The 576716-nt window shown below is 44.6% G+C and overlaps 3 protein-coding genes, 1 non-coding gene and 1 pseudogene across 9 annotated transcripts; 4 read left to right on the forward strand and 1 right to left on the reverse strand.

Annotated features, from left to right (window-relative positions):
• Positions 1-396: 396 nt before the first annotated feature.
• Positions 397-51380, reverse strand: BUB1 (BUB1 mitotic checkpoint serine/threonine kinase). Its single transcript, XM_028516304.2, has 25 exons — positions 51191-51380; positions 46844-46903; positions 46627-46765; positions 45650-45846; positions 43492-43535; positions 42874-42965; positions 41033-41085; positions 40764-40948; positions 37691-37842; positions 29353-29612; positions 27590-27648; positions 26302-26430; positions 26099-26209; positions 25207-25306; positions 24207-24288; positions 21403-21577; positions 19834-19918; positions 16273-16511; positions 15007-15150; positions 4962-5077; positions 4510-4671; positions 4220-4377; positions 3947-4121; positions 3291-3397; positions 397-1745 (listed from the first exon to the last, which is right to left on the reverse strand). The coding sequence occupies exons 1-25, from the start codon at positions 51331-51333 to the stop codon at positions 1550-1552; spliced, it is 3363 nt and encodes a 1120-aa protein (XP_028372105.1). The 5' UTR covers positions 51334-51380; the 3' UTR covers positions 397-1549.
• Positions 51381-103674: 52294 nt separating this feature from the next.
• ACOXL (acyl-CoA oxidase like) lies at positions 103675-354241 on the forward strand. The gene is given in 22 exon segments (XM_036029966.1): positions 103675-103737; positions 104941-105027; positions 105332-105430; positions 109594-109628; positions 109630-109706; positions 110015-110101; positions 111800-111872; positions 115283-115418; positions 117235-117241; positions 122548-122572; positions 198583-198699; positions 234140-234420; positions 244512-244573; positions 244884-245018; positions 246951-247040; positions 275217-275326; positions 282096-282207; positions 317886-317973; positions 333715-333756; positions 333759-333784; positions 353933-354034; positions 354206-354241. Coding segments are annotated over 22 exon segments (1890 nt in total).
• Positions 129397-130057, forward strand: LOC114500793 (annotated as a pseudogene).
• On the forward strand, positions 259769-259872 carry LOC114501091. Its single transcript, XR_003684864.1, has one exon. It is a non-coding gene; the product is annotated as a U6 spliceosomal RNA (small nuclear RNA).
• Positions 354242-377582: 23341 nt separating the features above from the next.
• On the forward strand, positions 377583-423319 carry BCL2L11 (BCL2 like 11). Of its 6 annotated transcripts, XM_028516584.2 has the most exons (5): positions 379174-379434; positions 380251-380387; positions 380556-380645; positions 407531-407640; positions 419326-423319. In XM_028516584.2, exons 2-5 carry the CDS (start codon positions 380264-380266, stop codon positions 419422-419424), a joined length of 423 nt encoding a protein of 140 aa, XP_028372385.1. In that variant the 5' UTR covers positions 379174-379434; positions 380251-380263; the 3' UTR covers positions 419425-423319. The 6 variants fall into 6 exon arrangements, with proteins under 6 accessions (XP_035884175.1, XP_035884174.1, XP_028372386.1 ...); XM_036028282.1 differs by lacking the exon at positions 379174-379434 and adding an exon at positions 377583-377887 and having other exon boundaries at positions 380251-380645; XM_028516585.2 differs by lacking the exon at positions 380556-380645 and having other exon boundaries at positions 379173-379434.
• Positions 423320-576716: the final 153397 nt, after the last annotated feature.

Below are 576716 nucleotides of genomic sequence, written 5' to 3' on the forward strand. Positions count from 1 at the left end.
CATGCACAGAGGACTTATCAGCAGACAATGGCGGGTACTGACCATAGGAGTAGGCGGGGACTGGGTAGGGGTGAGCAATGGGGAAAAAGTCAGGACAACTGTAACTAAACAATAAAATAAAAATCAGAGGAGTTTTTTTCTCATTTCTCAACTTAGGATGGCATTTTTAAGACACAAAAGCCAAAAAAAAAACAAGAAAAGCCTTTTAAAATCTTTATATATTAGAGTATAATACAAAAGATTTTAATTTTATGGGAACAGATATTAGGTCAGGAAACATGATAAATTGGGACGAGTACATGTGTCTCATACTAAGGGATCCTACAGATTAACCTGAAAAAGAACAATCCAAATGAAATGTGCACAAAGGATATTCTCAGATAAAACGCACAGCTCTTGAATACAAATATATTTGGCATAATTCACAAGAGAATGCAAATGACCACAAGGAAATCCTATTTTTCACCTGTCACAGCAGCAAAGGTCACAGCGCTGTGATGTTAGTGGAGGTGTGGGGAACAAAGACTTCCATGCAGGCTGGCACAGCCCCCGTGGGGGCAGTCTGCAAATACTGACACAAAATACTAATTTTAACCCAGAATTTTGCTTCTAGGAATTTACAAATATGTAACCAAGTTTTACACAGCCATTAACAAGAATGAGACCATGTTATATGTAGTTACTCTTGACCATATACATTAAGTGAAAAAAGCAGAGGTCTGTCAGATGTGTCAAAAATACTTGGAAATATGCACAAAAACATTTTAGGAAACTCACAGAACATGGGTTCTGGTGACCACTGGAATGGAGAACACGGAGGAGTGGGAGTGAGTGTAGGAGGACGAAGCAGTCCAACCTATACGCTTGGATTCTTGAATTGAGTGCTGCCTCAGAGTCGTTTTCCTCATAATGCTATCACCGGAGGGGAAGGTGGGGGGAGGTCAGTTCAGGTTATAGCACCCTTCCAGCTTTAAACATCAATAAATGCTAAGTTGGATGCTTTAATTTTAGGGCTAATTTAAAGATTTCTACAGCTTGTAAGACTATTTTTAAGATGCAAGATAGTCCTCTAAATGGCAATTTTAAATAATGAAGAACTTGAAGATTTATCTCTTTAATATTTCCCATACATAGCAATGAAGAACAGGCAATTAAAGACAGGCAACCTTTGTTCATAACAACCTGAGTCCCTGGGATAGGTTTAGGAAATTTTTTCACATGGATATAAGCCCTCAAATTTGGGAGAGAGGGGAAGCCGTTTTGGCCACTTTCGGGCTTACAGAGAACAGGTCAGTGTTTAAGCAGTTTTAGAGAATGTTCACATCCCAATTCTTCTCATGAATGTTTACATCACAAGAGCAGCCCTGCTACACAGGGGCCTTATTATGTGTATTCTGTTGAAATATTGATAACAATGAAGCAATAACATGAATATATTTTGCAGACTTTTTAAAAAGAAACATTGACACAAACAATGAAAGTAGAGACATTAAGGCTGAAAGTGAGCAGGCCAGCATTTACAAAGTGATTTTTCAGCAGTGTCCATATCTTATTTTCGAGAACGCTTATATTCTAAGAGCAGTACAATTAGCCTATTATGGAGGGTCTTAATCTTGTTTGTATAGTGTTGTTGAAATATTTTTTTCAGCTTTTGCCTTAACAAATCCAAAGATGGAAGGTGATGACAATCTGGTATATTCAACATTATGTGAAAAAATTCATTCCACATATCCAAATGAGGAAGCCTGAAGAAAGAAAACATAAAGGATAAAATGTAGCATTCAACATGCAGGCAACCCCACTCTTGCTTCGGACTCCCACAGGCTTGGACAGCCCAATACAATTTTAACCCACACACAACTCAGTGCGTCAGGAATAGGAATGGTGGATCTACTTATAAACAAGAGATCTAATTAAATGTCTATACACACCCCTGTTCCCCAAAAGTGGTCTAAGTAGTCTTAGCAATTACAGTAGCTCTTCAGTGGCAAAACTTTCTCTTTTAAGTTTTTTTAAAAAGGACGTTAATTTGCTTTTTGTTCCCTGCATTTCTGTACTGCCACAATCTGATAATCTGGTCAGTGGCTCTGCCAGCCTCACTGCAGAGGTTCCAGGACCAGGCAGATGGGCTGGACTGCCCAGAACAGAGCTCCGAAGCTAAGTGCAAAAACTCCAGAATATGGACATGATGCACTGGGGGAAAGTTTGTGTTCCAGGCAGGAAGTCCAGCCCGTTATTATCAGGCCTGCTGAGGGTTAACTTAAAGTTTCTCTGGTCAGAGATGGAAGCCTTCTGAGCAACTCTCTGGCCCTTCCATTATGAGCAAGAGAAAGAGTAAAGTAGTTGCTAAATTTATGACTCATGTAGAATAAAGCATAGTTGTTATAAGTTTTCTTCTGGGGAACCTAACTTATGCTCCATTTTGTAGAATTACTGCTGACTGGTCTTTTTCTTGTCAGGGTATGTAAAACTCCATTAGGGCTGTGCACTTAAGATGAGTATATTTTTCAATGTATGTTTTTATACCACAAAAATATTTTTAAGAAAAATATCTAATGTACATGTACCAAATGCTCAGCTTAAATATTACCAATAGTTCACACATTAAGAGAGGTATCCATGTTGAAATGAAGAGTCCTAGTTTAGTCACTAATTTCCACAGATTTAATAGATGAGGAAAGTCTTTTCCTGTTAAACATTTTTTAATAAATGAGAAAATAGTCTTTTCCCTATTAAATATTTTAGTGTTTATGCTATTACAGTGGCCCAATTTTTCCCCTCCCCTCCCTTGAGAAAACAGTATTAGAAATGCTATAGTCATACAGAGGTGGAACCTGAAAACCTTATCCTGTGATGGATGGCTGCTTCATCATATTTATAACTTACAAAGCACTTTCACATGTATTATTTCTCTTGCTTCTCATAATGAACACCTGGGATAAGCAAGATCATTATCATTTCTACTTACATAGGCAAGAAGACAAATAAGCAAAAACCGGAGGCTCAGTAACACCAGGCAATAGGTGTGTATAGGATGCCAACTACTTGGCCAAGAGCTTCCAATGCTTCGACGAGAGCACTGGCTGCTCCACTGTCACAGATGGGAACAGAGGAGTGAAGCTGTGGAGCTTGCTCACCGTTCCCAGTGCCCAGGACTATGCCGTCTCACCATACATTCCAAGGCATGGGTTTTCCGTGCAGTGGCAGAGATCTATTTCCCCCGCAGACGGAACTCAACATTCTACCACATTTACTCTCTTCTCACTGGAGCACCTAATGCTAATACCTACCGTCTGAAAAGACCTTCAGGCTTCCAGATTCCTCCTTCATTTTTCACTTTCATATAAGAGCCAAAAAGCATGCAGTACACTGTTGCAGCAACTCCAAAGTAATCAATCTACAAAGAAAATACAGCTCTATATGTCTGAAATACTAATTCTCGTATCACTATATTAAGACGTCTAACTTACTAAGCAAAATACATAATCACAAGATGTTACTTTTAAAGAATTTGGACATCATCTGTTCAAGTATCCCACTGATGTGCCCTACTGAATGACTGTCTAGGCTTTGCTGGAAGCTTCCATGAAACCATTACCCACGGCTCCCTGAGGTAGCCCCTTGGAAAGCTCTGTTCTCTTTGAGCTACTGTGTCCTTCCAAGTCCTTCATGTTGTTACCCACAGACAAAAGCAACACTTCTGCCCCCTCCCACAGGGACAGCTTAGAAGGCCTCCCCACTCCTTCTCCTGGGACCTGGCCTCTGTTTGCACAGTACTCCAAAGCCTCTTGCTGTGGAACGTGCTTGGGACTGAACACAAGCATGGCCTAAACCCCGGGAAAGGAAACTACAGCAGCTCAAACTAACTAGATGTCCAAATTTATTTTGAAAATATAGTAGTGTAATGAAGAAAAATGTTTCCAAATCTCTCATATTACTTCTATACCTGGTAGTTCCATGGTTTGTTACTGAGCATCTCAGTACACTGAAAACCGGATGTTTCACACTTTCCTGTAAATGTAGTTCCTTTTGGAAAAAGTTTCATATCTATACTCTGACCCAAGTCAATTAGCGCCAAGCCAGCAGAAAAGTCATCACCTTCTCTGTCCTGTTCCAAAAATCTGTAGTAAACACAAAGAAGGGACAGGCTGCATAAGCACAGATAAAGTCTGCCGGGCAGATGGTAAAAGGAGAACCCTGTTAAAAATGCAACACTTGCCTGCTTCCGAGTATGAAGTTGTCTGGCTTAATGTCTCCATGGATGATCTCGCAGCCATGAACTTCTTCAATCATGTGCAGCATCCTGATAGCAAAGGACAGCACTAGAGCTTGAGGCATCACTTTCTCAGGGGTGTTTTTATAGAGATTAATGGCATTCTAGAAACAATGGAAAGTGGAATGATGAGTTTGCTACATAGAATCAGTGAAATTTCAAGTCAAGAGCTTTGCCCCTGCCTACAACTCCAATAAAAATATTCATGTCCACATCATCAAAGCAAATACACTTACTAGTAATGTCCCATAGCTATAGAGATCTCCCACTAATACACTGCCATCCTGGAAGAAGTGGGCAGAATAGAATTTGATGAACATGTGTTGCACACTGGGCTTTAGTCTCTCCATCAGCTGGGTCCCAACATAGAACTCCCATGGGTTGGCGGGCTTCTGGACCTGCAAGCCAGGTATGTGACATTCAAATCCAGTCTCACATGGGGCGGGAAGAACACAGGGTGGGAAGTGATGACAAGCTATATACTGTGTGTTGCAGTATGGGTCCTGCTACAACATAATTCTAGTGGCAAGGCAATTCTGAGTCCTTGTAGGATAATTTTGGTTTTTAAGTGCTGGCTGTAGACCTAAATGAAACCACTACTATACTAAAATAGAGAAAAAAGAGGCTGGCTAACTCAAGTTCTAAAGTGCATTTCTATATTAAACAAAAAGCTGCTCAGATCACTTACCTTCAAAACAAATTTCTGTTTACTTTTGGTATCCTTCACATCTCCATGGGTAACTTCATAGACTTGGGCAAAAGCCCCTTCTCCAAGAAGGTGATCAATATAGACCAGCAAAGAACCTTAGGAGATAGGTATGTCAACATGAAAACAAAGGCTCAAAACATTAAAGACTTTACCAAAATGAAATTGCCTTGGTGCTTGAATTACTTTAATAAATAAACATAGATATAGCCCCTTCAGGAGATGCTTCTCTCATCTTGCATGACAGTTAAATACCTGCCACAAAATAGCCCCCTTCTTAAATGACGTAATGAAGGAGCAGGGGCAGCACTGCCAGGCCAGCCCTGTCACTCAGTGGTTGGGGCCTGGGCAGCCACTCTCTCTTTACCAATGTGCTCACATTTAAAGGGGTCTTACCTGCACTGTCTACTTGACAAGACCATTATGATGCTAGAAAGAACAAGCAAAATCCTCTATAAAGTGCTAAACAAAGTTTTAAACATACCTTGGAAAAATTTATGCTCTAGATTAGAATAAAAAGGACAAACTATAATTGTCCCAATATTTCTAATAGATAACTAATTTTATTGAAGTAAACCCTTTGTTTTAGAACAGTTTAGATGTACAGAAAAGTTGCACTGATAGCAGAGTGATCGTCTGCTCTGCATCCAGTTTCCCCTATTAGGTTTTACATAACTGAGGTACACTTGCCAGAAATAAAGATCCAACACTGGTAATGTTACTATTAACCAAGCTCCTTACTTTATTCAGATATCACCACTTCCCCCAAATGTTCCAGGATACAGGCATGAAGTCTCCTTAGCCTCTGCTAGGCTGTTTCTAAGTCCCGGTTTTTGATGACCATGACAGTTGCAAGGAGTACTGGTCAGGCTACAAGAATACTCAAACTGTATTTGTCTTGATATTTTTCAATAACACTAAGGTTACTGTTTGGGGGAGAAAGACTACAGAGGTGAAGATGTAATAAATTTTTAATTAATTTAAAAAATAATTCACATATACAAAAATCAAATATAAAAAAGCAAGCTTCTGGTTTCTTATCGGGCATATAAGGAGCTTGGAAGCTATCACTCCATCTTCACAATAAGAAAAAAGCTGAAGCCCCAGCTGGTGTGGCTCAGTGGATTGAGCGCCAGCTTGCGAATCAAAAAGTCACTGGTTCGATTCCCAGTCTAGGGCATATGACTAGGTTGTAGGCCAGGTCCCCAGTGGGGGGTGCGTGAGAGGCAACCACACATTGATGTTTCTCTCCCTTTCTTTCTCCCTCCCTTTGCCTCTCTCTAAAAATAAATAAATCTTTAAAAAAAAAGAAAAAAGCTGAAAAACTGAAAATCAACAATTCTTAGATCCACCAGAGAACCGAGGTCATGGGCTAACCGTTGTCCCCCAAACCGAGGAGTCAGGCAGGAGCAATCAAAGAATAAGAACTTGCCAAAGCAGAGGTCCAGGAGCCCTAACCCCAGTACAAGGTGAGTCATGACAGAAAGAAATGACATCTTGGGCCCATATTTAAGAACAAGTGTCTAGGGAAACCCAGACATAACAAGAGAGAAACAATGACACAAAAGGAAATTTTATTTCTGACACCTGCAGTGACAACAAACAGTAAACACAGCCTAATCCCAAGACAGACAAACACAAACCTTACATAAAGGCCTATTTATCTTAGTTCCTTTGTACAGGGAACTGATCAGCATGGCAATGGCAAATGTAGCTGAGTATTGATCCGGAAAACGGATCAACGCTGGTATGACCTGGACTGCGAGCATGCGAGAGGCGACCACACATTGATGCTTTTCTCCCTATCTTTCTCCTTTCCTTCCCCTCTCAAAATAAATAAATAAAATGTTAAAAAAAAAAAAAGAAAAGAAACTCAGACCAGAAAAGTGTAGGAAAAAAAATAAAACAAAATCTCTGACACATTTATATCAGTAAGTGTACCTTATGGATAAATGAAATGAGTGACAGGACAGAAAAGAAAACAAAGAACAAGGGTAAGAAATAGAAAAACAGTAACAAATACAGTAGATATTAATCCAATGACATCACCAATCACTTTAAATTATCAACAGACTAAACATACCAATGAAAACAGAGACTGTCACAGCTGATAAAAACCCAAGATCCAACTACATGTTGTCTATGCGGAACACTTTAATATAAAGATAGATAAAGTGATGGAGAAAGTCATACCATGCTAAGTAACATTAATCAACAGAAAGCTAAAGTAGCTATGTTAACTTCAGACAGAGCACACTTCAGAGCAAGGAAAGTTATCGGGGGATAAAAAGAGGTATTAAATAAATGATGATGCACAAGTCAATTCTCTAAGAACACATAACAGTCCTTAATGTGTATGGGCCTAACAACAGAGCATTAAAATAGTGAGACAAAGTCCTAGGTGGGTGGCTCCACTGGTTGGAGCATCATACCGTACACCAAAAGGTAGAAGGTTCAATTCCCAGTCAAGGCACATACCTAGGCTGCAGATTCTATCCCTGGTTGGGACACACACAGGAGGCAACCAAGTGATGCTTCTCTCTCACATCAATGTTTCTGTTTCTCTTTCTCCCCCTTCCTTTCTCTCTACAGTCAACAAATACCCCTGGGTGAGGATTTAAACAAACAGTGAGGCAAAATTGACAGAACTGCAAGAATAAATGAACTCACTGTTATAGTGAGAGCTTTTTCATCCCTTTGTCAGGCAGAAAATCAGTAAGGCCAAGGTTGAACTAAACAGCGCCACATATCAACTGATCTAATGGACATTTATACACTACTTTGCCCAACAGCTGAATACGCATTCTTCTCAAGTTCACATGAAACATTCACCACGATCAACCACAGTTTAGGCCATGAAACACACCTTAACAAATTAAATAAATAAATAAATCACACAAAAAGTGCATTCAGGCTACAATGGAATTAAACTAGTAATCAATAGAAAGATAATTGGAAAGCCCCAAACACTTGGAGATGAAACAACATGAGTCCAAGAAGAAATTTCAAGATGAACTGAAGAATATTTTTGAACTAAATAAAAATGAAAATAGTTTATTGAAACTGTTGGATGTGGCAAAAGCATGCTTAGAGGGAAATCTATAGCATTAAAATTCATGTTAGAAAAGAACAAAGATTTAAAATTAATAATCTTAGTTCCACCTTAGAAAACTAGAAAAAAGCAAATTAAATCCAAAGCAGAAAAAAAATAGAAAAATCAATGAAATTAAAAACAGAAAATCAATATAAAAAAACCCAAAAGCTGATTCTATAAAAAGATCAATAAAGTCAGTAAGCCACTAGCCAGTTTACCTAAGAAAAAGAGAGAGGACCCATATTACTCTTATCAGAAATGAAACAGTGGCATCATTACAGATTCTATGAACATTCAAGTAGCTATGTTAAGGATAATAAAGAAATACTATGAGCAGTTCAATGTTCACAAATTCGATAACCTAAATGAAATTGACCAATTCCTTTAAAGAAAGAACCTTCTACAATTCACACAGGAATAGACTGTCTGAATAGGCCTATCTCTAAGTAAAGAAATTCAATCAATAGTTAATAGCCTTCCCAAACAGAAAGCACCAAGCCCAGATGGTCTCACTGGTTGAGTCTACCAAAAATTTAAAGAAGAAATACCAACCCTCTACAGTATCTTTCAAAGGACAGAGCCAGAAAGAAAACTTCCTAACCCATTCTATGAAGTCAGCATTACCCTAACATCAAATCAGGCAAACACATTACAAGAAAACTACAAACCAACATCTCTAGTGAACATAGATGCAAAATTTCCCAATACCATTTTTTTCAGACTATAAAAAGCACCTGCTCACACCCCCATTTGGGAGAAAAATGCAATGGTGACCCTGCTCCTGCCTCCTGTGACCCCACTCCACTGCCGCCCCTCCCCACAGTGAGCCAGGTAAGCTACATTCAGACTATAAGATGCACCCCCTCTTCCTCCCAAATTTAAGGATGAAAGTGCATCTTACAGTCCGAAAAGTACGGTAAAATATTAGCAAATCAAATCCAAAATACTACAAAAAGAATTATACATCATGACCATGTAGGATTTAAACCAGGTATGCAAGGTTGGCTGAACATTAAAAAACCAGTTAATGCAATCACATATAGAGGCTAAAGATAAAAATCACATGATCATTATCAATAGCTGCAGAAAAAGTATTTTTTGTCAATACCTATTCATGATAACAACTCTGCAAACTAGGAATAGAGGAGAACTTCTTCAACTTGATAAAGAACATCTACAAAAAATCTACAGCTAACACCATACTTAAGAGTGAGAAACTAGATACATTTTTACCCACTAAGATCAGGAATAAGGTGAGGATGTGTCTTCTCCTTATTCATATTCAACATCATACTGGAAGGCCTAGCTAATGCAATAGGTCAAGAAAATGAAATAAGGAAAACTTAGAAAGAAAAGAACTGTGATCCCTTCTACCTCGAAGGTACTTTCTTCTAAAGAACCACAGTTGTCATGTGGATAGACTTTTTACACTGGGACGAGTTATTCCAGCATTTTTTAAAAACATATTTTATTGATTATGCTATTACAGTTGTCCCATTTCCCCCTTCATTCCCCTCCACCCTGTACACCCTCTCCCACCCACTTCCCCCCTTTAGTTTGTGTCCATGCATCATACTTATAAGTTCTTTAGCTTCTACATTTCTCATACTATTCTTACCCTCCTACCTACCTACCATCTATGCTACTTATTCTCTGTACCTTTTCCCCCTCTCTCCTCCTCCCCTGTTGCTGACCCTCCATGTGATCTCCATTTCTGTGCTTCTGTTCCTGTTCTAGTTGTTTGCTTAGTTTCTTTTGGTTTTGCTTAAGGTGTGGTTGTTAATAATTGTGAGTTTGCTGTCCTTTTACTATATAGGTTTTTTTTTTCATCTTCTTTTCTTAGATAAGTCCCTTTAACATTTCATAAAATAAGGGCTTGGTGATGATGAACTCCTGTAACTTGACCTTATCTGAGAAGCACTTTATCTGCCTTTTTATTCTAAACGATAGCTTTGCTGGATAGAGTACTCTTGGATGGAGGTCCTTGCCTTTCATGACTTGGAATACTTCTTTCCAGCCCCTTCTTGCCTGCAAGGTCTCTTTTGAGAAATCAGCTGACAGTCTGCTGGGAACTCCTTTGTAGGTAACTGTCTCCTTTTCTCTTGCTGCTTCTAGGATTCTCTCCTTATCTTTAATCTTGGGTAATGTAATTATGATGTGCCTTGGTGTGTTCCTCCTTGGGTTCAACTTCTTTGGGACTCTCTGAGTTCCTGGATTTCTTGGAAGTCTATTTCCTTTGCCAGAGTGGGAAAGTTCTCTATTATTGGTTCAAATACGTTTTCAATCTGTTGCTCTACCTCTTCCCCTTCTGGTACCCCTATAATTCGGATGTTGGAATGTTTAAAGATGTCCTGGAGGTTCCTAAGCTTCTCCTGGTTTTTTTGAATTCTTATTTCTCCATTCTTTCCTGTTTGGTTGTTTCTTTCTTCCTTCTGATCCACTCTATTGTTTTGAGTCCCAGTTTCCTTCCCATCACTATTGGTTTCCTGTGCATTTTCCTTCATTTCTTTTATGGTAACCTGCATTTGTTCATCTAATTTGCGACCAAAACCAACCAATTCTGTGAGCTTCCTGATCAGCAGTGTTTTGAACTGTGCATCTGATAGGTTAGCTATCTCTTGGTCGCTCAAAAGGATGAGTTTGGGGACACTGATTTGTGCTTCTGTTTGAGCTGTCTCTCTCTCTCTTTTTTTTTTGGTCTGGTCACTGCTGTTATGGTGAGGGGTGGAGCCTTAGGTGTTCACCAGGGCTGGGCACCCCAGTTGCTAGATTGTGACGTTGTATGTGGGGGTGGGGCCAAGAGGGAACAATGGCGGTAGCTCCGTTCTCCGTGGGACCTCATCCCTTCTCTGGGATCCTGGCTTGCGTGTTCTGGCCTGCTCCACAGTCGCTGCCTCACTGGGTCTGCCAGCTGCCGCTTGCATACTCAGGGTCCACTGCAATCTTGTGCACCCCAGATGCCTTACACACTCCCGGCTGCCTTATGTGCCCAACTCTCCCTGCTCTCCGAGCCTTGACCCTCGCCCGGCTGCTTGTCTCCACCCCTCCTGCTGGTCTGGATGAATGGGTCTATTTCAACTTCTTGGCTGTCTTCCGTTCAGATAAATTTTCTGTCAGTTCTGGATGTTATCCTGGCTCTAAATTGTTGTTGTTCCAATCTTGGTTGTGCGTGGAGGTACGGTGCATCCACCTATGCCCCCATCTTGGCCAGAAGTCCTATTCCAGCATTTTTACCCGCACGTTCCAAGTCAGTCAGGTGTATCAGTCCTTTCAGCAGAACCTGCCTTAGGCACTTAACCCTTCGTGGCACAGGTGTGCCAAAACAAAACAAAAAAATGGCCTGAATGAAGGAACAGATCAAAGCTCCAGGAAAAATACAACTAAGTGATAAAGAGTTAGCCAACCTATCAGATGCACAGTTCAAAACACTGGTAATCAGGACGCTCACAAAAATGATTCAATATGGTCACAAATTAGATGAAAAAAATGAAGGCTATGATAAGTGAAATAAAGGAAAATGTACAAGGAACCAACAGTGACCAGAAGGAAACTGGGACTCAAATCAATAGTGTGGACCAAAAGGAAGAAAGAAACATTCAACCAGAAAAGAATGGAGAAACAAGAATTCAAAAAAACAAGAAGCTTAGGAACCTCTAGGACATATTTAAATGTTCCAACATCCAAATCGTATGGGTGCCAGAAGGGGAAGAGAAAGATCAAGAAATCGAAAACTTATTTGAACAAATAATGAAGGAGAACCTTCCCATTCTGGCAAAGGGTATAGACTTCCAGGAAGTCTAGGAAGCTCAGAGAGTCCCAAAGAAGTTGGACCCAAGGAGGAACACACCAAGGCACATCATAATTACGTTACCCAAGATTAAAGATAAGGAGAGAATTCTAGAAGCAGCAAGAGAAAAGGAGACAGTTACCTACAAAGGAGTTCCCAGCAGACTGTCAGCTGATTTCTCAAAAGAGACCTTGCAGGCAAGAAGGGGCTGGAAAGAAGTATTCCAAGTCATGAAAGGCAAGGACCTCCATCCAAGAGTACTCTATCCAGCAAAGCTATCGTTTAGAATAAAAAGGCAGATAAAGTGCTTCTCAGATAAGGTCAAGTTACAGGAGTTCATCATCACCAAGCCCTTATTTTATGAAATGTTAAAGGGACTTATCTAAGAAAAGAAGATGAAAAAAAAAAACCTATATAGTAAAAGGACAGCTAACTCACAATTATTAACAACCACACCTTAAGCAAAACCAAAAGAAACTAAGCAAACAACTAGAACAGGAACAGAAGCACAGAAATGGAGATCACATGGAGGGTCAGCAACAGGGGAGTGGGAGGAGGAGAGAGGGGGTAAGGTACAGAGAATAAGTAGCATAGATGGTAGGTAGGTAGGAGGGTAAGAATAGTATGAGAAATGTAGAAGCTAAAGAACTATAAGTATGATGCATGGACACAAACTAAAGGGGGGAAGTGGGTGGGAGAGGGTGTACAGGGTGGAGGGGAGTGAAGGGGGAAATAGGACAACTGTAATAGCATAATCAATAAAATATATCAAAAAACACTTAGGTATAAATCTAAGGAAATATGTATAAGATCTATCTATATAAGGAAAACAATAAAACTCTGATGAAAGAAATTAAAGATTTAAATAAAGATATCCCATGTACATGAATAGGAAAACAATATTGTGAAGATGTTATTTTTTCCAACTTAATCTATAGATTCAATGTAATCCCAATCAAAATCCCAGCAAGTTAGTTCATGGATACTGGCAACATCTAAAGTTTATATGGAGAGGGAAAATGACCCAGAATAGCCAGCACAATATTGAAGAATAAATCAAATGACTGACACTACCTGACATGAAGACTTACTATAAAAGCTACCATAATCCGGTCACTGTGGTACTGGTGAAAGAATAGACAAATACATCAATGGAAGAGAGAAAAAGAGACCCAGCAATAGAACCAAACAACTTTAGTCAGCTGCTCACTGACAAAGCAAAGACAATTCAATTAAAAAAGGAGAGTCTTTTCAACAAATGGTGACAGAATTGGACATCAATATGCAAAAATAAATCTAGACAGAGAACCTTTTTCACAAATTAAGTCAAATGGATCATATTCCTAAACGTAAAACACAAAACTGTCAGAGTCCTAGAAGATAACATACGTGACCTTGGATTTGCCAATAACCCCTTAGATACAACCAAAGCATGATCTGTGAGAGAAAAAAATTGATAAATTGTACTTCATTAAAATTACCACAAAAACATCTGCCTACACAGTTAATAGAATGAAAAGACAAGTCAGAGACTGAGAGAAAATGTCTACAAAACACTTATAAGGGACTATTATCCAAAATACCCAATCAACTCTTAAAACGCAACACTTAAAAAAATGAACAACCCAATTAAAAAGGGGGCAAAAGATCTGAATATGTAACTCAACTGAGAATATACAGATGGCAAATAAACATACAAAAATGTTCAATATTATGTCATTAGGCAATTGCAAATTAGAAACAATGATGAAAAAGCACTGCACATCTATCAGAACGGCTAAAGCTGAAAACACTGACAACACCAAATGATGTGAGGGTGTGCAGCAACAGAACTTTCACTTTTTGCTGGTGGGAATACAAAATGGTACAAAACCTTTTGGAAGACCGTTTGGCAGTTTCTTACAAAAGTAAACATATTCTTACCATGTGACCCAGCAATCTAACTCCTTGGTATTTACAGAAATGAACTCAAAACATGTCCACACAAAAACTGCACTGGAATGTTTACATAATTGGCAAAACTTGGAAGCAGCCAAAATGGCCTTCAATAGGTGAATGAATAAATAAATGATGATATATTCATACAGTGGATTACTACGCAGCCATTAAAGAGAGCTATTAAGCCATTAATAGACATGGAGGAAACTTAAATGCATATTGCTAAGCAAAAGAAGCCAGTCTGAGAAGTATACATACTGTATGATTATAACTATATGACATTCTGGAAAAGGCAAAATTATGGAGACAGCATTAAAAAGATGAGTGGCTGCCAGGGTTTCAGGTGGCGGAAGGGAGGGATGAGCAGGTGGAACACGGGGCACTTTTAGGGCAGTGAAACTACTATGTATGATCCTGTAATGATGGGTGTACTCATTTCACATTTCTCAAAACAGAAAGTACAATACCAAGAGAGGGTATCCTAATATATACTTTAGTTAATAGTAATATAACAATATTGGCTCATTAAGTTGAACAAATGTACTACACTAATGCGAGATGTTAATAAGGGAGCCTATATACAAATACGTGCATGGGAAGTACATTGCGAGAAGGGTTGTCCCGTTGTTATTCACATCCACTGTCCCACTAACAGCCATTTTTATTACTTTGAGTATCTTTCAAGAGTTCTCTGGAAATACTGTCAAATATGAATATATATCTGAGCTTTCCCTTTTTAAGAAAAAGGAAAGCAGCACATAGTACTAGTCTGCCCTTTCACTTAACCACATGTTTGAGAGGTCATCTCCTGTAAGTACAGAGAGCTACATGTTACTGCAGAGGTGTCCAGCCATTTATTGAAGCAGTCCCCACTCACACCTATGTAGCTTCCAACCTGCTGCTTTTACATGCATGGTATTTGGAATGTATGTAATTTATCTGCAGGAAATTCTCTGAAATGGTGTCTGTGTCTTGAAAGTATGTGCATTCTAAATTTTGATTAGGTATTGCCAACTGGCCTTCTGTAAGTCAGAGCCCCAACAGCAATCAAAACGCTATGTTCTGTCATGGCCTAACAAAATGTTCTGCTTAGTCCTACAGGTAAAAGGTGGCTGTGGTGCCAAGAGCAGAATCACATTCACACTGGTTACCACTGACTTCCCCCAGAGAAATGAGAGTTTAAAGTTTTACTACCACATAGTTCTTACCCAGTTGAAACTCAGTCTTGGGCTTGATGGCAGGAAGCTTGCACTGCCACTCAAAAGCATTTGGATAGGAGCACACTGGTTGAGAAAGCCTGGACAGAAGTTTGAAAATCAGTCGATCATCCCATGGATTTTCAACAGTGAAGTCTTAAAGGAATGAAGGAATGGGAACAAAAAAGAAAACTTCAGTACCTAAGATACACAAATAAAGCAAGTGAGACATGCATTAAATAAGCTTTCAGAAGCCTCATTGTAAAAAGCATTCATTCAAATAATAACCATTTTCAAAAGTCAAAATGGGTGGTTCTATAACAGTTATTTGTCATTTTAGATCTACAAATTTAGATCAGCGTTCAGTTGGGAGAAAGGAAATCAACAGCAAGGTACCTGTTTCACTCATCTGGAATTGCTGGATATGGCCCTTAGCACAATTATGGGTGCATGCCTTTAAAGGCAGACTTGGATATCAGTTACTGCTGACATGCTCAGATATATATTCTCCAAATTGCTTTTCTACTTATATCTACAAAATACATTGCCTTTTAACACTTACACTACCTATGTGCAATCTTCAAGTATGAGATACTTGGTGTTCACAAAAGAGAAATCTTTTCTAAAAGGAGGAAAAATGTCAGTGGTAATTGTAAAAGACTAATCCAGCATAATTAACATTTCCTCAGTGATAAGCCTATGTAGGACACTGTCCTGGGTACTTGGCATTTAGTAACTCACTTGGCCCTTATAATAAGACTGAAGTAGGTACGACCATTCCCACCCCTTTACAGAAGGGGAGCCACAAATAATTGAAATAATCTCAGCCAAGATCACATGACCTCATAAAAGGGGGAGTCAGTCTATCCCCGAGGAGGAGTCTAGCCAGTCTATCCCCAGAGACAGTACTTCTAACCACCATGCAAGATGTTTCTGTGTAGCCTGGAGTTAGGAGTCCCTTAACCCTGAGCTCCGTCACTTTCCTATAAAATGGGAGATAATAGCATTATATTAAATTCTTGGCACACATTAGGCCCTCCAATACCAATTCCCTCTTCCAATAGGTAGTTATTTTGACACTTTCTTAAATTAAAATGAACTTGCCCTCGTGCATGTTATTATTGTACTACTTTGTGATACAGTATGCAAGTTCTGTCTGAACTTGTGTTCTACTCAATGACATTCGAGTCCCTGCTTTTGGAGCTTTTCATGAAGCAGCTTTTACCAGGAGACTGTCCTTATTAAGTGGCACAATGAGGACTGAGAATCTGTTCATACTTGGGGTATTGACATTCCTAAGTGAACGAGGATGCATCCATTCTGCCTGGAGCCCAGTGCTGGCGTCTGATGGCTCCCCCACAACAGCAAGGTCTGTGTCTGTGAGTGTACAAGCCTTCAGGCTCTGCTCCGCCTTGCTGGTCAGCACACCACCGGGAATTGGCTGGCTCGGATGCAGCGAGGATGCTGCAGATGCATTGGTGGGGGATGCTGGTTCTGGGCTTTTCTCTTGAATTGAACTGGATACATAAAAAGAATGAGAGAGAAGGAAACAAAATACCATGTGGTTACAAGTCTACTGGGTTTGATCATATGAAAGTCTCAGGAAGCAGTTTCCTTTCACTCTAGGAATGACATTTCAAAAGTGCTTCACCAAGAGCTGATTAAAGCATTTTCTTCAGAAAAAAATCCAAATATATGCAAATACACAGTCACTACCATACTAGAAGTAAATCAAAGGCATGGAAATAGATAGATAGATAGATAGATAAAGATAGGTATAGCAGGGGATATTGTTTAGTAGGAAACGTTGACAGGAACAGGCTTATTTCCCCTGTACTTAGGTTATCAAAGTATCAGTACTGTCACCAAGACTGAACACTTAATGTTTATTCCAAAATGCCTTCTTTTATAACACTGAAACAAACAAAGTGTGGATCACAATCCAGCAACCTAACACTGGTACATTTCCACACACATACACACACACATATATATATGTGTGTGTGTGTATATATATATATATATATATATATGGTATATCTATCTGTACAGTCAATTCTCATTACTCATGTATTCCATATTTATGAATTTTCATTCATGCTAAAACTATGTGTAAACCCCAAATCAATACTCAACCTGCAGAATGCAGAGTGGCAAAAAATTTGAGTCACGCAAAAATATGGTCTCAGGTGAGGGGTAAGGCCTTAAGTTGTCTTGTTTCAGCTCTTATACTGTAAATGTGTCTTTTCACAGCACACTTACTGATAGGATTATTTGGGTTTTTTTCTTTGTGTTTTTGTGCATTTTGGCGGGGGAGTGATTTCAATTTCACTGTTTAATATGTTTTCCAAATGTGGAGCCTAAATGAAGGAAGGCTGTGATGTGTGCTGGGTGAGCCTCAGCATGAGTTACAGCGCTGGTGGCAGTGAGTTCCATGGTAATGAGTCAACAATATTAAATAAGGTGGCTGTGAACAATATGTTGTGACCAGAGGCTCACAGGAACCCCATTCTGTATTTCTCCTAGGGGCAATGATTCATTATTTGCAGTGACTTCAGAGAGAAGAACCAAAGCAAATAACAAGACTCGACTGTATACATAGCTCCACACACATAACTTCCCCCACCTATATATCCAATATATGTAAATGCATGAGTAGGAATATATTTTTATAGAGATGAATTTAAACATAAAATTTCATTTTGCATTTTTACCTCTTGACAGTCATTTTTCTTGCTGTGAATTTTTAAAAAACTAATTTTAGAATAATTTTGGATTTTAAAAAATGTTGCAAAAATAACAGGATTCCCATATACCCCTCACCCAATTCCTCCAAAGTTATAGTGGTTCCTTTGTCAAAACCAAAAAACCAACATCTGATATGACTATTAACTACCATCCAGACTCCACGTAGATTTTACCACTTTTCCACATTGCCCTTTTCCCCGCTCCAGGACCCAAATCTGGACATCATGTTGCATTTAGCTATCCTGTTTAACTTACTCTCTTCTCATTTGTGTCAGTTTCTCAGTCTTTCCTAGTTTTCCAAGACCTGTCAGTTTTGAGAATTACTGGCCATGAATTTTACAGAATGCCCCTCAATTTGAGTTTCTCTGATGTTTCCTCATGACTGAACTGTACTGGTTTTGGAGAAAAATATTACAGAGGTGAAGTGCCCTTCTCATTAAATGGTATTACTGGTGACATTAACCTTGATCATTTGGTAGAGGTTGTGCCTACAAGTCTCTCCACCGCTCCAGCCATGGATTTTAATGACTCTACACCATTTGATCCACTGGATGTATGCTAGAATATAAAAATTCCATGGTTCTTAGATACTAAAAATGTTTTCAATATTTATATTACCAACAAAACAGGTAATAGCAGTAGCCAAACACAGAAAAAGTTGTTTCTAAACAATGTACACTGCTACTAGCAACATGAGTGCCCAAATTAGTATGGGTGCATGAAAGACTAACAAAACCTTTCTACCTCTCCATGAGAATTATTTTGGTTAACTTTCTAATTCTTTCCCCCTGAAAATTGAAAAGGTAAGAGCTTACTGTCATCACTGATTATGGTAAAAAAAATACCCCTCACTGGTAACTGTTTCTAGACTGGGAGAATTAGGAGTATGTGCTGAGAGTCTACAGCTGCAGACTTTGGGCACAATGACCCTCACAAAGGGTCTGTCCCTTCTGGAGCTCAATTTTTGGAGAGTACCTGGGTGAATCCTGTTTCGTTGCAACTTGGGGGTGTCTTGGGAGGTCCATGTTTTCTTGGGCAGTACTACCTTGCTGGCAACTGTGATTTCTGTCCTGTGAACTTCTAAGTTAATCCTATGCCATGTGTAGTTTATGGTGGTATTGAGAGTCAAAAGTTTAGTTACATGTAGGAAGATTCCTGGTGGGCTATGCAGGTTATGCCCATTGGGCAGAATTTTAAATTAAGGCAGTTTGTTTAATTTGCATTAATTTTATTATTCATGAGTCAACTATTTCCCACATGTTTATTCACTATTTTTTCTTTTCTAAATTCTGCCCATGTCCTTTATCCAATCATTTATTTACTAGGGTCTTAGTTTAAGAGGGGGTTTTTGGTAACAAGAGCCAGTACAGTTTAGTGGTGAGACAAAGGGTTCTGAAATAAGAACTATGGGTTCAAATTCCAGCACTAACAATTAGAAGCTGTAAGACTAGGTCATTTATTTAGCCTTCTAAACCCGGTTTCCTCATCTATAATGGTAGAAAAGACTAGCTCCTACAACTAAAATTACTGTAAGATTAATGAAAGGACATAGTACCTGAAAAGCACAGCCACTATTCTAGAATTAATGCTTAAAAGACTGTAGCTACTTTCAGTATCTATTCAAATATATTGGAATTTTACTTCTGTGAAACATTAATGTATGTTAAGTCTGCATTTTATACCAATGCCTAAGAGGTTTAAACACTGTCTTCTCCTCATAAAAGAAAATTAACAATTTTCTCAATTACAGTGGGTATAGAGAAGGAATTCTGTTTGCTCAGTTCCACAATAGTCTTTCTATGTCAGGGTCTTCGGCTGGTCAAAGCGTCTGCAGTTCTGCTCCCAGAATGAATGGAAGTCAGGCTCAGAAACTGTTCCCACAAGGATTCTCTGCTATCTCACTGCTTCTCTTACTGCCCTGATATACCCTGTGTTTAGATTGATCTTTGTATTTAGCCACAGAGAGGACTTTCTGACTTAAAGCTGCAAGTCCATAAAGACTCTGTTAGTCTTTAAGGATTGGAATTCCATCACATCTTAAGTGGAAAGCTAGAAAGAAAATGGAGTGACAGAACCACATGGTCACAATACCTGAACCTTTTGTCTTTTGAGGGCTCCACCATGTTTTCTTCACAAGTATCCAAAGTCACATGGGTGCACTGTGCTGCCACATTCTCTGAAACATAAAAAATAAGAGGCACACATTATGTGCACACATGTATATATACATATGATTCCATATTAAAAGTCCAGGATTCCTTTTTATACTGACTTTCATTATAAAAGTAGTGTTCCATGGTAAAATGTACTACTGTTTTTTTAAATGGGGGAAAAATCACTTAAAAAATTTTCTACTACTTATATATGTGGAGAATTTAAACTTTATACGTCTAATCCATACAATCCTTCCAGAGAACAGGGCCAGAAGAGGGGCAGGTTCACTGAGGAGGGCAGGACGATCAAACCATGGGAGGTTACTGGTATGGGTGGCAGGCCACACCCTGCTTTGGGAGAACCTAATAACAAGGACAGGGAGCAAAAAAGGCTGCCAGGCCTCTGGAGGGCAGAGGTCTCAGTGTCTTTCAGTCAGCCGATTGGTAGTTAGTTGAATGATATAGCATGTCTGTATCAGAAAGCTTCCTGGCAATGGTTATCACTCTGTTTAACTTAAAAACAATAACTATCAATCAACAGACTAGATAAGAGCAGAATATAGAACAAGCTTCTACCAACTGATATTAACACTACATATGGCCAAGTATCAAACTGTATCAGATACTGCGCCTCACCAAATAGAGGCTGATACTTTTTAATACCAGATCACTAGCTTTTTTTTTTATTGAACTGAATTGGTAAATACTCTTAAGTGCAGCCAATCTGGACTGTTTTGAAAGGCTCCTGACTGATTAGTTTTCTTGAGTGGAAAAACCTTGAATTTTTTTTAACTAAAGTGACAACCTTGTCATAATACTTGGCAATTGTCCAAGTTTCAATTGCACTGTCCTTTAAAACTCAGAAAATAAATATACCATATTGAGTTAATACTCTATGAAAAGTTTTTACCCCTTTAGTTAACATTTTTAAGTCTATGGGTTCAAACATGCTTCAACCTATGGGAGTGAAATTCTTTGGCACTGCCTTCACCAGCATGCTTTGGTGACCAAGTGCCATTTTTTAAGAAGTGACAGCAGTGACAGGAGTTTGGCTAGTATATCAGTAGTCACCAAAATGGTAAGGTGGTTTCAGATCTAATAGTATATATATTTTGTAGGCTGGTTCTTAGTAAGTAATAACTAACTGTGCTCAGTGAGAATATTATACATTAAGGTCAATTCAGATATATAAAGATCTTTGGTATAGAAGTGTTAGGTTTGGGAGAAATAATGATTATTTGTGAGTTTTCTCACTGCTGTCTTGGAGTCAAATCACAAAAAAGTAAAGAAAATTTCTGAGTTAGTACTTGGCTACGTCTCTAAAGTAATGAGATAAGTAGACAAATATCAAGGACTAAAATTTGCTGTTTGTGACTCTTACCAAATTAAGAAAATATAAATGTTCATTATTTTTAGCATTCAAATAATTTAATTTGTCTGTTGTGGCCTTTTTGTTTTGTAAAACATAAAATAAACCTATACCCTATACAAGTAAGCGTCACACAACCTTTATCTTCCAGAGCTTGTGCTGAGTCCACTGGAAGTTTGTGGAAAGGAGTAGATGCAAGCCGTGCAGCAGATGTAAAGTGTCCTGGGCTCTTAGGACTGGGTGCCAGTGTCTTGGTGCAGCGGACACCCCACACAGTGGAGTCATCCCAAAACTCTTCAGCATGAGCGACTTCCTGTAATAAAAGAGAAACTGAAAAAAAAAGCAGTCACCTCCCTGCACCATCCACAAAATTTAACACTTTTTAAGATTCAGAAAAATGAGAAATTGAAGACCACACAGGTGTAGCCCTGGCTAACACACAGCCAAGGATGTTGTGGTTCTGATCTTTTCTCCAGCCCTAGACTCTTCCTTTTCACACCCCAGTGGGCTCACACCCACACAGGGTCACATTTTTGTTTTTTCAATATTTACAACACTATAAAATTTGTTAAGTCCAGATTTACATAGGAATTTCTCACATACCCATATCAGGCTTCTAACATTATCATTTTATTAAACCCTGGTATATTTGTGAAAACTAAGCAATACTATTAACTATAGACATTATTTGGATTCCCTTATTCTCCTCATGTTCCTTTTCTGTCTCCAGATCCAACCCAGACTGTCATGCTGCATTCAGTTGTCATGTCTCCTTGTCCTCCTTTAGTCTATGCCAGGTTTCTGGTCTTTCCTAGGCTGTCTCACACTGACACTCCTGAATACTGATCAAGTAAGTACAACGTAGAATGTCCCTCCAGTTTAGGTTTATTTGATGTTTTCTCGGGCTAAGACTGGGGTTATAAATTTGGGGGAAGAATACCAGGGGTGAATAGCCCTTTCTCCTTTTGTCATGTTAGAGAGTCTGTGGCATTAACAGCTTACCACTGGTGAGGTACACCAATCACTTGGTCAAGGTGATGTCTGCCAAGCTTCTCCACTGCAGGTGCAGTGCTTCCCTTTCCCTCTCTACTTGCTAGAAGCAAGTCATTAAGGCAGCCTACACTCAAAGGAAGGTAAACTAAGCTCCACCAAGGATAAAGGAGTATCAAAGACTTTGGGAACAAAGGTTAAAACCACCACAGTGATTAATTGATTTAGGTGAGGCAGGCTATACACATATCCTGTTTCTTCTTCAAGTTTCTCCAGCTAATTGTAATATTCTCCTGGGATTGCCTGCAGCAATTATTACTGTGGCTCTAATGGCCATTTTCTATTGTCATTCAGTCCTTTTACCTTACTGGAGTCCTTCTATAAAGATATTTTATCCTTTCTCCTGTATTTTATTTACAACAGTATGGGTATTTATTTTATTTCTTGGGTTAGTCTAATGCTAACCTATTCTGTTTATTTCCTTGTTCATGTTGTCCCAGGTATGGCCACTGGCTGCTCAGGTGGGCTCCTAAGGTGTACTCCATCTTTTTTAAAGCACTTCATTACTTTCTGACCCTTAAGATGCTCATTTGTATTTTCTAGCCCCAGCCTTAGAATCAGCTATTTCTTCAAAAACACAAAAGTTTTAGAGTCTATGACAACAGTAGAAAGTGCTAAAGTCATTTTGACCAAAGCTCTTCAGTTGCCCATAAAAATGGCACCCCTGGTTTTCACATATACTGCACTCCATAAATTCTACCATATCTCTTCCAGCACTGCAGGAAAAGCTGGCTGATGGTTTCTTTAGGTGAACACGGGATAAAGCAATTGGCTTATGCTTAGGGCCAGGATATATGGGTAATTCATTATGGGTTATTTAGTTAACACGCATATAGTTGAATAGTTCCATAAAATGCACTCACAACATGATGCTACTATATTTAAAATTTGGCCTATTATTTTGGAAAACTTTAAGGTCAAAAAGTCCACCAAAGCATTAGAACTGGGACTAGTCCCAGAACTAGTCCGAGAACTGGGTGATAATTTAGCTGAAAGAATCCACTGTGGGATGAAAACCGTGACCCACCTGGCTGGCATAGCTCAGTGGATTGAACGCGGGCTGTGAACCAAAAGCAGCGCAGGTTCAATTCCCAGTCAGGGTACATGCCTGGGTTGCAGGCTATGACCCCCAGCAACCATACACTGATGTTTCTCTCTCTCTCTCTCTCTCTCTCCCCGCTCCCTTCCCTCTCTAAAAATAAATAAATAAAATCTTTAAAAAACAAACAAACAAAAAAACACAACATGACCCAGGGTTTAGCAGAGCTCCTCAGCACCTCTCTGACATACACAACAGAGAGCGGCCTGGGGTAAATGGAAAGTGCAGCTTGGTAACTCTCAGGGCTGCAGCGGGAGCTGGATGTAGGCTGCACACGACGCTGTGGGACAGCAACCAGGTGACACTGGTCTGCTGAGGTGCCTGATGACAGACCATTCCAGTTTAGCTCCAACAGTTCACTGCTGGCATCACATACCAGATATATGAAACGTATATATTTCTCATCCTCCCACACCACGGGTCCTCTTGTTTAGAAGGCAGGCTCTTTCAGAGCAAGTATCACACCAAATTCCTTTTTTACTTTCTATATGCATCCCAGTGCCAGGCACCATACTAGATACTCAAATAATTGTAGAATAGTGTCCCCCCAAACGGTACTCTTCATATGACATTGTATTTTTTCAGCAACGTATTACACACCATCTAATTTATCAAGCACAACTACTTGGTTACCCTCGTTTTGCCAAGCAAGGCCCCTTGTATTACCAAGTAGTTGTGCTTGATAAATTAGATGGTGTAGGTAATGCTGTGCTGAAAAATACAATGTCATATGAAGGGTACAGTTTTGGGGGGACGGTATGGGTATTTCACAAACGAAATGGAGATCACTTGCCTTTGGTTTTGGAGAAAATCTGCTTATAGAACGTTCTCCAAAGGTCCTGGCTCCTGTGGGTTTATTTTTTGGCTGTGGTAATCTAAGAAAAGATTTGCAAACTCATAAATAGCAAAATATGCCAAGGAAATACATGCTGCTACTTTAGTGTTAGAAACATTTTCCAGTTATCCTATTTAATTAATATTTACATACATATTCCTTATTTATGCAAGTTATAGCACAACTGAATACAAAATAAATTAATGTGACTATGTGTGTAAGAGTAGAGCTAGTTACTTCAGTGAGGGTGGGAAATACAAAAGTTTCTGTTACACTGAGCTATATGTAAGTCTTACTGTGGCCACAGAAGTTCAGGGAGGCCATGCACTTGATTTATTTCCAGTGCTTGGTTTAGCTGTGGGATTTCTCTCTGAGAATTAGCTTGCTGGCTCCTTCTCCCTTCTGCCTCAGTATAAATCTCTTCCATATTGTCATACCTTCAACCACACCTACACTTCTCTTTCCACAGTTTAAACTATTAATAGTGAAATTCCTGGAGCTACCCACTCTAATAGTTTCCCTCAGCCTTAAAACTTATTCTCCCTGATGCATGACCCTCCATTAGCCACCTCCTTTTCTACTTGACCCATCCTACACATATAAAGAGAGCACACATAGATATCTGGACTGGTGAATCCATTCATATCTAGTAAAAGTTCAAACCCACAGAATCCCTCAGTTCTCTGATTATTTATTACTACATGCTTTAATTGTGGAAGGTCTGTTTTCTTCTGACTCCTGCATAGGACTTTCTTTTGACTCTTTCAGCAACAATCTCCTGGTCATGTGGTCAAAAAGCTTATCGGTGGCAGAGCTGACTGTACCGCAGACCACCTGATGGCAGGCCGTTCCACCACCACTTCACTGCCTTGAGACACAGAAGAACCAATGCAGCATTCCACATCACTGTGACAACAGGTATCTCCTATAATGTGATTTTAACTAGGTGTTTCTTTACCCATAATTTTCTTTGTTTCCATCTTCAAACACAGAAAAAGCAGATGACAAAGAAGAAATAATCTTATTGACTCCCCAAGCTCCAGAGGATCTTGTGTTTTCTGTAACAGAAAAATAAAACAGCATTTAATTACAGCATCGGGAGAAAAACATTATCCTTTATGCTAAACTTCAACTACAAATAAGAAAATGAAACAGAAGCTTACAGAAAATAACAGCTTTTCAAATACTAGGTAATGTAATAGTCACTTGGTATTGAGATAAAGTAACTTAACTATGATCACAGGGGTTCTCACTGCAGCCTGCAGGTCTCGAGTTCCCGCCACATATAAAACATGGTGTTCATCATTCTCCTGAAGTATTGTTATTATCACCTGACTCACTGAACAAAGCTCTCAAGGCTCTTTCCCATTCAGCATAAGAATTAATCTTGTAGCTTTATATTTTAGATCCTCCCAAGCCTAACTGGATTTTATTTAGTTTTATTGTGATCCCTTTCTGGATTCCAGCGGGAACACCAACTCCGACAAAAGCAGGCTGCTGGTCGCTGGCCTCCGGCACTCTCCTCGCCATTCTTCTTCCAGGCAAGACTCAGGTCAGGCTTGAAGTACTTAGCCCTTCCTGGCTGTTTCTACCTATGAGGATCTTGTCCTTCTTTGGTGCTATTATTATTATTATTATTATTATTTTCAAAAAATACAAACAAACCAGTTCTACGACACAAATCAAGTACCTTGTCAAACATTCTCTGATTTTTTAATTTCACACATTCCCTACCCTTATGTGGCAAGCTAATCAAAGGTAGGGCCAATTCTTGTATAATCCTTGATATTTCCTGTGACAACCATTCACAATGCTATGCACTCAGTAGCTTTTAAGCAAATTGTTATTACTTTGAAACTGGGCTTCAAATGCATCTTCATTCTGATCTAGAGATGGCCATTCTTCTTTGTCATCAGAAACATCAGGAAGTGTAGGAGCCTGGAACATATTCATGATGAACCCTTAAGAGTAGAAAGAATAATGGTAAACAGGACTGCAAAGACCTTTCATTAATCTGTTGTCAGAGGCTACATATTCCAACCAAAGGCTTTACCTAATGCTTCTTTTGTGTGCACGGTGGGTGACGGCTGCGCTTTGGATGGTGTTGCCTGAACCATTCCCAGTGATGTGTTTGGAGTTGTGTGAAAAGAAGTTGTGTTAAAAACCTTATGTGTTTCACATCCTATTAAAGAAATGGGGACAAAATGCATTCTATCAGTAGGGAAATCAGAATAATTTAAAAAGTACACCATATAAGAAACTACAATTAAAACATTTATTATTGTTGATAATCATTACTAAGGACTTCCATTATTATAGTACTTTCATATTTATTTTTATGATCTCAAGAGGTATGTAAGGCAAGAATTATGCTTTTACAGAAAAGGAAATGAAAGCTTAAAGAGAAAAATGGTTTGGTCTAAAATCTTATCAAAGTGCCAGTCTTGTCATAATAAACCCTTAGCTCCACTATATCCCAAGAAATACATGTTAATAGTTCCATTTTAAATGTTCGGAACTCAGCTGGAGTCCAGGCCCTGCACATGTGGGCCCCAAGGCCTCTACTGTGCTTAGATACATTGGGGACATTCCCACCTGGGGTTTCTGCACGAGTCTGCAACAGATTTTCCAAGTTGCCCACATGAGCAGGCCTTGGCCCAAATATTACTTTCTTTCTGGGCATCTTCCCTGGTGACCTCTGTAGTTTCAATCCACCTCCCCAACAACAACATTTCCTTTCCCTTCCACACAGGTGGGTTTTGTCTTTTCTGTTCATGATTGTACCCCTAACTCCCCACGCCAGTGCCAGGCACGCAGAGAGTGCTCAGGAAGTCTGGGTCCGATGCAGGGGTCTCTAGCTGTTTTGAAAAGCTCTGCTTCCACATTACTCTCACTGGAAACAATGTCAGTCACTTGACATTTTGTGTGCAGTGAATGTCTAAACCATGTGTCTTATTTATAACATGTTCAGTGCAAATCCCCTAGCTAGGTAGTACCAAATAGAACACTCCTAATTAAACTTTCAATGATCTTTCCTACTTCATGACATATTAAAGATAACTATTGTTTTAGATAAATTCTGAAAAATTTAATAGTAAAGTTTTCAAAAATCAAGTTTCTGAATGATTCTAACTAATAAGATGTGACTAAAAAGTAGATTTCTACCTCTACTTGAGATGATCCAGGGTTCACCTAACCCTAACATTCTAACAGGAAAGCTCACTCAACTTCAGTGCACTCTTGAAGGCTTCATGACCCACGGCCACCTCACAGACTTTGGAGCGACCTGGAGAAATCTGGGCAGACAAGTCAGAAACAAATGTACTGTAACTACACATTACCTTCTCTTATCTCTGCTCTGTTCTGTGACTTGAATTCCTGGGCACTTGTAGTCACACATCTGTAAGACAAAACTCTTGAGACACACTAACTCTCAAGAAAGAATTGTAGAAAATGTCAGTAATTGCAAGCCTACTGTTAAAATATGGATGGAACCACTTAGGTCTATAGTATAAGTAAATTAAATGTTTGTTTTATTTTTTCTTTCATTTCCTTTCAAGGAAAAGAATTCTTATAGATATAGACCAATAACTAATGTTTGCTTGACACAGTGATTATTTATTTTAACACCATGCTAATCATTCCTTTGTGTGGTATGGCAAGATAAGAGCTCCCTAACTCAAATGATCCCATTTATCACACAGGCTAAAGGGCCAACAGGCAGCTCTCCAGAGTCTGGTAAGGGAAAGCACTGCCGGGCCTCAGCTGCATGGCCACCACTGTCATGAGCCAGCAGGCACAGTGCATTGTTCTTCAGACTTTAGAAGTTACCAAGAAAGACAGACATGCCATAGAAGACATTTATATCAATTTGTTTTAAATGCAATTGTGATAGTGGACTTCATCAATTTAACATGGCTAGAATTCTCTTAATGGACCTGTCAAGATGTAAAATAAAATGTATAGCACTTTTAATCTTACAAATCCCTATTAAATGGTGATTTTTAAAAAAGCATAAGTTTTACATGACATTCCAGAGAAAGGTGTCCTTTCTCTGCCATAGGAAGCTGCCCAAGCTGCTTGGAATGCCAAGGGGTACCATTCAGTGCCTTGCCTGGGACAGGGTCAATCTGAAGTACTTCTGACAAGATCTAAATGTTTTTTAAAGAGTTTCACAATTTTATAAGGGCAGCTGTCTCTGACCTTCACAACTTCACTACCCTGTCTCTATAGGGACAACTGGACACACAGCACCATTACGGGGCCTGACTCTGCCGCTGCTAGTACCATCTTACAGTTGCATAAACTGACTGTAAATAACCGATGGAATCATGGCTCCCACACAGCAGTCCTCTTCTTGCACACATGGCAGAATACGGAACCCAGGTCTGAATTATTATCTTAATGTGAATGAAAAAGCATGGTGATTTTAAATCTTATTTTCAGGAGAAAGCATTGATAAAAGTTAACCTTGGATGTTGAGCAGAACCAGTACTTCAGTACCACAGAATGTAATCTGTGTTAAGGGATTTAGCATAAGAGAAGGATGTAAGATACACTGTAGCTTTTAATCTTTTCTAATAGATCTACAACATTGTTTTATGTTTAGAGAAAGAGAGAGAAAGAGAAACTGAAGATAAAAATTTAAGCAAAATAAGTGATGTGACACTGTATTTTAGAAATCTAGGAAAATCCCTCAAAGTTGGGGAAACCTCCGCAGCAATGTATAGATACTGTGTAATGGAAATTCACCTCAAACCACTACCGTGGGAGACAGAAGGAAGATGAGAACCATGTCAAGGGAACTGTTTGAATTGTAATAATCCCTCTGTGTATTCAGTCAGAGTTAGTAAGCAAGGGCAGTTTCAGTTTAACAGATGTATATTCTTCTGTTATGAAAAGATAATTGAATTTCAGTGTACTGAAAAATTTTAATTCAAGAGAAATTACGAAGTAAACAAAAGAAGCATGATATAAGTAAGTCTGTAAGATTTGGAGCCCCAGTTTTGAGAACTTGCTTTAAAAATAGGAACCACCTGTCCTTTACATCTTGCTCCTGATTTTGCAAACTATGTAAGAAAAACAGACATGACGTTCAGCTCACCTGGCATCTTTCCCGGCCACTGAAAACATGGAGTCTGTCACTGGCTGGGCTGTCAAAGGAACAGGAGGAGCTACACTCTGGCTGATGGCTGGGGACACCAAAGCAGCAGTGACAGCACTGGCCTCAGGAGAAACTGCAGGAGGTGCCTGTCTGGGTTTCGCTCCTATGTGCTCTGAGGTCTCCTGAGTTACAGCTGGCAGAGACGGAGTGCTCAGTTCCTGCTGGGAGCCCACACTTGGCTCTACACGTGCTGCGTTAACCTTTCAGTTTAAGCAAACAAAAGTAAAGCCATGGAGTTCAGAGCCTTAGTAACAGGTGTTACAGCTTTTTAAACACTCACATCTGTCTTCAGTAGATTCCATTACCCTTGAGCATTCTGAAATGAACAGTCAACAACAGGATGAACCATTCTACACGAGGGATGCTTCTGTAGTTTAACCACAGACATAACTGGAAGATAAAACTTCAAACCACTAAAGTAACCCACACTACAGTTTTATTAGTATTTAAGAACTGTCTTATATTCTCTTCACTTAATTTTGAGAAAAGGCAAACAAGTCACTTTATCAAATGTTCATAATGATGTTCCTTCCATTAAAGTGACCTTGGTAGCTATTTTCTCTGATGAATAGGAAATATAAGCTACAATTATAACTGCCACACAAGCATGGCTTACACAAGACAGATAACAAGATCTTCACTTAAAATCTTTGCTTTCCTACTCAATATAGATGGTAATTTTATCCTCTTATGTTACCGAATTAAAAGACAGATGAGTGAATTCTTTACCATATAAAAGTATTCTTACCAATTGTTAAGAAAAACACAGATACCTAGGGGAAAAATAATTATGTCACAAACAAAAGGACAAAAATACAAAGAGTTCATAGTCATGGCTTCTGGTAAAGGTGGCAGAATGAGTAAATGCTGCGCTCACCTCCTCCCTTGACTGTATCAAAATTACAATTAAATTATAGAACCACCCTTGAGAACCACCTGAAGACTGACTGAACAGAAGTCCTATGACTAAGGATATAAAGAAACCATCTAGAGATGTGTAGGAGGGGTATAGACACAAAGTGGGCTAGTTAAGAATCAGGAGTGATATCTTGGCTGCAGAAATCCTCCCTGAGGAGTGATGTGTCCCAGTCCCACACCAGGCTCTCCATCCTAGAGCACCATGCCATAAAATACAAATAAGGGGCTCTGTCTGGGTGAGACAGACAACTGCTTGAGTTTCAGGTATCCTCTTAAAGGGTCTGAGCATAAACTCACTTGCAAACACTCACCCTAAACTCCAGTAGCTCAAAAAGCGATGGACATACTTGGAAGAACTGAATTATCTGGCTCAAGGGGAGAGCTGAAGGGAAAGCTATATCCCAGAAAAAGGTGCTAGCAGGAGCTAGAACTTCTTTGTTCCTTTGATTTGCCCTCCCTCTGCACAGCCTATAGGCACAGGCTGGGTCCAAATCTGAGCTCTCCACTAACCTGGCTAACACAATACTTGCCCTACTGTGGTGATTTTCTAAGACCTCACCCTACCAGACTCACGTATTGACTGAACCTCTTTCAGTGGCCTCCATTTGCCTTGTTCCTCTTGCTAACTGGCCGCCAGGAGCCTGGGCTCTCAGTATAACCACTCTCAGGTGCCTCCAAGCCCAGCAGACACAGCCACCAATTGAAGATCACTTTGTATGTAGCTCCTACCAGGTGGCCAGGCTGAACACATGCAGCAGCTGACTTTGGCCTGTACTGGAGATACTCCCAAGAAGCTCCAGAACAAACACACCTAGTGGTCAACTTCAGAGCACACCAGAGCACCACCCTATTACCATCACATATGACACATGCAAAGGGTGGACTGGCAGGCACCAGGGCTGAGCTAAATAAAATCCTGCTCTGCAGGTTTGGCCCCTGCACAAAAGCTTGTCCACCATAATGTCATGGCAAATCCTTACAGCTAATCAGCCTGAGGGTCAATCCCTCCCACTGAAGTGCCAACAGCAACCAACGCTCAGCTACAACGGGAGGGCACCAAATCTCACACAAGGGAGACCCCTAGAGCACCCAGCTCAGGTGAATAGGGAGACTGCTCCACTGGGCCCCACAGGACCCCCACTACATAAGGTCAGCCTGCCAAGACTGAGAGGCATGACGGATATACCTAATACATAGAAACAAACACAGGGAGGTGGCCACAATAAGACAACATTTCCCAAGTGAAACAATAGGACAAAACTCTGGGGAAAAAACTAAACAAAATAGAGACAACTATCTACCAGATTCAGAGTTCAAACCACTTTATTATAAGCATGCTCAATGAACTTAGGGGAAGAATAGATGATATCAGTGAGAACTTCAACAAAGAGATAGTAAGCATAAAATGGAGAAAGGAAACATAAAAAAGAATCAGTCAGAAATGAAGAATGACTAAGCTGAAGCATACACCAGATAGAATCAACAGCAGATTAGATGAAGCAAAGGATCAAATCGGTGATTTGGAAGACATGATAGCATAAAACACACAACTGGAACAGCATAAAGAAACAAAATTTAAATGAGGATAGCTGAAGAGACCTCTGGAACAATACCAAGAGTATCAACATTCACACCATAGGGGTAACAGAAGGAGAAGAGAGGGAACAAAAGATTGAACATTTTTGTGAAAAAATAATGATGGACAGACAACTTCCCTAAACTGGTAAAGAAAACAGACATACAAATCCAGGAAGCACTGAAAGTCCCAAACAAGATGAATCCTAAGAGGCCCAAACCAAGACACATCATAATCAAAACTCATGCAGCCACTATGGAAAAGAGTATGGAATTTCCTCAGAAAACTAAACGTGGAACTGCCCTTTGACCCAGCAATACCACTGCTGGGATAATACCCTAAGAATCCTGAAATACCAATTCCAAAGAATCTATGCACTCCAAAGTTCAGAGCCACACAATTTATAATAGATAAGTGCTAGAAGCAACCTAAATGCCCACCAGTAAATGAATGGATAAAAAATCTATGGTACACTTACACAATGGAACACTACACAACAGAGAGAAAGAAGGAACTCCTACCATTCAAGATGGCATGGATGAAACTAGAGAGCATTATGCTAAGTGTAATAAGACAGGCAGTGAAAGACAAATACCATATTATCTCACCTATAAGTGGAAGCTAATCAACAAACAAGCAAGCAAAACATAAGCAGAGACATTGAAATAAAGAACAAACTGACAATAACCAGAGGGGAGGGAGGAGAGGAATAATAGGGGAAAATAGGGGATGGTCCATCAAGGAACATGTATAAAGGACACATGGACAAAGCCAAAGGAAGTAGGTTCCTGGGTGGAAGGTGGAGTGAGGGGCCGAGGTGGGGTGAAAAATGGAGACAACTGTACTTGAACAACAAATTAAAAAAAAGACAAAAGAGAGAATCTTAAAAGCATCAAGAGAAAAGCCATTAGTTACCAACAAGGGAGGTAAGACTATCAGCTGATTTCTCAAAACAAACTTTGCAGACCAGAAGGGACAGGCACAAAATATTCAAAATTGTGAAAAGCGAGGACATACAGCTGAGATACTTTAACCACGGAAGCTATCATTTAGATTTGAAGGAGAAATACAGAACATCACACACAAGAAAGAAGTGAAGAAGTTCATTACTACCAAACCAGTATTATAAGAAATGTTAAGGGGACTTCATTAAGAAGAAAGAAAAAAATAAAAAATATAAATAAGAAAATATTGTAAAAAAAATTTCACTGACAAAGGCAAATACATAATAAAAGCAGTGGATCAACCAACATTAAAGATAGAACAAAGTTTAAAAGGCAAAAGTCAGAAAATCATGTGTAATTACAATAGTAAATTAAGGTCCACAAATAAGCACACATATGCAAAAGTAAAAAATACTGATGGAAACATAAACACAGGGGGCGGTGAATGAAAATGATAGTGATTGTAGAATGTGTTCATACCTAAGTGACCATCAACTTAAAATAGGCTACTATAAACATAGCTTGGCATATATATATGAAGTGCATTGTAACCACAAACCAAAAATCTACATGTGATATATAAGATATAAGGACAAAGAATCTAAACACAACATTATAGAAAGTCATCAACACATAAAAGAGCAACAGAATAAGAAAAAACAGAAAACTACAAAACAATCAGAAAACGATAAAATGGAAAGAACTACATATCTATCAATAATTACTTTAAATGTAAATAGATTAAGTGCTCCACTCTAAAGACAAATGGATAAAGAAGATATGGTACATATATACATGGAATATTACTCAGTCAAAAAAAAAAAGAATTAAAATCTTACCATTTGCAACAACACAGATAGATCTACAGGGTATTATGCTAATGAAATAAGACAGAGAAAGACAAATCCCCTATGATTTCAGTTATATGTGGAATCTGAAAAACAAAGTAAACACAACAGGAACAGACTTAGGTACAGAGAATAATTTGGTGGCTGCCAGATGGGAGTGGGTTTGGAGGCTGGGTGAAAAAAGTAAAGGGATTAAGAACTACAAACTGCCCCCTGGCTGGTGTAGCTCAGTGGATTGAGCGCGGGCTGTGAACCAAAGTGTCGCAGGTTCGATTCCCAGTCAGGGTACATGCCTGGGTTGCAGGCCATGACCCCCAGCAACCGCATATTGATGTTTCTCTCTCTCTCTCTCTCCTTCTCCCTCCCCTCCCTCTCTAAAAATAAATAAATAAAATCTTAAAAAAAAACGAACTACAGACTGGTACTTACAGAAGAGTCACAGGGGTGTAAAGTACAGCATGGTGAATATAAGCAATAATATTTTAATAACTACATATGGTGCCACATGGGTACTGGACTTAATTGGGAGATCATTTGGTAAGTTATATAAATGTATAACCACTATGCTGTATATCTGAAACTAATATAATTTTGAATGTCAACTGCAATTGAAAAATAAAAATAATTTTTAATCAAGAAAAAATAAAACCACAAATATTTACTATCTCACAGTTCAAACTCACAGTCATGACTAGTTCATGCTCACAAGTCAACAGAAAACATAGTTTAAAATTAATTGTACCATATTCTCATCTACCAAATTAATAAAGATTAAATATAATCATAATATTCATTCTAAAAAAATATTTGAAAAAAAAATACTTTCTCAGATATCAAAACATACAACAAAGCCATGGTTAATACCTAATATGGAATGATCGGGAAGAAACCTATCACCCAAAACCAAGGTACAGATACCTTAACTCCACAGGAAAGGCTGAGCTGGTCAATGAATCAGTTAGGGGCAACGGACAATCCATTTGGAAAACATATGGTTCACAAAAATAAGTTCCATTAAGGGAGGCTTAAAACAGTGGCTTAACCATATGTGTCATTTACAGCCCCCCAAATCCTCACCAACATGACAGTAAAGGAGTGCTAACATTTAAAACAGCAGGATGGGGAGGCTAATCTCGGGAGAAGTTCAGAAATTTAGATATATCTCAGAATGGAAGTGAAGGTGAGCTGAAAATGGTAACAAGGCCATAGTTTAAACACAGACCCTGAAACCCACTATTGCAGGGGCACATCCCACCTAGAAGCACATTGAGTTTCCTTTCTGGAGAAAAGGAATCAAAGGGTTTATGATGGTAGGGACACACTAGAACAAAAAGATTGAGAGGCCTGCTTCCTGAACAGCAAGACCTCTAGCCCCTTCCTTTGGCTCCCAATGCTAGCAGCCTGAGAGTATGTTCTAAATGATTCTGCTCTGAGGAATCTATGTGCAAAAGAAAACAGATGCCTCCCAGCGAAGCCTACAAGGCCCCTGACGCACCTAGGACTTCTCAATCAGCCTTTTCAGGTGTGCTTCTGGATGAGTAGATAGTAAAGGTCACCAGAGGTGTTAGGATGATAAGCTTTCAGTATGAAGGACAAAGACAAAAACAAATAAATGACACATACAAATGAAAAATAAAGGATAAAATGACCTAAGAAATAAAAGAACTTAATAAGAGGACAATAAAAGTTAAAGAAATCTCACAGAAGTTAGGAATGAAAAGTACAAAGATAGAAAGCAGGCCCTGGCTGGCTGGCATAGCTCAGTGGATTAAGCGCGGGCTGGGAACCAAAGTGTCGCATGTTCGATTCCCAGCCAGGGTACATGCTTGGGCTACAGGCCATAACCCCCAGCAACCACACATTGATGTCCTTCCTTCCCTCCCTCCCTCCCTCCCTCTCGAATAAATTAAAAAAAAAAAAAAGATAGAAAGCAGGAGGAAAAAAAATTAAGAATCCCACTTCTGGCCCTGGCTGATGTAGCTCAGTGGATTGAGCTCGGGCTGCGAACCAAAGCATAGCAGGTTCAAGTCCCAGTCAGGGTACAGGCCTGGATTGCAGGCCACAGCCCCCAGCAACCGCACATTGATGTTTCTCTCTCTCTCTCCCTCTCTCCCCTCTCTAAAAATAAATAAAATAAACGAAATCTTAAAAAAAATAATGATCTTTAAAAAAAAGAATCCCACTTCTGTGAATATATCCAAAGAAACTCAGAACACTCATTTGAAAGAACGTAAGCACACCTATACTCATTGCAGCATTATTTACAATCACCAAGATATGGAAGCAGCCCAATTGTCCATTAGTAGATGAGTGACTAAAACACCTACCGGACATTTACACAATAGAATATTACTCAGCTGGAAAAAAAGGAAAACCTTACCCTTTGCGACATTATGGATGGACCTGGAGAACATTATACTAAGTGAAATAAGCCAGTCAGAGAAAGATGAACACCATATGATTTCACTTACATGTGGAATCTAATGAACAAACTGAACTAACAAGCAAAACAGAGACAGATTCATGGATAGAGAGAGAGCAGGATGACAGCTATTGGGAAGGAGGGTGGTTGGCAGTGGAGGGATCAAGCAAAAAGGAAAAATGACTCATGGACAACATAGTGCAGTGACTGCAGGGGGCAGTAAAGGGAGTTAAATGATAATGAAAAAATACAATAAAAATTTTAAAAAATGAAAAAGAATATTAGAGGATCAGTCTGGGATAGACTACTATCAGATGCTATTATAAAAAACAAGAACAGAGAATGTATGTGGGGAAGAAGTATTAAAAAAAAAGGAAGAAAATTCCACAAAAGTACAGGACGAATATGTTCAAGTATGGAATGTAATGGGTGGAAAGTGTAATGACTGGAAAGCACATCACCATCATTGTGTCACAACACGGGAGGAAGACAACCCCATACACTGTCAGAGAACAGAGGCCTGTTTAAGGAACCAGAAATTAACACAACCCAAGCTTCTCAACAGAGACAGGGAAACCAAAAGACAGGGGAGCAGTGCTTTCCGGGAATATGAGGGAATATGACAACTTACCTTCCAGAGCATCATGCTCAGCCAAATGATCACCCAAGGGTAAAGATAAAGATGTTTTCGTCTTAAAAAATTAACCCTCAGATATGCTTTTCTACAAAAAACTCTTGGAGACTGTGTACCACCAAAATGGAGATGTTAAGAAGCAATGGTGACAAGGGACCAGAAAACAAACAGGGATGCACCACAGAAAAGGAACAAGGAGAAGACGGCTGTCCCGGGCCAGCCTGGAGGATAAAGAGAGAAGGCTCTAGGGGTATGTGGCCAAGCAAAGTAAAATTAAGAGTGTATCTGATGCATTTGAACATAAGGAACATTTTAACATAACTGAACAGTTTCTTCAGAGCGTGAGGGGATATACATAACTGGTAAGTACCAAGAAAATATAGCAAAAGAAAACAAGACAATTCTTTTAATTAATCATGCAAGAAAGGAAATCCAAATGTGAAAGAACAAAACAATCCAATAGAAACATAAATATGGAAATACAGGGTGTGGCAAAAGTAGGTTTACAGTTTTCAGGTGTGTGAAATAGTTTATTCTTGTATTATTATTTAGTTATTGTGTTATTTCCCATATGAACCTTTAAATAAAAAGATTTTATTTATTTATTTTTAGAGAGGGGAAGGGAGGGAGAAAGAGGAAGAAACATCAATGTTTCATTGCCTTTCAAGCACCCCCTACTGGGAACCTGGCCCATAACCCAGGCATGTGCCCTGACTGGGTATCGAACCAGTGACCCTTTGGTTCACAGGCAGGCACTCAATCCACTGAACCACACCAGCCAGGGCCCATATGAACCTACTTTTGCCCCACCCTATACATAAACATAAATATATAAACATGTACACACACATTTAACATGATAATTAACTTAAAAATAGGGACTAGAAAGGAGCAAATCAAAATGGCATGGTAAGTGTTAATGAAGAGCACACACACCTCAGGGATTTCCTGAAAAGCAGGCAGGCTCTCCTGGGATGTCTCCATCACTTGATGCAACTTCCTATAAAGTTCATCCATTTTCTCTTTCAATTGTTGTTCTTCAAAAGCACTTGCTTCTTTCCTTTTCATATAATTTCTGTCTTCATTTACTTCAGGAAAGATTAAAAAATGGTTTGCATGCACAGTTTAAATTCAAGCCATATGACTGCAATTTTTTTTACTAGTCTTTTCCGTATGCATTAAGTTATCAAAAATGAAACATGTATTCCTTTATTTTGCTAGCTAGTTATTTAAATTAAGGTACAATTAACATATAACTATTAGTTTCAGGTGTATAACATGATTCTATATATATGGTGTGAAATGATCACAAGTGCAGTTAATATCTGTCACCATGTATGATTAGAAAAGCACTTTTTTTTTCCTCGTGATGAGGGCTTGTAAGATCTACTCTCTCAGCAACTTGCAAACATGCGAGGTTATTAACTATAGTCACCGTGCTATACGTTATACTCTATCCCCATGACTTACTTATTTTATAACTGGAAGTTTGTACCTTTTCACTCCCTTTACCCATTTTACCCACTCCCACCCCTAAAACCACCAATCTGTTGTTTGTATCTCTAAGGTTGCTTTCTTTTAATTCAGCATAGAAGTGATATACAAATGGCAAGATGACATCTTTTTTCATGGCCAAATAATATTCTAGGGTGTGTACATCTGTAGATGTATTGATCAGAATTTCTTTACCCATTCTTGTACTGATGAACCCTTAGATTATTTCCATATTATTGTTGGGTATTATGAATACTGCTGTAATAAACATAGGGGGCATACATCTTTTTGAGTTAGTATTTTCAATTTTGCATAGTGTTTTGTATATTTATTCTGTATCCTGCAACTTTACTCGTTTTATTAATTCTAACACTTTTTTGTTTTTCTACATACACATCATAACATCTGCAAAATGAGTTTTACTTTTTCCTTTCCAATTTGGATGCCTTTTGTTTTTCCTGTTCTACTGCTCTACCTAGGACTGACTACCCATACTATATTGAATAACAGTGGTGAGAGTGGGCATCCTTGTTCCTGATCTTAGAAGAAAAACTTTCAGCTTTTCACCATTGAGTAGGTTAGCTGTATCTTTATTATGTTGAGGTACATTCCCTCTATACCCACTTTGTTGAAATTTTTATCATAAGTGGATGTTAAATTTTGTCAAATAGTTTCTTTGAATCTATTGAGAAGATCATGTGATATTTATCCTTCATTTTGTTAAGTGATGTGTCATGTTGATTGATCCGTGGGTGTGGAACCATCCCTGGATTGCTGGAATCCCACTCAATCCCACTGTATGAACCTTTTAATACACTGTTGAATTTAGTTTGCTAATCTTTTGTTGGTGTTTGATCTGTGTTCATCAGATGTACTGGCCTGTGATTCTTTTATTTTTTTTATTTAAGATCCTCACCTAAGGATATATTTATTGATTTTAGAGAGAAACATCAATCAGAGTTGCCTCTTGTACACACCTCGACTGGGGATTTAATCCACAACCTAGGGATGTGCCCTGATCCGGAATCGAATCCGCAACCTTTTGGTAAATGTGACAATACTCCAACTGAGTGAGCTGCCTGACCAGGGCTTGCCCTGTGATTCCTCTGTGATTTTCTTGTCTGGTTTTGGTATCAGAGTCATGCTGACCTCATAATAAGAGTCTGAAAGTGTTCCCCCTTCTTCTGTTTTGTAGAAGAGCTCGAGAAGATTTGGTGTTAATTGTTTTGGGAAAGTTTGGTAGAATTCACCAGTGTAGTTTGATAGAATTCACCTTTTCATTATAATTTTTGTCTGTCATCGGCATGGTTACTTTTAAGTTTAGGGCGTGTAGGCCCTGGCTGAGGAGGTCATTTGATTAGAGCATTATCCTGATACGCCAAGACTGAGGGTTCAATCTGTGGTCAGAACACATACAAGAATCAACCAATGGAGGAATAAATGAGTGGAACAACAAAACTTGTTGTTTCTCTCTCTCTCTAAAAATCAATAAGTTTAGAAAAAATTAAGTTCGGGGAATGTAAATTACAAAAATTTTACATGTTAATCAACAATAATATCTGGTAATAGCACAGTATGATACTAAAAACTTCTTAAACAAACGTGACTAGAAATCATTAAAAAATAGAATCGTTTTTAAAAGCTAGAAATGTTTAGTTGTTTTCTACGTAATAAAACTGAAGTGCCCCAAAGATCAGTGCATCAAATCCATCCCAGGTAGTACCCAACAACTGGTTAACATAATCATATCATATACCAATCAAATTGCCAGGCCAAGACTTTACGTCATCCCACATTGAGAGAGAAATGCACCTGACCTGTGCATGGCACAAAATGAGCCCTCCAGGAGTATTAACTGACTGTTCTCTCAGGTGTCAACCAAATAAATAAGGAACAAAAAAGAAAGTCTGACAGATTGACTACAGTACAAGCAACTGAGATGGTGTAAGTCCTGAGTAGAGCAAAGGCTCATTTTCCTCTGAGGTCCACGTCTTTACAGCAAGAAAAGTGCCAATGTTGGAGTAACATTCAGTTTTCCCAGTGAGGAAACTTTGGCCCACTCCATAGCCATAAACATGTAACATGGCACTTTATCAAAGGACTCCTTCTAAAAGTCTTATTTGTAGCAATTGCAGATCTTGAAAAACCTCTTCTCAACTCCAAATCCTAACTAAATTCTTTCACAAAACAAGTAACTGATACAGTGATTTAGAGTTGCTACATATAGAAGTTCAAGTTCGTACAGGTAACGTTTACAAGTTTAAAAATATCTATTTCACTAAAAGCTAAAACAACACTGATATGGATATTGACTTTAGTGCTGTTTCATCTCCAGGCCCTTCGACAACTAAGTTGCCATTCTAGCACTGAACGATGTAGGCTTCTGATAGAATGAGCTGGAGATGTTTTTTGCAGATTCTTTCAGCACAGTCAATTATCTGTTTAAAAATATTAGTGACTTAGAAATGAAGAGTATTTTAATGCCATAAGAATAATTCAAATAAGACCACAGTACCCCACTGCTCATGCTTTCTCCGTTGATTGTACTTCTGGGCTCTCAGCTCTTCAAAGGAGAATTCTGACTCTCCACAAATAAGCTTCTCTTTGCAGTACATAACAACCTGCTGAACGTCAGCTCTGGCTGCCAGAGAGGGCTGTGCAGAGTATCCTGATTTAGAAATCACGACCACTCTTTGTTCCCTATAATGGGGAAAATTATATTATTTACAGCACTGTACAAGAGCAGCTCTTGATGGAAACTAAGGAACAGATTAATGTACTTGCATATTTGACTCTTTATCACCCTCTGAAGATATTACTTTAGAAACTTCTGGACCCTAAAAAGACAAAAAAAAAAAAAAGAAACATAAGCATTCACTTATCTGTAAAAAACACCATCACCCAAATTACTTCACAAAACAATATGAACTCTTAAAGGACCTCTCTATCATCAAACAGACTATTTATGTTCTTTTAAATTATAATTAATACCCGAAGCTTTACTTGCCATTATTAATCTTCTAACTTTTGCAACTACAAAGTTCAACAGAGCCCTGGCCAATGTGGCTGAGTAGGTTGTTCGTTCCCAGTTGGGGAGCACAGTGGGGGCAACTGATTGATGTTCAGTTGCCCCCCTGAACATCACACATCAAAGTTTCTCTCTCCCTTCCCTCATGCTCCTCCCCTCAAAATCTTTTTTAAAAAATCCAACAGAAAGTGATTTTTAAAACTTCCACTTGGCAGTAGAGAAGGGCAGGCACTTATTTTCCTTCAATTCACAGTCTAGGAGCTGGGTCACAGTGCCTAAGTATTATGGGATTAACATTCCAAAATGCCACATTAAAAAAAAAAAATCACTAAGATTTTCTTCTGGTGCTGTTCTGTCCTAGGAGTTTCCAGTGCTAGCATTTGTTCACTAAACAAATATTCACTGAACACATCACACAGACCATGTCCTGACCTTGGTCATGGGAATGTGACCATAAACAAGGCCCAGCACTGCTGTCTGAAAACTCAGTAGAGCCTGGTTGGGGGGGCAGGGGGTGGTGGTATAAAGGGACTAAATGGTAACAACAAAAAAAATACAATAAATTTAAAAAAACAAAATAAAAAACAAACCCAGAGGGCACTAGGAAGCAATGAGGCTGGCACACATTATAGGACATAAACTGGAATAATTTGAGCATCTATCAAAATTAGAAATTCATATTCTACTTCTAGGAATATGTTACATTAATAAAACTTGCCCATGTGGATTAAGAAGACCCATTTCCATTGGATTTAGCTTAAATGGGGTCCCAGCAAACTCTCAAAGAGCAGTTGTACCAGGAAAGATGCTGAGAAACAAGGCAAAGGGAAGATGAGCCTTTTTACACATCAATGAGCCATTAGGGCAGAAGAGATCTTGATAGGGCAAAAGTCTTGAGGAGGATAAAAGATAAGTTCAGGTGGAAGGCCACCTTTCTCCATTGAGATGGCAAGAAAGGGTACAGTTACATTTATGGGTTGGTGGCAAAAAATTGACAGATGTCATCTGATGGCTTCTGTTCTCACTGAAACAGTACTTTTGCCAGCTCCTAAGGGAGAGGTTAGAATCATGTCCACGTCACAAATTTGAAGAATGTGAAAAGAAGTTTAATTCACTATAATTTGGCATTAAAGAGTTAAATGGGAAACAAGAGATACATGTAAGACAAAGAGTGACTGAGAAACTGGAAATACTGCCTGCAGTAGTAGAGCCTGGGCTAAGACTACAGACACCAATGTTGAAGCTGAGTTTTTAAAACAGGGCTCAGGAGCCTCCAGGTGGGTGTGGTCCAGGGTAGGGGTTCCTGGGCCTATGAGAAAAAGGGCAGCAAAACAGAGAGAGAAGCTACTGGAGAGCCTCTCAGCTTATCAACACAGGAGGTCGCACAGTGGGGGTCCCTAGGTCAGATAAACTAGGAAAATGTGGTCAGTCAGTAAGTTATTTAAATTTAGCACTGGAGGTAAGCAGTGGTAGAGGAGGACAGGTCAGAACGTTGCCACAGGCACAGGTAGATGACATGGAAGCTAGAGTCACAAGACGTAAAAGGTGTAAGTGACAGTTTATTATCATTCCCAGTTTGTACAAATGTTGTTATTACCTGATTCTTAGAAATACAGGCTGAGTTATTTCCTGGATTTGATTTTGATGTCATCAAAACCTGAGCATTATGTAGAGATCCTAAGGTTCTAGCTACGGAATAGTTGGGGGTGGGAATAAAGAAATAAAGAGACATAGGGGTAAAACCCATATTAAAAATTATTACAAACACATTTCCACAATCTTCAATAAGTAGCATTGTGAAATAAATCAGCTCATTCAACAATGTCTCACAAAGTAGAACTAAAAGACTTTTTAGATAAGAAATTGATTACATTTCTCTTAAAGTTGCATTAAACACATTTGATTCAATTCAAAACAGACTCTAGAGTAAGTACTGTCCTCAATTTGGGGCTAACTATATTTTTTTTTTAAATACTAAGAATACGATGAAATTACCAAGTTTTGATTGTGGGTTTGCTCTTTTAAAGTATTAAGACAGAGTCCCTGATCTCCAGGGCTACTTAGTAGGCCTTACAATGATCAGAATACCTTCCCCATTACCTAAAACAATACAATCAATAAAACTGGATAAATTTGTTTAGGGGAGGAAAAAAAACTATGCAAATAAGAGACTAAATTATCAACAATTTAGACACTTTAGAAAGCATTCTTCTACCTTGAGCTGGCAAATGGGTTCTGGTGACACGTGTCTGAAATAACCTAAATGACAGTAGAAAGGCATCAATCATCAATATAAATTATACACTTCAGTTTAATACATATTTTCAAAAACTAAATACAATAAATAGCTTATTCTAAGCTAGTAAAGACTGAGGTCAAGAGAGAATGAATGTAAAGTTGAATTTTAGAGTTGCTTCAAATTTTTAAAAATTATGGGATTATCTTTATACCCAATATACTTTTTAGAAAATCCATCTGTTTACCTAGTTTGTATCAGTATTTCTCAAACACATATAACAAATGCACCCTTAAACTCTCTATTTAAGCACTCCATACACCTAAAACATAATAAATATAATGTTTGGAAAAGACTGCTCCTTATAAAGGCAGAAACAGAGTTATTCATGCTGGGAGAACTTAAACGTCATTTCCAGGCATCTTTGTTTGCACATCGACTCAAACTGTCAAGTCACAGGAACGTCCACACCTGGCATTTCTAGGTGATGTGAGTGAGAGTACACAGTATGAAGACACTAAGAGACATACAGCCAAGGGCAACCAGATGACAACTCCAATTTACTGTTAATTCAAATAAACCAGTGGTTAAAAAAAATTACTTAGTGAGGAATGACTGGTAATTAAATAATGAAGAATTATTGATAATTTTGTTAGTGAACAGTTAAACTGTTACATAACTCTTAGACCCTGGCCAGGTAGCTCAGCTGCTTAAATCAGCAATTTTCAACAGTGTAAGGTTCTGTAAAAATCACCTTTTAGAGATGTTTAAGGAAGGGTTTGGAGTAAAATATTTTGCTATCTTAGAGATGCATTAAATTCTGCATAGAAAAAACAAGTTCAACTATCAAAATTGTTAAAAAGAGCATAAGGAGTGTAGCAAAGCTGAAAAAAATCAGTATATTAAGTGCTGGATACAGTGAGATAAGCTCTCTCATATGCTGCTAAAGAGGGGCCAGCAGAACTCTGGTGTAACTTCCCAGTAGGTAATTGAGCGATATGAATCACAAGCCTTAAAACTCTTCCTATATCCTTTGACTCCACAGTCTCAATTCTGAGAAAATATCAGAAGGAACTAGCTAAAAACAGAAAACATATTAGGAGAGACTTTAATGATGAGGGGAAAAGATCTTGACACGAAGCTGCAGATGTAGGTAAAACATGGCTGCAATCCTATGACAAGCAGAGAAAAGTAGCAACTAAAATGCCAGGTTTCCTCTGCTTCTTTAGTTTTCTGTACCTCTCAAATTCTATATATACGTTTATTTAAACACATAAAAAGTAAAAAATTGTGCAAACCAAATTATTCATTAAGATATTATATTGTTCTTTATAAAAACCACAATGTTCAACTGGAGAACAGTTAAACTGTTACATAATTCTTAGACGCTGGCCAGGGAGCTCAGCTGCTTAGATCAGCAATTTTCAACCTTTTTCATCTCATGGCACACGTAAACTAAAATTGCTAAAATTCTGCAGCATACCAAAAAATATTTTTTGCCCACCTAAGAAAAAAAAAAGGTGTAATTTTGATTCCTTCACACTAGATTGCTATTGTTGTGTTAGCTTTGTCATTTTTTAATTTGACAATCTATGAGAAAAGAGGTCAGTGCCCCTAAGTAGTCAGGTATCACATGTCTTAAAAATTCTTGCAGTTGAAAATCACTGCGATCAGAGTATCATCCTGATATGCCAAAGCTGCAGATTCAATCACTGGTCAGAGCACATTCAGGAATCAATCAATGAATGCATAAGTAAGTGAAACAACGAATGGATGTTTCTCTCACTAGAATCGAAAAAAATTATGACATAACTCTGGGACAGATTTCATAACCACTTTATAAGTATATAAAAGTTCACAATTTCTTATGAGCAGTATAGGGCTCAGTATATACAACCAGACATACAGTATAGCTTACTGTTAGAATACACAAACACAAAGGCACAGAGGCAGGGGAAAAGATACTGGAAGCAAATACACCAAAATGTTAACTGTATTATTTCTGGGCGATTGCTTTCCTTTCCATTCTTGTGTATTATCCACATTTTCCACAACAAGGAGATGATAACACTGCCATCAGAGCAAACATTACATTTCAAAGTGGGAAGCACCACGTAGAGCCTCATCTTCAGATTACCTGTACTGCTGCTGTAGAAGCTCTCCAGGCTGTGCCTGGTTCTGAATTCCTTTCTGAAAAATGGCACTGGCATGTTGCAGCTCTCCCTGGGCCTCCAGATGCCCAGCCCAGGCTATGTACAGAGGAGAGGATAGAGTCCCGATCCCATGGTTGTACAGAAACTCAAAAAACTGATGACGGTCACTGTTGCACTCAGCCTAAAGAAACCCAAAGCATAGAGACATGAAAAACAAAGGAACCTCTGGTCTAGGTCTGACCCAGACTGAGCCCTCAGGCTACTCTGCTTAGGGAAAGCCCTTGTGACAAACCTACAAGTCAAGCTCATTCCTTTCCCTGACATTCAGTGTCATCCCATAATTACCCACACGTTCCCAAGGTAGTGAGCTCTATAATAATCCACTATATAAAGTACTACTTTTGTCTTAATCTGAGCATGTGCAAGTTCCATAGGGTAACTCTATCCTAGTATTTTGTAATTTACTGAACAAATCCATGTTTATTCTAGCCATTGAATTTATGATTTTATCACTAGAATTCATGTCCCCAAGCCTTTATTTCAAGTTTGAAGAGATTCACCGTTTAAAGCCTAACCTGAGGTAGCCTTCTCCATTTGGTACTAAATTTAGTTTCTGAGAACTCATATATTCTTAATTATTTCTAATGAATATAATTTATTCTCAGGAACCCTTCTCCAAACACAGTTCCAAAAAGCCTTCTTTTAATTGGTTTCTACCTTGTGCTGTAACATTTACGGACCTCACAGAGAAAGAGGGTTTTAAAATTAAATTGCTGACTCCATAACAGAGAAGCCAAAACGTTTTAAATTATACATTTCTGTAAATTATACATTAAATTTTTAAAATTAGTGTCTGAAAACATAAGGAATTAAAAGACAGTTTAAATCAATCTTAAAATCTGGGGGGAAAAAGTAAAAGTACAACATGATTATGGGTGATTATACCTGAAAGTATACTTACAAATTTTAAACAGTAATTGATGAATCTTGGGTCACTGTGGTATCTCTTCTTATCTAAAAATTCCTTCATTAAACGTTCTAATAGAGTTGTCACGTATTCTTTATTTTCAGGAAAATTATCTTCTACCCACTGCATATAACTAGAAAAATATGGATAATATTTATTTTTAAGGCAACATGTAGTTTGTTTAAAGGAAAGAAAGAAATGAAATGCTAACCTTTCCCATTCACCAAGTGGGTCACTGCCCTTGTAGTTCTGCATGTGGGCTTCAAACATTCTAGAAAAGAGAAAAATAGGCACATGGATTATAGATAATTCCAGAAAGCAAAAAATAGTATTTTATTGTAGCCCTAGAAAGACACAGCTGGAAGAGAGCTCCCAGCTCCATCCCCCAGAGTCTCCTCCTCCTCCCCTGGCCCCCACTGTCGCCACCACCATGACAAGGCCATGCCCACAAGTTTGCTGCTTCCCCTCCTAGCTGCAGGATTCAGGTGTTGCAATGACTGGGTCCCCTTCTTTCCCTTGCTACTCAGAGGGGTGGCTGAGACCATATGGACAGAGATTTAAAGAGGGCTTGTCCCACCAACAGGCAAGTGGATAAAAAAGTTGTGGTACAAATATACAATGAAATATTACTCAGCCATAAAAGTAAAATCTTACCATTTGTGACAGCATGTGTGGATCTAGAGGGTATTATGCTAAGTAAAATAAGTCAGAGAAATAAAATACCAAGTGATTTCACTTATATGTGGAATCTAAAAAGCAAAATAAATGAACAAACAAAATAAAAACAGACTCATAGATACACAGAACAGTCTGACAGATGCCAAAGGGGAGGGGAGTTGGGAGGCTAGGTGGAAAATGGGAAGGGATTAAGATGTACTAACTGGTAGTTATAAAACAGTCCTGGGAATGTAAAGTAGAGCACAGGGAATATAGCCAATAATATCGTTAATAACTATGTATGGTGCCAAGTGGATACTTGCAAGATTGGGGGGACCACTTTGTAAAGTATGATTGTATAACCACTATGCTATACACCTGCAACAAATACAGAATGATATTAAATGCAAACTGTAATTGAAAAATAAAATAAAAATAAAAGAGGGCTTGTGAGCAGGTACGAGAGAGCCCAGGGCACCACTAACAGTGGTTTCCGGAACACCTGCTCCCCAGCCTCAGTGGAACACACTGCCCTGAGGGGGAACACAGGAAGGGAATGCTCATCAATCAGTGACTCTAGCTCCCAGAGAACCCTGCTTGCCTATTTCTACACACCCAATTACAACTCCAAAAAACCAACCTGGCAAAGCAACCTCTCCACAGGCACTCAGATGCTAGTGGGGAAAACAAACAAAAAACTGAAAGATAACGTCACGTTTAATGTGAGACATTAAGCACTTAAGGGGGAAAAAACGGGAGCAGGGTTAAGAATGTGACAAAACTTCCCATTTTAGATAAAGTGGTCAGGGAAAGCCTGTCTCTGTGAAGGATGGTGTTTAATCACTGCCAGGGAGACATGGTGAGCTAGGAGAAGGGGAAGGGCAACACAATTTAATTTGTGCTTTAAAACGTCCATTCAGTCTCTCCAGGTAGAAGGGGGCGTGGAATTGAGAACAGAGGTGAGAAACCAATTAGGAGGCTACTTTAGAGTTCTAGTGACAAGGTACGGGTTGGACCATGGTGGAACAATGAAAGTTTGGAATTTGGAGAGTTTTTGGAGAAAGAAATGGGACTTGCTGATGGGACTGCATACTGGGTGTGAGGGACAGTCAAGCTAAGGAAGACTTCAAAGGTTTGCTATCAGAGAATTACATGATTTTTGGTAAAAAAGGGATTTAAAAGCAATAGTTCTGGCTATCCATCATCTTAGTATACAAATGAAATCAATGTTTCTTATGACTCAAAATCCAGAAGACATGAAAGAAAAGCTAAAGTTAACTACATATAAATAAAAAGCTATATTTCTGTTACACAAAAATTTTAACTTCCGTGGCTAAAAGTCTTTTTATTACAAGACTTTTTATTAGGTAAATGCTAGCAAAAAAGATGACCGGTTTGGGGTCATGGGACCTAAATTACCAGCAGCATGGTGAGGTAAAAAAGATGTGTCCGTCCTCCCTAAGATCTGCAAGTGCTTTTTTATACAATGAACAGCGGGAGAGAGATGTAAGCCCTTCTGAAAAGGTTTATATTGTCTATAGACAAAGAAGATGTGAGTGAGCACAAATTAAATTAGTTCTGGGATGGGACTGGCAGACTCTGTAAAGTTTCTGTCTAAACAAGAAGCTGAGGTTCCTAGGGTTCCATGGCACCTGGCTAATCTCATAATCTTATAAATAGCTAAAGCATAAAACAGTTAATAATTCCAACATACACTAAGGAAAGTGAGCAGTTTTCACTGGTTTGCATGTAGCTGTTAACTAACTCCTTCTACCCTCCAGCCTGTTGTACTTGAATTCAGGACAGCTCAGGGTTTTCTCCTTGTCACGTCAAATAAACAAAATACCACACATAGTCAAAGAGAAATGATTAACTGGGATAATAAAACAGAGCTCCCAGAAATTGAAAAAAACAATCAACTCATTTAAAAAATGAACACAAGGCATTTCCACAGAAAATTACTCAACCACTCTCATAAGAGAAATTCACCTGGCTGAGATACAATTTCTCACCCACCAAATTGGGAAAATGTGACAAGTGTTGAGGTGAAGCAATGGAAACAGGTGGTCTCACATCTTGCTCACAGGTGAGAGTGCTCTCAATCCTGCTAATTGGTAGTATCTACCAAAATTACAGATGAATTTACTTTTTTAAAAAAGAGATTTTATGTATTTACCTTTAGAGAGAGAGGAAGAGAGGGAGAGAAACAGCAACGGGCGAGAAATACATTGTTGCCTCTCGCATGTCCCCACCCCCAATGTGGGACCTGGCCTGAAAACCAGGCATGTGCCCTGACCAGGAATTGAACTGCTGCTGACCTTTTGGCTCTCAGGCTGGCACTCAAGACATTGACTGAGCCACACCAACCAGGGCTACTTTTTGATTTAGCAAACCCACTTCTGGAAATCTAGAAGACAGCTATATCTGTGTATGTTCACAATGCCACAGATACTAGATTTTTCACTACCCCAATCCATACTGGCAAGAGGCTGTCAACAACCAAGCATCCACCAACAGGACAGTTAAGATCAATTACTATGCAGTTGTAAAAAACAATGAGAAGCAGTTCTAAGTATTGATAGAGAAATCTCCAAGGGTAGAGTTAAGTAAAAAAAAGAAAAAAGGAGTATATACTTTGCTACATCCTATGCAAGATAAAAGTAGAAATTGCACACACACAAACATATATAGATACATTAATAAATTACTTAAATGCAAACATTTATATTTGCAAAAAAACTTGAAAAAATAAACTAGAAAAATGGTTAAGTATGAGGTGGCAGGAGAGTAGACAGTGAATACTTTGTAACTATATAAATATATCATTTTTAAAAGTTAAAAATTGCTTCTAAATTTTGAATATCCATCTCATGCCTCAAAAGTAGATAAATCCCTACAATGTCAGATCCAAGGTAAACATTTCATGTTGTGATACCAACCTCATTTCCCTACATAGCCAAATACATTCTATACTAAAACGTCGAGTTCATTAGAGCAAATTAGTTTTCAGAAAGTCAAAATGTCCAAAATACCTGATTTCTCCTTTAAAAGAGGGGAAAACAAGCTTCTGAAAGTGAAACCTTTGGCTGGCTAGATTGAAGGCTAAAGAAAAAGTCTTAGAGAGAATAGACTGTTTTGGCTTACTTAACGACCTCAGTCTTCTGATTCCAGACAGTTAAGATCCCCCTGGTGCTGACAAACTCATCAGCTTTACTTCCTGTCACATAGGTTTAACTGTTTTTAAATGCTCTTGAAACCGTCAGTATAAATCGCCCAAGTCATAGATCGAAGGCGTGTGAATTCTAAAAATTGTTATCAGACTTACATCAATGGCAATAAGCGTAGCTTTTATTCTTAAAGTTATTCAATGAGTTTTAAAAGTTGACTGTGGGATGATGGGTAAGAGCTGTTTTAAGTTCTCCCCCTTCTGTGTGTGGTTTTTTTTTTTTTTTTTTTTTTTTTTGAGTGGCCTTGAAAGTTTCTCAGTAAACCTACTCGCAGATTAAGGTTTTGGTTGGGTTGGGAGTTTTTGTTCCCCAGCGGCACAGGCCCAGAACGAGCTCCTCACGGAGGATAAGCGGGACTCTAGGGGCCTCACAGCGGGTCAGATTCCCCCCAAAGTACCACTGCGGCCGCGGTCCGCCGACTTGCCGGGATCTGACTTGCCGGGATCTGGGCCGAGGGCGCGGGGCACACAAAGAAAGTCGGCCCACGACTCCCGAGGGGCCCACAGCCTAAAAGCTGTGTGAACGCTTGGGTGAACAACCGCCGAGGAAAGGGGTGGGAGGGGCAGAGGAGACAGGACCCGGAGGGCCGGGACCTGCAAACCTCAGGCTGGAACCCAAGGTGCCCCAACGTCTCCCTGGCCACCCACCGGACCGGACCCGACCCCCAAACTCACTGGAACACATTTTCCCGCTCGTCCATGGCGGAAGGGGGCGCCAGCACCAGCCCACCAGCACCGCGAGACAGGAGCCGCCGCCGATTCGAATTTTCGGCGCAGCCGCAGTCGCCGCGACGAGCGTTTGCCAGGTACCTAACCATTGGCCTTGGCTGCAGACGGGTTAGCCAATCGCTAGAGCCGTTGCCAGAAGACTAAGTCCCGCGCCCCCCCCCCCCCCCCCCCACGGGATGCAGCTCCTCCCACTTTGCCTGGCTGCAGTGGAATCCGATCACCGGGCGCCACATGCTAGGGTTTTCTAGCTTGGCTCAGGTCTCGGGAGTGGGTTTTTCTAAGCGGTCCAGATTGCAACTGGATTTCCCAGGGATTACCCCGTAAAGGCACTGTGGGAAATAAATACCTAACCTGAAACCACCACTACCACCACCCTCCCCCCAGCCGGCGGAAAAATGGGAACTCAGCCTCTAATCTGAAAGGGGTGCCTCTTCGACCCCATCGCTCAAATATGTGAACCAGAATCACTATGCCTGGTTCATGGAAAGAAGAATAATACGTGTGTGGGTGCAGACCCTGGCGTTGTTTGAGGCCGCGGAGCCCAGGAGGTGGGAGATGGGCAGGTGGGGTGAACCCAGCGCCTCTCAAGAGCATGTACCTAACTTTTTGCAGCTTTCTGTTCAGCCTCGTCCACTGTAAGAAATGAAAGCAGATGCTAGCTTATGCCAGAAAAGTTTAGTCCCGCGACCTATAATGCGATGGCAAAGAGGGCGTGATTCATCAACCACCTAGGAAAAAACCCTCTTGGTTTTTGGCTTAGTGACGGCAGCGCCAGGGCACTTCCGCGTCGGATATACCAGAGATGAGTACCCGGGGAGACTTCCTTGCTCGATTGAACAGATCTGATTGGATTGATATGAAAGTCTGTGTGGGTGTCCTGGAATGCCAGCTTTCAACATTTTTTTGTGGAACGAGATGCTCTGGAAGTTCTCAGGCAGTATAAAATAAAAAATAAAGAGACCTCTTTGTAAGGGAGGCCAGATGCCCAAGAAATATGTAATCTGCTGATGCTTCCTACCTAAGAGTGAGTAGGAAGAGTCAGCCTAGCACTCTCTGCCCATGCTCTTTCATAATTTCTTATCCTACCACTCAAGGATGTTTTAAGAGCCACTTGACAATGCAAGTGAAATATTAAAGGACTAGTCATGTCATTATTCCTTCTAGAGAGGCTGTGTGGATGTTTTGCTATCTTAAGGCTTTAAGTTAAATACTAAAATGTGATGATGATGATGATGATGATGATGGTAATTAGCAGATTCTAGAGATACTGATGGTCTCAGAGTCCACAGTTTCTTCCAAGATGTTGTCCAATTGGCTCTACACAAATATCTGATTTCTGGGGCTTATTGCTTAGAGGATGCTCATTCTATAGGTAAGGGTTAGGTTTTGCCAACCATCACAGGAGTTAATCTATTTTTAGTCCTACCAACTGAAGGTTTCAACTTGTGCTTGATAATGCCTGAGTCATCAGTTATGAAATGTTCATTGAACATCCATCACATACTAGGTGCTCTTGGATTTATACCTAATTGCAAACTTGTCTAACTCAAACAGATCCTGTCCTTATGAAACTAGCGGTTTTGTCTGGAAGATGAAGATACAGTCATAGAAGATACATGTATGTCTATTAAGTGCTAAATGAGTATTCACACTGTCTGCTAGGACAGTCCAAAGGAGGGAGGGGAAATCGGGCCTGTTGGTCAGGTGAAGCTTCATGAGTAAGGGGGGTGTTGATGGGTCCTGAAGTGGGATGGATGTGGGTGGGGGAGAGCCTAGGAGAGGTCATTCCTGGTGTATATCAGGGTTACTGAGGGAGATCCCCCCTGACTCTTGTTAATGAGCAGTGGATATTCTTTTTAAAAGACTGATTTGATGTTTTGATTTCAAATCTTGAAGGCTAGATTAAGGAATTTGTACTTGATCATGACCATAACTGGGTATTTTTGGAGCAAACAGTGTTGTGGTTATAGGACTTCATGGTAGTTATACTCAGCTCTATCTTGTTTTCTAAAAGCCACAAATGCCCTTGCTGGGTAGTTCAGTTGGTTAGAGTGTTGTCCTGAGACGCCAAGGTTGAGGGTTCGATCTCCGGTCAGGGCACATAGAATCAACCAATGAATGCATCAGTAAGTGGAACAACAAATTTATGTTTGTCTCTCTCTCCCTTCCTTTCTCTCTAAAATCAATAAATAAAAAAATTAAAAAATACTAAAGCCACAAAATGTTGCTCTCTTTCATTCTGCTACTAGGCGGTCCTCCAGGCTTTGTTTATGGGGAAGGTATTCTGTGTAGCTCTTCCAAACTGCCCCTTAAAAAATGGTTCAGTGGCCCATTGTAAAGCCCTGATGCCAATCTCATAAAAGTAAGTACTAGGATTGTCAACGTGAATAAAAACTGACATGGTTCTAGGAATAAGTTTCTGGTTTACTCAATGACTTCTCCTTGTCTTTACTTATGGAAGTTCTTTGCCATTATTCTTATTCTAATAGAGAATTACAATGACCCACCTACACAATGTGTTCATCTTAATGTTCCTATTAGTTTAATTAACCTGGTGGTGTTCAGGGATTGTTGGGAACAAGAGGAAGGGTGACAGTAGAGGCAGAGAACAGTAATTTGCAGACTTTAAACTGTATTTGGAAAGAGAAGGAATGGAAAGTAAAGTAGGGAATCAGATCTTGTGGAGGGAGAGTTCTCAGGACACGGTGACATCTTCAATGTCAGGGGGAAAAAAAGAAAGATAATTTGAGGATCTAGGAGAATTGACAGAAACAGGCCATTGAAGCTGGAGAAGGCTGTTACTTTTAGATGTGTGGAATTGGAGGGGTTGCCAAGCATTTGTCCTTGTACAGAGCAAGACAATGGAAGAAAGAGACAGGTGGGTTCAAAGTTATATGAAGGAACTTATTGAAGGAAGTTTCATTTGCTGTTTTTTCTAAGCACGTCACATTATCTCTCCACATTAGGGATAAGTGAAAAATTTCCAAATAGTTTGATGAGGAAATAGTTCCACACTTAGATTAAGAAAATCTGTAGACTCTCAAATGCTGGCAGTTCTCACAAATCATTATAAATGCTGGCAAAAATGTTGTTTGTTTCTTAAAAGTTGCTAATTGGAAGCACTTGCCCTTATAGCAGTTCAGCTTCCAGCTGCTCTAACCGTCCTCTTCTCTCATCTTCTCCCCCTGCTCTTCCTTGTTCTCAGGCTTGTGTTGACAGTGCAGCAATTGTCATGGAATATCTGAAAATCTGCTAAATATTCACCCTTGCTTCATTGCTTCGTTTTGTTTTTGGCATTGCTGTTGCCTCAGTGCTTCTGTTTTCTCATCTCCCCAAACCCACCGCAGGGGATGAGAGGAGAGGCTTGTTTTGAGCTGGGTGCCAGCAGCTGATCCAGCCATACCTGATGTTTGCCTTTCCTTTAAAACTGTAATTTACCTTATCTGCAAATTTCAATACTTCAAATTTCTCTCTAAAATGACTAATAGGTTCTCTAAATTATTATAAAGGCCAGTAGGTAAACTATTTTTATTTGTATTGGCCTTATGGTGACTTGTTATTCCAACATCATAATTTGATAAATTTATTGAACAAGGATAAGCAGGTGTTATCAGGGGACGTGAGCTCCAATCTTAACTTTCCCAAATAGCAGCAAATGAGCAAGTGACTTCAACTCTTAATCTGTTTCCTGTTCTTAAAATGAAAACAGCAATATCTCTCTTTGTCTTCATAAGGCTCCTCTGATTTACACTGTCTTAAAACGTTACTAGGTTCTCCAATCAGTTCCTGTGATCTCTTGTTTTGTCACATGATGTCAAAACATCATGTGTTAGTGTTGTGTTTGGGATAGAAAACTTATTATTTTTCCTAGGTTCTGCCTATTTGACATAAGCAAATAATCACAGATGGACAGATACCTTTCTTTCCCTGGGAAATTTAGAGCAACTTAGAATAGCAATATTAAATGTGTTGCTGAAACCTCATATAAGATTGAAGATTTAAAAAAAAATTTTTTAAAGATTTTATTTGTTTATTTTTAGAGAGAGGGGAAGGGAGGGAGAAACAGAGGGAGAGAAACATCAATGTGTGGTTGCCTCTCACACGGCTCTTACTGGGGACTTGGCCTGCAAACCAGGCATGTTCCCTGACTAGGAATCAAACCAGCAACCCTTTGCTTTGCTTTGCAGTCCAGCACTCAATCCACTGAGCCACACTAGATGGGACAAAATTGAATATTTATTATAGAGTCAATACAGAAAGCTGATGAGTAATTTAGGGGACTATGAAATATTAACAGTAAAGTTGATATGTAGAAAGGGAAGTATAGAATCCCATCTGAGGAAACTTTGTTCATCTGAAAGTGTTGTGACTTCAGAAGATGCCCACGTGGTCCAAACCCATTGTCCACTCTGTATCATTGGAGCCTGGGAAGAAGGATGAGGTATGGGAGGATCCCAGCACCCTGCCCCCAACAGCCCCCAGGAGGCTTTGATAGAATGGGCATGCTGTCCTGGCACTTGTATAAAGGACCCAAGTGATACCTAGATGTCATTTCCATCTGGGGCACAGTTCTAGAAACCAGAAGCCTTATTTATTTCCTTTTCCTTGTCTTTCCTTATTGGAGGCAACTTAGTTCATTATAAGTTTAGTTTTGCAGCCTGAGCACTACTGATGAATGGCTGCCTGTCTTCTCTCCAGATTGGCCTGCCTTAGCTTTCCGCAACTCGTCAGGCTTTACCTCTCTTGTTAGCTACAAAGTCTTCCTTCAGCTTCAGCTCTGGAACATTGGTGGAATCCTTCCATTGCTGTGCTTCAAGGAGGCCCAGATGTTGAGCTTAGCAGACAGAGACTGCAAAGCGGCAATTATAAATATGTTTAAAGAACTAAAGGAAACCATTAAAGGAAGGTGTGATAATGATGACTCATCAAATAGACACAATCAATAAAGAGGTAGAATTGTGAAAGGAGACGAAGTAGGAATTCTGGAGTTGAAAAGTACAATAACTGCAATTAAAGATTCATTAGAGGGGCTCAAAAGTTAAGTTGGCAAAGAAGAAATCAGTGAATTTGCAGAGCTATATAGATTACGAAAGCTGAGGAATAGAAATTTAAAAAATGAACAGAGCCTCAGAGAACTGTGGGATATCATTAGTGCACCAATGTACACATTATGGGGGTAACAGAAGGAGAGGAGAAAGCAGAAGGCCAGAAAATATGTTGCAAGAAGTAATGGCAAAAAGTGACCCCAGTGAATGCCTCAGCAGAAACTCTGAGTGGTAGACCACGGGCATTCTCCTGCAGTTGGACACGGGCACTGTCCAAATGGTGGGATCACCTGAGAAATAGGAGCTGGGAGACCAGCTTCCTGGGAGGTGGGACTTTCAGTGCTGAAACTGGGACTCCTAAAGGACTCAGTCTGGGGAGTAGTGGGATGCACAGAGACACTATAAAGCAGATTCCCGAATTACTCATTTCCCTCCTGAAACTCCAGCACGGTGGCCATGTTATCCCATTAGAGGCCATGGCCTGCTGGGCCATCTGAAAAGAATCGACTGACGGGACAAGCTCCACGGGGCTCCTGGCTCTGACACTTCAAATTCTGTGATTTCTACAAAACGCTTTGTGAAGTCCCCTGTGAACAGTCTGTGGCCCACCACAGAACCTAGAGCCCTGGGCTGGGATGTTCCTGCCCCAGGCCTCCATAAAAGCAGTGTATGTAAAGTTTTCCAGGCCCCAGGCCAGTCCTGTCTGGGTGAAGCAATGTAGGGCAGGACTTGAACTTTGTGAGCCCTTGGTCCTCTGACAGAGTGAGTGAGCCCTAGCCATATTCCTGCCCTTCCCCAATCAGGATATCAAGACTTCCTTAAATTTTGTGAACAAATACATTTACATTTTGCTGAAGAGAGTTCAAATTGGTTTTAATTACTTATAACTGAGAAAGTCCTGGCTACTGTGGGCAGTCGAGGGAAGCCACATTTCATTTCTTTTCCTTTATTTTCCTTCCCTCCTTCCCACTCTAGGTACGTAAAAGGGTTATATTTCTCTGTGCCTTGGTTCAGGTACAGCAAGTGAGCAGAGTGGTGCTTGTCACTTCTCAGGCACCTGTGCATGCCACCCTTTTGTGCTCTGCAGCTGCGGCAGTGATGCTTCAGGTAAAGTGAGAGGTGACTTGCTGGGCATCCCCCAAATCCCTCAGAGATCTTAATAGGAGTTCAGGTCAGACTCTTGGTTCTCTCCTGGTCACAAAAAACAAAGGGTAGAATTTGAGTTTCCTGAGTTTTAATTGGCCTCAGTTGCCCCCAAAGCATCTCATTTTTGTCTCTTACTGACAGGATGAGGCAAGCAGTTGCTTTCAGAGATTCTGCAAGTCCCTGAATTTGTGGGTTCTGTTCCCTTCCAAACCAGTCAGTTCTTTTCTAAGTTTGTCTCTTTCTTATAATATCTTGTTGAGTGAAGCCAACTGTGGCTCACATGCAATGCTGACACTTATATCAGCATCTTCTCCTGGGGCAGTGCACCCACTGGGTATGTCATCTGATGGTGAAGGTTTTATCAAATGTTTGCCACTTCATAACATGAACCCCCTTCCATTCAGGTTAACCCCATCCTCATTGCCCCTCACAGTCCCTCAGCCAGTACACATATTTTGTTTTTTTATTTCAGAAGCAACATTCTTCCAGAATAGGCTAGGTTACAACTGAGTAACAAACAACTCTCCCAAAATCTCAGTGGCTTCTGACAAAGCTTTTTTTTCTCACTTGGAAGGTAACTTGGTGACTTATATCTTCTAGTTTCTAGGCCTCTGCATCAGGAGGAGTCACATCTTGACTTGATGCAGAGATCATTGTGTACCTGCCTGTGGCCTTGGACTTGATATGGTGACTGTGGGAATTTGGTTGTCTCCCTTGAGGAGGAGAGAGTGTATTTTGCCTGTGGAAAGGAGAGTGAGACTAATATTTGGCTACGAAAAGGGTGGATTTAGCCGTTGCTAGTACTGCTCAGAGATTATTTGGATGTTGGCCTACTGATGTGTTCAGGACCGCACTTCCCCTCTCCCACAGAATCAGGACCGAATGGCTGTGGCCCATGGATTGTGAGGGGAAGCTACCTGTGTCCTCTTCAGCTGCAAGCTTGCAGAGCCTGTGTGCCCACACAGTGGTGGCTGTTCTGCCAGCTGGGAGCTGGAGTGAAAGCACATGGAGCCGACCCCCCTCTGGTGTGGCTGAGGAATAATTCTTATCTTTATAAACCCTAAGATTGGGAGACTGTCTGTGATTGTAGCGTACCTGGACCTGTTACACTCTCCTATCCTGACTGGTATGGAAGGAAACACCCCCTTCTGCTGGGCACCATGCAGCTTGGAGCTGTAGCATTCATCTTATGACCGAGAAAAAACAAGTTAAAAAAAAAAGGTAAAGAAAATACTGAGGAAGGATGGTGGAGCAGAAAGATGGAAGGAAAAGCTGGGTCCCTGGGGTCACACCACTGAATTGGGCCTTGGGCCTGCCCTGCTTCAGGCTGCCACTATGGGAGGAAACAAAGCCCTCACTCATCAAACTGGGTGACTGGTTGTATTTGCACTTGCACAGATGGTGCAGAGGACAGAAGAGTTACCCCCAAGGATGTTCACCTCCTAATCCCCGTGTGTACGTTATCTCACATGGGAATAGGGATGTTGGTGGTGCAATTAAGTTATGGGGTTTGAGCCCTGGCTGGTGTGGTTCAGTGGGCTGAGTGCCAGCCTACAAACCAAAGGGTCACTGGTTCAATTCCCAGACAGAGCACATGCCTAGGTTGTAGGCCCATCTCCAGTGTTGGGGGTGGGGGGGGACATGAGCAGCAACCACACATTAATGTTTCTCTCTCTCTCTTTCTCCCTCCCTTCCCCTCTCTCTAAAATAAATAAATAAAATTTTAAAAACGTTTTTAAAAAGTTATGGATTTTGAGGTAAAGAGATTATCTTTGATTATCTTGGCCAGCCCAGTGTCATCATAAGAGTCCTTGTAAGAAGAAGGCCAGAAGGTCTAAGTCAGAAGGAGATGGGTAAGGGAAACAGTGTTCTTGTGGTGCACTTTGAAGATGGACCAAAGGCCCAGGACCCAACAAAGGCTTCTGAAAGCTGAATGAGATTGAGAAAAGGGCTGTTTCTCTGGAGCCTCTGGAAGGAATTCAGCTCTGTTGACACCTTGATTTTAGGCCTGTATGATTCCTTTTTGATTTCTGACCTCCAGAGCTGTGAGAGAATCAATGTGTTGCCTTCAGCCACTCAGTTTGTGATATTTGTTACACAGCCATGGGACACTGATACACATGGCATCCAGTAACCTAATGAGAGCGGACTGCACCCCCACTACCCCACCACACCCCTCAGTCATCTCCCCCATAGAGTGGTCTTTGGAAGGGAACAACTAACCTTTCCTGCATATTTAAAAATCGAATCAATAAAGTGTCTGAGTTAGCTAGAGGGAAGGAGTGAACATGCGCCACATAGGCTGTAACTGATTTCCTACTGGCCACATGACAAAAGGAGGGTCCTTGGAGATGAGTTCAGTGTTCATGGTCATTGCCTGTCCTGTCTGGTCCCCCAGCTACCTGGGACTGTGGGTCTGCAGGCTTGGGCCTTCCCAGATTACAGTGATATTCAAGTTTCCTGAAACACCTAGTTTGGGGGTGGCCAGGATTTGAGTGGAGATGCAGCTGAGTTGAGGCCAGAACAAGGACCAGGCCATTTTGGTTCTTGGAAGCCAGGTAACAGACTGGCCAATGAGGTCCTATTAGTAACGGGTCAGCTCTGGGCAGCCATGCACCCTGTGCCTATGTCCACCCACCAGCCTCTACCCCTGCCCCCACCAGGTTCTAATACTTGCCTGCTGAGAGATTCAAGGACAGCCTGTGTTAGGCAGGATAGAGAGTAAACCAAGGCAGGGAAGGGGAGGAAGACACAGCTGACTAGTTGATTCAGGAGTCCTGAGCTGGATCAGATAAGATTGCTGGGTGATCTGAACATCACAAGCAAAGATAGCACAGAAGGGAAGTCCTGGATCCTCCGTAGCAATTTCACTAAGACGGAAAGCCTTTACTAGATGAAAAAGACTTTGTAACTGCATATCGATCCCAAGGTCTGGAAGCTGACTGACGTGCGTATTTAACTCCTGGAGACCCGGTAATCAGGACACTGCGATTAGCTGGGTGCCTGCTTGCAGCTTTTTGCTGGAGTGTATTTCATAAATAAACTTGCTATCTCATCTGTTATTTGTGTAGTCTCTTCCTTGAATTCTTCTCTTGGGAGCAAGACAAGAACCCAGGAGGTAGGCCCCTTGACTTGGGTCATCCCGGTAACAGCCGGGACAGACAACTGAGCAGATGGAACAAATAAATAGCAGAAACTCAAGTCTCTGGGCCAGGCGGTGGGGACTGGGGGGGGAGACCACTCATCGCTGGAGTCCGCAAGCCTTGACCCACTCAGCGCTCGGGGCTGGTGCTCCACGGGCGGAGCACCAGGTGAGGAGGGCGGGGCCAGGGCTGGGGGGCTGTCCCTCCGGACCAGTGAGAGCGCCAGTGTGAGTCGCACTGAGGGCCCAGAGGAGACCCGCCTAGGGGCCGACGGAGTCTGGGGCGCGAAGGAGCGAGCGGAGACTGGGGCGAATTGGAGCAGACCCAGGACCAGGGTTTTGAGGACTCGGGACTTTGGGACTCGGCCCTGCACCGCTCTCTGGACGGCGAGTTCTGGAGCCGCAAGAACGAGCTGCTCGGGCTTCTGGGCGGCTGCCCCCTCTTCCGGCCCAGGTAAGGCGACCGTCCCTGTTCCCTCAGCCCCCGCCCCAGGCCGTGTCCCCTAGATCCCTCTGCGTCCCTGCAGGGACCGCCTGGCTCATTCGGGGCGGTGGCGGGGGATGGCGTGGACCCCCTCCCAAGATGTGCTGGCTTCGCAGATCGCCGATCTCACCAGAAGCTGCAGGGTGTTCCCCGGCGTGCCCTCCTGCCCTTAGAGCCGGGGTGATGATGGTTGGCCCCGCGGCTGTCGTGGTGTTCAGCCGAGAGTCGTGCTGGGAATGCCGGTCTTGCGTCTGAACTTTGGTTAGCCGAGTTCCCACCGTCGGTGTCCACCCTGGTGGGGAGAAGGCAGAAAAACTGGAATGCGTGGGCGTGGAAGTCCCCCAGGGCCACCGGGCGACTGTGTTGGGAACAGGCGCGGGTAATCTTGGCAGGAGACAGTGTCTGCGGGGAATAGAGCGCACAGTCCTGGCCCGGGGAAGGACAGTGTGTGTGTGGCGGGGGCGGGGAGGGGGAGCGCAGACTCTCCGGGCCCCTACAAGCGGAGAGCTGCAGAGCTGGTGGCAGAACAGCAGCAGGGTGTTATAAGGACTTCGGTTATAAGATGGCTCAGTCCCCAGGCCATGCGGTGCCATGACAGCCTGAGAAGTGGGCAGAGGGTCTGGCGCAGCCCCAGTTCACAGACAAGGGAAGTGGCTCAGTGACCGGCCAGGTAGCATCAGAACTCCGAAAGGTGTGTGTGTCATTGGGTCTCTTTCTCCTGTGCTCTGATCCCTCTTAGGCCGTCAGAAGAGCACTCTGAGAACACTTCTTGGAATTGTAGCTTAAAAACGCCTGTTAAAAATACCAGTTACTTAGCCATGTCTAGCTAGCCCACCTTTAGTTCATCTCTCTAGAATGAACTGGGATGGGAGGGTAGGAGATACCTTGAGTAAAGGTCCGGTGTCCTTGGAAAAGAAGCTGTGGTTTCGACCCTGAAAGTACCTAGTGTGTGCGTGTTGGGGGTGGGGTGAGGGGACTTAGGGAAGTGAGGTGTGGGGGGTCCTGGTGTTTTCCTTGAGTGAGTCTCCTCTTTCCCTTTCTCTCACATAGTTCATTATGTCATTGTTCTCAGAATGTGGTCCAGGGTCTCCTGGCCGTAGCCAAGACTGTTTCAGGAGATTCATAAACTTTAAAGTTGTATCAAAAAGTTATCAGAATTCTATGATAAAATAGTATTTAGAATAACATTATTATTTTTATGATAACACTAAGATGTTATTAGCCTTCTCATTCTCATTGCCTCACGACTGTGCACAGGTGGTTCCTGGACACTGCATGCTGTGTGATATTCCAACAGAGTAAGTGCAGAAGCAGATGTGAGGGTCAGGCTGTCTTTTGTGAAAAGGCAGACATGAAAGGGACTTGTAGAAATGCAGAACGATGCCACTCTTCCTACTAAATTTTCATTTTGTTTTGCAAAATATACTTATTTTCATTAAAAAATACTTAAAAGTGTATTGCTGTTATTTTCAAATGATTTAATCATATTTAAACCTTTTTTCTGTTATAATTCCTAATATGGTAAATATCAATAGATATTTGGAGGCCTCAATAATTTTTAGGGCAGTTTTAGGGTAACGACAAAATTGAGGTAGAGATACAGACGTTGCCCATACACCCTTGCCCCAATTGTGCACAGCCTTTCCTGGTATCAACATCACTTAACAGAGTGGCACAATTTTGTTTTTCCCCAAGGGTGAGCCTACATGGATACATCACAATCAGCCAAAGTCTGAGGTGTACATCAGGCCTGACTCTTGGTGTTGCGCATTCTGGGGTTTAGACAAATGGATGATGACATGTATCCACCATGATGACATCCACAGACTATTTTTGCTGCCTAAAAGTTCTCTGCATTCTGTGTATTTATCTGTTCACCTCCTCTCATTCCTGGTAACTATTGATCTTTTTTGCTTTCCATAGTGCTCCCTTTTCCAGAATGTCATGTAGTTGGAATCATGTTATGGAGCTTTTTCAAATTGACTTCTATCACTCAGTAATATGCATGTGAGCTTCCTTCTCATCTTTTCCTGGCTTGATAGCTCATTTCTTTTTAGTGCTGAATAATATTCCATTGTCTGGTTGTACCGTAGTCTGTTTATCCATTTACTTACAGAAGGATGTCTCGGTTGGTTCCAAGTTTTGCCAATGATGACTAAAGCTGATATAACATTTGTGTGCAGTTTTGTGTGTGTGTGTGTGTGTGTGTGTGTGTGTGTGTAGGCCTCAGCAATCTTTCAGATTGCAAAGAAGTCCCACTACTTTAAGTCCTGCTTAGTTCTGTCGCATTCCTTCATACACATAGCTGCTCCTACATTCCTCAGCCTTTTTTGTTTAGTTCCTGGGCTGTTGTCTCTGCCCTTTCAATTTAGATAGCTGCAGTTTAAAATATGGAACAGAATTGTCACAGCCGAACTACTGATCTGAGTGGAGTAGAGGACATTCTCCTGGGAACTGCACCTCCTGCTCAGGAGCAGAGGGTAAGGCAGCCTGGGCTGGAGAGCCAGCAGGCACCTTATCTCCTGTGGTTGTCATCAAGTGAGTTTACCGTACTGAGCTTATATTTGCCCACCCATTGAACTGGGAAGATATCTGTGCTGTTTGGTTGGTGTGAGGCTTAAGTGAGAGAGAAACTGTTGAGTTGTATTCAGTAATGCTGGCCATGGCATGACTTCAACCGCCTCCCCCACTCCACCCCTAAAACAAAAACAAGAACAACAAAATCCCATTACCTTAACCAACACTTTCTTATTCTTTCCAGTTCTTGTTTATTGACTTCATAATTTCAGAGTTTTAATAAAAGGATACACACAATTTTCTTTGTTTTTTTTTCAAAGGATTAAAAATGCTATCTGTTTGAAAGTTCACATTGTATTCTCAGGTTTAATCTTACCATATGGTAGAGGACATCAATCCTTATTTCTCTTATTTATGTTCTGCCAAAATAAAATACTCCCAGGAGACCAGAAATGAAGCTTCTCTATTTACCAATTCTGGGAGGTAATGTGAGGCATCTTGTGGCTGGTGCCTCCACCCCCAGGCCTTTGAAGTGAAGTAGGTATTGTGTGTGTGGGGGTGGTGGAGAGTGGGCTTGAGGCAACGTAATTCTGTGAGTGCTCTGTGTGTCTGGTGGGAAGTGTGCACAGGATCAGGCTCTCTCAGGACATAAGAGCCCTGGAAGTGGTTCTCCTCTGAAAGAAAAGAGGTTGTGCGATTTCCTGTGCACGTAACAGGTGCTGTCCTTGGTGCAGGGCTTCACCCCCCACACCGCTGCTCCCGGTGTGGTGTGGGCTCAGCCAGGCTGCCCACAGAGGCGTGGCTCGCTCTCTGTCCCCGCGATGAGCTTCAGGCTGAGTCCTCACTCTCCCACTCTTGTCAGGGAATGAAACGAAAAACCTGAAAGTATCCTAAACTGTCCCCTCCCCCAAATATTTTTTTTAAATTGTGGTAAAATATAATAATACAATAAAATGTACTATTTTAACCATTTTTAAATGTACATTTCAATGGCATTAGGTACACTCCCAATGCTGTGCAAACACCACCGCCATCCCTCTCCGAAGCTCTGTTCATGTTTCCGTGCTGGAACTCTGCACCCGTGAAGGACCCATTCCCCATTCCCCTCCTCTCAGCCCCTGGCACCTGCCATTCTATTTTCTGTCTCTGAATTTGACCAGTCTAGGTCTCTCATATAAGTGGAATCATACAGTATTTGCCCTGTTGTGACTGACTTATTTCACTAAGCAGGGTATCCTTGAAGTTCATCCATGTGGTAGGAGGAAATCCAGAATTTCCTTCCTTTGTAAGGCTGAGTAATACTTTATTGTGTGGATGGACCATAGTTTGTTTATCTAGTCATCAGTAGATGGATGCTTGATTCCCCAACCACTTTTAATAAGTATGTTGTAGGGTTTTTCCTAGTTCTTTTTCTGTGTTCATATACACATGTGAACATTATGTTTCATGTAAACAGGGTCATACTGTGTGTTTTGTTCTGCAGCTTTCTCTTTTACAATTTAATTCTTCTTTTCCTTGATGTAAGATATGACTATACTTAATACAAATCATACTCTGAGGTCTGTAATGAAAGGCAGCACCCCCCACCCCCATTCCCCTTTGTCCCTCATTCCCTTTCTTCATTGACAACCTTTTCTTTCATTGGACTCCTACATTATTCACTTCCATATTTCTAAATAATGTGCTTAAATGGTCACTTTTTTATCTTTCTTGATTTTTATTTTAAAAGTACGCAAGGTCACAAAATTAGAGCAGATTTTAGGTTTTTTAACCAAATTTTGTTCTTACAACTTTCAAAATCTGCACCATTGGATAATTAAGCCAGAAACTTTAAATATAAAAATCATTTTTGAAACTGAAACTGACACTATGCCAGTTCTCCACTTGTGTGTTTGAACTGTCAAAATAGTGTTTTCTCAGTTTTACAAGTGTGTTTATTACAGCAACTTACAGTTAGGCATGAGAATGAGTGAATCAGTGAATTGAGCTTCTCTTAAACATTGCCATTAAATAAGTTAGTAGAAAACGTAAAGTTCCTAACTTGATTGGAGCTTTTTGTGTTTATGACCAAAACCAAACCCAACTGATGCTCAGCACACTCTTAAGTTACAAAATAGGATATTTTTTAAAATGTGACTTTAATGAATAGTAAGAGCTATAGATTCTTGATGGCCACAAATTCTTGAATGCTTCTTCCATCGAGAGTTGTCGTGTATGTCCCCTCCCTTGAATCCGGGTAGTTCTGTGACTGCTTTGGCCAAGGACATATGGCTGAAGCGCCAGAGTGCCAGGCTTGAAGGGGATGGTACCTTCAACTTCCTGACCCTGAGGCTCTGAGCTCCCATATGCTTGTTTTTCTGTGCTGCGGCTGCTGCTGCTCTGGGAGGAAGCCCAGGCTGGTGCATGTGGAGAGTTGCTAACCCTTCCCAGCCCTTCAGCCCCCAGCTGATGCAGTCATCTGATCTGGCACCCGGGACACTGAAGCAGAGGCAAGCCATCACTACATGTCCCTGCTTGTCCAAATTCCTGACAGATAAGAGGAGTGAGATAAAAATAAGATTGCATTGCTGTTTTAAGCACTGAGTTTTGGGGGACACTTACACAGATGAGGATCATCATAACAGCCTCATATCTCATAGTTTCCTGAGACAGGGTATCAGAGAATTAACTTTCTGAGAGTTTTGAGATTTTCATGTCTGATATTGTTTACTATCCAACTAACTAAAGGTTTGTCTGCATGTAGAATTCTATGCTGGAAGTAAAATCTCCCCCAGAATTTTAAAGGCATCATGCCACTGCTTTCTAGTAGTGAACAGTGTTATTAATGAATCTGACCCCCATGCACTTCACCCTTTATAAATGACTTGTTCTCCTCCTCTGTCATGGAAGCTTCTGGGACTTTCTCTTTAGCACTGGTGTTGTGGAATTTCATGGTGGTGTGGCTCTGTGTAGCTCTCTTTCTGTGTGCTGGGCGTGCAGTGGGCTCTTTTCATCCTGAAATGTGCGTTCTTTGCTTACTCATACTGTTCTCTTACTTGAACTCTTTTGTTCTGACGCTGGACCCCCTGGCCTTGTCCTCTAATTTTCTTATCCTTTCTTATTTCTTACCTTCATATTGCTGTTGTCTGCTTCCTGGGAGATCCTAACTTTATCTTCTAACTAATCTTGACTTATTTTTTAATACCTATTGTCATATTTTTGCTTTTCAAAAGCTCTTTAAATTATTTGCTCCTTGTGTCTGGTTGAGGAAGCTCTTATTTTGGGGGAATAGTTGGTTCTGAATTTTGAGATCTTCTTTTCTAGCCCCTGCTTTGTCTCTGTTTCCTTTGTGTTCATTTATCTATTTGTACTTTGGCCTCTTCTTTTGTGTTTGAGGCTTTCATTAAATGCCTGGTCAACCTTGGGTGTTGGTTCACAGTAGAAGCAAAATGAGTGACATGAGTAAATGCTGATTATGAATGAGCAGAGTTGTTGACCACAGGCTTTTCTGATCACAGAGTAACTTTCCATTGGCAGGTCAGCCCTGGGGTTTTGTTTTAGACAGGGTTAATTTCTCCAGAGATGAGCAGGTCGGTCTCCTGAGGATGGCTGGGTGGCAGATGAGGGACAAGTCATAATTCCAGCTGCCTGAAGGGATTGGGAGCAGGCTCCTCCACATACAACTTTAGGTGGAAAACCGTGCTCTCTTCTCAAGACGTTTGGTGCCATTTGCTGGGAACTCTTGTTAACTCTGGTTTGTTAGAGTGGGTCACTTTAGGCCATGTGCTGGGAGGTTGCTGCAGCTTTCCACCATGTAGATGCCACTACTCATGGTGGGGGCCCCCTGCATGTTAGTAAAGGGGGGGTCTTGATGAGTTGGAGCATTGACCACAACCAAGGTTTTCAGTGTGGGGCCTCCCTGATGGCCACTCACATTCCCCTTTCCTCACAGTGACCCTCACTGTCTGTACTGTCTCCTCCAGGCTGCCAGGGAGAGTGTCAGCTCAACCTCTTCTTCTCCACTCAGGGATCTCAGGCCTCGAAGTTCAGGTTATTACTGGCTGCTGAGGGAATCTCCTTGTTCATCTTCCCTGCTCCTGTGCACTTGGAAGTAGACAGGTAGAGGGACAGATGACTGCCAGGGTCCTGCAGGGAGCCCTGGCTCCTGTGCATGTTATTTGACTCGTGCAGGGTGCTTCCTGCATGACCGTTGAGTGGATTGTTGTGGAAAATGCTGCGTTTTCGATCTGGATTCCTTCAGGATTTGTGAATAGTGATGTTCCACCAAAGACGTCTGTTGGTGGACCAACAGTGTCATATTTATGCTACAGTTGGAAACAAGGAGCCCCCTGAGCAGGTGACTCACGATCCTGTGGGCAGAGCATGACCTCAGGAGGGAGTCAGACCTGGCTATTCCCGTTGACCACAGGGCTGCGTGTCCTCCAACACACTGACCTGCTGGTGTTGCACCCCCACTTCTGCTTTCTCAGCTAAGCTCTCCCGTGCCACGCCAGCCTCAGCACCTCCAAAGTACACCCTAATAAACAACCCTTATTATTTTGAAGCATCAAGTCTCATTTCTAAGCCATAACGGTCCTGGAGGTTAGGATTGCGGCCATAACGTGAACTAGTCAGGACCCACCCCTTGGGCAAGGATGGTGCAGCCTCAGAATCCCGTGAGTGAGGACAGCCAGCAGCAGACTCTCTCACACGCCTTTGCCTAGTGAAGTAGCACGTCTGAGTTTGTGTGTGTGTCTTGGGAGATGGTGTCTGTTGCTATCCTCTGCTCATTTGGTCCTGTTTCCCCCTTGACTGATTCCTCTCCACTTCCTTCAAACCTGATCCTCCTTACCACCCCACCCCACTTCCTCCCTCCTGGGACTTCCTCCCTCTGCCCACAGACACCCTACTTCTCAGCCATCCTACACAACCATCGATCAGGTTCTCGCTCCTCTGACTTCCCCTGCAGCTCTTCCTGACAGAACCTGTCAAGGTAATTGCTAACCCAAAAGCTCTCTACTCCGGAAAAAGGCCCTAGTCACTGGGGTCTAATGACAATGTGTGAAATTTACCTTGTCACACCACCTGGGGACCCTTCTTATCTTCCTCTGTCTTCCCTGCTGGAGTCTGAGCTCCTTGAGAGTGGGGAGGGTTGGGCTTGTTTGGAATTCCTAATGCTCATCGTGTACAGGTGCTTACTTAGGATGAAAGGAGAAAGCAAGGGTGCAGAGGGCCACCTCTCCCCAAAGTGATGGATCTGACTCTCCCCTGATATGAGGCAGGTCCCTCCATAGGAACTCAGGTTGCGGAGGGACCTGCCTCATATCAGGGGTTGCTCTCAGGTGGTCTGGTGGAGGGTCTTTCCTTCTTCTTCCTCCCTCTTCTCTGTTTCCATAAGTGTGTCCTCCTGCCACCTCTGTAGACTTGCCAGTTAGCAAGGGTTGATCTCTGCCAGTGAATGTACTTCTCTACAAGAATCAAACCGCAGTGCTTAGAAAGCCCTCCCTTAACATTTCCTGTCAACCTTGGTGTTTCAGGGCCTGTCTTCTTTGACAGTGACCACGAGATGACTCAACAGTTTCTGTTTCCATTCACGGTCAGTTCATGGAGGCCGAGATGGGGACCCTGGGTGATGCCCAGGCTCTGGGCACGTGGTGGGCTGGGCTCTCACTGTGGCGTTTAATGGAAGGAGCTGGTGTCTCTGCTGTTGCCTTTGGGTCTGTTCGTTCGTGTGAGTGATGACAGTGGTTTGCGCCTCACTCTTTCATGGTATGTAACCTGTAATTCCTTTTTTCAGTGAGGAGGGATTGATAGAGTGACTTGACCTGGGGCTGAGCAGGCGGTATCTACTGAAGCAAAACTACAGAGACCAGAAAGGATAAAGGGGTGGCGGGCTCCTGATGCAGAGCTGTGCTGAAAAACCAGGGCTGATGTTCAAGTTCATACTTTATTCCAGAACACGGAGTCCTGTGGCAGCCAAGGGCTAGCCACCAAGATGTCCCTTGTCATGAGGGCATTCACATTGGTATCTGAAGATGTGTTTTTTGCATGAGACCCAACTGGTTTTTCATCTCAGTTTTGAGAAAAAACACACACAACCACTTTTTAAATGTGGCTTTTAGTTTGTTGTTTTAAAAAATTTTTTTTAACACAAAGGTTTTTGTTGTTTGCTTGTTGTCCTTTTTTACAATTAAGTTTTTATTTTGGAGTGATTTTAAGTTTATAAAAATGTTGCGTGGATAGCACAGAGAGTTCCCAATCACCTCTCACCAAGTTTCGCCATTGTTAACATCTTACCACAGTACAGTCGTCGAAGCTAAGAAGGCAGTGTTGGCATTTTACTGTTAATCAAACTCTGGACTCTACATGGACTTCTTGGTTCTCCTACTGGTGTCGTGCTTCGTCCCAGGGTCCTGTCCGGGTGCCACATTAGGTTTCATTGTTTTGTCTCCTTATCTTCTCTGGTCTGTGACAGTTCCTTAGTCATTCTATGATTTCATGACTTGGACACTTTGGAAGAGTATTGGGAAGGTATTTTGCTCAGTTTGTGTTTGTCTGATGTTTTTCTCATGTTTAGCTCTAGGTTATGAGTTTTGGGGAAGAGTGTCACAGAGGGAAGTGCCCTTGTCATATCACAGCAGGCTGGTGCATGCCATCAGCACGGCCCATTGCAGGGTGGTGGTTAGATGTCCACACACTAAGCTCCCGGCTTCCTGTGGGACCAGCTGACACGCAGGGATGATGGTGGTGGTAAGGGGTTGGTGAAGTTCCACCTTTTGGAGGGGAGAGTAGCCACACCTTATTTATTATAGGAGACTTGTCTTTTTTCCCGCATATATTTATTTATCTAAACTGTTTATTTACATCAGTATGGACTTGTGTTTTTTTTTTTTTTTTTTTTTTTGATGCTTTGGGCTGTAATCTAAAGTGCCTTATTCATTTTGTGGTTTAAATGGTTCCACCTTCAGCCACCAGGAGCTTCTTCAGTTGTTTCCTATGTCCCTTGATGTGCCCAGTCCCCCGAACTCCCCCTTTTTTCTTTCTGTACTTCCTGTCTTCCTGACACTAGAAGATACTCCAGGCTTATCTTGCATTTCCCTGTCCCTGCCCTGAATCAGCCATTTCTCCAAAAAATTCCTTGTTCCTTTTATTTGAGAATAGTCTTAAGAAACCAAGATAGTGCCTGAAGTTCTCATTTTTATGTAAAGAAAACAATGGCCTGGCCACAATTCCTTTGTGTCATCTGTGTTCTTCCAATATTTTATATCAATATTTGCCACATATGGCAAAACTGAGAGGCTAACACTGAACACCCATATCCCCACCACCTAGACCCCACCATTACCATATTACTACATTTGCTGTAGGACATACTGGTTCTTTTGTCCATATTCTGGTCCACCGTATTCCACTTGGATGCGTTTCAAGGTTGCAACATAAATAAGTACTTTTCCCTGTGGTGGTTGGTCATCGACAGGATGTGACCACTGGTTGACCCTCCAGCTGGATCTGGGTAGTGGGAGGCTCCTCTGCCCTCCTCCTCCTTGGAATGTGTGTCCCACCTGCCATTCCCATACCTGGAAGATGCAGCCTTGAGAGAGCAATGTAGTATTGAGATCAACTGGGCAGTATTCAGCGGTCCCCAACCTTTTTGGCACCAAAGACCAGTTTCGTGGAAGACAGTTTTTCCTTTGACCATGAGTGAAGAAGATGGTTTCAGGATGATTCAAGCGCACCTCCTGCTGTGTGGCCTGGTTCCGAACAGGCCTGGGCCTCTATATGCCTTTAAAAACTTGGTGGGTGGGTGCAGAGGTATACAGGGTCTGCCCAGAAGGTATCCAGCCTTCAAAGCCATATAATATGAAAAATAGAGACATTTATTAAAGAAGATAGAAGGTACAAGAAATATTGTACACAGAACAATGACACCTCAGTCCCCTTCAAAGTCGGCACCTTGGGACCTCACACAGTTCTCCCAGTTGCCATCAGCTGCCCAGTTGTATTTTCCTGAATCTCATCGATGGTCTGAAATCTCTTCCCTTTCGAAAGTGATTTTAGTTTTGGGAAAAGACAGAAGTCTCGGGCCACCAAATCTGGGCTCTAGGGGGCTGAGTCACCTGGCTGATTGGATGTTTCACCAAAAACTCTGCAGGAGACCTGATGCAGGAGTGGGTGCTTTGTCATGATGAAGCTGCCAATCACCAGTTGCCCATAGCTGTGGCCTTCTGAATCATCCAGATAGTTTCTGTAGAGGAATGTTCAAACTTAATGCAAAATTTGATGCAGATTCGTTGCTCTACTCCCTCAGTCATTTTGAATGTGGCAGCCACGCAGTACACATGCTCACTCAGTGGCTGGCACAGTGATCTCAATACTAGACAGACCTCGAATACTGGTCTTGTGGTGCCCAAGACAAGCCTCTTAAGTGTCTTTTTTTGCTTGTTAAACTTGCCACTTACCCACCTGGAGCAGTCGGCCTGTTTCTTCTGCCTCTTCCTGCCCTCTGTGCGTAAGAGGGCTGGTTTGGGAAACTACATCCTGCTAAATAATTCGGTGCACACATTATTAATAAGATTTCGTATATATATTTATTTATATATTTTTTGCTATAAAATACAATGAAATGCAAAACCCTTAAGTGGGCACTCTCAGACTTTTGACAAATATACCCATGTAATCCAACCCCTATCAAAATATAGAACATCACCCCAGAAAGTCCCCTCACGTCCTTCTCTGTCAGTCTCTGCCTTATCCTCCCAGAGGTAAACACTATTCTGTTTTTCCCTCTACTTCATTTCAGTTTTGTTGGTTTTAGAATTTGGTGTAAGTGGAATCCCACAATATTTTCATTGAGCATATTTTTGGTGGCATGTTAGTTCAATATAACCCTGTACACCAATGAAAATTAATGAACTACCTGAACAATAGACACTGAAGATGAATCAGCGTGGCCATCCTGAGTGAAGAACAGACACAAAAGATAGATAGTGTCTGATTGCAGTCTTTAATATTCAGAAGCAGACAAAAATAATTCATGGAGTTATCAGCTGGGCAGGGGAGAGGAATAGTGAGTGAGGGGTGGTTCTGGGAGCTGCTGATGAGATGTCATGTCCTTTGATGTGGGTAGAGATGATCAGATGTGCTTTCTTTGTGGTAATTCATTGGCTATACTGTTGTGACTTGTGCTTTGTTGTTGGTATGTGACAGGACATAGCTGAGCGGTAGCTATTCCTAGGTAGGAGCTGACCAGCAGCGGTTCCCAGGCAGCAGCCATTCCCAGATAAGCAGTTATCTCAAGGTCGTACACTAACCCCCATTTTAGCAGCTGCACTCCTTTCTCCTCCTTCTGCCTGTGTAACAAGCATATATAAAGGGAACTCCAGCTTGAGCTCATTGCTCAGAATTTGGGATTCCCCTCTGAGCCCTCGCGCGTAGTAAAGGATCGTGCTCCGCAATGTCTCCCGCGTGTGAGTTATTTTCCGCAACACTGTAATTTTGTCATTTTGAGAATAACATTGGAATCGAGTAGTATGTAATCTTTTGAGGTTGGCTTTTTTCACTCAACACAGTGCCTCTGAGCTCCATCCAGGTTGTTGTGTGTACCAGTAGTTTACTCCTTTTCATTGCTGAGTAGTATTCCATTGTATGCACGTACCACAGTTTGTTGATCTGTTACAGGGCAACAAAGGGGGTGGGCAAGGGCAATATGCTATTACTTGAAAGGAACCCCCCCAGGTTCATTATGTCCACCGCCTATAGAAAAGACATCTCTCAATGGCAGAGATTCTTGAAAAGGAAAGGAAATGTTTATTTAATGCTATACAGACTTAAAGTAGTGACCTAATGTCTTCATCAAAATCTCAAAGTCCCTTAAAACACCCACAAACACACACAGTCCTTCCTTCCTGCTTTGCCCAGTCTGGGGTACTGTATCTCAGGAAAAGAAATAGAAGTCCGTGGTTCAGACAGTCCCCGGTTCTTCTCAGTAATCCGTCTTGGCTGGTAGACCTTCTGTGGTTCTCAGCACCATCAGCTGTGTCACCAGGATCTCTGCTAAAGCTGAGTGGTAGTTCCCCTTTCTAAAGCTGTCGGGGTCCCCACTCTGGCAAAGCCGTGAGGTTCTCTCTCCACTGCCCCAGTCGCGTGGTCCTTCTCCTCACAATGGCTGCAGGAGTCTCCACTCTGGTAAGCCGTGTGGTTCTCCCTGCACAATGGCTGCAAGGAGGGAGGTTGCCACTCTGCCAAAGCTGAGTGGCAGTTCTCTGCTAAAGCTGCATGTTGATTCTCTCTTGCAGGGCTGTGGGAGTCTCCATTCTGCCAAGGCCGCATAGTTCTTCTCTCAATGGCTGCCGCTTCTGGGTTTAAATCCCTACGCCAATCTTCCTCTGCAGCCCCATTTCCGACTCCTCCTACAATCAGTTACAGTACAGTCAGATATACCTGCCAGCACTCATATCCTTCCAGCTTTACTGGGCTGCCATTGTGAGTGTGGGTAGGTGTGGCCCCCACGTCATGGAGCCAATCCTCTCCAAGCTCCCACTCGGGCGGACGTTGTAACTCGGGACACCTGCCTCCCAGTTACATCTTGGTGGGGAAGTTCCTTCCATTCCCCTGGCTCAGAGCATGGCCACAGCTATTTAACATATCTGTGCAACCAGTTAAAGGTTATAGATATGGTAAATGACCATGGCAGAAGTTAGCTGCAAGGCTGTTGCTATGCGAAACAGTTCTCAATGGCCCTGTTCCATTTGTCCCTTCCCTCAACCCACACCTGGGGGGGGGTGGTGAGGACACCCTAATATTTCCTGAACACCTTGAGCTCTGGACCTCATTCCAAATCCCTATTTGGGGTGCCCCCTCTTGGCTGCACCCTGTTACAGACCTGTCCTCTTGATGAAGGACATTTGGATATTTCTAGTTTTTGGCAATTGCAAATACAATTGCAATAAACATTCATGCATATGTGTTTCTGTATACAAAGGGTTTCATTACTCTTGGGTAGATGCCCAAGTGTGGGATTACTGAGATGATAAATGCTTGTGTAACTTCAGAAGACACTGGCACACCTTCTCAGAGTGGCTGCACCATTTTTTATTCCCACCACCAGTGAATGAGGAGATCCTGTTGCTCTGCATTCTTCTTAGCACTTAGTGGTGTCAGTATCTTTTAATTTAGCCATTCATATTATTTTAAAAATTTTTATTTTTATTTTTAACTTCGTATGTTATAGTTGGTCCAGATTCTGTGTTAGATAGGGCAAGGGTCTCAAGATCTGGGACATTCTTACTAAATGTTATCCTTGCTAAATGTTAAAATGTAGCACAGTATTTTGCAGACAAGCTCTAAACAGGATAAGCAACCTGATAAGTGTAGCCAACTGCAAAGAAGAAATCAACATGTAATTGACCAGATAGTACAAGTAAGTAATGGCTAAGCCTCCCTCCCCCAGACAGAACTTTGAATATAAATCTCCTGTCTGCTTAACTTTCTGCAAGTAAATAAAACTACCTTGTGACAACCACATCTTGTCTCCTGAATAGAGCACTCCTTGGGTTGAATAACAATCCCACTTGTGAGACTTCCTGAAGAGGTGTTTTAGTCATGCTGAAGGCCCACTCCAGGTACCTCTCTGAGGGAGGGTGAAATTATTATTTGTTTCAGTTTTTGCCAGTGGCATATCCTAGCTCAGAGGTTTTCAATCTTGTTCTTAGTAATGGAACCATTTTTTTTCAAGCTAAATCCTACACAGAACATCAATAGATGAATCAGATGATGGTGGAGCTGCTGGGGGTCTAGCTGAGCCTTCACGGTACCCCCACAGTTGTCCCCAAGGTGCTCCCCAGCCTATGAGGCTCAGGCCCTAATCTTGACACTGTAATGCCATCTATCTAGGACCTGCAAGTCTCGTAATTCTCTAGGGCTTCTGTCTGCAGTCTGAAGCATGGAGAATAATGTTTGCCATATCTTCATATCTTACCCAAGAAAACAGAAAAGAGAAATCATTTCTGTTAAAATTATTTCTGTTAAATTACATCACTTTTAGGATACATAGCCATTGTTATACAAATGTTATTTGAAGTGGCCTACTAAGGTTGTTAAGTATGGAGGTTGATATTTAAAGATGGGAAAGTATGTAAACAAATAAGCATGTTATGGTATATAGGAATTTGGAGAACTTCCGGGGCCTTCCTAAAACCCTGACTTTTCCATTGCAGAGATTGTTACCTTTTCTCTTGGAAAATGTTCTGAATTAAGATATTCTCAATTTCAAGCTTTCACACAGCTAGTTTCCAAGACTTTCAAATCCTGCTTTCATTCTTTGTAAAACGGGAATTCCTCTTGGTGGCAGTTCAATGAGGAGCAAGCGCCATCTAGTGGTTAAGTGTACAATAACTTTTAAACTTTTGTGTGTGGGGGGAGGGAAGGGGGCGTTATTTCAATATGGTTCAAAAGTCAGTTTGTAGAAAAAGGTAGAGTATTGTTCCCCATCTTCCAAATTTCCCCCCATACCCTATGTACACAAAACATAAACACTGTTATAAGTTTCTGGTGGATCCTTTAAGAGATTAAAAAACCAGCAAGCAAGTATAGTCAAAGTCTTCTCCACATTTTATAATGCAGCAGTAAAAGTAATATATTCATTTGTTTGCATGTTACTTTTTCCATTTAAAACATATGTTGGAAGAGACATTGAAGTAAAGGACAACTGACAGTGACCAGAGGGAAGTGGGGAGGGGGTAATGGGGGGGGAAGAAGGGACAGGGTCGTCAAGGAACGTGTTTATAGGACCCATGGACGGAGCCAAAGTAGGGAAGGATTGAAGATGGGAGGTGAGGGAAAGTGGTGGTGGGAAACTGGAGACAACTGTTCACGAACAACAATAAAAAAGAAAAAATGAAATATTTCATATATTAAAACAAAATAAAACATGTTGGCGATTTCCCCATACAGGCATATCAAGGGATTTTTGTTTTTATATAGCACCCCCTTGCATTGTTGTACTGTATTTTACCTACTCTGTTGATGGTCTCTTAGGTGTCAGCAACGTGCTGTTACAACACTACAGTGAGCAGCTGTTTCTACTCATGTAACATTAAAATATCCCAGTAGTGCATTTTGGGGTGAGGGTGGGAAGGGGAATGGGAAAAATACACCTGCAACTAAAATGTCTAACTTGTTGAGAAGTTTCTTTAATGTAAAGAACATAAGTATGAACTATTGAGAGCTGTTTATTAGTAAAGCAGGTTTCTCAAGGTGTGTTTACTTTATCATTTCTCAGTTCCTTTGGTCTGTGTGTGTTATCTGCGCATCAGCTGTTCTAATGTGCTCTTCACTGTGTTTTGTTTTTCTACATAGATTTACATAAAGTCATGGCTGACATTCTACTCCAATGAGTGCTTGGTATCAGTATAAGCAATTAGCTTAATTTATGTGAGAATACATGTGAACCTGGGATTTTAAAATAGATGAGCAATAACCATTTCATTGATGTGTTACTGGAGTGGAAATGTAAAGAAAATAGCTAGTAAGTAGTATGTTTTAGAATTTGGTCTCAATAGCACACTTCATGTAATTTCCCTAGGCTTTACTGCCTGGTTTGTGGAGTTGGAGGTGTCTCTTGATCCACATTTTTCTTTTTTGATTATAGAATCTATAATTAATAGATATTATAGTTATTAATAAAAGAGGATCCATAGCTTATATTACTTTATAGCTCATACATATTCTTCATATGTATGAGAACATGAAAGGTGAGTTGCTAGAAGTGGAATGGACAAGTCCAAAGACAAGTTCATTGGTACTTTTGATGGATGCTGTCGGGCTGCTGCACAGACAGAGGCGTCAATTCGCACTTGCCTCCCTCCCTCCCCAGGCTTGGTCAGGACAGCCACCTTGCCAATGAAGTGTGTTATCAGACTGGATTGTGTTCATGTAATAGGTAAAAACTTCCATGTAGTTTAAATCTGTGCTTCTCTTACTGCAGGTGAGAATAGACATGCAAACATATATTTAAGTGTTCTGTGGACCATCCATTCAAATCATCTGCCCACTTGTTGGTCTGTTTTTGATGAATTTACGGGAACTCATTAATTAGGGAGGTTGACCTCTTTGCAATAACAAATATTTTGTCCCAGTTTATCACTTATTTCTGGACTCTTCTTACGGTGTTTTTGTCATGCAGAAGTTTTTGTCATGTAGTCACATTTTTTAAATATATTTTATTGATTATGCTATTACAGTTGTCCCCTTCCCCACTTCACTCCCCTCCATCCTGTACACCCCCTCCCATCCACATTCCCCCCCTTTATTTCATGTCCATGTGTCATACTTATAAGTTCTTTAGCTTCTACATTTCTCATACTATTCTTACCCTCCCCCTGTCTATTTCCTACCTACTATCTATGCTACTTATTCTCTGTACCTTTTCCCCCTCTCTCCTCCTCCCACTCCCCTGTTGCTAACCCTCCATGTGATCTCCATTTCCGTGGTTCTGTTCCTGTTCTAGTTGTTGCTTAGTTTCTTTTGGTTTTGCTTAAGGTGTGGTTGTTAATAATTGTGAGTTTGCTGTCCTTTTACTATACATGTTTTTTTTGTCATCTTCTTTTCTTAGATAAGTACCTTTAACATTTCATATAATAAGGGCTTGGTGATGATGAACTCCTTTAATTTGACCTTGTATGAGAAGCACTTTATCTGCCCTTCCATTCTAAATGAAAGCTTTGCTGGATAGAGTAATCTGGCATATAGGTCCTTGTCTTTCATGACTCGGAATACTTCTTTCCAGCCCCTTCTTGCCTGTAAGGTCTCTCTTGAGAAATCAGCTGACAGCCTGATGGGAACTCCTTTGTAGGTGACTGTCCCCTTATCTCTTGCTGCTTCTAGGATTCTCTCCTTCATTTTTACCTTGGCTAATGTAATGATGATGTGCCTTGGTATGTTTCTCCTTGGGTTCAACTTCTTTGGAACTCTCTGAGCTTCCTGGACTTCCTGGAAGTCTATTTCCTTTGCCAGAATGGGGAGGTTCTCCTTTATTATTTGTTCAAATACATTTTCAATGTGTTGCTCTACCTCTTCCCCTTCTGGTACCCCTATAATTCTGATGTTGGAACATTTAAAGATGTCCTGGAGGTTCCTAAGCTTCTCCTGGTTTTTTTGAATTCTTATTTCTCCATTCTTTCCTGTTTGGTTGTTTCTTTCTTCCTTCTGGTCCACTCTATTGTTTTGAGTCCCAGTTTCCTTCCCATCACTATTGGTTCCCTGTGCATTTTCCTTCATTTCTTTTATGGTGACCTGCATTTCTTCATCTAATTTGTGACCAAAATCAATCAATTCTGTGAGCTTCCTGATCACCAGTGTTTTGAACTGTGCATCTGATAGGTTAGCTATCTCTTGGTTGCTCAAAAGGATGAGTTTGGGGGCACTGATTTGTTCTTCTGATTGAGCCATCTCTCTCTTTTTTGTTTTTTTTGGTCTAGTTGCTCCTGTTATGGTGAGAGGTGGAGCCTTAGGTGTTCACCAGGGCTGGGCACCCCAGTTGCTAGATTGTGACGTTGTATGTGGGGGCAGGGTCGAGAGGGAACAATGGCGGTAGCTCCATTCTCCGTGGGACCTCACTCCCTTCCCTGGGATCCTTGATTGTGTGCTCTGCCCTGCTTCACAATTGCCGCCTCACTGGGTCTGCCAGCTGCCGCTTGTGTACTCAGGGTCTACCCGCTGTGATCTTGCGCACCCCAGATGTCTCATGCGCCGTGACCCCAAGCCCGGCTGCTAGTCTCTGCCCCTCCTACCGGTCTGGATAAATGGGTCTATTTCAACTTCTTGGCTGTCCGACTTCCATTCAGATAAATTTTCTGTCAGTTCTGGGTGTTATTCTGCCTCTAAATTGTTGTTGTTGTAATCTTGGCTGTGCGTGGAGGTACAGCGCGTCCACCTATGCCTCCATCTTGCTGGAAGTCCCTATATAGTCACATTTATCAGTGTTTTCTTTTTTCTAAATCATGCTTTCTTCATGGCCTCTATATAGTGTATTAGAAAAGATGTTTTTGCATTAAAATTATGAAATAATTCTACATATTTTATTTTAATCCTTTGTGGTTTTGTTTTTTTCCATGTAAACCATTGATGTATTTCAAATTTATTCTAGTGTGTAGTGTGAGATAGGGACCCAGCTTTATTTTTTTCCAGTTGGTTACCCAGCTGGAATGTCTCAGGGCTTTGTGTTTCCCAGTGATTTGATTTTCCAGCTGTGACTTACACAGACTGAGCTGCCATGTGTGTTCACTTCTCTGACATTCTATTTCATTCCATTGGCCTATCTGCCTGTTTTGCATCTGTTGAGTTAATGAGGCCTCTTCACACATCTGATTATTTAGTTCCTCATTTTTAGATTTTTTACCTGCTACTTCTGTTTATTTCCTTTTAATATGTGAACTTTAAAATCATTTGTTGGCACTTTTATTTAGATCATATTGGTGTATAAATTAACTTAGGGAGAATTGACTTCTTTATGATATATTGCCTTCCTGTTAAAACACGTGGCACCTGTTTCTGTTTGTTCAAGTCTTTTCTTGTGTCCTTCAGAAGTGTTTTACAGTTTTCTTCATATAAGCTCTACATTTAGAAAGTTTATTCTTAAGTATATTTTTCTTTCGTTTTATTACTTTGTAAGTGGGATCTTTTCTTTCATGTATTTTCTGATTATGAATATATATGGAAACTATTGACTTCTAATTGTGTTTCCTGCCAATTCTTATTGTTTATAGTAATTTTAATTGGTTCTGTGGGGGTTCAGTATGCATCACCCCAAGATGTGCCTTTGTATATGTACATTCTTTTGAGCTAAAGGCAACTTGAGCCCTCTTTATGCTCAAGAGAAACTTCTGCCTCTCCCCCACTGCCCCCAACCCCAACTGCCTGGAAGAACTTGAATTAGGGGCCCTGCCCAAGGTAAGAGATTGTCAGAGATAAACGCTTTGACCTGTCTTTAAGGAAGAACAAACTTCTATTTACTAAACATGTGCTCTTCTCATCATCCTTCAGTGACCCTTTGAAGGTCCCCCATACTGTAACTCCTCCCTAACTCAGGGTGTCTACTATACCCTTGTTCCCTTTCTATTTCTGAATCTCTCCTGCAACTCGGTCTCTGACTCCCATGTACGTGGGGTTTGCATTCCTATGTACATATTGAACTTGGTTATTTTCTCTTGCTGACCTGTCTCATGTCTATTTTATTATTAGGTCAGCAGAAAGCACTTTGAGGGTAGAGGAAAGTTTATTCCTCCCCCACAGTTGTCTTTGGGGGTTTCCAGGTATATGGTCATGTTGTGTCACTTAGCTGTAATAAACAATTTAACAGTTCAAAACAATAAACTTGTCATGAGTCTGTGGTGGCTGAGAGGTTCTTTTGGTCTTGACTGAGCTCACACATCCATCTATAGCCAGCTGTGGGTTGGACCGGGAGCACTTCTGGTCTTGACTGGGCTCTTTCCCATGCGTGGGGGTTGCCTGGAGGTAGGTTGGTCTCGGACCACATTGGCTGAGACAGCTGGGCTCTCCCACACGTCTCCTACTTTATGTCCCTCTCCCCAACTCCCAGCAGCCTGGGCTTAGCATGTTCTTAGATTAGTTCAGATAACTCATGGGGATTGCAGAAGAGTGAGGGAGGAAGGGAAATGCACAAGCACTTTTTTTTAAGCCTTTGATTCTCTCAAGTCTACCAGTACCTCAGTTCCCAAAGCAAGTCACCCAGCCAAGCCCGGAGTCAAGGGGTAGTGTAGGAAGGTGCAGCCAGAGGGTCCCCAAAAGAAGGATTTGAAATGGATGGACACCAGAACTCAAGGTGTCCAGGAAATATTAGAAAGATATATAGGATGTCCTCACCCTCCACCACAGGTGTGAGTTGGGGGAAGGGACACATGGAGCAGAGCCATTCAGAGCTGTTTTGCATAGCAACTAACCTTTGCAGCTAGCCTCTGGCCTGGTCGTTTAGCACATCTATAACCTTTAACTGGTTTCATGGGTATGTTAAATAGCTGTGGCCATGCTCTGAGCCAGGGGGGTGGAAGGAACTTCCCCCTAAGATGTAACTGGGAGGCAACTCCCCTAGTTACAGCACCTGCGTAGGAGCTTGGAGAGGACTGGCTCCACGACATGGGGCCACCCCTGCACAGACTCATGATGGCAGCTCAGTAAAGCTGGAAGGATATTTAAACCCAGACTCGGCAGCCATTGAAAGAGTACCACGAGGCTGCAGCCATGTAAGGAAGGGAGCATGCGGCTGTGGCAGTGAGGAGAATCACATGGCTTTGGCCAGAGTGGGGGGACACCCCCCACCCCCCACCTCAGCCATAAGAAGAATCACCATGCGGCTTTAGCAGAGGACCACTACCCGGCTTTAGCTGGAGATCCCGGCAACACAGCTGATGGTGCTGGGAACCGAGGGAGGCCTACCAGCCAAGCACGGATTACTGGGAAGAACTGGGAGCTACCTGAGCCATGGACTTCTATTTCTTTCCCTGGGATATGGTACCCCAGACTGGGCAAAGTGGGGAAGGAAGGACTGTGTGTGTTTGTGGGTGTTTCAAGGGACTTTGGGATTTTGATGAAGACATTAAGTCATTACTCTTAAGGCTGTGTAACTTGAATAAATAATTCCTTTCCTTTTCACCAATCCCTAACATGGAGAGCTATAATTCTCTGACGAAGGGAAAGGTGAACCTAGTACAGGGGGACCCCAGGAGAAACGGCGGTCAATTTGGTAGCATTGTGGGACCCTCTTCCCTGGCGGCCAATAGGGGAAAATCATGGGAGACCACATGTGCAATAGCTTTAAAGTAATACAGCTACTTGTACATGCACAGTAAAAGCCCACCAAAAACTAGCCAGGAAGGATCCGCCCTATAAGAATAGAGTCCCTCCAGCCCATGAGGTCAATCTCTGCTTGGAGTTGGCCTGCTCCCATGTTTTCTTCTATAAACTCTGGGTGTTCAGTTCAATTCTTTGTCCTGATCAGCAAGAACCTGGTTACCTGTGCTCACCTGTGACAGTAGGGCTATAGACTCTGCCCCTTTATGAGAACTATAGTGTCAAAGGTCAGGGCTCAAGGAGAGGTCAAGCATGGAGGCCATTAATACAATCAATCTAATGCGTGCATCGTCTGTAAACTGTGACAGTTCTGCTTGTTCCTTTACAACTTCAGTTTCTCCAATTTCTTCCCCTTGTCTGATTGCATTGGCTGACACTCCAGAATAATGCTACACAACCTCTTGTGGTAGTTTTCAAAGAGCCAGCTTTTGGAATGATTAGTTACACTTTTCTGTTTTCTGACTAATTACTTTTCTGATTTTCATTTAAATAAATTTTATTTTCTCTTTTCCTTCAGTTTTTTCCTAACTTTTGGCTGCTCTAGCAGTTGCTCTTGGTAGCTCACTGTGATCCCTGTGAAGGCCTGTGCACTCGTATCCCAGCTGCTATGAATATTGCCCGCTGTCAGCTTACAGCTGAACTGTTCTTGGTCTAAGGGAGTTCCTTTTGCAGGAATGACTGAGGTCTTGCTTTCTGCCTGGGAATGCCCACTGCCAATGATGGACTGACAGAGTGGGTTAACTCTGAGATGCCATTTATTCTCCAGGGTGCCCCACTGAGTCAGGCTGAGCTAGACCTAAGCTGAACCCTCATCTTTCCTCTGAAAGCCTTCTGCTCTCACTGATGCTGGAATCCTACTGCAGGCCCGCACTGCTGGTTGCTGATGGCCGCTTCCCTTCTTCCGCTCCCAAACACAGTCTGTCGTTTGCCCAACAATTGCAGGCCCTTTGCTCATCCTTCAGCTCAGGAGAAGAGGCTTTACTTGGAGCGTTTTTGTCTGAGCCTGCTGCAGATTCTGAGTTGGAAGAGTCCGCAGCGTCCTGCCTAGCATATGTGGGAGGCAATGAAGAGACCTTAGGAGTTAGTTCACTGCCAGGTCATTCTGCAAGTTCCGAGTTCCCCCAAGCAGTCTGCCTTCCACGCGGCACCTTTCCGAGTCCGTCCGTGTGTGTTTTACCGTGTCACGTCCAGGGCTTCTTAGTTAAGAGGGGGGTCTGGGAGGAAGGGTGCCATTGTACCTTGGCAGAACCAGAAGTCCCCATTGTATAGTTTTTCCACCAATATATATAAATAACTTGAAGAGCTTAGATAGTAGTAAAACATAATAAAATATTTAGGACAGAGGATTTAGGCAGGCCTGACTTGTATGTTAGAATGTGGAAATTTTTCCTGACTCCTGGTTTCCTTGAAAATGAAAATTTAATTTCCTGTTCTTCTTAAGGAAAATGCTGACTTCATGCAGTAATGTTTATACTGAAATCCCTACAAGTGGTTCAGAAATGAGATCTAATGGTTGATTTTAAAAACAGAAAAATGCAAGAATGGCCTGTCCTGCCTCAGGATTTTTCTTTTGGGGAGTTTAGGTGTCCTTTGGGCATTTTTGGGTCTTTTCCATTCCAGGATGAACATTAGGCCCCTTTTGATTTTTTGGGTACTTACCCACTGACTGGGTGGATGAGAGAGAGCCAAGGTGGTCCAGTTGGGTTTGTTGGTCTGGGGCAGTTGGCCGGAAGGAACTGTCTGAGTTTGGGAGACTGTGCTGGTCCTGAGAGGCTACATGGAAGTTTAAGACTTGGACCTACACCCATGCTGTTTGTGTTCTGGGTGGGAATGAACTTTATGTACATAGGCACAGGGGCATTTTGCAGGGACATGCCTGGGAACAGTGGCTCCAGGGATCTGGTCGTGAAACTGTTAGAAAAGTCTGGGCAGCTCTAAATGTTAATACTTCATATTGTTGGTAAATGTTAGAATGTAGTCAAGTATTTTGCAAACTAGCTGTAAGCAGGGTGAGGCTGACAGGAGCTCAAGGGGACAAATGCATTCAACTGCAAAGAGGAAATCAATGTGTAATTGACCAAGTACTGTGTGGAAGCGATGGCTAAGCCTCCCTTTGGGGACACAGAGGCTTTGGGTATGAATCCCTTTGTCTCGCTGCAGATAAATAAAACTACCTTGTGACAATTAACTCTGGTGTTTTTTAATAGACTACCCCAAGTGGCAAAACACTTGAGTTCAGTAACAAAACTATAGGGACCCAAGTAAGTCTAAGTTCAACTACCATTTCGCTGGGGCCTGCTCTTGGGTGCTGGGACTGTCGAAATGGATCTAATAGTTCCTGTCCTTAGAAGGAGGAGGAGAGGGAGGATCAATGAGAGTATGAGTGGCAGATGATATTCCTGGGCACTAACCATGTATGTGCAAGCTCCAGTTTAATGAGCACTGAAATGAGAGTCCTCTATGAGTTATGTACAGTTATTATTCCCATCTTAGAAGTGAGAGGATGGAGGCACTGGAGGCCAGGCCACTTAATGTTGGGCACACAGGTAGTGTCAGAGCCGGGAGTGTGAGGTTTCTTCCAGGATCAGGCTGTGTTTTGCATTGAAACATTTTAGGTGGCAGAGTGGGACCTCCTCTTCTATGTCAGCTGAAGTTCATTGAGAAGCAGACACCAGGATGGGACCAGATATGCAAGCCGCTTATGGGGAAAACATCTGTGAAGGATGTTGGCCCCCCAAAAGAAGATACTTACCAAGAAGGGCTGTCTGGTGGCTAATTGGACTCAAACAGAGCCCTGTAGTCATTTCTACACCGGGTGAGAGGCCCCTGGTCCCTGGTTAGTCCGTCCTTGTGCAAATGAGGACTCCAAATCCACACTGTTTGATTGGTCCTACACTGACACAGGAGGGGAGGTTCCCTTTCTGCTAAGGACTGTGAGTCTGTCTCTTCCCTTGCCCATCAGCTGGAGCCGAACCATGAAAATGTGTTGCAGGACTAGAGCAGAGCTGAGCAGGTGGGGCAGATCTGTCTAGATGGAGAGGGCTGCCTCACTGCCGTAACTGAACTGTTTGTATTCTTCACACTGCACCCCAAGTTGGGGAGCCCTGTTGGTGTTGAATTGGCACCAATGACCGTGGTTGACAAGGGTTACTTGGAGGGGCTGAGGGAGGTGGGGAGGACCTTCGGAATGTGTGCAGGTAGGACTGATACCATAAGAGGAGGGAGAAAAGCAAGGGCACCATGGCTTGGTTGAGAAGCCTCAGTGGGCCAGGGAGGGTCCCTGGGCAAAAGTTGCCTCTGAGCAGGAATGGCCTGGCTTTAGAACCTTGACATGCCTGGCCACTTCCTGGGAGGCTCAGGTGAACTCTGCAGGCAATCCCAAGGTGTGACAGCTAGAGGTTGCTGGTAAACTCTGCCCCTGAGGCCTGGGCGACACTCCTCGTGGCCACCACAGTACAGCTGCTGTACAACACAGGTCACTCTTCCCCATCTCCTCAAATACTGCTCTCGGGTCATCACAGACATCCTTCTTCTTTTCTTCCATTTTGACCACCTGAATAGACTCTTTCTTATATATACTCTGTTATATACACAGAATGTGTCTTAGATACAGTGTCAAACGAGATGGGAAGATGTGACAGGGTGCAGAGTGGGGTCCTCTGAAAATAGCAGAGGTATCCAAGGTTGTGGAAGGGGGAAGTGGATGATACAGCATTCGAGGCATTTTGCATAACAGTGGCAAGTTAATAGCTGTGCTTTTCCTGATCGAAGAGGACTGCTGCCCAGGGCGAGAGGTGTACACGACTAAGAGCATGGAGTGACTCGTGACATAGCTAGGGGAGGCGGACGCCCACCATGGATGTCCCTGTGTCACTGGGAACTCTTGCCCTGACTAAGCTGGCAAAAATGGCAGATGCTAACATATCATAGGAGGGGCCAGATGGAAGGTCACATAGGAAGTTCTGGGCCAAACATTTAAATGATGGTGGGCTGCAACACGTCGCGGCCCACCACGAGGTCTAGTGTGTAAGGGGGAAGCCACATGCCATAAGATCTGGAGTAAGAAAGAGGAGGCCTGCTGGGGACCCTGCCTGCCTGGAGAAGATGGTGGCAGAGCCGATGGAGCTGTGCGGGGACCTGCCTCACCACGCACATGTGAATGGGTAGGTGAGAGATGCTTGGAGCTGAACTGTGGCCAGGAATGCTGAGTTGCAGGCTTCTGCCTCTCTGAAGGATGTACGGAGAAGTCACTCTCTTGTGACTGTGCCTCCCTGAACGCCCCCATGAGCCAGTACAACAGGACACATGTTTTCCTGAACCACTGCATGGAGACTGAGAACAGCACACCCCAGACCCTGAAGGAGAGAGCTGCTGCGAGAGGATGGCGACTCTGAAACCTGTGGGTGCACATTCCAGAGATGGTGGAGGTCTGTTTGTGCAGCTGGCTTAAGAACAGATAAGGAAATGGGGAACTTCTGGGCATCCTTTCGGCTTGTATCCTTTGGGGGAGCAAGGGAAGTGCTGGGTGTCATGGGAGAGGAGTGGTCTCAGCAGTGCCCCCCAGGTTGGAACCTTGTTAATAAAAACCTGTTTCCTTCAACACTAATTGTTGGGTCATGTGTCAAGGCACCATGGGGTCGAGCCCCAGTTTGCTTAGTTACAATGAGACATAGCGAGATGCCTCTTTGCTAATCGTCACCAGCAACTCCATCAATTCGATGTCTTGGCACACTGTGCATCTCTTCTTCACAGGCGTGATCTAAGCCTGGATGAAATGAGAGCTTTGGTGCTTCTGAGTGAAGTTTGCCACTGGTCTACCTCTGTTAAGGTGTGCAGTTCAGGAGCAGGTGGGTGTCATTGTAGTTTTGGTGTTTGTTCTGGTTTCTGACAATGTCGCCTGCATGGGGTGTGCCTTCTTCAGCCCCCTTTTCTGCCCTCTCCCCCTGCCCTTGTCCACTCCGTCACTGCTCCCGGTCAGAGGAACAGGAACATCAGCAGATGAGATATTTGTTCACAACACCAATTTACTTGTAGGCATAAAATTCAAAGACCCGAGAAATGCAGATTACTGATTTTAGAAGCTTTTAAGGTTTTTTAGAATTGTCTGAAGTATTTGAGGCTTGTTTGTCTAAAAATTTGCCATTCAAAATTCAGTTATTCTTTTAATTAACCTTATTAAAAAGTTCCTTTCTGATGCATTAGGAGCTAGATATATTTTAGCCAAGTTTAAAATCCATTTCTATTTCTTTTTTTAAAAAATATTTTATTTATTTTTAGAGTGAGGGGAAGGGAGGGAGAAAGAGGAAGAGAAATGTCAATTAGTTGCCTCTCATAAGTCCCCAACTGGGGACCTGGCCCACGTCCCAGACATGTGCCCTGTCTGGGAATTGATTCAGTGACTTTTCAGTTTGCAGGCCTCAGTTTGAAGGCCCTCATCGCTCAGTCCACTGAGCCATACCAGTCAGGGCCCATTTCCATTTCATTCAGCTTTTTGGCTTCCTTAAACCTATCACTTTGCATATTACCCCCCCCCCCCCCCCCCACTTCCTGGTGAGACATGTGGGGAGGAGTTAAACTTCAGTGGAGTAGAGTAGGTTGAAGAGCAGAATTGCTTGCAGTGATCCTGGCTGCTTCTTGCCTGGTGGGGTCTGTGGGGGGAGAATCTGAGGATTGAGAGGTGGGGTCTTCCCACTGCGGGCTTTCTTCTCTGTGGAGTGAGGATTAGAGCTGGTGTGTGGTCTGAGGTCCTTTTCTGAACAAATTGCCACCATGTCATCTCCTTTGGTTGGCTGTCCTGAGAATGCAAGGAGCTTTGACACATCCTGTTGATGTCCTGTGGCCACCTCCAAGGTGATGAGGACACGCCATTGTCTATACCTATAGATGTACAGTGTTTGGAATGAAAGCACCCACATAATAGAGAGGTGCATGCTTGCAAAGCCTGAAAAATCATTGCATTCAAAGCTTGTAAATTGCTCCTCCACGGAACTCCCAAACTGTCCTTGCTTTCAGCCACTTTATCAGAGTCTGGCTTCCAAATGCATCAGCGTGGGGCTGGCTGGGACACGAAATCCTGACATGCAGTCTGTCTACTGCTCTCTTAATCAGTCCAACATGTCTATGGCTTTACTTAGTGTCAGTGCTTGGGACCCGGACGTGAGGGTTGATCCTTTAATGATGTTGACTAACTGCTGTTCAACCCACGGAGTCTGAAGGATTACTTGGTGCAGTCTTGCCCCTGATGAGGCGTGTGGAGTCCTGGATCCAATTATCTTCCTGTTTTCACTATGCCTTTTGTGGCCTCAGGCAGTTTGGACAAGCTTGTCCTGGATGATCAGCTATAATTCCTCCAGGAGGCCCTGGATGATCCCTCCAGTATTCATTTCTGTTAGTTATTTCAGCCCATTTGGTACTTGTCTCTGTGGGAATTTGCAAAAACTAGTGAACCCGGAGGAAATTCAGCTAGTCAGTCATTGGTGCTGTGGGCTCATCTCTGCAGGTGGAGGTCACGAGACTCAGCAGCAGCACATCTGTGTCTGAAGACTCTCGAGTTCCACCCTGTAAACAGCTGGAGGAGCTGTCTCTGTCCAGTAATTCGAGAAGAAGTGTTACATGATTCATCCTGCCTCTTAATAAAAATATTGAGTCATGGCTGTACTGCCTGTTCAGAGAGTGTTCCAGGCCCTTCCCTGGCCCCTGTTCTGTGTTTCTGATACCTTCGTGGCTGAGCCGATGAGCCCTGAGGCAGAATGCAGTGTGTCGTGTGTAATGATGATGTTCTTAGGACAAATGAGGAGTGAGCCTCACTTGTTCCAGGTCTCTGTGGACAGTCCCCAGGCCAAGAATAAGCCATTAAAATATTTTCACTGTGTTTCCCCTTTGCCATCTGCAACAGATTTGAGATGTTCCAATAATTTTAAAAGGAAAAAAGTGTCTGAGTTTGACTACAGAGTGTGCATGCACACAGACGTGCCTGTGTGAACACCGTCATTGCAGTTCTTTGACTTTTCCTGACCCATTCCAGTGACATCACTTTTGTGCCTCTCAGCCACCTGTCCCCTTCTCTGCCTGAGGATTCCAGGAGTGGATCCTGGGAGGGGTGGGGGAGTGTCACTGACTCCTTGAATTTCCTGGTGAGACAGGACCCAGGTAGGACATGTACTCCGTGCCATTGCTGGGACTGGCTCCCACCCCTGTCCTCCGGTGACTTGTTCTCTGCATAAGGTTGCTTCCTCACAGACACTAGTCCCTGGAAGCTGACAGAGGCTGATGACCTGCACCAAAATGACCATAACCAATGATAACACCTCAGACTTACTGAATACATACTTATGCCAGTCATAGCGGTAAAAACTTTAAATGAATGAACTCATTTAATCACCATTTCCCTAATGGTACTCCCATTTTACAGATTAGTAAACTGAAGCTCAGTAATTGGCCTGAGGTTATACAGTTAGCAAGTTGCAATATAACCTAGGTGGTTTGCTTTCTGAACCTCTTAAATCTGGTTCTTCTTTCCTCTGGCTGCCCATTAGCATTGCCTGAGGGTCTGGGGAGCTTTCCACATTCCTCCCGTGCAGGCTTTTGCTCAGGCCAATGAAGTCAGCTGAACTCTCCCAGGTGGGAGATGCAGTGTGCTGCCAGCTTGAGTTCTCCTGCACTGGTTTTTCCGGGGACCCTATGCTCTTCACCTGCCGGTCATGGTTCACTCCTACTCTCAGGAGCCCTCCATCCCAACATTTCCTTTCCCCAGGAGGGAGCCATTTGGGGTCAGGCTGCACAAGTGTAGTGAGGAGTGGGAACAGATACCTGGATAACGAAGCATCCACTCAGTGAGTCCTCCCCAGCCATCTCTCTCCCATCCTGAGCTCTGCTTGTCCTCACCTTCACGATCCACATGAGTAGTGGGCATGGTAATTTCATTATTGTCTAAACCAGTGGTTCCCAAAGTATGATCTGAGGACCCCTGGATACTATCCTGAAAAGTAGATTTTCAGAAAAGTAGATATCCTGAAAAGTAGATAGGTGTCCTGAAAAGATACCTACTTGTGCAACACCAGATTTTCATCATAAATGTCAACCAAAACAGACTGAGTGCAGAAGCAGATATAAGGTCCAGCTGTCTATTAAGCCAGATGCTAAAATAATTTTTGCAAAAATGTAAACACTGCCACTATTTTCACTGTTATTTTTTTTGGGGGGGGGGCTAAAAATTATGGTTATTTTGTGTAAGTATTATGTCATTCACATTAACATGTAATGGATTTAGCGCTGGCTGGTGTGGCTCAGTTGGTAGGATCATTGTCCCATAACCAAAGGATTGTGAGTTTGGTTCCTGCTTAGGACACATGCCTGGGTTGTGGGGCGGATCCTGGGTTTGAGTGGCACAATCCCCAGTCCAGGCGCACTTCTGAGGCAGCTGATTGATGTTTCGCTCTTTCTCCCACTTTCTCTAAAAGCAAGCAGGAAAAAATGTTCTTGGGTGAGGATAAAATAAACAAACAAATGTAATGGGTTTATTCTTTTTTTAATGAAGAAGTATTTTGAGGATTTTAAGTTTTATTTGCTGGAATGGTAAGTTGATAGCTATAACCCGCATAAACAAATATTTTTGGAATCCTTGATAATCTTGAAGTAGAAGGGGTGCAGAGACTATAAGCTTTTCTTTTTCTCTTTTTTAAATGTATTTTATTGATTATGCTATTACAGTTGTCCCATTTTCCCCCTTCACTCCCCTCTACCCTGTATATACCCTCCCACCCACATTCCCCCCCTTTAGTTCATGTCCATGTGTCATACTTGTAAGTTCTTTAGCTTCTACATCTCCCATACTATTCTTGCCTTCCCCCTGTCTATTTCCTACCTACTATCTATGCTACTTATTCTCTGTACCTTTTCCCCCTCTCTCCTCCTCCCACTCCCCTGTTGCTAGCCCTCCATGTGATCTCCATTTCTGTGGTTCTGTTCCTGTTCTAGTTGTTTGCTTAGTTTCTTTTCATTTTAGGTGTAGTTGTTAATAATTGTGAGTTTGCTGTCATTTTATTATATATGTTTTTATCTTCTTTTTCTTAGATAAGTACCTTTAACATTTCATATAATAAGGGCTTGGTGATGATGAACTCCTTTAACTTGACCTTGTCTGAGAAGCACTTTATCTGCCCTTTCATTCTAAATGAAAGCTTTGCTGGATAGAGCAATCTTGGATATAGGTCCTTGCCTTTCATGACTTGGAATACTTCTTTCCAGCCCCTTCTTGACTGAAAGGTCTCTTTTGAGAAATTAGCTGACAGTCTAATGGGAACTCCGTTATAGGTAACTGCCTCCTTATCCCTTGCTGCTTCTAGGATTCTCTCTTTCATTTTTACCTTGGCTAATGTAATTATGATGTGCCTTGGTGTGTTTTGTCTTGGGTCCAACTTCTTTGGAACTCTCTGAGCTTCCTGGACTTCCTGGAAGTCTATTTCCTTTGCCAGAATGGGGAAGTTCTCCTTTCTTATTTTTTCAAATAACTTTTCCACTTGTTGCTCTTCCTCTTCTCCTTCTGGTACCCCTATAATTTGGATATTGAAACATTTAAAGGTGTCCTGGAGGTTCCTAAGCCTGTCCTTGTTTTTTTTGAATTCTTGTTTCTTCCTTCTTTTCTGTTTGGTTGTTTCTTTCTTCTTTCTGGTCCACTCTATTGATTTGAGATCCAGTTTCCTTCCCATCACTATTGGTTCCCTGTGCATTTTCCTTCATTTCACATAGCACAGCCTTCATTTTTTCATCTAATTTGAAACCAGATTCAACCAATTGTGTGAGCATCCTGATCACCAATGCTTTGAACTGTGTATCTGATAGGTTGGCTATCTCTTGGTTGCTTAGTTGTATTTGTTCTGGAGCTTTGATCTGTTCTTTCCTTTGGGCCATTTTTTTTTTTTTGTCTTGACTGGCCTATTAGTAGTGAGGGGCGGAGCCTTAGATGTTCACCAGGGCAGGGCAACAGATGTCACTGGTTTGTGATGCTGTATGTGGGGAAGGGGTCTGAGAGGGAACAATGGCACTTGCTCTGCTGTCTGCTGAATTTCAGTCCTTTCTGCTACTTCCCATAGGCAAAGGGGGCCCTTCTGGTACTAATTCCCATGTGGGTGGAGTTGTGCACGTTCTAGGACCCTGTGGGTCTTTCCAATCAACTCTCCTGTGAGGCTTGGAGTATCTCCCTGCACCTCAACCCCCACAGGTGTTTTCAATTGGTGTTTTGAGGCTTTATTTCCCTGCGCTGGGACCCTGGGTTGCTCGGTCTGTCTCGCTCCCTGGTTTATCTGTGAGCAAATGTGGGACCATCCAGTCCGCCAGCCGCCTTGCATACCTCACCCCTCCATAATCTGCTGCCTTGCTGGGTTCGCCTGTTGCCACCCCGCACCCAGCCGCCTGTGCATCCAGATCCACCAGCCACTGCTTTTTTTGCTGTGACCCCTCTCTGCCCGGCTACCCAACTCCGCCCCTCCTCCTGGTCTGGCTGAATGTGTCTATTTTAACTCCTTGGTTGTCGGATTTTCATACCATTCAGTTTTCTGTCAATACTGGTTGTCTTTTTGTTTCTAAATTTTTGTTGTCCTTATTTTGGTTGTGCGAGGGGGTGCAGTGTGTCTACCCACGCCTCCATCTTGGCCGGAAGTTGAAACCATAAGCTTTGAGAACTGCTGACCTAAATTATCCATTGTTTTCTTGGGAAGCCCAATCTCAGTTCGACTTGGAGGAGAATTGGCAGAAGATTGGTGGCTTTAATTTATGTTTATTATACTATAATTATCTATTTTTTTCTGTCATAATTTTAAATAGTCTCATTTTGGGGTGGTTTTTTGTTTTTGTATTTAGGGAAATGCCAGGTGGGTGATCAGATCTAAAATGGAGTGAGAATCTAAGTTTGGAATCTAAGAGGGCCACTGGGAATGGGGAAGATGGTGACTTTCCTCACTAACCCCGGGAAGGAGCAGCCGTTACCCAGAAGCAGTGACACTGAAGCATGGGGTTGGGGGCAGTTGAAGAAAGGGAGCTGAGCAGGGCGTATGCCAAGTGTCTGAGGATGTCTACCCTGCCTGTGGCCCTGCTACTCACAAACACCAGCCGGACTTGTCCTACAGACCCTGATGAGCACCTTCCACCACCCCAGCACTGGCTCCTCACCTACTCTGAGCTCTTGGCTCTGACACTGTGGTCTTGGCTCTGCCCTTGGCCCTCTGGCTTCTGTTTGTACTGGAACCCAGGCCTTTCCTAGCGGGCTGTGATGGGCTGCCCCGGCTCTCAGTCTTGTGTGATGTCTTTGGCGGCAGTCCCTGTTCCAGCTCCAGCTCCATGGACTTGGACACTGGCCACTTGGCCAGTAGTCTGGCCAGGCCAGTCTTGACCCCAAAGGAGGCCGTGGAGGATTTCAGAAAAGATATTAGGACAGAGCAGCCTGTTTACCGAAGTTCCTCTGTGTAGATTGGCACCTGGACTGAGTTGTCACCTGTGCTGGATACAGGGATTACTTGAAGGGCAGTGCCAGGGAGTGAGTTGGCACCCAGCCAGGGACTCCATGCAGCTGGAGTTCTGAACTGTAAACCATTCTACATAATGAAATACTCTTATTTTAAGTCTTAATTATGATTCTTTCAGTGAAATAATATGTTAAAAATAATTATTTGCTATTCTTTGCTAACTTCCTTCTATGTGCCGGGTAAAGGGATTCATTCATTTTACAATTATTTATTGAACACGAACTACAAACCAAGCATTGTTCAAGAAACAGTGAACAAAGCAGGCAAAAAAAAAAACTTGTCTTCATGGAGCTGGCCTTTCAGTCTAGGAAGAGGCCGACAACAAATTAACAAATGAAGTTTATAGTGTGTCAGATGGTTCTAAGTGCTGTGGATAAAAATCAAGATGGTAAATTGGAAAAGATGAAGAAAAACTGTCTCTGTTTACAGATGACATGATCTTATAGGTAGAAAACCCTAATGAGTCCAATAAATTCAGCAAAGTTGCAGTGTATAAAATCAACCACTGTGGATCATTAGAATGGATGTAAACTAATGCACTCCCCATGGACAGAAAAGGAAGCTTGTGTCACATGGTGATGCCAGTATGATACGTTCATCATCACATGCTGTCAATATTGATGTTAGTGGTTACAGTGATAGTCAGAAAACTTTCCAAAGCAGCCAGGAATTTGGTAGGAATAGGTAGGAAATTTAAGACAAGAACTGGGAAATCCTAAACTGTCAAAATACTATAATACTGTTGTAAAAGAGAAAAATATCATTAGACAGGGCCATGGGACTGTCACCTTGTATCACTTCTCACTGGGCTTTCCTGGAGTCCTCAGGGCTCTGGGAGAGTAGAAGCATAACAGCGACACACGGCCTTTATGGCAGAATCCTCCCAGCACTCTGCTCAGGCACCAGACTTTGAGAGAAACATCGATTGGTTGCCTTCCATACCCTGACTGGGGACCAAAACCCGCAACTCAACCATGTGCCCTGACCCAAAATCGAACTGGTGACCTTTTGGTTTGCAGGATGATGCCTGCCTGAACCACATCAGTCAAAGCCATTTCAGAGTTTTCACAGTGGTAGGTAGAGGTGAGGGTGGGGGAGGGGAAGAAGGGAAGTACAGCATGATGTTATTTTAAAAATATTATAGTGCCTTCATCAAAATCTACTAGTTCACTTAAAAAGCCCATGGAAATACAAAAAACATACCCTAGAATTGTCAAAGCAATTATGGAAAAGGACACATTTGAAGGACTCTCTGTCCTTAATTTCAAGACTTATCACAAGCCACTCAAGATTCTGCGGTATTGGCACAGGACAGACAAATAGATGGATGGGACAGCTAGAGAGTCCTGAAATGAACCCACACACCATCAGTGGATTTTGGGGCAATGTTGCCAAGGCAGTTGATGGGAAAAGAAAAGTCTTTTCAATAAATGGTGTCTGAACAACTAGATAAATATAGAAAAAGTTAACCTTGGTCCCTACCTCACACTACACACACAAGTAAGTTGAGATGTTTGTTAAATCTTCACATAAATTCTAGAATTACAAGCTTTGTAGGAAAACAAGGGAGAATGTGTTTCTGACTTTAAGATAGGCAGAGGTTTCTTCGAGAGGACCCCCAAGGAGCTAAACATGTGAATGAACAAACTGATAAATTGGTCTTTATCAAAATTGAAAACTGTTATTCATCAAAAGACATTATTAAGAGGAAAAAAAGGCAATCCCAAACATAGGAAAAATACCTGCAATGCAGTATATGTCATAAAAATTCATGTCCATATACAAGGGATTTGTACCCAGAATATATAAAGAATTCCTAGAGCTCAATGATAAAAAGGCAACACAGTTTTTAAAAATGGGCAAAAGACTTGAACAGGTACTTTATAAAAGTATAGAAATGGTCAATAAACATAAAAATGTGGTCAACATCTTGAGTCTTCAGAGAAATGCATATTTAAACCATAACAGGGGTGACATTGCACTCCCTCCATGATAGCTAAAAATAGAAAAGACTGACAGTGCTGACAGAGAGGGGGAGAAGTGAGGACTCCCATAGATTGTTGATAGGAGAGTAAATGGCACAACCATTTTGAAGAACTGTTAGGCAGAAACCTACACTTTAACCCAGAAATTGCATTCCTGGGGATTTGCAGAGGAGAAATGGAAACATATGTCCACAAAAGACTGGTCCATGAATGTTTACATCAGCTTTATTCATAGTAAGTCCAAACTGGAAACAACCCAAACGTTCATCAGTAAGAAATTGGACAAATTGTGGAATGTTCCTCAATGGCAAATGACTCAGTCATAAAACAAGAAGGAACTGCTAATTAACAAAGCAGCATGGATGACTTATTTGCATGAAAGGATGCAGATGGAAAAGAATACGTCCTGTACAATTCCGTTTATGTAAGTTCAGGAGTTGGCAGAGCTAACAGTGGTGATGAAAAGAAGAGCCGGCCTGTGGTTCCCTGTGGACTCTCTGAAAAGGGGACTGAGGACACTTTCTGGAGATAATGGGAACATTCTATAATCTTAACTGACATTATGGTTACACAGGTAGTTAATTGACCAGAACATGTGCACTTAAGCTCTGTGCATTTCATGGTATGCAAATTTCACCTTAATAATAAAAATACTGTGACTCATGTTGAGGCAGAGAGCAGCGGGGAAGCCAGCAGGGAGGCTGTTACGATAGTCCAGGCATGAGGTGGTGGTGGGAGATGCAAGAGGGGCAGCCTTGGGGTCTGTTTTGGAGGGAGATTTAGGACTGGGTAGGCTACAGGCAAGAGTCTGGTTAAACCAGGATAAGTGAGTCTATGAAGCTCATTTATTTATTTTATTTGTACATTTTACTCTGACCCTTTCTCTTTCTAAAATAATTTGAGGCTAATTATAACAAAGGGCTTGTATTTAGTAAGACTGAGAAGACATGTAACTAAAATAGAAAATTGAAACCAGAAGACAGAAGCAGCAAATGTCTGTTTGGGGACTGATATGAGAAAGCTAAGTTCAGGAATCTCTGCCCAGTTTCTCTGGCTGGCACCTAACTGGGTTGCAAGGAGGCAGTGAGGGTCTTTTAACATCAGAGGAAAGACGGCTCAAATTATACACCTCGCAGTGCTGAATCAAGCTGACTTTAGTGAGAAGAAAAGTATATCTGCCTTTTAGAGACTCTCTAGACTTATAAAACTAAACATACATTTTGGTAGAACTTGATTTGTGACAGAATATTGTGTCATAAAGGTCTGGTACATCAAGTGCTCTACAAAGAAATGAGGACTGTTTTGGGGGAAACTACCTTCCTTCTGTTTGAGACTGAATTTAAGCAGAAATGTAGATAGCGTGGGTATAATTTTGGATAAAATTCAAGCCTGAGTATATTCCCCATACATTTATGGAACCATTATCATTTAAATGTACTACAAACTAACATTCTGATGTGGGTATTGAGCTTGGTTCGAACATGTCAAGTCTAAGTGGAGGCAGCTATTGACATAGTAGAAATACTGTGCAAGTGTATGCTGAAACATGTCATTTACTGACTGATATCATCAGTATAGACAATTCATGATGTTGCCAGTTGGATGAGAGGGAAGCCTTGTCAATGTTAGATATTCTTTAAGAACAACGAACAGGTCAGAAATGATTGAAGAAAAGGGAGGATTTTAATTGTGTGGAAGGTGTTAAAAATATGTGCCAGTAAGGCAGTCAATCAAATCAAGCCTAGTCTCAGTTCCGGGACTGTTGCTTGACTTCTGGAAATGGACCAAGCTAAGTGAGTGCTTAAATCAACAACAGAGGATTAGTGGCAAACTCCTGTTGGCATTGCTCATCAACTCTAATAGCAAAGATCACCGTCTTGTGCAGAGACTGGGGGAAGGAAAGTAAATGTCAGAAGCAATTTATATGCCTCAAGATGGCTAAATTCAGGGTTGATTCTTCAGCAAATGTGATTGCAATTTATTTCAAACTGGTGGGTAACACAACCCCAGATGGATACCACTAATGACAAGGTTGTAATCCTCCATAAACAGTATAAATGGAGAGAATGAAATATGAAGAAAACTATGAACAGTTGGAAACTTTGAGGGGTTTGTTTACTCCTAGTGGTTTAGGTTTGGCTGTAGCTGAGTGGTGGTGTAAGGTGAGAAAGGGCTTGCCACCATGTGGGTGGGGTGATGCTCAGGAAGCTCACCTGGTCACAAGGACGTGTTGATGTCAGGGGCTCACTGAAGTACTATGTAGGGGATAATCAGGATAGGCTGGGCCCCCAGAGTCCCAGGTTTTTTCCAGCTTAACAGTGAGGGGCAGCAAGGGGTAGGGGCCAGACTCCGTGAGGAATCTGAGGATCTGGTTTCTGGCCCTTGTTGTGCCACTTACTGGGTCACTCTGGTTGGACACGTCTTTTGACCTCCCTGAGCCCAGACATTTCCGTCTGTTGCCTGGGGTCAGTGCTTCCTGTCCTGCTTAGTCTCTTGTAGAGGGTTGTTGTTAGCATCTGGGGGACAGAAGACACATGGGCCCTTTGAAAAAGCCTGTAGATATTAATATCTTTACAGTTGTTTTTTATTATTTGCTGGTAACTAACTCCAGTGGGAGCCAGAGCTGGAGCTGGAGCCACACAATTGTTCATACTCGAGCCGGGAGATATTTTAGGAAATAATCAATACAAGATGCACTGGGTCGGAGCCATGATAAGAGTCATAAATCTTGACAGTGTGCTGTTTGATAAAATTAAGACTTGAGAGAAACATGTAAAAACCTACAGGAGGAGAAAACAAAGTGCAGTTGGGGAGAGAGCTTAAGCCCATGTGGAGACAGAGCCATCTGAGGAAGGTTGGCTCATCCTGCTGCTGGTAGGGCAGATCACACACATGAGCGCAGATGCTCATGCGCGCACACCACAATGTGCACACATGGGCAATGTATACAACCACGGACACAGGCATACGTGCACATATGCACACACCTATACCACACACATATACACATGTGCACACAGCCAACAAACACCGCCTCATTAGCTGGATCTCAGGAGAGACTCGTGTGTAAGGAAGACTAGTGTTCATTTTAACAATGGGCAGGGGGCCCCCATCTTCTAAGGAAATGCCCCCTGCCTCTGATATTTTAAGGTGAGACAATGACTGGTCTGTCCTGTCTCTCTTCTTGCTAGTTGAGAAGCATGTGCTCATGTCACTGTGGGATTTGCAACTGTTGTGTGCAGGAAGCGAGATGAGGGGAAGGAAGGGGGGTTTAATGACTGAAGCCTGAGATGCTCTAGATTAGAAAGGAAAGTGAAGAATATTGCTCTTATTGTGTCTTCAAACCTTCTAGTCTTCTGTCTTTGTCAAGACTTCCCCTGGACTTGAGCCAGGCATGCTCTGCTGGTCAGAGGTCAGTGCAAAGAGGCTGCAGGCAGGCCCATGACGGTGTTGGGCTCGGGGGCGCCAGGAGCAAACCTGGTTAAGGCAACTCGAGGCCCAAGGGGAATCTGTTAGGAGTCTGGCCTGCATGCGGACACAGTTGACTGTCCATTGTGTAAGAAAATTGTCTTTAAGCACTTCGTATATGGACAGAGACTAGATGGTCTCATAAAAAAAGATGAACATGACCTGGCTGGTGTGGCTCAGTTGGTTGGAGTGTCATCCAACCAACCTAGGTTGCGGTTAGATCCCAGGTAAGGGTGCATACGGGAGGCAATTGATCAGTGTTTCTCTGTCACATCGATGTTTCTCTCTTCTCCCTGCCTGTCTCTCTAAAAGCAGCAAAAAAATGTCCTTGGATGAGGATTAAAAAAAAAGGATGGAAACATTTACTTACCATATTTTTTCAGACTATAAGATGCACCTAGGTTTTAGAGGAGGAAAGTAGGGAAAAAACTTTGAAGCAAAAAGTGTGCTAAAATAATAACATAAATAACATAATATTTTACCAATGTAAATGTAAACAACTCAACAGCAGCATTAACAACCATTATTACTGACTTTAAGCTGTAAGTACGGAAACTCCTCTAATCATCAGGGAACCCAAGAACTCCCTGTCACTACTGTCCCCGTTTATGGAGCTCAGTTCCTGAATCTCACTAATGTCACTGTCTTCACTCTCTTCATAGAGGACATCATCTTCAGAGCCGTTTAAGGCATTGCTGATGCCACATCTTTTGAAGGACCTCACAACGGTTTCATCCTTACCTGACTGCCAGGAGGTTTTCACCCACTCACAAACTTGGGTAATAGTGGGCCTCTTCATTTGTGCAATTGGTGTCAGGTCATGATCTCCAGCAGCCATCCATTTGTTCCACTCTTCTCTCATGAGAACTTTCGATGGCTTGTTGATGGAAATGTCCAAAGGTTGCAACTGGCTGGTAATCCAGGAATTATGGCTAGGTGGGTTTTCTCTTCTTTAAATGTCTTTTTTGTGGCTTCAGTGAGATGTGCCTTAAACTGGTCAAGCACTAATAGAGCAAGTTTTTTCAGAAGCCCTCCAGGACATTTGGACCACACTTTTTCTATCCATATCTTCATGCCATTTTCATTCATCCATCCTTTGTCATGAACATGAACAATAACTCCTCTTGGGATTGCCTCTTTTGGAATGTTTTTTTTTTCTCTTGAAAATCAGCATTGGTGGCAGTTTGGTGCCATCTGCACAGCAGGAGAACACAACCATGTAGTAGGTTTTATCATGCCCTGAGGTTTTCATGGTTATGGCCTTGGCACCTTTCACATCAACAGTCTTGTTTGATGGAACATCAAAGGTTAACAGGACTTCACCCATGTTCCCAATCTGGCTTATTTCAAATCCATTTTTCTTGCATCCAGTACAAATTTGTGAAAAGACATAATCTTGGATTCATATTCTATAGGCATTCTTTGTGCAATCCTTGTTTTGGTGCGCAGAGCAAGGCCACATCTCTTCATAAATCTGTAGCACCATGATGGTGATCCCGTGAAGTCCTCAATGCCTTTCTCTGCAGCAAGACGTTTGGCTTCACATATGATCATTTCTGTAGGTACTGAAAAGCCATTGTTCCTGTGACGCATGATCCACTCTTTCACAGCCACTTCTCACTGTGACCATTTTGCAGCATGCCCACGAAAACATTGCTTCGTTTGTTTTTTTGCAGTTGATCCTCCTGTTTCCTCCATTCCTGTATCATTTTTTTCAGTTGGAGGTGGCCCAGAGTATCTCTCCGCTGCTCTGTTCCCATGTTCTTTGGGTACCATGTACTTCACTGCCTCCAGTTTCAAAGGGATTTTATATGAAATCCTTTCCTGCTTGGACATCTTTCCATAATTACGGTAGATTCAGCAGGAGACTATGGTACGCTATGGTATCTTTCTACAACAAAATACAGTAATGACAGAACTGTCAGCACTGTGTCCTTCATCTGGGGGCACTGTACCTGAGAACATCAGTGGATGGTGCACTGTTATGGGGGGATCTGCTGCTGGAGGGCCACAGGTTGTGCAACACTCTTGTATGAGGATAGCAGTTTTGCACAACCTGTGTGGCTCTGCGGCTGTTGCCAAATTACAACCCCCATCATTCCAACCTGTCCAAGCATGGTGGGAGCTGTAGTTTTGCAACAGCTGCAGGGCCACATTGACAGGTGACCCTGCAGTGGAATTTGCCTATGGTAATGTTAATGGGGGACACACCAGTCACATGATGGAGACATGTATGGGCACCACAGGCTTTCTTCTCCTAACATGCCTGCACTGCCTGTACCCTTCTTCTAGCATTATAGTATGCCGCAGCGAGGACTCTGCACCTGCCTCCCTTGCTTTGCACTGACGAGACACCCACTCCTCCCAGCCCAGGGCCACAGCATTGCCCCAGTCCTGCTAGTGGTGACCCTGCTCCTGCCTCCTGTGACCCTGCTCCACTGCTGCCTGCCCACCCTCTCCCCCCTGCTGCCACAGTGAGCCAGGTAAGCTACATTCAGACTATAAGAGGCACACCCCTTTCCCTCCCAAATTTGGGGTGGGGGAGTGTGTCTTACAGCCCGAAAAATACAGTATGTAGGATGATGGGATTAATTTCATTTAAAAACTGCTCTGTGTTGCATTTTTATTATAAATGTGTATTATAAAAAATGTTAATTCAGAAGGTCAAAACCATAAAGAAACCTTGACATTGGTCTGTCCTGTTTCCATGCAGAGAAGTAGAATTTTGGCATTCGAAGCCTTGTTACAGGAGAAGTCCTCTGCACAGCAGATGCAGCCACACAGTGACAGTGAGAGGGACTGGACACCTGCCCTTTGTGAACTGACACTTGGTTCTGAATGACAAGGAGTAGGATCAGAATCCTGCAGGTACGAGTCTATTTATGGGAACAGATGTTTGTAAAAGGGTGCTGCTTACAACCCATCTCCCAACCTTCTCTTTAGTTGTTACATTTGATCCTGTATTTGTGTTTCTTTGCTTTTCTTGTATTGTGTCAATCAATTATTTTTATTTGTTCAATTTTATAAAAACAGTATTATAATCATTTGTGATTTACATTCTTCACTTAAATATTATCACAAATGGATCCATATGGCTGTTTGCTACTGAATTAATATTTATTTTTTAAACTATTTTTATTTTACAGTAATAATGCTCATGGGAAGCTACAAAAGTAGTACACAGAGTCATGAGAACTCTTCACCCAGTTTTCTTCAGTGGTGACACTGGACATAGCTGTGCCCAGTATAAAACCAGGATATCAACTCACATAGTATGTTAACTAGACTGCTGATCTTAATCAGATTTCACAGCTTTTACACTCACTCAGTTGTTTGTGTGTCTGTGTGTGTGGCTCTGTGCAGTGTGGCCCTATATATAGATTCATGCAGCCACTGCCACAACCAGGATATAGAACTGTTTCACCGAAATGCACTGTGCTACCCATTTGCCATTACCTACAGCCCCCACCACCTCTGCTTTTTTTGGCATCCACTAATCTGTTCTCTGTCTTCATAATTTTGCCATTTTGAGAATGCCACACAGTGGGAGTTTGCTCGCTTCGACTGCTGTGTGGGATTCCTTTGTGTGGATGTGCACTGCATTGGGAAGTCTGAGACTTCTCCATTGTGGCAACTGGGTGGGTTTAAAACGGCACTGCCCTGTGGGGCTTGCTTTGCGTGTTCCAGCTCAGCAAAGGTGGGGAGCAGGGCAGCTCGAAGTGCATGACTGCTATGGCCCCTCACAGTGCCCTGAGTCCTCCAGCAGAGGGTCATACATGTGGCTCTGCATATGCCCTCCCTTCCTTGTGGACACCCCTATGCCTCAGAGTTAGTTCCTGCGTCCAAGCCTCCAGTCTGATGTTCCCATAGGGGACAATCATAACTAGAACATGAAGAGAGAATGATCAGACAATAAGCTAGGTGGATTACTGGTGAGTCCAAGGTGGCAATTTTTCTGTTCTGCAGTGTAATCATTTAAAAATACAGAAAAATTTAAAAAAATCCATGATTGCCAACTGTGGTGAGGGCACCCACCACGACGTCCTTTGGGGGAGACTGGCTTCCCTGTGACTTGAGCCAGTCAGGGTCTCTTCCCTTCTGGATGCATCGGCTGTGGCTCCAGATAGAAGAAATTCAGCTGAGATGCAACAAATGGTCCTCCTCTCAGAAACACTCGTGGACCCTGGGCTACACTCAGGATCCATCTTGCCTCTCCACCTGCCTTCTCCTCAGTCATCTGGTGGAGTGTGACCTGGGAAATCTCCACAGTGTCTCTGAATTATGGACGGGGCCCTCTTCTCCAAATCTCCAGGGTCTGGCATTGAGCCTGGTGCATTGAGTCCTGTAGGGAACGTTTGGCTGAACGTTTGTGGGAGGCAGTCTGTGGTCCAAGCAGACTTAAAAGATATTCTGACCAATTGCATTGTGTGCACATTATTTAGATCCTGGTTCAAACAACAAACTGTAAAAGAAAATTACATGTGAGTTGGGGAAAATTGTACATTGATTATTTGGCAATATTAAAGAATTATTGTTTTTATTTTTATTTTAAAAAAGATTTTGTTTATTTATTTTTAGAGAATGGAAGGGAGAGAGGGAGAGAAACATCAATGTGTGGTTGCCTCTTACATGCGCCCTACTGGGGACGTGGCCCACAACCCAGGCATGTGCCCTGACTGGGAATCAAACTGGCTACCCTTTGGTTCACAGGCTGGCACTCAATCCACTGAGCCACACCAGCCAGGGCAGAATTATTATGTTTTTAGGTGGTATAATGGTTTTAGGGTTTATGAAGGACCAAAGTCTTGGCTGCTGACCCTCACCAAATCCTTGCAGCAACTTCATGGAATGCTGTTCCATGTCAGGCAGCCCAGGTTTGAACCTTGGCCCTGCCCATTTCCTCCAGTGCAGCCTTTCCTGGTCATTTCCCTCTCCTGAACCTCAGAGTCCTCATCTGTCAAGTGGGGATGATGATGTTTTCCAGGTTGTCACAAGAACCAGTGACCTCATGTGTATGGAGCTCAGTGCCTGGAAGGTGTGGGTGCTCATTCATGGGGTGGTCACTGTTCACTTCATTTTCAGATGGGGGATTGAGGCTCCTGTGTCATTTGTCCAAGGTCCTGCAGCAGTGGGTGCCTGAATGGGGGTCTGACCCAGCCTGCCTCTGCCTGGTGGAGTGCCTGCCTGCATGCCTGCCTGTTTGCAGCAGCACCTCCTCCGTCCCCTTCCTGCTTCTTGGTCCCGTGTCTTCCATTTTAGGCACCGAGCTGGACCCTGAGCAGACAGGCAGAATGAACATTCAAAACAGTCACTGGATGGAGGAATGGCACTCTGTTCTGTTAGAGTGGCCTCTTGAGAGAAAGGACCTTGAGTCATGGCTGCAGAGAAGACCTGGTGCCTGACAGGCAAGGAAGAGAGGCCACATAAGCCTTGCGACGGCACCATGAGCTTTACAGATGCTCCTTGAAAGGGGTTTGAGCAGCAGGACCAGCTGTCATTCAGTCATTGACTGTTGGTGACAATGGCCTGTATTGTCTTTGTTTCCAGTGTAGAGTAATTTGTTGGCTATTTGGTGGTGCAGTCAGGAATCTTGGAAGCCCAGGACATGTAGCTAAGTGGCTTCAGTCACTCCAGGTAGGGCATGTACCTCAAATGGTGTCTTCTTTTATGGAGAGCTGTAAAAATTCACAGTAGCTAGGGGGAGCTTGTGTGTGTGCAGAAAAAAATATGAATCAGAGAACTAGTGTCAGCCAGAGTTTTGTTTGGAATGAGAATTTCACACTCTCTTTTTTGAATTGTGTTAACCCTGTCATATCGTTAACATCACATTAGCTGTCACCTCTCTCTTTCTTACTGACATTCTTAATGGTCAGACAGGTCTGTAGTTAGAGCAGCCACCTGCCCAGCAAATCCCCTTCTAATGTCTAGTAAACCCCAGGAGCAGAGATACACCGGGACGATGGCAATGACTGAGAGGGGCCATGGGAGGAACGTGAGAGGGCTCCAGACCAAAGCCACTTTTGACCTGTCTGCACAGGCGAGGGTTCCCTGCATTGTGTCGCGGTTCCAGGCAGTAGGACAGCGGCACAGAACCAGGTTCTCCCTCTGACTGAGTCCAGCCTCATGCTCTCTGTGTGTGCCCTCTGGCAGGAGGCCCTCTGGTTCACAACAGGTCTAATACTAGTCAGCACTTACATAGCACCTACTATGTGGTGGTGGGCGCCACTCTGAGAACCTTACATGCAGTTAAGTAATGCCTGAGACAACACTGTGAGGACAGTGCAGAGGCCGTTTGGGGGTCCTTCCTCATGCTAGTGGGTGAATGACTGGAAGAGGTGTCATTGTTGTTGGCACTCTCCATCAGTTGCACTGTGTGGCAGGAGGGCACTCTCTGTGCTGGCTCTTCCTTACCGGGAGTGGGCGTCCTCTGTGCCGGCACGGTGCCATTTCCTTACCCGTGACCTGTGGGAAAACTCATATGACAACCAAAGCAAACATTTCACTAATCAATCTTATTTTTCCTATCTTTATTACATGTGATGAACTCCAAGAGTTTTCCTTCCCTTCTTGTTAATGAAAAAATGTTTCTCGAGCCCTGACCAGTGTGGCTCACTGCATTAGGCATTATCCCGAAAAGTAAAAGGCCGCTGGTTCTATTCCCAGTCAGGGCACATGCCTGGGTTGCAGGTTCAGTGCCTGGTCTGGGTGCCTGCAAGAGGCAACCAATTGATACTTCCCGCTCTTTCTCCCTCCCTTCCTATCTCTCTAAAAATAAAGAACAAAACTGAAAACCCCACACAGTGTTTCTTGAGACCCTCTCAGTGGATCTGTTTCTAGTGTGGGTCACACTGGCCTTGTGAAACCCTGCTCTGCAAATCCCTCCCCCATCCTTGAGCTCCTACTCCCCGTGAATAAAGAAAGCAAATGTTTGCCTACTTCACTCTCCTTTGTAGTTTCCCATTTGGTATTGGGTATCCGTAAGAAATGCAGAGGAATAAATACACTTTGAAGTTCTAGCAATGTGTTTGTGTGCATGCAAATGTGCAAGCATGTACGTGAGTGTGGGTGTGGCCTATGCACGTGTGTGTGGTTAGTGTTCTGGTCTTCACATTTGCTGAGTTTGCCCTTTGGAGTCTGGGTCTTCATTAGCGAGTCTTCCTGACCCACACGTGCTGGGTGTCAGTGTTTAGGATGACACAGTCAGGGGAGGGTTGCATTGGGGGTGCCCTGCCTTTCCTCTTGCTCTACTGCTGGTTGTTTTCAGCAGCTGGTGGTATCCAAGGTCATGATAGTAACAAGAGTGAGGACTACCATTTAGTGACCGCTCTCCATGTGCTAGACTCCGTGTTAGACGCCCGTTCAGTGTTCCACATTCCCTTGCAACAGCCCCACAAAGTGTTGGCGGGATGCTTCTGCTCTTCGGGCACGTGTGTGCTGGGCACCAGGGTTATCCCGCTCCATGTCATGTTGTTAACCATTCTGTAATCTCGTAGGGAGATATTATTGCCCCTGTGTGACAGATGGATAAACTGAGGCTCACAGCGGCGGAGAAACTGACTATGGCTGTGCAGTCGTGAGCGAGTCTCAGGTTCTGGTGTGATTATCCATAACAGTTTAGCTTCCCTGCAGTGTGGTGGGTGCTGACTGAGCATGTTTTGGGTTTGGGGTGGCCCGTTTTTCTTCTCCCTAAACCATGGTATTGAGGTCACCTTGCTGTCATTAAAGGGAAAAAACCCTCACCTAGACTTTTTATTTGTTGCATCCTACAGTTATTTTTTTCCACAAAAATCACTTCCCTGTGCTGGTTCCATTTTTCCTAGATGGCATAAATGACTTATGACATGCCTTGGGAGCTCCTTCTGTCAGCGGGGGAGCTGTGGACGTGACAGCACAATGACGAGGGACTCTGGAGAACCCACGTCTCCTGAGGATGACATAGAGGGGGTGGATCTCTGCTGCATTGATTTCTGTTTCCCCTTCACTTCCCTGTAAGCTGTGACGGTGAATCAAGTGAGCCTTCACTCCCTCAAGGACTGTTTCCGTCTCTTGCAGCTTTTGGTTATTCCTTCCCCTGTGTTTGTTTTATTTTTGGAGGAGGGGTGTTAGGTGGTGGTATGGATATTTAAGAGGTAAGAGAGAGTTTTATTTTTATACTCTATGCTAAATATAAAAATAAATGAGGCTAAAATCTCTCAGGAGAAAGGCATCTTAATTTTTGGAACCTATAGCAGTGACCAATCTGCTGGCCCTCAGCAAAGACTCGTAACAGGAACCGACACACATGGTGTGCATTATGTAGATCCAGCTACAACGCCAGCGTCTTGGCTGATGCAAACTTTCCAAAGCAAGTGTTTTTGCCAGAAGTGACAAACCTCCTTTCCCAGAGCATATCAGTGTTTATGGGGACTGGTGGCCTCCTGTCTTCTTTCCCACCCCACCAGATCTTTCCTGCCAGGCTAGTGGTTTTCTGCTACTCCCTTTTCTTCCCTTGAGGTTCATGATTCCCCTTACCACAAGGGCTGTTGTTTTCTGTTTGTTTGTTTGTTTGTTTGTACTGTGTTAGCCTCAAATGGTTCCTTTCTTTAAGAAGTCCTGGCTGACCCACCAAGACCATGGCAGCCTCTGGAGACTTAAGAGGATTCAGCCATGTCCATTTATGTCTCTAAAAAGCCCTTGCACATGTGAAAACTTTCCCTGTGCAAACATATGTCAGAGCAGGTTTTCTTAGGCTTCAAGACTGTATTTCTTGGCCAGAAGGAAAGTGGAATCTATGTACTTTAAAATCTGAAACCTGAGATAATCTTTCCATGATCAATAGCTTATTGGTTTAGTTCAGTCACATCTTCAATGTTGTCAGCTCCAATTAAATGGTGCATTTTCCCTGGACGCCCCTACCTGTGCGGGGTACCTATTCAGAGTTGGCAGTTACGGTCAGCCTGTCCTAGATGAAATGTTTCAGAGTAACCCAGGTGATGAACCAAATTAGAGAGATTCAACAGATTATGGGGGACATTTCCATTGTGATACTGTACTGCTGGCTTCCAGTGTGTAAGGAAAAGAAAAACAAGTTCTGAGCAGAGACTTAAAAACTCTGCATTTTCTTCCTACTTCTCCCAGATCAGTGTTATTTTCAGTGTTTTGAGCTGAAATCCTCAATCTGTTATAGAGATAATCTGCGTGACACATCCTAAGATTCTTTTTCTTAAAAGATTGAGAATCATTTACAAATGGTTCCAAGGGCTTGTATGTATGAACCTTTTTGAGGAACCTTTTATTATCTTATTAATTAAGTAAATGGAGAGGCAGGTTCTAAAATGGCTATCCAAAGCCTTAACTGAGGTGTTTTTTTTTAATAAAACCCAAAATTGTATGGGCTGAGAGCCTAAGCAGCAGTGGGCACAGGTCAAGATTGCTGGTTAGTTTTGCTGGCATTGAGCATTCTCTTTTGGCCTTTGGTTAGTTGGTTGCTGTTTGAATGACAGACCCTGCCCCTGGAGGCGGGGATATTCATGGACCCATGACAGTGGCAGGCATGAGGAACAAGCAGTTTGTCTGGAAGGAGTGATGCCTGGGAGATGAAAGTAAACACATAGACATGGACTCGTTCAACACGGGCCCCGGCCATTGGATGTCCATCCTGTCTGTGAGCCTTATAGGTGGGCTGCTTGGGGAGGAGGAATGTGTGGAGAGCAAACACATATTACAGGGCTTTTAGTGGCTTGGGTGCTGGATTATTTAAAAGTCAACGCCTCAATGTGAAGCAGTGTAGAGAGAAAGATGTTGATAAGAGAAGAGAGCCATGAGACACCGAAGCCAGGTGGTCTCAGTGACAGCACACGTGCCAGCCCAACATTATAACGGAGAGACCACGGAGAGACCAGAAAGGAGGGACAGATACCTTTATCCAGTGAAAACTGGCAACTCACTTTCCTGACTGGAAGATTCTTTGAAAAAGTGCTTTAATTTCTAGTGATTTTCACAGGGGAGATGGAGGTGAGCTGTGTGAACTGAGGTGATGCTACAGTGGCCTTGACCTCACAAGGCTGAGCCAGATGACTTTGGTTGTCTCCTCCTTTGCCGTGAAGTCACCTGAGTGTGTGTACTTCACGATGCCAGTCTGTTTCACAGTCGTCCGTGCACCGAGCTGAGGTGTCTAAATGAGCTTTGAGAATGGATGCTGTTGTTTTGCTGTTTCTGTAGGAGTGTGTGATCCACACACTGTGTGAAGATGCTGAGGATGTACACGGGAAATGCCATGTATGGAAACTACGCCATGGTCTTCACCCAGCTCGTTGTACATGGAAGGTCTCAAGGTTGGTCACCACCGAAAATGAGAACAGTTCTCTTCACTCTCACGGTTCTCCAGTGAGCACTTCACCCTGAAAACCCACTCACAGGGCTGCGTTTATCTTATAAAGGACTCAGTATTGCCTTTACCTCCTAAATATACACGATGATAAAATTTATCAGACATTTAGACGTTATACACTTTTATCTGCTGTGCACATAGAACTGAATGGATTTTGGGATTGACATAACTGCGTCCTATTCCAGGAAATTATAAGGCTTTACTCCTATCTTTAGAAGCAGAATTTAGTCACCATCTCTTTGCCTTCCTTAGGGCCCCACTGCTTCATCGCTCCTGTCTGCAATGAAAACGGAAGCTTGTACCCAGGAGTGACTATGGTTGATATGACGTACAAAGAAAGTAAGTCCCCAGGAGACTCTGTCCTGGCCTCATTTGTACCTCCTGCCTGCTCCCACCCCACCTAAGGAGTGTCCAGCCCAGTTCTCCAAAACAGAGAGGCAGAGAAGACTCTGACTTCGAGGCCTGATTAGAGTCTTTTTTGTACAGTTGTTTGAGAATGTTGGGGAGTGCCACTTAGAAGCGTGCATGGGTCTTGCTTCCTCCCAGCCTCCCAGGCTCCCTAGTAATGAGGCAGCTCTGAGCTGGGTTGTGTCATCCCCTCTGTCCTTGGACTTGTGGGCTCTCAGAGGGCAGGTTGAGGCACTCCTTTTCCTGCCCCTAAGCCACCAGCCTGGTATCGGTGCACATGAGGCCCTTGATAAGTCCTAAGCTTGACCTGGTGGACTAGTTTGGGAAGCCCTAGGTCTGAGATTGAGGTGTTAGCAGGGTTGGTTCCTTCTGAGGCTGTGAGGAAGTATCTGTTTCAAGCCCCCATCTTTGGCTTATAGGTGTCTGTCTGCCTTCATTGGTCTGTGTCTACATTTCCCCTTTTCATAGGGGCACAAGTCACTTGGATTAAGGTCTAACCTAATGACCTCATTTTAAGTTGATTGCCTTTGTAAAGATCTCATCTCCAAATAATATCCCATTCACAGATATTGGGGGTTAGAACTCCAGCATATGATTTTGGGGGACACACAGTTCAACCCATAGCACTCAGTGGAGGTGCGCCACGCCATGGGCTTCATTGGTCATCCCTAGCCAAGGCCAAGCCAAGCCAAAAAACAGGTGCAGGGAGAAGAAAATAAAGAAAAGAAAGGGCAGGGGAAGAGAGTGGGGAAGAAGACAGTCCTTTGGTAGAAGGGTGGTCTTACCCTGGCCCCTTCAAGATTTTCGACCACTGGTCACTGACTGCTGTGTGGCCATGGGAATGGGCTGCAGGCATGTCTGGGAGTGCTTTAGATGCATCTCCCCGGGGGACCAAGGCCCTCGCCGGCCCCGCCTCCTGAAGGCACCTCCAGTGTCAGTGGTACTGAGAGCAGAGGGGAGGGCCCAGCTCTTATGAAGTGGGCCCGGAAGTTGAAACACCACCACCTCAGAAACCCTGCTTGGTGGTCTTGGGAGCTCAAATTCAGGTGTGTTCTTGTCAAGGGGCCATGTTCTAAATAGAGATATTTTCCCCCAGACTAAGGTTCCCCAAGGGTGAGAGGAACCAGAAGTGGACCCCAGCTCTGATGACATCATGAGGAAAGGGGTTGGCAGATTTCAGAAACCTCCCAGGGGACCAGGTTACTCACTCACTGCCATCCTTGTCCTTGTGGCTGTCTTTCTTGTCTTTTAGGTCTTTGCTTGACAAATTTACCCTGTGTGTTGGGACAGAGCATCTGGGGGGAAGGGAACTGGAGTTCAGCATCCCTAGGGGAGTGACGGCTGTCCTCCTCTCTGTGTTCAGTCTGACACTCTTTCTGTTGCCTAGAGCTCCCCTTTTCCTAGTCACAGCAACTGCTCGGTAGGCAGCTGTGTCCCCCAGAGACCCCACCTGAGCCCCAGGAAGGCACAGCTATTCAAGATAACAAGCAAAGAGCACCCTACCCCCAGCCCAACTAAAGTGCATTAACACTTCTGGAAAGGGGCTTTGCATCTGAATGGAGGCAGGCCTGGGAGTAGCAGGAACAGTAGTTCTGATGCTGGCCTGGCTTTGTCCCCTGCTCTCTCTAGGTCTGCATGGTGTGGTTAATGGGATTTTAATATTTGACAAGGTTCAGGTACCAAGGGACCACCTGCTGGATAAGTGAGTAGCTCCTCTCTAACTCAGATTCACTGTGTGTATGATCTCATTGCTCCCCCACCGGGGCTGGCTCTCCAACTCATGGGCTGCACGTCAAGGCTTTGTTCTCACAACCACTTCCGCAAGTTTGTTAACAGCTAACTGGAAACTGTTGATAAACAAATAGAAAAAAATTAAAATGATCCAAGACGCTATTACCCTGACATAGTGTGTGTTTTACTTTAATGTATTTTTTTAGAATTTTCTCCAGGATAATATATCAAAAGAGAGAAATATCTTCAATTTTTACTGAATGAAATCCACTCATAAGTTCTATTCTTTGTAATTTGTAATCTCTGTTTAACATTATATATCAAATGTTTCTGTACAACAGTAAATACACACATGTATCATCATTTTTAACATTGCCATCAGAGACTATTAAATAAATTATCTGTAATTTATCTGTTAAATAAATTATTCTCTAACTTAATTCCTTATTGTTGGGTATTTAGGTTGTTTCCTTTAATTTTTTTTCTGTCATAAATGAATAGGTGCTATTGTCCCCCTTGCGGGTGGCAGAGAGTAGGACACTACTTTTCAGTGTCAGAGATTAAAACTAGCACAGATAATGTCACAGGTGCTCAGTGTCACTTCCCAGCTTCCTCGGTGCAGGCCAGGAGTTCAAACAGGGAGGTGACCGTGGCTTCTCCAGGTGCAGTCCAGGGTTCACAGTGCTCTTCACAGAGGCTTAGAAACACCGGTGACTTTGCTTTTCTCACCAGCATTTCATGTATCCAGCTAAAATCCTGAGTCATAGTGATATTTAAATTTGTAAAAAGCTCCCCCCAACCAGGCTTATTCCCCACTTTCCTGTAGATTTCCCTTTTACACTTCGCTCCTTTTTGTTCCTTGCAAGTTTTTGGTAGCAGATAAAGTTGTAGATGCCAAAAGTTTAAGAAAAATGTGGGGTAAACAAACTTAAAATGGACCAAATTCTCTTTGTTAACTCTCCTCCTACCCTTGAATTGGTTGGAAATAACAAAAGCTTCTTTGCACTTACCCTGGTGAAGTCTTCAGGCCCCCCAGGATCTGCCAGTGTCTGTGAGCCTCAACACCTGTGTATTTCCTGGTCGCTTATGGCATCACTCCACTTGGAGATGGGGAGGAGGGCAGCAGAGGTATGGGTGGTGGGCTCCCCGTATCTCACCTTCCCTACCAGATCTCAGTGGCCTGGACAGCCCTCTGCTGGAAGCTGAACCTACTGGTTTAGCATTCATCCAATGCACTAGGGATTAGAAAATAGGTTAAGCCAGAAAGAAAAATGATAGGGGGCTACATAATCTGTAGAAGACATGAGTGCCTATAGAATATTCTTTGATAAGTAAGATTTGATTTTAAGGCCATTCCATTGACATTTAAGGTACACCCCCCCAAACCCCCAAACACGTACACGTAGTACAGAACAGCAGGAGCAACACAGATGTTTGAGGGAGGAGCCCCACTTTGGGGGTGCTGGTTTATCACTTGATCAAAGATGGGCCAGTTACTAGACGTTCAGGTTCAGTGAAATCCTTATCAAAATCCCAGCTGCCTTTTTCTGCAGAAATGGAGAAACTGGCCCTAAAATTTGTATGGAAATGTAAAAGTCTTAGAATAGCCAAAACAATCTTGACAAAGAAGAACCAAGGTGCAGACTCACACTTCTGATTTGAAAACTTACTACAGCTGCAGTCATGACGACGGGGTGGCATGGGCATAGGGATGTACATACACATGGTCCATAAATTCTTACATTTATGGTCAATTGATATTCAACAAGGCTTCCAAGACAATTTGATGAGGAAAGAAGTTTTTTTAACAAATGATGCTGGGACAACTGGATATTCACATGCAAAAGTATAAAGTTGAAACATTTCCTCATGGCATATATAAAAATGAACTGAATGGATCATAGACTAAGTGTAAGAGCTAAAACTGTAAAACTGTTAGAAGAAAACAAAGATGTACATCTTCATAACCTTAGTTTATGCAATGACTTATAATTAGATGTGGTACCAAAAGCACAAGCGATCAAAGAAAAGAAATAGGTAAATTTGACTTCGTCCAAATTAACAGACTTTTGTGCTTCAAAGGACACAATGAAGAAAACAAGAAGGTGGTCCACAGAAAGGGGGAAAACACTTGCAACTCACATAGAGCATAAGGTGCTAGTATCAAGACTATAAATGGAACTAGTACAAGTTCCACAATAAAAAAAGTCGTATGACCCGATTAATTAAAACATGGGCAAAAATCGGATAGATTTGTGTATCTTCTCCAAAGAAGATACACAAATGGCCAATAGGGACACGAAAAGATGCTGACTATCACTGTTACTAGGGAATGCCAATCAAAATCACAGCGAAGTGCTATTTCACACCCACTGCCTCTCTGCAGCAAAAGACTGATGATAACAAGTGTAGACAAGGTGAAGAAATCGGAATCCTCATGCATTCCTGGTGAGGATGTAAGATGGTCTTGCTGATTTGGAAAAGGCTGGAAGTTCTGTAAAACTTTAAAGTTTTCTTATGACCCAGCAATTTTACTCTTGGGGGTGTCTGAGAACATTGTCCATAAAAGAATTGACAACATATTGACAACATAAAAACTTGTTCATAAATGTTCATAGCATAATTATTCATAATAGCCAAAAAGTAGAAACAACCTAAATATTCATAAACTCATGAGTAGATAGACAAAATATGGCAGATCCATACAATGGAATTCCATCTGGCCATAAAAAAGAATGAAGTACTTACATACATGCTACGATACACATGGAACTTGAAAACAATGTGCCAAGTGAAAGAAGCCAGACACAAAATCCACATGTGGTATGATTCCATTCATGTGAAATCTCCAGAACGGACAAACCCATAGAGTCGAGAAGTAGATGAATGGTTGTTGAGGCTGGACAATCAGTGGGGAGTGTGGTGTGGGGTTTCTCTTTTGGGGTGATGAAATGTTTTGGGATTAGAAAGTGGCAAGTGGTTGTACAGCTTTGTGAATATACTAAACACCATTGAATTGTATGCTTTAAAGGGGGGAGTTGTGCGGTATGTGGATATCTCAGTAATGAAGAAGTGGATTGATGGGCGGTCTTCACACTCAGGCTCTGGTGTTAGTTTAATCATGGCAGCCCTCATGCCTGTCTTTGTGAGGGGCCACTGCTGAGTCCTCAGTGGGTGGCAATGGGAGACCTGCTTTTTCCTTTGTGAGCATCTCCTGGGAAGGCACTTCCCCTGCCCCCACCTGCTGTCTCCTGAGGGGAGTTGCAGGATGTGGAGCCCTGTGAGACTTTCCTGTGTGGGCAGGTGGGAGCTGCCTGACCTCTTTGCTGCTGGTGCCATGTTCTTCTCTTTTGTTAACTCCACTCTCTTCACCTCCTGCAGGTTCGGTTCCATGGCTCCAGATGGGCAGTGTCATTCCCCTACTAAGAACAAGAATGAAAGATTCAGTGCGATGCTGGCAGCACTGACCCCTTCGAGACTGGCTATGACTTTCCAGGCTGTAGGCACCATGCAGGTAGTTGACGCAGATTTCATTTACCTCACTGTTCATTCTCTGCATGTTCCAGTGTGGACTGTAATTCCAGGAGCTGAGCTTCCTGATGCACCATTGGTATAACATGACTGGTTGTGAGGTGGAGACCAGAGATGCCAGTTGGCCACACACAGAGAACATTCGTGCACACTATACCACAGGATCTATTAATTCCTCTCCAGCCCAGCTGTGTGTTGCTGATTGCTGTGGGTGTCACATAGGTGACCTGGGGAGAATGCGTTGTTCAGGACAAGCACGTCTGCTGGAAACGTAGCTGAGAGCTGCCCTGAGTGGGGGAGGCTGGTGGGTCTTGGCCGAGTTCACTGGGGAGTGCTGCTGCTCACAGGGCCTTTGGGGCACGTGGCATCAGCACCACTGGCTGGATCCCTGAGGCCAGGCTGCCAGAGGCCCTCTCTGCTTCCCCCTTCCCCCACTCTCCCATATACTGGTTTGGAAAGAGGGACCAGGAGAGAAAGTCCTGGAAGGCCCCCTCCTCACCCTCAGGACTGAGCACTGGGTTCTCTGGGCCTTCTCTGTCTCTGTGCATGAGGGATAAGCCTGCTTTCAGTGCTAGTGAGTTTGGTGAAGCTGGAAGAATATTAAGATACCCATGAACTTAGCATTTGTAGCTCAATCAACAAGGAATAAATTTCCAACAACAAGGAATAAATTTCCTTCACCTGATTCCAGGCCCAGTATCAGCACACAGTTGTCTGAATAGTAGGAATGTTCTTCTTTAATCACTTCTCCCAGGTCTGTGCCGTTTACAGGAAGCCTGCCTGACACCAGCTTCTTTGTGGGCGCCCTTCCTGCCAGCGGGCAGAGCTGTGATGCTGAAAACACGCCCAGGGCAGACCCAGTGACCTTGCACCTGCCAGGGGCACTGTCTCCTGTGTCTGTGTTTCTGTGGCCCTTGAAGGGGGTGGGCGGGCGTGCAGTTTGAGGTCCTGCGTGAGGTGTGGTCCCCTCTGCCAAACCACCTGAGGGGTGAAGGAGGCCCCAGGAAAGGCTTGTCATGTAGGCATGGGGTGAGGCCAGGGCACCCAGAGAGCATCAAATGCTGAGGAAACCAGCTTTTCTGAGTCTGTAATAGCAGCCATTTCAGCTTTTTCAGGACTCCAGAAAGAAGCAAAAGCAGAGAAGCCAGATGAGCCTATAATTGCCCTGTAGAGAAGATGGAACAGAAATGTGGTCCAGGGTCATGTGAGCCCACAGCAACTGCACCTGCACAGTAGCCCTGCTAGTGACAGGAGCCGCCAAGTGCCTGTGAGGAGAGTGCTGGGAGAGTGTAAAAACATGCACGCTGGTCAGCGGCTGCAGCGGTGGGGAGGGTGGTGGTGTGTGTGGATGTCACATGCCCACAGCTGTTAGCTTATTCAGGCTGGTGGCAGGGTCCAGTGAGGCAGATCTAGGGAAGTGGGTGGCCTTGCAGCAGAGAGCTGATGTTGAATATTGCCAATCTGGGACAGTGGGGTAGGTTCAGGGAGAAGACACAGAACTGGTGATTTTTAAAAGGTACCCACTTGCCAGTCTACTGGACATAATTGAGGGGCCAGCCCCTGCCTACCTCAGAGGCTCCTGCAGGGCCACATTGGGATCACTTCCTTGGGTGTCAGACATGTGTACCTCATCCCGGCAATGCGGAGGTCTCCTCCTGACCGTGGCCTCTGAAGCCAGAGACTTGGGCTCCAGTCTGCCTGGACATGACCAGCACTGAGTTCATGGGCAAGTCAGTAGGCCTCTCTCCCTCAGTTTCTTCATCTGTAAAATGAGCCTCTGCTAATAGTGAGGCCTGACTGAGGGGCTGAGTGCTGTGCTGGTGCAAAGCAAATGCTCAGTAGCCCAGCGCTCTTAGTGACGTGTTGGCTGCTGCTGCTGTAACTAGGAAGATAGGAGTTGGCTGCAGGAAAGGACTAAATAGGCTTTTCATGAAACAAATGCCTGAAATCCTGGCCTCCAGGTGCCAGGCAGTCTAACTCATCTGCCAAGTTGCATTGTGTTCCTCGGATTCGGGGATCTGAAGCAAAACATGGTGACCCCAGTTGGCAACTGCCTTGCCCAGGGGGTGGGTTGGCCAGGTGATGGGAGGCCCCTGGCAGAGCCTGGCGGGCCTGGACCCGGTGCGGTCATCCCTGATGGACAGTGACCCTGGCCACTGTGACCTCATCACTAGCGTCTGGGAGGATGATCTCACCAGCCCTCTTGGCAGCGCCTCGTCTCCTGTGGCTCAAACCCTGACAGATGTTCTCGGGGCTGAAACCGGAGCCGGCCCTGCTTGTGCTGCCCTCGATGAGTGGAGAAATGGATCCCTTTCTCAGACGCACATTCCTTGTGTATTAGAAAACTGTCACCGCGGCTTCCCACAGTGACATTCATTCAAGGCTGAACGTACAGGGTCCTTTTAAACTTTGCCCAGATGTCTTACTTTACATGGTTATCTCTCATTTCCATAACATTTCTCAGTACTTTTGGATTTTCTCCTAAAGGGTTGCCGTAATAGCTGTCCTCTAATTTGTGTCCAAAATGCCATGCCAAATTAAGTGATTAGCAGGAACAAAAGGAACAAGAAACTAAGACGTTTGGCAGGGGGCGGGTGCAAGTGGAGAGGCTGGGCGGCCCTTTCTGAAGGAGGGAGGAGGTCGGGGAGAGTCGCTGTGAGTTGGGAGCCTGGCGTAGAGGGAGTGTGCAATGTAGCGAAGTTCGCCCAGAGTTTTCTCTCAAGGGTCTCCCTAATCTCTTCAAGTAGGTGTTCCTCAGGAATTGGGTTTCTGATTCAGCAGGTCTCAGGCAGGCCGGTGTTACTGGTGGCACTGTGTTTGGAGAACCCCTGCATAGAACGAATGGATACAGTTCAAATTCCTGGCACCACCCCAGCTATATTATCCCTGTCCGTCTGTGGACTCCCAGAGCCTCCAGGGCCAAAGTCCAAGTTCTCTCCTAGTCTCCAGCACCTTGCATTACCTGTTGACCCCTTCTTACAGGCTGCTGTGCTGCCTGCAAAGCCCACTTTCAACTTTCCATGGCTGGTTTTTGTGTCTGTTTCAGAATTTAGGCAAGTGTCCCTTCTTCAGAAAGGTCACAGCCTACATGTGGTCCCCCCCCCCCCAGTCATGTTGCCAGGGCACTGAACTCCCCCCCTTGCCACAGCTTCATTATGGCTATGACTAAGTAAATTGTGTAGTTGTCTCCTGCTTGCTGAGAAACTCTTGCAGCCAGGACCTGCCAGCCTCCTGCATTGCTGTGAGTTCAGCTTCCTACAATAGAGCCAGCACATAGTAGGAACATAGCAAATAGCAGGTGAAAGAATGAATTTCTCTCATTTCTTTGAGTGAAATGATGAATGGCTCATAATTCACATGTGAAGCACTTGACATCATTCTTGGCAGAGGCATAAGCTCGGTACAGGTTCCTGCACCCTGTGCCTCAACCCTCATTTGTTCCCATGATCCAGCCTCTCACCCAGAGCAACAGGTCCTTTATCCCCCCTTCGTTCTGTTGTCCTGTCCCGGGCACTGTCCTTCATGTTGGCTTCACATGCACATGCTTGTTCTTAGCTCTGTGAGGAGGCCCTGTGAATGCCCCCTTTGCAGGTGGGAACAAGGCCCTGGTGGTCAGAGTGCTGCACCTCAGCAGTGCACCAGTGACACATGGGGCCCCTGCAGGGGCTGCATGTTGAGGATGAGTCAGCACTGTCTCCGTAGGCATGTGGGAGGGGAGGTGGGAGCACTCACTGAGTTCTGGGCCCAGGGACTGTGCAGACATTGTCCACCCAGCAGGCTGCCAGAAAGTACTGTTTCTGCTTCTCTCATTTCTTTGAGTGAAATGATCAGCTGGATCTTTTCTTGTCTCGCTGGTTTTTGGCAAGTCTGTCATGTGCCAGGTGCAGTCATGGTGGTGAGGAGAGGCTCATACCACCTCTGGGTCTGGAGAGTTGGCCAGAGGAATGTGGGGACAGCAAGAAGGGTCTTTGAGCCTCCCAGGGCAGGGAACGCCCTGCAGAGGGCAGATGCTGGGCGTTCGTGTGGCTGTTCTGTCAGGGGAGGCCACCACTGGGCAGGAAGGAGGCCTCACGACGATGGCCCCCCAGGGACAGGCTCAGGGTCTGCTGCTGTGCGTCGTGGTGCAACACTATGGTACACAGACCAGGGGCTCAATTTCTACTTTTCTTAGCTGTACTTTTCTCATTGATAAAATTTGGGAAAAAATAGTCATCTCATGGAAACATTGTGGAAATTTAATGAGTTAATGTGTCTCATCCCCATCACCATCACCACCAGTGTTATGAGGAGATAGTATTTACTGAGCCCTTAATAAAAGCCAGAAGTGTTCTACAGGTGTGATTGACTCATTTCCATTGGTATATCCGTGTATCTTACATCCGAGGAAACCAAGGCATGAGGAAGTAACAGAATTTGCCCGAGAGGGGCACTGAACATGTAGCCTTTGATCCTGGTGGTCCCTGTTAAGGGAGTAGATGGCCCCGTGTTGTGTGTAGATAAGATGGACATGCAGATACTGTTGAAAGATAGAATTAAGTAGAAGCAGAGGCAGCCAGCCCAGCACATAACTGTGTGGAAGCGGGAGGTGCCGGGCATGTGTGAATGAGCTGCAGAATTGCCTGAGTCACATCTTTGGGTCTCGGGAGGCCCCGAGCCAGTGGGTGAGTCCCAAGGTCAGGAGGCACCTCCCATGGCAGCCACCAGGAGTGCAGCTGGTGGGAGCCATGCTTCTCCTCACCACCTTGCCTTAGTGCACTGTGCTGAGCCAGGCCAAGGGAGGGTGCTCCGGATGGTGTGGTTCAGGTGACACAAGAGGGGTTGGCATGCGTGGAAACCGACAGAATGTGTGCCTGCTTTAGACTCTGTAGCGAGGCCCTTAATAGCACAGAGTTTGAACCAGCCTCTCTGGATTTATATCCTGCCTCTGCCTGGCCTGGGCCCTCCATGAACCTCCCCTACTTCTGAAAACAATGACAGCGCTTCCTCATAGTGCTGTTGGAAGGCCTGAGTGAGTCAGTACCTGTAAGGGGCTTGTACAGTACTAGTGCCTGCATTAAGTAAAATCCTCAGTTCCTGTAGGCTGTTACCATCATTACAAGCAATGTGGACATTTATGTAATGAACTTAAGGTATAGCGAGGTTATGAGGACAACAAATGATGTTTATAACACAGGCTCACCTCTTGATGATTGTAGCTGCTTGGAGCGGAGGGTGGAGACTTGTGAGGTGGAGTGTGGATGCAGCTGAAAGAGGCGGTGGTCATGGTCGGCCATGTGTGTGGGATGGGGAGTAGTGGGGTCTGTGCCATGTGGCTGACCTCCTGGGGTTCAGTGAAGGACACATGGCCGTGAGAGAAGAGAGACTGAGAGACCATACTTCTGAGTCATGAAATGTTGCTGTGTGTAAGATGGTGGGCACCTCTTCCCATTTTGTGGGGCTGAGAGCAAAGGGAAAGACATTGGTTTCAAGTGGGATGTTCAGAACTTGTGATAGGCACACAGCCTTTTCTGACAGCGAGCATTGCTGGACATGAATGAGGGGTCGGGAAGGTGGTAGAGTCCACCTTTTCAAGAGAGTCTCCCCCCTATCAGATGACCTTTCTGAGACCTGGATGCAAGCATTCATGGAGAATTGAGAACAACAGAGAAGAGGAGGTCAGGGCATCTAAGGGTGCTTTTGAGTCAGAGGTGGCCCTGTGCAAGACAGGTGGTGGCACAGTAACTGGGGCCTGTGAGGCCCTGGGTGAGGCTGCGTGTGTCTGCTGCCCTCTGGTCTTGCTTTGGAACTTCCTGTCGCCAGGCTCGGACTCTTCCCCAGAGAGGTCCCCGACATCAGAGTTCTCACACTGCTACCGGCTCTGGTTCCAGCTTTGCAGCATGTGTCTGTGAGCTTCCGTCGCTGGTTGGGGCGGGGGGTGGCCAGCTTGGGTCATAGTGTGACATTCCACCTGTGTCGAAGATCACTCAGCCCCCTTCAATTAATAGTCTCAATTTCTGTGGCTGCCACGGTAACACTATCAGGGAGGGGTCTGTCTGTTTAATTCTTGTTAGGAGGTCACCTACTTTTATTTTTGTTTGGAATCATTTTATGTTCATCTCATCATTTAGATTGATCTCATTTTTATAATTATTAACAGAACATCTAGTGGGCAGAGATCCTGTCTTTGTACTTAGTCTCAGTGCAGGGCCTAATAGAGCGCTAAGCATCAGGGAAATGTTTTTACTCTCCTGTCCACCCAACCCCCTACCCCCCCATCCACCTGTCCTGCTACGAGGCCTGTGAGCGCAATGGTGATGAGATCCTGTCTGATTTGAATGAGGACCTGTAGAATGTTCTAGAGAAAAGCAGTTACCTACCTGATGGACACCATATTTTAGAGAAACTCCCCAGGCAGGACTGTGTAAGGAGAAGCCAGAGGCATCCCCCGCCCTCCAGAGCCCGCCCCTCTTCCCTAGTTGGACCTCATACACACCAGGGCTCAGTGTGGGGGTGGGGTCGCACGCGGCTAGAGAGAAATGAAAATACTCTGATAATGGGCACAAGTGAGGCCTCTGCACCCCGAACAGTGGGCGTAACAAGGGGTGGCATGATGGAGAGTATGGGTCCCCAAGAGTAATGTTTAGAGAATGTATGGTACTCAAGTGTGTGCGTCATTGAAATCAACGAGGCAAAGACTGATGTTTATTCTGTTGACACCTGCGACGTGGCCAGTCAGCTGTTGTCATGGAGGCTCATCCTGTGTCGGATGCATGTTTGACTCTGGATGCATTATGTGTGCTTTGAGGAAACAGGTTGACACAGCTCATGCCCTTCTACTGGGGCTGACATTATTCTTTCTTTGGTACACACACACACACACACACACACACACACACAGCAGAGCAGCAGGACTTTCTTGGAAGCTGGAGAGTTCCCAGAGCATAAAGGCTTTGGCCTGGATGATCCTCAGAGGGGCCACCTGTGAAGTACAAACGTTTCCAGTTTTCCAGTGTAGAAATAGGTTTGACCACCAGAGGGTAGCAAATACCAATAATGACTTGCAGATTATTTTTTCCTTACTACAATCTAAACATTCATTATTTTAAAAAAGATATCTGTTGCCTTATTGTCCAAAGACCTAAAGATCCAGCACAGTCACAGGTAACTATTTGTAATGGACATTTCACATGACATGACTGTTTGAAATGGAGATTTGAAAGAATCTGCAAGTTTAATTTACCTCAAGTCTCTGAGCATGTGTTGAATGTTTTCCTTCCACAAGACATCGGCCAGTGAGCAGAGATGGCCTGGGGCAGGTGTGCACCTCAGGGTGTGCCCCGTAGCTGAGACCTGCAGCCCTGCGAGGACTTCCTGGGTGAGCAATTCTCCAGGGTTGTGCTGGTGGGAGGGGAAAGTGGTGGTGTTGAGAAGAATACTTCATAAAGAGAGATTCATAGTTTTTTTTTTCATGGTTGGAAGGGACCACTGAGATTACAGTCCAGTGCACATCTTGCATGGAAATGTTCCTGAACCAGGCCTCTGGGTTTTTCTGGCTCAGAGACCTGGAGTTGGCATCCAGCCCTTCTCCAGCGAATGAGGTGTCCAGGCCATGTTTGCAGGTGGATGGCCCAAGAGCGCAGTTTGCAGAGCTGCTCTGTGCTGTAGGAGAGGAGAGTTTTGGGGATCCCTCCTATTTGATGTGGCCCAGAAATGTTCAATGTCTGTGGCTATGACAGCGTTTCAAGGAACAGAACTTCCTTCAACCAAGTCATCAGAGCACAAGCAAGGCTGTAGGAAACCCCAGCCTCTTCGAACCCTGGGTTGTGGCCGTGGCAGCTGTGAGGGAGGAAGTGATGCTGTTGCCAGTGTAGACTGCTTTCAGGTAGCCCTGGGCCTGGGCCCTGCTTGGGGTGGGGGCCTGCCTTTGCTGGCTCTAGCAGCTTGCTCACCTGGGTCAGGTGGAAAGGCTGCCAGGCTAGAGCTGTGAGGCGCTTCATCTCTCCTTGGAAGCCCTGCTGCTTGCCTTTGGGGAGTATTGTGTGTGCTGCCCAGAAGGTCAGATGTGGGTGATTAATGGCCGGATTGCTGTCCTTTTCTGCTTTCCCCGAAACTTGATATTCCATGCAGCGCAGGTGCTTGTGTTGGTCCCCGTCCCTTTTCTCTCTTACATCTTGCTACTCCGTTCCTTTGTTCCTGCAGATGAGTAGTTCCCCTCAGAGGAAGGCAGCGGTGCTCCAGCACACAACTGACACGCAGCCGGCACACAACTGACTTGTACTGAGTGTGTCCCTGTATCAGAGGCCTGTTCTGAGCACTTTACACATCATCACTCCTTTTTTAAATCCTTACTTGAGGGGATATATATATATATTTAGATATATAATTTTTTTTTGAGAAACAGAGGAAGTAGGTGGAGAGAGAAAGGGAAAGAAAGAGAAAAACCTCAATCAGTTACATTCCATACAGGCCCTGATTGGGACTGAATCTGCAAACTTTTGGTTCCCAGGATGACACTAACCAACTGAGCAGCCCGGGCAGGGCCACATCATCACTGTTTTTGTCATCACAGCAGCCCTGAGACACAGGTTCTGTCATGACTCCTTTTCCAAGATGAGGAAATTGATGTAAAGGAAGGGGTAGCAGAGAGTCCTGGGTTACACCCCACACTGGCTGGTGCTGGGTGCGGCCCCAGCCACCCTGGGGCTGCTTCTGTAATTCCCGAGTCAGCGGTTCTTTGAGTCCAGCTGAGACCCCGCTCCCGGCACTCCCGGACCACTGTGGCGCACAGTTGCATTTGCTCTGGTTAACCGAACTAAACCAAACCAAACCAAAGCAAACAAACCAAAGATTTAAAAACTTTGTTGTCCACACTCAAACTATAAAGATTCCACCCAAACTGGGATTTCGAAAATATCAAATGGTTAGCCACTAGGCCAACATCCAGGCTTTCCCCATGGTGACCTGGGGTCTGATTTTGTTTTTAGTGGCACTGTTGACTTCGATAGCCACGTGTCACTGTGGTCCTGAGCCTCTGTGTGCTGGGAGCAGGAGAGGGAGGGGAGGGGGCTGGTCCAGCCTTCATATTCAGTGTTCTTTTATGGGGAAAATGTTTGTTTATAGTGAACATTTAATAAGTGTGTTCAACTTAGAACTCACTTCAATAGAATAAATTTGAATACCTTTGCCCACCATAATAAAATTTTGTAAGTCAAAAAAGTTCACACTTCCTTAAACTTAATAAAGTAAACTGAGTTGTTTAGATTTGTTTCCACATTTCCTTTGTAGACACTAAGAAGAGAAGCAAAATGATGGTTAGTGGAATATTTGTGTATTACCACTCCTGCTCATTGAGACACTTCCATATCCCTGCCATGAGAGATGAGGGCTAAGTTCACTAATGTGACACCCCACCTCTGTCCCCTTTCAGTTTTTCCCCCCTCAAAATTTTTGATTTTTACATTGTCATTTTTAACTCTCCTAGGGATTGCCGTCATACCTATAAATACTCTTAAACCTCCATTTCTTATCCAATCAACCCTGACCCCTTTCCATCTGCTCCCCACCTCTGCTGGCTGGACCACTGACTTTTATATGACCAAGGTGGAGGCATTTATATTTTATTCTGTAAACATAGTCTAACCTTGGACTTCAGGTCACATTATCATGGCCAGGGCTGTGAAGCAGTGCTCACCGTGGAACCGTGCTGTGCGTGAGGTTCCGGTTTCTTTGTACAGGTCTCCTGTCACACACCTTTACACTCTGATGAACAAGGTCAGGTGGAATCACTTCTCACTCCATAAATTACTCAAAATCACATCATATTTTTCTTTGCTTGATACTTAGATTATTGTGTTTTTGTAGAGTTTTCCAGTTTCTCCTGCAGTATCCAATTGCCTTATTTTTCTTGTTGGGAGTAGACGCATGTCTTCATCACCATATCACCACAGTTTCTAGCTTCTTGCTTATTTTGTCTGTTGCATAATCCTCCTTAGAGGTCTTGTGGAGCCTTCTGATTTCTTATTTTAATTTTGGTCTATTATTTTTAAGCCTGATGTACAGCAATCATCATCTAAATATTTTTTGCACTGGATTTCTGGGAGTAGTTCAACTTTTTCTTATATCCCCTATTGTCCTTTTACTTAGTTTCTCTCTGGTTTTGTTGCAGCTTATCCTTAAGTAATTTCCTCAGTAAAGTATGGAATCATATTTTGATTCTTTGCTGGTATGAACTGATCTGTATTTTGCTGTCACATTTGATTGATAGTTCAGCTGAGACTTCTAAGGTGAAAATCTTAAAAAACTCTAAGATGTTGCTTGGTTGTTTTCTAAGCCTAAAGTTTGCTAGTGGAAAGTCACAAAGCTCCCTGTAGAAGACCTGCACTCATTTCTGGAGCTGTGTGTCTTAGGTTTGTGGAAATTTCTCAATAACGTGTCTAGGTCTGGTATTTCATTTATCCTGCATGGTACTTAGTAGGCACTTTCAATTTGAAAACAAGTATCTTTATGCATTCTGGGAATTTTTTTCTACTAGTCTTTGATAATTCTTTTTCCCATTTTCTCTGTTTTCTCAACGGATTATTTTGAAGGTTGGAATTTTTATCTTAATGGCCTTTTATTTTCCCCCTCATATTTCTCAACAGAATATGCTGTATGTTCTGGACATTTTCCTGATTATGCATTTTTATTCATACAATTATTTTTAATTTTCAAGAGCTCTTTTATCTATCCCTTTTCTGTAGGGTTATGTTTTTCTTTTTTAGATGCAATTTTTTCCCCTGTAACCTTTCTACAGATAACAATTGGAGATTGCTTTTCAGAGTTCTGTTCCCTGAATTATCTACTTTTACACTAGGGTCAGTTGGGTTTGATTAGTGGGTTTGATTAGGATAGAAAGGGTTGGGGGACAGAGGGACTGTTAATGTGAGGTTAGTTCTGGACCAAGGCCACCAGGGTTAGGTTAAGCCATTCAGTGGAATCCCTCAAAGGCCTACATGACTTCTGAAGGACAAGTAGAAATTAGTTGGTAAAGAGAGTGGGGGAAGGGACATTTTAGGCAGAGGGGAGACCATGCATGAAGACACAGAGGGACGAAGCACTGCAGCCCATTGTGGATGAACAGAGGGCTTAACATGGCCAGAGTGTCCATGGCTGCTTGAGAGGTTGTGTGGTTATCCACCACTCTGACCAACCTGACAGGTGAGCCAATGCTGTAACAGAAAAAGACTCATGAGCCACGGAGAGTCTGTGAAGGAAGGATTACCTGCAACATAAGAACAGTATCAGATTTGCATTTTAGACAGACTTTCATTGTAGGTATGTAGAGTATAAAGAGGTGTCGTGTTGGCAATTGGGATGATGATAATGGGCCCTGGGTTATGGTGGTGTTGCTCAGTGGGTTGAGCCCCAGCTTGTGAACCAAAGGGATGATGATAATGGTCCAAAGAAGACATGAAGCATAGCTGATGTGGAAGGGGTGGGGAAGAGAAAATGGTGCCTTTGTAGGGATAGAATAGAAAGCATATTGGGGCTGATTGGATATGAGAGACCAAGGATGACAGCAGGTCTGGCTTTGGTCATTGTGTGGCTTGAATTTATCCACAGAGTTAAGAAGGGGGCACTTCCTCTGCTTCCATCAGTAGAAATTTTCCTTGAAATGAACAACTGCTTACATCACCCTTTACTCACTCTGCTGCAGGGGCTACAGAGTGAGCCACCTCACTGGGAAGTTTGATAATAAGACCTGGGGCTTTTATAGACATACTCTTCTTCTTCCTCCTTCTTCCTTCCTCAAGGAACTGGTATTGAGGGCTGGCCCCAGTGAAGGCTCCGTCTCCCGGGGAGGCCTCCCTGTGTAGTGCTATGGGACTGCACGGGCAAGTGTGTCTAAGGCAGTACTGGGTATTAGCAAGCCCTTCTATTACTTTCCCCAGTCATTTCCTCTCACCTGACTTGAATCAGTAAGAAAGGTACTGTTTTGTCTCATGTCTGCTCTTTCCCAGTTTATTTGTGAGTTTGCACAAAAGCCAGGTAGGGAACTTCTGGCCAAGATGGAGGCATAGGTAGATACACTGTGCTTCCTCCCACAACCAGAAGAAGGACAACAACAAATTTAAAAATAAAAAACAACCAGAACTGACAGAAAATTGAACTGTATGGGAGTCTGACAACCAAGTAGTTAAAGAAGGAACATTCATCCAGACTGGTAGGAAAGTCACAGATGGGCAGCTTGGCGGAGAGAACTCGTGGCAAAGTGGTGGATAGTGGACCAGGAGAGGTGGCAGCTGGTGGAGCAGATGGTCCCACATTTGTGTGCAGATAAACCAGGAGGAACAACTGGGTAGCAAGACAGACTGTGCAGCCTAGGGTTCCAGCGCAGAAAAATAAAGCCTCAAAACCTCTGACTGAAAAGTCCAATGAGGGTTGAGGCAGTGGGAAAAACTCCCAGCCTCATAGGAGAGTTTGTAGAAGAGACCCGCAGGGTCCTAGAACATAACACAAACCCACGTACCTGGGAATCAGCACCAGAAGGGCCCAATTTGCCTGTGGGTAATAGTGGAAGTGACTGAAAGCCAGCTGAGAGCTGAACAAGTGGAATTGTTCCCTCTTGGACCCTCCCCATATACAGTGCCATAACACACTAATGCCCCTGGGAGTTGTTGCCCTGCCCTGGTGAACACCTAAGGCTCTGCCCTTTACTGTGTAACAGGTGTGCCAAGACAAAAAAAAAGGCCCAAATGAAAGAACAGATCAAAGCTCCAGAAAAAATACAACTAAGTGATTAAGAGATAGCCAACCTATCAGATGCAGAGTTCAAAACACTGGTAATTAGCATGCCCAGAAAAATGGTTGAGAATGGCTGCAAAATAGAGGAAAAAGTGAAGGCTGTGAAAAGTGAAATAAAGGAAAATATACAGGGAACCAATAGTGAAGGGAAAGAAACTGGAACTCAATGGTTTGGAGCAGAAGGAAGAAAGAAACATTCAACCAAAACAGAATGAAGAAACAAGAATTCAAAAAGATGAGGAGAGGCTTAGGAACCTCCGAGACAACTTTAAATGTTCTGACATCCAAATCATAGGGGTGCCAGAAGGAGAAGAGGAAGACCAAGAAATTGAAAACTTATTTAAAACATAATGAAGGAGAACCTCCCTAATCTGGCAATGGAAATAGACTTCTAGGAAGTCTAGGAAGCTCAGAGAGTCCAAAAGAAGCTGGACCCAAGGAGGAACACACGAAGGCACATCATAATTACATTACCCAAGATTAAAGATAAGGCTCGAGTCTTAAAAACACCAAGAGAAAAGAAGACAGTTACCTATAAAGGAGTTCCTATTAGACTATCGGCTGGTTTCTCAAAAGAAACCTTACAGGCAAGAAGGGGCTGGAAAGAAGTATTCCAAGTCACGAAAGGCAAGGACCTACAACCAAGATTGCCCTATCCAGCAAAGCTTTCATTTAGAATGGAAGGGCAGATAAAGTGCTTTCCAGATAAGGTCAAGTTAAAGGAGTTCATCACCACCAAGCCCTTATTATATGAAATGTTAAAGACTTACCTGAGAAAAAGAAGATAAAAAATATGAACAGTAAGATGACAATAAACTCAACTATCAACACCCAAACCTAAAAACAAAAACAAATGCAAAAACAAACTAAGCAAACAACTAGAACAGAACAGAATTACAGAAATGGAGATCACATGGAGGGTTTTCAGTGGGAAAGAGGAGGGGGGGAGAATGGAGGAAAAGGTACAGAGAATAAGTAGTATAAATGGTAGGTAGAAAATAGACAGGGGGAGGTTAAGAATAGTATAGGAAATGGAGAAGCCAAAGAACTTACATGTACAACCCATGGACATGAAATAAGGAGGGGGAAGTGGGTGGGAGGGAGTGTGCAGGGCAGAGGGGAATAAAGGAGGAGGATGGGACAATTGTAATAGCATAATCAATAAAATACGTTTTTTAAAAAAGACACATCAGGGTAAAAAACAGCCAGGTAAGGGTACCTCAGAAAACCCAGTGTAGGGACCGTAGTAGGAGGTGCTGTTTGTATTTAAAATCTGTGTGTCTGGGAAGGCAGCAGCACCAGATCCAAGATGGCTGCCAGCAGGAGGCCGATGAAGGAGCTTGAAGAAATCTGCAAATGTGAATGAAAAACTTGCGTAACATCCAGGTTGATGAAGCTAATTTACTGACTTGGCCAGGGCTTATTGTTCCTGACAGCCCTCCATATGATAAGGGGGCCCTCACAATCGAAATCAGCTTTCCAGTAGAGTGCCCGCAAACCACCCGAGATCACATTTAAAAGATCTGTCGACCCAACATCCAGGAAAAGGGGCAGGTCTGTCTGCCAGTAGTTAGTGCGGAAAACTGGAAGCCAGCAACCAAAACCGACCAGGTAATCCAGTCCCTCACAGCACTGGTGAATGAGCCCCAGCCCAAGCACCCACTTCGGGCTGTCCCAGCTGAGGAATATGCTAAGGACCATGGAAAGTTCTGTACGAATGCTGAAGAGTTTACAGAGAAATATGGGGAACAGAGACCTGTGGAGTGGAGTCTGCCGCAACTGATTCCAGCGAGTATGAGCGTGAGCAGAGCCCTGGGCAGTGTATTCAGACACCTCGCAAAGCAGGACTCTGTGGAAAATTGACACGTGCCACTGCCTGGCGTTTGCTTGTGGCAGTTACTAACTTTCTACAGTTTTCTTAATCAAAGTGGTATAGATAACCTATAAAGAAAGGATTAAAAGTTAAGATGTTCTTAAAAAAAAGTATGTGCTGCCACATGCCCAACGAGAAGCACAGTCCCCTGTCCCCACAGGATACGTGGCTTTCCCAGAGTAACATGCAGGGATGGTGCTATCCTGCCTGCTTTATAGGAATGCCCTCTGGGTCAGACTTGACCTGACTTTGAAGAGGTAGCTGGAGCAGGAGGAGGTAAACTGAGGGACAGGCACTTCTTGCCTGCAAGGTGGGCCCCGGGCAAGGAGGGCTTCTGTGGAACCACATTTATTTTCAGCTTAGCAGACTCTGAGGCAAGTTGGTGTGGCTTAGGGCCTCCGACTGCTGAAGGTAGTCATTGGGAATATCACCTTCAAGAGAGTGGGACTTTTGCCTTCTTGGTCATTGTTCCTACTCTCGACCTTGAAGAGGGACTGGAACTTAGTTAAGCACTTGTTAGATGGCGGGCAGGCTGGCTGGCTAGATGAAAGGATGGGTGGATGGATGGATGGGTACAGTGATGAAGGTAGAGGAAAAGGTCAGTATAGGTCACAGCTCTATGGGTATCAGATATGAGTCATTTGGGGGCATTTAAAAAGTATTAAGGGCACTGGAACCCTGATCTGAATCTTTAAAAAAAATTTAAGCAAACATTCTTCATTTCCTATGTGTATTCCCAGACCTTTGTTTTACAACTTTGAACTTGCCCACATGGGGGTATTTTCAGTCCAGGCAGGTGTGTGTTGGGGCAGCAGCTGTTGTGTTTTATCTCCTGCAGAGCCCCCTCACTTCCTGGCTCACACTTGCAGGTTGCTCATGGATCTGATGACATTGTCAGTGTGACTCGAGTGCTATTCTGGGCAGATGACTTGCAAGTTCGGGGACAGTTTCTCATCCTCTAAAGACAGCTGTGTAATGGGATGAAAGCTTCAGAGAGCAGCCCTGCTCCGAACTGCGGAGGAGCTGGGTTAAGGGGAATTCTTCCTGGGTGAGAGAAGTTGATGTCATACTCCAGCTATATAGACCTTAATGCAGTTCCTCAAATAGGCCTTGTCACCTCTCGGCTCTAGGCAGACCGTTCCTGTGCCCATGACCCTCCGATCCCTCTGTTTTCCATTCACCTGTCCTGCTGTTTCCCCAGGAAGCCCACTGCCCTCAGGGCTGCCTTCCCTGTGCAGAGCTCTCCCAGCTCCTGCTTTATCTCGGCCCCAGGAGGAAACTGTGGTCTGCTTTCCGTTTGCTTGTTAGACTGTCAGCTATAAGAAGGCAGGAGTGTCACACACCTCTAGATGTGTGAGACCCTCAGTAAATACCTGTGAACTGAATCCGCCCTGTGGACATCGCAGCCCATCACAGGCATTTTCACTGTAGTGAGGTCCAGGAGGAGGGAGGGGGTGGGCCTCTGTGGACGGCCCACAGCCGGTCAGGTGCAGGATGCTCAATGTGCCTTATCTCATGCAGAGCTCACAGCAGCTCCATCGTGGCTCCTGGTTTACAGACCGGAAGGCGGATGCTCCCCAGTTGTGGTGGCTTGACAGGAGCAAACAGTGTGTGTGGGGCAGGGTGGTGGTGTGCCCCAGAGGGTCCTTACCAAACTCCTCTTGCTAAAGACCCTCTGCCTTGAGTCTGCATTGGAGGAGTGCTGGACAGGGGGCCTCAAAGTGCAGCAGCTTACATTTCTGGAAACTTCCATGCCTCTTGCTTGAGTGACCTCTGAAATTTGAGCCAACCTGGTCCTTGTGGCATTTTGAGGGTTAAATTGTCTGTCTCCAGCTTGTGCAGGTGGCCCCAGACTCCAAGTCGACTTCTGTTCCCAGGGATGCTATCACAGATCAGCTCTGCTGGGCGATGGTGCCAGTGCCAGAGTGGGTTGTGTTTTCCTCATTAATTTTCATCTGGTGAGAATGTTGTAGTGAGTAGACTTTTAAAAATATTTGCATATCTCATTTCTTGGTCTAATTAGCACTGTGAGAATGATGTCCCAGTTTTCATGCTTGAATAAATAACTATCGTGGTATAAAACACTAAGGGGCTGGTTCACCTCAGCGCTTTCCCTTTCTTGAGTTTGAATTCTCAATCAAGCTTTGTTCCAATATACACTCCAGACTTCTCTTTTAAAGAACTCATCTTCTCAGCCAATGACACCTTCTACGGCCATGAAATATCTCCTAAATTTAGAGGACCCTTTGTCAGTTTTGTAGCCTGACCCTGAGCAGCAAAGTATACTCACTGCCTGTACTTCATTTTTGAAGTGCATAGAATTTTAAAAAGGGAAGGGAGGAGTTAGTTTACAGAAGCCTGTCTTTTCTATGACCTACAGAGGGATGAAAGGCACAACAGTATTATAGGTTTTGGAGGTTAGGATATAGATACAAGTCCCTGCCCTTCTGGGGTTTTCAGTCCTGAGTAAAGAGGAGTGTGGATCTCAGAAGCTCCCGTGTCATGTGGGTGCCCTGTGAGTACGCTGAGTTCCTGAGCAACCCAGGCAGCCCTGCTGCAGGTGGAAGCCAGCCTGGCGGGGCCTGCGGGGCAGGCACGGAGGGGACATGGTCAGTTAGGAGAAATGTACTTTTCAGAACACTGGAGTGGATAGCTTCCATTGGTGCCAGGAGTGTTCTTGATGTCTGAGCTTTGTTTTAAAGTAGAGACTCAGACCAGTGGAGCCAGTCTGGAAGTGATGCCCAGGACAGTAAGGATTCTGACATGAAGCCATGCTAGGAACTGCTAGAGCACCTGCAGGTGACTGGCTGGGAGAAGGGCAGATCTTAGGGTGGAGAGGCATGAGAGTCACCTTCCTATAGACTGGGGCTACTGGAGGCAGCTGGGAAGATGTTTTGGACCAGATGATGAGGGACTTTCTTGCCTTGCTAAACATTCTGCATTTTTTTCCATTGGTAATGGGGTGCTACTGATGGTTTCTAAGGAAGGAAGCAGTGAGATCTAGCTTGTGGTTCAGGGAACACCTTGGTTGGGAATGGAGAGCACAGAGGAGCAGCAGGTCTGGGAGGGAGGTGTGAGTTTGTGAGAGTGCCAGGCAGCAGTGTGGAGGTTCTGGGACGTACTGGCTGAAGCTGGGGGTGTAGGTGACATCATGCAGGAAAAGGGAACTACTCAGGACTCTGAGATAGGCCAATATTTAAATGATAAGCTGAAGGGCATGATGCAAGAGGCAGGTCAGAGAAGCAGGAGGAAAACCAGAAGATCATAGCTTCGTGGAAGCCAGGAGGGGAGAATTTTGAGGAGTGTATGGTCAGTAATCCCACAGTAATCACCACCATTTGTTGAGTGCTGTTTTTTTATAGAGAGCCGGACAGTATGCTAATGCTTTCCATAACATCATTTCCTTCAGTTCTTACAGGAATCCCAGAGGAAGGCATGATATTGATACTGATAGGTAAGGGACTGAGGACCAGAGCTTCAGCCTTCTTGGGAGACAGAAGGAGGGCTTTGGTGTGAAATAGTCTGGGTGTGAGTCCCACCTCTACCTTTGCTAGCTGTGTGAACTTATACAAGTTACTTGGTTCCTCTACTCTAAATGAAACATAATAGGCTCCTCTCCTGAGGACAATGCAATTCCAAGGTTTCTTACTGTAAGTGAAGCAGGAGCCCCTCCCTAGACTTTTGCAAGGTCTTGGTTATTTCCCAGTATCATCCAGCCAGTTAGCAGGGGAGCTGATATTTGAACCCGTATATGAATTCATAGCCTGTGCTCATGCCGTCAACCAAAGGAGGTGATTTGAGACTGGAGTTTGAATGCTTGTAGAGTCGAGGAGTGGTATTTTAGAGGCAGAAGTCATGTGAGCATGTCTGAGCCCAAAGGGGAAAGAGGAAGTAGATAGGGAGAGATTAATGCTGCCAGAGAGTGGGGGGTGACTGGTGGAAAGGTCACAGGGAGACATGTGACATGACATTCAAATGCAGGGGAGGGATGACCCTGAAACCAAAGCTGATGTTTCTTCCTCAGAGACAGGGGGACAGAAAATATGAAGGGAGGAGGAAACACGGGAAGTTCAAGCAGGGGGAAGGAAGTGTCAGCATTCTAACAGATGATTTCTATTCTCAGGAATGCGGAGGTGGGTCAAGGTCTGAGGAGTGGGAGCTAGGATTTGGATGGAAACTCCAGAAGAAGAGGCTTGGTCTCCACAGCTGTTGAAGGCCATGGGATGGGGAGGACAGAGGCAAGGAGTAAGAGGGCTTGGGAGACCACTGAAGACCCAGTCTTGAGTGGTGTGCCGGGGTCTAACTTGTATCTGTGGCAGTGCCAGAAAAATGTGATGATGTAGTTTGTACCTGGGGCCATGGTAGGCAAATGGGATGGTTAGGTTGGCCCAGATCTGGAAATTCACCAGTTGGGTTGCAAAAGGACAGAGTGTATGGCAGTGAGATGCTGGCTGCTGGGAAGGCATGAATCAAGAGGGCCCAGGAGATGCGAGTGGGAGGAAGGGACCCTGTGGTCAGAGGGCAATGTACTTTCTTCCTCTGCGGTTGGATACCCAGAGTATGATTAGAAACTTTTTATTTTTATTTGTAGAGAGAGGGGAAAGGAGGGAGAAACAGAGGGAGAGAAACATCAATATGTGGTTGTCTCTTGTGTGCCCCCTAGTGGGGACTTGGCTCTCAACCCAGGCATGTGCCCTGACTGGGAATCAAACCAGTGACCCTTTGGTTGGCAGACTGATGCTCAACACTGAGCCACACCAGCCAGGGCTGATTGGGAACTTTTAATAAAGAATATGTATGACATCTTGTTTCCCAACAAATAGAAGTCATCTGTACATAAAGCTTTATGGCAAGAATGGCTGCATACCTCATACTTTATCTATACATATCAACATTGGCTGGATTTTTACCCGAAATGTGACCATTAAGGCTGGGTTCTCAGAATCTCTGGACGCAGGGATACAGATATAACCCTAAACTCTTGGATCAGGCACTTGCCCAAGGAGCCCTGTTTCTTTTTACTGAAGAATGGTTTTAGAAACCAAGATTTTGGTGCTAGATGTTTTTGTTGCTACTGCGGTGTTGTTACTTCTAGGTCTTCTCAGTTGTTAGAGCAAGAGAATATGGGCTTGTATAACAACCTGTGTCTATATAGATATTTATAAATATATATTCCTTTGCATCTGTATTAAGCTAAAGACAATGTCATACTTATATCTCAATTATAGTCCATTACCAGGCAGATCATCTTACACCATCCCCTCCCTTGTCTGTCTGTAATTTCCTGCTCTGGCAGTGAGAAACCTGGCCCCAGCCATCTGCTATCTGCTTACTTAATTGGTCCGTGCCAGTACACATGTACAAGGGTGGGCAAAAGTAGGTTTACAGTTGTAATACAAATAAATAATACAATAACAATTAATAATAAAACAAGAGTAAACTCTGTTTTGCACACTCCCAGCTGTGAACCTACTTTTCCCATCCCTGGGGAGTGGTCTTGAATTGCAAGCTCATCCGGCCCAGGGAGCAGCATTAGCAGCTGGAGTGCAGCACTCCTGTTCAGTTCGAGCTTAGCTGCTGTCAGCCTTAGCTCAGGAAGGTGCTCTGTCCAGTGTGAGCCTGCATTCCCGCCCCGTCAGTGAGATTGTTTCATCCTTTGTGATGCAGTGAAATTACTTTGCATTCTATTCTCAGATCCCCTTATCAACTTCAAGTGATTTTTAAAAAAATTGCATACATCGTTTCACTGTTTATACTGTAAAGTTCTATGAGTTTTGGAAAAGATATAGTTTCGTGTATCTGCCATTACAGTATCACACAGAATAGTTTCACCACCCTCAACTCCATACTTCACTTATTACTCTTCTTCTCTCCCCAGACCTATGGCAACTACTAATTTTTTTACCAACTGTGTAGTTTTGCCTTTTCCAAAATATCATATAAATAGAATCATACAGTATGTAACCTTTTCAGACTGGCTTTTTTCACTTAGCAATCTGTATTTAAGATTCCTCCATGTTTTTGCATGGCTTAATAACTCATTCCTTTTGATTGCTGAATAGTATTCTACTATATAAATGGACCACAATTTGTTTATCTGTTCATCCATTGAAGGACATCCTGCTTGCTTCCAGATTTTGGTAATTATAAATAAGGCTTCAGTAAACTTTTGCATGCAGGTGTTTGTGTGGATGTAAGTTTTCAAGTCATATGGGTAAACACCTAGGAGCTCTGTTGGTGGATTACATAAGACTGTGTTTATCTTTGTAAGAAACTGCCAAATTGTCTTCCAAAGTAACTGTACCAATTTGTATTCTCACCGGCAATGAATGAGAGTTCCTGCTGCTTTAGATCCTTGCCAGCAATTGTCAGTATTTGGATTTTAGACGTTCTAATAAGTATATAGTAGCATCTAACTATTTTTTTTTTAAGATTCTATTTATTTTTGGGGGGAAGAGGGGAAGGAGGAAGAAAGAAGAAGAGAAACATCGACTGGTTGTCTCTTGCACGCCACAAACCAAGGACCTGGCCATCAACGCAGGCATGTGCCCTGACTAGGAACTGAACCACCAACCCTTTAGTTCATAGGCCAATGCTCAATCCACTGAGCCACACCAGCCAGGGCTAACTGTTGTTTTAATTTGCATTTACCTGATGATATGTGAGGTTGAGCATCTTCTCATGTGCTCATTTGCCCTCTGTGTATTCTTTTTTGTTTTGGTAGATGTTTCTTTAGACCTTTTGCCCATTTTTTGATTTTGTTTGTTTTCTTATTGAGTTTTAAAAGTTCTTTGGATATTTTGGATATCAGTCTATTATCAGGTATGTGTTTTGCAAAGATTTTTCCCTAATTTGTGGCTTTTCATTCTCTTAACAAAGTATCTTTGACATAGCAGAAGTTTTTAATTTTAATAAAGTTTATTTATTTTTTCTTTCCTGGATTGTGCTTTTGGTGGCATATCTACAACTCATTACAAACCCAAGGTCATGAAAGTTTTCTTCTATTTTTTTTCTAGTAATTTTATGGTTTTGCAGGCTTGTGAGCCATTTTTAAGTTAATTTTGTTTAAGGCCGAAAATCTGTGTCTAGCTCCCCTTTTTTCTTTCCTGCTGCATATGGTTGCTCCACTGTTGTTCCGTTCTTGGTTGAACTACTTCTGCAACTTGGTCAAAACTCAGTTGACTGTATTCATGTGAGGCTATTTCTTGGGCTCTGTTCAGTTTCATTGACCTTTGTGTCTCCTTTTTCTCTAATACTAAGCTGTCTTGATTATTGTAGTCTTTTAAAAAAATTATTTTTAAAGATTGTATTTAATTTATTTTTAGAGAGAGGGGAAGGGCAGGAAAAAGAGAGGGAGTAAAACATTGACATGTGAGAGATGTTGATTGGTTGCCTCTTGCTCACCTCCAACTGGGGACCTGGTCTGCAACAAAGGCAGGTGCCCTGACTAGGAGTCAAACCGGTGACCTTTTGGTCCACAGGTTGGCACTCAATCCTCTGAGCCACATCAGCCAGGGCTGATTACTATAGTCTTGAAATTAGTTGATATGACTCCTTCAACTTTGTTCTTCTTTTCTGCTTTGGCTATTCTAGGTCCTTTGCCTTTTCATATAAATTTTGGAATCACTTTGGCAATATCTATAAGCTAACTGGGTGGGAACTTGGCTGGGATTGCTTTGGGGGTCTCAAGAATTGACATGTTAACAGTGTTGAGTCTTCTGATACATGAGCATAGAATATCTCTCCATTTATTTATATCATCTTTGATGTTTGCTTCAACATCTTTTTTTCTCCCTCTTTTGGATAATTTATACTGATCTATCTCCAAGCTCAGTGACTCTGCTTTTGGTACGTCTGTTATGTTTTTAAGCCCGTTCTTTGAATTTTTATTTTGAGATACTGCATTTTTCCATAAAAAAGTGTTTCTTTCTTGTTTTTTTTAAAATATTTTATTTATTTATTTATTTTAGAGAGATGGGGAAGGGAGGGAGAAAGAGGGAGTGAAACATCAATGTATGGTTGCCTCTAGCACACCCCATACTGGGGATATGGTCTGCAACCCAGGCATGTGCCCTGACTGGGAATCAAACTGGTGATGCCTTGGTTCACAGGCCTGCACTCAGTCCACTGAGCTACACCAGTCAGGGCCTGTTTCTTGTTTTTATCTTCTATTTCTCTGCTGAGATTTCCCATCTTTTCATTAACTAGAGAATATTTTTTTGATCTCTTGGAGTATGCTTGTAATAATGAAGGGGACCCCAAAAACCCAGAATTATCTTCTGGAGGATGGGCCCCTTGTAGTAGAGGCTTTCGTCTCTAGGAACCCATCTGGATCAGTGTACCTGGTGGCACTGTTGTGAGAAGCTGTGTTCAGCTTCAGTGAATTTTTTTTGAAGGCTCTTTCAACACTTTTACCCATTTCATGATGGGTGATTACAAGCACACCTGCCCACGCCATGCTGAGTGTTCAGCAGTTGCTGACTAAAAGCATGACCCCTTTTCCCCCCTTCCCTGTTCACCCAGTCTCTCCCTAAGTGACTACCCGCCCCCTGCCCTCGATGAAAAAACTCCTCAAAGGACAATGACCGCCAATGTGGAAGAGGTGGAACAAAACACTGCAGAAGCACAAAAGGGCATTAAAATCGATGCATTCAAAAACTGTATTGAGCAGTGGGAAAAAGTCTTGAAAGGTTGTATCAAATGGAGAATACTTTGAAGGTGACTGAAGTTTAAACAGGTAAGAATACATACACAATTTTTAATAAATAAATTCGGTTTGGGGGGTCTTCCCTCCTATGCTTGAGTGCCCCATCTGATAATTCCAACACCTGGGTCACTTTAGAGTGGGCACTTGTTGATGGCATTTTCTCTTGGGAATGGGTTCATTTACCGGATTCTTCCTAAATTGGGTAACTTTGGATTATCTTCTGGTCATTGTGAATTGTGAAAGTTATTTTTGGGAAACTCTGAGTTATGTTATATTCTTTTTAAGAACATTGATGGTTTATTTTAGCAGGCAGTTAACCTGGTTAGACCCAAGGGCTAACCTTGAACTCTGTCTTGTCTTCTGTGGGTTCAGGTCTCATTCAATTCTTTAAGCCTTTGCTGTACTTCTTTGTCCTGTGCATGTTAGTTAGTGGTCACCTGAGAATCACCGAGAGTCCAGGCACAGAATTAGAGGTCCCCTTCTGCTCTTTCCTGTGTGGGAGTCCTCCTCACACTCCAGTGACTGTATTTGCCTTTGCTTCTTTTCCTAGTTCCTCCAGCCAGAAAAGCAACAGGTTTTTCCTCAGAGTTTTAGCCATTGATGCTTTTAGGGCAAAAACCAGGAAAAAAACAACAAAAATCCAGGAAATTCACCCTGTGCCAGTTGCTATTTCAGTTTTTTTGACACTCCTCCACAACTTGTTTTCACTCTTGAGTGTACCCCTCAGTTTTGTAGCTGTTGTATTTTTCCGCGAGTTCATAGCCATTACCCGTGGGGCGTCAGTCTGGAGAGGGCTCCCACTGGTGTACCAGGAGTGAATTTCTGCCTGCTTTCTTCTCCTGATGCCGTTTCTCCGAGATCTTTCCAAGTTAGTACCTAGACGACTTCCTCCATCTTTTGAGTAGCGCATGAGAGTCCATCACAACCAGACCCCTTCAGGTGGACATTTGTGCTGTTTCCCAGGTTCTGCTTTTACAGACAGTGCCACATCCAATGTCCTCGTCCCCCTACATGTTGTTCTGAGGTCTTGGGGCCTCAGGCAAAGTTCCACTTGGAATCCTGAAAAACATTCCTTTTCTTGGGAATGGCATGATTTCTGCTTCCTTCGGGTAGACTGGAGGCCTGGGCCACCAGGTTTCTAGGCACCTCCAGGGGCAGGAGGGCACCGAGGAGGGGAGAGGTGATGGGGAGTGCCATGTATTTCAGAAGTCTTAGAAATCGGCCCAGAGCCCTCAGCTAAGAGGAACTGGGGACAGCTGATGCCAAAGTGACACCCCCAGCAGTCCCCACAAAACTGAGTGTTTTGTGTAATTGCCCATGTTTACATTGGTTATTTATCAACAAAGAATGAAAGTTATCTTTGGACGAAAATATAGCACATTCATCTAACAAAACAGGTATTGTAATTGTATGGCATTTATTCAGAACAGTGAAAACTTGTGTTCGTGCAAATACTTGAACACAAATGTCCATAGCAGTTTTACCTAGAATGGCCTCAAATGCAAATGGCCCAGATGTCTTCCAGCAACAGACTGATAGGCTGTGGTATGTCCATGCTGTGGGACAGTACTTAGCAATCAAAAGGAATGGACTACATGGACCCCTGGGTGAACCCTCAGGGAATTATGTGGGCTGAAAAGATCTAATCCCCAAAGGTTACATATTGCATGATTTCTTTTATATAACATTCTCAAAATGACAAAACTGCAGGAGTAGAGCAGAGATGGATGATTGCCAGGGCCAGGCACACAGTGGGCGAATGTGGGAGTGAAGCGGGTGCCTTGATAAAAGGGCAGTGTCAGGGACAGAAGTGTCCTGTAGCTTGACTGCGTCCATGTCACTGCACTCTGTGACACTGCACCATCGTAAGGGTGCACAGGGCCTCGCCGCTGTATTTCTGTGTGCCTTCCAGTACCCAGCAATGTAGGTGGATCTGCAGTTATCTTGGAATAAATAGTTTAATTTAAACATATTTTTTCTTTTTCAATAATGGATCTACTATATTTTTTAAACAACTGCTGTCATATGTCATGGAATATCTATTGTAGCCCATGTCCCATATGCCTGGGTGAAAGGAATTTGTGTTTGTCTGTTTATTTGTTTTGTGTATTTTTTCTTTTTTTGGTAAAAAATTAGGTAGAGGAGGCAGTAGGTAAAAGTTAGAAGGAGGAAAAATTTCTTCTTGCTTTCAAACAAGTTCCTTAAAACTATTTTTGTGTTTTACATTAAAAGGAGATTTCCTTTCCTGGGAGCCTCACTGTTGACTCTGGCGGGGCCTGGGGGTCAGCACGGGTCAGCAGGCTGTGTGTGGGTGGGGGGTCTCTAGGCTCTGTGACAGGCTGTGAAAGGCTTTTCACTTTTTGGCACTAACAGACCAAATCTACCTTAGAAATGCCCTAAAATGCTTTTGTTATTGGCTGTATTTGAGGGTGGCACCTACTTTCTTTCTTTAGTCCCTTGCACATTTCCTTTCTTCTCTTCAGCCCCTTCCTCCTCCCTTGACCTACTCTGACTTAGTTAAATTTTTCACATAAGCTGTGTTTGCCCCTGAGAGTCCCAGAGTGGGCCGGGTTCAGCGCTGCATGCTGTGGGCGCACACAGCACCCACGTCCGTGTCATGCTGGGTCTCTGTGAGTGGAAGGTAGGCTTTCTAGGAGTGTGTTCTTTACTCATATCAAATGCCCACCCATTCATATCAAGAGAAGCAAGGAAACCAGAATCCACAACTATTTTTCTTGAAACCTAATACTTAAAAAAATATGTTTACGGACAAGCTGTATGAATCCAGCCGTTCCTAACTGTTGGAGATAACTGTTGGGCAGCCCTATTTCTGCAACTCTGGGGGCCAGACACACAGAGCTGAGTGACCAGGTCCTGCTGCACACTCACTGTGCTGCCACACAGGCGGAGGGACTGTGGCCACTTAATGACAACGACAAAGAAGACAGTGGCTTCCTAAAGCCCTTACTGTTGCTGCACCCACAAGCTTCCTTTCTTCTTTCTACTGGGGGTGAATTCACTGTCCTCTCTCTGCAGAGGAGGGCGCAGAGGTTGAGAGCAGGAGGATGCCTTGACCTGCCAGGACCTTGAGGCTCTGGTCCCTGGAAAGTGCCTAGCAGCAGGGGTTCAAGGAGCTGTAGGCTGTGGGGACAGCAACTCCAGGCTCAGGATGCCTTTGATTTGGGCAGGTCAGGAGGACACCGCAAGTCCCTTTGGAAACCGTCTCCATGCCTTCCCAGCAGTGCCCTAACTTTTAGTCCAAAAAGATGACGTCTAGCTTAGGTTGTAGGGGACAGAAGGAGGAGCAGCAGCACAATTGGTCTGACTTCTTCAGTTGTTTGGGGTTTGAGACTTAAAAACAACCTGTTTTCTTAGGCTGGTTAAACAGCCACCGCCTACCCACGGTTCAGTGCTAGCTCAGCGCAAGTTTCCATTGACTTAGCAACTTGTCTTTTGCGTCAGGTCTTAAAAGATTTTGGTCTGAATTAACCAGGTTTCTGACAAATCTGAAAAGGGCCTACACAGTATACACAGCCCCTTTAAATTTTTCCTAAACTTAAAACATTCTCTCTCTCTTTTTGTATTTAACTTTAAGGGACAGGAAGGATCAGCAAATAAACTCAATAATGAAATGAACACAAAATAAACTCGATAATTAAAATATGCCACTTCCCCCCACCCGCCTTTCCTGCTGTCTTCGTTCTTGATGGGAATGACAGAGAAGAGTTCGGCACAGGGTTGGAGGTGCCTGCGAGGCTGGTCCTGGACTGTCGACAGCATTCTGTGGACTTCACAGGGTGTGTCCAGCTCTTCCTGTGGAGTGGGTGACCCCCTGGGTGGACCAGGAGGCCTGTCTCCCAAACTATCATCCAGGGGGCCAGAACTCACAGTGGCTGCAATCCCTGACGTTGAGTGTAGGACACTGAAATGACATTAAGAGGACGTGAAGTAAAAATTGCTTTTTTTATGAGCTGCACGATCATTATCATTGTCATCATGGCACTTAGTAAGAGTTCACCTGTGCCAAACATGCTGCTACATCCTTTCCATGCACGGTCTCATTCAGCGCTTCCTAAAATTGACCCCTGGCTGAAATGCCCCCTGATTCAGTAGATCTAGGTCAGGGCCTGAAATCTGCATTTCTCACCGTTTCCCTGGAGGTGCTGAGACTGCGGCTGGTCCTTATCTCTGAGCTCAAAGTTAATCTGCTTAAAACAATGCATGAGGTAGGTAACATTATCCCCATTTTACAATGAGGAAAGAGCCATGGGACTTGACCACAAAGCTCATTGCAACTGACCATATCTGTTAGTTCAGCTCGGTTAGTTTGTCTGAGGGAGTAACAAATGCCTGGGAAAGCCCTAGACGGATGCCCTCGGCAACCCTACTGGGTTGTGGTGTGTGTGTGATGGGGCTTTTGAGAGTCAGGCATGGAGGGTGAGGAAGCTCTGGGGTGCTGCCTGGGGTAGGACCTGCTCTGCAGGTGCTGTGGGGGCAGCATGGGGCCTGGTATTATCAGGAGGGAGTGGTGCCAGGAGAGAGGGTGAATCACTTGCTCCCACCCCCATCCTGGTGCCACCACACCTGCCTCCTGTCTGTGGGCTTCTGTCCACGTCATGCCTCCTCTGCTCCCCTTCATGCCCCTTTTCTGTATTTTCCATAAAATGGGGAAGGAATAGTAAAATAATAATAATAATAATAATAATAATAATAATAATAAAGCAGGAGGGTAATAAACAAGCTTTTCTTTTTGAGTTTATTTCGTGATGTTACAACACTTTGGAATCCTGAAACAAAAATAAAGTCAACTAAAGAAAAAGGTCCACATTAGTACAGGAAAGAGAGAGAAGACTCAGAAACTATACAGAGGATATTTTTTTTAGATTTGCCACGAACTCAGTAACTCAGATCTGAAGCTTTAAGGCTGAGGAGAGGCGTGCAGGGCAGCGCCAGGGGGTGTAAAGAGAGGCTGCAGACAGACGGGTGGCCTGCTGGCCAAATTCCACTGACATGCTTTGTTTGGCTCATACAATACTTGAAAAATATTCGAATCAATTTAAAATGTGGGAGTTTTCACAACAAAACCCTTGGTTTCCAGTCGTTCCTGAGGGGCGAGGAGTGCCAGTGTCAGGGCTGCGGTGGTCGGTGAATGCCTCACCTCGTGAATGCCCGATCCCGAGAGCGTGCCCCCGCCAGCACGCCACCCTGGTCTGGAGCCGTCGAGCTCCCACTCCCACTCGGAGCAGCTGCCAGTGGGTGGTGTCGAGTCGGCACTTCCTGGACCCCGCCCCGCCCCGCCCCTGCTCCTGCCCCTGCCCCTGCCCCTGCTCCTGCCCCTGCCCCTGCCCCTGGCGGCCAGCGTGCCTGAGAGGGCCCCTGAGCTGGGAGCGCCTTGCAGCAGACTCGCAGTGACAGAGACGCCCTTGGTGGAGCAGGCGCCAGGCGAGAGGCATTGACCGTGCACGGACACGCAGGGAGCTTCCCTGCTGCCGCCTGAGACCGTGTCAACTGTTTCTTTCCTTTAAAAAAATTTAAAATGTGTTTTCTAAAATTATTAAGATTATTTTATGAGATCCATACTGTCTATGCGGTACTTTATAGGGCGTATCTGGCCACAGCTGGGGTACTTCTGGGTGTTTTATGGCAAATTATTCTCGGATTACCCTCTAATGCAGGAAGGCCTGCCTGTTGTCTGAGCTCCCTGGGTCATAGAGAACATGCTCGGACTTGATACAAAGCAGCTGCCTCCACCAGCTGTTCCAAAAAGGGAGCATTTTAAGGCTGAAGCAGCAGGAAAAAGGATTTTGTAGCTGGTAGAGATTTTGAAAAATGTTAAATTACTCTTTCCTTGCCATTAAAGTGTGATTTAATTTTGTTATTAACAAATTGTGTAAATCTAACAAGAAGTATTCCAAACGGGGGTTTGTTAAGTGCTTTCTGACAATACAATACAGTATGTCCTGGGGGGTGTCTGTCAGGGCGGTGGCAGCTCAGAACTCCCACTGACCTTCCTCTCCCTGGTCCTCAGCCCTGCTGGGCTGGGGTCAGGGGGCCAACCCCTGGCCCCCCTCCTACCTCTCCCCTGGGTCCCTGCTGAGACCAGCAACAAAAGGGTCAATTGTCTGAGGCCTCCCTTTGTCTCTGGGGTTCTGTGGGCCTCCCTGAATGCCACAGTTGGGTATGAATGCCTGTACTTATGTGTACGTGCCAGTGCACGTATATGTGTGCATGTGAGTATTGTGTGCACATACACATGTGTGGGCACATGCAAACACATGTGCTTATTACCATGCACACACAATGCATGTATAAGTAAATATGTATAAATGTGCATGTGAATGCACACAAGTGGCAGCATATACTTGTGCGTGTGCATGCATGCATGCATGTGGATATGGAAGTGTGCACACACGGGCATGCACATGTATGCACACATACATGCAAGTTGGGTGTATGTGTGCTCACATGCACATGTATGTGTACTGCCTGCATGTGCACACACACACAGTAGTGAGACTTGCTTAAAGCATTTCTGAGTTGCTGATGCTTCTTAGTGGGTTTTGACTGGCTGATAGATGTTCCTCAGGCACAGTTACTTTTTCCTAGTATGTGCTATGGTACAGAAGCATCAGAACTTTCCATGCTCCCTGCCCCCTCTAGGGTTAGATAATACACAGGAGTGAGGAGTAGGCACGAGAGGCTCCTTACACAGCTTACTGGCCTCCCCTGCCTGTTCCAACCTGGGTTTCATGGTGAGGCTCACAAGGGCTTTTCCAGAATGTTCCAGCACCTTCTCAGGGCTTTCTAATTGGATCTAGTGCATTCTGTGTGGGGTTTCAGCCATATTTGCAGAATGACTGGATGCTCCGTTCCCATCCACCCTCGAAGCTGGTTTCCACGTGGCTCTGGCACCTTTGCATGGGTTCTGGTCACTGCTTCCTCGTGCGGCTTTACCAGCCTGTGCTCACAGAGGCCTGCACCTGCTCTGGCTGGCCTGTGTGACAAGATTCAGTTTTTTCCTTAACAGAGGTGACCTTTAAAAAATGACAATGAAAGACATTGGATCAGAAGCCAGGAAAAGACTAATAAAAACGCTAAATTGAAATTCACCTCTTTGAAGGGTTTATCTGCAAACCCTGCTCAGCCAGCATAGCTGCTGACAGCTTGCTCTTCGTTTTCTTGACTCTGTCCTTCTCGTGCCCGTTTTCTCCCCTGCTCCAATAAGGGCTTGTCTTTCCACTGTGGAAAAGCCACCAACGAAACAGTCCTCCAAAGCTTATCCAAATATTCAGTCAGTAAAATTATCTTATAATTAGCCTAACTGTAAGCCAGAACTGCTGAACCCTAGGAAACATACAAATTACCCAGCACGTTAGATCTATAAATTGCTCATCCTGACCATTGGCTGCAGATTCTGTTTTTATTTCATTCCCAAAATAGTTTCTTCCTTGTTCTTTAAGTTTTTGATTGTCTCCAAGGCAACTTCCTCTGCTATTGGCTCAAGTGGCTTAGTTGAGATATGTCATCGCATGAATTCAGGTGAGTGTGACACAATGTTGACTTGATGTATATTTCATGCTTCACCCTGAGACATGCGTTTTGTAAGGCTGAGCCTACCCTTGCAGCCTGCTGATGGCTCATTGTTGTCAGTTCTGCACTTGGAGCGTGTACAGGGATGACAGCAGCTGGATTCTTCTGGAGCTGAGCAGTTCACACAGTAGCGGGGGGATTCTGTGTATGTCACACTGAACAGAGGCGTTGGGCTTTCTCATCTCAGTGATGATTTTACTTCTAAGCCTCTCTTCCCTACCCCTCCACCCCCCATCACCTAGGGACCCTCCTGTTACCTTGCAGGACTCCACCTTGTGGATAGCAGCACAGAAGTCACCCTACCTCTGTGGGGGTAACATTAAGGACATCAGCAGTGATGTGTTTGGGGGTCTGAATGTGCAGTTTAGAGAGATGTTTTGCCTGCAAATGATATTATCAGTGATGCTTAGGATTTTAACTGCTGTGAGTACCTTAAACTAGTGATGCCATCATTCGAACATGAGTGGGTGAATGAGACTCATGCAGTTGTCATCATGGTTGGTGTTTTTTACATGATGAGATACTTTCAAAGTTCCAAAAACTATCTTAAAATTTAGATTTTGGAGTGTGACATTTTAATAAATGGGGTATTACCTTATATAGAGGGGAAGTTATTATTTATAGTTTTCCTGTTAGGCAGTTTGCACACATGCACACACACAGATATAAACACAAATACAGAAAAATTGTTCAATCTTTACATTCATCCTGTGAGAAAATAATAATTTTGCCCATCTTACAGTTGTGAATACTGAGGCTCTGAGAGCTTAAATAACTTGCTGACACCCATGCAGTTAGCAGCTGAAACGGTTGTCCTGATTCTTCGTGATCCACTACTGACTTCAAGTGAACAAGCCGGGCCCAGGCCTTGTGACTGGATCCCTAGCTGTGCTTGAGAAGTGTCCATGACACCTGCAAAGTGGAGAGGGAATCACAAGGCTACCTCAGTCCCCACTTGTTCTATGCTCAGCCATCATGCACTCTTTCTCTTGACATCACACATAGATCGCAGGCTCACTGCCTTGCTGTCTTCAGAGCTGTTGCCAGTTGGAGTCAAGCTAATTTGGTCAGTGTGAGCCCTCAGCAGGGCTCAGGCCCAGTGGTCAGTCCCCTGGGCAGAGGGGCAGAGGACAGTGGTACTCTTCTCATGCAGACCTCAGAGACAGTGCACGTGGCAGTCCCATCCCGCTGTCTGTGCTTTGTCTCAAGAGTGGAGAGAACCCTACTTTGCTCATCGAAACAGAGTGGTGGTCATCCCAGGCTAGAGTGGGGAGTTGGGGGGATGTTGGTCGAACGTACACACTTCGAGTTTTAACATGAGTAAGTTCCAGGGATCTAAAGTGCGGTGTGGTGACCACAGCTGACAAACTGCATTGTGTATTGAAAGTTGCTGGGCACAGATTATAAGTATCCTCACCAAATAAAGACAATTATGTGAGGTGAGGGAGGGTCAGTGGACGTGGTACGTGCGGTAGTTATTTCACAGTGCGTACATAAGTCAGATCACCAAGACGTGCACTTTGAATATGTACAGCTTTATTTGTCAATTGTACCTCAATAAAAAAGTTTTAAAAGTATTAAAAAAAACAAAATAAGCAGAAAAAAAGAACCCTGTTTTGGAAGTCTTTCTTGAGGAGAGACACCTTCCGTTTAACCTGTAATGAAATATTGTAGACCTCTTTTAAGACCTTTTCCAGATGTGACTATCCTCTAAAAGTTAGGCTGAACTATTAAAATGTGTCATTTATGAAGAATTAACAGTGAGACATAACAGCAAATGTTTAAAAATCATTGACCAAATTAAGTTTATTTTCTGTGGATTCAGCGTATTCTTGATATTCGCTATAGCCACAGATAAAGTTTATCTTTTTTAAAGGAATGTACTTACTGGTTTATACTGTTGACTTGCTTGAGTGTGCAGGATTTTGAGCTTCATATTGGTGGTCTCTCTACCCACAATGTCGGGGCCACAGGAATTAAATGAAATTATTCTAGTTGGTTGGCAAGAGTTAATCGCTATTTTGAGAAAGAAGATTTTTACATAAAGTGGTTGGTAGTAGCATGTTGCTTTAAAATTTTTTAAAAAAATTTTTATTGGTTTTTAGAGAGAGGGGAAGGGGTGGGAGGGAGGGAGAGAGAGAAAGAGAGGAGAGAGGGAGAGAGATTTTTTAAAAAATCATTTCCCTTCTTTTCCTTTGGAACATCCCTCACATGTGCGTCCTGAACGTCTGGGAAAGCAGCTGTCTGTTTCTGCGGAGAGCTACGGGTGCCTCTTCCCAGGAACACTCAGATCTTGCTCTCGTTTGTTTGGGGAACCAAATGTGCCCTTCTCTGTGGGGGTGAGGCTTACCCTGCCTTGACTCTGAGGAGAGCCTAACTTGTGCAGGAACTCAGTCTGTGTGTCTGTGTAAGCTTGAGGAGAAAGCTGTCTTTTTAATACTTTGTCACAAAACCAAGGACTTTTTTTCACCCACTAACCTTTTTGCATCAGGGATCAGGTAAGAGAGTGGACTAGGATAGACTTGCGGGTGGTGCAGGCTGGATGGTTTCTTTGTCCCTGTGCTCCTCCATGGCCCAGGCCTGGGTTTGTGAGCAGATCCCTGCTCTGCACTCATGGCCTAGTGGGTGCCTTCATTTATTGTCACTCTTTATTGTCACCAACACTACATTGGGTTGGTGGAGAGTCTTCTCTGGGCTCATCGCTTTCTTGGGGAAAGGAGAATGTCTTTTTCCCACCGCCTGGGCAGCAATTCGGATATGCCTCCTTATGGGTGGGGTCAGGGGTGTGCTCTGGAAGGGAGCTCTTGGCTTGAATTGTAAACAGCTGTGCCTCTGGTCCCCTTCCCCACAGCAGTCCAGCCCTGCTGAAGAAATGTGGTTACTAGTCCAAGTAGAAAGGTGGACTTCAAGCCACAGCCCTGCAGGAGCTAAGGATAGGAGTGCCTTTGTGGTGAAGGGGGAGACAGATACTGATTTTAGACAGGGCAGAGCTTTGTTCCTTCTGTGCCCACATTTATGGAAACTGCCCCCGTTTCTATGGCTGTCTAGTGTCACTGAGCTACCGTTTGTCATGCTCAAGCATTCTGTGGGTCAGAGATGACAAAGTTTGTCACCACCAATCTAATGCCAATAGAAGTCCCCAGTCTAGTGTATAGTAAATGGAGAGACTTTATTCAGGTGAACATTACTAACCAAAAAAATGCAGTCTCTGAAGGAAACTGAAAGTATGCTCCCCTTGGCAGAGGATGGGGAGGGCTGCTTATATAGAGAATGTGCTCTCCCTGCTTGGTCTATTTTATGTAAACAAAGGATCCAAATGCATATAATTTGATTGGTTCACATAGCACTGTCTTGATTGGCTGGAATCAGGTATCTTGAATGGTTGTTGGGGAGCTGCTCTGATTGGCCAGTAAAAATGTAAATGAGAATATAGTTGTGCAGCTCCAATTGGTCAGATGAAGCACATTTCATCCCATTGGACAAAAAGTGGCTCCAGGGAGTCCTTTATGAGGATTGACTCAGATGGCAGTAGCACAATGCAGGGGGCTGGCAGCCCCATCTGTGGCTTTTTTCCTAAAAGCAGTGTGATTGAGAGGCTTCTGTCAAGAATGGCTACTAGATTCTGGTTATGAATTTGAGCTCAGTTACCCACAAGGAGTCCATCTTAGCATATATACTCCTCCTTGAGGTAACAAGGATTTGGAAAGGGCAGTCAAGATGGCTTGTATCTACATCCACTGGGATGAATAAGAAAACAGAAAGTGTCAGGTGTTGGAGAGGATGTGGAGAGATTGGAACCTTCATACACTGCTGGTGGGAATGTCAAATGGGGCAGCTGCTTTGAAAACAGTCTGGCGGTTCCACAAATGATTGAGCACTGAGTTACATATGACCCACAATTCCACTTCTAAGTGTATAATCAAGAGAAATGAAAACATATGTCCACGCAAAAACTGGTACATGAATGTTCATAGCAGCATTATTCATAATAGCCAAAAAGTGGAAACAACCCAGGTGGTCGTGAGTTGGCAAGAAGATGGATAGGGAGTGGTTTGTCCGAACAATGCAATATTGTTCAGCCATGGTGAGACCGGAGTGCTGTGCATGCTGCACACGGAAAGACCTTGGGACATGCTGGATGAGGGAGGTCAGTCATGGGCCCACGTGTTGTGTGATTCTGTTTGTGTGAAGTATCCAGAGTGGGCAGGTCCATGGAGGCAGAGAGTGGATTGGAGGTTGCCCGGGGCCTGGGCCAAAAAGGGAGATGGGGAGTGGCTGCTGATGGGTGCAGGGTTTCTACCGAGGGTGGTGGGATGTCCTGGAGTCAGAGGGTAGTGATAGCTGAACAACTCTGTGCATGGTTTAAAGACCATCGAACTATATACTTTAAAAGTGAATCTTATGGTATGTCAATAACATCTCCATAAAGCTAGTATTTTAAAAAATAATAAGAATAATAATAAAAAGATGGCTTGTGTCTGCCCCACAGAGTGCCTGTGCTGACAGACTGAAGACTGGGGCAAGGTCATCTGAAGGCCCATTCACCTGTGTGTCTGGTGGGGGATTCTGGGTCATGTTGGGAGGGGCAGTGGTCTCTGTTCCACTGCACATGGGCTAGTTTAGGCATCCGCACAGCCAGGTGGTTGGCTTTCCTTGAGTGAGTGTACTGGAAAGAGAGAGCCAGCTGGAAGTTGTTTCCTTTTTATGACCAGCTGGGAAGTCCCCTGTAGCATTCCTTCCACCTTTACTGTTGCCTGGAGCAGTGGAAGACCCCCATTTGCATTCAGAGGGAAGACAGAGACCCCACCTCTCAGTGGAAGGAGAGTTGGCCACATTCTGACACGAGCATGAGACGGGGGAGGTCTTCACATGGCCGTTTTGGGAAAACACAGTCTGTCACAGAACCCAACTGCATGTTGGAATATTTATTTGGAGCACTTGTGAAAAGAAATTGAAGACTCTTCAAGGCACGTAGGTGTTAGGATGCACAGTAAGAATGTGTGTGGAAGACTTCAGGACAGACATGGCCTTTAGGAGGAGGCGAACCAATTAGAGGAGGCTTCTCAAGGAAGCAGATCTTTATTGCCCTTGTCCCACTAGGGTGAGGGGGTGGGAAGCAGACCCAGAGGCTCAGGCAGATGCCCTGGCAGGCTGATCCTATACGTCCTCGAGAACACAGAATCTTTAAACTACTGTTTGGCATCAGTTTGGAGAAGAGTCAGAATGTGGGGACGGTGTGGAAGGATGGGATTGATCTAGGCTGACTCAGTCTATGTTTTTAGTAGTTCAGTCTCAACCACAAACATCATTCCTGACTCTTGGAACAGAAGCCCTGCACAGAGCTGGGTGGATTCAAGGGGGAAGTTCAGCAGCTATCTGTGGTATGTGAGCAAGTCTCTTCAGGGTGCAGGTCCCCCAACCCAGGCAGCGCAGCAGTGTCTTCTGGCCAGGCCACCCATGCTGTCACAGGTGATGTTCTGGCAGATGGGCCACCCTGTGCTATGTTGCAGGGATGTTTGCTGTCCCATCCCCTGTCCTGGTTCTGGGGTGTTGTGAACAGAGCAACGGAGTCATGGATATTTACGTAATGCAGCAAAAAAAAACAAACAAAAATCTAAGTAAGTTAGAAAGGAAAGTAATGAGATTGAAGAGGAGGAAAGTGAGGGGACATCTACTGAGACTCCCTGCAAGCTCTGAGCTCCTTCCTCGTGGACTGGGGACCCTGGGTGAGTGGCGGTGCAGTGGAGCCGGTCTCCACAAAAGGCTGCCCTGCATCTGTGTGTTCCTTGCACAGAGTCGGAAGACTCTAGGAGCAGAAAGGATGATTAAGGAGTGATCCCTGTAACTCACGGATCGGGGGAAGGCCCTTTGGCTTGGCTGGGCCTCTAACAAAGTGTCAGTGTCTGATTCGCGCATCTGATTTACACGAGCCAAGGTGGGAGTGTTCTGGAGGGGCATCTGACCTGTCCATGTATTAGCAGCATCTTAAAATAATGCAGGCATTATTACAGGTTGTGTTTTCCAAAAATTACTTCTGAAATACAAGGAATTCTTAATTAAGGTTCCAGAAAGCACAGCAATATCTGTAAATTGTGTGCAGGGGGTGAGAAACCTTCTCCTGAAAAACCCCTAGTCTGCAGGAATTGATGACGCTTAGTAGCATGTCACTGAGAGCCATTTGAAGGTCAGGACCCACCACCTGCCCCTCATCCTGTAGCTTTGTCCTGTCACTGGGGTCAGTGGGCACAGGAGGAACCTGCCTTTCCTCCCAGAAGTCTGCGTGGTGCTGTGCTGCCTGGTGGTGGATCTTGTGCCCCTCCTGCTGTCTAGCCCTGTCACTGACCTCTGTCCTCATAGAGGAGCAGGGTTTCTGGTTGTGTCCTCTCTTTAAAAAGTCCTACTAGCTTAGATGAATTGAAACCACTATCCTTTTGTTGATTATGTTTTTTTTTTTTGTAAAATATACCTGGTGTAAAACTTACCATTTTAACCCTTAAATAAGTTAAATAGTGTATAGTTAGTTCAGTGACATTGAAGTACAGTTGTCCCTCAGCATCCATGGGGCATGGGGCTTGGTTCCAGGACCCCCTGCCCCCAATACCAAGATCTGCAGCTGCTCAAGTCCCTTACATGAAATGGGGTGAATGTAAAATTGCACATAACCGGTTGTTTGCACACAGGTGACAGCAGGGTGTGCCTGCACCTCATGTCATGCGCGTGGATTCAGCACAGTGCTTGGCACATAGAAAATCCAACTTTTGCTTTTGGGAACTTTCTGGGATTTTTTTCTTTCTGAATCTTTTTGATCCATGGTTGGTTGATTCCACAGATGTGAAACCCACAGATACAAGCGACTACACATTGACATTATACAGCCATCACCACCACCCGTCTCTGGAACTTTCTCATCTTCCCACACTGAAGCTCTGTCCCCACTGAATGCTCTCTCCATTCTCCCCTTCTCACCCTTCTGGGAATCCCCATTCTCTATGAGTCTGACCACTCCAGGGACCTAATATAAGTTGAATCATACAGTAGTTTCTTTCTGTGACTGGCTCATTTTACTTAGGGTGTCCTTAGGGTTCTTCCCTATTGTAGCTGGTGTCAGAATTCCCTTCCTTTTCCAGGCTGCATACTATTCCATCTGGGTGCGCTTACACATTTTTTTATCCCATTCATTAGTCAGCGGACAGTGGGATTACCTCCTCCTTTTGGTTGTTGTGAATAATGCCACTGTGAATGTGGGTGTACAAGTATCTTTTTTGCACATTTACCCACAAGTGGAACTGCTGGATCATATGTGATTTTATTTTTAGGTTTTGAGGAACTGACATTACTTTTTAAATGGGGTTGCTCTTTTGCATTTATAGTTCCAGGTTATGCCAGAGGTTCACGGTTGCTACTGAGAAATACTTTCCATGTCCCTTGTCACTTTGACCCAGAACCCACATGGTAGAATTTAGGGTTTCCTGGGTCCTCTTGGTGTTGATGGGGTGCTTTTAGAAACAAGATTTGGGACTTTAGATTCTGATTACCAGGTCTGTTTCCAGAATCTAACAGGAGGGCCAAGGTCAAGAGAGATGGTGGAGAAGATGCAGCAGACTCCGGTAGTAGGTGAGGGAAGTGAAGGGACAAGAAGAGGCAGACTCGGTTCCGAGATGGCAGTATCGGAAGAATAGTTCACTTATGAAGCAGAATGAACTGGGGGGACTTAAAAGAACATGAATGTGGGGAGGCGTGGAAGAAGTCACTAAAATCCTTTAAAGCTCAGGCTGCTGCAGATGTGTGGGGCTGAGCTGCCTGGAGCAAGAGCGGCCTTTATGTGGCAAGATGGGCTCCAGACTCGAAAGGGGCCTGGTGCTGTTACTATGCATATGCATTGGTGCTTCCTCTGTCCAATCTCCCATGTTACAAAGAACATGTTCAGGGCCCGGAGCACCCCCTTGCCCACTAACGCATGCACACACCACCTCTCCCACTGCTGCCCCCAGACTTGGTAGGTGAGCCTCTAACTCCTGCTAGACCAGCTACTCAGACCTGTCTGCGTGGTGTGGGAGTGCATAAGTGTGTGTGTGAACATCTTGTGATGGGGGGTCCTACTCTGACTCTGCAGACATTCCGAGAGGAAGAGCATCTGCCGTAACTCACTGGGCATTTGACAACAGGCCCTGCGCACATTTCACTTGTTATCATGGAGTTTTCATTTATTTTTGTAAAGTCAAGTCATTTTCGCAGAGTGGAAAATTGTCTCTTGATGTTCATTCCCCACTGTTTGGCTTGAGGTTTTTGGGTGGAATCCACACAGTGGTGACAGCTGGGTAACCCCCAGAAGTGCCCTTTGCAGATAACAGCTCTCGGGGCCCCACCACCCACACAGTGGGGAAATTGTTCCCCACTGTGTGGGTGTTTTGTTTTTTCTTTTTCTGCAAGATTGAGAGTTTAGATGATCTTCCTGCCTGTCACAGTGCCGCAGCTTGAAGAAGCCTTCTGCCTCCTCGTGGGAACCCCGGGCCGGGAAGCGCCGGGCTCCTTGGCACTCACCCTCTGACGCGATGAGAGGCCTTGGGAACCAACAGCACGGGGGTGGGAGGGTGGGGGGGTGGTTTGCACGTGGCACTAAAGCCCATGTTTCCAAGAAAAGCTTATGAAAGCAGGGTGTGAGAATGGCCAACTAGCCCGCAACAGAAGTATTTTGTTGTGTTATCTTTTTGTTGGCTGTCTTTCTTTACTAAATGAGAGACGGAAGCAGATTTTCAGTTTGGCTCTGCTCTAGTTCGCCAGTGGACCTCCACGGAGGCTTGACTTTGAGATGAGCCTGAAAATGTTTCACAACTGACTTCTTTCTGTAGGTTCTTATAAGTCCTCAGAAAGGCCATATTTGGTACCTGGTTCAGGCCTGTGCCCTAGATCTAATATTGGTACCTATAAGGTCCCAACTCCCCTAGAAGTCTCTGGAGTCCCCTGAGAGCTGGCAAGGGGAAGGGAGAAGCTGGGAGCCTGCATGTGGTCAGAAGTGCGCAGGGTTCAACTGGCCCTGGGCTGGACTGGTGGGAAAGCCTTTGCACCGAAATGTGGGTCCTGAGATCCAACAGTCATGCCCAGACTGCCTTTGGTGTTGGGTACGAGTGAGCTCAGAGGGCCCTCCAGGAAGTGAAGGGGTCGTGTGCTTTTGTGTTCTGATTTAGATTAGAAGCGGAGTTTGAAGTTCGTAGATGAATCAGAAAGCTTATTGAACAGACACAGCACACAAACGAAATTGTCATCTTGAAATCCCAAGGGAGGAAAAGATAAGAAACAGGCCATGAGGTCTATTGGACTTTGATTTTGAGTGTTGGCAAACACCTCTCGACTCCCATTTGCAGCTGGTTTGATCTTGTGGAGACAGCTGGGGTAGACTGTGTTCTCCAAATTTTGTAAAAATAAACAAAGATGCCTTTCTGCCCTTTTTTCCCCTTCCAGAGAATAGCTGTTTCTGTCACTGGGGTTCTCTGCTGACTGTTCCATCTGTCTCTATTTCAGACTTCATAGTAAGGCTCTGACCAGATTTATACATGGGGTTGCCAAGAATTTTATTCAACTTCAATGGTATAATCTTAAAAGCAAAGCCATCTTTCCGAAGGTTGCATTTTTTAGATGACCCTAATATAAAATATTGCCCCCAGAGAGCAGAGCATGAATATTCGTGGGGTGTCTGAGTTATGTGCTCTTACCTGGAGAGAACGCATTCTTGAGGGCCGAGGTGGTGGTGTCAGTGATTGTGATGGAGCTCAGCCAGGGGCTGTGAATGTGTGTGTGTGGGTGGGAGGGGATAGATGCTTTCAGGGTCTGGGGGAGGAAGGAGCACATGGACGTGTCATCCCATGCCTCTCTGTCCCCTTTTAATCTCATGTCTGGTATTACATTGGTATCCTTGTGTTTTAGGGACCTATGGTGCTGGCTCTTGGCTATTTCCCCAGTCAGACCTGCTCATGGTGTCTGCTGTCACACCCACAGGACCATCTTCAGGGAATCTTGTGTTTGCCAGCAAGGGGATTTTTCCTCAAGCACAGATGTGATCGTGCCCCTCCCACTCAGAAGCTTCCATAGCCAGAGAATAGAATTCTGATTCATAGCATGGGGTTCCAGACCTCGTCCCAGCCTCTGTCTCCTCCCACTGCGCAGCCCTGGGCTCCCAGCCTCCCTCACCCTTACTCCTGGTATTTACTTGGAAGAATTAACTTCCCCCTCTCTTCTGTATTAGTGAATGCCTACTCACTGTTAGATGGCTCCTAGGTGTCACCTGCTTTTCAAATATTTGTCACGGAACCATACTTCTTTTTGTTGTTAGGTCTCAGGGCTGCTTTTCAGGCCAGATCTCAACTCTACGTCTTTTCCTTTCTGCCTTAGGCAGCAGGTTGGAGCAGCAGAGAGCATTCCCGCTCCCACCATGTGCTCCTCCACATCAGAACGTGGGGACCCCGCCCCCTAGCCCTCAGAGCCAAGGCCATTTGGCAAATCCATGCTGTGTGGGTGGGTCTGGGAGGAACTGGTTAGTCTTTCTTTTTTAATATCTCTGAAAAATGACCACTTCTTTGTTTTCAAAAGGAAGGCACCTAACTCAATTTGCTCTAGAGATTCAACACAAGCCAAATTAAAACATAGAAACATAAATTCAAGTGCTTTTGTGCAATGATAAGCTAGTTAAAAATGACAAGCTAATTAAAAATGTATATGTAAAGAGAAATTAGAAATTTCCAAAAAGAACGACTGGAAGACTCACCCCATTTTATTCGAAGACTTGCTGTGCAGCTGCCGCAGTCATGACAGTGGCGGCGCGCTGCTGGTGCAGCGCTGGGCACGCGTGTTGGTGGGGTGATACGGTCTGGAAGTGGCCCACACGCAGAAGACCAATTGACTTTCAACAGAAGTGTCAGGGTCATTCAATGACAAAAGGATAATTTTTCTAATAAACAGTATTGGAACAACTGGCCATCCATTGATAAAAAAACAAGCCAAGCTCTTAACCCATACCTTATAACATTTATATCAATGAACAAAACTGGGCCATGGGCCTAAAGTAGAAGGTAAAACTAAAACTTTTATAGAAGAAAACAGCTGAAAATCTTTGTGACCTTGGGCCAGGCAAAGATTGCTTTGGATACATACACTGTGAACAGAGAAAGTTGGTAAAATGCATTTTATCAAAATTAAAAGTATCTGCTCTTTGAAAACCACTGCTGAGAAACTAAATGACAAGCCACAAACCAGGAGAAATAGTTTCAAAACATGTATCTGATAAAAGACTTATATCTAGAATATGTGTAAAACTCTTACAACCCTTTAACAAAAAAAAAAGCAATTTAACAAATGGGCAGAAAATTCTTGAACTGACACTTTACTGAAGAAGAGCTACAGATAGCAAGTGAGAACATAAAGAGTTGGTCAATGTCATTAGTCACCATGGTGAGATACCATTACACATGTATCAGAATCACTTAACACACACACACCCCCACAAAGTAAAAAACATCCCCAAAGAACAACACAAGCCAGGACTCCCAGACTGTGATGATGCGCAGGTGCTGGTGAGGATGAGGAGCAAGTACAACTCCCACACATTGCTGGTGGGAAGGCCAGTTAAGTGGCCACTCTGGAAAGCCCCGTGGTATTTTTAATGTGGTCGAACAGCACCTAACCATAGGACCCAGTGACTCCACTCCCAGATAGTACTGACACAGACATGAAAATGTTCTCCCGAACAAAGTCGCATGTGCAGATGTCCGTAGTGGCTCTATTCATGACAGCCCTGAACTGAACACAAGCGCAAATGCCCTTCACTTGGAGGTGGATAAGCTTTGGCCCATATTCAGCAATAAAAGGGCACTGGGTGAAGGAAGCCAGACTCAACAAGTACACACTGTTTGGTTCCATCTGTATGACCTTCCAGAACAGGGACACTGCAGGGAAGGAAACACGTCAGTGGTTGACCGGAGCAGGGGAGGGGTTGACTAGAAAGTGTCATGAGTGGTTTTTTTTTTGGGGGGGGAGGTGATAGACATATTCTAAATCTTGATTGTGGTGGTTACATGACTGTAACCCATGGTTTCGCTTTCCATGGTTTCAGTTACCTGTGGTCAATTGTGGTCCAAATATATTAAACGGAACATTCCAGAATTAACAATTCATAAGTTTTAAATTGTGTGCTGGTCAAGTCTGGTGATGACGTCTTGCAGGCTTGCACCGTTCTGCTCTGTCCCACCCGGGACGTGAGTCATCCCTTTTTTGTCCAGTGTCTCCTGCTGTGTACACGAGCCACCCATTAGTCACCTCTGGCCAGTCTCCTTATCAGACCGACTCCCGTGGTGTCCCAGGGCTTGCGCTCAAGTACTCTTTTTACTTAACAATGGCCCCAAAGCACAATACCAGTGACGTCAGTAATTCAGATAAGCCAAAGATAAGTCGTAAAGTACTTCTGTAAGTGAAGAGGTAAAAGTTCTCGATTTAATAAGGAAAGAAAAAAAGATCTGATGCTGGGGTTGCTGAGACCTACAGTAAGAATGAATCTTCTGTCCATGAAATTGTGAAGAAGGAAGAAGAATCATGCCAGATCTGCTGTTGCACTGCAGACAGCGAACCTCACGGCCACAGGGAGTGCTCAGTGCCTGGTTAGGTGCAGAGGGCAGTAAAGTGCGGGTGGAAGACGTGAGCAGAAGACGTGCTCCCGGTGCTGCAGCCCGCTTCCCAGACCGCATCGGGCCTCTGTGAGGACTTCAGCAAGGGACCCCCTGAAACTGTAACCACACTCGTAACTTTTATTATAGTATATTGTTACGATTGTTCTGTTTTATTAGTTATTGTTGTTAATCTCTTACTTTTGCCTAGTTTATAAATTAAACTATCACAGGCATGTATATAGGGTTAGGTATTATCTGTGGTCTCAGGGCATCTACTAGGGGGTCTTGGAATGTGTCCACTGTGGATAAGGGTGACCTCGGAATACATTTGTCAAAACTCATGAAACTTTAACACCCCAAACCGCTGAACTTCACTGTAACTAAATTACATCTCAGTGAATTTGAATTAAAGACAGCTAAGGTAGAGGGGAGCCTGGGCCACTCCTTAAGATGAGGCCACCCTGTCTGAGACCACGTTGAGAGTCCTGTGCTTCTGGGTCACGTCTCGAGATTCTGCATATGGAATTACGTTCTGTTTGCTACTTCTGCCACAGGGCATGGATTTTATAGTTTTGCTCACTTCGGCATTTCCAGTGAAGGTGAGTTGTTAGATGTGTGACTGTACTTGAACTTGCTGGTCTTTCAAAGGCTTTCATGTGGACCAGTTCACAGGTGCAGTCAGGCCTTTTGTCAACCGTGGACTTTTCAGATGGAAAGGTGCTTGAGTGAGGCCCCCTTGGCAGGCGTGGGCAACTGGTTTTGACCTTTTCTTCACCATAAGACTTCTGCTGGGGCCAGGAACCCTCTAAGGGCTGTCAGGGGCTGCGAGGGCTGGCTCTGCAGTCAGGGGTCCTCTGAGCCCACAGGGGCTGGGGTGATGTACACTTGGCTTGCTCCCCTCCATGGAGTGGAGGTTCCAGGTGCAGGTGCCTGAGGTCACATTCCAGGAGGTCCTGCTTATCTTATCCATCTGGAAAACTTACTGTCCAGAAACCTAGGGAGTGGGTGCAGCTGTTTGCAAATGTCACCAATGACCAAGTAGTAAGAACACAGCTCCCTATTTGTCTCTGGCCACTGAGGCCCGTGGAGCAGGTCCCCTACCTTCCACTCAGTTGATTGCCACTGAGAGGCAGGCAGGCAGGCAGGCAGCAGGCGCCCAGTGAACAGGCCACACTGGGGCTCATGGCCGACAGGGAAATGAGCCTGGAGGGAGAATACCAGCATCTTCCTCACTGGGCTGAGAGGAGCTACCTTTCTGCTAGGACCAGGGGTGGGGGCAGCTCACAGGTCACTGTCCAGGCCAGTGTTTGCAGCACAGCAGCTGGGCAGGGGGAAGTGCAGGGTCCTTTATGTGTCCTTTGACTGGTGCCATGTCCCTCGGCCTACTGGATCACAGGACCGTGCACAGGCAGTTGGTGATCCCCATTTGATGGGAGAAGAGTTTACTGAGGCCCAGCCTGTTTCCATGGAGTGGGAGGGGAAGGGGCCTGGGGTAGGGAACGGGGCTCTCTGTTCAGGCTGATTGGCAGGGGAAGCTGGGGCAGAGGCTCATTTTCTATGGCTTTACCTGTAAGCCTGGCTCACAGCTCCAGACTCCCTCCTCCTGAAGGTGTTTCCCAAGTTCTGATGGACAGTTTGGCTGGGAGGAGGTAATCTTGAAGCTCTGCTGAGCTAGCTAGAGAAGGTTCTAAATTTTCTCCCACTGACCAAGGTGCCTGGCTTATAGGAAGTTTTTGCTGTGTGAATGGCATTTGGCCCCTTGTGTCACTCAAGCCGCCTACATACCAGGAACATCCTCTAGACTGAACTGCTCAGAGAACTGGGCCTGTGGGGGACCTGGGGGCTCTTCTGAAGGGGTGGCCATGTGCCATCCACTTTTGTGCCAAATTGCACTTTTCTTTTTCCTGAGGAATCTGGTCACTTAGATTTTCCTTCCTGCTGAGGTTGGCAAAGTCAAGTGCCCTGTAGAGACAATTAACTGTGTAGCTTTCCCCTCCATGGTTTTTTATAAGGTGGATGCAACTGCTTGTCACAGTGACAGTATCCAGCTCTTTAGCGTTCATGGTGAGGGGTGCTTAGGGGCACAAAGGAGCCACACGTCATTCTGCAGGTGTGGGCACCACACATGCCCACAGCATTCCTCCTCCCAGAACGCATTGCTCACTCATCCACATTTGCATCGTGTTGGCTTCTTGTAAGAGCTGCCACTCTCGTGTTCATTTATTTACCCTCCTCCTAGACCAGTGCTTCTGCATAGGTTGTCCCAGCTCAGGGGAGGCTGCTCCTGGCATCCAGTGGGTGGCGGCCAGGGCTGCTGCTAACCGTGATGCAGGCACAGGACAGCCCACCACAGGCACTAGCTGTCTGGCCCAAATGTGAATAGGACTGAGGCTGAGAAACACTTCCCTGGACACCAGGGTCGCCAGTATTTATGCCTCTTTCCATCTTCAGGGCTGGTGGGCATCATGTGCTCAGCCAGTAGAGACTGACTCACATCTGCTATTAAGAGATTCATCTGCTCTGCTAGCTTGGTTTTGTGTCGACAAAAGCTCCGAGAGTCCCTGAAAACCTTTTTGTTCCATTTTGTTTGTTTGCTTGTTTATCTAAACATAGAAATCAAATCACTTCCAATTAGTTGTACAAACCGGAGGAAGAGAATGGTCGCCTCTCCTGAGTGGTGGATCACCTAGAACCCATTTGTGGTGGTTTGTGCAGTGATTTGGAACTGTGCATCCACACTTAGGCTCGCTGTCGCCCTTGGGAGCTGCCCACCTCCATCCCTGGTTTGGCTTCCATTGAAGACACACTGGAGGGAGGGTCCTGCCCTGTCGATCCACAAGTCTGACAGATAATTAGAAAGTAATTAATGATTTTACCTGGACTGTCCTATTTCAACCTCTCTCCATCCTCCCTTTTTAAATCCTTTTTCCTCTTTAAATCTTAAAGTGGAAAAGAAATAAAATTTGGGATATTAAAAATTTTAATTAAATGTAAATCCATTTGTTTGTTTATTTGTACTGAGTGTCTACCTTGACATGATAGAGGTAAGTTCACCATGTCTGTCTCTGGTGACTCTGCTGGGAACACTGCATGACACGAGTGATAAAGGGAGTGTTCAGTGTACTGAGGCATGAGTGAGTGTGTGCCTGTGCGTGTGTGTGTGGCATAGTCCATTGGGTGGGCTGGAGACACCTTAAGGAGGAGGGAGAGGACGCTGGCAGGCTGAAGTGGCGGGGGACAGGATCGGTACCGTGGTTATAATTTGCAGACGACCTGCATGTAGCTGTGACTACCCAGGCGGAGGCTCAGTCAGGAAGCAGGATGTACAGCTTTACACCAGGTGGACATGGGATTTGAACTTGGGTCTTTGACTCCCAACAGAAGATGTGTTTCCCACAGTGTGCCAACAATACCACTGGGGTCTGGGGTGGTTTCATGCGGCTCACAGCCGTGATCCAGCCCTAACCCTGGGGTGGGGGGTGCTTGTTGGGGCTTGTGAGCAGGGACTACAGCCCACGGGAGAGCGATTAAATGGCATTTGGGTTGGTAGGGCAGGCAATGCTGATGGAAAAGTTTCTTCTAATATAAATTCATTTAAGTAAAAACAGAGCAGACTTATGGGAGAGCGTTAGCAGACTTCAGGTGATGTGTGATGGGGCAGACACCGCTGAGGGCCGTCCACCTGGTTGAGGTCTGGAAAGCACCTGCCCAGCCCCAGGGGGAGGTGGCCCATCTTCAAGTGGTCCCGGCGGCACCAGGACTTGGAGTTTTCATTTCCTCCCACTGGGAAACGGAGGAGACAGTGGCCCCTGTCTTGGTGTGGGGTCAGGGATTCGGAGACCACTGTCCTCTCAGCCTGCCCCCGCCTCCAGGACGCCTCACATCTGATGGCTAGAGTTGGAGTGGGGGAGGAATCTACTGACCTGTGTTCCAAGAAACCCTTCCAGCTGAGGTTGTCGACTACCCAAAGGGGTTTATTTTGTTTGAAAAGAAACATTTTGGCATCTTCTTTTTAATCACGTGTCCTCTGTGATGAAAGTAGGTAGAAATGTTAGGTGTGGGAGACAAAACTCATAAAAAAAGGAAATTCTGTTATTTCTTTTTTCATACTTGTTGCTTTTTTTTTTTTTTGGTATGCCCAAAAGCAAGGGTAGAAGGAAAATCAGTGATTCTGCCAGCTGCCAACAGTTACCCTGATCTTAAAACCAGCCTTGATGTGGGTGAATGGCCATGAGCTGTGCTTTAGATGACACACTGCGTGCTTCCCCATTTAACTCTCTGAGCCCCTCCAATGGACGTTACTATCTAGGGCTACTAATGCTCAGAGAGGGCGAAGAACTAGTCCGGGGCCACATAGCCACTTTATAAAGACCATGTACTTTCCACTTTACTGGGAGCCCCCATTAACCTGGGTGGAGGAGCTGTTACTATGCAATGCCATTGAAAAAAAATGCTGCAAACAAATGAAAGAATAACTTGACAACAGAAGATACAAGGAAGAGTCTGACTGGCTGCCAGGGAAATGAAATATACAATATGTGCTGCAGAAGGAAAGAGAGAGGACCCTGTGTGCTAAGGGGAGAAATAAAGTAAATCTCATCCCTTGCTTGAAATGACAACGTGCTGCTAAGACTGTTGATAATTCTCCCTGCACATGAGTCTTCTCCTTCCTTTTCTCTTCATCTTTCTTTTGCCTTCAGCTATGAGTAACAGGAAACTCTAGCTAAACCGTTTTAAACATTAAGTGGGTTATTTTCTCACTGAATGATTCCTGAAGTAAAGACCATTTCAGAGAGGCTATTTTGGTAGCTCAGTGACACCCTCCAGGGCTAGGTTTGCTTTGATCTCTCTCTGTAACACTCAGCAAGTTGGTTTTGTTTTGGGCTGATTCCCTCATGGTCACAAAATGGCTGCTGAGGTTCTTGCTGTCATATGCAGATACAGCCAAATTTATCAGAAGAGGAAGACCCAGCTCTTCCTACATGTCACTTTGTAGCGGCATGGCAACTTTTTTTCCAGTAGCCCTCCCAGAGACTTCCCCTCAAATTGACCATCTGTCACTGCCAAGGCTGTCACTAGCAGGGAGGATGGGATGGCTGTAATTGGCTTAGTGAAGCACAGTGGCTCTGTGGAGGAAGGTGTATTACATGCACAAAATTGGGATTTTATTACTAAGGAGCAAGGAACAGGAGCTGGACCAACAACTGGAAATATTACTACATATTTTAAAATATACCTATGGGAAATTTCAAAACCTAAGGGGAAATGGCATAGTGGACTTCCAATTACTCATCTCCAAGTTTCCACAACGATCAAATTTTGACCATTTCATATCATCTTCATCCTGCTCTTTATCTCCTGCTGAACTATTTTGAAGTGAATCCCAGGCATATCATTTTTAAAATGTGCTTCCTACATATATTGAGTGTCCTCTATATGCCCTGCCACAGACTCAAAGAGAAAAGCTGTTTCATGGTGAAGAAATTAGTGAAGACTGATGTAGTATTAACTACTTTTGCCAAAAAGACTGAATCCCCTGAAACAAAGGCAAATGCAATATCCAGGGAGCAGGGTTTTCTGCAAAGCTTCTGTTCTGGCTGTTCCGGAGTCCTTGGGGTGTGAGAGGACAGGTGTCCGGGGAGCTCGTGTTGGACAAGGAAGATGAATGGAAGTTCAGCATCTCGTCTGTCATTTCCACTCCCAGGCGGATGAAGTGAACGCTTTCTAAGAGTGGGTCTGGTTTGATGACACCTGTTTCTGCATGTTAATAGATTTCTGGGGTGAGATAGAGCCGGTGATGTCACGTGCAGGTGTGTGAGCCTGTGGTGGCGGTCTGCCGTGTGGCATTTGTTTCACAAGGCGTTGCAGCCACATCTGTTTTCAGCTGTGAGAGCATCCTCGCCAGCATGCTGAAGAAAGAGACGTTTCCAACCAGAGCAGAATGTCAGGTGTCACAGGTCGACTCTGGGCTGGGCTGTAAACATGTACTTTCCCGATGGCCTGAGCTTGTTTTATTTAGTGGTGGAACAAAATGCAAATGTTATTTCTTTAAGATATCACGGTGGCAGTAAGAGCGTATTTCCATGCGCCTTTCTGCGTCCCTCCTGTTTCAGTACAAGTTGAAAAGACCCCTCTTCCTCTCCACATATGAAACAGGAAGCCTGCCTTCAGATTTTCCTGCAGTTTTTAAACATTTGCTTCTTTAACAAGAGTTCACATGCTTCAGGAGGGCTGGTATAGAACATAAAAAGAAATTCACCATTTCTCTAAATATGTGTCTCCACTTCTGCACTACAATTAAAGGTCAAATGGCAGAGCTGAATCAGTTACAGCTTCATGTTCAGGATATACTCAACCTGAGCTGATTTTATCTGCCGGGCTTTGTAAAATGTTAGTGTTGGCACAGAGAGAGTTTGAAAACAGAAATCTTGTGCATAACTGTATTTGAAAAATCTTTTTAAAAAGCGAGAGAAAGAGAATGGCACAATGACATGAAATGATGCCATTTGCCTCGATATTTGTGTGGTGCGGGTGGCTTTTGCAGCAGTTACACTGGTCTGCGCAGGGCTTTCTTTTTAGAACATGCAGGTTGTGGCTGGGTGGCCTTTGTTTTGTGCGCTGTGCACTTTGGTGCCGTGTGAGAATCCGCCGACCCCAATACATTTTACTTGACGTGCACAGCTGGGTCGCTGGCATATCGTCCAGGCCATGAAAAGAATGCAAAAGAAAACACAGACAATCTATTCATCAGAACACTGTGACAGGGAGACTTCGGGGCTGGCTCAGGCAGGGGTGCACCTGCAGGAAGCAGGAGGAGGAAGACCAAGCAGGGCCTGGGGAGAAGGCAGGGAAATCGCAGCTGCTATTGACCCCTGAGGCCTTCATGGCCAGGAGCTTGGTCAAAGGTGAAAGCTGGCTCAATTACCAACTTATGGACTCTGGTTTTGGGGGGCTCTGCAAGCAGGAGGACAGATGGCGGCACTGAGGTCCTACTCTCTGAGTGTGTGCTTGCTGGTGCCTGGTATTCAGCAGCAACCCAGGCAGAGGCATGGGTGAACTCAGCTTGTGACCAAGGGTGGTGTCCAGATTCCTGATGCATGGGGCCATGCTAGGTCTGTCTCCCCAAAGCGGGCAGAGAGGAGGCAGCTTCTGGAATCCTTGAAGCCTTTCTCTGGCCACAAGGATGTCTAGTCACCTCAGTCCGGTTCACACAACCTGCCTAACCCCAAACCCCACCTTCCTCTTCCTGCGTGTATTTGCGATTTTGCAGCTGGTTTCACACTTTTTTTTTTTTTACCAGGAAAGCAAGCTTTCCATTTGTGTCCGCATGTGAGCTTGTCACCTGAACAGCTGTTTGCGTTCCTGTGTAAAGGCCCCTCACCATCCCAGCTGCAGTAAGGGGCTGAGTGGGTGTCTGTCACTTAGGCTTCTCCGAGTGGCGTGGAGCCTGGCCTGGGCTGGGACACAGCTTGTCAGGCCTTTCCCAAGAGTCCACTTGGGGAATGCCCGAGCTGGGACATGGCTTACTGTCTCCAGGTTGCTCACAGCTCTTTGGAGAATATCAGTGTGTACTTTGCTCAGGACTGTGGGTCTTTCTGTTGGAGATGGAAGGCTGGTATCGCCTGCACACTTTCTTCTCAGGCTGGAGCTCCACCCAGTGTGCACTGCAGAGACTGGGTGGGAGCTTTGGAGACAGATGGACAAATGGGCAGACAGACTTGGGTTCAAGTCTGGCATCTCCACTCTGTAGCTGGGTGAGTGTTCAAGTCCAGCATGTCACAGAGAGCCTAGCAAAGAGCCCCAGGAAGTGGCAGCAGGCTTGTCTGCATTGGGCCACCCTGCCCCGACCCCCTTTCCCCACAGGCTCTGCCGTTCTGCTAGGTGGGCGTGATGCTGGAAGAATCCCTTTATTGAACCAAAGCCAACGGTAAATTCTGCAAGGGTTTCTAGGAGCAACAAGGTGCCTTTTTAAAAAAATGGTTTTGTTTCAGTATTGAGTTTCGCAAAATGTTCATTCCTCCCCAACAAAACCAGGTCCAGACTCATGCTCAGAGACTATTTGTAATCTTTTATGTTGCTTATAAAGCTTCATGAAATTCTACAGCATAATTAAAACAGCAACAACAACAACCAATTAAAAACAAGAAAAGTGTCATCTAGGACTAAGGTCTTTGACACATATGGCTTGACAAGGCTGACTAAAAAAAGCATTAGCCAAACCCCAAACCACTGAAAATACACATGTCTTCTCCCATCGGGACGGCAGTTTAAGGTGTGCATCTGGCGAACTGCCTCTGGGAACGGCCCGAGCGCAAACGCTCACCGGCTGCTTTCTGTGCTGTGCTGACCCTCCCCTGTCCCCTCACATGAGTCCTGCTCCTTGACCTGGAACGGGAGCTCAGAAGCAAACCCTGGCTGTTGTTACATTGCAAACTTTAAATTCAGATTCACACAGGGTGGTTGATGGAATTTGAAAACACAGGGTGAAACCCTGCTCTTGCAAAGACAGAACAAAAGTGCTCTGTCTTTTGGAGGTCACTAATCCGGTGTTTGCACCTTATTGTCACTACGTCATGTCTGAAAAACTTGGAATTATTTCCAATTAGAGGGTTTAAGTGGCTCTTGCTCTCCGAGCTGTTGACCCCTCAAGTTTGTTTGGCAGGATTTTCTGCCCGGTCTTCACCTGGGTGCACATTGTTCTGCTGTCAGGGGTCTGAACTGCTCCGGGTGACCCTGTGGAACCGTCCACACCGAGAGGCTCAGGAGCTGTTGTGGAGTTTACAATGACAGATGGCAGAGGCATAAAAGGCACCTCTGTGGGCTTTGTGACAAGGGATTTGGGTGCTCAGAATCCTTTTCTGTCTCTCTCGGTCTGGAGGTAGGCCGTGACTGCTGTCAGAACTATGATGTGGCCCATTTAGAGCAGTGAGGCCCGCGCCTATTACACACCTGCTCGCAGAAACACTCCTCCTCCAGTCCCCACAGCCGAGCCTCAGCCAACCTGGCAGCCTCAGCCACTTGCTCCAGTGGAAACACAGGCTTCCCTGGCAGCCTGCCTCCTGGAACACTGGGGTTTCACTGCACAGAAACTCACTTGATTTCTGGACATGAGGGTCCAGAATTATCAAGGAGCAGAGCAAAGTGGGCCTCTGGCAGCTGTAATGAGCTGCTTTCCGGACTCTAGCTGGACTTAGAGGTCAGTGCTAAGGCTATTTCCATGTGTAGGGAGAAACCAGTGCAAGCTACAAAGCCTGTGCATGGCCCTTGGAGTCACCCCTTGGATATGCAGTGTAGCCTCTCTCCGGCACCCTAATGGGGGGTCAAGATGCTGTTCATGTTGAGTGAAGCCCTGCAGTCCCCCAGGAAAGAGTCACCCGCTGTGGAGAGGCTGTGGCCAGCTGATGGCCATCCTGAAGGGCAGGTGGGCCTCTGCTGCCAATATTTATACATCAGTAGGAACTCTGGGTTTCCGGCTTCTTTGGAAAAGTGGGTCGGCCAGCAGCACCCTGGCTCCTAGCCTGCATGGCAGCCACCAGCTGGAGCCTGATAGCAGCTGCCGCCTTTGACGGGCTCACACTTGTTAGATTTTTCCCCCTGCTTGCATCCAGTCAACTGCACTCACTTCCTTGAGAAGAGTTTGCTCATTTCCCAGAGAAAGTGAAATGTAAACATATGATAAGGGCCTTTAAAATTCATCCTAATAAAATAATCCAAGATGCAGAAAACATTTCATGTTACAAAGATGTTTCCCTCTGTTACTCATAATATACAAATTGTAAATAGTGCAACAATGAGAGCGGGCTGACTTAGTTATGATGCATTTGTATGATGAAATACTATGTGGCCGGAAAGGTAACAGTCAGAGTTTTTAATAACACAAAAGGATAATCATGATACAACGTTGGATTATAAAAGCTAGATATTAAATTGTGTTTGCAGTACACTCCAGTTATCTCCCAAAATGTAAAAGCAATTATCAGTATGCATAAAATAAGACTGGGAGCAAATTTTTCTTTTATTGTCACTATTTTTCTGTTATCACCCAAGGACATTTTTTTTTCATTGCTTTTAGCCAGAGAGGAAGGGGGAGAGAGAAACATTAATGTGAGAGAGAAGCACCAATCCATTGCCGCCCATACACTCCCTGACTGAAGATCAGACACACAGCCTAGGTATATGTCCTGACCAGGAATCGAACCTGCGACCTTTCAGTTATGGGACAACACTCCAAGCAACTGAGCCAAACCAGCCAGGGCAAATTTTCCAAAATATTAACAGTGGTTACATTTGGGCAATGAAATGATCCATGATGGTTTCATCTTTATTTTATTCTGAACTTTCTGTGTTTTCTCTAAGGAATATAGCTGTTATAGTCAGAAAGAAAAAATATTAACAAATAAGGAAGAAACAAAAGCCTAGACGATTAGGGGATTTTCCTCAAGTTTCCTAGCTGGTTGGTGACAGGGCAGGACCACAACCCGAGTCCCCGGTTCTGAGATGAACTCACCCCTCTCCTGAGGGTCAGGCTGCCACAGCCTGGCCCCCAGCGTGCAGGGCTGGCCCCACAGCCCCACCTCGGACCCCCAAGCTCTCTGTGGGTGTGCTTGTCTGCTGGAGGGTGTATGTCATTTTAGGTCCTTTGTTTTGCCTTTAGTAATGAGCAGTCTTTAAGAAGCAGACATCTGTGCCCTTGAGTGGAAATTAAGGCTAATTTAGGTATTATTGCATGCTCGGCTAGTTTCACAACTCACGTGACTTGTGGCATATTTCCCGGGGGTGGGGGGGCACCTGGGCTGGATTGTCTCCAATTGTCATTTTTCCTTCCTCTCGTGTGCAGCCAACTGGACTCATTTCCTAACTGACCCCAGAGAAAGTGAGATGTAAATAGTATGGACAAGGACCTTTAGAATCTCCTTCTTCTCTGTTAGGGAGGACAAGTCAAAGCCACCCAGACCTTTTCACCAGGGGTGCTTCGAAGTGACACTGTGCTTAGAAGAATCCGGAGTGCACCTGTTGGCTCAGCCAGCACGCTAGCTGCTTCGGGAAGACCCGAGTCCCTTCCTGACTCCTGTCACCAACTGTTCTGGTGAGCTTGCTCAAATCTGTGCTTCCTCAGACCATGTCCCACAGTACAAAATGCAAGGGAATTATTTTCCGTTGAACAGCTTTCTCTAGGACCCGCAGGACAGGTCTGATGGGGGATGCTCAGTGAAAGTTTTCTGAGTTCCCAAGGAGGAAGAGGAGCCCCAGAACCAAACACAAGAGGACCCTTACCTCTTGAGGGTCCACAAAGCTCACAGGGACCTAAAGCTGTTCATTCTTCTACAGCAAGAAATCCGGCTGTGCCGTGACCCAGAAGGTCACTCCACCCTAGAGACATGTCCTTGGGAAGTCATAGTCTCCAGGCTTGTGGAGTTACTCGTGTCCAGAAGTAACCCTCGGCTAAGGGAACACAAGGCCCTCTGACCCACGTGGAAATAACCTTTCCAAGGAGACTAGCCGTGACTGTCTTACCTGTGGAGAGAGTGCTGCCGACGTTTTCCTCCCAGGTGTACCCCTTACTGTGTTTTCCAGGCTGGAGGTCTCTCCTTTCCAGCAAAGGTCTGTAGAGTCCATCAGGCTTTCACTTCCCTGGTACAGTCCGGTTCTCGGCCCCAGCCCTGGGGAATAAACTGGCTCGCAGGACTGGGGCTACCAGGGGGCAACCTTGAACCTAGGTCCCTGGGGCTGGTGTCTTACTGTGGCCAACAGATCTTGCTTTGATCAGGCACCTCCTGGTCAGGTTTTCTAGCCAGCGGGTGGATGTGCAGATGAGGCCCTGGAGGCAGTCAGGGCTTGGCGAGGTGACCGAGCAGGTGGCGGGGCAGCCAGTTGCCCCCCATGGTGCTGGCTGATGGTTTCATTTCTTAATGTATTTCTGCATGGTGGGTCAATTCTATTTTTTTTGTGTGCTTCTGAAAGGACTTCTAAAATCAGTGCCTTCAGGAGAATTTCTGGTTGCTGGGAAAATTAATACAAACTGGAAATACAGGAATCAATATCCCAAAACATTTTTGCCTGTTAAAAAGTGTAATTGTATGTTTCCAGTTGTAAATGTTGATGGAAGGAACGGGGCACCTTGGCCTGGGCCCCTGGGGCCTGGCCGCCATGGGTTGGAGTGGGGCTCTGCCTGTGCAGGGAGGCTGGGGCCAGCGGGAGGTGGGGAGGGGGGTTATGGGGGAGGGGGGGCGGGCTGGAGCAGGGCCTGAAGCTGCCTTCTCAGGTCCGCCTCTCAAACACCACTGGTTTTACTTTTCCTTAACTTTGCATTTCTAGCTCTTTTGCTGGATTTCACATTTTCAAACTAAGCATGAGTCTCAATTCTGTGACGAACAGGTTATTTCAGAGGAGTGATGACTCAATTTTTATTTCAAGCCCAATGAGAAGACTCTGCCTAAGAAGCAGTAAAGGAATGACATTTGTTATATTTGTACCTATTCTTAAATTTTTAATTATACAAGTGATACATGGAGCACATTCTTATAAAACTTAGAGTCTTCCCTGCCTCCCCACCTCCTGGTTCTAGGCCCCTTACCCAGCGTCACTGCTGTTAACAATTTTTTTTAGTAATTATTTTTCATCCTCAACCAAAGACATTTTTGTTCATTGCTTTTAGAGCCGGGGGAAGGGAGAAAGGGAGAGAGAGAGAGAAACATCGATGGGAGAGAGAAGCATCGGTCGGTTGCCTCCTGTATGTACCAGACTGGGCATCGATGTCCTGACCAGGAATGGTGTGCATCCTGATCAGGGTCACATGTGCCCATGCCAGTCTGGGGATCAAACCTGTAACCCAGGCATGTGCCCCAACTGGGAATCAAACCCCACAACCTTTTGGTTTACAGGTTGATGCTCCAACCAACTGAGCCACACCTGCCAGGGCACCACTGTTAACAATTTGATGTGTATCTTTCCACATGATTTGTATGCATTTACATGTGTGTATTTTTGCACACATGTAAATGCATACATTTGTGAGTGGCAGCATCATCTATACATTCTTGTACAGCTATTCTTTTCCACAGAATGATTCCTTGGAGACCTTCACATGTCATTAAGGACCTGCCTTGTTTTAAGCTGCTGATGCACACTCTGGGGGAGACTATTTAATCTATCCCCTCATCGTAAATGGAAGATGATTGTACTTCTCAGTGTATCTAAGTGAAGCTCTGTTTCACGGACAAACTCCATTTTCGTTTCTCCCCAGAGTGGCAGGTACTGTTTTAAAAAAGAAGGAACCAGTAGAGAAAGAAGCACTCACCAGGGGATGAGGGGCGGCCAGGCTTGTCTATCAGCAGAGGGTCCGGTCTGTGGGGTGGTGCCTGACTGTGGTCAGTGGGTGTGGTGACCTCATGGGGTGGGGGGCTGTGGGGGGAGTTAGGCAGTGGGGCCGCAGAGAGTACAGACCACCGCACAAGTCCAGCAGCAGGAGGCAGAGCTGAGGCTTGGCTTAAACTGAGGATAGCATCTTTGATGCGAGGAGGCATAAATCTGAGATGCCACAGGTTTGTCCGGCTCTTTATTGCTCAGTCACTTGGCATAAGCTATGTCCCAAGCAGATTCCAGGTGCTGGGAACCTGGGTGCCTGAGATTGGGATTCTGTCACTTAGAGCCTCCCATCTTGTCACAGAGAAAGACTTGCACAGACCTAGTGCAGGAAGGGGGCGGCCCCTTGGGCTCTTGGCTGTTGTGGAAGAAAGACCCCAGAGACATTTGTCTGCCCTGAAGGATGAGCAAGGCTTTGCTGAATGCGGAACAGAAGGAACAGACATTTCTGGTCGGGGCACAGCAGTCCAGGGCACAGAGACGAAAAATGGCAGGAGTGTCCTCGTTTGGTGGGAAGCTAAGTGTGGCTGGAGACTAAGGCCGGGGGTGGGTGGATGCGGGAGGCGAGGGCAGCGGGCAGGAGTGAGGGCAGGAGGGCCTGCAGGACGCGGAGCTGACGCTGTGTCTGCAGCAGGCGTCAGCGATGTGAAGGGGGCACGCTGGCACCCGCCTCACTCCAGAAGGAGGGGATCTTGAGGGCGAGGAGTTCATGTGCTGGGGGTGAGAGGTAGGGGCTGCGGTACTGACCGGGATGTGGGTGTATCCCTCCATCTTTCAGCATTTCCAGAGAGCTCATTCTGTTCCAAATTCTGGGCAGTCGGTGACCAATAAGATGTGGCCCCTGATTACTGGGGACAACATGCTGTTGAATGGCTCCTAGCCCCATGCAGACACGCAATTGTCTTTATGAGTGATGGCTCAGCGGTCCAAGGTTCTGACCCATGGCAGGAGGACGAGGGATGAGGCCAGGCAACAGGGCCACCGAGGCTGGTGGGTGGGAACTGAGAGGGCGGTGGAAACGGGTGTTACTGTGAGGAGTGGACATGACACAGGAAAGTGAGCAGTTTGTGTGTGGGGGGGGGGGGCTGGGGGGGGCAGAAGAGGATATCTTTTGAATTCCAGCATCAAAAGTGTCCTTGTGGTTTAGAAACTAGAGGAGAAAGAGTAAATACCTTTTGGTGTGCAGCAAAAGCCCTATAAAAATAACTCGCTTTTATTCTTGATCTAAATGCTGTGAACTGATGTGTTTACACTTGTCTATATGTCTTGTTGACTAAAGTTGTGTGTAAAGAATTAATTTCATGTGGTCAATGGAGAAGAGATGGTTAAGCTTTAGATTGTTTTCAGCATAAAGTGATGGCAACACCAAAAGCAAGTTTCTAAATTAAACTGTTTTTAGAAGCTGGAAGTTTAGAAGCTGGTAGCTCTGCCTGCTTTCCCATTTCCCCTCACTCCTCCAGGGACGGCGTTTGTGGAGCTGAGTTGTTTCTTGAGGCCACGCCCACTTGTGATGGCGAAAGTCTCATCAGCATATAGCCAATGTCATCTCCCAGTCCTCTAGACCAGGGGCCAGATGTGGCCACCACCCTAGAGCTAGACTTGCTGGCACACAGCCATGCTCTTCGTTCCCCGTGGAGAGCTGGGGGGCCGTCTGGCCCGGGGAGTCCAAGGCGGGTCTGGAGTCAGCCCCTGGGTGACCTGCCACCTCCCAGACTCTGCACCTGTGGGTGGGCAGCGAGGTGACGCAGTGGTGAGGGAGGGAGTGCAGCCAGTGGCTGGGGACCCCAATTCCTATAGTTTCCCTGAGCACGAGTTTGTTTTAGGGATGAATAATGTCTTCTGTTTGATTTTAATAACCTAGTTATTATTTCAGTACCATTTTGATTCTCAGTATTGATCAAAATTATTAATTCCTGCTCTCTTACTAGTAGAGCTTTCTTCTAAAATTGTACTTAAAGATATATTGCACTTTGTAGAAGAGCAAGGATGTATGTTAAAGGGTAGTACCGCTTATCGTAGAAATATTCTGTAGATACTAGGTGTCTATCAGGGAGATTGGTTAAACAAAAAGAAACTAATCCATGTAATGAAAAACCATGTGATTGTCACAAAGAATAGGGGGGATGGAAATATGCATGGATATGAACAGCTCAAATGCATCAGTAAGTGAAAAGAACAAGGTACAACAGAGTAGGTACTGCGTGACCCTATGTGTGCAATGAAAAGGATGGATGGGTGACCATACATGGGTACATGTGTGCAAACACACTACCTGATAGGACATATAAGAGATTGTAGCTAGTAGTGGGCAGGTGTGGAGAAGGATGTCTTTTGTTTTTATACCAGTTTTTAAACCATGTACAGGTATTACTTAAAAAAAAGATTTTATTTATTTATTATTAGAGAGGGAAGGGAGGGAGAAAGAGAGAGAGAGAGAGACATCAATGTGCGGTTGCTGGGGGCCTTGGCCTATAACCCAGGCATGTGCCCTGACTGGGAATCGAACCTGCAATGCTTTGGTTTGCAGCCTGAGCTCAATCCACTGAGCTACGCCAGCCAGGGCAGGTATTACTTTAATATTAAACCCCATTCAGCATTTTTAGTGATTGGTTGGCTGCACTGAACAGGTGTGGTCTCTGGTGGCGCTTTCCCACGCATTGCAGCAGTGTCTGCCTACCTGCCTGTACTTTCTCCCAAGACCCTGCCACACGCCACATTTCAGCGTTTGCCTAGAATCAGTCTTGAGGAAGAATGGAGTGCTTTGCCATCTCAGGTTTCTGTCCCCTTTTCTGGGCCTGGAGTCTACTTCCAGAAAGGCTGTCTGGCTCTCATCTGGGCTTCTTGAGCCCCCCGTGCAGGCCAGGCCTGCTGCCTGAAAGGTGGTGTTCAGCTAACATTTCTCCCGCTTGCTCCTGAGGTGTGCTGGTCACTGTGCTGGTTCCACACAACCTGCTTCTACAGGCCTCCCAGTGCATTAACCCAAAACTGTTTTCAGGGTTTCCTGACCGCTGTTGAAGGGTGTTGTTATTGCATGCAGTTTGGAAATGGGGGCATGGTGTGGTTTCTTCAGGCAGATGGCAGCCTCCACATGTCAAAGATGGCTTGGGATGCATGAACTTGGATCTGAAAGTGAAAGTGTTGAATGTGTTAGCGTGTTCTGAATTTTCAGATCTTGTTTTGAGGAGTGGAAATTTGGCTTCTTTTAAAACACATCAAAATGCCTTTGTACAGGATCAGACAGCTGAAGGGCAGGGCACCGACTCTTGGTTCCTCTGCTGCCTTTGATCACGTTCCCGCCTTCCAATGAGAACGGAGAGCAAAGCAGCCCTGAGCCCCAGGCTTTCGCCCACCCTCGGGGCCCTCCAGCAGGCCCCGTGACACGCTCAGCGTTAGCCAGTTACAGAGCTCGTTTCTGTTGTTCCATCTTTGGGGCTTAATTTCCTGTTTCTTTTAAGTATGTGCTGCCTTTCTAGATAGTTTGGGCCAAAAGTTCGGCATTCTCCTTTTGGATAGGATTTGAGATTTTTCCTTCCTTCTTTTTTTATCACAGAAAGTTGTGGTCACTTGCTTGCTGACAGTGGAGGGCATCTGTTCATCTCTCCTCACAGGCACATAAACCTCCTAACATTTATTTGAAGAGAAACACGATTACTTGAATAAATTAATATTTTAAGTAGTTCCCTAAAGAATTTACCTGCTGATAAATACTTAGTGTACTTATCGTGGAGAGACTGCATCTACCTTCTATTTTTTATCAGCTAAAACTTCTAAAGCCAGTTAAGTCTCAGACATGCTTCCCCTTGGCGCAGACGTCTCCCTGGCTGATCCACAGTCAGTGCCGCTCGCCGGTCACTGGCCATCACTCTCGCGTGTCCGCAGGATCTTCCAGCAGACCCTGGAGGGGAGGAGTGTGCGGAGGATCAAGTTCTAATGAGGCTGGGCTTGTCCTTGGGCCTTAGGCAACATGATGTAGCTCTGCTGGGTTTGGTTCCTTCTAGAAACTTGAGTGTACTGACATAATACCTCCTTTAAAGAAGATTTTGTGGAAAAACTGCTGTAACTCCTTGAATGCACCAAGCGGTTAGAGCAGTTACTCCGTAAATTCTTGTTTCCTTTCTTGATCCCAAACACATTTACACATAACAACCCAATAATGACCAGAATCCCCTCCACCCCAAGAGAAAGTCGGTGGACTCGGATGAATGGGGGGCTAAGACTCCCACTCTTGCCAGTAGTGCAGAAGTTGGTCTGGTTTGTGCCACCTCAACTCCTGCTACTTCCACGTCGCCTGGGCTGGCAATCATCTGGAGACACACTGTACCTGCAGGACAGGGAGGATGGGGCACTCTCACTGGACCTGAAGTCACTTTAGTGGTTTGCTTATGAGGAGGAAATTGCAGCTTCAAATGATAATAGAACTTGAAGGAAGTTTTCAGTGTCTAGGGGAAACTGTGACAGAAAACACCACTTTAAAATGTATGAATAATGTACAAGCAAAGAGAAATTCATATTTACGAGACCAAATCTGTCTGTTCTAAGGAGAATTGTAGTGCAAACCAAAGATGCCAGCCCAGTGGCCTGTGTTCAGCGGATCAGTTAATCCTACAGCTAAGTCTAGTGTGCCTTCCACACGGACTGTTTCTGAGATGCATTTTGTCTTACTACGTTTCAGAAGTCTTCTATTTTATCTGCAAAATGAACATCTGGGGACATTTCAGTTGCTATTTTGAACTCTTTCTGTACATGCTTCGGGTATCCTGTGCACTTACACGCCGCACACACTGTCCCACGCCGCCCCTACATCTATGGTGAGACGCAGACGGAGCTGTGTCGGTATCGGCAGCGAGTTTCTGACTACAGGATTGGGGATTCAAGAGCTCATGGTAAAGTAAAATCACCTGCCCCCCACTTCTAAAACAATAACAGCCTTCTTGAGATATAATTCAGCTACCATAATATTTGCCCATTTAAAGTGTACAATTCAGTGCTGCCTGATATATTCACAGCTGTGCACCCATCACCACAATCTAATGTAACCAAATTTTTGTCAACCCCCAAAAAGATTCAATACCCATTAGCAGTCACTTCCAATTACTAACCCCCCACACCTTAGGCAAGAGGTACTTTTTGTCTCATAGGTTTGCCTGTCCTGGCATTTCATATGAGTAAAACTGTACAGTGCACATCATTTTGTGACTGACAGCATTCAAGTAACATGTTTCCCAGATTTACGCATGTCACAGTATGTGTCAGAACATCATTACTTTTTATATTCCAAATAATATTCCCATATATACTACATTTTATTTACCTGTTCATTAATTGATGAATATTAAGTTGCTACCACTTTTTTAAAAAAAATTTAATCCTTTCCCTAGAATATGTTTATTGATTTTAAAAGAGAAGGGGGAGCGAGAGAGACAGACAGAGACATCGACATGAGAGAGAAGCATCAGTTGGTTGCCTCCCATACACGCTAACCAGGGACCTGACCTGCAGCCTAGGTGTGTGCATTGATTGGGGATTGAACCTGATGCTCCAGCCAACTGAGTCACCCAACTGGGGCACTCCCAGTTTTTTTTCTACTGTGAAAAAATGCTTCTTTATCAAAAGTCGTTATATACGGTAACTACATGTTGAGCATTTGAGGAGCTGCCAGACTGTTTGCCAAAGCGGCTGTACCGTTGACACCCCCACCAGCAGGGCACCAGGGCTAAATTTCTCCACATCCCAATCAGCACTTGTGATGGTCTGCCTCTTTTATCACAGCCGTCCCAGTGGGTGTGAAGTGGTATTTGATCGGAGTTTTGATTTGTATTTTTCTGATGACTAATGATAATGAGCATCTTTTTATGTGATTATTGGCCATTTGTATATTTTCTTGGGAGAAATGTCTATTTGGATCCTTTACCCATTTTTAAACTGGATTATTTTCACTAGTGAGCTGCAGGAGTTCTTTACATATTCTGGATATACATCCCTCATCAGATATATGATTAAAAAATATTTGTTCCTAATCTATGGATTGTCTTTTCATTCTCTTGATGATGCCTTTTGAAGCACAGAAAATTTAAATTTTGATGAAATTTAACATATTTATTTTATCTCTTGTTGCTTTTGGTGTCAAATCTAAGAAACCATTGCCACAATCAATGAATGTTATGAAGATTTACTCTTACGCTTTCTTATAGAGTGTTACAGTTTTAGACCCTATATTTTAGGTCTGAGATGAGGAAGGACTCTACTTTCATTCTTTTGTGTGTGGCTATCCAGCTACCCCAGCACAATTTGTTGGAAAGACTACTCTGTTCCCATTGATTTGTCTCGGCACCCCTGTGGAAATATCAAAGGACCACAAATGTGAGGGTTTATTCATGGACTCTGTTTGATTTCCGCTGGCCTCTCTGTCTCTCTTACGCCATGCCACTGTGTCCTGATGACTGTAGTCATGTAGTAAGTCTCTGTGCTGGGCAGTGTGAGTCCTACAGCATTGTTCTTTTTACGATTGTTCCGGCTATTCTGGGTCTCTTCTGTTTTCATGTGAATTTTAGGAGCATTGTGTCAGTTACTGATAAAAGGCACCTTAACTTCTGATAGGAATTGCATTGAATCTGTAGACCAATTTGGAAAGTATTACCATCTTAATGATGTTAAATCTTCCAGCTAGGAACATGGGATATATTTTATTTATTTAGATATTTAATTTTGTTCAATAATATTTGTAGTTCTTAGTGTACAAATCTTACACTTCTTTTGTTAAATTTTATTCCTATTTATTTTATTCTCTTTGGTGCCATTATAAATGGAATTGTTTTCTTAATTTTATTTTTGGATTGATCATTGTTAGTGTATAGAAATATAATTAAGTTTTATATATTGATTTTGTTTCCTGCAACCTTGCTGAATTTGTTTATTAGTTCTAAGGATTTTTAGTGGATTTCTTAGGATTTTCTATATACAAAATCATGGCATGTGCGAACAGAGATAGCTTCAGCTTTTTCTTATAAAGTTTTCTTCTTTATTTCCAGTAACATTTTTGCTTCTAAGTCTATTTTCTGATATTAGTATACCTGTTCCAGCTCTTACGGTTGCTGTTGGCATAATAGATCCATTTTCATCGTTTCACTTTGAACTTATTTATATCTTTGACTCTAAAGTGTATCCCTGATAGAGAGAATATTGTTGAATTTTATTTAAATCTGGTATGACAGTGGTTAAGTGAACTGTTTGGGTATCAGTACCATTGTATGCAGGTCAACAAAAGTGGTGGAGTCTAGCCAGAGAAGTTCAGAAGTTTGCTGTTGTCTTGGGTTCAGATGCTGAGTGTGGTATAAGAACCCTGGGCTCCTGACTGCTGGCAGGTTCCCTGGTGTCAGCCTGGACTCACCTCCCCACACCTCTTTGAAATGCACTCACCCGTGCTGTCACTTTGTGTTGCATTCTTTAGCATCCCATGATTTGGAAAATTTCCAGTATCCTAATATCATACACAAAAACTCAAATGACCTTGTGGAAGCTTATTTCCAGGCAGTATCCTTGCAAAGCTGATGGATTATTTTTGTCACAGGAATAATAAATTGTTAACTTTGGAAATGCTTTTTGTAAAGAAAACAACCGTTGGGTTATTTTCTTTTAAAATTTTAATTATGTACAAGGATACTTCAACACAAAGAAATGAGATGGGCTTGTCATAACCCCGATGATGGCATTGCCCTTTGGGAATGCCCAGGGGAGGACTGGAGCCAGGGAGCAGGTTAGGCAGATATTTCTGGGCAAAGTGTGGTAGTGAAACCTGGGTGGTGAAGGGCAAATGTCATGAAATGAAGCCCTGGAAACCTGCACGTGTCACAGGTACCATATAGGTCCATCTGTGGCCCAGAGCAGCAAACTGATGGGGGGAGTATTCTTTGGACAACTCTGGCTGAAGGGACTTTTTATTGCTGTGTTGCAGGCTTTAAGGACAGATGTGTTCATCCAACACCTGACATTCAGATGCTGGACATAAATGAGGCCCGAGAACTGGGAAGACAAAAACTGTCAGATGGAGAATGAAGTGTTTAGTTTATGCTGGGAGGGGTGGTTATTGCAATACAGACCCACTCAAAGAGATTGTTTTCCTAAAATAAATATTTCTCGAAGCCACATATGCTGTTGCCAACAGAATAGCAAAGTTTTCTTTTACATATTATTTCAATTTAAGAATCAAAGATGAAAAAGGATGCCTGGAAAAGACTGTGTTTAGGGAGGCTCAGGACTTGCATTAATTTCCTGGCAGATTAGAGAATAAAGTGGGAGAGAGGTTAAAGCAAGGACTTGTCTGCCAAGTTGATTGGAAGGAGGAAGATCAAGGGAATTGTCTGGGACTAGGGAATGGCTATTTTAAGCAGATGTGAACAAGACTCTGTTCACCTTCATAGATCCTCCTTGGGTCAGGTCAGCCTAGTGACATTTGCTACAGTTAACTATGCTGGTAGATTTATTCCTGTATCTCATAGGGGTAGACCTACATTTCTCACCTCTGCTTATCTCTGAAGTTAAAACAAACCACAAAATAACATAAATGAAGGGAAAAAGTGACTCATCCTTTTGTATAGTTTAAAAAACATTCCTATGAGAAAAAAATCCCAAAGCAAACATGTTACATTAAAGTGATTATATAAAAATTAAAATGTACATATTTCAAAAGCTAAGATAAAAACGTGGCACACTAGAGAAATATCTAAGAAAATATGACCGAAAATGGTTTAATTTCCTCAATATATAAAAAACTTCTGTAAATAAATAAGAAAAATACTGGCACCACAATATAAAAATGGGAACATGACATTACAGACAAATTTAAGAAGACATATTCATGGCTAATCAATATGTAACAAAGTAAATTATTAGTGATAAAAGAAAGTTGAGTTAAAATGAGATAATTTTTTACTTTGCTAAATTAGCAAAAACTTTTGAAAGAATAAAACTCAGCTCTGGCAATACTGCATTAGGGTGGACAGTTTTCTGCACTAGAAGGAATAGAAATTCATGCAGTCTTTCTGGAAAGTGAGATGGTGATGTGTGTCAAGAGCTTTAACACAGGATTGCATTTTTTGATCCAGTAATATTTTTTTTTAGAAATTTACCCTACAGAAATCATTAAAATTGTGGCTTCAAGGATACTTAATGACATGGGATATTACCTACTACAAAATATTATTAGGTAAACAGAAAAACAGGATGTAGAACTCTTCATGCTATATTACTAACTGAATATATAATAATTATTCATTATCCCTTGATAGTAACACACATACTTGTCCATTTTACTCTTTTCTGGCATTGAGGTGTCTGTAATTTTGCACAATTTATCATGTAATATTTCCTTATTCATGATAGATTATTATTTAAGTAATGGCATATCTTTAAAAGATTTTTTAAAAGAAGGATATATGACACATATTACATATTAACATTTACATGACCTCTCTTTCTCTATCTCTGTGTCTTTATGTATATGGAAACTAAATACATCTAATTTTATTAGTCCATTTTCACACTTCTGACAGATGAACTTACTAAAATTCAAACCTAAATATGTCATGGATAGAAACTTACAGTAGGACTACTCTCCTGGGAAGATGGGGTAGGTATACTTTTCTCTATTCCTCCTGCTAAGGATGTTACATATCAAAAAATAGAAGAAGATTCTGAAAGGTGGAGACCAATAAGAACCTCAAACCTTAGGAATGACACAGTGGCTAATCCTTGTTTCCTTTTTGTTTTATCTATCCTAGGCTGGGCTGATGAAACTGATAACCCAGAAACACCGATGAAAACAGCCAAAAAAAGTTTAACAAAGTCTGCTTTCTGTAGCCAAAGGAAAGGATACTTAGCAAGATAGAAAACTTTTAGACAATATTTTTCAATGTTAGTCAACAATAGTCAACAACATGACAGAAAGAACTGTACACTCCTGCCCCCATGTCAGCCAAAGCCTAGTAAGAAGCCTAGACTTCTGCCCTGCCCATTTCTTAGGAAGGTGCCCCAACTCCACCAACATGGTGTGGTCAGAAAAGGCCAAGCAGAGAGCTTGGACTTTCACCTCTGGCAGGAGGAGAGGAGCTCCACATTTTGTGGTGTCAGTGGAGACCATATGGGGAGCATAGACCTCTGCCTCTACCTAGCACCTCCTCCCACCTCCCACTGCAGTGGTGTCGGAGGAGGCCAAGTGGAAAGGTAGAACTTTCACTACCACTCAGCAATAATGACACACTCCAGCCACTGCACGTTGACTCCTGTGTGGGGACTACATGGGGAGCCAGAACTCCTACCCTTACCTTACCTTACTCAGCAGTAATGAGGAACTCATACCCATCACTTGGAGCAATGGAGACCAAGTGGTAACCTACACTTCTAGCTCCACTTGTCAGAAGTAGACCAATGCACAATTATAGTGGGAGACTCTAACACTTTCAACAATTGATATGACAACTAGACAGAAAACCAGCAAGGATATAGAAAAACTCAACAGTACCATCAATAGGATCTAACTCTCATGCCTAGAACACCACCCAAAAAGCAGAATTCATACTCTTTTCAAGTGCCTCCCTGACATTACCAAGATAGCTCCATGCCAGAAGAGTGATAATGGACCAATACCTCCTTTCCTTGCCACATAGTGTCAGAGAAGTCCAAAAGATTTAAATTAGATCCAGAGTCTCACTATATAACATGAAAGTGTACCTGTTTCAATAAAAAAATCATTTGTCACACAAAGAATCAGAAAGATTTCAAATTGAATGAAAAAGGTAATAGATGTCAACATCAAGATGGCAGAGATATTAGAATACACAACTATTTTAAAGGTGTCATTGTAAAAATACTTCAAAGAGCAATTATAAACACACTTGAAACATGAAAAAAATAGACACTCTTTGCAAACAATAGAAAGTCTAAGCAAAGAAATGGAAGATATAAAGGAGAACTAAATGGAAATATTAGAACAGAAAAATGTAATAACCTGAATTTAAAAAAATGAGTAGACAGTCTCAGTAGCAGAATGGAGAGAACAGAGGGTAGAGTCAGTGAACTAGAAGATAAACCAATGGAAATAACTCGATCTGAACAATATAGAGAAAATAAACTGACACAAAAAAGGACAGAGTCTCAGGAACCTGTGGGACTACAACAAAAAAAAAATCTAACATTTGTGTCTTTGAAATCTCAGAAGAAAATGAGAAAGGGCAGGGCTGAAAAGCACTCAAAGAAATTATGTTTGAAAGCCCCCTAACTTTGGCCAAAGACATAGTCTACAGGTTCAAGAAGCTGAGTAAATTCCAAAGAGGATAAACCTATAGAAAGTCACTCCAACACATATTATAGTGAAACTAAAGACAAAGAAAAAAATCTTGAAAGCAGTGAGAGAGAAACAATCTGAATCATAGATTTATCTTCAGAAACCATGTAGCCAGAAAGAGGCATACATTTTTCAAGCACTGAAAGAAAAGAGCTACCAAGTTAGAATTATATACCAATAAAAACATCACTCATTAATGAAAAGGAAATGAAGATATTTTCAGTTGAAAACTGAAAGAACTCGTCAGACAGACTTGTCACAAAAGAATAGCTTAAGAAAATTCTCTATAAACTGTAAAAGAAACAGTAAAAAGAAGGGAACTTGGAACATCAGGAAGGAAGGAAGAACATGGTAACAAAAATATAGATAAATAAAATAAATTTTGTCTTCTCTTGAGTTCTCTAAATTATGATTGATAGTTGAAGCAAAAGTTATAACACTATTTTGTATGATTCTAAATGAAAGTAGAGGAAATACTAAAACCATTATATTATTCACAGAGAGGGTAAAGGGGTGTGAGATAGGTAAGGTTTCTCTTCTTCACTTGAGCTGGTAAAATGATGACACAAGTAGGCTGTGATTCGTAGTGTATACATAATGTTATACCTAGAGCAACTGCTAAAAGGGCTATACAGTGAGACATTCATCAATGCTATGTATACATCAAAATGGAATTTTAAAAATGTATAAGTAATCTAAAAAAGGCAAGAAAAATAAAACAAATGAAAAATAGGGAACAATGAAAAAAGTTTGACTTAGTCCCTAACATATCAGTAATTACACTAAATGTAAAGTCTAAACAATTTAGTTAAAAAAGAGCTGGACAAAATAGATTAAAAAACATGACCAAACTCTATGCTGTTTGTAAAAAACCCAGTTCAAATATAATTATATAGGCAAGCTGAATAAAAAAAGAATGGAAAAATATATCTTGCAAAGATTAGCTAAGAAAAGCAGGAGTGACCACATTAATTTCATATAAAGTAGACTTCAGAGAAGTTGGAAGAGACAAGGAAGGCCATTTCAATAAATGATAAAATGGTTAATCCATCAAAACAATACAGCAATCTTAAATGTGTATGTAAAACACAACAAACTGAAAAATATGTGATGTAAAAACTGGGAGAACTGAAAGGGGAAATAGACCAATCCACAATAATAATGGGAGACTTCAACATTCATCTTTCAACAATTGATATCACAACTAGTTGGAAAATCAGCAAGGATATAGAAAAACTCAACAACACCATCAACTTAACAGGATCTAACTGACATTTATAGAACACCACCAAAAAAAAAAAAAAAAGAGTACACATTCTTTTTAAGTGCCTCCCTGACAATACCAAGATAGATCATGTCCTATGTCATAAAAGAAATTGCAACAAATTTTTAAAAATTGAATACAGAGTGTGTTCTCTGACCACAGTGGATTCAAACTACAAAACTAATAGAAGACTTAACAAATTCCCAAATTCATGCAGATTAAACAAGACACTTCTAAATAATCATGGTAAAAAGAGAAATTCTCAAGAAAAATTTATAAATACATTGAACTGGATGGAAATGAGAATACAATATATCAAAATTGCTGGGACACTCAAGCAGGTCTGAGAGGAAAAGTTATAGCACTAAATGTATACACTAGTAAAGAGGAGAAGTCTCAAATCAGTATCTAAGTTCTACCTCTAATTAATATCTAAGCCCTCTTTTAACCTAGAAAAAGAAGGAAATAAATTGAAAGGAAGCAGAAGGAATGAAATAATAAAGATAAAAGCAGATACCAATGAAATTGAAAACAGAACAGCGATAGAGAATATCAATAAAACAGCCATTTTTTAAATAGATCAATAAAATTGACAAACCTCTGGCAAGAGTGACAAAGAAAAAGGGAGAAAACACCAATTAATAATAGCAGAATGAATGGCATATTTCACAGACACAGAATAGTTCAAAAATTTATATGGAACCATAAAAGACCCTGAATAACTGCTGCAATTTTGAGAAAGAAGAGCAAAGTAGGAGGGATCACAATACCTGATACCAAACTATACTACAAGGCCACTGTAATCAAAACAGCCTGGTATTGGCATAAGAACAGGCACATAGACCAATGGAACAGAACAGAGAGCCCAGAAATAAACCCAAATCTCTATGGTCAATTAATATTCAACAAAGGGGGCAGCAACATAAAATGGAGTAAAAATAGCCCCTTCAACAAATGGTGTTGGGAGAGTTGGACAACTACACACACAAAAAAATGAAACTCAAGCACCAACTTACACCATACACAAAAATAAAGCAGAATGAAATGAGGGATAATACTACAGACATTGAAAACATCAAAAATGTAATAAGGAAATAGGAGGAACAACTGTGTAAGCATAAATCTGAAAACTTAGATTAAATGGAACAATGCTTCCAAAAACACAAAATACCACAACTCACCCAGTATGTAAGACACTTTGAAAAACCCTGTAACTATTAAGGAAATTGAGTTATTTAAAAACTCCTAAAAGCCAAACATCCGCAGGCCAAATTTGTCAAACATTTGACAAAGAATTAATAATTCTATACAACTCTTCTAGAAAGTAGAAGAGGAAGAAACAGTTTCCAACTAATTTTTTGGAAATAAAGACAATATGATAGAAAGAAACTATAGAGAACATTCCTTGTGAATATGGACACAAGAATCCATGGTAAATTTTAACAAATAGAATTTAGCAACATATAAAAAAATTATACAGCATGACCAAGTGGGGTTTATTCTAGGGATGCAGTGCTGGTTTAATACTTAAAAATCAATATAATCCACCATATTAACAAGCTAAATAAGAAAAAATCACATAATCAGTATCAACTGGTATAGAAAAAGGTATTTGAAAAATTCAACATAGGAAGTTCTTGATAAAAACTCTCATTCAAAAAGAAATAGTGAGAAATGTGCTCAACTTGATAAAGAGTATCTATAAAAAGCATAAATTCAACATTATACATGATGGTGAAAGATTAAATGAATGGTAACCCTATGGGGATAAGGCAAGGATATCTTCTCTCACCATTGTTATTCAGCATAGCAACGGGAGTCATAGCTAGTGCAGTAAGGCAAAAAAAGGAAATAAAAGCCATACAGATGGGGAAGGAAGTAATACAATTGTTTCTATATTCAGATGTAAAAAGGGGAAAACTTATTTTTTGCTTTCTTTGTAGGGAAAAACCTAGTTCTTTTCTCCTGTGTGTTTCTGTGTCCTACGAATCTCCTTCACTACGCACACAGAGCACTTCACTTCTGACATTTCTGATCAGCAGATGTATGTGGGTTTTTTCCATAATAATAAGCAAGTCTGATGCTAACTGAATGTTTTGCAATTTAGCATAATTGACACTCTGGCGATAGTGTCAGATCTCATAGGTCTTGGTTCCACAAGCCTGTCCCCCACCCTGACTTCAAACACCAGGTGCAAGCTCAGGTTATTACCTGTGCTTCTGGCCCACCAGCTGCTTCTACAGATCAGTGGTTCCTATGACTTCCTCCTCAGGTTTGGTTAATTTGCGAGAGGGGCTCATAGAACTGAGTGAAATACCAGTTTATCAAAGGGTAGGATAAAGAACACAGAAGGAAGACCAGATGAAGAGATATTTTAGCTTGAGGTCTAGGAGGGTCCTGAGTGCAGGAACTTCTGTCCCCATCGAGTAGGGTGTGTCACCCTCTCAGTGGGTGCATTTGCCAGCCTGGAAATTTTGAATGCCATCCTTCTGGGATTTTATGGAGGCTTCATCATGCAGGCATGATCGATCATTAACTCCATTCCCTCAAGAGAATGGTGAATGGGGTTGAAAATCCCAAGTTTCTAATCATGGCTTGGTCTCTCAGGTGGCCAGCCCTCCTTCAGGAGCCTACTCAGAGTCACCCGAGTTAGATCGAAAGACTCTCTTATCACTTGGCAAGTCACAAGGGTTTCAGGAGCTCTGTGCCAGGACTGGGAGCCAAACACCAATATATATATTTTCCATTATCTCACAAGATGACGTAATTGTTTATGTAGAAAATTTCAAGGTATTTCCAGAAAAGTCCTAGAATGAAGAAGTGAGTTCAACAAGCTCACAGGACACAAAATAAGCATACAAAAATCAATCGTATTTTTATATACTAGCAGTGAACAAAGGGTACCAAAATTTAAAATATACTGTTTACAATTGCTCATAAAAATTTAAATATTTTGCTGCCAGTTTAACAAAATACACGTAATACTTATAGTCTGAAAGCTACTAAATATTGATAAAAGACGATCTAAAGAAATGTAAAGATGTACCATATTAATGGATTGAAAGATCCTTTACATGTACAGCTGTGGACTCAGAGGGAGAGAAGAGGCAGCATCCTGCTCTGAAGTTCTTAGGCATGTCCCATTGCCAGGGACAGTCTGAAGCTAGAGCCTAAAGCATTAATAAATGGATGCCATCCATAGAAATGACTTTCATCTGATGCTCAACCTTAGTGAAGGAGAACCTGGCTTGTTGGGGCCTCCATGTCTGACTCTTCTCACTGCACATGCACATGATCCCCAGGATGTCAGCAGGCTCTGGTTGGCTGTTGGGCAGGCAGGATGCACACAGACCCTGCACTGCTGTAGGGTAGAGGGGAACCAGGAGAGAAGGGCTGGCTGTCAAAGGGGCCGGTCTGCTTGCTTCTGTACTCTAAGGGCTGAAGTGTAGGGGTTCCTGCAGTATCTCTGCAGTGCTGCCGATGATAGAAGACTCCTCTCTCTATATGCAATTTTTAAAAATATCAAAATAATTTCACAGTGAAACCATTAGCCCACCACAGGCAATCTCAGCTATAATTTATAGCCCCCATCTCCCATGCTGTAATTTTTGTTTTGTATATTCACTAGGATATGATTTTTTTTAGAGAGAGAAATCTCAAGGAGTTGCAGTTCTAACGATTGCTATTAACCACTATGTGACTCATAGATACTAAGGCTGCAGTTCTGAAAAGTAAATTAATTTCCTGTGTATGGGGACTATCTGAATAATGTTCAGATTCCTCTCTAGAGGAGGCTGATTGACTCTGGGAAGAAGCTTCTGCCTATGTGGCAACATGAAGGTTACCACCACCTTCTCTGGCTTTATTTTGTTCACTTTATCCCTCCCTTGAATTTGAAAAGAAGAAAATCGACTGGTGTTCTTGGGTACATGAAAGGAGCGATTGCTTTTAGAAAGCTTCATATGCTTTCTAACACACACACACACACACACACACACACACACAATTTTTCTAGAATTTTAGTAGACAGCCTGCTTTCATCTCTCTCAGCAATTCCAGTACCTTTAAGGTTATGTGGAAGACTTTCCTCTTTACCCTGAAACTCTTTTTATAACAGTTTTAGTGATACAGAATAGGTTAATGCTTTGTTCAGGTTAAAGAAAAAAACTGCTTCTTATGGGAAAATTATAAATGGCTTTTCTAGATCAAGGATGAGTAGAATGGGGGGTAATCCTAGGAACCGGGGAGTAATGGTAATGCCTGTGATGATGGCACCTCCACACCTTGGGCACCTGCTAGGCACCAGGCATGGTACTAAACACGTACAGGCAGCCTTTCACTTAGTGCTCACTGTCACTATTGGCCCCATCTTATGGTTGAGGAATCCAAGGCTCAGCAAATTTGTGTAACTTGTCCAGTACGACACTGTAGGTGTGAGGGTCTCTTGTAAACCAGGTGTGCCTGATCCACAGCTTGGGTTTTAAGCACTATCTCCTGCCTCCTCTCCTGTGGTGCCTGGGGTGATGTGGTATTGACTTGGTCCCAGGAGGGCCTCCTGTGGGTAGCATTAGACACCAGAAGAGTATCCAGAACAGACTCAATGGCAAGGCACCCATTTGCTGGTATTTGTTGTGAAGGGGTTTGAGCCCATGTGCACTGAATCAGACCCACTCCAGTTTGTATAACTGAATCCTCTAAGAAGAAGCCGGAGTTGGCTGCCCTTCAGATCCAGGGTGGCTCAGGCCTGCTGCTGTACTGGTTATTTATGGTCAGGGTTATGCTGGTTATAACCTAGGTCCTTACTGTTGTCCAGAAATGGCTACTCCATGGGAAACATGGGGACAGTGCTGCAGGTTCTTCTGTCTTCTGTTGTCTCTTATATGAAGGGCTTCCAGAGTCTGCCCTGGGGTCATCCAGCTGCTCGTGGAAGGACACGGCCTGATTCCAATCCTCGGGCTCTGCAGCCTGCTCCATGAGGCACTACACTCTGCACCCTCGAGGACCAGAATGTCAGTCCCCACTGACCACTGGCCATGGCTTGAGACCCACGAGTCCCTGTTGTGGAGAACGTTTATGTTCCTGGCATTTTGATTTGGTGTGACCTTTGAGAAAGGGGGAAAGGAACAGCAAAGCCTTGTTATCTCTGTACTGTCGGTTGAGAAAATGTGGGCTCTATGGTCTGCATTTGTGGGTTCAGGGTGGCTCCCTGCTCTTTACATAGACTTTTTGACACTGACAATAACAAAGCACCCTTGTTTCTTTCCATATCGGAAATATTCTTGTGTTTAAAAATGCCATCCTCCTGGATCCATCGTGAACAATGAGCATCATCTCTTCTAGTCTATGGTGGTTGGACTGGTAGATTATTGCCGGCTAGGAGGAGGAAGGGAATTTGAAAGGTACAAAAGTTGTTTGTTGGGAATTCTGCAGGATTGAAAGAGCACTTTGAGAACTCTTCCTTGGGGTCATTTTACATATTTAATCACAATTAAGGCTATAATTGAAGAAGCATTTATCTATATCCTACACACACACACCCCCACACACTTGAAGTATGACAGCTAAAACATGGTGATGTAATACATCGAGCCTGACCTTCAGTGCAGGGCTTCGTGCAAACCAGCTTGTGCCCAGGAAGTCTTGGGGGGAAGGCAGAGGCCCAGGTGCAGAGCTCCTCTTCTTTTTCTGGTTTGACAGATGTCATTCAGAGTAGACTGATGCAATGATGCTGCAGCAGGAAACATGTGAGGCAATTATCTTTTTAGTAGGTCACTGGCCTCCTTTGGGAGAAGAGACCAGAGGGAGCGCAGGGAAGGCGGGCATGCGGCCTCCCCCAGAGGCTGCGTGTGCAGTAGCTGCGCTGGTGATTAATAGCCGTGTCACTTCCCATGAATGTTGCTGTAAGCAGCCGTGTTCAAAATTGAGTGGGAATGAAATAAAACAACCCAAAATAAACGTTTCCTCTCTTTCTTATGAGTTGCTGGGGTCCAGAAATAGCTTTTCAAATCTATAATTTTAAACAGCATCATTCACAGCAGCTCAGAGCCTCAGCTTCGTCCTCACATGGATGTTGTGGGCATACAGGTCACTGTTGTTTTTAAAGACCATGAAAAATTTGAGCTCAGTGACTTTGAGGTTTTTTCCAGAACTGAAATAAAAATTATGTTTACAGAGAAAAATATAGCCTTTACATGTATTTTTAAAGAAAAATAGTAGCCCAGGGGAGGAAAAAGATGGGAAGACTCTTGTGCCCATTTGGATGGTAACCTGGAGCAGTAAGGACATCTGGCAGGCAGTCGCTGCTGGCCGGCGGCAGGCTTGCAGCCCTAGGAGCTGTGTCCAGGGCAGCTTACCAGGACATGGCAACCAGAGGACAGCTTGGACCTCATGGCCTTCAGCGTGGTCAGCTGGGAGCTGAGAGCATGAATAAGAGGGTGACCACAGCATGGCCCGGCAGGGTTGCCGCACAGTCTGTGCCCTCTTGGAGCACGGTCTTGAGGCCCTTCTCTCTGCTGCTTCTGCTGGAGCCAGGCTGCCCACTTTGGGGCAGTTGGTGGCCATCAGAGGATAACCTCTGGCTGCATCTCTGGGCAAGAGAAGGACTGTTAGCCTTTTGAGTCATGTATTCCCCTGGAGAAGCCAAAGAACACATCTTATGGATGAGAAGCTGGCGGGAACCTCGACTCAGTGCTTGGGAAATGTCTTCATCTTGGGCCAGAGGGAGGGAGGGAGAGAGTGTGGGTGTTGCCTGTCTTCTGCCCACTCATTGGTTTCTTTCTGAGTCCACAGTAAACAACACAAAACAAAACAAAACAAACCAGTGGGGGTGGGGCTGGTGGCAGGGTGGACCCTTGTTTTATTTGCCTCGTCTACCTGTGGCTTGACTGCCAGTGCTCCCGCCCAGATACTGTTATCAGAACACCAAGTAACAAGTAAACATTCCAAGGAGCAGCAGTGGGAAGGTGTGTGGAGGGGTGGGTATAGAGCTGTCAAGAGGTGGCGAACTTCAGCCTGTCATTCTGCTTTCAGTCTTTCCTGCCCTCAGCAAGGTGTGAGTCCTGCCACAGCACCATTTTAAAACAATTTTATAATTGCTCAGGGATGGTGAGGCCAGCCGGTCAGCAGATGACTGCAGTTGAAAAGATAACTTGCTATCAGAGTTCCTAAGAGGAGGGGCATGCCCTGTCTGCCCCTGGTGCCTTACGGGCCAAACCAAAAGCACCAGGGGCTGTCAGGAGGCAGAAGGAACAAGGACACACATAGACAAAAGCCTTTATTGTGGTTTCAATGGGAAGGAATGGGTGAGTCAGGGTCAGCAGGCTAAGTATGGTTAGGACTGGATAGTTTGAATAACTTTGAAGGTTCTGTTGCATGGGGGCTGTCTCTGGTTGTCTTCTACCCACACCTGGGGAGATTCAGGCAGTGGACAATGGCCCAGAGTGGAAGAGCTGGACAAAGGCATCAACTGGGGATGTGGGCTCTGCATTGGTTAGTTTGTGTTGGAAGATGTGCTCACAGAGGAGTCATTTGCTCTCTCTAGGAAAGCCTGGCCCCAGGAGGGGCAGTCCCTTCAGTGTCAGCAAGGGCCCAGATGTCAACGCATCGAAACCTGTGGTTAATACAGGTGCACACATGCCAGCATGAAGGGAAAAGTCCTCCCGTGTGGGAGGAACTACATGAGATGCTTGGGCATTCTGAGGAGATGCAGCTTTCTGCTTAGACTGGTTGGTTTTGGTTTTGAAGAGTGTGCTGAGGAGGAAGGTTTCAGTGGAGAAAGGAAATTTGGCTGAGCCACCAAAAGCGATGTGTGGCAGTTAGGGGCAAGGATGGCTACAATTGCAGACCTCTGCCTGGACAGAGGCTCAGAATGGGAAGATGTCTAAAGGGGCATAGCAGGAAAAATGCATCAACAAAAGATCCCTTTCACCAATCCAAGGCCAACAGGAGTCCACAATCTGTGGTGCGGAGAAAGGAGAAAGGTGAACAGTTTGCAAACTGGGGAAATGCAGACTCAGGTAGAAACTGAACATATAATCCCTGGACACAAAGGGAAGGCCACTTTTAAAAACAAAGATTTTATTTATTTATTTTTAGAGAGAAGGGAAGGGTGGGAGAAAGAGAAGAAGAGAAACATCAATGTGTGGTTGTCACTTGCATGCCCCCAACTGCGGAGTTGGCCTGCAGCATAGGCATGTGCCCTGACTGGGAATCGAACCAGCATCCCTTTAGTTCACTGGTCAGCACTCAATCCACTGAGCCACACCAGGGCTAGGACCACTCTTTATAGAGAAAGTTCTTGTCCTGGTTTCTGATTGGTCCATTTTTATGCAAATGAGGAATCCAATTTTTCACTCCCTGGTTGGAATAGGACGTCCTCATTGGTTGTTATGGAGCTGCTCTGATTGGTCAGTAAAGATGTAAATAAAGCCCTGGCTGGCTCAGTGGACTGAGTGCCAGTCTGGAAACCTAAAGGTCACTGGTTTGATTCCCAGTTAGGGCACATGCCTGGGTTGCAGGCCAGGTCCCTAGCTGGGTGCATGCAAGAGGCAACTGATTTATGTATCTCTCTCACATTGATGTTTCTCTCCCTCTCTTTCTCCCTCCCTTCTTCTCTCTCTAATAATTAAAAAAACTCAATGATATAGGTGTGCAGTTTTGTATGTCTTAGCCCATTGGTCAAAAGATGATACCAAGAACCTCTTTATAACGGTTTGCTCAGACAGTAGGAACACAGTGCAGGAGGCTTGGCAGCCCAGTCTATGGCTTTTCCATGAAACCTAGTTTGCATGAGAAGCCTCTGTATAAACAGTGGCTCCTAGTCTGTGTTATGCTTTTGAGCCCAGTTAACCACAAGGAGTCGTTGGTAGGTATATTCCTTCTGGAGTTCAGTAAATTGTTGGGACACTCAAGTACGGCCAAGGTTGGCTCCTGGGGCACCTGGGTGTCACTCTATAGGAGCTGGACAGAGTAGTTAGCCCTCTGGGATTTCTCCTAGTGAATTCATAGACTCACAGTCACAGAACTTAATCAACAAGTTAGGATGCTGATATGAATTTATTCTGGATGAAAAAAATAGATCCACTGTGGCAGGGATTAAAACTCAGAGTCTCCCAGACCTGCAGGTAATGCCAGTGAGTGGCAGGGCTCTGGGGACTGGAGGGGATAGCCAGGCCACAGCTGAAAGGCTGGAAGCCTCTGGGCTCCAGAGGGTCACATCATAGGAATGGGTTCAGAGTTGCCAGATCCTCTCAGTTTTCAGACAGGCTGGAAATTCAGATCTTGTGAAATTTCCTGAGTTTTGTGAAGTCACCTTGTATCTTGGTGGAATCTTAGCTAAATTTTCTCCTCCTTATCATCGTCTTGGAAGGCAACTGGTAGGCCTGCCATATGGGCCCTTTCTGCTCTGCACCTGTCACCCCAATTGAACTGTGATGGTCAAAGAGGAAATAGGATGATTACAAGGTGTACCTAAACAGGGAAATTGAGGCACACTAGGGCAGGGGTCAGATCCTGTATCCAAGATGATCCCTGAGGCCATTTAAAAAATATATTTTACTGGTGATGCTATTACAGGTGTCCCAATTTTTTGCTTTTTGCCCCCCTCCACCTGGCACCCCCTATTCCTTCTAGCATTCCCCCTATCTTAGTTCATGCCCATGGGTCATACATAGAAGTTCTTTGGCTACTCTACTTCCTATAGTGTTCTTAATAACCTCCAGTCTATTCTATATCTACCAATTTGTACTTCTTAATCCCTGCACCTTTTCCTCCATTCTCCCCTTCCCTCGCCCAATTGATAACCCTCCAGATGATCTCCATATTTATGATTATGTTTCTATTCTGCTTGTTTGCTTAGTTTGTTTTTTAGATTCAATTATTCATAGTTGTGAATTTATTGCCATTTTAATGTTCATAGTTTTTATCTTTTTCTAAGTAAGTCCCTTTAACATTTCATATAATAATGGCTTGGCAATGATGAACTCCTTTTACTTTACCTTGTCTGGGAAGGACTTTATCTACCCTTTAATTCTAAATGAAAGCTTTGCTGGATAGAGTAATCCAGGTTGTAGGTCTTTGCTTTTCATCACTTTGAATACTTCTTGACAGTCCCTTTTAGCCTGCAAAGTTTCTTTTGAGAAATCAGCTGATAGTCTTATGGGAATTTCTTTGTAGGTAACTATCTGCTTGTCTCTTGCTGCTTTTAAGATTCTCTCTTTATCTTTAACCTGTGGCATTTTAATTATGATGTGTTTTGGTGTGGTCCCCTTTGTGTGCATCTTGTTTGGGACTCTATGCTTCCTGGACTTGTATGCCTATTTCCTTCACCAAATCAGAGAAGTATTCTTTCATTATTTTTTCAAACAAATTTTCAATTTCTTGGTCTTTCTCTCCTCCTTATGGCACCCCTATAATTCAACTGTTGATGTATTTGGAGTTGTCCCAGAGGCTCCTTAGCCTATATGTGTTTTTTTTGACTCTTGTTGCTTTTCTGATTGAATGTTTTTTTCTTACTTATGTTCCAAATCATTGATTTGATTCTTGGCTTCACCCACCTCACTGTTGGTTCCCTGTAAATTTTTCTTTGTTCCACATAGTGCAACCTTCATTTCTGCCTGGGTCTTTTTTGTGCTGTTGAAATACCCAGTGAGTTCCTTGAGCATCCTAATAACCAGTGTTTTGAGCTCTGCATCTGATTGCTTATCTCCATTTCATTTAGTTCTCTTTTTCTTTGAGGTTTTTTCTGTTCTTTCATTTGGGCCATATTTCTTTGTGTTCTCATTTTGGCAGCTTCCCTGTGCCTGTTTCTATGTATTACGTAGAGCTCTTTTGACTCCCTGTCTTAGCAGTGTGTCCTATTGTAGGAAAGCACACCAGTAAGTTGTATGGGGTAGAGCCTTAGGGAATTGCCAGGGCAGGGCAACCCTTGTGAACAAGGTTGATGGAGTCTCAGACAGTGTTGTTGCTCTGTGGCTCTGTGTAGGGGAGGGCTCAGAAAGGGGCAGTGCTGCTGCCTGGCTTCTGGAGTTTTGTCCAGGAGGAAGCTGTCCCCCAGCACTTGCCAGACACTTCAGTTTCTCCCCATATGCCACTGATGCTGTTCCAGTTACTGCACCAGTGCTGTAGCCTGGAAAGAGTGAGTCTGTGTAAGTTCTAAGTCTACTGTGGGCACTTTAAGAGGAGATGCCCGAGAATCTCACAGTTTCCTCTGTTGCCCCACCCCCCAACTTGTTTTCACTGATAGAAGTTATGAGGACTGATCTTTTTGTCACTGAAACCCTGGGCTGGGTGATCTGGTGTGGGGCAAGGATACTTTGCTCCCCAGGTATTCTTCCTGATTTTTCTACTGCACATGGGTGTGGGACCTCCTCTTCCATGTCTCCATGTCTCCGCATCTCTGCCCCTCCTACTCTTCTGGATGAATGTAACTTCTTTAATTCTTTAGTTGATGGACTTCCATACAGCCCGATTTTCTGACAGTTCTCCCCTATGGTCTTTTTTTAAATTTTATTTTATTTTTATTTTAATTGTTGTTCAAGTACAGTTTTCTGCCTTTTACCACCATTCCAGCCCACCCCCGCAGCCCTCTCCACCTCCCTGTGGTCTTGAGTGAGCTCCTCTGCTAGGCTTTACCTGCATGTCCTAGTGTGCAAAACCCTTTCATTCTACACATTGAATGTCTGCTGTGTGCTGGGCCCAGATTGGGACTGCACACTCAAAAGCAGAAAATCTGATGGATGCTGTGGAAAATTGTTATAATTAACTTTTCAACAAAACAAAACAAAACTAAATGGTGCTGTAATCAGTCTTTTTTTTTCTCTCACTGTGGGGTAAAGGACCCTGAAATGGTCTTCTGGTAGCACATGGGAAATACAGGGATTGACAGGTGAGTGGGCAGTTGGGGAGCATGCACAGGTCTCTCATGCTCACATTGCCTGGTCTGGTTCTGTGTCCCAGGCTGTGAGCTCAGTGACTAGGCTGGCCTTTCTGACCCTGGTTTATCCAGTGCCTTCTGTGGTGCCAGCATGAACAGGCATGTAGATGTCCCCCAGAAAAGTGAATAATGTGCAGCAATGTCTAGTTTTAATAGAAAGTATTTTAGACAAACAGCCGTAGGAAAATGTACACTATAATCAAAGCATTTAAAAATGAAAGTCAAGCTCATGGGGACAAATGGAATTTGTAAAAGGACCTGACATTGTGATGACACCATTATTGGGGTTGTGAGTTTTTAGATTGATTGTGCAGTGATCCAGCAGGAGTTGTGAGGTTTCCTTCAGTTTGCCAGGCCTTGTTTGGTGCCATGCCCTGCTGTGTCGGCTGGAGTGGACTGAGGGTAGGCCTGGCAGTGTTCCTCAGACAACTGTCTGTGGGGTGTCAGACTGCCTGGGAAGTCGTGCTTGTGGGAAGGAGCCTGTGCTCACAGTACTCAGAGCAGCTGCCCTGTGTGCCCATTGTCACAGTGTCCTCATCACCTCCGACCACACTACAGGGCTGGGCATGAATTCTAGATGCTTTAAGCACTAAAAAGATTATTGTGCCCTTTAAAAATCACAAATACAGATAGTTACTAAAGTATTCAATTGTATTAAGAAAGTGTTTATCAAGTATAAAAATTAAGACAAATTTCTGCTTTCCTTCTCACTTTGAGTGATGGGTGGATGTCCTCACTTCACTGGTGCCTGAGGCACAAGTGTGTCTTGCCTGTTTGTTAATGTAGCACTGTGTGTACCTGTATGTGTATGCCTGTGTATGTGTGCATGCATACGAGCATGTGGGCATTTTTGCATATATGTGAAATGTTCTTGAGAAATCAACAAAAAGGTCAGAGGCATTCAAAGACAGGATGCTGCCCCATCTAGGACTGGAGAGCATCTGCCTGCCTGGGGAAAAGGGCTGACCTCCCACAGGCCGAGGGATACTGTAAGATTGGTCCAAGGGTGTTACCTGTGAGGACAGTCCCACACCATGTTATAGAGTGCTCCAAGGAAGGCCCCGATTCACACTGACACAATAGCCTTAGACCAAAATTTAGCAGTGTTTATGGGGCACAGGATTCAGGGTGGGATGTGGAGAGCACCTTCCCTGTGAGGAGCACCTTCCCTGTGGGGAGCACTGGGGAGCCATAAGTGGGCTGACAGCAATGGCCTGGCTGTGAGTCTGACAGGAGCACCAGCATTAGTGTCGCCTCCTTGTAGAGAATGTCCTTTTGAAATATGTTCTAGGATGTTGCTCCAGTCCTATTAATTATGTCATAAACTTAGTAAAGCTGAATAATTAATGATCAAGGGACACTTGGAACTGTGAAATGCCATGTAAATGTTAAGGAATAAAAATTACTCTGTGTATTAAATAGATATGCTGTTTTAAAAATATTCCATGTGGGAAGGTTAATTTCCAGAGGAGCTGAAAAGCTTTCTGTTTTACTGTCTTCAGGAACTTTTTATATTTTATTGTCTTATCCACAGTTTCAGAGACTTTTGTAAACTGTATTCTGAGGTGTTAGAATGGCTTCTGTACAAATGGCTGCTTGTCCTTTTAGCTCTGGGAATGAAGTTGCCTATTGGCTTTGGGTTAAACTGTGTCTACTTGATTCTCTCTAGCTGGAGGTAGCTTGGACCCAAAGAGAAGGAAGAGGTCAAGATCATTGATTACCAAATGCAGAGCCTTCAGCTGATGCCTAACCTGGCCACAACCTTGGCCCTGATCTTCACCAGAAGGTGAGATGGCTGTTGGGGTTTACTTTCTCAAGGTGGGTTAAGGCTCTGGTACTACTAGGAGTGAGAAGAAAGGCTTCATTCTCTTTCATGCTTCATTTCCTCACTGTGAGCATGAAAGAAGTTAATATGGTCCCAAGGTTAAAAGTGGTGTTCACACCTTGACAGTCTGCATATCCAGATGAATGGGATCCTCAGAGAATTTGAGGAGGCATTTCTCCTGAGTTTCTAAGAGAAACAGACTCAAAGACTTCCAATTTCCCACCCCTGATAAAGGCTCTAATTTACAGTAAAGTTTTCAAAAATAGGTCAAGGTGTGTGAATATGTTGGGAGCAGGGGAGGAGTCAGGCTGCAATGAAATAGCAGTAATAGTGCTGTAAATTCACACTGAACCTCACTTTTACACAGGCTTTCATTCATTCCTCCTTACAGACCCAGGAGATTGCCTGGCAATTATGGGTCATCACATTCTAAGGATCAGAAAATTGGGATTTGCCAGCTCTGGTTCTGACACAGAGCTCCTGAAACCCTTTGGGTTTTCTGGGTGATAGGAGCATCTTATTCTCCAATGAGGAGGGCTCCTAGATGAGGGCTGGCCACCAGAAGGATAAAGCCATGATTAGAAACTTGGAATTTTCAGCTCCCCACCCAATTCTCCAGAGAGGGAGAGGAGCTGGAAATGGAGTTAATGATGGATCATGCCTATATGATAAAGTCTCCATAAAACTCCAAACATACAGGTTTCAGGGAGCTTTCCTCAGGGTTGGTGAACATGAAGAGGTGTAGGAAGAGTGGAGCCCAGAGTGGGTGTAGAAGATTCATGCCCCTTCTCACATGCCTCACTCTGTGCCTCTCTTCCCTCTAGATGTTTATCTGTGTCCTTTATCCCATCCTGTTATACATAAATTGGACTTCTATAATAGATTGGGAGGGCCACAGTAGAATGTGCCATCCCACACATACAGCACCACAACTCAGGGAATAGGTTGCCCCACCCTGGTGAATACCTAAGGCTCTGCCTCTTACAATGTAACAGGTGTGCTGAGGCAAAGAAATATGGGACAAATGAAAGAACAGACCAAAACTCCAAAAATAGAAGAAAAAACAACTCTCCCAAAATAGAACTAAGTGATGAAAAGATAGCCAGCCTATCAGATGCAGAGCTCAAAACACTGGTAATAAGGATGCTCACAGAAATGGTTGAATATGGTTGCAAAATAGAGGAATAAGTTAAGGCTATGAAAAATGAAATAAAGAAAAATATATAGGTAACCAACAGTGACAGGAAGGAAACCAGGACTCAAATCAATGGTTTGGAGCAGGAGGAAGAAATAAACATTCAACCAGAACAGAATGAAGAAACAAGAATTCAAAAAAAATGAGAGGCCTAGCAACCTCTGGGGCAACTTTAAGCACTCTAACATCCAAATCATAGGGGTGCCAGAAGGAGAAGAACAAAAGAAAGAAATTAAAAACTTACTTAAAAATATGAAAGAGAACTTCTCCAGGAAGCTCAGAGAGCCCTGAAGAAGCTGGACCCAAGGAAGCACACACCAAGGCACATCATAATTACATTAGCCAAGATTAAAGATAAGGAGAGAATCTTAAAAGCAGCAAGAGAAAAGGAGACAGTTACCTACAAAGGAGTTCCCATAAGACTGTCAGCTGATTTCTCAAAAGAGACCTTGCAGGCAAGAAGGGACTGGAAAGAAGTATTCCAAGTCATGAAAGGCAAGGACCTCCATCCAAGATTACTCTGTCCAGCAAAGCTATCATCTAGATTGGGAGAGCAGAGAAAGTACTTCCCAGATAAGGTCAAGTTAAAGGAGTTCATCATCACCAAACTCTTATTTTATGAAATGTTAAGGGGACTTATCTAAGACAAAAAAGATGATCAAAACTATGAACAGTAAAATGATAAACTCACAACTATCAACAACTGAACCTGAGACAAAAACAAAAATGAACTAAGCACACAACTAGAACAGGAACAAAATCACAGAAATGGAGATCACATGGAAGGTTACTAGTGGGGAGGGAGCGGGGATAAGATGGGGGAAAAGATACAGGGAATAAGAAGCATAAATGGTAGATGCAAAATAGACAGGGGGAAGTTAAGAATAGGAAATATAGAAGCCAAAGAACATATATGTACAATCCATGGACATGAACTAAGGGAGAGGGGGAATGCTAGTAGGAGGGGTGTTTCAGGGCAGTGGGGGCTAAAGGGGAGAAAAGATTGGGACAACTGTAATAGCATAATCAAAAAATATACTTAAATTTTAAAAAAATTTAAAAAATTTAAGATGGGGATGTTAATAATAGTTTAGAAAATGGAGAGTCAAATAACTTCTATGCATGAGCCATGGACATGAACTAAGGGGTGGCGGATTTCTGGAGAGAAGGGGGATACTGGGTGGAAGGGGGCAAATTCAGAACAATTGGGACAACTGTAATAGCATAATCAATAAAAAGCTTTTTAAAAAATTAAAAGAAAGAAGTAGAATGTGTTTGTGCTTCAAAGGACAAGAAACATGTAATAGACAACCAGGAAAATTAATAGACAACCCACGCAATGGGAGAAAATACTTACAAATTATATACTGGATAAGGGATTTGTATCTGTAACATATAAAAATTATCACAATTCAACAATAAGATGACTAATAACCCAATTGAAAAATGGGCAAGATCTGAATAGATATTTCTTCAAAGAAGATATACAGATGGCCAATAAACACATACAAAAAAACTAAAAGTCATTATTCAGCAGGGAAATGCAAATCAAAACAATAATGATATACCACTCACATCTACTCAGACAGCTAGAATAAAAACAGACAGATACTAATAGAATGTGCTATTGGGGATATGGTGAAGTGGCACCTTTGCAAATTGCTGGTGGAATGTAAAAATGTCCATCCACTTTGGGAGATAGTTTTCAGTTCTCAAAATGTTAAACATGAAATTACCATAACCCAGCAAATCTCCTCCTAGTTATACATACAAGAGAAATGAAAGTGTGTATGCAAAATCTTGTACATGAATGTTCACAGCAACATTTATAATACCTAAAATGTGGAAATAAGCCAAATGTCCATCACCTAATAAATGGATAAACGTGTTATATCTACACAATGGATTATTATTCATCAATGAAAAGGAGTGAAGTACTGGTATGTGCTACAGCAGGAATGGACCTGGAAAACATTATGCTAGGTGAAAGAAGCTAACAACAAGAATCATATTGTATTATATGATTCCACTGATATGAAATTTCCAAAATAGTCTGGTTCGGAGGGACAGAAAGTAGATGGGTTGTCAGAGACTAGTGGGTAAAGGAGAGAGTGAGGAGTGACTTCTGATGGGTATGGAGTTTCTTTATGGGATGATGAAGTGCTCTAAAATTAGATGCTGATGAACTCTCAGTTCTATAAATATTTTTATTTGAATGGAATTGCTTTGAAAATTTATTTTCCAATCATTTGTTAATGTCATATGAACTGTAACTGATTTTTAAATATCGTCCTTTTATCCTGTATTCTCACTAAATTCACTCATTAGATCTAATAGTTTTTTTATAGACTCTAGGATTTTCTATATTCACAATCAGATCACATGCACATAGTTTTACTTTTTCCTTGTCGATATTTATGACTTTCTTCTTTTCCTTGCCTTGTTGGACTGGCTAAAACCTCCACTACAATACTGAATGGCGGTGGTAAGAGTAGACAGCCTTCTCTTTCTGATTTTAGAGGAAAGTCATTTAGCATTTTCCCATTAGGTGTGAATACTCACTGCAGGATCTTGTGGGTGTCCTTTCTTACACTGAGGAAGTTTTCTTCTAGTTGGCTAAACATTTTTATCATAGATGTTGAATTTTGACTAAAGTTTTACCTCTTTTATTTGTCCTATTTATGTAGTTGCTATGATTGGTCTGAATTTGGCTACTGGAAGCTGTTTTATGTTGACTCCCATATCTTCTTTTTTCTGTTAATCCTTTTGCCCAACCCCTGCTAAATCTGTTTTTCCCCCCGCATCTGAAACCATGAATAAACTTCCTTAGCTGTGGACAAGGCTGCTTTGTAATCTTAATATTTGTAAGACTATTATTTTTACCTCTCTTCTTTTATTAATGATATGTCAGAAAACACCTAGCATGAAGGTGCATGAAGGTTTGTTAACACTTAATTGCTATGCCATTTCCTATTCTCACACCAGAGTTAGGCCACCAGTTTCTTATGGGAAACTCAAGGCTCGTCCCTGTTTTTCCACAAATAGTGTAGTGACCACGCGGCCTGGATATTCTCATAAAGTGTCAATTAAGGAAAGTCTGTTAACATACCATGGTTCATTATTAGTCTGGCAAAAGAAGGTCACATAGATACTATATAAGCTGGACTACGAAGGAGATCACACACAGGTATGGAGGGTCACACCTTACAGAGCGGTTATTTCCCGGGCAGAGGTGTCAAATGCCTGGCCTGTGTGTCTGTGCTGCCACTTTTCACTCCTTGTGCATGGCAGACATCAATGAATGATCACAGTTCTTTTTCCCACTGAGCTCACTCCTATATCCTTTTGAAGTGCTCACTCTTTTTTTAGCACTTCTTTAATTTATGACCACAGAAGATGCTCCAGGGTCATCTATCCTTCCTTCTTCCTGCCCAGCCCCAGAATTTCTGGCTCCTTTTATTGGAGAATGATGTTTAGAGCCAGAGGTCTGGGTGCTGGATGTGCTGGCTACCACTGCAGGGTCACTGTTCTAGTCCCTCTCAGAGGACATGGCTGGGAAACGTCTGTGTCTATTGGTATATGTAGTAAAATTTAAAAAAAATTGGTTTACACTGATACATGTGACCCCAGTCCAGCAGCACAGGATTTACACCAGTGTTTTTCCCCTTCTGTATTTGTAACTTCTTTCTCTGACTGAGAAATCTGACTCCTACTATTTATAGTACATTTTCTTTTTCTTTTTTGTTTTTTCTTGTTTCCAATATGTCTTTTAAAATTAAAAAAAATAAAATTATAGTTGACATACAGTATTATTTAGTTCCAGGTGTACAACATAGTGGTTAAACGTTTATATGTAACTTAGAAAGTGACCCCCCCTAAAGTCTAGTACCCATCTGACACCACACATAGTAATTACAATATTATTGACTGTATTCCCTATGCCATACTTTAATTTACATGCATACCATGGTCAAACAAGAAAATGTATTGTAGCCCCGTGACTATTTTTATAACTAGCAATTTGTGAAATAGTCACTAGGATATAATACATTTTCTTGTTTGACCATAGTATGAATGTAAATTAGTTTCAGAATTGCAAATCTGTACCACTGAGAAAAAAGTTACCAACCAGATGATACTGTGAGTGAATAGTTCTTCTTTTCTTTAGCCTAATCTAACTGTTTCATGCTAAAATATCTCTTGAAGCATTTCTTTAGCTGCATTCCTCTGTTTTTGATATGTTATATTTTCATTTTCTGTTTTTTAGTTTTATCTCTCTTTTTTAAAAATTATATTTAACTGATTATGCTATTACTGTTGTCCTGGGTTTTCCCCCTTTGCCCTCCTCTACCCAGAAACTGCCACTCCTTCAGGCAAGCCCCTCCACCATTGTTCATGTCCATGGATCACGTGTACAATTTCTATGGCTACTGCATTTCCTGTACTGTACTTTCCATCCCCATGGCTATTCTGTAACTACCCATTTGTACTCCTTAATCCCCTCACCTCTCCACCCATTCCCCCACACACCCCTCCCATCTGGCAGCCATCTTTTAGTACCTTTAACATTTCATATATAATGGTTTGGTGATGATGAACTCCTTTAGTTTTTTCTTGTCTGGGAAGCTTTTTATCTGCCCTTTGATTCTAAGTAACAGCTTTGCTGGGTAGACCAGTCATGGCTGTAGGTCACTGCTTTTCATGACTTTGAATATTTCTTGCCAGTCCCATCTAGCCTGTGAAGTTCCTTTTGAGAATCCAGCTGATAGTCTTATGGAGCCTCCCCTGCAAGTAAGTAACTTCTTTTCTCTTGCTGCTTTTAAGATTTTCTCTTTATTTTTAACTTTTGGCATTTTAATTACGATGTATCTCAGAGTAGGCTTCTTTACATCCATCTAGTTTGGGACTCCCTTGTGCTTCTTTGACTTGCATGTCTGTTTCCTTCCCCAAATCAGGGAGGTTTTCTTTCATCATTTTTTCAAACAGATTTCCAATTTCTTGCTCTTTATCTTCTTCTGGCACCCCTATGATGCGAATGTTGGACCTCTTGAAGTTGCCCCAGAGGCTGCTTACACTATTGTCATTTTTTTGGATTCTTTTTTCTTCCTGTTGCGCTGATTGCATTTTGCTTCCTTATCTTCCAAATCATTGATTTGATTCTCAGCTTTATTCACTCTACTGTTGTTTCCCTGTACATTGTTCTTTATTTCAGTTAGTGTATCCTTCATTTCTGACTGGATCTTTTTCATGTTGTTGAAGTCCTCACTAAGTTCCTTGAGCATCCTTATAACCAGTGTTTTGAACTCTGCATCTCATAGATTGCTTATCTCCATTTCATTTAGTTCTTTTTCTGGAGTTTTGATCTGTTCTTTCATTTGGGCCATGTTTCTTTCTCCTCATTTTGGCAGCCTCCCTGTGTTTGTTTCTACATATTAGGTAGGGCTGCTTTGACTCTGTGTCTTGGTAGTGTGGCCTAATGTAGTAAGTGTCCATTAGGGTCCAGTGGCACAGCCTCCTCTATCACCCAGTCTAGGTCCTTGAGGTGTGCCCTTCCTGTGGCTGAATACACCCTCCTCTTGTAGCTGAGCTGTGGTTGCTTTTGGCAGATCAACAGAAGGGGTTTATCCAGGCCAGTCATCTGCAAAGATTGGTTGTGACCACCAACCTCCCCTCTCTGTGGAGGATCAGCTGTGCAGGGGCAAGGTGGTGGTACTCTGACATGGTCTATAGCTGCCCACTGGGTGCATTGACCCTGTGGTTTCCTGGGTGGTGCAGGCCAAGGTCAGCCCCGACCTGTGTTTTGTCCAGGGCCACCCTGCCTGAGCTATAAAGCAGTCTGAGTTGACCGCTACTTGTGCTGGGCTTGGAGATTCCCAGGTGAAGCCAAGCTGCTAATCTAGGCTGACTGCTGCTAGTGCCATGCTTGGGACCCACTGAAGCCAACTATTGCTTGTTTGAGAGGATTTAGGAAGCCGCCCAGCATGAGCCAAGACCAGCTATTTATACAGAAAAGCAGCTTGGATGGTCCTGTAAGTTGGGTAGGGTGGAGCCTGGGGGTCTCCATGGTGGGTCAAACGGTGTCAGCCAGGTTGATGGAGTCTCTGATATGGCACTAGCCTGCCAGCTTGGTGGGGGGAGGGTTCATACAAGGGACAATGCTCACCTTGATGCCAGATACTTCAGTTTTTCCCTGTATACCACTGGTGCCTTTCAAGCTGCTACCCCAGTGCTGGAGCTCAGAGGGAGTGAGTCTGAGTAGGTGAGTCCATGTGTGGGTTCTTTAAGAGGATCTGCTTGGGACTCCAGAAGTGTCTTCCACTGACTCAATCCCCGCTGGTTTTTGCAGCTAGAAGTTGTGGTGACTTATCTTCCTGGCACTGGAACCCTGGGCCAGGGGACCTGGTGTGGGGCTGGGACTCCTTGCTCCTAAAATATCATCCCTCCTGAATTTTTATCCACCACACATGGGTGAGGGACCAGCTCATTCTGTGTCTGCGACCCTCTTACCAGTTTGAATGGATGTGGTTTCTTGAATTCCATAGTTGTCAGACTTCCATTCAGCTCAATTTCTGATGGTTCTGAGTTGATGGCTGTTCTATGTTTTAGTCGTCATTTTGATGTGGTTGTGCGAAGAGGTGAGCCACATCTGCCTACGCCGCCATCTCGACTAGAAGTCTTCATTTTCACTTTCATTCAGTTCAAAATATTTTAAAGTTTTCCTTGAGACATCCGCTTTGACTGCTTTGGTTATTTAGAAGTCATAGTTCAAGAGCATCCTTTACATGAATTCCATTCTTTTAAATGTATGGCCCAGTACACACAGCTGCACAGAGGCACACATTGAGAAGAATGCATGGTCTGTTGCATCTGGGAAGATTGTTCTGTAAATGTCTGTATGGTTAAATTGACTGGTGGTGCTCCTCATTGATTTTCTGTGTACTCATTCTGTCAGTGACTGAAAGAAGAACATTGGAATTTCCAAAAATAATTATTTATTTGTCTCTTTTTAAAATTTTTTAGATGCATACACATGTAGGATTGTTATGGCTTCATGAATAATCAACCCTTATTATCATGTAATTTTTTTCTAAATCCCTGAAACTATTCCTTGTTCTAAGCCTATTTTGTTGTATTAATATAGGCATTCCAGATTTCTTCTGTTTAATGTTTTCATAGTGCACCTTTCTTCATACTTTTATTTTAACCTACCTATATTTAAAGTGGTTTTCTTATAAAACAACCTATAGTTGAGTCTTGGCTTTTCAAATTTAATTTGAAAATCTCTAACCCTTAAAATGTGTGTTTAGACCAATTGCATATAAAGCTATCATTGACATTTTTGGATTAAAATCCATGTTGTTAGCTGATTTCTAAATTCCCCATTTTTTTTTACCTGGCTGCTCTTGTGTTATTGAACGTTTTTTATTATTCCATTTTATCTTTTATTGATTTATTATTTGTTCTTCTTTTAAAAATATTTTAACTGTTGACCCAAGATTTACAGTATAAATCTTAGTGATCAGAGATTATCTTTAAATAATATTATACTGCTTTCATCAGGAACAAGTATAAAAGACTCATGGATAAAAACCAAAGGGGGTGGAATCAGGGGAGGGAGGTGGGGATGGCTGGGGTGGTGGGGGAGGTAAATGCAGACAACTGTATTTGTTGTACAGTTTATGCTAGCACAACAATAGAACAATTAAAAATAAATAAATAAGTAATATTATACTGCTTTCCATATGGTGTAAGGATCTTAAACACTGTATTCTCAATTTCTCCTTCCCATCTTTTTTTACTATTACTGTTTTCATATAATTTACTTTTAAATGTGCTACAAATACACAGTACATTGCTACACTTTTTGTTTTACATAGTACCTAAGGAAAGTTGAATTTTATTTAACCTTCATTTATTTTGTTTCCAATACTGTTAATTTCTTTGTGTATATCCAAGTTTCTAACTGATACCATATTTGTTCTGCCTGAAGAACTTTCAACATTTTTTTTGTAGAATAGGTCTGCTAGTGATAAACTCTCCCCATTGTTTGTTTTATGAGAAAGTCTTTATTGCTCCATATTTTGGGGAAAGACATTGCCAATAGATACAGAATTCTTGGTTGATAGTTTATTTTTCTTGGTGCACATTAAAGATGTCATTCTATATTGCCTTCTTGATTTTTCAATTCTCAGGAGAGAACAGCCACCACTTTTTTGGCTGTTTCCTTAATACTTACATATTTTTACTCTGGCTGCTTTTAAGATTTTCTTTGGTTTTCAAATTTGATTATCCTGGTCTAGGTGTGGTTTTATGGTTTTGTGTGTTTGTGCTCTTTGTTGAGCCTCTGGGATGTGTGGGTTGAAGTTTTTAATCAAATGTGGAAACATTTTTGCCATTATTTCTTTAAATGTTTTTTTCCTGCCCCATTCGTTCTTTCCTTTTCCTTCTGGGCTTCTAATTATACAGATGTTAAACTGCTTGTGTTGCACTGCATTTCACTGAACTGATTTTTTTTCCTATCCTTTTTTCTCTGTGCTTCAGTTGAAATAATGTTCATGGATCCAGCTTCACATTCTCTGCTCCTTTCTTACGCAGTGTCCCGTCTACTGAATAAGAAGTGCCTGTCCCCTCTGGAATTCAGTTTGTCAAGGCTTCCTGCAGTGTTTTTACACTATTTACAAATCCATGACCCAAAAAGTTCTAGACCACATAACAATGAGTGACTATATAACCACTTGCATCTTTATGTGGAACATGAAGTGTCACGTGTATTGACATTTCCTTTTTCTTCTTCTCCAGTTTTATATTTTAGCTTGATTTAAATTTAATATAACTTATTTTTAAAGTGGTGTATTGCCACTCCTAATAAAAATTAAAGTTTCTCTTGATTTTTAGGGAGACACTCCCCAAATGCCAACATCAGAAAAACAGAGGTCACAGTTCTAGCTTTCAGTTTCAAAGGGAGAAACAAGGAGTAATTCATGGAAATAGATGAACAGAGCCTGGATCCCTGACCGTGAGCTGTGCATGGGGCAGGCAGCACAGACCAGACAGGTCAGGACTGTGCCCTCCTCAGGCTGAAGTCTCACTGACCTGGACCTTTCTGACTTTCTTGACTCTCAACTACTTCCCTGTGCCCTCCATGGTCCCTGTGTCCCCATCACAGCTCTGTTGTTCTTCACTTCCCTTTCTTTTCCTCTGTCCCCTGATTGTGGCTGGGGGTGAGCCACTGAAAATCTGGCTGGAGGAGTTGCCAGGAAGAAGTGTCACAGTAGAGGGACGGGTTGTCCAAGTCCGAGAACCAGTTCAGGGAGAAGCTGGCAATTTCTGCAACATCTTCTGGCTTTCTTGCTTCTCTCTAGTTCACTGACCCTGTTCCCTCTTTTTTGATTTATGAGGAAATAGTTTAATGAAAGCTGGTTGTTACATGACAAAATTTATGCTAGTACCTCTCCCCTGTCACACACCCCACTTTTCTAAAACTAGGGGTATGAGCTGTGACCGTAGTTCCTGCCTCCCGACCCGTTTCTGTTTGTTAGAGCCAGCAGTCCTGCTCACTAGGTCCTGGATGTATGGAGGTGCTCGAGTCTGACGGGGACCCTGCTGTGTGGAGCTTGCCATGCCTTGTCTGGGGCTTTATGGGAGCAGGTCAGCAAGCAGACCGTCTTCCCTGTCCCCTTCCTTCCCCATTGCCTCCATAGGCCTGGGGACAGGGAGGGCCTGTTTGGCCCTTGGTGAGCCCCCCATCCCTACCCTGCACCACTCACGTTCTCTTGCCCTGAACAAACCTGTTCGGTCCAGGAGCAGACCCCACTGGCTACTCTGCTGCTGGACAGTGCTGACTTGCTGAGGAGAGGGCTGGCTTGCTGGGGCCTCTGAGCGAGGTGACGGCCTTCTGAGGAACTGCCAGGGCTATACTTCCTGCCCACCCTCTGAAGAGCTGGCAGAGCCACCCCTTCCTCCCTCCCTATCCCCACTTGGGCACTAGCCACCTTTTCAGGCCCTATGGACCAGGTACCTAACAGAATGGTTATAGTCCCTCCTGGGTGGCTGTGTGGCCTGATGAGACTCCCATCTCTTGCTTTTGGCCATGGGTGCTTATCCTGGAGTCTCTTATTAACCTTCTCCCATGGGAGCTCAACATCCAAGGCCTGCTTCCCACTGCTGAGAGCTGGTTGTGCCCCGGGTGCTCCCTTGCTCAGTACCACACCCATGGTGACAGTCAGTGGGTCGCACTCAGTACACATACTGTGATGCCCGACTGATGCCCTCTGGCTTCTCCCCTGTGACTGGCACAGTGAGTCTTCCTGTGGTCGTAGCAGATACTCAATGAACTTAGTCATTGTAGTTACCTCCTAAGCTTTCTACCCCCATCCCACCAGTGACCACATTCCACTGAGTTTTCCTCCCACGCTGAAACCTCCCACCCTGATCCTCTCACCTGGCTTCTCACACCTTCCTCCCTCGGCCCCCACACCCAGCCTGGCCCTTGTCAGATTTGTTTTCCACCTACCTGAAATGGAAACTGAACCTGAATTCCTACTTGCCTGCTGGGACCCTCTGGTGGCCTTCCAGTGTCTTTCATACTGGATAAAACTCAAGCCCCTTCCTCTGGCCTTGGAGCACCTGCCCCTCCCAGCCCTTGCCAGCCTCTACCCTATGTCTCATTTCTTTGGTCTCCCTCCATGGGCTCAGAGTTCAGGCTCCTGTTTGCCTTGGCCTTTCTTACAGGCACCTCCCACCATGCTTCCATCATTTACCTCTCATGTCCTTGCTTTTCTTCACCTGGTAGTTCACAGTCATCTTGTGAGATTACAGTTCAGGTTGTCATGTCATCCAAGACACCTTCTCTGAGCCCTTCCTGGAATAATGAGCCTTTTATAAGCTTGGAACAGCAACCTGGGTCCCACTGATCACTGACCCATTTCTCTTGGTTTGTGGTTGTAAGTTCCTCAAGCTTAGAAATTGTGGTCCTTACTTTGGCATCTCTTCATCTAGGAGTGCTTGGCTCTTTGCATGTGGGGATTCCAACTGAATGAAATTATCTTGTGCAATTACATACACTTGGTGCTTTGCTTTTAAACATTCCAATGATCTCTGAAGCAGAAGTTATACATCATGAAGGAGGCCAAGATCTGGCCAGCTGAGGTCCTTAGCAGAATTACCCAGTGGGATTTGCTACAAAATGAAGTTCCCAGCTTAGAAAAAGACCAACAACTTTAAAGAATGTCAATATTTGTGGTGTGCCAGCCAACAGCAGTGTTCTGGGTCTGCCTCTACTCTTATTGATTCCAGGCCAAGTGGCCAACTCAACACCTAGGCTGAGTTCCTAGCTGCGAGGGGCCACAGCGTCATTGTGCTGTTGTCTTTCAACTGGATCCAGTCATTCTCTATGGCAATTTGTACCTGCCATCTGTAAGGATAAAATTAAGGTCATAGCTCACATTTTCAGTTGCTTTACTGTGTTTCAGGCACTGTCCTAAGATCTTATGGGCAGTAACTAATTTTAATGTCTCATTTTGACTCAACAAGTTTATCTCTTTGTTTTTAATTGATGTTTTTATATCACCTAGAACCATTCCTGGAACAGCATAAGATTTCAAAAATACTTGTTGAATGAATGACTGATAGAATGGTACTTCATCCAAGTCTTGTCCTTGTCAAAACATGGAGTTGAGGATAATTAAACTCCTTAGATATACCTCACCAAATGAACTCTACTGTTAGTGCATGGAACTGTGGTTTTAACATAATATTGATATTTTATTATGCCAAAAAGTCTTACTTGCTCTTCTTATGTAAAATAGATTTTGTAGTTGAATCCTGCTCTCTTGCTGACTTAATGGTCTTAGAGATACCATACTGCATTTCCCATGAATCTTGCCTTGATGTGGGGAGGTGGGGGGTTCTAATACTTAAACTGGATGTAACCTATAAACAGATGTCTTGCATTTCTAGAGGACTTGCCTATTAAATAAATACGTTTAGAAATAAGGAATAAATTTGCCATAGATCCTTATTTTCTTATTTATCTATTTATTTTAAAAATATTTTATTGATTTTGCTATTACAGTTGTCCCATCTCCCCCCCTTTATTTCCCTCCACCCTGCATATCCCCTCCCACCCACATTCCCACCTCCCTTAATTCATGTCCATGGGTTGTACATATAAGTTTTGGCTTCTACATTTCCTCTTCTATTCTTAACTTTCTCATGTCTATTTTGTACCTACCATTTATGCTTCTTATTCCCTGTACCTTTTTCCCCATCCTCTCCCCTCGCACTCCCCACTGATAACCCTCCATGTAATCTCCATGTCTGTGATTCTGTTCCTGTTCTAGTTGTTTGCTTAGTTCATTTTTGTTTTTAGGTTCAGTTGTTGATAGTTGTGAGTTTATCATTTTACTGTTCATAGTTTTGATCATCTTTTTTGTCTTAGATAAGTCCCCTTAACATTTCATAAAATAAGAGCTTGGTGATGATGAACTCCTTTAACTTGACCTTATCTGGGAAGTACTTTCTCTGCTCTCCCATTCTAAATGATAGATTTGCTGGATAGAGTAATCTTGGATGTAGGTCCTTGCCTTTCATGACTTGGAATACTTCTTTTTAAATTATTTTTTATTATTTTATTGTTGTTCAATTACAGTTGCCTGCATTTCCTCCCCACCACTCCCCACCTTGGAATACTTCTTTCCAGCCCCTTCTTGCCTACAAGATTTCTTTTGAGAAATCAGCTGATAGTCTTATGGGAATTCCTTTGTAGGTAACTGTTTCCTTTTCTCTTGCTGCTTTTAAGATTCTCTCCTTATCTTTAATCTTGGCTAATGTAATTATGATGTGCCTTGGTGTGTGCTTCTTTGGGTCCAACTTCTTTGGGACACTGAGTTTCCTGGGCTTCTTGGAAGTCTATTTCCTTTGCCAGATTAGGGCAGCTCTCCTCATTTTTTTTTCAAGTAAATTTTCAATTTCTTGCTCTTCTTATTCTCCTTCTGGCACTGCTGTGATTAGGATGTTGGAATGTTTAGAGTTGCCCCAGAGGTTGCTAGGCCTCTCCTCACTTTTTTGAATTCTTGTTTCTTCATTCTATTCTGGTTGAATGTTTGTTTCTTCCTTCTGGTCCAAACCATTGACTTGAGTCCCAGTTTCTTTCCTGTACTATTGGTTACCTGTACATTTTCCTTTATTTCACTTTGCATAGCCTTCACTTCTTCCTCTATTTTGTAATCATACTCAATCATTTCTGTGAGCATCCCAATTACCAGTATTTTGAACTCTGTATCTGATAGGTTGGCTATCTTTTCATTGCTTAGTTGTATTTTTCCTGGAGCTTTGATCTGTTCTTTCACTTGGGCCATTTTTTTTTGGTCTCGGGTGCACCTGTTACATAGTAAGGGGAGGAGCCTTAGGTATTCGCCAGGGCATGGCAACCCACATCACTGTGTTGTGCTGAATGTGGCAGAGGTGTCCCAGAGGGAACAATGCCACTTTCTCAGCTCTCAACTGGCTTTCAGTCACTTTCTCTGCTATCCACAAGCAAATTGGGCTCTTCTTGTGCTGATTCCCAGGTGGTTGATTTTGTATTCATTCTAGGACCCTGTGGGTCTCTCCAATGAACTCTCCTGCAAGGCTGGGAGTTTCCTCTGTCACTGCAACCCCCAAAGTTTTTGTCAGTCAGAGGTTTTGAGGCTTTATTTCCCCACATTAAAATCCTGGGTTGCATGGTCTATCTCGCTCCCTAGTTGTTCCTGTTCCTCCTGGTTTATCCATACACAAATGTGTGCGTGTGTGCGTGTGTGTGTGTGTGTGTGTGTGTGAGAGAGAGAGAGAGATTAGGGAGGTCAGTGAGGAATCATATAGACATTTTTTTAAATGACCAGATATGGATTTCTTTGAGAGTCATTTCACTGGAGTCCAAGCCCAGGACACGGTTGATGGTACTACGGTGTAAGGGCACTGACACACACATTGTTTATAATGAAAAGAGCATGGTATTTAGGACTACAGAGCACTCGGTTTGAACCCTAGCTCTGCCCCAGCTCATTTGAGACCTCAACTTAGGTATGTAACCTCAGCTGAGGCTCAGTTTCCTTATTTGTGAAGTAGGGCTGTGATTTCTTATTTCACAAGGTTGTTGTATGGACCAAGTGAGGCAATAAAGGCAGAAGCCCTGTAATTATAGTAGTTGCTCAATGTAGTTAGATTTCTTTTCATCCAAGTTTCATGTTTTGTCAATTGCCCCAGCTTAGCAGTCTCAGGTGTGTGATTGGATAGCACTTTTTCCTCTTTGTGCAGGATGAGACTCAATGCAACCTCTTTTGCACGTGCAGATTTCATTGAGGAAGCAAGGATATTCAGAAATTACAAGATTATCTCATAGATGGAAGAAAGTAAAAATAAGCCCAAATTGATTTTCATCATTAAGAAAATGAAGAGGGAAACAGAATGGGCACAAATGTTTGCAATCCATATATCTGACAATGTGATGTTACCCAGAATATGTGATGAACACACTCAACCAAAATAAAATTAACACGCCAATAGAATATGGACCGAAGATTTGAATAGACACTTAACAGAAGAAGATACATGAATGGTCAGTCAATAGACCCACGAAAACATGCTCACAATCATTACTTATCAGGGCAATGAAAATTCAGACCATGAGGCTATGCCATTGCATATCCAGTGAAATGATCAAATTAAAAGGACTACAAAGACCAATTGTTGGCCAGCATTTGGGACAGCTAGAATTCTCACACTGCTGGTGGGATTGTAAATTGCACAATTGCTTTGGAAAAGTATTAGAAAGCTAAAAATACATCTACCATATGACCCAGTTATTTCACTTGAGGGAAATGAAGACATATGTCTCCTCTAAGATTTTTACATGAATTTTCATAACAGTTTTGTCATTGCTAAAAACTGGAAACAACCAAAATGCTCATCAAAAAGTAAATGCATAAATGAAATGTGATATATACATTGCACAGAGTGGAATTCTAGCCAGTAATAAAAAAGAACAACTATGATTGCATGCTACAATATGATGAATCTCAAAATAATATGCTGCTTAAAAGAAGCAGCATGCAGCACATACTGCATAATCCTATTTACATAAAATGCAAACCAACCTATAGTGACAGAGCAGGGCAGTTGTGAGGAATACAGTGGGGGCGGAGGAAGCAACGAACTGCAAAAGGGCAGACAGGCGTTGTTTTGGAAGGTGTTAGAAATACTCTGTAGCTTGGTTGTGGTGATGTTCTCATGGGCGCATGCAGTTGTCAAAACTCTTTAAAAGGTGCTCTTTGAATGAATGCAATACATTGTAAATAAATTATTCCTCAAGAATGTTGGTAAGGAAAAAAGATAAATTGCTTAAAACAAAAATACTAATGAAGTTTATAACATGTAGAATATATATGTATCCTACATATATATGAATATAGGAATATATATATAGGAATATATATATGTAAGTAGCATAATGTATGGGAGAGTAAAGTGGAGTATACAGTTGCATTGTTGTGAGGTCCTTACATTATCTGTGAAGTGGTATAATATTTGAGGGGGAAATGTGATGTTAGAGATGCATATTTTAGCCCATAGAAAAATCTAAAAAAAATAGAGTAGCGTAGTTAAAAATCTGACAGTGGAATACAACAAATTATTTAGTTAATCAAAAGAAGGCAGGAGCAGAGGGGAAAGGGAACAAAGAACAAATGGAGAAAAAATGCAAGATAATACTTTTAAAGACAATCATGTAAGTATACATGGTTTAAACACTCAGATTTGCACATTTTTAGACACAATAAGTCAAGACAGAGCTAGATGCTTTTTGTAAGAAACCTACATAAAATATAAAGACAAATAGGTTGAAAGTATGCAAAAAAAATTGTACCTGCAAACACTAACCAAGAAAGAGAGCTGGACTGGGCTTTAGAAATAGGAATATTTCCAGAGAGAAAGCAGAATGCTACATAATGATAAAGTAGTCTACTCATTTAGACGGCATAACAATCTAAATGTGTAGGAATGCAACAAAACAGTCTCAAAACACATGAAGTAGAAATGGAAAGGACTAAAAGGAGAAATTAACAAATTCAAAATTATGGTTGTGGACATCAATCCTCCTGAGTAATTGATATGATAAATAGATAGGAAACCAGTAATGATACAAAATATATAAACATCACTAATGAACTTGGCCTAAATGACATTTCTTGAATGCTCTACCCAACAATAGCACATATCAACAGAACATTTACCAAAATAGACCATGTAAATTTAAAAGAATTAAAATCATACAAAATGTGTTGTCTGACCCTGACAAGTGTAGCTCAGTTGGTTGGGCATCATCCCAGAAAGCGAAAGGCTGCTGGTTCAATTCCTGGTCAGGGAATGTGCCTGGGTTGCAGGTTTGGTCTCCAGATGGGGCATGTCCAAGAGGCAACTGATCGATGTTTCTTCCCATCTTTTTCTCCCTCTCTCCCCCTCTGTAAAAATAAATAAATAAAATATTTTTTAAAAAAGCGTATTTTGTAATTATAATGAAATAAATTAGAAGTAAATAACAGGAAAATATTTGGAATAATTCCCAAATATTAGGAAACTAAACATCATACATAATTCACAAGTGAAAGAAGAAATTACAAGGGAAATTAGAAAATATTTTGAGCAAAATGAAAACGAAGCACAACATATCAAAATCTGTTATATATAGCTAATGCAGTGCTCAGAGGAAAATGTATACCTTTAAGTACTTATATTAGAAAAGAATAAAGGTTCAAAACCAATGGTGTAAATTTCTATTTTAAGAAGCTAGAAAAAAGAAGAAATTAAACCCAAAGTAAGCAGAAAGAATAATGAGAGCAGAAATCAATGAAATAGAGAAAAAAATAATTAAGCCAAAAACAATTTTTTCCATTTCTAAAGGCAGATAAAATTGATGGACCTTTAGCTAGATTGATCAAGAAAAAAAAGAGAGACACAAATTACCGTATCTAGAGTGAAAGAGAGAATGTTTCTGTGGATTCTACAGATGTTGAAAAAAAAAGAGAAATATGGGGTCTGGGGAGACATAAGTAGGTTTGCAGTTGTTTGGATGGAAAATAATACAATAATTAGTAAATAATAGAAGAGTAAACTCTATTTTGCCTGCACACAGCTGTAAACCTACTTTTGCCCTACCCTGTATTGCTGTTGCCATTGACGTGGCAGTGTGATGCAATACATTTGACAACATAAATGAAACAGACACATTTCTTGAAAGGTACATAATACTGAAAATGACTTAAAAAGAAATAGAAAATTTGAATAGCTTTATCTGGCATTACTGGCAAATCTACCAAATTTTTAACAAAAGAAAACATGTTAATTTTACACAAACTCTTTCAGAAAATAAGGGAGAAAACTTTCCAACAAATTGGAGCATTAGGCTGACACCAAAAACCAGAGAAGGGCATGAGAGCAGCATCTCTTATGACCAAAATATTAGTAGGTCTGATACAGCAAAGTATAAAACTGATAATAGCAGCAACTAAGTGGGGTTTATCCCAGGAATGATAGGTTGTTTTAACATTTGAAAACAAACCTATACGATGAAACACATCACCATTACAAAGAAGAAGAGCACACAATGACCATTTCAGTGAATGACCCTCAGCTGATGGAGAGGATCAATGAAGTGACACTTCCTATGGCTGTCGCTGTAATCAGTTTCCAGCGCCCAGCTTCCTTGGAGAAGACCAGTGTGGCCAGGCTTCAGGGCACTGCCCTGGATCCTTCCAGTAAGTTCTAGGTGCTTCAAGGAAAGTGCCCAGTCCATGTGTTGACCGCCTTCGACCTCAGTGCCTGATCCCAAGGCTACCTCTGTGTCCTGGAGTTTGGCTGAGCACAGAAAATGTTCAGTGAAGTTTTATTCCTAGTAGCCGTGATTGACGAGGACTCATTTGAAAAGAGACTTTACAAACAAGGCTGACAGGAGGGTCTTCAGAAGAGTGGGGAGAGGGAAAGCTGCAGTGTTCTGAAAGATGGCAAAGGGGAACAACAGAAGCGAGGGGAAGGCGTGCGATGGAGGAAGGTGCCCGGACATGGCTATGGCACTGCTCAGTAGTCGTGCCCGCGGGCGGCTGAGGCATGAGGAAAACAAGGGCTCGGCATTTTGAAGGAAGAAATGGTTTATAATCTGTATTACTTTGTTCTTGGTGCTGTAACTAACTGCCACAAACTTGGTGGCTTAAAGTAATGTGTTTATTATTTTATAGTTCTGTAGGTCTGAAGTCCAAAATGCGTCTCACTGATGAGAAGCCGAGGCTACAGTCCTTTTGGAGGCACTAGAGAAAAATAGGTTTCCTTGCCTTTTCTAGCTCCTTGAAGCTGCTTCGCCACTTGGCTCATGGCCTCTTCCTTCATCTTGAAAGCTGGCTGAGTCTTTCTCATGCTGCGTCACCCTGCCTGCTTCGTTGTCACGCCTCTCCTGCCATCCTCTCTTAGAAGGACCCTTGTGATGACGTTGGGCCCACTCGGACAGTCCCGGATAACCTCTGATCTCAGGCTCCTTAATTTAATTGCATCAGCAAAACCCCTTTGTCACGTGGGTAGCAAAGTCTCAGGCTCCAGGTGTGACCTCCTGCACACTGGAGGGGCCATGTATTTCTGCCCAGCACTGCCCAGTTCGTTTCAGAATTTTCCATGGAAGTAGAATTGAAAACATTAACAATACAATTCCTGGCCGGGTGACTTGGTTGGAACACCGTCCCATGCACCAAAAGCTGTGGGTTCAACCCCAGTCAGGGCACATACCTAGGTTGTGTGTTCGATTCCCTGTTGGGACACATACAGGAGGCAACCAATCCATGTTTCTCACATTGATGTTTCTCTCTCTTATTTTCCCCTTCTCTCTCTTTTTCTCTAAAATCAATGAACACGTGAAGATTTTAAAAAATAAAACATTAACAACACAAGAGATGTGAAACGTTTTTTGCATGAAGGGTAGAAGACAGTTTGGAATATGCTGCTCTCTGCATGGACTAAAGCAGGAAGAGAGTTGAGCCAGTGCCGATGTAATCAGGGGCCTGTGTGGGCACTGGCAGGAGAGGTGGAGGAGAAGGTTTTATTTCTATGTTTTATTTCTTGTTTTATTTCTATCCCCTCGCCCCACCCCCTGCCTAACATTTTTTTAAACATCTGCCTTTATTGTTACTTTTTTAAGACAAAAACATGGGCATTGCCTGCAAGCTACTCATGTTCAGAGCGATGGCGCTGTTCATGAGCTCTCAAACCTCCACAGGCCTGTCTTGATGGCTCCTTTGTAGCATGGTGTAGGAGACAGGGACTTGAGAAGAGGGCCAGGATGGGAAATCATTGTACAGCTTATCAAGATATGAATATATATGGCACCTAATTTTTGCCTGTACTCCAAACACATGACCCTGTGAGATCCTGCTTTCGCTAACCACTGACTTTATAGAGTTTGCTGCCATCCCCAAAGTGAGCACCAGCTGGGGAGGGCAGCTCTTCAGTAAAGCAGATTGCTAATGACATTTATGGTGCAGTTTTTACTGACTTCAACAGTGATGCATATCCATTGTGGGAAAGTTTGAAAAGAAAAAAAAACACAAAAAGGAAAGTAAAATTTCCCACAAACATACTTTTCAGGGGTCATTGCATCATTTACATTGTATTCTTTCTCTGCATTGTGTGCATTTGTGTTTAAAATTGTATCACCTTGCTGTTTCACCAAAGAGTTGATACTCCTTTGTAGTGCAGTTATAATGGCTGGTGCCATAATTTATTCAACCGGTCCACTAGGTTATGTCAAGTTATTTCATTATAAGAAGTGACACTATTGACAACATTCTAGTACCTGTTTTTTATTTTTGTATAGCTGTGATTGTTTCCTTGGGATCAAGTATTTAAATAATATTTGTACTGTCAACAAAGGCTATGCTCATTTCTACTCCCACCAGGAGTTGAACATGGAATTTTAATCATTGCTGGATCAGTGGCATTGAACTCTCGACTGTGACCTGAAGTAAAAGATACACTTCTCATTGCTGTCCTGTATGTACAAACCTACATACATGAAATCAAAGAGAAATTTCACGAAGTGGTCAGTGTTCGCTTCATCATTGAGCTATGCTCTAGTATTTTCTTTTCGTTTTATATGATTTTAAGAAAAGCTAGTCATGATGCCTTAAACTGATTTCCTGACCTGTAGTGTGTCACAGCCTCCTGTTTTCAAAACACAGCCCAGGCTCAGTGATCAGACAGAAGGGGCAGGGCGTGTTCTATGTAGTTGAGAGCTGCAGGTCAGCAGAGAGTATCCATGGCGATAGAAAGAAGCTGAGGTTTAAGGGAATTCCTTTTCTATTCCAGCCTGTGGGGTGACTTCTGCTGAGACCCAAATCTCTGATAGTTCAGTTTTCACTGGAATGTTACTAATTTGGGCCTTTAGGACTTAAGAGTATGTGTTTGAAAATGGGGAAGAGATAGGGCCTTTAAATGTCGCTAAAACGTTGATGCTCACAAAGAATGATCAGTTTGTCCTGGCTGGCCATGGATCTGAGGAGGAGAATCAGTGCATAGCAGCCCAGCATTTGGTCCAGGCTGGGGTTCATGCTTCCACATTGTTGCTCCCAAATGCTTCTGTGGAAACCTTTGGGTTCTGTAATATTTCCTCCCCACATTTCAGTGGTTCCCTAGCACTTGGTGGTGGATTTTAATAACATTATCACTCTGTATCAGGACTTCACAGGAAAGTCTGAGGTTGGCTGTTCCTACAGGAGCCTTGGCAACAGCTGCTTTCTTGGGGTGATGGGCTGAATGTTGCAATAGTGACATTTAGTTGCTTAAAGAACATTCTTAGCAGTGAAGTAGATAAATGCAGAGCACACATAGAAGTGAAACTGTAGAATTAAATCACATTTTTTTGTCTTTTACCACTTTTGTTTCCGAGTTCAGACTTTTCAACCATCTGTATCTTTTCAGCATAGTCTGTTACTTTTTGTGGATACAGCCTGGGGCAAATGAGATTTTATACAAAAAGATTTTTCCCCTGAAATCAGGTTATCAAATGAACAACACTGGTTGGAACTTTCAAAATTTGTGTTCATGCAAATACTTCATTGCCTTAATGACTGCTGATTAAGAGTCCTTGTTAAGTGTATGTGAGTTCCCTGTTCTAAGAGCCAGGTGATATGAGGGGCACACTGCATACTGTGCATTAAACTGAGAGGTTCTAAGATTCCTACAGACTTCTGCTCCTGACCAGGGAGAAGTAACATGCTGCAGATGTGCCCTTCCTACTGAAACAAAAAGAAGATGGGTACTAGACTATGTGTGTATATTGCACTAAACAGTTTGTAAGATGCTGGACATCAGGCCTTGAAGGACAGTAATCTCTGAGAGAGAGGAAATAAACTAAATGAGCCCTCTAATTGGCCCATTTACTGCCTGAGGGGGTCTCCATACTGTGCCTCAGGAGGAGGAACTAAGGCAGAGCACAGCAAACTTCCTGATTTGAAGACTTGGAGCAGAGCATCCAGGGAGACCCAAAGCACCTGGCATTTGCAGAATAGAGGACTGAACAGAAGAGAAGTGGACAGAGAGAGAGCTTGGAGATCTGCAGTGGGCTCCCTTTGAGTACTCAGATGAGCACTGATTGTTGCATGTGTGTGAGGAATGAATCACCCAAAAGGATCAGAAGGAATAGTAGCTGGTGCTCACACAGGACTGAAAACTGTGCCTTTCCTACCAGCCTGCCTGGAATAATGCAAGACTCACAGCCAGAGGAAAAAAGAAATGTTATATATAAAAGAACAGAGATAAGGATTATGGCACATTTATCATTGGAAAAATAAAAGCAAGACAGTGAAACCACAGTAATAAAAAATAGAAATCTAAAATTCTGTACTCAGCAAAGTTATGTTCCAGAAAAAAAAGTTTAATAAAGACATGTTTGTGAGGACCCAAGACAACAAAGGAGTAAGTGGAAACTGCACTAACCTCCCAGGACCAATCTGGAATTACAACTAAATTATAGGGAAATCATCCTGAATAACCAACTGAATACTAGCTGGAGAGAAGTCTTATAACCACGGGCAGACAAAAGAAACCACTTTACCACAACAAGATTTGTAGGGAGTGTGGAGGAGACACAGAAGGGTTGGCTGGGCTCCCAGGGGCAGCAGCTGAAGTTCCAGAGGGATGTTTTAGCAGCTTGGGGGCCTCCCCCTGAGAAGTGTGGGGTCTAAACCCAAAGCTGGGCTCCCTAACCTACAGCACCAGATCCAGAAAGCAAACCAGATAACATTCAGCTGTGAAACAACAGGGTTCCAATGAATCCCAAACAAGTTGAACCCAAAGAGGCATACACCAAGACGCATCATAATTAAAATGACAAGGCTTAACAAAGGAGAGAATCCTAAAGGCCACAAGAGAAATGCAAGTAGTTACATACAAGGGAGCACCAATTAGAATGTCATCTAACTTCTCTACAGAAACATTTCAGGCCAGAAGGGAATGGCATGGAATATTCAAGGTGATGAAAAGCAAGGACCTACAACAAAGGCTACTTTACCCAGCAAGGCTATCATTTAAAATTGAAGGAGAAATAGGGAGCTTCCCAGACAAGAAAGACTTAAAGGAGTTTGTTAACACCGAACCAGTACTGCAATGAATGTTAAAGGACTTGCTTTAAGAAGAAGAAGAAAAAGATAAAGAAGAAAAAATAAAACAGAGAAAATACTTTAACAATAAAATGGCACTAGATATGTATCTATCAATAATCACCTTAAATGCAAATGACTTAAATGTTCCAACCAAAATACATAGGGTAGCTGAATGGATAAGAAAACAAGATCTGCCCTGGCTGGTGTAGCTCAGTGAATTGAGTGCACCAGCCTGTGAACCAAAGGATCTGCAGTTCGATTCCCAGCCAGAGCACATACCTGGGTTGCAGGCCAGGTCCCTAGTAGGGGGTGTGTGAGAGACAACCACACATTGATGTTTCTCTCCCTCTCTCTTTCCCCTCCCCTCTGTCTAAAAATAAAATCTTTTAAAAAAGAAAACAAGACTCATATATATGCTGCCTCCAAGAGACACATCTCAGATCAAAAGATACACACAGACTAAAAGTAAAGGGATAGAAAAAATATTTCATGCAAATGAAAAGGGAAAAAAGCTGAGGTAGCATTACTTATATCTAACAATATAGGCTTTAAAACCAAGGGTATATAGTAAGAGACAAAGAAGGATACTACATAATGATAAAGGGAACAATATGTCAAGAGGATATAAATCTAGTAAACATTTATGCATCCAGCATAGGAGCACCTAAATACGTAAAGCAAATCTTGATGGACTTAGAGAGAGAAATGAAAAGAAATACAGTTATATTTGGGGATTTTAACACCACATTGACTTCAGTGGATAGATCTTCCAGGCAGAAAATCAACAAGGAGAGAGTGGCCTTCAGCAACATTTTAGATCAAATGGATGTAATTGATATCTTCAGAGTACTGCCCCCCACCCAAAGCAGCAGAATATACATACTTTTAAAGTGCACACGGAATGTTTTCTAGGATAAACCACATGTTAGGGCACAAAACAAGTCTCAGTGAATTGAAGAACATTGAAATCATATCAAGAATATTCTCTGACCATAATGCTATCAAACTAGAAATCAATCACAGGAAGAACACTGAAAAATGCTCTAAGACATGAAAGCTAAATAACATGTTATTAAACAAGGAATGGGTCAACAATGAGATCAAGGAAGGAATCAAAGGTACCTTGAGACAAATGAAAATGAGGACACAACAACCCAAAATCTGTGGGATCCAGGGAAAGAAATTCATAGCATTACAGGGCTATCTCAAAAAAACAAACAAACAAACAAACAAAAAAAACCCCAACAACAACAACAACAACAAAAAACAAGAAAAAGCTAAAATAAACAATCTAAATTCACACTCAAAGGAACTTGAAAAAGAACAACAAACAAAGCCAAAAGTAAGTAGAAGGAAGGAAATAATAAAGATCAGAGCAGAAATAAACCAAATAGGATCTAAAAAATGATACAAAAGATCACTGAATCCAAGGGCTGGTTCTTTGAAAGGATAAAGAAGATTGACAAACATTTAACCAGGCTCATCAAGAAAAAAAGAGAAAGGACCCAAATAAATACAGTCAGAAACGAAAGAGGAGAAATAACAACTGATACCAAAGAAATACAAAGGATTGTAGGACAATATTATGAACAATTATATGCCAACAAATTGGACGACCTTGATGAAATGGATAAATTCCTAGACACATACAACCTTCCAAAATGAAATCAGGAAGAATCAGAGAATCTAAATAAACAGATTACACCTAGTGAAATTGAAGCAGTAATCAAAAAATTTCCAACAAACAAAAGCCCTGGAGCAGATGCTTTGCAAGTGAATTTTACCCAAATTCCAGGAAGAACTAACACGTTTCCTTCTCAAACTATTTCATAAAGTTCAAGAGGAGGGAAGACTCCCAAGCTTATTTGACAAGGCCAGCATTATCCTAATTCCAGAGCCAAATAGGCTACAAAGAAAGAAAATTACAGCAATGCATCAAGAAGATCATGCACCATGATCAAGTGGGATTTATTCCAGGAATGCAAGATTGTTACAACATTTGCAAGTCAATAAATGTGATTCACCACATAAACAAAATGAAGGATAAAACCACATGATAATATCAATAGATGCAGAAAAAGCATTGATAAAATCCAACACCCATTTATGATAAAAACTCAGCAAAGTAGGAATAGAAGGAACATACCAAAACATAATAAAGGTCAAATATGACAAACCCACTGTCAGTATCATACTCAATGGGCAAAAACTACATGTGTTCCCTTTAAGATCAAGAACAAGACAGAGGTGTCTGCTTCCACTATTTTTATTCAACATAGTACTGGAAGTCCTAGCCACAGGAACCAGACAAGAAAAAGAAATAAAAGGTATCCAGATTGGAAAGGAAGAAGCCAAATGGTCTTTATTTGCAGATGACATGATATTGTACATAAAGAACCCCCCAAAATTCCACCAAGAAACTACTACAACTGATAAATTAATTTGGCAAAGTAGCAGGATACAAAATTAATATCTAGAATTCAGTTGCATTTTTATATGCCAATAATGAACTATCAGAAAGAGAAATTAAGGGATAATCCCATTCACATGATATAAAAAGGATAAAATACCTAGGAATAAACCTAAGCAAGGATGTAAAAGACCTGTTCTCAGAAAGTTATAAGACACTCAAGAAAGAAACTGAAGGAGATACAAATAAGTGGAAGCACATACCGTGCTCATGGATAGGAAAAATTAGCATCATTATAATGTCCATATACCCAAAGCAATCTATAAAATCAAAGCAATTCTTATCAAGATTCCAATGATGTACTTCACAGAACTAGAACAAATATTTCAAAAATTTATATGGAACCACAAAAGGCCCCACATTGCAACAGCAATCCTGAGAAAGAAGAACAAAGTTGGATAAATCACGCTATCTAATATCAAACTACAATATGAGGCCATAGTAATCAAAACAGCATGGTACTGGCATAAAAACAGACACATATATCAATGAGACAGGACAGAGAGCCCACAAATAAACCCACACCTTTATTAATAGTTGACAGAGGAAGCAAACACATACAATGAACAAAAGAGAGTTTATTCAATAAGTGGTGTAGGGAAAATTAGACAGATAACATGTAGAATAATGAAACTAGACCACCTTCTCACACCACATACAAGAATAAATTCAAAATGGATTAAAGACTTAAGGACCTGAAACCATGGAAATCATAGAAGAAAATATAGGCAGCAAAATCCTGGACATTGCTTGTAGCAGTTTTTTTATCAGATATAGATCCTGAGGCAAGAGAAACAGAAGAAAAAATAAACAAGTGGGACTCCATCAAACTACAGAGTTTTTGCACAGTAAAGGAATCATCAACAAAATAAAAAGATAACCAAGGACTTCCAGACAAGATGGAGGAGTAGATAGATACACTTTGCCTCCTCACACAACCAAAAGAAGGACAACAACATATTTAAAAACAAAAACTAATCAGAACTGCCAGAAAATAGAACTGTACAGAAGTCTGACAACCAAGGAGTTAAAGAAGAAACATTCACCCAGACCAGAAGGTGGGGCAGAGATGGGCAGCCAGAATGGAGAGGACTCACCACAAGGCAGATGCTGAAGGACTGGAGCAAGAAAGGTGGTGGTTGGCAGAGCAGGCAGTCCCTCATTTGCATGTGGATGAACCAGGGGGAGACAGGTGGGGAGTGAGAAAGACCAAGCAACCCAGGATTCCAGCACTGGGAAATAAAGCCTCAAAACCTCTGACTAAAAACACTTGTGGGAGTTGTGAGGGCAGGAGAAACTCCCAGCCTCACAGGAGAGTTCCTTGGAGAGACCCACAGAGTCTTAAAACATACACAAGCCCACATATCAGGGAATCAGCACCAGAAGGGCCCAATTGCTTGCAGGTAGCAGAGGAAGTGACTGAAAGTTGGCTGAGAGCTCAGCAAGTGGCATTGTTCCTTCTTGGACCCACACCCTACATACAGTACCACAGTGCAGGGATGAGGGTTGCCCTACCCTGGAAAATACCTAAGGCTCCACCCCTTACTACATAACAGGCACACCAAGACAAAAAAGTGACCCAAATGAAAGAACAGATCAAAGCTCCAGAAAAAAAATATAACTAAGCGACGAAGAGAGAGTCAACCTATCAGCTGCAGAGCTCAAACACTGGTAATCAGGATGTTCACAGAAATGGTTGAGTATGGGGGCAAAATAGAGGAAGAAGTGAAGGCTATGAAAAATGAAATAAAGGAAAATGTACAGGGAACCAACAGTGACAGGAAGGAAACTGGGACTCAAATCAATGGTTTGGACCAGAAGGAAGACACAAATATTCAACCAGAATAGAATGAAGAAACAAGAATTCAAAAAAAAAAATTCCTCATTTTCTGAGGATTTAGGAGTTCTCAAAAAAGGAGGCTTAGAAACCTCTGGGACAACTTTAAACATTCCAACATCGGAATCATAGGGGTGGCAAAAGGAGAAGAGAAGCAAGAAATTGAAAACTTATTTGAAATAATAATGAAGGAGAACTTCCCCAGTCTGGTGAAGGAAATAGACTTCCAGGAAGTCCAGGAAGCTCAAAGAGTCCCAAACAAGTTGGACCCAAGGAAGCACACACCAAGGCACATCACAATTATATTAGCCAAGGTTAAAGATAAGGAGAGAATCTTAAAGGCACCAAAAAAAAAAAAAGGAGACAGTTTCCTACAAAGGAGTTCACATAAGGCTATCAGTTGATTTCTTTGCAGGCAAGAAGGGGCTGGAAAGAAGTATTCAAAGTCATGAAAGGCAAGGACCTACATCCAAGATTGCTCTATCCAGCAAAGCTACCATTTAGAATGGAAGGACAGATAAAGTGCTTCCCAGATAAGGTCAGGTTAAAGGAGTTCATCATCACCAAGCCCTTATTTTATGAAAGGTTAAAGGGACTTATCTAAGAAAAAGAAGATAAAATTATGAACAGTAAAATGACAACAAACACACAGTTATTAATAACTGAACCTAAAACAAAAACAAAAACCAACTAAGCAAACAACTAGAAGAGGAACAGAATCACAGAAATGGAAATCACGTGGAGTATCATCAGTGGGGGAGTGGGTAGGGAGAGAGGAAGGAAATGTACAGAGAATAAGCAGCATAAATGGTAGGTAGAAGATAGGGGGAGTTTAAGAATAGTATAGGAAATGTAGAAGCCAAAGAACTTATACATATAACCCATGGACATGAACCAAAGGCGGGGGGAATGTGGGTGGGAGGGGGTGTGCACGGTGGATGGGAATAAAGGGGGGAAATCGGACAACTGTAATAGCATAATCAATGAAAGATTTTTTAAAACAAACTAATCAAACAACTAGAACAAGAACAGATTCGCATCAATAGAGATCATATGGAGGGTTATCAGCAGATAGTAGGATGGGGAGAATGGGGAAAAGGTACAGGGAATAAGAAGCATAAATAGTAGGTAATCTCACAAAATAGGGTGAGGTTAAGAATAGTATGGGAAATGGAGAAGCCAAAGAACTTACATGTATGAACCATGGACATGAACTAAAGTGAGGGAATGATGGTGGGGGCGGTACAGAGCAGAGAGAGTTAAGGAGAGAAATAAATGAGACAACTGTCATAGCATAATCAATAAAATATATATATTTAAAAATAAGATTATAAAAAAAGACAACCCATACAATGTGATAACATATTCACTTATATATCTGATAAGGGATTAATATCCAAAATTTATAAAGAACTTACAAAACTCAACACACACACACACAAAACAATTTAAAGTGGGCAAAGGACCTGAATAGACACTTTTCCAAAGAGGACATACAGATGGTCAGTTGACAAATGAAAAGATGCTTAACGTCACTCATCATCAGAGAGATACAAATTAAAACCACAATGAGATATCGTCGCACACCTGTCAGAATGGCTGTCATCCATAAATGAAACAACTATTGTGGAGAGGATGTGAAGAAAGGGAAACACTTGTGTGTTCTTGGTGAGAATGCAGATTGATGCAGCCACTGTGGAAAGCAGTATGGAGATACCTCAAAAAATTAAAAATGGATCTGCCTTTTGACCCAGCTGTACCACTTCTGGAAATATATCCAAGGGGACCGAAGGCACTAATTCAAAAGAACATAAGCACCCCTATGCTCACTGCAGCATTACTTACAATCGCCAAGATATGGAAGCAGCCCAAGTGTCCATCAGTAGATGAGTGGATAAAACAACTATGGGACATTTACACAACGGAATACTTCTCAGCCATAAAAAAGAAGAAAATTTTGCCCTTTGCAAGAGTATGAGTGGACCTGGAGAACATTATGCTAAGTGAAATAATCACATGACAAATACCATGTGATTTCACTCATATATGGAATCTAATGAACAAACTGAACAAACAAGGAATTTAGGGGCAGACTGATAAAGAGCAGGATGACAGCTGGGGTGGGGAGGATAGGGGATGGAGGGATTGAGCAAAAAGGAAAAAGGACTTGTGGACATGGAAAACAGTGTGGTGATTGTGGAGGAGAGTGGGTATAAGGGGACTAAATGGTAATGCAAAAAAATGCAATAAATATTAAATTAAAAAAGACATGTTTTTGCAAAAGTTGAAAGGATTTATCACCAACAGACCTTCACTATAAGAAATATGAAAGGGCATTCTTTGGTAGAAGGAATTGATACTGGATAGAAATAATAGATCTATACAAAGGAATGAAAAGCTCCAAAAATAGTAACTATATGGGTCAACATATAAGATTTTTTTCTTAGTATTTATATCTCTTTAAAAGATAATGGACTGTTTAGACTTCCAGCCAAGATGGAGACATAGGTAGACACACTGTGCCTCCTCACACAACCAAAATAAGGACAACGACAATTTAGAAACAAAATAACAACCAGAACTGACAGAAAATTGAACTGTATGGAAGGCGGACAACCAAGGAGTTAAAATAGACACATTCATCCAGACCCGTAGGAAGGGCAGAGTTGGGCAGCCATGCGGAGACGGGGCGAGGCACAAAAAGCAGTGGCACAGGGCGCCCAAGGCATCCCGGGCCCATAAGACCATAGCGGGCAGACCCTGGGTGCGCAGGCAGAGGCTGGCAGACCCCAGCTGGCAGACCCTGGGCATGGGGTGGCAATGGGCAGCCCCAGTGAGGCCATAATTGTGAAGTGAGGCACTGTGTGCATTGCCACTGGTGAATGTAGGAATGGTCCCACATTTGCGCTCAGATAAACCAGGCGAAACTGGGGAGTGAGACAGACCACGCAATCCAGGGTCCCAGCATTGGGAAATAGAGTCTTGGGGCAATGATTGAAAACACCTGTGGAGGTTGAGGTACCGGGAGAGACTTCCAGCCTCACAGGAGAGTTCGTTGGAGAGACCCAAAGGGTCCTTGAACGTACACAAGCCCACCCACACAGGAGTCAGCACCAGAAAGGCTCTGTTTGCTCGGGGGAAGTGGCAGAAGGGACTGAAATCCAGCAGAGAGCACAGCAAGTGCCAGTGTTCCCTCTCAGACCCCACCCCCACATACAGCGTCACAACCTGGCAACTGGGTTGCCCTGCCCTGGTGAACACTTAAGGCTCCTCCCCTTAACGTAATAGGTGCAACAAGACAAAAAAAAAAAAAAAGTGGCCCAAACAGAAGAACAGATCAAAGCTCCAGAGCAAATTCAACTAAGCAACGAAGAGATAGCCAACCTATCAGATTCACAGCTCAAAGCACTGGTGATCAGGATGTTCACAGAATTGGTTGAATTTGGTCACAAAATAGATGAAAAAAATGAAGGCTACACTAAGTGAAATGGAGGAAAATGCATAGGGAACCAATAGTGATGGGAACAAAACTGGGTCTCCAATCAATGGAGTGGACTAGAAGGAAGAAAGAAACAACAAAACAGAAAAGAAGGAAGAAACAAGAATTCAAAAAAAAATGAGGAGAGGCTTAGGAACCTCCAGGACATCTTTAAACATTCCAACATCCAAATTATAGGGGTACCAGAAGGAGAAGAGGAAGAGCAACAAGTGGAAATGTTATTTGAACAAATAATAAAGGAGAACTTCCCCAATCTGGCAAAGGAAATAGACTTGCAGGAAGTCCAGGAAGCTCAGAGAGTCCCAAAGAGGTTGGACCCAAGGAGGAACACACCAAGGCACATAATAATTACATTAGCTAAGGTAGAAATGAAGGTGAGAATCCTAGAAGCAGCAAGAGATAAAGCGACAGTTACCTACAAAGGAGTTCCCATCAGACTGTCAGCTGATTTCTCAAAAGAGACCTTGCAGACAATAAGGGGCTGGAAAGAAGTATTCCAAGTCATGAAAGACAAGGACCTCCATCCAAGATTGCTCTATCCCGCAAAGCTATCATTTAGAATAGGAGGGCAGATAAAGTGCTTCTCAGATAAGGTCAAATTAAGGGAGTTCATCATCACCAAACCCTTATTGTATGAAATGTTAAAGGGACTTATCTAAAAAAAAGAAGATAAAAACAAGTATAGTAAAATGACAGCAAAGTCACAATTATTACAACCACACCTAAAACAAAAACAAAAACAAAAACAAACTAAGCAAGCAACTAGAACAGGAACAGACCACAGAAATGGAGATCACATGGAGGGTTAGCAACAGGGGAGTGGGAGGAGGAGAGAGGAGGCAAAGGTACAGAGAATAAGTAGCATAGATGGTAGGTAGAAAATAGACAGGGGGAGGGCAAGAATAGTATAGGAAATATTGAAGCTAAAGAGCTTCTGACACATGGACATGAACTAAAGTTGGGGAATGTGGGTGGGAGAGGGTGTGCAGGGTGGAGGGGAATGAAGGGGGGAAATGGAACAACTGTAATAGCATAATCAATAAAATACATTTTAAAAAAGATAATGAACTGTTTAAACAAAAATCATAACTTAGAGTGAGGTTTATAACATAAAAATATAACCTAAAATTAAATGTATGACAATATCAAAAAGGCCAGAAGAGAAAAAGAAGTATGCCATTTATATTGTAAGGTTCTCATACTCTAGGTGAACTATAGTATCACCTGAAAACAGACTATGATAAGTTGGAGGTTTATTCTATCAATTGTTAAGCTACCATAAAATAATAAAGAATTATTTTCAATAATCCAACAAAATAGTTAAATAGAATTATAACCAAGGGAGGTAGGAAAAGAAGAAATATGGGAAAATGAAGAAATTGTTCAAATAGAAAACAAATAGCCAGACGGTGCATGCAAACCCAGCCATATTAATAAACACGTTAAATGCAAATGCCGCAATGAAAAGACAGAGACTGTCAGGCTGGATAAAAAAATCAAGACTCAAGAAACACACGTTAAATATAAAGACAAGGAAGTAGGTTAAAAGTAAAAGGATGGAAAAAGATATACGAAGCTAACATTCATAGGAAAGCCGGAGTGACTCTTAATATCATATAAAGTAGATTTCAGAGCAAAGAATTTCACCAGGGACAAGTGAAGTCATTTCACAGTGATAAAGGGGCCGATTCATCAAGGGGACATAATGATCCTAAAACTAGTAGCAGCCTTCTGAGGCAGCTACTTCAGTTACCCCTACTTTGCAGATGAGGAAACAAAGACTCAGAGCCCTCAGAAAGTTTGCCAAGGGGTTGGAAGCTTTATTTGAGCCCATGTTGATAGAATGAGGCTGTGCCCAAAGGACTAGTCAGGAAATCACCCTGAGATGCCTGGGGGTGGAGGCCCCCCTCACCGCCCCCCCCAGCAAAGCAGAGGGGCTCCACTCCACTGTGTGGGATGAGCAGATATCATTAGGCAAATGAGACTCCGTCACACCTAGCATTTGCATACAGGTCCTTCAGCCTAACAGGCCTTGCAACATTAGGAGGCCTATGCTAACCAAAGATGAGGCACTGGCTTCCATGGCGTGCTCCAGACCTGCCCTTCCAGTTGGTTGCCCCTGATGACATGATGAATAGGCAGCTTTTCCCATAACAGACTCTGTGTGTACAGCCCAGGAATCAGGTGTTGTGGGGTCTCTTTGCTTTGTTTACAGTCATTAAATACTTTTCATACACATAGTCCCCTTAATAAATAGTTAACTATAGTAAGTTAGGTATTATATGTTATTAGACTTACTTTACAGAGGAGGAAACTGAGGCCAGAGAGAGAGAGGGATGAAAGAACTTGCCCAAGGTTAAACATCTAAAAAGTGTCTGAGCCAGGCTTTAACGCAGAGAGTCTGCCCAGAGCCCATGCACCAAATCACTGTGCCATGTGCAAGCGGGGTGTGCGAGTTTCTGCACTTATGCTCCAGAAAATAGCTGGGTTCATTTTAGTGGGATGAGCATGGTTTGAATTTAACCCATCACTTTGCATCTGTGAGACCTTGAGCAGATCATTCCCCTTCCTGAGCCTGTTTGCAGGTGCCCAGAAGTGAGTGCTAGTTAAACTGTGTTTTCCATGATGGTGGAGGTAGACTGTCAGGATCAGACCCTTCTTTCCTGGTCACATCCTATGAGGTGATCCCTGGCTATTTCACTTTTATTCAGAGCAGTGGAGGAGCGGGGAGAGATGTGAATAAATTACTCACCCAACCTCTTTGTGAGTCGGGGAGGGACTGGAACAGGAGCTGGGAAAGCAGAGCCTGCTCCTGGCCTGCAGCCAGCACTGTCCCCAGTGTCCTGGGTTTCGTGCTCACAAGTGATCTGCATTTTGGCTTCTCAGCCTCAGTGTGTAAGTGAGAACCTTACTGCCTCATCAGACATGATGCAAACCCTTCACCTGGCCATGTGGAAATGCTCTGCGGGCTCTGATTAGTCATGTCACTTGGGCCCCTGCTGCTTCTCTCTGCTTCCCTCCTTCTTTCTTTAAGGCTTGCCGGGGTCAGTCAAGTCCTTGAAGCTGTTGATATTAATCTGTACTTGCACTCTTCTCCTCATCCAACAAACCCAGACTGACTTTCTTGCAGTTATCAGAGAAACTATTTAGAGAGAAATAGTTAATAGTTAAAAACTATTTAATAAATAAATAGTTTTTAATTAAGGTATGTACATTTTTTAGACATAATGCTATTGCACACTTAATAGACTACAGCAGAGTGTAAACACACCTTTTATATGCACTAGAAGACTAAAATTTAAATGTGATTTGCTTTATTGCCATATTTTCTTTATTGTGGTGATCTGGAACCAAACTGGCGATATCTCTGACATATGACCTGTACAAGGAGGACCCCAGTGCATTCCCCTGCTCCCCTCTCCTCCTCCACCATGACCCATTAGACATGTGTGGGAGCTGTCTGGTGGGGCTCCTCAGGGTGTGGCCTTGGGCCATGGAAGCAAGTCACATTCTCAGCCAATCTGACTTTCAAGAATCAGGATCTACAGAGACAGACATGGAGCCTCTACAGGCCGCATGGTTCCCCTGCGTGTCACTGGGGTGGAGCTGTAACTGGAGCCTCAGCTGCTGGCCTTGGCCCTGCACAGCCATATTCTTTCTTCATAGGGACCTGTTGCAGCATCCCTTGTCCCTTGAATGTTAACTGTACCTGGTTGCCCTTGTCCAGGGCCTGTGCCTGCACACTGGCCTCTGAATATCAACACTGGAAGATACCGGTCCCCGGCTCACTGGCGTCAGCATTGGTCTCCACAGCAGAATTGGGGCCCCTTCCACTGGGGCCGCTCCAGGAGAGCTTGCTCCGCTCAGCCCCCAGCCAATCCGTTTCTCCCCAGCATGCTCCAGCATCCCATGGGGGAGAGCAGCACTGGCTGAAGCAGAGTAAAGAAACATCTGTACAAAACTGGAGCAGGATGAAGTCTCAGGAGAGATCCATGGCCCGGCCTGATGGTAAGGTTATCAGCAAGCATGCACTAACCGATCCTTTCATGTTGGATGTAGAGCTGCTGGGAGCTGTTTGGAGACATGATCCAGCTGGACAACGACTGAGGCATTATATTGTAAAGGTTACATAAGAGAGCACTAAAGCAATTACAAGTGTTTGTAAATTTTTTTTAAAAAGTGTGATGGTGAGCCCCCTGGTTATTTAGTCAACTTAATCCAAGACTAAATTCCTCAAGGAGATTCAACACCACCTCATCCATCTGGCATCGACCATTTTCTGGAACATAGCCAAGGCTCAAAATAAGCAAAGCAGAACTCTGGGAATCCGAAAGAGGTGACGTGAGGTCCCTGTGCTGAAGCTCAAGCCCTGACTCCCCTCCTGAGGGGGCCTGTTCCTATTATTCTCTCTCACCCATGGTTCCTGGTGTCCTGAGGTGATGAAGGATAGTCAAGACAGAATAAGGACGGGGGTCTCAGCAAGCATCTGGGAGTGCTGTTGACCACGGAAGAGCAAGAACTAGAAAACTGAGACTCAAGCATTCAAGAGCAAATCGAGCCCCTGCCCATCCCTCAGGAGGAATTGAAGCTCTTCTGGAACACAGAGTCCTGCAGGCAAAGTGCTCTCTGGGCAGGCAGGGGGACTGGTCTAAGGTGGATAGTTGTTGGAGGGTCATCCCTCCATCCTGGACCCCGCAGACTTGCTGCTCCCTGGGATAACATAGATAGTATTTGGTTAACTGCTCAGCCTTTCACAGCAATCTCCTGGACATGTACTCTCAAAACAGATGAGTAGGCCAGCTTGACTTGGGTCTAATATGGCAGACCCAAGAAAAACCCTAGCTGGTGCCTGGGCCTTGTGCAGCCAGTGATACTGATGAAGGGTTCTAAATCTGAAGGTTGTGGGTACAGCCGGCTAGGACTGCATATTGGGGGAGACAGGATGGGCTGGGCTTCACCATAACATCAAGTAACTGGGTATCAGAGAAGAAGAGGTTCAGGTACAGCCCCTACCTGGAAAGGGTCCAAGGCCAGATAAGGCAACTGTTCTGAAAAGGGCTTGGCTGGGGTTCAAGTGTGAACCCCAGTGGAAGTGCCTTCTGAGTGGTTACTATGACTTTATTAGCCAGATCCTTTACTCAGCCCCAACCTAATTTTCCTAGGGCACCAGTGGGTCTCTTACTAACTCCCTCCTTTTCCATTTCATCAATCAGGTACCCCTTTCTCTGGACAGAGTGAGTCTTCAAGAAGAATCCCAACATTCTAGGGCTCTGAAGTACTTCTGGGATTCTCATTTTTGTTGTCACTTTTTGAGAATTATGCATACAATTACCTGTTGGCTGCAGGGATGTAGAAAGCCAGTGCAATGAAAATCACTTCATGATGATAAATTATTTGTCAACTTTGAGAGAACCTTGCTCTAAGGTTAGAGGAGTCAGCTCTTACTTTACAAAAGAGGTTTCCATTTTTGACCCTCTGATATCTGAGCCCCTGATAGATCAAGTCTCTGGAGTCTATATAGTTGTGGCCACCTTCAACCCTCCAGTAGTCCCATGAGTAGGAATTATTATCCGTATGGTTTTCAGTGGGTGGCAGAACTACGACCAGAGATGAGATGCTATTTCTTCAGGTCAGTGAGAGGTGGAAGCTGCAGTTCAGTTCAGATCTTTCAAATCCAAGGCTCTTGTTTCTAACACAGGACCTTGCTTTTTTTTTTAGGGCAGGAGGATGATTACTTTGTTTTTGACCCCTGGGTTCTGTGTTCCTCAGTGTTCTACACTTAATCCTTACTTAATATAATCCACAAATTTTAAACAAGCCTCTCTGTTTTGCTGTGAACCTGTGGTCACTGGAAAAGATCTCCCAGTGAGAAAATCCACATGTCACATTTGTGTGTGTCTTATGTTAGTAGGTCTTATCTTTTCAGGCAAATCAGAGTGGGAGAGCTTTGGGCACTAAAACTGACCCTTATCATGATAAAGAAAAGAGAGATTACTAAAATGACCCAAGGACAATCCATTTTATTGGCAACATTCCTTTGAAGACCTCAGCCCAAACTTTTTAAGGGCATGAAGAAGGTGATTATAAACTTTATATGGAGTGGACAGTGTCCAGACATATGAGAGGATAATGGATAGAGCTGGCACTTATCCTGGCCCAATTTGCCAAATTTTGAATCTACTGTATTCTTTTTTTCTCCTCCTTTATGATGGTTCATGATTCACCCTATCATACCAAGAAAATAGGAGGGAAAAATGAAGCTTCACATGTTGGCTTCTGAATTTGTGATCATCTCGTTCAGAGTTGTTTGGATGCCAGAAGAGACCCATCACACATTTGCTCAAGCAGGACAGAACACATCCAAGGTTCTGAAAGCCATACCTCACCAGGCCAGGGGCTGGGGAGGGGTCTGGCATCGTGGTATCTCTGCCCTGGTCCCTCAGTGCCCACAGTCTCAGCCTCTGCCTCTCGTGTCCACCCATTCCATGTGCTCTGCAGCATTTGAAGCTGCTCTGTGGCCGTGGAGTTGGTAGCTTCTCTATTCTAGCTACACGGAGATGGCATCTAGCAGGTCCAGTGGTGAATTCCAGGCTCAGTTAGAATCGAGTCCTTCCTGACTTCATCACCTTTGGTTAGGGAGTGGGGTCATCCATACATCACGAACACGCCTGCCGATTCCCTCCTCATGCAGGTAATGAAATAGTTCTCAGAGAATGGGGGCTGTGCAGACATCCCCCACAGTACATGCTATAGGTTTACATTTTAAAGCATTTTCTAACAATCTTTTGTAGCAGGTGCAAGAAATGGAGTTGAACTTTATATGTTGCTCTTATACTCAGCTAGCTTTTGTTAAACTCTGAAAATAATCCTGATAATCCATTGGTAGTTTTTTGCATATTCTGTGAAGATAATCATATCGTCTATGAAAGCGATAGCTTGTTTCTTCCCTTAAAATCACTTGCATTTGTTTCTTTGACGTATTATTGATGTGGCAAGGACCTCGAGTGCCATGGTTGAAAGAAGTGGTAATAGCAGGCACCTGTATTTTATTCTTGCCCTTAAAGTCATGTGCTCCCTGTTTCACCAGTGAGGATGCTGTTTGGGGCAGGTATTTGCTATCTCAAAATTCTTGTTCATGTTAAGAAAGATCTGTTCTATCCTTGGTTTATGAAGAGGCTTGTGTGTGTGTGTGTTCATTTTTTGGTGGGTTTAAAATTATGAATGGATTTGAATTTTATGGAACTACTTATGTGTGTTTATTTTATTGAGCTAGTAGCACTTTTTCCTCCCTTTAATCTGCAGCTGAAGTGAATTTACATGAACAGATTTTCTGCTGTTTAACAAGTCTTGAGTTTGGGGATACATACAACTTAGTCGTGGTGTGTGTGTGTGTGTGTGTGTAATACACTGTTGAATGAGTCTGCTAAAACTCATTTAGGGTTTTTCGGTCTGTGATCATGAGTGAGGCCGGCACTCATTAGATGGTGGGCAGTGGGGTGCTCCTTCTTCTTCTGTTCTCTTGAAGAGTTTCTGTAAAATTGAATTATCTGTTCCTTGGCTATTTGGTACAAGTACCTGTAAAGCCATCTGAGGCCCATAGTTTCTTTCTGGGAACATTTTAAATAATTGATGCTCCTTCTTTTGTGGTTATAGCTATTCAGGCTTTCTACTTCTTTTTGAGTCTGTTTGGTAATTTACATTTTTCTAGTAATTTGTCCACCTCTTCTTACTTTTAAAATTTATTGGCATAAAGCTCATAATACCCTTGTATCTTTCTCATCCCTGCTCTGTCTGTAGTTCCTCAGAATGATCATTGTCCCCATTTCTGTGCTTCTTGATAAGATATTTTAATATTTTTTCAAATCATAAACATTTTTCTTTTTTCCTTTTAATTGAATTTATTGGAGTGACACTGGTTAACAAAATTATACAGGTTTTGGGTGCACAATTTCACACCACATCATCTGTACACTGTGTCGAGTGTTCACCACCCCAAGTTAAGTCTCTTTCTATCACTATTATCCTTCCTATATCCTCCTCCACCTCCCCCACCAGCCCCTTGCAACTGCCACACTTGGGCATGTCTATGAGTTTTTCTTTTCTCAAAAAATGTTTGGTTTTTGTTCCATGCCTCCACCCATTCCCCCAACCCCTCCTCTGTTGTCAGCCTGCTCTCTGTCTATGAGTCTCTCTCTATTTTGCTTGTTAGTTCACTTTGTTCACTGGATTCCACATATGGGTGAGATCATGTGGTATTTGTCTTTCACCACCTGGCTTATTTCACTTAGCGTAATGCTCTCCAAGTTCATTCATGCTGTTGCAAAGGGTGAGATTTCCTTTTTAAGATTTCCTTTTTGTGGCTGAGTAGTATTCCATCATGTAAATGTACCATAGCTTTTTTTATCCACTCGTCTTGGCTATTGTAAAAATGCTGCAATGAATGTAAGTGTGCATATATTCTTCTGAATTAGTGTTCCTCTCCAGGTTGTATCTGCTTTTTCTATTTCCTGATTTCTGTCTTCGTTGTTTATTTTCTCCTATTTTCTTCGGGTTTGTTTTCCTGCTGTTCTTCTAGTAATTTAATTTGGACATTATCTCATTAGTCTTCACCATTTCTCCTTTTCTATTTTAATATTTGAAGTTATAACTTTTAAAATATTGCTTTGGCTGATCAACCATGACTTGACATATAAGATTTTCTGGTTTTTAATACTAAGCATATTTTAGCTTTCATCATGACTTATTTGAATGATGAATTAGTTGATACTTTTTAAAATTTCCTAATGTCTAGGACTTAAAAATAATAGCCAAATTTGTTAAATTCTTGCTTTATGCCAGGTGCCAGTCTTCATGTTTCACATTAACTTATATAATCCTCACAAGAAAGCTTCAAAGGAGGACTACTATGACTAATATTATATATATGAAAAATGATGGTTTAAGCAGTTTGTCCAAAAACGCATAGCTCCTGAGTTGGCTGAACCCAGATTCAAACCCAGGCATTTTAGCTACAGAGTGTCACTGCTGTGGAACACTGCCTTCTTGGTAGGGACTGTTTTGGTTGTTGTTAAATAATTACAATAATAATAACTGTTATTATTATATTGGTTTCCCCACTTAATTTTATTATAATCAGAGAAAATGGCTAGTATAATAAAGATTAAAAAAAACATCATTATGACTTATTTGTGACCTAGAAGAACATGGACGGTTTCCATGTGTGATTTGCAGTAATGTGCATGCTGTGAGTGGGAGCAGGGTTTTAGATGTAGCTGGTAGCCCAAGCTTACTAACGGCATCGTTCAAGTTCTGTGTTCCTTGTTCTCCCTGAGGTGGGGTCTGTTTGCTGTACCGGTTATTGAGTAGGCTAAGTTCTCCCACTGTCGATGGTAGATTTGTCAGAGTCTCCTTGTAATTCTACCAATTTCGGTCTTGTAATTTTGAAGTTGTGTTATTAGATGTTTACGAGTTTAGAATTGTTCTGCTTTCCTAATGAATTTGATCTTCAGTGCTTTTGCAGCAACTCTCGTTAGCTTTAGTAATGCCTTAAAATAGATTTTGTCCAATACTAATGTAAGAACAATAGCTTCCACTTGGTTGGTATTTATTTGTTTCATTGTTTTTTAAATTTCTCTGAGTTATTATGTTGCATTTATGTCTCTTATGAATGGCATTACCTGTTTTAAATTCAGTTTACTCTGACAACCTCATGTTTATCTGTTATTGTCATTGCTGATCAGTTTGAATTCATGTCTTCCGTCTTGCTCTTTGCATTCTACTTGTGTCTTATCTCTGCTTGTTTGAGCTTCACTTTCAGATTTATTGTTTTTCCCCTTTCCATTCACCCCTCTCTAGTTTTCATGATATTTAAGTTGATCTTGAGGTTCCTCTGGCAATAGTATGTACATTTCACACGCACACTCTACAATTAATTATCATCTTTCTCTTCTCCCAATAACACAAGCGCTTTAGTTGCGTTCTCTCTTCATGGGAAGTTCCCAGCCTCAATATTGTCATTTCATTACTTCAGTACCATGTTTTTTCATTTCACAAATTAGCATTTATTATTCTCCGGAATTAGGGTTTGTTTGAACTACCACTTCTCACCAGTCTGTCTGCTCACAGTCCCTCATTGCAGCTCTTCAGTCATTTTGCTGGTTCCTGGAGCCCCGCCTTCAGAGAGCCATTAGTGTGGTTGTGTCCCCACACAGGTAAACCTGCTGTTACTTGTCTGAGTGTGACTTTATTTCATGCTCAGTCTGGAACAGTTAGTTACTGCTAAGCACAAAATTCATGATGGACATTTATTTTCTCTCAGCATTCGCGAGATTTTACTATTATTCCAGGCTCCCTTATTCCCGTATTCTATTATTCACAGTTGGTGAATCAGCCGTCTAATTGCAATTATTCATTGCCAATCTAATTTTCTCTAATTTTAAGGTATTTTATTTTTTGGTGATCTATGGTTTTACTACCATGTATTTAAGTACCCTGGGGTTTCAGGCTGCAAAACTGCGTGAGGTAATTGGTACAGGCTCTAGCCCCAAATTCTGAGAGATGTTTTTGCCCCATCCATGGCCAGAGCTGAGAGCAGATTGTCCTCATTATTTCCTTTGGTGTGGGTGGTATTGTTTCTGCCATGGCAGGCGTTGTTTCCTGAGAACAATGTGCGGGTGTCTTTATATAACCTCCTACCTGGTCTCCACACCCACCACCCTTTTGGAGTCATGCTCTCTCATTGTGTCTCTGCAGATTTCCCTTTATCAGCCTAATGTGCATTCACATGAGTTTTGAAAACATACGTATCAAGCATATTTTCAATGGTTTTTACTGGAGAGTTAGTTTTCTTAAAGACTTATCTCTTCTGCCACATTGCCAAAGATAGAAGACCCACACATCTCAGGCACCCCCTCCTCCATGCTGCCAAAACTGTTTCTGTCCCTTCCCCACTGATTCTTATGGCTCAGCCTGAAGGGCCCTTCCTGGTGCTCACCTGTCTGAGCTCTCAGAAGCACCGTCACAGTGTAGTCCCCTCCTGGGCACACCCTTCTCAGCTCCCAGAACCCCAGCATTCCACTGTTCTTCCCACTGCTTTGTCTCATCGGTCTCCTCTGCCTGACCTCTGAACATGGCCATTTCCCAGAATGCCACCTTGGTCCTCTCTGTGTAGTCAGCCTCTGGATGGTTCTGTTCCTTCCTGAGGTTCTAGGTGTCACTTATATGGTGAGGGCTCTGATTTATATCTTCCATCCCAGGCATCTTTCACACTGCCAGAGTCTGGTGTCTAACTTTTCATTTTTGACTGATCTTGGATGTCTCACTGATTCTCACCTCTGACAGTTATAGATGTGAATGTTTAGTCTTTTCCCACAAACACTCTCCTGCTCCGGGACTCTCCTCCTCAGTAAGCACCACCCCATACACCTGCTGGGCATGTGGCCCAGCTTTCCTTCTTCTCGTGCGCACACCCAACCCTCACTGAACCCTTTCCTTCTACCTCTATGCCATCATCTCTCTCTCGCCTCCTGGGCTGTGCTCACTTAGCAGCTAGAGCTATCTTTTAAAATCACAAGTCATCTTATTCCAGGGCTTAAAATTACTTATGACTTTACATTGTACCTAAACTCACATCAAGATGGCTCCTGAGGCCCCGAGTCACTTGACCCCCACCTGCCTCCCCATCCTTGTTCTGGGACCACGTTCCCTCAACTCACTACCTGCAACCCAGCCTTGTCTCCCGTCACTGCACATTCTGTGCCCCTTCATGGCCTCAGATGTTGGCGCAGGCTGCTTGCTTAGCAAAGCAAGCTTTCTCCCATTCTTGGCCCTGCTGACTTCTCTGTAATGTTCCAAGTTAAACAGCCCTCTGGCATCTAGGTTAGAAGAGGTCTTTCTTGTCATTTTTTTTCTCATGGAACCTAGATCTTTTTCTTTCTGGCCCTTAACCACAGATTCTTTCATTAACAATTTTATTTCTCTACCTGACTAATGCCTGTCTCTCCCAAGAATAGGACCGCATTTTTGGTTTGCAATGTGTAGTGTTGTGCCTGCAACATGAGACCTTCCATATAGAATTGGTAACAGGGACCATGAGTGAATTCCCTCCCACCTACTGTCCCCAGTTCATGAACTGTGAGAGTGCAGCATCTCCTCAAAGTACACAGCAAGACAATGTGTCATCACTTCTATCAGAACATCCAGCATTTGTGGGTCTTGAACTCGGGCTGTCAGGAGACCCCACCCAGATCACAGCTGTCCCAGCGAGGGTACAGTGAATGTCACCACTCTGGCTGTCGCACATACGAGCTCTCCTTACTCAGGCATAAAATTAATGCAACTCTTACACATGGTCCTTCCTGGTTGGTCTCAATTTTCAGTTGACCCTCCTTCCCAGATAAGATTGATTTTGTCTGTTTCTTCTTCAGATAAACAAAATTTACCCTCAATTTGTTTAGAGGGGAAAGAAAGCCTGTTTCTAATTTGTTCTGATACACTTATTAAATGTTATAAACAGCAGGAAAGTATTAAATTTTTGGTGTGCAAAGTTTGAATCATAAAATATGTTTTGTGGGGCTCTCACTGAAATGGGACACAACCTAACGACATTCACAATTACTTGCTAAGAGGCCCGATGTAACCCAGAGGCAGAGAGAGAGTAACCTGCTGCCCAGCACGCTTCGCTGAGACCTGATTCTGGCCCTCATCTCCCAAGGATTCTGTTGGCTGTAGGAGCATGGAATTTACAGTTCCCGCTGTCGAGTCCATGCTTTTTTTTTTTTTTTTAATATATTAAGAGTGAAGTAAGCTAATGGAAAATATTATTCACTTTTTTTGGATGAAACCTCTTTCTTTCCTTACTACCCTCTTCTTTCTCATCTCTCCACCTCCCCCCAACCTGAAATGTATAAGCAAATGCCTCTACTTCAGAGTTCAGTGTGGAAAGAACAAAAATGCCAGGAACTATCATTTTGTTTGAAACGAAAACCCACAGTGCTATTGAGTGCCTTGAGGTGGTACCTTGAGAGGATTCCTGAAGACTCCAATGATTTTATTTACATCAGAGAAGCAGTTCACATTGATGTATCTCATGTTGTGACCCAGCGAGATTCAGGATAACACCTGACACCCGCGCACCTGCTTGCACACATGGGCTGTGCTGGTCTGCCAGGGCTGCCCTGCACCAAGCACCTTAGATGGGGCGGCTTAAACAACAGAAGTTTACTCCCCTACAGTTGTGGAGGCTTGGAGTCCCAGACCAAGGTGTTGGCAGGGTCAGTCCTTCTGAGCACTGCACTCCTGGCTTGCAGATCATCTTACTCTCCTCTCCGTGTCTTCACTTGGTCTCTTCTCTGTGTGTGTCCTGATCTTCCCTTCCGAGGACACCGGTCAAAGTAGATTACAGCCCACTACAATGACATCATTTAAACCTAATTCCCCTTTACATATCCTATTGCCAAATACAGTCCCATTCTGAGGTCCTGATGGTTGGTTCAATGTATGAATTTGGTGAGGAGAGTGTGACACAATTCAGCCCATCCATAACATAAACACATGCACACACTCTCTGTAATGTTTGTATAGGCCTCCCAAAGTAAATTTTTAGTTTTAACTTGAGGTATACCAAGGACCAAAATATTAGGTCTTGCAGTGGAGAGATTTCCCAGTGAAGATGCACAGCATGAGGGTTCAGACCACTCCCCAGCGAGGCTTCAATAGCCCATGTACGTCCCATGCCCAGTCACTGCCTCCTCCCCCTAGAACACTCCATGGCTCCCTTTGCCCAGATCTGCAAAGGGATTTGTTGGTTTCTTGGTCTCCACACTGGCCTCCCTGCAACTTCTATCCCTTCCTTGCTATCCTCAGTTCCTACCCCAAGCCCTTTTCTCGTGGTCTGTCTTTCTCAGGCACCCACACTGTGAGATTATGGATGACATTTTTAAATCTTTTTTCCTTTACTTATTACTTATTTTTGACTTGGTTGTTTCTATAATGCTTATGTATTGCTTTTAGTAATTAATTTTAAGAGTTCACTTTTAATTAGAAAATGACCTTTAAGGCGTGCACACACACATTCTGTTTATAATCACCTGTCCCCAAAGAACTGGGCACCACAGCTTTAGAATTCAAGTCCTTTGAGAAGATGGCCGCATGGCCCCAGGCAGTAAGTAACTTCTCGATGCTGGTGTCTAGACATTCACACAGAACCTGATGCCTGGGACTTTCAGAACTTGACTAGCTTCAAAACAGGCCACCTCAGAGATCCCAAGGACTTTGCCATCTATGAAGATGGGCCTGTTCTAAGGAAATCAGATCCTAAATAAGCCTCCAGTGTTTCAGAGATTGGGGGGGTGACACGCTGGCCATAGCTGTGCCTCAGACGTGGTGGGCCTTTGGGTTTCTCTCTGCTGGCCATTTCCATTGCCCTGCACGCTGGGGAAGGGCTGTGAGCCGTGTTCCTTCAGCTCCAACAGAGCCCTGGTGAGTCCAGAGCCTTCAGAACAGTCACGCAGTTTTACTTGATCCTCGAATTGGAAGAGGAGCTCAAAGCTGAGTTTTACCACCTGGAAGAGAAATCAGCAATATTGCATTCGGAGAACCGCTGTGAGGTGAGACATCCTGATGTGCAGAGGACTCTAATGCCTGCTCCTGGAGAGGCTGTCAGTGTCCTTTCCTGATTCTGCTGCCTTTGAAGATGATCTGTTTGGTCATTTTAAAGCCCGGATGGCCTGGCTTCGGGGGCAGAGTGTGAACCAGTTTGAGAGCAGGTACCGCAGAACAGCAGGGAACCTGTTCCTCCCTCCCTCACTGGATGAAACTAGAGCAAAATGCTCACATAAAATGTGTTTTTTTTCTCCAAACATATTATTTTGAGCACTGAGCAGTTCTGCTTCTAATGATTCATCCTAACACTGAGATGCTATATTTAGCGTTCATCTTTTCTTCACAAGACCTTGAGAGGTTATTCAAGAAAATTCCAACTTAGCCCACAAGCCTCACTTTCTTCATCTGTAAAATGGGTACCATCTGCCTCACAGGGCTGCTGTGAAGATGAAAACAATCAAGTGAAATAATAATTGAGGTTTGGGTAAAGCACAATAGCTGGCTTGTGGTGGATCCTCGACAAATGGCAGAATGATAATGATGAAAATGAGTCAGCGCTGTGGGGAGACACTTGGAGGCAGATCGTGTTTAGTCAGAATCGAATTTCACGTGGTTTGTCCGTGGGGTGGCTGTAACCCTGCGGTTGAGGGTGGCGGTGCAAAACTTCTCCAAGTGGAAATGTTACTGACTGATTCACCCATACATACTGTCCCTTTTCCTTTAGGCCAGTAAGTTAGGATTCCTGTGGACTTGTGAAGAATCCTTTGCTTCTCTGAACTTTATATAATACTGTCCAGTAGCCTGCTGGGACTGCCCCACTGCTGGGGGCACAAGGAAAAGTAGGGGGAATCTCTGGGACGGGAAGTACTGATGCTCACAGGACTTCAGGGCGCTGCAGGAAGTGATTGCTTCTGTGATCCTAGTGACCACTTTCAGAAGTGAAGCTGCCCCCTAAGGCGTTAAGGGTCCCTGGAGATTGGCGTGTCAGGCTGCCTGCAGGAGCACCCCCACTGGGACCCTCTGTAGCTCAGTGGCTTGAAAACATCAGCAGGGTGAAAGCTTGTCATGCCGCAGGCAGTGCCTAAGTCTAAATGCAGGTGCTCCTGGGAGAAGAGACGTGACAGTTGCCTCTGACGTGGCTTCCTGAGGCAGGATGGGTGTGTGGGAGATTTTGAGAGTGGGGAAGATTCTGGAGATTTAACGGGGGAGCGCAAAGAGCTGAAAGAAATGGAACTTGGGGGCCTTTGGGATGGGAGGGCCTGAGGCCAAACAAAGGTAGACTTCACTCCCTTTGTGGTTTGCCTGGGGCTGAGCAACTCTCTGTAGAGCGGCTGATCTCCTGGTTTGTGCAGAACTATTATCAACACTTTGAAAATGAGCAGCAGGCTCCCACCATCTAAATGAGGATTTCAGGAAGTAAAAAAGAAAAAAAAACTAGCTAAAAGCTAGAATGTGAGTTTATAATGCAGAGTATTTAATGATATTAAGATGCATGGTGGCAATTTAGGATTTGTATGTTGTCATCCAAGAATCACAGGTGTATTTGCTAATTTTAAAAGGGGTGGGGTGAGGTGGGAGGGGAGGCACCATTCTCCTGTAGGGTGTAATCACTAAGACCTTGATATTTATTAAAATTCATAAGATTTGGAAAAATTTGCATAATATGTTGAAATATTTTGAAAAAATACGACATGACCATTTTCAAATGTTTTTACTGCTAATGAAGGCAGCACTCAAAATAACATTATTCATGCCCCGAAGGCCACTGTGATGAGCCAAAATTCTTAGATCAATTCTTTGGGTAAGAGAAATGTTCTTTTCTTATTTTCAATTTTCTGTATTTTTTTTAATTTCAAAGAAAATGTTAGTTCTTTATGATGGGATTGCAAATTTAAAATGCATTGCTGTTTTTTTTCTTTTTTCTCTTTTTGCAATAGGGTTACCTGGTGGAAAACGGAATCTCAGACTTAAAATGTGACATGGATGTGTTCGTAACTTTTGAAGGTGACAATGTTGTTAGGCTGCAGGTAAGATTCAGGAAACGTCTATTCTTCTTAAATAGTATAAATTTCAAGATCAAGAGTTATCCAGAAATCTGAAGTGTTTCATATGTTTTATCTTCAGCTGATGTCTTCTTTTAATTGGCAGGTGTTTTCCTGTCAGGCACTTGATTTTTGCAGTAATTTAACAAGGATTAAATTTTTTCTCTCCTAGCTAATCTTTGTTGTTGAACTCTGTCTTTTTTGGTTTAAGAAAACTACTTGTGCGTATTGAGTCAGGTCCTTCTGCTGGGAAGGCTAGTGCTAAAGAGCGTGTTAGGCCCCAGAAGATGAACAGGCAAAAGATGTAAAAAGTACATTTACAAAAAGAAGGCAATAGATCAACCTCACTAGTAGTAATCAGAGGAACGCACATGAAGGCATGCTGTAGTACAGTCTTTTTTTCTCTATCAAATCGGCTCACATTTAAGAGTGTGTTGGGGCCCCGATGTCGGTGAAAGCAAAAAGGGGAACTCATCAGCGTTTCTGTTGGGCTATGTGAGATTCTACTTCTGGGACCCTACCTAAGGCAATAATCCTAATGACAGGGAAACTTGAGGACATAAACATTTTCATTAGTACATTATTTATTATAGTAATAATGTTGGAATCCAAACTTTCAACAATAAGAAAATTATTATGTAAACCATGTTCTGGACACTCAGTGGGGAATTGCATTGCCTTTAAAATTGTGCTTAAAAGAGGTTATTGTAGAAATCACAAACTTGTAAAGTGGTAAGTAAAAATGATATAAATATATATGTAGAATGTGATCACAATTTGAGCTTTAAAGAAGAACAGGGAACTCAGGTCCTGCTAAGATGGAGTGGCCCCACCCTCCCAGGGCCTACCTCTTAGCAATCACACACCCTGGATATAACACAGCAAACTGGCACAGGAAGACACTGAAAGGGGGAAGGAGGGGGCAGGCCGCCTAAAGGAAGGAAATGGCAGTCGGTTCTCTGGGTTTCCTTGTTGCCTCTCATAAATCCTGTAGAGAGCATATGTATCCTGAATCTCTAACAGGCACAGACCAAATGTGCTCCAAGAAAAGGGTGTTCTTCCTAGGCAAAGGACAGGGAAGAGGGTGGCCTAGTGATAGAACATCACTCTACATTAGTCATACACACATATACACCCCAATTTTAGCAGGGCCTGGCAGCAGCTGATCTTTCCCCTGACTTCCAATTTAAGGAAGCAGGCAGCAGCAGGTAGCAAGTATAGCAACTCCGACCCCTACCTGGTGGTGTTGGTGGGGCTGAGCACGGAACTAATCTCCCACCCCTTGCCTGGTGGAGTGAGTGGAGCTCAGACTCTTCCATCAGGGTAATGTCAGCAGGACTCATTGGTGAGCTTGCAGGACCTGTTGTTGAGCTCAGCCTACACTTCCACCAGCAGCAATAAGACCCAGTGAGGTGAGGTGAGGTAAGGTGGAGCTCATTACTAGTACACTTCAACCCCCTACCCTAGTGTCAGCAAGATCCAGTGGAAAGTTAAGCCCCTACCTCCATCTGACATCATCTAGACTAAACCAGGACATGTGAGTCAGGGCTGGTCACCATTAATGTTACCCCGTTCCCTGGTGTCAGTGGGCCTAGTGAGCAGCTGAAGCTACACACTCAACATAGCAACAAGAAGCCAAATTATGCACTGTGAAGCAGGACTAGTGTGGACTTTGATCCCTTCTCTGCCTGTTATCTAACCTCCATAATAAAGGGGTCAAGTGGCAGCTGAGCTGCCAGACATACCTGGCATCACTAGAATGAGCTGGGGTAGTTAATACTCCACATCCCCCTCCCCCAGTTTTAGTAAGAGCCAGTGGAGGCTTGGCCTCTGCCCTCATCCAGCATCAATGAGAGGCAGGAAGAGGTGATGGGAAATTGGGCTACTTGGCACTCTGCTTCCCCACCCACTTCTGGCATCAGCAAGACCAAGAGGGAGCTGATGTTTTGCCTCACCTGTCAGCAACCACAGTGCAAGGCAATGCAAGGCATGTACCACTCTCACCAGGATGGTGTTTATAGCACTCACTGGGAAGCTGAACATATACACACACAGACTTGTGCTCAAGATGAAATACAGTCTCATAGTATAATGCCCAAACACCCTGGTTGCTATAGGAAAATCTCCCATTATACCTTAAACCAACTTGAATGAGAAAGCAGTAGATGATGACACTGAGAAGAATCAGATGTTGGAGTTAAGCAACAATGATTTTAAAGTGCTCCTAATAACAATACTTCAAAGGTAATTACAAGCACTCTTGAAAAAAATAAAAATAACAGAACATTTTAGCAAATATAGAATAAAAATGGACCTAATGAAAATTATGGAATTGAAAAATACAATAATTAAATAGCAAATTTGTCCCAGACACTGATAGTAGTGTAGAGGTGATAGAAAATAGAATCTGTAAAACTGAGGACAGAGCAATAGAATTTACCCAGTCTGGACAGAGTGGATGAAAGTGGGCAGTCTTGGGGACCTTAGAACAGTAATGAAGAGTGGTAATGAAGAGGAAAGCAGAGGAGGATGAACAAGTATTCAAGGAAACAATGTCTGAAAATATCCCAAATTTGTTGAAAGATAAGAAACTGAAAATCCAAGGTGCTGAGTGAATCCCAAATAGGTTAAACCCAAAGAAATTTACCACGGGGCACATCATAACTAGACTTCTTAAAGCTGAAAGCATGGAAAAGATTTTGAAAGCAGACAGAGAAATGGTGCATTACTTTTAAGGAAACACCAACCCAAATGACAAGATTTCCTGTCACCAGGGAGGCCAGGAGGAATCAACATGCTATTTTCAAGCACTGTAAGGAAAGAAGAGTCAACTGCAAATTCTATATCCAGTGAGAATATATTTCCAGGTTTAAAGGGAAATAGAGATCTTATCAGGTTAAGGGAAACTAAGAGAATCTGTTGCTAGCCAATCTGTTCCTAAAGAATGAATAAAGGAAGTTCTCTAAACAGAAAAGAAAATGATAGAAAAAGAAGGCTTGAAACTTCAAAAAAGAAAAGAGCATTGCAATGTATAAAATAGGGGTAAATATAATATGCTCTCCTCCTTGTCATGAGTTTTAAAAATCATATTTGATATTTGAAGCAACAGTCATAGCTCCTTTTGGTACAGTGCTCAATGTGTATAGAGGAACTATTAATACTTCGGACAGTTATATATTTTTTAAGCAGGGTAAAATGAAAAACCTAAATGGAAGTGAGGCTTCTGCACATCACAAAATGGTGAAACATCAATACCACTAGACCGTAATAAGTTGCACACATACATACACATGCATGTGGGTATCTGTGCACACACACGCACATAATAATAATACTTAAAGCAACCACTAATACATTATACATAGTGATATACTAGGGAAAACTTGGTAGAGATGAAAGAAGAAATACATGCATCAGTAATTATAGTTGGAGACTTCAACACATTACTCTCAGCTATTTGATAGAACTATGAGACCAAATATCAGAAAGGACATGGAAGAACTGAACAACACAATTTGCCAACAGGAACTAATTGATACATAGTTGACCCTTGAACAATGTGTGTTTGAAATGGGCAGGTTCACTTATGCATGGTCTTTTATCAGTTGACCTGCACGGTTCAAACCTGTATTGTTCAAGGGTCAACTGGCCATTGGGAATTCATGTATGCAGAGGGCTGACTATAGTCATATGTGGATTTTCAGCTGCACATGTAGTCAGTTCCCCTAACCCCTGCATTGTTCTGGGATCAACTATATAGAACACTATACCCAACAAGAGCAGAATACACATGTTTTCATGCACTCATGGAACATTTACCAAGATAGACCATATCCTGAGCCATGAAACAAACCTCAACAAATTTAAAAGAATTAGGTCTTACAGAGCATGTTTCATTACCATAATGGAATGAAACTAGAAGTTAACAATAAAAGACAAGAGGAATGTCTCTAAATACATGGAAATTAAACAGCACACTTCTGAATAATCCATTGGCCAAACAGGAAGTCTCAAAGGAAGTTTAAAAATATATAAAATGAGTGAAAATTAAAACACATATCAAAATATGTGGGATGCAGATAAAGCAATGCTGATAGGGAAATGTATAGTATTAAGTGCTTTAGAAAAGAAGATAGACCTCAAATCAATAATCTATGTTCCTACTTCAAGAAAATAGAAAAAGTAGAGCATAAACTAAGCCTAAGAGTAATTAAGAAAAGAGCGTAAATCAATGAAGTTGAAAACATTAAAGAAAAATCCATGAAATAAAAAGCTGACTCTTTGAAAAGTTTCTTGTTTTATCTCTGATAAAATTGGTAATTCTCTGACAAGAATATCAAAGATAAAAAATAAAATTCAACCTATATTAAGAACACTCCCTAACTCTGTTTTATGAAGCTAGTATTACTCACATACCAAAACTACACAGAGAGAACAAAGAAGGGAAAACCACATACCAATAACTCAGATGAACTTAGATACAGATATCCTCCACAACATTAGCAAATTTTATCTGGAAACGTATAAATCAGTTCTACATCATGAACAAGTGCAATTCATTTCTGCTATTCAAAGCTGCTTCAACATTCAAAACTTAATCAATTCAATCCATCATTAACAGAATAAAGGAGAAAAAAGCATATAATCTTATTTGTTTACCTAGAAAAAAGCATTTGACAAAAATCCAACAACAATTCACGATAAAACCTCTCAGCAAACTAGAAACAAAGAAGACTTCTCTTGACTTGATAAAAAAGCACTACAAAAAACTGTAAGTAATGGGGAAGGGGAGCATAAGGGGACTAAATGGTAATGGAAAAGTATAATACAGATGAAATAAAAACTATAAGTAACATCATGCCTAATTATGAAATATTGAATGCTTCCTTTCTAAGATCAGGAATAGGTCAAGGATGTCCCCTGGCATCACTGTTATTCAACACAGAGCTGGAAGTTATAGCCAGTGTAATAAGGCAAGAAAAATAAATATAAGACAAAGATTAGAAGGGAAGAAGTGAAAACTGTATTTCATATTATATCATTATCTACACAGAGAATTCATGGAATCCACAAAAAGACCACCTAGAACTAATAAGTGAGTTCAGCAAGACTGTAGTATATAATATCAATACATAAAAATTAATCACATTTCTATATACTGATAAGGAACATGTGGAAACTAATATGAAACACATGGTATCATTGATAGTTGTTCCAAATAAAATAAAATACTTAGGTATAAATTTAACAGACATGTATAGTGTCTATAAGCTGAAAATCACAAAATGCTATTGAAAGAAGTCAAAGAAGTCCTAAAGAAGTGGAGGAATGAACTATATTCATAGGCTGGATGCCTCTGCCTAGCAAAGATGTCAATTCTGACCTATAGATTTAATGAGATTCCTATTAAAATCACAATAAAGTATTTTGTAAACACAGATGAGCTTATTCTAAGACATTAAAATGATGAAATAGGGTTTCCTGCCATCTTCCTGACAAAGAACACTAATTAAAACAGTCATGCATGGATGAGAGTGCCTTTGTGGAAGCCCAGGAGTCCAGTGGAAAGTTTCAGCACAAAATTGGAGAAAGCAATCTGTGATTGGACATCCTGAAGAGGGAAAGAGAAGCAGTTTCACTTAGCCTGCACCACTCCTCCCCCAAGGCAGCATGGCTCAGTAACAAGAAGACCTCAGCCTGCGATTTCTCCCTTGGGGAAAATAAGAGCATGTGAGTGACCACCTGGCTTCCGCAGCCATGCAGACCACTGCCACAGTAATCAAAACAGTCTGGTACTGGCATAAAAATAGACACAGACCAATGGAACAGAATCAAATGCCTAGAAATAAATCCATGTGTGGTCAACTAATATTTGACAAGGGAGCCAAGAATACTCCATGGGGAATGGATGATCTCTTCAATAAATTGTGCTGGGAAAACTATATAATCACATGTGGAAGAATGAAGTTGTTCTCCTTTCTCATACCAGTCATAAAAATTAACTTGAAATAGATTAAAGACTTAAACATAAGAGCTGAAGCCATAAGTTATGTAGAAGAAAACATAGGGTACAATCTCCTTAGCATTGGTCTTGGCAACAATTTTTTTGTACGTGACACCCAAAGCACAAGCAACAAAAGCAAAAGTAAGCAAGTGGGACTACATCAAACTGAAAAGCTTCTTCACAGTAAATAAAACAACAAAATGAGAAGGCATCCTATGAAATGGGAGAAGATACTTGCAAACCTTCCATCTGATAAGGGTTTAATATTCAAAATATGCAAGGAACTTATACAGCTCAATAGTAAACAATCTGATTTTTTAAAAATGGGCAGATGATCTCAATATTTTTTCAAAGAAGACATACAGATGGCCAAGAGGAACGTTAAGAAATTCTTAACATTATGAATCATCAGGAAATGCAAATCAAAACCACAGTGAGATATCACCTCATACTGGTTAGAATGGCTATTCTGAAGAAGACAAGAGGTAATGAGTGTTTGTGAGGATGTGTAGAAAAGGAACACTTGTGCACTATTAGTGGCAATGTAAATTGGTGCAACCACTATGGAAAGCACCATGGAGGTTCCTCAAAAAATTAAAAACACAACTACCAGATGTTACAACAATCCCCACTTCTGAGTATGTATTCAAAAGGTATGGAGTCAGGATCTCAAAGAAATATCTGCACCTCCATATTCATTGTAGCATTAAAGACAATAGCCATGACATGGAAACAATTTAAGTGTCCATAGATGCATGACTGGATAAAGTAAATGGGATATATATAAAGTAGAAAATCACTCAGCAAGATAAAGGAAGGCTATCTTGCCTTTTGAGACAACATAAATGGACTTTGAGGGCATTATGCTAAGTGAAATAAATCAGACAGAAAAATACAAATACTGTATGGTGCCACTTATACGTGGAATATAAAAAAGCAGGGCTTATAGAAACAGAGTAGAATGGTGATTGACAGGAGGCTGGGTGATTGACAGGAGGCTGGGGGAGATGCGGAGATGCAGGTCAAAGGTGAGTTGGTCTGGAGTCTAATGTACAGCAGGGTGGCAACAGCTAATAGTGCTGTGCTACACACTCGCAAGTGGATGAGAGAGTAGATCTTAAATGTTCTCACCACATTCAGACATGAAATTATAGAGATGGGGATTAGATCAGCGTTGCCAGGAGTGAGGGAGGAGAAAGAGAGGGAAGTGGCTATGGCTCTAAAAAGGCAGCATGAGACATGCTCAGGACGGAGCTGTTACATATTTGACTGTAGTGGTCACTACACATGTGATCACATTGCATAGAAGTAAATGTGTGCGCGTGCACACACACACACACACACCTGCATCTAAAACTGGCGGAGACTGAATAGGCTCTATGGGTTGTACCAACATTATCTTCCTGGTTGTGGTATTACACTATAGTTGTGCAAGATATTACTCTTGGGAGAAATTGGGCAAGGGTACAGGGGGTCACTGAATTATATCTTACAACTGCATGTGAATCTCCAATGATATAAAAAGAATCGAAAAAAATTATATTGAAATATTTTCATAATAAAAAGTTTTGTAATGAAAAAATTGCTAACTTCAAGAGTAATGCAGATATTTTTAGAATGCTGTTCAGATACAGTTTAGTCCATTGAAAACTAAAATATAAAGTGGTACTCTGACAGTTGTCTCCTGCCCACTTATTATTTTAACTTACAAAGACATCTATAGTAAAGAACATGATGTGGGGGGAATTATTTAAGAAGCTGTTTAATTTGGGAAGATTTAAAACTGTCTTGTCTTTTGTGTCCCTGCTACTTAAAAACACTGGTTAAGAATATTCAGTAATTTAGACGTTGCACTAATTCACATTTCCCTCTTGGCTGGTGATCCAAGTGTGTGAGGTTTTTCAACAGCTTCCTCTTAGGGCGTGGATTTTAAACTCAAGCATGCAGCTCAACATCGTCTCACCCTGAAGTTGTGATTCAGAGCTTTAATTGCAAGTCTCTCTGTGGGTCCCACGGAAAGGCTGTGTAACTTCAATGTGGGAGTGTTCACAATTTTGTGAACCGAAGTGGAAGTATGCGGAGAAACAGGGACTGCTGGCTGTTTGTCCTGTGGATGGAGCAGGGACGTGCAAGTGCAGGACTCTGACTGTGGAGGGCAGTCGTGCAGGGACACAGGGCCGTCTGCTTGGGGACATGTGCCGGCACGGAGGGGCAGGTGGAGCCCATGTGCAGTAAGAACCCACATATGGCTTTAGGGCCCAGGCTGAGGACAGAAGTTTCACTGTCTGCCAGGAAGGAGGTCACCAAAGCTCCTAAAACCAGGCTGTGTAGACCTTTTTGGCCATTTTCCCAGACAGACATCTTTTCAACACATGCTGGACAAATAGTACAATACCTCAAGCCACAGTGGAAGCTTACCAGGAACAGGAAACACATTTTATAATCAGTGTGGTGTGTGTCACGGGTCCCGGCTTGACAGTTCTCTGGAGGACTCACAGGACCCAGCATCGAGTTGTAATTCTGGTTATGATTTATTGTAGCAAAAGGGTAAAATACAAACCCATCAAGGGGAAAAGGCAAAGGGGTAAAGTCCGAAGCCAACTGGGAGCGTGCATGCCCCTCCCACTGGAGTCACACAGGACAAGCTTCATTCTGCAGCACTGGCTGGTGATGGCCCAGGTGAAGTCTTGTTTACCAGGGATGCTCACTGGAGACCCAGCATGATAGCTTTTATTGGGCACCTTCTCCCTCTCATGTATCAAAGTTCCACTTTCAGAAGGAAAACAGGTGGTAACATAAACCATGGTGTTTGCACAGTTTAAGCACAGGAACCACACTGACCAGTCAGGGAATTCTGGGAACCCTCCCCACATCTAAGTTCTCGATGCCTCCTGGGACCAACTTTGCATGCAGGCTTTTCTGAGAACAGCAGGCTAAGGCCTGCTGGGTTAACTCTTTTCTGCAGTGGTGTCATGAGACCAGGCAGATGCCTTTCCTGACTTACCGCTAAGAAGAGGGAGGATGAAAGGTGGTGGAGGGGTGGTGAGGCAACTGCAAGGCATCAAGAATGAGAGGGAAGATACTTGGATGCTGCAGTGTAAAGGGGAAGACTAGAAACCAGGGGAGGACTCTTGGTTCAGGATGATGGTATGAACACCATGCTGCTCCTCCCTCTTCAAAGTCCTGTGAAATAACTGGAAGAAAGAATAGAAGGGAGCAGTGCTCAGGGGCACTGACGGTGCTGGGAGAGGGGCCGTCAGAGGACCAGGAGTTTGAGAGATTCCTGGAGAATGGAAAATTAACGGGATGGTGGTGGTGGATGAACTTAGTGGACACGGCTGAGGTGGGAGATGTTTCTTGTGGATATCTCTGGAAAGACACTGAGTCACAGGGGTTGAGAACAGGCATTTCTGTGAAGCCGCCTATCAGCAAGATGGCCGGCCTCCCACGTCAGACCACTTGACCAGCTCTGGAAACCACCCGGGGAGGACACTAAGTGGGAACCCAAGACCTCTGAGTACATTAGCTTTGTGTGGGGGCGGGGGGTGTCAGCCCTTCTGCCTGCCCATTGTCAACACCCCTTAACAGGAAACCTGTCAGTTCACATGCCTGCCTTTGTCCCCACAGCTTTCAGGCTGCCCGGCACCCACAAGATGGTGGGGAGGGTGGTGCTGGTGCTCTGCATTGGTCAGCTGGCCTTGCGCTTGAGTGTTGGAACCTGCCCATACTCAGGAGGCACCTTTCTCCGGACTGGACTCTGCTGTGATCCCACTTTCTGAAGTAGAGATGAAAATTTCAGGAGACCAGGGCTCAGAAACTGATCAATGAGTCCACGGCATTCTGTATTAACTCCAGCACGTCCAGCCCTCTGCCTGAAGGTGAGACTCTAGAGATTGCGAAGGTGCTGCGTCTGCCGTTCCATGGCTGAAGAGCTGTGGACAGAGCAGGCACGTGCTTTAGAGTCTCTGCAGGCTTCACATAGTTCCCTTTCAGCAAGTCAGGAGGTCTTCTGACCCTTTCATTATCTTCCTGGGGCAGGGGTTGGAGGCCTTTGGTGAAATTTAATCATATCTTCCGCCAAATCCAATTACTACCCACATCCGTGAAATCCCATTTTCACTTTCTTTTACTTCATTAGAGTTTCACTAGGATAGGAGCCTTCCCAATCCACTTGGGCAGATTTCCTGAAGAATATCAGTCAGACATTGTGCATGCATTGTTCATCACTCTGCAAGCACCACAAGTAAGCACAAATGCAAATGACCTATAGCCTAAGTTGCTTAAAAACCATGTAGATATCTGGTTTCCTGTAAGAAAGCTGATCCCTTAGGGATTTCAGGCCCCAAACATATTTTTCCCAGGATATTCGGAGATTTTTGTTTTGTTCTTTTTTATTTCCAACTTTTACTATGAAAATTTTCAAACAGAAATTTCAAAAGAAAAAATGGAAAGTCTAGTACAATAACACTTCAGAATATTCTCCACTTCTAAATGTTAGTACAAGGGGGACCCCCTAAACACCAGAATTATCTTGTGGAGGGTGGGCCCCTTGTAATATAGGCTTCCCCCACTAGGTGGGTGTTCCAGGAACCCATCTGTATCAGTGTATCAGCTGGTGGTGTTGTGAGAGGCAGCATTTTGCTTCAGTGAATTTTTTTTGAAAAGTCTTTCAACGTGTTTGCCCATTTCACAATGGGTGATTTATGGGCACACCTGCCTATGCCCCACTGAGTGCTCAGCAGATTTCGACTAAAACTGGCATGACCCCCGTGCCCCACCCTCCCTATTTATCCGATCTCAGCCCAAGTGACATTTTTGTTTGTTTGTTTCCCTGGATGAAAAAAGTCCTCAAAGGGAAACATTTTGCTGATATGCAAGAGGTAAAACAAAAAATGGTGGAAGCACTAAAAGGCATCAAAATCGACAAGTTCAAAACTGTTCTGAGCAATGGGAAAACATCTTGATATATTACATCAGATGGAGAGTACTTTGAAGGTGACTGAAGTTTAAACATGTAAGTACAAATACACAATTTTTTATAAATAAATTCTGATTTTTGGGGTTCCCCCCTTATACTTCACTATGTTTAAATGTTCCTTATTCTGTCTCTCTCTGTCTCTGTCTCTGTCTCTGAGTGTGTGTGACCACTTAAATTGTGGATATCAGACACATCATCCCTAAAAACTGCAACATTCATTGTCTAAAAATAAGGCCATTTTCTTACATAAGTATAATACCATCATCATACTTAAGCAAATGAATAGTGGTTCTGTGATATTTAATGAGGATGATCAGACACTTAAGGAAAATCAACAACATTAAGGAAAAGAAGGAGAAAGATGAACACTGGTGCTGGAGGAAACACAACTGAGAAACTAAAACTAATTAGTGTCCCTAGAGATGTGAGATATTTTATTCATTAAACAGGAATAGCCTGCTATGAAAAATGAGCATTCAAAAAACCATAGTTCTTTAAGTCATAGTAACCATAGTGCAGAGAACAGTACTATAATAAATTAAATTAAATGTCCACAAAATTTTAAAAATCCAATATAAGTGCTAAAAGATACATTTGAGGAAACTTCTCAGAATGAAGATCAGAAAAACCAAATGAAGAGAAATAAAAGGAAAAGGCCAGGAGACATGATCAACCTAGGAAGGGAGAACAGATACTGCAGAGAGGCAGATAAAAGCAGAGAAGCAAAAGAACATTTCCTGGATCTGAAGAAAGGAACAAGTCTGGCATTGACAGGAGCCACTGGCAGAGGTCAGAGCCTAAGGCACCAAGGGCAAACAGAGGTTCCCCAGACTTTAGACTGAAGAAGAGAGGGTCTGATTGACCTCAGCCCTCTGAGCAGCTGCAATGAAGGCTGGCACAGTGCTTCTCAACTGGAACTCACCCATATATCCCTGGGCATCTTGTTCACATTCAGGTTCAGGGAGGCTGCTGTTTGTGAACCACACTTTGAATCGCAAGGGTCTAGAAAAGAATGGAACACTGCCTTTAGAATTCAGAAGAAAGTTACCTTGAATGTAAAATTTTATAGCTGGCCAAATTATTGATTAAATATGTGAAATAAAGACTTACAGATCTTCAAATGCTCAATAAATTTACATGCTATGCACTTTCTAAAAAGCATTACTTATAGATGAACTGCAGAAAAGCATAAAAGAAATTAAGAGTTAGAAGACATGGATGCTTTCTGGACCTAGCCCAAGAGGAGTATGTTTGAAGAAATAACTGGATACAGTGGTATGGTGAACCCAGCACACGATTAGTCCAAATTGGAATAGGAAGTCAGAAGAATCAAAAGAAGGACTTCAAGAAGGTAGTGATTTTAATTCAAAATAGGACAATTAAGAAGCAAGATCTTATTGATGTGATAGAAAAGTCATATGTTTCTTCTTGAAATAAAGGGGGGAAAGTTCATTAAGACTCCAGGAAAAACAAAACCACTTAAGAAAAGCATGGTCTAAATATGAAGCAAACTGGAACAGGACACGGGAGTCTGTTTAACCTTGACACTAGACACTTCTTCCAGCAGAACAAAAACTGCTGAAGAATGGTTATTCCTGGAGTGAGGTCCTAGATGTATGGGTTTGGGCTGGAAACTTTCACTTTTTACTTAAAACCATTTAATGTGGCTTGAATTTTAAAATTCAAGTGTATGTAAAACCATTAAGAAATAGTCTCTAATCTAAAAGCTGAGTGTTCACTTTGGCAGCACATATATTAAAATTGGAACAATACAAAGATTATCATGGCCTCTGCACAAGGATGACATGCAAATTCATGAAGTGTTTCAATATTTCTGGGACTGCTTTAAGAAGATAAAGAGAAAGGGGAATAGAGGTACAAAGGGAACCTTTGTTGGCAATGGATAAATACCTATCAATAATAACCTTAAATATAAATGGATTAAGCACTCCACTCAAAAGACATAGGGTAGCTAAATGGATAAGAAAACATGACCCACATATATGCTGCCTACAAAATACCTACCTCAGAATAAAAGGTCTACACAGGCTGAAAATGGAGGGATAGAAAAAAAATATTACAAGCAAACAGACATGAAAAAAAAAGTCTACTTATATCAGACAAAATAGACTTCAAATAAAGGCTGTAACACAGAGACAAAGGAGAACACATTGTAATACTTAAGGGAGTGGTCCAGCAAGAGGATATAAACCTTGTAAACATGTATGCTATCCAACATAGGAGTACCTAAATACACAAGGAAAATCTCGGAGGGCTTTAAGAAAGAGATCAACAGCAACACACTCATCTTAGGGGATTTTAACACCCCATTGTCAACAATGGATAGATCTTTCAAACAAAGGATCAACAGGATATTGTGGCACTGAATGACACTCTAGATGAAATGGACTTAATTGGTATTTACAGAGCATTTCACCCCAAAGACGCAAAATATACATTCTTTTCAAATGCATATGGATCTTTCTTAAACAGACCACATAGTAGGACACAAAACAAACCTCAAAAAAGTTCAAGAAAATTAAAATTATATCAAGCATCTTGATAGTGGCTTGAAACTAGAAACCAACCTAAAGGAAAAAACTCAAAAACATTCAAATACATGGAGACTGAATAACATGTTATTAAATAATGAATGGGTTAACATGAGATTAAGGAAGGAATCCAAAAGTATTTGAGAACAAGGGAAAACTAACACACAACAACCCAAAACCTATGGGACACAGCGAAGGCTGTCCTGAGAGGAAAGTTCATAGCAATACAGGCCTACCTAAAGAAAATAGAAAATATCAAATAAACAACTTAACACTACACCTACAAGAACTAGAGAAACAACAACAACAAAAGGCCACAGTGAGTAGAAGGAAGGAAATAATCAAGATCAGAGCAGAATTAAATGGCATAGAAACAGCAGATTCAAAGAATCAATGAATTCCAGGAGCTGGTTCTTTGAAAAAAACAAAATTGGCAAACCTTTAACCAAACTCATCAAGAAAAAAGGAGAGAGGACCCAAATAAATAAAATTAGAAATGAAAGAGGAGAGATTACAACTGATAACACAGAAATACAAAGGATTATAAGGAATTTCTACAAAAAAAATATGCCAAGAAATTGGACAACCTGGGGAAATAGATAAATTTCAAAAACATATAATCTTCCAAAGAAGCAGCAAAGAAGAAGCAGAAAGCTTGAATAGACTGATAAGAACTAGAGAAAAGGAAGCAGTAATCAAAAACTCCTGGCACACAAAAGTCCTGGACTGGATGGTTTCACCAGTAAATTTTACCAAACATTCAAAGGACTGACTCCTGTCCTTCTTAAACTATTCCAAAAAAATCAAGAAGAGGGAAGACTCCCAAACTGTTTTTACAAGACTGGAATTAAATTCCAAAACCAGGTAAAGACACAACAAAGAAAGAAAACCACAGGCCATTCTCTCTGATGAACATAGATGCTAAAATCCTCAACAAAATGTTGACAGTCCAGATCCAGCAACATGTTAAAAAGATCATATATCATGATCAAGTGGAGTTCATCTCAGGGATGCAAGGATGGTACAATATTTGCAAATCAATAAACATAATACCACAGAAACAAAATGAAAGACAAAAATCACATGATCATATCAATAAGTGCTGAAAAATCATTTGATAAACTCTAGCACCCATTTATGATAAAACCACTCAGCAAAGTGAGAATAGAGGGAGCATATTTCAACATAATAAAGGCCATATACAAAAAACCTACTGCCAACATCATACTCAATGGGCTAAAACTAAAAGCTTTCCCCTTAAGATCAGGGACAAGACAAGGGTGTCTGCTTTTACTGTTCAACATAGTATTGGAAGTTCTAGCCAGAACAATCAGACAAGAAAATGAAATAAAAGGCATCCAAATTGGAAAAGAGGAAGCAAAACTGTCATGACATGATTGTGTACATAGAAAACCCTATAGTCTCCACCAAAAAACTACTCAACCTAATAAGTGAATTTGGCAAAAGCAGGATACAAAGTCAATATTCAGAGTTGATGGCATTTATATACACTAACAATAAACTATCAGAAAGAGCAACTAGGATAGAGAAAAAGGAACCCTACTGAACTGTTGGTGGGAATGCAGAGTGGTGCAGCCACTGGGAAAAAAGTATGGAATTTCCTCAGAAAACTAAAAATGGAACTGCCTTTTGACCCAGCAATACCACTGCTGGGATTATATCCCAAGAACCCTGAAACACCAATCCAAAAGAACCTCTGCACCGCAATGTTCATAGCAGCACAATTTACAATAGCCAAGTGCTGGAAGCAACCTAAGTGCCCATCAGTAAATGAATGGATCAAAACACTATGGTACATTTACATGGCAGAATACTATGCAGCAGAGAGAAAGAAGGAGCTCCTACTCTTTGCAACAACATGGATGGAACTGGAGAACATTATGCTAAGTGAAATAAGCCAGGTGGTGAGGGACAAAAACCATATGATCTCACATTTAACTGGAACATAATCAACAAAAGAAAAAATAAACAAAATATAACCAGAGACATAGAAATTAAGAACAATTTGACAGTAACCAGAGGAGAGGTGGGAGGAAACAGTGAGGGGAAGGGTTTTCAGGAACTACTATGAGGGACACATGGACAAAACCGGAGCTGGGGGAGGCTGGAAGCAAGGGGGGGAGGTGGGTTTGGCTGGGGTTTGGGGGCGTGGTTGGGGGAAAATGCAGACAACTGTAATTGAACAGCAATAAAATAATTATTATAAAAAGAGAAAAATGGTGTTTAGTTCTATGGAGTTGGGAAAAAAGAAAGAAAAAGCAACTAGGAAAAAAATCCCATTTACTATAGCAGCAAGAAAAATAAAGTACCTTGTAATAAATTTTACCGAGGAGGTAAAAGACCTGTACTCAGAAAACTATAGAATACTAAAGAAAGACATTGAGGAAGATACAAATAAATGGAAACATATACCATGTTCATAGTTTGGAAGAATTGACATCATTAAAATGTCCATACTACCCAAAACAATCTATAGATTCAACATAATTCCTATTAAAATACCAGTGGCACATTTCACTGATCTAGAACAAATATTTCAAAAATGTACATGGAACCAAAAAAGACCATGAATAGCCTCAGCAATCTTGAGGAGGAAGAATGAAGTTGGAGGGTTCACAACACCTGATATCAAGCTATACTATAAGGCCACTGTAATCAAAACAGTCTGGTACTGGCATAAGAACAGACACATAGATCAGTGAGACAGAATACAGAGCCTAAAAATAAACCTGTTTCTGTGGTCAATTAATATTTGACAAAGTGGGCACAAGCATACAACAGAGTAAAAATATCCTCTTCAATAAATAGTGTTGGGAGAACTGGACTGGTACATGCAAAGACATGAACTAGACCACAAACTTCCACCATATACCAGAATAAACTCAAGATGGGTAAAAGACTTAAACAGAAGTCATGATACCATAAAAGTCCTAGAGGACAACATAGGCAATAAAATTTCAGATATCCCTATAGCAATATTTTTGCTGATATATCACCTAGGGCAAGGGAAATAAAGGAAAAAATAAATGGAACTACATCCAATTAAAAAGCTTCTGCATGGCTAAATAAACCATGATCAAAATGAAAAGGAAATCTACTATGTGGGAGAATATGTTTGTCCATGATACATCAGACAAGTGTTTAATCTTCAAAATGTATAAAGAACTAATGTGACTCAACTCCAGAAAGACAAACAATCCAATTACAAAATGGGCAAAGGACTGGAATAGACACTTCTCCAAAGAGGACATACATTGACCCATAGACATGATGCAAATTAAACCCACAATGAGATTTCACCTCACACCTTTCAGAATGGCCATCATTAATCAATCAATAAACAACAAATGCTGGCAAGGATGTAGAGAAAAGGGACTACAATAGTGTGCACTGTTGGTGGGAATGCAGACTAGTGCAGCCACTGTGGAAAACAGTATGGAATTTCCTCAAAAAACTAAAAATGGAACTGCTTTTGGACCCAGCCATTCTGCTGCTGGAAATATACCCTAAGAATCCCAAAACACCAATTCAAAAGAACCGATTCACCCCAATATTCATAGCAGTGTTATTTACAATAGCCAAGTGCTGAAAACAGCCTAAGTGCTCATCAGTAAATGAGTGGATCAAAAAAATGTCACTTCCGGCCAAGATGGAGGTATAGGTAGTCGCATTATGCCTCTTCGTGCAACCAAAACTAAGGACAACAAAAATTTACAAACAAAAAACAACCAGAACAGAGAGAAATGAACCAAATGGAAGTCTGACTACCATACATCCAGACCGGTAATGAGTGGTGGAGTCGGAGGCCTACAGAGAGGGGTCGAGGGGTCCTGGCAGGAAAAATCGGTGGCTGGCAGATGCACGCGCGGGGTGCAGATGGCAGTTGGCGGACCCCAGAAGTGCAGGGGCAGCTGATGAACCAGTGGCAGACCCTGGGCGTGGGAGGCAACGATCAGACCCAGTGAGGTGCGCCAGGCAGCTGGCTGTCTGCAGCTACACAGTCTCGCACAGACAAACTAAGCAAAAATGGGCAGCGACACAGACCAAGCAACCCAGGGACCCAGCGCAGGGAAACAAAGCCTGAAGGCACTGACTGAAAACACCTGTGGGAGTTGAGGCCAGGAGATTCTCTCAGCCTCACAGGAGGCTCCTTGAGGAAACCCACATAGTCCAAGAAAGTACACAAGCCCACCCACCCAGGAGCCAGCACCAGAAGGGCCCAATTTGTTTGTGGGAAGCAGCAAAGTGGACTGAAGTCCTAGAGAGAGCAGAGCAGGTGCCATTGTTCCCTCTCAGACCCCACCCCCACATACAACGTCACAACCCAGCAACTGAGGTGCCCCGCCCTGGTGAACACCTAAGGCTCTGCCCCTCATAGTGACCAGACCAAAGGAAAAAAAAATTAAAAAGATGGTGCAAACAGAATTAAAAGCCCCAGAGCCAGTTTTTTTAAGTGACCGAGAGATAACCAACCTATCAGATGCGCAGTTCAAAGCACTGGTGATCAGGATGCTCACAGAATTGGTTGACTTTGGTCATAAATTAGATGAACAAATGCAGGCTATGATAAGAGAAAGGAAGGAAAATGCACAGGGAACCAATAGTGATGGAAAGAAAACTGGGTTTCAAATCAATGGAAGGGTCCAGAAAGAAGAAAGGAACAACCAAACAGAAAAGAAGGAAGAAACAAGAATTCAAAAAAATGAGGAGAGGCTTAGGGACCTCCAGGACATCTTGAAACGTTCCAACATCCGAATTACAGGGGTACCAGAAGGGGAAGAGAGAAAACAACAAGTGGAAAAGTTATTTGAACAAATAAAAAAGAAGAACTTCCCCAATCTGGCAAGGGAAGTAGACTTGCAGGAAGTCCAGGAAGCTCAGAGAGTCCCAAAGAGGTTGGACCCAAGGAGGAACACACCAAGGCACATAATAATTACATTAGCCAAGGTAAAAATGAAAGAGAGAATTCTAGAAGCAGCAAGAGATAAGGGGACAGTTACCTACAAAGGAGTTCCCACCAGAATGTCAGCTGATTTCTCAAAAGAGACCTTGCAGGCAAGAAAAGGCTGGAAAGAAGTATTCCAAGTCATGAAAGGCAAGGACCTACATCCAAGATTGCTCTATCCTGCAAAGATTTCATTTAGAATGGAAGGGCAGATAAAGTGCTTCTCAGGTAAGGCCAAGTTAAAGGAGTTCATCATCACCAAGCCCTTATTATATGAAATGTTAAAGGGACTTATCTAAGAAAAACAAGATAAAAATATGAACAGTAAAAAAAAGACATCAAACTCACAGTTAGTAACAACCACACCTAAAACAAAAGTAAACTAAGCAAACAAATAGAACAGGAACAGAACCATAGAAATGGAGATCTCATGGAGGGTTAGCAACAGGGAAGTGGAAGGAGGAGAGAGAGGAAAAAGATAGAGAATAAGTAGCATGGACAATAGGTAGAAAATAGACAGGGGGAGGGCAAGAATAGTATGGGAAATGTAGAAGCTAAAGAACTTATGACACATGGACATGAACTAAAGTGGGGGAATGTGGGTGGGAGGGGGTGGGCAGGGTGGAGGGGAATGAAGGGGGAAAATGGGACAACTGTAATAGCATAATCAATGAAATATATTTTTAAAATATGTGGGACATTTACAAATGGAATACTACAAAGCAGAAAGTAAGAAGGAATTCCTACCTTTTGCTACTGCATGTTTTGGGACTGGAGACCATGATGTGCTAGGTGAAATAAGTCAATCTATGAAAGATAAATACCATATGATCTCACTTATAAGAGGAATCTAATGAACAAAATAAACTAACTAGCAAAATAGAGCCAGAGACACAGAAACATGGAACAGACTGACAGCTGCCAGGGGGTAGGGGATAAGGCTGAAAAGAAGGAAAGTGATCAAAAAACATACATGAATGACCCATGGACACAGAAGACAGTGTAGGAATTGAGTGTGAGAGTCGGGGAAGGGCTAGGTGGAGGAGGGCAAAGGGGAAAAAATTGAGACAACCATAATAAAATAACAAGAATAATAATAAAATTAAAAACAATAAATGTTAACACTGAAGGAAGGAAGAGAATGAATAAATGATAACAAAGAAAGGAAGAAGCCCCCCAGCCCCACATATACCTCACTTTCTATCCCTGGGGTTTCCCCCACCCACAAACTACAGGGAAAAATCTCAAATTCTTCTCCTAGATAAGCAGGACTCAGGTGCTGGAATATGGTGTGGTAGAGGGTGAGGATTGGACCTCAGCAGGAGAACCTGGACTCTCTCTTATCCTGAAGGGAACCATGCAGTAAACCTGAAGGAACATTTTCACTGGGGCCTTAACCTCCCAGCTGTAGGTGAGCTCCAGTGATCAGCACATGGAGATGTCAAAAGGCCTGTGAGGGAGAAGTGTAGATTGCCCTGAAATCAGAGGGAGGTTGGGCGAATTCTGTTGCAGCACCATGGTGCACCAGTGCTGAGGAGCCTGAGATCTGATGGCCAAGAGAGGGGTGGAGGAGCAGTGGTAACAGGTGATGGGTATGGATGATGGCTCCCCTTATAGGAAAGATCAGTGTTCCGCTCTCCTGAGAGAGAGCAGGGCCAGCAGGCAGAGGACTACCTGGCCCAGCAGCACTAGGAGCAGAAGGTTTTAGGGATCTGCCCCCATGACCAACAGATGGAGATTTACACCCAGAATCACCTTGATGACAGCAGTTCCTGTACAGCAAGATGGATTTGGGTGCTGTTTTCCAAATTGGAATCTAGAGTTCTTTGCAGGAATGTGTTGTTTTAATGTTGGTGGTAAACTAAAGAGGCATCGTCTAAGTGAGTTGTGCAGGTTATCTGGATACCAACCATACAACCCGAGACTGCTGTGTGCTTCCAGCTCTAGTGTCTGTTACACATAAGCCCTGGGTCTTGCATATAATACCCCCAGGTAATAGCCCCTTGGTCACCAGGAGCCAGCCAGGAAAGAAGAGATACAGGTTTTCTATGAATAAAATTATGTGTCTGTGCCAGGTGAAGGCCAAGGGATAGTACGGTGTGTGGCTGGATGGGAGGTTTCAGAAATCAGAGGGGAAGGGCCCCTCCCGCAGCCCTCAGAGGCCAGGGCAGAGCCCACAAAAGAACCACATCTGCCACATGTTATTAGGTCCATCGGTTTGACTCTTGGTTTTGTAGCTTTGCTTGTATTTGATTTCATAGTTTATAGTTGAACAAGAGCTATAAACAGATGGTGTTTATATCTAGTTTTATGTTTGCACGTGTTTAAGTAACATTATAATTTGACACAACTTAAGTCAACATTGGGGGTTAAGGAGAATTTTTTTCCTTTGAAGGGGTTTGTACAGTAGGTAGTTATAGAACAGCGGTCCCCAACCTTTTTGGCACCAGGGACTGGTTTCGTGGAAAACAGTTTTTCCACAGACCGTGGGTGGGTGGTTGGTTTCGGGATGACTGAAGCACATTACATTCAACCTCACCTCCTGCTGCTCCACCTGGTTACTGACAGGCCTGGACTGGTCCCATACCGTGGCCTGGAGGTTGGGGACCCTGCTATAGAAAACTTTATGTGATTTCCTTTTTTTAACATTCTGCCCATTGCCCTTTACTTTGCATAGTCCTATCTATTCCAATGACACTAGACATTTTGTTGTTATTGTTGTTAGAACTTGAGCTTCAGGAACAGCATGGAAACTTCTGCAATAAGGAGAGGTGGGAAGCTGGGGAGGGAACCCCGGGCCACCAGCAGCAGAGGCCCTGTGTTTCAGAAAGTGGACAAACGTGCTTCGGGGAGTTCAGCTTGGACCGAGTTGCTGGTGGGGTTACCACTCAGGACAAGCACAGTGGCTGTAGAATCACAAGAACCATGGTCTAAACCATAAGAGTACGTATCACCCCCTATGCCTGGCTCAGGGGCTGTCTGCCCTCTCAGTCCCAGCCTCTTCTCCATATTCAACTCCACAACATCAACACAGTTCCTGGGTGTCTCATCAACACCTTACAGGAAACCCTTCCCCAGAGTCTCAGCTGGATTCCTCCAGGTCCCAAGGTCCAGAACTGTAAACTCTGCCGATGTCCTAGCTGCACAGGATCTGGGGGTGAGAATGGGTATTATCCACCTCTAGAGAGAGAAGGTGTGGGCCAGAAAGAAAAGTCTGTGTGGAGTGTGGGGCTTGGCAGCTAGGCAGCCAGCCAGTCAGCTGCTGTCCCATAGGGTAGGAGTGCTCCTGAGCGGGGCTCCCCCCTTTCAGGTGAGTTGGGCCAGTCACAGATGGCTTATCCATCAAAGTGGGAAGCAGGGAGAGGGTAGACATGAGGATCAGGACCTCATTCCTAGAGTCTGACACCAGCTGCATGGGATCCCTGGACCAGAGGTGTCCAAATCAGTGGGCTTCAGGACCTGGCAGAGACCAGCATGAGGGCAGCAGGCCCCTGAAATCTCGGGCGCAGTCAGGAGGGGACTGAGGCAAACACAGGCCCCAGCCTTCTTCAGGGGCTGCCATAGCTCCCACTAACTTTTGCCCAAGGGATCATGGCTTCAGATATCACAGAAATTCCAGTTTTTTGGGAGGAGGGGAGCACATGATTTTGTTTAAATGGGGAGGGGCTGAGGGAGGGGGAACACATGATTTTGTTTAAATGGGGAGGGGCTGAGAGAGGTCAAAGAATACATTGGGGGTGGATGAGCACTAAGCCTGGCACTCGGAGGTGGCAGCCCTCCTGCCCTGGCCGGCTCACCTCCTGCAGGCCAGTGCATTCCTGCAACTTGGACGGCCAGATGTTAGCCTTCAGGGCCAAAGTCAAGCCATCACTGCAAAGGAGGGAGGGGCTCTGGGGTGAGGACACCCTGAGGCCCGGGCAGGTGGGCTCAGGGTAAGCGTCCTCAAAGTGACTGAGTGAAACCTGGCCTCCATTTCTCACTCGCTGCTGTGTTACCTGCGCTGTGCAGGGCTGGGTGATTCCTGCTGTTCCTTCTTCTCTATTTGATTCCAAGCTCCCTGATCGCTGTGTTCACCACCTCATTCCTGCACACTGAATACAGCTCTGGGGTCTGTGTGACGTGATGGTCTGATTTCCGGGAGCTGGGGTCTGGTCCCTACTCTAGCATGAGTAGGGACTGGACATGGAACACACTGGGCAAGCTCCTTGTCTCTCTGAGGCCCCCCTCCCCCATCTCTAAATGGGGTGATAACCCAAACTCTGCCTGGATGTCATGAGGGTTAAGTGAGGGGTGCAAAGTGTTAGTCATAGCTATCGGCACAGGCATACTTGTTTTACTGGGGTTCACTTTATTATATTTCTCGGATGCTGCCATTTGTTACAAATCGAAGGCGAGACCCATAATCCCCCCATCCCAGCGAAAAGAACATAACTCACTTTATCACAAAACTCACTTTATTGCGGTGGTCTGGAAACAAACCTGCAGAATCTTCGAGGCATACCTGTACACTTGATGAAAAACTCAGCATCCTTCACCTGTTGTTAGTGTCATGCAGGACACACAATAGATGCTCAGTAAATGCGCAGTGGATTCATGCGTTGCGAGGGGCCTGCTTTAGCCTGGGCCATGTGAGGGGCTTTCCTTACAGAGCCGTAGGCAGTCTTTCCAGAAGCAAGGTCTTGATGGAGACAGAAAGCAGCAGGACTGTGCCCAGTGCCAGAGTGGAAGGTTGAGTGGAATCTTGAAAGGAGAGTAAGGCCCGGCTAGGGGCCTATGTGAGCCTGGGTCCCAGCAGCCCAGGGTGAGGGCCACCACATCTGTGTCAGGAGGAAGCCTGATTCCGTGTGGGCTGGGTGCATGGAATGGCAGCCTCCTCGTGGTGCAAAGATACCTTCTGGGACAGATCAGTGAGCAAATATGGAGGGGGAGGAAGGGAGAGAGAGGAGCCTTTCCTCCCTTACCATCGTAGAAAAGGGATCTATTTTGACTTGATGTGTTTGTGCCTGTCAGGTTCTGACAGATACCCCCCAAGTTCGTGTTTCTGCCTGTGCTGATCCCTCCTGTCAGACTGGAGCCCCAGAGGTTTCTTGGTCACCTTTTAAATCCACACTGTACTCCATACAGACAGCGGATGCCTTGAACAGGTGCTCCATAAGTGTGGGTGGAATGAAGGGAAACACAAAGATGTACTTTATTTTCTGTTGGGAAGAGACATTGGGAGAACAGATGAAATTTGATCCAGATTTAACTAAGCACACAAACAACTAACCACTCTGCAGCTCCTTTGAGCAGTGCACGAATTTACGTGGTGGTTTATGTGCTAGTTTAAAGTAGTTCTTTCTCCTCAGCTCTTCTTCCCTCCCTTCCTACCTCTCCTGTTCCCTCCCCTCCCCTCCCTACCCCTCCCCTGTCTATGTCATTAATTTCTTTTAGTCAGGCAATCTTTAAAAATTCTCCTCAAAGAAATCTTATTTTGATGTGATGTGTAGCATCTGATAGAGGTGAAAAGTTAGAATACTTGGTGGTGAATTGTGTCTGCTTGGCCTTTTCTTCAACTGTATACCCTTGGCGACACTTGGACTGCCCTCAGGAACCAGGGTGGCCAGATGTAGTGCAATAAAAATGTAGGACATGAAGGTACATTTGTGTCTGGTGGTCCTACTGGGACCCTAGGGGCTAAGTACAACTTCCTGGGGTGAGAGCTGGACAGCCGTACAGGACTTCGTGCTCAGAGGGACCCTGATTGGTTTAATTCTCTGCCCTCACCATCTTGAAATCCTTAATAACTTTTGAACATTTTTGTCTTGCACTGGTCCCCAAAATTCATAACCAGTGTTGCTAGGACATGGTTTGGGACCCCAGTGCCATAAGTACTGCCACTTGGAGGGATTCCATTGCCCTACGTGGCACAAACCTGAGGCATCCCCATGCCTGGTTTGTCCTTGGTACAGAGTAGGTGACATCTGGGAGGTTTTCCCTCAGACACCTGTTTTTTGTTCTAATTCGCTCTAAGTGTCTCTGCCTTGGCACTAGATGCTACTTTTTAGACTTTTAATCCAAGTTTCATTGAACCTGGCATAAATCAGTGAGATACTTCATGAGTAGAAATTTTAGATGCTTCAAAGATGCCTTGAAAAGCCATTTGACCTAAAAACTTTTATTGGTGTTACCTAATGGTGTTGCCTGATACATATGATATTCATTATGAATGCATGTTTATGATGTCATTCTTTTGCACAACGGCTTAGACTCAGAGTTTCCAAGCGTTGGCCGTAGACTAGCTTGATTCCACCTGCAGGCGGATCTTTTTCAAAAGGGAAGAATGTAGCTGTTCTGACTGCTCAGTCTCTAGAGTTCTCTGGAGAAAGGGCTCGTGAACAGGTGCAGCAAGACTCTGTCGCTGGGGATTAATCAAGTGCACAGAGGCAGATAAAGAGTCTTCATATGCAGAACTGGAGAACAGTTCAGCCATGAAAACAATCACCGAGGAAGAAAGAACACCACATGTCATTTTAGGAAAATCTGGTGTAAGTATCCAAAACCCCAGACTTAGCTAAGGGTGTAATTACTTGTATTGCAAAAAAATAATATTTCTACTTCTGAGTTCATTTTTAAATAATGAGATTTCCACTACAATGAGAACATTCAGTGTATAAAAATTTTATTGAATTTCCTGGTTTTGAGAGTCACTATTGTTATGTAAAATAGCACTTTTGGGAGAATCTGGGTGATGACTAAACAAAAAAAAGCCCACTTCTCTGTGCTGTTTTAATTTTTTAAAACTTTTTATGGGTCTGTAATTATTTTAAAATGGAAACTTAAAAATGTATATGTGTATATACATTTGTGTATATAGCACATTAGTATGTAGTATAATTGGTATCAGTATATAGTATGTATTGTGTGCCTGTGTGCATATATACATACACAGTGTATCTCACATACACATTATAGCGTGTTCAGGATCACATCTACAAGGTGAAACAAGCTCATCTTCATCGCACGCTCAGTCGAGAAGGTGACTAATCTATCTTTGCCTTCGCCTGGTCATTTATCAAATAATGTGTTGGATCTAGAAACTGCAATGACCAAACCCCATAGTAGCTGATGGCTTCAATCATTTAATCTTTCACCAAGGGGGCATCAGCAGCAGAAAATAAACTCATTTTTAAAGTCATGTTTTCTTGTTTCCTGACCTAGAAAAGGAGGAAAGATGTCAAAAGCAAGTAGCAAACAGGAAAGAAAAAAGGAGCAAAAAAATCTGCTTTTGGGATATCAGCCAGGAGTCGAATTATCTTTTTTTTGTTGTTGTTACATTTAGCACCTGAGCTGTATGATTATGTCATTCTGATTTTAGTTCTTGTGAGAGTGAGTTCATTTGTCCAATTTTGGTCGCTTAAACAGGAAAGGGGGATGTAGTGACAGAAGTGGAAGGAAGTGATTAAGGAGTTGAACAGATTGGACGAGATAATTGAACAGGAAGGGGATTTGCTTACCATTTTCATTCAAGAAGGATTCCCCCGTACAGCATCTGATGGCACAAAGGGACACACAGACTCTGACCTCCCAGTACCTACCTTCAGGGCAGTGGAACCAGGAACTGATAGCCAAGCTGCTGTGCTCCCTGTCGTCAGGTAGTAATCACTGGGATAAAGAAAGGTGAAGGAAAATAAAGGTCTCGAGGAAAAGCAAAAGCAAATTTTAACTCTTGGGATGATATTGCTCTTGTAACAAGAGGGAGCTAGAGTTATAGCTGTCATAAACTTAATAAATTAGAACAAAGAATGTAAATGTTCATCCTAGTGATGTGTCAGTAAAAGGAAAGTGGATTGTTGTATCATTTAAATTTAAATTCTAGTTAAAGTTAGTCAGTTTCTCCCCACATTTCCTGTACTGGAAATGCTTGGATTTTCACACTTGTTCTGTATAACAGCAGCCACAAAAATGTTCATGTCCTTTGACCCCTAATACAGTGATTCTTAAACTTATGGGATCTAATGCCCTCTTTCTTATAAAAATATTTTGTGACATCCCCTTCATTATCCTGAAATGATATAACTTATCTAGAGGTGTAATTTCAAGGATTCTAGACAGTACTTCAAAGAAACAGAAGGAATTTATAATAAACATAACAACATCATAAGACCTAACAATGCCACACCTGTATGTGGATCAGTGTGGCAGCCTCTGATATAGACGGAAGCCCACCCCAGAGTTATGAACCAGTCACAGTGGGAATGTCATACCAGCCTGCATGTCACTGGCCTAAAATGAGTCCTGTGACCACCTCTGACTTCAAGGGCACAGGGAGTGTCATCCTCTCATAGCCCTGGGGTGGGGAGAACCTGAGAGCTTTGGTGTAACTGAGGGAGGCTCTGCGCTGACAGTCCGCTGCTTGTGCTTGACATGTGGCATTCGACAGGACACTGGATGTGACACTGTCCCATGAGTTGCACACCTGGCTCTGCCCACCACTGCCAGTAAAGCTTCCCTGGGCACATGGGCCTCAAGGAGTTCCTGGCACCCCTCTTAGAGGCAGGGTGCCTTTATATAAACCTCTCTTTCCACTGATTCATGGATTTATTCTTAGGTAATAACCAAAACAGGACAGGGCCCTCCGCCTGAATGTATCGACATCAATGTATTAGTGGCACAATAAAACTGGAAACAACCTAAATACCTAACTGAATAGAAAAGTTTAATTACCTATGATTTTCCCAAACAAAAGATATTATACAGCCATTAAACAGAGAGAATCTGAAACAGCAATGTGAATCAAAAATACTATGCTGATCAAAAGCATTATATACATTTTATAGCATCTCTATACAAAACATGAAATAAAAGAAACCAAGAAGGAAATATTTGAAAGTTGGTTTTGTAGGAGAATGAATCAGCTGTTTGTTGCTGTGTAGCAAACAGCCCCCAAATTTAGTAGCTTAATACAGCATGCAGTTGTTAGCTTGTGGTTCTGTGGTCAGTAGTTTGGGCTGGGTCACCACTGCCATCCTCACTGGTTTTGCCTGGGCCCCTCACACCACAGCAGTCAGCTGGAGGCACACAGGCAGGTTGGCCCAAGGTGGCCTCTCCGACATGTCTAGAAGCTGTTGCCATCAGCTGGGACTAGCTCTGCCACAAGCCAGCCATGGACACCTTTGACAAACCTGGAAAAGCATGCAGTATTTTCGGCCCAAATCATAACTTTAAAGTGAATGAGGGAGGAGATTGACGGAGATGGTTTTACACGTATATTTTAATGCTTTTCTCCCAAGGCCTAATCAGCCATAGACTAGCAGAGGCAAAAAGAGAAAACAGACCAAACATCTGTCTGGTCCAGAGATAGATGTTCGGTTTTATCTGAAGTGTCAGCTGGAACAAGTGGTACTGGTACCAGCATCAGAGGCTGGTGTCTCAAGGAGGAGAGGGTGCTACACGTCATCAGCTCATTGGCCACTTTGGGAGGGACTGAGAGTGGATGGAGATCACCACTCATTTGCTGTGGGTGAGAGGGGGCTCTCATCCTTCCAGGGCCCCTCGTGTTTGGTTCCTTTCAAGGAGTTTCCTAGAAGCAACTAGAACTCATCTTGATGCAGCATGTGAAGACACTGGCATTTTTTACATATTTGAAAAATGACTGACAAATGATAAACTCTGTGCACAGTTTATGATGCTGGAACTGCTGGCTCAAAACACCGAGCAGTATGAAGAAGGGCCACTTGTTAGCCTGCTCTGAAACTGGGCTGGGTCTCTGGGCGACAAGCTCAGAACCAGGTATTACTGCTCAGGCTGTCACCATCCCTTGCCCTCAGAGGCTTTTTCTTGATCCTGAGAGCACAGAGCCTTGTCATGGTGCAGCTCACTCATTTGAAAGGTATAATATTTGATATATGTACAAAAATACATGAATATATGAAATTAACACTCACACACCCACTCCCCAACTTAAGAACTGTAACAAGGCTAATTCTGTTCTTTCTGCTTGTGCTCCTTCTTTCTTGCACGTTCACTGTTCCAAGCACTTTACAGGTTTGAATGATAAAAACCACATGAGGTAGGCCATTATTTTCATTTCCCGGGTGAGGAAACTGAGGCTCAGAGGTTGAGTCTGTTGCCCAAGGTGACATGCTAATGAGTGGTGGAGCTTAGGATTTGAACCCACGTAGTCTGGCTTCAGGATCCATGCTTTTGGTTGCCTTTATTGATATTTTAGTATTGACTTTAAACTTGATAAATAAGGCATAATGTATATGGGTATTCTGTGGCTTCCTGTTGTCACTCAATATTTGTTTCTAAGATTCACCCGCGCCAGTTCTCTTGCTCATTCCGCTGCACCATGTGTATGCACCACAGTTTACTTAGTGTTCTCATCTCAGTACCAGTGGGCAGCTGGGCTGTGTGTTTGATGCTTTACATAAAACTCTTATGAAAAATCTTGTTCATGTTTTCAGGGGGAATGTATGCAGGTGTCTACAGGGCTTTCATATTTAGTTGCTGTGACAGAGAGAAAGAAATACATTTTACATCACACCGACACCCACATATCCATCGAGCACCCCCACAGCAGACACAACGGAAGCAAACATTTCATGAAATGATGCTTATCTTATTGTTCACAATGCTATCTGATATTTTAAATTTCTAAAAATTTTGATCTCAATCCTTTAAACTGATTTCATAACTCATTAAAGATTTGCAATCTGTTGTTTGGAAAACACCCCTCAACAGTATATATTACCAAGAAGTTGAAACGCTGTGCTGTGGGCTATGCCAGTGTTCAGCTTCACTAGGCAGTGCCAAATTGTTTTTTAACGTGATAGTACAATGTACACCTTGTCAGCAGCATCTAATCTGTGAAACTGTCCTTACCAACACTTGGCATTATTGGACTTAATTTTTCTGGGTACAACATAGGAAAAAGATCTCTCACTAATTTATTATTGTTAAAGTTGAACATGCTTTCACACGTTAATTGTCATTTGCATCTCTTCTAATTCGAAATGCCTGCTCATATGTTTGTCAATTTTTCTTTCTTCCTTTTTTTTACTTTTAGGGGTTCTTTGATCTTTGTATTTATAGATGCTATAATTATCCTCTCCAAGTTTTTGGCTTCTCTTATATTTTCTTTATGATGTCTTGATTAACATAAATTCTTACATTATAATTGAATTTATCTTTTATATTCACGTTTTTCTGCGCCTTGTCTACTTTTAGATCATAAAATATATATATTTTAAAGTTTGAGGGTTTCTCCTTTCAATTGGATTCTTGACTCCTTTAGAAATTTTTTTCTGTGGTGTGAGGAAGGGATCTGTTTCATTTTTCCTCCCTTAGGGACTGTCCACTGTTCGAGCACCACTTCCTGAGATGGCTGTCCTTCCCCAGTCTCTGCATGGCCTCTCTGGATTTGATTAAATTCCATATGTGGGAGAGTATTTGGGGCTATTTTGTTCCTAGTCTGTGTGCATATCTTTAATCCAACAATACACTATTACAATTATACTAGGTTTATAATAGTAATTTATTGTATAACATATGATATACTATTATATCTGAAATATAATTCAGAATTATGTTAGCTATTCTGGGTCTTTAGCACTTTCATATAAGTTTTGGAATCAGTTTGACAAACAAGTTCCTTTAAAAAACCCTTGTAGATAGACACAGAAGGACAAAAATGTATGATCACTTATATCAGGTATCTGAAGTGGTCAGGTTCATAGAGACAGAGAGTAGATGGGGCCCTGGCTGGTGTGGCTCAGTGGGGTGGGCAGGATCCCACCAACCAAACGGTCACCAGTTTGATCACACTGTTCAGGGCACACGCCTGGGCTGCAGGCCAGGTCCCCTGTTGGGGGAGCTCGAAAGGAAACCAGTTGATGTTTCTCTCCCTCCCTTTCTCACTGCCTTCCCCTCTCCCTAAAAATAAATACATAAAATCTTTAAAAAGAGAGAGAGAGAGAGTAGATGGTGGTTGCCAGGGCCTGGGAGAGGCAGGAATGGGGAGTTAGTGCTTGAAAGGGATGGAATTTCAGTTTGAGAGGATGGAACATTCCGGAGATGTTGGAGGTGATGCAACAACGTGCTTACCGCCACTGAACTGCACACTTACAATGGTTAAGATGGTATATTTTACCATAATTTTAAAAAAACTTTGCTGGAGTTTTCTTCAAAAGTGTAGTAAATCTATAGATTTGCATTAAATTGATATAGTTATAAAATGATCTTCCTCAAAGATTTTAATTTCATGTCTTCCAGAGTTTTATAATATTCTCCATATGTAGCACAACCTTTCCTAGAATTATTACTAGGTAATTTAAAAGGATATGTTTAAATTACTGTTTTTTGTTGTTGCCAGTTTATTATAAACACATTTAAGTTTTGTATGTCAGCTCAAGCATAAATAAATCTTTCCTAAATATGTCTGTAGATTCTTTGTTTTTTTTTTCCCATCGACAGTCATACCACCTGCAAATAACGATTTCTTTCTTCTTCCTTTCCAGTTGTCATGTAGAAGGTGCTCTTTTTCTTATTCCTGGTTTTAAAAAGAATTAGTTTAACATTTCACTGTGAAGAATATTTGTTAAACTTTTTTACAGACACACTTTAGTTCCTAAAGAAGCTTCATTTATTTTTATTTTTAATGTATTTTTATCATTACTAGATGATGAATTTATATTCGCTTTAGTACAAATAATTGTTTGTATCTATTGAAATGATTTTGTGATGTATCTTTTTTAGTCTGTTAATTTGCTAAGTAACCCTTGTAAATCGTTTAATTTTTAACTACCCCTGCATGCGTGAGAAACACTCGATTTTGTTATGCTGTGTTACCATTTTTATATTTTTCTGGGCTTGGCTGGCTTGTTTTATTTATTTATTTTCTTTTAGGGATTTTGTTGATTGGTATATTGTTTTCCTTTCTTGTACTTCCTTGATTTGGATTTATATCAAGTTTTTCTCATCTCATGAAGTTATTGAGGGAGTACTTTCTTATCCTGTGGAAGAATTTGATAGTTAATTGAAACCTGTCTGGGTGTGGGGGTGGTTAAACTGCTGATTCAGTTTGTTTAATTGTGTTAGGATCATTTAGGCTTTCTTGTGTCGGTTTTAGTAAATGGTCGTTTTATAGAAATTTATCCATTTAGTTTTGAATTTACTGCTATAAGATTCTTCATACTATTCTCTAATTATATTTTTCACTTCTACTGATTCATAGTTATGTCTCATTTGTCATCCCTACCATTATTTCTATGCCTTCTCTCTTCTGTGTTGTGTAGTTTAATCACATCAGATGTTTGTGTAATTCATTTTTTCTCAAACAAGGAGCTTTTCCCTTTATTAATCTTTTCTGTTGTACTTCTGTTTCCTCCTTCTTTGGTGTATGCTCATAAATGTATTGTCTCTTTTATTTTACTTCTGAGGAGCTTACATGATTTTTCCTTTTGTGTATTTTTTAAATTGTTATTTTTTATTTGGAGATAGATTATTGGGCTCCATAACCCAAATGTATTGGACTACTTTCTGAGGACAATTACGTTCCTGATTAAAAACATGGGAAACAGCCCTCGCTGGTGTGGCTCAGTGAACTGAGTGCTGGCTTGCAAACCAGGGGGTCTTGGGTTTGATTCCCGGTCAGGGCACATGCCTGGGTTGCCAGGCAGGTCCCCAGCTTGGGGCGCATGAGAGGCAACCACACAGTGATGTTTCTCTTCCTCTCTTTCTCCCTCCCTTTCTCTGAAAATAAATAAATAAAATCTTAAAAAAAACAAACATGGGAAACACGTGAGTGATAGTATGGGACTTTTCATGAACATTGGGATGAAGTAAAATTAGGAAATCTATACTCTGTCATTTTCCCCCCTTTTTTTTATTACTGCTCAGATTCCTGTTTATTCAGACTGCAGTCTATCTTATCAGCTTCAGTATCTGAGAACCATTTCCCTTAAGTGTCTTAGTTTTAATGTCTCAGTTTGTCCTGCACACTCCACGAAGTCAGTGCATCTTTTTAATGTTTCTAGTCCTGAGTGAACGGTTTGTAGTTCTGATAGCCTTCCCTTCATTAGTCTGAAACTGCCCAACATATGGAGAATTGAAAGAACAGTACAGTTTCCATCACAATCAGTTCCATCCATTCAGCAACCTTGTTCTCAAACTGGCCACGCATATCTGCCCTCTCATTTCTTTTCCAGGGAGCAGAGCAGGGCTTGTCCCCATCACTCTGAAAGCATAACAGACTCTCACCCACTTGCAACTCTCTACTCCCAGCAAATTTTCCAGGACAGGCTTGAGATGCGCCAAAGGCAGTTTTCCAATTGTAAATATTTAGAAAGTTCCAGTTCATTTATTTTTGTTTCGGTTTTTAACCTCCAAAACACTACACATCTCTCTCCCACACATTTAGACTTACTGATTCAGTCTGTCTTGTTTATCTATGTAAGTCCCAAAACCTTACTTGCTCTAATTTTTATGTATACCAAGAAGAGCGCCTGTCATCCACACTGTGACGTGGGCGCTTCTCCAGGCACTGATGATGCAGCACTGACAGGTTCTCAGCCATGTGGGCCTTAGGCTCTAACAGAGCAGTAGGTTGGCAGTCATAGTGTACGTAGAAAAAAATGGGTTTGGCTGCCTGTTGCCACAAAAGCGAAACTTGTGAGGCAGATGCTGGTGCAAAAGGGAAGAGGCTTTATTCAGGTGCTGCACAACCTGGGAGAATGGCGAACTCCCATCTCAAAAACTACCTTCTCTTTCTGCCATGGAAAAAAAAGTTCAACTGTGTCCTCAGCAAGGCCAAGACAAAAGCCAGTGTCCAGAGTTCCTGCTCTATTCTGAAGTGCAGTCCTATGGAGCCTGCAGGCAGCTGCTAAGTGGTCTTAGCCCCCATCCAGGTAGCTTAGCTTGTTCCCAGCTGCTGTCCATTTCAGGCCCTCTCCTGGAGCCTGCGTGTGGGGCCTCCAGGGTCATGGGCCATGTGGCTTCTAGAGCCACATGGTCATGTGCTCCAGGCCGAGAGAGTACACAAAGGCATGGACTAGTGCATCACCAGGTGGGCAAGAGAGAGCCAGAGAGGCTCCTGGAGGCCATGGGCCACGTGACTGCTAAGGCCACATGGCCCAGGGAGAGAATGGGCAAGTGCCCCATGTGAATGCAGGTCACAAGAAAGAGAGAGAGCTTATTTGTTCCTCTGGGATTATATTAGCTTAGAAGTGGTATGGACCAGGCACCTTCTCAAAATACCAATCAATTACCCAAACTTTCATGCTCTTCAGGTAGGTCCACATCTCAACCAATCCCTTCTTCCCCAGGCTAGACAGGCCTCTTTGGCCCAGCACCGTCCCCTGTGCCATTTTGACTTCTGTGGCACATGTGCCTACCTGCCCTAGTCCTACCCCTAATCTGGTCTCAAAGGAGGAGGGGAAGGGCTTTTCTTTTCTATCCAATCATCTTGCCAGCTTTCTGTGTGCTCAGTGAAGAACCTCCCCTTGCTACCATCTTGGCCAATGGGGGAGACTCCTTGGTGCTCCAAGTGACTGTTTTATGGTAATAACTGGACATGAGAAGATGGAAACATGAGGAAAGATGGGCTGGGAACTTCCTGGTGTCCTGAAATCCCTTCAATTAATAGCTACTCTGTGGGCACCCATTGAGTCTCCTCACCTGGACTCCAGGTGGAGTCTGTCATTGCACGAAACAGGCTCTAGGAGACTAGGTGGCAGGGCACAGCTTTGATAGTGGGTGTTCTGAGTCTGTTATACTTAAGCCTCTTAACTCCTCTGTCTTCAGTTTCCTCATTTGCCAGATGGGGAAGATAGAAATTCCTGTTTGCTAAAGAAAGTCACCCTCTTCGTGGCATACCCTCCCCTGTGCTTGCCCACACCCCTCTCACTGCCCCTCCTGCTCCTCGACCCTGGAGCCTGGTGTCCCCTGGGACAAAACCTGAGCTTGAGTGCGTTCTGCCTGTGTGGCCTCCTCAATTAGGCTGCCACATCTTGCTGAGCCTCAGTTTCTCAAACTCGATGTGGGATAATTATAGCATCCATATCATAAAATTATTGATATCGTTGAATGATCCACAGCAATAATTAGCACAGTGCCTGATACATAATACAATTAAGGAATAGTACTCATCGACAAATACTTTGTGACATATACAGTTTATTCATACTATTCACTTTTCATCATTATTATGACACTAGCCCAACAAATGATTAAGTTATGATAAACCCACTTAATGGAAGTTATATAGCTGTTAATGAAAAAAAACTGTATAAAATATTGAATGCTACTTATCATACAATTGTAGCAGGAAAAGCAGGAGATCAAATTATCTCTATACCACCAGGACCAGGTGGAGGAGGAAGCAGAGCCCAGCACTAGTCAGAAAGACACTGATGGGCACGTGCGGGGACTGTTGTGCGCAGATAGCACGTCTTCGCTGGGTGGACATTCCTTTTGAAAACACTCGCCCTGTGCATTTTTTTCAAATGTGTTTCTTGGTGAAGACAAAATAATAATGATGACCACTGTATTTTTCCTTCAGTTTCCTGGCATTTAACATGGACACAGTTGGTAACTCACCTTTCTGTTGAAAGCAGTGAATTTTCGTTGAAAGTGTTCTTCATCGGGGTTTGTTGGCCAGAACACACTATAAGGTAAGGATACATTATGTTACAGTTTTCCTCTTGACATGTGTTTAAGACGTATTCTTACTGGTGGACTGTCTGCTGAATGTAGTAGGTACGGAGTCAGTGTTATTACAAGCTTCTGGAAACAGCTGGCCTTCCTACAGTCTACTCTGCATGACCGCCTGCTTGCCCTGGAGGCGCTGGTGCTACTGTGTAACCTTTTTGTGCTCATCTTTTAGAATTCTACCTGCCAGCATCATTTGGCTGCTGTGGAAGTTCGTAGATGGAGTAATTTTTAGCCTTTAGTGGAATTGAAAAGTCATTGTCTGTATGTATAATAAGTACATTGTTTTTCTGGGGAAAAGTGTGCCAGGCATGTGTAAGAAATTAACCATTTGATCAGCCTGAGAGACACTCTCTTTCCTTTTAAAACATCCATGATGCTCTGCAAAGATATAAAACCTTGCATCAGCATTGATAGAAATCTAAAGGGGATGTTCACCAAACACAGTGCCAATGGGGATGGTTTGAGAAAACACCCCCTGCCCCAGCCTACATCTGTTTTGTCTTCTAATCACAACACTGAACAGACAACAAGACTAAAGAGGAGGATTTGCTTATCTCAACCTCTGCCAGGCAGAGGGGTTCAGGGCTCTTGGAACCTGAAACCAGACCACTGTTAACCTCTGCATGGGAATTAGCCAAAATCTGGGCCCCATGTAATTCTCCTTCAGTTTCATGCCAGTTCCAAGATCGCATCTTCCCATAAACACAGAGTGAGTAGAGGGAGAAGGATGAGTGGCACATGGTGATAGGTATTCCCTTAGGAAGAGCTCTGGAGGCAGAGCATCCCTGGGACCCATAGTGGTCAAGATCCAACCTGGTGGAACAGGGCCAGACTGATGAGTACCTGTTGGGAACTGGGCCATATGGTGCAAATCAGACCACCCTCCATATACTGGGTTGATCAAAAAGTCCATATTGTTTTTTTCCATAAAAGACATGTTGTTCATTTTTACCAATAACTTCATTGCTTTGGATATTTTGATTATGTTGGCTATCTCCCACGTGGTATAACAACAGTTGTTCTCAGTTAATGTCCCGATTTGATTGCTCTCAACTTCAACTGTTCTTCCCGACCATGGAGCATTGTACGGCAAGAAATCTCTAGCACAAAACTTCGCAAACAACTTTTAACACATTCAATCAGTCACAGCATCTTCTCCATATACTGTACAAATCTTTTTTCTTTTTTCTTTTATTTTTTGGCGTTTCAGTTGCATTTTTACCTCTCTTGAAATAATAAAGCATAATATGCCAATAATGTTGCTTATTTTTCTTCCACCTTCAATATTAAAATGGCTACACAAAAATTTGCCAATTTTTATGTTTTTTTAATGTACACTGATATGACTGCTGTCACAATCTAACAAAATTGTTTTGAATGAAGTTTAAGACAACTAAGTGCTATTAGGGCCATCTTATGGAAAAACAGAATGAACTTTTTGGACAACCCAATACATTTCTGCAGTGAGGCCCTGCCAAATGCTACCCTGCAGGTGAGTTTAAGTCACTCCAGGTAACCTTCCCTTATCAAACATATAGACAACCAAAATGAGAGAAGGATGCCATCAAAGGCAAAAATGTTATAGCTGCACTAGTAAACAGAATTAACAATGGATAAAATGTAATCTGTGAACTCTCTTTTCAAGACTGTGTAAAGTATAAAGATGGAATGGCAAGATATATCATAATAGATACAGAGTGAAAGTAGTAAAAATCCAACCTGTGGATAACAAATGCTCCTAACAATGCTGGAACAAAAGGAGCAGAAATAATAATCACAGACATGATAGAAAAATATTTTTTCCTGAGTCCCAGCCAAAATGGAGACATAGGTAGAAACCTTTGGCTTCCTTGCACAACCAAAAGGAGGATAACAACCAATCTAAAATCAATAAACAAGCAAAAGCGCTAGAAAATCAAACTGAATGGAACTCTGACAACCAAGGCATTAAAGAAAAAATCAACCAGAACAACCAGACCAGTAAGGCGGTGGACCTCGCAGGCCAAATCAGAAAAACCACAGTGAGGCAGAGGACCTTGCGGGTGTAACTGGCTGCCTAACTTCACAGGCTGCGTGGACAGGGCTGACTTAAGGGGAAAACTGAGACTCAGCGTTGACATGGTGGTTGCTACAGTGGGAGAAACTCCCAGTCTTACAACAGAGTTCATTGGAAAGTGTGCAGGCGAGATACCCTGTTCCCTTTCTGGCCCCTCCCCCACAGGCAGCCCCTGCAGGAGTGAACACCTAAGGCCCCACCCCCTTACAATCTATCGGTCGTGCTGAGACAAAGAAATATGGCCCAAATGAAAGAACACAGCAAAATCTCAGAACTAAGCAATGAGGAGAATGCCAACCTATCTGACAGAGAATTTAAAGCCCTGGTAATCAAAATACTCACAGAACTGGTTGAGCTTGGTTGAAAAATGAAAAGACAAATGAAGGATACCCAAAATGAAATAAAGCAAAATATTCAGGGAACCAACAATGACAAGAAAGAAACCAGGAGTCAAAGCAATGATTTGGAACAAAAAGAAAAACATCCAACCAAAAAAAAAAAACAACGAAGAAACAAGAATTCAAAAAAGTGAAGAGACTCTTTCAAACCTCTGGGACAACTTGAAACATTTCAATATCTGAATTATAGGGGAGCCAGAAGGAGAAGAGGAAGACCAAGAAATTGAAAGCTTATTTGAACAAATAATGAAGGGAAACTTCCCCAGTCTGGCAAAGGAAATAGACTTCCAGGAAGTCCAGGAAGCCCAGAGAGTCCTAAAGAAGTTGGACCCAGAGGAACACACCAAGGCACATCATCACTAAGTTACCCAATATTAACTATAAAGAGAGAATCCTAAAAGAAGCGAGAGGAAAGGAGAGAGTTACCTACAAAGGAGTGCCCATAAGGCTATCAGCTGATTTCTCAAGAGAAACCTTGCAGACAAGAAGGGGCTGGAAAGAAGTATTTGAAGTCATGAAAGGCAAGGACCTCCATCCAAGATTGCTCTATCCAGCAAAGCTTTCATTTAGAATGGAAGGGCAGATAAAGTGCTTTCCAGATAAGGTCAAGTTAAAGGAGTTCATCATCATCAAATCCTTATTATATGAAATGTTAAAGGAACTTATCTAAGAAAAAGAAGATAAAAAATATGAACAGTAAAATGACAACAAACTCACAACTATCAACAAATGAACCTAAAAGAAAAGAAAAACAATGAAAACAAAAACTAAGCAAATAACCAGAACAGGAACAGAATCAGAGAAATGGACATCGCACGGAGGATTTCAGTGGGGAGGGGGAAGGGAGGAATGGGTGGGAAGGTACAGGGAAGAAGAAGCATAATTAGTAGACATAAAATAGATGGGAAAGATAAAAAATGGTATAGGAAACAGAGGACTCAAAGAACATATGTACAACCCTCGGACATGAACTAAGGTTGAGGGGGATGCTGGAGGGTTGGGGGGCAGGGTGGAGCAGGGGTAGAGGGGGAAAACTAATAGCACAATCAATAAAAGATACTTTAAAAAATATTTTCCCTAGTGTAAAAAAATCAAGATTTTGATAGGGAAAAAATGCCTGTATCTGGATATAGCCTGTACATCTAGAGAAAAAAAGATGATTTTGTGAGCAACCAGACAGAAGGTAATAGCTTAGCCACAAAGGGGAAAAATAAGCTAGCTCCTGTTTTTACCCACCACTCTGCGTGAAGTACCTGCTGCTCTACACAGGAAATGTCCTGATCTAAGCACCCCACTCCAAGCCAAGTTTAATCCACAGTCACAGGCAGTGGAGAGGTTTTTTTGGATATCTAAGAATCAGAAGCAATTTCACTCATTTGGCCTTCTTTAAAAATTATTCAACCAATGGGGGCAGAGTCTAGTGGGCAAGTATTGTCATTTTCTCTCTCAGGTAGACAACACTAAGGAATGTTCCACACAGAGTGAGCCCCAGCTTCCACAGGGGGGCTCAACTCAAGGATACATCCTCACATTGACCTTCTCAGTTTTACTCTTTGGTCCCTTTCCTGAGATCACTTCTAAAGTAAACTACCTGTGTGTGAGCTTGTAAAAAAATATTATTCAAAGATGTACTCTATAGGACACTTAAAACTCAAAATTAATAACTCAAAAATAAGAGAGTGAAGATCTAAAAGGATAGATAGTCCTGTGAAACCAATCAGTACATACGTGTTTTTAAATATAGTTACAAAGTTCAAAGGTTAAAAATGTTGGGGTTTTTTTTTTTGGCCAGGGGGAAACATGATTTAAAAAAAACCTCGACTAATTGGTTATATAATAGAGTGGGTTTATAGTATATTGTAAGGTAAACAAAAGCTAAAGTAAAGTAAAAAACATGCTCGGCTTCTTACTTCAATCGCAGGGCAGGCAGAAGTCGTTTGGCTCTGGCTTTGACCATTAGAGAAATGTAGTTTAAAATTGTTTCATTAAATTGAAAGTTAACATGGGCACTAAACACAGGGTGCTTATCATGTAAATCTCTACAGAAGACACAGGTAAGATAAATAAGTGACCAGAAGTCTGTATAATCAGATACAGAGGAATGCAGAATGAGTTAGCATGTCCTTGAGGCCTCAGGGACCCTCCAGTGCTGCTCCCCGTGAGCTGCACGGAGGCTGGAGGGCAGTCGTCGAGTTTCCACTGCCTGTTGTTGCTCCTTGGTTTGAGAATTCCTCCAGGTTTGCTTTCTGAAGAAATCTGGTTCCTGGTCGCTGTGATATTCCCTTTGTTGGTCATGTAACCGGGCTACGTGCAAGTCTCTGCTCCCTTACCCCAGAAGAGGAATGATTTGATCTTGAAATGCACTAATCTGGTGATTTCTTGAAAACAACTTTTCCATTACAGTATGATCCCTGAGTTCAATCCACAGTAAACCATGAGAAGCATCTTCCACCACATTTCTATCCTACAGTCATAAATCCTTCCAGCTTCTACCTCTAACATGAAATGAAAGGTTTTGATTCTCTTAGTGAAAGCATAGGTTCTCAGATTAGATTAGAATCAAATCCAGTCATATACATTTTATATAGAAACAAATCTAATTATATATATTGATATGTAGTTATATGCATTTAAAAAGAAGAGTACACTTGGATTGGGCAGTAGTTGCAAGACATTTTCAGATAGCTTTCAGAAGATTAACATATTCATCTGCTTGGGCTGCCTTAACACAATACCAGGGGCTGCGAGTGCTTAACCAGCAGGAATTTATAGTCTCACAGTTCTGGAGGCTGGAAGTGCAGAGGGAAGAACCAAGAGCCCGGAGGGAGGGTCCAAGAGCCATGGACAATAAAAGCTGGGCATGGGAGGACACGCCCAATCAGGAAGCTTCTGACATTTGCTCAGCTGGATTTTGGAGTTTCTATGGATCACTGGCCCCTCCGTTCCTCCCATTCTCTTCCTTCTTGTGCAAGAGTATATATGGTGGTTATCTCGGCCAATTAGGGGACAGATGGCTTGTCTCTTTAGCGAACAGCCTTCAATCAAGAGGAACTGTACTGAAGGAATGGCATCTGAGGAGCCCTTATCTGCACCTAGACTGGATGGAAATGCTGGGACTCTGGAATTTTAACTAGTGCTATCATGGGATGAGACTCTGTGGGCCTTGAGGAAGAGGGAGGATGGGCTGCGATAGGCACGGTCCCTGATGGCCTTCAATGATCCCGCCTCCTGGTGTACACACCTTTACGTAGTCACCACGCTGTAGCAGGGCTGGTCTGTGTCACCACCAGAGTACAGCAGACGTGATGGTGTGTCTGTCCTGAGACTGCGTTATAAAGACACTGTGGCTTCTGTCTTAGTCTCCCTCCCTCCCTCAGATGAAGGAAGTGTAAAGAGCAGCCAGGCAGCCCATGAGCCCCTGTGGCAATCAACTGAGTCTTCTTGTCAAAACCTGTGTGAATGAGCACAGAAGTCTTTCCTCCAGCCTTATTCATATCTTCGGGGATGGCAAAGACTGGGGCCATCGGCAACTGGACTGCAGCCCCACGAGAGCAGCTGAGCCAGCGCACCCAGTCAAGACTCGCCCAGATTCCTCACCCTCAGAAACCATGTCAGAGAATAAAAGTTAGTTTTTCAGATGCTAAATTTGGTGGTAATTTATTGTGTAGCGACGAATAATTAATATAGCATAATGAAAGGAAAATTTGTTCAGTAGTTTGGGCATTGATACACACATTTTTTAAACAAAATACAAAAAGGAGATTATGGTGGTTTTTAACCAACATTTTCATTTAATAATCTGAAGTGGCATTGCTTTTATGTGAGTAAGAACATGATGAAACACAAAGGCTTTAGAATCAGACAACTACATTTTACCACTTCTGATGCCTCTGACTTTTCCGTTTTTTACAGAGAGTGCCACAGCAAAAACATGTAGCAGTGTGCAGAGTTTAGACTTGACAGACTGCCACACTGTTCTCCACAAGTGCCGAACCAAGCCATGCTTCCCCGGGAGTCGCGTTTCTGCACACTCTTTTCTAACACTTTGTTTATTCAACTTTCTCATGTTTTATCTTCCGGATTAGGGAGTTTGTCATCTTCTTTTCATATTTCATATTTCTATTTCACTGACATTAGAATTATGGGTCCACTGTAAAATATTTACTTCTAGCCCTATTTAACTCTATGCTCTTTGGTTCTTCTTTAATATTCAGGACTATCTTCTAACTGTTCTCTGCCAGAGGACAAATTGTTTACAAATGTCGATCTCCTGATTTTGAGCAAAGAGAGCCTTTACACACATGTGAGTGTGATTTCTGAATGTCAAAAAAATTTTAGGCATGTGATATGGTGAAGAAATACAAAGGTTTTAGAATCAGACAGTTATCTTTTACCACTCTGAGTCTCTGCTTCTATTACTGTATATTTGAGACAGTAAAAATAGGTACAACACAAAGTTGTTGCAAGGCTAGAATAACATAGAATATGTTTTTTAAAAGCATTTTAAAAAATTATATACTTTGTACTCATGTTAATTATCTTAGCTACTACCATTAACGTAACCATTTTAATGGCAGTTTCAATTAAATAGTCATTGGCAATATAATTTTCCAGGCCTAAGCCTGGGAAGAGCCCAGGGGTGATTAAGATATGCTCCTGCCTTGGGGGGAGTCCACTAGTTTCCACCCAAGGTGCAATGAGATAAGTGCTAAATTATGACCAGGCCTGAAAGCTTAGAGGAAAGCATATTGACTTCTATATTTTAGATTGTATTTTTGGCTCAGCTTTTTGTTCAGCTAGCTGTGTGTTGGCATGTCTGCCTACATTAATTTTGTGTATCTTGAAATAAAATGGTCTATTCAGCATTTTGAACATCTGACCCAAACAGAGTCTGGACAAGAGCCTTTGGACAGTGTCCAGAGGTGGGTGATTTCATCTAGAATTCCCAGATTTTGTAAAAAAATAATCATGTGATTTTGTTGAGGATCTTTTAAAAAGGCAAAAACATGAGTAGGCTTTAGAAATCTGCTTTTCTTCTCAGCTCTTGAGTAAAGCTCTTAATTTTCTTCAAAAGCACATTTTATGTTAGAGAAGCTTGGCCGACCCTTGTCTGCACATTAGATAGTCCATGTGCTTCGTAACCTGGTACAAATACTAAGGGCTAGTGGTTCACAGTCAGCATTGGAGAGTCAACCACTTGGTCCTCACAAGAGAAACGACTCGTTTCAAGTGTGTGTAACAAAAACTGAGCAGGTGGAGGGATGAGAACACAGGTGGGATGAAAATTGCTCTAGTTAATCAGGAGTTGATTCATGTTCAGTCTCTCACCACACTAGTGGCTCCCCCCTTCAGTGTTTATAAAAATCAGATGCAGGTTGCCCTCCACCACCCTGAACGCTGAGTTTCAAGGAAAAGGGAGATGGTTTGTAAGTGACCGTGGCTCAAAATCCAGGAGCGAACTAACTTGGAAGCAACCACCCTAACTTATTTTCCCTTGTTCATAATTTGTGATTTGGATGGAGAACTGGTAGAGGGTAGACATAAGATTATTAGAGAGGCAACTTTCTAGAGCTTTCTGTTTAGAAAAATCACTGTCACCTACAATTTTTATTGTTGTGCTCTGTGCAACCTGACTAGTCTTTGGTGTACATGTGACTTTAAAGCTCTTAATTTAGATCTTTAAGACATCTTACAACCATTGTATTTCTGTATTCTTTTTTTTGGGGGGGGAAGCTTTTTTTGTTGTCGTTGATTGATTTTAGAGAGAGAAAGAAAGGGAAAGAGAGAGAAACATTGATCTATTGTTCCACTTATTTATGCATTCGTTAGTTGATTCTTGTATGTGCCCTGACTGGGATCAAACCTGCCACTTTGGCATGTTGCAGATGACGCTCTAATCAACTGAGCTACCCAGCCAGGGCCATAGTATTCCTGTAAAGGCTCTTTCTTACAGACGATGCCAGCTATGTTGTTCGTTATCATTTTACACTAGCAGCATCTTTGCTTGGGTCACTGTGTTGGGGTTTGAAATCTTATCTGAGTTCTTGTCTATGAAAAGTGTAAGCTGCCTGCACTGACAGGTGGATGCCACACACATGGCATATGCTGGAGCTAGGGCTGTTGGAACCTCCATCAGTCGCAGGTCCTCAAGAGCTTTGGTCACAGGGTAGCTGGTAGTTGCAGAGGGGAGCTGGGAAAAGGCCACTGATGAAGAACCTAGAGGGAAAATCTGGTGCTGATTTGCTGGTACTTCTTGGAGAGTTTGAGGGTGGGGACAGGGAACAGATAACGGCTGGGTTGTGTTTGTTACACTTTCTAAAACTAACACAGTGGCCTGAATAGCAGATGTTTTACTGAAAATCTCATGGCACAGAAATATCAAGAGCTTTGTTCCAAAGACAGATCATCAAAGACAGGAAACAGCATTAGAAACTAAATTTCCTGAGTTCGTAGTTCACATTGATCTTGATACATCATCTGCTGACTCCTGTGGTCAAGTTGAATCAAAAAGACAACCAGAAGACTGGGACAACCTGATGGAGGGGCCTTTGTATCTACAGAACTTGGGTGCTGCCTAAGCAAAAGCCGCCTTCTTCAAAAGTGGCCCCCCTCTGCTGACTGGCATTTGAAATTCCTTTAATGGGAACATAATCCCATTCTTCAGTGAGAAATAATGTTTAAACTTGGGAAGCTCCAGGGATGGGAGAGGTGACTAACTGCACCTCACAGGAAGCTAGCTGTATGTGGTGGCTGAGGAAGGGGCAGATGGTGGTACAGAGTGGATGGGCAGGAAGACCCAAGACTGATGGCGCCTGCCTCACCTATTAACAGTGCTCCCAAGCCTTTAGCTTGGCATGTCCCTCTATGTTAGTTCTGGTTCTAGGAAACAATTCTGTTTTGTGATGTTTTCCTCTCTCTTTTCTTTGTCCCATAGCAACCCAGTTAATATTAGGAGTTGCATTTCCTCTTCCTCCCTCACTTCTAATTTTCTCTATCTTTCTCTCATAGAAAGCGCCCTAAATTCTCATTCTAGAGAAACTTCTTATGCGTAGTGAATGAAATTGAAAGAAGAAAGAGGAAGTGAAGCGAAGACAAAGGAAAAGGAAGTTATATCCCTGATAGCCACATGGGAGATGCAGTCATTCCTTTGGTGGGAAAGCCAGAAGGACCCCTCAAAGGTGATCTAGTCAAACCTGCCCTTTTACAGACAGGCAACCTGAGGATCAAGAAAGTGGTTTTGTCTAAGTAACACAGTCATCAAGAACAAATATGAGACTGATATTTGATTGTGCAAATATTCTAGTTTTCCTTAAAATTTTTACCCACGATTTTTAGGATCCATTTATGAACTTTCCTGGCAACAATTACTACAGAGGTGTTTGCCTAGTAGGGATGTTCTGTTCACCTCATTTCTACTACATTCATTAATCAGAAGCAAGAGATGTTCCTTTTCCTATTACATATTTATTCCATTTATATCACTGTAGATTTGGAGATATTTATTCTCTGTTTGGACTACAATCCAATATTATAATTATTTGTTTTCTTGCTCATATTATTGCAGCTTTGACCAGCAGGAGCTCCTTAAGGTTAGATCCTGAGCCCCTTTCATATGTCCCCGTCCCTTTTTTAGCACTTTTTTAATTTCCTCATACCACAAATATTCTAGGTGCATCTTGTGTTTTCCTTGCCAGACCTGCAGTCATCCATGTCTCCAAGAACCCCTGGTTCCTTTTACTGGAGAAAAGTAAGAACCGATATCTGGTTGCTGGGTGTACTGACTGCTAGTAGAATGTCACTGCTTCTATTTCTGTTCTGAGCTAAGGAATGTATATGTGCGTTTCCTAACTCATATGTTCTCACAGAGATCTGTGTGTGTGTATTGGGTTGGCCAAAAAGTCTGTATGGTTTTTTACATAAGCTAACAGACATTTTTCACTTTTTCACCAATAGCTTTATTGATTTGGATATTTTGAGAATATTGGCTATCTCCCACACGGTATAACATTGCTTGTTCTCAATTAATGTCTCAATTTAATTGCTGTCAACTTCAACTGGTCTAACTGAACATCATCCAATGAGAAATCTCCAGCATGAAACCTCACAAACCATTTTTGACACGTTCAGTCAGTCACAGCATCTTCTCCGTATACTACGCAGATCTTTTTTTTTGCATTTCAGTTGTATTTTTACCTTTCTTGAAATAATAAAGCATAAAATGCTGAAATGCCACTTATTTTCTTCCATCTTCAATATTCAAATAGCTACACAAAAATTCACCAACTTTGATAAGTTTTTTAAAAATGGAAGCTGATATGACAGCTGTCACAATACCACCTACCAAAATTGTAGGTGGTATTGTGGGTGGAAGTTAACTTCATTTAACTTCAAATGAAGTTAAAGACAACTAAGCACTACTAGAACCATCATATGGAAAAACAAACAAACAAACAAACAAACAAACTTTTTGGCCAACTCACCATATTTGAAACCGTGAGTTCATACAAAGAGTCCTGATTACAGTCAAAAACCACAGGACTTCCCTCCTTCTCATTTGTAATTTCTTTCTCTGGCTTTAATTGCCTACAATGTGTTTACATATTTTATCTTCTCTAGTAGACATATTAAGTCATTTCAGGATAGAACACATTGGTGTTGTTTGTGAATCTAGCTCACAGCAGCTACTCAAAATATACTCTGATTTCAAAGTATTTCCAACTTTCACTTGTTTTTCTTTCTCCACACCCTTCAGTGAAGTTATGTTATTCACTTGCAACACAGTTAGGGTATTCTGTTCCTATATGTCTTCTACTTTGGGATCCCCCTCCAGTCGGGTTGGTTTTAGTCCTTCATGTTTTGGCTATGTGAAAAATTACTAAGTTTCTAGAACTCAAAGCTGCACAAAAAGGTATGCTCAGAGAACTTTCACTCCTATTTCACCCCTGCAACCAATTTCTATTCCTTCCTTTCTTCCTATACACCTCCTATACGTGTCCAGTCTTTTCAGTTTGGGGATTATCTTTCCTGTATTTCTTTCATATAAAAAAGCAAAAATGTGTTTTCTTAACATTGCTTTCTCTCTTATATGAAAATAGTATACTATAGATACTCTTCTACATTTTTGTTCCATTTAACAGTATAACTTGGAAATCACTTCACATCAATGTATAGAAAACTACTGCATTAAAAAAATAGCAGAATTATACACTGTGTAGATATACCATAGCTTAAGTAACCCCTCTCTAACATATGGGCATTTAATTTTATTTCTAACAGTTTTAGTGGGAAATAATGCTACAACAAAAAAGCTGATACCTGTGAAAGCTGCATGCCTCATATTTTAGTATTGCTTAAGGTGTACCTTCGGTGCAGATTTCTAGAGATGTGAGTGCTGGGTCCAGAGGTGGGTGCATGTGTAGTTTAGTGAAATATTGTCAAATTCTCCTTCAGAAGGACCAGTCTGACCATTAAGGCCCTAGAGGAGAACGTAGGTAGGAAAATCTCAGATATTTCACAAAGAAATTTTTTACTGACGTGTCCCCTAGAGCAAGGGACATAAAGGAAAGAATAAACAAATGGGACCTCATCAAAATTAAAAGCTTCTGCACAGCTAAAGAAAACAGTATTCAAAATTAAAAGAGAACCAACTGTATGGGAAAACATATTTGCCAATGATACCTCAGACAAGGGTTTAATCTCCAAAATATATAAAGAACTTACAAGACTGCACTCTAAGAAGACAAGGAATCCAATTAAAAAGTGGGCAAAGGACTTGAACAGACACTTCCCCAAGGAGGACATACAGAAAATCTAAAGACACATGAAATGATTTTCAATATCGCTAGCTATCAGAGAGATGCAAATTAAAACCACAATGAGGCACCACTTCACACCAGTCAGAATGGCCATCATAAACAAAGCAACAAACAACAAGTGTTGGAGAGGTTGTGGAGAAAAGGGGACCCTAGTGCACTGCTGGTGGGACTGCAGACTGGTACAACCACTATGGAAAGCAGTATGGAACTTCCTCAGAAAACTGAAAATGGATCTGTCTTTTGACCCTGCAATTCCACTGCTGGGACTCTATCCTAAGAATACCAAAACACCAATTCAAAAGAACCTATGCATCCCAATGTTCATAGCAGCACAATTTACAATAGCTAGATGCTGGAAGCAACGAAGATGCCCATCAGTAAATGAATGGATCAAAAAACTATGGTACATTTACACAATGGAATTCTATGCAGGAGAAAGAAAGAAGGAGCTCCTATCCTTTGCAACAGCGTGGATGGAGCTGGAAAACATTATGCTTAGCGAAACAAGCCAGTCAGTGAAAGACAAATACCATATGATCTCACCTTTAACAGGAACCTAAATAACAAAACAAAGAAACAAGCAAAATATAACCAAAGTCACTGAAATAGAGGACAGGCTGACGGTGACTGGAGGGGAGAGAAGAGGGAATTTAAGGGGACAGTGGGAAGGGTTTACAGGAACAAACTTAAAGGACACATGGTCATAAGCTAAGGGGAGGGTGGTAATGGGAGGGAAGTGGGGAGGGTGGGAGGGGGGACTGTACTGGGAGTAAAAAGGAGAAAACTGTATATGAACAATGATTAAAATAAAAATTAAAAAAAAGAAGGACCAGTCTGCACTTCCCACAGCAAAGTTTGTTTCCTCACAACCTCATGAACAGACTATGTTCTCATACATTTTTATGTTTGCCAACTTGATAAGAAATGATATTTCTATGTTGGTCTGATTTACATTTCTCTAATTATGAGTGAGTTTAAGCACTTTCTCATCTCTGTGTCATTTTAATATATTTTTATGTATTATCCATTCATATTATTCTCTTATTTGTCCATAGGGTTTTTTGATATTTTTGTCCTATCAGTTTTTAAGAATACTTTTTATATTAAGGATCTTAGCTTGTGGTCATGTTGTAACATTTTTCTCCCAGTTTGTCACTTGTCTTTTGACTTTGTTTATGGTAATTTTTGCCATGTAAAACAATTTTTTTAATTTTTGTGGCCAAATGTAGTAATATTTTTCTTTATTGCTTCTGGATTTTAACTGGCAGTTAGAAAGCCTTTCCCTACATTTATGCTAAAAAGGAAATTATTACATGGACACCTCAATCTTAATATCCTGAGGAGTTAGCAGATGGAGTTTGAGACTATCAGAAAGACTGAAAATTGAAAAGAAAATCAAAAGAAAGGGGGAAGTCACAGAAAGGGAGTCACCCCTCAGATCCTTACCCGATAACTGAAATTTGTGTTGGTGGACAAGCCTCCAGAGAACTCAGGTGATATTTATTCTGGAAGGCTTGAAGAGCTGAGCAAAGAACTTAACTGTTTCCTACTGCACGGGAAGTAGAATGTGTCATGTGAGTCCTGCCAAGTTAAAGGGACATGGTAAAGTCAATGGGCTTACCTCTGAAACCCTTGACGTGCCACACTGTAGGCCTAAGACTGTGTCCCAGGAGAAGGAATTCACCGAGGAACAAAAGGTAAAATTAAAAGAAACTAAAGACACAATTGGAAAGATTCTCCTTGACAAAGCATAGAATCAAGTCTTCATAAATTCAAGTTTATCTGCTAGTGATTTAACTGCATGTGGAATAAAACTTAACACTCTTTTAAGGAAGATAACAGGATGCAGAATGGGTATTATTTACAATGTCCAGTACAGTAAAATATTACCAGAGTTAAGGAAAAATAGGAACATGTAATTTGCAAACAAGGTAAAAACCAATCAATAGAAAAAACCTCCCAAATGACCCATATGTGGAAATGAGAAGGCAAAGCCTTTTAAAAAATATGATGACTTTATTAAAGAGTGAATGGGATATAATATATGGAAATTTCAGGAGATGTATAGAAACTTTTTTTAAAAAGAAAGAACCAAATGGGATAAAAATGCAAAAACACAACATTATAAATAAAAAATTAATTGGACAGGATTAATATCAGATTGGACACCACAGAGAAAAGAGCCAGTGAATGTGAAGACAGTTCAATAGAAATCATTTGAGCTAGAGCACAGAGTGATAAAAAATTGGTAACGTGAACAGAGCCTCAGTGACCTGTGGTACAGCATCACACATTCTAACACACATGAATTGGAGTCTCCGAAGATGAAAAAGAACAGAACAGAAAAAATATTAACCAAACCCTTTTTTTTAATGAAAGCACATAAATTCTGAAAGCTCAGCAAGATTCAAGCAGAGAGGATTTAAAACAAGCCAACATTAAAACAGGAGCACATAGTAGTTGAACTGCTGAAAGCCAAAGATAAAGAATAAATTGTAAAAGCAGCCAGAGGAGAAAGAGCATTAGTATCAAAGAAACAATTTTAAGAATGGTGGTTGATTTTCATTAGAAACTGTGGAGCCAGAGGACAGTGAAAAGCTCTCTCTAAAGGGCTGCTAAAAAAACAAAAACAAAAAAACTACCTTGAGTTCTAGATATGGTAAAGATACATATAGAAATTGAATTAGAGGACTTTGCAGGTAACTCTCATAAGAAAGCTGAGGGAATTTGTCATCAGTAGACCTGTACTATAATAAATGCTAAGGACAGTTCTTCAAGCTGAACAAAGTGAAATTACATGGAAATTCAAATCTACAGTAAAGATGAACACCAAAAATACAAAATGTGTAAGTAAATATTGATAATTTTTTTCTCTCTGTTAAACCTTTTAGAATTCAATTGGCTGTTTAAAGCAGAGATAAATATAATTATTTAGGGTTGATAATGTACATAGATGTAAAATATATGCTAATAATAGCACAAAAGATAGTATGTAGTATACATGGAATTGTTATATTGTAAAGTTCTTTCATTATACACCAAGTGTTAATAAAGGCAGATTGTTGTAATAGAATCTCTCTGTACACACACACACACACACACACACACACACATAGAGAGAGAGAGAGAAGGTAGACTGAGACAAAAAGAAACCCTTAGGTAATCCAGAAAAAGTCATGGGAATAAGAATAAAAATTAAAGACCTTGGGAGACAGACTATAAGAAGCAGTATTGATGGTGTACCCAACACCATAAATAATTACATTAAATGTAATGGACTGAACCTTTCAATTTAAAGGCAGACATTGTCACGTAGGGTTAAAAACAAGTAATTCCTATCTATATGCTTTAAAAGTAGAGACACAGACAAGAAAAAATATATAGCATGCAACTGGAACATAAGAGAGCATATATTCATATCACATAAAGCAAACTTAAAGACAAAGAATATTACCAAGGACAAAATGGTTATTGCATGATGATTGAAAGGTCACTTCATCAATAAGGCAGAATAACCTGAAATAAGTATGTAACATAACAGACATTTAAAATACATGAAGCAGAAATTGATAAAACCAATGGGAGAAACAGACAAATCCAGTGATTAATGGAACAAGTAGGCAGAAATTCAGTATGGCTAATGAAAAAGTGAACAACTCTATCATCCAACTCAACCTATTTATCATTTATAGACATTTATTGAAAACTACATGCGGAACTACAGCGCTATCCATAAGACAAGTCTCAGCAAATTTTTGAAATGTTGAAATATTACAGAATATATTCTCAATTAACAGTTGACTTAGAGATCAAAAACAAAAACTAAAAACCTATATGGAAAATCTCCCAAATATATATATATATATAAATATATATATATATATTTATATATATATATAAATTCAAACAACACATCTCTAAATAATCTGTGAATCAAAGAAGGGAATTAGGAAATATTTCAAACTGAATGATAATGAAAACACAGCATGTCCAATTTTGTGGGCTGTAGTGAAAGAAGTCTTCAGAGGGAAATTTTATAGCTTGAAATGCTTATCTTAAAAACAAAAAAAAAAGAAAGGTTTCAAATAAATGCTGTAAGCCTCCACCTTAAGAAGCTGGAAAGAGAAGAACAAAACAAGTAGAATAAAGGTAACAGTAGAGATCAGAGGGAAATCAATAGAGTAGAAAACAAACTATAGAGAAAGTAAACAAACCTAAAAGGTTGTTATGTGAAATAATGAGTAAATGGATGCCTAGCAAGATTGCTAACAGGGAAAAGAGGTCAAGCACTAACAAGATCAAGAATAAAAGGGGAAGTCATAGCATATAGTACAGACATTAAAAATACTAGAGAATGTTATGAACAATTTTATGCCAAGAAATTCAAGAACTTAGAACAAATAACTTTCAAAAGGAGAAAACAACTTTCAAAAATGAACAAAAAAATCTGAAAATATCTATTCAATAAATTTAATTTGTTATGAAAATATCCCACAAAGAAAACTCCAAGCTCAGATGGCTTTTCCATTGAATACTTTCAAACATTTAAATACAAAATAATACCGCTCTTACACAAAACTCTTTAAAAAGCCAATATATGTAATACCAAGAACTAAGTATATTACAATGAAAAAATATAAACCAATATTCTTCATGAATATAGGTAGAAATGTATAATAAAATATTAATGATAAAATCCAGCAATATATAAGTATATATCACCAGGTGGTATTTATTTCAGGAATGCAAGGTTGACTCAACATTCAAATATCAGCCAATGAAATTTGCAATGTTGACAAAATAAATGATAAAATTATGTGATTATATAATGCAGAAAAAATTGACAACATCAAACACCAGTTCATGCTTAAAAAGTCTTAGCAAAGTAGGAATGCAAACTAATTTCCTCAATTTTGAGAGTATTTCTACCATCAACCTTTAGTTTATATCATATCAGTGGAAAAATATTGCATATTTACCTCCTTAAGATAGAAAACAGGACAAGAATGTACACTTTCTCCACTTCTATTGACATTACACTGGAGGGCCTAGCTGTGCAACAAGGCAGAAAAAGAAATAAATGACATAAAGATTGTAAAGGAAGAAACAAGGCAGTTTAATGTGCAGGTGAAGTAATTGTTTACATAGAAAATATGAAAGTATTTCCCCAAAAAATCCAAAAACAAAACCACAAGTACTACCAATAACAAGTATAATAACAAGTTAATATAAGGTTATGGGATACAAACTCAATATCCAAAATAAATTTTATTTTATATATTATCAATAAACAATTGGAAAACATAAAATTAAATTAATTTTACAATATTCTTTGGAAACTTGAAGTTTTTAAGAATACTTTTAACACTAAAAATTCAAACAATGTAAGATCTGTACATTGAAAACTATAAAATGTTGCAGAAAATTAAAGAAAGTCTAAATAAATGCAGAAATATACCATGTTTGTGCATTAAAAAACTCAACATTGCTATGATGTTCATTCTTCTCAAAATAGCCTCCAGATTTAACACCATCTCAATCAAAATCCCAGCAGGAATATTTTTACAAACTCACAAGATGATTTGACAATTCACAGGGAAATACAAATGGTCTAAAATAGCCAAAACTACTGTGAAGAAAGTTGAGGAAATGTGGAGGCCTCCCATTCCCTGACTTCAGATTTCAAGCTAATGTTCCAACTGTCCAGACAGTTTGCAAGTGGGATGAGGATAAACAAATAGATCGACAGGACCCTATAAGAGGCCAGAAATTGGCCTGTGTTTATATGCTCATGTGAGTTTTGACAAAGGTATGAAGAAAATTAAATGATGAAAAGATTTTTTTTTCAACAGATTGTGCAAGAAACAACTAGATAATTGAATGGAAAAAAAAGAGGTTACTCATGACCTATTCCTTGTGTAAGACACCAAAATTAATTTGAGGTTGATCATAGACTTAAAGTGAAAGTGAAAACTATGAAACTTTCAGAAGACAATGCAGGAGAATATCTCTGTGGAGTTGGGTAAACTACGATGTTTTTAGAAAGCAGATGAAAAGCAAAGCCGGGTGCAGGGGCTGTAGAGTTGGGCAAAGCGGGGGAATGGGCACATCTATTTAAAAAAGCTCCCACACACAAACCATTAAGTTAAATATTGGTTCACTGGATTTTTTCAAAATTAAAACTTTTTTGTTTTTTAAAAAACACCAAAAAGAAAACCAAAAGGCCAACTATAACCTTCGTGAAATTATTGCAATATATATGTATCTGACAAAAGACTTTTATCTAGAATATATAAAGAACTTTTATGACTCAATAATAAAATGAGACAATCCAAGAAAAATTGCACGAAAGACTCGAAAAGACACTTCAGAGAAGATAAAAGAATGGTAATGAGCACATGAAACTTTGTTCAGTCTTATTAGTCATCAGGGAAACAGAAATTAAAACCACAATGAAACACCATGACACTGAAGTGGTTTAAACTAAAGTGATTGATAACACTTAATCCTGGTGACAACATGGAGCAACAAGAACTTTCATAATTGCTGCTGATGGTGGCAAGTGGTAGTGACCACACTGGAAGAGTCTGGCAGTCTTTCATAAGGCTAAACATTATGTATACCTGTGATGTTACCAGCAGTTCCTTTCCTAGGCATTTACCCGAGAGATGAAAACATGCTTACAAAAGGCTTGTAGAAGATGGAGCAGCTTTATTAATAATCACCAAAACTGGAAACAGCTCTAATATTCATTATCATGAGACTGGAAAAACCGATTGTGGTTAGTATATTCATGCAACAGAATTCTACTCAGCAATAAAAAGGGATAGACTACTGTTACAAGCAGCAACACGAGTGAAATTTATAGGTGTTAGGTTTAGTGAAAGAAGCCTGGCACAGAAGAGTTACTAATGTATGATTCCATTTAATAACATTCATTGAAGAAGTGGCGACATGAACTAATGGGGATACAGGGGTCACAGAGATGGGAGACTGTGGCATGGACTAGGAGAAGGAGTATGTGGGGAGTGGGGAATGGCTGTGTCTTGGTCTGTGTGGTTACACAGGTGTATACACATATAAAAGACTATGAAGCTGTAAACTTAAGATTTATGCATGTTACATATCAACTGCATGCATTTTATGCCTCAGTGAAAAGGTTTAAAATTATAACTTAAATAGTGCCTCAGAGTATTTAAACAGGTTATTTGCACTTATGGCTCTTCATCATCTTTTCACATAAGAAAATGGAAACTTACAGGTTTCCAACAGGAGGCATCCGCTCCTGATTGTGCTGATACACTAACTGTGGGAAGGAAGAAATGGCTGAGGTAACAACCTTCACCAAGTTTCAGTTCTGTGCTAGACACTTTTCAGTGTCATACCAAAACACAGTGGTGGGTGCCCAGGCCAGCCGGCACCATGAAATCCATAAAGCATGGTGACAGATGACAGGTGGTAATTTGGGCCAGTGGCTGAGATCACAAGAGTCTGGCAAGAGGCGAGATGTTAAGGGCTGTCCCCAAAGGAAGGCAGGTACACCCTGACGATTCTGAACCTTCTGTTTAGAGATTTGACATCTGTGAGGCTGGACCACTGAAAGCAGGGCCCTGGCTAAGGTGGTGAGGAAGGTCTGGTCACGGATAGTCAGTCACCCAGCTAGGACAAAGGGACAATGCGGAGCTTAGTTCAGAGATAAGTGAATCTGGTAACATGTGCCAAACTCTGGGCCCATGATTGAAGAGCATACCGGTATCATAGAAATTACGTTTTTCTAGTTTATGATACACTAATATTGGCGAGCTTGACTTGGTATCAGTGAATACTGAACAACAGTTTCTCTCCTTGTCTCTCCCAGTATTTGTTCAGCCTTATTGAGATATAATTGACATATAGCATTGTGTAAGTTTAAGGAGTACAAGTAATGATTTGATACATGAGTATGTTGAAAATTGATTACTACAGTAGTGTTAATTAACACTTCTATCACCTCACATAATTATCTTTTGGGAGGTGGGGGGTTAAAAATTTAAGGACTGCTCCCTTAACGACTTTCAAGTATACGAGTGTAATATGGCAGTTTTAGGGATAGTCACCTATGTACGTTCGATCCCCAGAACTCATTCATCTTATACCTGGAAGTTTGGACCTTTTGACCAACACCTCTCCATTCCCACCCTCCAAGCCCTGGAAAACACCATTCTACTCTGTTTCTGTGACCTCTGTGTTTTTAAGCTCCACATGTAAAAGGTCATACAGTATTTGTCTGTCTTTGACTTGTTTCACTTAGCACAATGCCCTCAAACTCCCATCCATGTTGTCTCAAATGGCAAGATTTTCTTTTTTTCTCATGACTGAATGATACTCCATCATGTATATACACACATTGTCTTTATCCATTTATCCATAGATGGACACTTTGGTTGCTTCCATATTTTGGCTAGTGTAAATAATGGTGCATTGAATATAGGATATCTCTTCAAGGTAGTGTTTTCATTTCCTTGAGATAAATACTCTTAAGTGGCATTGTTGGATCTTGGAAACGTCTATTCAGGTCCTCTGTCTATTTTTCAAATTGGATTCTTTTTCTTTTTACTCTTGGGTTGTATGAATTCCTTAGATATTTTAGACATTATCCTCTATCACATAGATGTTCTGCAAAGATTTTCTCCCATTTCACAGGCTGCCTTTTCATTATACTGATTTTTTCTTTTGCTATGCAGAAGATTTTTAGTTTGATGTCATCCCACTAGTTTACTTTTGCTTTTGTTGCTTGTGCTTCTGGTGTCATATCCAAAAAAATCATTGGGAAGACCACTGTCTAGGAGCTTTTCCCCTACATTTTCTTCTAGGAGTTTTATATTTGTTCTAAGTCTTATATTTGTCTTTAATCTATTTTTAGTTAGTTATTGTGGTTTATGTAAGATAAAGACACAATTTCACTCTTCTGTTTGTGGTTATCTAATTTTCCCAACACCATTTAAACAACTACCTTTTCCCATCAAGCATCCTTGGCTCCCTTTTCAAGTATTAGTTGACCCTACATATGAGGACTTACTTCTGGGCTCTTTTAAAATATATATATATAATTTATTTATTTTTAGAGAGAGAGGAAGAGAGGGAGAGAAACATCAATGTGTGGTTGTCTCTCACGCGCCCCCTAGTGGGGACCTGGCCTTCAACCCAGGCATATGCCCTGACTGGGAATGGAACTGGTGACTCTTTGGTTCACAGGCCAGCACTCAATCCACTGAGTCAGACCAGCCAGGGCTATTTCAAGGCTCTTGATTCTGTTCCATTGGTCTGTGTGTCTATTTTTATTATAGTACCATACTGTCTTGATTATTATATCTTTATAATATAGTTTGAAATCAGGAAGTGTGATATCTACGACTTAGTTCTTTCTCAGGATTGCTTTGGCTATCTGGGATCTTTTGTGGTTCCATATAAATTTTCAAATTATTTTTTCAGTTTCTGGGGAAAATACCTTTGGAATTTTTTATAAGGATTGCATTGATAATCAATAGATTGCTTTCAATATTATAGACATTTTAACAATATTCTTCTGATCTATGAATGTGGGATATCTTTCCCTTTATTAGTATCTTCTTCAATTTTTTTCATCAATGTCTTACAGTTTTTAGTGTACAAATATTTTACCTTCTTGGTTATATTTATTCCCAAGTATTTTGTTATTTTTGATATAATTGTAAGTGGGATAGTTTTTATTTCTTTTTGAAATATTTTTGTTGTTAGTGTACAAAAATGCAACTGATTCCTATATATTGATTTTGTATCCTGCAACTTTATTGAATTCATACATTAATTCTAATAGTGTTTCAATGGAATCTTTAGAATTTTCTTCATATAAGATCATGTCATCTGCACATAGAGATAGTTTTACTTTCTTCCAATGTGGATGCATTTTTTTTTCTTGCTCAAGTGTTGTGGCTATGGCTTCCAGTACTATGCTGAACGGGACTGGTGAGAGTAGGAATCCTTGTCTTGTTTCTGATCATAGAGGGAAAGCTTTCAACCTTTTACTGTTGGGCATTCACTGTGGGCTTGAATGACAGTTTCTTGAAGTACTCTGTGATGATGGGGTAGACTCATCCTGGGGCTTGATGCTACTGGAGACCATAATATTGGGGTAAACAGGAATGAGCCTATAATTCTATTTCATTCTGCCCTTCCACAAAACCTGTGGGCAGACCCTCATAATTAGCTGGGATCAAGGACATTTGATCCCAGGGGATTAATGAGGGGCAGCCTAGGGCCCAGTCTTCACCCTATAGCCAACAACCTGATTGCAGGACTAAGAGAGAAGCTGTCCAAGGAACGCAGGGGTCTCCATCAGGATAAGGCACTTAGAACCAAGCATACAGGTGTTAGATGACATTAGGAAACAGCAGTTTGCAAAGGAGGGAGTCAGATACATCTCTATAAAATAGGGCTTCACACCTTCCTGCTGGGCCTCTCCACTGAGGCAGTGCTAAGTCCCGCCTGTCCCTCTGCCAGCTTAATGGTATGGGGGCAGATATTTACTGACCTAGGAGGCATGTGGCAGCTCTTGGTGACCTGTCCCCTTTCTTCACTGCTCCCCAGAAGTGGCACTGCAGGCAGTAGGGACAGGCTATTCTGTTATTTGGTAAACCTCTGTGTTAAATCTCTGCTTACAAGTATCTCAGACTCCTCTCCCTGCCAAGTCACAAAGCTCATACAGAGATTGCCTCACTTTCTGAAATGTGGGCTGTTTTAGAATTCCTCAAAGGTTAGCCAAAAATATTAGCATCTTAATGACAGTGAAATAAAAATTCTTTCTTGGAGCTTCAGATACATATGTAAATAAACAAGAAACAAAAAGAAGACCTGTAACTATTTTTTATTTTTACTGAATAGTTCCTTGTTTGAAAGATCTTTTTCCCAGTGGCAGAGTACACTGGGCACTAAGCAAGTTCTGGATCAGTGACGGTGTCTGAGACATGATGGCTGTCCTTCACAGTCTCCAGGTCAAGGGGGAGGCGCAGTGAGAGGTATCTGAGCAGAGGGAGGACCATGCCCTTCTGTAGGATGAGTGGCATGTAGAGCAGAGTGTCCTTGGGCTGAGTCCTGTGTGATAAGTGGCAGAGCATGCCATGTCACCCCACCCCCAGGTAGAGTGGGGCAGCATCTCTGAGGCAAGACATGGATGTGGGTGAGTGCCCAAGCAGCAAGCCAGTCAGCATTCCAGAAATGGCTAGAAAGTCTGGAAAGAGGGTGACTACCACAGCCCATCGGCCCTCACTGAATCCTGTGCACCTTGTAATCAGGGCTAAGAAACTTCCACCTTCCCTGCAGGTGACACGGGCCATGATCTGACCATGTTGGTGTCAGAAAGATCATTCTGGAGTCAGTGCTGAGAGGGTGACCCTTTGGAAGGCCACAGTACCAATCAGTCTGGAAGCACTAGGATCCAGCTCAAGCAGTAGAGTGAGGACTATGAGTATGACAGGCATTTGGTGACATTTGGGTCAGTTTTACAGGGAGAATGCTAAAGGTGGAGTCATGGATGGTCTAGCTTGTGCCACGAGGGACACAGAAGCATAGAGCCCTGGTAAGTTCTAAACGACAGCGAGTTCCTCGCTCTCCACACTAATCGCCTGTTTGCTGGATTCAGCCTAAACCCCATGGGGTGGGTATTCCACGTGTCATACCTGCTGCCTTTCACGCAGCCCCCAGAATGCCTCCTCTAGCATTTCATGGGCTGAGCACCAGCTGAGCTGCCACAGAGATTCAGGAAACAGATCTCAAGGCCTCATTTCTTTCACATATTAAATGTACATCACTCTGCCTTATGTCAGCTTTAAGCCGTCACTAAGGGCAGTCAGGTTCCATAGCGTAGTCTTCAGCTAAATGCAAGGATCGTGTTATTGAAACAAGATCTTGCCAGCTGACCGTATTCCAGATGCGTGTGTTGGTGCCTGTAAAATCTATTTAAGGCCTCCTGATTCCCTGCTTCTCCTCCTCCATCTACCAGACCAGTTAGAAGGAACTTTTAAAATGAGAAAGCTGTTAAGAAAAGGAGAAGCTATCAAACGTGTTTATTTACATATCTGTTGTCGAAAATTATCAAGATCAATTTAAGGAGCGTGGAGTTCGAATGAACACTAAATGACCAAAGAGACAAATCACCCAACAATTGCTTTCTATTCTGAAAGGCTAGTAATGAAAAGCAGACTCTTTGTTTGGCATGGAAGGGGGAAAGGAGGAGAAATTAGGAAGTAATATAGTCAATTATAGGAGCTCTTTGCCAAGACCCTATTGAGTTCATGTTCTGACAATTTCAGTTAAGCCTTCATGGCGGGGAAAAGATTCAGGAACAGGTGAGATCAAACACATAGGCCCCCACTTCTGGATCTCTTGTGTGTGTGGCAGAAATAGTCAGGTCTTGGCTGGGACTGGACTTGGTCCTGGGGTCTGTTCATATTGCCTGGCCACAGACCTGAGCTTGGAGGACAATGCACGCGAGAGAAGAGGTGCAGAGACTTGGCAGACACAAGAAAACCTGGCAGCCTCATAACTTTGGTGCAGTATGAGGCTGACCGGGCCCCTCTCTGCCAAGTTCATTGTTATTTCTCTGCCCTCAAAATCCAGTTTCTCATCTCCTCTCTCTCATGTACCCATGTCTGCTGTCACCCCCATCTGTGTGAAAAGGTTCCTTCTTGTGGACCTTGGCCTTGACCACTATTCTGGTGTTGGGCTGGTCTCTGTTCTGCCCAGGTCAGTTAGCAGCACTCACACTGCAGTGGCAGGGGATTCTATGGAGGGATGTGTGTTCTGGGTGGGAACCCAGAGGAGGACACCTAGGCCATGCAGAAGAGAAGCTGGGCAGGGGAGTTGGGGAGCCAGAGATCAGGAGGAGAGACATGCATGCACTAGGGCCTGAAGCAGGAGGGCATATGTTCTGGGCCTGGACATAGTGCAGGGCAGAGAGGAGCCATGCGTGCACCTGTGCGTGTGTCTGAATGCACGCGTATTGGCAACCGGCACGTAGTGTTGCTGGGAAGACGATGTCTGTGGCTGGGGGCCAGGTTGTCTGCAGGGGAGGCCCTGTGTGAACCAGAAGGGCCCTGTGCAGTGGTGTCTGCTGACACAGTGTGCTGTCCCCCATCAAAGAGAGCTTGCAGCAGCCCCCCCAGGCACACCATACTCACAGGAGCCAGTTGTATATATTTCAGTGCATGATTTGGGGACTATTACAGGACTTCCCTGAGACTCACTATAAAGCCAGAGTGTCTTCTCTACACAGAGGGACATGGGTGTGCTCAGCAAGTCCTTATGACTGGGCCCCTTCACACCATTCTGTCATTCATCATTCTCCGGCTGTGTTTCTCTAGAGTCCCAGCTGTGTACCCAGGGGCTCACCTCCCCGGAGAAGGGCTATTCACCCCCTCAGCCCTGCAGTGCTGCCACCTGCCTCCTTCTGAGGGAAGGGGGCCCTAGTACAGTAGAGCCTGGTACGTAGCTGGGGATGGGGGAAGGAGTGGGAGACAAAGGACTCTGGGTTTAAACTCTGAGCCAGGCTCTCAGACCGGGCATGAACCCCACAGCTGGCCCCTCCCTCAGGGGGCAAATATTTTCTCCTAATCCATTACCTACCTTTTCATTTTATTAATTGTCTTCAAAGAACACACTTTTATTTTTCATGAAATTCAACATTTTTGTGTCTTTTACCTCACAAAATCTTTGCCTAATCAGCATCTTTAAGATTTTCTCCCATCATTTATTGTACAAGTTTTATACATTTAGCTCTTACATTTAGGTTTATGGTGCACTTCAAGTTAACTTGTAAATTGTGGGAACAAAGGGTTGAGGTTTTGTGTGTGTGTGTGTGTGTGTGTGTGTGTGTCTGTCTGTTTTGCATATGTGTGTTCAGTTCTAGTACCAAAAAGACTATCTTTTTTTCTCCATTTAGTTACCTGAGTATGTTTGTTGAAAATCAGTTGACCATACTGGGTGGCTCTATTTCTGAACACTGTACTTTTTTCCATTCATCTGTATTTCTATCCATATCCCAACACAATACAGTTGTGTTTATAATGGTTTTATGGTAAGTCTTGATATCAGTGTGAATCCTCTAATTTTCTCAAAATTCTTTTGACTATTCTAGGTCTTGTATAGTTCCTATAAATTTATTATATAAACTTGTTAATTTCTACCAAAAAAAGTCTTTTGGCGTTTGGATGGGCATTGTGTTGAATCTAGAGGTTGATGTGAGAAGAAGTGACACCTCAGCAATAGAGAGTTTTCTGACCCACGAACAGAGCATCCCTCTCTTTGGGTACTCCTTTCAGATATCCCTCTGTAATGTATTTTAGTTTTATGTACAGACATCACAGTGTTTTGTAAAGTGTATCTTTAAGTATTTCATGGTTTTGATACTTTTACAATGGCATTTTCATTTCAAGTTCTAGTTCATTGTACTTTGTGACTTTGCTTAATTTGCTTATTATTTCTAGAAGCTTTATTATATATTCCTTAGAATTTTCTACATAGAAAATTATGTCTTTTTGGATGAAGACAGCTTTACTTATTCCTTTCCAACCTCTATACCTTTAATCTCTTTTTCTTGCCTTATTGCCCTGGCTGGAACCTACAATCCGTTGTTGAATAGCAGTGGCAATAACAGGTATCCTTATCTGCTTCCCAATTACAGGGGAAAGCACTTAGTCTTTTACTATTAAATATGATGTTAGCTGAGGCTTTATGGTAGATCCTCTGTACCAGAGATAAATATTTTCAAGTGGCTGTATTGCTGCCCAGAGTCAGCAAATAACTCATGGGTCAGAGTTATTTGGATTTTTCTAGAAAAGAAGAGGGGGTAATGGATTTGGGCACCTATCAGATGGGAAGTAACAGGGTTTCCTTATGAGTGCAGCTCTGTCTTTGTCACATGATTAGGAAATAAGCATTTATTTTCATTATAGGCTTTAAGTGTGGGCTGTGGCTCACATTAAACGTGACCACGTGTGACAATGAATCCTTATAAACCGTGTTTGGGAGGGATAGTATTGCCAGGGAACTAACTCCCTGTTTGTCCATCGGGAGGCAGTATAGCTTATGATTAGGAATATGGGCTCAGAAACCTGGGCTCCCAGACTGAGTCCAGCTCTGCAACCATGGGCAGGTTCCTCAACCTTTCTGTGTCACAGTTTTCTACCTGCAAAATGAAGACACCAAAAATATCTGTGATACCTACCCTCCACAGCCTCTGAAGACTAAAGGAGCAAATGTAATAAAGGGCTTAAAACAGGGCCTGCTGCCTGGTGTGTTTTATGAATTTAGTTTGCATACAGCTAATTCACAGACAAGTTTTTAGTAGCAGGTTTACACCTTGAAATCAACAAGAACCATACCATTGAAAATTTCCCTCTCCTGAAACCTTGTATTAAGATTTCATAAGATGGGAGGATTGGATGTTTGATTTCTGTTGTTTTACCATATTGTCTATGCAGTAAATGCACATTAAAGTGCTGCGCACTGCACAGGCAGTTATCAGCTGCGTTACCATGGTGGGCAGACACTGGAGTTACACCGAGTCTGCACCTGAAACAGTTTGACCTGATCTGCTTATTTTGACCCATGACTGTGGAATGAAGTGTGGCCCTATACACTGTCCTGAGCCACTCCACCTGGATGTGTGGACTAGTATGCAGGCCCCATTTGGCTTCAGCCTATTATTTTTTTGCCAATAAACTTAATTCAAAGGGACAGAAGCTTACACCAACATTAGACCAAAACTACAGAACAATCATTATTAAGACCTGCCTGAAGTCTAACTGTTCAGAAGCCCTATAACTAAGGATATACAGAAGAAGCTACGTGGAGACTGGTAGAAGGGAAGGAGATGCAGAATGGGCTGGTCCCGCATGCACATGTGGCAGTTAAAAATCAGGAAGGATGTGTGGGCTGTGGAGGTACGCCCTGAGAAGCAAGGGGTCCCAGCCCACATCAGGCCACCCAGCCCAGGGTTCGGGTGCCTGGAAGAGAAGTCCACATAACTTTTGACTTTGAAAACCAATCAGAATTGTGGCTGAGGGAGACAGAGGCTGTTGGAGTCTCAGGTGTTCCTCTTAAAGGGCCCATGCATGGATCACTCTCAAATGGACTCACTTTTTCTGACCTCCACTGCTAGAGCAACAGTTAGAAGGGCTGCCAGGGACAAATGGGGAGGAACTGAACTGTCTGGCTTCATGGCAAGGACTGGAGGGGCAGATTTCTTCCAGACAGAAGTACTGGCAGAAGCCATTTTTTCTTTGTTGAGCCCTCCCTCCACCCAGCCTGCACCTCAGCAGGTAGGGCCATTTCTGAGTCTCCATCAACCTAGTTAACACTGTTCCCACCACTCTGGTGATTCCCAGAGACACCACCTTACCCAACCAGTTTTGGAGCATATCCAAGCCACTTCCAGTGGCATTTCCATACAAATGACCTGTCTTGGCTCATACTATGGACATCCCTAAAATTTCTCAAATGGCCCTGGCTCAGTGGATTGAGTACTAGCCTGCAAACCAGAGTCGCTGGTTTGATTCCTCATCAGGGCTCATGCCTGGGTTACAGGCCAGGTCCCCAGTAGGGGGCACATGAGAGGCAACCACACATTGATGTTTCTCTTCCTCTTCCTCCCTTCCCCTCTAAAAGTAAATAAATAAAATAAAATAAGTAAAATAATAAAATGTTCACAAACCCCAAACAAGTAGCATACAGTCTTGGTGTGCCTGGTACCTTTTGCTAAGTGGACCCAAGCCTGATACTAGTGGCAACCAACCTCAGTTTTCAGCCTAACATTTCTCAGGCACCCCCAAGCCCAGCACAAGTGGAATCCATCTACAGATCACTTTGTAGCTTATACCAAGTGTCTACAGGCAGAGCACAAGCAACAGCTAACCTTGGCCTGCACCAGAGCTCCTCCCAAGAGTCCCCAGAACCAACATACCTGGTGGCCAGCTTCAGACCACACCAGAGCACCACCCAACCACTTCCACAAATGACACAAGCAAAGAGCTAATTCAAAGACACCAGAGCCCCACACAATAGCTCCTTCATAGGGTCAGCCCCTGCACAACAGCTCCTTCACTATAGTCATTACCAGTCCTCAAACTAGTCAGCCAGAGGGTCAGTTCCTTCCACTTACATGCCAACAGCAATCAAAGTTCAGCCACTACAGGAAGGCACACATAACGTACACAAGGGATGCACTTAAAGCACCTGGCTTAGGTGATCAGAGAAACTATGCCGCTGGGCCTCATAGGACACCTACTACATAAGGCCACTATACCAAGACTGAGAGATGTAGTGACTCTACCTTATACATAGAAACACAGGGATGAGCCAAAATGAGAATACAGAGAAACATGGCCCATATGTGAAGATAGAACAAAACGCCAAGTGAAAATGGAGAAAAAGACCTGAATGAAATGGAGAGAAGCAGTCTACCAGACACAGAGTTCAAACACTGGTTATAAGCATGCTCAATGAACCTAGGGAAAGAACAGATGATCTCAGTAAGAACTTCAACAAAGAGATAGGAAATGCAAAAATGGAGATAGAAAACATAAAAAACAACCAATCAGAAATGAAGATTACAAGCAAAATGAAGGATATATTATAAGGAATCAGCAGATTAGAGAAAGCTGAAGATCAGATTAGTGACTTGGAAGATAAGATAGCAGAAAACACCCAATCAGAACAACAAAAAGAAAAAAGAATTTTTTCAAAGTATGAGGATAGTTTAAGAGGGCCTCTGGGACAACATCAATCATACCAACATTTGCATCATAGGGGGACCAGAAGGTGAAGAGAGAGAGCAAGGGGTTGAAAACCTCTTTGAAGAAATAATGACAGGAAACTTCCCTAACCAGGTGAAGGAAATAGACATACAAGCCCAGAAAGTCCAGAGTCCCAAATAAGATGAACCGAAAGAAACTCACACCAAGACACATCATAGTTAAAATGCAAAAGGTTAGAGACAAAGAGAGAATATTAAAAGCATCGAGAGAAAGATACCTACAAAGGAGCTCCCATAAGATTCTCAGATGATTTCTCAATAGAAATTTATCAGGCCAGAAGGGATTGGCAAAAAATATTCAAAGTGATGAAAAGTAAGGGTGTACAACCAAGATTACTCTACACAGCAAAGCTATCATTTATTTTTGTAATTATATTTTATTGATTATGCTATTACAGTGGTCCTGATTTTTTCTGCTTTACTTCCTCCCACCCTATGTCCCCTACACCCTCAAGTAATAGCCCCCACCATTGTTCATGTCCATGGGTCATGTGTATAAGTTCTTTAGCTACTCCATTTCCTATGCTGTGCTTTACATCCCCAAGCCTATTCTGTAACTACTCATTTGTACTTTTTAATCCCCTAATTTTTTCACCCATTCTCCCCCTCCCTCCACCCATCTGCTAAACATCTAGTAACTAACTTCTTTTCTCTAGCTGTTCTTAAGGCTCTCTCTTTATCTTTCAATTTTGGCCTTTTAATTGTGACGTATCTTAAAATGGGTCTCTTTGCATCCATCATAATTGGGACTCTGTGCTTCCTGGACTTGCATGTCTATTTCCTTCAACAAATTAGGGGAGTTCTCTTTTACTATTTCTTCAGATAGATTTTCGATATCTTGCTTTTTCTCTTCTTCTGGCACCCCTATGATGTGAATGTTGGACCTCTTGAAGTTGTCCCAGAAGCTGTCCATACTATCCTCATTTTTTTAGATTCTTTTTTTCTTGTTCTGCATGGTTGTTTTTTCCTCCTTATGTTCCAAATAAGGAACAAATCATTGATTTGATTCTCAGCTTCATCCACTCTATTGTTCTTTCCTTGTAAATTGTTCTTTATTTCAATTAGTATATCTTGTTATTGACTGAGTCTCTTTTATGCTGCTGAGGTCCTCACTAAGTTCCTCGGGCAGCTTTATAACCAATGTTTTGAACTCTGCATCCAATAGATAGCTTATCTCCATTTCATTTAGCTCTTTTTCTGGAGTTTTGATCTGTTCTTTCATTTAAGCCATGTTGTTGTTTTTTTTTGTCTCCTTGTTTTGGCAGCTTCCCTGTGTTTGTTTCTTTGCACTGGGTAGAGTTTCTTTGACTCTGTCTTGGTAGTGTGGCTTAAAGTAGTAGGTGTCCTATAGGGTCCAGTGGCATGGCCTCCCCTATCACCCAAGCTGGGTACTCCAGGCGCACCCTTCAAGTGGACTGAGTACACCCTCCTCTTGTAGTTCAGCCTTGATTGCTATTGGCAGACCAATGGGAAGGATTTACCCAGGGTGGTCAGCTGCAAAGACTGACTGTGACCACTGACCACCTAGCTCTGCCATCTGTGGAGGATCAGCTATACCAGGGCAGAGTGGTGGTTCTCTGTTGTGGTCTGTGGCTATTCACTAAGTGTGCTGGCCCTAGGGTCTCCTGGGTGGTGCAGGCCAAGGTCAGTCCCCATCTGTGTTTTCCCCAAGGGGACCCTGCCTGAGCTGTAAAGCAATCTGAGTTGGCTGCTGCTTGTGCTGGGCTTGGAGATTCTCAGGCAAAGCCAATCTGTGAATCTAATCTGGCTGCCACTAGGGCTCACTAAAGCTTGCTATTGCTTGGTTGATAGGATTTAAAAGCTAAGTCCAGCCATTCTTATAGAAAAGCAGCTTGGGTAGGCCCATAAATTGGGTGGGGCAGGGCCTCTGGGGAAGCCAGGTTCATGTAGTCTCAGATATGGCACCAGCTTGCTGCCTCTTTGGGGCAGGGTTAATAAAAGGGACAATGGTCTCTGCATGCCTGGATGCCAGACATTTCAGTTTATTCCTGTATACCACTGGTGCCTTGGTAGGCACCAGTGCTGCTACCCTGGAGCTAAAGTTCAGAGGGAATGAGTCTGAGTAGGTGAGTCCCTGTGTGGGTTCTTTAAGAGGAACTGCTTGGAGCTCCAGAACTTTCTTCCACCAACTCAATCCCCACTGCTTTTTGCAGCCAGAAGTTATGGGGATTTATCTTCCTGGCACTGGAATCCTGGGCTGGGGGACCTGGTATCAGTCTGGGATGCCTTTCTCCTGAGATATCCCTCCCGAATTTTTATCCACGTGGGTGTTGGGCCAGCCCATTCTATGTCTGTGCCCCTCCTTCCAGTCTAGATCGATGTGGTTTCTTTAATTCTGTAGATATCAGACTTCTATCCAGCTTGATTTCTGATGTTCCTGAGTGATGGTTGTTCTATATTTTAGCTGTATTTTTGATGTGGTTGTACAAAGAGGCGAGCCATACCTGCCTATGTTGCCATCTTGACCAAAAGTCAAAGCTATCATTTAGAATCAAAGGACAGATAAAGAGCTTCCCAAACATAAGTAGCTAAAGGAGCTCATCACCACCAAACCAATATTACAGGAAATGTTAAAGGGATTTTTTTAAGAAGAAAAAAAGAAGACAAAAATGTAAGCAATAAAACGGTGATAAATACGTTATCTACCAACAATTACTTTAAGTGTAAATGAATTAAATGCTCTAATCAAAAAACATAGGATGACTTAATGCATAAGAAAACAAGACCCTTATTTATGCTGTCTACCAGAGACTGACTTAGACTGAAAGACACACACAGACAAAAGTAAAGGTATTTCATGAAAATGGAAATTAAAAAAAACTGAGGTAGCAAATCTTATACCAGACAAAATAGCCTTTACAGAGGCTATATAACAAGAGCAAAGAAGGACCCAGCAATTCCAATTCTGGTTATTTATCTGAAGAAACAAAAAAATCTAATTTGAAAATACATATGAACTTATATGTTCATTGCAGCATTATTTACAATAGCCAAAATACAGAAGCAACCTAAATGTCCATCTATAGATGAATGGACACAGAAGAAGTGGTGCATATATACAATGAAATATGACCCAGCCACCAGAAAGAATGAAATCTTTCCATCTGCCACAACATGGATGGACCTACAGGTTATTGTGCTGAGTAAAGTAAGTCAGATGAAGAAAGACAAACACCATATAATTTTATTTATATGTGGAATCTGAAAAACTAAATAAATGAACAAACTAAACAGAAGCAAATTCATAGATAACAGAGAGTATTTTGATAGTTGCCAGATGGGAGATAGATTGAGGAGATGGGTGAAAAAGGTAAAGGGATTTAGAAGTACAAATTGGTAGTTACAAAATCGTCATGAGGATGTAAAGTACAGCATAAAGCAATATAGTCAATAATATTGTAATAACTATGTATGGTGTCAGATGGACACTAGACTTATTGGGGTGATCACTTCACACATTATATAAATGTCTAATCACTGTGATGTATATCTGAAACTAATACAATATTGTACATTAAGCCTAAATGAAAAATACATATTTATTTTTATAAAAACAGAACAAAGGCATCTGCCCCAGTAAAAGTGGCATCTGCCTTCTGTCAAAGTGATCCAAGCCCTGGGTGCCATCCCACCGTGTCGAGGGGTCATGCCAGCCTTTCTGTTAGGGGAGTGGGGGGGTGAGGGGACACTGGCCCGCAGGGGTGAGGTTATACTGTGTTGCAGCTATACTGAGAAGCTTGTCTGGCAGCAGCCCTGTGGCGCTGACATATAAGGAAAAGCACTGCAGAGCTGGCTGGCAGGACTTCAAGGGGCCTTACCCTTAACTTGGGCTTGCCTTTTCTTTTTGCCTTGTACTTTTGGAGGGCTGCAGTCACAGCAGACTTTGCAAAGGGCCTTCTGCAAGTTTTCCCCACTTGAGTCCCTTCTCAGGCCGGTTCCACACTGTCCAGCCAGCTAGCTGTCACTGCCTGCTTTTCTCTAGATCAAGCCAGTGAAAGACCTACTCTACACATGGAGTTTTAAAAAATATTGAGAAGTGCCCTCAGTCCTATTTGGACACATCTGCACAATATTTTGTCCCTCCCCTCTTCCCACGCAGTGGTATAGGACAGCCTGCTGCTAGGCTCCAGCATGGATTGCCCAGCCTTTTCCTCTAGAGCATGATGGTCGAGTCTGAGGCCTGGAGTGTTCGGCTGGCTTTGTCCTCACTGCTGCTGGGTACGTCCTATAGGCTGTTCCTTGTTAGTTACGAATTCCCAGCCTTTTCTATTATGAATGTGACACCGTTGCAGAGAGATATTGGTTCAAGGAGTTAGATATTCTCTCCCTCAACTGTCCTGAGATGCCTCAATTGGGGGGAGGACTGCGAGGTACATGTGATGTACTCCTCCAAACTGTGCCAGCTGCCCCAGGTAGCTGCTGAATTATACATGGGTGCCGTGCCGGCTCTCTGCAGCGTTGCTCTCCCCTGGCGCACAGAGCTCTGTCACAGGAGGGACACACAGGCCCTGCGGGGACTGGGAGCTGTGGGAGGCAGTTACCTTCTACACCGGGGCTCAGGGGCTGAGCTCTTAACAAATGGGAAGCAGGTACAGAGTCTGACCTTCCATTTGAGTGTTCTTTCTTTGCGCGCGCGCACACACACACACACACACAAATGCTAAATGTTTAAATATCGAACTGTTAGGTTTTGAAATAAAGAAAGGCAAGAAACACAGAAAAGTCAGAAGTGTCAAATTTAACATTCTGGTCAGATAAGAATCTGCCTTTCACTGCACCTACATGATTAATTGTCAGCTCCATGATTCGGCATCTTTCTCTTCCTTGTGTATTTTCTTCATTCTTATTGTATTCCAGTTATGTTTCCTCATTTCCCTCCCACTGAAAAACAAAACAAAACCTTCCTTTGTTACAACTGAAAGGCCACCTTACACAGAGTGGGCCCACAAAAGCTATCGATTAGACGAATACATGACATAAATGTGTCATGAGTTCATTTCCTTGTTTATGGCTAATTTCTGTCACATATCAAAGAGGCCATCACCCCCACATGCCAACTCTGGAAGTATGACAGGTGGTCAGGAGACCATTTGAAAAACAAGTGGAAGTACCTGACAGCAATGAAGGAAATGAGGGAGGGATGGTGAGTTGTTTTTGTTGCTGATCAGTTTTAAGTAGTTTGGGAATGTAGGATTCCTCAGGCAGTGAGTGGCTGATTCAAACAGTCTTGCTTTATCCATTCACATGCTCTCTCTTCACACTGATTTTTGACCGTCTGTTACATCTCTGGAATTGGCTGGTGGTGGCCACGTTGATATGTGTGAGGAAGTCACATATACATGTAAACTTGTGGCATTTCTTCATCTAATGAATAGCTTTTGTGGGTCACAGAGGCCAGCTCTACAGTATACCCAGGTTTAAGGGTGTGTTGAAAGTGTGTGTATTTGCCATCTGCCTTGTTGCTATGTATGGTGCTCTCAGAATATCGTCAGAGTTTCTTTTTCTTCTGTCGGTCTGACAGGTGGTGACTGAGAAGGAGGACTTCTTCCGTGCCTGGAACTCATGTCTGCGTCATGGCGCCTGCCTGTCTCCAGCGCACATTCACAGGGGTCAGTGACTCTCGCTGAGTATTCATAATTGAGTGATGCAGAGGCTATCTGGAAATGAGACTCTGTAGAGAAAAGACAGCCCCCACACCAGTCTGAGCCCTCGTATTGAATTTAGGGTCCCCAGGTACCTTAACTCTCACTTACTAGGAACACTGGCTGAATGACACCCACAGACTCCCACACTGAACCCGGGAGCAGTGAGCCTCACACACCCGCCATCGCTAGCAGCACTCGGCAGGAGCCAGCTGGCAGCTGGCGGGTCCACAGCAGTGGCCTTCTGCCCAGCAGTGACTGCTGTTCCCAAATAAACAAATGGGAGGTGCATTCAAGATAAAGAGAGGGCCTTTTAATAGGATCACTGCCTGGAGTTTGTCAAGTACCAGAGCTAACTACTTAAGCCTAATCCCTGCATTAGGAAGAAACCAGTTCAGCCTTTTAAAGCTGTGGCCTCAACCAGAGGCAAGTGTGCCCTCCAGGGGACATGCAGGGGCATTTTGAGACATTTTTGGTGGTCACAACGGAGCCGGGTTTGCTCGTGAGCAGAGGCCAGGGACGTCCTGCAGCGCAAGCGCAGCCACAACCAGGGGCGGCCCTGCCCCAAAGGTGAGCCATGCAGAGGGTGAGAAACCCTGAATGTTCATTTTGACCTCAAAAGACCAAAATCACATGAAATAAAATGAAACATGGAAAACAGTAAAATCCATGAAGATATGGAAGATTATTCTTGAAATTATTGTTTAACCTCTAGACTCATTAGTAGATCGGTCGTCATGCCTGTACCCGCTGGGTGGGGGGCGGGGACGAGGCGCGGTGAAGAGAAAGGCAGGCCCTGTGCATGTTTGCTGTGTGGGGTTCCCCGTCACCCAGGGTGACTGCTCCCCCAGGAAGGCAGGGACAAGTGTGGTCACCACACAACTCCAGGGCCTGGCTCCCAGCCCTATGGCTCCCTGAGTGAAGTCTCAGGGCCGGAATTCCTTGATGGTTTCTGTTGAGAGCAAACCAGTGACCCAGCAATGAATGCCGGCATCCCACCCGACCCGCTGGCCAGGCAGTTCCTGAGGAGAAAGTGCCACATCATCCACCACAGTGGGACTGCCAGGATCCTCCCTCAGAGTGGACCAGGGCTGACTGCAGTGAGCAGTGCAGGCCCAGACAGTCCAGCCCTTGGGATTTCGCTGAGCTCAGGACCCCGGTCGGGAGTAAAGGCTGGAAAAAGAATGCAGAGGTGACTGTGCCAAGAGCACAGGTTCCGAATGGGGTTGGAGAGCCCACAGGCACACCACACTGGGGACCTGCCTTTTTACAGTCATTGAAAGGTGTAACGCCCCGTAGCGTCCCAGCTTCTGATTGACTGCCACCTCCTCCTCTTTGGAGAGGGTCTGAGGGGGCAAAGATTCCTTTTCTACACATCATTCGGGAGCATCGAGTTCCCTTGTTTGCAGATCCAGAAATTTTAATTTGTCTTCAGCTCACTATGAGTGAGGCTCAGGGGAACCGATTCACTTTAACTGAACTCAAGTGTAACCACAATGCCAGTGTATTCACCCCAAATCAGAACCCAACTGGTGAATCACACATACCTGCTCCATCCTCTCTGTGGTAAAATTTCTGAGTGGAATTCAGTCGTAATCCAAAGGGTGCAGGGATTGGACTGTCCGCATGGTTCTTGGTGGGGATCTGAGCATCCACGCAAGCTTGCTGGTCTTGGAGGCCTCACCCTGGTGCCCACAAGGCGTCTGCTGCCTGGGCTGTCCTGGTGCATAGCATCAGCCTCACCCCTAGGACATTTATGTAAACCACCCCCCTTCCTTTGGTGGGTTATGTTTTCAGATTTATTGATCAGGCTGAAACTTATCTGGGATATGATGCAGCACTCAAGATGACTCAGGCCTTCTCGTCCACTCCACGTACAGTTTCATGGCTTTTCTCTCGGGGGCTGTGGCCCTTGTGACTGGGCTCCTCACTGTGTACCAGCCACGGCCATTGCCCTCCCTGGGATGCGAGGATGAGCCTTGAGCCATGTGGATGCTGGGTAAAAAGCTTGTAAACATTCAGAGATGGGACTAAATTTGAAGAGGCCATCAAAGAATCATAAACTCGTGTCTTCATCTTAGAAACACAGACCGGCACATCTCGAGCTGCTCACCCCACCTGTTGAGAGCATAAGACAGCTTAGCGTGGGTGGGGAACTCATCTCCAGTCAGGCTATCTGCATTCAGAGGCTTTTTTTTTTACCCCTACCCGTTCTGTGATGGCAAGTGATTATTAATCGACCTTTCTGACCATCGGTCTCATCCTTACTTACAAAATCCAGATACTATGATATTTACCTCAGGGGGTCATTGAGGAGATACTTGAAAGCATCTGACCCATAGTGTTCAATATATGCTTTATTACTGTTTATTATTACTCTACAAAATCCGTAGTTCCTGTAATCAACATGGAACATTTAGTTCCTTGTTCCTTAAGAGGAAGCAAAAGAAAAAAGACAGGTTAGGTTCTGATGTATGAAGTCTTAAACAAGGAAGAAACATCAAGGATTTGATGTTGCTACAGCACAAAAGAAATCCAGACCTTTTATTGGTTAATAACCATTGTAACAAAGGTGATTATTTTCAGAAAATTGGCCTCAGGTTTAATGCCAGATGGAAAGGATTTGGCTGTATAAAGTAACAGAAGAAAAATAGTAAGAATTCATTTAGTGGCAACAATTACAAATCTTGGGAGCATTTGGAAATAGAGAAATCCATTGAAAATGAGGAGGCCTGTCCGAGTGGGCTCTCAGGGCAGGCGTGCTGAGCACACAGAACCCAGGCAGAATGTGGTCAGCACAGCGTTGCCTTCCAACAGCAGGTGACCCTCCAGAAGAGGCCTGGCAGGAAGGGGGTTGCAGGGGGGCAGGGCGGAACGGGGAGGTGGGGAGAAGCAGGGGAGCCCCTTCATCTTCGGGGCTGCCTGATGTTGTTGCCTGTGGAGACATGGGAAGGAGAGCACAGGAGGGAGGGGAAGGATCAGCCAGTGAATGCACAGACCTTTACGTCACCCCAGATGAAAATGAGCTCGGGATCTAGCCACTTTTATTAGGAACAAATGGGGAAAAGCCTCCGGCATCAGTATTCGTGTGTCACCTGAGGACTCGGGGAAAACAGGGTTTGAAATAAAAATGTTAAGCAGTCTCTAGTGGTTTCTGAAGTGGGATGTGACCATTACAATGATAAATTGTTATTTTCTTATGATACACATTTTTATCTTGCCCTAGAAATAGCAATTCTGAGGCGTGGAGCTGTCTGAACCCCTAAGGGTGTACCAATTCCTCAACTAAGCACTTTTATTAAATAAATTACATCCCCCATCCTCCAGCTCTGTGCAGAACTGTCTCTTGTTCCCCCCCCCCCCCCCCCCCCGCAAAGCTTGTGACTAGTGCTCGTTATGCTGCAGGAAGTCTCTCTTTTGGCTCTTAATAAAGGGACCAATAACTTAGAATGTTCACATTACAAGAAGGTTGCAATTATAATTAGAATATATAAATAGTGTGGATTTCTGCCTATTGGAGGATTAAATTCAGACTCCTTTCAGGGATGTATTATTTCCAAATAGGACTTTGTTAATAAAAATCGGTTGTGTGTGTAATTAGAGGATCATTCCTGTATTTGACCCATGAGTGCTTGTTCCAGTGTTCTTCAGGGGATCTGCACCTCCCTTCTCATTGTTAACGGGACCCTGTGTTCTTTATACAAACCACATACACCCTGACTTCATTTCGGTTTGGCATCTATCTTCTGGGAAATTCGGGGAATGTACTTACCACCTCCTTGAATGTGCATTACATCATGTGAGCTCAGACAAGCAAAATACCCAATGTCATCCAGAAGTCGTGTGTAAGTTTGGGTACTTCTCTTACATTCAGCTACAGAAGTCCCCAGAGGCCTGTGTCCTCCCAGCCAGAAGGGCGAACCTGACCTCTCCTCTGGGGTGGAACCAGAGGTCGTGAGTACACCACCTCGTTCTTTGGATAACAGGTCCTACACTGTTTTGTGCTGGAAGGGAAGGTCTGGCTGGTGAGGTAGGAGGGCACTAGCTGTGACAACCTGGGTGCCCTCCCCACCTCCTGTGGGCATGCCCTGCTGGGGGTGCCTATCTTTAGAGTGGTCCCAGTTCCCTGAGGAGGTGGCCTGGGGAGCTGGAGGGGATGTCCCTGTTGCTGACCTTTCTCTTTGTCTGGCACCCTTAAATTTGTGGGTGGCAGAAGCAGACAGGGGGTCTTGAGGGCCAAGAATCTTACAGACCAGCACCTTAGAGACCCCAACGTTGGGGAGGGATGATCTGGCTTTTTTTTCTCTGTCTGGGTCATGAAGACGAACTTCAGACCCCTCCACTCCTGAGAGCAGTGCAGTCACTGGGTCCCTCATTCCTAAAGACTCGGGCAGTAGAGAGGCGTCCTCTGGAAATGCAGGAGGTGGCAACTTTCAGGAGAAAAGGAAGTGAGAACTGGCACTTTCACAATCCTCCCCAAGGGAGAGAGGAGGGTGGAAGCCGATGGAAATCTGAGGGAGGCACCTGATGAGGTGGGAAGGGCTAAGTAGGAGTAAGAGGGTCCTTTGTGCTAATACAAATGATGGCTCTGAAAAATAAAAAAGAAGAAATTTGACTGAACTTCACTGCATGTGAACCCTTGGGAGAGCTTGCCCTGGGCTGCATTGGGTTTAATTTTGTGCCTCATCAGCAAATGGACACAGGAAAAAAGGAAGTTCTACAAGGCGAACTGCCCAGCATCACACCAGATGCTAATACAGCATTACTCGTCTTCTGGGCCTCAGATGACAGCAGACGACTGTGGTGATGCCTGCTGTCCCCATTGACTGTTTCCTCCATGCCAGGGCCACACTGAGCACATGGCTGTTGTCATCCCTTTCTCCACAACATCACAAAGCCTGTTGAGGAAACCGAGGCTCAGAGGTGAACAATTGCCTGGATCCCATACATGTATGGTGCTGGGACTTGACCGAGGGCTGGCAAACCCCAAAGCTTTGCTCAGAAGGCTTTTTAGGCATCAGACTTTGAGGAAGCCTGCCCACCCCAACTCACCAGGACTTTCCTTCCTACAGATGAACACAGAGAAGTGGGAATTCCAGCATTCTCAAACTTTCCGAGGGTTTTCTTTGTGTATTTATTCAACACATAGTTTTCTGTATTAAAATTAGCCTGTACTGCTTTTCATGACTCTTACTGGGTTTGTCTCCGAATAGCACTCCTTAGTTTTCCTGTCTCACGGGCTTTCTGTGAGGACTATGTGAACAGACGTGTGTGGAGGCACTAGAGCCTTAGAACCACTGGACAGCTAACTCAGCCTGTGCAAAATGTGATGGCTGAGCGCTGCCTGATGCCCTGCCGAGGCAATGAGGAAAGGACCACTGCCTACCCAGTTTCCACGTGAGGAAGCTGAGGCACATAGAGGTTAAAGAAGTTGCCGAGCATCACCCAGCAGAAGGAGGGAGGATTCTCATCCCAACAGATGACTGTCTCTGCCCAACTTGCAGGGCCCCTGAGTGCCTGTCGGACCTGATGTGGTAGCTCGGCATCACCAAGGAGGCGAGAAGAGTCAGCCCTCCTTACTTTTAAGCTTATTTGAGCCTCTTATTTTCCACTGTGTGGTGGCAAACTCTGCCTTGTGTGATATGCAGTCCATACTGACTTTACAGCTCCTGGAGCCCGGGTAGTTTCAAAATAGGGTTCATCAGCTCCCCAGTTGGCGGGCAGGAATAACACAAAAAAAAATAGGAAAGGAGCAATTTCTACTGCGTAACTCTATATTGTGTGTTTTCTGTTAAGAAAAGGACCTTCTAAACTGAGTAAAAATAGAAGCAGAGAACCTCTTTATCTATCACAGCAATTCTAGGTATGATTTGATATAAAAAACATGATCCCATATCGCAGGTGCTAAAGCTATACACGTTTGTGATACACGTACACTTAAATTTAGGTTTGAAAGGACAACATGTTCTAATCTCACAAAACATTCAGCAAATAACCTTTGAGTTCACATGAGCCACCCACACAAAAACCAAAATGAACTACAGAAAAAACATAGAAAAAGCAACTGTCTGTTGGTGACCAGATTTTCTTTCAGTTCTTTGAGTATTTTGTCTATAAATAATCTTCGTGTCTCAAATGTGATCATTTTCTTTAAGGTGCCTCCTGGCATGTTCTCACTTCAAGTGTGTTTTAAAAACAAGAATTAAATGTGTAAATCATGGGAACTATTGAGTTCTGAGAGGGGAGATCTTTGATACACATGCTTTTTAGATACCAAAAGTGTCAAAATGAAGCATTAAGATGATGTATTCTTTCTTCAGTGCATCTGTTAATCTTTTATGAAATCTGGAGTTTGATAAATCACTGGAGATAAAAACATCATTTTTAACCTAGCGTAGATCCCAAATGTCAGGAGGAAAAATAGTGCTGTGTCTCCTGTGCGTGAATTTGCCTCTCTCTCAGCTTATGAGTTATGGGATTTTATTTGCAGAGAAAACATAATGCTCTATTAACTTGAAAATGATGGCTTTTACTCAGAAATGTGAGAACAGAAAAGAAAAAAATTCAAGCCTCTGAGAGGTAATTGTTTAGCAAGGGTTGAGATACGCCAGACTCGACACAGGGCAGTGGATGGGGAAGTGACTGCGAGGTAATGAAAATCAGGGTTCTCTTCAGTGCTCACCTTCCTTTACTGACACTTGGCACCCCTGGTCTGGGGCGTCAAAGTGTGGATTCTGAAAATCCAGTGGGGAAATTTCATGTAACATTGATGTAATTAGGGATCGATGAAGCTATTTATTGTGATTTTTTTTCCTGAAAACTCACTCAAATGCTCTTTTAAATGGTGGCCTGGTGTGCTGGATGACATGGAATGAGGGAGGGAGGATCCCATCATTTGAGAGCGGCAGCCTCCCCATACACGAGAAAAATGTGGGTCCAGAGAGAAGGTCTGGGGGGCCTGCACCCTCATCTCTTCCGGAGTGAACAGCCACATTTGCCACGTTTGCCACAGGCTGAAAGGACTCTACCTGTGAGTCTGTGATAAGTGTGCTCTCCTGTGGTTATGGTTGACCTGAGCCAAAGGTCACAAGAAGCTCCCCCTCAGAACCAGCTTTGTAGGAAAGAACCAGAGGAGGAAGATGAAATGTACATGCGATGCTCAGTCTGGGACAGGGGTAAGCCACTGTCCTCTGGGGCCCAGACACTGCAGTCAGGGTTTGGCTCCTCCCACGGCTGCCCCCTCCCCTCCAGGACCACTCATATCTGGAACTGGACCGCCAGTCATCCACGTCTGTCTTCCAGGGCTCAGATGCGAGCCAGAGCTCCTGAGATGTCAGTGAGACCCTATGGCTGCTCCATCCCAGGGCCTGGCCAAACTGGCACCTTGCCCATCAGAAGGGCATGTCTCTGTTCATCCCCACTGCCCCTCTGTGGGCAGGGTCCTTACAAATGTCAAAGGAGTGGGCAAAGATACTTATTTGCTGACAAAATTTTCAGTACCTCTTGTGAGACTTTGGGCTAAGATGATATAGGATGCTTTTCAATGTAGCAAAGGGAGTGAGATATGAATAGAAGGGCCCTCGTGCTAGTGACATGTGACGAGCCTGTGAGGTGAGGGGCGCTGCAGGCGTCGCAGGACTCTGACGTGCCTTTGTGGAAGGCTTCTTGGGTTGGGCCTTGAAGGATGAATAGGATCTCAAATGTAGAAATGTGCAGTGAGTTCTGGGAGAAACTATACAGTGTGAACAAAGATGAAGGTGACAAGGTGAAGGGCTTGTTCAGGGACTGCCTAGGCCCCTGCTCTACTGGAAGGGAAGCGTTTGGGGAGGGGCAGGAAACAATGGTGGGGTGGGAGGATGGCGGGTGTGCAGGACGCTTCCTTACAGAGCATGGCCTTTGCTGGCCGGACAGTAGGAAGCCGTGAAGGAACTGAGCCATGAGAGTGACTTCACACCCAGGCTTCATGAGGGAAATTCTCCTGACCCAGGGGCGACGCTGCATTGGAGAAAGAGACCCTGGGTAGGGTGTGGGGGGGAGGCGGGAGACCAAGTGAGTGTGGCCAGCAAGAGAGAGGACGAGGATCTGCGAGGAGGTGGCTGCAGTGGGGACTGAAAGGAGGGTCGGCACTGGAGAAGCAGGGTCCCCTTGCCGTCTTGCAGGAGGCTGAGCCTGTGGAAGTGCTGAAGTTCAGTACTCAGGCAGAAATACTTAGTTACGGAGAACCAGACCGTGTCTGCCAAAAAAGAGGCTCCCTCTAAGTTCCCACTGTGCTCCAAATGTGGTCATGGAGCACAGGGCGTGGCATGTGCCATGTCCTGCGGGCTCTCTGCAATGGACTTTGTGAGCCGGAAGGAGAAGCAGGCCAGCAGCCACAGAGGAGCAACCTGCGGGACAGGGCCTGGGCTCCTCACCCTTTCATCACATCCTGATGGGCTGGAGCCTGGAACCTCACAACTGCCGGTTGTCAAGAAGCTACAGCCCCTGCTCCCCCTCTGTGCTGATTCTGAAAAGAAAGCAAGAGTTCTTCCTGCAAAGATGAAGCCCTCCTCTTGTTGGCTGTCTGTCTTTCAACATTTCCCTGTTGTTGTGAAGAAGAGGTGGGTGGGGGACTTCAGAAGCCTGGCGTGACAGTTCTGCAAAATAAGCTGAGGGCATTGCTGCCACACAGAGGAGAGAAGAGGGCTGAGGGACAGCCACCACAAAGGTCCACCTTAGGCTACAGAATAAACAGAGGGTCCCAGCCAGGACCCTGGGACGTAAGCACAAGTGAGCCTAACCCTCAGGGCGCCCAGGGGTAAGTCAGCCCAAGCCAGGGACCTGGGACCCACTGCCCTGGTGCCAGGAAAGCCTCAGCATGGGAGGACACTGCTCCCAGAGCACAGCACCCACCCCTGATGCTCAGCTGTCCCATTCCTCCAGGTGGGACCTTCCGTGTAGGGGCAGGTGTCGGCCTCCATGTTGCTGCTGCCCCTAAGAAGATACTGGAGGTATGTGAGGTGAAGACCTTGTTCTCTGCCAGACTGAACACTGTCCAGGTACTAATGAAGGGGCCTGGCTTTGTGGAGGTCTGGGCCAGTCTGTGTATTAGCATCGGGTCTTCACTCTCTGGCATGGTCCTGCCTTGCTCTGTGTGGGGCAAGAGGACAGAGCAAGCTTGCAAGGTGTTGGAGAAAATACACTCCATTTTCCTGCCTGGGCAAATGTGGCTTCATGGCCTGGTCCGAATTTAGAATTCTCAGGCTCCTGGAAGGGCATGGACTCTGCAGCAGGGGGATGAGCCTCCCCAGCTCACCAGCTCTCTCCCGCCACAGCTCTGCCCCACATAGTGTGCATCCCCCAGTGTACATGACCAAGACCTGTCTATCCCCACTAACACCAGGAGGAGGAGCACTCCCAGGGAAGGGGCTCAGGCTATATGCGCTGGGGAAGCAGGCCCTAGTGAGCCCTGGGCATCTAGGGAAGTGGGGTGTGAGCTCCAGGTGGACACTGCCCGTGACCCTTCGGAAAGGCTGCAACTGGAGGAATGTCAGAGCAGGGCTCCCTAAAGCTTGGCACCTGGAGCGAGACTCCCTATTTCCCAAGATCCTGTCACAGGAATTGAGAGAAGCTGAAAGAATATTCTGAGACAGGATTTCAAAGTCCCTTGTGCCATGTGTCAAGGTCAACTCTGTCCATTATTTCCAATCTTACCAGCTGCATGTCAAAGAGAAGATGAGCATGATGGTGCATTTGGTTTCTCTTAACCGCCCCCCCCCCCATCATTTGCATCAACATGTCATAATGAAAGCTATTCTGGGTACAACTATTTCCTTGAGTTTGACATCCTTCCATGTTACAAAGTCCCGTGTCCCTTTCAGAAGTGGCAGCAGGGGACATGGGTTGGGGGACCGTTGTACATAAATGATGTACTGGCCACTGCAGCTCATGTTCAGAGTGTGGACAGGCCATCTAGAAATACGTTGTTCTCCCTGTATTGTGAGGCTGGTCTTTTGGTACATGAGGAGAAATGGCTGAACCAAGGAGAACTAGACTCAGACAGGTGCAAGCCTCTGTGACTCTACTGAAATAAATGGCACTTGGATACTTAAGAGCAGTTAACACAATTGATGTTGAATTAAGAAAATGATTTCAGCCAGAGCCTTTAAGGAGCAGCCTGCCAGGTGGGGCCTGGCTCTGTGGGAGCTCGCTCTGCGGCACCCCTCACTCTCACCAGGCAGCAGCCCTTGAATCAGCAACAAAGGCAGAGCAGATACCACAAATGCTTTCATTTTGAGTGTTTTTTTCCTATTTAAGTCGGTGAGGGAAGAGGGAGCGGGGAGTGAAATGTCAGCGGGTCACGGTGAACACGCAGCTCAGGTGAAGTAGCCGTGCAGGCCTGGCTCAGAGGAGCTGCCACCAGTGTCTGTGCCCCTCTCCTTCGGGGCCCAGGAAGATCAGAGCAGGTGGTGGAGAGGCCAACTGCTATTGGCTCAGAGCATGTGTCACCCTAACACCCAAGGCAAGGGGAGAACCAACAGATCAGTGTGCCCTGCCTCTGCCCTCCAGTTGGGAGGTTGACTTTTGTTGTTAGTGCAGAAAAGATGAGAGGTGCTCACCCCATGAACTCAGCCAGCTGATGAAGGGGAGACACCAACTTCAGGGCTCAATCCCACAAAACACTGTGGCCCAGTTCCACAAAACTGGGTTGTGACTATGGGCATTGTGGACATGACAGGCATAAGACAAAGTCCAAATCAAGACACAGGCGGTCTTCTGGAGCCCACAGTCTCACCCCTGAGAGAAGGCCAGCACCTGCACCTAAATACCAAAGAACAATTTGAAAAAGAAAAACCCAGTGTGTGCGAGTCACACCAAGATGTCAACAGGAAGAAATCAGGGTGACAGGGGAGGTTAGAGAAAGCTTCTTAAAGGTACACAGGACCAGGTGCTGATGCCATGCCAGCCACTGCTCATGGCAAACAGCCTTCCCATCTCTCCGGGTGCCAACTGCAGGAAGCTGGCTCCAGTTTGCACAGGACTTTTGAGGAAGCTGAGGCTCAGTGAGATGTTGTGACTTGTCCAAGGACGTGCAGCTGGTAGTGGCAGATGATGATTTCAAGTCCAGTCCGTCTGACTCTGGGCCTGTGCTGGTGACCACTGTGCCAGCTGGGCTCAAGAGAGAGAGGTGGGATTTGAGTTGATGGGAAGGTAACAGGGAAGGGATTGTTGGACTGAGGACAGTCAAGGAGTAACAATAGTGAGGATCCACCAGAGAGGGTGGTCTGCACCAGAGAAGAGGGGCTGAGACTGGAGAGGTGAGGAAAGGCGTGTGGATGCCATCAGTGCCAGATTTTTCACAGTAGAAGCAGTGGGCGAGGTGGGGAGAAGGAGGCTGGGGATCAAGGTTGGCATCAAATTATCAGGACTGACAGTGGCACCTGTGCCGTGGGGCAGGGGTGCATCCTAAGACATTGTGCGAGAACAGTCAGCAGGCTTGGGGGCTTGAGGGAAGCAGATCTGGAGGCTGGTGGATGAGAGCACCACAGAAATGGGGAAATTTGGGAAAGGGTGAGCTAGGCCTGGAAGCCATCTGGTTTGGATTAAATGTACAGAGTTCTGGGTAGCAACTGCTCGACTGGGTGCCACATTTGTTGCACAACTGAAAGTTTCAGAGTAGAGTCCAGTCATGGGCAGCTGGAGGCATGGAGGTGGGGTCACCAGAGAGGGGTGAGGGAAGGGTGAAAGCCTAGCAGCCAAGTAATAGATGTCCATGGCCAGTCACAGCACAAACCTTACCAAAATAGAAGAGCCACTTTCTAAAAGATCATCCAAAAAAATATTTACATTATTTTTCACTCTGGCAACAGAGTTCAGCTTTTTGTCACACCAAATGATGTCACATTAAAAGTCCAAAGGCAGAGCTGGTTTGTTCCCAGGGGGTAAAGGCCAGTATATTTGTAGAATACAGTAGAGCCCAGACTCTATCTCATGCTCCAAGTTTTTCTTGAGCCCCTTTTGTGGGCAAAGTATTGTGCTTTCATTCTTAAGTCTTTTTAATTTTTAAAAAAATTTTAATATATTCTCTTAATTATGCTATTACAGTTTCTCATTTTCTTCTCTTTATTCCCCTCTCCCCTGTACCCCGCTCCCACCATCATTCCCCCACCTTAGTTCATGTCCATGGGTCGTACATATAAGTTCTTTGGCTTTTCCATTTCCCATACTATTCTTAACCTCTCATGTCTATATTCTACCTACCATTTATGCTCCTTATTCTCTGTACTTTTCCCCCCACTCTTCCCTGACCCCTCCCCACTGATAACCCTCCATGTGATCTCTATTTCTGTGAATTTGTTCCTGTTCTACTTGTTTGCTTAGTTTGTTTTTGTTTTTATTTTTAGGTTTGGTTGTTGATAGTTGTGAGTTTGTTTTCATTTTCCTGTTCATAGTTTTGATCATCTTTTTTTCTTAGAAAGTCCCTGTAACATTTCATATAATAAGGGCTTGGTGATGATGAACTCCTTTAACTTGACCTTATCTGGGAAGCACTTTATCTGTCCTTACATTCTAAATGATAGCTATGTTGGATAGAATAATCTTGGATGTAGGTTCTTGCCTTTCATGACTTGGAATACTTCTTTCCAGTCCCTTCTTGCCTGCAAGGTCTCTTTTGAGAAATCAGCTGACAGTCTTATGGGAACTCTTTTGTAGGCAACTGTCTCCTTTTCTCTTGCTGCTTTTAAGATTTGCTTCTTACCTTTAAACTTGGGTAATGTAATTATGATGTACCTTGGTGTGTGCTTCCTTGGGTCCAACTTGTTTGGTACTCTCTGAGCTTCCTGGGCTTCCTGGGTGTCTCTCTCTCTCTCTCTCTTTTTTTTTTTTTTTTTTTGCCAGATTGAGGAGGTTCTCCTTCATTATTTGTTCATATAAGTTTTCAATTTCTTGCTCTTTCTCTTCTCCTTCTGGCATCCCTATGATTCAGACATTGGAACATTTAAAGTTGTCCTGGAAGTTCCTAAGCTTCTCCTCATTTTAAAAAAATTCTTGTGTCTTCATTCTGTTCTGGATGAATGTTTATTTCTTCCTTCTGGTCCAAACCATTGATTTGAGTCCCAGTTTCCTTCCTGTACTGTTGGTTCCCTGTATATTTTCCTTTATTTCACTTTGCATAGCCTTCACTTTTTACTCTATTTTGTGACCATACTCAACCATTTCTGTGAGCATCCTGATTACCAGTGTTTTGAACTGTGCATCTGACAGGTTGACTATCTCCTCATCACTTAGTTGTATTTTTCTGGAGCTTTGATCTGTTCTTTCATTTGGGCTATATATATATATATATATTTTTTTTTTTTTTTGTCTCAGCATGCCTGTTATGTAGTAAGGGGTGGAGCCTCAGGTATTAGCCAGGGAGGGCAACCCAGGTCCCTTCACTGTGGTGCTGCATGTGGGGGAGGGGTCCAAGAGGGAACAATGCCTCTGTCTCAGCCCTCAGCTGGCTTTCAGTCACTTCCTCCACTACCCACAAGCAAATTTAGCCCTTCTAGTGCTGATTCCCAGGTGGATGGGTTTGTGTACATTCTAGGACCCTGTGGGTCTCTCAAAAAAACTCTCTTGTGAGCTGGGAGTTTCTCCTGCTGCCTCAACCCCCACAGGTTTTTTTTAGTCAGAGGTTTTGAGGCTTTATTTTCCCACACTGGAACCCTGGGTTGCATGGTGTGTTTTGCTCCCCATTTGTTCCTCCTGGTTTATTATCATGCAAATATGGGATCGCCCAGTCTGCCAGCCACTGCCTCACACACCCAGGTCCTCCTGTCTCCACCCTGCTGTGAGTCCTCTCCACCCCATCTGCCTGTTGCTGCCCCTCCTACAGGTCTGAATGAATGTTTCTTCTTTAACTCTTTGGTTGTCAGACCTCTGTATAGTTCCATTTTCTGGCAGTTCTGGTTATTTTTTGTTTTTAAATTTGTTGTTGTCCTTCTTTTGGTTGTGAGAGGAAGCAAAGTTTATCTACCTATGCCTCCATCTTGTCCAAAAGTCCTCTTTTTAAATGTTTTAATTGTTTAAAATTTTAAGATTCTATGAAATTAACATTGGCTTTAGCCAGTTGGTGGTTGGATGGACATATACATGTAACATTGGCCGTGTTGAGCCCACTGTTGATTGTGAGTACATTTGGACTGGATAAGAGGAAAAGTTTAGCCCTGATGGGTGTGCTTCAGAGGGTTGGGTGTCCTCCCATGAATGGAAAGGTTGCAGGTTCAATTCCTGGTCAGGACAATTCCTGGGTTGTGGGCCAGGTCCCTGGTTGGGAGCACATAAGAGGCAGCCAATCTCAATATTTCTCTGGCACATCAATGTTTCTCTCCCTCTCTTTCCCTCTCCCTTTCCATTTTTCTAAAAATAAGTAAATAAATAAAATATTTTTTAAAAGAGAGGAAAAGTTTAGACTTGGATGAAATACTCAGCACCAGATAAAGTTAAGACTCAACAGTGTAATCTAGTCATAGATGAAAACTGTCTAAAAAGTTGTATTTTATAGGCAATACCTAAAAAATGACCCAGACAATGCTTAATGAATGAAAATTTATTGCTGCTGATACACTTCTCATTAAAATATCTGCATTTGTAAATATGACATCCAGACATTGCTGGGATCAGAACAGTGGACTGAGAGTATCCCTCAGTGGTAAGTGAGGCTGAGCTGGCTCTGCTTGCCTTTGTGGGCCCTATGGAGTTGGGCTGGAGCCTGAGCGGTCAATGGCTTTGACTGATTGGATGGGCAGGCCTGCCAGGTTCCAGGGAGAAGACAGCTTTTCTGTGTCCAAAGGTGAGAGGTAGGGCTGTGCTCAGCAGACAGCAGTGAAAGGTTATGACAGGTGAAGAGTAAACAGCAGCTTTGAGTCTAGAAATAAGAGGCTCATCTCTACAGGTTGACTATGGTAAAGCCTTACTGCCTGTTGAAAGAAGTGGACTTAAATCTGAGGGTGGCAAGTACACATGGGAGCATTTTTTAGTGAAACAATGCAGTCAAGACAGGGTGGGAGGAGGACAGCCTGTGGTCTGGTGCTTATGCAGACCAAAATAAAAAGGGGTGCTCACATGAGTGGACTTTGATGAGAATGGGTCACTTATATTAAGAAAGGAAATATAATTTGTGTAAATTATCTAGGTTAATATTGTCAAAGCTTTCACATACAGTTTAGATGGATTGTTAACATACAATTTTTGCAAGCTTTCCTGAGTTTCTCTTCCCCATCCTAGAAGGATGGCTGGGGAAATGTGACCTAAGTATTTGGGGAATAAGAGTTTGTTTGAATCAACACTGGGGACCATACTAAGTTCACACCAAGAGAAGACTTAAATCTGTGGGAATCATGATCAAAGACAGAGATAAGAAATTGAGCACTGCTGGATTTACAAGGGCAGATATAGTCCTCTAGGTGGAGACTGTAGGAAATGGGGGTATTTTGTGGCCTTTGGGGGACAGGGTGGGCCATATGGTGGCTGAACCCAGGACTTTCCCATAGTTTAGGATGGAGCTTGGCTGATGATAATGCCCACGTGCTGATATGGTAAAGGAGTCATTGTGTGCCAGCCCTGTCCCAGTCAGGGGACAGGCGGGAGCTCTATCATGTCACCAAGGAAAGACTGTGTTTTTTTCAATACCAGAGGTGCTCAGAGCTGAAGGGTGGCCTCTCACCCTCTCCATTTTCTCCCTCCCAGTTACTTTGGAGCAGCACTCCCTGGCAGTGAGGCATTGTCCTGACAAGAGGACCAGGCTCTGTTAATGAAGGTAGGTTATCAGATGATGTCTTGATTTCCTTAAAGGCTGTAGCATTTTTACTGCCCTGAGGAGAGCTTCATTTTTATAAGCAGGAGTAAATTTATCATCTCTGAATTTTGTGCTCAGTGGGGATAAACTTGTCATCGGCGGGTAGGAGGGTTGCTGGTTAATGAGCACAGCCGTGTCTGTGGAGCTCCTAGAAGTGACAGGAGAGTGGGTGTCAGCCACTCGCGGGGAATCTATTAATTCTCCAGAGGGTTCAGTTGGTTCTAGTTAAGCTTCTCTGACAGAGTCTTGATTCTTTCAGCAGATTTATGAGGCTTGGCCAAATTCCATGACTCTCACTGTACTTGTTAATTAAGACAAAGGATTCCATGCGTTCAGTGTCTGACACAGCCTCACTTTTCGTCACCATGGGGAATGCTACACAAATGAGCCTGTTCATATTCACCACCAGAAAGGGCATCTTAGGGCACAGGTTCCTTGACTCCGAGTGGAAGACAAACTTCTTTTTCTCTTGGTAGCAGTGGTTTTATTTCCTTCTGAATGACCAAAAAGCACAGGTGGGATGTAACCTACATTTCGGCTGTATGTACAAGTGAGCCAAAGTGTTGGAAACCTGGCCAGCAACCAACATGCATTTAAGTTAGACTTTGTCTTTGAGGCAGAAAACAGTGCCTACCAACAAATCACAAGGGCACGCACATGCTTTCCACCCATGGCTGAGACTCCTGTTTTTACCTAGAAACTGTGCTCAGCTCAGCCTGGAGGCATATACATTTCCGTGGTCACTTTATTTCCTGTGCCCTCAGGAAACCATGTGTACCAGGAATTCCGTTTCTTTACCTAAACACCATGCCAGGTGTCCTCTGACTTTAGAAATGAGTGGAAAAAATAGGGTGTCACTCTAAGGGATTTTCAGCTCATTTGCCTAAGATGTGATATTTCTGGTCTGTCTTTTTTTTTTCTTGCTTTCAGTGATGTTAATCTGATAATACAGAAGTGCAGATACCAAATCTGTGGGGTTCATCTGGGAGACCTGATATAAGACACCAACTTTGAATGGCATAAATTGAGGCATATAAGCTCTTCTCAGTGTTTTGAGAGTTTCTACACTTAGCTCTGGTTCCCCAGGATCTCTTAGCCAGGGACAGCATTATTTCAGAGGCTTTGAAGCAGCAGTTGAGCCCCGGATGCTTGCCTTGTTGCCCCGTCAGTATTCAAGGTGGCCCTCGATGCCCTTTTTCCTGTTCTGTCCAGCATTGTCTCCTGCCATTTGCCCTTTCTTGCTTCTCTCTTGTTCTTCTCCTGCTGCCCGTCAGTCCCTCATTTTCCTGTATTCACTGTGCTTGTGGGTACTGAGTGCACTCCTGTGTTCTGCTTGGACAGCCCATGAGCCTGCAGGGAGGGTGCACGGGCGTCTCAGAGGCCGTGCTGGGTAGAAAGGGTAGAGTTGGGGCTGGCATCGGGACCAGACCTCCAGGCTTGTGTCTAACCATCTGAAGTGTGCTTGTCTGCAGGGACAATCCGTGTTCATGTTCCTTGTGTTGGTTTCTGCAAACTGTGAGACGGTGGCAAACGAGGACAGTGTCTGTGGGTGTTTTCTCAATATTTGCAGATACTTGAACAGGCATCATCAAAGCAGTTTCACTGAGCAAAAATGTGTGCAAGGTTCACAGATACTGAAACTATTTTGTGATTTTTTTCAGGAGATCGAGGTTTTTAATGTCATATGTCAGAGAGTGCCGTGTGGGTGTGACAGTGGTGTGCGGATTCCTGTAGCTGTTCTGTGGGAGAACGTGGCCAGGGTGTCAGGACAGCACTGTGGCTACAACCAGCCTGCAGTTGCACGTGTGTCTACTCAGGTGAGCTGTTCACTTTGCAGATAATCTGCAGGCACATTTAAATTGGTGCTTCATTGGGTGAAAAGTGGTTGCAGGCAAACAATACTGATCTGGATCAACTATGATGTTTTCAGAAACGGTATTTGGCATGCACGCTGTTGATCCTTACATTGTCAGAGGTAACTGAGTCCTGAGGACAGACTTTCGTTCTGACCTGTGAGGGTGTGCTATGCGTGGTCTGCAGAGAAACTGCAAAGGGTGAACATGAAGCTGTGCCTCCTGTTGAGTCGAGGTCAGATACCCCTGGAAAACCAGACTCACAGTCTGAGACTTTGGAGATGGCAGAGGTAGGAGCCTTCATCTGATGACCAGGGAGAGCGGTGAGGGAGAGAAGTGACTACACCATCACACCTCAAGTTAGTAGGCAGTGGAGCTGGGACCAGAGGGTCTCTGGACCCTTTGGCTAGTTTCTTCCTGGGACCTCCACACAGGTAACCATATTCACCCCACTCCCCACCATACCAGAGCCGTACCAGCAGTAAGTCGGTGATAAAACCACAGGTGCACTGTTTGTGGCTGCCAGCTCATAGAGTCCCTCTCAGCTCACTGGCAATGACACCAGGTTGCAGAGATGCCATGGACAGGGGAGAGCTCACTTCTCCATGACTTGGTTTACCCATCTCCACACAGAGGTCAAGGCTGTTGCCAACTCTGGACTCTCCTACCTGCAGCCCTGTGAAGGGGCTAGAAAAGAGGTGCTGAGGGGCGAGATAGCTGTCCTCAGGGTTTGCCTTTCGGTGAGAGCCCACTACTGTTTGAACCGAATTGAAGATTCAGATTTTATAAATTTACTTCTCATCTCTACATTTTCTCATCTCTACATTTACTTCTCATTTCTACATTTTCCTGTTTCTTCATTTATTCATATTGTCAGTGAATCTCTTGGGTCCCTTACTGTCACAACCCTGCAGAATCCATTTGGCTCCACACAGCACTCCATTGAGACTCCAGACCTAAGCTCTGGGCCCACATCCAAGCAAGCTCGGCGGGTCTTAGCCCCCTCCTGCTGCCTCTGTCCTTCCTCCTCAGCCACAGAGCCATGGGACTGCCCCTTGTCCTGGGGCTGCCACTACAGGTCCACGTCATCTATCTGCCCTTCACAGTGTCTTTCACAGTCACCCCTTTTCCTCAGTCCCAGAACAGAGTGCCTGGGCTTGACTCCCCAGGGCCAGCTCCTGACCTTCTTCTGCAGGAACCATGTGTGGCCTCAGGCGGGTCGCTCTTCTCTGTTTCAGCCCAGTGTCCCCTCTCGCATAAGAGGTCAAGTGGATTACTCCAAAGCTCCTCCCATCATCCACATCTGCAAGTCTGTGCCTGGACATAGCCAGCAACCCTAAACATGCTTGAAAGTGACCCAAGTTGGCCCTCAACTTGGCTTTTCTCCTTATCCAGGATAACATTCCTGAAGCCCCTGTTCTAGGTGCCGCTCTCTGCACTAGCTTCCAGCCATAATGCCTGTCCTGTGCCATAGGGTGATTGCAAACTAGTAACCAAACATGGACTCTTTTGAGATTGAAAGGGGACACAATGAAAGATGAAGCTTAGATGATGGCTACACACCAAGACTGTCGGCAGACCAGACCATTTGGTTAGCCTTGTTTTGAGTCAAGTACAAAACCCCTCACTCAGTTAAATGGCTCTGCCTTGCCTACCAGGCTCTCAGTGTTTGGCCCAGATGCTCCCTGCCCCCACTCCCCGCAGAACTGTCTCATCTGTAAAACTATGGGAGGGAAACTGTCAGAAAGACTGGTCTCTCAGTGCCAGTCTACAGCTGAACATTTTCTAAATCAAATAGAATTGATCGACTTCCTCCTTTGATTCTCAGGGAGTTTTCACACACCTAACAGCTACCATGTCCAGTTCCTGTGGACAACAGCCCCAGCGGGGGTGGTTCTGGGGAAGAACTTTTCTGAGGCCAACACCTGCTGGGCTTCCCACCTCCCTCAGAAATGCAAGCAGGAGGTTTGGGATGGGGAGATGGCCCTTCCTGATGAGGGCTTCTCCCTGGACAGGAGGTAAGAGCCAGTTGAAGGAGCTTTGACTGGTCCGTCAGAACTGGAGCAGGACAGAGAAACCAGGGTCGGCTCAGAGCTAGGCTTCTGCACTCCAGTGACGCTGAGTAAGTGCCCAGAACATTTCCTGTGCTGCAGTTTCAGTGCAGCCTGAGGCCTCTGGCTGGAGACCCCATGTGGTAGGACCCGATAATAGCCCTTCTACTATAGAAACAGTATCAAGAACCAAACTGCTTAAATCAAAACAAGTAGTACCATCTCGAATCTCTGCTCCCCAAACCGCTGACTTTGGCAGGGCTATGCCTGCTGCGGGAGTGACGGGGCTCCGGAGCGTTCCAGTGGAGTGCTGGCCAGGGCATGGTCGGAGGACACACGCAGAGCAGTCCAAGTGTCTGCTGTCTGCTTGCTGGCCCGTGCAGGGCACATCGGAGTGGCGGACGGAGTGGCCAGGTGCCGAGGCCCAGGTGGAGGGGTGCTGCAGACACTCCCCAGGAGGTCTCCAGTGCAGAGTGAGCAGGGCTGCAGTGCTGCCACATGTAATGCTGCCCCAAGAACAGGAGATTCTGGGCAGATGGGCACGGTGGGGTGTCAGGCTGTGATCCCCCAGGTCCCCTCACCACTAGTTTGGCCAGACCAAGCCCTTTCTCTGTCTGACGATGTTCTAAGAAATTAGACACACTTGAGTCCTTCTTGAAACCAAGAGCCCATGGTGAACAATGTGACACAGCCCCTCAGTCTTTCAAGTTTACAAAACACAATTTCTTCCCAGAAGCAGGCATCTTCTCCTAGCCAAATAGAATCCTGGCCTGTTTGAATGAGGGTTTTGCACAGGAAAAAACCCAGCTTTACTCTTGCATGGGAATGGTTTAGTTTGAGGAGAAAGAGAATTTGTCACATGACCGCTTCACTGATTCACCACCCCTTAGAAAAACCCCACAGGCTAGTTGTCTAGTGTTCCTTAAACTGTCATTGTCACAAAGACTTCTCCACTTCACGTCTCCACAGTCCTCCTCAGCACCCATTCCTACCACATTGCCGGGCCCCGGGAGCACTGTTCCATTTCGGAAATGGCCTGCATACCCTTGCAGGGTCTTTCTCTGTTTTTGTGCTTTAACGGAGGCCTCAGCTTCTTCGGTCTGATCGGTGCTCACCACACAACCCTAGCTCCAAAGCAGGGCGTTGCAGGGGACTGTCCCTGCCTCACGAGCAACTGGCAGTGGCAGTTTGAGCTTGTCAAGTGGGTGAGGTAGGGTTTTTCCCTCTTTCCTGCATTCTAACTGCTCTTTCTTCCTTTTCTCAACCTGTGTAGGTGGTAGCTAGTTTAAGCACCAAACCTAGCAGCCAATACTTAGTTACAAGCACCTCCCGTCAAGTTCAGGGAGGACTGTGATCTGTCGTGTCCCCTTTCTGCAAGTGGCTGTTTCATACCCACCACCCCTATGTGGCCCCTTGCCTCGCCTTTGAGTTTATCCTGGGCTCCTGAGCAACAGGCAGGAGCTGATATCCTGTGTGTGCACCACGCACGCCCACAGCTACCACCAGCCATGTGGGTCTGGTCATGGGATCAGCCTCCCACACACAAGAAGAGGGTTCTCACTGGGGGACTGACTGTATTTCCGAACCCAGCACAGGATGAATAGTATCACTCCTGTTGTGGATTCTGTTAGCCCAGATTATGAAAGATGGCAGGGTCCATGGTGTTCTTTTCTGGTTACCTACTTGGCTCCTTGCAAGCTAGAGCCACATGGAGAGAAGTGAGCGTGTGGCTGACAATGTTCCTAAGACAAGTCATTTCATAAATGTTTACTGAATACCTATTATGTGCCAGGAAATGTTTTTCTAGTACGTGGCTCACTTGAAGAATGTGTTTCTCTTTTTTTTTCCTACTTAATAAGGGAAAAGAGGTACAAGTGACATATAAATCAAGTTTCAGACCCAGTCTTTTAATAATAAATACTTTTTCTTATTCCTGTATCTCTGTGCCATTGAGACCCTGGATGCCTCCCTCTCTTCATTCCTCACAACTTCCAACACTGTGTCAGGGTTCTGCAGGCTCATCTCAAACCAACCTTCCAAAATTTAAGTGACAGTTATCCCTTCCAGTGAAACGTTTATTTTGGAAAGGAATCTTAGGTGCATAAGACTAACTTTTTAAGTCAAAGGAATAAATATCTAATGGTAGAATTTCAGGCTCCATCATAAGTCAGCAGAAGAGTTGTTTTGGTGTCTATACATTTCTGCCACAGTGCCTCTTCGGAAACATTTATGAGTACTTACTATGTGCCAGGTACTGTGCTAGGCACCAGAGTACTTATATCAATAAGACCTGACCCTTACCTTCAGGTAGCTTCCCAAATAATAGGTAAAACAGATACTTCATTGCACCCCAATAAGTAAGTGTATCAGAAAGGGCTAAGTGCTAAGAGGGAGGGAAGGTCGGTTGCTAACAGAGCACTCCTCTGGGGTGCCCAACTCAGCATGGGTTTAGAGCAGCCTTGCCGAGGAGGTAGCATTTGAAATAAGTCTCTTGTCTCTGCAGGAAACTAAATTAACCAACACTGTGGGCTCCACTGTTCTTGTCAGTGTGAGAAGCTGTGTTCTGAATTTTCCATCTGTAGAGTGTTTCAGATGCACTGATGCATGCCTTGAGAACTGGCTGCCAATGCAGGGGCCCCAGACAGCTGCCTCTCCATGGGCGGAGGTGCTCAGGAGCTTCCATTCTTGTTGTGCTGTGCATACTTCCCCAGCCACCTTGAAGTTACAGGGTTCAGTATTCCTTCTTTTGGCGTAGACGACTTCCCTGATCTAGATGTTAATGTCAAAATCTCTAAGAGGGAGCCCAGCAGCAGCCATCATTAGCTGATAGTTGCTCTAGAGTTGTTTTGAAAGCATGGTGTCTAGGCCAGGGGCCAGAGACAGAGAGTGAGAGGGGTGGTGGGGAATTAGGAAGAGAAAGGCATGGGGATTTCTGCTCTGCTGAGTCCGCACTTCATCCATCTCCTTCAGAAAGCTCTCCTGCCAGGGGAAATGGAGCAGTGTCTTTCCAGGCCAAATGTCATCAGGTGCAAGCACCGCCTGTGCCTGGTCACCTAAGAGGAACAAACAGTTACAAGGATGGATGACAGCATATGTGAGACCATTACACATACTCTGCTCTTGACACTTCTTTATCAGCGCCAGAATAAATAACTAGGTGCAGAACTAGCGGGGAACAGAAATCCCAGTGTTCGGAAAAGTGGTGAGCTTCCCTGAGCGTGGACAGCGCACACTCTGTATTCCTGGCCTGCAGCCTGGCACAGGACACGCGGAGGGCATGCCTTCCTGAACTCTGCCCCCATTTCCTCCATGCACAGCTGTAGGGGGCGGATTTCACTTCAGCCTGTCCTAGAATACAGGGTGGTGGGCAGGTGAGGAAGTTGCTTGAGACAAATAAGAAAATTAGAAGGATTTGGTGAAAGCCACCTGTGAGAAACAGCAAAATTTGACCTTAAGGGGACTGAAATTAGTGGGAAAAGAAAGTAGGTCCTGGCTTTCAAGATGATGAAGTGCCCCAGAGACTTTTCTTGAGTGACTTACCTAGAATTGGGAACATTCTATCAGAGGGTTTCAGTGACAGGAACCCAGGCTACAGAAACAGACAGAATCACCACGTGGCTGAGGGATAACAGAGTTCCCAGCACACGGCCAAGGGGCTGTGAGCACTGAAGTCGTGTGGGAAGTCATGCTGAGTGGGCCTGACCAAGGCAGCGGAGATCGGCGCTCACATTCAGGAAGCTCCCCTGCCCGTGACCAGCGACACCTGTGCCCAGAATGAAACCCAAAAATGTTTCTCTGTTCTTTTACTTTAATCTGTGCGTATATGGTTTTATAGACAGCATATAACTGGTTCATGTTTTTTAATCCAATCTGTCTTTAATTTTTGCATTTAGAACATAAATAATAGTTATTGATATATTTAGACTTAAAACTGCCATTTTGTTTTCTGTTCCCTGTTTTTCATTTCTGTTTTTCTTGCCTGACTGTGAAGTACTTGAGAATTTTTTACAATGTCATTTTTATCTGTAGCATTTTGAGATGTGTCTCTCTGAATCCTTTTTTTCATTAGTTGTCCTAGTAATACCTAGAAAAAAATTGATTCTACAAATTTCAATCAAAAGAAAGCAAAACTGGCTATACTAATATCAGATAAAATAGACATCACAGCAAAGAAAATTACCAGAGATGGAGAGAGACATTACATAATGATAAAAAGGTCAATTCACTGAGGAGATATAGCATGGTTAAATATGTATACAGCAAATATCAGAAGCAGAAACTGATAGAACTGAAAATAAAAGCAAAAACAAATAGTTGGAGATCAACACCCCTCTTGCAACAGTGATAAAACAATTAGATAGAAAATCAGAACATGTGGAAACACTCAACCCCATTGACAAACAGAATTTAATAGAAATGTATAAGACATTTCAATCAATAAAAGATTACATTATTTTCAAGTGCTCACAGAACATATACAAAGATATGCCATAACTCGGAACATAAAGAAAATCTCAAAGACTTCTAAAGTTTCTAAAGAAATTTAAAAATACATTGAACTGGATGAAAATGAAAATACAATATATCAAATGCATGGAACAGAGCTAAAACAACACTGAGAGAATTTATAGCTTACATGAATGGGGGAAAGTCTTAAATCAATAACCAAAGCTACCACCTCAAGAGCTTAAAAAAATGAAGAGTATATAAACCCAAAGAAAGCAAAAAGAAGGCAATAATGGAGACAAGGGCAAAGATCAATACAATTGAAAACCAAAAAATAAAGAAAAACAATGAAGCAAGGAGTTGTATCTTTGGAAAGATCAATAAAATTGATAACCCTCTAACAAGACTAACAAAGACACAAATTATTAATATTAGGAATGAAACCGATGACATCAGTATGCACTCTGTAGACATCAAAATGATAATAAGGAAACACTAAGAACATTCTACACACAAATTGGGCAACTTACATGAAGTGGACCAATTCCTCAAAAACACAAATTACCATATTCAATATGAAATAGATAATTTAAATAGTTATAGAACCACTAACAAAATTGAACTTGTAATTTTAGAATTCTGTAGGAGAGAGAAAATAGTTTGCCAGTCCTTAACAACAAAATACTTGTTTTCCCCAGGCATCTGGAAAGACTATGCTTTCACTAATCACACTTTGAGAAATATTGGTTTTAAGCATTTTTAAGAAACTGAAGATGGCAGTGGAGTAGGTAGAGGTTCCACACACCTCCTCCCAGAACCAAACTGGAATTAAAACTAAAATATAGAACAATCACTCTGAATAACCAATGGAAGACTAGCTGAAGAGAAGTCTTATAACCAAGGGTTTACAGAAGAAGTCACACTGAGACTGGTAGGAAGGACAGAGACTTTAAAAAGCCTGGCCCCAATTCCACATGCTGTGGCTGAGGTTCCAGAGGGATATCTCAATGGCAAAGATTCTCCCTGAAGACTGTGAAGTCTCAACTCCTAGCCAGGTTCTAATCAGAGCCAGGAAGAGGTGCCTGCATAATTATCTGGCTGTGAAAAGCAGCAGGGTTTCTGTCCACTAGGGAGAGACAGGAGTCTGCTAGAGACACAAGAGTCCTTTTACAGGGCCAATGCACAAAGTCTCATTTATAGCCATTCTCCCTGAATACTGGCAGAGGGAGAGCAGAGCAGACTAGAGTCATGTGAGGAGAAATGGAGGTTTCCGGTTCTGGGGAGAGAGTTGAGGGGACAGCTGCCAGGATGCCTGAGCTGAGTTCTTCTCCCACGTCACATATGCCATCCTTCTTGGGTGGGACACTCTCCTCTCTATGGCAACAGCCTGAGGGAATGTAACAGCCCCACCCTCTGAGCTCCTTGTTGCCCCACCCTGCAGAGCTTGCACTCTGTTGAGGAGTCAGCTGCCTGGGCCAGGGAGTAGAGGTCTGGGCAGACTTGAGATATCAGTGACTGAGTTGTATGGCTGTGGGATGGAAGCTCCTCCCCCCACCTTCCCATGAACCTGACTTGTGCTCCCGCCATGAAAAATCCACTAACCCTTCTCCTCAGGCTCCTGGATACTCCACCATGCTGAAGTCTGGGCAGGATCTAGGACAAGGTTGTGTAGCCCTGGGGCAAGGACCACTCCCCCCACCTTCCCCAAAGCCTGACCAGCACTGACCCCTCATGGGATATCTACTAGCCCCACCCTCTCAACTGCCCATGGCCCCGTCATGCTTAGCTTAGACTCTGGGAAGAATCTGGGACAGGCTGAATTGTGTGGCTCTAGGACATTTTTCCCGCCTACTCCTGACCAATGCAGAGCTCTCCCTCCATATAGCCAAATCTTGGTCTGTTGGAGCCTGATAAATTCTACTGACCTCACCCTGACAACTCCCTAGGACCCCACCACACCACAGAGGTGTGTGAGCACCCAGAATATGGCAATTGGACTTTATATACACTGGAACATTTGCTGAGTGGACTCAGCCTCAACACTGGCACTGAGTTTGAACCTGTATTGATCTAGTTAACAACACTTGCCCCTACCTGGTAACTCACTGAAAACCTACCTCATGTAACTCAAGTGCCTCCAGCAGCTCTTTCAGTGACTGAGCTTAACAGGCAGCTGGCAGGTGGAGGCAGGCAGAGGCAGATCTTGGGGTTCCTTGAGAACTTTGCTGACTTGCCTCCAGGCCCAGTGCTGGTAAAGGCCACCTCTGGTGCACAGCTTGGTCCTTCCCACATATACCCAGGCACAGCAGGAGCAGGCACAAACAGTGGATCACCCTGTAGCTCCAAAGAGGTTGTCCAGGACCAGTCAAAAGCAGTGACTAAATTTGATCTGCACCAGGGTCCCTCCCAAGAGTCCTCAGAACCAACACTCCCAGAGACCAGCTTCAGACAACATCGGAGCAGGATCCAATTAGCTTCATAAGTGGCATATCCAAAGGGAGATCTTGTCAGGCACCAGACCCTTCTGAGGCAAATTCCACACTGTGTAGACAGCACCTGCACAGAAGCTCATACACTGTAGTCAAGGGTGATCTTCAAAGTCAGCATGGGGTTGACCCCATGCATGAGTGGGCCAATAGCAATCAAGAGTCAATTACAATAGGAGGACCCACATGATCCACACAGGGGACATTCTTAGAGCACTCAACTTAGGTGATCAAGGACACTGCACCATGGGTCAGTCCTACAGGACACCTCCTGCATAAGGTTACCCTACCAAAACTGGGAATCATAGCAGATCTACCCAATACATAGAAACAAATACAAAGAGGCAGCCAAAATTGGGAAACAAAGAAACAGGCCCTAAATGAAAACACACACACACAACGAGAAATCTCCAGAAAAAGAGCTAAACGAAATTGAGACTAGCAATTTATCAGGTACAGAGTGCAAAAAAATGGTTATAAGAATGCTTAAGGAACTTCACGAGAACTACAATAGTATAAAAAAAAACATAGAAATCATAAAAAAACAAATGAAGAATAAATATTACATCTAAAATGAAGAATATACTGGAAGGAATGAAGAGTAGGTTGGGTGAAACAGAGAATCAAATCAGTAATTTAGAAAACAAGGTAGCAGAAAACACTTGCTCAGAGAAGCAAAAAGAAAGAAATTAAAATGAGAGTTTAACAGACCTTTGGGACCAGATAAAATGTACTAACATCCATACCATAGGGGTACCAATAGGAGAAGAGGGAGAGCAAGGGAGTGAGAATGTATTTGAAGAAATAATGACTGAAAACTTCCCTAACTCGGTGAAGGAAAAAAAACACACAAGTCAAGGGAGAACAGAAAATCCCAAACAAGATGAACCCAAAGAGGCCCATACCAGGACATATCATAATTAAAATGCAAAAGGTTAAAGGCAAAGAGAAATTCTTAAAAGCAGCAAGAGAAAGACAGCTGCCCACAAGGGCTCTCCTGTAAGACTATTAGCCAATTTTTCAACAGAAACTGTGCAGGCCAGAAGGGATTGGCATGAAATATTGAAAGTGATGAAAACCGAGGACCTATAACCAACACTATTTTACCCAGCAAGGCTATCATTTAAAATTGAAGGAGAAAAAAAGAACTTCCCAGAGAAGAAAAAGCTAATGGAGTTCATTACCACCAAACCAATATTACAAGGAACGTTAAAGGGCCTTTTTAAGAAGGAGGAAGGGGAGGAAGAGAAGAAAAGAGAGTACATAGTTAAAAGAATAAAATGGCTATAAATATGTACCTATCAATAATCACTTTGAATGTAAATTCCTCAAGTGCTCCAATCAAATGACATAGGGAAGATGAATGAATAAGAAAACAAGACCCATATATGTGCTGTCTATAAGAGACCCACCACAGAATGAAAAATAGGCACAAACTACAAGTAAAGGGATGGCAAAAGATACTTCATGCAAATGGAAACTTTAAAAAAGCTGGGGTAGCAATACTTAGATAAAATACACTTTAAATCAAAGGCTATAACAAGAGACAAAGACATGAAGATAAAGGGAGCAGTCCAGCAAGAGGATGTAAACATTTATGCACCCAGCATTAAGAAAGCATAAGATCATATAGATTGGTACAGAAAACACATTTGACAAAATGTAACAGCCATTTGTGATAACAAGTCCTAGACAAATAGGATGAGAGTGGAATTTCCTCAATTTGATAATGAGTATCTATAAAAATCCTATAGATAATATCATACACAGTGGCGAAGGGATGAATGGTTTCCCCTTAATATCGGAAATAAGGTAGGAATATTTGCTCACACCATTTTCATTCAACACAATACTATAAGTTCTAGACAGTACAATCAGGCAAGAAATGAAAATAAAAGACATCTTTTCAGATCAGAAAGGAAGAAATAAAACAACCCCTATTTATAGATGGCATGATTATCTATTTAGAAAATCTCGAGGAATCTACAAAACAAACATCAAACTAACAAGCAAAAATCATTCCTGGGACTAAGAAATGAGTAGAGCAAAGTCACAGGATATAAGGTCAACATACAAAAAATGATTGAATTTCTATATAGTAACAATGAACACCTGAACAGAAAAAAAAGTTTTAAATTAATACCCTGTATGATTTCTCAAAAAATAAGAACTGCTTAGTTATACTTCTAACAAAACATATGTATAGCTTGTATGCCTAAAAGTACAAAATGCTAATCCTTAACAAAATACTAGCAAAGCTCAATTCAGCAGCGTGTTAAAATGATTATACACCATGACTAAGTAGGATTTTCTGCTGTAATGCAAGAATAGTTCAACAAACAAAAATTGATCAATGTAATATACCACATTAACAGAATGGAGGAGAAAAATACACATGATCATCTCAACTGATACAGAAAAATCATTTGACAAAAGTCAGAACCATTTTATGATAAAAGAAAGCACTCAGCAAACTAGGAATAGAAGAAAACCACGTCAATATAATAAAAGTCATGTATGAATAGTCCACAACTAATATCATACTCAATAGTAAAAGACTGAAGGTTTTCTTTTATCTGAAACAATACAAAGATGCTTGCTTTTACCACTTCTATTCAACATGGTATTAGAAGTTTTAGCCATAGCAATAATACAAGAAAAAGAAATAAAGAGCATCCAAACTGGAAAGAAGTAAAATGATCTCTCTTCACAGATATGCTCTTATATAGAAAACTCTAAAGATCACACACACACATACATACACTGGGTAAGAACTAATAAACCAATTCAGCCAGGTTGCAGGATACAGATATCAACATGTAGAAATCAGTTGCATCTCTGACAATCAGTTGCAACACTAACAATGAACAATACCAAAAGGAATTTAAAAAAACAATTCCATTTATAATAGCATCAAAGCCATAATAATAAAATACTTAGGAATAAACTTAAAGGAGGTGAAAGACTTGTATGCTGAAAACTATACAAGTTGCTGAAAAGAAATTAAAAAGGACAAATAAATGAAAAAAATCTGTTTTCATGGATTAAAAAATAGTAATTTTAAGATGTCAATATTACCTAAAGCAATCTACAGATTCGGTGCTATCCCTTTCAAATACCAAAAATTTTTTTGCAGAAATAAGGACAAATACTATATGAATCCACTATATGAAGTATCTAGAATAGTCAAATTCACATAGACAGAAAGTAGAATGGGGGGTACCAGGGACCTGGAGGAGGAGAGAATGAGGAGTTTTTTAATGGACAGAGTTCCAGTTTTGCAAGATGAAAAAAGTTCTGGAGATGGGTGTTGGTGATAGTTGCAAAGCTAAGGACAGATAGGAAATTGGGAGTGGAAGGAAGTTAGGATCAATTCTGGGTTAAAATAAGTCAGAGAGAAGCACCTAGCAGAAAGCTTTCCCACACACTGCCTAACCTGACTGCATAAAGTAAGGGTATGTTCAGAGCCAGTCTACATAGTGGGTTGTGTAAGGAAGGCTATTCGCCTCGTCTCCTTGCAAAGATGTTCTCTGTGAATGTCCCCCTTCCAGAGGGCATGGTAGGGCCACTGCCCTGACTCACTATAAGATTAGGGGTTGCCAGAGTATGGCCATCACAGGAAAGCTTGGATTCTGCAGCCAATTGCAGGCCCAAATAGAAGGGAAAGCTTATCCCTGTCAGTATAGCCTCAGCTTTCAGAAGCGGCTGAGTTCTGGTCTCTTCACTGCCCAGGTGCATTCAGCAGGCTAATAAAAGGTATCTCATGGTTACCTTCTCCAGCTTTCCCTTCTGTCTCTTTTTGACTTGTTGAGTTTTCGTTTCTTGCAGATGAGTTTTCTGTCCTGATATTTGAATATTGGTATGTTTAGGCTTTTCCAATGAGGTATAAAACAGGATACACCTTGGGTCTGGCTGGCTGTCTCCTGCCTCTGTCCCCTGCCGTGCCCTCCACATTTGATCCACCGTGATGCCAGCACATGGTCCACCATCACTTCACTGGATTCTCAGCCCCCATGGAGAGAAGCTGGTTCCTCTGCCACAGAACATGGGATGGACACCTCAGTGTCCAAACACTCAGAATGAAAAGATCCCCTTCATAGTAACCTTTTTCTCCCAGAGCACTCTGAGCTACCAGAAAGATCCAGCTGCCATACCTGTCACCTTGCTTGAGAAGAGAGGCTTTTAAGAAGCCTCAAAAAATATTAAGCAGGCTTTACTTAAAAAAAAATTAACATTGCAGGCCATTTGGAAGGAAGGTCTGATCTGAACAACTTCCTTGAGGGAACAAAGAAAAGGGCACTAAACTTGACCCCTTCTCCCATTTCCAGTTAAATATAAATAATAGGCCCTTACCTATGGAGGGTGATGAGCTCACACCTGGAGTTGGTAGCATGGAGGATACTGGGCAGGTGAACTATATGCATTAGAGATGGACATCATTCTAGTCCGGTCCATTTTTCATCAGTTTCTTATTGTAAGGAGTGCCCTTAGAAATTGCAAAGCCAATACTTTTTGCTAATGCTGGAAGAATTTCCTTAAACTAAGAGAAGGTGCCACGGCCCATCAATTTTACCAGGCAGCAATGCAGATCCCCAAAGGCTAAAGTCTGAGACAGAAGGCAGAGCGCTTTATCACAGTGAGAGAACTGGGTTGCTGCTGGGGAAGCTGTTCTGATATCACGCTGCTATTACCGTGCATTAATAAGCTTTGTTCATCTTCTCTGACACTAGAGGTCCAACTTGGTCTTTTAGCTTCAGCTTCTTGCTTATTATGCAGTCTGGGCCACAGATCTAGGCTGCCTACTTGTCATAAATCACTGGCAACCTCTATTTTTTTCTGTTCTTGGTCCCAGTGGATTATGCCCCTGGGAGCCCAAGATCTCAGAGCTCTTCAGTCTCACAAAGGCACAGTGAGCCCTGGTGCTGGCTGAGCACTGCAGAAATTCCAGGATGCACGAGCCACAGGTCCTGCCTTCCTGATCACATTGTGGTGAGGGAGAAGGTCATGTGGATAGATAATTACACCAAGAGGCAGAATGTGTAACAAAGGGGAATGCACGCTGCTATGAGAAGCCAGGAAGGTAAGGAACTTTCAGTGGGAGGAGGAGATCAGGGACAAGAGTTCAATACTGGAAACTAATAGGGGATGTAGCCATTTCAGCTTGGAGTTTGCATTAATCAAAGAGGAGGAGACTGTACATAGAAAGATGATACATGTTATTTATTATACTATTAAAGCAAAATGACTTTATTTAGGGGTGTATAGTTTTATGAATATTAACACATTAATAGAATCCTGTAATTACTATTACGATCAAGATGCAGAACAATTTGACTATCCTACAATAATCCCTTATGGTGTGGCTTTACAATCATCCTTTCCCTCTTCCAGTAACCTCTGGTAACCAATGACTTGTTGTCCATCACTATAGCTTTGTCTTTTTGAGAATGTTACATGAATGGAATCATACAATTTGTAATCTTCAGACATTGACTTTATTCATTCACTCAGCATGTCTTCAAGATTCAGCCAAGTTCATGCACTAGTCAGCAGTTACTCTCTTCCATTGCTGAGTAGTATTTCATGGTCTGGATTTTTTATCCATTCATGCAGTGAAGGACATTTGGGTTATTTTCAGTTTTTGCTGATTTTGAATAGAGCTGCTATAAATATTCATGTGCAGGTTATTATATTATGTAAATGTAAGGTTTTTTTTCTCTAGAGCAGAGTTTCTCAATCTTGGCACTGTTGACATTTTGGGCCAGACAATTCTCTCTTTAATGAGGCTGCTCTGTGCTTTGCAGGGTGTTTTGAGAAGTATCCCCAGCCTCTACTCACTAGATATCCGTCCGTAGAACTCTCCCAGTCACAACAAGCAGAGTGTCTGCAGACGTTGCAGAACACCTGCTGAGGGACGAAACTCATCCACAGTTGAGAACCACTGCTCTAGGGTAAATACCCAGGAATGGATTTTCCAGATCATGTGGTAAATGCATGTTTAACTTTATAAGAAACTTCACATTCTCAGTGTATTAGATCCAGCTGTCAGCATCCTCACCAACGCTTGATGTTACCAGTACTTTTCATTTCTTGCCATTCCAATAGGGACAGAGGAGTATCTCATTGTGGTTTTAATTTACCCTTCCTAGTGGCTAATGGTATCAAAAATCTTTTCATGTGCTTTTTTGCCATTGGTCTATGTTGTTTAGTGTAGTCTGTTACAATCTTTTGCCCATTTTACATCTGTGTGAGCCTGGGTGAAGCCAGCAGTTGGGAGTGAAGCCTGGGAGCGGTGTCTGCAGTGAGGGGCTGGTTTGGAGCCCTGTGGGGCCCAGTGGGCTTGGGCCTGAGTCAGATGGACTGGACTGGAGGCTGGATGGCCACCTGTCACACGCGTTAGAGATGGGATTTGTGCTTGCTATCCTCTCTTTGCCTCTTCAGCTCTACTCTCTGCCCTCTCTGGGTCCAGCCTGCTCTGGGTCCAGGAAGTTGATCCTTGTAACCTGGATCAGTAGAATCCTTGCCCTCTGGATCTAGTCTGGTTCTGAACAGAAGCTAGGTGAACCTCCAGCTAGAGATTGGAGAGAGGGAGGAGAAGGAGGTAGCGATATCCCTGCCCCTGCCTGCCTTCCTGTGGGATCTCCTTGGGATGTCTGTGTTTCTAGGCTGGAGGCCACAGCTCCCTTTCAGGTGTCCCCGTCTACATAGCTCCCTGTTCCAGGACCCAGAAGCCACTCCCTGCCCTCCTTATTCCAAACCTACAGCCGCACAGCCTCGAGCTCTGGGGCACTGCACTAGCCCTGTGGCTCTCCTACATCTTTATAAATTAAGTATTAAACTCTTCTTAAATCATCCTAATGTGCATGTGTCATCTGTTTCTTAGTTGAACATTGGCTGACACAAGGTTCTGGAGTGAATGAGAAGATGAACTAGACTATTCCTTTAAAAAAAGGCTTACTTATACTCCTGTGGTTTTGAGTTTCTTATCACTGACCTTTATCTTTGTACACCGAAGAGGAATGAGGATTAACTCTAGGCACCTAGGAATCCACAATAAGTATTTGTGGAGTGATATGAAGTTCACTTAGAGACGTGTGACTCAGTTTGGCCACATAATCTATACAATTTTTATAAGAATTCATATTTTCAGAATGTACTGCTGTAATTTTCCATTGCTTTCATTGTGTCTGTAGGGTCAGCTAACATCTTTATTGCTGTTACGTAAAAGAGCCAAAGGAAGCTTACACCCACCAAACAGCTAGTGCCCAAAACCTGGGCAAGTTCCTGAAAGGGCAATAAGTCTGAAATATGTTTCACCGACAAGCTGCTAAGCCATACTATGACTTTTTCTGGAATGACTGAGAGTTGAAATAGCATCCTCATAATGCTGCTCAGGAAAAGAAGAACCTGTATTGCCTACATGACTGCAAACTGCGTGATTTCTGAGTCTGATGACCCATAGAAGATGTACGGTCTTCTGGTGTGACAGTCATCTCCACGTGACTCTGAACAGGAAGGTGTTGTTGCTCTTGCTTGGGTCGACTTAGAGAGTATCTTACTTCTACAGAGTCATTATCTTTTAGAGATACACAGGTAAATGTTCATAGATGAAATGATGTGACCGAGCTTTGCTTCACAATAATACATACAGAAAGGAGGGGACAGGTGGGAGTGGAGGTAAGGCAAGACTGGCCCTGAGCGGGCTGCTGTTGAGGCTGGGAAGTGGGGACATGGAAGTACACTGCACTGTTCCTTCTGCTTCTGTATAACTTTGGAATTATGGAATATTAACAGCTAAATGAATAGTTAATTTCAAAGTTACTTGTTAAAAAATGTATAGCATTATTCAAATATCAGAAGTTGGCTTTTGTTTTAAATGTTTAAAATGTTTAAACAAAAAAGATAAATAAGCAGAGAAATTACTGCTTTCAATTCAAACACTACTTTATAGGTTTAATTAATGTATGCCGAATAAACATTTCTCTTCAGAGATTTCAAGATCACTGCATACATGTTGAGTGAAATGGGACAAAGAAGAAAGACACTATTGAAAATCACAATGATGATGCTTATTTAACAAAGTAATTTTAAAGAAAATTTTTTACTGAAAAATGTAAGAATCATATCCAAGTTTTAGCTTTCCTATCTTCTTTGGTATTGAAATCGACATTCAGAATATAAAATATTTTACTTTGAAGTTTAGTCCTTGGGTCTACAACAGTTTTCCATATAAAGAAAATAGAACAATCAAATTAGCTGTAATTATCTTATTTGTTGAATAACCAATGGATGTGTAAAAGCCATCAGTAATGTGTGCAGAGACCGACGTCATCAAGCGAATAGTCATTCATAGAGACGTGCGTTTTCCTGGAAACATGGTTTCAGCTCTAAGGGACTGCCTGCCGTCGTTGTGCTGTGGTATCTGAATAGCTTTCTGACACGCAGGTGCCGTTACTCACTTGCTGAAGTGCTGCTGTCCCGGGACGTGGACACCACCGTGCCAGGATTTAGCAGCTCTTATTGTTCAGCATGACTACACCATTTTTATAAACTCTGCATTTCTCAGAGAATTGTGTGCTTTCGTCTTTTTATAAAATAGTATCTGAGGATTGCTCATAGCACTACATTAATATTTTTAAAAAATTTAAAAACCAGAGTTACTTGTTGATACAGAAAAACTCCTGTATTACTGCTCGAGGCCACTGATGTCACGGAGGAGTTCCGATGCAGGTTTCAGAAGTGCAACAGGAAAACCATCCTGAACGAAATGTGGAGTGAGTGATGCTATTTTTATGAAAGTCTATGCGAGTTGAATCAAAACACTCTCAAATGCTTGCTCTCCTTCTCAACTATTGAAACTATAAATGAACATTCTGAATACTTTCATCTTTGAGAAGGAAAACAAACAGAAATATTAATTTGTTTTGACTAATCTTGTAAGTGGACTTTGCTTCTAAAAAACCTGGGATGGGGGAGAACTAAGTGAGTTTATAGATGAAACGAGACTGGCCATAAATTAATATTTGTTGAATTGGGGGATGGTGATGTGACAGTTGGTTATGCTATTCTTTCTACTTTACTTTTTCCATAGAATGGTTTTAAAAAATAAAACTTATTCTGCATGTTCGAAATGTGACCACTTTAATTAAGAAAGTATCAACTTCTATGATTGTATGAATGTAACAATATACTATTTCTCTTTCCCCTCCTTAGATTCTGCATTTTCTAATATGCTGCTGTTTGTTCGACTTTCTCCTCTTCTCCCACCCTTAGTATAGCCTGTTGTATGGAACCAAGCTGGTGTTCCAGGAGTGAGCCTGGCACCTAGAATGTAAACATTTGACTTCCACAGTGGGCACAAAGTTTAGGAGTCAGGTAAGCATCCCTGGTGTGCCAAAGAAGCCCTTTGTGGATCAGCTGTCAGCTCTCTGCTTTCTTAGAAAACAGCCCTGCCAATCTTTTATCAGTTTCTACTCATGGGTTCTTGTGCCTCTGGGACTGCATATATGTGTTTTCATTGCCTACCATGATCATGTTACACTTCAGAGTTTAAGTGACAAGGAAATGATTCTCTGTGCGTGAACTTTCTGACATGAGGAGAGGAGGGAATCAAAAATGTTTTCCTTGTCTTGGCCGAAAAAAAATGTATTAAGTGAGTTTCGTTTTCCGACTTCTTACCAAAACCTATTAACTTATTCTTCATAATCAGAAAAAAATACCGATGGTATTTTTATGTCAGTGGTAGTAACAGAAGCTCAGTGTGACAAAAGAGCTCCTGACAATGAGGGTAGATCCAGTGAGTCACCACACAAAATGCCGCTCTAAAAGGAGAAGACTATGGCACAACATGGCACAATCATCTGTAAGGTGCTTTCTGAGGGCCTCTTCTCTCCCAGGCTCTGTTAGGGGCTGACACACAAACAGGTGTATTCAAGGGCGTTCATTATATCTGGGGACACAAAGCTGACTTTAAAATACACAAATAGCCTTGCCTGGGGTGGCTCAGTGGATTGAGCATGGGCTGCAAACCAAAGGGTTGCTGGTTCAATTCCCAGTCAGGGCACATGCCTGGGTTGTGGGCCAGGTCCCAAGTAGGGGGTACACAAGAGGCAACTACATATTGCTGTTTCTTTCCCTTTCTTTCTCCCTCCTGTCCTCTCAATCTAAAAATAAATAAAATCTTTTTTAAAATCACAAATATGTGGGAGCAGATGCTTTCTGATGAACTGGGCTACAAGAATTAGCTCATAGGACAGACATCACTTAGGAGTGAATGTCATTCTTGTGCTAGACCTTGAAGAGGGGACAGTTCAACATGGAGGTGGTGGTTCAATTGAGGAGGAGGTAGTGCAGCTGAGCCTTCTGGCAGGGTTGAGAATATGAGCAAAATCATAGAAATGGGAGTGCATAGGACAGACACGTGAGAAGCTGAAGTGTGTCAAGTTATAGAAAAACCTGCAGACATCCACAGGAGCCAGACAACCATGCACCCTGAATAACCTTGAAGAATCTTTCTCCTCTTCAGGAGAACAGAGATTATGAAGAAAAGTAGATATAAAGACGTCCCAGTTATCTATGCCAGGTAACAAATGACCCCTTAAACCTAGTAGCTTAAATAATAACCATTGATTATTTCTCATGATTCTGCAGTCTGGACAGGCTCAGCCAGATGGCTTTTTTGCTCCATGGGGTGCCTGCAGGGGCTACACGCCGAGGAGGGTTCTTCACTCTCCTGGCTGTCACCTTGGCTTGAACTGCTGAGGCCTCCGGGCCACTGTCTCTCTATGTGGCCTGGTGTGGACTTCACAGCATGGTAGGCTCATGGTGGCCGAATGTCTTTCCTGATGTCTGGCTTCAAAAGAGAAAGTGGGATGTGCCAGTTATCCCAGAGGCCAGTCCCAAAACTAATATAAATTACTTCAGCTGCATTCTGTCGGCCAGAGGAAATCAAAAGGCTAGTGCAGACCTCAGGCTGGGAAAAGACCTCACCTCTCAATGTGGGGAGTAGCATGTACATCCAGGGAAGAAAAGAATTGCTGGCAGTGATCTTTGGAGACTATACTCCACAAAGAAAATGCCCACTTTGGAAGAGGAAATGAGAATAATTTTTAATATAAAAAAAAACTGAATGTCCAGTAAAAAAACAACTTTCACATAGGCGTTGACATGCTTTTGTATTCTTACAGTGCCACCTGCTTTCTGCACTTTTCATTTACTGGGTCCTCACAGCAGCCTGGGAGGTAAGCAGGGAGCAGCCATCCACTTGGGAGAAAGCTGTATCTGTGGGGCTAGACCTGGGATGCTTGGGTCTATGAGATGCCTCAAGGACTTCGCAGATCTCTGCCTCCAGCTGTGAGCATTCCCCCTCCTTTGGGCTTTCTTGCAGTTCCCAAAGGGAGAGGGTAGTGAAGCTGACACAAACGCTTCTTTCTCACTTTTAGCACTCTCCTTTGCAGGATCCTCAGGTTTCAGGAATATTATTAGCAGCTTCTCTTCAGTAAAATGTCTGGGACCATCAGTCCAGTGGAAGTGCTAAATAGAAGTGTGCTTGTGGAGGAGCAAAAAGGGACTGGGGTGACGAGTGTTACTAAAACGAACCCGGATGCTTCCACATGATAGTGCTTCAATTTTCTGACCCTTTGTTTAGGTGCATCTAATGTACTGGTTAATTTGCCCCATACATTTTTATTCCTAGTTGTTAGGATTTATATATTTTTAAATATCTTTTATCATTCATCACACTTGTTAGTTTCCTGTTCCCCAAAGATATAGTCAGTTTTATCTTTTATTTCTTTATGCACTGAAGCATAGTTGTTTTATAATCTGTAGCCAATAATTTCAATATTTTAAGTCTTTACAGATTATTTTTGTCTGTTGCTTCTGCTATGTGTCTAGTTATCTTTTAATGTGTGCTAGTAATTTGTTATTGAAAAATAATTTGTAAGATTTGTACGAAGGCCAAATTGAAGGTACTTTTCCCTGGTAAGGCACCGGAAAGCTCTCTCGGTTTGAGATCCACCTTAACCAAACTCAGGGCATGAGGTTTCCTGGAAGGCCAGAGGGTTCAAATAAGGGCACTGATTTCTTTACCCTCCCCCACAGTTATAGCTCTTTGCCATTGAACTTATCGTCTATTAAACTTCTTGCCTAGTGCTGGCCCTGATTTTGACTATCTTCACTCTCTCCCTCTCCCCAATCACCATAAGGTTGTCAAAGTGAAAATTCAGATTTGCTGGAAATGGTAAATGCCTTCGTGGCAAAAGCAATCTTCTTGTTTATATGTCTTGGTTCCCATTTTTCTGTAACTTGACATTGTTGTTTTGTCAGATCACTGATGTTTTGAAGACATTTTGAAAAATATAGCCCTCTAGTATCAAAAACAGAAAGTTCCTTCACTGTAAACCCCCTTAGCCCTACAACAACCCTTTGGGTGATTTTCACCACCCTTACATATGGATGGGGAGAGTAAGACCCTGTGTGACAAGTAATTCACCCAAAGGAACACAGCTAGCAAAAGCCCATATCTCTCTGATGTGAAACATGTTCACTTACTTTATTTGGACACAAAATATGCATCAGACAGCAAATAACAAGCATAGCCAGTGCCCGGTTCTTGATTTCTCATACCATTTTCCAACAAAAGGAACCAGGGTCCTTGGAGAAATGGCTGATTCTAGGGCTGAAACATCTTCTAGAGCCAGGAAGTCAGTAAGTGCTCAAAACAGCAAACAGATAAACACAGTTATGGGTCATGTCACAGGGGCCCTGGAAGAACCTAACTGAAAGAGCTCCAATAGCCAAAGCCAGAACAGTTTGAGCAACAAAATAAATAGCATAGTACTGGATTATAACCCAAAGTATAAAATAATTAAACACAAGTCCATTATGATATAAATAAATGATTAAACAGGCAAATAAGTGGGATAAAAGAAACAAGTCTTCCTTACAGAATTCCAAGTGGTATATGTAACTATTCCCCCTTTTAGGAGGTCAAGCTTAACTCTCCTTCCCTTGAGTGGGGGTTGGACTTAGTGACTTTCTTTTCTTTTAAATAATAAAGAATGGGAAGGAAAACAGTTACTTTGCAGTGAAGAAACCTGGTAGGTCCCACCTTAGCCAAGTGGTTAAGGTTACTGTCATCAGTGATAAGTCATGTTGATCTGATGTGATGTGATGAGAAGAGCACTTCACTAGCCCAATCCAAGCATGAGAAAAACTGTCAGACAAAACCAAATGGTGGGATGGGACTTCACACAACAGTTGGCCTCAAAATGTCAACCAGTGAAAGACAAGGAGAGACTGAGAGACCATCATAAAGCAGTAGAGACCAAGGAGACGTGATGACTAAAGGCAATGTGGTGTCCTGGCTTGAGTCCTAGAACAGGAGAAGGACATTGGTAGATAAACTGGGGAAATCTGAATAAAGCCTACAGTTTGTTAACACAAATGGGCCGGTATAGCCCTCTTAGTTTTTATAATGGACCATAGTTATGGGAAGTGTTAACATTAGGAGAAACTGGGAGAAAGGCAAAGGGGACTCTCTGCTGAAACTTTTTTGTAAATCTAAAAGTAAATCTTTTGTAAATCTATTAAATAAAAATTTTATTTAAAAAGTCAGAATCAAGGAGTAGCAATCAACCTGAAGTAATTCTAGATAATAACATGTTTCAGAATACCCAGGAGTTATGCTGAAGCTCCGGTCTAATGATAATTAGCCCCGTGCATATTTATACTTTTAAAAATCGCATTTTGTTCTCATAAAGATCTTCAGGATAAGTAAGACTGAGTAATCTCCATGAGTAAAACTAAGAAACAGGGAAGTTATATGACTACCCAGGATTCCAGCTGAGCCAGAACCCCAAACTCCTAACCGCAGACAAATCAAGCAGGAGGCGCCATGCATCTGCAGCCCCGCTTGTCTGCATGGGGCGCCAGAGCACTGAAGACCCGGGTTCCAAACCCTCGCCGAGGTCCGCCTAACGTCCCACTGTGGGCAGGTCCTCCAGAAGCTGCGTGAGTGCCCAGGGGTCCGTCCAACTGTGGCCCATGGGAGGGGAGTTGGGCTGGATTTTGTTTTCTTTTTAAATTCAAGCCAATCTCCTACAGCCAGCCCTTCTTGGCTGTGATACCTAACTCTTTTCTTTTGTCTGAACTTCAGTGTTGACAGAGCAGGTCCACACAATTACCCTGTGCAAGCACCACACACACCCTTGAGTGTGCATCGCTGTTAACCCATGCTGTCGAGTGGGAAGCTGCTGGTTTAGTGAATGGTGAAGGTGAGGCTCCTGGGCTTTGGTTCACCTCTGGTCTCCTGTATTCTTCTGAGCCACTGGGTGAGCTGACTCCACCTTCGTTTTAAGGCCTTGGCTCAAAGGTGGCCTAGTGGCAGCATCCCCCGGGGCTCCGTCATAACAAGGCTCCCAAGTAAAAGGTTTCTGTTCCCTTCCTATTAAGACTTTTGCAGGCTACATGTAGAACAACTGTGTTCTTTGTTCTTGAAAAATTCAGCATCCAGGCATTATCCTGTTTCAGTCTTCATTAGTTTAGACATTTGTATTTATTTGGCTTTAGATAATTATCAGCATTAAGGAGTAACAATCAGTTCAGGCTCATTTTAAGGAGGGGAGCCTTTCAAAATAACCTAACAGTTAATAATTGTGTGTCTCCACTAAAACCAATTACATTTTGCTTAAAAAAAAGACAAAAGAAAACTAAACAAAATTTCAGCCTCTTAAAATGGTGTGTTTTAATGCAAGCGAATATTTGGCTTTCAGTTCTCTACTGTACTTTATACCAGCCCTTAAAGTAAACTTAAGTTTTAGACAGAGGGGCCTCATTTTTCTCATTGGAGAGTTTGCTCCCTGAACTCCCAGGCATGGCTGTGTGGCTCTGTCAGTGCCCGCTGCCCTTGGACTGGCAGCTCTCAGCAACACAGGGAGAAGAAACAAATACACGTGGACGTGTGTGGTCAGCTCACGCTAAGAAATCAACACAGGAGGATGCGTTTCAGTCTACGTGTTGAGAGAACCACAGCCCAGCTGTGGGTTGCAGATCAAAAAAGACCCTATTCAGTGTGGTGAAAATAATACTTAGCAAAATGTTGAATCAAGTTCTACTTCCTGCCCAGAACCCAAATCGTGGAACCACGTGCTATGGCAGTTTCTAAAGAACCCGAAGGGAGGTGAGGGAGGGCTGCATGACCCAGAAGAGCAGCTAGGGCACTCGGCTCCACCTCCCACGGGTCGTAGGGAGTTGCCTCTAAGAATAACAATGTTAAACCGGAAAAACTCATTTAGGAAGACAAAATAAATATAGATCATGGCCATGTCCAAGCAATCTTGACATCACCCCAATGTTTGATCATGTTATACCCATACCTGTTACCCCTTCATGCAAGCATTGCCTCAATGTCCAGTTTGGTTTTTGGTTTTTTTTTTTTTGTGGGTTTTTTTTTTTTTGCTGAGTTCTTTGTTTCTGTTGGAACAGCAGGTGACTGGTGCCACAGCCTTCTGAGTAACAGCCCCCTGCCCCTGCCCATGTCTCCGAGACTGTTCGTGTTTATGTGATGCCAGGTTTACCAGCACAGCCCAAGTCCTGTTTGCACCTTTGCTGGCTAGAGGCCAGAGGAGCAGACCCAGCACCTAGTAGCCAGGTCTGCCTCAGACCTGCCTCAGATCTGTTTTTTCCCTGAGTGGGAGCTGCTCATGGCTCAGCTGGAACTAGGAAGCTGTGGGAGCCTGTGGATGGCAAGTGCCCTTGGCACTTAGGCTGCATCTGCTCAAATCTAAAACAACCACTAAGGTCTGGGTTACAGTGTCAGTGCAGCCAATCAAATGGTGGCATTGTGGAGGGGGAAAGTGTTCAAGTCTGTCAATGGATGGGTTGTGCAAGTAGTTCTGAGCAGAAAGAGCCACTGACACAGTGATTTATTCTTAGGAAGTGTGGCTTGCAGTGAGAATGCACAGACCCCAAAAGCCAGGATGGTACTTGGCTGTCTCGAATTTAGAGAATGGATTACACTCATTTACTGTTTTGAACTAACTGTAGAATACAAATGCAGTCATTGCTTTGTGGCAAAAAGGCTCGGGGTGGAAGAAACACATGGGAAGAGCTCAGGGGAGAGCTCCAGGCTGAGAAGACGGTGCTGGGATGTGAGCCTTTCTCTGCAAATCTTAACCTCATGAGTTTAAGGCACCTCGTGCCTGTACCCAGGAGGTTTCGAAATGGTACACGTGTCCTTCGCTTCCTGCAAAGGCAGCCGAGGGTGTTTTCCACACTGCAGGAAACGTTCCTTTTTAATGGACACTCAGATTTCCCAACCTTCTATTTCCCTTACCCCAAACCACCTGGATGGAGGCAGCTTAACAGATGTTCAGATGCTGGAATCAAAGGCAACATGAACTGAGGTTTTAGGCACAGGATGTTGAAAATACTCACTGGGTTGGGAAGAGGAAGTCGGCTTTCTCAGTCCCTTGGCCTCACCTAGTGCCCAGACTCTTGTTTTTCTTTGTAACGAATTGGAGAAAGATATCTGGCTCCCCACCGCCATCCCACCCACCCAGTAGGCCCACTTGACTTGGAGACAATTAATTGGGGAGGTTGTGAGAACTTGGCCATGTCCTGCAGGCTGCGTGGGGAAGCTGGTGTGAGGCGGGAGCACGGGTACCCCTCCCATCAGGGTAAGAGCCTCCCGCTGGGTCAAGGAGGCCTGGGGTGTTACTGAAATGACATCGTGATGGAGTGATCACACAGGGAGCACAAATGAGTCAAATTTCAAAACCTTATTTGAAAGCACCCCCCAAAATTGGCTTTAGCCTGGTTTTCCTTCAGTAGGACCCCTGGTTCACCTCCAGGAGATGGCAGGGACCAACTAGAATATGAGTGCACCCTGTTCCACCTTCTCTTCCCTGAGCCAGAGACCCTCCAAGAGAAACAGGGCAATATCAGTGTGGACAGATTGCTGCCCTTAGGAAAGGGGGGCTCTCTTTCCCTTCCCCTCCCCTTCTCCCCTGGCCCAAGCCTGCTCTCAGAGGCATACAATACACTGTTGAACCTAAAAATGCAGGGCATTCAAGTGAGGTTAAGAAAACACAAGTGGGACTTGGTTTCTTCAGTTTGGCCAGTAAAAGAGAACCTAAGGTCAGCACCCCTGCAGTGCTGGCTTCCGAGGGGCAGCCACCTGGCTGACCCCCAGGCTGTGCCGCACAGTGCAGCTTTGTGTGTCTGGGGAGTGCACGGGGGTCATTCTGTTTCCTTCACTCAAGGGGTAACTTGCAGCGCCTGCCATTCCTGAGCTCTAGCCTCTGAGTTTCCTGGGCAGCGGCTCTATCATGGGCATCTTTTTGCACCAGAGTTGTGGGTTTGTCCCCTTTCTCCTGGTACATGGTGAGAATTTCCCACTGGGGCGATTTGTTCCTAAGAGTAGCCGTGTTATACAAAAGAAGACCTTTCAGGTGATGGAATTCAGCTGTGTTCAAGCAGACAAGGCCGACCCCAGTCACAGTTAAGGAAAGGTGGGTTTTATCATGATTCCATAGTAAAATTTAAATAAATTACTGAATTTGAAACAAAAATGATCCCTCCTCTACCCATTTAAGTAGAAATTAATATGCTAGCTAGAAATAGATTCTTTTATAAAATAAAATGTGTTTGTAGTTGCTTTTCTTTTCTCTAATAGTAAGTAACCCTTTTCCTTTGCAGAAAAGCAGATCCATGTGCTTGTAAGAAGCAATGCTAGTCTCCCCAGTGATGGCAGCTGCAGAGCTGTCGCACCATGTCACACACAGGGTTTGCACAGGGATCCAGTGAGGGTGCAGAGCATCTTCATCACCACAGGGCTCCTCATGTGGCTATTTGATAGTCACACTCTTTCCCCTCCTCCACCTCCCCTTTAGTTCTTGGCAACCACTAATCTGTTTTCCATTTCCATAATTTTATCATTTCAAGAATGTTATATAAAGGGGATTGCAACCTTTAGGGATTGGCTCTTTCCACTCAGCATAATTTCTGGAGATTTGTCCAGGATGCTGCATCTGTAAATGGTGTTTCTTTTTCATTGCTGAGTAGTATTCCTTAACCATTCCCTAACCATTCCTTAAGCAAACTGTACTTTGCTTAACCATTTACTCATTGAAAGACATCTGGTTTTCTTTTAGTTTTTGATTATTAGGAATAAAGTTCTTATAAACGTTCATGTGCAGGCTTTGGTATCAGTATAGGTTTTAATTTCTCTGGAGTAAATGGCCAGTAACACCATTGCTGGGTTGGACGGTGTGTGCATGTTGACCTTTTTAAAGAAACTGACAAACTGTTTTTCAGAATAGTGTAAAGTTTTCACTCCGTCAGCTCTGTAGGAGTGATGTTCACATCCTCATTAGCATTTAGTGGTGTCACTAATTTTTCATTTTAGGTACTCCATAGATATGTAATCATATTTCTTTCTCTCTTTTTTTTGAAAATTTTTTTTTATTTTAATCTTTGTTCAAGTACAGTTTTCTCCCTTTTACTCCCATTCCAGCCCACCCACCTAACCCTCCCCACTTCCCTCCCATTACCACCCTCCCCCTAGTTTTTGTCCGTGTGTCCTTTAAATTTGTTCCTGTAAACCCTACCCATTCTCCCCTGAAATTCCCTCTTCTCTCCCCTCTGGTCACTATCAGCCTGTCCTCTATTTCAGTGACTTTGGTTATATTTTGCTTGTTTCTTTTGTAGTCATATTTCATTGTGGGTTTTGTCTAGGTTTCCCTGATGGTTCATGGTGTTGAACATTATTTTTTTATGTGTTTATGTATCTGTATGTCCTACTTGGCAAAATGTCTGTTTACATCTTTTTGTCCATGTTATAATTGGATTGATTTTTTGCCTCTCATCTGAGGACTTTATTTTTATTGGTTTTTGAGAGAGAGAGAGAGAGAGAGAGGGAGGGAGGGAAACATCGATTGATTGGCTGCTTTCTTGTACACACCCCAACCAGGGATTAAACCAGCAACCTGGGGATGTGCCCTGACCGGGAGTTGAACCCATGACCTTTCAGTCTATGGGACAATGCTCTAACCAACTGAGCCACACCAGCCAGAGCAGGATTTTTTTTTAATTGTTGAGTTTTTAGAGTTCTTTATATATTCTAGATACTAGTCCTTTGTCAGATACATAATTTGAAAATATTTCCTCCACACCCCCCCAAGGTTATAGCTCGTCCCCTTATCCTTTTAACATAGTCTTTTACAGAGTAAAAGTTCTTAATTTTGATGAATTTTAGTGTACCATTTCAATTTCCTTGGATACATATGGAGGATGTTTTATATCAAATTTGGAAGTATTTCAACCATTACATCTTCTAGAATTTTGTCTTTCATTCTTTGACTTTCGAAATTCCAACCACATATGTGAGGTTGCTAAATAATCTCACAGGGTCTGATGCTGTCTTCATATTTTTTCCTTTTTTCTCTCTGCCCCACTTAGAATAATGTCAACTGCTCTGTTTTCAAGCTTACTGATGTTTGTTCTATAATGTTATTTCTGCTATTAAACCCAGCACTGAGTTGTTATCTCAGATATTCCATTTTGTAGATCTAGAATTTTCCATGTGGTCTTGTTTTTAGTGGTTGCATTTATCTCATGAAATATCCCCTGGTATTTGTGCTTTCTCTAGATCTTGGGTTACATCTTTCTGCTTCTTTGCAGATCTAGTAACTTTTATTGTGCTCAACATTGTGTATAAAATATTTTATTTTCATTTTAATTTTTTAATCCTCACCTGAGGATATGTTTATTGATTTTAGAGAGGGAAGGAGAGATTGATTAGGAGAAACATCAGTGTGAGAGAGAAACCTCTGTCGGCTGCCTCCCACATGTGCCCTGACCAGAGATCAAACCCACAACCTGCATGAATTTTATTTTCTTTTATTTTCTTCTCTTTTGTCTTGTGGTTAGGGTGAGGAGCTGAGTGTTAAGATTTCCCCTCAAGTCAAGTTGAGGAGGGGCTGCTTTAGACTGAGCTCATGGGCTTGGCCCAGTCCCACCTGACTCCTATTCTGCATTGTTACCCTCTCAGCACTTGAGCTGGGAGGATGCTGGACTAGAGTCTCAGAAATTTTTGATTTATCTTTGGGTTCAACCTCTGGTTGTTACCATGGGAGCCAAGTTCTCCCAAATCCCTCCACAACCTAACTAGAAGTAGAAGTTCTCCCATATTGCTTTTGAAATCATTTGGGCCCTTGAAATTAAAAGTTTCAAGAACCACTGACACAGAATTTCTCCCTAATAACTTTGGACTCTTAATATATGTTTAGTTCTGGCAGTTGATGGAACTTCTGCTCCCTGAAAAAAATTGTCTGACTGAAAATGATCCCTTCTTGGGTATGTTCACATTTCTTCACGTCTGTACTTACAAGGCTGAACTATCAGTTTGTGAAAATACCATATTCTTTTGTATGGAAGGGTGTGAAGCTAATAGTGAAGCTTTATTACAACCACCTAATTTCACATTCTTTCTCGTTTCATGTCAATGTCTTTGTCTGTAGAAAATGCTACCAAGAGCGGCGTTGTGGTTACTTTAATTCCATTGCCAATACTTTTATATGGTTTCCTGTATTCTAAAGGGAAGGCTATATGCACTTGTCTTCTTTTTAAACTTTTCCTCTTATGAATCAGTAGCAGTTTGAATAAATGTCAGAAGTTCTTATTAAGTGGTTAACATGGATGCCTCTGTGTCAGCATTCTTGTTTTAGGTGATGATGATTAAGCAGACAGTAATGGAAAATGCAAGTCTTTTAAAGAAATTATTTTCATTACTAACTGAAGAACACACAATAATACTGATATTTATAAATACTCATTCTTCCAAGCTCAATCCTTACATTTTCAAGAAGGAATTTATCGTGGTTTAGAAGTCACAGCATCAGGGTTCAAGGGCCCATTCCTTTATTGAAATGGGCATCTTTAGTAATACTTGACTAATAACAGAATTATGTGCTATTTCTTTGGAAAAAAAACTCGGCAAAGAAGAATATTTTGAAGGTAAATTTGTCCTCAAAATAAACTTTCTAGTTAGTCTACATTAAGGTGTTTTTGTCGTTTGGTGAGGAAGGAAATTTCTCCATTCTAGCATTTCAGATTATGCGGAATATTTCCATCAGCTGAAGAACTAATCAAGACAACATGTAACTTACATCAATTAAGAGAAAATATGGAGGTGGAGTCCTGATTATTTAGTGGAACCATGGAATTTCATTGCACACTAATAAAACTTGGTAGAAACCATGAGAATGTCTGTGTTGTTGGGACTGGGGAGCTCAACAAGCTGTGTTCTTAGCTGTGCCTCGAGGAGCTGGCCAGTGCTCAGTGGACGCAGGAGCAGAGCTCCACTCTCTGGTGGTCAGTGGGGCAATGGAGAGAGCTAGCACGACAGCTCACAGAGGGATTGTGCCTCATGGGAGTGTTTCCAGTATGTTCTTTATGTTGCCACTAACCAGGCATTGGTGCTCAGGTGGCAAATTAACTGTTACAGACCTACCACTCTGACCCCTTAGAAAACATGTGTGTAGGCAGTTCTTCACGGGTGATGGTGGAAGAGAAGGCCAAGTCCTCTGTGCATTCAGTGAGATTGGGAGTCTTCAATGGGAAGTGGTAAAGCACTGGATTGTGGCTCTTGTCACTAATTGCAATTTGACAGTCAGCATGTTGCCCTTTGGAAGGGGTGTAAATTGTGTTTGGTGACTGAGGGTGTGGTCTGGAGCAGCAGAGAAGCCCACAGACCAGTATGGAATACTGGAATACTTTTCCTATCTGGTCCTCCTTAGCATGTGGATTTTCTGGAGAGGTGAAGCCTTGCCCTTCTCAGGAGGAGCATCAAGACCATTAAGCTGGCTTTTCTGTATCCAGGCAGCTGTCTCTGAAGCCAGGTCCTTGGCACCTTCCTCCAGTGGTGACATCCTAGAGTCCCTTGGGCCCCCATTGCTGCCCTTGCCCTCTCGGAGAAGCTGTGTGGCCGGGCAGACTCACATTCTCCACAGCAGGTGCGCACACGGAACATCCATCCTGACCTGGAGAATGTCAGGGGCCTACACTTGCCACAGTGGCAGCAGCACCTCCTCAGTGCAACCTCCCATGCCCAGCAGGGCTGGAAACAGTGAGGCACCAAGGGGAAGATAGAGGCAGGGTAGATTGACAGGGCTATGGGAGCAGAAAGCTCTTGAGCAAAACCCTAGTTGTGCCAGTTATGAAGTATATGACTTAGAGCAAAGCCCTAAATTCTTTCAGACTTGGCTTTTCCATCTGTAAAAATGGGTGACAGGTGACAGAGTTGTTGTGAGGACTGAAACAGGAGGTCAACATAAAGAACTCCTCTGTCACCTGGCACATAGTAGGTGTGCAGCGAATGGCAGTACTAGGCAGCAGGCAGCAGAGCACAGAAAGACTGGATGACATCTGTAAAGGGCCGTGTGTTGCTTCATGACACTGTGATGAAGACACTGGAGATGCAGGTTGGTGGCCAGTCCAGGCAGCCCAGTGGTCCCCCTTACCTCGTTGCCTTCACACGCCCAGCCACGTGGGGTGGGGTGTGGAGAGCACAGAAACACTGCATAGGAGAGCTGGGTCCTGGGCAGAGGCTGGGGGACCAACCTATGAAATAAATGTCCACTGGGGACTGGGGTTGGCCAGCAGAAGCACGGAATAACATAGGGTAAAATGAAGGCAGGCTGAGGTGGCCGCAGGCACCTGGAGGATCAGTTACTGCAAGGCCGTGCACAACAACCACAAGGTACATGGAAACCTTATTTCATCAATCACTTTCTGAATCCCCCATCATCTTTTAGATTAAAAACCATTTGTTGATTGTTTTAAGGTTCTGCTTCTTTTAAAGTTTCTGGCTCATTATCTTCTTAATTCAAAATCAATTTATTTGGAAAAGACTGGGCAGAAAATTACATGACTAGTCCACCCATATCTAATCCCTCAGAAAGTAAAGGTTGGTTGCAGAGAGACTCCTGAAAAATTGGTGTAATCAAGATCTTACAGCAAGTTTACTTGTGGTTTGGTAGTTTCTATTTCTGTGCACTGACCAGCCGTTTTGACCGGCACCAAACACGGCACACTCGCTGAGTGCCGTTAGGACACCACATCCTGTCATTTCACATGCGAGGAAACAGGCTGGAGAAGGTCACTGGCCACAGTCCTAGGACTAGGAGATGGTGGTGCCCTGTCCACACCCTGGCTCCCTGGTGAGCTTTTGGGAGAGAATTCTCTGCAACCCCCTCTTCTCTGACTTCCTGGGCACCTGGGGGCCAGCTTCCATAGACACTTTTCCCTCTGTCCTCTCCCCACATTATGTGCTCATCTGTTACATTTAGCTCCCCTGTGAGAGGTACTGGGTCTGAGGAGCACCTGTGTGGTAAGATGGCATGTAGGAAATATAAGAACAAGTATTTTTCTTTTATTTTAACCAGTTCTGACCTCCTGAAAGATGTGCCCTAAGATCTCACTCTTTAAAACCAATATTGTCCCAGTGGGTTTAGTACCCTCCCGTCAGACAGGTTGTCCTTTCCCCGAGGACAGCTTAGACACGGGAGACCACTGCTAGACTGTGGGTAAAGGTGACGGGTGGGGCCCCTGGGACTCCTCCCACAATGTTGGTCCTGGCTGTGCCCCTCCAGGCAGCCGAAGCTGGAGGGGTCTCAAGTGTAGCGGCAGCCACTCTGCCATTGCAGTCCCCTGACGGGCAGCACAGGAGCCTGAAAGGGGACATGCCACCTCCTGAGAGTGTGTTCGTCTCTGGTGGCTGGACATCTCCTTACTGACCGAAGAGTTTGGAAGGGGTTTTAATAAGCAGCCAGGAAGACATATTCTTTTAGTGCCTGACTGCCACAGCACTGGAGGCTAGTTAAGGAAAATTTAAACAAGAACTAGAGTCTCATAACATAATACCCCAAATGTCTAGGTTTCAGTTGAACATTCATCATCATACCAAGAACGAGGAAGGTCTCAAACTGAATTAAAAAGGACAATCAGTAGATGCCAACACTGAGATGACAATAATGTCAGAATTATATGGTGATTTTAAAGTGGCCATCGTAAATATGCTTCAGTGAGCAAATATGAACACACTTGAAACAAAAAATAGGAAGTCTCAGCAAAGAAATTGAAACTATTAGAAAGCCAAATGGAATTTTTGAACAGAAAAAAAGTATATATGTATATGTATATATACAGATATGTACACATTTTACAAGTATAAAAGTCAGGCACAGGCATACAGATAAGGACTAAGTGTTCAGGAAAAATAAAGGTGATAGGAAAGCAAATGAAATTAGTATCTAGCTAGCATCTACTCTGGAACAAGGTCAGTAGTACTAAATGCTTTATTATTATAATCATTCTATGTATTATTACATATTTATAATTTAATTTAATTTGTATAAAACCTTAAGAGAGCAATAGCACCTTTTTCTACAGATGAAGGAACGGGGGCTTGGCAAAGTTCAACAACCTGTCCATATTGTTTCAGGGACGCTGACTATTTTAGAATGGCTTTAGCAAGGCAGTAACTCTGTAACCAAGCACCAAAAGAGACCTAATTCAGTTACAAGTGAGAGACCTAATTCAGTGTCAAGTGAGAGAGAATGGCAAGTATGGCAATTCAGTGAAAGGCTGGAAGAACGTCCAGTGAAGGCACCATACAGTTCCTTGGCCCAAGTGGAACGTGCAGCCTGTGCGTGAGTGGTGGACATCCAGTCAGTCAAGTGCAGTGGAAGGACAAAGTTCAGGTCCATGATTTTGCTTTAACCTGAGAAGCAAATAGAAGAGACTGTGGGCTTTGGGAAAGAAGAATGCGCAGATCAAAACAATACTAGAGGAAGGTGATCTGGTGAGGCAAGAATCTAAAGAATCTGGTGAAGGTCTGGAAGGAAGTGGAGACCGAATTCTGGTGTAAAAACCACAGAGCAGAGAAACTAGGGATGCCTTTTCCACGGATGGTAAAGACACAAAAGCCAGTTTCTCTCTTGACACATTAATCGTATAGCTGAGGGATGTTGACCGGTAGTCCTTCTCATTAATACTTTCAACAATTACCTGAAGAAGGTGGTATTCCCACACACAATCATCATGAGAGATTTCAGACATATAAAGGAGGTCGGGTTATCAAGTGAGAAATATTTGTACTTATTCCCAGCATGTCATTCCCAGGCTGCCGTCACGTCACAAGGGGCATCCTCCAACTCAGTTGAGGGCTTATGTGTTGATGTGAGCACCTTCTTTAAGGAGGACTCTCTTCAAAGCCGTGGAAGTGAGAAACACCTTTGCCTCACGGAGTGATAAAAATATCCAGCTGGACAGAAGTGGCGAGTCACACGCCCACGTGGATGCGTGATTCCACATCCTCACACTCCGCCCCCAGGTGTCCGTGCTCACGGACGGATTCGCGTAGGAACTCACTGCTTATGGGTTTCTTGGAAACCTTTTAAAGCCTTGATGATGATATTTTAGGGAACATGAGTTGGCAACCCTTTGTTTTGCTGCCTTTGGCAGCTGTCCATGTGGCCTTTACATAATTATCAATACCTCACTCCACCCTCCCCACCATTTCTGAGGGGTACCAATATGCTACAGCATACAGACCCTGGGGCTTGGAGGTGAACCCCTTTTGGCCACCCTTGTACCCTTGCTTAAGAAATCCCTGGGAGCAGAGAAACGCTGCAGCTCCAGTGAAGTAAAGTGATGAAGAGGTATGTGCCAGCCCCTCCCATCACACCAGCTAACTGAAGTTAGGCCTGACCAGGCCCCCGCTGTTTTTCTCTGCTGATGGTACAGGAGGACCTAGGCATGTTTAAGGCTTGATCCCTGGCTGCAAATATTTTCTGCCTTCTTTCTCATCCCTGATACTTTGTTTTTACTCAGTGTTTTTGTTGGAGGTTAAGCCCCTCAGAAACATGCAAAGGACTGGTGGATTGTTGGTTTGTAAGGCAGAAAAGACTGATGGATTAGGGAAGTGGCCTGCAGGGGGACTTCCAGCCCAGTATTCAAGTTCTCTCCCAGGTACCCCACTATCCGGACACCCCTATGGCTTTGCAAACTACTCTGTTAGGACTGAAATGGTCTCTTACAGTTAAGCCCATCAGCTAGCTTCACTTCACTATCAACTGCTTTAGTTGCGTGATTATAGAATTGTCCTCAGGTAATTAAGTGGCAGAAGTGCAGCTGATGATGGCCCCATTGAATGCCAATTTGAATGTTAAGGTGGGCATCTGTTTCAGTGACTGATTGCTGTGTACATACCACCCGAAAACTCAGTGGCATAAGTAACACTTGCTTACTTCTTGCAGTTCCATGGGTAGGCAACCTGGGCAGTTCTTCAGCTAGTCTTAGGTCCAGCCACTCAATTGTTATAGAACAAGGGTCCACTGCCCACTGCACATACAGGCATAACACTAGCTTTTCAGAGAAGAAAGGAGCTTTATTTGGGAGTCATCTTGCAAGGAGACAGGACACAAGGCTCAAGTGTCTCTTCTGCTCCAGGATTCAGGGTAGGGTTTTAAGGGTTCACCAGTCCTATGGGTAAGTGGTGTTCACAAGTGTTGCTTGTAAGTGGTATGTCCAAGGTTGAAACTTTGGTTCCAGGTCTTGTTAGAAACAGGACAGGACCAAGTTCTGCAGTCACACTGTATCTGAGGTCATTGTAGTTCAACAGAACTAGGCAGTCCAAGGTGATGATGTCACTCTTATGTCTGACAGCACACCTAGCTGTTGGCCCCTTGGTCCTTCTCCACATGGCCTTTCATCCTCCCATAGGCTGGACTGGGCTCCTGCCCAGCAAGTGGCCTCATGGTTTTAGGAGAGCAAGGTGACTGTTGCAAGGCTTCTAAAGGCCCAACCTCTGGAATTCACACTGTGTCACTCCCTCTCCATTGTATCGGTCAAGGAAAGTTACAGGCAGCTGGATGCAGGGGATGGAAGACGACTGTATCCTTCTAGCTTGGGCAAGAAAGGAGTTTATTGAGGGACATTTCGCATTGGGGTTACTTTACATGAACAGAGGTATGGAACAATAGAAAAAGAAGGGACACCTTGTACACAGAGTCCTGGGAATATAGCTGGGATGTTGCTGCAAGTGCACTGGGCACCTCTTGCCCTGAGCATTGTGGAAAAATGGGGTTTACTCAGAAGGCTGCAAAGCTCAGTCATCACCCATCCTGGACCATCCTACTTTCCCAACCAGAACAAAGAAAATGCAGGGAGATTCAAAAAGAGGAGGAAAAGAAATAACCTGCTGCAACTCAGGAGTAGGAAGCCAAAATGATGTTATGAATCTCCCCCTGAAAACCCACATACTAACATACCCACATACTGTCCTGTGTGGGCCGTTTTGCTTTTGAAGTAGATATTCTCAAATTCCACTCACTGGGAAGTTCCAGTGGCTCTTATGTTCTTGCTGTTTTTAGAGAAATACAAGTAAGCAAAAAGTCTCTGCTTTGGGTCTGTCCTTTTTAAAATGTTCTACAAAAATGTATAACTTGTTCATATTCTCTTGTTTGGAAAAGAACCTCTTTGTTGATGCTTTTTCAAGAGCTATTCACCATAATTTTCCTTGTAAAGAGGTAGTCAGCTTGGGGCTCTTTGCCTACCGTAACTGGGTCACATAGTGACAGGCAGGGTGAGGGGCCTACAATATGCACCATTTTTATACTTCTGTGGAAGTGTATATTTGGTAAGAAAACTAAACTTTCATAGTACTTTGGTTAGTCCTAAAGAACTCCCTGGTAATAAATGCTGTAACTGTATAGTAGTCAATGCTACATTAGCTTACTTATTTTGTATTAAGACCATATTTGTAAAAAGTCCTACAGTGCACACCACAAGTCTCCAGGGCCCTGCATGGTCCCTAACGCAGGTGAGGACCCCAGTGCATAATGCATAAGTGAAAGGATGATCATCATCATCATCCCCACTGGCAGAAGCAGATTACATGGGATCAGCATGAAATGAGTTACAACAGGAATAATGCCCAGTCCTTCCATCTAGACCCTAATTGTTTTAGGGTTCCTATTGCCACCTGTGAGAAACAGAGAATGCAAGAGGAGGAGTATTTTAGATGGCCCTAGAATTTAGGCTTAGAAAAAATCTTTGCGTCAACGCCTGGCCTTTCCCACTAGTACTGCACTTCTCTTCAGAATGCCGCTGGAGGGGTTAACTCCCTGACTGCATGCAAGTGAGGCAAGCCTCTTCTGCACCAGCCATTTGAGTCTGTATTTTTAAATTTAGTCTATTTTATTCTTGTTTTTAAAGCTGTGAAAATACTGAATAGAAATCTGCCTCCAGTAATTTCTACCTCTGGACACTTATTCTGTGACTGGCACCATTCAGACCAAACCCAGACTCTTCTATACAACACTCATCCAAATCACTGAATTTCCCCTGCTGAATATATGACAAAAATTGGTGAGTTTCCTAATGCAAACCTACAGGAAAAGTTATCTTGAATAATGATATCACAATATGTGGAAGGTATAGGGACTACCCATCTCATGGTTTTGAACTTTGTGGTTAAAGACTTTGAAAGTTGACAGATTAGTCAGGGAGCTGTCAAGAGTATTAATTACAAACTTTGAAATCTTGGTCAGCGAAAGTTCATCACAGTGCATCTTGCAAATATGATCAAAGTTTTTTCAGTACTGATTTGATGGTGCTTAACCACAGTGCATAAAGAATGAAGGTTTTCATTAGAAATTACTGATGTAACAGAGTGTATTTGAAGGGAAGAGTTATTGTTGGACTATTAAAATTTATGCTCTTTCCCTGTGCTGCCCCCATTCCCATTGTGGCTGCCCCTACCCCCTTCTCTGAGCCCCTGAAACTGCATTTTGGGCTGCTGCAAAGGGACCAGGGTCTTACCAGCATGAGTGCTGCCTAAGGATGGCCACTCCCATGAGGGCAAAGGTGCAGCTGGTTAAGTGACATATTTAAAACTATAAATGTAAACCATGAAAACCCGGGGTGAACTGTAATTTGGTGAGTGAAATTTAAGGCTGACTGAAAACTTGAAGAAGGGAGAGTAGCGTGTGCAGCTGGTTATTGGAAAGGAGGGCAGTCCCTCTGTTGGACCTTGTTGAGTTTTAGAAAAGCAATCTATTATTTTGGGGAGCTTTTTTCAAGTAATAAAAAATGCACTGGCATCAAAACCATGGAAAGTGAAATAAAATACACCCAGTGCAGTGTCTCCAAAATCACTGGCCTGCATCTTCTCCCTTCTGCTGGGATGTCTTTATCCTGCCATCCAATGCTTGTTAGAAGGCAGAGCTGGGGGGCGGGGCGGCGGGGGAGGCGTTAGCGAGGCTCCTTGGTGTCAACTGAAGGTGGTGAATTTCCCTCAGCAGCCATGTGGAAGATGCACAAAGTTGCCATTGCCTCCCCCAACCCCCAGCAGTCACACCACTGCCAGACGTTTCAGGAATGGTGGCCTGCTGCCAGCGAGTGAGGGGTGGGGGTGGGCAGAGGGATTGAAGCGGAGGCTCTGCTGGGGAGAACCCTGCAGGTGTCTGCAGTTCTACTGCTCCCCCGTTCAGCAAGTTCACTTGCCTGTGCACGCCAGAGGGTGGCACCCCAGGCACTACGGAAGGGACGGGAGGGAGGGAGAGCGCTGCGGGAGTGGGGTGAGGATGGGGAAATGTAATACATTTTCAGGCTCAGCTCTGAAGCTGCCAGCTGATTTGGAGTCCACCCCCAGTCCTTTACGGAATAAGTGGGTTTCCTCCAGACTGGGTGTCACCGAGTTAGGAATTTCTATAATGAAAAAGGCTTGCTCGGGTTATTCAAAATCGACAGCCTTTACCCTCCGGGTCCCAGGAAATTCGACCTCGGGGTATACAGGTGCTCCGGGGTGGGCATCCAGACGCTGCGAGTGAGCCAGCAATAAGACCTATTCCTCTGTGTCGTGTTTTGCAGTGCTGGATTTCTGTGTCGGTGAAGGATGATGCCCTGAGGGTTATCTCTGTCTTTAACACTCTGCATACATACCCCAGGCGCCAATCGCTGTAATCACCAACCCACTGGCCACCTGGGCCTTCTACCCCGCGCCGCGGCAGCCCCCAGCCCGGGAATGGGCACACTCTCCCAACCCTGGAGCCAAGTTGTAGCGGGCGCGGCTGCAGGGTGTTTGCCCGCCCGCAGCTGCCACCGCGCCCCTTCTGGGACACTCGAGCTGGATCGGAGGCCGGGCGGGCAGGCTGGAGGCCACGGAGCCCGGTCCCTCCCAGGCGCGCGCAGGGCTGTCGCCGAGAGTGCATGCGGCGTGCACCCTCCCTGTAACCGCCCGCCCGCGCCATCTCTCCGGCTTCTGAGGGCCCCCTCAACAGAGTGGGCTTCCTGAGAACGCGCCCCACCGACCAGTGCCACCCAAGGTCTCCCGCTGGCAGCGGTGACTCAGATTCCCAGTGATTTTGAACAATTGTCGTGCTGGGTTAAAAAAAAAAATCAAAGCACAGAAATCAAACACCCGCGGGTAGAGGTTCAGCTCAGCGAGTGAGTGGCTCCAGTGAGTCAGAGACTCCCGGACTCTGCGATGAAACACGCGGCTGCATAGGAGCCTGCACTCGTGGCTGGCTCCGCAAAGCACACGCTTGACTTATCCCCCACAGGGCTGCAGCGCTCCCGCCGCAGGACAGCGCGCGGAAAACGTTTTCGCTAAACGCACCTGTATACTAAGTTCTCTAGAATCGCATATACAATGTTTCCTAAAGAAAAGAAACGACTCGAAGGCTCTCTCGCCGCTTGCCGAGGACGGGGAGGTCGGCCGGGCAATACAATGCAGTAAGTAGGTTTCGGAACTTGGAGAGACCTCCCCAGCGACACCCGAGTGCCTGGCGAGGGTCGCCGACTTCCTCTGTCTCAGATCCACGTGGCCCTTCTGGTCCCAGATATCCTCCGTCCTCCCGCTCCATTTGTCGTGGAGGAGGCACCGCTCCACTCCACCCGTGTCCTCAAGGGCGCCATCCGTGACCGGAGCAGAGACCCGATGCCTAACGCCCTTCTCGTGCTGCCCGTCCTCTGGGCAAGGGCCGGTTTCGGGAGGACCTCCGGACTCTGCGGGTCTGGTTAGGAAGGGCTTGCGATCACCGGAGCGGAACCCTTGGACCGAGCTCCTCAGCACCGCTTCGGTGGCGTAAACAGCCACCTCGGGGCCGACCTCCTGCTTGTGTGCCACATAGAACTCTTAACAGGTTGCTTTTCTCTGCACCTTTGTTTTTTAAACTGTTCACCGGGTCGCTAGAGCGGGCGGCGCGGGGGCGGTGGGGCTGCACCGGAGCAGACGACACCCTCAGGGCTTCCTTCTGCGCGCTTCTTTTTCCGGCCCTGCCTGCCTCGCCCAAGCCCACGGAAAGCGCGGAGAACATGGGCTCCCAGCAGGTTAGTGCTCGTAGCGGGCGTTGTCGGTTTGGTGGCTGGTTCCCGGTGTCATGCCAAGCGACTACCGCGCAGAGTTCCTCTGCGACCGCCACGTACGATCCTGAGCTGGTGCTCCAAGCCGCGGTCGGGATAGACCCCCGGCCTCTGCGTCCACCTGGCCGTGTCCACGCTCGTCCTTTCCCTCCTGCAGCAAAATCTCCACACCCCCAATCCCCAGCCACTCGCTCGGGACTCGCCGAGGTATGCTATGAGACTATAATCCGGGCCTATGCTGTCACGCTGCCCCTCTACATCTGCTTACAAAATAAAAACTGACCAAGGTGGACAGAAGGCGGGACAGCGCCGAGGACCCTCCCTTCGTTCCGGGGTGGTGGTTAGGGCGGTTCCTAAATTGAGGTTTTCTAAAAATCCGTCTAGCCAGGGGCTCCCCCGCGGCGAAATGTCCCTTCTTTTGACTGACCTTACCGCCGCTCCCGCGTCGCGGTGTCCCAAAGCCCAGGGATCGCAGGGAGGGAGTGCACAGAACAGGCACTAAGAAGACAGGTGAGGGTGCGGACCCCGAGAAACACCAGAGGCGCGCGGGAAGGAGCGGGGATGGGGCCCCAGATTCCAAGGAGGAAGGACATAAGGTGCGCAGGACTGAAGGGCGGGCGGTTCTGCGCTCCACACACGCTTGGCCCCCGCGGCCTCCCGCACCAGCCTCAGCGTGCGGAGGGACGGTTCCCTGAGCGCAAAGAGCCATGGGGATCCCAACTCAGCGGAGGCACCACCCTCTCTCCCACCTGGAGGCCGTGCATCTTTTCCTTCTTTTCGTTTTTTTTTTCTCAAAAGGATTTTTTTTAAGTTATTTTATTATTTCCCTATTTCACCTACTCGGTTGTGCGCTCGCTTCCCGTCTCGCACCCGGGCTTCGGAAAGAGGCCTTGGGGATCGCTCTGCGCTCTGTTCTAGGCTCTGCCCACTAAGAAAGGGCTCGGCCGCTTAGCGGACCAAGAGAAAAGCTAGGTGGCCCTGCGAGTGGCCTGAGGGCGCCCCTGGGGAGGATGAGCTGCCTGAAGATCGGGTCCCGCCAGAAGCCGGGACTCGGAGTGGAGATCGCGCCGAGGCGCCCTACTCCACCGTGGACTGGCGCGTTCTAGGGGACCAACCTGTCCCCGCGCCTGTTACAGAACCGCTGAAACTCCAGAAGCGGGTTCAAGGCTCTAGGCCGCCTCCCCAGCCTGTGCGGGAGGCAGCGGCCGGGCGGGGTCTGTGCCCGGAGCGCCCCCTCTGTTCCACGCGCACACCGCGGCCGTTACCAAGTAGGGGTGAGGCGAGGATGCACATTGGGGTGGGGGATGGGTAACAGGGCGACGGCAGCCGGAGTCACTCGGTAAACACGCCCGGCTGCTGTGGGGCGAGCGGCGCGCGCAGTGCGCGGGTCCTTTACCTGCCTCAGACGCAAAGGCAGGAGCTGCCCAGCCAAGGGGCGGGGACCACAGCGCCTAGGAACGGAGCAGGGGGAAGCGGGGCGGGCCTTGGTGGGGGCGGGGCCCACGGTGATTGGGCGCGGGTACAGAGTCGCGGGCCCTGCGCTGGGCTGCAGCGGCGCGCAAGTTTCACTTCGCTCTGGCAGCCTGCGAGTTTGGAGCACGTCTGACCGCTTACGCCAGCGTCGCCTCCACTGCCGCCGACAAGTCCTCGCAGACGCTCGGCGCTCCTTGTCCACTGGAGCCAGCATCGCCTTGGGTTGCTAGGTTCGTCCCGCTCCCGCCGCCGCCACCTCGGCGACTTCCCCTGGCCCGTGCTCCCCCAATGTCTAATTCTGACTCTCGGACTGAGAAACGCAAGGTAAATACCTACGGACCCCGGGCACGGGGCGGGACGGGTGGTTGACTGGCGCCGGAGCCACACGCTCCACCTCCTGCCAGCTTCCCGCGCACGTGCTGGCGGAGAAACACGTCCCTCTCCAGCTTGTGACCCGGCGGGAAGCAGCGATCAGAGTTGATCGGGTCCTTTACCCAGGCAGGTCCAGTTTGGGAAGGGTCGTCCTCACAGAGATGGCTAGTACTTAGTGGAAGTGCGCAACCGACCGCGTCGCGGCGCGCAGGGTGGTGCAGCGTCTTGGGCCCCTGGAGAGGCAGCAGTGCGTGCTCTCCGCGTCGTCTCTGGATCTGAGGCTGCTTCTCTGTTTGAGCTGCGTGCCCAGCCGAGAAGTCTCTCCCGCCGCGCGGTAGGAGCCTGTCTCGGGCGCGCGGGCTCGATCTAGAGTATTTGCGGAACTGTGCTGGGAACTGACTAGATTCGGCTTTTTCTTGTGGACATCAGGCAGAGGGGTAGGGGCAGCCGCTGCGTCCACCTCTCGGACGTGTTCGGGAGCCCTGCTTCTTCTGTGAGCGTCCTGCGAACGATGCCAGGCTCAAGAGCCGCGGACAGCGAGAAACCGAGGGCCACCTCCACCGCCGGGGCGACACGGCGGACGGGAGCGGGCAGCAGACATGTTCTGTCCTTGAGGCTGGCCGGTTGGTCTTAGCTACTCGGGCGTGCCCAAGCTCAGTCCGACCCCTAGCTTGCTGCTTGCGGTGCCCTGCCCGCGGGGTTGGCGGAGCGGATTTGGTGCGTGGCCCCAGCGCACCGTAGGAAGTGGGAGGAAGTTGGATGGGTGCTGCGGCTGGGAAAGGGGAGGCCTCTAGGAGAACCTGAGCGGGGGGTGGCGGCCAGCGGCAAAGACCGGGGTTTGAGGACCGCATGCGGCTCCTGCTTTGTCTCAGGTGACCGGCTTCTCTGGGCTGCAGGAGCCACTGAGGCGCGCGTGGCATCGGGATGGACAGAGGCGTAGACCGGGTAGCCGGGCCGCCCGGGCCTCGGGCCGGGAGTCCCGAGCTCTTGAAGCCACCGCCGTCACGGCCCGCGAGGCGCTCAGAGGCGTATTTGTCAACAATCCCTTAGGCTCTCGCTGCCTGGCCGGTAGGCACCGCCCCCGCCGGGGCCGACGATTGGCTAGGGCACGGAGCGTGTGCGCACGGGCCAATCGGGAACGCGGACACCGGCGCCAGTCGCGCGGGGAGGTGGCGGAGCCGGCGGCGGCTGGCGCAGTGCGCGAGGGGAGGAGCGGCGGAGGGGAGGATGTTCCCGGCGGCGGCAGCGGCGGCGGCCGGGGCAGTGCGGGACAGAGGCGCGGCGAGCGGAGCCCTTGGCGCCCGGGCCGAGCGCGGCGAGAGGCGCGCGGCCAGCTGTGGCCTCTGCGCCGACCCGCGACCTTTGAGCGCGGGTCCCGGGCTTTATCTTGTGCGCTGCCTCCTTGGTGACGGTCTGGGGGCTCCTGGTCGGCCAAAGTTGCGGGCCGGACGCCGCGGGGCCCGGGCCCGGACGCGACGCTGGGAAGGGAAGGGGCGGACGTGAGTTTCGGCCTGCTCGCGGGGAGTGGGAGGATCTACCGGGTGAAGGGATCGCGCGCCTGGGGTATCTAGCATGTTGGGCTCCTGTTGACTTGCTGGGGCACCCGGGGTCGGCTTCGGGGATCCCCTATTTGGAGAGGTGTTAGTCTAACATTGCGGGTGGACTGGGGGGAAGTTTTGCTGGGTGGGTGCGTCTTGCTGCCCCCGCGCGAGGGACCGCGGACGGGCGGGCGGGAGCAGAGCGGGGTGAGCGGGCTCGGAGTTACAAACTCTATTGTGACGCACTTACTACGACGGACGGCCCTTGCCAAACCTCCCCAGACTTGCTGCCCTCAGCACTTTCGGCAGAACAATGGGGCCGGAGCGGGGAACGCGGCCAGCTGCCTACAGTCGCTGCCTCTGTGCACTCTCCTGTGCCCCAAGCCCAGGGTCTAATCTCGGGAACCAGGGAATCGGAGTCCTCCGGGTGTTCTGGCTTAGTCCAGTCGGCTTTGAGCAGAGCCCTGTGAATAGACCTCAGAAACCATCCCTCTTCCAAAACTTGTCTGTGTTCCAGCACCAGCCCCACAAGTCATGGATGTTGTCACAGTGTTTTTAGTGGCTAGAAGTTAAGCACCCCCACCCCCCATAAATAATAATACTTGTGTTATTTTAGGCTTATTTTTATTCTTATTGGAAAGATTGTAAAATATACAAAATAACGAGTTACTGTTAAAGTATTTGGTATTGATTTTTAATGAGTAGTTGAAAGTTAGCTAACATAGTTTGTAATTATTATTTTGCTTAAAATAATCTTAGATTTTATTTTACTTGCAGAAAAAAAGACCAAATGGCAAAGGAACCTTCCGATGTAAGTTCTGAGTGTGGGAGAGAAGGTGGACAATTACAGCCTGCGGAGGGGCCTCCTCAGCTCAGGCCTGGGGCTCCCACTTCTGTACATATTGAGACACAAGGTAATCCTGAAGGCGAAGGGGACCGCTGCCCCCACGGCAGCCCTCAGGGCCCGCTGGCCCCACCGGCCAGTCCCGGGCCTTTTGCTACCAGATCCCCGCTTTTCATCTTTGTGAGAAGATCCTCCCTGCTGTCTCGATCCTCCAGCGGGTATTTCTCTTTTGACACAGACAGGAGCCCAGCACCCATGAGCTGCAACAAATCAACTCAAACCCCGAGCCCTCCTTGCCAGGCCTTCAACCATTATCTCAATGCAATGGGTAAGCAGTTCCGGGTAGGAGGCAGTGGACTTGTGTTGTTTGACTATCTACGAAAGGTTGTGTGTGACATTTCTAGCCCATTTTTAGAATCCTTGGGCTGATTTATTCCATATTTTTATGGGAATGGTGGATGTATCAAATAAAATATCAAAACACCCGTTTTTTAATACCACCAAGTTTTGTGGGAGCAATAAGTTGTGGGAGCAATAAATCTTAGCAATTCACTAAGATTTACTTATTAATGACATTCTACTTGGAAGGGACTCATTTATAACAAACAGCTTAATGTAACTGAAAGTGTGAAGAAAGTTGAAACAGGTTAATCATTTTCAAAACTGACATAGTTAGTGTCAACATAGAGACATGAACATGGTTTACATTCTCAAATTCTTTGGGCTTATTTTGTTTCTCAGAGAGTATGGATGTAGCCCTAATGAAGTTAGATTGTGGGCTTTTATTTCAGGGGTGAAAGGCAGTTTCAGGGTCTGAACCAGGAGTAGCAGACACCAATTCTCAGAAATACTGAGGGAGCTGACCTGGTGAGATTCTAGTAAACTGGAGAGCCTTTGCAGGCACCCCCCCCCCCCCGTTGTGGCGCTGAAGGTATGTGGTCTAAATGGTAGATCTCTTTCCTATATTGCAAGGTAATTCAAGAATGTAGATTTTGATGCCAAATGTCCTGATTTTTAAGCATTAGCAACTAGCTTAGCACTTTCAAAACACTATGCAAGTGAGATAAAAACATCTACAGGCTTGACCCTTGGCATGTGACTTTGAGTGTGGGCAGTAACGGGGGTGGGTTCAAATCACTGTTACCACTGATGGGAAAGGCTTGTGTCTTCATCAGGATTCAGCTGGTTCTTTACCATTGGTCCAGATTAGTCCTCCCTGCTTTGACAAGATACAAGCAAGCTGGCAGTATTATCGATTTAAAAATTCAGTAGTGATTATATTAAAACCTAAGTGACACAGTCACCAGGAGACACTCAACTGTTGGAACACAATGACAAATCTTGCACTTGCAGATTCTGTAGGGCTCAGTCTTCATAACCTGCAGTAAGGTGAGAATGGTGCACGTCCATCTCCAGGTCACAGAGAATGATAGAACCATAAAGAGTTGGTAACTTGTCAGAGGCGCGCACCTGGGAAGTGGCAGGTACAAATGACAAAAACATTAGCAGCTACACTTGACCCTCCATATCCATGGGTTTCACGTCTGAGGAATCACCAACTGCGGGTGGATCCTCCATTGCCAGGGGTAACCCAGAAGTTTCCAAAAAGCGAATCTTGAGTTTGTCACACGTGACAAACATTGCATGAAGTGATGTGCAGGTACACCCTGCTGTCACATCCTTGCAAATACTGGGCATGTGCAGTGTTATGTTTATACCATTTTGTATAAGGAACTTGAGCATCTGTGGCTGTTGGTATCCCCAGGAGTCCTAGAACCCCAAGGGTACCAGGGGACAACTGCCTTTATTAGGGTTCTTCCTTAGGGCAAGGAGCCAGAAATTTTATTACTGCTATTTAAACTACCTTTAATTGTTGCTATTGGTATGGCTCCTGAACTCATTTCAGCCTTAGAAGTTCTTGGTGCTTGCAACTGTTTGTCTGTCCATGGAAATAATCCTGAGTACATGAACCCTCAGCATCCCTGCTCACTTAAGTGAATTAACGTGGCTCAGTGGTGTGTGTGTTTAAAAACCTACGTGTTTAAGGATCCTTCAAAAGGTGTTAGTTTTTTGCTACAGACCAAACCAGTCTGTGCAGGTGTTGGCTTAATGCACAGAAATAGTTTCTTGTTCCCCGTTAACCAAGTAGAGGGTGAGTCAGCATGCTTTTTAATGTAAGGGTGGCATGAGTGCTTTCTTGGTGACATACACATTAGACAGCTAATTACTAGGTGTAAGCACCGTTACTTGAGATGACAGATGGAGAGCTTTAGAGATCACAATCTTAAGTTGTTAAGCAAAGTTATGGTTATGCAGTGAAGTATAGTAATGGATCCTAAGGTGTAATTTTATAATATTAACTACATTTCCTTAGTTTGGTGTGATAATTGAAAGCATGGGATTAAATTGCTTATATTGGTAAATTCCTTACAGTTTACACTTGGCCCTGGCACATCGGAATTCCATGTAGGAGTTGTGTCCTTTATGTCCTTTAGGGTCCTGCATGCTCCCCTCTTAGCTGGGAAGCTAAGAAGATGAGTTACAAGGAACAGGTCTGAAGTTAATGTCCAAGATAAGTTTTCAAGATTAGTTCTTGGGAGATGAGTTGGGGAGGGACTGAGCAGGGGAAGCTTGGGGCGGGTGGGAGGAAATGACAGTCAGATGTGAGTGTGTTGGGTGGAATAATGTTTACCATCTTCGTAGTCTGTAACATTTTCCTGGATATTCTTAAAATAGTTCATTCAGTTCTTGAAGGTGAGAGAAGTTTGCTGAGTTGGTAGATTTGGCTCTTTTCTTTTTGGCCATGTTCAGTATTCCTTACTCAGTCATATCCATTAAGATCGTCAATGAAGCTGTTGACAATTTATGCAAAATGTCTTTCACATAGAAGCCTTTATGATCCTTTTCCACCAGTTGGGTACAATTGGGAGATTATGAAGGGATTCTCCTTAGCCAGGAGCATCAGTGTCCGCAGACACTTTCTGCTCCACAGCTTGGGGCAGAGAGCAGTGTATGTTAATGTTCCTGCATCTCTGTTCTACTGAGAAAAAGTGCATTGTGTGTGGGACGCACAGCAGTTTGATGTCTGTATCAGAAACACCTTCATGTTTTCCTCTATGTCTCCAATATTTCTGATGATACTTTCAAAGAATATCTGTGAGAAGTCATTTTTTTCACTCTAGTCTCCTTTCTGGGAAGAAGGGGACAGACGCTCTTAGGGAAGAACTGATGATGTTAATCAAAACCACTGATGGTGTTGGTGGCCTTTTCTGTTGAGCATGCTTTCACCGAATTGTTTTAATGCGAGTTGTGCACTAAATGCTGGGCAGAGTCCCACTTAGAAGGTGTAGTCGATGCTGTTGGCAGTACAAATTGATTTGGAAAGGTCAGGATAGGGGTGAATGCCAATAATTAACTCCCACATGCCATATTGGTAAATTCCTTACAGTTTACACTTGGCCCTGGCACATCGGAATTCCATGTAGGAGTTGTGTCCTTTAGGGTCCTGCATGTTCCCCTCTTAGCTGGTCTTTTAGTTTGTGAGCTCTGAGGGGAGGCATGATATCCTGTAAATCCTGAGGACCTGAAGACACTCAGGAGATGTTCAGAGGTATTCAAGAGTTGCCTATTTATTAGCCTTTCCAAGGAGCTGACTGAGAACAATAACAACGTGTCCACAAATGTCTGGTAGCAAGAAAAAGATCCTTCCCCCTCCCCCAATATTTTTAATTATTTGGATCTAGCTATTAGATTTGTCACGTAGGAGTGACAGATCAGGTGGAGCTCGGCATAGGCTTCACAGGGAAGCCACACGTGGGCATTGAGCCTTCCGGTGAGCCTCATCCAAGTCAGATGTGCTGACAGTGTCAGTTCACGTGAGAATTTAAGGCTTAGTACTTGAACACAAGGATGAAATACCCCAGTCATTATCATACTAATTATTGGATCAGCCAAAAAGATTATCTGTTTTTCCCCCGTAAGATGGCCCTAGTAGTGCTTAGTTGTTTTTAACTTAGAAACAGTTTTGTTCGATTGCATTGTGACAGCTGTCATATCTGCATGCATTTTTTAAAAAATTTACCAAAATTGCTGAGTTTTGGAGTAGGCATTTTGATATTGAAGATGGGAGGAAATACAACACTTTTAGCATATTATGCTTTATTATTTCAAGAAAAGTAAAAACACAACTGGAGTGCAAAAAAAGATTGATGCGGTGTATGGAGAAGGTGCTGCGACTAATTGAAGATGTCAAAAGTGGTTTGGGGTGCTTTGTGCTGGAGATTTCTCACTGGATGATGCTCTCTACAGTCAGGTAGACCAGTGGAAGTTGATAGCAATCAAATTGTCACATTAATTGAGAACACTCAGCATTATACCTCAAGGGAGATAGCCGACATACTCAAAATATCCAAATCAATAAAGTTACTGGTGAAAATGAAAAATGTGTCTTTTACTTTATAGAAAAAAACCGTACAGACTTTTTGGCCAACCCAATACATGTTGAGATATTTTGAATACAGTGAATAAATTTTTTTAAATGGAGGGGGTAAAAAACTCAACATAAAATTTATGATCTTAACCATTTCTAAGTGTGTGGTCAGTACTGTTAAAAGTATATTTGTATTATCATGCAACCAATTGCTGGAAATCTTTCATCTTACAAAACTGAAACTATACCCATTAAACAACTCCCCAATTCCCCTCCTCCCAGCTCTTGGCAACCTGCATTTTATTGTTGTTCGTGATTTTGACTCTTCTAGGTTCCTCTTATAAGTGGAATTCTATAGTATTTGTCCTTTTTTAACTTTTATTTTACTCAGCATACTGCCCACAAGGTTTGTCCATTTTGTAGCCCATGTCAGAATTTCATTTTTTAAGGCTGAATAATATTCCATTGTGTGTGCAGACCACATTTTTATCTGTGCACTGGTCAATGGATGTTTGGATTGCTTCTATCCCTTGATTATCATAAATAATACCGCTCTAAGCATAGGTGTGCAAGTATCTCTTTTGTTTCTTTTGGTACATACCCAGTGGGATTGCTGGATCATATAATCGTTCTGTTACTAGTTTTTTAAGGAACCTCCATACTGTTTTCCATAGTAGCTGCACCATTTATTATTCCCACCAGCAGTCACGAGGGTTCCAGTTTCTCCATATGTTCACCAACATTAGCTGTTTGGGGTTCTTGATAGTAGTTATGCTAATGGGTGTGATGTGGTACCCCCTTACGGCTTTGATTTGTGCTTCCCTAATGATAAGTGATGTTGAGTATCATTTTGTGTGTGTTGGCCATTAAATAAAATACATTTTTTGATATTTTACCTGTTTCTTTTTACTTTTTAAAGTGGGGCTACTAGAAAATGTCATTGAGACCTGTAGCTGGCATTCTGTGTTAGCTGGAGGGGCTGGCCCTGCAGTCAGGGCTGGCCCTGCAGACGGAGCAGCTGGCATTTGCGGTGGTGCCCTGGCAGCCGGATCTGATTCTTCCCACTCAAATCACATCATTTGCATGAAACTCACTCCTTTGGTTGCTTTTGTCGACTTAGGAGAATGAGACTAACTAACCTCATTTTATAAGCATCTTAAACATTCATGAGCTTTGTAGATAGCTGTGTTCTCCAGGCAAACATGAGTACCCATTTTGTTTAACCATTAAACTTGTGGTACGGGCGGGCTTGGAAAAGTGGGAGGTGGAATGGTTTTGTTTTTCAAGCACCCTGGAGCCTGGCGATAGAGTCTTTATGAAGACTTCGTTCCTGCCTTCACTGATTTGGACACTAACAGAAACAAGTACACTTTGTAGGTCCTGAGTGGGGATAGAAAGTGAAAAAAGAAAAAAGAATTTCTTTACTGGCTCCAAATAACATTTAGTGATTGATTAACTGTCAAGATGGTTTTAATTTTTATCTTTTTAAACTATTTAGAGATATAAATTCAAATGCAGCTGTAAAGAATAATGCAGAGATCTGTATACCTTTTACCCTGATTCCCATAATGGCAGTGCCTTGCATAATAGTACAATGTCCACAACCAGCAGATGACATTGATGGAATCCGGCTACCTTATTCAGATTTCACCGGTTTCACATGTGCTTCCACATGTGTGTGTATTTTATTCAGTGCAGTTTTGTCACATGTAGTAGGTATGTTTGTGTCACTACCATTGTAGTCAGTATACAGAACAGCTTCATCCCAAGGCTGCTCAGGCTGTTTGTCTAGCCACAGTCATCTCCCCTCCCCTCCCCTCCATGACAACCACTGATCTCTTTTCCCTAATGTACACTTGTCACTCCATGTATGTGATAGAAATAGCTTCATACTCTGCACCTGACCTTTTGGGGTTGGCTGTTTTCAGTCAGCTTTATTCCTGTGTTCTACCCAAGATGTGTGTGTCAGTGGCCACTTGGTGTTTGTTGCTAAGTAGTATTCCACAGTGTGGGTGTGCCACAGTGTCACTGTTGACCTGTTAAAAACCTGGGGCTTGTCGTCCATCCTTTTAACTTGACAGGGCAAGGTTTTAATTTTGATGCAGTTGTTACTCAGTTTTGCTTTCAATGGATCATGTTTCCGGTGTGCAGTCTAAGACCTATGCATCCATCCCCAGGTCCCAAAGATTTTTCACCTAGTTTTTTCTTTATCTAGAGGTTTTATTATATATAGTTTTGTGTATTACATTTAGATCTGTGATTCACATTGAGTAAATTTGTGTGTAAGGTGTGAGGTTTAGATCAGTGTTTATTCTTTCTAGCTGTTGAAAAGGTCATTCACTTTCCATGTAACTGCTTTTATACCTTTGTCAGAAATCTGGGTATTTTGTGTGGGTGTGTTTCTGGATTCTGTTTTCCTCTGTGAACATCACACTATCATTATTGTGGTTACATACTAGGCCATGATAGTAGAATGATTCCTCATATTTTATTCAATATTTTCCAAAATTGTTTAGCCTAGGTCCTGTGCCTTTTCATTTAGATTTTAGAATATGCTTGCTTGTGCCTTCAAAAACTGCTGCTGAAATTTTGAAAGGAATTGTGTTAACCCTATAGATCAGTTTGGGGGAGACTCTGCATCTTTATTATGTTGCGTTTTCAATCCATAAACAGGTCTCTTCAAATATTTAATTCTTTAGGTTTTGTAATTCTCAGCATGCAAATCTTGTGTCTATTTTGTTAGATTTCATTTACTTTGGAGCAGTTATTAGTGGTGTTGTATCTTTAATTTTCATTTCCCTGTGTTCATTTTCAGCATACAGAAATGCAGCTCATGTCTGGGTGTTGATCTTGTGTCCTGCAGCCTTGCTGAACTTGTAAATTCCAAAGTATTTTTTGTAAACGTCTTGGTCATCCTATGTTGACAGTCATGTAATCTACAAAGAGACGATTTTATTTCTTCCTTTCTGATCTGTGTGCATTTTATTTCTTTTTCTTGCTCTTTTGCACCGGCTGGAAAAGAGCAAGAAAAAGAGAGTAGTTTGTATGCTTCTATGTTGAATGAGAGTAGTGAGAGCAGACATGCTTGCCTTTTTCCCGGTCACAGAAGGAAAGCTTTTAGTTTTTAATCATTAAGTGTAGTGTCAGCTGTAGGTATCTTGTAGGTACTCTTTAGAAAGATAGTTTATCTTTATTCCTTGATTACTAAGAGTTTTTACCATGAGTGGAAGGGGTGTTGGATTTATAAAATGGCTAGGTGGCACAGTTGCTTGGAGCATTGCCCCATGCACCAAAAGATGCAAATTTCATTCCCAGTCAGGGCACATAACTAGGTTGTGGGTTCAATTCCTGGTTGGTCGGGATGAGTATGGGAAGTAACCAATAGCTGTTTCTCTCTTTCCCTCCCTCCCTCCCTGCCTCCCTTCCCTCTCTCCCCTTTCTCTCTCACTAAAAATATCCTTGGGTGAGGATTTAAAAATGTTCATTCTGTATGAGTTGATATATGAGTTTGCTTATGTGAGCCTACTGATAAGGTGAGTTATTACATTGATTGATATTCAGCATTAATTATCTTACATGCCTGGGGCAAATTCTATTTGGTCAGGGAGTTACATTTTTTTCCTACATTGTGTGTGTGTTAAGGGCTGTTGAACTGTCCCCAACTCCTGGTAACACGATGAATGAGTGTTGTCCACAGTGTCTTGCCCTCAGTAGCCCCACTCGGCTCCTATAGACTCAAACCTAGAGTTCCTTTTGTGGAGCCAGTCCAGCTCATGTATGGTCTTCTTTTTCCTGTTGCCTTCTCTTTTTTCAGCATTATTGTCTTTTCCAAAGAACCTGCCTTCTCATGATGTGCTCAAAGTAGAGCAACCTCAGTTTTGTCATTTTTGCTTCCAGTGATGCTTCAGGCTTAATTTGCTCCAGGACCCACTTGTTCATACTTCTGGTGGTCCAGGTATTTGTAGAGCTCTCTTCCAATGCCGTGTTTCAAATGAATGAATTCTTTCCCTGTTGGCCTTCTTCACTTCAGCTTTGACATCCGTATGTAGTGATTGCGAATAGAGGGTGCGGGTCGTCTTAGTCTTGGTCTCTAACGATGCATCTTGCCCAGTTTGTTCATGGCAGCCCTTCCAAGGCTCAGCCTCCTTTCGATTTTCTTGGCTGCAGTCTCCATTTGAATTGATGACTGAAACATGGTAGGCACAGTCTTAGCAATTTTTGTGTCTTCATTATCTCTGTTGAAGTTGTGTGTTTCTTCTGTAGTCATGATTTTTATCTTCCCGTTCAAGTACAGTCCTGCTTTGGCACTTTCTCCTTTCACTTTCATCAAAGTCCTTTCCAGTCCTGGTTGCTTTCTGCCAATAATACGGTGTCATCTGCATATCTCAAGTTACTGATATTTCTTCCACTTTTCACTCTTCTTTCTTTGGCGTCCAGCCCAGTTCTTTCTTGCTGACTTTCTCTCTAGTAGTTTTGTCAGTTGTTGAGAGTTCAGTGTTGAAACCCCTAACTGTAATATGATGGTAGGTTTGTCTATCTTTCCTTTACAGTCTGTCACAGGTTTTGCTTCCTGTGTTTTGAGGCACTGCTTTTGGGTGCTGAGAATTGTCTGTCTTCCTGTTGGATTGATCATTGCTGTCAAGTCCACTTTATCTGGTGCTCATGTAGGCTGCTTTTTGTTAAAAAAAATGGTGAATTAATATTTAGGGTATAACTCTTTTCATCTTTTCACTTCCAACCTACATACATTGTATTTGAAGTTTTCTGTATGCAGCATATCTTTCTTTACATAACATTGTTTGATTTACTCCGCCAAATTTGTCTTTTAAATAGTGTATTTAGACCATTTACATGTAAGATAATTATTGATATATTAGGGCTTAACTCTGCCATTTTGTTATGTTTCCTTTGTGTCTCTGTTTCTTTTTTTTTAAGATTTCATTTGTTGGGCCCTGGCTGGCGTAGCTCAGTGGATTGAGCACGGGCTGGGAACCAAAGTGTCCCAGGTTCGATTCCCAGCCAGGGTACATTCCTGGGTTGCAGGCCATGACCCCCATCAACCGCACATTGATGTTTCTCTCTCTCTCTCTCTCTATCTCCCTCCCTTCCCTCTCTAAAAAATAAATAAATAAAAAATATATTAAAAAAAAAAAAAAGATTTCATTTGTTTATTTTTAGAGAGAGGGGAGGGGAAGGAGAAAGCAAGGGAGAGAGAGAAACATCAGTATGTGGTTGCCTCTCACACACCCCCTCCTGGGGACCTAGTCCACAACCTAGACATGTGCCCTGACTGGGAATTGAACAGGTAACGCCTTGATTCACAGGCCGATTGCTCAGTCCACTGACCCACACCAGCCGGGGCTATAGTGTTCTTAAAATATATTGTTTTGTTATAGTTTTTTAGAGGTTTTTCTAGAAATTAGAATATGCTGGTATCATTTTACCAACATTTTGTGACTTCAGCTGCAGTGTAAACAACTTACTTTCCTCTAGGTCCCTTCACTTGCTCCACTTTTCAACTGCAATTATCTTAAATATTTTCTCCATACACATTAAGCACCATATCTGGTTCTGCTATCTATTTATCTATTTATTTATCTGTCTATTTATTTATTTATGCTTCAACTGTCAAATGTAAGTTAGGAAGCTCATGAGAAATAGGGTAGTTGTCATTACTCCTGTTTTCCCCCATTCCAGTATTTTTTCCTTCCTGGAGGTCTAAGCCTCCTGTTCCCATTTGTTTAGAGGACTTCCTTTGGTCATTCTTCAGTGATGGGCCTGCTGGCAAAAATCCTCTTAGTTCTCCTTTGTCTAGGAATGTTTTCATTTCCCTTTTGTTTTAGAGGATCTTTTCACTGGATATAGAATTCATCATTTACAGGTTTTTTTTAAGTGCTTTAAAAACATGCCATTTCCTCTGACCTTCATTGTTTCAGATGAGAAATGTAATGTGTCATTTCAGTCTGCCTGCTTTCAAGAATTTTTCTTTCTTTTCATTTTTTATCTTTCTTTTTTAAAGATTTTACTTATTTATTCTTAGAGAGGGCAAGGGAGGAAGAAAAAGAGGGGAGAGAAATATCAATGTGTGGTTGCTGTCCTGTGCGCCCCCTACTGGAGACCTGGCCCACAACCCAGGCATGTGTCCTGACTGGGAATTGAACCAGTGACCCTTTGGTTTGCAGGCAAGTGCTCAATCCACTGAGCCACACCAACAGTGGCAAGATTTTTTTCTTTGTCTGTTTCCAGAAATTTAATTATTATGTCCTACTTGGGTTTATCCTTTTGGGGGTTCACTCAGCTTCTTGAATCTATAGTTTGGTGCCAAGTTTGAGAAGTTTCAGCCATAATGTCTTTGAACACTTTTTCAGCCCCTTCCTCTCTCTTTGGGGACTTGGTTATAGTCTCACAGGTCCCTAGACTCTGGGTTTGTTTTTTGTTGTTGTTGTTTTCATTTTATTTTCTCTCTGTTCAGACTAGGTAAATTCTATCAATTTGTCCATTTTTCAGTTATACATTTTCTGCCTGCTTCTGCCAGGTGAAGTGAAAGTTGAGATACATGCTGCTGCCCCCCCCCACCCCCCCCACTGCATGCTGGGTAGTTTTCCTGCAAAAGGCAGGCACTGACCTGCACGGCTGCACTGTGTCCAGCTCGGGTGCACATTTGGCTCCCTGGCCCCTTCTGGCACCTGCAAAGTGGGAAACAGCGGAGAACTGACTGTGGCCTTTTTTCTGTGGGAGGGCTGAGGTTGGGGGGTGTTGAAAGTCCAGCTCCCCTATGCTCCCTGTTTACACGAGGGTGGGGGCAGTGGAATGCCAATCTGCCCTGCCTCCCACTGCTTTGTTCCCACCATTGATGCTGGGTGGGAGTTATCCTTCCTGCCAGTGGGGGTAGAGGCTCAGCTTGCTGCTGGGAGAGAGGTACTAGTGCCACCCTAGAGAGGGAGTCAGGCACCATTGCTTTCACTGGGAGGGAGAGCAGTATTTGGAGATTAACCGCCCCTCTGGCGGGGTCGTGAAATCATCTCTGATGCTTCTGCCACTTGGGATACCCTCCTCCCTTCCTCTGTGCTCTGCCTGCTGCAGTGGTGGGGTCAGAGCGCCAGCTCCTGGGTTGGCCACAGCTGGAACACCAACTCCCACTCGCCATCCTGAAACCACAGGTGCTGTGTTTGGCTAGAGTCAGACAGATGTTGCCAAAATGTTTTCCTTTGCTAGGCCACCGTTTTCCATGGTCCTTGGGCTGGAAACACAGGCTGTCTCTGGAGCTTTTTCTCTCAGTTCTCACTGGGTCCCCCAGGTGAGGCCTCTGTGATCCTGCACTGCCCTGTCCTGGGTGTGTGGAGGGCAGTGAGGAAACTGAACTCCAGCTCTGGGTCCCCAGGCAGCCCACTGTCCTCTTTCCCCTGTCAGGGTTTGCTTATTGTGTTATGTCCAGGGTTTTTAGTACTAAAGAGAGAAACCTCTGGCTTCTTGTAACTGAATATTCACGATTGGTAGTGATTGGTTTTGGCTGCAAAGTACCACTCAGAATTTTAGAAATCACTTCTTTCCCCCTATTTTTACTATCTGTGTGGAATAATAAACTTGACATTGGGAAGAGATGTAGCCATCATCTAGCCACTCTTTGCAAATAATAACTGCATTATCTAGCTTGGTGACCCCCCACCATGTGTGGCCCTGGAAGTGGGCCCCTGGGGTGTGTACTGTGCTACTTGCAAATGGGGAGGTCCTTAGAACACCTGGATAGCTCAATCCAATCGTGCTGTAAGGAACTTCTTATCAAAGAAAACAGGTCTGCATGAGTGGACTATGGCAGAAAAAAGATTAATCATCCTTTGATTTGTCTCATTCTATATTTTAGGGGGTGTGTGGTGTCAGATTTGAAGATATGCACATACTTAAATTGCCAGTCTGATGCCCTGCTTCCTGACTGCCTTGGACACCACTGAATTGGGGCTCTCAAGTGCCCAAGTCCTCAGGGCCCTGGTGTCTGGTCCCCCAGCCTGGGTTAGGAAGGGACTCCACGTGGACCACTCCTCCCAACCCCTGAGTCACCCCCACACCAGAACTTAGATGTCTCCATTCCTCCTTTGTTGGGTTAGCCTCAGTTTCTTGACATAGTCATTATGTGACAGAATTCTCAGCCTCTTTTGGTCACTGTCCTGTGGTCATTCTGCTTGCTCAGTGTGGCTGGGACCTATACTGGGGCACAGGACCTAAGACTGTCTTCTCTGTGGAGGTCGTGTCGACACAAACTTAACTTCTGTTCTTGAAGCCACAGGTGGCAAACACAAGGCCTGCAGGCCGAATCCTACCCTCCACCTTGTCTCTACCCGGCAGCAGTGCCGAGCCCTCACGTAAGTGTTACGGAGTAGTTACATTTATATAGCCCTAAAATTACATTTGACCCTTTGAAGGCAACTGCGAGGCTGATGTGGCCCCGGTGAAAATGAGTTTCACACCCACGAGGACTCTGTCTTGTGCTGTGCTGGGTGCTGGGCTGTAGGTGCAGTGCCATCCGCCGGCCCTCAGACTCTGCTCAGCAGACACGGAGCAGAGCACCTGACGTTCGTAGTTGCAGATAACGCTAACAGAAGCTCCACACAAGAGGGTTCATCGTGGCATCGTTTGTACCAGCTGGACAGTGCCGCCCGCCCACCCGCCCCTCTGGTCTGAGAACACCTCTGAATTACTTCTCCGTCTCTGACAGGCTGCCATCTCCTTAATGGTGTTAGAGAGGAACAACTTGCGGAAATGCTCCTGGCATAGTGTTAAAAGATTACAAATTGTCGATATCCTGGGTCTTAGTCCATTTGTGCTGTAATGATAATACTAGCAACTGGGAGCTTAAACAGCACTTATCTCACAGTTCTGAAAGCCGGAAGTCTAAGATTGGGTCCCAGTGTGGCCAGGTTCAGGTGATCGCCACCTTCTCCCTGTGTCCTCACAGGGTGGGAAGAGCCAGCGGGCTTTCCAGGGCACTGATCCCATCATGGGAGTCCCCCCTCAAGAGCCAGTCATTCAGAGGCCCAGCTGCAGATGTGATCTCCCTGGGGCTTAGATTTCGACATAGGAATTCGGGGGCGGGGGTGGGGAATGACACAGACCTTTACTCCATGACACAATTTCGTGTTTAAGAAGTTTTCAAGCATAACATAAAGCTCAGATATTGCATAGTAAAGCATTGAGTATTTTTACTTTCAAGTTACAGATTTCTTTTTCTGTGTGCCTTTTTATATTTGCAAAATCATAGCTAGCTCCATTTGCTCCACTTACAATGGAGCAAATCTAATAACTTTTTAAATTTTGCTCTCCATTAATCTTGCCTTTTGGCCTGTCCAGTAGTGTCATTGTGGCACTTATGTCTCATTTGTATGGTCACCTGTTTGTGTGCCATAGCTTTTCTGTTGGTAAAGATTTCATCTGAGTGAAGCACCTGCATTTGATGGGGCCCTGGGTGGCTTCTGTGTCAGGGGAGAGTCTCTGGGCTTTTGTGTCCTCATTTACCAGATGAGCATGGAAGTACCCACCTCCAGAGTCATGGGGAGCTTTCACGTGAGCCGATGGAAATAAAGCCCGGCAGAAACTTGGTCATGGGTTTGTACTTGTCTATATGACCTGTCCCAGCTGTGGAGTGTCAGTATGCATGATGGCGATGAAATGTTTTCTACTTCCCATGGCAAGGAGCTGTCCTCATAGAGGAAGGTGACAAGGAAGGGAATTTGTCTGGAAGTGCTACCATAATTCTAACCCCTAGGTCCAGAAACAAGAAGAAGAAGGTCTTTTTTAGAAACTGGCCTGGTGAGGGCTGGCGGAGGTCCCAGTGACCTCTGACCTGCCAGCGAAGCACATGCTATGTCACCCTGAGCAGATCCCTGGCTTCGGTGGGAAATTCCAGACCACGATGTGACACCTGGAAACCCGTACCCTGCCTGACTGTCAGTACACGGCCCGACTGCCAACTTTATTCGGCAGAAACTCCACTCTAGTCTAAGGTGTGTGCATATCTGGGGAGGAGGTCTGGAGACAAGACAGAGGCTAACCTGCCTTTTCCTGCAATCAGAAGAATTCAGCTCATTCTGCAGTTGATACAGATGGTTGTTTATTGATGAGTGTAAAGCAGCTTTTCCCTTTTCTCTGAGGGACTAGCCATCTTTTGGCTCTCATTAATTTAAATTGTGATTTTTGCTTCTAAGTGAGTTAATTGTGAATCCTTGGAAACTTTCTGTCACGTGCTGTAGGGTGACGGACTGGTACCAGCTGTCAGTACTGATGACATTTCTCTGGTGGACAGGTTGAACTGCTTGTAATGTAATAATGTTAAGCTAAAAAGGTTGTAAGAGTTTTTTAAAGGTTTGTTTAGAATGAACTGGTATCCCCGAGTCCTGTGGGAAACCCAGATTTACTCTGCATTCCCTGTGTTTTCTATCCTGGACCAGATGCATGGTGTGTAAGTCGAGCTGTGGTGTGACAGTGGGAGGGCCAGCCCTGAGCAGGCGCTGGGGTGAGCACCTCCCTCCTCACCTCCTGCGCTCTCAGCTCCCAGCTGACACAGACCTGCTGACTGCGCTGGTGGTGGCTGCAGACCTCCGCGTGGGGGCTGTGTCATCGTCGCAGTGAGAACACAGAGTGCCATGAGTAAACAGACCCGCTTCTGGCACTGCAGTGGGGCTGCGACCTAGTCTTGGGTCCTCTGCACAGTCTGTAACGTGTCACCTTGGACTCCGCAGCCCTTCCTCAGGGGTGGGGATGGTTTTGAAGTGAAAATTTTGAAAAGTAGAATCCACAATTTCAGTCTGAGAGGGTGTGTGTGTGAAAGCTGACACAGACCCTACACCCCAGTCAACTGTCTGGATTCCACTGGTACCTCTTTCCCCCCAAGGTATGTCACATGTCTGGGCCAGAGCATGCTTCCCATTCCCATTCCTGAAACATTTTAATGTAAGCAATTTATAGACTTGGGAATTTCAGATTTTTACGTGGGAGGGACCTATTTCTCTCTCTTGAGCCTGCCTCTCTCTGGGAAGGTGCTGAGGGTAGCCACACCCGACAGCCTCCGCTTACCGAGTCATTTTCCTGCAGAGTGGGAGTGCTGAAGATAAAGCCAAAAGGTTTCTTGTCTCTCTGTTTTTAGTCCCTCGAGAAGTTTCTTAACATGGAGCATGAATTCTGGCTATATAGTGTGTTAGTATGTTAAAGCATGTCTAATTTTAGACCTCAGTTTTATTTACAGCATACGTTCTAAGCTCGTCAAACACAACTGACCAGCTTCAGAGAACGGTTTGGTATGTATACAGGAGAAGCACAAATACTTGTAGATTTAATTAGAACTAGGTAATATTTAATGCAGTGTCCAAATGCCTGCAGTGCCCACTCTTCACTGGATATTACCATGCATTATTTGAAGCTTAGACGTGTGTCTCTGTGTGAGGAAAGCCTGGCAGACATAGTACACGAGCTCTGTTTTCTCTCCAGTCCTTTTTCCTGGGATCGTGGCCCAATTGTGGGGGTGGGAAGTTCCAGCAGGCCACCCAGTCCAGTCTTGGTCCTTCCAGGGACAGCCCCCAGGGCAAGTCATTCCACCTGGCTGGCGACCAGTGTCCTTCCTGTCCTGATAAGGGGAGGGTGTGGGACTGGAAGGGGTCAAGTGGGAAGCTTGCACTGACTTAGATTAGTCCCAGTGTCATCTCTACTGAGTGGGCTTCTCAGTCCACTCAAATTCAGTATGAGCGGGGCAGCACCCTGTCTCCCCTGGAGGGGCCTTGGGGGTGGGCAGGGGTAGGAGGGTGTACACCTGAAAAGACAGAAGACCCTGGAAACAGTCGGCAGAGCAATCCTCACATCTCAGCCTCATGGTGCTAGTGGTGCTGTAGCCTTTGTCCTTTTCCTGTGAGGGACACGAAGCACACCACCTGCAAGACATTTGGTGGTTGGCAGACTGGGCCCAGGACCCTCCCTCGGATTGGCCACGTTGTGCAAAGGTTAGATGGTAGCCTGACTGGTTAGTAGAGGCTGGCCAGTGGGTGAAGGGACTGGGCTCACACTGCCTTCCGCTGGACCCCTGAGATGCTCTGCTGGCTGCAGCCCCCCATCTCTTTGTTTGATGCAGGATGCTAATTTCTTTTTGTTATTGTGCTTCTACAAAGGGCTGTCGGCTTGTGTTCACCTGTGTCTCTGACAGGCGGGCTGCACACCGTAGCATAAATGTGCCCAATCAGAACATACAAGTTTTTCGTGTTTTCTAAGGAGGAGTCAGACAGCCCAGCTTTGACAGACACATGCTTTGAGGACAAATACTTAACCACTATATAAAGTAGTACCTGGAGTTGAGGTTGGAAATTTGTTTTTTTTTTTTTACAACTTGGAGTAGAAAGAGAGCAGTTGGCTTTCATGAGTATAGTGGGAAGACTTCATCCGTGTCCTGTCCTGCTGGTGTCATCGCTAACCAGGTGTGTGAGCAGGTCAGCGCTCCACTCTGTGTAGGACCGCCATAAATGTTACTTGCAAAAGTGAAACCGGTAGACTTACAGGTTTCCATTTAAAAGCTCTTTAAGATAGAGCTTTTTAAATTTTGTTTCTGGGTCTTCACTGTCACTGAGATGAATTGCAATAATGTTGAACACCCTTAGTGTGAATGTAGGAGACATTTTTGTTACCTTTTTCTGGCTGTCGGTGTTAAAAGTTCATAAAGGAAGCTACACTTGCTCTGTAATCATGAATTTTTATATCTGTAGTTTAAATTTACATTTCCTCCCCAAGATCTAATTTATGGCTAGGAATAGCATATAGCTACCAAAAGCTAGTAACTTCAGATTTCTTAACACTTTATTTCTAAGGAATGGTCCTAAGCACATCAGTGTATGGAGTTGGGTATTTATATTAAAAGATCTCTGTTTGGCTGGGGTGGGGGTAGTGGTTCGGGGAGGATGCAGACAACTATAATTAAACAATGAAATAATTTTTAAAAAGATCTCTAAAACATTTGTTTTTATAGTTTGGTGGAGCAGATGGTGAAATAAACTATCATACAGGACACTGCACTGTTAGGAAAAGGGTTTTGGCTTCATGTCTGTTTTAAAGCTCAGAGTTAGTCTTCATTTGACTGTACTGAATGGGAGCGTTATTTTTATTTGCTTTTCAAACCAAGATGGCACAAATTCTCTGTTGTCCTCTAACAGGAGTCTAAGACTATAGAAGCCAAGGTGCAGCTGTCCTGGTCTGTGAGGCCGAGTCAGTGGAGGGAAATGGAGGACAAAGTCCTGTCCTGTGTCCCACCCTGGCCAGACGCAGTGCAGACCCCGCAGCGCGCCGCTCAGGGCAGTGGGTTTCTGGGGCACGCCAAGGGGACCAGGGTGGTGCTGGAGGGTCTTCCCACCACTTGTGGTGACAGGCACATGGCACCAGGTTTGGGGTGTGTGGTGGCAGCTTCACTGATTAGAAAGCCAGGGTGATGATTGACAGGGATTATAGACCGTCTTTGTAGCCCCGGGGGACAGGATCAGGATTGGGGTCAGAGATGGAAGGGAGCTTTTCAGTTTCCTGCAAGAACTTTGAAGCACCTGATGCCCTTCAGTGCGGACGGTGGTACCTCTAGGAAGAAGTGCCCCATCTGCGAAGCGGGCACCAGGACGGGCCACCATGAGTCAGGGTGCAGAGGCTTCCGCACAGGTTTCTACCTGGTGTGAGGTGCTGGGCCTCTGCTGTGACCAGGAGTTATAGCCAGGTATGTCCTTGGACATAAAACCTCCTCCGAGTCTGCTCCTGGCTCTGGTTCGCTCCTGGCGTGCCTGGCTTCCAGCAAATATGTAAACACGTGGGACTGCGCACAGGTGGAGTAGGTAACCAGGTCTTCTGATGCTGACTAGTGAAGAACTAGAAAGGCTGAGCACATGGGTCGAAATGCCTTTAGAGTTTTAGTTTATTGTAAGAAACAGGGAGTGGTGGGAGGGAAAGACACCCTGAAGCCTAGTTTATAGCTTCATAGCCTTGGCTTACTGGCAGTTCCCAAATGGTCAGCCTGGAAGTTGATCAAAGCAGGGTGTTCTGACTGTAATCCATGGCCACACAGCAGCAGGGGCAGTGACGACGCAAAAGAAGTACAGGAAACATGGGCTCCGTGCTCTCGCTTCAGCCTTGTGGTGTCCTGTCCTTGCACCTGCTCACGAAGCGTACTTGACACTGGGCGCCAGGGCAGATGATGAGGAACTTCCTGAGCACTGATGCCGTCTCCTGGCACTTCATTTCATTTCTGATCGCTTTCCTTTTCATTCAGTAGCCCAGTGGAATTGATGGAGGATTTGTCCAAAAAACAAAATGATGCAAGTGGGAAGTAGACCCAGTGGGAAGGGTGTGTGTGTGAAGCTGGATTCCAACTCACTAATGTCTGAGAACCAGAAGAGTTGGGGGTGGGCTTGGAGCAGGCAGCATGGCCTGATCACTCAGGTGGGTTTTTGAAGGAAACCTTGGCAGCCTGGTTATTTGTAAGCTGTGCGTAACTCTGAATTGATATTTCTGAAGATGCTCACTTAAGTAACTAGACTGTTGGGTTAAACAAACATCCCAGGACTTTTATTTTTCCACATGAAGGCAGCCACTTGCAGAGGCAGTGCTTCCTCTGAACCAGGGTCCCCAACCGCCCCCCCCCCCCCCCCCCCGGACCATGGATCCGACCATGGATCCATAATGGTCCGTGGCTTGGTAGGAACCGGGCCACACAGCAGGAGGTGAGCGGTGGGCAAGCAGACACAGCTTCACCTCTGTTTACAGCAGCTCCCATCACTCACAACACCTCCTGAGCCCCACCTCCTGTCAGGTCAGCGGCAGCATTAGAGTCTCACAGGAGCGCCAGCCCTGCTGTGAACTGCGCATGTGAGGGATCCAGGTAGCGCACTTCTTACGAGAATCTAATGCCTGGTGGTCTGAGGTGGAGCTGAGGCAGTGATCCCAACACTGGGGAGTGGCTGGAAACAAAGATCATCATTAGCAGAGAGGTCTGATCGCACAGAGACCATAACAAATCAATTGCTTGCAGACTCATATCAAAACCCTATCAACCCTATCAGTGAGGGGTGAGTGGCAAGTGACAATAAAGGCACCCCCCGAACCCCCATCTGTGGAAAAATTGTCTTTCACGAAATGGGTCCCTGGTGTCAAAAAGGTTGGGGCCCACTACTCTAAACACTTTGGAGTAACTCTCTTGGAATCAGTTTAGTTCTGCTTTAAAAGCCTACAGAGAAGTAAATGGTCCTTTGTGGCTTTTGGCTGAATCAGACTCTGCTCAGGGAATAACGGTGGACAGCCCCAGAGTCCTTGCTGAGTGCTCTTACTGCCCAGTGTGTTCTGTTGTGTGTTTAAAGTCAAAACAGTCATTTCTTCAAAGCTTTCCACTCCACGTCTCTTTGGGGACAGGCGTCCTTTCTCAGTTCTCAGATGAGGATTGATTTATAGCTTCACCCATGTTGATTACTTTTAAATCTAACCTTGATTCTGCCCAGTATTTGTGGATTACTGGGCTTCTGAAGACAGTGCAGATGCAGGGGTGTCCAACCTTTTGGCGTCTCTGGGCCACACTGGAAGAAGAGTTGTCTTGGGCCACACATTAAATACATTGCAACATGTAATCACACAAAAAAATCTCAGTGTTTTAAGGAAATTTGCGATTTTGTGTCAGACTGCCTACACAGCCACCCTGGTACGCATGCTGCCTGCGGGCCACAGGTTGGACACCCCTGGTGGAGTGAGTGTTTCCATGAATCTGAGCATCGCTTTGGTTCCACACTTGACCCTCAGTAGTGACACGATGGGAACTCAAACAGCCTCCACCCCTGGGAAGTGAGAACTACGCAGTCCTGTCCCCTGGACGAGATTGCACAGTGCTAGGCATGTAGGTGTGATGGGACCCACATGTCCCATTAGATGGATTTTCACAGCACCTCACCAAGGAGGGGACAGCAGGGTGTCAAAAGAGTGGTGGTGAATTGCATGATGCTACCTGCGAGCCTTTGAACACCTGCTTGGTAACAGTGGGGCGAAGCAGGGGGGCACTCAGTGAAAACCAGAAGGTTTGGTTGACTGATGCTGAGCTCACTGTGAACTGGCAGTCTGGGCTTTTATGCCCCACCCCCTCAGGCGGTGCTGCGGAAAGCCCTTCCCGAAAGCCCCAGCCTAATTTCACTATCAGCCACTTAACCACAGTATTAATGTTTTCAGTGGCTGAGCTTGTAAGATTTGAAATTACCATATGGGTTGGAAAAAGTTCTGCAACTGAACCAGAACAGTCTGTTAGTTAAATAGCACACATTTTTTAGTACCTTGAAGTTATTTGACATTGAAACATGCCCTTTTCCTGGCTGGCGTAGCTCAGTGGATGGAGCGCAGGCTGGGAACCAAAGTGTCGCAGGTTCGATTCCCAGCCAGGGTACATTCCTGGGTTGCAGGCCATAACCCCCAGCAACCGCACATTGATGTTTCTCTCTCTCTCTCTCTCTCTCTCTCTCTCTCTGTCTCTCTCCCTCCCTTCCCTCTCTAAAAATAAATAAATAAAATCTTAAAAAAATAAATAAAATAAAAAAAAAAAGAAACATGCCCTTTTTAAAAAATCTGCCCCCTTGTTGTAGAAAAATGGATTATACCTCATGGTATTTTTTTCCTATAGGAAATAATGTGACCAGTAAATGCAGAGTTTCAAAAAATTCTGAGTTTTGGTGAAAATGCAACTCAAATTACATTTTTGACAAAATTCCCTGTGCCTAACACAGTAACACTGAAGTTGTGACAAGTGGCTGTGGTTGGAAAACCTAGCCCACTTTGCAGGCTGTCCCGACTCAGAGCAGAGCCTGCCGGCCCGCCATGTGGGACCAGCCTGTGTGTGCCTCTGCCCATAGCTCCTGGGTGGTTCTGCGCGTGAGGAGCAGTTTATATTTCGTTGTCTTTTTTGTTTGTTTATTTTAGTGCCATGTTTATGGAGTAAAATGCTTTCTTAAATACAGAAATTACATTTTCTGTGGGTAAGAACATACACCTCATCAGACTTTCCCCTTTGAAGAGTTCTTTCATTCCTGTAAAATTGTGTTAGAAGTTGGAAATTTGACTTTCTATGTAGTAATAGCTTTTGTTCCGAATAAAGATGCCATTGTGGATCCAGTTGGCATTAACGGTTGTTAGGCATCTTGCAGATAGGAAAGTAAAATGTTTATACCTGATGCTTGTCTTACAAGGTAGGAATGGGACGTGTGCGCTCATTTCAGTAGGTGGGCAGTATCTTTAGAGTGGGAGGAGTTGGGTTGAGTGTCCAGGGAGGACTGGGGGACCGAGGGTGGAGCAGTGTGCTTCTGAGTGTTCCCTCCCCTCGGGCCCCCACCAGTTCCAGAGGCACCTTCGGGAGATCCCAGCATGTGCTCCCAGAGGGTGGGGTGGATGGAGTAGACTTCAGTCTGGTTTGGATCAGTGCCCCCGTGGGGCTGCCAGGCTCACTCTTCCAGGGTTGTTCTCCTGGGACATAAGACCAGATATGATGGTCACTGAGATTAAACTTAGGGCACTTAACTTTTTGATGAGTAAATTTAATGGTATTTTGGGAGAGTAAGGCATGGATTTTGAGACCTGGAGTCATGTTTTGTGTTTGCCATTTATTTTTGTATTTATGTCACATGGACACACTTGTAAAAATAATATCACTAGGCATTTGGTTTACTATAAGATAGTACTTACCTTAAATAGACTGAAATGCTGACTGTGTTGTTACCTTCTGCTGTATCTTTTACCGAGACACAATTTTGCCCAGCAAACCAAATGTCATCCTATTAGAGAGACTTTCTCCGATCACCCTAAAATAAATAGCACCCTCACACAAAGGCGCTGTCCACCCCCTGCAGCCTGCTTTGATTTCTCTTCATAGTACTATTTCCACCTGACCTTCTAGATATCATTTCCATAAGATCAAGGATTTCGATTTTGTTTTGTTCCCTGCTATGTCCCCAGAGTCTAGGATGATGCATGGTGCAAGTAAGTGCTCAATTATATTTGTTGAATGAGTGAATAAATTAAATGAAATTATGCATATGAAATGCCTCACAATATCTGCACATAGTAGGGACTCAATAATTGTTAACAGTTACTGTATCAGTACAGGAGTTAGGAAACATACTCAATTTTATATGTTTCTTGTCAAAGAAACCTTTTGGAGATGCTTCTTTATGTTTTTATATAAAAAACAAATGTCTTCAAGCTATTCTTAAAAGGGTATTTACCAGTTTTACACTTCGCTTGATTTGTGTACCAAAAGACATTTCGTGGATTACAGTTGTGTGGTCACGAGAACAAACCACTTAACAACCGACTGGAGTTTTGGGAGGATGCCACTGTCACTCAGAAATGTGTTCTCTAGCAATTGAGATGATAATTGAGTTATAGATGCTTTGTCATCTCAGACTTCCCAGGGAAGAATGGAAAAGAATTGAGCTTCTCAGTGGTCATTTTATTATAAAACATTTATTCTTAATTTATATAATCTAGTTAACGTGGGTCCTCCTTTTCTCAATATCTTTCTTTTAACCACTTTCCTTTAAATATTTGCTCAAAAGCCACCCTGTAGGTGAGGCCTATTCTGACCACTCCCCCTTAACTCCCTGAACTGCTGCTCTGCCTTACCATTTTATTTTTTTAAACCATAGCCCTTGGCACCTTAAAAGTTATTCTGTCATTTATTTATTTACAAGGTCTGTCCGGAAAAAGTCCAACCATTGTTAATATAACGAGAACAGTTTGCATGACATCAGTGTAAGCTGGCAGCCAAGGAGAGTGGACTGGAATGTGCATGTGTGAACAATGATGCCTTCACTGTACTAGTCAGTGGGGGTGGTAGATGCCGTTGAGTGAGCATGTGTACTGTGTGGCCGATGCATTCAAAATGCAACGAATCTGCATGACATTTTGTGTTAAGTTTGAACATTCCTCTGTGGAAACTATTTGGATAATTCAGAAGGCCATAGCTGTGGGCAACTGGTAATTGGCAGCTTCATCCACTCATGCATAGGTCTCTCATGCCGAGTTTTTTTGCGAAACATCAAATCTCCCAAGTGACTCAGCCCCGCTACCGCCCAGACTTGGTGCCCTGTGACTTCTGGCTTTTCCTGACACTAACATCACCTTTGAAAGGGAAGATTTCAGACCGTCCATGAGATTTAGGAAAATATGATGGGGCAGCTGATGGTGACTGGGAGAACTGTGTGCAGTCCCAAGATGCTTACTTTGAAGAGGAATCAGGTATCATTTTCCTGTGTACAATGTTCCTTGTATCTTCAGTAAATGTCTCTCCCTTTCAAAGCACGTGGCTGGATACTTTCTGGACAGACCTGGCATGTGTATGGTCTGTATCTCTCCAATTGAAGAGCTTACAAGCTTCACAGGAGTGGGAATTTTTATGTTTTATTTGTTTATCTATCCCTAGGACCTAGAACATAGTCTACGACCTATTGAAAAAAAATTTAAAGAAAAGAAAGACCTTTTTTAACCCCTCTCCCAAGAGAGAAGATATTTTGTCACTTCAGAAATAGTCTTTGAAATTTATGTTAAAAATGCACTATATTAACTGACATTAAGACTACCGTTTTATAATATAGAAGATGCCTTTTAAAGTTCTCAAAATAGAATTCTCACCCTATAATCCTACTTTTTAACCATATATTCTGTGTCATATTTGTTAGGTTTCATTGCAGGATGAGTGTTGTCATTCATTTTAGGTTTGCAGATTGAAGGACCCAGAACAGTATTCGCTTCTAAAAAAAAGTTCTTCAAAAAGCTAAATGATGATAGATTCAGTTAGAGTAGCTCAGGCAGATCAGTCTCCTTTGAGAAAGTTCACTTACATTGTGTGTATCACTTACTCTAGATCAACTTTAAAACAATAACCTAAGTGTACACTCGGCAGTCTCTCATGGACCCGGTGTTGGGGCCCGTGAGTGTGTGCTCAGCCTGGTCTGACTCTTCGTCCTGGGCGGCTGTGACTCCTCTCACTCACACGGGTTCTCTGAGGACACGTCCGGCTCCCCTTCCCCTCTCTCTGCTCAGTACTTCTCAGGGTCTGGGCTGTGCACCAGAGCCGTGTGGGGAGCTCGTAGGACACAGGTTGAGGGCCTCCTGCAGACACAGCACCTCCTGCCACCCTGCCTCACCCCTGGGTGTGTGTCTATGTTTATTTATAGTAACAGCTTATTTAAGCTACTGAACTTTTCTTTCGTGTAGAAGAAACATCTATTTCTCTCCTTTACTTCCTTCCCTGAAACAGCAGGCCTTCATCTCTAAGGGGAGCAGTTGGATTTGGCCACCAAGGTTCCATGTTTCCTTTTAGCAGCTGACAAGGTTGACTAGTTCCCTAGGTCCCTGAGCGCTAGTCTGGATTAGCTGACTTCCACCTGGACTGGCTTCCTTGATGGTGCTCCAGATGCCGGTTTGAGCCCAACCCTTTGAAACCACGTGCACTTACCAGCCTTCTGCTACTGCCGGGGCAAAGTAACCAGGGAGTAGTTTTGCTTTATGTCAAATTACTTACAAGTATCCTCTCCAGAGGAAACAACATTTAGTTAAAATTTACCACTTAACCCACAGAATATCAGCTTTGTAGGGGCTGGGCTTGGCCTCTCTCGTGGCTGTGCCCATCACCTGCTGGGACTGTGTCTGGCACATGGGCACTCCTACTTGCTGGTGAGTTAGTGACTATCTTGACCATCAGGTAACTTCAGCAGTTTTTACTAGTGCACCATCTTTGTAAAACAGTCTGTATTTCACGGATTTTCTTGGGATAGTTGGCATTTTCTTTATTTCTGACTGTAGGGTTGAAAGCAGGTTGCTCTTAAAGCCACATGTAGTGAGGAGTGAGCAGGTTCTGAGGCCCAGGGAGGTGGGTGATGGTGGCTCTAAGTGGCCAGGGAGTGCCCCAGTCGCTGGCCTGGTCACCTGTATATGTATATGGGCAGGTTCAAAGCACCCTGCAGGCTCTGGTGTGAAGTAGGAGTTCTGGAAGAGATGCTTCCCTTCCCCTCAAGGGTGAGATGACTTTGAAGAGCTTCGACAGTGAAAAAGAATGCTTGATTGCTGATAGTATACAAAAACCAGTCATGATTGGTACCTGCGATGGGGTCAGTCCTTAAAGAGCCCTAAACCCAGGTACAGGGAGTCAGCTATTACAGGACCCTCTGGCATCACCTCCACCCTGAAAGTGTGTTGTTCTGTCACTTTTGTCATTTAAAATTTAAATTTAATAGACATACATAGTAACAGAAATATTTGCATGACAGAGGTTCAGCCAAAGCGATTTTGATGTGGTCGGATGTGTGTGTTCAGGGGACACGCCTGGCTTATCCTGAAGTTCCCCGTCGTCAGCCACACGTTCTCCACGCCTTCCTTTCCAGGCAGTTCTCCCCTGGCTCAGCTCGGAGTGCAGGTTGTTCTGGCGAAGGTCTGGGTGTCTGTCTGCGGGCACCCACCTGTGCCCCCCATTCCATACACAGGGGCCCTGCCCCTGGAGGGTGCTGCATTTGTATCATCGTAGTGGAATTCACTTTGGTGGGAGTTGGGGCAGGAGCATTGAGAAGACTTGGTTAAAACTCTTCAAGGAGTTCACTTTTAAGTGCTTTTATAGAAGCTGTGACGCTATGATTCAACATCAATTTTTTACTTATAACAATAAAATACAAAGTACAAAATTTTTTTTACAAAATAGGAAGCTATGTTCATGTTATTGTGAGATCTGATTAGTATAGGGTTTTAAACTTTTTGTGGTGGTCAAAATGGAGCATGTGAGTTGCGAGTAGTGCCATGTGCCCAGTGAACAGCAGTAGGTCACCGTGGTGCCTGTGAGAGGGCGCTCCAGCCCGTGAGTCTCACGGCTCCTGGGCCACCTTTCTGCCCTGCTCCCCTTTTCCCGGGGCCGTGGAGACTCTTCCAGTGTGTGGTGGGGTGTTAAGATGACTAGTGTTTCTCTTCCCCCTCATTTTTGGGGGTTTTTTGACTGTCATGTGGCTTCAGTGGCTCCATTAACAAGTGGGTGTGCACATTAGTGACAGCTTAATGAAAGGGAAGCTTCCCTCTTTTTTCTTTAAGAAAAATACCTTTGCCCTCACACCCAGAACATTTTCTGTCCCACGTGGGGGTGCAGACGTGGATCCGCTGGCTGCGTGCTGCGAGGAGCCCCGAAGCAAGGCTTGCGCCTGCCCTGGGGGCTGGGGGGGGGGGGGGTGGCGCAGGGAGCGCAGCCGGCACCCACCGCTGCAGGAGCAGAGGCTCCACTTGCCTGTTGTCCTTTGTCGGGCTCACTTACTTGGCTTTGAATGGAATGGCCATTTTTTCTATATTCCTGAGCTGCTTGAAGTTTTTCCTAGGAATTTTACTTTGTACGAAGATGAAAGTAGTTCCCATACTGACCACCTCAATTTTTATGTTCTCATATGTTTTCAGTATATTTCTTTGGTGGTATTTATTTTACTATTTTTTGTGTTTGCCTTTCTGAAGTGGTAGTATGTGATTGACTGGCCAGGAAATTTTTGAATTTTGCAGTGCTGGCTCCCCAGGTTGGAGAAATGAAATTGTTCCACGTTCCTTACCCCCTGTAACCAGCGCCATGTGGTTACCAAGCCCAGACGGAGCCATGGGGATCTGGGATGTGTTTTGTAGCTCTGAAGTCAGGGAGTGCCAGTAGCGCGAATGCATGTGTGAGAGGGGCTTGCTGTGGCTGAACTGTCTACATGATCCCTGGAAACGATGTGATTTTCCTTCTTGTTCTGGTGCAGCCTCCATGCGGCAGTCTCAGGCCCTCCCTGCAGACCTGCGCCCAGAGATGTGGATTGCACAGGAGCTGCGGCGGATCGGGGACGAATTCAACGCCTATTATCCACGGCGGGTAATGACATTTTCTTTCTTACCCCCCTTCTTCACACACCCTCCCTCTCCCAACTGTACAAAATAAAGTGGCCAGTAATCATTCCGTGCTTGTTCTGGAAGTAGCAGGTACTACTGCCTGTGACCTACCATTGTTCCTACTCTCGTTTTGCATTTGTGTTACGGCTGAACCGAAGTGATGGTGGTTCAGCAGAGCCTTGCACAAGGTGGCACAGAGGTCCGTAAGCACAAGTCTTAAACCCTTGTGCCATACAGGGTTATCTGTGTGTTTGAAATAGTCCCGCATCAATGTTGACATGATTTTTAGTCCCTATTAGGTATGTCTGCACTCCCTTTAGTCAGTTTGGTCAAAGTTAAAGAAATTTTTAACTTTCCATCCTCACCGAGCCAAGGAAATGATGCCCTGGGTTTGCTGGCGACGTCGTCCTTTTGGCCCCACAGCTGTCCTTGGACTGTCGTGTACTGAAGTGTACTAGGATTAAGAGGGCATTCATTAATAGCTGGTAGTTTACACCCCAAATTGCCTGCCACTTAAATTTTTGGAGTATGCTGTTGATTTCTTTTTGGTTTTAATTAAACCCTACGTGTTGTTCTGTAGATGCAGTGTGGGTTTTTTTTGCTTTGCTGGGTGTCAGCGTAGTTATCATTCGGACACCTTTTCCCTGTGAAGACATTTGCACATTTGTAGGCTTTCGCTCGGCGAGTGAAACGGGCTCTCGTGCACGTGTCGGACTGCTTCCCGTGAGGGGCCCTCCGGCCGCTGTGTGAGCGTGCACACTTCTGGCCGGGTTGCACGTTCTGTCGGGCAACGATGTATGGAGGTGTGTCTGTTGATTTATCTAAAAGGAAGACACTTAAATCATATTTTGTACAAACCACTTGTTAATATTCTTTCTTACTGTGTCATTTCCCTTCTGGCTCCTTTCCTTCTGAACCCTATCATTTCATCTAAGTACTCTCAAAGATATTTTTAAGTCTGTTTTTCCTTCTGGAGGGAGGTCATGCCTAGGACACCCCACTATTTCTATACTGCACTAGATGTTAGTACTGTTGCTAGGTAAAAGGATGTTACCTGTTAATTGCTTTTGATCATTCTTGTTTTCCTGTCCATATGTGTACTATGCCATTCAAGATGTTTTAAACATATGGAGACAGATTCCCGTTACAAAGGAGTCTTTCATTTCTTCAGTGTAGAATCTCCATGAGGGGGCTAGGGACTTTCAGAAGTCACATTGGACCCTTTTCACACCTTCCTAAGGAAGAAGAGGGTGTGTATATGGTGTTTGATGGGAAGTGTGCTATAATATGATTCTGTCATTAAATGGGAAATGCCACTTAAGAGTTTCTTATAGTGCTGGCGAAATGTCTGGTGTCCTACACTTGACATGGACCAGCTCACAGAATGTAAGTTCCTTCTCAGCCTAGATCTGAAGTGGTCATTGTGTTTTGCAAGGTTGTTTGTTTTATGATGTGCCGGTAATGTTACTGTCTCCCGTTCCCTCTGCCGTGGTCTCTCTGAAGGGCCTTTGGTGGTGTCACTGTGTGTGGTGGCCCAGCCTCTGCTGCTGGACTAGGAGGGACGCATCAGGAACAGGGCCCGGTATGTGCAGGATGCTAGTCCCCATGCTGAGGTGGGGTACACAGGTTCCTTCTCAAGAAGGTAGGCTGGGTAGGTCCAAATCCTGATTCTGGTTGGAATTGTGCCCATAATCTGGCAGGAGACTGAGCATGAACCTCATGGGGTGAATCTAGGTCAGGGGTATCAAACTCATTTTCACCAGGGGCGACATCAGCCTCACAGTTGCCTTCAAAGGGCCGAATGTAATTTTAGGACTGTGTACATGTAACTACTCCTTAACTAGGGGCAAGGAGCTCGGCACTGCCACCAGGTAGAAGCAAGGTGCCGGGCTGGATAAAACAAGGTAGAGTGGGCCGGACCTGTCTCTGTCCCTGTCTGGAGGGTGGTTTGCAGATGTCCTTGGGACCAGATCCGACCTGGGCGGGGCTGCTCCAGAGATGAGACCCTTGGGCCCTGGTGCCTCAGTGTCCGTCCAGAAGCTCTGAAAACTGAGATATGTCAGCACAGCTCCATTCCTGGAAGTGGGTCAGAGCCTTTGGCCACAAAGCAGGGTACGTTTAAGGATATTTTGTAAAAGTTTCTCTTACATGGAATACCAGTGATTCCACCAAGCTTTCCCCTGAGCCTGACTAGATGGGTCTGGTTGACACCCCGTGGGGGTTGGGGGGCTTACGTGACCAGTGATAAGATGGACATGGGCTAGGGATGGGGTGGGGCCTGGAGCCCAGCCACCCCCGTATGCTGGCTGTGGACGGGGTGAGCAGTTCTGGTCACCAGCAGATGAGACGCAGGCCACTAGGTTGCCTCCAGCGAGATGGCATGTCTGCCAGGCCCTGTCTTTCCTCCCCTCCTCCCAGGGGTGCGTCAGTTTGTTGTTTTAAGATGTTTATTTCTGTCTTTTCAGATACTGACCTGTTCTTAATCTGTTTAGTTAAATAAATGGAAATCTTATTGCAGTATTTTGCAACATTTTGTAATTGTGAATCAATGCCAGAATGCAGTTGCTAATATAAAGGACTCATTCTAAGTCAGCTGGGATACTGGGGGAGGAGCAGGGACAGACAGACTCTGGGGTATAATCTGTTTTTCCTAAAATGGAGGGAAGTATATTCTCCAGATTTTATAAGTAGCCAGTTCAAAACACCAAACCCTGAAACTCAGGACAGTGACACTGTGCCTGCCTTCGATGTTGTCGGATCAGACCGCCCACTGTCCGCAGTCACGCTGACAGTTCACTGTTGGGTGTTGGGGGGAGGAGGTGGGAGGCCATTCGGGAAAGTGGTCCTTGAAGTTATGTGCCAGCTTCACGCGGAGGCCATTGCTTCTGGGTGAGTATGTACCTCACCACACCTGCTCATGACAGATTTTAGCATAATTTCGTGTGTCTCTGCTTTAATGTCATGACAGCGCCTTTTCTGAAGTGTTGGTTTTTGATGGCCACGAGCCAGGTGAACCCTGACAGGACACTCTCCTGTTTTCCCAGCAAGAGCAGCAGAGGAAGTTGTTGCGTAGTTGTCATGTGTTCAGGCCGCGTCAGGGCAGTGGGGCGGTGTGTGGCCTGGGGCTGTGCAGTCTCAGTCCTGGAAGCGACAGTGAGAGGCACAGATGAGCCAAGTCTGCTGCATGTTCCCTGCTCCGCTGGGACTCCGTGCAGGTGCCCCAGACGACCTCCAGGGCGAGACGACACTCCCCTTTCCCGCATCTGATAGGAGCTTCACCACTCACATTGGGGCAATTTTTGTAATTTTTTATTTTGAAATACTTTCACACTTAACTCAGAAGTTGCAAGAATGGGACAAAAGAACCCTCTTTTGTCTGCTACCTCTATTTCCCCGCTGTTAACTTTTTGCCACATTCGTGCTAACACTTTCCCCCTGTACCTGGGTACGTGTTGTTTTCTGAAGTATTTCGGAGTAAATTGCAGACATGATGCACCTTTACTCTTGAATACTTTTGTGTATACTTCCTAAGACTGAGTATTTTCTTATGTAACCTTAGAGTAGCAGTCAGAATCAGAAGTAAACCACGTCACAGCGATGTGTAATCGAGAGACCTTACACGTTACCGATTGCCCAACAGTGTGATGAGTGTCGTCCTCGGCGCTTCACATCAGGAAGCACAGGGTGTCCGTGTGCCTCCCGCTCCTGGGACTCTCGTTGAAGGTGATGTTCTTGGCCATGGTCAGCACTTTTCCGTTTGTAATCGGGGGAAGTGTGCAAAGTGGGGAGAGCTTTCCTCTCTCCCTTCTGTTTGTTTCACTTACCAACTTAAGTCCATGGGTCCCTTTGTAATTCAGTGGGTTATCACGGCTCACCCTCAGTACTTACTTTGACGCTCAGGGTGTCACAGGTTTCGCCAGCGGTAGCTGCCTGTGTATTTTCACCATTCACTGAACATGAAGTGCAGCGGTAGCAGAGGCCCACGGGCAGCGTGTTGTGGGACCGTAAATGGGTTTGTAGCTCAGTGACCTGCACCCACACGGTGTCCTGATGGTGTCCTGGCTGCCATGGCTCCAGGACTCTCAGGGGAGGGCCCAACTACAGGTGAGCCCGGGGCCGATAGTCACCGTCCAGGGACAGGACTTCCCAGAGGCCAGGCCTCTGTCTGAGGCTTTGGGAATTGAGGGGACGGCTTGCAGGGAGGCGAGTGGTGCAGTGTTGCCTGTGCTTCCGAAGCCTGCCCCTGAGTCCTCCTCTTCCTGGCAGGTGGCACCTGCTGTCCCTTTGTTTCTGAGTAGTCTCTGCTAGTTTCTTCACCACTGAGAAAGGGGTGTGAGGGCAGTTCCGGGTCTCGGCCATGTCTGCTGGAGGGAGTGTCCGCACGTGTGGGCCACGGTCCTCCGAGGGTGCAGGTTGCCGTGTGCTTGCCAGTGGTTCTCAGGGTGGTGTCTCCTAGGACAGGGTTGGTGGCCATGGGTTAGGCTTGCAGTCTGAGGCTGTGGAGCCTGTGCTGGACGTTCAGATGTAAAAACTCGTGCTCTTGGGATAATTAGGCCCATCCTCTAACCAGCGTGCCCATCACCCCTCCGTACCAAGGCTCGTCCAGCCCGAGTCGCTCCGTGCACAGGTCTCCTGCTGTGGGTGAACAGTGACTTGGGATGTCCCGGTGGTGGGCTGCAGGGACCCGCAGCACATGAAGTTGTGACAGACTCTAGATGGGCCAAGAGGTGGGTGAAAACCCTCTCATTGTTTGATCACAAGGAACAGTGTGTCTTTTGTTCACAAGTCCTACTTCCTACTTGTGTATCAGGCGTGTGCGGGCACGAAACAAAGGAACAACCTGGAGACGGAAGCTCAGCAGTGAATCAGACAGAGCAGAGAAGAAAGGTGCTCACACTGGTTCTGGTGGAAGCAGGAGTTTAATTGACATGTCAACACTTTAGCATTTTCATGTGTCCCTGCTGTTTGAACTTGAAATCTTTCTGTGTGTCTTTCCTAACTCTTGCAACCCTGTGCTGAGGGTCGTTTTTATAAATGATCCTGTTCTATAGATAATGGGCAAAGGAGAGGTCTGCATTGTAGCCTGCTTGGTAATGGCATGAACTGAGCATAAACTCAGGGATGCAGGTTCTCAGGCAGCATTCTTTGGAGGCCTTCATTAACTGCATGTTGGAGTTTAGTAATTAAGCTGCTTTTTATTACTGTCTGAGGTAAGAATATTGAAAAATACGCAGGTCAGATATTAAACACACGCACAATATATGGGTGATGTATTATAGAATTGTACCCCTAAAGCCTATATAATTCTATTAACCAGTGTCACCCTAATAAGTTCAATTTAAAAAAAAAGATAATTGGCCCCTCTTGTAGGATGAGTTAGTTGTCTCACACTTTGCTCACATGAATTCATAGAGTGACTGACAGCTTTTGTAGCCAAAACAGTGATGCACTGGGTAAATTGATTGGCGCCTGCTGTTTATAACTGTTTTCAGGTTTAGCAGGTGTTTTCCTTGCAGTTGGGTGAGGCAGTTCCGTGCTTGATTTTGAGGCTTGTGCCCCCGCCTTATGCCAGTTTCACGCCACGAGGACAATGACAAAAGGGTGGAAACAGCAGCCCTGGCATGGGGAGGCCGAGCCTGCGAGAGCAGAGTCGTCCCTCCTGTGGCGTGCGCTCTGTCTTTCCCTGAACCTTCCGGTGGCCTCTGACGGTGGCAGAACGTAGGTTTTCTGAGTGAGGCTTTCCATGACTTATTGAGGAGAAAGTGTGATCTTGTAGGAGAACACAACTCACGGCCAAGTGTGGGGTCAGACCTTGCACCCTGACTCCATCCGCTCACCCACGGGGGCCTCATTGTGAGTCAGTCCTTGTGCAGGTTGGACAAGGGCACTTAGACATGGAGCTAGAAAACGCTGTCACCCTGTCTGGGCGTTTTATTTCCTGTCACTCTAAAGTGTAATTAAAACATTTCTCAGTTCTCTGGAGTTAAGAAGGGAGATGCTGGTGACTCTGTTTGCCTGTCTAGTTTTCAAGCCCTGTGCCTGTTAGCCACACGGGGCTCTCGGCCCCACGGCACATGCCGTCTGGGTGAGCGCGGCGAGATGGGGTCAAGCACTGGTGCGTGTTAAATGGCTTGGCTGTGTCCCACTGACAGCGCTTCTGAGAGTGCTCCTCCGTCTGCCAGGTGCGGACACCTGCACGGCTGCCTTGCCTTCAGGGGACGTGGGCCATGAACACGTAACCAGAGGAGACGCAGGTGCCTGGAGGGGGATTCAGAGAGGTCTCTCTGGGGGGTTGTAGTCTCTCTCTGGAGGAGGAAACGAAGATGTCTCCGAGGTGAGAGTTGGCCCTGTGGCAGACGCCCTACCTCTCGCATCCCCCCTCGACTTCTCCCCACTGAAGCAGTACACAGAGGTTCCAGCTGTGGTCAGTGTGTTTCTGAGGCTGTGGCATCTCAGAACAGTGTTCTTGCTCTGCCTCTCTTTCGTTGGATGGTGTCCACACAGGATGTGGAGACGCTGTCTCCAGCCTCTCTCTGGTTGGCCCTCACACTTTGGCCACTCACAAGTGATGTAGGGTGCTTTATTCCAGCCAGCCTGGCCCTGGGTTGGGGCCAGTGACTTAGTATTGCAGGTGGGCGTGCATGTTGTGTGAGGACAACCCAGTACGTGGCAGTCCTGACTGAGGTGAACTGGAGGAATGATTAATTGTCCTATAAAAGTCCATGACTGTAATACTGTCTTTGAAGTGATGCATCAGTAATAGGAGGACAGTGGCACTCGTGCAAATGTTGCTTTACTGTGACGTTTGAACATTGCATCGCTGCCCAGGCAGGTCAGCCGTAGTCTCAGGAGTCCGTCAGGTGCCTGGGCAAGCTCCCTGCTGGCTTCCAGCTGGCTGCACTGCATCTGGCGTAGGGGCTCCCTGGTGCTCTGCCCACAGCTGTGCTGACAGCAGAGTGTGTTGGGCACAAGCTATGCAAATACTCATGTTGCCTGGGTGACGAGTAGAAAGTGAATTTGGTCTTTGGGCTGCTTTGCAGCAGCATAGCCCTGACATCTGAAAAGAAAACAGCAGTGCATGGTGGAGCCACATAAAATTCCAGCTGAGATGCAGTGTGAGTACAGTCCTTAATCTCAATGTGGACAGAAACCAGATCTCCCCAGAGATCTCCACTCATCACACAGGGTTCCCTATCCTCCCACCTGTCACATTTGCCTGTCACTTAAAATACTTTCTAGATTGATGAATAGGTTATGAATGGGCAGAGAGATGGTGGTGTTCCTTCAGGGCCACCCTGTACCCTATCCACTGTGTCATCTCTCATCACGACAGCACTCAGCTCTGTCCCGCAGTTACCAGGACGGCCCCTGGAGAAGCCAGCACTGCTCCGACGAACACTGCACCCTCACCTGCCTGAACTGGAGCGGCTCTCTGTCAGCAGCCTTTCTCCTCCCAGTCCAGAATTCCGTCTCCTGTGATGTCACCACTTAACGATATGCTGATTTTTAAAAAAGTTTAGGGTGTCTTGGGCATTGTGTTTAAAGCTGGTAAGAAAGGAGTTTTTGAGCAAGTTAAAAAATTGCTCTGAGTCTCAAAGTTCTGTAGGTATACCTTGCTTTTAGGTTTGTCTCTTAGCATTTAATATGGAGCTCCCTTTGATACGCCTATGGACACAGTGTTGTGTTCCCTTGCCACCTTGGCTGTCAGGAAACTGCAGCTCTGTTGCCGCAAATCTCAGCCCTGGATCCCAAGATAAGTGTCTCTTCTTGATGTCATTTCTGCCTCTCCAGTGTTTATTGCAGTGTGTGTTTGTGGTGAGCCCCTTGGAGTGATGCCGAGTGCACGTGTGTGTTGTGCTCAGCCACTGGCCCTGCCTTTGGAGCATGAGTTGGTGGGCTTGTTTTCCATGCTGTGCTCCGGTCGGAGCTGAGTTGTTGGGATCACTTGGTTTTCAACTCCCACATCAGGCTCGGCCTCAGCTGCCACACTGGCTCAGGGTTGTTGTGAAGACTGAAAGGTGTGTGGCAACTTGTTTAGTGGTGTCAGTGGGTAACTCTTCTGTCCCCAAGCTAGGCCTGATGTGTCCCGAGCAGCTTTTCGGAGGCCAGCTTGTCTCTCTGCAGGAGAGCGAGGCTGCACTGGGCACAGCAATGGCAAGCGGTCCACTTCACCAGTTCCCGCACACCTGCTTCCCTGGGCTGGGGGAGAAGGCTTGTTTTGCTGTGATTATTTTGGCATTAAAGTGTAATTACATTCCCTAGTACTTGATTAACTAATACAAATACAAGTTACCCCAGTATAACTTGGGGCATATAAGTTGAAGATGGTTCTCCGTGGTGGCTGATGCTCTTGCCATCCTCAGAGCTCTGGGCTGCTGTGCACGAGCCGCTTTGGGCTGTGGAACACCTCACCTCCTGCCCTGCACTAGGGCAGGGCTGTCTTCCTCCCTGGCTGGCTGTGTCCAGCTGCTGCTGAATAACACAGGCGCTGCCCATCAGACCTAGTGGGTGCAGGCACATGCTTCAGATTTGGAGCCCAGGCCTCACCCTTCCCGTGCAGGCAGGCCTGGGGCTGCAGGAGCCTTCACCCCTGCAAGGAGAAGTGTGGACTGTCAGAGATGACTTCCTAGAGGGAAACACAGGGCTGGATGTTGAGGGAGTCATCTTGCAGACATGTGGGCTGGTCATCGCCAGTTTTCCTAAAGAATACAGTTCCTGATCTGGACCATGGAGATAAAATCCCCAGCAGGGAGGGGCCCTGCAGTTCCAGGTACCTGTGACTGAGCAGGTGGGAGCTACAGAAGGAACTGGAATACACAAATTGTTTATGTTAACAGCTCATCTAGTTCTTTTAACTAGTTATTGTAGTATATCTTGGCTTTTGGGCTTTTTTTTAAATCCTCATCGGAGGATTTTTTTATTGATGATAGAAAGAGTGGAAGGAGGAAAGAGGGAGAAACGTCTCTAGGGATCACCTCAACCAGGGATCAAAACTGAAGCCTTTTGGTGCCTGGGAAGATGCTCCAACCAGCTGACCTGCCCGCCCAGGGCACGAACGTGTTTTTATGATTTAGACCAGGGGTGTCAGACTCATTTTCACTGGGGACAACATCAGCCTCTCAGTTGCCTTCAAAGGGCCAAATGTAATTTTAGGACTGTGTACATGTAACTGCTCCTTAACTAGGGGCAAGGAGCTTGGCGCTGCCACCAGGTAGAAGCAAGGTGCCAGGCTGGATAAAACAAGGTGAAGGGCCTGTGGGCCTTGTGTTTGCCACCTGTGACTCAGACTAAAACCACGTTACATGACTCTGACTTCAGAGGTGCTGTTTTTCACTAAGCACAAAGAACCGGGAAGGAGAGGGTGTGGGTGTGAGCTTGGGCTGTTGTACCGAAGGACTACACATGGGCCCTAAAGAACAGAAATGTGGTTTTTCACAGTCCTGGAGGCCAGAAGTGTGTGAGCTCGTGTTGGTGAGGCCACATGGTCCGCGTGGCACTGGTGGCTGGACGTCCTCACACGGCCCTGGCTCTCGTGCCACCTGCCCTGTGTCAGTGCTGTCAGGCCCGAGTGTGCTTGACCTGGTGTATGGTGCAGCTGTTGGACAGCAGCAAGCCTGTGGAAGCAGGATGCCCTTCCAGCTGTTTCTGAGGTAGGGGACGTACCCTTGGAGCCAGCAGCAGCTGGCCCCTGGAATCAGTGCTAATGGCTTTCTCAATTGAATATTATCCAAAAGCAATTGTTTGCTGGCTTGAAAACAAGTGCCGTGTTGTCATGCATGTTGTTCTGGAGGGCAGGCACGCTGGCACCCTTGCTGACTGTGACACCGCAGTGGCCTCTCATCTGCTGGGAATTGGGTAGGTGTTCAGGTGTTCCTTTTGCCACAGATCCCTGCATCGGTCCCTTCCAGCATGTCTTTGAATCCCCTTCTTGTCCTTTACGTTTTAATCCTCATCGTTTTAATCCTCATCAGAGATAAAAAGCAGAACTCTAAACACTTGGGCAGACCTTGCTCGTGATGTGACGTTTTCTTCTCGACCGTCACAGCCACCGTCTTCCCCTGCTGTCCTCAAAGGGGGTGTTGGAACGTGTCTCCTCTCAGACACTGCCAGTTCTGGAATATAAAATCAGCTAAGCAAGCAGTTGGGGTCAGTCCCCGATGTGGTTGGGCCCCTGGTTGGTGTCACTCTTACCCATTCTGTGGTTCTGCTGAGGCTGCATTGACACCTGGTTGACATGAGATTTCCCATCTCGCAAGGATTGCTGAGCCCAGCACTGCACACCCTTTCTTCATTTTAGTAAGTCGTGGTTTTATTTTGAATAAGCCTCTTTCAACCTATTAATATTAATCTAAACTAAAATTAACCTTCCCCTAAATTCTTCTCACATAGAAGAAGCCAAGTAATTTTGAAAGTTAAATCAAAACAAAGCAATCTGGTGTGCGACACAGATAAAATCACAGACTGTGGTTACGGAGTGCTCTGCAGGGATCGCTGACGGAGCGCTGATTTCCTCCAGTCTGTTCTGGAAGGAGAAAGGAAGTGCCTCGGCCTTATCACAGTCCTGTTCCGTCGGACCGGTGCTCGAGGGCTTGTGGAAACAGTCTCGAGACCCTGTCCTCAGCCCGGCTCATGGCCGGTAGGGCTGTAACTGGTGGATCCGATCTGGCTGGTGAGCCTTAGGAGCCTCCCCAGGTGGAGCAGAGCACTGGTCTCAGATGCAGGTTCCCGTTCAGGAACTGAGTAGGGTGGCCTGCAGAGCTGACCAGGGCCACGGTTGAATTTACCTGCAAAGTGGATTAGAACTCGGAGTGGGCCCTGAGGCCTCTGGGACCTGTCAGTAACCTGGCAACTTCCATCTGCACAGTTTCTCAGCTTGTTGTAAACATGGGGGGTCACTGGTAGGGAGGCCTTTTTATTTTTCATTTGCTGCTCCCCACAGAGGGGTGCCAGAGTTGGGGGACTCGCTGGTGTCTGTGATGTGGGCACAGTGCTGGGCTGCAGTGTTAATCTGGTGGAACCACCTGCAAACAGCCAGGGTGCAGTGGCGCATCAGGGCACCACTTTATATAGCTTCATGGAGCACATTACCCTGAATCACTGGTTTCTTAAGTGAACTACAGCCACCAGAAATTCACTCTTGGGGGAGTCTGAAACATACCCGAGTGTCGGTAACTTTGGCTATATGCTACTCCACATCTATCAAGTACATTCTCTCCTCTTTCCCCCACACCTTCTTACCTCTTCACGGGACACCAGCTCCAGTGGCCCTGGTGGCCTTTCTCCAGCGTGGAGGTGAGGTGCTGCCTTCCCAGCAACCACTGCATTCCTGACCAAGGCAGGTCTGGTCAGTGATGGCATCGCCCGTGATGAGAGCATGTGGTTTGTAGAGGGGCTCACGGAGATGCCAAGATTGGTTCTCTCTGACTTCTCCAAACATTCTTTTGCTTGCTTTATTTTTCTTTGAAGAAGATCATTTCATATGACTGTTCTTTATGAAGTGAAATATTTTTCTGCAAGGGAAGTGGGGGGCCCTCCTTTGGCCGTCACAGGGAGAATGGGGCTTCAGTGGCACTGTGCACATTAAGGACTGCCTTCCATAGCTTTTGAGATGGGGTTGGTGGTTCTATGAGGGCTGAGAAAATAAGAACCTTTTCTTTTGTTGTTTCAGGTCTTTCTGAATAATTACCAAGCAGCAGAAGCCCATCCTCAAATGGTTATCTTACGGCTGCTGCGGTACATCCTCCGTCTGGTGTGGAGGATGCAGTGACGACGGGTTCCCCGTGGAGTGGAGCCGAGAGGCACGCAGACATTCCACTCGTTCAAGTCGACAAGCCCAGCGCCGCGGCCTCCTGGTGCCGCTGCTGCGCGGCCAGCTGTTGTTCCCCGGAGGGGCCAGTGTGTCCTGACACGCGGAGCTGCGTGCGGGCTTGACCTTGCCGTGAATGTAAATGAAGATGGATTCTCTTTTTAGAAAATGTACAAATCATGGTTCTCTGGAGCAGGATTTTATGCGAGAATGATGTAAGAACGGTTTTTCAAAACGGAAATGGAAATTTTTAACCAAGTCATGAATGATTTTTGTACTAACAATTTAAGAACCTGTTGCCTATTCTCAGAGGATTATGTAAACTCTGCAGTGGAAACTGAGCCAGCTAATTTCTAAAGCTGCCTTAGTTTATTTTTAGAGGCTACTGTACAGAATTTTTAAACATGAGAGGTGTGTGTGATATGGCCACTCCCTCCCTGCCATTGCCGCTCACCTTTTTTTAACCGTTATTACCAAAAAAATTCTTAGAAAATGAAAATGATTAAGGGGCAGAGAGTCTTTTGTCAGCCTGTACTCACGTGGTATGTGCCACTCCCATTTTGTAAATATTTACTTACCTCCTTAAACTCAGCTTATCTGGCAAAATTTCAGCCTCTTTTTGCGTGTTTTTCCTTATCTCATTTTGTGATGCTCCTCTCGTCTGTCTTGGGCACTGATGCACATGTCTGGTCCAGTGCGTGTTCATGATAAAGTGTAACTGCTCACAACGTGACTTAGCATCTGCCTGTGTCATCCACAGCTCAGTCGGCCTGGTGGTAGCTCACTACCTGGGAAGGGACGCGGTGCCGGTTTTCATGTGGTTAGGTGGACTTGTGTGTTACAAGTGTTCTGAAGAGGTCATAGTGGTAATAATGCAGAAACAGTATTAGGGCCCTTGGCACTGTTGGCTTTTCTGGTCGCAGGCTTTCCCCTCATCACAGGAGGTTAATCTCAGCATGAGGTGCCAGTTGCAGTCATGCCCACCTGTAGCTGCATTTGGCTGCAGGTACCCAAAGTGGAGTCCTTGTGGGAGTTCGCACGGGCTGTGGACGGGGCCTTAAACAGCTGTTTCCTGGGCATATACCGGCTTTTCATCCAGCTCAGAGTTGATCTGACCTTTGATGCCCACCACTCGGTTCCCACTGTTCTACATCCACTTTGAAACACAGACTTAATTCTCTTTTTGAGCAGTGTCATCAGAATTCTCTCGGGCATAAGTCTGAAGTGGCCCCTTCTGGCAGATGTCTACTCATTCATTTCTCTTGGGACAGCTGGGGTTGTGAGGCCTCCTTCTGTGCGTACACTTCTTCCTGCACGCTGGCCTGTGAGGATTACAGTGAGTTGGGGCCCACGAGCTGGTCAGTCATTTGACAGGCAGTTAACCAACCTAACCAACTGGGGAGAAAGCAGGGAAGGGAGGGAGGGGAGAGAGAGGGAGGGAATAAAAGGAGTCAGGGAGGTGAGGAAGGAAGGTGCAGATCATTCTGTGAACCCTGTGACTCCTACAGTTTTTGAAACCTCAGATCATGAAACAGCTTTTTAAAAAAGATAAATGATTTTTCAAATGAGTCAGCAGTGCCAACAACCAATGTGTTTGCTTTTGGCCCATTGAGGACCAGTATTTCATATTATTGAGTGAAGAAATTCATTCATGTGTATCTTCATAGTTTTATATAAATATATATATGTATATATGTGTGTGTATATATATTTTTTGCATATACATTTCTTCCTTTAGGTAGAGATATTTGATCTCAAATATCCTTACTTTTTAAAAAAAATTTCCCCCAAATACCTTCTTGGGGCCTTGAATATTTTAAAAACTGTGTTGAGTCTCAGCTTGTGTTCTGGAACCCCCTCGCTGGGTCCTGAAGGCCACACGGTTGTGAGGTTGCGGTAGGGCTGCGGCCCTGGGCCTGCCAGAAGTACACACCAAAGACACATTTGGTTCTGGGCCCATCCCCTCCCAGGACCTCTGTACTCATGTGCTCATGTGCCAGTCTCTGACTGGAGCACTTTACCATTTCTGGGAGCGCAGGATGAAGCCCGGTGCCGAGGGTTTGCTGCTGGCCCCGGCTGACCTCTGGCTTGGCGGTGGGCCGTGGACGCAGCTTGTGAGGAAGTAAGATTCTGTGACTTGCAGTAAGTAGTTACGAACAGGACGTTGCACCAGGACTTGAGAGATGATTGGATGTCTCTGTACTGTATGTATCTGTTTATCAAGATGCCTCCTGCAGAAAGTATACCTATTGTGGTATGCCTTTTTCTTTTTGTTTTTGATTTCTTTCATTTCTTTGTAGAAAAAATAACTAGCTCCCTTTTTTAAAACTTATGAAATGCGGGTTTTGTGCCTTGACCACCTCTTCTCATATGAGGTTTGTAGAAAGTGTCCTGTGATTATCACAGAAATGCAATAAACTCACCCAAAATAATTTCATGAGTGATTCTTCAAGTTACCTGTACTCCTGCCTATATATCAGTTTATGAAGAATTTTTTTTTTGGTTGTGGAGAAACCAAGTGAAAATTCCTTCTGATTTTAAAAAAATGTACACAGTCAAACCTTCTCCTGTTTCCTCTTCTTAATATTGTACATATTTCAACTATTTATTAGATTAGGAGATCGTATTTTACTTATCAACTGAGCCAAATGTCTGTGTGCAATTGTGTTTCCTTTACCTTTCTTGTAAATTTTTGTACAGCATAAATTAGCAAAAACAAAAAATCACTGTTTTTACTAAACTTTTTCGGAACTAAGGATTGTAAATATTGTAGATTCTTTTTCTGTGTAATGTGTCCTACTGGTCCATAGTGCTGTAACTTGTAGAAATATTGTCTATTTATTTCCTTGCTTATTTAATGTCTTAAGTTCTGGAAAGTGTTGACCTCCCTGACGTACCCCACCGCCTGTTCATTGCGTTAACTCTGCGGTGGTGGCTGGTCAGCTCACTTCAGGCCACACGGTCTTCCCAGGGTGGCCCTCCAGCTTTGGCTCCTGGTATTTCTGGTCAGATGAGTTTAAATTCTTGAGGTTTGCTCTCCTTTGATGAAGCTCATGTTTAGACACCAATGAAAAACCATGAATCTGGCAGGCTACAAAATTCTCCAAGAAACACCCAGTGACTGTTTGCTCCAAAACAGCTAGCTTCTCATGGAAGCAAAATCTATTAACTCCAAGCATGGTCTTTAAAAAAAAAGTGTTATTGGCAGTTGGGACAGATTTTTCTTTGAAAATTTATACCTGGCAGCTCAGCATTCAGAGGGCAGGGGGCAGGTGGGAGGGGTGGTTCTGCTTCCAGAGTGACTTCAGGACCCCTCATGCCATTAACCCCGTGTTGACGGCTGGTGAGCTGCATTTCCCCACTGCTGTGTGGCTTCCTATGCTTTGAGGTATGGACTCAATTGTGTTCAGGAGCTAATTGTACAGGCCCCCCAGCTCTGAACCATTTGGTCCTTCATTTGATTGGTCTGATTCTTCAGGTTGATGTTTTTCTGCTTCAAGAGAGGTTGGGGGCCCCACTGGGGTGGGTGGTAAGATAAGGAAGTTTTAGAGAGACTTTCTCATGGTTCGGTGTAGTTGGTTTGTCATCCCTGCTGATTTAGCCTGGTGCCCGTGTGTGTTTACTTCACACACACATGTGTGCAGGGGTGTGTTCACACATGATGCTAAACCAGCTGGGGTAGCTTCTCTTCTACTCCAACAGCATGGCTTGCAAGAAGCATCTTCAACCTCCCAGCAAAGTAACTTGACTACTTGTATTGGGCAGTTCCAGACTTTAGAAGCTCTTCCAAGCTCTATGTCCAGGCCCCGTGACCACGAGTTACTGGACCCAGACTCATCAGGTACTCCTGTATAAAGAGCACTGATCTGTGTGTGTACTGATTCATCACTAATGTGTTCTTAGGACCCAGCGTATGTAGCATTTGTATTGCAATTTCCCTGGCTCACTTGTGTTTTGCACTGATGAATTTTGACAGGGTAATTGCCACTTTATTGTGCAATACTGCTGTAAATAACTGCAGATTTTTTTTAAGAAACTTAATCTTTTATGTTCTTAATGAATTTTATATAAATAAAACTTGCAACTGGTTTTTGGTGAGCTGTTTGATTTGTTTCACAAAATGGTGGTGGAACAGCTGAAATTATGTGTGAATATGTACATGCCCACACTTACCCTTTTCTAGTCACAGAGTGTATCTGTCACCTGGGTGTAGGTTTTGCGAGTTCTTGCACTTCAGAGGTTTGAAGTGGCGGGCAGGACCATGCAGCGTGCCTACTCACGTGTTTAGGTGGGACCCAGTACCTGGTATAGGGGGTATCGGGCCAGCTCTGAACTGTGTTGGTTAATGATGACAGCAGAGACCCTGCCATCTCACCTGGCTGACAGCTGGAAGAAAACCCAAAAGGTAGGAAGTCTGCTTGAGCTCCAGGGGAAAGATCTTTTCCACAACATCCGCTTAGACCCTGGGAACTGCCAACAAGGGCCCACCAAAGGGTCAGGCCTGTGCTGCGCACTGGGTGTGGGCTAGGGTAGGGATGCAGAAGTTCAAGGCTGATTTGGAAGTGTAAGTTATAAAATCCTAAATGAATAATTGCATAACTTTCCATTTTTACTCATTGGACTATGTGCTGGAAAGGTTAAGAGACCATGGCTGAGGTTGATTTTAAAGCAGGGCATGAATCCAGCCTTGTTGTTATATATGTGTGTGTGCATATCTGCACCTTCATTATTTCCATCAAGTTGTTCTGGCTCCCAGCTACTTTCAGTCCAAGGCAGGAGAGGGAATTTTTCCAGGTTTTGCAGTGTGTGTGTGTGTGTGTGTGTGTGTGTTTTATAGAGGTTTCGGTCATACTTAGCTGGGTTTTTCCTTTTCCCTATTGATAGCTAGCTCTTCATATATTCTGAGTAAAAATCTCTTACATGTTAGAAATATTTCTCCTTCAGTCTATTGCTCATCATTTTTCTTCAACATCTTAGGAAGATTTGCAAATATACAGAAAGTTAAAGGAGCTTTACGGAGAGGACCACACACCCATCATTGCCTAGACTACCACCTTCATTTCGGTAAACGCACCTTATCATGCACCAGCCCGCCCATCCGTGCATCTGACTGGGATGCGTCTCAAAGTGAATTGTAGCCGTCAGCACCCTTTCTCTCAATACTTCATGTGTATGTAATTTAGAGTGAGTTTTTCATTAATTTTTTTTTCATTTTTGAGGTGAAATTATATAAAATAAAGCATACAAATCTTAAGTGTTCATTTGCTAACTTTTCACCAAGGATATAGCTGTCACCCAAAGCCTGGTTATCATCATTCCAGAAAGTTCCTCATGCTTCTTTTCCCCATCCCCAGAGGCAATTTCCATTCTGATATCTTTCTGCCATACATTAGTTTTTATGAATGCTTTGGGAACATGCAATATATGGTCTTTGTGTCTGGTTTCTTGTTCAACATCAGGATTTTGAGAACCACATTACAGTTCTCAGTAATTACCTTTTTATTGCTGAGCAGTGTTCTGCGGTGTGGACAGACCACACTGTGTGCATTGTCTTGTGAACGAGCACCTGAACTTGCTGCACTCGGGGGCTAGGACGAGGAAAGCTGTGTGTGAGTGTCTTCACGTGCCCTCTTGTGAACATGCGTTTGTCTCTGTTCTGTTCCGCTGTGAGTCTCCTCACTGCCACTGTTCGTGCAATGTGGCTTTCGCCAGTTAAGCAGTCAGTTTTGTCTAAAATGTCCATATTTTGTATTTTAAGTGCCCTCCCCTATGCCAAAGTTTTAAATATATTTTATTTATATTACCCTCTAGTTTTTAATCTGTAATCCACCTGCAATTTTTGCAGTGACATGCAGTGTGAGTCTGACTTTGCTTTCTTTCCCCCACACAGCTGAGTCTTTTCTCTGCCACCCAAAATATTTTGATGCACACCAAATTCTCATATATGTGGTGCTGTTTCTCAGTCTTTTTGTTGAATATCTATTATTCTAATCACTATGGGTTTATGATATGTTTTTAACTTCTTGTCCTTATTTTTCAAGGTGGTTGTGATGATTCTACATTTTGTCTCATGAAATTTTTTTTTATCCTTACCTGAGGACATTTTTTTTCATTGCTTTTAGGGAGAGGAAGAGGGCGGGGGGAGGGGGAGAGAGAGAAATATTGATCAGTTGCCTTCTCGATTGTACCCGACCAGGGAGGGATTGAGCCCACAACCTGGGTATGTGCCCTGACTGGGAATTGAACCCTGACCCTTCTGGTGAATGGGATGACACTCCAACCAACTGAGACACACTGGCCAGGGCGTTTCGTGTGAATTTTTGAATCAAGTTTCTTGAAAATCTTTTTGGGGGTCTTGTTTGGGATGTCTATGACTATAAATTTAGGAAAGGCATTGCCATTTTAACAGGATGTTTTCCAAGGTCGGTAGTATTTTTACCCACCTGTTAGGCTTGTTTTTTGATGCTTTTAGTGCCCTTCCCATAGATCTGCACATTTCTTGTGAGCTTCTCTCTAGGGAGGGGTTGGGATAGTGCAAGCATCCATCCCACCCAGTGCCCCCTTTCTCATACCCACGGTTGCACTGTGTGTGCCTGCCTCCCACTGCCGCCTGCTGCCACAGCCTTTCCCTGCCCCTGCACAGCTGAGAGCAGGCCCGTTGCCTCAGCTTGTCCATTCCAGTACTCTCCCCTACTCCTGGGGTCTGAGCAAGTTGGACCGGAAGGCTGCGGAGCATGTCGGCCTTCCCCGGCTGAAGTGCCTGGCTGTCCCACCAGCCACAGGCCAGCCCCTGGCCCCCCAGTTTCCTGTTTGTCCTGTGGACTCAGTGCCCGCCCCCCGGTTCTCATTCTCTTTGTGCTAAGTTAACCAGAGTGGGTTTCTGTTGCTGGAAGCGGTGAGCTGGCTCATTCCTGCCTGTCAGGAAGGACTGAATGAAAAGGCTGTGAGGAGTTCTCTGTAAACAGGACCAACTCGGGTGTGAAGTGACAGGCTGTAAAAGTTCCCTGTTGAGCAGCAGAGAGAGAGTGGAGCTTCGAGAAGGGGAAACAACAAGGCACAGGGTGGTCTCTAATCTACTGTGGGGCAGCTCCTGCCGCTGCATCTCCCTGAAAACCGTCTTTCCTATGGTAAGCCCTGCGTGCTTAGAAGAATTTATCACCAAGGAGAAGATGCAGTATATGAGAATGTCAAGAGGCTCTGGTTTCTAGGCTTGTTACTGCATATTTACTCGCATTTCTGAAAGGGACTTGGGTAGCAAAATCACAGTCCAGTCAAGACCTGTCTCTGTGAGTACCTTCGTGGGCTCGGCCCCTCCCAGGGCAGGACGCCCTGCCTCCCGCCCACCTGCCCACAGGGTTCGGGCCAGCAGGGCTCCTAGGCAGGCAGCCTGTCACCCATCCTGAAGCTAGCCTTCTGTGCCTTGCTGGAAAATGCTCTCGTCCCTGTCACTGCCAACAGAGGTTTTAATAATCAGAAATGGAGTCTCTCTGGCCACAAGAGTGTAAGGGCCCAGGCAGTGTCGGCAGTTCAGCAGGGCCTAGCGTCATGCCCAGTGCCTAGTAGACCCTCACGTGTGACCACAGGGTGAGGGTGAGGGGCACCATGTCTGCATTGACTCTCACACATACAGAGAGATGTAGGGACAGCTGGGTGCTCCCAGGAGGCCTGGGACCTGGGTGGAGGAGAGGCTGCAGGACACCTCCATGTGGAGGGAGAGCGAACGGAGGGAATGGGGCGCCCTGAGGGAGACTGGTCAGCGTGGCTGGAGAGTGGCTCTGCCTGAGAGGAGCAGGGAGTGAGGGGCGATGTTGGGGAGGGTCTGGGGTAAAGGGGAACTCGTGGAGGACTGTTTTTGCAGAGCTGCCAGCTCAGCTCAGGGCTTATCCAGAAACAAGTTTACCAATTTATTTTAGAGGGAAAATAGGTTTTGGGGAAGAAATCCCAGCTACTTGGACTGTAGACCTCTGGCTGAGGGAAGAAAGCCTGCAACATGAATACTTCAGAGGACTGTCAAGACCTGTGCGGAGCACCTGCTGAGCGTGGGTGGACACTGTCTGGCAAGGGGGTCCCCAACTCTGAAGGACATTAGACTCCCCAGGACTTTTATAAAATGCTCACTTCCAAGGTCCACCTCTTCAGAATTCCAGTGCAGCCCCAGTGTTGCAGTTTTTAAAGCTCCCTGAGTCACTACAGTGTGTGGCAGGGTTTAGGAGCCAACAACTCAGCTTACTCAGGACGCCCACGGCTGACTCGAGAAACTGTAGGGCCAGTGGTGGCATCACTGGGTCAAGTGCATCGCCCCAGGGACAGTGCTCTGAGGACAGCGCTTGATAAAGTGCCTTCTCTTAGTTTTGTGGCTGTAGCTGTGAATCGTTCAATTCTCATTTGTTTCCCTCTGTCATGCCCTGGCACAGGCACCCATACCTCCTGCCAAATTTGGGTGAGTGGGAGGACAGTGCGCTGGAGGGCCCAGGGCCAGAGCCACAGCCAGGTGCTTGGTGAGGTGGCCCCAGGCTGCAGGCCCAGGAAGAGCCCCGAGATGATCAGGTAGGACAGAGCCTCCCCCTGATAAGCACACAGGGCCCAGTGAGGTCAGAGAGGGGGAAGGGGGCACAGCCGGGCTCACAGGGGGAGGTGGAACAGGTAATGAATGAAGATGTGGGTCACAGTGTGCTTGACACTAGCCTTGCATAGTAGGCATGACTTGTGAGGGGATCTCAGGAGCAGGAAAAGGATCAAGGTCCCCTGAGAAGCAGGGCAGGAGGCTGTGAAACAGGCAGTGTGTGGGCGTGCACTTGCAAGGAGAGAGGTCACAACCCCATTGCCCCCAGTTGGAAAGGAGCTCTTCAAGGAGACCATCAAGTCGTGTACTTGCTCAGCACTGTGCAGGGATGCTGCCTGTCTGCCCAGACTGCCTCTGTGACAGCCCCCACAGACACTGCCCCTCCCGGAGGAGTGTGTCCTGCTGCCCAACCAGTCTGTGGAGGCTTCAGGCCAGTAGCGCTCCCCTGAGACTCCTGACCCAGGCTCCCTGCACTGAGCCTGGGGCTGGCCTTCCATTGGCTTGTAGGTGAGGGCTCTGGTCCCTGCTACAGGGATTTTAATAGTTATATCTAAAGCTGCATCTCTCTGGCCTCTGGACTGCAAGGACCTAGGCAGCATCCTCCTGATTCAGCAGGGCCTAGCATAGTGCCTGGCACCTAGTAGGCCCTCACACAGGACCGTAAGTGGGTGTATGCATTTAAATGTCCACATTGGATCCTGTGGCAGCTTATGTTTTAGGACAGCCCAAGTCTGTACTTGGCTACTAAAGCATGATTTGCACTTTTTGCCACTTGAAAAAGAGGAATGAACACCCTGGGCATATTCAAATGACAGACTTCTTTTCTAAGAGGCAGATCCAGCCTTTGGCAAAATGGTTTTCCTCTTTAGGGACTTCTGTGGCTTCATGGTGGCTCCTTGCACACCCAACCTGCTCGGATCCTGGGCTGGGAGGCTTCCTCTAAACCCCTCCTTTTACCAGTTGCTGCCCAGAGCCTGGTGCTGGCCGAGTTCTGAGGAAAATCCCCCTTGAGGACTGGCGATGGCAAGCCCCTTGATGGGGCAGCCTCCTGCAGCTTGGTGACACATGTGTTTGGATAAGTAAGCTGCTGTCTCAACTTGGTGCAAGGACAAACCCTGAGTCTTCGTTAGTAACTGGAAAAGGGAAGTAAATCCGAGGACATGGGCGTGCTCTGGAACAGCCAGGCTCTGCCCCAGCCCCGGCCATGCTGTGCTCTTTCCAAAGTGCCCTTCCCCACTGTCTGTGGGGCTGGCTTCCTCAGCAGCTTCATGTGTCTGCTCAAAGGTCACGTTCCCAGCGTGGCCCTCCCCACTCAGCCCCCCGCCCCACCCCGTTCAGTGTTGTTTGTTCTCTGGGCAGCTTCAGTGTGGGGCTTCGGGTGGCTGTGGGGCAATGGGGAGGGTTCAGGTCCTGCTCTCGGGCTCAGGGTTTGGCGAGGCCTGGGCTCCATGCTCCGTAAAAACAAAGGCTGTTTGACCCCTTTTCTTCATCCCCATCATCAGCACATAGTAGGTGCTCAAGGAATATCTGTGGAATGACATATTTCTTGAGTCAGGGGAGAGCATGGCTGCCCTAGCACCTGGACAAGTTACAAGAAGCCTAAACGGGGAGTGAACAGGAGAGCCCGCCATCCTCCTGCCGACCCCGATAGCACCCTTTGTGGGACCTGGCATGTGTGGCCCTTTACTGTGCGCAGACGGAAACTCCCAGACAGAAGTTTCTCTTCCTCCCAAAAGAAATCAGGCTCAAAACACAGGCCCACCAGAGGGGCAGGGCCGCCCTAGGCCCTGCCTCTGTTACCTGAGGGTGTCTGTGTAGAGGCCTCCAGGAGCCATTCTCAGAGCATCAGAGGGACTGGGCTCTGTGCCATCTTCAGGGGTCACAGCCCTGCTGCCCCTGTCTGGGACTAACCTGTCAAGTGGGGCCAGGAAAGTTTAGACAGACACAGGCTGAGATGTGAGAAGATGCTTGCCCCCCGTGGCTGAAACCCGGTGTATGTCCAGTGAAGCCAGTTACGCATGGACCCGGGGGGCAGGAGGGACCACAGGGAGAGTCTGGCACCTGGAGTCGGTACCATGGGAAGGAGCCCTGATGGGTTATCTGGAGACACCCAGGCTGCAGCCCTCCTCTCGGAAAGCATCCAAACCCAGGAATGGATGTGACATGAGGGACTTCGGCCTCTGTGAGTCGCCTGTGCAAATAGTGCCACACTGACTTAAAAGTCATCCATGAGCAGGAACAAAAAAACTTGCATTGTTATAAAACTGGACTAAGGTTACATTTTTTCCCTGAAATTACTTTTCAGAGTTTATAAATATAACATGAGGAGGAAGGAAAAAGCATTCATAAGATGGAGTACAGCATTTTTTTAGATTGTTTATGCTTTATTTTGTCTGATTCTGAACCCTTTGAAGAACTGAAGGACTATATAAAGGAAGCTGAATGGTTTCTTTCCAAGAAACATCAAATAAAAACCCAGTTTCAGACAGACAGAATTCTTTACCCATGTTTCCAAATGTCAGGCACTTTCTTTTTCATGTTTTCTGTGACTGAAAGTCGTTTTCCTGAAACCTGCCACAATGTTCAGTTGAAAATATCAGGATTAAAGCAAGCCTTGCCCAGTGTGAGGGGACGCGGTGCAGGACTCCCTCGTCCGGGACTCTCGGAGGGGCTGAAACGATGGCGGACGGCACGGCCGTAACCGCCTTTCAGCACAGCCGAGTTCACCAGCTCCACATTTGAAGTGGACAAGAGCCACTGGCCTGCGTAGATCCACCTACTCCCCCGCAGCCGCACGCTGTGCGTTCTCACCGTTACCCGGTGGCTGCGTCCCAGGGAGGGGCCTCCCCCTACCCCGCTCGCCCAGCTTCTCCGGGGCCCCTCAGCCACTTTGTCCTCACGGTGGACCACAGACGGAGGACACAGCACCCTCCCCTTCTAGACCTTCATTATCTGTGTCATGTTGGGGGCTGCTCTGGCCATTTAGTATCAGTCTTATTTCATGTATGTGTGTCCTTGTGCCATCCAGGAGCCTGTGATCACTGGTGGCAGTGGGGGTTTTCTTTTTTGTTTTTTACAATGTATTTTTCAATGACAGTGGACATTCAATATCGTATTAGTTTCAGGTGTACAGCGTACAGTTAGGCATGGATATAACTTACAAAGCAGTCTCCCAGTAAGTCCAGCACCCACCTGGCACCGCACGTCATGCTGCAGCTGTGCTCACTCTGTTCACCGAACTGTCCTTTCTGTCCCCGTGACTACTTTTACCTCTGCCCATCCGTACTGCCTAGCCCCTTCCCTTCTTTCACCCAGCCCACCAGCCCCTCTTCCATGGCAACCATCAGGTCGTTCTCTGTGTTAGTTTCTGTTTTGTTTTTTAGATTCCACAGATAAGTGAAAATATATGGTATTTGTCTTCCTCCAACTTATTTCACTTAGCATAATATCCTCTAAGACCATTGATGTTGTTGCAAATGCTAAGATTTCCTTTTTTTGTGTGGCCAAGTAATATTCCATTGTGTATAGGTACCACAGCTTCTTTATCCACTTGTCTGTTGATGGACACATGTTGGGTTCCAGTGTGTCCTGTTGAGTCCCAAATACTCTTCCCAAAGGCTATGCATAAGGAAATAATGACCAACAGCACAGAGCAACATTTAGGCCTTCCTGGAGGAAGGCAGATAGATCTAGACAGATGAGGCCCCCATGGCCTGCTCCCTGTAAGGGGGACCCCAGGCCACACCAGGTCTCATGCCACTCAGCCCCAGTCGTGATGAGGTGGCACTGAGTCTGAGCTGACCTTGTCTCTCACATACATCCAGCCTAGGGAAGAGAGACATTGGATGTCTGCTCTTCTAAGACTGCAGCCGGCACCTTCTTTCCAGGCATCCCCGGTGCTTTCGGACACCGCCGAGCATCCCACGCTCTTCTCCAGCCGCTGCCTGGGACACCTCCAGCACGTCTGGAAGGTTCCTCAGCGCCTTCCAGGTCTGGCGTAGCCCCCAAAGTCTACCCCACTCCCTTCCCAGGAGCGTTTCCCCCTCCCTTTCTGGGGACACTTGTCCCTACAGTCTGGTGTCCCAGGACTTCGCTTGTCTCCCCCACACTGGCTTTGTCTCAGCAGCTTCTCAGGACAGGTTTGTTTGTGCTGTAGAAACCAATAAACCCCATTGCTCCGTGGCTTAACCCTGAGCAGGGACATTAACAGACAAAGGAGCAGGTCTCACACCCCAAGGCCATCGTGGTTTGCATGGAGGCTGTGCACCCCCTGCCTCATTTGAGCCTCTACCATCTGCAGTGCTGCCAGGATCACGGAGGGAGGAAGGGAATGTGGCATCAGCTCTCTAACTGTCACCCAAGTGCTATCATCCCTCCTGCTCCTATTTCACAGGCTAAAGGAGCCTATGGCCACACCTAGCCTGGAGAGAAGGAAGTGTGGTCCTATAATGTGCAGAAGCAGAAGCAATAGAAATGTTAGTGACTACCCCTCAGGGTCCCCACCCCAAATAAATGAAGTCCTAAAAGGCCGATGGCTGTGTCTCATCTCATGAGTTTTCTTCCCTGTAGTGCCTGCTGAAAGCTCAGTGCCCCTTCCCCAGACTAGAAACAGTCTCCCCTTTCCCTAAGCCGGGTTCTGGAGCAGGAGGTGATCTGGCTGGAGCCGGCAGGACAGCGGAGCCTCTGGCAGAGTGCTGGATGAGATGCTTGGGAGCTGACCTCTCTGAGCTATCCTTTTAAACCACAGACCCCACTTCCCTCCCTCTCAGTGCTGGCCCCCTCACCTCCAGTCCCACCCCCACCCTGAGACTCTGGCCTGTCTCTCCAGCTTGGCTGTGCCACATCAGTCACTCAGGCTGTTCAGAGAACAGCAGCCCAAGAACACAGCCCAACTCCTTTCTTTGGCTATAAAATGTGGAGCCCGTCTCAGAGGCCAGCAGCCGTGGGTTAAGTGCTTTATTGTGTCACTTGAGTAATTCTTATCACAAGCCATAAGAAGGCCCCATCACTGAGTCAATCCATTTTACAGATATGGACACTGAGGCTCAGAGAAGTTTAAACACTGACCCAAGGTACCCAGGTGGCAGGACCTCTGGGCTCCTCCCTGCCTGTCTGACTCCCACCCCCCTGCCCTGTGACACTCTCAGGCTACAGGCATGAGTCCGGGCAGAGGTCAGCCTGAGAGCATGTTGCCATCTCTGCGTGGAACTGAGTGTTCTTTGTCAAAGCTGGAGGGCATGGATAATGGTGGAATTTATGGCTCAGGGCAGCAGGGCTAAGTGTGACTTTTGTTTGATAAGCTTGGATTTATGTCTTTAGGAGCAAACAAACCATAAAGTGGCAGAGTTCTAGTGGACACTTTGGAGTCCTCCCAGCTGATAGAGCACCCAGAGGGAAGGCCTGGGGGCTCTGCTGAAGGGAGAACGAAAAGAGGTGAGCGCTGTGGGTGGGAGGGGCTGGCAGAGCTTCCCTCTCACATCCCTGGGCCCTGAGCTCGGCTACCTGGACAAGGATCTGTGCTTAGATTTTCTCTTGCGCTCTCATCTGAAAGGTGGGGAGGAGTCAGTCTTTTTTTTTTTTTTAAGATTTTATTTATTTACTTTTTAGAGAGAGGGAAAGGGAGGGAGAAAAAGAGGGAGAGAAACATCGGTCCATGAGGGCCCTGCATGGAACCTGCATGGAACCTGTGGGAACCTGCAACCCAGGCTGGGAATCAAACCGGCAACCTTTCGCTTTGCAGATTGATGCCCAACCCACTGAGCCACACCGGCCACAGCAGGTAGGGGTCAGTCTTGTTCCCACTCTATCAGCCAGGTACTACCAGAACAACACAAAACATCCCACTTAGAAGGCTCATTAATGACAGAAATAACTAATAACAATGTCTAACTTAGACTGACACCATAAGCCAGACAAGATAATAAGAACTTTATATGTATTATCGTTTAGAACTATCCCATTTCAAGGTTCAGGCAAGTTAAACAACATGCCCACACCCACCCAGTTAGTGAGTGACAGCTGAGGGCCCGACAAGACTTCGCCAGCCAAACACTGAGGCCCCGAGCTCTGCTGTGGGGCACTGGCCACGACGACGCAAGCGGGTTCTAGGGACTTATGCCGTGAGCACGTTTGCCGTGAGTGTCTTTGCTGCAGGCGTTCTCTCCGCACAACTAATTTGCTATGAAGCAATTTTGCTACAAAGGATAAAATCGCTGGTTGACACTGATTTCCATTTGGCAGACTTAATGTATTTTGTCAGTTTGATTTTCATTTCTCCATTGACAGAGTCCTCGCAGCATGCCCACTTCATATTACAAAAATCTTAGCTCTCCTAGCGGTCTGTACCTCGATGGCAAATACGGGGGCATGAAAAGGGTGGGTGCAGACACCTGTGCGGGGAGCGAATGGCAAAGCAACACCTAACACCAGATTGCGTCCTCTACTAGAAAATGATCACATAGTTTGCGATCCTGCAGTGAGCAGTCTCCCTCCCACCCATCAACACCAAGGTCAGCAAGTCCATCATGGACTCCATCCGGAAGGGGACTCCTGCCAGTTCCCTTCCACCAATGGTGTTTCCTCCTGCAGGGCCTGGACTGGTCCTCTGACTCTGCGGCACTGAGGCCAGGATAGCTTGAAGGCAAAGCTCAAAAAAAGCTGGTTGGCTCCCAGGACCACTGAGCCATTCTACCCGACATGAGCCTCCAGGTGCCCTTCCCATAGTGTGGGAAAGAATGAGCCAGGCCTTAAGGGGCGGGCAGCCTGGAGAGGAAGTTTGTGAAGAGAGCAAACACAGGTCCTCTGCGCTCCACCCTGAGCCAGACCGGGGCCAGACCAGCGCTTGGTGATGGTGACTCACCCGGCCAGACCTAGTCAGCACGCCCTCCTCTGAGGCTCCCCTTACAGAGGTATGTGTGTCAACAATGGAGGCCTGTGGGGGCACGGGCATGATGGGGCTTTGTCAGTGTGGAACCCCCTTGCTCATCCTGACATGTTCCCTGTAGTGTTTGTATAGGGGAGAGCCCTCCTTGAAGGTTCTGCCCTGGGTCTGGTGGAGCCGGGTGCCCTCCATCAGGATGTCGGAGTGGGACCAGCACGGGGGCCTGTGCAGTTGGACACCACCCAGAGCCATGGGGAGTGTCTGGGGAACAGGGGTGGTGGTGCACATGCCTAGAACCAGCAGTCAGGGCCCAGAGCTGAGCATTAGAGGAAGTTCTACCTGGCCTCAGGCTCTAGCGGGGCTGGGTTGCAGGGGATGAGAAGGGACTAACCCCTCTGGCATTTCTGTCTAGCCTTCAGATAAACCCAGCAACAAGCTCTTTCAGTAACTCTGGCTCTTTCTAATACAGTCACACCAACATGCACCCAGCCCCCCACTCCAGAGCCTTGAGTGGAAAGGCTGGAAGGAGGCTTTGCTCTTGACCTTGCCCTACAGCCAGGGCTGCTCCCTGTCTGGACAGTGACAGCTATCAAGAGGGGCCCTAATCCATGTGCCCGTTCTGTCATCGAACGAGCTTTGTGGAGAGGAACCCCCAGGCAAGCCAGGCTGAGCCGTCAGGTGCTGGCGGCATTCTCGTTTCCACTGAGCAGACGGCAGCCGCGGCCTTGTCTTTCTGACACACCCTGGCTTCCCCTTTGTGTCAGAGGCACACACAGGACAAAAGCACAGGCGGATATGAACCTAATGAAAAGTGTGTAGGCAGGAGTTCAGGGGGATGGTAAATCAAGGTGGTGAGGATGTGCTGTGTGTTCCAAGAATTCGTGCCAACACAGAGAGAGGGAGAGACGGGGCAAAGAGGGATGGAAGGAGGATGAGGAGACACCAAGACAGGAAGAGCCTGAGAGAGGGAGAACGCGGGCTTGTGGTGCCCAGAACAATCTCACATGGGCTTCGTTGCCAGGCAGGTGCGAGGAAAGCCTGGAGCCCTGAGACGAGGATGGCAGAGGGGACCTCGCCGGCTCTGGGGCTCGCGCCCTGGCGGGGCCTGGGAAGAGGGGGGCACCAGGAGAGAACGGGTGGCAGAGTCTGTGGCCAGTGCAGTTCTTGATCCAGATTTATCAACTTGCACACATAACACACACTAACAACAGTGTGTGTGCTGGGAGGGGCTGCATCCTTTTAAAACTGCATTCTCTCTTCCTCATTCGCTGGAAGCACTGACTCCTAGAAGTCAAGAATATTGACCTGTTAATTGTAATTGACTGGAAGTCCATTACATTGACCCCTGCCCCCGCCCCTGCCAACCCAGGCCTCGGGGGCCTCAACCCAGAGTCCCACATGCAGGCCCCAGTCCTGTCACCATTGTGGTCCTTGTCATCACTGTTCCACTCGGAACAGCAGAGTGAAAATATTGTGCAGTCTGGTGTGACTCAGGTGTGACCTCAGCTCTGCTTTCACTCCTCAGCTACTTCCTCCACACAGTGGGCATGGTGACCTCCAGCCCCTGGGCCACTGAGGGTGTGAAATGAAAGAATGTGGAGAATGTCTAAAGTTGGTGGCAAAATGGGCTGATATCCCTATGCAAAGTAAACCAGGTGGATGTTATTATTATCCTTGTCTTCATTTCATGCTGTAGAACGCCAGGTTTCAGCCGGTGACTGTGCCCTGCCAGTAGCCTGCCTGCTCTGCCTGTTCCCCGTGCTGGGCACTGTGCCCACGGCTCCATACCCTGGCTCCTCCGTGTGGAGTAGGGACTGGGCAGGTTGCCTGCCCCGAGGGAAGGCTCCGTACAAGTGCACTGATGGAAGCTAAGTCCTCTGAGGCAGAGACACCCAGCTGGGCAGCTCCCTACTCTATGCACAGCTGCCAGAAGCTCCTTTCCAGAACTGGCTCCAAGAGGGACTGGGATCCTAATTTTCAGGCTTTGCTCCTCAGGCCGCAATAGCTTTGTACCCAGGTCTTTTCAGGAGTGAGTCTGTGTCCAGGAGAAGTGAGCCCAGGCAGGTCCACACAGAAACCACCCTGTGGATTTAGTCCTTGTGATGCCTCGTACCCTCCTGGGGCCCTGCCAACACTGAACCACCTAGAGAATGAAAGGGCAGACTTCTGGGCCTCCATACTCCCAAGAACTGGACTCAGCTGGTATGTGGGGGAGTGAGGAATGGGGTGTCAGTCTATATGTAAAATCTCCCAGGGGATGCTGGGCCAGCCAGGCTGAGGACCCTGGGGCCCACCCTGCACGGGAACAGAGCGGCCTGGCAGAGGGGGTGCGACCCTGGGCTCCAAAGCCCCACATCCTGGCTTTATATCCTGCTTCCTGCACCTTTAGTAGCTGTGGCTCCTTAGTGTGTTACTTAGCCCCCCGTGCCTCAGTTTCCTCACCTGTAAATGGAGACGGTGGTGGTAGTGCTATCTGAGTATTGCCACAGTGGTGAAAGGAGCGGCTGAACCAGAGCCTCAGCCTACCCCACACACCCTCCAAAGCAGGGTGGGGTCTTTATTTCCGGCTGCCTCCTGTGAGTTCCCTGAGTTACCAAAGCCAGGCCTGGGCCACACCTGTGTGGGGAAGGCCGGTGCGTCTGTCGGCCTTCCCTCAAGACACAGGTCCTTCCCCCAGAAGCCCATAATTCAACGGACACAACATGGGCTAGACAGACACACAGGAGGAATTTTTTCCAAAACAGACATGCATGCACAGAGATTTCTGTAGTTACCATGCACACACTTTTTTAAAAAGATTTTGTTTGTTTGTTTTGTTTTGTTTTAAAATACAAGACAACACAGCCTGAAGATGGCTCTCAGTTGGCTGGCCACAGGAGGTGGGGAGTCTGGGAGCCACGGGAGGGCGGTTGCGCACCACAGTCCCCTCAGCGTGGCCTGACCTGCAGCCACTTCCACGGCTGAACCAGGGAGCAGGAGGACTCAGGCAGTGGCTGCCAGCCACACTCAGTGCCAGAGGCCACACCAGAGACAGACTGCGACTCTCCTGTGCATCTGTCAGCTGTGGGCCTCAGCCCAGAGCCAGCGGCAGGAAGAAATCGGCATCTGCATGGACAGTGACTGTCAGACATTTCCTAAAATTCACCCCGTTTACTTATTTGCTCCTGAATTTAAGTGACGAGAGAAAGAGTGGGTCCTGCCCCTGACCTAGCTCGCCGGGGGTGTGCATCAGGCAGAGGGCTGCCCGGCAATCCCTGCGCGGCCACCCCGTGCTGCTCAGAGTGTTAGTCCTCAGTGCATTTTCTCTCAAGTCTGCTTGTGGGCGAGTTTCACACCCACATCTGCCATATTACCATTTTCCCTACTTTCTACTCTCTACAAGTTACAGACCCACCGATTCAGGAGGTTTCCAGTCTACTTAATAGATAAGCCACAGGCGTGGGCTCTCCAGGCCATCCAGGACATGCAGTCAGGATGCAGGCAGTGAATTCGGGGGGTAGCGGCAGGGTTTCCGCCCAGACATCTAGGGGAACAGCCGTGCTCCTGTTTCCTGAGGCGTCTGCACTGACTCACCCCATCCTGAATAGCCTGGAGGTTGGCATGGTGACCAGCATCCCATTTTTACATGGGAAATGGAGGCCCAGAGGAGTGAGCAACTTGCCCAAGGCTGTAGAACTGGGAAATGACGCAGTCACAGTTTGCAGGCAGCCTGTGGGTCTGTCTCTGTAAGCCGTGAGCCCTGGGGCTCCTGACCAGGCTCTGCTCCCTGTGCCACTCAGAGTGCAAGGCAAGCCTCTGTGAAGCGTGGTAGATTCCCGCTGGTCTGTGCTGAGAGCAAGCCCGTCTGTGGACTCAGTGTGGGTCACTGATACCACGGATGGTGGATCTCAACCTAGCTGCTTATCAGGTCTTCTGGGAGCTTTTATAGCCCAGTGCCCTGGACTGTTCACCAAACAATCCAATCTCTGTCTCTGGAAGCAGGAGCCAGGGAGCAAGGATTTTTCAAGCTCTCCCAGTGAATGCTGTGTGCAGTGAGGTCGAGAACCACACCTGTGCTGAGTCAGGTAGAGGTGAGACTCTCTGAGGGTGTGACCCCGCCTCCTTACATTTTAATCACCTGACCCGCTGTGGATGGACTGGCTCCAGCCTCCTGCAGCAGGAAGGGAAGAGCCTTGACGCATGCGTGGTTTTACTATCCAAATGTAGCTGTGATGCTTGGTTCACCACCATGCCCACACCAGAAAGTGCAACTCAATACCTGCTTTGCCAAAATCCCAAAGATTATTTCTGGTAAACATTCTGCAATCTGTGATCAGATGGTGCTAAATAATGTTCCCACAGGTGCACTTGCTCGGTGCTCAAGGGTGTGTGACTCCATGACACACTCTGCCTTAAAACTCCCCTGGCTCAGCTGTCCAGAGGCCAGTTGCCGCCTGTGTGCTTACTGGTGCATGGTGTGCTGTGGGTGGGTCTTATTTGGTTTAACTCTTTTTTGGATAAAAATATTTTGATGACAAAAGTTAGAGGGAAAGAATTTGTAAACTATCCATCCTTCCAGGTGTTTCCCCAAAACATTCTTTATAATTGCCTCATTGTATACAAACTACCTTTTTAAACTTGCCCCTTTGCCTCATTGCTACTCAGGTCTCCATAAGCACCTGTTAGCTGACCCCCCAGCACTGCTGGCCCCACTGCCTGCCTCTGTCTCTTTAGTGTTACAAGTTACATTTCAAAGAATATTTTACACATGTGGCTTTTTCCTTTTTCTGGATTATTTGTCTAACATAAATTTATAAAACTGGAATTAATGAGTGGGAACATTTAAATGACTCTCTTACCAAATTTTTTTCAGAAGTGTGATATTGCTACATGTTGCCATAAATACTAGATACATGGCAGGTCCAATGAAATTTCACCAGGACTGTATATTTCTCATTAAGCTATTTTTCTTGCAGCTTAATATATAAACGAATGTCACATTATTGTTGTCATGTGCATTTCTTTGATACTAGCAAGTTCTACTCATTCACTCACTCCTTCATTCAGTGGCGAGTTTATCCATTGGACGCCCGTTCCGTGCCCAGCACTGTCCAGGCACTGGGGAGACAGCAGTGAACAAACAGACCCAGCCCAAATCCCCACCCCTGAGGAAGTCACCTTCTAGTGAGCCTTTTCCTGTTTTGTCTGTTCTCCAGCAACCCTGTGACTCGGAAACAGCTGGGCACTCAGGCAGTCTCCATGCACACCCAGCCCAGCCCGGCAGGAGCTTCTCCAGGGCCCCATGTGCAGGTGACACAGTGAGAGCTGCTTACCTGACGTCTGCCTGCCCCGCCCCACTCACCTCGCCTAGGTGCCTGCATCGCAGCCCTTGCTCATCTGGCACTGGCAGCCTTTCCAGTGTAGGGGGAAGGCAGGTAGAACTGGCGAAAAGGTGGGCTGGCCACCACCCAAGGGCTGTGCTGTGAAGGGCACCAGAGCTCTGCCAGTCGCCCAGCACCCTCTCTCCGGAAGGCCTCCACCTGTGCCGCCTCAGAAACAGCAACACATCCCAACCTCTGCTCCAGGTAAAAGCTGGATGGTGATGAGAAGGATGTCTGTTTGCAGGGTCACCAAAAGAGGTGCCTGCCCAGGACAGCTGTGTACCTGTCCTGCCTGGATGCAAGGGGGAGGGTCCCTAATCACCTACCCTAAGTGGACTGTCCCTGGTTTTGAAACTGCCAGTCTTCAAGCTGTGCTTTCTCTCCAGAAAGTAAATTGAGACAACATGGATGTGCAAACATCAAGGATATTCTCAGTAACTGAGGTTGATCATGCAGCCAGGTGGCTGGGTCTCACCATGGCTCTCAAGTGTGTGCTGTAGAGGATTCAGGGGAGCAAGTGGCTGTCCTTGTCAGGTGCCTGCCTGAGGAGCTGGCCTTCAATCACAGTTGTGGAGACACACCAGCCAACTTATTCCCCAGGGCTGGTGGCTCCTGCAGTGTCTCTTGATGTCTTTTGTTTTTAAACCTTACAAGAATTCACACATCTCTGATACAAAATCTAGAAAATAAATATAAACAAGAAGACAGAAATAAAACATTCAGAGACAACCACTGTTGACATTATAGTGTACTTTTTAAAGGCATGTGTCTGTGCAGGTATGCATATAAAGATTGGATAGATAGATGTAACAGGTAGATAAGCAAATGAGTTTATTGCAATGCACACATTAGGAAATAAACTTTCTTTCTGCTCAGCAGTCTGCTGTGAACAACTAATTGTCCAAGTCCTTAAACATTCTACACGAGAGCCCCTTCATGGCTGCAGGAAATCCACAGAGTAGGAAATACAGTGTATTCAACCAGGCCCCTTCAGAGAGCTTTATTAAGATAAGGAAGCAAGGAGGCCTTATCCATGAAAGATAGGCTGGATTGAACTCAAAGGCTTGAATATTTCCCCCAAATTTCCCACTATAAAAAAGATGATGATGATGATGACAATGATGATGATGGTGATCACTGGCTAATATACTTGTTCTCTGGAAGGTTCTGATTCTCACTTTCCTTGAATTTGCCACGGGAGCACCGAGCGTGTGTACAGGAACCCTCTTGGATCTGGACGAAGCATCTTGGACACCTGTCAGACAGTGTATGGTGCTGAGAGTTTGCTCGTGGTGGGACATCATGTTGTCACCACACATAGAGGATGTCCTTTCCTTCTGCACTCTTTTATTTGGTTAAGATTTTATTTATTTTATTTTTAGAGAGAGGAGAAGGAAGGGAGGAAGAGAGGGAGAGAAACACCAGTGTGAGAGAGGAACACGGATCCATCGCCTCTCACATGCACCCTGCGCAGGGACCAAACGCACCACCCAGACAGGAGCCCAGTCAGGCCGGCGACCATTCACTGTGTGGGACAACACCGCCAACCGAGCCACACCAGTCAGGAGTCCCTCCACACTCCTTCTAAGTGACCCAGTGCTCTGGCCTGATACCCTCTTTCCCTCAGGAAACAGCATCTCCTGATAAGTAGAGATCCCTTTTTTCTTTCTTTTTCTTTTTCTTTTTTTGCCTCTAGCAGAGAGCCAGACATGGCAATATTGTCACAAAGTATTTGTGTTTCCTTCGGTCTTGCCCCAAATGCAACTACAGAGAGAACAGAAGAATTGGGGAAAGGGAGAAGTAACATTTGGGCTTGTTTGTAAAAAATAAACCAGGTGTCTTCATACTTACAGAATTGTTTTCCAGTGGTCATTTTATAATATATGTAAACATTGAGTCATTAATTTGTACACATGAAACTAATGTTACATGTCAATTATACCTCAATAAAAAAGAGACTCCTGAGCATGGTGTAGAGGTCCAGTCTTAGAATTAAAACTAATAAATGGTGTTTACATTACCCCAAAAGCAAGCAAGCAGACAAATAAATAAATAAATAAATACATAAACGAGGAGTTTTGAACAATAAAAGTCTTGATAAAATCACACAGCTGAAGTAAAACATACCACGTGCACCTTACCAAAGCTTCCTGTTTGGGTTAACACATTGTGATGGCCTGCTTCGAGATTTCCTCAGCAGCTCTTCCACCTGCACGTCTGGACGGGGTGCCACACGCTCCCTGTCCCATGATGCAGAGCCCAGGCTTCCAACAGAGCCAAGCCGTGGCCTGTCTTGCTCTAATATCAAGTACCTCAGCCAGTTGTGACTGGGAGCTGGACCTCAGCAGAGCCAGGCTGCTTCCTTCTCTGGGCCCCGGGTGCCCAACCCTGGTGCCCACTAGTGACCAGGGGAATTTTCAGGGAGTCTGGGAGCAGCCCAGGCCCAGGTGCTGTGGCGGGCCTGATATCAGGTTGGGTGCCTGATTCAGCTCCCTCATCAGGGCTGAGCTGCATCACATGATGCCTTTCACAGCACCCGGACAGGAGAGGACTGCCTACATCTGTGTCTGCCCAGCCTGTGATGGGTGGTTTGTTATGCTGCTCAGATCTGCAATACAGCTAGTCACCCAGTCCTTTTTCCCAACTGTAACACCATGAAAAGCTTACCTCTCTTGAAAAATAGATACAGTGGCATTCGTGATAACAGCAGTTCCCACTTACTGAACTTCGCCCACTGTCAGGCCCGGGCTCCCTTCAGTCACGTGGTGGCAGTCGGGGAAGGGCTGGCTTCCTCTCCCCAGTGCTGCAGAAACTCAGTGAAACAGAGGCCCGAGTTCAGCAACGATTTTAGTCAAACGTGTGTCTTCCTCCTACCTCTACATGGCTTTTTACAGTCTTTTGTTTTGACGGCACAGGACTGTTAGTGTATTACGTTCACTAAAAGTGACTGCACACCCTCTATGGAAGGAGACAGAGAATAAATTCCAGGTAAACACCTTTAGTTATTCCCAAAGAAACAGATGACTTCATCTGATCCAACATGGCTCACCACTCACCTCCCGGCCCTCTTCTCTGCTTCCAGAACCACCACACACTCTTCCTTTTCCTCCTGCTGCACTGACAGCTCCTAGGCTCCTTGGACGTGCGTCTTGCCTCTGCTCTAAGTGCTGCCCTGTGCGGGGGGGCACTTCCTGCCCTTCTCTCTCCTCGAAGCCCCCACCTCCCGGGTGAGCTCAGCCTTTCTCTTGGCAGAAGAGCCGTCAGAGGCTCGTGGCTCCTGCAGGCCTATATCCACCGGAGCCCATACTCATGTCCACCATGTTTCGATTTTAACGGGCATTTCCCACTTAAATTTGTGCCAAGCAAAGCACAGTGTGTCTCAAGTCTGATTTTACCTCACACTAATTAATTGTCTTGGCTTTTCAACTGTCGCAAGGCAAAAGCCTACAAGTCAGTCTTGCTTTCTCTCTTCACTCTCTCTCCAGAGAGTGAAGGTCCTCATCAAGTCTAGTGGGACCTACCTCCGCACAGCTTCTGAATGTGCCCATTGTTTTCATTCTTCCTAGCACCACTCAAGTCCAAGCTGCCTCCCTCTGTTGCCTGGGTTACTGCAATGGAATCCCGGACGGTCTCTCAGCTTCCTTTCTGGATGGATCTGATCATATCACTAACCCCTGTGCAAAACATTGTCTTAGACTAAGGTTCAGCTCCTGACTCTAACCTAAAAAAGCAGTGCCTTGACTTTGTGGATGAGTGGGCCCATCTATGGGGAAGCCGGGAGGATCAGGACACAGCATTGCTGCCATCCAGGAGGCCCAGGTTCTGTGCAGTTACATAGCACCTTTGAGGGGTCCAGAGGCATCCATTTGAGTCTGGGTTTGTGAGTTCTGCCTGGAAATAGCAGTAGTATTTGCATACGTCTGAGTATCAATTACCTGGAAAGTACAGATGAGCCAAGTCCACCAGCGGCTGTAGGGCAGCAGTGACTGCAGGAGTGGGGTGTGGTGCCCTTGGAGGCCATGCTGAGTGGTGGTGACTCAGTGGTGAGTTGAACCCACATGCTGAGTTGAGGAAAGCTTGTGGGTTCTCCCACCAGATTGGCTGGGTTCACACACTTGCTCTACCCATTCTACCGAGACGTGGGGCACATGAGCTGCTAAGGCTCTCCCAGCTTCACCTACAACATGGGGTTAGTTAGACTGACCTCAGAACTTGGCTGGAATGGTCCTCCGACATTCTCAGGACAGGGCCACAGTTAGTGCTGTCCTTCGTCTCCTACAAATGCAACGTCAAGTGGTTTCCACGGATATTGCAAAACAGGAATGAGGTGCAGAGCCAATAAGGGGTCCTAGGATCCCAGGCCATGGCTGCCCTGCCCACCCTTAATCACGACATGGGTAATCCTAGAAGAGCTTCTGCACAGGAACAAATTTTTATGGCAAGAAGTAGACTGCTGCTTTAGGTGGCTGTGCCCAGGTGAGGCCACTTTAGTGACAAGACCTGGCACATTTGGGGTGCCAAGAACAGCCCCCAAATCGGAACCCCTTGACGGCAGCTGGGTGGGAAGGTCTGCCAGGGAAGCAGAAAGGGGAAAGAGAGACTGGGTATAATGTTGGAATCATTCTCTAGCGAGAACAAGATCTCCCACAGAGTGGGAAAAAATCTTAAACGTTAGGAAATTACCGAATATATCTTATAGATTACTTAAAAATTATTGAAGTGAAGACCGTGGGATTTTCTTTAAACAAACGGCCTAGGAGACACTAGTTACTTTTGCCCTGAGGTGGTTGTAGGGAACTCTAGTCTGTGGGTAGTCCGAGGTACTTTCCGCCCGTGAGCCTCCACAGGGCTGCAACTCCAGCGCGACTCCGTCAGATCCTCTAACCAGAGAGAAAAGCCCCGACTGGGGTTAACTAGCCGCCGAATGCTGTCGGCAACCCATGTCTGAAAAACAAAACAACTGTGTGCAAGCAGCCATGCTCTGGCATGATGGTTTCTAACATGACGGCTTGCATGATGCTGCAGGGGTGCTGTCAGGCAGGCCCGCCACCTGTGTAGATTTTGTGGGCACCTGCTTGAGGCCAGACAGAGGGCAGTCACACAAGAGCTTGATACCCTCCACCGCTTTATTTATTTTTAAAGCAGCTTCATTGCAGTATAACCGACATATGAAAAACTGTACAAATAGGTTTTGGCATATGTACCTGTCCATGAAACCATCACGACAGTCAGTGTAGTCGGTATCTCTGCCACCCCCCCCCCGCAGAATTTCCTTCAAGCACCTTTGTAATCCCTTCTGTATTCCTCCTGCCCTAATTGTTTCATTTTCTGTAGTTGTATGTAAATGAAATATTCATTATGTAGTCTTTTTTTGGTCTGACATCTTTCATTTAATGCAATTATTTTTGAGATTCATTCATGTTGTGTGTATCATAAATCATTTATTATTTTTTCTTTTTTTCCTCTTTCCTGGAGTAGCAGTTTATTGAATGGATGTACCACAGTTTGTTTTTCCATTTATCTGTGGCTGGACATTTGTTCAGTTTCCACTTTTTGACCATTGTGAGTTATAGCCTTATGAGCATTGGAGCCCAAGTCTTTGTAGGGACACCTCCTTCTTTTTCTCTTCAATGGGAAGTCTGGGACATATGCATGTTTAACTTTTTGAGAAACTTTAAACTATTCACCCAAAGTGGTTGCATTGTTTTACATTCCTGCCAGCAGTGTATGAGGGTCCCAGTTCCTTCACATTCTTGACAATTCTTGGAATGGTCAGTCTTTTTAATTAGAGCCATTCTAAAATAAGTGTAGCCATATCTTGTGATTTTAATTAGCCTTTCCCTATGACTAAAGATATTGAGAAGGTTTTCATGTGCCTATTGCCATCCATATCACTTCTTAGGGAAAATGTCTGTTCAAATCTTTTGTCTATTTTATTTTTAATAGAGCTGTCTGTTTTCTTATTCTTGAGTTTTGAAAGTTCATTATACAGGGGTGTGGAAAGTCAGTTTACAGTTGTGAGTACATGAAACAGTTTATTCTTGTATTGTTATTTATTAATGATTATATTATTTTCCATACAAACAACTGTAAACCTACTTTTGCCAGCCCTGTATATTCTAGACACAAATACATGATCAGTTTTATACTTGGCAAAAAAATTTCCCCAGTTCGTGATTTGTTTTTCATCTTCTTTAATAATATCTTTCAAAGAGCAGCTCTTAATTTTGATAAAGTCCAATTTATCATTTTATTTTTTATAGATTGTGTGTTTGGTGCCATATCGAAGAACTTTGTCTAACCCAGGATCACAAAAATTCCCTCTAGAGGTTTATATTTTCAGATTTTACACTGAGATCTATAATACAGCTTGAATATTTTTCTATGATTCAAATTATGGATTTGAGCTGATTTTTGCATAGGGACATTACATTATTCCAGGGATGTTTGTTAAAAATGCTGTCTTTTCTCCGTGAATTGCTTTGTATCTTTGTCAAAACCAGATGTCCAAATTTGTATGTGCATGTGTGTGTCTATTTCAGGTATATGGTATATAAAAATATAATAATATTTTATATTTTTCTGTATCCTGCAATCTGGCTAAGTTTGCTTCTTATAGTTACTTTTTAGTATTGTATTTATAGATGCCTGTTAACTTTGTCCATACATGACTATGCCAACTGTGACTCTTACCAGCTTGTGCCATTTATTTCTTTTTACTTTACTGTGCTGGCTGGTACTTACAGTACTACATCAAATAAAAATTGTGAGAACAGACATCTTTGCCTTGTTCATAATCTTAAGGTGAGAAGAGTCCGTCTTTCACCATGAAAGACTGTATTAGCTACAGGTTTTTCATAGCTGCCCTTAGCTAGGATGAGAAGTCCTCTTCTAGTCCCAGTTTTCAAGGAGTGTTTAATAAGGAGTGGGTGCTAGATTTTGTCAAGTTTTTTTCTACATCTATTGAGAAGACCACGTGTTTCTTTCTTTTGTAATTAACATAGTGACTTACACTAACTGGGTTTTGCATATCAAACCAACCTTGCATTACTGGGATGAAACACATTCGGTCATGATGTTTTATTATTTTTAAGTATTGTTGGATTGAATTTACTAAATTTTCTTTATAAAATTTACATTTTTGTTCACAAAAATTACTAGTCTGTAGTTATGTGTGGCTTGGCATCGGGGTGATGCTGGACTCGTAGTGAGCTGCAAGTATTCTCTTCAGTTCTGAGAGCTTGAGAACTGTCGTTCCTCCTCCTTAATGTTCAGTAGAGTTAACTAGTGAAGCCATCTCAGCCTGCAGTTCTTTCATGAGTACATTTTACCCTTAAATTCAATTTATTCCACAGTTAAAGGGTTATTCAGGTTCTTTCTTTTTGAGTGAGTTCTGTTAGTTTGTGTCTTTAAAGAAATTTGTCCATTTCATCTGTTTTCTAATTTATAAGCATAAATTGTATGCAATATTTCCTTATTATTTTTTAAAATGTCTGTAGAGCCCCAGCTGGTGTGGCTCAGTGCATTGAGTGCCAGCCCATGAACCCAAACATCGCTGGTTCGATTCCCAGGAGCATGTGCCTCGGTTACAGGCCAGGTCCCCAGTTGGGGGTGTGCGAGAGGTAACCAATTAATGTGTCTCCCACACATGGATGTTTCTCTCCTTCTCTTTCTCCTCCCTTCCCCTCTCTCTAAAAATAAACAAACGAAATCTTAAAAATAAATAAAAATGTCTGTAGAATCTGAGCGATGTCACCTCTATCATTCCTGATATTGGTTAACTTTTGTCTTCAGTAATTTTTCCTGGTCAGTCTGAATAGAGGTTTTAAAAATTGTGTTGGTCTACTTTAAGAGATAGCTTTTGGTTTACTGATTTTTCTTTATTGTTTTACTGTTTTTCATTGATTTCACTTTAATCTTCATTATTTTTCTTTTAATCCTTAGTTGGGCTTCATTTGCTGTTCTTTTTCTACTTTTGTAAGCATAAATTGAGGTCATTGATTTGAGACTTTTTCTTTTTTATTTTTAAAATAGACATAATCCTTTAATATTCACTAAGGTTGCTATAATGGCATCTTACAAACGTTGATATAGTGAGTTCTCATTTTCATTATGTTCAAACTACTTTTTTAAACCTTTTGTTTTCTTGTTTGATCCATGGATTTTTAAGAAATGAATTATTTAGTTTCCAAATATTTGGGAATTTTCCAGATATATTTCTGTCGATGATTTCTATTTTAATTTCAGTTCGTTCAGAAAACATACTTTGTACAACTTGAATCTCTTAACATTTATTAAACACTGTATTATGGCTCAGACTATATTCCATCTTGGAAAATGTTCCAAGTGCCCTTGTTAGAAAAGAAAGGACATTCTGCTGTTTCTGGGTGAAATGTTCTATAAATGCCAAGTAGGTAAATTTTATTAATAGTATCGTTTAAGTCCTCTATATCCTCGCTGAGTTTCTGTTTACTTGTGCTATCAGTTATGGAGAGAGGGGCATTGAAAACTATGCATGTGTGTTTGTCCAGTTCTCTCATCAGTCTATCAGTTTCTGCGTCAGTATTTCGATGCTCCATTATTAGATGCATAGACATTTAGGGTTGTCATGTTCTCTTGATAAACTGACCCTATATCATTTGAAATTTCCTTCTTTATCCTTGATGATATTCTTCACTTAAAATCTACTTGTATATTTATATAGCCACTCCAGATTCTTTGTATTGGTATTCATATCAACATGTCATTGTAGCTGCTTTTTTACAAAAATCCAGTGTGACAAACTGTGCCTTTTATTGAGTGTGTTCAGACCATTTACCGGTGCACTTAATGTAATTATTGATACAATTAGGTTTAATCCTGTCATCTTGCTGTTTAAAAGAATTTATTCCATTGGTTCTTTTCTCCTCCTTTTCTCTGTCTTTTTTGGGATTGAGTATTTTTTTTACTAAATTTTCTCTCTTCTGTTGTCTTCCTATAACTCTTGGTTGTAATATTTTAGTATTCCTCAGGCATTACAGAATACATATTTAACTTATCATAGTCTACTTTCCAGTGATACTGTACCACTTCACCTGCAGTGTAAAAAAATTACTACGGGTGGGAGAAAGGCTCTTCCTGTCTGGCTGCAGCCATCAGGAAAGCTAAGATGGGCACTACAAGTACCTCCCGAAGCCATGGAGGAAGGAGCAGTCTGATGTGATGCGCTTCCTTCTCAGCGTGCACTGCTGGCAGTGCACCTGCTCTCGGCACTCCACAGGCCCCTGCCCCTCCAGGCCCGATAAAGTGTGCAGGCTGGTTGTGTCATGTATCAGATTCGTGTACGCTGTGGTGGCCGCAAATGCCCTGATCCTAAGGCTGTGGCCTATAGGAAGCCTGTCCGTCATGGTGTTAACCAGCTGAGTTTGCCGGAAGCCTTTGGTCTGTTGCTGAGGAGTGAGCTGGGCACCACTGTGGGACTCCAAGAGTCCTGAATCCTTACTGGGTTGGTGACAATTCCATGTACAAATTCTCTGAGGTTATCCTCATCGATCCATTTCATAAGCTATTGGAAGTAATCCTGACATCCAATGGATCACCAAACCAGTCCACAAGCACAGGGAGATGCAAGGGCTAACATCTGTGGGCTACAAGAGCTGTGGCCTTGGAAAGGGTGACAAGTTCCACCACACTTGGTGGTTCTTGCCATGCAGCTTGGAGAGGTGTAATATTCTCCAGTTCTACCGTTACCACTAATGTGTCATATTTGTAAAATTTTTACCTAATAAACAATTTAGGACAGTGAAAAAAAAAACACCTTACTACAGTATACAAGTCCTGTCCAGAAAAAGTCCAGCTGTTATTAATATAACGAGAACAGTTTGTGTGACATCAATATAACCTGGCAGCCAAGGAGAGTGGACTGAAATGAGCACATGTGAATGATGATAACTTCACTGTACTAGTCAGTGGGGGCGGTAGACACTGTTGAGTGAGCATGTGTACTGTGTGGTCATCACATTCAAAATGACCAAGCAAGTAGAGCAATGAATCTGAGTCAAATTTTGTGTTAATCTTGAACATTCCTCCACGGAAACTATTCAGATGATTCAGAATGTTTTTGGGGAAGATGCAATGAGTACAGCACAAATAAAAGTGTGGCACAGTATCTGTTGAAAATGATTTACACTCTGGAAAGCCTGCAAACAGAACACCTGAGAATGTTGAATGTGTAGCGGCTGCAATCAACAAAGGTCAGTGACTGACAGTGTGAGAGCTAGAAGCTGATCTGGGGATTCCAAAACTTACTGTGTCCGAGAATCTGATGCAGGACCTTGGTGTGTCATGAAACATTTTGTGGCAAAATTCGTTCTGTGGCTTCTGCTACCAGAGCAGATGGAACATTGTGCTGCAGTTGCTAATGACTTGATTCAAACCGCTACCAATGAACCAGATTTCTTCAAGAAAGTCTTAACTTTAAGACCCTGGCTGGTGTGGCTCAGTGGTTGAATGCCAGCCTGCAAATCAAAGGATTGCCAGTTCAGTTCCCAGTCTAGAGCACACACCTAGGTAGTGGGCCAGGTCCCCAGTAGGGGGGCACATGAGAGGCAACCACACATTGATGTTTCTCTCCCTCTTTTACTCCCTCTCTCCCCTGCCTCTAAAAAATAAATAAATAAAATCTTTTTTTAAAAAAGAAGGCCATAACTTTGAAGGGGACAGAGGCATCATTGTCCTTTGTACAGTTTCTTGTATCTTCTTCAACAAGTGTTTCTATTTTTCATAGCACATGGCTGGATACTTTCTGGACAGACCTGTACTTCCACTTCTCCTGGCATCCAGCGTGTTGTCATTCATTTTACTTACACACATGCTATAAACATCACTTTCCATTATAATTCTTCTGTTTAAAGAGTCAATTATGTTTTGTACTTTTCTTTACTTCTTTCCAAGGTCCTGAAGTCTTCTGTTATTATTTCTTTCTTCTTAGAGCACTCCCTTTAATTATTCCTTAATGGTAAGTCTTCTGGTAACATATTCTCTTTAGTTTCTCTTCATCTAAGAATTCTTTATTTCACCTTCATTCCTAAACAATAGTTGACTCGTTTCTAGTCTGTCATATAAGGAGCTTAAATGTCATGACTCTGTCCTAACAACAATAAACAACTGAACGAACTGAAGAAATCAACTCTTCTTAGATCTGTCAGAGAGGTAAGGTCACAGGAGAACCACTGCTCTCCACATTGGAGAGACAGACAAGCAAGTAGAGACAAGCACATCTCATGGGAGCAAACTCTCCCTTGGAAGAACTTCCATGGGAACTGGGCTGAAGTGGGCGAATGTGCTCAAACTCCTTTCTGTTGTTATGCTACCTTTTATTGGTTCTTTGCTCAGGAAAGCAGTCTTTCCTTGGAATTTTTTTGTCTGTGCATGTTAATAGTTTTGGGTTACAAGTATCCCACCTAGGATTTGTAGGACATAAAACCAAACAAACAAAAAATTTTAAAAAATAACAAAATGAAGAACCTCCTGCTGTGTTGCTCTTCAAGTCTTGTAGTCTTGGGCCCTTGGCTTTATTCCACATTCTGAGTCTTCCTACGTTTGCTGTGCAACATAGAAATGAGGCATTCCATTTCAGCTGCAACTGAAGGTCCTCCATGATCTTTTAAAGACATGAAATAAAAAGATAAAGTTCCTGCCCTGGCCAGTGGCTCAATTGGTTGGAGTGTCGTTCCGTGCACCAAAAAGGTTGCAGGTTTATGGGAAGCAATTGATTAATATTTCTCTCTCCCTTCCTCTCTCTCTAAAATCAATAAAAACTTACCCTTGTGTGAGGAAACAGAAAAGATAAAGTTTCTGTGTATTTACTAAGGGCGTTACTCTTTCTGGTACTATTTTTCTCCTTTGTGCAGATCTGTATTTTCACCTGAGGTCATTTTCTTTGGCCTGAAGTACTTTGTTACCATTTCTTGTGAATCTGCTGCTGAAAAATTGTTTCAGCTTTTGTATGTCTGCAAAAATCTTTATTTCATCTGCATTTTTGAAGGAAGTTGTGTTGGGTATTAAATTCTAGGTTTGCTGGTTTTTACCCTTTTGGGAATATTATAGGAAATATGAAATTATGATGAGAGCAATGCAAAGGTAAGAGTATGCCACACAACTTTATAAATGATCAGATATATAAAACAAGCAAAATCTACACCAAGAAAGAATCCAGAGGGAAATAAAATTTTAACTATTTTTCCTGAGGTGGGACTATTAATTATCCTTTTTCTTTCCATTGTTCTAGTTTTTTCCTTCTTGACATGTTCTCTAGTATGTACAGCTTTTATACAGGAAGTAGTTTCTGTTATATTAAAATCAGTAAACAGAATTCCTTGGATGGGCAACTAAATTAGGCATGGTGAAAAGTCAGAATAGTGGTTGTCCCGGGGGAAGTGAGAGGAGACGCTGTGAACAGTACCAGCACACTGTTTAGGAGATGGGAATTTTTGTACCCTAATGGGGTATGGGTTACACAGACTCATTTATTTTTCAAAATTTAATGTTAAGATGTGTGTATTTCATAGTTTATGCATTATATATCAAAACCCAAAAGAACTGTATATATAAATTAATTTGGTTGAGGTGGGGAGTGAATGGCAGATGAAAGTAAAGATAAAGGGAGAATGACAGAAAGTTATGGAAGCGGGTGATAGACACACAGGTTCATTGGCCCCTTCTACTCATTTTGTGTATGTTTGAAATTTTCACAGTGAAAATTGAAAACACATGCATAGTCCTTCTGACCTAGAGAGGATGCTGACCACTTTCTTCATTCCAGGAAAAAGCAAAAACAAGGAGGAAAGGGGGATAAGTTGCTGTGAGAGAGTGTGTGTGTAGCTTAATTAGAAAGACAGTTCACTATAAAAACCTCTCGCACAAAGAGCATCTTCATGACTGATTGTCTTTAACGCTTGACCTTTACAGGTTTTAATTACAAAAGTAATATAATCTCAATGTAAAATGATCACACGTTAGAGGAAAGCAAAAATTAGAAGATGAGTTTCCATTTGCAGCCCTGGAGATCACCACCGAAGTCCACTGAGCCATTTGGGTGTTTGTGTGTCCGTGTGGGTGCACGTGTGCGTGTGCGTGTGTGGACAGAACTCGCTTCATAGTGCACCTGCTATTCTGCTGCTTCCTCTTTTTCCCTTACACATTCTACTTGGAGTTCTTGATAAAGAATAAGTAAAAAAAGAATAAACAGCTGTTTAGAAACGAAAGGTAAAACCAGATAAAAATGAAGGTTCTTTCTCTTTGGATTCCAAGATCATCTCAATTTTATCCATATTTTGATCTGACATAATCTTAAATAAGGATTTTTTACATAAGTGCTCAAGTTTACATGAATGTTATGCTTTTTAATTAAGGACCAAATAATTAATAACTGAGAGCAGTGAAACCCCAACAGCAGGATCCTGAAGTCTGTGGTCGCAGTGGGGGACCCCGGGTTCCTCCCTCACCAGTGCCGCGGGTCTCTTCGGAGTGGGAGACTTAATTCCCTCAGGTTCCCCCTGGGGTCCTCGGGATCCGTGCCAGATAGTCAGAGACCGCTCCTTTTAGAGCCAGAAGGCTTCCCAAGGAGGTCTTTTGTGAGAGATCACCAAGCCTTCCTTAATTAAGATCAAATTGTCACTTCCCCACTTCTTAAGATCCCAAGAAAGTGCTGGTACAAGAACTGTCCTGGCTCCTGCGCCCAGCCTGCACCCTTCCTTGTCCAAACAAAAGCAAAATCTATCCCTAGAAGGTCAGACCACCTACCTGGATTGATTCTCAGTTGCCCTTTTAATCTCCATCTGATAGCGCTGAAGTCTCTAAAAAATATTTTGTATTGTAATGTCACCTTACATTAAATTTGAAAGGGAAATACCCCCTGTCCTCCACACCCAGACACAACCACAGTCGTCGTGTAGGTGGATCTGCTCAGGCTCCCCTGGCCCGTGCAGCTCATCCACTCACCTGTCGTCCTCCTGTGCCCGCAGTGTGCGTCCTGTTGTTGCAAGCACCCCTCTGTGTTGCTACATTATTGTCAACACCCCCCATTTCAATACATAACCCAGCATTAAAGCATTTGTCATCAACTATAATTTGAGTACTTGATACAACTTTCAAAATGACAACAAATGCTGTGATGAAACTTTCCTCCACATCTTGGATTACTTTCTTTGGAGAGAGGGTCATGACCTCTTGCAATTCTTGACACATAATGATAAATTGCCCTCCGTGGGAGTTCTTACAAATATATACTGTCAAGAGCAGTGTGTGAAGATAGCAGTTTTACCATATCCTTGCCAACATTACAAATTGTCATTAAAACGTTCATGTTTTAATGTATTAGGCCACAATATGGTTCTTCATTGACATTTCCATTTGATTCCTTCTGTGACTGTTAGATAACTCTCTGTATACTAGTTAAGTCACTGCAGCTCTAGGCCAGTTAAGTGCCAGGCTGTCTTTCCCTTTGGTTTCTAAACATTTAAAGGCTGTTTTTCCTAGAATTTTTGCAAGCTCTTCATGTCTAGCCATCAATGCCAGGCACACCGTGCTCACAGAACCATGGCAGTCTCATCACTTTTAACCACTGATTCCAGGAATGTCGTCTTTTCTAGGCCCAGCTTTTATTTTCACTTTGAAGCAGTTCCCCCTCTTTCAAAGGGCTTGGCAAGAGTTCCATCCTACTGTGGTGAGTTAGGTACCCATCGCCCTTGTCTTGAGGACTCAGCCCATTGGGTTATACTAGGGCACAAGGTACCACCTCCTTCTTGGCTGCCCTGTTGGTGACATTAATACTCGGAAGCATTTGATCCACCTGAACTGTGTTTGGTCGCATCAGTGGTATGTAAGGAGTGGCCCAGCAGTAAGACCCCCCAAGGGCTGGTGGCCTCAGCAAAGACGGCTCTAAGCCACTTGTCTTCTTCAACTGCCTCCACAGCACTGTGCTTGGCCTCTCAGTGCTGAGAAGGGAAGCCGAAACAGGGACAGAGTATCTCTAATTCATGCATGATGGGGCTGAAGGGGAGGTCTTGGTGCAAAATGTGCCCACTGCCTTGAGGCAGAACCAGATACATTCTGTGTGGGCAACTGACAGATGTTTGTGGCACCTTTATACTGTCCAAGCACCCAGTGACTACATCCACAATGAGACAAAACCTGCCAACAACACTGTCTTCACAGGCCAGGCAGCCTGTGGAGACAGAATTGTGGAACTTGCATCTTTCCTGATTAGGAGGACAGGCTGCACCCCACCCCGATGATCTCTGCCTTCAGAAGCCACTTGGCCACATTGTAGCTCTCAGCTTCCCTGGACCTTTGCGACCTCTATAGGGCTCCCTGCCTCTCTCTCCTATACATTGTCAAGGTCTGCACTGGGCCATCATCAGCTGAAACGTGCCTGCCCTCCTTATCAAACTTTACTGAATGCCTACCATGTATTAGGCTGTGGAGAAATGAAGACAGGTTAGAGCTGGCCTGCCCCCCAGGAACTCACAGACAAGAAACTGGTGATCACAGAGCATTATGGGCTGACAGTCTGCCAGGCAGGTACAGGGCAGTAGCAGGAGTGGGATCTGACAAGTTTCCCAAAAGACATGGAGCCTAAGCTGAATTTTGGGGCTGGTGAGAGATGTTATATTAGAAATGGCCCCGGTGCTTTAAATGATATCTTGAGAGCTCTGAGTGTTGAGAAGGACTTCAGGCAAGGCAGGGGAGGGAGGTATGGCTAACTTTGCATTTAGGGAAGATCTGTTTAGTGGCTGTGTTGGGTGTAGATGAGAAGGTAGGAAAGCCAAGGGCAATGGTCTTATGCCCAGGAGGCTGTGCTGAGTCCTGTGGCCAAGCACAAGCAGTCAGCAGGGGACAGGGGAGACAAGAGTGACTTCGAGAGGCATTAAAGAGGAGGTACTCACCTTGGATCTGGTGGTTGGAAAGGGAGCTCTCTGGTTTAGGCAATGGACTCCTATTTGGGGGGAAGAAGATGAGTTCAGTTTATATTTGTTTAATTCTAGACACTGAGGAGACATCTAAGTGTTGTCCTGAGTTGCCCAGAGCCTAGGACAATGACCTGATATTCCCCAGCAGCACACAAGATATGGGGGTGGGACCACACAGGGCCTGCTTACAGAGCCGGGGTCACTGACCTCTAGGACTAACAGAAGGAAAGGATGGTGCAAAAGACTGAGAACCCTGGCCACAACTATTGGACATAAAAAGAGTTTCTGGAAGGAGGTGTCACACTACTGGGTCCAATGTTGCAAAGTTAGGTAAAAAAAAAAAAATAGATCAGGAAGAGTCCATTAGTTGGGATAAAAGAGAAATAGTGCCAGTAGTGAGTCCAGAAAGCTTGGTTCTGAAAAGAGGTCAGGATGAGAGTGGAATATGAGGTCAAGAGAGAGATTGTATCAAGATGGGAAACCTTGGTGCATATGAATGCAGGGAAAATTTCTTTAAATTGCAATTTACAGAAATAGAGCCCTTTTCCATCTTACGAGGGAGTGTCCTGGTTTCTTACGCTGGGCACAGCACCTTCTGAAACCTGCCTGGCTCTGGAACGTAAGTTTTCTCCCATCTGCATGTGGAAGGAGAGAGCAGGAAAGAGTGACAGGTCAAAGGGTGGTCACTGGCAACAATTCATTGCCAATAGGAATCCTCCGTTTGGGGTGTGGTGAAGAAGGAAACTTTATTCAGTGCAAAACAGCTCAATGTGACACAGCACAGCTGTGAAAACAGCAAGGCTGTGAGGGAGCCTTGGGGCCAGGCCCCTCTCCAGCTAGACAGCTTTGCCCTGTTCCTCAGTGGCCCGCTCTGCTCCGCGCTGGGCTGGTCTGCTTTGTGCTGGGCTAGTCTGTTCTGTTCTGCTCCTTTCTGTGCCAGTCTGCTCAGACCTGAGCTAGTCTGCTCCAATCTGGGGAGATATTTTGGTTGTTTTAGCTCATCCAGGGAAACATAGCCTTTGTTGGAAAGGGAAAGTGTGCTCTCAAAGCCAGAGGTGAGCTAGTTTATATACACAGAGGTCCCCACTCCCAGTCCCTGATTGGTATGTGCTCATGCAAACAAGGACTTTAAATCCTTGTAGTTTGATTTGCCCAAAAGGCACTGTTCTGACTGGTCAGAATAGAGCCACTATGGTTGGTCAAAGATGCAAAGCTCTGATTGAATGGGGTAAGCTTCAGTCCCATTGGCTGAAATAGGATTCCAGGAAAACTTTATAGAGACTGGCTCAAATAGCAGAAACACAGTGCAGGCCTGCAGTTCTGTGTAGGTTTCTCCCTGAGATACAGTTCATATGAGAGGCCTATGTGTAGAAATGGCTGTGTAGGCTCTGTTTTTTACAAGTTGAGCCCAGTTAGCCACCAGAAGCCCTTCTTAGAAGGTGTTTTCTTTTTAGGGTTCACAGACAGTTTTCCACCATAAAACGTCTGCTGACTACAGGGTAGGGCTAGCGCATCTCACTGACACTAACAGGAAGTATCCAGGCAGGTGTGGGAGCCCAGGTACCTGAGGTTTAGTTTACACGGGGAAAGACCTAGGAAGGTGGAGAGACTAAAGAAATAGGTGAATTTGCCAAATAACCAATGACCGTTTCTGAAAAACCAATTTGTTCAAAATCAGTTTGCTAAAGAATCAGTTTTCTCGATGAATGATCCTGGGAATTCACCCACAGATGGTTTTGGTGAAGTACTTCAAAAATTACAGTGATTTGCCCTGGCTGGTATGGCTCAGTGGATTAAGCGCTGGCCTACAAACCAAAAAGGTTACTGGTTCAATTCCCAGTCAGGGGACCTGCCTGGGTTGCAGGCCAGGCTCCTGGTTGCGGGGGTGTGAGAGGCAACCAATTGATGTTTCTCTCCCTCTTATCCTCTCTCTAAAAACCAAATAAATAAATTCTTCAAAAAAGTTACAGCCATTTGCGTGCTATGGTTTCTACAATACTGAAGATTTCCCCCTATATTTGGTTTTCTATTTCACCTGTGTTAAGCTGTTTCATTTGGTTAATAAGTTGCCAGGTATATTTTTCACCAGACATTTTGTTATGAATTTCTCAGTCCATCTCTGGTAAATGTCAGTTTTATGCGGCTTTCCATATTTCAGGAGCAGGATATTTCTTGAATGCACAATGTTTTTTTGGTACCAGTGGAGGAGATTTCCCTCAGGTACATTTATTGTCAACTCTCATTTTAAAGACTTTTGCCTACATTAGACCCCAGCCCCCACTGCGGGATTGTGCCACTGGGAAGCTGTCATGGACATGTGAAAATTAACATGCAGAAGACACTCATGTTTGGCTGACTGCCAAGCCACTTTGAAAAAATAGAGAAGATGCAAATGGGTGTAAAATTACACTTGAAGGGCAAGACCATCTTTCCTGCCAACAAAAGGTTAAAATTACAAAAGGCTCATGCCTTAGCAAAACCTTTGTAAGTACCTTCTGAGAAGCAGTTAGCTTCAGAGCTGTGAATCACAGGCCCATAACTCCAAGGTAAAACAGTTGTGGGGAAACCAAGGGAAAGTTCTGATTGAGAGAAAAACCAAAGGCTAAAACGTTAACCAACATGCATGCCACACATATTACACATTTTGTAACTAGAAATCAGTCTGGGAGGATTTGGCAGTCTGTGGAGCTGACTTGGTTAATTGATTTTTCACACACTAGCGTTGGGTCACTGCGATTTGGCATTTGGCAAATTGGGTTTTAGCACATCACTCTGTCTCTGAAGAAGAGGGAGAGAGGAGCTGACGGAGAGACTAGCTGGCTCTGGAAAGGGGAGAGATATGATCCAAAGATGTAGGTTCTGCGGGAAGGAGTGGAAAGAGGAAGCTACCTACGGCCACGCACAGAGGGGTGTGAGAGGAGTTAGTCGGGGTGTGGAGAGCAGTGCCGAGAGGGGTGAAAACAGCTAAGGGCAGACGGCCTGGGAGAGGGAATGCTGGGCCACGGAGGGAGCAGCTGCTCCGTGGGGGTGCTAGCCCGCTGGTTCAGCTGGGGCCAAGCCAGTGACCCTCAGCAGCACACTTGCATGATGTTCTTCACAGAGCCTCACACCTGGGAGGTGACCAGCTGGATTGCTTTTGGGGCTTGGGGATTTCTGGGTAGGCGCTATGGGAAGACAAGGGAGAAAGAGGCTCACGGATGATGGAGCGGCACACTAGAATGAGGAGCCTGGGAGCCAGGATGGTCACGGGCACAGGAGGAGCCAAGCGTGTAGGACAGTCTAGCGGCCAGGACCCAGGTCTCTGTGCTGAGTGGGGGTGGGTCTGTGAGGAGTGACTGCAGGAATGGGCTGGGGATGAGGAGAGCAGGCAGAAAACTGGCAAAGGAGTTCAGACTTGTGACATGGAGTGGCGCTGGGGGCACGAAGGTCTCCTGTGGCCTTGGAGGGGCTGAAGCCAGGGTGAGGTGGGAAGCGGCCTGGAGCTCAGGTTTGGGGACACAGGAGGCCATGGCATTTGTTCAGTTTGCCACACAGACCCTGAGGTTGCCACAGCTAAGAGCATGACAGAATGTATGGCGCTCTCAGGCCCAGCTCTACTTGCTCCTCCCCACTTCTACCCGACGGGCACCCCCACCCCACACCCACCGCCCACCACCCCACCGCCCACCGCCCCACCGCCCCACCATCAGCTCTCCTTCTGCAGAGAACAAAGGGCTTGTACACACTCCTCCTAGGCTCTCCACTGCGTCCCCATTCCTATGTCCTTCCTCTCTGTCCCTGCTGGATGGCAATTAACACAGTTACAACTCTGGAACTCTGCTCTGTTTCTGGGAAGACATGGCCATTCATCCATGAGAGAAGAATAAAATTAATCTATTTCTGCCTCGTCTGACTTTCTTCTCAGTCCCAGAGGACAGAAACCCTGCTCCCCACACACCTCAAGTTCCTTTCCAGCTTTCACTCTCTGTCTGCCCGGGAGGCAACATCAGCCCCCTGCAGGTGGCAGGTGCCTCTGGGGAGCCTGTGAGTACAGCTCCACATCCTCTCTCCTCTCCTTCAGCCACAGAGGATGGTGACTCCTGGGCTGGGGTCTGGAAAGCCCTATTAAAATGCTAATATGACATGTGAAGGGGTAAAGCATTAGGACGGCACTAAACACTCAGTTCCAAGGCTCCTCCTGTGTGGAGCAGTCTGGGGGTGCAGCACTAAGAGGACAGTGACATTTCTTTGCCTACTGTGATCCTTACGTGGGCTCTCCGGCTCCCACACTGAGCCAGGCACCACCCAGGGCCCACCAGGCCTCAGAGGTCTGGCAGCTGCTGCTCCCTGGTCTCAGGAGCATGGACCTGAGTGGTACCAGCTCCAGGACTGCAGGAAACTGTGTGATCTTCAGCACCTTGCACCCTCACCTCCTGCCCAGCATGGCCAACCTTCTACTGCTTGCAGCCCAGCCAGCACTTCTGATACCTCAGGGCACAGTGCCCAGACTGCTTCGAGACACACCGCGCGCCACTGCAGTCATTGGTTTAGTGTATACCTCCTCTCTTGTCTGCTACTCTGAGAAATGGGGGCACACCAGCCCTGTTCTCCACTCAAAGCTGTGTGATAAAACTGAGCAGATTAGTGGTTTTAAAAGTGCTACACTTTGAGTCTTCTGCTTTTAAGAAAGATTGAATAGATATACTTTTCCCTATTGTTCCCACTAAGTACAACCAAAACCCTTGGGCACTGTCTAAAACAAGCATATGAAGACTCTGAAAGGGACAGAGAAGAAGGCAGACTAGGACCTCAGCACCCAAACATCCACCCTCACTGGGGTGGTGTTATGAAGACCAAGAGCAGAGACAGGACCGCGAGTTCATCCGGGCAGAACAATAGCAAGGTGCGACCTCCCCTTCCAGCATTGTGAGTGGGGAGTGTGGGGGTTAGCTCAGACACCCAAAATGTGTGAAGCAAAACTAACAGACCTGCAAAAGAAATGGACAGCTCACAATTACAATTGAATGTTTCAGTACCCCCCTCTCTACAATCGACAGAAAAACCAAACAGAAAATCAGCAATGATATGGAACTCAGCAACACCATCAGCCAACAGAATTTAATCAACATTTACAGAACACTCCACCCCAAACCAGCAGAATGCACATTCTTTTTATGTGCCCATAGATCATACACCAGGATGCATCATATCTTGAACCATAAAACAAACTTTAGAAAATGTAGAAGAATTGAAATAATTCAGAGTGTGTTCTCTGACAACAATGGAGTCAAAGTAGAAATCAAGAACAGAAATATAACAGGGAAATCTCAAATACTTAGAAACTAAACAACCTACTTCCAAATAAACTATGGATCCAAGAGGAAGTCTGAATGCAAGTCAACATTTGTGGGATGCACTACAGCAATGCTGAGAAGAAAATTTACACCATTAATGCTTTCATTAGACAAGAGGAAATTTTCAAATCAATAACCTAAGCTCTCACCTTAAGAAACTGGAAAAAGGCCCTGACAGTTGGGCATCATTCCACGGAGCAAAAGGCCGCCAGTTTCATTCCAGGTCAGGGCACATGCCTGGGCTGCAGTTCCGACTTTGGCTGAGGATGTGTGAGAGGCAATGAATTGATTTTTCTCTCTCACATTGATGTTTCTCTCTCTCCCTTTCTTCCTCCCTTCCTCTTTCTCTCTAAAAAGAAAATAAAATCTAAAAAAAAGAAAAGAGAGAAGGAAAAGAAATTGAAAAAAGAAGAGCAAAATAATTCCAAAACAAGCATAAGGAAAAAAATAACATACGAACAGAAAGCAATGAAAAAAACACAAAAAAAAAACAGAAGAGAAAATTCATAAAACAAAAGCTGGTCCTTGAAAAGATCAATAAAAGTGACAAACCTCTAGCAAAACTCATCAAAAAAGAGACAGAAAATACAAGTTACCAAGATAAGGAATGAAATGGGAGACATCACTATAGACCCTGCACACATCAAAAGGTTAGTAAGAAAATGCTCTAAATAAATCTACATATATATATATTTAGCAACTTATATAAAATGGACCCATTCCTTAAAAGCACAAACTACCACAGCTTATCAACATGAAATAATTTGAACAGCTTTATGACTATTGAGGAAATTCAACTTGTTATTTTAAAACTCCATAAAAGAAATTTTCAGGCTCAGAGGGGTTGACTGGAAAATTCTACAAAATATTTAAAATAGAAACGACACTAATGTTACACAGTGTCATGCAGAAAAGGGCAGAGAAAGGGAGCGAGCGACACTACCAAACTCGTTTTATGCAGCCAGTAGAACCCTGACACCAAAATCAAAGACAATACAAAAACTTACAGTCCAATATCTCTAATAAATATAGATATAAAAATTCTTAAGGAAATATTAGCAACTAGAATTTGGTACCATAAAAATGAATAATACTCCATGACCCAGTGGGTTTTATCCCAGTAATGCAAAACTGATTCAGAATTCTAGAACCAATCAATGTATTAACAGGCCTAAAGAACAGAAATCACATGGTCACTTCTGCAGTTGATGCAGATGAGACAAACCAACATTTAATTCTATTCATGAAAAAAAGGCTCTCAGAAAATAGGAATTAAGGGAAATTTCCTTAACTTGATAAAGCATCCACGAAAAACTACAGCTAACAAGATACTTGGCAATGAAAAACTTAATACTTTCCCCCAATGCCATGGGCAACACAAAGCTAATTCACATAGTACTGGAAGTTCTAGCCAGTGCAATAGAGCAAGAATGGGATATAAAAGACATGAAGACCAGAAAGGAAGAAATAAAACTCTCCCCATTTGCAGATTATATAAAGGTATGTGTAGAGAATCCCAAGGAATTTACAGAAAACTTTTAGAACTGATAAGTTAGTTCAGCAGGGTCACAGGATTAATGCAATTTAAAAAAAAGCAATTGTATGTCTATACACTAACAATAAACACATGGAAACAAAAATTAAAAACACAATGCCATTCATAATCACAAAAGAAAAAAAGAAATGTTTAGGTGAAATCTAGGAAAACATTCAGGATTTGTATGCTGAAAGCTATACAACACTGATCAGAGAAATCCAAGATGATGTACATAAATGGAGAGACATATTCCATTCATGGCTTGAACCACTTAAAATAGCAAAGATATCAATTTTCCCTGAACTGATACACAGTTTTAACAAAATTTCTATGAAATTACCAGCAACATTTTCTTTAGCTATAGGTAAGATTATGCTAAAATTTACATGAAAAATCAAAGGAACTACTCTGAACAAGAAGAACTAATTGAGGATTACTCTACATGAATCGAAGGTGTACTATGTGGTAACAGTAGTGAAGACAATGTGATGTTGGCAGAAGCGCAGTTCAATGGAGCAGAACAGAGAATCCAAAAGTAGACCTCCAAAATACGGCCAGCTGGTTCCTGAAGGAGGTGCCAAAGGAATTCAATGGACAAAGGAGAAAGAGCCACTTCAACAAATAGTGCTGGAGTAACTGGGCATCCATAAGCAAAAGAAATGAACCTAAATCTATACCTCCTACATTATAAAAAAATTAAAATCGATCACAGACTTAAATGTCAATGTAAAACAATAAAACTTTTAGGAAAAAAAACTTAGGAGAAAAATCTGCAAGACCTGGAGCTGTGCTAGACTTGACACTAAAAGCAAAATGAAAATGGACTAACTGGACTTCAGGAAAATTGAAAACACTTGTTGATGAACTATCTTGTTAAAAGGATGAAGGACACTATAAATTGGAAGAAAATGCATTTAAATAATTCTAATACTTGATATCCAATTAAATACTCATATCTAGAATTTATAAATAACTATCAAAACTTATAAAATTGTCAAAATTTATAAAACTTATAAAACTTATAAAATCTTGGTGTTCTTGAGTCGACAGCATGCATACGGTACAGTGTATAATACATTTAAGGATTGAGCTTGATGGATTTTTACATACATGTATTTGTTTGAGACCATAACTCTGAGTGATATAAAGTATTTTTTTGGAGTGCCGTGTGGTTTTTCCAAGTCAGTCTCTGACCTCCATCAGCATGGAGTGTTCAGCCTATTCTAGTATGTTACAGGACTGGAATCACGTAGTGTACACTCTTTTGTCTGGTTTCCTTCACACATGACGCCTGGTAGATTTGCCATGTCTTTGTGTCCGTGTGTACCTCACTTACCTGGTTGGTAAGTGGTATTCCATTGTGTGAATATGCCAGGGCTTCTTTATCCATTTCACACATGATGGACATCTGGGCTTTCCCCACTTAACTTTGGTGAATTCAGCACCCTTTAGTGTTTTGTCTTCGTTTTTCTTCAATATTGCTCACTTTAAAAAAAAGAAAGATCCAGAACAATAAACCTGCCCTTTTCTGAGTACAGCTGACCAACTTTCTGACGTCAGAAGATTAAGTCAACTTCTCAGTCAAAACACACAAGGAGAGGAAGTGGAAGTAGTAGAAGCAGTGTGTGATCGAGGCTTTGCAGCCTTTGGGAGCATTAGGGGGGCTCTCGAGGCTTGTGTCTGAGCTGTAAGCTTCCGTAGGCAAGGGGAAGCAGGCAGCAGTAGACAGCCCCTGGCTGGTGCTCCCTGAGGCTCTAAGTATCTGGGTGGGGCTTGGACTCCTTGGCTTTCTGCCTGGTGCCCAGAGGCAACCCAAAATGAGAGCTGAGAGAGCCAGAAGCCACAGGGTTGTTTTCCCAAGACTTAAAGAATTATGTCATCCATCTAACCTCATGTCTCCTCCCTCAGGACCCTCAGCAAGATCTTCCCATGACAGCTGCAGAGGAAGGAGAGAGAAGAAGGTGGAGCCACCCAACAGGCTAGAGAAGCTGGGGATGGACCTCAGACAATAGTTGATATGGAGCTACAAAGGGAAATCAGATAGGTAAACCGAGTGATGTTTGAGAAGGCATTGGGGCTACAAAGCTGAATGTTTATGTGAATATAATCAAAGCAAGGGGAACGATTTGGGAAAGAGACACCCGAGAAAACTCCAAGGAAGCCACAAGACCTTGATGAGAATGGCCAATCTGGTAATGACTGGGTGTGCTGTGGGGCTGGTGTTTATCCCAGACAAAGCCAGTGCTTTCCTGAGATCTGGTGACAATTTGGGACACATGGCTTAGGGGGAAGGGTAAGATGAAAGAGGCTGTAAGTCAGGAGACCTTGGTTTAGCCTTAACCTGGTGGTCCTCTGCTCTCTAGCAGTGGGCAGCCCTCTGTCTCCTGGGCCTGCAAAGTCTCTACCTGTGAATGACAGCTGGACCAGCCCAGCTCTGTTTGCCCTTCTGGGGCCCAGGGTTGCTAAGGCGCTGATGTCTTCACGGAGACCTTGTCAGCACACACCGAGCCAGCCCCCACTCCCCAGCCTCCATTGCTTTGGACTATACCCAAACCTTCAGGAGGTTTGCTTTGGTTCCTAAACTCTTACTGCAGAAGAGAGGAAGTCACTACAGGGTCAAATCCTCATAAAACTTTTCATATTACAGGGTGTGGACTTGGTTGATGATTTTGAACAATTTATTTTGAAGCACCAAGTTATATCTTGGAAAGACCCATTGGCTCCAACATCCTCAAACGAGGCTAGTTTTAGATGCTGACGGGGTGTCACTAACAGCAGGCAGCTATGACTGTCACACCCAGCCTGGCAGTTCAAGGGTTGAATGTGGTCATCCAGCCTTTGGAAGATCCTTTAGAAAGTCATGCTGTAAGGTGCTGTCACCGTGCAGACAACCACTACAGACCAAAGGGGTCAAGGCAAAACTCAGTCATCCTCACGCTCTGTTGATATCTGTGTGACTTCATTTCCTTGGGGTGCATCCCTTAGGCTCTGAGTCACTGCATCTTAAATGGTGCAGCTCAAGTGAGCTGTCTGTGGACAAACTGTCACATAACCAAAAGGGGTCTGGTGATGAAAAGGTACTGGTGCTCTGGAGAACGTATGAAAAAAAGTAACATTTCTAGCCATTTTTATTTCAAATATGTATGTGCCACTGTGTCACTAGTTCAATAAATATTGACTATTCTGTCTACATTCCTAAACATTGATCAAAACATTGCTTTAAAAGTTTCTGATTGAGAAAGTTGTATACAAAGTAAATCTTAAATTCAGCCTGTGCTACATTATCTAATCTAGGAGAAGAGGACCAAGATGTCTAATTAGACTCATGCTGTGCAGCTCACTGGAATCCACCCAGATGAACTGCGACCTGGGAAGAAGATCGCCACACAGACCACTGTTGGTCCAGACCTCAGGCCACGAGATTTGAGAGTGGACCCCACCCTGTCATCAGCTGCCTGTTCCCATGGTTCCTGTGGCAGGATATCTAGATAAGTCGGTGACAGGTTCATGACCACTAGATGCAAGATAGACTGTCAGATACCATACAGGGACCGTGGAACCAGAATGCAGGTGTGTGTGTAAGGTTGGACGTAGTGAAAGGAAGGCAGACCGGCTTTCCCCACAGTGCCTGACGACAGTGAATGGCAACCAGCATGTGGGTCCATTCTTTCCTCCTCCTCCTGTCGCCATGGTGACTTCAATCCACGAAGAGCTCCAAGCCCTCGTGTGTGTGGAGGGTGTACAGTGGGTGAGGAAGACCTGGCCTCTGTCCCGGGAAACAGCTGCCTTCAGAATTTAAAGACACAGCCCCTGGGGCAAAGTTTGCTCTCTGGCTATTTCTTTACCATTCCCCCTACCCCCACCAGTTGTCCCTGAAATTTGACTGGCTCTTTATTTCAAGGAGGCTGATATTCTGGTTGAAAGGGAGAAAGGGAGAGAGGGTTGTTCTCTATTTTCAAAATAAAGAACTTGAGCCTCTTCACTTCCCCAAACCAGGCTTTCCCTGCAGGCTCGTTTTCTGGCTGAGGTTGCCGAGAACAGCAAGCTCATCTGAAATCACATCTAATTGTTCTTCCCAGAGATAAAGGATGATGAGCCTGTTGAACAGGTGATGCTCTACTGTGACACATCCCAGGGAGCTCTGTTGTATCAGGGCTCTTTTGAGTGTACCCCAAGACTGGCCTGGGAGGGTCCTCGGTGTCCTCCTGTCTGTGGCAGGGCCTAGATGTCTGTCCCCCTGTGGAGGCCCCTGCCCTCTGTAGAGACACTGCTGATGGCATAGCAATGCATCCTTTCTGAGGCCAAAACTGAAACAACAGCAACAAAGTAAAACCCCCTTTCTGAACCACAATTCTGCTTGGGGTGTCATTTTTGAGAATATACTTCTCCATTCCTTGAATGGTTTACCTTTGTGTCTATGGTCCTGCTATTTATGTGCTCTGAGGATTTTCTGGAAATCCCTTTTCCAAGAAATGAGCTAGCACCTCGGGGGACCGTGTTTACTGAGTGTCTTGGGAGACCGCAGACACTTCCAGGCATTTCTGATAAGACTTACGGACCCATGTGTCTTGTCACCAGCCACTTGGACTAAATACCTCTCACCCCAAAACCTCGTGGCCCAGCCCTCACTCTTTGAAATTCTCTGCCAGGCCCCACCTCTGCAGCTGCAGTTGTGGTCTGAGGATGGAGCTCCCACCAGCAGCTGAGGCCTGGAGATGTGTGAAGGGAGCTGGGTCAAGTCTCCTCTGCCCAGGACACCTTCAGGTGAAGACATTTTCTTCCAGGCCTGCCCCGGAGTCACAAAACAACCCCCTTCTCCACTTCTGAATAACCATCCCCTAAAAAAAAAAGATGTGTCCTTAGGCCCAGTTGAGGAAATGGCTGTCAGGCTGTCACCGTGTGGTCAAGGTCTACCGGTGGTGTCCCGGCCCAGGGCAAGTTGTGGTTCAAAGGAGGAAAGGGGCCTGACGGCCAGATTGGCTGAACCCTGGCCCCTGTGGTCCTGAGACGTGATTAACACCTGCTGAGCTTGTTTCTTCATCTGCGAAACAGGCTGCTGAGGGGACGGAGGTGACACATGGTCACATACTATGGAATCAATAGGTCGTTGCAACTATCGGTGATAATGTCTTTGCAATCATCATTATTGTCATTGTCATCAGTGTTGGTAAGCATTAAAGATCTTTGAAAAATAGCTCCTGGGCTATTAATTGTAATTTCCAGCTAAAATCTTACCGAACCAAAGTAAAATTAGGTCTAAATTTTTTAGGCACTGACTTCAGAGTCTGAAGTCTGACTCTGAGAATTTTAGGTGGTGCACACGATTGCCAGCCTCAATCCTGGACTCGCCCATTGTGTGCATGTGCACATGTGTGCACCCAAGGCCCCCCCCCACAGACCACAGAGCCAGACCGCTCCTGTAGCTCCATAGGTTAGAAGTAGCAAGGTGAATTTTTTTAATTTTCTTTTTTCAAGGGTCCCATCCTCAGATTACCCAGCATTTGACTCCCAGTAAATTTCAGAGTTTAAAAACACACACAATGAAAATTTTAGATTTTAGCCTGAATAATATCTTTTTTAAAAAGTTTAAATGCTCAGAATTCTATCTGGGAGTGAATAGTTAATTTTAAAAATAATATAAACAAATCTTCTTGCTAAGAACACTAAACTAAAACCAGAATTTCCTTGGAAGTGTTAAGATCAGTGGCCAGGAGATTTCTTTCTTTTATTCTTTAGATTGTGTCTTTTATTTTAGACTTGGGAACTAAAATGATCTAGAAAAGATAATTCTTTCAAAAGCAACAATACTCAAAGAACTCTCAAATGATAAAATTGATGTAGAAGCAAAGCCATTAAACAATTTATTAATTGATCCACTATGAATTGTTGCACCCCAGAAGTGCAGGTGGATGTGTCTGTGAAACTTTCCAGTGCATTATTGTCACACACTCCCCTCTGTGTAACATATTTTCTCCGTTTGTAGAATTTAATTTTAAATGCTCTGAACCACAGATATAAACAACAACATAAACACTGTGAAAGTGCGACCCCATTTTCTGCAAATAAGGAACATGAAAAGATATGTTGTCCCCAGGAAGAGTTGAAGATGGCTTAGTAAATGTAATGGAAGGAAAAGAATAGGTGGTTGAGAAAGCAGGGACAATATTTATATAAACACATGTTCAGATATGTGCATGTATCCATGTTAACAATAATGACTCATTCGTAAAACAACTTACTGTCTATAAGTTCACAAGTACTTTCGTATGCCTCATTTGCCCAACTCAAATGGGGTTACTTTATTTATAATTGACTAAGTGAGAATCTGTGTCCGAATGAGAAAAATTCTCATTTAAGAAATGAAGTTATCCTTTAAATTCTCTTTTAATGGAAATAAAGTTTTCAAGACCTTCATGTCTGATATGGGAGAGTGAACTCTTACCAAAGCAATGCTTGTGCATATAACAATCACACACCCTGGCGTGGGGAGGACATGCACCTGAAGGCACTGGGGAATGGAAACAGCAGCGGATTCTGGAGGAGAGCCAACCGTTGGAGGGAAATCATGGCGTGGGTACTGGAATTAGCAGATACAGATTCTAACTCAGCTCAGTTGTGTAAAGGAAAAGGGGTTCTCAATGAAGGAAAAGTTATGAAATCTCGTGAGAGGAATAGAAACTGTTAAAAAGGTAACAAATAAAATTCCAAACTAAAAAATAAAATACCTGAAATAAAAAACTCACTCTGTTTATCGACAGGATGGAGATGACACACGGAAGAGTCAGTGAGTCTGAAAACGGATCAAAGGAAATGACCCGATCTAAGCAACAGAGGGGAGAAGGTGGGTGAGGAAAAATGAACAGTTTTAAGAACTGGTGTAAAGTTATAAAAACATCTGACATATGAGAAATTGCAGTTTTACAGAAGAAATTATAGAAGTTACAGAAGAGAAGGAATGGGGCAGGAAAAACTCCCAAATATGATGAAAGATATAAAATTTCAGATTCAAGAATCTCATCAAACCCCAACCGAAATAAACGTACAGAAATTCATACCCAGGGACATCAATTATATTGCCAAATTCAAAAGTAAGGGAAAAAAGTTTGAACACAGCCAGATAAAAAGGACACGTTGCATTAAACACTGGGAAAAGTCTGCTGACTTCTCATTAGAAACAGTGGAAACCAGAAGATAGTGAAATAGTGTCTTCAAAAGGCTGTACGAAAAAAATGTCAACCCAGAATTCTATACACAGTGAAAATATCCTTCAAGAGTGAAGGCAAAATAAAGACATTTAAGATAGTAAGAGAATTCATCACCCATAGAAATGCACTATAAGAAAAATAAGGAAGTTCTTCAGACTGAAGAAAAATGATACCATTGGAAATGGTGAATTTGAAGATAAATTTTTTAAAAAGACTATTTTCTCTCAATTATTTAAAATATGTATGATTGTTTATTTTTATTGTACTTTTTTCCATTACCATTGAGTCCCCTTATATCCCTCTTCACCCTCCCCTACAATCACCACACTGTTGTTCGTGTCCACAAGCCCTTTTTCCTTTGTGCTCCATCCCCTACCCTCCAGCCCTTAGCTATCATCTGCTCTCTATCTACTAGTCTGTTTCTATAAAATACATATGATTGTTTAAAACAAAATATATAATGTTGTCTTGATGTAGATGTAATGCCTATGAAAATTGTACTAAAAAGAATGATTGGGGATAAACTGATCTATACAATTATAAGATTTCCACATTTTATGTGAAATGGCACAATCTTAGCTCTCATAGATAGAAAAGGAAAAGAAAATCTATGCACTATCTATAGGCAATCAGTAAAAAGATTCAATAAAGTACAGCTAAAGAGCCAAGATATAAACTAATTCTAAAATATATTAAAATAATTTTAAAAAGAAGGCAGGAAAGGAAGAACCCAAAAACAGAAATTGGAGGCTATGAACATTCAAACAGTAAAATGAAAGATCTAGCTCCAAATGTGTCAATAATTACATTAAATGATAATGAACTAAAACCCCCAATTAAAAGTAGAGATTGTCAGAATGGGTAAAAAAGCTTTCTGTAGGAAATGGACTTTAAACAGAAAGAAACAGACATGTTCAGAGAATGAATGTCGTTACCATGGAAACAGTAAGCAGTAAATGCTGGGTAGCTATATCCATACCAGATGAAGTTAACTTCAAGATAGAGAGTGCTACAGACCTGGAGGGTGTCCTGTGCTGATGTGCACCAATTCATTAGAAAGACATAATTATAAAGGCGGTGGGGCCTAATAACAGAGCTTTGAAATATATGAAGCAAAAATGGCAGAATTAGAAGGAGAAGCAGACAATTTCACAACCATAGTTAGAAGTGGTAACACCTTCCTTCTCATTCATTGCTAGAAAAGCGAGGCCTGCAGCCTGTGGAGTTGTCACCCAGATGACCTGCACGAGGTCGTCATCCTCTGGACTTACTGGTCATTACCCAGCAAAGGCAGAATGTACATTTTCCTCAGCTGCAGAAAAAGTGTTTGTCAAGAGAAATCATATGTTAAATCATAAATACATCTCAATACGTTTTAGCAGACAGGGCAGGTAGAGGAGACCGGCCATTTAAAACAAGCTCGAGTGTGAAAACTGCAGCCACGGCTCCTGGCCTTCCACGGAGAGCACGAACCTCACTTCCCGAGTGAGAAGACAAGGCCAGGTCAGGGATTTCACAGTTTCATTCACAAAACAAAGTTAAAGACCATATAATTTAAAGCCATCTTATCGACTTCATTAAATGTACCACAGATTATGCCCTGGCTGGTGTGGCTCAGTGCATTGAGTGCAGGCCTGCGAACCAAAGAATCACTGGTTTGATTCTCAATCAGGGCACATGCCAGGGTTGTGCAGGGCTGTGGGCCAGGTCCCCGGTGGGGGTGCAGGAAGGGCAGCCACACAATGATGTTTCTCTCCCTTCCCCTCCTAAAAATAAATAAATAAATAAAAATCTTTAAAAAATGAATACAGACTATGAAGACAGGGGGCCACTGAGAAAACATGGCCATCAAATTCTCTTCTTCATGGGCCCATGGGGTCAAGGTGAGGAGATGTTATAAACCATAACAAAAGGTCATATGTTGACTTCCACTCTCAGACTGACAAAAGTATATGCAGTTTAATGGTTTAGTTCAGCCAAATGCCTCTTCAGTAAAATTAATGCTGAGGGAATAATAAATAGATCTCAGTAGTAAAGGTCAAGGACAAGGACAAGGAAGTAAAGGGAAGGAGAAAATTCACGTGTCAAACATCTTGGGCAGTTTTCAGTTTGTGGAACCTAAAACTATGTTCTGGGGGCACTTAAAACATGCCTGTCGATTAAAGAAAGGGGCCTGGGTTTCTGGTTTGAAATCAAGGGTGTAGTGCTAAGTACAGCACAGGTGCTCGATAAATACTTCTCATGCTGAACTGCAAGCCTGAATCAGGCCTTGCCGGCTACATTTAGTCCTGAACTCTGATTCCTAAACTGTGTATGTTCCTCTAGTGGGCACTTTGGACATAAACATCAACTTACCTTGTTACTAGAGCATAAGGAATATGTCAGCAACTGCAGCTTCAGAACTGTGACTTCTCCAAGAACATCACAAGAAGAGCGCAAACCGTGTAACATGGCGCCTCCTGACCCAAGGCCAGGGTCCTCAGCCGCAGTCCCCAGCCTCTGCCATGGGCTGCACCATGCTGTCTGCCCATGTTTGGCTTCAGACCCTCCATCCCGGCTTCCCTTGTGCCTCCATGGTGCTTTTTTGCTTCCTCTGATGTTTAAACTTTCTTCTTCCTGATACAACTCCCTTCGGCTTTTGTTTGAGGGATGTACAGTCACTTTCTTTCCCTCACTTAGCCTGCATCCCCATCTCCTGTCCCCCCCCCCATTGACCCTCTTCTAGGCTCACTGTGATCATAGCAGTGACAATGGGTCCCCAAGGTCAGCAGTGCCCTGTGTTCCGGGTCCTGCCTCCACAAGGTGAGTCTTGTTTTCACCACGTGCCCAACTCAACACAGAACTCTCACTCTGAGAATACCTAGAAACATCTGCTTTCCCAAAACCTTTGGTGACTTTACAGATGACATTGAGGACATCAAGGAGAAGGTTAACCATACATACTCCAAAGCTAAAACAAATTCCCAAGTACATAACTTTCTTCTTTCCCAAATTTTTTTCTCTTTTGAGACCTCATTTCTGACCCTCCTCCTCTGGAATGTCCATCCTCACCCAGGAAAGTTGAGTTCCTACTCTCTTGTATGAAGTAGCTTCTCTATCCCTCTGTTGCCCAGGGGCCCAGGCTTGACTCTTACTTCAGGGGGCCCCTCAGAACACCTGCCCAACAAAGTTGAGTTACCCATAAAATCTTCCTTGAAATATTACCTCCACCTCCACCATTGATCCAGTACTCATCTTGTATTAGGCAAAGAATTTGGCATTTACAACTACTATTACAACAACCTTATGAGTCAGGTAATATAGTTATTTCCACTTACTGGGCGAGAACACTACATTCTGCGAATCACTTGCCAGCCGACAGAGTCCACTCCACTGCATTTCTCTGATGTCCATCAAGTGGGACCTTATTGCAGCTGCCGAGCTGTTGGCACCTTCCCAGGGGACCCCTTGCTGGGTTCCCAACAGTAGTTGCCCAGACGCTCACCAGGTTCTTAACCCAAGGCCACATGGCCTCTGTGGCTCCTACAAAACAGTTTCCTCGGTGCACCTTGTCTTTGCAAACAGCCATTTCACTCCACCGTTTCTGCTGAGGCCAACGTTCCTCAGCAGTGAGCAGCAACTGTTCTATGCATGTGTGGTACATGATCAGGTGATCTCGTTAAATCCTCTCCACAAAGCCGAGGGGTAGGTTCTGCTAGTACCCAGAGATCCCCCTTGGTTCTGCCCCCCCAGCTTTAAAACCCACAGCATCTTTGACTCTACTCCCCCTGGCCCCCGCTGCCTCCTCTCCTCACCTGTGGGGAGCAGCCTGCTGTGTCTGCGTGCTCCTGGCACAGTGCTGTTGGGGCTTAGAGTGACCATCACTTGGAAGTGACTGGAAAGCCAGTGAGAACACCACTCAGGGCCCGTGCCCCGCTGACTCCATGATCAAAGCATGAGACCTTTGGGGACCCTTTTGGTAGCAGTACTGGGAAGAGTAACAGCAAGACTGCAGAGAAGAAAGCTAGACCCAGGGCAACTCCCTGGTCCACTGTTCACGTAGAAACTTCTACCATACTAATGGCAAACGTATGAACAAGCAACAACGGACCCCAAGCCTTCAGTTCTGTATGATTTTTGAGCAGTCTGGCATAACACTTACAATCTGCTCCCAGGAGAGGAGCAGGGGACTTTGCGCTGCTACTTCCTCCTCTAACTTGTGAGCCATGAGGCCTGTGGGCACCTCTGCAGGGCCGCAGGGTACCACACACTCCTCAGGGTCCGAGGGCTCCAGGACAAGGTGTATGGTCTTTGATCGCTGTGGCCCAAGGTGGGCCAGTGCATCTCTTTACCTGTGTAACTCAGTCGAGGAGTTCCCTCGTAAGTCTCCAGGAACAGAAATGCTCAGAAGAGTCCGGGCTCACTCACCTGGCTATACACATCTTCACCAGGAATCACACATCCACAGACTCCTCTGCAAGCCAATCCCAGCCAACACCGGGGGGTCCCGAATTTAAGGCAAGCTCCTGATCTGGATGGGGCTTGATGAAAACTGTTCACTGATAGGCAGAGTCAACCTCTGAAGTGGATGGTCCCAGGATATGTAATGTAAAGGGGCTTGTAGACTGTAGTCAAGAATAAATTCCTATGAAAAAAGCAAAATGCAAAGCAGTGTGTACCATAGAAAAAGGGAAAGCATGCATAGAACAACACATTTTGAGCAATAGAAACTGATTCCTGAAGTGTTCTAAGAGCGGCAGGAGTGACAGGTAGCTGCTCTCAGAGGAAGACTTCACTGCTGAAACTTTCATGTCTTGAATTTTGAACCATTACACTGCATTACCTTTTTCAGAAAATTTAGTTATAATTCACATACCATACAATTCAGTGGTTTAAAGTGTACTATGCAGTGGGTTTAAGTGAATTCACAGGATTGTGCAGCCATCACCACTGTTTAATTCTGAAACATTTGCATAACCCCCAAAAGAAACCTGGCACCCTTGAGAAGTCATTCCCGTCCCCTCTCCTCCAGCTCCTGACAACCTTTAAGCTGGTTTCTGTGTCTGGATCTGTCAGGCTGGGCATTTCATATAAGTGGAACCATAAATTATGTGGCCTGTGAGACTGGCTTCTTTCACTTAGCACAATGTTTTCAAGGTTCAGTCCATGTGGGAGCATGTGTCAGTGCTCTATTCTGTTTTTATGGCTGCATAATACCTTATTATTGTGTTTTTTCTTTGTTGTTCTATGGACATCTGGGTTCTTTTGGCCTATTGGCTATTATAAATAATGCTGCTGTGAACATACATGTATGAGGTTTTGTGTGGATATATTTATAATGCTCTTAGATATATATGCATCTGAGGAGTGGAATTGCTGGGTCATATGGTAACTCTATGCCTAACATTTTGAGGAACTGCCAAATGCTTTTTCAAAGTGGCCACACTCATTTTATATTCCTACCATCAATGTATTGAGGGGTCAAATTCTTTATATTTGTAACAATACCTTTTTTATTTAATTATTTTAATCATCCTGTGGATGTAAAGGGGAATTTCATTTGTGGATTTTTCAAAGCATTTTTGCTTTATATATTTTTTTAAAACCTCACCTGAAGACATGCTTATTAATTCGAGAGAGGGGGAAGGGAGGAAGAGAAACATCAATGAGAAAGAAACATCGATCAGTTGCCTCTTGTACTCATCCTGATCAGGGACTGAACCTGCAACCCAGGCCTGTGCCCTGACCAGGAGTTGAACCTGAGACCTTTCGGTTAACAGGGCAACCCTCCAACCAACTGATCTATATTGACCAGGGTTCGTTGTGGTTTTGGTTTGCATTTATCTAATGACTAATGATGGTCAGCCTCTTTTCATTGTTTTATTGGCTCTCTGTGTATCTTCTTTGGAGAAATGTCTGTTCACATCTCTCATCCATTTTTTAAATTGGGATATTTGTCATTTTATTGTTATGCTGTAAAAATTCTTTTTTATATATTATTTCTTTTTTAATTCTTTTTTAATTTTAATCTTTGTTCAAGTACAGTTTTCTCCTTTTTACTCCCAATCCAGCCCACCCACCCAACCCTCCCCACTTCCCTCCCATTACCACCCTCCCCCTAGTTTTTGTCCATGTGTCCTTTAAATTTGTTCCTGTAAACCCTACCCATTCTCCCCTGAAATTCCCTCTTCTCTCCCCTCTGGTCACTATCAGCCTGTCCTCTATTTCAGTGACTTTGGTTATATTTTGCTTGTTTCTTTGTTTTGTTGTTTAGGTTCCTGTTAAAGGTGAGATTATATGGTATTTGTCTTTCACTGCCTGGCTTATTTCACTTAGCATAATGCTTTCCAGCCCCATCCAAGCTGTTGCAAAGGGTAGGAGCTCCTTCTTTCTTCCTGCTGCATAGAATTCCATTGTGTAAATGTACCATAGTTTTTTGATCCATTCATTTACTGATGGGCACCTAGGTTGCTTCCAGCACCTAGCTATTGTAAATTATGCTGCTATGAACATCGGTGTAAAAATTCTTTATGTATTCTGGACCAGACTGTTGTCAGATATACAACTTGTAAATATTTTTCCAATTTAGTGAACTGTCTTCTCATTTTTATGATAATAATGTCCTTTGAAGCACAAAAGTTTTTAGTTTTTATGAAGTTAAATTTATCTTTTTTTTTTTAGTTTCTTGTGCATGTGGTCTCATATCTTAGAAATCATTGCCTAATGAAGGTCACAAAGACTTATGCTTTTTTTTCCTAAGAATTGTAGAGTTTTATCTATTACATTAGGTCTTTGATCCATTTGAGGTTCATTTTTGTGTATGGTGTGGGATGTCCTAACTTCATTGTTCTGCATGTGGATATCCAGTTGTCCCAGCACCATCTGTTGAAAAGACTATTCTTTTCACACTAAGCTGTCTTAGAACTCTTCCTGAGTTCTGTACACATAGGGGTTTATTTCTAGACTATCAATTACATTCCACTGATCTATACATCTACCCTTATGCCAGTACCACACTGTCTTGATTACTGTAGCTTTGTATTGTTTTCAAATCAGCAAATGTGAGTTCTTTAACTCTGTTCTTTTCAAGATTATTTTGACTACTCTGAGTCCATTCCATTTCCATATGAATTCTAGAGTCAACTTGTCATTTCTCCAGAGAGGCAGCTGGATTTTCGTAAGGATTGCATTGAATTTGTAGGTCAGTTTGGAGAGCGTCCCCATCCTAAGAATATTGTCTTACAACCCACAAACAAAGAATCTCTTTCCATTTATTTGGGTTGTCTTTAATTTCTTTCAACAATATTTTGCAGTTAGTTTTGCAGTATATGTTTCGCAGTTATTGATTTAAATTTATTTCTAAGTATCTTATTCTTTGTGATGCCATTATAAATAAAATTATTTTTTAAATTTAATTTTTGGATTGTTCCTTGCTAATGTATATAAATACAATTGATCTTCTTAATATTGATCTTATATCTGGCAATCTTGCTAACCCCCTTCATTAGTTCTAATAGTTTTTTGGTGGGTTCCTTGGGATTTTCCATTTACAAGATTAAAAATGATTTTACTTCTTTGTTTTCAATTTGGATGACTTTTTCTTTCTTTCTTTTTTATTTATTTATTTTTAAAATATATTTTATTGATTATGCTATTACAGTTGTCCCATTTCCCCCCTTCTCTCCCCTCCACCCTGTACCCCCTCTCCCACCCGCGTTTTCCCCCTTTAGTTCATGTCCATGTGTCATACTTATGAGTTCTTTAGCTTCTACATTTCCCGTACTATTCTTGCCCTCCCCCTATCTATTTTCAACCTACATTCTATGCTACTTATTCTCTACACCTTTTCCCCCTCTCTCCTCCTCCCACCCCCCCTGCTGCTAACCCTCCATGTGCCCTCCATTTCTGTGGTTCTGTTCCTGTTCTAGTTGTTTACTTAGTTTCTTTTGGTTTTGCTTTAGGTGTGATTGTTAATAATTGTGAATTTGCTGTCCTTTTACTATACATGTCTTTTCTTTATCTTCTTTTCTTAGATAAGTCCCTTTAGCATTTCATAAGATAAGGGCTTGGCGATGATGAACTCCTTTAACTTGACCTTATCTGAGAAGCACTTTATCTGCCCTTCCATTCTAAATGAGAGCTTTGCTGGATAGAGCAATCTGGGATGTAGGTCCTTGTCTTTCATGACTTGGAATATTTCTTTCCAGCCCCTTCTTGCCTGTAAGGTCTCTTTGGAGAAATCAGCTGACAGTCTGATGGGAACTCCTTTGTAGGTTACTGTCCCCTTATCTCTTGCTGCTTCTAGGATTCTCTCCTTCGTTTTTACCTTGGCTAATGTAATTATGATGTGCCTTGGTGTGTTTCTTCTTGGGTCCAACTTCTTTGGGGCTCTCTGAGCTTCTTGGATTTCTTGGAAGACTGTTCCCTTTGCCAGATTGGGGAAGTTCTCCTTTATTATTTGTTCAAATATGTGCTCAATTTGTTGCTTTCCCTCTTCTCATTCTGGTACCCCTATAATTCGGATGTTGGAATGTTTAAAGGTGTCCTGGATGCTCTTAAGCTTTTCCTCAATTTTTTGAATTCTTATTTCATCATGCTTTCCCGCTTGGTTGATTCTATCTTCCTTCTGGTCCACTGTATTGTTTTGAGACTCAGATTCCTTCCTTTCACTCTTGGCTCTCCTCTGCGTGTCTTCTTGCATCTCTTTTATGGTAACCTGCATTCTTTCATCTAAATTGCACCCAAAATCAACCAATTCCATGAGCTTTCTGATCACCAGTGTTTTGAACTGTGCATCTGATAGATTGGCTATCTCTTGGTCGCTCAAAAGGATGAGTCCTGGGGGACTGATCTGCTCTGTTGGATACATATCTTTCCCTGTCTTTCCTTTTTTTTTTTCCCATGGTCTGGTTGCTCTTATTACGGTGGGGGGCGGAGCCTTAGGTGTTCACAGGGGCTGGGCACCCCAGTCGCTAGATTGTGATGTTATATGTGGAGGCGGGGGTGGGAGCAGGGACGGGAGGGAACAATGGCGGTAGTTCCTTCCTCCTGGGCTCAGATCCTTCTCAGGGATCCTGGGCTGCGAGCTCTGCCCTGGTCCACAATCGCTGCCTCACTGGGTCTGCCAGCCACAGCTTGCGTACTCAGGGACCACCGCTGCGTTCTTGTGCCCCGGATGGCTGTCACACTGATTTCGTGCCAAATTTTCCCTAACCTCCGTGCACCACCGACCCTCGCCAGCCCCGCACCCGCCCTGCTCATTTTTATTTCTTTTTCTTGAGTAAATGCCCTTGCTAGAATCTCCATACAAAGTCAAATAGAAATAGTAAGAGTGGATTATTTTTGTCTTACTGCTGATCTTAGGCAGAAAGCTCTCAGTCTTCCATCCTTACATATGGTGTTTGTTGATGACTTTTCATGGATGTCCTTTAACAGGTTGAGAGACTTCCCTTCTACTCCTACTTTGAGTGTGTGTGTGTGTGTGTGTGTGTGTTTATCATGAAAGGGTTTTGGATATTGTCAAGTGTTTTTCTGGTCTATTGAAATAATCATGTGGTTTTTGTCCTTTATTAATATGGTGTATTATATTGGTGCTCATATGTAGAGCCATCCTGTTGGCCATGGTGTAGAATTGTTTTTATATGTTTCTGGATTCAGTTTTCTAGTATTTGGTTGAGGATCACTGTGTGTTTACTCATAGAAATATTGGTCTGTAGGTTTCTTGCAATGTCTTTGTCTGGTTTTGTTATCAGGGCAATAGGGGTCTCACAGGATAATCTGGGAAATAGTTTACCTCTTCTATGTTTTGAAGACTTTGTCAAGGATTTGTGTACACCCTCCTTTATAAATTTGATAGAATTCACCAGTGAAAGACATCTTCAGCTTATTGGAACGTGTTGTTTAATGTTTTTCATAAATTTTGAGATATTTACGGACATTATTACTTAACTACTTTTCCTGCCCCTTGTGAGACTCCCCATTATGTATGTGTTGGTAGACTTGATGGTGGTTTACAGATCTCTGAGGTTTTGTTCATATTTCTTCCTCATTTTTCTTTCTGTTTTTAGTGTGGATGTCTAAACTGACCTCTCTACCAGTTCACTGATTCTTCCACCTGATCAGATCTGCTGTTGAGCCCTTCTCATGCATTTTCCATTTTTGTCATTATACTTTTCAACTCCATAATTTTTAAGTGAGGTATTTTTTCTCATACTTTTCTTTTATTCTTTAGCAATTGTTCCCTTTAGCTCTGTGAATGAAATTTAAAGATTTTTGTCTAATAAGTCTTCTGGGCTTCCTCAGGAACCATTTCTATTGATTCCTTTTTCCTTTTCCTGGACCGTCCTTTCTTATTTCTTTACATGTCTTGTACCTTTTTTGTTGACACTGGACATTTTAAATAATGTAATGTGGCAACTCTGGAAATTAGATTCTCCCCTCCACTCTCCAGGGCTTGTTGGTATTGGTCTTTGTTGTTTGTGCAGTGACTTTTCTGATGTAATTCTGTAAAGTCTGTATTCTCCGTCCTGTGTTGCTGCCAAAGTCCCTACTTGGGTAGCTGCAAGGCCTTGCTGAGGTGCTCAGTGCTCTTCACACTCATCCAGCAGTTGACACCCCTGCCTTAGCCTTCTGCTAGTGCAGAATCTCAAGGTAGCCAGAGGTGAGAGCTAAAGTCCTTTGGGGTGTTTGTTTCTGAGTATACACACAGCTCTGGGCATGTGCTAAGACTGACTTACTCATCATGCCTGTGGCATCTAGGTTCCCCCAAATATGTCAGAGCTTTTCAAAGCCCCTAGGAACATCCCATTGCTCTGTTTTCACTTTAAATTTTTTGGTTAGCCTATTGTTTGCCTCTGTTGTTTTCCAGCTTACGTGAAGTTAAACAATTGCTTTGAAATGTTTTTGACAAATGCACTAGAGGAAATGGCTTTTCACACTGGGTAGATTCCAAGTCAGATTAAATAAGGACAGACTTGTGAGTGAGTTGTCCAGAAAAATCACCAGACTCCGTGATTGTAAACTGTCGGTTTTCAAGGTCACCACAGAGCTGGGGAGAAGGCAATGGGCATGGGGCAAGCTAAAATGCCACAGGGCTCACTGTTCTTAGTGAAGTTCAACTGTTTTGCTTAAGGAAACATTTCCCCAGTGGCTGCAAGCCTTTGGTTAATTTCCAGAGGTTTGAAAAAATTGATCCTGCCTGTTTTTTTATCAGTTTATCTTTGCTTTTATACAGAATAGATTTTTCAAAGGTTCTTACTCCACAATTCTTATTGATGTCACCAGATTGCATTATCTTTTTGAATGGAGTATAATAAATTAAATTTTAGAATTTTAAAGGCATATGTGCCAAACAACCTTAACAAGATGCCTGGCCCATATAAACAAACTCCTGTGGGTTTAAGAGAGTCAAACGGCCTATGCACCTTGGTGACCCACATTCTTCTGGTGCTCTCATGGACCCTGTTGCCTCAGCAGTGGCCTGTGACCCTCTCACCCCTCTGCACGCCCACCCCGTAGCACCCAGCCTACAGAATGTCTCCACTCAGCTGTGAGTTATTGGCCATTGCAGATAGTAAAATCTGAGGATTTAACATATGCACATAACAAGACATTCAAGAGGCATGACCGTTCGTTAGAAGGGCACGTTCCTAATTGCTGGCAGGCTTGGACTTTTCCATCCCCCGTGCAATAGTGTTGATGTTGAAGGGTGGGGTGGGTGGGGGATAACGAAGCTTACTCTTGGGGAGCTGGGCACCGAGGAGGTCATCGGGGTTTACCATCTAACTCTGTGTACACATTTCTTAGTTGTTTCTTTGAGTTGATGTGTATTTGCTGTTCTGGCCTATAAAGTGTTCCCCAGGAGCAGACTGGCAATACTCTCAAACCCTGACTGTTAAGATCTCCCAGCCCCTGCATGTGTCCCTTCTTGGAGAAAATCCAGCCTGCCGAAAGACTGCATTGATTAATTATTACTTAATTGTGTTTCACATTTTTAATAAATTCCTATATATGATAATCACCTATACACATTTTTTATTGCCCTGACTGATGTGGCCCAGTTGGTTGGGCAGCATCCCGCAAATCGATGGGTCAACAATTTGGTTCCCAGTTGGGGGCATGGGAGAGCCAGCCAATCAATGTTTCTCTCTCACATTGATTTTTCTCTCCCTCTCTTTCTCCCTCCCTTCCCCTCTGAAAGGATGGATGCATGGATGGATGGATGGATATTTATTTTAAAAAGAAGAAAGAAGAAATCCTAATGAGGTTTCTGGCCAAGGTAACTAGGCTTCTTACCAGTTCCAAAGAGAGAATGTAACAATGAGCTGTACCACATTCTTAGAGTCAGGGTCCCATTATGTCATAGTCCCTTTTCAGTATAGCATTTCAAACATACATGAAAACAAACCCAGCCTCAACATTTGTCAACCGGTGGCCCCTCTTCTACATCACTCTTGCAGTGACAGCAGAAGAACCCAGGGCTGCTGTTCTGATGAAGTCACAGCCCACTCCTGTGACATCTTGAAGGAAATTTTAGTCCTTAAATAATTTTAGAATGTTTGTAAAACATTCAGTGTGTGTTTCTAGAAGATGTGTTTTTTTTTTCTGTGACAGCTTTATCAAAGCATAATTTCACATAATACACTGTATATAAAGTATACAGTTGAGAAATTTTGACATGTTTGTGCATCTTAGAAGCTGTCATCATACTCAAGATGACAATACATGCATCGCCCCTGAAAGACATCCACTTCTTCCCTCCACTTTCCACCCCCTTCCCCAACAGGCAGCTGCCATCTGTCTGCTTTCTATAACTATTGATCAGTTGTATTTTCTAGAATTTCATATCATTAGAATCACGGTGTGTACCTTTTATGTCTGTCTTCTCTTATTCAACATCATTATTTTGAGATTCAATCATGCTTTCATGGGTCTCAGCAGTTCCCCCTTTCAGCAGCCCATCAAGTGAAGAGGCTGTGATTTATTACACACTCGTCTACGAAGGCTTGTGTTGCTTTTTTCACATGAAGCTATTACAAACGTTTGGGTGCAAGTCGTGCTGTGAATCTATGCTTTCATTTTTGGAGGACTATAGAAATAACCAAGGGTAGAATGGCTGAGTCATGTGGTAATTATATTTTTAGCTTTCTGAAAAAAACTGAGAGAATGCTCTTCAAAGTGGTTGGACTACCTGCCTTTTCCACTAGCAGTGAATGAGCATTCTGGCTGCTTCACACCCTCGCAGGGGCTTGGCATGGTCAGTCTTTCTCATTTTCTCCACTCTAGTGGGTACTGACTGGTATCTCGCTGTGGTTGTAATCTACACTTTCCTAATGACTAACAGGGTCGAGTCCCTTTTGGAGTGCTTGTTGGCCAGCCTCACACATTCCTTAGTAAAGTGTCTGTTCAGATCTTTTGCCCATTTAAAAAATTATGCTTGTATTCCTGTAAAGAACTCCTTTATATATTCTAGATATAAGTCCTTTGTGATATATGTTTTGCAAATATTTTCTCTCAGTCTATGGCTTTCAAAATACAGGAAACTCAAATGTTGCCCTTTTCATCCCTGCCTCCTTACTCAAAAATAACCTCCTACCACGGTTTTAGGGGCTGGAGGAGGGGGTATGTTTGAATCGTGCTGAAGAAAAACTTCAGTCTCTGGCATAGGATTTCTTCCAGAACACAGCTGAGGGGCTGTGGGGCAGGTAGGTGGTGGGAAGCGGAGGTGAGGTGAGTTGGAAGCCACAGGGATCAGCCTCAGGAAGACCTGAAGCCCGTGATCGCCGGGCAAGCAGAGACCCACGGTCAGAGAAGTGGGGAACTGTCAGAGGGTCTGGATGAGGTCGTAGTTAGGTTCTGGGGGGCAGGCCAACCTCCTGCTGGAAAAATCCCAATAAGGATGTGCCTGAGAAGAAACTGGAACCAGTGGACTTGTGGATGGGCACTGCTTAGCCAACACTCAGGAAGTTCTGGCCTACCATGTGTTTGCTTTATAAAGAGCAGGACCTAGGACCTCATCACTACATGTTTGATAGAGCTGGGATTGGGGTGGCCCATGGCCCCTGTGCAGCCACCTCTGTATTGTAAATACAGCCCCCAGAGAGCTGAGACAGTTTAGCATGACCAAGATGCTCAGGACAGTTTAGCATGACCAAGATGCTAGGTCTGTGCCTGGACCGCTTCACGGGCAGGGCCAGTAGGACAATCCCACAACATGTGGCCACTGATGCCCAAGAAAGGACACACTGGGTCCAACTTCCTCCACTGTCCCCATCAAACAACAGGAGGTTCACAATGTTTTAAGGAGAGAGATTTTAGTCTCCTTTTCTTTTTTTGTTTTAGTAAAGTTCAGATTTCTTTTCTTCAAGCAACACTTATCAAAGTAATAACCTAATGGTGCTCACCAAACTCATAATGCCAGGCACAGACAGCTTTGGGTCAGCGCTGCCCCATTTGACATGTGCGCTTGAATTCTGGCAGTGCCCTTTGCAAGGATGAGCCCACGGTCCAGCTCCAGCGCATTGGCAACTGTTGCCTGCTGCATCCACTTGTGAAGATTCATAAAGCAATCACCATATTGAAGGTTCCATAGCCCAGGAAAGGATGTTTGACATCATCAGTTCTTAGAAAAATGCAAATCACCTGGCTGGCGTAGCTCAGTGGATTGAGCACGGGCTGGGAACCAAAGTGTCCCAGGTTTGATTCCCAGCCAGGGTACATTCCTGGGTTGCAGGCCATAACCCCCAGCAACCACACATTGATGTGTGTGTGTGTGTGTGTCTCTCTCTCCCCCCTCCCCTCCCTAAAAATAAATAAATAAAATCTTAAAAAAAAAAAAGAAAAAGAAAAATGCAAATCAAAACCACAATGAGATGCTACTTCACACCCACTAGGGTGAGAGAATAAAAAAGGTGGACCGTAGCTAGCATTGGAGAAGGCATGGGAAACTGGAACTCTCGGACGTTGCTGTGGGAATGTTGGATGGGGCAGCTGCTTTAGAAAACACTTGGTGCCTCCCCAAAGTTAAACGCAGTCACAATGCCACCCAGCAATTTGACTCCCAGGTATACACCCAAGAGAACTGAAAATGTAGGCCTTGCTCACGAATGTTTAGAGCAGCATTATTCATAATGACCAAAGAGGGGAAACAACTCAAATGTCCACCAGCTGAGGACTCGATAACCAAAATGTCACAGGTGCACATGCTGGGCTACTGTTCCTCAGTGAAAAGGAATAAAGCCCTGACACGAGTTACAACAGGGATGAACTTTGAAAATACCGTGTCAGGGAAGCCAGTCACAAAGGGCCACATCTTGTGTATGTGTGATTCCATCTATGCAAGATGGAAAGAATTGGCAAAACTATAAAGACAGAAAGATTAATGGCGTGTAGGGGAGGAGGGACGGGGTGGGGAGTGACTGCCAGTGGTCACGAGGGTTCTTTTTGATGAAAATGCTGTGCAGTTACTCCATGGAATTGTCTGCCCAACTCTGTAAATACACTACAAGCTATTGAATTGTGCACTTAAAACCAGTGAACTTTATGATCTATAAATTCTATCTCAATAAAGTTTTTTAAGGTATTAAAAATCCTGTGCACAGAATTGTACCTAACCTGGTCCTGAATTCACCTGCCTACAAAGTTGTTTCTCAGATTACACCCTGAGAAACTGCTATTCTGGACAGTACATTTTTGAGAAACATGCTTCAGAAAAAAACAGGAGTTTGGCAGGAAGATCTTTGCTTATGTGAACACATCTTTGGCACAGTTGGGGTACATCATTTTATATTTTATCTACATTCAACATATTTGTGTCTTGTCTTCCTGGTAGCTTTAGACACATTTTAGGAAAGGGAAGTGTGTTTTTTTTCTTTTTGAATCCCTGCCCCGTACCACCCATTGAGTAGGGTACACAGCAGACACCCATGTAAATACCCAAGTAGGACTTTGCATCCCTAGTGAGTTAATTCAAGTATTTAAAAAAGTCAAAAATTACCCTGGCTGGCATAGCTCAGTGGATTGAGCGCAGGCTGTGAACCAAAGTGTTGCAGGTTCGATTCCCAGCCAAGGTATATGCCTGGGTTGCAGGCCATAACCCCCAGCAACCATACATTGATGGTTCTCTCTCTCTCTCTCTCTATCTCCCGCCCTCCCCTCTCTAAAAATAAATAAATAAAATATTTTTTTAAAAAGTCAAAAATTATTTAAGATCTTTTAAGTGCCAGGCACTATCCCAGGTGCTGGAGATACAAGAACGGGGAAGGCAGGTGTGGGACAGCCGGGACCGCCCCCTACCAGAGCCACACTGTGGGCACCTCTACCTGGCAAGGTAAATTTCAAAGTCAGTCCCAAGGCATGTGGTCAAATCTCCCAAAATCCTTAACACAGCCATCACATTTGAGACCCACTCCCTTGCTGGTCTGGTGAGAAACCCACACCGACGGTGTTCTTCCAGCATTGGGGGAGATGTTTCCTCGGCTGAGCACCAGTTGAAGCCTCCCAGTTAGGAGGTGTGTATGCCCGAACTCTCTCCTCAAAGAGTCTGCCTTTGCAAAGTCAGGTGCTCCCAGGCTGAGCAGAGAGACCAAGGCACGGGCTGACCCAGGGTCGTGCTAATCAACCCTCCACGTGTATACACTGCTGAGGATAATGAGACGGCACACAGAATTCCTGGCACTGCTCAAATAACTGTTTTTAAAAATGTGTTGAATCTGTGTAAGTGATGCTGTGAGTTTGTAATGGGACTCCCCTCCTCAGGAAGCTCAGCTGAAGTACAGACCCTGGGCTCTGAAGGCAGAAGGCGGCCCGGAGACCAGCAGAATGACAACTGGCTGCAGGCCCGGCTGCCCAGAGCAGACAAAGATGGGGGACAGAGAACATACTGACCAGGGGTGGGGGCGGGGGCCTTCCAAGACAGCACAGGGAAAACCAGCATGGGGAGGAATCTGAGTGTGATCAGGGGACCCTGCTGAGGGTGCTCAGCCAGGCAGTCTGGGGGTGTTGCCTGGAGAGCAAGGTTACCAGCCTCTGGGGAGAGGACCTGGGGAACCGGTCTGGCTGGCTTTGGGGTCAGAGGGCAGCCTTCCCAGCAGGCAGCTTGGCTCTCAGGAGGCTCCTGGGGCCCATCCCACCCCCAGGGGACCTGGACAGGAAGTTTCAGCAGACTGGGCTCCTGAGTGACCCCCATGCACCTTTTCACCCCCCTAAATGCATCTGAACACAGAAGAAGCGGAAGCCTCCGGTCAGGGGCTAATGTGGAGCCTCGCAGCACCTGGGCTCCCAGTGCCTCAGACACTCGCAGCTCCTGAATTTACATGTAATTAAACGCAGAGCAAGTTTCAAAAAAACTCAGACTGGGTTGGAGACAGGTCCAACCTCACAGATGGTTGTTGTGCTTTTCTTCAGCACATGGGTCTTACAATTTGCCAAAAAGCTTACAGGGTCCAAGTGTTTAGTTTAGAGATGAAAAGCTCCAACAATGACTTAACTACCATTTTAAAATATGCAGAAGCATTTATTACAGGGAGGAAAGCAAGCTATTTCCTTCTTAAACTGCATGAAGAGAAAGCTTAACTGGGATCCTAAAGGCCTGAGCCCTGGCCTCCCTCAGAGTACTGGGCATATACGACAGTCTCCCAGCCCTGAGGCCCCCTTGAGGGGAAGTCCTGGGAAGGCTGCCCCCTGACTCTAGTATCTGTTGTAGATGATGCCAGTAGGTGCTGTCTGGTGGCAGGCAGCCAGGACACGGAGCCTATGGCTGAGACACAGTGGGACCCTCATGTGCCTGTGCCCTCCGGACCACCTTCGTGTCAGGCAAGGCAGGGAGGCCTTACACATGGGGACAGGCTGGGCATGAAGGTTCTGGGGCTGAGACTGTGGTCCAGCTGAACTACCCTGAAGGATAGATGTGGGAGACGTGTGGGGAAGAACAGGGGCCATCTGAGAAACCTGGCGAGCTCAGGGGAGGCCTGTGTGGCGGCCTTACAGACTCAGACCTAAAGTAACCATGTGGGATGGTCTGAACTGAAAACTCTGAAAGCAGTTCGAGGTGGGCAGTCCTGTCCTAGGCAGGTGCTTTTCCCTGTCAAAGGCCAGTCTTTAACTGAGCCCGTCTGGTGTCTTTTCGAATCCATAACAACACACCTTTGGAAGGCCAAATGTCCTTTTTCCAGACCCCTCAAAGCACGGGCGCCACACCAGGGAGAGACCACAGACCCCTTCGTTGTCGTCGTCATGTGAGTCATTGATAACTATCCTGTCCCCCGATGTAAAAGTGTCCATCGTTTTACTTTCTATCCAATCCCAGAGGTTTCCCCACTTGGCTTTCTCCTGCCTCCCTAATCTATCACCAATGGATTTCTTGTAACCCCCTTATGCCTCCTCCTTTGGTTATAATGTATTCAATGTAAAATAAGGTGATAAACTGCCATTCTCTGGAGCATTTTCTCAATCTGTTGAGATCTTGCTTCCCAAAATTGTCATCAGTTTGGCTCAGACTCATCAAAAATTCTCTACAGGTTTGATTATTTCTTATGTTAACACAAGGAAGCTGCAGCTCTTGGGGAGGGTGGTGTGGGGGGCTAAAAAAAAGAAAAAAACTTTCTCACCTTCTAAATTCTACCTGGGCTAATAAACACATTAGCACAGACAGATTAACAGGAAAAAAATCAGATTTTAATACCTGTGTGTGGGGCAGTCACGTAAGCATGGACATTCCAGACAAGGAGGCATGCTGGGCACACAGGTAGTTTTGCACAGAGGAGAACAGGGGTTGGGGTGGAGGTCTGAGATTTTAAAAGTGAGAATAGGGGATTTACAGGTAATTGAGGAAGAGCAGAACACACATGGCAAGTAAATTCTTGCTAGGGGGCCCAGAAACAATGGGACAAGGGGAGAATCCAATAAACAGGCCCATGCTAGACGCCCTCCCGTCCACTACAGTCTATTCAAATTGGCGGCTAAGGCAAACTTCCTGCGTCCTCTTCCTGAAGCAGGTTTCTCTGTCTGCATCTCTCGGGCAGGAAGGGGGAGGGTCAAAGATTCCTTCTGAGTCTTTGTTTGTTAATAAAGAACTTAACATCCATGTCCCAAAAGGCAGCCTCAGGGTGGCAAAACGTTGGCCCCTTCACTCTCCTTCCCAGTTGCTACAAAGAGCTCCACAAATCCCAGGAATTTCCTGAGAGTTAGGGGTGAGGGGCCTGGCTTTTGTTAGTCATAATAAGCCCCTTTCAACTATTACCTGAGTCTATGCCAATGAGGTGACTCTTCGTGGGCCCCCTACGTGCTTCAGAATGGGAGCTGGTGGCCTGAAGAACCAGCCTTGTGATTAGAGAGTTGGAGCTTTTGGCCTCATCCCCCAGCCTCCAAGGAGAGGAGGGGCTGGGGACTGAATTAATCACCAATGGCCAAAGATATAGTAAATCCTAGCCAGTCACACCCATGAATTGGAACCTCCATAAAAACCCTAAATGATGGGGTTTGAAGAATTTGTGGGTTGGTGAATACATCTAAATGCCAAGAGGGTGGTGCGCCCCACAGTCCATGGACAGAAGTCCCTACACCGAGGACCTGCCAGCCCTCCCTCTCCCGATGTGCCTCTTCATCCAGCTGTTCACATGTATCCTTTATAATACCCTTTATAATAAACCAGTAAATGTAAGTAAACTGTCTCTTTTCTAATTTTATAGAAAATTATTCAGCCTGAGGGTGTCAGGGAAACCCCCAATTTATAGCCAAATCATACAGAAGTGTGGGTAACCTGAGGATTCATTACTTGTGATTGGCATCGGAAGTGGGAGAATTTTGTGGAACTGAGCCCTGAACCTGTGGTGTCTATGCTAATTCTGGGTAGTTAATGTCTGAACTGAATTAAATTATAGGCCATCCTGTTGGTGTCTACAGAGAACTGGAGAGTTGCTTGGTGTGGAAAATCCAGACATTTAGTGTCAGAAGCATTGTGAGTAGAGGCCCCCTTCATTTGTGGTTCAGTCTGTGGCACCCTCTCCAACTCATGGCTCCCTACATCCTGGCTACACTGAGACCTAGTGGTCTGGCCTCAAAACCCGCTCATTTAACCCTTTCTCTCCATTCCCAAAGGCTCAGTTGTGTTGTTGGACCCTCTCCCAAGTTACTGCATGTCTCTCCCCATTCCTGAGCAGATTCTATCCCTCCTTCAGCAGACAACTCATGGCCTCTGTCCTATTGGGACCCACACTGCCGGCTGCAGCCCACACCTCCCTTCAGCTCTTCTGTGGTGGATCCCACACTGGGAGCTGGTGGCTCTATACATTGGTCCTGTCCCCACATGGAAGTACCTTGAGAGAATGGCCACGTCTCTGCTCTCTGCAGTACTCCTACTGTGGCTGAGCTCCCAATCTACCATCTCAGCCCTGAGATGAAGGTCTCAAAGTCCCATCCCTCATTTTCAACTGCCTGTTGAGTATCTCCATGGAAATGGCCTTCCCTTTCAAATTTGCTTCTCTTTCGAGTTTTCTTCTTGGAAAACTTCCTGCCCAGGGTAACCTGTCTGCCTCCTTCTTCCCTTGCCACCTGTGGCACATCCTGGGCATCTCCTCAACGGCCCCTGTCCTGCCGACCCCTGGTCCACCCCAGCGCTGCAGAGAGGCTTCCATCCTCACTCTGGGAACTCTGGGAACCCAGCAATTCAGCCTTTGAGTCTTTCACCAAAACTCACTTTCCTGCAGTGCCGCCTTGCTTATCTCCTCAAGTGTGGCTCTGACCAAGTCATTGTCCTATTTAGAACACGAGAATGTTGGTGGCTCCCGTCCCCTGATGACCCAAGATCTGACCTTATTTTACAGTTTTCCCTCCTCTCCACAATCTCTCTGCTCTAGCCCATTGCAAACGTTCTAGCTGCCCAGAATGACCCCACTCAGTTATGCCACACTTTCTCCCTCTTTGTTTCCCGAACTGTAAAGTCCCACAGCCCTCTGAGCTCTACACCTGATTCTCAGGAGCGATCCTTCCCATGCCACCAATTCAGGGGCAAATGACGTCTGATATATGAAGTCTCTCCTGACCTCCCCAGAGGAGGGACCTGTGATCCCTACCTTCCACAGCACCTCAGCTGGGTCTGTCTCTGGGGTTTGTACCATCTGTGCTAGAGCCATGGGTGCCCCACCCCACAGGAAGGGCTTGTGCCATTGGCAGCCCCAGATGTGATCTCCAGGATGGCCTCCTCTGCAGAGGCCAACATCAGACATCCCTGGGGTGGCTACTCATCACTGTGGGGGTATAAAAGCAAGTCCATCTTGGCCTAACTTGGGACAGCTCGGAAGGGCCATTCCAGCTCCCAGAATTCCCTTTGGTATCAGCTGAGGATGTTAACCCCCTATCACTGTTCTGTTCTCTCACAGTGTATTCCAGCTTCCTTCCCTCCTTCCACAGGGGTTGATCCTGAAAATATCCCATAGTAAACCAGTAAACACCTGCCTGCTAATCTTGTTGAGTTGAATTTTGCACCCCACCCCCGCAATTAGTTAAAATGTAACTTCAGAACATGAACCCATTTGGAGATAGGGTCTGACGAGGTAATCAAGTTAAAATGAGGTCCTTAGGGTGGGCTGTAATGGACCATGGCTGGTGTCTTCGTGCAAAGGGGGGATGTAGCCTGAGATGCATAGATGCAGGGATAACACCTGGTGATCAAGAAGATGGCACCTATATGCTAAGGAGAAAGGCCCTTCCTCACAGCCTCTGGGGGGACCAACCCCTATGACACTTTGGTCTCAGACTTGTTGCCTCTGGAACTCAGAGGATACGTTTTTGTTCAAGCCGCTCAGGTTGGGGTGGCCCCAGCAAATCAATACAGTCTCCATCTCAGAGTCTGCTTCCCATGAGGCCCCAACCCGACATCATGGGTGTGTGAAGTCACTTTGACTTTGTGACCGCAAGTGCTGGCTCCTTGAAGGGCAAGGCCCACGTCTTCTTTTTAATCGTTGTATTTACAGTGCACACAGCAGACGCTCAGTAACTTGCTGATTGCTTGAGAGTACAGAGAAAGCAGGGAAGGTATGGCTGTCCAGGATGAAAACTGACTGAAGCTTCACAGATCACCACACATTTACATCTTTGCCTTTGAAGTAGTTGGGGCCCTTCCTGGTGCCCTCGGCAAACATGTATGAAACATCCGTGCTGGGGCCAGCTCTGGGCTAGGTTTTATTGAAGCTCCCCCATTAGGCAGGCACAGATCTCCTTCTCAAATCATCACTCCCACTGTGTTGGGGAAAGTAATGCCTGCCCACCAAGCTCTAGGTCACGTTGAAGGGGCTGAACCCCCAGCGAGAAAGGGTGCCAGGGGGAAGGAAATGTGCCTTCTAGCTGGGGATGGCTGGCCAGCCCTGGGGAGGGCCTTGCAGATTGGAAGGATGCAGATTTGCTGCTGTGTGTCTTCCTGGTGCTGTGCTAGGGGCTGGGGTCTCACTAAGAATAGAACTGAGCCCTGTGGTGAACTGTCCGTCTGTGGACACCAGAGGAGTGACAGGAGGAGGCCAGACCTGAGGGGAGCCTCACCCTGGCTTATATGGGCTAAATTTGTGTGAATTTTCTCACCACCTTCCTCTGTGATCTTGGTCATTTCTGATTTTTTTTTTGCCAGCCCTTCCAATTTTGCAAGCTGATCAACTTACCTCTTTGTTTTCAGATTTCTGTAGAAGGAACTTGTCTTATTCTTGCTTCCTACCCTGTTGATTATGTCCAAAGGCAAATCCCAGCCCCATTTCCCACTGCTTGTTTAGGGTATTGGTGAGGTCAGGGTGTAGCCACCCCCTCAGTTCCTTGCCCAGACACACATGCCAGCTTGTTCATCCACGTGAGAATGAGGATGATGAGGAAGGTGTTCCCAATGGGCAGTGCCTGTGTTCTGGTCCACTTCTGTCCAGTCCCTCCTTCCTTTAGCCCCTCCTGCTGCAGTGCCACCTGGGTAACGGTTTCCCCATGCTTTCCATCCTGCTGACTGCTGTGGAGGGTGCAGTGTCTGAGAACCAACTCTCCCACCTCTGACGAGCTGCCTGCTAGGATGGCTGTTCTGGACCACACCCCACTGAAGGCACGGCGAAGCAGAGGCCCGACAGCAGGCTGCCTGGGTGTCCTCATCCCTGGCCAGCAGACGCAGCCTTGGCCTGCTTCCTGCTGCCCAGTTCTGTTTTCCTGGCTGCTGGACACAAGCCACGGCACTGCTCTGCACCCTGTTATCTGGAACTCTCCATTCCTTTGGCTCAGCCTGGCTCCGACCCTGTGGCACTCTGTGTGGGCTGCAATTGCTGGGCCCAGCCCTCATTGCCTGGGAAGCTTGCCTGAGTGCAGGGATTCCATACTCATAATACGGCTGTTTCAGGGAATGTTGGAAGAGGTGACATAGAGCAAGCATTCAAGGGAAATTTTGAGTATTCATAATATGTTGGGAATTGGCGAGGAAGTTTGCAAATGGGATTGTGTGTGTGTGTGTGTGTATCATGTATGATACATATAGAATGAGTGAACTACTCTGCAAATACATACCACTCAGCTGCATAAGGAGAGAGAAATGCCTGGAAACATGCTAGAAAGATATTCAAAAAGGATACATGCACATAGCAGTGATAAGATTGTAGAGGACTTTAATTTTTTCTTTTTATTTAACTGTATTTTCTAATTTTCTGCAAAAAAACATGTATTATATAACAAAAAGTAATGAGAGTAAAAAATGAATGCTCTTCTATGGTGTCTCATAAAACCTAAGGACTGTTCTTGTGAATCAAATTTTGTGGGTGGGGAGGAGGGGTAGGAGGGTGAATGGAGGCTGAGGATGGGTTCTGACCACTTCTGGGGGAGGTCTTTGCCAGTTGCTCAGGCCCCCATGTCGCCGATCCAGATTCTAGATCACACCCTGCTGCCTAACTCTGGCCCTTAGTATCCTCACTGGGAAAAGAGGGGATTCGGCTGGAATCCCAAAGATGGCAAATCAGAGATGGTGTTTAAACCGAGTCCTTCCCAGCTAGGCTGAAAAAGTCGCTGGGCTCCACCCAGCTTCCTTAGGAAAGATGCTATCATGGATCACGATGCCGTGGTCCCCACCCCCCAGCTTAGCTGACAGTGCAGTGCCGCCTTCCTGGCTCCCCTGAGCCCCCTTGAATACCTGGATCATAGCTGTCATTGAGTTTAATAATCACACAGTGAGAACCCTGCCTTACTTAGGTTCAGTCACCAATACCAGTCCCTTAGGCCCTCAGGCACGAATGAGGGATGGGGGATTCCTTTGAAAGCAACGGTCAAGTGTGAATTAAGTTGCTAAATGTAACTACCAGCTTATTTGAGGTGGTTGTTTGGATGTGCAAATTCTGCTTTATTAGCACACCATCAAAGCACACCAGGTTGTAAATTAGCACCTGCTAGAGACAAGAGACCACCGATGCCCCCACCCACCTGGGTTCCCCTGCCCAGGAAGAGGGTATGCGCAGCCTCTTCACAGAGGGAGCGCTGGTGCTGGGTCTGGGTCCAGCTCTGCTGTGCTTGGGACTGTCTTATTATAGGGTAGTGGTTAGAGCACCCTCCAGGGTTTGAATTGAGGCTGGGTTATTTTGGGCAAATCACTTTGATGGCCTGAGCCTCAGCTTTCTCACTCAGGAGCTCTGGCTTGAAAGCTTTGTGACTAAGCTGGTTCTCTGCCTCTGCAGAACCCCTCCTCCTGAGACCACCCTGACCCATTCCCCAGATGGCGCAGTTTTTCAGATTTGCGTTTTTAAGTCAGAGGGCATTTGCACCTGAATTGGTCTGAAACTTTGAAGATCCTCACCTCCTTCCTTTCCTCCCATATCCCACACACATTTCCCTGGAAGAGAAATTTGCCAACCAGACCTGGAGACGTTCTTCTGCTCCCCTCCTTTCATGCTCACTCTTCTCCTATATCTGTCCTGTCCTCCCTTAGCTCCTGGGAGGGAGTGACCTTGTCCATCTACCTGTTACAGCAGAGCCTTCCAGTGTCCTCCCCGTTCTGTTCCATCTCCTCGGGCTCCTCCCTCAGACGGCGCTGACCTGGCTGCAAGCGCGGTGGCATTTCCCCTCTTGCTGGGGAGATGGGCTCCTGGACGCTGCCTGTCAGGAAAACACAGCCCAGGCCAACAGCTCCAACTTCTGTAGTTGCTTTCAAGTGTTAGAATGCATGATGGGTGGGAGTTGGCCATGGCAGGGACCAGAGTGTCGCGTATTCACAGGGTGTACTTGGACAAACAATCTGGACTCCAAGGCCTCCTGGCTGCTGGTGCTGGGCTCTCACCCCCCTCACCCCAACACCCCCAGCTCAGCTGACCCGGTGCCTGTCAGGACTGTTTCAGCTCTATGAAGTGGCATTTTGTCTTTCTTTTCTTTTAAACAGGCTTCCAACATCTTCAAAGGTACTGGAGCACGAACCACCCGCTGGGGAACTAGTGGTCCTCTCCACCCCAGTTACCCCTGGGGAATGGCAAAGCTCCCAGACCTGCAGGCAGGGTGTAGAAATGGGAGTGGGGGGCTGGGCACAGGGCTTCTGTCCTCCAGGGATCCTGAACGCTGAGTGTGAGGGCTCCTGGGGTTTTGTGATGAGCCCAGAGATGATCCCAAAATAACTCAGCAACCACCTGGCCTGGGGCACAGAAGCTTCTGAAAAAGCAGAATGGTTCAGTGCATGACAGTGTAGGGAGCCATGGGGAGGCCGGGTCAAGTGCTGCCTGCTGCCTGGGAACTTCCCTAGACCTGGGGACTGCAGGGCTGTGTGGTCAAGGAACAGACAGATTTATAAATTCCAGGGCTGTGTGGTTGGTCCTGGGTAGGCCCCTTCCTAAGTGGCTGCACCCTTACCACTGGCAATTCTTGCCCACGGGAGGCAGCCAGGAGCACCCTTGCTCCACTCTGTTGGGATATGTGGCTGTGCTGGTTTGAGATAAAGGAGCCGCCACTCTGACCTGTCCTTGGAACCTGATTGTGCCCACAGGTCCACCTCCAGCTTTGCTCTGAGATAGTTCAGTGCTGTCTCCTGGTTGCCCTCGGCCTGCCGTCTCCTCTGCTTGTGATCGCGAGAGAGCCTCCTCCCCATCTTCGGAGCTGAGCCTCACCCAGGTGTGACTCTCGGGACCCCAAGGCCCACGGCTCGTGCTTGTGGCTTTGCCCATGTCCCAGGTGAGTCAGGTGTGGTCCTGAGAGGTAAATGACTGCCACGTTCCCAGCACCAGTGAGTCTCAGAGCCGGGCGGGGACCCAGGTGAGAGCAGAGCACGGCACTGACCAAGTCCCAAGCATAGCCGGCGCGTGTCTGTGACAGCCAGACTCTGGCTGTCAGCAACCCTCAGGAAAGGCTCAGACTGGGGGATCTCCTGACCAGGTCTCTGGCGTTGTCTCCACTTGGGGCACGAGGAGGCTGACACTGAAAATGAAGTGGGAGTAACAGTACCGGTGGTGTTCAGAGTGAGACTGAAGACTGGGTTTAATCCCACGTTTGTGCTCACTAGCCAGCCCTTAGGCATGGCCTTTGGTCTTATTACTGGAGTGGAACATGGACTTAGGACTCACACTGACCCCCAGGCCTCGGTGCCTGTCTTGGTGACTGGAGGAAGGAGTAAGGATTACATAAGGAAATGTGTGTGAAAGGCTCAGCCCCACCTGGAGTGGACTATGGCTGTTAACATTAGTATTAGTATTAAGGGCAGTGGCCTGGAGCCAATCACTTAACCTCTGAGCCTCTATTTCCTCGTCTGCAAAGTAGAAAATAAAAATAGCTGGTCCACACGATTGCCGGGAGCATCAGAAGGAAAATCCTGCGTTCTGTGAATGGTCATACCTGCCGCAGACGTCACGCCTGACTTTCTCCGTGCCTGGAATGGCTCGGTGTCTGCTCACCGACCTCCCCAAAGCAGAGCATGACCATGCACCAGCATCCTGATGTCTAAACATTATCAAAGCTGTCCCGACCATGTGTCTGAGATGCCGTCCCCTCTCATTCCCAGCTCCCTGAGTGGTTCCCCTTCTCGTGTGGGTGACAAAGCCACGGCATCTTGGTGTGGATGGGAAAAGCAGCCCCTTTCCTGGTCCAGATGTGCCAGGGAGTGTGGACGTGGGTGTGGGCTGCATTTCACACGCACGTGGGAGCACACAAACACACATGCAGGCACATACAAGGTCCCTCCTGTGTGCACACGTCGGCATCCAGGCTGCACACCTGGGTGCCCAGGGGCGGAGCAGCGTGTGCGTGCGCTAGAGAGCAGCTGCCTGGGCACCAGGCAGTCACGCAGTGGGGATGGCTGTTGTGGGAAGGCTCAGTGCTGGGGTCACCGGCCACGTGACCAGTTCTGGCTGGCATTGCCGGGTGCAGGCCCCAAAAGGCCAGGCTTTCAATTTTTCAAGAGAAGACAGAAATCTAGATATGTCTATGAAGTTTCTGTTTTTTTAAGATTTTATTTATTTATTTCTAAAGAGAAGGGAAGAGATGGCGAGAGACCTCAGTGTGTGGCTGCGCCCCTAACTGGGGACCTGGCCTGCAACTCAGGCATGTGACCTGACTAGGAATCGAACCAGTAACCCTTTGGTTCACAGGCCAGAGCTCAATCCATTGAGCCACACCAACCAGGGCTCTCTGTCTTGTTTTTTTTTTTTTTAAATCCTCACCTGAGGATATGTTTTTATTGATTTCTAGAGAGAGAAAAAAGGGGGGCTGAGAGAGAGAGAAACATCAATGTGAGAGAGAAACATCAATCTCCCATATGCGCCCCCACTGGGGATTGAACCTACAACCCAGGCATGTGTCCTCACTGGGGATCTAACCCACAACATTTTGGTGCATGGGACAACGTTCCAAACAACCCGGCCAGGGCTCCCTGGCTTTTAATAGTCACTGTGCAGGTCAGAAAAACACATCTGGGGTGTGCGGGCTGCAGTCAGCTCCTGCACTGGGCAAAGCTCCACCAAGACCGATCCCTGGCACTGGTGGGTAGGGATGTGCCTCCTCCATCGTCCAGCACTTCTCCGAGGAGCCTGCTCCTGGTCAAAGCCCCTCGGCCTGGCACCTGCACTTCTCCCTACTGTTGTGCTTGTGTGTGCAAGTTTTTGTTCAAGGAAAAGCCCACCTAAAAGTAACTCAGCCCAAGTGCCAAGACTGTGCTGGGCATACCCACTTGGCTGGCCCACCTGTCGGACCACTGCTGGCAGCCACTGCCCTGGGGATGCCTGTGAGAGCCAAAGTCAACTTCCCAGAGGAGGCCAGCGGGCAAGTGCAGCCCCCGTGCATTTCCACCCAGGACCATGGTCTGCACCCCCGAAAGAACCTCTTCTCTGGCACTGCCCCTCACTTCTCCACTGTTTCCTTCTCTCCAGGGTCACCTGGAGGGCGGCGATGGTAACCGTCCGTTCTCACACAGGACAGCCGCCCAGCGACTGCTCTGTCAGAAACTCATATCTTAGGATTCTATAAGTATTACTTGAATAACAGGGTTTTGTGATCCAATAAGTTTAGAGAAGATTAAACAAAGTGCTTTACTTTCTTCATTGCAGGGCCTCTCAGTGTCTTCAGTGGGTGGCAGCAGCCCTCGAGGGCGGCTTCACGCAGCTCTCTGGAGATCTCTGAGACTGCGGACGGAGCTGTTGAAGGAAGATGGTGAGGGCGCATGTGCCAAGGGCATGAGCTCTGGGTGATGAGAGTGTGCAGAGCCTTTCGCCAGCACCCAGCACCAGGCCTGCTCGCAAGGCTGGCTCCTCATGCGCCCGGCCCTCTCCCCCCTCCAGCCACTCTGGCTTCCCTGTAATTGTGTTCCCATATGTGTCCTGTCTGGCTCGACACAACTCTGGCCACCAACATCCGGAATCCTAAGGCCTCACAGAGGCCTGTGTGTCCCGAGATTGCCTCTCGCCGCTGGCAGCCATCTCTGTAAATTCCGGACTGAGACGTCCAAAGGCCAGTGGCCAGACTGGCACCACTGACCCCATATGGCAGTGACCACGCTCCACTCTCCTTTGTCTGCCCATGCTCCTCGAGTGGCTAGGGGACCTCGGGTTCTAGGAATCTGGCGGCTCTGTGTTCACATCACCAGGCATTTAAAGCAGAACAGAACATGGCTTTCACAGTGTCTTCTATGGGTCTGGCACGGGCGGACCTGCGACTGCCACCCTGTGAGTTTAAGTGCTATTTTCTTTGATTTGAAGATGTCATCAATTGTAAGACACACTATTGTTTTAAGAACAGTTGTGTGTGTGTGTGTGTGTGTGTGAGGGAGAAAAAAAAGAAATACCACAAATAGTGTAGCCACTAATTGTAAGACATATCCTGATTCCAGAAAAATTAAAATCTGAACCATTGTGTGCCTTGGAATTGAGGAAACAGAGTCTCTCTCCAGATCAGGGCTGGCTTCCTTTTTCTTAGCTCCTGAGGAAGCTGAGATGCAGGCTCCAGGGAGGGGATGGGGGCTGGGGGCTGGGGGCTGGGTGCTGGGCAGGTGTGTGATCAAGGTAACTAGCCTTGCACCCCCACGTTGCCAGCATGGTGCTAAGTGAGGGGAGGGGAGGTAAATCATGCCCCACCTGCACTCTCTTTGGTGGGATCCTGAATCCGGTTGGGAGGCAATGTGTCTCCTGCAACTTCCCAGTCGGAAGGTGCCATTGTGGCCTGTGTGTGTGACTCAGAAACATGGCAGGAGGTCCAAATGCACCTGGAGCGGGCTCTGCGCACTGTGACCTGGAGCATCACTCTTTCTTCGGCACTGACATAAAAGTCATCACTGATCACAAAGATAAAATAAACATGGAAATTTACTAGGAGTATTTGGAGTAATTCTGAACTGACAAGGGCCCTGAGTGGTCCCACATCACAGGTGACTCACTGCCGCTCCGTTCAGGAGATCCTGTCCCGTGCCCCGGGGCCCTGGTCCTCACAAGCGCTTTGCCACAGCACAGGTGGGAGGCAGGCTCCTGAAGTGGCTCCAAGCGTCCCCAGGGAATAGGATGGCCACAGAGGGATGTCCCAGGTGGGAGAAGGCCTGGGAGAGGGACCAGCTGCGTGGGTGACCTCGGAATGGTGGGAGTCTCCGCAGAGAGGGGTGTTTGGGGTAGTTCTTACAGAGCAGGTGCGGTGGCGACTGGGGCTGCAGGCAGTGAGGACTCTGCCGCTGGAGCTGCAGGCTGGCAGGGGCCGGGGGCCAGGGCCGGGTGCGAGATGGGTGGGTGGGAGCTGAGCTGGGCTCTGAAGGGGGTTTCACTTTCTCCCATCATTGGCAGCACTTTCTTGTTGAGTGATTTTTATACCTTATTTTCAACAAACCAGCCCAAGACACTCGCAGTGCTGCTGCGGGCTGGGGCCTGTGCTCACGCAGTGCCACAGGCTCACCGGGCAGGGCTCCCACTCAGAACGCGTCACCCCGACAACCCTGGCGGCGGTCCCTCCTGCTGCCACGTCCTTCCCCCAGGCGGGCGCGGGCTCCCCCGCTCATCTCAGCCCCTCGTTCCACCCCCTTCACGCTGTTACTCTGCTGGGCGTTCTTCACACGTCCGTTTGTACGTCTCTGTCTGGCTTCTGCTCAGACTGAAGCCTGATGTCCGGCAGATGTGCAGGGTTTACTGCTGTTGTCGAGTGACACCATTTTCTGAGTTCTTCCACATTGATTATTTTGACAGATTCTCAATATTTTTCTGATTTACAGATGGTAAGAACATCTAAAAGAGGCTGAAGGAATGACTGAAGTTGTTATTTGGGTTGGGACAAAGGAGTGGGCACAGAACCCTATGCTTTCCCCACCTTAGTGATGACCTTTAGGATGAGGTGCCCGGGAAGCCCCCTCCGCGTTGGTCTGGCCTCTGACCTCACGCAGGCACCCTGCCTCCCAGGGTTGGCAGCCCGCTGCTCCAGACAGGCCAGCCGACCGCCCCTCTGATGTGCCTGAGGCTGACAAGGAGGATCCATTACTCAGTAAACGGGACCCACATGTGACTTCTGAGGGCAGGATTTGGGGGTGGGGGAGGGGGAGTAAAACTGCAGAGACTTTCCATGCTGAGTCTAACTCTGGATCCACCCAGAATCAGTGCCTTCTTAAAAGGCGTCTCCAGCCAGGAGGAAGTAGCCAGGTGACTCACCCTGAGGAGGTTACCGGAGGCAAAATAAAGCAAGAAAGCACAAGGGATGACCAGGACTGAAAACTGGACCCTCTCTCTGACTGCTGTCCCCTCCCAGATTGTGGGAGAACCGGCAGCAGAGCGGCCAGGCCCTGAGCCCAGATGTAGCCACTGGGGCCCCGTGCCCACCCGTACCTGAGTGTGTGCCCAGGGACTCTCCCTCCCCAACACAGCTCCTCTCTGGGCCAGTGGTTCCCGCTGCTGGAGCTCCGGAGAGCGTGCCGGGGAGCTGGGCCAGATGTGTGCTGAACCGACTACGAAGACCCACCAGCCCGTATGGGGGCTGGCCGGGTGGAGACACGGTGTTAGAGGGCAGTCTCTGTCACCCTCCTGCTGACGGGACACCCACACAAACACTCAGACTCAGTGTGACTCTGCGGGTGTCGCAAACATACTCAGTCAGGATCCTTTGGAAATTGGGGAGCACCCTGACAAAGTGGCCCCTGGGCTCTCTCAGGAGCCCAGCACCCCCGAATCCAGACAAGTGGGAGCTTGGTGTTAGGCGCTCGACCGAGTTCTTATGAAGCCATCCGCTGTCCATGGTAAAGTCCATGGGTTCTGAAACCCTGGAAAAGGCTCCACGGACAGCTCAGCGGGGAGGCCTTGCCATGTGAGGCACACAGGTCCTGGAAATTGCTCCCTTCGTGTGACCATTTGAAATTGTCCCAGTGAAAGGGGAGTGCTCTTTAAGCCACAAAAATAGTGCTGGCCCCAACATAGCGACTCAGAGGAAAGCAGAAATGTGCAATATTGGGTCTTCCTCTTACTCTCTTTTGTTTTCAGATAAACAACCAGGGGGCCTGTGGTAGGCAGCACCTGAGATGGCCCCAGGGGTCCCACCCGCCTTGTACCCACACCTCTGAGGGTGGGGTGGACCGAGGGACTTGTGTCCGATGCTGGAGCAGGGTGGCTGCGATGGAGTGTCATTTCTGACGCTGGGCTCTAAGAGGACCACGGCTTCTATCTTGGGTGCTCTCTCACTTCTCCTGGGATCACATGGCCTAGGGGAGCTGGTCCTGGTGTCACAAGGTGGCCTGCGCAGAGGCCTGGGGGTGAGGGACAGGGGTGTGGCCACCCCACAGAAGTGAGCTTGGAAGCAGACCCCTGCACCCCAAAGCAAGTCTTCAGAACTGACTGCAGCCCCAGCGGACGGCTCTACTGCAACTTCACAAGAAACCTTGCGTTCCAGGCGCCCAGCTGTGTTCATGGTCCTGACCCACCAACAGTGGGAGAAAAGAGGTGTTTCTTGTTTCAAGGGGCCAAGTTTGGGGTAATTTGTTACATCACAAAAGATAACGGATAGCTCCTTAGCCTGGCAAGAAATGAAAAAGGGTGAGAGATTAAGAGATTCTGGTAAAAATGAGAAAGCTACAGGTGTCGTGGGCGAAGATCTAACACCTGAGGACTTCAGAAAAGGATTTGCACAGTAATTCGGGGCTAGGGTGGGGCAACGAGAGACCACGTGGAGCCAGTGGCTGCAGCGAGCACGTGGGGTAATCCCAGGTCAGAGCCCTGCTTCCCGGTGGGGCGACCTCTGCAGCTCTGACTGAGCAAACACCCAAATCAGGCAGCAGCTGGCCCCTGTTAGGCCAGAGCTGCAAGCACGGGTGTTTGGGCTTTGCGTTTTATTTCTTCCCCTGTTTAAATGCTGTTTTTATTTTCTTGTTTCTTAAAAAATTAAAAAAAAAATTTTTTAAACTCGTACAGCTCACCAAAGTGTCTGTGTGTGTGTGTGTGTGTGTGTGTGTGCATGTGTGTGATATGCACATTTATATCCCCCCACCCCTGCCCAGGTCATCACCAGTCTGCTCTCTATCACCACAGAGTAATTTTGCCTGTTTTTAAACTGGATATAAATGGAACCTCGCTGTAGGTGGATCTGTGTGCTAGTTGAGTGATTTGGGGGCAGCTGTGACTTCCAGCACCTCCGTTTCTTTGTCTGTAAGAAGGGGGTGCTCAGAGCACCCATCTCGTGGGGCCACTGGGAGCACTAAAGCAGCTAGCACGTGGGAAGCACTCTGTGTGTGCACTGAGCTTCAAGTTGTTCCTCCTCTACACGGCGGCCCTCCAGCCTTCGATGTCGACATCTGTCTGCCCACAGCAGCCTCGGGGCAGTGTCTTCCGGTCTGTTTCTGCCAGTTTGGTGCCAGCAGGAGAGTTTGATGGGACCCAGAGAGTAGAGCGAATGAGCCCGGCGGTGATGGCTGATGTAGGCTGGGCGCCGGGCGGGGGGGGGGGGGAGGGCACCCACCAATGATCGCAGGGGCCCTGCGCAGGCAGGGAGCGGTGTCTCTGCAGGCACACGTGCTGGTAGGGCCCCACAGCCCAGGACACAGGCACCGTTACAGACCGGGAAACAGAGCCTTGGGGAGGTGAAGGGACAACCTCGAATCTTCTAAGTACAAGGGGTAGAAACCATGACTCACATCATTTCTGTCTGGCTTCTCAGCGTTTTTTAAAAATAACCTTACATTTCTGATTCTGTGCATTTCTTCCACACCTTTCTGCAGTCTTGTAATCCCACCAACCAAAGGCAGGACAGGAGACCCCAAAGCCTCTGTTTTGGTCCTCATGAGTCCCAGCCCCTCTGCTGATGTCCGCTTTTGCTCATTGTCCAGCCAGGCACTTTCAACACATACCAGTGGGCATCTGTACAGCAAAGTTCCTATTTTCATACAAATGTATGATTCTATGAGAATATTTAATCTTCATATTCTCACCTTAAAGTGAGTATTCACTTCTGCTGCTATGCAGAGGCATAAGAAGAATGGCTTTGGAATAAAATTTGGCTTTGCACTTACCTGGCTGTGTGGTTTTAATTAAAAAACATTACCTCTCTGAGCCTTAGTTTCCTTTTCTGTAAAATGATGGTCCTAAAACCTTGGCAAGAGGTCCTTCCGTAAGATAACACAGGCCAGAACCCAACCCAGTGCCCGGTGGGCCCACAGAGCTATTTGATATGGAGCAGGCATGGGTGTTCATTACCTTGGTCTTGTGATTCAAATGTGCTTGAGATCTTATCTGTAATATATCAACCCACAGATTGAACTAAATGACACATGAATGTAATGATGTACTAATATTGAAAGTACCAGCTTCCACCAGGGATCAGCAGACTCTGAGGCCAGGGCTGAGCAGAAGAGGGTTGATGGGCAGAGGGGAGCTGCCTTCGTCCACCCCCACTGTAGTTGAAGGCCCTAAAGCCCCAGGCTCAGGGAAAGCTCCCAGAATTCCTGTCTGGGTTTCTGCTGGTGCCTCCTGGAGGCCCTGAGCTGGGCCCACATTGTGTCTGTTCTCCTCACACTTCCACTTATTCAAGCCCAGCATTCCTCTGGCCTCTCACACATCACATGCCTCTTTAGCTGGGTTTCTCTCGCTTCCCCAGATCTCCCTATTTACTAGGAAGGACCAAGAGGGTCCACATTTACCTTCATACCAACCAGCATCTTTGTTTACAGGTTCAAAGCAATTTATTCATAGCATTGGTTTATCCTCCAAATCTTTATTCATAGCCTCGGTTTATCCTGAATCGCTTTCTGTTGTTTCCGCCAAGTCACACCTCTGCACTCACGTGTTAGAGAGGTTTCCCAGAACCAGCATGGACTGTGAGCGGGGGGAGTGCAGGGCCTCCTGGTTAGTGCTGACTGTCCTCCTCGTGTTCATTTGGTCCACCTTTCTTTTTAAAGAAAGATTTTATTTATTTATTTACTTACTTACTTACTTATTTACTTATTTATTTATGTATGTATGTATGTATGTATGTTTAGAGGCTGGGGAAGGGAGGGAGAAAGAGAGGGAGAGAAACATTGACGTGAGAGAGTGATATCAATCATTAGCCTCTTCCACAAACCCCAACCGGCCTGTGTGGTGACCAGGAATCAAACCGGTGACCTTTCACCTTGCAGGACGATGCCCAATGAACTGAGCCACATCAGTCAGGGCATGGCGTCCATCTTTCAATCGATAATGTGGAGGCCTTGATAGGGACAAAAGGAACCCATTGCCTGGGTTCACCTGTAGGTCCCTGGTCCACGTGTCGCCCCTCCTTCCCTTATTCCCGGGGCTGATCTGTGTGCAGTGGGACACAGGCTTTATCTGGGAGGCTCGCTGCTCTGTGTGCCTGGCAATTAAAGCTGTTAAAAAGTTGCTGCCCTGTTCCCTTAGACTCACTTTGGGCCAGGGACTATTTCTCCAGCCCATCCCAACCCCTGTGCGGATCCCTGGAGGCTGCAGGAAGAAACACCGCTGGCTGCAGCTGGCCTCCCGTCAGAACTGAGAGCAAACAGCTTACTTAAAGAAAAGGCATCTGAACACTTTAAAATGTGCCAAGGCTGGAGATGAGCTCCTCCTGAGCAACGCACCAGCATGATGCCCAGCAGGGCCATCTGCCATGGCCTTCAGGCCCTAAGAATAGCCCCCGTCGGGGACCTGGAGCCCTAGTGGAAAACCTCAGTCCTATTTCCTGCTACCACCATGGTCCTTTTTTCATTTCTCAACCCCATTTAAGGAACATGCTGGAAATATTTTGTATAGACAAATGCTTTTTTCAAAGCACTTTTTGTGAAAACAGAGCAAATGAAACTCAGGGAGAGAGGCAGCAGAACTCATGCCTTGATGATGCTGTTTCAGCACATGCGCCTTTGCCCGATCCATCCCTGAGTGTGAGAGTCACGCATAAGGTCAGATTAGGGAAGTTAAACGCCAGCCAGTTCTTGGAAGAAGACGTCATGGTGCCCAGCCTTTAGGATTTTCAGTGCTGGGGTACTGAGCGCCAACCCACATGCGTGACTCGTCTTTTCCTGTCAACAGGTCTCTTGGGAGGAAAATACAAACTTATTTGAGCAGACATGGGTCAGAAAGTACCACCACACTGTATAGTAGTCAGGTACCATGGTCCCAAAGCCTCACGAATGGTCCCCTGCCCTGGCCTCGTTGAGCAGACACTGTCCTCTTCTGCACTGTTGTCTACGTGGGGTCTCGGCCTCTGGGTTCCCACTTTGAGCCCAGACTCATCATACCACAGGGAGTTCACTACATCTGTCACCCTGTGCTTTCTTTGTCCTTGCCTCCCTGGGGCTCCTGCAATGCTGCTGTTCTGTGGGGACTGTCACCAGCATGTAGGAAAACCCCAAGGTCACAGCCTGCTTCTTGACGCACTCACTCTTCCAATATCCTCCTCTGTCACACAGACCTCCCTGTACACTTCTTTTGGGGAAGTATTTTAAACACATAGACAAGTATACAGAAGTATATAAAAAACACCCACGCACCCCATAGCTTCATTAAGTGTTGATATTTTGCCACATTTGTTTCAGGTCTTTAAAAATTATACACGAAATGTTACAGACACAGCTGATAGCTTCCCTGATCTCACTCCTCACCCCTACATCTCTGAGACCCCTCAACCTTGAATTTAGTGTGTATTAATCTCAAGCGTATGTTTTAGATTTTCCTGCAGTATTCATCCATAAATAATACATAGTGCTGTTTCATGTTTTTAAATCCTATGGAAATTTACACTACTGCATATATCCTTCTGAAACTAGGTTTGACCCTCACCATTGTTTTTAGATTTATCCATGCAGGTATATGTTTTCTAACTCATTTATTCTAACTGCTAACTGCTAATATTCTACATGTAAAAGTATCACAGTTAATTCATCTCTTTTCTACTGATGACTTTCTAGTTCCTTTTTGACTTTTCACTGCTGTGCACCAGGCTACAGCCAATATTTATGCACATGTGTATGAGTTTCTCCAGTGTGGATTTCTGCCCTTGAAAAGGATAACCCCACTGTACAGCATCAGCACAATGTGAGTTCCCAGTACTCCCCATTCGTGACAACACTTGGTACTGGCAGATGAACACTTTGGCCAATCTGGTGCATTAGAAGCTGTGTTGTTCAATTTTATATGTCAGTTTGTCCAGGACTATTATGGGTATTTTGGGTTGAGATTTACATTTACAATGGTGGGCTTTGACTAAAGCAGATTACCCTCTATAGTGTTGGTGGGCCTCATCCAATCAGTTGAAGCCCGAATAGAACAAAAGACTGACATCCCCAAGCAAGAGCGAATTCTCCAGCGATCTGTTTTTGCAGACTTCATTTGCAGCATCAGCTCTTGCCTGAGTCTCCAGCCTACTGGTCCACCCCACAAATTTTGGACTTGTCAACCGCTATAATCAGATGAGCCAATTCTTTAAAGTAAATCTCTTCGCATTTATGTGCACATCCTGTTGGTTCTGTTTCTCTGGGTAACCCTGAGTCATACAGAGACGGTATCTTTTTGTTGTTTGAGTTTCCATTTCTCTGATTACTGATGAGGTTTACCATCTAATCAAGTTTTTATTTGACATTTGGATGGCCTCATCCATGACTTGCCCATGTCTTTTGCACATTTTAAAAATTGAGCTATTTGTTTTATTTTTTCATTGATTTATAGTTGTTCCTATATTCTAGATTCTGACTCTTTATCAGTTATCTAACTGCATTGCAAATATCTATCTGTATCGGGCTTGACATTTAATCTTTTTTATGATCAATGTTTTAAAAAGTTTAATGTAACCCTATTGTTATTATAAGTATTCTATTAAAATTTGCATTGAAGTTTGATTTTCTATATCTAGTTTGAGAAAATAATTTCCTACTCTGAATTTATAGTTTTCTATATTTTCTTCTAAATTATCTAAAGTGGTTGCTTTTTAAAGATAGGATTTATTTTTGTATGTGTCATAATATAAGTATCTAACTTATAAGGGTAATATATTATTCCCAAATTATTTATTAAATGAACCCACCCCCCCCTTTTTTACTCATCTGTAATGACTTTTCTGTTATATATCAAATCTCCATGTGCATAGAGAAGTGTCTGAGTTCACTGGTTTTTTTATTGATCTATTTGCTGTCTCTGTACCAATATTTCACCATCTTTGTTATTATCACTTTATAATCAGTCTTGATGGTTATCAGCTTGTTTGAATTTCACAAAAAATACTCTTTGTGATTTGGATGAGATTGTCTTGAATTCAGAGGATAATTAAAGGAAGAGTGACATCTTTGCTGGTAAAGTCTAGTTTTTCATTCAAGACATGGAAAGTCACTCCATTTACTTATTGTTTCTTTCATGGCCAAAGTTTTCTACAAAAAACAAAAAAAGTTCCTCCAAACCAAAACAACTTCCACATCTTTTGTTAAATGTATTCAGAGATATCTCCCAGGGTTTGTTGCCAGTATAAATGAGATTTTTTTCCTGTTGTTTTTTTCTAATGGTATACTGTACATAAAATGGCACTGATTTTTGCGTGTGGATATTATATTGAGCATATTTGCTGGACTCTTGCCATTTGAATAGCTTACAGGAAAATCCTCTTGAATATTCTATGTAGATTGCCATAATTACTGCAACTAAGCACTTTTGCTGTTTTGTCCATGCTTACTTTGATTTGTGTTGTTTGCTTTATTACCTTTGACATGGTTTCCTGAGTGCTGATACACTCACTGATAACGCAGCTCCTTGTCTTCCCCTGAGTGCATGGGCCTGCCACCCAAAGTTCTCCATTGGTTACGTTCGCTGTACATTTCTGGAAGATATCTTTGATCACGTTAAGGAAGTTCCATATGATTCTTATTTTCAACACTCGGCTCATTTAACTTTAAATCTCATATTTTAAAAATAAATTTATTTTTTACCTCTAAATATTCTTTTAGTTGTCACCCACAATTTTGATACAGAATACTTGTATTATCAATCTATCCCTAAAAATTTCTATCGTAATTTCTTCTTTAACATCTGAGCTATTTGGGTCCCAAACATATAAGCTGATTCTATTTTAACTGGGTTGTGCTTAGAGATTAGGATCTGTGTGATTTGGGTGAATTCTAGCATTTGTTGAGAGTTTCTTTGTGACCTAGTGTGTGGCCAAATTTTTAAATGATCTGTGTATAGCCAAAGAAAATGATGACTGTTTATCTTTGGTTACAGTTTTACACACATACACACACACACACACACGGCCATTAGGTAATGTCTTTTATTTTTATTTTCCAAATCTTTTATACCTAATATTTTTAAATTACATTTTATTGATTATCCTATTACAGTTGTTCTGACTTTTCCCCCTTTGCCCCCCTCCACCCAGCACCCCCCACTCTCTCAGTCAATCCCCACACCACTGTTCATGTCCTTGGGTCATGTGTACAAGTTCTTAGGCTCCCCCATTTCCTATACTGTACTTTCCATCCCCATGGCTATTCTGTGACTACCTATTTGTACCTCTTAATCCCCTCACCTCTACACCCATCCCCCTCCACCCCCCTCCCATCTGGCAACTATCAAAACACTCTCCGTATCCATGATTCTGTCTCTGTTTTTCTTGTTTGCTTAGTTTGTTTTTGGGGGGTTCAATTGTTGATAGATTTGTATTTTTTTCCATTTTGTGGTTCATAGTTTTGATCTTCTCTTTCTTTTTTTAAAAAGATTTTATTTATTTATTTGAAGGGAGGGGAGAGAGAGAGAGAGAGAGAGAGAGAGAGAGAGAGAGAGAGAGAGAGAGAGAGAGTCATCAATGTGCGGTTGCTGGGAGTTATGGCCTGCAACCCAGGAATGTACCCTAGCTGGGAATCGAACCTGGGACACTTTGGTTCCCAGCCCGCGCTCAATCCACTGAGCTATGCCAGCCAGGGCTTGATCTTCTCTTTCTTAGAAATGTTCCTTTAACATTTCATATAATAATGGTTTAATGATGATGAACTCCTTTAGTGTTTTCTTGTCTGGGAATCTCTTTATCTGGCCTTCAATTCTAAATGATGACGTTGCTGGGTAGAGCAATCTTGGCTGTAGGTCCCTGCTTTTCATGACTTTGAATATTTCTTGCCAATCCCTTCCAGCCTGCAAGGCTTCTTTTGATAAATCAGCTGACAATCTTATGGGAACTCCCCTGTAGATAACTAACATCTTTTCTCTTGCTGCTTTTAAATTCTCTCTTTATCTTTAACCTCTGGCATTTTAATTATGATGTGTCTTAGAATGGTCTTCTTTGCATCCATCTTGTTTGGGATTCTCTGTGCCTCCTGGGCTTGCATGTCTATTTCCTTCACCAAATCAGGGAAATTTTCTTTCATTATTTTATCAAATAGATTTCCAATTCCTTGCTCTTTCTCTTCTCTTTCTGACATCCCTATGATGAAGATGTTGGACCTCTTAAAGTTGTCCCCAAGACTGCTTTTACTATCCTCATTTTTTGTATTATTTTTTCCTTCTTGTTCTTCTGATTGGTTGTTTTTTTTTTGCCTCCTAATGTTCCATATCATTGATTGATTCTTGGCTTCATCCACTCTACTGTTGTTTCCCTGTAAATTGTTCTTTATTTCAATCATTGAATCCTTCATTCCTGACTGGATCTTTTTTATGCTGCTGAGGTCCTCACTAAGTTCCTTGGGCATCCTTATAACCAGTGTTTTGAACTCTGCATCTGATGGATTGGTTATCTCCGATTTCTTTAGCTTTTTTTCTGGGGTTTTGATCTGTTCTTTCATTTGACCACATTTCTTTGTCTCCTCGTTTTGGCAGCCTCCCTGTGTTTATCTCTAGATGTTAGGTAGAACTGCTTTAACTCTGTCTTGGTAATGTTGGCTAAGGTAGTAAGTGTCCTTTAGGGTCCAGTGGCACAGCCTCCCCTAACCCAAGCTGGGTACTTGTGGTGTGCATTTCGTGTGGGCTGAGTACACCTTCTTCTTGTAGTTGAGTGTTGGTTGCTGTTGGCAGATCAATGGGAGACATTTACTCAGGCAGGTCATCTGCAAGGATTGGCTGTGACAACTTACCACAAACCTCCACCCTCTGTGGAGGATCAGCTGTGCTGGGACAGGGTGGTGGTGCTCTAATGTGGTCTATAGCTGACCACTGGGTGTGCAGGCCCTGGGATTTTCCAGGTGGTGCAGGACAAGGTCAACCCCCCACCTGTGTTTTGCTCTGGGACCTGCCAGAGCTTAAAGCAATCTGAGATGGCTGCTACTTGTGCTGGGCTTGAAGATTCCCAGGTGAGGCCAAATTGTGAATCTAGGCTGGCTGCTGCTAGTGACATGCCTGGGGCTCACTGAGGGCAGCTATTGCTTGTTTGAGAGGATTTAGGAAGTTGTGAAGCTTGAGCCAAGGCCATCTATTCATATGGAAAGCAGCTTGGGTGGGCCCATAAATTGGATAAGTGGAGCCTCTGGAGATCTTCAAGGCAGGTCAAACAGTGTCTGCCAGATTGATGGCGTTTCAGATACAGCACCAGCTTACCAGTTCTGTGGGAAGAAGGTTTAGAAAAGGGACAATGGCTTCTACTTGCCTTGATGCCAGACACTTCAGTTTCTCCCTGTATGCTACTGGTGCCTTTCAAGCTGCTATCCCAGTGCTGGAGCTCAGAGGGAGTGAGTCTGAGTAGGTAAGTCCATGTATGGGTTCTTTAAGAGGAACTGCTTGGGGTTCCAGCAGCTTCTTCTATTGACTCAATTCCCATCCCTGCTGGTTTTTGCAGTCAGAAGCTGTGGGGATTTATCTTCTTGGCACTGGAACCCTGGGCTGGGGGAACTGGTATGGGGCTGGAACTTGTACTCACAAGACATCCCTCCTGAACTTTTATCCAGCATTTGTGGGCAAAGGACCAGCTTGTTCTGCATCTTATCAGTCTGGATGGATGTGGTTTCTTTAATTCCATAGTTGTCAGACTTCCATTCAACTTGATTTCTGATGGTTCTGAGTGATGGTTGTGTTATGTTTTTGTTGTGATTTTGATGTGGCTATGCAAAGAGTGAGCCATGTCTGCCTATGCCATCTTGACTGGAAGCCTATATCCTAATAGTTTTTCAGCTTCTTGCTTTATTAATTTCTCATAAAGTTAGATAAGTCAAAATCTTTGACTTTGTAAGGGTTCACAACTGGGCAAAAACAAGATCTGCCTCTGTGGTTTGCAGTTGTTTTGAGCTAAAGGCAACTAAAACTCTGTGGGCTCAAGAGAAACTTCTTCCTCCTTAACTACCTAGAAGAATTTAAATTAGGAGCCTGGCCCATGATAAGAGTTAAGACCAGAAATGACATTTTACTTATCTATATGGCAGGGCAAACTGCTAATTACTGAACGTGTGCTGCCCCTGCAGTGGCCCTGTGAAGCCCCCAAGGCACCTCACCCCCTCCCTCAGCCGGAATGTCTCATGTACCCATGCTCCCTCTCTGTCTCTGAACCTCTCGTGCATGTGGAGTCTCTGCCTGTCTCATGTCTGTGGGGTTCCCAAAATATGTGTGTATTGAATTTAGTTATTTTCTCTTGTTAATCTGTCTCATGCCTATTCGATTATTAGACCAGCTGGAAGAACCTTGAGGGTAGAAAACAGTTTCTTCCTGCCCTACAACTTGTAATTCTGTCAATTTGCTTGCTATATTTTGAGGTGTGCCTGTGTTAGGTGCGTATACATTTAGAACTATAATGGCTTCTGAGTGGCTCCGTATCTTGGTTATTATGTGGTTTCTCTCCTTATATTATAGTTTGTCTGTTATTGCTACATTTGCACAGTGTATGTTTTTCCACCCCTTTATTTTTAGCCTTTCTATGTGGTTTTGTCTCAGATGGTCTCTTGGAAGCAGGATATAGCTGGATTTTTTAGAAATCCAATCTGATAATTTCTCTCTTGGAGTAGGTAAATTTAAGTCTATTTATAACTGCTGGAATTGCTAGCATATTTCAATGTATTATTATTTTGCTATTATGTGTTTTGTGTGCCTTTTTTAAAATCCTTACCCAAAGACATTTTTTTTTCATTGCTTTCAGAGAGAGGAAAAGAGGAGGAAGGGAGAAAGAGAAACATTAATGCAAGAGAGAAGCATCAGTTAGTTGCCTCCAATACACACCCAGATTAGGTTTAATATGGGCCTGGATCAGCAGTCACACATACCAACATCTGGACCGGGGATCAAATTTGCAATCTAGGTATGCGCCCTGACTGGGAATTGAACCCACAACCCTTTTGTTATGGGACAATGCTCCAACCAACTGAGCCACACTGGCCAAGGCTGTTTTGTGTGCTTTTTTAAAAAATGCTTTTTTTCTTCTTTTCTGCTTTTTTCTTACTCTGTTACCTAATGAGTGCTAGAGTGAAGCTGCATGAAGGGCTTTGTCTGGGACCCTGAGATCACGGGGGAATCCCACCTGGGACGTGGGCGTAGCCCATTGTCTGCTTCCTGGGCTGAGAGCAGCTGAGCTGCTGGCTCTTAATACTTGTTCCTTGCATAAAACATGGTGCTAATTTAAGATTCATCCTGGCTCCATAAGTCTGTTTCTCAGCTCATTTTGTCCTTTGACTTTACTGGACACACCTGCTCTGTGCCTGCCAGCCGCAGTGAGACTGGCTGAAGTGGACACACACCCGTCCCTTTAGGTGGGTCCGTACTCCAGTCCACCACTGTCCTCACCGGGGCTCACTAGCGTGAGGCAAGTGAGGCCCCAGGAGCAAACTTTACAAAGGCACTCGCTTCAAGCGCCAACCCTGCACTGGCAGGGTCCCGTAGGGGAAGTGCCTGCTTAAAATTTGCTCACTGGGCACCTTGCTGGCCTCACCTTAATCCTAGCTTTGCTCCCCACTCTTCCCTACTGTCTCCCCAACAGTGAGGCCGTGTGTAAATGGTCACACCGTGCTTGCTATGTTGTTGCTGTTTCTGATGTATTTGTCTCCATCCAAACAGAGTAAACAAAATACAGACCAAATGAGCCCTAGCTTTCACCTGCCTGGTTCGCCTATGACATTCCCCACGGCCTTGAGTTTGAGAACTTGGGAGTCTCAGCCAGACTGCCAAGGGCCTTACATGCCAGGTGCAAGTGTCCCTAAAGTAGGAACTGTATGTAGCTAGAGGCACTAGATGAACAAATGTGTCTCTCGGAACAATAATGGCTTCTGTGGTCTGAGACCTGCTGCGGCCTGAGAAAGTCAGTCTTGGGGTGAGGGTGCAGAGGAGAGGGGGATGGAAGGTTCTGAGCTGTCTGTGCTCACTGAGGAAGTCCGTTCAGGCTGGCTGAGGCAGGACTCGAACGTCACTAGGCAGTTCTATCAAGGCTACAGAATCCACGGCCAGGCCACAGAGAGACAGGAGACAGTGCCATTCTCCTAGGTGAGCTGAGGTTGAAATCAGGACAGCTGGTTTCTTGGAATAACAAGGACCACCTCCCCTTTCACACAGAGACCCCCTCACTCGGCTCTCCCCAGGGGCGCCACACCACTTTCTCAGGGCTGCCTCAGTTTATTGCTGCCTGGTGCTTGGGACCCCTACAAACAGCCCCTCCAGACAGCCATTTTTCCTCATTGTTCCCAGGCTGAAAAGGAGGCTGTTGCTTTACTGCGAAGATAAAAGTTAATCACACAGTAGACCTGCCTTCCAAACCCTGATGACATCATTCACTTGAGTCAGGCCCCAGGGGAAGTGTTCACTGGCTAGAGTCACCAGACCGGTTCAGCCCGTTCTCACTCCCCAGAAGGCAGCCCAGACTTAAACAAAAGCCTGGACTCCTGAATAGAATGCATTCATCGGCCCTTGGAGTCCCTCTGCAGACCTACTGAGTGCCCTGCCGTCTGGACTGTGGATTGGCGCTGTGTTTACTCTCTGCCCTGCTTTCTGCCTGAACCCTCCCGCCTCTCCGCCTCCCCCTCTCTCATTACAACTTTTATCTGGCAGCACCATCACCCCTGAGACTCCCACACAGAAAACCAGACATTAGGGAGCAGAGACAGTAGCTACAAAATAAAAGTGTCTGTGTTCAGAAGCAGGTGATGTCTCCATTCTGTCCTGACAATTCCAGGTATAGGATTAGGGGACTTTATCCCCTGGAGTCCCATGAAAATGAGATAAAATTCAAACTGTGTTAGAAATAAAAAATTCACAAGTTACTCTTGTTTGTCCTGAAATGTTAAGCAAATGCTGTTGTGGCTCATTGGGAACCAACAGGGGGAACAGAGAGCTCTACCTGTCCTGATACCCCTGGACCTCAGGCCTGGCACCAGCCCTGCCCCCGGAACTAGAAACTCCTGATCACTTTAGAGTCTGAGCTCCGCTGAGTAACACATACATGACAGACAAGTCGCTGAAGCCCATAGACATTCCCCAGCCCACCCCAGCTTTGGCTGAAACAAGACTGGGTGTCCTGGATGTCCTGGAGGCCACCTCAAAACTTGGGGTGAGGCAGAAACGTTAGAATAGGGGACAAAGGCCTCAAACTCAACCCCTCCCCTTCTCCATCTTGTCTGGAACATCACAGACAACAGCCTTCACTGACCACCTGTCCCCCTGCTTCCTCCTCTCCAATTTCCTGCAATTGGAGGACCAAAAAGAAATCACTGTGGAGAGGAGGGACAAGGACAAACCGCCCCAGCAGTCACTCTGCCAGCACCAGGAACAGAGGACCACCTTATTTCCACCTGTTACCCATGTTTAATAAAATCTCTCCACCCAGACCCCACAGGCACATCTCCTTCTCCGAGGTCACTGCTCTCGATTCTCAAGTGCATACTATCGCTTAGTAAATTTAAAGTGCTTTGCTAAGTCTTTCTGCCGTGCTCTCGAATTCCTTCTTGTTCTGTGACAAGGACCTGGATCAGGTTGAGGCCTCCCTTTGGCCTCCCCGGGGGCTGCCTGGCATCAGCTTTTGGTGAGCCATCTAGGAGGTCTTCACTTTCTTCTATTTTGGTCCCTTTTCCTGTCACCATCTTCGGTGTGGAGTTAAGTCTCCTGCCTGAGCGGAGTAAACCCCACTCCGAATCAGAGTGTCTGGCTGCCACTGCTCTGTTGGTGAGTCTGCCCTCAGGCACACCTCACACAACTGTCTGTGGGTGGCTCTTGAGTGACAGGGTGCTGCCGAGAGCTGGGGCCGGTCACCCCTGGCAACCAAATGGACTCACCCTGTTCTGCTTCTGCTTTCTACAAGCACACTTTCTTTCCCTATCTTTCTCTTCTTTTGGGGATGGGATATTCTCAACCTTGTTCAGTTCTTACTTAACCCCTCTCCCCTTTAAACAACTCTTCAGGATGTTACATATAGAATTCCTTGAACTGGAGCCAAGACTTTCTTTGTTTCAGAGAGCTCATTCTCTGACTTTAAAACTTTCATTGAAAGTCTCAACAGATCTTCCTGCTGGGTAATTAAAAATGTAAATGAGGCTGAGGTAATTGAAGGAAAAAACTGTCACTTTTAAAACTCCAGCGGTAGAAGTAGCCCAAGGCTGATACCTTCCCTTCCCCTCCCCTCCTCCAGCCTCCTTAAATGTTGTCAAGGACAAATGAAAACTCCTGTCTTCTCTACAATTATTAGTAATATTGTCCATGTGTATGGTAAAAAATAAAAAACTATCCCGAATGTTTTTTCAAGGTCATGTGGTCTGAGAAAATATTTGATATTAAAGCTGGTTTAAGTTCAGTAGATGTCTTTTAGAGTTATTAACATAAAATATATGTCTGCTTTGCCTGGGTTTACAAAAATAAGTTCATATTATTTATCTCTGTTATAAAACTTGTCAAGAAAATGGCCTGGTAATAATTGACTTTAAAATCTCATAGAGTTATTAAGAACTAATAAATAGATGTAACTAAAGGGTAACTAATAGGGTTACTAAAGGGTTTTGATAGAGATTTTCAGTAATAATTATATATATATATATATATATATATATATATATATACACACACACACACACTTAAACATAGTTTTCCAAAGTCTTTGGTAACTTAAAACTTTAGAGTTTTACTAAGTTAAATAACAAAAAGTGTTAAATATCTAGATATTTTGAAATAACAAAATATTAAACCGTTGACTGATCTAAGTTTACCTACTTTTGGCTTCTTATTACAGAGAAGCTAGAAAATAAATTTGTATCTGTTAATGACTATATCTTGTACTTTATTTGAAGTCTCTTGAAAGCGTGAATGTGTTTGCCAATGAAAAAACCTATTTCTAGAAGTTATAAAGTGTATTCATAAATTTGCCAAACTAAAGAATGTTAATTACCTACTTTTAGGTGTCACTATGTTAGTGTAGGCTTCTAAATATTAATAAAGGAAGGAAGCAAAGGGAATCAGGCATTATTAAGCATAATAAACTAGGGAGCATAATCCTGCTTTGCTAGGAAGTTGCGGCATTCAGAGGCACTCCAGGGAATTATAGCATTTCCCTGCCAAGGGGATTAACACCCCTCCCTTCCCCTTGTAGGCAGCAGCCGGGCTCTGAGTACAGGGACTGTGGGGGGCAGGTGGGCGGGTGGATGGGTGGATGGGGGAAGCTCTTGGGAAGTAGAAATCACGATGGTACAGGAGGAGGTACCCTTATGAGGCACACTCAGCAGCAACTAAGATGGCAACCACAGAGGCCTGTCAGTCTAGCCCAGGAAAAGGATCAGATTGGATAAGAGACACAATGATGGCAGATCTAGGAAGTAGATTGGTTAGGAGGTGGGCCCAGTTTAAGCCTGTGGAAGCTTGTGAGTTGATTGGTTAGTTTGAAGAAGTGCCTGGTCCACCCAAGCCCAAGATAATATAATCAGCCTAACAAAGACTCATTCTCTCTTTCACCTGGTAACATGTACGTGCCCTGTTTGTTCATGTATTTTCTCTCCGGAGCAACCACAAGGCCCTAGCAGCCATGCAGCCAGTATCCATGTGAACTTCCAGCAGGCTCCAAGCCGAGCCTGGGTACTGGATACAGCAGAACCAGCCGGCTGGAGCACAGCCAGGAATTGGACTAAGCTATGATATGGACTAAACTATTTCTTGGCCTCATGAAGACAAGGTTGGACTTCTTCCATAGTGGGATGGATGGAGATGGGATACTGGGAACCCAAAGGCAGTCCTTTGATTTTGTTTCTATAGTGAATCACACCATGAAGCCTGAACATCCCATACATAGGTCTCCTGGAATGCCTTCCATGGAATCCCATGAAAGAACCCCACTTCTACTGGCAATGTTACCTGGAGAGACCTGGTTCTTCTTGCCGATGCTGTAAAGAATTACAGATAAGCAAATCTATTAGCATGAAAGCAGGGTTTATTGGTGATATACTCTCAGGGAAGAGAACAGGCAAGACTTGTTGAGGTGAGGAAGGGGAAGGGCACAGGTTCAGGGCAAAGCAAGGTAAGGGTGGGCAAAGGCCAGGTGGCAAGTGCCCCGGTGGCTAAAGGTGGCCAAAGAGTCAAGAGCACCAAAAGACCCAGTCCTGTGTTCTGAGGACTTACATAGTTGGTGGGATGGTGGTGAAGAAGTTGCATATTGATTGACAGGTAAATGTGGTGCCAGCTTTGGTGGGGGGCGGGGCGTGAATACCCAGAGGTGTTAATGGGCTTCTTCCTTTGGGCACTATGGGTCCTTTCTGTCCTTGGCCTTGGGAGGAAAGCATAGTCTCACATTTTCTTTCCCAGATAAAGGAGACAATACATAAGGCTTCCAGGGCTTCCCTCCTTCTTGCCTTTATTTCCCTCTGGCTGCTCATTCTGCTGTAACAGCAAGAACTAAGACACTGAGGTTTCTAAGAGTTAAGAGTTCTAATTAGGTTGGAAAGAAATTGTATGGTTTTGGTAATTGAAGGTATAAGGTATGAAAATATATTTTTTAAAGGATAGGAAAAAAATGGGTTGTTCTAAAGTTGGTTATTTCTAAATGAGTTAAAAAGAGACAAAGTAGCCCTTTCTGGTGTGGCTCAGTGGATTGAGGGCCAGCCTGTGAACTGAAAGGTCACAAGTTCAATTCCCAGTCAGGGTGCATGCTTGGGTTTCGGGCCAGGTCCCCAGTTGAGGATGTGTGTGTGTGTATGTGTGTGAATGAGAGAGACAGAGGAAACCGATTGATGTATCTCTCACACTGCTATTTTTCTCCCTCTCTTTTTCCCTCCCTTCCCCTCTCTCTAAAAATAAATAAATAAAACCTTTTTTAAAGAGAGGCAAACTAAAAGGGACTAGAGAAGTTGTAGAAGGTTTATAAAGAAAAATATTGAAAGAAAATTTTATATGGCTAAGCTAAGTAATATTAAAATACATATAATTAAGAAAATAAATCTCAGTATCAAAAGTAAGCTAATCCAGAACTAGTTTTATTATTTTTCAGTCAGTTACAGGGCAGAGAAGTTTTTCATGTATCTGCCTAAAAAATGAAGATTCTATATATTTTATTAAAATAGTATGTATCATATTGTGTTAATCAGGTACTTGATTACTTTATAAAACCCATCTTCTTAATTCTAAGAACTAAAATGTTTCTAGTTTTCATTTATGTTTGATGCCTTTTATTGTCAGTTTGGGTGAGTAAATAATTTAATATTGGTTCATAATGATATATGATCTTTTATCAAATATGTTTGACAACCATCCCAGGGTTTAAACTTCAAGAGACTTTTTCTTAACCCAGAAGTAGCTTTGAGTTATTCCAATGGAGCCATGGATTACCTCAAGGATTTGTTCTCTCTCTCCTGATACAAGAACATATTTAATATGTTTAAAGTGCCCAGGAAGCTTTATCAAATAAGGAAATAATAACCATGTTCTATTTGTATACATATATTTTTATTATTAAAGTGGATGTTCTAGAGATTATATAAAAATCATCAAGTCTACAAAGTTCTCATATACTTTCATTTGTAATTCTAATTTTTATTTTAAAATGTTGTTACAGAAAAGCAAATTCCTTTGTCAATTGCATTGTAATCAGATCTATAACTATGTCATTTTAAGGGTATTTTTTTTGTCATTTTGAGACAGTCATCCTTTTACTCTGATGCATTTGTAAATATGTTGCATCTATTTTATTTTATTTTATTTTATTTTATTTATTTTTAGAGAGGGAAGGGAAGGAGAAAGAGAGAGAGAGAAACATCAATGTGTGGTTGCTGGGGCCTGTGGCCTGCAACCCAGGCATGTGCCCTGACTGGGAATCGAACCTGCGATGCTTTGGTTTGTAGCCTGAGCTCAATCCACTGAGCTACGCCAGCCAGGGCTGTGAATATGTTGCATCTTTAGAAAGGTCCATGGAAAGGACTGTGACTTGTTCTAAATTATATATTTCTGATAATAAATTTTCAGGTCATGCCTTTAAACTGGGTCAAGATTAATAGAACTCTAAAGAACAACTAGACTCATGGAAATACTGGCAAATAATCAGAATAAACAAAAATGATTATGGGACTGAATGAACTGAAGATAATTATAATTTTTATAAGTTTTTGTTGAAAATATTGCTAATTTTTAATCTTTTTGTTTTCCTTATATAAGAAAACTTGTTTTCTTAAAGCAGTTTGCAAATTATATCTTTATAAACAAAATTAAAGCATTGATATTTTTACTTTACCTGATCCTTCCAGAATTTGGAAACCTTTAATGAATGATTGTTGTTATTTTTATGGCAATATATTTGTTTGCATGAATTCAGTAAGAGTCTTTTCTTTTTGTAACAGGACACAATTGAAAACTGGTTTTATTAGTCAGGACTTTGACTGGAATGTCATGTTTGGGAGAGACATGCATAGACTTTGGATGTCATCAGAAAGCCTTAAAAACTTTGAAAGCTGATAAAAAGCTCTTTGGAAACACAGCCTGCTACCTTCCTTATTTACACGGTTCATTCATGGCAGTCTTTCCAGGAAAGGAATGCAAGTCGCTTTCCAGGGAGATGGCAAAGAGAAACCCCCAAGACATTGTGGGTGTCCTTGAGAACTTGAGGAACTTCCCAAAGTTATGGATATTGCAGGCAAAGCCTGATGGCCACTACCTGGCCCTGGTGTGACTCCTTTGCCCTGAGAAACTAATTAAAGTTCAATCTGGCGACCCCTTGTGAGATGCCAGCAAAGCTGACTTAAGAGATTCTGTGTGATCAGTTGCTATTCTTGTTGTGTTTATGCAAATAATCAGGCCACATTGAAACAGGACTTCATGCAGTAAGTAATCTTAATTTATCTGTCTTTGATAAACATGAGGGTGTTTTTAGGGGAGAATGAGAAATTGTGTTTCAGTGGAATCTGTGGTATACAGTTGTGGATGTTAGACTCCAGTTCAGTTAATTGTCTTTAAAGTTTTATTTTTCACCTGTAAACAGAACTGAGCCCTGAATTTTTCTAATTTTCTTAAATATTTGGCTACAATCCTCCAAAGTAATGTTTTATTTTTCTTCTGTCCTTCAACTTGGAATTATTGAGAAGTAAAACTTTTTCTATGAGCTTTGCAATTGCAAACTGCAGGCAAAAGACTTGATCTAAACTTGAGGAAGTGTTACAACAGCTTAAATAATCTCAGTGGCCAATACTGTGTAAACCATGCAGAATTTCCTTGAGCACCTGAGGACATCGTCAGACGCTCAGACTGCAGACAAGGAGGCTCTATCAGGCAGTCACTGGATCGCCATTCCAGAAAAGAAGCTTTGAGCCTAATGTCTACAAATCTCCCCGACGGACAAGCTTACAGAATGAGAAACTGTTTTATAATGTACTCTGATCGTCAACCTTTGTTTTTCCTTCTGTTTTCATAGGCACACCCCTTATTAAATACCTGCTTGCTTCTTTGCACAATATAGGCCTCACTTTGGGAGCCCATCTGCATCACCCCCTCCTGAAATGAGACTCAGAGACTCAACAATTTAACTAAACTGACTTATTTTCAGGACTAAATAATCGAGTCAATAAAATATAGGACGGCTCACCAACTTCTCTTCTGGAATGTAAAACTTTATTATTTAAAAGGCAGGACTAAAAGGACCAAAGTTCTGCCTTGAAACTGCTCTGTGGATATTGATTTTAAGCTGTTTGTTAGGAAACAAAAGAATAATGATAATAATAAAAACAAACAATTCTCTGATCCTCCCCCTTTTCCTGCCCAAAAGATTCAAAGAAAAATCTGCTTCAGGAAAGAGATCTTAGAATGTTTGCCTTAGCCTAATTTGAATTAAGCATGGTCAACAAAAGGATTTCAGGCTTGTGCCTGTTAGCTAGACACCCCCTGTGTCCCATTGTTTCTGAGTCACCTAGCAAGGACTTACTCACCAGGAGGCTAAGCTGTTGAGCTATGGGAACCAGAAGCTCAGGAACTAACAACCCAAGTTGTTCCGGGACATCCAGACTCTCTGAGGGCAATACACACTTCTCGGACAAATGTAGTGCTTGACAATAGACCACGTGCTATCCAGCAAAGGGGGACTCTTCCTTTCGCAGCTGCAACTGCTGTACTTGTGACCAGGGAGCCGTGAGTGGCTGCAAAGTGGCTGCAATTTGCAGCTCCCTCCATGCTCCTGCCTCCAAGAACCCTTGTTTTTCTCCTCCACTCCCAACTTGGCCTCTCTCTCTCTGACTCCCACTCAAGTCCTCCCTTCTACAGACCCAGAGCCTCTCACCCACACCCCAGAGGAATGTTTTCTGCCCACTGTTTCTGGTAAGTTTGCCCATGTGTGTTTGCCTTGTTTTGCTTCTGCTTTTCATAAACATACCTTTTATTTGATTTCTCTCCCTTTTTTCTGGGAACCAGACATCTGTACATTCTTCCAAATTACCACACACTTCACTTTTACCTGGTTCGAGTGTAAACTGGAGCTCTTACAGACTATTCTGTGGTCTCATAACTACAGTGGCCTTCCTCCAGTATCCTAAACTTAATTGGCCATGGCCTATGGGCCCAAAAAGAGAGGGCAGCACTCAGGACATATGGACCTGCTCCCTCTGAGGGCCTTCTCCCCCGCTAGTGGCCTTCCTGTGCCTGGATGGGTAAACAAACACCACCGGGCAGGAAGCCACGGGCCCATGCTAGGAGGGACCCACTGGTCCACCCTGGGAAGTCCAGGACAGGTTGGCCAGACTTATGGGTGCAGGGGATGCTTAGCCCCCAAAACTCAGACCCTCTTAGCCCGCCCTCAACGAGCTGGCGGATTGTCAGTCCACTCCCTAGTGGGAAGGCTGGTCAGGAGGCCTAGCCCTCTCGAGCACACTGGTTTTCTCTCTCCAGGTGTTATGGAAAACTCCACTAGGCTGCATTCTAGCCAACTGGAAGCATTTCAAATTAAACAGTTTAAAACGACAACAAAAAACCCCACTTCATTTTCATCTACTATTCGACATGGCTTGATAGGAATTAAATGGGAAAACACGGCCTGAAAATGAGGCCTTAATTACAATACTGTCCTTCAATTAGATCTCTTCTACAAATGTCAGGAGATATGGACAGAAATCCCTTACACGAATTTCTAAACCATGAGCCAGAGAAGAGAAGTGCACATAAGACCTGCTATACCCACCCCACTTCTCCAGCCCTCCCCAGGGAATACAGATACTCTGCACGATCCTCTTCTGGCAGCTCCTCCATCGGGCCCAATAAATAATCCCCAAAAACGTGAAGGCCAGGGGCCAGGCCCCTCTCAAGAGTCCCCTGGGACCCCCCCTCCAGCACATTTGAGCCACTTATAAGCCCCCCTCAAGGAGATGGTTCTGAGGGTAGGACTGCCTCAGAGCCTCCAAAGTGACAATGGCCCTTCTTTCACAACCGAAACTACTCAACAAATAGCCCAAGCCCTAGACATTAACTATCATTTACATAGTTCATGGAGGCCTCGGTCTTCAGGATAGATAAAAAGGTTAATCGCACCTTAAGGAAAATCTTAGCCAAGCTGTGCCAGGAGACTTCGGGAAGACAGCTTCAGCTCCTGCCCACGGCCCTCCTAAGATACAGAGGGGCTCCCAAATCAAGTCTAGAACTAAGCCCTTTTGCGATGTCATATGGGAGGCCGTTCCTGACCTCTGACATAATCTTTGACCCAGAAGTCCAGAAACAAATATATCATCAGTCTAACAAAGGTGCAACAGGCTCTCCCTTCTCCCACCTGGCACTTCTCACTCCTTGGCCCGTTAATAGCTATCTTTCTTTTATTATATGGTCTATGCCTTTTTAGTCTTTTTAAGTTTATATCTTCGAGGTTACAACAGTTTCATATAAAGACGATGACGCTCCGAGGACTCTAGTTCATACCTCGACATTCAGGGGCACAGAGCTCAGGCCCGTAGACGAGGCAGGAAGAGACTTTCGATCCCAGGCTGGGCAGGGTCTGTGCCCCACCTCAGCCTAAAGCACGCACACAAGACTGACCACCAACCCGTCCTCTTCCCTTGTGATTATGGGACTGACATCTCTCAGGAGTGCATTTATGAAGCAAGAAAGTTAAAATAGGGAACAAAGGCCTCAAGCTTTACTCTTTCTCTGTTTTGGCTGGAACATCACAAACATGACCTTCACTGACCCTTATTCTCCCGCTTCTCCCCAATTTCCTCCCGATTTGGCGGGCCAAAAAGAAATCACTACCTAGAGAGGAGAGACAATGATGAGCCACTCTGGCAGCTGCCTCACCAGTGTCAGAAGCAGAGGACCACCCTATCCCCTCCCTCGCTTATGATGAATAAAGACATTCCACTCGGACTGCATTGGTGCATCATTCTCTGAGGTCACCCACTCTTACTTCTTGAGTGCATACTATCGATTTAGTAAACGTATTGTCCTTTGCTAAATCTTTCTGTCATGCTCTTGAATCCTTTCTTGTTTGGTGACAAGGACCCAGACAGGACGGAGGCCTCCCTTTGGCCTCCCCAGGTGCTGCCCAGCATCAGTGGGGTTGAGAAGCTCAGGCTCAGGCTAACTAAGGCCAGGACAAGGAGGGTGGTCTGCAAGCTTATAGACTACAACAAATCTTTTTAAAGAGGAACAGTTGACTGTGCATATTTTATTCCTGAAGATAGAAGGAAAAAATAGTCACAAATTACAGTGAAAGGGATTCCTCCTCAAAGCCTTCAGAGGCACCATTGCTCCCTGGGGAAGGTTCAAGCCCCTCAGCTCAGCCCCCACAGACTGCAGCTTCCCCTGCCCCACCGCCCCATTCTTTTCTGAGCTTTTTCTTGCTCCTGACCAGCCCAGAGCCTACACCTACCACCCACTCCAAGCATCATAGCCCTGCCCATCCTGTGTGACGGGGCTGGCCCTCTGCCCTGCTCAGGACTCACCCTTTCAGCCTCTTTGCTTGTCTAAATTTCCCTTCTGTCGGGCCCCAAGGGAATCCCACTCTTCGGGGAACCTTCTTTGGGTTCCCACTCTCTTGAGCCTTGTCTCCTTGGAAGCTTGGACCTTCCCTCGCATGCATCCTGGCCCCAGCACACTCATGTGTGGGCCCCCCATTTGGCACAGAACAGTGAGCAGTGCACCTTGTGTTTGTGAGGGTGCCCTGTGGGAAGACCATGATTGGAGAGGTGCAGGGACAGGATGGGAATGTTGCATGGATGAGGAGGAGGATGGTTCTGATGGTATCGGTGCTGACACCATGTGAGAAAGTCTTGGAGTGCTGAGCACCAAAGATGTGGTGTTCCTGGGATCCGGGGGAGAGGGACTGTGGAGCAGGAGGGCAGATCACAGAGTGCAGGGCAGCCAGGAGGGGACGGGTCCGACTGAAATCCAGAGCTTAAGGGACCTCAGGAATAGACAGGGAGACTAAAGTGACACTCTCTGTGGCATGCAGCTGAGGGGCAGAAAAGCAGACAAAGGAGCAATGAAAAGTCACCTTGCTCCAGAGGAGAAGTGAGGCACCTGGTACAGGTGAGACATGGTGCACAGGCCGTGGGCATCACCAACGAGACAGTGCTCAGGAGCCCAGCTTCCTATAAGAAAGGAGAGGCCAAGATCCACACATCTCTGCATTTTAGTGACACGGGGAGGCCCCGAATGGAATTTGAGTGTGATTCCTCAAAAACTGTTTTTGAAGAGGGAGATGAGCTTACACCTGGAAAGTGCCGACACCAGGGGCCCAGGTGCTGTCTGCACTAGAAATACTCTGCGGCTCACTGGCCCATGCTGAGCAGCGCTGTGCGTGCTGGCTCCAAGCTTTGGGGACAGACACAGCTGCTTTCTCATGTGGGCTCCTTTAGAAAAGATACCCAATAGATATGCTCTATTATGAAACACATGAGGTGTCTCTCCAGTGCAGCGCTCGAGGGACAGGGCGCTGGGCGGAACACAATGGGGGCTGTTTTGCTGCCGCTGCCGGCTGGTCCAGTGTGATTTAACCCCCGCTATAAACTGAACGCTTACTGCTCAGGTTTTTACATTTTTTAAATTTCTTTTTGTCTTCACCCAAGGATATGCTTATTGAGTTTAGAGAGAAGAGAAGGGAGGGAGAGAAACATCTGTGTGAGAGAGAATCATCAATCAGTTGCCTATTGTAAGTGCTGCCTCTTGTATGCGCCCCAACCAAGGACCAAACCCCAAACCCAGGTATGTACCCTGACCAGGAGCCAAACCCATGACCTTTAGGTTTATGGGAGGATGCTCCAACCAACTGAGCCATACTGGCCAGGGCAAAGGCTGCAGAAGTTTTTGTAAAGATTATTTATTTGTTTATTCATTTATTTGGAGAGGGGAAGGGAGGGAGAAAGAGGGAGAGAAACATCAATCGGCTGTCTCTCGCATGTGTCCAACTGGGAGCCTGACCTGCAACTCAGGCATGTGTCCTGGCCAGGAATCGAACTGGCAACCATTTGGTTTGTGGAACAACATTCCACTCACCAAGCCACACTAGTCAGGGCAAGGGCTGCAGATTTTTTAAAGGAATAATAACACTTACTACAAGTGTGCCATACATTCACACAAGTCTGAGAAGCAGAGCAAATTCCAAACCTGTTCAAAAGAAAGAATGGAGAATCCCTGCCTATCCCTGAGTCTGGTGCACGGCCTCTAACTCCAGGGACCGGACCCAAGCCCGGGCGCAGGACCCTGCATGGCCACTACAGACGGGAAATGCTGTGCTGATGTCAACAGTGAACACCACGCTGTTTGGGAGATACATCCAATCTAAATGAAATGACATCTGGGGAACAATCCAGTGTGATCCCAGCACACAGCAGGAGTTCAGAGAATGTCCATTTTCCTCCAAAGAAACCCTGAAGTCTTTGAAGGTACCTGGTTTGGTTGGGGATCTCCAGGCCCACACAGCACACACCTGGCTGCTGCTCTGGGACCACAGGGGGTCTCTGTACTCACTCCAGGAAGACCCCCGTGCCATTCCTTCAGCGCCCCCCACATCCTTGCCTGCCACCCTCTCCTCTGCTGAGCCCTGAGATCAGGAACAGTGTGGCTGTTGTCACCTGGAAGCCAACACAGCACCTGGTACTTGCAAAATTCACACAACTCTTTGTTAGAGAACAAATAACAGGTAAATGGAAAAAAGAGAAAAAAACTCAGGTTGATTAGAGTTCTCAATAGAGCCTGGACAATAATCCAGGGTGTATGTGAAGGTATAAATGTTGCGGTACCTAGGTGTATCGTACAATATTCATACCATGTAGTGCAAATACCCCTCCTGCTATGCTGCTCGTCTTCCATCTCGGCTTCCAGTGATCTCTGGTTTGGAGTCAGCAATGTCACAGTCCGACGGGGGCCGACTTCGCTCTTTCTCCGTTTGCCTGTGTGGTTTGTGTCTTGCTTGAGGCCTTGCCCACTGGCTGCACGGTCATAAGCATGTTGTCCTATGTTTCCTTTTAAACTTAGTCTTACATCAGTGAATAGCCAATTGCCCAGCAAAGCTCTTACTGACCCTCCCTCGGTGCAGGCGGACTGGAGGTTCCCCTCTATGTCCCACTCCTGTGTTCAGAAAACTGCATACAAGGTAATCTGACAATCTCAAGGCCACCTTGACCCCAGACCCAGGTTCTCCTCTGCGGCTGGCTTTGGGGTCTCCCCTCCCCACCAAGGTTGGGGGTGAAGGGTAATCAAGTCAGTCCAGAGGTTGATCTTTGAACAAAGTTCTACTGTATCTCCAGTTGCTATTTGCTAACTCACATGAGCACTTTACCAAAGATTAACATCAGAAGTTCCTCCTCTGGTTTACGAAGTCTGCTCCTCAGAGGGCGAGGTGTCTATCTGCCCTGCTTTTCTGATGTTTCTGCGAGTGACTGCTTTCTCCTCGGCCTTTCGTAGGCCAGGCTCCCCAAAGGGAGACACATCCTGTAGAAAAAGTCACACCCCTTTCTGCAGTGGAAAAACATGGCAGAAAACACATCTGAGCTCAGCCATGACTTTACAACCACGGCTCTCAGGCTTCGAGCGTCTGTCGTTGCTGTCTGCCACCCTCTGGGATCGGGCTGCCAGTCCACACGGTCTCTCCGGCCGTGTGTTTAGGTTTCTTGCACTAACACTGTCAGTGTGGCATACTGTGCCCCTCTCTTCTCTCAGGGGACAAGTCCATGCTGCACCCTTCTCCCTCTCTCGATACCTTCTCCCTGAGGATTTTTAAATCCCTCTGAGGGTTTTCAAGGCCTGCACTGTCATGGAAAGAGCCCCAGTTGCTTCAGAAAAACACGTGCATTGGAAAACCCACTCACTGATCATGAAGGGGCAACTACAGGTCTAGATGCCACTCAGATGCTGACCAGGGAGTGGAAGAAGCACCCTCCTCCTCCTTTTGGGTCAAAAACGGGGCAAGTGAGTCATTTCACCTTGAGGGTAAGGTTAAGCCCCTTGAAATGACATGTGGCATGGCATTCCCCCCCTTAAAACATTCTAGAAGTGTTACAGAACAAACAAGGGGGGCCTGGGATGATACACTATTATTGAAAAAAAAAAGCCCCCAGGTTCATCATGTCTGCCGCCCGAGGAAAGACATCTCTCAATGCCAGAGATTCATGAAAAGGAAAGGAAATGTTTATTTAATGCTATACAAACTTAAAGTAGTGACCTAATGTCTTTATCAAAAAATCCTAAAGTCCCTTAAAAGACTCACAAACAGACACAGTCCTTCCTTCTTTCCCTCTTTGCTCAGTCCAGAGTACCATATCTCAGGAAAGGAAATAGAAGTCCATGGCTCAGGCAGACCTCTGGTTATTCCCAGTTAGTACCCCATCTTGACTGGGAGACCTCCCTGGGTTCCCGGTACCCTCAGCTGAGTCGCTGGGATCTCTGCTAAAACCAGGTGGTGGTTCCCCCTTCTAAAGCTGTGGGCGTCTGCACTCTGGCAAAGGCACGTGGTCCTCTCTCCCAGGGCCATGGGAGTCCCCACTCTGCCAGAGCCGCGTGGTTCTCCCTCTCAGGGCTGCAGGAGTCTCCACTCTATCAAGGCTGCATGGTTCTCCCCTCAATGGCTGCCATGTCTGGGTTTAAATCCCTGCACCAATCTTCCTCTGCAGCCCCATTTCTGACTCCTCCTACACTTGGGCACACTTGCCCTCAATCTGCTGTCTTCTCCAGCTTTTCTGGTCGCCATATGGGACTGGGCAGGTGTGACCCCATGTCATGGAGCCAATCTTCTCCCAGCTTCCACGCAGGTGCTGTAACTCCGGGGACCTGCCCCCCAGTCACATCTTGCAGGGGGCGGGGGGGGGGGGTCCCTTTCCATCCCCCTGGCCTTGAGCATGGCCATAGCTATTTAGCATATCTAAGTGACCAGCCAAAGGCTATAGGTATGCTAAATGACCATGCCATGGATTAGCTGCAAAGCTGCCCTGCATGTTCTTGCTCTGTGTGCCCCTTCTCCCAACTCACACCTGTGGGGGAAGGGATGAAGACACCTTAAAATCTCCTGGACACCTTGAGTTCTGGACCCCATTTCAAATGCCTATTTGGGATCCCCCCTCTTGGCTGCACCCTGTAACAGAAGGAGGACTGAGGGCTACATGTGGCAAAACGATAATAATCAGTGACGTCAGGAGACCAGTGAGACTCCCTCCCTCTGCCCCTTCAGTGAGCACCTTGAGTGGGTCTCGTTGCCTCTCTGGGCTCTGGTGTTCCTATTTCCTGCAAACTGGAGAGGATGCTGGCTACATCCCTGTGTTCAGAAACTGGCACAGGGTGACATGAAAACTTATGATGACAGAAAGATACAGGATTGTTGGCTACCTCCTGGTTTGGGAGCCAGACCACGCCCTACCTGCCTCTGCTGCTCCCTCACGGCTCCCAGTGATCCGCCTCAGATGGCACAATACTGATCAGGCCCACGAACCTTACTTTTTAAAACAAAAATACTTTTTACTTTTTGAGGTATTAACACTATACAACTTCTACAAGTTTTGAAAATTTTTGTAAATTTTAGAAGGTACACTCAACATTCAGATTGCTGGGAGAAACGTCTCCCAGGGTTATAGTTTTCTAAAACTGGGTCTGGGGAACATTTCACCTCCCGTTGGCGTTTGGGCCCAAAGGGCTGAGGGGGCCCAGTGAGCAGAGTGCACTGGGTGCGCAGGGAGGGCTGCCGCCCCCACACAGAGGGAAGGCCCACAGAGGGAAGGCCACTCTCGTCAGGTCCCACCTGCCTGCGTGGATTCCCCACCTCCAGACAGGCCTGGTTACCTCAGAAAACCTAACCTGATGCTTAGCCCATTAAAATGATCACACCTTGCCCTGACTGGTGTGGCTCAGTGGGTTGAGCACCAGCCTGCGAACCAAAGTGTCACAGGTCCGATTCCCAGTCAGGGAACATGCCTGGGTTGTGGGCCACGTCCCCAGTTGCAGGCACAGAAGAGACAACTGCACACATGTTTCTCTCCCTCTCTTTCTCCCTCCCTTCCCCTCTCTCTAAAAATAAATAAATAAAATATTTAAAAAATGATTAAAACTTGCCCAAACTCTTCCTGCCTGGGACCATTTGTCATGAGTTTGTGTTGAGTGGCCCTGACTGTGTGGAGCATGACTTTGAAGGCCCTTCTGTGTGATTTTGAAAACCAGTTCAGGAAAAGGGGGAGGCGTAATTCTTAGGAATCATTCACAGGGTCAAGTGCCAAGACGGACTCATGGTACAGAGGACTGGTGACAGGACCATTGTGCCAGAGACAGGGCGGGTGGAGGGGCGGCAGGGCTCTGCACCCACCCACTGTGGGGAGGAGGCTCCTGGAATTCCTCTGGGGTCATGTAAGTGTCTTTTGCTAAGCCAGTGGTAACAGGACTTCAGTCATGACCAAGCCCCCCGGCTCAGTGCCTGGGTAGGGACTGCACCTTCCACCCCCACTTCCTCTCACCCAGGTTTCCCTCTTGCATTTCTGTTCCTCCTTTCAGAGCAGTGTGTTGTTGGCCTCCTCCCCCAACCCCCCAGCAATGCTAATCAAAGGAATTACTTCCAGAATGGGGGATAAACCACAGTGGCTGCTGAGGCCAGTGGGAGGGACCCGAGCCCTGTGAACCAGGTGGACTCCTCCCTGCCAGGCTGGGGTTCATCTTTTTCAGTCAGCCTCTCACCTGCAAAGCAGGGTCGGGAAGGCAGTCTGGAGGGCCATTTGTGCTGGTCATTCTGAGAGAGAAGGCTCAGGTAGAAATGTTCCTCAAGGTGCTGTCCAAATGAATCTGAGATCGGGATAAGACGTTACCTTGGTGGTCTCCCCCTGCCCCTGTGTTATCGCCCTCATTTATCTGTGAGACGAAATCAGTCAGGCGCTCCCGTAGGCCAGCTTCTGGGAAGCTCCAGTGTCAAGGGGGACCCTGACATACTTAAATGGAGCACGTTGTTCTAGCCTTTTCTGTGACCGTATTTGTAAAAAACCACCCATGTCCTTCCTTTGGAAACGGCACCTGAGGAGGTCAGTGTTTTTTTCAGGACCTCAGGCTCAGTGAGGAGGCATGCAGTGAAGCTGAGGCACATCTACCAGGTGTTGTCAGGCAAATGAGCCCCCCACCTGGTGTGGCCTGGCCTGGGAGGGGGTGGAGGGGTAGAGGCGAGGAGGAACACACAGGCCCTGCTTCCTGCAAGACTGTCAGAATTCTCTGGATCAGCCTTTAAACCCCTCTTCTTTCTTTGCCCTACGTGCCTCCCGTTGCCAGCTGGCATCTCCTGCCTCTCTCGGCTTTGAGCCACACACCCCCACTTGGTGGCTGAGTCCTGGGTTCTCTGCCCTGAGTGAAGACTGGCTGGTGAGGAGACCCTGGTTGTATTTGCATAAAATGCCACTGCTTTGTGGTGGGTGTGTTCTTCAGATTTATTTTAGAATAATCATCTTCTATTTCCTTAGGGAATTGTGTTACCAGCATGACCAGTTTATTGGAAGGATCCAATAAAGAAAGCAGTGGGTGGTCTTTCAGATTTGGGTTTTAATGTAATCATATTGTAATAGAAGGCAGTGTGGTTTAGTGGCTGAAAGCTTGGCTGGCTTGGTTTGAGTCTCAGCCTTGCCATGACTAGGTCTGTGCAGTTTTGGCCTCTTTAAATGAGTTTATGGGAGCAGAGGAGGAGGAGCAGAGATGCGCGTCTCTGCTCAGCACCTCCAGCCCTCACATCAAGGCCTGCCACAGCCTAGGAGGGCAGGGGGCCTCCAGCTCCTCTCAGGAGAAAAGGGGAGGTGGTGCCTGGTCCCTGGAAAGCGGGGGTGGCGTGGGGGAGAGGTGGTGCCTCTGTCTCACTGCATATAAAGCCTAAAGCAGGGCTATTCTGGAGTCCATGCAGTTCTTGGCAGTATTTTGTAAGTTCCAGACTACTACAGATAACCATTATCTGTAAAACAGAAACAATAATAATAGTAGTTACCTAATAGGGCTATTGTGGAGATAAATAATAATGCTCATAAAGTGCTGAGAGCGGGGCCCAAGCCAGGAGGAGCACCCAACAACAACAGTACAGGGTGCCTGTGCAAGAGTGAAGTGCTTGGCCTCTCCTCTGTCTCGTTCGAGCCTGCTGTGTTCTTGCATATAGACACGCTAATCATTAGAGGAAGTCTGCTTGCAGCTTGAATTCTACAAAAAACCACCCCTGCCTGAAAGTGCCTCCCCTCCTACAGTGATGAAGAAAATGTATACAAAAATAAAGATTATTTATCAAAACTTTCCAGGAACCTCAAGACCAAACTCAGATCAGCTGGGTCAGCAGACTGAGAAGAGATTTAGAGATTTCGAGATTTCTTGCTCTTCCTCAGACCCATGCTGGTGCCCAGATCTGCGGTGGTCAATCACCCCATGCCCTTCCCATGTTTCCTCCCTTGACATAAAAGAAGCCTGAATTCGACACTTTCTTAAAATGAACTTGAGATACTACTAGGTCTCCCATCTTCCTGTTGGCACCTTCTTAATCAATAAACTTTTCTGTACTCCAAACTCTGACGTTTTGAGTTTTGGCTTTTCGAAATGTCAAGCACACTGATTTCAGACTGGTAACACCTGTGCCACCTGGGAGACCATTTCCCAATAGCCCAGGTACAATGGGGATCAGGAGTTTTTTTGTTTGTTTTTTTGTTAGATTTTATTTCTTTATTTTTAGAGAGAGGGAAAGGGAGGGAGAAAGACAGGGAGAGAAACACCAATGCATGGTTGCCTCTCATGTGCCCCCTGCTGGGGACCTGGCCTGCAACCCTAGCATGTGCCCTGACTGGGAATCAAACCAGCAAAACTTTGGTTCACAGTCTGGTGCTCAATCCACTGAGTCATACCAGCCAGGGCAGAATCAGGGTGTTTTTATTCCTTTCTTAAAATGTAGTCTTCTTAGCTGGAGGGGGCTCAGGATGGTGTTGTATCAGAGAGCTGGATGTCAGAGAGGCCTCTCCTGCCCACTGGCACATCGTGGGTTGCCTAGCAGTGGAGAGAGAGTGCTTTCGCTCCAGTTGGGCTGTGGTGTGGTACACTTCCCCACAGTACCTCAGGAATGTATACATCATGCCCCAAAGAGGTCCTTACACCACAGTGAAAAGAAGCAAACCCTTGTAAGACCTTGGAAGAAGTATCCAATAGCATTCTATATACATTTAACAATCTCAAGTCAATGTGCGAATTATTTTTAATTTAAGGAAAACCCTAAGTTGGACAGAGCTCGGGCTCATCCACCTAACACAGCAGTGCTGCTGGGGCAGACGCTTATGTGTGTTGGCAAACTAAGTAGGCCCACGAGAAGGCGTGGCTGGGTGTGAAGAAGTTGGTTTTATATACCGAAAGAAAGGAGACATCTTGTCTATGACTTCATTGTCAGACTTAAAATTTGAGAAAGGAAGTATTTTTTTCTATGTCTTAAAGCAAACTGCTCTGGGAGGTCTTCTTGGACGTGAACAGTGGGACAGGATGTCACAGCTGGGGAGCCAGCTGTGCTGTGAGCATGTAGTGTGACCCTTGGGGCCATTTCCTGACGTTAGAGGTGACTTGTGACTTACTTGGGCCAATAAAATGGTAGCTGAAGCAATGGGTGTCTCTTCTGGGAAAAGGCTTTCGAGCCTAGGTTTGACATACTGCACCCCCTTCTCCCTCACGGACAATGCTGGCACTCCTGGGGACAGTTCCATCACCCTGCACGCCTGAGGCAGTGACACTGAGTGGAGTCTCACTCTTTTAAGATGGACATGTAGCATATGTAAGAAAGAAACCTAGGCTGGTGCAGACACTGAGTTTCGGGTTTATTTATTGCCACAGCATAACCAGATGGATATAATTGACAGCCAACCATCTTCCCTAACAACCACATTTGACACAGGCCAAGTGAGGCCTCAGTAACTCGGGGGCTAGGAGCCCGATCCCATTTCACAGGTGGCGAAAGTGAGGCTCTGCAGGTACAGTCACATAGGTGATCAGACCCCACCCCCTGCTCAGTCCTGCAGGCACCTGGCATCAGAGCTCTTACATCCAACCCCTCAGGCCATGCCGGCTCTGACCCCATCTGTTCCCAGCAGTCCTCTTTATTTATGAGGTGAGAAGACACATTCCCTCTTGGAAGAGAGAAAGGGACCAGGAGAGAGGAAATATACTCATCACATCCAGCCAAGGGGGCCCTGATCAGCGTTGTGAGGTCACCCTGTGCCCACCACATGGCTCTTGTGTGCTCAGGATCCTCCAAAGCAACCTTCTAGCACCAGAAACAACTTCCGAGGGAAGGGATGAAGGTCTCTTCACAGGTATCCATGAGCTGTTCAGGGTCAGTGCCCACAGGATCATGTTGGCGACTCTAGTGGTCAGATTAGGCTGCTGTAACAAAGTGCCACAGACAGGATGGCTCACAAACAACATAAATTCACCTCTCAGAGTTTTGGAGGCTGGCAAATGAGGGTGCGGGCAAGATTCAGGTGAGAGCTGGTTTCTGGGCTGTGAAGGGTTGCAGGCTGTGACCCTTCTTGCTGTGTCCTCATGAGAGAGGGAGAAGGGGTATGAGGGCTCCCCGGGGTCTCTCTTCTAAGGGTGCTAATCCCACTCATGGGGCTCCACCCTCATCACCCACTCACCTCCCATAGGCTCCACTTCCCAATACCATCACCTGGAGGTTAGGATTTCAACACATGAATTTGGGGGGACCCAAACACTTAGCCTGTGACGATGACAAACAGGAGAAAAGAGCAGGGTGACGGTGTCTGCGGAGGAGAGGAGAGCGTGTGCCCCTCTCACGGGGCTCTGTGCCTCTGCTGAGTGGCCTCCGTGGGAAGACAACCCAGCATCGCCTGTCATCCTATTTTCTAAGAGGAGTGGGAAAACACATTTTTTTAATGTGAAAGGCTAGCTCATTTGAAGTCTTGACAACTCATTAAAAGACTTAAAATTCGTGTGTGCCAAGCAAAACACACGTCCAGACTGAATGTGGCCCCCAGGCTTTCATCTGTGACCTCTAGAAAGATCTAGAATCACTTTCCCACTTGAAGGCATGTTACAGGGCAGAAATTCCGTGTCCAAACAAGCAGCACATCTGGAGACAGTGTGTGGGTGGAGCTGGCCGCCATCTGGCCCCTGGCATTTCAGAGCCACCACCTGCAGCAACTGTCTGACGTGCCATCACGCGGGACTTAGTCCTTGTCTTTGAGCTTTGTCTCCTGGTTAAAAACAGATTAACCTTGTCTGCCTTCTTGACAACGCTCCCCTGGGTAAAATGCAGTGAGTCTGAGGATGCGACCCTGAAGGAGGCCCAGTGGGTAGGATGGTGGGGGGGGGGGTAAGAGAAGCTGGGGTGCACACACTGGGAGCCTAAGTTGGCCTGTTCCATGGCTCCCATTCCAGCCCACCTGGTCCTCAAAGTTGGACTTAACATATGATCCCACGTTCCCAGCAGTGCCTGAGAAAGGCCAGCCAGCCTGCAGGGAAATTTCAGATGCGCCCAGGGAGCACTGCCTTATGTGGAATCCGAGGACCCAGTTCCCTCAAAGCACACTGAATTCCCGACTCCATGTGGCTGTTTGCGTGAGAAGATGCTTGCCCTCTCCACCCACATGTTTCAACTTCTTATTAATTTCAAGCAAGTTCCAGGAGAGGATAGTTTTGTCCAGAGGTAGAACTTGGACCATAGTCTGTAGCAGCCAGCATAGGAAACCAAGCTACAGCCCTATAGCCCTCGGCCCCCAACGGCCAGCACTTGGTCCATAACTGACAGCTGCCTGTGTTTTGCCCCCACTTTCAAATAGGAACCAGCAGAGAAAGCCACATGTGCACCATAACCACATGGGGCGCCCAGTTTCTAGTGAGGCCACGTACAGATTCCCCCGGCCACAGCCTTCTGTCAGCTGTCCCTTTGCCACTGTGATGCTTCTCACACCCTGCCTGCCTGAGTCTCTGCCAGACACAACTGATGGTGGCTGACACCCTTGCTAGAGCAAACTCCTACTGAATGCCTCTGCTGGTTCACACGTGAATGATTTTGTTCCTTTTCACAGCTCGTACACAGTGTGTTTAAGAATTGGGGTCATCTGGTCAGGCAGCCACTACTGAAGTCGTGGGTAGGGACACACCCTGTGCATGTGAACCTCACAGGACAGACTCAGTGGATGCAGTTCCCAAGGGATCCATGGGCTGGTCTGCCTCAGATGAGGCACAAAGAGGCCCCAGAGATGTTTGCAATCTCTGTGACCAAACACATCGTCAACCTGGAGACAGTGGGGGTATTCGTCCTGTGACAGGCAGTGCAAAATGCGGCAGGCTCAGGCAGGTGGAGTGTCCTGGGCACGGACACCACAGGCCAACGTAGCAGTGAAGGGGCAGCCCCCAGGACCCAGGGAAGGGGCTATCAGCAGCTGTTCACGATCCACAGGGGCAGCAGCCTTGTCCCCTCCTCACGGGAGTGAGTCACACATATTTTTGAAGGCAAGAGGTATCTCATTCTTTGAATCAATGAAAATGAACAAACTTTCCACTTTCATCGAGTTACATGACCTCCACTAAGCCTGACAAAGAGGGACACCTGGGGAGGCGACAGTGTGTTTCTGTACAGAAACAAGATGTCATGGTTTGATGAGCTTTACATGTATTTTTGAGGGAGAAGCAGTTGGAAATGAAAGAAGTAGAAATTTATAATACTAATTAAAATGAGGAGCTGGGGTTGCTCTGAAACGAATTCCTGGCTCCCTCTTTCACCAGTCTTTGGTATTTTAAAGGCTTCAAGAGAATAGTTTTGTTTTGTTTTGTTTTGTACCAAACCCCAGCAGGAGCTGCATTGAGAATGGTGCTTGGAGTTCAGCTGAACAGGAGGGAGGGCCAGGAGGCACCACGCTGGAGCCCCCAGCCTGGCACAGGCCAGGCCCAGGAATGGGAAAGCGCTAAAATACCTCCATTCTTTCCTAAGAATGTCCAATGACAGCTTACACGGAGGCCTCAGTTCTGCTCCTGATAACCAGGCTGGCTTCGTGGAACCTACCAGAAGGAACACGGCTCTCTCCGACACTACTCTTTCTGTGTTGTCACGTGACTCGGCAGTTACCATAGAGATTATCAGCTGTGAGTGCGTTGTCCACAAGTTGAACTTGCATCTGACCAGTCAAATTTGTTTGTTTGGGGGAAAAGTCAACAGGTTGCTATTTTTTCTTGAAGAGGTTTCCTGGGCTCTTGGTGACACCTTAGTCTGCTTTCCAGCTGGTGAGGCTTTTCCACATGGCATCCTGGGCTGAGACAGTGTGGTCATTCTCTGTGTTGTATGGTGCCTACAAGGACTTTACACAGCTGGCACCCATGGCCTTCATGTCGGGATAAAATCCTATTATTCAACTGCAGACCAATAATGTGGCACCAACCACGGGTGTTGTCCCTCTATGATGTGAAGGACATGCCAGGGACTGGGTCTGCTCTCCAACATGTGCGCTGAACTCTCTTCATTGGCATGAACTGCCGCTCACCACATACCATCCATCATATGTGTACATGCATGTACATGTGTGTCCCTGCACTGCTGCTCTCTGTCCCTTGGCAAGTAATGACTTTCATGGACCAGAATTATAGACGAGAGGTGAAGCAGCAGTTTGATAAAGGCCGTCCCACTGAGTCAACTGACTAGAGGAGGCTGGGGTGGGGCCCTGAAGAGAAAGGCCAGCTGCCCAGCAAGGCTTCACTGGGAGGGCGGGAAGAGTGGAGACAGATCGCCTAAGTTCACGTCTCCCGGTTCACTACTTACTTGCTGTGCCACCTTGACAAAGTTCTGGGGTCTCCCTGGGCCCAGGTTTCTCATCCGTAAAAGAGAGACTGTACTAGTAGACACTACACAGGAGTGCTGTGAAGATGAAGTGAGTCAGCACACGGAAAGCATGCAGATCACAACAAGATGATCCTCCCCCACCTCAGTTCTGAACATCGTCTTTTACCTCCTTTCTCCTTTAGTTCAGCTCCTCCCTGGGCCTTACATTTACAGGAGCCCCTAGCCAGTCTTGTGTCTGTGAGGGATGACTTACAGTTGAAGGACCCCTAGACTGAGCTCTGGAAGCTGGTGTGAGTGCAGCTGTCAGATCTGCACAATATCCATTAAGGCCTGGGTCACAAATAGGTGCCCCTCCCCCTAGAAGACTTCTTAAACCCGAGGAAGAACCCAGACCAGAGCTGGAAGAAACGACATGGCAAAGAGGTATGGGAACACCCTTAGGGTCTCTGTCCCCCTCACCGCTGGCCCTGTGTGTGTTCCTCTTTATACCTGTGTCAAGAGAGGAGCTCAGACATCACCAGGTGACTTTAAAGTTCAGGCTTGAAAGTTCTGTGACTATGAGACTCTGGAGGATGGAGTCCAAGGTCATCAGGAACCATCAGATCAGAGACAGCGAACACATCTAGCCATAGCTGACACAATTCAGCCGTTCACTGAAAGTGGACAGACATTGGTGGAGAAAGAGATCGGACCCCCATTAAGAACAAACAGAAGGTGGGAAGGCCACGGAACAGGCAGGCACTGGTCCGAGGGGTTCACTGGGGCCGAGGTGGGGCCTTTTTGCTGCCCTTAGAGGGGCAGGTGAGACGGGAGAGCTCTGAGTGTTCTGCACTGTTCCTGCTGACCCCTCCTCCCACTGTGGTTAGGAAGGTTCTGGGCTCCGGTCACAGAGCTCTAAAAACAAGGAAGCAGAGTGTATGCTACGGTCAAGGGAGCGTGCAAGACAAGTAGCTCACTGGGTCCCCCACAGCTGATGGGCTCTGCCCATGCCACTCACCCTGCAGGTCAGTCTTGCATGAAAGGGAACATCACAGTCCCAGCTTGGCCCTTCGGTTTCTACAAGGTTTACCACCATTTGGAAAGAGGAGCAGCACGTCCAGGCGCTGGCCTTGGAGGAGGACTGCCCCAGAGCCCTGCCCTGCCTGGAGGCCCTGGGATCCCACAGTGCTTTGCCTGAGAGCGAGGGCTGACGGTGTGTGCTGGGGAAGGGAAGTACCTGGAGTGCAGGCCCGTTCTGTCCCCACTTGTCGAGGTAGCTGAGGATCTTATGGCCCTGACAGCTGACTGCCCTCTCAGGGCCAATTCATTCAAAAGCCACACTTGAGCATCATCCATGTGCCAGCCTTGAGCTAGGCCTTAACATACAAAGACATCCATGGCTGAGCCATTGGCCCCGTGGAGAGCAGAGACTGGACCCCCACACAGACAGACATGCATGCATCCATGTTATATGGATGTGTGGCCAACATGTCTCTGGAACACAGAGGACGGGGTATCTGGCTGCTCCCGGTGTGAAAGGGCCATTGTAGACCTTCTGGGTGTCTGCTCCGCTCACAATGTCACCCTGTCTGGGAACTGCATGGGACCTTGAATTTTGTCAGCTTCTCCAGAAAAACAGGCCAATAGGAGATGTACATGCACACACAATAACATATTATAAGGAGTCTGTTCACATGATGATGGAAATTGAGAAGTCCCAAGGACTGCAGTTGGCAAGCTGCAGACCCAGGAGAGCTGGAGGTATATCCAGTCCCAGTTCGAAAGTCTGAGAACCAGGAGGGTCGATGGTGTGAGTCCCAGTGCCAAAGCCGGCAGGCACAGGTTCCAGGAAGCCCCGAAGTTTCAGCTAAAGTCTAAAGGCCAGAAAAAACCAAGGTCCCAGTTAAAGGCAGTCAAACAGGAGGAGTGCCCTTCTGTTCTACTAAGACCTTCAACTGACTGGGCGAGGCCCATCTACCTTAGGAAGAACAATATTAAACCTGTCAAAAAAACAAGCAAACAAACAAAAACCCCACAGCCACCCTTGCATAAATATCTGTGCAGAATAATGTTTGACCAAACACCTGGGCACCCCGTGGCCCAGCCCAGTTGACAAAAAAATGAACAACTGCAGACTTCAAGCCAATCAGATTTCCCATCCAGAGGAATGTTCTGCTGGGACGCAGAGGCCAGCTGGTCTCTGCCTTGGCAGGACCTGAGACCCAGTGGATAGAAGGCTTCCTTTCCTGACTCCCTCCCAAGCTCCTTCTCAACCCTGGAGTCCCATGAGACACCGCTCCTTCCCCCTTCCTGCCCGAATCTTGGTCATGTGCTCTCTTTCATCCTTAAAGGAGCATGGGCTGATTTTTTTTCTTTTGACCTGGGCCACCCCGGGTGAACACCACCCCTCACCGGGCTGTCTCCGCACTGTCCCGGCAGGGTCTCCCACCCTCCGCCTTGCTGTGACAACCAGCGTGAACGCTGAGAGTGGGTTTTTATTTGCACGCACATTGTTTTATCACCAGTCACTCCTTCCAAAGACATGTTTCCAGGAAGGTTGTCCCTGACCTGCGAAGCGGGGGCACCTCCTGGAGCCCCCTTTAAGGTAAGTTTGGACAAGTTTAAGGGACAAACCTGAACCTCCAGCAGGCTGGCACTTCCAGAAGGCAAGGATAGTTGGACGTATTGTTTCAATAATAATCCTAGTTGCTGAGGCTTCTCCTCCCTTCCTTAGCAGGGTGCATGCAGTAGAGTTAGCACTCAAAGGCTGAGGAGTAATGATTTAAAGCAAAGTTCTGGCCAGGAAGTAGGCCTTGGGAAACCTGCCTCAGGGAGCTCAGTGGAGTGATTTCCCCATTGCACCGACTTCTCGCTGACTGTAGCAGCGCTCTGGTCTCAGGCTGCGGCAAGGACGACCAGATGCTCTCCGCTGTGGGTTGCGGGGAGCCTCCGGGTGACTTCATCTGACTTCTCATTTGTCAGGTGGGGTCATGGGGACCCAGGGACTTGATTTTGTCCAAGTCACTCAGCCAAGCAGTAGGGAGCTGGCTTCACACAGACACACATTCCAGACAGATTAAAAGCCTAAACATAAAAACGTAACTTTCTAACCATAAGATAAATAGATTTATGACCTCATGGTGGGGAAGGAAGGACTCCTTAAGCAAGATACAAAAAGCACACACCAAGGAACAAAAGACTGTTAGACTCGACCACATTAAAATTAAGAACTTCTCTCCATCTTAAAACAAAAGGAAAAGCCAGTCTAAATTGGAGTTGTTTCCTGGGTCCTCGGTGACCCCTCCTAAAGAAGTGGGCCGGTCCCACGGCATAGCAGTGGTGTTCTCTTGGTGCCAGGCAGGGGCCAGGGGGTGGGCCTCTTGCAAACACACAACCCCCACTACAGTGCTGTGAGGTGTGTGTGTCCCTGTCATACAGAGGAAACTGAGGCCAGAGATGCCAGCAGCCTGTCACGGTGACACATCTGCTGACCAACGGCATACCACGTGGAACCTTCTGTGCAAACACCCCTCTCCCTCCCATTTACCTGCCAGCTTCCCTCTCTCCCCAGTCGGTGTGGCAGCGGAGTGCCTTTTGCAAAATGCAGGTTGGACCATGCTACCCCACCATCAGACCCTTCAAGGGAGTCCTGATGCCTGTGAGGCCCTTGGTGACCAGGCCCCAAACTTCTCACTGCCTCTTACCACTAGGCCCTTCTCCCTTGCTCTGGCCACAGGGTCTCCTCAGGGCCTTTGCACAAGCTGTTCGCTCACCAGAGACCTCCTTCCCACTTCCCAGCAGGGCCTTAGACATCACTTCTTGGGGGAACCCTCCTCTGACCTTGGCACACTTTCTCTTACCAATGTAATAATTTAATTTGTACTTATTTGTTCAATGTTTATCTGCTAGGATGGACTGAACTTTAAAAGGGCAAAGGATAGGCAGTTACTCTCGACTGCACCTTAGCTCCCACAGTGCCTGGCACATCGTGTTGCTCAGTAAAAATGTGTTGGCTGAATGGCAAATCCAACCAGAAGTGCTCGAGCACAGTCCCTGATGAGCTGTGTGACCTCAGACAGCTCAGTGCTGCTCTCTTAGCCTGATAATGTCCTGCAAGCCACAGTGCCTTCCAGTGCTGACATATGCTCACCAGCTACTCCAAGAAAAACAGCCCTACTGTGTACCAGCTGCGGTGCCAGGCACTGGGGATGCAGTACCCACACAGGCCAGGGCAGGCAGCATGTGGTGGAAGTCTGAACTCACATGGTTCTCCTGGTTTCCAGCTTCCTTGGAGCGGGCTGTCCTCCCCACACACTGGCCTATTTGGCTGGGTGGCCTCTGGCTATGAAGGTCTTTTCAGGAGATGAGTTCCAGAGTCCAGGAGGGTGTGCCAAAGGCAGAGGTAGTGACACAGTCGCAGTGGGTGGCCAGTCCAAGGATGGAGCCATCAGAGTGAGCCCCCCCTCCCCACTGTGGCTGACAAACAGGACACCCCAGCATTTCCGCCTTGCCCCTGGCACACTCTCTGTGAGGTCATTCTTGCCTAAGTTCTGTCTGTCTACTTAAAGACTCTTCGAGGAAAGTAAGCTAAGTAAGCTGTCCTCTGCTCTCAAAGTGTCCAAACTGTGACCCAATAATAAAACCTATGGCTCTGTCTTGGTGGGGCTCGGGCCCGCCCAGGTCCACTTTCTATCTGTGCGGGTGAGGGCAGCGGCCAGTGTGGGGGCCAGCAGAACAAGCTTGCGCCAGCACGTCAATGGGAACCCTTTGCTTTCCCACCACGGGCTCTCTCCACAGTCTTTCCTCCACAGTGTGGCATTTTGTTTGTTAACTAAAGTTCTAAAATTTATATGGCTTCTCTTTCATTACTTCAATATGCAGCCCAACAGAAATAACAAAATACCAACTCTAAGGGTATTTGGAAGCAAAGGACAGGGCAGTGTGGCAAAAAGGCCAAGCCATGTGGACTCCATCCTGGGTTCTGACGCTGACAAGCTGGGCAACGTGGGCCGATTTGCTGCTGTCTTTGGTCTGCTTCTGCTTCTGCAAAATAAAAGGCCCCTGGCCAGGGTGCTGGGCAGAGCGCTTCACTGTGACAGGGCCCCTGAGGGCTGGGGAGTCCCTTGAGAGGCCACTAAGGCCACTGGGTGGGGCTGGAATGGGTCCTGGTCTAGGGACTATGTGGTTCTTGGGAACTGGGGAGACACGGGACAATTCTGGCTGTTCTTTGAGGTTGTAATGTTCCTTCACAGAGGTCCGTGCTCCCTGAAGCTGAAGGGAGGAGAAGGAGCAGGGAGGAGAGCCAGCACATAGGACTTGCCAGGTCCCCGGCTAGTGGGTTATCACCGTGTCTCAGTTAAGCCTGCATCAATCCTGAGAAGAAGAAGCTGTCACTCCCATTGGATGCTTGAGAGAACTAAGCTCAGAGAAGCTGAGCAACTTTTCCAAGAGTACACAGGCAGGAAGTGGCAGGGCCTGGATACGCAGCCTCGAGTACAGGGAGGGATAAGGACAGTGGGGAGAGCGACTGTGACCGATGGCCCCTGCCTGTCCTTACTGAGTTTGGATCCCTATCGCAGACCTGCAGAGAAATATAGGAAAAGCTGATGCAGTCGGACATCCTCACACCAGACTAAGCATTTGTTGTAATAAGCAAATATTTGTGTGCCCTCCTGATGGCCTACAAGGCAGATTGGGCTCAGCGTGTCTACCTCACAGACAAGCACTTCAAAGGGAAAGTGGTGTCTGGTCATGGGGTCAATAGAATCATCGTCAGGGTCCAAAGGGCCCAAAGTCTGTCCCCCAGGCCTGGGCCTGCTCTTCGGAGGTGGAGCTAGAGGGTTGGATGTGCATCTACCGAGACTTCCTCAGTGTCGGTCTGTTTGCAAAGAAAACTCCACGGACTGTCAAGGAGAAGTCACCAAGTCAACATGCAGGGGAAGGCAAGGCCAGCATGGGCCAGAGCAGACGCATGCTGGGGCGGGTGGCCTGGGGAAGCCAGAGCTGGCGGGGTGGAGGGAAGGCCCGAGAGGTTGGGACAAGGACAACAAGGATCATGGGGGAGTGTTGATCCAAGCCAGGAAAGAGGGGGGAAGAATCACTTGTGCCACCCATTAAAGATCGGGCTGAGTGCTCAAGTAACAATGTCGACATCGGAACGTGCCCCTGCCTTTCTGAAAAGACCCGCCAGCCTGCAACAGAACTTAGGGTGGAGGTGGGTGCCACACTCGGAAGCAGAGCTCCCAGCAGCATACACTTACTCAGTTCCTGTGCTGTGCTGAGCAGGTGGGGAGGGTGGGAGACAGGTGGCGTGGGCCAGGACGGGAGGGGGTAGGGGTGGTGTGCCTGGCAGGAAGGTGGCAGCAGCGCGGCTGTGGGTCCGCCTCAGACACACACTGGCCTGGCTGGTCGTGGGGCACTGCCCGGGGGAGATGGGCCTGGCCCCGTGACTCTTCGAAGTGGTTTTTGTCATGAAATACACATGCTGTGAAATGGGCCTCAGCCGGGAAGACCGTAGAGCATCTCTGAGTGCCCGCACCCAAGGGCGGAACAAGAACATGGCCGCAGGAGCCCAGTGTCCCCTGACGTCTTCCTCCGCCCCTCCACCAGAGGAGTGACCCCCTGACTTTTACGTCAGCCACTCTTTGCTTTTCTTTATAACTTGTACTGCTTATGAATGCCGTCTGAACAATATGCTGCTCGGTTCTGAGACAGTTTCAAGAAAGCGAGCAACGAGCACAAACCCAGAGTGCAGAGAAAGGACAGCACAGCCCCGCGGACAGAGGCCCCGGGCAGGCCAGCTGGGGCAGTGCCTGCCATAGAGGCTGCTCCGGCTCCTCGATAACGAGTGTCGGGTGTCCTGGGAGTGGGGCCAGCGGTTAGGCCGCTCTGCCAGAACATCAACGCCTGCAGAGAACCGGTGCAATGGGGCCAGTGGGAAGCAGCTTGCATTTGGAGAACCCCACCTCCTTCCTGTCCAGCCCCTTCCATCTCCTTGTCTCCTGGTGACGGTGTACTGGTGCATCTCGGCAGAGGCGACCCCGACAGACACACCCAGAGCCTGTAGGGTGGAGCCTGGGACGACTGAGTGCACGGGGAGAGTTGAGGATGAAGCAACCGTGTGAGGGCTCAGCCCAGGGCGCTGGCACCACAAGGGAGGGCGGTGACGCGGCATGGAGGGGCCAGGGTAAGACCCACAGGGGTGCGGGCTGAAGACATCTCAGAACAAGATGCCTCGTCCACGTTCAATTCGAAGCCCTTCGACCCATTCCTCCTGTGAATATCTATTGACCACCTCTTGTGAGCCAGTCATGCCTGCCCACCACTCCATAACGCCTGTCACACACACACAAATGTCTTCACAGACTGAGCTTTGCAGGGGCTAGGTGAGGGGCTAGGCTTGTCTCTGGGCTGAGGACCAGGCTGTACGGGAGACCGTGCGTGGAACTGACCCAGCGGAAGCAAACCTTATGGGCTGTGGAATCTGTGAAGCCCACAGCAATTTGGGGTGATCTGATCTAAGGGGCTGCGAGCACCTACCTGGTGCCTCCCTCGCATTCCCACCACTGTCCGTCGGATCTTGTCGGTGACGGTGCAGGGACCCAGCTCATGTGTGTTTCTGCCTGGTGCCTAGTACAAGTTTTGGTCACAGCCGAGGGGTCAGAAAGAACTTTTTGAAGGGACAACCAGGACATATTTCATCATGATGCACTTTTCGCCAGAGGGGGCTTTAGAACTAGCCCCCTTGTTCTTTAGACAAAGCAGGACGTTCTGAGACCAAGAAGGCAGACAGCAGGCACTTGCCATGTGGTCATGGGGAATATTACCACTGGAGAGTGTATTCTTCCAGGATGACCTCCACAGATTATCGTTACTCAAATATTACAGAAGGAAGAAAGTAATGTGATGGGGGCGCCTAGTGTATGCATTGTATCTTTGACTCCTGCTGGATTTTTAAAAAGCGTCACTGAAGGAAACCCCGCGGTGGCTGCCCTCGGGGCTGCTCCGTGTTACAGCCTGGGCGGAGCGCAGGCTGCGCGGCTTCCCCTCTGCCAGTGTCCAGGCCCCTTCCGGCTGGGAGAGGGCGGGGTCCCTGTCCGAGGGTCTGTGCAGGTCTCTGCCGCCCCTCCCCCATACAACACTGGAGAATGAGCAGGACCCGCAGCGCCCCTGCCCTCACCAGGACCTTTCCTCCTGGGAAGCTGGAGTGGCACGGGAGGACTCGGTGCTGCAGGAAACCCCTCAGCCGGGCAGGACGTCCAGGGCACCCAGCTCACCCAAGCGCCACACAAAACCCCAACGAAAGACAAACCAGCAAACGGCAGTGTCTCAGGCATGTGATCGCTGGAGTCTGCTTCTCTGGGGGCTGAGAGTCCAGCGGTGTCACACCATGGTGAGCACTTCCCCTGTGCCGCCTCAGACGATGGGATTTGCCTCACAGCAATGACAGTGAACTTCCAGATGAAGTTCAAATGTGCAACACACTTCAAACAAGCTCGTGAGGTGGGACGCATCCTCCGAGAATCGACAGGGCAAAGTGGCACGGGACAGGTCTGGTGGCAGGAGGGGTCTCTGGGCCAGATGAGGCTTCTTTCAGGGACCTGAACGCCACCTCCAGGACTCAGGAGTGTCATGGAGGCTTTGATTACGTTAAAAATGCCAACTCTTTGTGAAATTGCTTAGATAATTAGTAAATATGGATTACACTTCTAATTCCTTCTTCAAATTCTGATTTTGGACCTTGGACATAAAATAAATCGAGGCATTCATAACAGATGGAGTTTAGCTACTATGGGAGTTAGCATTTTCTGGGGTGCAGGCGGGGAAAAGCAGACAAAAGTTGCACTAGAAAGTGAAATTGGATTTTTAAAAATCAGTGAAGTAACCAAGCTATTAAAATGGAAAATAAGTCTGATGTCATTCTGAGAAATAAAAGGGTTGAGTCACCTGCCGAGCCACTTAATTAAGCACAGGAAGTAAGGAGAGAGCTTGAGTGATTTTCCTGTTAATATCAGTGTTTCAGAATGAGTGAGGCTTCAGGCCCAGAGTAGTCCTTCTAATCAGAGAGCTAAATCGGTTCTTTTGCCCTCAGGACATCTTAATACATTTGAAGTTGATGAAGAGCAAAAAGAAATGTATTAAAATTATCCCAATTGCACCCAGACAGGCAGGAAAAAAAGTGAGCTTTCTACTCCAGGTCCCTGGGGCAGGGTTCGATGAAGGCCCAGCAGGCAGAGGACGCTTCAGGGCAGGGGGCACTGCAGGTGAGGGTGGGCAAGGCGGTCCCCTTCCCAAGGTCGAGGGAGGTGTGCACAAGCTTTCCCAGGGTCCTTGGGGACTGTAGTAGATTTTACTTCCAGCCTGAGAGGGGTGGCAGCCAGGTTTGGGTTTTAACAGAAGTGATGTGGCATGACATGGGGCCCATAAGGAACTCTGAAGAACAACTCTCTTTCTCCTTTTGAGCTGGAGTGTGGGTGGTTCTTTCGGGCCTGCTGGCTGCCCCTCCTGCTTCCACCAAGCTGGGCTCTGCTGCTGGGTGCCCAGGGGCACTGTGCTGGGCCGTCTCCCCCCAGAGCAGCTTGGGAATGCCCCTGTCCCAACTCAGGGAAGCCTGGGGACTACTGAGGTGGTGTGGGGGGCATTTGAGCCTGGGTCCTCCGAGCCACATGTGAAGAAGGCCTTGAAATCACCGCCAGATGCTGAGGTACAGTAGATGTGATAACAAGAACCAGGGTCTCTCTCCAGAGACCCAGAGCTCAATCCATGGTCCTCACTCTGCCCACCTAGTTCTCAAAGACAGGCCTGCCTGCTTCCTTTTGGCTGCTAGGATTAGCGTAGTTCACACCTAGGTTTTTTGATATTGGTTTGTTTATTATTATCATTATTACTTAATCTTGCTAGTAGTGCAAACATTTAGAAACTTTAATCCCCGTATCTGACCTGGTTGGGGTTTAGTTGGTTAGAGACTGGCTTGTTCAGAAGGGCTGAGCACCAAGACAGAGTGTAGCCCCAGCTCCGTGCCTGCAAAGACGAGGGTCTTGGACATGCCAGGAACGGCCTCTTTCACCAGAGGTGTGGAATTCACTTCGCCTGGTCAAGAGGGGAGTCTGTTCTCAACAAGCTGAGCTAGCTTAATTAGTGGTTAAAACCCCAAGCTGGCCGCAACCAGACCGCTGCAGGTCTTAGGCAGTGCCCTCAACCTGAGGACAGACCAGCACTTCCCGATGTTAACCGGGGAGTTAAACACGGTGCCAGGCTCCGTCCGGATATCAGCGGAGAGCGGGGGAATTTCCCCACGTGATGTTTCTCTCTTCCCTCATCTTGAAATCAACAGTGTGGCACTGGGTCTCACTTAACTTTCTTAACTTTCTAAGTGTTTCTCTCTCTCCCCATCCTATTCCAAATGGGACTGCTCAGCAAACACACAGCAAGTAGGCATTTGGTGTTAGCATTTGTTAACCAATGAACCAGTGGAGAACCAGGTGAGCTAACCCTCACCGTCTTTTGAGGCTTGGCCCGAAGGCCATAGCTGCCACACACGTTTCTTTAATTTCAACAGAGCTCTGGGTCGCAATGCAGGAGCTTTGGGGACAACAGGATGTAATTCAGGTATCATGGGCAGGGTGGAGTGTGACAGTTAAGTGTATCCTCAGAAATATTGATCATTCTTACTTGAAAATCCTTTCCAATTAGCAAGGCCGCAGGGGTGAGGTGTGGGCGCAGCGGGGGTGCAGCGCAGCGTCTGAGAGGCCAGAGGGTGTGCTGCGTGCAGTCCAGCACTGCGGGTCCACAGCCCCGAGCTGCTGTCTCAGCCACGTGATCTGGGTTGGGCTCCTCCCCTTTCCGAGCCTCAGTTTTCTCATCTGTTAGATAGGACCAGTCACTGAACCTTCTCTGAAGCTGGCTTGTTCCCAGGTCAGCATCTGTGCAGAATCTTATTAGCAGCTACTGTATCCACGTTTGTGTTCTAATGCAAGATCCTGTTTCAGGTCACGGATTGAACAGGCAGGAGAGGGAATGTCAAGTGAACTTTAAGAGATGCTGGGAACTTTTGGTGTGGCCTCATCTCTGCATGATTTCAAATATGGAGGGAAAGAGAACATCGGTATAAGAAGGAAAACGTGAGTCGTGGAGACCATGTAAATGTTGTCTGCAAACTGGGGCTCGTGCCACCCTAGACAACAAGCCTGATGGCCTGACCCTGATCCAGAGGGCGGCAGGGGCACCCTCTGCCCTGGTGGGGGGCATCCACCATCGGGCACTGTGGGCCACGCCTTCCACGGGCGCACAAACTCTCCCCCCAGTGACAGCGCTGTGGAGCTGCCCTCCTGCTGGATGTGCACATGCTGGGCTGTGACCTGGCCTTGAATTCCAGCCACCTCTGCAGAGGTAAAACCTAGCTTTGACTTGGAGTCAAAGTTCAAGGTTACTGTCAGTCAGCCATTGCAGGAGTCACTGGGAAGGGACCAAGAAAGACTCAGCTGAAAGTGGTGTCCCCTGCCCCTGGGACAGCAATGCCCAGCCCTCAATTCCTAATTCCCAGGAAGGCCTATCCCCTGTCCCACATCCTCACTTGTCCCCACTCATGTCCTCTTTGCTGGTTCCTCTGACTGAGGGGCCTGGGTCCAATTCCTGGCCCTGCTACCACAGCCACCCTGCGGAGGGGAGTGCTATGCTCACTTTCTCATACTGACCAGGCCTGTCCAGGGACTGGCATGTGTCCGAGGGTGACAGGCCTGGCCACAGAGTCGGTTGTCTCCTTTCTCTCTCTCTCGATCACCGCCTGGCCTAACCCCTCCTCTGGGACTCTCCCTCTGGGACTGGCCTCAGCCCTGTTCCTGCGGCCCTGCTGTGGGTACGTGCGCCCAACCCTGACCTGCCCCCACACCCCCAGCCCCTCCTGGAATGCCTCTTCTGCCAGCTGGGCCCCCTTGCTTTCCTTCCTTCCTTTGACCTGGCACAGGCACTCATATGCAGGATCCTGGGACAAGGAACAGGTTGTGTTTGTCAGGAGAGAGTCATTTTATGTCCTGATCAGCTACATGAGGAGAAGGGAGCGACTTCACCAGGCTTCCACAGTCTCTGCCCAGGGGAGTCCTTCTGGATTTACCCTGGGAAAGCAACGCCCCTCCACCACTGAGCCTCAGCCAGGAGGACCTGCAGCTGCCGCCGCCAAGGCTGTGAGAGTAGGCAGCGAGCGGGTTGTCATCTTTTTGTGGGAAAGCAGAGGGAGCGTGGGCTGTTCTCCCAAAGTTAAAAACCCATGAATTTTCCATCAGGCACCAGCTACTCCAGATGCACAAACACACCCGAAGATTCCTAGAGAGGTGATATTTATAGAGCCTTGTATGAGTCCTGACCCTTGTTCTCAGTCCAGTGGGATCTCATATTTCTTCAGGAAGGGCATGATTTAATGTAATATATGACTGGGGGTTGGCTGTCCATCATTCATGCTGCTTCCTGTTGACCCCTTAGTGTCCTTCTGGGGGTGGCTTCTCCGTCTGTGTTCTGGGCAGGTGGGGATAAGTCTCCAGAGCCACCCTCCACCATGGGAGTCTAGGGAGCAAAATCCTTTCTCTCCTTGGCCTGGGCCCTCACAGAGGGGCAAGTGACCTACCCTGGCTTGGAGTGTGACATCTACAGTGAATGAAGCAGGAACAGAGACTCAGCAGGTCCCGGTGGGACCTGGGGCAGACAGCCTCTGCCATTAGAGAGGGTTGTGCTTTGTGTTTCCCAGCCTTCCGGAGCAGCCCAGCCCCCCTCCCCAATTCCCCGAGCCCCTCGTCACCGCCCACTGTATTCCGCCTGAGCTAGCTGAGTCTCTTTCTTGCAATGACGGAGTACTAGCGGATCGTGCCCGGGATGCTGCCTAGCTGACAGGGAGCGGCCGTCGAGCTGCTGTGGGGTCCGTGGTGGAGCCTGGCTGTCCATGCCGTCAAGGAGCCAGCTGGGAAGCTGGCCTGCAGGCACGCCAGATGGAGAGGAGAGTCATTGCCAGTGCGTGAAACTAGTGTGTGTGCGTGTTAGTGTGTGTAGAAGTTTTTCTTTCTTACCAGTACATTAATGGAACGCAGTTTCCTTTGTTGCCATTCCTCTAAAAGAGGGACTATTTTGTGCCTAGGGGATGTGCCCTACTTGAGCGCCCTCTGATGCTCAAGGAACAGCGTGGCCTGCGGCTCCGGATCGGCCAGAAGGGCAGTGGCAGATTCCAGGGCTGCTCCATTTTGCCTGAGGAGTGTGCCAAGTCACCACACCTGCTGGCACTGAGGACAGGTCCCCACAGAACCAAAGGCTCATGCTGACCCAGTCACACTAATTCCAGGGACATCTCCATGTCTGGGACAAGGCCGTCCCATCTGCAATGCTGACACTTGTACTGGTGTGGAATGAAGTTCTAGGGACAAAGGCAGTGGTTCATCCCACCATGGTCTCTATGACTCGTATGATGGTATGTATAATCTACACATTTCTCTACATCTTTCTTTTTTAAAAATGTTTGCTACTCAGTGGCATTAAGTACATTCACAGTGTTGTGAAATCAGCACCTTATTTCGAAAACTGTCTCTTCACTTCAAACAGAAACCCTGTCCCCGTTAAACACTAACCCTCACTTCTGTCCCCAGCCCCGGGTAACCAGCATTCTGCTTTTTGTCCCCATGAAATTTCCTTTTTCGGGGACCTCATCTAAGTGGCATCAATCAACTTTGTCCTTTGGCGTCTGGCTCATTCCAATGAGCACAATGTTTTCGAGCTTCATCTCTGTTGTAGCATGTGTCAGCGCTTTACTCCTTTAAAAGGCGGAATAATTTCCCATTGTATAGATTCCTACATTCTGTTTATTTTGTCATCTGCTGATGGACACTTGAATTGCTTCCATCTTTTAGCCATTGTGAATAATGCTGCAGTGAACACTGATGTCCAACCACCTATCTGAGTGTTCAGTTCTTTCGGGTGCGCCCCTAGGGGTGGGATCGCTGAGTCATATGGGAACTCTGTGTTTGGCTTTTCAAGGAGATGCTGAGTTCTCTTCCACAGCAGCTGCACCGTGTTACATCCCCACCAGCCCTGGTCACATGGCACTTCACCACGTCTTTTCCAACGCTCGTTACTTTCCACTTTGTAATGATGTTATTGCCATCCCAGTGGGTTCAAAGTGGTTCATCATTGTGGTTTTGATTTGCATGTCCCCAATAACTAGTGACTTTGAACATCTTTTTTGTTTGTTGGCTAGCTGTGTGTCTTCTTTAGAGAAATGTCTATTTAAATCCTTTGCACATTTTTAAAATCGAGTTGCTCGTCTTTCTGTTGTTAAGTTGTAAGTAGTAGTTTATGTATTCTGGATATCAGATAAAAATATGCAAATATTTTCTGTCATACCATAGATTTTTTTTAACTTTCTTGATAAAATCCTTTGGTACTTAAGTTTTTAATTTTGATGTCCAATTTATCTATTTTTTCTCTTGTTGCTTATGCCTTTGATGCCAAATTTAAGAATCCATTGTCAAATATGAGGTCATGAAGTTTTAGGCCTGTTTCCTTCTAAGAGTTACATGGTTGTAGCTTGTTAGAATGTTGTTGTTTTTTAATTCTCACCCAAGGATATGTTTATTGATTCCAAGAAAGAGGAAGGGAAAAGGGGAGAGCGAGAGAAACATTGACCAGTTGCCTCCTGTGTGTGCCCTGATAGGGGGTGGAACCCACAACCTTTCTGTGTAGAGAACGGTGCTCCAGTCAGCTGAGCCACCTGGTCTGGGCTGGTTTTAGCTTTTATATTACGGTCATTTATCCATTTTGAGTTAATTTTGTATGTGGTTTGAGGTAGAGGTTCAACGTCACTCTTTTGCATGTGGTTTTCCAGTTGTCCCAGCACCGTTTGTAGAAGAGACTGTCTGTCCCCACTGAATGGACTTCGCACCCTTGTCAAAATCAGTTGGCCACAGATGTACGAGATTATTTCCAGACTCTCGTTTCTCCCCCTTTGATCCTCACGTCTGTTCTTACGCAGTGTCACAGTGTTTGGATTACCGTAGGTGGATAGTAAGTTTTAAAATAGAGAAGTGTAAGTTCTGTGACTTTGCTTTTGTTTTTCAAGATGGTTTTGGGTGTTTGGGGCCCCTTGAGCTTCACATGAATTTGAGAATAGGCTTTTTCATTTCTGTATTGTATTGAATCTGTAGATTGCTTTGGGTAGAATTGACATCTTAGCAATATTAAATATTCCTACTGATGAACACAGGATGTCTTTCTTTTCATTTAGGTCTTCTTTAATTTCCTTCAGTAATTCCTAAACTTTCTTGAACCTATTTGTGTCTGTGACTTACATAATATCTCAGGATAATGAGGCCCATATGTTTCCTTTACCTACTATACAAATTAGCGTTAAAGCCAATGGAAGATACTATCTTTCTCCTCTTTTGCAAGCCCCCTTAATTTCAGTATTTTCAGTTTTGGTAAGCAAACCCCGGTGTGAGCTACCGACAGCCTTCATGATTTCCTTGATATTATAGGTATGCTCTCTCAGCCACCGTCTTCACAGATGAAGATTTCTCACTCTTTTTGGTGTTTCCTCACACAGGGTTTTATCAGTTGCCAATTCAATTCTCCCAATTCTGTTATGTTTCTAATCCAATAAGTAAACTTTGATCCAAACAAATTTTGTACTGCTCAACCTGTTTCAACCTGTGTGTGAGGGAGACCCAAATGTTCAATGTATGGAAAAAGAGACCCAGAATCCTTTATTCTATGAGCCACATTCAAAACTGGAACATTGACCACATCTCTGAACCCATGGCCTTGACCGCTGGGAGTCATAGTGAGGAGCCACAGAGTGAGTGAGGCAACCCAAGGAAGGGGAGAGGATTTCCAGCAGAGACGGTATTGGGGGAGACAGGAGAGACCCCCAAACTAGGGATGGCTTACACTCACAGTTAATTAAATGTCATCATCAGAAAACAGAGTTGAGTCTTCATGAAAGGGCTTTAGGAGCAGTCTGAAACTTCTGAAAATTAATGCTAAGTTTTAGATGAATTAGGAAATGCACATATCCTAATGTGGATTTTATGGGGAAAGAAATCCATGACTTTTATTAAATTCTCAAAAGTAGGGGCTGAGCCCTGGCCAGATGGCTCTGTAGGTAAGAGCAACATCTCGTATGCCAAAAGTTTGGGGTTCGATCTCAGGGCACATACCTAGATTGCAGGTTCCATCCCTAGTCGGGGCGCATGAGAGATCGATCAGTTTCCCTCTCACATTAATATTTTTCTGTCTGTCTGTCTGCCTCCCCTTCCTCTTTCTTTAAAATCAATAAACATATCCTCGAGTGAGGATTATTAAAAAAAAAGTAGGGTTGATCAGAGGGCTCACTTTACACTTGCAGCCTAAAATCTCCCTGTGGACATGGAGGATTCTTATGTGCATGTGGGTCACAGGCTCTTGGCCTAGATTCAGGTTGCCATCAGCACCCTAAAGTTGTGTATTGTTTATTGGCTCTATCTTCATGCACTTTTTTGAAATGGTGAGTTGCTTTCATTGGATTCTCAGAGGTCACGATCCCAATCACCGAACACTTGCCTTCTATACAACACACACAGTTGGGCCTGCACCACAGTGGCCGATTTCCGCACCTCACGCTGATGAGCATATGTTAAAATCATTGCCTATTTATTCATCTACAAATCAACAGCAATGCTGGCATGCTCTTTTCTGTGGCATGTCAGAAAAGGTGTGTGTGTGTGTCTCTTAATGGGCCTGTTTCTTGGCAATATTAGGAATTTTATGAAATATTAAAAATTTTACAAAAGCAGTTCATGTTATTTTTCTGATCTTTTAATTACATATGAGCAAATAAACTATTTATTCTGAAAAATAAAATAAAGTAAAATAAAATAAAATAAAATAAAGAACTATAAGCCAAGCTCCCCTAGTGAGAAGAGCCTGGAGGTAACTGTGGAAAGGGAGAGACGGTGCAAAGGAGGCCAGGGCCGCATGGGGACAAGAGGCTTCATGCCAGAAAACAGTGCTGGGTCCCATCCCTGGGCTGCTGATGGACAGGGAGAGAATTCAGAATTTGAGACCAGGACAGAAGAAAAATAATTCAACAAGGGACCTTCAGATTTGGCTGTCAAAGCTCAGTGTAAAGGCTCCCTTCTAGCGGGCCTCACCTGAACCCCAGTGTTCACGACACTCAGGCCTCCCCTGGGGAGGCTCTTCTGGGGGCTGACAGAGTGCCAGCCTCCCCTTCTTGGGCCCCCTTGGACCAGGATCGCACTAGGCCAGTTTCGCACCCAGGCCCACAGCATCTGTCTTGAGTGGCTGTGCCTAGCTCCCCAGCCCTCCCCAAAGGCCAAGGACTCTTCCTTCTCAGAGGGTGACCCTTGGAAGACTGGTGCCACATCAGGCACATCAGCATGGTGATCATGCTGACCCTCTCTGTGTGTTTTCGAATGATGAGCTATACCAACGGTCTTCCTTTCCTAACTGGTTACCATAACACACAGGCAGAGTTCTCTGGAGCTGGAATCACTGACCTTCCAGAAGCTCCAATTCCTGCTGCTCCAGCTCTGCTGTACAATGGGCCTGGGTGGCGGGCTCCCCAGCACTCACCCCACATGCTGTTTCCAAAGCAGGGGGGCAGGACTGTTGGGAGCAAGGGTGTGGGAAGACCTGAGAGGGTTAGTTTCCTGGCTGAGACTTCCCTTTTTGCACAGTTTCAAGTAAGTCGACACTTGTGGCAGAAAAAACTACAGTGGGCGGGAGCAGATCGGACCTGAGCAGGGTGCCACTCAGCACCCACACAGGGGAGCGTTTTCTGTGGGCTGAAGAGGCCCCTGGACAGTGCACTGGCCCTCACTGAAGGCCCAAGAGTTCTGCTTTTTCCAGAACAGCCTTGACCTCGACTTCAGCCTGCCCAAGGAAACAACAGTTTCCATTTTGACCAATTTATTTGGAGAGTAGGACAGTTGACACCTGACCAGCAGCATACCACTGAAACCATACAAAGCAGCTCATCATATTTTCTTGTGGACAAGTTGCCCTTTTGTTTTTGTTTTTTTTTTTCTGATCTTCCATGATGGCATCTGTTGGCTGCTGAGTCACACTGCCAGCCACGCTCAGCCCACCCTGCAGGAGAGCTCCTCAGCCACTTGCAGCCTGCGGTTCCCCTGTGACTCAGTAGAACTGGGACATCACTGAGCAGATGTGACGGAGGTGACGTAGCCACTGAAAGGCATGTGCCGAGGGGGAGGTTTGAATCTTTAAGGAGAACTCACACCCAGGTTTATCCTGAAGCAGCTGAGTCATGGCTGCTTCAGGACAACACTTAGCCGGGAGACACAAACAGCAAACCCCAAGCCTGGGGCACTTGGGTGAGAATTCTGAATTTTGTATAAAATATTAGTCCCAGAAGACCTAGATCATTTTTTTCTTGTTGAAGACTTGTGATTTTCTATAAAATCTTATGAATCAAAATGTAAAAAGATTAATTTCTTACTCAGCCTAAAATAATAAACAGTGGTTCATACATTCAAAAATTTAAGTCAACTTCCAAAATTACAGCTTGTTGTAAATTTGGTACAGAAGTGAGGAAGGTACTGGAGAACAGGGAAGGCCAGGTGAGAGATTTCACAACACACTCAAACCGTGATCAAGGTATCGATTCTTTTAATGTCTACAAGGGCCTTGATACAGTGTGTATGGCTTGGGGTAGAGCCAGTCTGCCCTCAGACCTCCCGGACAGTGGGAGCTTCATTAGGGGCACGGCCCCCTCCTCCAGATGATACATCCCAGTCTTCCATCTCCCAGTCACCAACTTAACCTTTTGGTTTGCTATCTCTCTCCCCTCCTTCCCCAGTTCTGGTGGGTCCGTTTAGGGGGTCAAGGGATGTCCAAGTGCCAGAGTAACCCACAACTTCTACCAGTCTCCTAGAGTCTTCACAGACCCCTTCACAGGGGGCTTCCCTCGCCACCAACGTGGCAACTTAGTTCAGACCATTCTGAGACCTGAGGGTCAGGGAAGCCAGTTCCTGAGGCTTCCCATTGGACAGGTTTCCACAACCCCTCTTTACTGATAAGTTTTTATTTTGGGGGGCTCATGAGATGGCTCTAACCAGATAGCAGAACAAAGAACTCCCAATCACAGTCTTGACCTTCACCCTCTTCCTGACCTCCATCTCATTTGCCTCCTGTCCTCTCTGTCCTCTCAGCTTTTGTTTCTTTCCACCTCCCCTCCCCCTCCTCTCCTTTCCCTTCCTCTCACCCTCTCTCTCTTCCCTTCTCCCCTACCCCCACTCCAGCTCTTCTTTCTCTCCTCCTCCCTTCCCCTCCCCCCTCCTTCCCTTCTTGGCTCCCTCCTCTCCCCTCTCTTTCTCCTTCCCTTCCTCTTCTCCTCCCCCCCTTCCCCTTTCCACCCTTCCCTTCTCTTCCCCTCCTTCTCTCCTTCTTCCTGTGAGACATCACTTTTGTAGCTGTGAACCTTGGGGATTAAGAATATAAGAAGGTCTTCTGGTGGCTAACTGGGCCAGGAAAAAAAAAATGCAGAGCCTAGCAGCACTAAACACCCTGCCTCCACAAGGAACTGCCTGCCTGCACTGTGTTTCTGCCATCTGAGTTCCTGAGTCCTGTTTTAACCAATAGGACTGAGGCTTTCCCCATCCAATCAGAGCTGGACAGCTCTGCCCACTCAAAGCAGCTCTATTCTGACCAATCAGGGACCAGGGTGGGGAATTTTGTCTACATAAGTCAGGTCTCCACTGGCATGGGCAGTGTACTTTCCAGTGAGCACTACAGGTTGCCTTTCCCTATGTGCAGCCGAGACCCTAAGTCTCTCCAGTGTGGAAGCTGCACAGACTGCAGGGCAGAGCGGAGTGGAGCAGACCTTCTTGGAAGGGATCATTGCCAGCAGAACTGCCTAGCTGAAATGGGGCCTGGCCCTGGGGCAGCCTCATGCTGCCAGAGTCATTCCACAGGAGTGCTGTTTTCACAGCCATGCTGTGTTATTTGTTTTGGAGCTGTTTGTACTAAACGAAGTTTCCTTCTTCACCATCCCCCAAATTGGGGATTCCTGTTGGCATTTGAATTGGTGGCAGCGATCATTGGTTGACACAGCTTTGACACAGATAAGACCCAAAGCCTACAGAGGCCCAAGACCTCAGTCCTCAAGCCTCACCAGCTTCCCAGACTCCTTCCTTTCTCTCAGGGGCCCAGGGCTGCTTTCTTCGCTTTGGTGAAATGTTGACCTCTTATTCTGACCTTTACAATCCCCCCTCTACCTGGCCCAGGCCAGGAGCAAGCCCTGTTTTCCTGGCACTGCCTTGGGCTGTTGTCCCTAAAGACTGATGTAGGCTCCCTCACTGAGACAAAACATACAAATGGTGAAATGACAGGTACGTGGAGTGTCAGCGCCCCTGGCCTCCGCTTCGAGTCTGGGGGCACCTTCCCAGCTCCCTCCCTCACACAGAGGACAGCCTCCGATCACCTCACAGCACCTTCCTCCTGGGCCTGGACCAGCATGGTGTCCTGGCCTGGCCTTCTTCCCAGAGCACTGCTGGAATTTCCGAGGTCCTGCAGACCTGGTGGCCTCCTTCCCAACACACGGATGTTCCCCTGGGGTGTTCTGTCACATAAATTCTTTCCAGAATTGTTGCCAGGGGGAAAAAAACGTTTCCCTGAAGAATTGGTATATTTTCTCTCAGTGACAATAGGAACTGCTGCTGCTTCTCTGTCTTCCATTCTTACCAGGAAGCTCAGAGCCACACTAGTGCCCGTTACTGATGCAGTCACTAGCCCCCTTGTCTGTTTCCTTCCTACTGCCATTTGCCTGGTTTTGCTCTAAGTGTCCCCATGTGGTCAATGTGAGCCCAGGCAAGAGGGCAAGCTGGGTGACTGTGGTGGCTGTCCAGGGTGGCTGCATCTACACCCTGCCCTTCCCCTACCCCCTCACCTCTTTTCTGGAGGCTCTTCCAGCATTCACACTGCCTGCAGGCCCCTCTACAGATTTGGTTTGGGGTCCTGCTCTCCCCAGGCTCTGGCTTTGGGATCATGGCACCATCCAGAGCAATTCTTGGTTCCCTGCCCCTTGAAATGGGAGCTTTCCAAAGAAAGAGAAAGTGTTTGCCTAGAAATGGATGCCTACAGATGGTCCCCACCAGTGCACCAAACTTGTACCCTCCTCTGCCAACTCCCATGTCCCATCCCGTCACAGGGAGAAGTGAGGACGAGGAGATTCAGTAGTTGTCGAATCCAGGTCCGTGAGCACAGCCACCCTGCAGGAGGTTCCATCCCATCAGAATGGGTCTGCACTCCAGCAGGTCAAGGTGCAGTTAGCAACCGATGCCGACAATTTCCTGTCACCAGGCCCGAGAACCTAGGGTTTGGAGGTCTCTCTGCAACTTCCTCCTGTCTTCCCAGACTTCTAAACAGAACAATAAACAAGAGAGAAACTTGCAGTGGGCAGGACACCGTGAGTGTGGCTGCCCTGCCTTTCCCCACGCCCACTGCAGACCGAGGGCTCATGTCCTGGGGACAAAGGCTGCTCCCAGTAAGCTCCAATTATCTTACTCAGTAGTTATGGTTGGAGACTAAAACCACCAGAGATTAAAATCTCCCTATCTTTTCTCATTCATATGCACACCCCAAGGAAGATAGAGGTGTAAACATCATTTTAAAGTCAGTGTGATGGACGTGGGGAGGGATGGGTGGGTGGGCTGGAATGTGAGTAAAGGACAGAAAACTGTCCTTGAACAACGTTTAAAATAAAATTAAAAATAATAAAATTATTATTATGAAAAAATAAAGTCAGTGTGAGTACAGCATTGGAGCCACTAACATAGCCAGAAGAGTGCTTCAAATGAAGTACAAAGTTGACAGCCTGAGTCTGTGGCCTTCATGAGCTCAGTTAAATACGAGAGGGAACAGACATCAAGGCATTTGACCTCCAGACATCACGTGTCTCACTGGCTTGTTAGGTAAGAGAATGAGTTGGGTAAAGAGTCTTCCTCTGATTCCAGACTTGGCATCAAAGCCTGCATTGTCTGCAGCCCCAAGCCTCTGGCGCAGCACCGGTCCATTGGCCCACTGTCAGCTACACCAAAGGGCAGGCTAGGTGTCTGGCCACCAAATGCACCAGTGTCTGAACCGGCCTTTCAAATAAACACGGGTGTAGGGTCTGTGCACACACATTTGCGGAGCACTCTCTCTGCCCAGGCCCCCATGGGTGGCTGGAGAGATTTGAAAGGAGTAACAGGCCACCCAGCATGGATTCCCTGCCTTCTTTAACCCCACCCTCCCCCCGACCCCTGCCAAGGGAGAAGTCCACAAACAGGATAGACTGAGGATTGGCTTGTGATCCATCTTGGTTTGCCTGCCTTTGCAGGGACACTTCTGCCCCCAAATCAAGAACAGCATTTGGGAGGAGGCCTGCCTTTCCCGGACAGCTTCTGTCCTTACTCCTTTGGTCCCTGCGCTGAATTTCCTTCCAATCCCTGCAGAGGCCAGGACTCGCTTGCTCTGGCCCTTTGCTGAAGCTGGGACTTGCTTTGCTCCACTGTGGCCTGTGTGTTAGTCAGGGTTCCCAGAGGAACAGAACCAACCAGACACATATTGGAATATATGAGGTGATTTATTCTAGTAATTGTGTCACATGGTCATAGAGGCTGAGAAGTCCCATGAGCTGCTGCCTGCCTGCTGGAGACTCAGAAAAACCCATGGTGAAATTCAGCCCAAGTCCACAGCACTGAGAATCAAGAGGCATATGGTATAAAGTCCCCATCTGAGTTCAAAAAGCCCAGAACTAGGAGCTACATCTGAGGACGGAGAGGATGGATATCTTGGCTCAAGCAGAGAGTGGACTTGTCCTTCTTCTGCTTTTTTGTTCTAGTTGGTTGCCCACTGGGGGTCAGGTGGATGATGCTCACCCAGTCATTAATTCAAATCTAATCTCTTCCAGGAACACTCTGACAGACACACCCAGAAATAATGTTTTGCCAACATTCTGGGGGTTCTTTAGCCCAGTCAAGTTGAAGCATAAAATGAACCACCATGGTCTGCCTGCTCCTTTATCCTGCTACCGCAGCCTGGGGGTCTTCTCCTGTCCCCCCAGGGCTAGTTAGGGTCTCCTCTGAGCTCCCCCACCCCCACCACTGCATTACCACACGCACCTTATGGGTCTTCCCCCGGGCAGAGGCTGAGTCGGTCTGAGCCATTGATACGTTCCTCATGCCCCTTACAGAGTCTGGCAATGGCAGACTCTCAGTGATTCTTAAAACTTGCGAAAAGCCTTGGTTTACACATGACTTTCATAAAGTCACAGAACAAACTACTAGCAGAAGAAGGCTGAGAGCTCCAACTCCTGAACAACTGTTCTCAAGTGGGAAGAAAATAAGTCTTCCATGAACTGGAGGTGGGACCTAGTTGACCATCATTTTCTGATCCTGGGACATCTCACAGAATCCTCTGGCAGGACCCCACCTGACAGGTGTGGAAATGCTTCTGTGCCTGGGCAGGCTTCACTGGGGGAGGGGATGTGACCAAGTGGGGACTCAGGGGCATGGTGGCCAGGCCTCTTTGCGTTTGGTTTGCTGAGCACACCAAGCCAGAACGGGATCCACGCAGCCTGGGCCAACTCCCAAGCTGCTAGGGAACAAGACTAATTTTCCAAGAGTGGGAGGTCCCCTGACTCACATTTTGCAGGACAACCCTCCCGTCTTAAAAAAAAAACTCGAAAATAGGTAACTGACTTGGCACATTGCCAAAGGGTTGCAGGGGTGGGAGGTTTGGGGGGGAGGGTGGTCCTGGGCCAGCCTGACTGCCTACTCCGAGCAACCCGACACCTGGAAAGGGAAGGAGGCTGTAAGGACGGAAAGGCAGCTGGGCGAGGCCTTAGTTGTCTCTTCCCTACCTGGGGCTGTTGTGAGGACTGAGTGAGACAACGCACGTCAGGGCCCTGGGGGGCGCTCAGCACACTGCAGGTGCTCCAGAGGTTACTGCCCTTGGCGCTAGCTTTACTGGGAGAGGTCAGGAGCTGCTCCCCTACCTTCAGTCTCTTTAAACAACAAACCACGCTAAACCCTAGACGCAAAAGCAGAAATGGTGCTGATGAAGGCTAATCACAAGCTTGAAATTTCACTTCATTGAAGCACAGCACAACATCATCCCAGAATAGCTTGTTGTCTGCACAAATGAGTTTGTTCCCTACATCTGTGTCTTTTAAATACTTTAGGTTCCACCAAAGCCTTTATAGAAGGGCCCATGTGACCTGTTACTAAGGACTGAGTGGCTGGAACTGAGCGGTGTGTGTCCCTCCGACATTTCCTACAGTGTCAGTATGGGGTGTGACAGGAGAAACTTCTCAGTTCATTCATCATCTATTCATTCATTCATTCATTCATTCTGCAGTCATCGACTGAACACCTGCCTTACACCAGGTATTGTTTCAGGTGCTGGGATACTGTGACATCGAGACAAAGACAGAGCTGGCTTGCTAGTGATGGGGCAGACAGCAGACAGAACCCATCAGAAACGCTGATGAAAATTAGGCAGAGTGCAAGGCAGAGGGCGATTGTGTGTTGCTGGAGGTCTCTCTGGGGAGAGACTGCTGAAACCTGAGATGTTGGAGACACCTGGCCGAGAACTCCAGGTGGAAGGAGGGGCAAAGACAAGGCCCTGGGGCAGGAGCTCTTCATTCTCTAACACGGGTCCCATTATTAACAAACCAGGCTGAAAGTTGCCAGCCTGAATGCAGCTCACCCCTCTCAGCTCTGCTGGTAGGTAGACCCTTCCTGCATCTATGAGCCTGGCCTTCTGGGGACCCTTCACTTCCCCCTATGGGTCTCCCCTTTCCCCATCCCCATGCCTGTGGGTCCAGGAGCCCCCATCTGACATTGGCTGCTCTGCTCCCTGGAATGGGAGTGGTCTCTATTTCCCCATCTGTAAAATGGGGGTGATCCCTGCTTCACAGAAGTATTCAGAGATACATAGGAGACAAAGAGAGGAGGCACTGTGGAAAATGATGAATCACCTAGCACAGCGCATGTGAAATTGTGTTGGCCCGTAAACACCAAGTGGTCTCTATAATTGTGTTTTCATTGCTATTTCCTTTCAGACATGAGGCAACCTTAAAGCTTTCTCTGCTACCTTCTTTAAAACCCACTTGCATGCAACTCACACAGTTGGGGATCGAGGCAAATTGCTTTTTTGCTCTGTGAGCTAGGGCTCTGCCTTTTAACAGTGATCCAACTTTAAGCCACAGAAATGGCTCTCTAACAGTGGACATTTCACCATCCACTGACAGGTCCCAGGGGAATGGTTTCCAGGGGAAGATTTCATGACTGTCAGAGCACCTCAGGCTGCCCATTCTACAGAGAGGCTGTCACCTCCCACCCCAGGGGGAGGTGCTAATCAGAATCGTCACCTAGAGGGTGACAGTGAAGGGGATGACATTGGTCTGCCTTTAGCACCTCTCCCAGCCCCAACCAGAACTCCACTTATCAGGTTCTCCTTTCATGTTTCTATCTACCTAAGTGGTCCTTTTCTGAGGCTAGGGTTTCACTGAGGCCGGTAATGTTTAACTTGGGCAATAGACAGGCTCTACCTTATACTCAAGTACCAAGAGCTGTCTTTCCCTTTTTTCTCACCCAAGGAATTGGGAGAATGGCCCCTTGCCTTTTTGGGTGGTCACCCACCCTCACCACTTGCAGTGCCTCAGCAATATGGGCACCATTCTAAGCAATCCTCTTGCTATTCACTGCTCATAGCTGCCTCACACAGTGGATACAATCATCAACCCTGCTTCACAGGTGTGGCAACTAAGGTCAGGAAAGGTTAAGAGGTGTAGGTGGGACTCAAACCATGTACTTCCAGAGGCCAAGGCCCTTCCTCTTCCCTATACCCTCTGCAAGCTGGCACAAGGATGTGTGTTTTTCTGGGCTTGCCCTTCCACACAATCGTCTCTCTCCTCTGCCCACTCCAGATGGGGCTTGAACCATTTGCTTCATCAGGAGGTGCACATAACACCTACCTCTCCTCAGGAGGCTGTGAAACCTGGTTAATGGTGGGAAGCAAAGGGAGAGGGTGACAGCTAACTTTGGATCAACAGACCTTGCTCTGTCCTCAAAGCCCAGGTGTGGGTCATGGCCAGGTGTCTCTGCATCCTTCCTGCTCAACTTGCAAATCCTTTTTTCCCTGGCCTCAGTGTCCTCCCTGCAACCAGGGGCTATGCTGGGTATTCTTGAAGGCCCTCACCTACCCTCATGTAACTCCAGCTACTACTCAGGAGGGAGCAACTGCATCTTGACCAGCTTCACAAAGAGGGCTTGTAAAAATGTCCAGCTGGTCATACCAATACTTCTCATACTACTGGTTAATAAGAGCTGGGACTGAAGAGCCCTAGGCCTCTCATAAGGGAGTAAATCCACCCTTCTGAGTTTAAGGACCCTTTCTTTCACCAGAGATACCTTCCAGATTAGAGCCCCTTTCTCATAAAAAAGGCCAGTACGATTTCAGCCAAGTTGCTCAACAGAGACTCCATAGTGTCTTTGGCATCTCGGTAAACACTCTCTAGCTATTTCGGAGAGAGGGGAAGCCCCCACAGTGTTCTACACCCAATCCTATATGTCGGGGAAATAAGCATGGAATGAAAACACAGATCCCCCGTGAGCCATATCCTGACAAAGGAAGGCTGACCATGCCCTGCCTCCCTTGTCCCTTGGTCATGGCACGCGGTGAACAGCTGGGACCACCAGTGAAAGGCCTGGAGGCAGGGGAACACAACTCCTAGAGCTCAGTGAAGCTGGTGGCTGACAGGTGAGCAGGCCACTCTGCGGGAGGAAGGCTGGCCTGCCCTTGGAGAGATGCGGCCAGGACACTCAGTGCAGGCTGTCTACCAGGAAGGCCTTTGTGAACCCACCTCCTTTCTATTTGTTTGTTTTTTGACTCAGAGTGAGAGGATATCTTGGTTTTTAATGGTTTTGAACATCCTATAATATACTCTTTGTGACACAATGGGGATTTTGTGGCTATTTTCAACTTTACAAACCCAAGTATGTTCTTTTAAGTAAACTGTTGAAGTAAAACACACAGAGAAAAGTGCACAAATGAGAAGCATGAGAACTTGACAGATTTTCACAAAAGGTCCGAATGTATGAAATCGCTGACCAGGCCATGAAACAGGACCTTACCAGCTCCCCAGCAGCCTCTCGCATCTCCTTCCAAATAACCTTCCCCAATAACTACATCTGGACTCCTGTCCTCGTTGGTGAGCTTGGTCTGTTCTTGAACTTCATGCAAATAGAACTGTCCAGTGTACCACTTGGTTGTCTGGCTCCTTTCGCTGAACAAGAAGATTTTAGTTCTGTGTCACTGTGTGTTGTGTTAGATTGTCCAGTGTCACTGCTAATTACTCCACAATGTATTTATCTATTCCACCGTTGATAGAGATTTAGGTTGTTTCTGGTGTTCGGCTAAAGTAACTAGATAACTATGAGCAGCTGTACATAGTCTTCAGCGTGCGCATTTATGTGCTCTAACTGGGCATGGAATTGCCGAGTCAGGACACACAATGCTCAGCCGTAGGAAATACTGCCAAACAATTCTCCGAGGTGACTGCGCCGATTCCCACCCTCCCAGCCTGTGGATGGCAGTTGCAGTGGCCCCACATCCTCTCCAGCACATGGTGTGATTAGTCCTTTTACTGCGGGCTACTTGGTGGGCGTGTGGGCGTGTCTCCCTGGCTTCACTCTGCACCCCCCTCACATTCACTGGGGAATCATGTCACCTCTGTTGTGAGGGGCCTGGTCAGGTCCTTTGTTCATATTCCCTATAGGCTATTAATGATTTATGAAATTTTATGTATATTCTGGATGTCAGTCTTTTATTAGGTTTATGATTTGCAAATATTTTCTTCAACTGTGGCTTACCTTTTCAATTTTTTAATGGTATCTCTTGATTAACAGAAGTTTTTAGTTTTAATGAAGTCCAGTTTATTGATCTTTTCCTTTGGGCTTAGTGCTTTTTGTACTATATTTGAGAATATTTTTTCATGTCCAAGATCATGAAACTATTCTCTTATGCTATTGTTTAGAATTTTTGTTATTTTACCTTTCACATTTACATGTACTAGCTACCTGATTTGATTTTTGTGTCTGGTGTGAGGTAGGGTCAAGGTTTGTTTTTTAAATAGGAATATCCAGCTGACCCGGCAGAGCTCACAAGAGCCCGTCCACCCTGTCCTCGCTGCACAGCGGAGTCCTTATCACATGTCAGGTAACTGAACACGAGGGGCCTCTTCTCTAGGCCTTTCTTTCCTGTTCCATCAATCAGTTTGTCTTGGCTTACAGAAATTTCACACTGTCTTGTTCACTACAGCTTCAGAATAAGTGCTGACAATTATTCTTATTCAACATTGTTTCAGTCCTTTAGTTTTCCAAATAAATTATAAAATAAAGCAAAATCTGTCCTAGTTGGGGTGGCTCAGTGGATTGAGTGCTGGCCTACAAACCAAAGGGTCGCTGGTTCAATTCCCAGTCAGGGCTCATGCCTGGGTTGCAGGCCTGGCCCCCAGCGAGAGGCAACCACACACTGATGTTTCTCTCCTTCTCTTTCTCCCTCCCTTCCTCTCTCTAAAAATAAATAAATAAAATCTTTTAAAAATAAATAAATAAAAATAACACAAAATCCTACTGAAATTTGTATTGAAATTACACTGGTTCTATGGATTAATTTGGAGAGAATTTCTCTCAATAACACCCTTACAGTTTTCAATTAAATTTCATTGGATTTATTTCTCTGTATTTTTTTAAAGACCCTTTTGAAGGCAGGTAGAGGTTCACAGCAACACGGAGAGGAAGGAACAGAGGTTTCCCTTGTACTCCCTTGTCTGCCCCCCACACACAGCCTTCTCCGCCATCGCCACCCCCCACCAAAGTGACACACTGGGTACAACCGATGGAGCTGCACTGACACATTGTAATCACCCAAAGTCCACGGCTACATTAAGGTTCACTCTTGGTGGTGTCCGTTCTGTGTATAATGGCGCGTGTCCACCATGACAGCATCATACAGAGTGTTTTCACGGCCCTGAAAATCTGTGCCCACTCATTCCCTACATTTTTCGATACTATTATATATGGTGTCATGTAAAAATTTTTATTTTTCAATTACTTGTCACTATTTAAAGCTATTAACTCTCTTAAGTTGATTAAGTAACCTCTGCAGTGTGGTTAATGCCACTAATTTGTTATTCAAAGTCCTCATTCATAGTAGAGGATTTTTTCAGTCCATTTTCTCTGTTATGCAGCCTCAGTGATTCCTATTGTTCTTTCCTTAATTTCACTAATTCTGTCTACTGTCATGTCCATTGTACTACTGGGCTTGTCCAGTGAGGTTGTTTTCTGCTGTTGTATTTGTCAGTTGTGTATTTGCCATTTAATTCTTTTCTTGTAATCTCTATTTCTTTCCTAAGATTTTTCTAGTTTTTTCACTTGTTGCAGGAGAATTTGAATTGTTTTCTGATGCATTTTATGACGGCTGCTTTAAAGTCTTTTCCAGATACTTCCACCCCCTGATAGATATTGGTATCATGTCAGCTTATCTTTTCACATTTAAGTTATTTTCCGGTATGATGTGTATTTTTTTTTATTGTACCTGGATACCGTCTTGGTTTTTATGTTAGGAGACTCTGGGTCCTATTCTAATTTTTATTTTTTAAGCAGGCTGTTACCCTGTTTAGGTTTAGCAAGCATGTCCTAGTGCAGTTCAGTGGGCTGTGGGTCCAATTTCATTTCAGGTCCTTTGTCTACACTACTATTCCAGTCTCCAGGGGCTCTCACTGGTCCTTCTGGCTGATGCTCGAATGGCTGAAGGAAATGCCTTAGCTGGTCCTCCTGGTGCCCCTTGATGGAGGGAGAGCATCTCAGGTCTATGGAGACCAAGAGTGCCTCTTTGCAGGTGGGGCTGCTTGTTGTGGCATAATCCCCTTTGTCGATGCCACCCAGTCACTCCGGGTGTTTGTCAGTGAGGGAGGAAAACCTCAAGCCCACCAGGAAGGGGCAGGAATGAATCTACTTTGGCTGTCTTCCGGTGCCAGACAAGGCAGCAGGAAGTGTCAGGCTTATATCACCTTCTCCTGACGGGTGTGGGGCAGAAGACGCCCCGCTGCTCTGCTGTTCCTCCAGTCCCAGGACCCTCAACCAGTGCTCTTTTCTCTTCCCTCTCTCAGAGTTTTCCTTTGGTTGCCTCTTGGATTATTTCCAGTTTATCATCTCATCTAGCCAGGAAGAGAGATGGGAGAAACATGTTTATGTGATCTTGTCTGGATCAGAAGCCATTCCAATAACTTTTAAATGAAAGAATTCATTGAATGGATCAATGATGAGTCCATCTCCAATACAATTCCTTGACCTAAATAAAGCCAGATTATAAAAAAAGTCAGTAAGTCACAGACTTGGAATTGATAAGATCTTAGACTCTAGTTCACCCTCTTTCACAAAGGAGACCCCTTTTCGTAGATGTAACCAACATAGGACAGGCTACTTCCTCCCATGGGATCATGGGAACTGCCCAAACGGCTTCCTTATTGCACTCTGGGCAGGGATACTTAAGGAAACCTTTGTGGATCCATTGTACAGACCTAGGGAGAAAGAGGCGGCATTGCTTATTACCATTTCTGTAACTAGTGTATTTCAGGACAAAACATGAACAGCCAGTAAAGATGACTGCAAACTATGGATGAAAAAAAACACACATGGAGAAGAGAGGAAGCAGAGGACATGGGTTTTTTAAACATACATTTCATTCCCTCTCAACTCAGAAAAGGAGGCAGAGAGTTGCTGTCCAAAGCACGAACTATTAGGAAACAGCAACCGAGAAACTGCCCACTTGGCACCCACAAGCCCAGTTGGCCCTCTGACCCTGCTCCTATTTTAAGTCCATGACGCTTTCCTTTTCTGCACCTGAAAGGATGACTTCAGTCCAGACTGAGTCCTCATTAGAAGTGACAGAGTTATTTTTAGGCCTGGGCATGTGGTGTGCCTCAGCTTAATCACTGGATCCTTCAAGGAAATGGGGGGATGACTCCGATTAATACTCCACCTGATGTCCTACCAGAGGGAACCTTATTTCTTAGACAGCTTGATAGTTTGAAGCCAGTTGGCACTGCCAAGGGTGATTCTTGGCTCCCCACTGCCTGTCACACCAGATTATAACCACCTTGCCAGTGGAAGTAGGCCCATGCCAGGCTATTCCTGCCCTCACTAATTTACTTTCTCTGGAAAGCACGAGAACACAGACAGATCCTGGGAGCCCAAATCTGGATTCTTTTGTTTATAAGCTGAGTCTTTAGGCAAACTATTTCTTGGGACCTAAGTTTCCAAGTCAGCATAAATGACATTAATAGCTCATGGCTACAAGGATTAAGCAAAAGGCTGTAGGTAAAAATGAGGCCATGGTGTTGGCAGTAGGGGATGCCCAATAAATTGTAGTTGTTATTTATTATTATTATTATCGTTGTTGTTGTTGTTGTCGTCAGAGGGCTCAAAGCACTTGTATGTGTTGTTTCATTGGGTCTTAACAAGAATCTCATAAGTCAGGGGTTACTGTCCCACCTTATAAATGAGAGCAGTGAGGCTCAGAATAGTTGGGAGAGTTGATGAGTCACAGGGGAATTCAGGTCTCTTGGCCCCAGTGGTGGTAGCTGGGGGGCCACATGACAGACAGTGCGTCATCACGTACGACAGTGGTAACAAGGACCTGCAACAGTGTAGGAATCAGCGGTCTACACACTCACTATCGTTTGATATGAGGGGACCAAACTTCAGAGAGATGAGGGATGGTCACAGCTGAAAGTGGTAGAGTTGGAGTGTCCACTTGGCCTCCCACACCTAAGCTGCACCCTCAGCCCCACTGCCGCTGTTGATGGCAGCAAACCCCTGAGGAAACCACACACCTGCCTGTCAGTGCCACCAGTGGAAGTAAGACAACCTGGTTTTCCTAGATTCCTTGAGGTTTCCTACACAGACAAGCGTGTTTTCTGCAACAAGAGCTAGTTTTATTTCTTCTTTTCCACCCTGTATAATTTTGATTTCCTTTCTCTGACTTAGTAAAGTGGCAAGAACTTCCAGTACTGTGTTGAACAAGAGTGACGAGAGTAGACGTCCCTTCTTGTTCCAGAATTTAGAGCTGATGCATTCAGTCTTCCACCATTACACACAGTGATTAATGCAGCTTTAGCAGATGATCTTCATGAGGCTGAGGATCTCCCCTGTATTCCTAGTGGACTGGAAGTATTTTTTCCCCACCATTAATGGGTGTTTAATTCTGTCAAATGATTTCTCTGCATCAGCTGATATGAACACATGATATTTTTTCTTTAGCTTGTCGATATGATAGATCATATTGATTGATTTTCAAACATCTAGGCTCATGAGAGATACTGGCCTATAGCTGTTTTGTTTTGTTTTGTTTTTGTACTGTGTTTGGTTGGTTTTGGTGCCAGAATAGTGATGGCCTCATAAAAAGAATTGGGAAGTGGTCTCTCCTCTCTTGTTATCTGGAAGAGATTGTGTACAATTAGCATAAGTTATTCTTTGACTATTTGGTAAAAGTTTCTAGTGAAAACATCTAGACTTGAAGATTATTTGGGGGTGAATTTAAATTACAGATTCAATTTTTTTAATAGTCATGGCATTGAATAGATTATTCAATCTTGGCTGAGTTTTGGTAGTTTGTGGTATTAAGGAAATGGTTAATTTCTTCTAAGGTGTTGAATTTATGAGCATAAAGTTGTTTGTAGTATTTATTTTAGCTTTTAATATTTTATTTATTTATTTTTAGAAAGAGGGGAAGTGGGGGAGGAAGAGAGGAAGAGAAACATCAATGTGAGAAATATCAATTGATTGCCTCTCGCACGCCCCCAACTGGGGATCTATGCATGTGCCCTGACTGGGAATCAAACCAGGGACCTGTCAGTTTGTGGGAGGATGCCCAACCCACTGAGCCACACCAGTCAGGGCTTCCTATTGTCTTTTTAATGTGGTATCTCCTGTTTCATTTCTGATATTGGTGATTTCTGTTTTCTCTCTTCTTATCTGTGCCAATCTTACTAGAAGTTATTATTTTTACTGATGTTTCTGTTTCAGTAATTTCCATTGCTTTCCGTTTTCCAATTTTAGTGATTTCTATCCTTTATTATTTCCTTTTTCTGCTTGCTTTTAGTTTATTTTGTATCTTTTTAAATTTCCTGAAGAACTTAGATTAGTTATTTGAGATTTTCCTCTTTCTAATGTAAGCATTAGTGCCATAGATTTCCCATTCAACATTGCTTTAGCTGTATCTCACACATTTTATTTTATTTATTTATTTTAAAATTTTTATTTACTGATTTTAGAGAAGTTGTAGGGGGAGAGAGCGAGATAGAGAGAGAAGCATTGGTAGGTTCTTGTATGTGTCCTGACTGGGGGGTTGAACCTACAGCCTTAGTGTATCGGGGCAACACTCTAACCAACTGAGCTACTTAGCGAAGGCCATCACACGTTTTAAATGTTCATTTTCATTTTTGTTAGTTCTATGTATTTTTAAAAAATTTCTTTGTGATTGCCATTTTGAGCCATGAATTATTTAGAAGTTTAATTTTTAGTTTTCAAGTATTTGGAGATTTTCCTGTTGATCTTTAGTTTTGACTTCTAATTCAAGTCCGTTATGGTCAGACAGCATGCTTTATGTGATTTCGGTTCTTGCAGGTTTGTTAGGTTTGTTTTGTGGCCGAGGATACAGTCTATCTTGGTGAGTGTTCCAAGGGACCTTTAAAAGATTGTGCATCCTGTTGTTGTCAGACAGTGTTCTCTGTGTGTCAGTTAGATGCTTTTAGTTGTGGTGCTGAGTTTGTTACAAAACAGAAGCAAGGGGGGGTGAACGATATACTAGGACCCCCTCTTTTCTCCAGGGGTCCCCACTCCCCACTAGGTTCACTATGCCTGCTGCCAGAGGAAAGACGTCACTCAGTGCCAGAGATTTGTGAAAAGGAAAGGAATCATTTATTTAAAAGCCATACAGACTTAGAGTACTAACTTAATGCCTTCATTAAAACACTAAAGTCCTTTAGAATACCCACAAATGCACACAGTCCTTCCTTCTCCCCTTTGTCCAGTCAAGGGTACCGTATCTCAGGAAATGAAGTAGAAGCCCATGATTCAGGCTCCTGGCACCATCAACTGTGTCGCCAGTATGATGTCCAGTTAATTCAAAACCATGTGGTACCTTCTCATGGCCCACCAGCAAGAGTCCTTTCACCCCCTTTCTTCCAGGCAAAGTCTTTTCTGCTTCCTAAGCCACATGGCAAAAGGGAGCACCCCAAAGTTGTTTGGTCCTAATTCTTGCCAAAGTCTCAGGGTCCCTACCCTGCCAAAGCTGCATGGTTCTCCTTTCTACTTCCACAGCCACACGCTCCTCTCTGGCATGGCTGCTGTGCCTAGGATTACATCCCCATACCAATCTTCCTCTGCAACCCCATTTCCAAATCCTCCTAAAATCAGTTATACCTGCCAGCATTCCTGTATTCTTCCAGGTTTTCTGGGCTGCCATAATGAGTCTGGACAGTTGTGGCCCCATGGCATGGAGCCAATCCTCTCCAAGCTCTCACACAGGCGCTATAACCAGGGGGAGCTACCTCCCAGTTACATCTTGGGTGGAAGTCACTCCCATCTCCCTGGCTCAAAGCATGGCCACAGCTATTTACCATATCCACAAAACCAGTTAAAGCTTATAGCTATGTTAAGTGACCATGACAGAGGTTAGCTGCAAAGCTGTTGCTATTCAACACAGTTCTGAATGGCCCTGTTCCATGTGTCCCAACCCCCAGCTCAGACTTGTGGGGGTGAGGACATCCTATATATATTTTTCTAATATTTCCAGGGTACCTTGAGTTCTGGACCCCATTGCAAATCCCTAATTGGGGCTCCCCTTTTGGCTGCACCCTGTTATAAGTTCTTTATTCTAGCTGATTTTCTCTTTAGCAGTCCTGGAAGTCCTAAGTGGGCAAAGGTCAGAATTTAAGCTCCCAATCACAGTTGTGGATTTATCTAATTCTTTTTGCGTGCTTTTTGCTTCATATACTGTGGAGCATTGTTTAGTGGATTAATCCTTTTTGCCATTATGCATTTTCCCTCTTTGCCCACAGTAACCTTCTTGCTCTGAATTCTACTTTGTCTGATATTAACATAGCCACTCAAGTTTCCTTTTGATTAATGCTCATATGGTATCATGTTTCTTTCTTTTGCTTTCAGTCAACTGTGTCATTGAATTTGAAGTGAGTTTGGGGTCATGTGTTTTAAACCACTCTTCCAATCTCTACCTTTTAATTTGTGTATTTAGACCACTTACATTTAAGGTAATTATTGATTTATTAGGCAAAGTCTGACATTTTTTTCTGTTTGTTCCTTCTGTTTATCATTCTTCTGTTTCTTTTTTATTGACCTCCTATGGATGAATTGAACATTTTTTAGAGTTCCATCTTTATTTAATTGTTTAGTAGTGTGGAGGACACTGGCCAGCAGTATCCATCGTGGCTGTGGATGCTCGTCAAAACATGAGAAAAAACATGCACAGACAACCAAGTCCTGTGGGGAAATAGGTACAAAAACAGTCACTCTCTATAGTGGAGAGTGCCTTGGTCACCCTCTCTAGGGGAGAGCTCCCCATTCTTCCACCTGAGTGGGCTTTTATTCTTGAATACAGATATTGTTTGCAAATTACAAGTAGTTAGCTTTGAAAGGCGCTGCAGATCTCCTGTTGGGATTCTGAGATTTGGGGGTTTTATCATGTAAAAAGACTACAGAACCTAAAAGCTTAGTTTCATTTCCTGTCTGTGCCTTCATATTCTAATTAAAGAGCATCCTCCAGCAAGCAGGTCTTACAGGATCTTTCATATTCTATGTCTCAGGCCTGATTACCCCGGGGGTCCGCAGACTCTGGCCTGGACTGCACCACCCCTGTTATTTCCACAGGCCTGAGTTGGGCAGAGGAGACAAAGGCAGCCGGGAGACTTGGATTTCTCAAGGACTCAGGCTTTGGCAAATACGAGGGGGCAGGCATCGATGTCAGTCACCCCTTCATTTCCACAGCCCCCCAAGTCCTTCCCTGAGGCCTCCACGTGATCATTCCTGTCTTAGGCAATTCCCCCCGTAGGAAGTCTTACCTGTCATTGGCTAACCAATCAAGCATTGGGGGTTGGCATGAACAGGCAGCGTTCATGCCAGGGAAATAAGTTTTGTCTCCTTAGTGGCTCCTGGTCCTGAGGCCTTTTACTCAGCCTTAGCTACAGGTGGTTACAGTTTTCCTGAGACCAGGCAGGGTGGACCTCAACATAGCAGTATGTCAGTTTGTAGTGTTTTGTTAATTATTATCATTATATTCAGAGACTCTGTTCCTAGGCAAACTTTGGGAGTGGGGAAGAAGTGGGTGGGCCTGGGTCTCCTTATCCCACTGTGTAGAGGCCAAGGAGACACTGGGCTTCACTGCTGCGGCAGCTCTGGGTGGACCAGATGGCCCACTACTATATCAGTTTGGGTCAGGAGCCAGAGCTGCCTCTGGCTTTGCTGCTGTCAGTGGGTCAGGTTGTTTGGGTTATAAAGTGAGGGCAGAACTTCTGTCTTTGCTGGGTTTCCCCTTTCCCAGACTTTGTACAGAGAGCTGGATATTCTTGAGTTTGGGGTTTTTGTCCTTTTTTGTTTTTGTCTGTCTGTGCTTTTTGGTGCTTCTAGGTTGCAATCTTCTCCTGTGCCTAGGTCAGGGTACATGGGAGATTCCAGAACACTCAGAAAACTCAATAAATTGCTTTTTCTAAAATCTTGAGGTCTCTTGCCAGTCTTCCTTCTTTTGGCCAACTCTCAGGGTTCTTTTATCATTGTCTGTTGGATGGTGTCCAGGGTATTTAGTTGTAGTTATGCTACAGAACAGAGCCAAGAGGGGTGTATGATATACTATTGCCGAAAGGACCCCCCCACTAGGTTGGCTATGCCTGCTGCCAGAGGAAAGACAACTCTCAATGCCAGAGATTCGTGAAAAGGAAAGGAAATATTTATTTAAAAGCTATACAGACTTAGAATGGTGACTAAATGTCTTCATTAAAATACTAAAGTCCTTTAGAATACCCACAGAAACACACAGTTTCTCCTTCTCCCTCTGCCCTAGTCCAGGGTACTGTATCTCAGGAAAAGAAGTAGAAGTCTGTGATTTGGGCTCCTGGCACCATCAGCTGTGTCGCCAGTATGATCTCTAGTTAATCCAAATCCATGTGGCACCTTCTCATGGCCCACCAGCAAGAGTCCTTTCACCCCTTTTCTTCCAGGCAAAGTCTCTCCTGCCTCCTAAGCCATGTGGCAAAAGGGAGCACCCAAAGCTGCGTGTCTCTCTCTTGAATGGCTGCCACACCTGGGTTTAAATCCCCACACCAATCTTCCTCTGCAGCCCCATTTCTGACTCCTCCCAAATCAGTTACACCTGCCCACATTCCTGTATTCTTCCAGCTTTTCTGGGCTGCCATAGTGAGTCTGGACAGTTGTGGCCCCATGGCATGGAGCCAATCCTCTCCAAGCTCTCACACAGGCGCTATAACCAGGGGGAGCTACCTCCCAGTTACATCTTGGGTGGAAGTCACTCCCATCTCCCTGGCTCAAAGCATGGCCACAGCTATTTACCATATCCACAAAACCAGTTAAAGCTTATAGCTATGTTAAGTGACCATGACAGAGGTTAGCTGCAAAGCTGTTGCTATTCAACACAGTTCTGAATGGCCCTGTTCCATGTGTCCCAACCCCCAGCTCAGACTTGTGGGGGTGAGGACACCCTATATATATTTTTCGAATATTTCCGGGGTACCTTGAGTTCTGGACCCCATTGCAAATCCCTAATTGGGGCTCCCCTCTTGGCTGTACTCTGTTACAGTTACAGAAACGGAGGGAAAAGTGAGTGTACAGCATCTCGTTCTAGAGCCAGAAGCCAGGACAGACTATTTTTTAAAAAATGAGTGCAATA

This window comes from Phyllostomus discolor, chromosome 6, assembly GCF_004126475.2.
Source record: "Phyllostomus discolor isolate MPI-MPIP mPhyDis1 chromosome 6, mPhyDis1.pri.v3, whole genome shotgun sequence".
Classification (NCBI taxonomy): domain Eukaryota; kingdom Metazoa; phylum Chordata; class Mammalia; order Chiroptera; family Phyllostomidae; genus Phyllostomus; species Phyllostomus discolor.

Coding starts and splice junctions, on each gene's coding strand:
- BCL2L11 (XM_036028282.1), top strand. CDS start 380,264: ATGGCAAAGGAACCTTCCGATGTAAGTTCTGAGTGTGGGAGAGAAGGT. Junction 380,646..407,530: donor CCATTATCTCAATGCAATGG/GTAAGCAGTTCC, acceptor GTTCTGGTGCAG/CCTCCATGCGGCAGTCTCAG. Junction 407,641..419,325: donor ACGCCTATTATCCACGGCGG/GTAATGACATTT, acceptor TTGTTGTTTCAG/GTCTTTCTGAATAATTACCA.
- BUB1 (XM_028516304.2), bottom strand. CDS start 51,333: ATGGTTAGGTACCTGGCAAACGCTCGTCGCGGCGACTGCGGCTGCGCC. Junction 40,949..41,032: donor GGTGATAAAGAGTCAAATAT/GCAAGTACATTA, acceptor TCCCCATTATAG/GGAACAAAGAGTGGTCGTGA. Junction 5,078..15,006: donor CAAGACTGAGTTTCAACTGG/GTAAGAACTATG, acceptor CTATCTCCTAAG/GTTCTTTGCTGGTCTATATT.